The sequence below is a fragment of the Choloepus didactylus genome, chromosome 15, assembly GCF_015220235.1.
Source record: "Choloepus didactylus isolate mChoDid1 chromosome 15, mChoDid1.pri, whole genome shotgun sequence".
Taxonomy (NCBI): Eukaryota; Metazoa; Chordata; class Mammalia; order Pilosa; family Megalonychidae; genus Choloepus; species Choloepus didactylus.
In genome coordinates, this window is record NC_051321.1 from 75,325,494 (window position 1) to 75,892,189 (window position 566,696).

The window sequence follows — 566,696 nt, forward strand, 5'->3', positions numbered from 1 at the left end:
CAATTATATTTCAATCAGTTATATTTCTATCAACTAGCATGTACAGTCTGAAAGTAAAACTGAGAACAATTCCATTCACAACAGCATCAAAAAGAATGAAGTATTTAGGAATAAATTTAACAAAAGAAATAAAATAATTGTCCACAGAAAAGTACAAAATATCATTGAAAACTAAGGAAGACCTAAATAAATGGAGATCTAAGTAAATAATCAACTGGAAGATTTGATAGCATAGAGATGGTAATTTTCCTCAAATTGCAATCAAAATCGCTATCAATCTCTATCAAATCCCTAGCAAAATCTCTGCAGGCTTTTTGTGTGTGTGTGTGGAAATTGACAAGTTGATCCTAAAATGTATATGGAAATGCAGATAACCTAGACTAGCCAAAGCAATTTTGAAAAACATGAACAAAGTTGGAAGATTTATACCACTGGATTTCACATTTTGCTATAAAGCTACAGGAATCAAGAAAGTGTGGTTATGTATAGATCTAGACATAAAGGCCAGTCAAACAGAAAAAAAATCCAGAAATAAACCCACACATGTATGATCACTTGATTTTTCACAAAGTGACAAGCCAATTCAATTCAGTGAGGACTGGATAGTCTTTTCAACAAACAAGGTTGGAACAGTTGGATATCCGTATGCAAAACTGACTCAAAATGGAGCATAATCTAAATATAAGGGCCAAAACTGTACAACTTCTTGAAGAAAACATAGGTGAAAACTTTATGACCTTGGGTCAAGCAAAGATTTCTTAGGATGATACAATCCAGAATAGACTGGACTTCATTAAAATAAAAATGTTTGTGCTTCAAAAGACTATTAAGAAAATGGAAAGATAAGCCACAGGCTGGGAGAAAATGCTTGCAAATTATATATCGGATAAATGACTTATATCAAGAATTGATGAAAAACTTTTAGAACTAAATAATAAGATAAAAACTCAATTAGAAAATAAACAAAAGCTTTAGATAGATCCTTCCCCTAAGAAGGTATACACAAATGACTAAGCCGGTGAAAAGAAGGTCAGCATCATTAGTCATTAGGGAAATGCAAATTAAAGCCATGAGACACAACTTTGCATTATTATGGCTACAATATCTTTTTTTAAAGACAGACAATAACAAGTGTTGAAGAGGAAGCAGAGAAACTGGAACATTTAGACACTGCTGGTGAGAATATAAATGGTACAGCCTCTTTGGAAAACCGTTTGGCAGTTTCTTAAGAAGTTTCTTCGGAAGCACACGCTTTCCATATGACTCCTAGGTACCTACCCAAGAGAAATGAAAACATATGGCCACGTAAGACTCAAATGCAAATGCTCATAGCTTCATTATTTGAAATATCCAAAACGGAGAAGTAATCCAAATGTCCATGAAGTGGTGAATGGATAAATTAAATGTGATACAGACATTAATTAGAATACTTCTTGGTAGTAAAAAGAGATGAACTGTTGACTAAAACATGAAACACCATGGATGTACCTAAAAAGCATAATGCTAAGTTAAAGAAGCCAGACATGAAAGACTACATATTATATGATTCCATTTATATGAAATTTAAATTTTTTTAAACAATGGCAAAACTGCAGAGACAGAAAGTAGATCCCTGGTTTCCTAGGGTTGGGGGTGGGAGCAGGACTGATGGCAAACAGGCGTGAGGGAACTTTCTGGAGTTATGGAAATGTTCTAAAACCAACTTGCGGTGATGGCTGCACGACTGTATAAATTTACTAAAACTCATCGAACTGTACACTTACAATGAATGACTTCTATAACTTGGATCAGTAAGGCTGCTTTTTTAAAAATACGCAGCAAAGTGCAAGCATACCCAAGGGGCAGGCCCCAAAAAGCCGGAGCGCTGGGCTCCAACCTCTGGGAGCCATCAGGCCCCCAGAACACTGAGGCCCTTTAGTCCCAGGAAGCCCCTTAGTCAGGCCCTGCCCCTAGAGCCCCCCCGAGGTGCAGACGATTCAGAGGCCTGTTCACCAAGCTGCCTCCGAGTTCCCTGCTCACTTCAGGGACGTCCGCCATCCTCCACTCGGCCACGCTGCGGCCGTTCTGGCCCCACGTGCTGCCCGTGACCTTTACCACCTGTGCTGTGCGGCTCAGCCTCCTGCCCCCTGGCAACTCGTTTAAACCCCTCCAGGCCTCAGCTTCCTCACTTGCCAATGCAGTAATGCCAGAGCTCCTGCCTTTCTCACGGGGGAGGGGAAGGGAGTTCAGACCAGTGAGGGGAGCGGGTGGGATGGGGCCCAAAGAAATAACAGGTCATGACACAAACATGGTGGGAAACTAAACAGCTGAGCTACACAGCATCCTGGGACGTGAGAGAGAGACTTTAAAACCCAGGTCCAGCTCAAACCGCAATACACCAAACCCCCAGCTCACAGACGTCTCTGTGGCCTTGGGTCCCCCACTCACTGCCCATCTCCTTCAGAGACCCTCCACCACAGCCTCAGGGGTTGGTGGCCCAAATTGGACTTGGACCCCTCCAGCAATGGGGAACTCACTACTTCTCTAGGCAATCCTTGCCTTTCAGAGTAGCTCCAAATGTTCAAAAGTCACTTCCAAACCTTGAGTGGGGCCCAGCATCTCTCGTGACCTCCTCCAGGCACTTGGGGCAGCCTCTGGCGTGATCTGAAGACTCAGACTCTAACTTTGGGCTGCTGCCCCAGCACGTGTGGTCTTTAAAAGTCCTCCAAACATACGCAAGGCACACACAGAGAGACTGAGCAGCACTCACAAAGCCAAGTGGGGTTTGTAGACCAGCTGCCTCAGGAACTTGCTGGAGATGCAGATTCTCAGGCCCCACCCCAGACCACTGAGTGGACACACTGACACCCAGGCCCCCTAATCTCAGTTGTAACTGGCCCTCCCAGTGATTCTGATGCATGCTTTCACTGAAAGCCTGATGTGTAAAACAGATTTAATCTGAGCTTGGAAGAGGGGGGGTCCTACATGTCACCCATTGCCTCTCTGGTCCCCACAGCTGCCCTTGGTTTGAAATCCAACAATTGTGATGTTTTCTTTTTTTTCTTTTTCTTTTTTTTTTTTTTTTTTTTTGGAGGGAGGGTTGGGCATTGTGGTTTCCCCACAAGGAAAATTTATTTGATTAGAGAAAAAGCCCCTCTAGAAGATTTCATTCCACCATGGAGGTGATGGCAGAGGGGATGCAGGCCCTTCGATCCGCATTTGACAGGCTCGTGGACAACATGTCAGGGCAGGCCAGGCAGGCCCTGTGTTTGCCCCACACCTGTCAGGCCCTGTCCAGGGCCCAGCCACCAGCTGGTGGCCACTGTTCCCAGCCGGCAGGGCCACCCCAAGTAATGAGACCGGGCCCTGACAGCCTCTAAGGAAATGTTCAATCTTGCAGCCACAGCCAATCCCCATAATTGAAATGGATTGTGGAGTCAATACCCTCACCCTGGCTGGCTTTTAGCGCCCAGGGTGCCCCTGTCAAGGATGCCTGACACTTGGAAGGAGTGAAGGATTGCCAGATTGCCAGGCCCACGTGGCTCATTACGCCAGGGGTGTGGGCTCCCCAGCCCCTGGCCCCCTTTTATACCTCGGGGGTAGAGAGGGCAGGTGAGCCACCTTGTCACTGACACTCTCTTTCCAAGAAGGTAGACAGAGGCCTCTGGTCTGTCTCATGACAGCTTCTCCTTCCCTTTCTCTCTGTAATCCTGAGTCCTTTGCAGAGTGACCAATGGGCAGGACTCTGGCAGGACCCACTGTGAGCTGGACAGGGGAGTGGCCGCGAAGGACAGTGGCCTGGGAGGCTGTGGGCATGGAGCCCTCCCAGCCTGGGTGGAGGAGGGGGTGGTCATTACAGCCTCGTTAGACTGAAGGTCAAGTAGACAAGAGGAGAAGCCACAGGAGATCCGAAGGGCAAGGGCAGGGCTCCATCCATTCATTTCCGAGAGCCTCCCCACCTGCCCACCCTTGCCCAGTGCCTGCCACGTGGGGCACTTCCTAGATGTGTTTTCCAAACAGGACTTATGTGGCAGGAGGAACGAGCCCTCTCCAGCTGTCTCCTGTGTGCCAGCCTCTCCGCCTGTCTCTCCTGAGCCCACCCAGCCTGAATAAGTAGCACAGGGGGCTCTTTCCTGGTTCTCTGTATTTAAGGACCGTGCACTGACAGGAGTGGCTGCTGTGATGTCTGCAGTGTCCTCCACGTGCACAGCACTTTACAGTGCATTCAATCAGAGTCACTCATCTGACCCCACACAGCACACCAAATCAGCCAACGTGGGGCAACGAGAATTGCCATCCCAATGAGAAAACTGAAGTGCCCAGGAGAGACGTGACTTCACCAATGCTACCTCAGCTAACAAGTGAATGTGGCAAGACATGTGTGCTTTCTGGGAGCTGACACACAGAAGGGAACAAGGCAGGAGAGTGAAAAATGAACAAGATAACACCAAAGGGCTTTGGCACTGGGTAAGACATCAAATTGCAGGACGCAATGGAGAAGGGCACGGCGAAAGCTGCTTCTTTAGACTGGGTTGTCAAGGGCTTCTCCGAGCAGGTGCTGTTTGCACTTAATTCCTAATGATGAGAATGTCTGGGCCTATAGAGAGTTGAGCCTAAAAGGATACGTGCCTTTAAAGATGTGCAGTGTCTGCCTGCACACAGAAGAAGGGGTAGCACCTATGTCACTTATTCGCCACCTTGTTCCAGAGCAAGGAATCTGAAATGGGACTCACATCCATTCAAAGAGTGGATGGTAGACGGCTTGGCCAGAGACCCTGTTGCCTAGAGAAACACAGAGATCAAACTTTTCCAGTTCCCTCTATTAATCAGGATCAGCTGCAGTAACTGAACAGCACTGACATTCCAGCAGCTTACCACACACCAGTTGTTTCTCATTCACACTATAAGACCAGACAAGCCCAGTGGTGGGGGCTGGCACAAAAAGGGGCTGCTCCATGCAACCACTCACACACCCAGGAAGACAGCATCTCTGCCATTTCTGATGCCACCATCTCAATATAAAACAGGCTTTAGGATTCACCAAGGCCTTGGTCTGGAAGTGACACCACCACCTCTACTTGAAGCCCACTGGCCAGTACCAATCATCAGCCCCGACTACCCACAGTGGAGCTAGAGGCATAGCCCTGTCCTGCAGCCAGGAAGGAGAGGAGAACCAGAGAGAGCCGGCACTCAAGGTCTCTAATCACAAAGCCCCAGTTTGGGACACCAAACTCAGCTCAGCCCTGAGTGTAGAAGCCCCCTTCTGTCTCCCTCCAGTCCCAAACTCCAAGTCCGCAGGTCCTGGTTCTGTAATTTTTGTGCTTTTAGATTCTGCCCCCAGAAACCTGTCAAAAATTCCTCTCTTCTGCCCTCGCTTGGTTGATTCGTCTCCATTAAAGCATTCAGTAAAGTCATGGAGGCATCCAGCTTGTATCTCACTTCTGGAAAGAACCTGCCATTGAGCTCCAGGGGTGCCAGGAGCTGCCAGCCTCCAGGTGTTCTCACCTTCATGACCTGCCTCAGCTTGTGAGCTGAAGCCAGGCTTCTCCAGGAAGCTCCCAGCCACAACTGAGCCCAGCAGAGGTACCTGGGCCAGCTCATTTCTACCCATCGCAAGACCCCCCAGTGGACAGCCTTTGCCTGGAGCTCCCACTGAGTTGGCCCAGACCTTGGCAGATCCACATCACCATCCGAGGCTCCCCTGCCCACTCCTGCTTCCTCCTCTCTTTCCCTTGCAAGGTGTTAGCTCGGCATTGCTGTCCTCAGGCTCTCCCTGTAAGCTAGCTTCCTCCCCCTTTAAACTTAACACCCCTATAAACCTCTTGCCAACTCTGTCTCCATGTCTGCTTCCGAGAGGAGATCACTGACCTCGGCTCCCCCACCCGCAGGCCCTCCTGCTCTCCCCACCACCCTCAACACAGCCAGCCCCTTCCTGGGCCCCTCTGGCCTCCTGCAAAGTGGACCCTCTCCTTGCCACTGAGTTCCGTCAGGCACTGGCTCCTGGATCTGGCCCAGCAGTGGCACAGGACACACAGAGCTGAGGAGGCCCGGGGTCTGCCAGTGTTTGCAGCAGTCACAGGAACCTCCACCTGCCAGGGCCATTTTCAGGACTGACCATGAACTGACACTTTGCACTTTACAGTTTGTGACACTCTTTCTCATGCATCATCTCACGTATTCCTCACTGTGAGATCAGCATTCTCACCCCAGGATTACGGAAGAGGAGACAGAAGCTCAGAGAGGTGGAGCAACGACCCATGGCCAGACAGCCAGCCAGCATCAAGCTGGGAGGCTGCCCAGCTGGGGTCCCCAGCCCCTGGTCTTCCCACCCCCAACTCCCCCGAGCCATCAGCATCACCTCCATTCCATTGTCCCAGCAAAGCCTCCTGCTCTCCAGTCTGCGGGATCTGATGGCCCTCCCCGTCCAGACAAGTGCAGCTCTTTTTGAAAATCCCTATTGAGCTAAATCAGGTTAGAAGGGGTCTAATAAGGGCTTTATATTCCTCTCTTTGCTATTAAATCATATTTTCTTTAAAAGGCTAAAGCCCCACAAATCACCTCGAAAGCTGCCTGCCCCGCTCTGGCCAGGCCTGTAGTCACCAGCCGCCCTCCAGCCGGAAGATGCCAGTGCCCCTTCCCCAACTCCCCTCCCCCTGCCCTAGAGTGAGGATATGTTGGAGCTTATGACTATTATATTGTATCTGTCTTAAAAGCCAGCCCCTCTTTGCAGACACAGACACTCCCCAGTTCACATTTATCAGTTTTATTCCTTTAATGATTCAAACTTGTGCTGTGATGTGCTACTCGGAACAGAGGATTTTATGGATTTAACAGTTTTATTAATTTAGGAGGTTTCCACTGAGTGCCAGAATGGCTCAGTGTGACAAAGAAGGTATCATAAATGAATTGATTTGTCACGTATTGGAATGTGATCCAGCAGTGATTTCATTATTGGAGTTATTTTCCTTCAATTATCTGCAAACTTAAAATGCTAAAGAGCAGCCCCCCCTCCACCCCCACCCCCCAGTAGTGCCGGCCTGGATCATTTGAGCAGGAAATAAATGTGAACCGATGGCCCAAATTTGCCAAGACATGTGGCAGCCGGCCATGCCTCCCTCCTCCCCCCATACCACCATCCTGAGAGAAAACAGAGCCCTTTGTGACCACAGGGAGCCGGGTGGGGCCTGCAGGGCGAGACACATCCGCCAGCCCGAGGGGCTGGGCCCAGGGGACCCCAGCACATCCTCAGTGGGGGCCCGGGGCCTGGGGGAGGCTGAACATCCTGTCCCCATGTACAGCACCCAGGCAGCCTGGGAGACTGGCATCTCCTGCTGTCCAGGATTTTAGATTTGGGTGCAGTGGATGGAGAAAGGAGCCCTGACTGACTCTGTGGCCTGTATCCCAGATGTGGCTGCACTGGCTCACTTCCAGGCTGGCTGCCTTAAGCTCTTTCTTCTCAGCCTGGAAGGCACCTGACGGCTCCTCCCACTCCCCTACCCCCATGCTGCAGCCCCCAAGCCTCCCACCACCCAGTCCCACTTCCTCCAACTCTCTACTTTCTCCTTCAACCCTCACGTCCAGGAGGGGCTCCCAGAGGCCCCCAGGGCTGATGGGGCTGACCCCCTCCCCAGCCTGCATGGCTCTGGCCTCTGACTGCTCCACCCTTCCCCACAGACTCCAATTCCCGGGCCTCAGTTTCCTCATCAGCAAAATGAGGACGTGTGTGAACTCTGAGCTCATGTCCCCTGAGTCTGCATGTCCCTGAGATTTGCACCCAGCTGAAGTCCCCTGCTCAGTGACCACTATTTATTCATTCATCAACCAAACCACCTGTCGGGGCCGTGGAGAGAAAGTGATGAATCAGGCACAGGCTGCCTTCAGGGGGCCCCTCGTCCAGGCAGGGCAGTATGATGTGGCCATGACTCAAAGCTGAAAGTGTCCAGTGCCCTTGCTGACTGGGCCAGCCCTGGAGAAAGTCCGGCACAGCAGGGCTGCGGGACCATGATTCTCTCCCGTTGCCCATCGGCCCAACCCGGCTTTGGGCCTCTCTGATCAGTATGGAACCATCGGGACTTGCCTTGGAGAAGGGAAGCTCAAAGTGACAGAGCGGGGGTCAAAGGTGGGGCTACTTCCCTGGCACAAAAAAACCAAGCCACTCAGTTCTAAGCAGAAAGGAAAGAAGCAAGAGTCACCATATATGACCCACCTACTCAGCACCGGGAACGGACCAGGCTCCTTCTCAGTTCATCCCTCTGAGACTTGACAGGTAAAGAAAGAAAGGCCCAGAAAGGTGAAATGACTTGCCCCAGGTCACGGAGCTGACCCCAGCCCGGGTCTGTGTGACTCCAAAGCCCTTCCTAAGAGGCTATTACCCCGGCCCCTCAATGCTGCCCCTTATCCCCCAGGTCCCTTAGTGGCCTTTAGCATCCACCAGGTGAAGATTCCTGAAGCTGCAGGAGAAGAAGAGGAAACAAGAGTGAGACATGACTCCTGCCACGGGGGCTCAGGGGGCTGCAAGACCCAGACCCACACGGTACCTTCCAGCCGTGTGAGCTCAAGCTGGCGGCCGCCGTCCCTTCACCTGCCCCGGGGGCTGAGGCTGCCGCGGACATTGCCAGGAGGGCTGGTGGGTGGGTGGAGCAGGAAGCCCTCGGAAGACTGCAAGGTGCCGGGGCATGAGCGTCACGGCGATTGCGGGGACCGCACAGGCCGGGGAGGCCAGAAGAAGCTGCTGGACGATCTCCCATTTCGTCAGCTCCCAGAGGGCACCACTGGCTCACTCCTCCCTCCAGGGAGTCCCGGAGGCCTTTCGGAGTTGACTCCTTGCCCTTTTCTCAGGGTGGAGGGGTCCCCCACGGCTGCTTACCTATCAGGGAAGCTGAAATCCTAAAAGCTGTAGCATCTCTCCCAAGAGCAAGAGGAAATCAAAGAGTCGCAGGCCAGTGGGGAAAACGGTGCCTAAAAGGGCACGGACGCCTCACCAGCCAAACTGACAGCCCCAGGGGATAGGAGCAGAGACCCCCATGCAGGTGTGATTGCCTGGGCCAGGGGGAGTAGGGGACCCAGGATTGGCAGGGGGACCCAGTGCAGCCCTTCCCGAGCCAGTAAAGATGGCCTGGTCCGGCTGACCTCAGTTTCCTGGGGCAGCAGTTGGAGATCCCAGCCTGGAGCACCCTGGGCACTGGCAAACCGAGGCCTAGAGGAGGGAAAGGATTCTTTCAGGGCACTCGTCAGCACCAGGACCTGAGTCACACAGAGAGGCTTCCTGGACCCCAGTTTTGGAATCCTAAGGCTGACACACACACACACACACACACACACACACCACCTCTGCTGTGCTCCTCTTTTCTTGCAAGAGCCCCTAGAAAGAGGCCAGCTGCCCAGGTCTCAAATGATAGAGGACCCACACCCGACAGGCAGCCCGTTCCATTTTCCCACAGCAAAATTAGAAAGTTCTTTGCACGCATACCTATACTCAGAAGCCCATATACTCTTTACACACGCACGTGTACACATTCACTCATAGCCAACATGCACGCATGAGCACACGAGGGCATGTACAGGTGAGCTCACACCACACACTCGCACACACACTTGCACACTCACAGGCACACTTAAATGCACTCCTCCACGGCCCATGCACACGTGTGCACACTGCTCAGGGCCCCAGTGTATGCCCACATCAGAGCCCCCATGCAGACCCTCCCTATGCCCGCCCGTCCCTGGTTCTGGCATGCCCCTCACCCCCACCAGGCCGCGGACAGTGCCTGACAGATGAGCTGCCACCAGCAAAACACGGGGAAATGACTAGATCCAGGGTGAACCGTGCTTTCCACCTTCCACCTCAAGTGTTTCATTACCTCACTGACCTCGGATGCTAATAAAGGTGTCTAATTCGTGTGGTATTAAAATAGCCTCCTAATGGGCACCAAGCCTATCTCCTAACATTAATGCTGCGACAAGTAATGAGGGTCTCCATTAGCTAACACCTGCATGTGGAAATTCTCATCTTCCCAGAGTGGGCTGACGTCTCTGAAAGCCCCCACTTCAGGGAGGCTGCTTTCCCGGGCTACGGCCATAAAGCCCATTGGAAGGCACTGGAGATTGTCGCCAGGCCACCCCAGACCCCCAGATAAAAAGCTGCCAGCCAGTCACACGGGCAACAAATTTAACCAAGGATCAGGGGTGATATGTTACTCCCCTTGCTTGGGACCCAGGGCGGTCAGTCCTCCACACACAGGCCCAGAGAGGGCCAGGGCCATGCTCAGGCTATGACTTTTAAGTCCATCATTTGGCAGAGAGCCTGTGTCCCTCCCATGTGGCAGGCTGGGTGCTGTGCTGGGCACTGGGACAGACACAAATAATATTGGCTGGGACTGGCCCTTGCCTTTGGGCCACGCCGATGGCAGGACAGGCAGGAGGGCCTAAGGGATCCCTGGGCCAGGACATACACACATATAAAGGCAGGTCATGGGTGCACCTAGGAGAGGGAGACAAGCTCAGCCCAAGGGAAGTCCATGAAGGCTTCTTGGAGGAGGTGACAGCATAGCCAAGCCCCTTGCACCCAAGCTCTTTCCTCTGTACAGTGCACAGACCCAGTACTTGTGCAGTTCTGACCCTCAACCACACACACCAGGCGTCCGCCAGGCCATGTCTGAACGACACTGAGCTAGCACGAGCTGTTCAGGTGACTTCCTCCTACCTTCTCCATGACCTCTGCCCAGAACATTGTCCCTTCCCACCCGCCCCTTCCTCCTTCCTTCCTTCCTTCAGGGCTCAGCTCAGAAGCCACCTCACCTCCTCCAGGAAGCCTTCCCTGGTTGAGGTGGCCTGGCTTGTGCTCCCACTGTCCCTAAACTGCCTCCATCAGCAGCATCTGTGTCTGCCTTCCTGCCAGGTTGCAGGCTGTGCAAGGTGGGGGCCAAGCCTTCTTCTTGTCTCCAGCACCCCTAGCAACAGCGACACATAGCTCATCAAGTGCCTGAGTAACTGCTCCTCCATTATCCTCTTTGATCCTCTAACTACCTCAGGAGGTAGAAGGGTAATTACTAAGAACCCCGTTTCACAGTTGGGGGAACTAAGGTCCTCAAAAGGGGTTGTAGCTGCTCAACATCACATATCAGGAACAATAGGTCACTGGAGGGTTCTTTTCCAGGGCCTAGGACCCCTTGAGTTCAAGACGCATCACCCTGTGGAGGGGTCAGCCCATCTCACGCCTTTACACTGGATCAACCCCATTTTCTGAACAAATGCTGAACTTAGGTGCCCCAGTTCCAGGGCATGGCATCTCTACCACCCAGCCCTGCATCTGCAGCTAGAGGCTGAGACCCCAATCCAAACCCAGATGGTTTTAAAAACAGATGTGGACCCCTCCTCCCTGGGTCACGAGCCCATCCAGGGTCTCCATGTGTCCCTTAGGGAGAGAACGGTGGTAGTTCCTGCTTCTCCTGTGCACCATGCTCTCTTGCTCCGCGGGAGCCAGCCTGCTGTCAGCCACTCTCTCTCTCTCTGCCTGTTGGGGGGCAGCCTCAGTCCCTACCCGCCTCCTGAGCCCACCTTATCACCCACGCACACAGGGCCCACGTGCACGGGGGCTTCCTTTCTGGGGCATTCCAGGACCGCTTATCTGGGCTTGGCAAACCCAGCCTTGTGCTCCCCTTCTTCTGCCTATGGCCGCCTGCCCACGGTATTTCCCAGAATCTCCACACTGCATACCGGGGGGCACGGGTCCCACAGCTCCACTTCCTCTCGGAAATCCCACAGGCCCACCCAGAGGGGCAGAGGGTGTGGAGGGCACCTCCATGAAGGGTCCTCAGCTGCTGTTATCCCAGCAGGGCTCTGCTGTTTGATATGCAGGGCAAGAGCTCTTCATCACCCTTTAGGCACCAGCCTAATTGTCACTTCCACCAGGAAGCCTTCTCTGATTACCACCAACAACCCCAGTCAGAGGAGTTTTCTACTTCAAAGAAATAACTCAGGACCTATGTCCAGGGTGGCCACGTTCAGGAATTCGGACTTTATCGTGAAGGTCATGGAGGAGGCCACTGAGGAACTGCAAGCAGGGAAGAGGGGTTACCTCAAGTGTGTCCAGAGGAAAAGCAGATGGGAGGGGCGGCAGAGACCCCAGCGGGCAGGAGGTGGTGGCGGCCGGCAGTAGGCTAGAGGAAGTGGGTGGGAAAGAGGCAGATTCAAGGGCATGGAAGAGGCAGGGCGGCCTGGGGGACAGTCCAGTGGGCCCCCAGGATCTGGCCGGGGGGTCTGGGTGGGTAGTGGGGCGTCGCTAACCTGGCACACACAGTGTGCGGTGAGAGTTCCCTGAGATGTCTGTGCAAACTGCATGAACTGTACAGTCCTGCTCAAATGGTGTTTTCTTGACATTTTGTTAAAGATTTCCATGGTGTGCAAAGTTTAGTCAGGAATTTCCAGGCCACCTTCTGGCGCGTCTAACCCACAGGCACGTCTGATGAGCTCTCCCTGCTCCGCTCCCCCTCCCCCTATCCTGCCTGTGCTGGTTTGAATCTATTATGTCCCCCTAAAAAGCCATGTTCTTCTAATCCAATCTTGTGGGTACAGGCTTATTGTGGGTGGGATCTTTTGATTAGGTTGTTTGCATGGAGATGTGACCCACCCAACTGTGGGTAAGACCTTTTGATTAGCTTATTTCCCATTCAAGGTAGGTGTTGATTAGTTTACTGGAGTCCTTAAGAGAGCTCAGGGGCCGACACAGATGCCAGATGCTTGGCAATTCAGACAGAAAGACGTTTGGAGATGCTAAGCTAAAAAATGAAGCCCAGAGTTTGCCCTGGAGAAGCTAAGAGACGGCACCCAGACACTTAGAGAGAAATGCCCTGGGAGAACAAGAAAAGATGCACAGGAGCTGAGAGAGAAAGGAGCTAAGAGAGACAGAAGCCCAGAGACATTTTGGAGAAAGCCATTTTGAAACCAGAACCCGGGAGCAAAGGACCAGCAGACACCAGCTATGTGCCTTCTTGGTTGACAGAGGTTTTCAGGAGGCCATCTGCCTTTCTTCAGTGAAGGTATCCTCTTGTTGATGCCTTAGTTTGGACACTTTTATGGCCTTGGAACTGTGAATTTGTAACCTAATAAATCCCCTTTATAAAAGCCAATCCATTTCAGGTATTTTGCATAAGGCAGCTCTAGCAAACAGGAACCCTGCCTGACCTTGGGTCAAGCCTGAGCACCTCCTCTTTCAGGAAGCCTGCCTGACTCTCCAAGCCCTTAAGGGCCTCTTCCTTCTCGTCCATCTCTCACCAGACTCCTGTGGCTTCAGAGTTTTAGTGGTTGCCAAATCCTTTCACATCCATTGCTCCTCTTATTTGCACAATTTCCCTGCAGGGAATACCACACCCATTTCCCAGACCCGGAGACGAGCAACTCTTGGCACAGGGCCCTGGATGGAGCCGGGCGTGGGCCAGGGCTGACACCCGGACTCGGGACGCCTGGTCCAGGCCTCTCTTTGTGGCACTGAGCTGTGTCCTGCGGCAACACAGTGGCAAAGAATGCAGGCTCAGGGGCCAGGCCACAGGGGCTCAAACCCGGCTTTGTGGCTGCCTGGCTGGTGACACAGTGAGTTGCTTAACCTCTCTGTGCCTCGGTTTCCCCCTCTTCAAGATGGGGATGTTAACAACAGTGGGTCTGAGGATCGAATGAGTGGCTAGAGGTAAAAGCTTTGCCCAGCACCTGGCAAACAGTCCGTAACCAAGAGTCGTGAGGACTGTTGGAAGACACCCAGGTCCTTTCCGGGCCTGGGGCAGGGAGTGGGAGCGAGTAAGTCCTGCCCACAATCAAAGGGCCGGGAATCAGGCTCCGCTTTTGAAGGGAGGAGTCAAAGAGTACGTGGGCATATTTTAAAAGCTCCACATTTGGCACCTACACGTGAGGAAATGCCACCTAACCGCTATCACTGATGCATGTGGCAGCCCAAAGTCCTTACCCTTGAATGCTGTCCTGTCACCCAGGCCACGCCACTTTGGTAAAATCACATAGCTCTCTCAAGACCAGCAGCAGGAGCCCCTCTGACCCCAGCACCCTCTGCCCAGCACCTCCTAGCAGCCAAATCTGCCTCCTCCTCCCCAACCCATGGCTCCAAGGCCAGCTGTCGGCCACCCCCACTATCAGCCTGAGGGGCAACCTTGCCACCCAGAGGACCAGTGACAACGAAGAATGACCCATTCTTCGGTCAAGGGTGCCCGCTGGCCCTTATCGTGGGTGAGTGAGGTCTGCGGGGCTGGGCTGCCTGTCCCACTGGCCCATTCAGCACTCCCCGCAGCTCAGGGCAGCACCAAGAGTCAGGAAGGGCACTTGACAAACTCTCCCCATGACTGGGCAGCCAAGAGGGGCAGAATGAAATCAGAAGGGCGGGGAAGTGGCCCGGCTTCCTGACCAGGTGCCGAGTGGACATGCCAGGCTTCGGGAGAGAGAGAAAATCAGTGGCCTTGGTCATAAAGGGGATTGATTGGCCAGGGGAATGGTCACGCTTGCCGAGGTCATGGAGTGGCCTTGGCTGGCCCTGCTGGCTGGAGGGTCGGTTGCCCTCGCGACTTCAGGTCCAATTAGCTCACGGATTGTGCTAGGTTGGGAGGGGGGCAGTGGAAGTTTTCCAGTTATGAGCACCAGAAGAGAGGGCTTTGGGACCCAAAAAGGTCTGAACCTGACCCTTGCCCACGAGGAGGGTTGGGAGCTGGAGAGGAATATGCCTTGGCTTTGGACTCAGAAGGAGCAGAGTTTAAATAACTTCTGGGAGCCCTTCCCCTCGCCAAGACTCTGCTTCCCCATCTGCAGAATGGGAGAGCCGGTGGCTTCCATGTACTCTGAGCTCACTACGTGGCAGGCACTCTGCTGCCCCTCTGATGGGTGTTAGCCATTTAACCAGAACACTCATCCTGGGAGGCAGCTACTATCATTGTCGTTATCATCATCATCATCATCATCATCTCAGGAGGAAACTGAGACCCAGAGAATTAAATTCTTTTTCCCAGGTCCTATTGAAAGTTTCATACTATGAATCAAACCAGCTTTATAGGCCAAGACCTATACCCTTGGCCTCTGCACTACTCAGCCTCACATGTTACACTGTAGACACCCATCACACGGGGTTTGTAGGAATTCGATGAGATATACCAATGATGCAGATGCTTTTAGAGGATTGTCTACTTCCTATGATTATAATTAGAACTTTCCACATCTTATCTCATTGACACCTCATAGTAAACCTAGAAGGTCGCTGCTAGGGTGATCTCCATTTTACAGGTGGGGAAACTGAGGCACAAGAGGCTGAGTTACTCACCTAAGTCACTGAGTCTCAAAGCAGAGATGGAACTGAACCCAGGCAATCTGGCTCCAGACTCCTGGGTGCTTGAGCCTGTCCTTTCCATCAAAAGGACCCAGCGCAGTGGCTTAGGGACAACTTCCCCTACAAGAACACTGGACACAGCAAATGCTGAGGAAGGCGAGCCCATGTGCCTGCTGCCAGCCGGGCTTGGGAAGGGATCAGGGATGGTGCACTCGGCCCCAGGCTTCTCAGCCTGCATGGGAACTTAGGCAGACTCAGAAGGGTCTCTGGTTCAGGGAAGAGGGGGGACAGCTAGAAGAGAGGGCCACCCAATGTGCAGGACATCTTAGAAGCGGTGGGTGAATGGGCACATAGGGCTCGGGTGGGAGAGGCATGCCCTGAGAAAGCAAGAGGGCACTGCTGGTGGGTGGCTCGACTCAAACGAGAGCTACAAGGGGAGCAGCCAGCGGGCAGGCAAGGCTAATGCTGCAGACACAGGGAGGGCCATAAGGATCTCCCATGCCAAAAGTCCCCGCAATGCCTGGCCTGGGCTCATAGGCACTGCGGGTCACGGGGAGCAGCCAGCAGGTGCTGAACTCATTCTGTGCACATGACACTTTGGAGAGTGACAAGCAGGAGCCAGCCAGCTCCACGCCGGCCCGATGCTCAGGCCAGCCCCAGCCCTGGCTCCTGCCCTGGCCCTTACCCAGGCCAGAGCCCTGGACTTTCCTGCCAAGAGGTCTTGCCATCCTCCCTGTGGGTTTTGCTCCTGTTCTCCAGCCATCTGGGACCCCACCCCTTAAATCACTGTCCCCAGGTCATTAAACTGGAAGTCCGTAATGCTGACACGTCCTCAGAGAGCATTAATCTGGAAAGTCATAAAATCGCACCATGGAAGATAATTAATGATTAGAGATGCTTATCCCTCCGCAGCTCTGAGCCCGTCTTAGGGGAGAGAGGCCAGCCTTCCCTCCCTTTGGGTGGTGAGGTGGCTGCCACTGCCTGGTCCAGCCACCAAAGCCACCCCAATGGTGGAGGTAAAGACCACTGGGCTGGAGACCCTCCCAGCAAAACTGTCCAGGGTAGGATCCTAAGAGCTGATCCATTCTTGCCTCTCTGCCTTTTTAAGTGTTAGACCCCTCCCCAAGAATCCCTGTCCTGTCCATCCATCCCTCAAGGCCCAGCCACCTCCAGGGAGCCCGGCCTGACCTGCTGGGTACAGAGAGCACCCCTCTGCAGCACCCAGGACCCTCGCTCCTTGGCCATGACCCAGTGTGCGTCCCCTGGCTGCATCTTGACCGTTCAACCAGACTGGATGCTCCCAGAGGGCATGAATGAGCTTGTCTCCCATTCTCTGCCTTCCATGCCTGGCACAGGAGCAGGTACCCAGTAGATCCTCAAAAGTGAACTCTGAAAGCTGAGCTCAGAGCTGCAAGAGGGTGCCCCACCCCCTCCCCAAATCTCCCCTCAGCCTGCTGTGTGCAGAGGGCTCCTCTCCAAGGGGCTCAAGACCCAGGTGATGCTAAGAGCCGGCACAAACCAACCTGCTCACTTTACATTGGAAAATAGAGACCTAAACAGGGTTAGGACCCCACCCCCCCAGCATCAGGCAGTAGTGTGGGTGGCAGGGCTAGGATTTGAATGACGTCTTCCAGGGCCAAGGGTCTGGCTCCCCAGGACGTGCAGTGCCCCCACCCCCGGGGTCTCCTGGAGGAGGCTGGGCAGGAATCTGGGGACCAGGGAGATGGGCCGGCTCTACCACTGACTCCCTGTGCGACCCCCGGCATGTCCCTGGTCCCCTGGGTCTCAGGGTGTTTTCCTGGAAAAGGAAGGCCACAAGCAGAGTATAAATCAGCCTGGGGACGCAGGGCAGCTCCGGGAGGAGCAGCCAGAGCAGCCATCCATCAGACCTAAAAACAAAAGGAATGTGGGTTGGGAGAGGCCTCCGGAGACCCAGTGGGGCTGTTGTGCCTACACACGTGTTGTCCCTTCTTGCCTGGTCTGCCCAGCTCCCCACAGGACACGGGGGGTGCTGTCATCACATGCAGTGATCTCCCCAAGCTCCCAGCCCCGCTCACCCACCCGGCTGCCAAGAGCCTCCGCTGAGGATTTCGGAATCCTGAGGTCCTGGTGAGAGGTCCTCAGGCCAGCTTTTCCCAGAGGCTTGCTCCAAAGGGTCTGTGCTCAGGAAAGCTCCTCAGCAGAGCTGCTCTGGGGACAGACGACCATCGCCTGCTAAAGGCTTTCGGGAAAAACAGCAAAACTCCCCAAGCCCCTGTGTGTGTGCACGTGTGTTTGCACATCTATTTTATGAGTGTGGAGAGGGGTGCAGAAGGACACAACCCAGGCCATGGGCATTGCTTCTCTGCCCAGTGGGAGTCACGGGGGACATTGTCTTTACACCACCCTACGCGCCTCACCATCACTGCAAGCTTAAGCATTTCCTTGGAAATTAAATCAATTATTTTAATTTTTTAAAGTTAGCAAAAGAAAACTGTCGAACTTCCTTTAGCTTTCCAAAATGTTCGTTAGATGATGAATTGTTTTGGGTAATTGCCCTAGAACACATGACCTCTGGAAGCATCCCCATATACTGTGGGGAAAGCGAATTGGGTCCAGTGTTTAATAGATCAAACCATAGCCCCTTCCAACTCTGAAACCCAGAAAGATGGAGGGGCTTGCAGAATCCAACCACCCTGTCGATATCCAAACTGCAGTAGAGCCCAGAGCTCCCCAAACCTCACTCCGGACACTGCTGCTCTGCCCTGTTGTCTAAGTTTGGGGTGAGCTGTGGCCATGGCCTGGAGGGGATGCAGCAGTGACAGGAGCAGCACCTGGTAGAGAGAGGGTGGCAGAGGCACAGAGGAAGGTGGCGGCACCAGTGTCAAGGCGGTGAAAGCCTCCTGGGGGAACCCCCGACATCCTATAGTCATGTGACCCCATCGCATGCCCCAGCCCCATCGAACTCCATGGCCTGGGCTAGCTGTTTAATCCCTCTGCACCTCGGGCAGATGGGATGTGGCCTCCAGGGTCCCTCCCGTCCATGAGTCCAGGGCTCTGGGCGTCACAGTGCTCAGGAGCTCACCCATTGGGGCTGCAGAGGGTCCCACCACCCAACCTCACCAGGAGGGAGGCTCCTGCCGGCTCGAGCGAAAAGCTCCAGGTCTGCAGTTTCTGCATGGGCCTGATCTGCTTTGTTTCAGGGTCAAAAAGCTGCCTCCCCGGTGCATGTGGTCAACCGGCCAAGGCTGCCAGTAACCACCCACTTCCTGGTCACGCGGGCACCGGTGGCAGCCCCCACATGGCGGCTCTGAGGCTGTCTGCTACCAGACGCCACACGCCGAATGTTTGTCAGCTCTTGACATTAATATTATTTAAGGCCCGAAGTCTAATGTAAAGCTTCCTTTTAGTGAGATTGTCTCATTTAATAAAACTCCCTGTCTCTGTTCCCCCCAAAGTAATCACGTTGATGATAATGCATTCCCTAAGCTGTGATTTGATCTGGGAATAGAATTACCAAGCAGCCTTGCTTTGTTGTCAGATGTTTTCTTTGGATTTTTATGTTTTCCCCCTTAGAATAAATAAATAGGAAGCTGTCCGGGTGAAAGGTGACCCTCTGCTCTCCCAGGGCCTTCGGTCACTGGCCTCCTTCACTGCTTCACTTCCGTCCTCAGGAGTCACTCACTCATTCATGTATTCGTTCACTGATTCAATCAACAACCCCTCCCCAAATGCCTGCACAGTCCCCAGCCCTGAGCTGGGGGGGTGGGGGGTACTACAAAGAAGAGCCCCTGTCCTCAAGGAAGAGACAGCTTCTGGAGAGTGTTCCCGACCCCCAAGTGGAGGGGACCCCCAGGTGGAGGGGCTCCATCTCATGGTGGCACCAGTGTGGTGGCAAGACAAACCCTGGACACACACAGAGGTGACCCTGAGGAGGAGACCTGGGTTTGAGTGCTGTCCCTGCCCTCATTCCCTGTGGCCTGGGGCAAGCGGCCTGATCTGTCAGGACCAATCAGCACCTGGGCTGAGAGTCAGACAGAGCAGGGTGCAAATCCCAGCTCTGCCTCTCGCTGATGGTGTGGCCTGCAGCAGGCCACCTCACCTTGGAGGCTCCGTCTCCTCATCCGAGGGAGGACCGACTTCCTGGGGATGCTGTGAGCAGGGCCAGGGCCGGGAAGGGCCAGCTAGGCCCCCAGGTGCAGGCGTCAGAGTCACCGCACTCGGGAGCCGGCCAGAAGCGAGGGCCTCCCCGAATTCTGCACTCGGGCAACTCGCTCTTTGGAGGAAGAGTAAACAAGATGATGTTACATCAAGTGCTTGGCACACGGTGACTGCTCAGTCTACTTGTCAGCACCACCACATCATCATCGTCATCATCACTGGCACTCTTCATCAAGTGAGAAATGAAAGCCCTTTCAATTCTCCAAGGGGCGAGGCTGGCGCACGGAGTGGATGCTCGGCGGGGAATTCTGGTCTCACGGATGTGTGGCTGTGGGCAAGTCCCTTCACCTCCCCAGCCTAAGCCACAGTTTCCTAACCCGGCACCCCGAGTGCGTGTGCGCTGGTGGGAGGACGTGCCGCTCACCCCACAGTGACTTCTGTTGCGGAGCTAGTTGACCTGGGGACGGTGGGGACCTGGTGGGCCCCATTTAGTCCCCCAGCCTGGGGGTGCCACGAATGAGGCCACAGCCACGCCAGTTGAGCCAAGCTGGCAAAGGGAGTGCTAGGGGCCCCCAAGGAGCTGGGCTCCAGGGCTCAGCTGAGACAATGCCCGGCCCTGATTACACTCCGCTCACGGTGCCCTGGATGAGGGTGCAGGACATGAAGCCAGGAGACCCGGGTTCCAATCCTGCCCCACCCCTACCCCCCAGCACTCACTCTGGGACTTTGGGTCCTCTGAGCCCCAGGTTCCTTCCACATCGCATGGTGAATCACTCACGGTCCCGGCAGGAAATGGTCACTCAGCAGGGGTGACTGAAGACGGTGTAGTGAAGGGACTTTTTCAAAAATGTGGGCAGGGTTAAAAGAAACCAGAAAGGGCTGGTGAAGCACCCCAGGGTTAGCAACAGTGAAGCGGTTACCATCCCTAAGGCTCAAAAAGGAAGGGGAAGGAACAGTTCCCAAAACCTTACGGGTGAGAGCTGATGTGAAGGAGACAACACACCAGTAGGAGCTGTGGCTTTGGTAGAGAAGCACAGCCATTTCAGCCCAGCAGAGAGGAAGCCAAGGAATGTTTGTTGATTGAACCAGTGAGTGAGTAGGTGAATGAATGAATCCAATCTCCTGCTGATTCATCCCGTGGCAGACTGCATTTTCCAAATGGCTGCAACATCATCTCCCATCTCACACGCTCTTCTTACAACATGACCTTAGCACTCCTTGAGTTTTGGTGCACTTGTGATCAGAGCAGCAGTGATGCCAAGTGACTTCTGAGGTTAAGTCAGAAAAAGCGATGCAATTTCCACCTGGCTGTCTTTGGGAAGCCAGCTGTTGGAAACCGGCCACCATGCTGCAAGGAAGCCCAAGCAGCCACACAGAGAAGCCACACAGAGGAGTACCAGTCGACTGACAGGGCTGAAGTCACAGCAATAGTCAGCATCAAAGTGTCAAACATGTGTGAGAGAGAGCCTTCAGATATTCCCATCCCCAGGCCTTCCAGCCTTCCGGCCTTCCAGCTGGAGGTCCTGGACATTGTGGAGTGGAGACAAGAACCCCTATCCACTTTCCAAATTCCAGACCCATGAAATCCATAGGCATGATAAAATGTTGGTTGTTTTTAGGCCACAATGTCCGGGGTAATTTGTTATACAGAAATAGTAATCAGAACAAATTGCATTGGCCAGCCAGAAGCCAGTGAACAAGCAAATTAAATTGTTTGCTTCAACACAGGGGTCACCCTCTCAGAGCACAGAGCAGGGTGGAGAAGGCTGAAGAATGATACGAGGGGGACATGGAGAAGATCCAGCAAATACAGTGACCCTACTGGGCAAATAGCTCATGGGGGCTCCATCTACCCCAGAGGACTCTGAAGGTCCATCTTCCATGGAAGGTTAGTCCCTACAATCTGCTCTATTGCACCAGGTGCCTAAATAGTCTTTTGCATCTCCTACCTGTCTTCCTCTCCCTTCCCCACCCCCTGCCCCAGCCCTGTACCCACTGCCAGAGAACCAGCCCACCCTCTGGTCGCTGCCTGACATCTGAGGATGAACTGGTTCCCTGTCACCACGGCACTCCATCAAACCCCTTGAGCAGGCACACTCCAGCCTGGTAGGGGAAAGAAGACAGAACCATCTGCAGGGGTTGGCTGGAAGGACAGGTCCTTCCCACTCCAGGTCCATGCGCACAGCATGCTGGAATGCAGAGCCCTCTCGTCCTTTGACTTCTTGTGCAATCTTGGGCAACTCACATGTCTTGAACTTCAGTTTCCCCATTTGTCAAATGGAGCTCATTCTACCCACCATGGTTACCTCTTGGAGCAAATGTCCATCTCTACAAATAAAATGAGGACACATAACATTATACCTGCTTTATTATTAGCTCTTCAACCCCTACTCCTAATTCAAGCTGTCCAGGGCTTGTCTTAGGGCCTGAAGTTCAGCCTCCTGGCCTGGGCCAAGCCAGCTTCTCAAAAGCAGGATTAAGCATCACCACAGAAGGGAGATGAGGCAGGAGGTTGGGAATCACAGAGATGAGGCTGATCAGGAGTCTCGTCAGGAAGCTCGCTGTGAGCCAGCAGCTCAGGAAGCAGGCTGGGAAGCAGACCCAGTCTCATCAATGCAAATCTGGCAGGCCACAACCCAGGGCCACGGACCAGGCTGTCAGGGGTAGGTGTGCACAGAGCTGGGGGGAGCAGGCCTCTCAGGCTGACAGCAGGCCCAGCACCAGCACCCTTCAGTTTGTACGTCGACTCCTGGCTCAGCCTGGGAATTTTCTGGTTATGGCATGCCTTGTTCCACAAATATGATTTATAGCATTCACAAATCCCTAAGAGATCTATAGGATACACAGAGTACCGCAATAACACAAACTAGAAATTGGCAGGAACATAAGAAACAAAACAAAGGAGGGGACATTAAACGAGCCAGAAAGTTGGCTAATTTAATAATGAAGAATACAAAGACCTAAATGTTTCAAAATGTCAAAAATTTTAGCTCCGAGCTCCCTAACAGCAAATGCAAAAGGGGAAACCTGGCCACTTGCACTGTGTCTGTAAATACATACATAAGTAACACATGCATATATACGTAATATACAAACCTCTAATGCCTGATGTTCAGGAAAATCATAACTGTCTCTGGTTGCAAAGCAGGAATTTTTCCTGCCAGTCCTCATTACAAAATTCTCAGAATAGACACAAGACAAATTCCATGGAGAGGGTTTTTTTTTGGGGGGGGTGGGGGGTGACATCATACCAACAGACAATTCTGTAAAAGTGGTCCTGCAGAGACAAAAATAAGGTACTACGGAAGCCATCATCTCCTGGTCTGGCTTACAGCTCAGGCAGATGAGACTGGGATATTTTAAGCAAGGATCTTACCGCTCTTGTGGCTCTGTGTCCATTTATCTAAAATTCATTTGGGCAACCTATATTTACCAAGCACCAACCTTGTGCCAGGCATTGTAAAGGGATCTGAGAAGCAGGAGTAGGCAAGAAAGACATGGGGCCTGGTCTCAAGGGGCCTAAGTTCCTGTGTGGGGAACCTGAAAGTGAGACAACAGTTACACTCCAACAGTGTACCCAGGGGCCTGACAGGGGCCTAGGGAGCTATAGCAGGGCCGAGGAAGGGGCCTGACACTGTAAGTCAGGGAAGGCTGCCTGGAGGAAGTGAGGTCTGACGTAGGCCTGAAGGATGAGCAAAGTTGGCCAGGCAAAGACTGAAAGAATGAGAAGCAGCTGAGGCTGGCCCACCCAGGGTCAGGGTTGCTGAAGAGCCGGTCACTGTCCAGGGCTGCCCCTGGGACCACAGCATTGGAAGGGGCCCCAGAGGCCGGGCCTGGTTGGGATGGGCCCATCACCCAAAAACACTGTTGGGACCAACCTCACGCAAAACTGAGAGTGTGGCCAAGCTGGGTGCAAAAGCCCCAGCATCCAGTCAGGGTCCTTTTGACTCCCAGATGGGCCCCTTGCTTCTTTCCCAGGGGTTGGCCCGGCTGCCCTGTGGTCTTCACAGCCAGGGCAGGCCCAGCTCGGAGAGGACAAGCGGGCAGAGCTGTGGGTGAGACACCCCTCGTTATATGAAAACCATCCTGATCATTTTCACTCTGAAAGGGCCCTTAGACATAGGCCACCCCAAGCCCTTCACTGTACAGATGGGAGAGGGAACGGGAGTTATCCAAAGTCACAGAGGCTAAGACTGTGGAGGTCCAGGGGCGGGAGAGAAGCTAGCCAGGCTGAAGCCTTAGGGGGTCCATGGAGAAAAGGCTCAGAAGAGACAAAAGGAGAAAGGGCGCCAAGTTCAGTGTCCATACTTGAAACCTTGGACGTGGGCCACGACCCCCAGTGCAGCAGTGTCCTCATCAGTTCAGTGGTGGTAACAGTGACCTGCAAACAGAGCTGCTGGAAGGATTAGAGAGACTTTGTAAAGTGTGGTGCCCATGGCGATGGTACCAGGGGCCGAGAGAGGGGGACTTTGGGGACAATGACAATGGGCCCCACTGATCTGAGCGTTTAGTGGGTGCTAGGCACTGCTCTGATGAAGACTCTGAGGGAGGTACTTATTATTCCCACCCTACAGACTAAAGAAACTGAGTTAAGGAACTTGCCCAAGATGTCATAGCTAAGAAAGAAGAGGTGGTGATCTGGACTTGTAATCATACACCAGGGTGCCTGAGACAGACCCAGATTTGGGGAGTTCATCTCTCAGAAGCGAGTGGGCAGAAGAAGCCAAGCAGGTGTAACCCCCAGGAGATGCTGAGCCCCCAGTCTCATGCCACCACCACCCTCACTTTGAGCCATGCTTTGCACAGAGGGTGTGAGCCTGGTGGGCCTCCCAGGGGATGTGGGGGAAAGATGACCTGGGTGGGACCCTTTGATGACCATAGGGCATTTCCCAGATGTCCCTCTAAACTTAGTGGCACACAATGGTTTTATTAGGTTCACAGATTCTGTGGGACAGGGCTTCAGATGGAGCACAGCAGGGAAGATTTGTCTCTGCTCCACAAATACCTGAGGCCTTGGGCTGGGAAGACTCGAGCAGCTGCAGAAGCAGGGTGGCTGGGCTCATCGGGGACATCAACCATGGCACCCAGACATGCCCCCCCCCCACCAAGTGACCTGGGCTTTCTCCCCACGTGGCAGACGCAGGAGAGTGGGACTTCTTACTTCTTACCCAGGGGCTCAGGGCTCAAACCCAATGGTTCCAGGCAACAGAACTGAAGTTGCATGTTCTTTGCTATCACCTCTGCCACACACTATTGGGTGAAGCAATCACAAATCTGCCCAAATTCAAGGGGAGGGGACATAGACCCCACTTCTCGATGGGAGGAGTGTCAAATAATCCGTGGCCAGGTTGTGAAACTTCCTCAGTTGCTATGGGTTGCCCAACAGCCTGGGAGGGGAGGCCCAGCAGGGACCCATCCCTCCATGGCAGACTCAGAGAGGATGACGAACAGCTTGGTCAGCGGGGGCAGAGCCACCCAGGCCCACCCAGACCTCCTCTTGCCTCATACTGGCCTCTGGCCCCTCACCTTTTAGAGAAGGGGTGTGGGGGAAAGGGTTTTGATGCTGACATCCTCCCCTAGAATGACCAAAAGTTTCCAGCAGGCACTCACAAAGGCAGTGTTTCAAATCCTGTCCCTGCCACGGTCAGATGACCTTGACTGAGCCGTGTGACCCCTCTGGGCCTCGGGCCCCTCGCCTGCATAATGGTGGTTACTTCCTCTCTTACAGGGTTCTGGGGAGAAGCAGAAGAGAGAGTATGTGTGAAACCCTGACACCCAACAGGCTCCCAATTAATGCCGGTTTCCTTCCAGGGGGAGTGGGGTGGGGCAGGGATGCCCACACAGGGGAAGGATCCAAGGACATGACTTACTGGGGTCCCACCCAGGGACTTCACCAAGCAGCATGTCTGCACTTGAAGCTGCAGCAGGCACCTCTCGGGCCTGTGGTTCCCAGCTCTGATTATAGCCTTCTGGACACGTTTCCTGTCTGGGAGCTGGCAGGGACCCTCAGAGGATCCTCAGATGACAAGCAGCTGGCTGCACAGCCTCCATCCACCGGTGGAATAGGCCCCCCTTGGAAAGCAGAAAGTCCTCAGTGGTTACCTGGTCCCAAACCTGCCACCACAACCACCACCACCCCCTCACGCATCACCATTCCCACAGCTGCAGGATCCCCTTCTCTCTGCTTGTACAACTCCAGCAACAGGGAGCTCACCACCTCACAGGCAGCCTGATAATCTCTGGACAGCACAGGGAGTTACAGCACTTCTCAAATCATCCTTTCCTTTAACTTCCGTCTATTGATCCTCCTGTCTTCCAAGAACAAGACAACATGGAACAAAAGAAGGGCCTGGCCTCTAGGGTCAAATCCTGGTCCTGCCCTATCCAGGCTCTGCACCCTTGGTCAAGTCCCTCTACCTCTTTGAGCCTCAGTTTCCCTGTCTGGAAAATGAGATTAATACCACCCAGTATGCAGGCATATAATAGGTGCTAAATAAATGCTGTTTCTCCCCCTTCCCTCCTTGACACTTTGTAGTAGTGCAGTATCTTTAGGCTTAGAGACCAAAACTTGATTAGATTAATGCAAGCAACCTGGAGAATTGAGGAAGCAGAAAGCCTTCTCTTTGGGGAGCCTAACGGCAAGCTGGAAGGAGCCGGGACCCAAGCTTTCCTGATCAACTTCTAAGTGAAGTCTACCAAATGAAAAGTGGGTGAGCAGACAGATGGCTGAGTAGATGGGCAGACAGACAGGCAGATGGTGGAACAGACAGACAACTGTATAGACAGTTTAAATAGGTTTCTAAGTCTGGGGGATGGGGTGCGGGTAGCCACTGGGCACCCTGAAAGCTGTCACATCTTGGGCTGTTTGCTGGTTTTTATGGTATTGGTCAGGTTGAGGAGGGGTGCAGCAGGACCAGGGGTCCCTGCAGGGGCCTCAGCAGGCACCATCAAGACACCAGACCTTTCAGGGACTCCGAAGTTACAAAGCAAGAGTTGTTTGCCTCTTACCCTCTCCCCTTCCCTTGCGAGTGTACAGTGGAGTCTTCCAGAGGCTTCATAATGTGTGATATCTCAGGAGATTAAATGCAGAGGCAGACAAGCCAATCCAGCTGTCTTCCCTTAAGGGAATCATTAAAGAGATTTGCAAAAACATAAGATGATGTCACTCTTCTACTTACTTTTTTCCATTTTAAAAAATACAGTTATTTTTCATGAGAGATAGATTATGTACATTAACATGATGCGTTTATTATTCCCAATAAATTAATAAATACTTATAATTTCCCAGTTTCAATTTCTAGTACGGAAACCAGCAACAGATAAAACCCACATAAACAAAGGCTCTTTCGGGTGCTCAAAATTTTTTAAGAACACGAGGGTCCCGAGGCTAAGTTTGAGGACCACACTGAGTGCCCCGCCCACGGGCCCACCGAAGCCATGGCACAGCTGATTGGGTGAGGGGTGGGGCCTGACCGAAGGGTAGCCAATCCAAAGGCAGACAGTGACATGGTGCAGGCAGGGGAGAAAAGATGACCTGGAGTTTCGACTGTGGATTGGGAAATAAGTAGTGCCTTGGGCAGGTCGCTGAGGTGAAAGGGTGAGAAAGGAGGCGTGGCAGAAGCCCAGGGTAGCCACAGTGTGCCTAGGGGTAAGAGCCGAGGTCCACAACAGATACCCAGGGAGGAAGAGGAGCAGAAAGAGGCCAAGGGGCTAGGGGAGAAGCAGACACCCTGGGGAAGGGGGTGCCAGGTGCTTCCAGCTCCCTGAAGCTCCACTCCGCAGTCCAGCTCTGCCTGGGTTTGGCCGGCCTGGGTCCCCATTGTGAGAATCTTTCCACTCACCCTGCTCTGCTCAGATGCCTTGAGCACCTCTCAGAGCCCAGACCCAGCAGCCTTGAGTCACAGGTTCAAAGCCAGGGTGCCCTGTCCTAGCTTTGGGACTCTGGACAAACAACTTAACCTTCCCGAGCATCCGTTTGCACACCGCCAACATAGAGATGGTGAGTCCGGCTCACAGAGCAGAGGGAGGGGGTCACATGTAAAGGGCCTGGCAGGTGTGATGCCCCCAACAGGTGCAGCTAAGATTAGCATGCTCTCTTCTGCTTCTCTCCACTGTTATTATTAGTGCCGATATTAATAACCCAGCAGGAAGAGTTCTCTGAGGTCACAGAACTCAAGCTCCGGATTCTACCGAGGCATAAACAGGAAGGCCAAGAGCAGGTCAGAATTGGAATCGGAATCAGAAGCCCCGGCTCTCCTGTCCCCCTCGACACATCCCCATGAGACTGCAGGCTCCCTGGGGACAGGGGACATGCCAGTGACATCCACACCCACATGGCCCTCCGTTCCTACCCTCAGCAGTTTTCTCTTTGAGCACATCCCAGGGGCTGTCTGCTCACTACAGGGCTTGGCCCCAAATTGGTTCAATCAATGTTTGTAGATCGATCGCTTGGTCTCTCCTATCTGGCTGGACACTGGGAACCTAGGCCAGGGGTGGGGTTTGAAAAGGGTTCCATGAGCCAACCCCCCAACCACCGGTAACAAAACCACATCTGTTACTCTGAACAGCTCTGAGTCCCTGCATGGTGGGCAAAACTGGATCCTCATCCCCCTTGCAGGGACTGGAAAGCAAGGCCAGAGAGGGTGAGAGGCCTGTCCCAGGGAGCACAGCCAGGCCGGGGAGAGCCAGGGCCGTGAACGCAGGTCTCACCGTGCATATTCCATGCACAATTTGGGATCTTCCAGATCCCAGAGCCTGGCCAGGGAAGGCCAAGCAGGACTCAGGCAAGTGGAAACGTGTCGGGACCAGCCTGAGAGTGGAGAGCTGAGGGGAGGGTCTCCAGGGTCTCTGTGGGCAGAGAGGGAAGGGCCCAGGAGGGGAGCTGCTGGTGCAGGCTCCCTAGAAACCAGTCACCTGGAATGGCTGCTTCTTAACCCGTCTGCTCAACTAAGCAGCTCCAGCCTCAACCATTCAGGCTCACATAGTGGGGCACCTGGGCCAGCAGAGCCCCCTTCGGAAAAGGGAGAAGGACGGAGGCAAGGGCCTTGCAGAGGTGCCATCCCAGCCAGTGATGCCCTGCCAAGAGGAGACGGAGGCCATACCTGAGAGCTCAGGGAGCCCTCGCCAGCCTGGGGGTGGGGAGCAGGGGACAGATGGGCAAGTGCAGATGCCAGCAGCACTACTCAGCCAGAGCAGGGAATTTGAGAGGCCAGAGAGCTGGTTGGAGCCCAGGAAGTCTGGGTCGGCTGGAGGTGGGGTAGGGACCCTTCACACACTCCCCTCCCACCCTGCACCGCTCCGTCCCAGCTGGAGTGGCTGCGTGTGTCTCTGCAGCTAGATGCCGAGACTCCCCGAAGGCAGGGCCCAGGCTGGTCTCACTCCCCGCTGAATGACAGCCCGGCACAGACCCGGGCCCAGACCAAACGCTCAGTGACTCTGTGCTGGGTGTGTGGCCACCAGGGCTGCTCACGAGAGCCGGGGAGCCCTTTGACAACAGAGCCCTGCGTACAGAGTCACTGTCTCTGTAGGACAAGAGGCTAAACCTCATTTCCTGACTTGTGGGGTGTTATGACCCAATGGAAAAGGTGGGAAATATGAGGGTAGCAGAGATGAGGGGGGAGGGGCAAGGGGTCACCCCTCCCAACTGGGGTGTCAGCCAGGCAGGGGGTCAGGGTACCAACCTGCAGCAGGGCTCCCAGGTCCAAGGACCCCCAGACACCCCCTACTCCTGGGCTGAGACCACTGGACAGATCTTTGGATGGATGACAGTCTGAGGCCCCAGCTGGCTGCCTGCCCTGGTCTGGGCCAACTTGGCAGTGCACAGCACGGGGGACAGCCCCTCCTCTCTAGCTACCAGGGCCTGGGGCCAGATCTGCAGACGGGAGCAGAGGGAGGTTGCAGGAGCTGGTGCTGCCCAAGTCCGGCTCCTCTTGCGGATAGCCCCGAAAGATTTGAGGGGGCAGAAAGGGACCCTGGCATGGGAGTGCTGGTCCAGTGTGGCCTCCAGCGGGTGTCTCTTCCCTGGTGTCCTTCAGCAAGTTGAGTCCCCGGGGCCTCTGGCACGACAGGCTTGTGCCCACCCCACCCCCGCCCCAGCATGGGCTCCAGGGAACCTGTACCCCCGTCCTGCCCCCGGAGGGCTGGGGAAGGAGCAGGGTGCAGGCTGGCAGGCCGCGGGGACTTGACAAAGGTGAGGGCAGCGTGGGCAGGGTGAGGCGGGGGGCTCGGCACGGGGAGGGATGTGGCGGGGAGCCCGGCAGGCCACCAGCAGCCACAGCATCTGCTTTTTCTCACCTCTAAAGGGAATCGATTTGTCTCTGACTGATTTCCCTGATGTCTAGTTTTCTTCTCCGCCCAGCTGTCAGCCCAGCCACTGGGTGCCAGGGAGGCTCCTGGTCTCCTCTGCCCCCCCCCCACCTGCCCTGACCACCCCCCCCCCCACCTCGGGGCACCCCCCACCCACAGGCCACACCCCCCGGGCAGACACACACTCACTGCACACAGTCACTACCACCCAGACACACAACACACTCCCATCCAGACAGACACGCGCACTCACACAAACTCCCACCCTGATAGACACACTGTACACACAGACACACACAGACACTTAGACACACACACACACATACACACTCACTACCACCCGGACACACACAGCACTACACACACACAGCCTCACACAGACAAACACACACCACACATGCAGACACTCCCACCCAAATAGACATACTACACACACATAGATACTCCCAGACAGACCAACACAGACAAACGCACCACACCCACACAGCCTCCACACTCACAGTCTTAGGCTCCACAGAAACACCACCCCCACCCCACCTGTGACATATTCTCCAGGTCACACACTCTTACCCACCTGTGTGCATACTACGGTTACCCTCTCAGACACCAAAATGGGCATTTGCACACACACAGAGCACACTCACACACACACATTCCCAGATATCACAACTGTTCATACTCCCTGATACCCGCAAACCCTCCCCTGCCCCACACAGAGTCATACTCCCAGACACACAGACAGACATATGCATATACACACTCACCCCACCGTCCCCCCTCCACGACCTGCCTCGCCCCGGCTGAGCTGCTGGGACCACGGCCCCACGGAGTGCTCCGGAACCCCAAGTGTGCTGTGCCACCCTCGTGCTGCTGACACTCCTGCTTGGGAGACTCCAGTGGGGAGGAAGCAGACACCATGGAAATCCACCTCCATCTGCAGTCTCACATGGACCAGGGAGGGGGCACGGACGGGGCTGGGGACACTGAGGCCCCCATGCTCGTTGGCCTGGACCGGTTCTCTGCAGAGCAGGTGGGTGAGGACCTGGATCTGGGCAGGGCTGGAGACCCCAGTGATTTGGAGTCGATAGGGGACATCCAGTCCTCAGGATGACCAGGGTCAGGCCAGGTTTTCCTGGTCTCGAGCACATGGACAAGTGACCCCGGCTCACCAATAACCCCAACGGCAGCAAGCAGAACAACAGTACAGGTGAACCTTCTCTCTGCTCACAAAACATTTTCACTTCCGAGCTGGCATTTGATTGCATCCTCGGATTGGCCCCCTGGAGTCAGCAGTATTCCCGAGGTCTGGACTGGGAAAGGGACTCATCCAGGGTGGTCAGTGAGTCCAGCCCAAATTTCACGAGGAAACCACTGACTTGAGATAATGGTCCCTCTGTCCTCAGAAACCTCCCGTTTTAGTCTGCAAGGCTGCCAAAATGCAGATACCATGAAAGGGGTCAGCTTTTAACAATGGAGAGTTATTAACTTACATGCTTATGGTTTTCAGGCTGATAAAAATGCCCAAATCAAGGCATCATCAGGCGATGCTTTCTTCTGAAGCCTGGCTGCCAGCGATCCTGGACTCCTCTGCCACATGGCCAGGTACATAGCGGCATCTGCTGGTCTCTCCCTTCTCTTCCGGATTTCATTGCTTTCAGCTTCTTCCACGGCTTTCTTTCTCTGTGTCTGATTCATTCTCTTATAAAGGACTCCAGTGAGAGGATTAAGACCCACCTTGAATGAGGTGGGTCACATCTTAAGATCTTACTCACCAAAAGATCCTACTTACAAAGGGTCCACCCCCCAGGAATGGGTCAACTTTAAGAACATGCTTTTCTGGGGTCCCTACGCCTTCAAACCATCATGCCTCTGAAGGCCAGTCCGGCACCAGGGTCCGCCCTGGGGAACACGGAGGAAGGCCCCTGCCTGGGCAGTGGCCAGGTGTGTGTGTGTGTGCAGGGTGCCTGTGTACATGTGTGTGCCTGTCAGAGGTGTGTGGAGATGGGTGTGGCAGTCGGGGCGTGGGACGGGGTGTGTGGAGGTGGGAGGCAGGGGGAGAGCATTGACGGGTAGGCATTGGGAAGGGGCGTGTCTGTGTAGAAACAGGTGTATGGGTGTGTCTGGCGTAGGCTTGCAACGCTGGCAGTGTACAGGACCTGCGGGAGGTGTGACTGTGGGCTCCTGGTTGAGAGGGGCCTGCAGGAGGGGCGTGTGAGGGGGCGGGGCTGTAAGCCTGAGGGGGAGAGGAGGTGCATGCATGGGGATGGGTGTGGGAGGGGAGGGCCCGCCCAGCCCTGTGCGTGTCCCTGTGCCTCCACCCCAGACCAGGAGGTGGGCTGCTGTGATCTCAGCCAGGGGCCCTGGCAGGTGTCAGGAGGGAGGGGGTATCTGAGCACAAAGGAGCAGGCCCCCAGCACTGCCACCTCCCTCCACCTGTTCTCTGGTTTGTGCCAGTCAGTGGTGTGTGGTGATTGTCACTCTACATCTTCAAAACCCCTGTGAGGTAAGGCCTGTCATTATCCAAGCTAAGGCCATATCCACAGGATTTGAGAGAAGTGAGGTTTACAGGTGCATTTGAGGGCAGTTGCGGTTTTAGAATGATGTAGCATTTGCCATTAAGTGTGTGAGAGAGATGCCACGACCTCCAGCAAGGAGCAGCCAGCCTCTGCCAGAGAGCTCCTTCAAGCTGCCACGAAACTCTCCCAGCTCCCCAGAAGTTTCCAGTCAGGGCTTCCAAGGATGAGGGTGAGAAAGGCAGAGGGTGACTTGATAGCAACGAGGAGGTGCTTGCCGCTATCTCGGGCCATCCCTCAGGACCCGCATGTGTCTCTGTAGCCCCCACAGTGGAGCCTCCGGAGTCCAGGGACCTTCTGGGCTCACAGTCCTCCTTCCAGGGAGCGGCCATGGCCAGGTGGCCCCTGGGGGAGGACACAGCCCCCACCCTGCCATGTGGCCCTTCTGGAACATTCCACCACCATCATGGCCTGGATCCAACATGGCATCCCTCACGCCACACACTCCACATGAGGAATGTGGAGAACTATAAAGGCCAGGGCCAAAGAGACCTCAATTACCGAAGGAGAAACGGAAGCAGCTGAGTGGGCAGCGGGGCGGGCAGTGGACCAGCATGAGAGCACGTGGCTGGCAGGCAGCAGGGCAGCCTCACGCTGCTCGGCCCAGCCTCGAAGAGAGGGTAGGGGCCGGAGCCATCTGAGGTGACACGCTTCCCCTCCTCCTTCCTCTGCTCTCCTCCCCCTGCCCCATTTTCCTCTCCTTCCCCATACCTCAGATCTGCCTCCTGTTTCTCTTTCTACTTTTCCCTCTTCCTGCTTCTCCTTCCTCAAATCTCATCTTGCTTAAGTGAAGCAATAAAATGTCCCTCTCTGCTTCCAGATCAGGCAATCAGACCTCTGGGGGAGGGAGCCCCCAGAGCCCTCACCCCCCACTTTTGGGCCCCCGAAAAATGTCCTAGTCCCCAGGGCCCGTGAGGATTTAGGATACAGGGCACAGGGAACGAAGGCTACAGAAGGAATTAAATTTGTGAATCAGCTGATGTTGAGAGGGAGAGTTTATCCCGGATTATCCAAGTGGTTGTTACATAGTTGCAAGGTCCTTAAAAGTGGAAGAGGGAAGCACAAGAAGGAGATCCAGAGAGATGGAACTAGGAGAGAGGCTCAGCGCGGCATTGCTGGCCTTGAAGATGGAAGAAGGGGCCGCAAGCCAAGGAGTGCTGGTGGCCTCTAGAAGCTTGAAAAGGCAAAGGAATGATTCTTCCCTAGGACATCCGGAAGGAACACGGCCCTGCTGATGCCTCGATTTCAGGCCAGGGAGACCATTTCAGGCTTCAGACCTTCAGAACTGTAAGATAAGGAATGTGTGCCGTTTTAAGCCACTAATTTTGTGGTGATTTGTTACAGAAGCAGTAGGAAAGGAATACGCCATTCCAAGTTCCCAAGTAGTCTGGGCTGAACCCCACCCGTGGTGGGCAGCTCCCTCCCACCTCAGCTGGCTCTCGCTGTTACCAAGTCCCTCTCCCTGTTTCAAAATTGGCCCCCCTTGGACTGCTTTCCGATGGACCAGCTCTGTCCCTCTGGGTCCCCCAAACCAGCTACTCTCTGCCTTTCTGATCATGGTATTAGTCCCCCCATGTTCTTTTCTTCCCTTTGCCCAACATCCCCAGCATTCTTTTCTGAATGCCCCACCAGAAATCCTCTCAAAGAAAGTTGATTCCTTGGCTCCAAGCTTTCTTCCAAGTTCCTGGGGTCACTCATGCCCAAGTGAAGGTTCTCAGAAGCTTAGATGCAGTCTCCCACCCACAGAGTGGGATAGCATGGGGGCCATGGTTTCTGTTGGCTGTATGGCCTTAGACCAATCCATGCCCTCTCTGGGCCTCTGATACCCCATCTGTACAATGGGTTGAAACTCCATGAGCTCTGCGGAGGACCACAGGGCAGAGTGGGTCTTAACTGCCCAATTCTTTGCCAACACAACCCTCAAATTAAATACCTGCCTTCTCTCCATGTTGCATGTCATTAACGGGAGGGGAGGGGAGGGGATTGGAGGAGAGGAGACACATCCTTACAGAAATTGTATTCCAATGTTTTATTATGTGCTCTGGCTCGGGCAGCACCTTACTTAATGGTGTGTCGGATGATGGTACAAATTTATGGCTGAAGGTTTACATCACAGACAGCTGGAATGAATGACAATAAATTAATTTAAAGTGCTACCAAAGTGTTCCCCAAAGTATATGTGCTTGTGAGCTCTGGGCTAATAATTTATAAATGCATGCCTTTTACAATCCCGGACTTAAGTCTTGAAAGCAGCTAGTTAAAAAGCAGTCACATGACATAAATTATTTTTATTAATATCACGAGTGCATGATTAGGGTGGCGGGATGGCGGTGTCCAGTCCGTGGCTTCTGCAGCCAAGCATCGCTTCCTTACTCCCGGTCCTCTCGGCCTGAGGCTTGGACCTAACAGCCGCAGGCTCCATCCCATCCGGGGTCCCCTCAGGCTGCTGGGGTCCGAGCTGGTACCCCCAGGCCCTGACACACCTCCTCCCAGAGAGACAAGACTCTCCTTCCCTCTGCACCGTGGGTTGCTGCCTCTAAGGAGTTATTCTGACATCTACATGCTGGTCAGATTGGAGAGAGCAAACATCCTTTATACGCAGACAATCAACACAGGCATTCACTTGCTTAGCCTCAGCTGCCTCACGTATAAAACCAACATCACAACATTGACCTCATACAGCCGTGAGGGGACTTGATTAAGGCCACATACAAGCGCTCAAGAAAATTTGTTTTTCAGGGAGGGAAAATTTCAAAGTAGTTTATGCAATCGGGACCTTTGTTGACCTGCTCAGATATTACTGATAACACACAAGATGACCCTACCCTTCCCCAGTTCCTTTCCAACCTTTCTCTAAAGCCAGTCCCACCGTGTGAGCCCTGGGCCCAGGCCTTGCCATTTTTCTCTGTGGTTCCATCAGTAATTCTCTCGTGTCCTTATCCTCTCCTATGCTACATTAAAGAAAGCCAAAAATTTGTTGCAGCTCCTCCCTTCAAGAAATGGATTTTATTTCCCCACGCCTTGAGTCAAGGCTGGCCTGTGACTCGCTTTGAGCGATAGTATGTGGTGGAAGTGATGCTGTGTAACTTCTAAGACTGGGTCTTAAGATATCTGCAGCATCTGCTCTGAAGTGTTGGAAGTTCTCCCTTGTGGCACCCAGACGCCATGCTGTGAGAAACCCAGTCAACTCAGAGAGGCCATAAGGGGGAGAACCAAGGAGCTCGAGAAGGCAGATGGAGCCCAGCTCCCAGCCGACAGCCGTCACCCAGTGCCTGCCACATGGAAGAACCATCTTGAGGTTCTAGCCAGGGGCTGCAGCCCCAGCATACATTGTGCAAACCAGCTGAGCCCAGTCGACCCAAGAATTATGCAAGTTAATAAATGGAGGTTGTTGTAAAACTCTGAGATTTGGGGTGGGTTGACACAGCAATGGATAACCAGAGCACCCCTTGCTTCTGGCTGCTTCTCGTTGGCACTTAAACGTGCCCAAGTCTCTGCATCTAAAATCCTCCCTGAATCCCGAGTCTCTCACTAGCTCCAGCCTTCGCTCACTCTCCCCATTCCCAAAGTATGAGAGACAAGTGTGGCCACAGTGTTCCCCCTTCCCTGTCTTCCACCCACTCCTCCCCTGCCAGCATTCTGGCTTTTGCTCCTACACTCCTCCAAAATGGCCATCCCCAAGGTCACCGGGGACAGCTGTCCATCAGTCCTGGAGCTGGTCTGACTTGAGCCTTGAGCAGCATGTCTCACAGTACTCACTTCCTCTCCCTCCAGCCCCCTGCCCTGGGTCCTCCCGGCCACCCTCATGGTTCTCACCTCTACTTCCCCATGCCGTTTTCTTCAGTCTTGTTTGCCCACTCCTTTTCCTCTCCTTCCTATTTCTCAGATCTCTGTCTGGAACCCTCAGCCCTCCACTCTATGCTTATCTCCAGGCAGGCACTCTTAAGTACCAATACCTCCTGGATTTGCATGTCCAGCCCAGATTCTCACTCTAGACCAATATAGCCAGCTGCCTCCTGGACCGCCCCATTTGAATGTCTTGCAGGTGCTTTAACTCAGCAAGTCCTGCATCTACCATCATCTCCACACCTCCCGCACCTGCTCCCCTTCAGGGATAGGAACCACCATCTACCCAGGTGCCCAGGTTCCAAATCTGGAATCTATTCTTATTTCATTCTGCCCCCTCCCCACATAAAATAGGTCACCAAGTCCTTTTTTATGCCAGCCATTGTCCCCACTGCCCTTGTCCAGGCCACCACCCTCTCTGACCTGGGATTCTACTGATCTCCCTACTTGCACTTCTTTACCCAATCCCTTCTCCACTCCCAAGTAGAGAGGCCCTAATTATTTCCAACTTAAAGTTCTTCAATAGAGTCCCACTGTATTTAGAATAAAAGCCCAATTCCTTATTCTAAGGAATGGGACTTAGCCCTCCTCATCGGTCCCAGGACCACCAATCCAGCCTCAAAGCTGACTGTGCTGCACATTCACAGTGAGCGCCAGCCAAGGGGATTGATTTCGTTTGTCTAACCTGCTGGGCACTCACACATGGCCCTTCGTACCTGCTGTTTCGACTGCCTGGGACACTCTCTCCTCCTCCCTAGTCCAGCCCGCACCCCCTCCCCAGGCCTCGGTTTGTCCAACCACTCACCTCACCCTGGAGTGGCTGTCCCTGCTGCCCCCCCACAGACGCCCTGCCCTGTCTGTAGCCCACCTTCGTCCTGCTTTTCTTTCTCCTAGCACTTACCTCCCTTGAGGTCAACCGCTGGGTGAATTATTTGTCTCCTCAGCTGGATTTTGAGTTCCGGGTGGGCAGGAACTATTTATTATGACCTCCCACAGTGATTGGCACAGAGTGGGTAGTGAATTAATTAATATGTGAATTAATGAATGATAGATGAATCTTAGAAAAACTTTATCTCCTTGCTCCTCTGACCCCCATGAAAGCCTGGCTTTAGCACATTTGTGGAAGAGTCTCTACCCTCACCCTTCATTCACCAACTCAGCCGTCAACACCCATTAATGAGCACCAATCATGTACCAGCCCTGACATGGACAGATGATGGGTAAACAAAACTACTCAGCAATAAAAAGGACCAAACTTCCAATATACACAGCAACATACATGGATCTCAAAAGCAACATGCTAAATAAGAGAAGCCAGACACAAAGGCTGCGTGCTGTGTGAGTCCATTTACATGACAGTCTAGAAAAGGCAAAACCAGAGGGACAGAAAGGAGATCAGGACTCCCAAGGCATGTGGTACAAGAAAAAGAATCAGGTAGAAGCCAAGTTGCCTGTCATTCAGCATCTCTTCTACCATGTTCTATACATTGGAAGTGAGTCACTACAGCCGGCCCATATTCAAGAGAAAGAGACTCATCAGCCACCTTTTGATGGGAAGAGTGTTAAAGAGTTTGAGGGCATGCTTTTAAACCACCATAGGTGCCACCTGACTGCCAGGCATCACCAGGCCCAGCAGGTGTGGCAGCCACTTTCACCAACCCTCAAGGAGCCTACAGGATGGAGCACACAGAGCCCCACACGTGGACACCCGGGTGACCCAAAGGCAGCTCTTTTTTATTGTACAAACATTATCAGAATAATAGTAAGAGTTTTTTCAAAGAAAAGAACATCACTCCTAATTACTGCTTATTGCCTCTGCAACCATAAGTCATGGGATGTCTCTGGGCCTCAGTTTCCTGATCTGCAAAGTATTATCGAAGAAAAGAACATCACTCTTAATTGCTACTTATTCTCTTGGTGACCATAAGTCATTTAATATCTCTGTGCCTCAGTTTCCTGGTCTGTAAAATGGGGATAGTTATCATCCCTACCACATAGTGTCACTGTGAGGCTTAAGCAAGGTGATGTATCTCAAGTGCTGAGAACCAAGCCTTGGCCTATGGTAAGTCCTAATGATATTGTTCTCTCTCATGAGCAGGCCAAAGGAGTAAATGAGATAATTCATGGAAAGAACTTAGAACGGTGTCTGGCATGTGAAAATAAATCAAATACTCATTGCTATTTTTATAATTATATCAATAATTACTAGTGGTAGCTCCCCAAGACCTCTAGTATATCATTCAAACTCAAGAGTCCCTTCAGTTGAGGTCTTTTGTAAACACGACTCTGTCTGTCTCTCTGGCTCGCTTCTAACCCCCCCACCACACACACACCGCATCCACCATCCCTGAATGTGCCTCTATTTAGCCCCTTCTCCTATGACACCATCACTCACACCGCTTCCTGCTGAACTTCTATTCATCAGAAACATTTGACTGGGAGTGAAAAAGGGATGGTCAGTGATGTCCACTTCTAGTCATGACAGAATAACTGGCAATCAGACTAGCCCTACCACACATAAACACACACACACACACACACACACACACACACACACACATACACACAGACACACAAATGAAACAGAAAACGGAACAAAATAGGAACACCTATTTTCACATATTGGATAACAGAAGCACAGGTCTGTGATTCCAGAGAGAAGAAAAACAGAATGATGTAAGCTCTATGATTGTCCCAATTTTCTAATTAGAGATACTTTCCAGACCACTGAACAAAGAGAGAGAGAAGCCGAGGAGAGCACAGCAGTCTCCCTGAGCTGATAAGACAGAGATTGAAGTACAGGGAGGCTGAGGCTGCTGGAAGTGTGGGGAAGAGTACCATAAAGGAGGGACCTAGACAAAGAAAGAGTTCCAGAAATCCACTTAGGCGTCCTCTTGAGACTTTGGCCAAATTATAAGCTGTGTATGCCTAGGGTGAGACTCAATAAAGCCAAGCAAAGACCAAACATCAGGAAAAAAAATGACTACTGGGGAGCTATGAGCTGAACAACTAACAGAGTTCATACAGAGCTGGGAGACTTCAAGTTCCAACCAATCAGAGTGGAGAGAACTCACTGATTCACCTGGCAAAGCTCTAAAATAAGCCTCCAAAAGAGCAACCTGGTCCGTAAGTAAACTAACTGCCTGTCAAAACAATATCTTTAATATTCTTTAAAGGACAACAAAATCCAAACACTTAGCAATGTGACATCACAATGTCCAGCATCCAAGCAAAACTTCCAGACATGAAAGAAAACAGGAAAATGTAATGCACAATCAGAAGAATAATAAGTCAGTAGAAATAGACCTAGATAACAGAAATTATGGAATTAGCAGACAAAGACATTAAAATAGTTATTATAATATATTCAAAGATTTTAAAAGAAAATGGGAATGAGATAAATGGAAGCTATAAAAAGAGAAACAATGGCTCTTCTAGAACTGAAAAATCCAATATCTGAAATGAAAACGTCATAGGAAAAAATTAATAGCGGATAAGACACTGTAGACAAAAAGATAGGTGAACTTGAAGACAGGGTGAAAGAAACTATCCAAACTGAAGTACCAACAAAGGTGAAAGAATGCATTGTCAGCAGACTAGAACCATAAGAAATCTTAAAAGTTCTTCAGGATGAAGGAAAATGGTATCAGCTGGAATCTTGGATCTACACAAGAAACAAATACTGGAAATGGTAAATATTTGAATATTATATAAGAATTGTTTTCTTATTTTAAAATAATTTATATAAGATAATTTAATGTTTAAGGCAAAAATAATAGCAATATATTGTGGGTTATATAATATATATAGAAGTAAAATGTATGCTAATAATATCACAAAGAACAGGAGTGGAGATAAATGGAACTATAGTTGTAAGTTTCTTATAATGCAATGGTATAATATTATTTGAACATAGAATGCAATAAGGTAAAAAAGATATGAACTCTAGAGCAACCATTAGAAAAGAAAACAAAGAGGACTGAAACATAGAAAAAAATAGAAGGAAAATAGCAAGATAATGGGCTTAAAGCCAACCATATTGATAATTATATTAAATGTAAATTATCTAACCATGCCAATTAAAAAGCAGAGGTTGTCACATTGGGTGACAAAGCAAGAGCCAACTACATGCTGTCTATAAGCAACACACTTTAAATATAAAGTCAAAAATAGGTTAAAAATATAGAAAGATACATCATGCAAACACATATCATAAAAAAAAACTTAATTGGCTATATTAATATCAAAGTAGATATCAGATCAAGGAAAACTACCAGGGATAAAGACAGACATTTTATAATGTTAAGGCAGTCGATTCATCAAGAAGACACAACAGTCCTAAATGTGTATGCAGCTAATAACAAAAGCTTCAAAATACAGGAAGCAAAAAACTGAAGGAACTGAAATACATGCATCCACAATAAAATTGAAGATTTCAAAACTTCTCTGTCAGTAATGGACAGAGTATGTAGACAGAAAACAAGTAAGGATACAGAAAAACACCCATCTTGACCTAATTTGCATTTATAGAACATTCCACCCCAAAATCACAGAATCTTCATTCTTTTCAAATCACACATGAAGCATTTGCCAAGACAGACCATTTACTGGGTCATAAAACAAGTCTTAATAAATTTCAAAAGCTTAACCTCATACAGAGTTTGGTGTCTGGCCAAAATGGAATGAAATTATAAATCAGTGACAAAAAGGTATTGGAAAATATGTAAATATTCAGAAATTAAACAAGATTTCTAAGTAACCCATGAGTCAAAGAAGAAATCATAATGGAAATTAGAAAATATTTTTAACTGAATGAAAAACTGAAAACATACCAAATCAATATTTGTGGAATTCAGCTAAAGGAGTGGCTGGAGGGAAATGTATCGTTTTAAATGATTATCTTAGAAAAAAATGGAAGTTTTAAAACATTTGTGCAGAAAAGAGTTAGTAGACCTGAGATTGCCATTCTTAGAAAGGCCTGTTTGCAAAGTTCGCCCTTGGCTGGCATCTGAGAACTCAGATTTTGGACGGGTTCCCACCATCCCCAGATAAGAATGGCTCTCTGTGCCTAAACGGTTTACACAAACAATATGTTATATGCAGAACACTGCGTGTCTTCTGGGAGTCTGGGAATATTTTCCAGGCAGAGGGTGCCTATGTGGCCTGCTCCCAGTAAAAAATCTGAGCACAGAGACTCTAGTGAGCTTTCCTAGAAGACAACACTTCACACCTGTTGTCACATCTCGTTGATGGGGGAATCAAGCATATCTTGTTTACTTCACTAGGAGCCAACTCTTGGAAGCTTGTGCTTGAACTCATGCTCCTTTTCTCTTTGCTAATTTTGCTTTGTATCCTTCTGCTATAATAAATCTTAGCCATGAGTAAACTGAGCACAGTATGTCCTCTGAGAAAATCAACAAACCTGGGGGTGGTCTTGGGAAGTCCCACCCACATATTGTTCTAAGTATTCACTAAAAGAAGTTTGAAAAAAAGAAGAGCAAGTTAAAACCAAAGGGAAAACAAAACACACACAAAAAAAGGAGGGATGTAAGAGCAGCAGAAATGATGAACTAGAAAATGGGCACACAATAAAGAAATTCAGTGGAATCAATAGCCTATTCTTTTGAACAGATAAATAAAATTGATGGCCCTCTAGCTAGACTGATCAGGAAAAATAAATTACAAATTACCAATATCAGGGATCAAAGTGGCTCTATTACCATGGATCTTACAGATGTTAAAGAATAATAAAAAATATTATGAACAACTTTAATGGACAAATTCCTCAAAATACATGTATTACCAAAACTGACACAAGAAGAAACAGAAAACAAAAATAGCTCCATATTGATTACATAAATTGAATTCATAAAAGCTTCCCACAAAGAAAACCTCAGGCCTACATGACTTCTTAGTGAATTTTATCAAATTTTTAAGTAAGAAAGATACCAATCGGACACAAACTTTTCCACAATTAGAAGAGCAGGGAGCATTTTCCAATTAGTTTCATGAGGCCAGTATTATACTGATACCAACTCCAGACAGAAAAATTGCAAGAAAACTGAAAACTAATGAAAATCCTAGTAGATTTTAAAAATTAGAAATTTACAAGCTGATTTTAAAATGTATATGGGGAAGAAAAAGACTTAGAATACCAAAAACAATTTTGAAAAAGACGAAAATCTTTGGAGGCCTTACCCTCTCTATTTTCAAGACTTTCTATACAGCTACAGTAATCAAAAATAGATGAATGGAACAGAATAGAGTTGAAAAATAGAACTACACACCTATGATCAATTGATTTTTTTAACAAAGATGAGGTTACTCCATGGACAAAAGATTATATTTGAGACAAAAGGTGATAAAACAAATAGATATCCATAAGGTCCTAAACCCCATGTCACACCGCTCACAAAAAAAAATAAATAAAAATGTACTATACATCTAAACATAAAAGATAACATTATAAAATATCTAAAAGAAAACTTAAGAAACAGTCTTTTCAACCTTGTGGGTAGACAAAGACTAATTCTTGGGACATTTCATAAGAAGAACTAACCACACAAACAAAAAAACTCATGAATTGGACTTCTACTCTTCAAAAGATACCATTACAAAAGCAAAAAGTCAAGCCACTGACTGTGGGAGAATATTTGCAATACACATATCTGACCAAGGACATGTAGCCAGAATTTAGGTAAGAATTCTTACAACTCAATAAAATTGGGAAAAGCTTTGAATAGATGCTTCACCATAGAAGATATATGCACCTAAAACGATGCTCAACATCTGCAACATGAAATGCAAATTAAAACCACAAAGACATAGACCATCTCATACTCACCAGTATGGCTAAAATTAAAATGATTAACTACCAAGGGCTGGCAAGGATATGAAACAAATGGAACTCTCATCCACTTGAAGGTGGGTAAAATGGTGCAAACACTTTGGAAAAGAGTTTGGCATGTTCCTATAAGGTAAAACATATATTTACCAGACAACCCAATGATTTCACTTTCTACGCTTGACACAAGAGAAATGAAGACAGATTCATGCATTTGCAGATGAATGTTCATAGCAGCTTTATTCATATTGTCTAAACTGGAAGCAACCCCAATGACCATCAGCCGGTGAAAGGATAGACAAATGGTGGTATATCGATTCGCTGGACTAGCAGTCAACAATAAAAAGGGTCAAACTACTGATACATAAAACAAACTATGGATGCATCTCAAAAACATTATGCAGGGCAAAAGAAGCCTTACACAAAACAGCACATACTGTTTAATTCCATTTATATGAAATGCTAGAACACGCAAAACTAATCTATAGGTGATGGAAATAAAATCAGTGGTTGCCTGGGGTTTGACTGGGAAGGGGCTCTGGGGAATTTTGAGGGGTGATGGAAATGAAGTATATCTTGAGGTTATAGAGCTGAACTCATCTGTCAACACTCAAGGGCAGAAGTGTTGGACTTCCTCACCTGGACTGGTGTTGATGTTGTCACAAACATTGGGACTGGTGGTTTGATGTGCTAAGCCCTCGATCATGGGACTTGCCTTTATGAAGCTTGTTACTGCAAAGGAGAGGCTAAACTTGCATATAATTGTGCCTAAGAGTCTCCCCGAGTACCTCTTTGTTGCTCAGATGTGGCCTTCTGTCTCTCTCTCTAACTGAGCCACCTCAGCAGGTGAACTCACTGCCCTCTCCCCTACATGGGACCTGACTCCCAGGGGTGTAAATCTCCCTGGCAACGCAGGATATGACTCCCGGGGATGAATCTGGACCCGGCATCGGCATCGTGGGATTGAGAATATCTTCTTGACCAAAAGGGGGATGTGCAATGAGACGAAATAGTTTCAGTGGCTGAGAGATTTCAAATGGAGTTGAGAGGTCACTCTGGTGGACATTCTCATGCACTATATAGGTAACACGTCTTAGGTTTTAATGTATTGGAATAGCTAGAAGTAAACACCTGAAACTACCAAACTCCAACCCAGTAGCCTGGACTCCTGAAGATGATTATATAATGATGTAGATTATAAGGGGTGACAGTGTGATGGTGAAAACCTTGTGGATCACACTCCCTTTATCTAGTGTATGGATGGATGAGTAGAAAAATGGGGATAAAAACTAAATGACAAATAGAGTGGGATGGGGGGAATGGTTTGGTTGTTCTTTTTTTTTACTTTTATTTTTTATTCTTATTCTGATTCTTTCTGATGTAAGGAAAATGTTCAGAAATAGATTGTGGTGATGAATGCATAACTATATGATCATACTGTGAACAGTTGATTGTATACCATGGATGATTGTATGGTATGTGAATGTATTTCAATAAAACTGAATTTAAAAAAAAACTCAATGACTGCACAGTTAAAATGGGTCCATTTTGTAAATCATGTCTCAATAAAGTTGACATAAAAAAAAAGAAATTTAATTCTGGTGGGGAGAGGGTCAGGAGGAGAGAGGTTGGAGCCTGGAGACTGCAGGAGACCCTCTGGAGGCTCCAAGCCCCATCTGAACCTGCCTTCATGGGTCTCTGCAGAAACCTCTTCCTCCTGCCATAGCAGAGGCAGCCCCTGGAGGGGACAAGGACCACAGGACCCAAAGCCTGATCCCTTTGTGGTCTTTTTTCTTTCAGTGCAGTTCAGTGGTTACTCATTGAGCACCTACGTACCAGCCGGAAGACCTTGCCCAGGTTCCTTAACTTGCCTCGGTTTCCTTCTCTGTGAAATAGAAATAGCCACCGTGCCTCCTTGAAGGATTGTCATGGGGGTTAAACGAGATGCTTGGGCATAGCAAGCTGCAAATGTGAGCAATTGTTGTAGATGTCATGTTCACAGCTTCAGCAGCTCTCTCACACACACATCTGCACACCTTCTGCACAAATGCAGGGACCTGGAGTTGGCCGCCAGGGCACAGACCCTGTCCTCACCTGTCCTTGGCTGTGAGACCTGGAGAAGGGTGTTCAGCACCTTTCTAAGCCTCCGTTTCCTGTACAGTGGGGATTACACAGTGCCCACTTCATAAGGCGGCTGTGGGCATTCAGTGAGCTGGTAGCACTTAGCCTGGCACGTGGTAGGTGTTCCAGAATGTTCACTACAGTTACTATGGGTACCACCATCGTCTTTCACTAAAGGAAACTGAACCCCAGAGAGGTTGGGCCACTTGGCCAAGGCAGCACAGCCCATCGGCCAAGACAAGAGCCCTATCTCCTGGTTCGTGACAGCCTAAGGTACTGTCAGCCCCTCTGAGTGTTTCCACTTCCTCCCACCCATCCTAGGCCCTCCTCACCAAATGCTGGACGCTTCCTGCACCCCAAGTCTTCAGGCAGGTCAGAGAAAGAAAGCCCACCCTGGCCCCTCTGCTCTCCTCCACTCCCCTCCAAGGGTGATGTGGCCTGAGCTGGAGGGGCCAGATCAGAAAAGGCAGAAACCTCTCTGTGGTTTCTCCTTGGTGGGATTTCTCAAGGCCACAAAGGAGAGAAACTGAGGTAGAATGCCCCCCAATACATGCACCTCCCCATGGCCAGAAGCATAAGTGATGGTGAGTGATCAGTCAGTCTACACCCCCTCCCCTGGGGGAGAAAGGGGAGCTGATGCAGAGTGGGAGGCAGGAAGGCAGGGCTGAGCAGGGAGAGGGGCCTTGGGAAGGGACCCCCAACCTGGGATGGGATCCCCAACCTGAGACCAGCCTCCCCACCCACATGTTCTAGTGAGGTATCCATGTATCTGCTTTCATCCCATGTTACAGGTAAGGAAACTGAGGACCTTCCACCACCAAGACAGCTTATATACATACCACTTGGGAGCCAGGCAAGGGGGTGGATCTTGCTCAGACATCCCGGGAGACCTGGGTTCCAGGCCTGGCCCTGCCCCTCACTCCCAGTGTGGCTTGGACAAATCACGGGAGGGGGTATAGTCTAGAGCCCAAAGCATGGCTCTCCGGAGGGCAGGTCAGACGTGTGAGTGAGTGACTGTGATGGCAGGAGCCAGGAGGGGGCACCTGCAGAGGGGCCAGTGGCCAGTGGCCTGGGGATCCAGAAGGGCTTCCTGGAAGAGGAGACCTTTGTACTGGCACTGAAGGGTGAGTAGGAGACTACCAGGGAGAGACAAGTAAAGGGCCCTCCGAGCCATGGAACAGCATGTACATGGGGAGACAGCAGGAAGCTGTGAGACGTTAAAGCATGCATTCAGTACGTTCCCAGAGCCGTCAGCCAGTCTGAGGAAGGAGGCTTGGCCAAGGGGCCCAAGGGGAAATAAGGGCACTAGGAGTCTTGGGGTTGGCTGCTGTAGCTTGGCTAAGTAGAGCTAAAACACCTGCCTTTGGGGGTCCAGGAAGCCAGGGGGAGCACACGTAACCAGAGGCCAGGACACTGAGCCCTCCTGCCCACTGAGAAGTGGTTTCACCTTATGCTTCCAGGTTTGGACAGGTACCACCTCCATCAGGAAGCCATCTGTGACTGCAGGGCCAGGAGGGGCGGCAAAGAGGCATCTTATGAACCAAAGCCAAAACATTTCGTCCTTGAGTCCGATTCATGTCCCCTAGCTCTGCGATGAAGAGTCCAAGGGAGAGAATATTCCATGAAGCATCTAACACAGAGTCCAGCCCTAGAGATGTTCAGTAAATGTTAGTTTCCTTAAGGGTTGGAAGGAACATGCTTCATTATTCCCATTTTACAAAAAGGGACAGTGAGGGGCTCAGAAACCTAAGTGGCAGATCCAAGGGCATGCGGCTTGTGAGAGAGATGAGGTTTCTCTTTCCTCCATCCCGTTCCCCGTCCCAGGACCATGGTGAGAATTACAAAGAAAGAGTAATGATGACTACAGGATGGGAAAAGGAGGCCCAGAGAGGGCAAGTGGTTGTCCCAGGTCACACAGCCATTGGCAGAAGACAGGCTTGGCTCTGGGTCTCCTGAAGCCAAACCGGACCCCTCCTGGGTTACCTCAGACTGAGCCTGCAGATGTCACTCTCCAGACCCAGACCAGATGCAGAGGGGACAGTGGCGAGGGAGGGGGCAGGGCCAAGGCTGGGCCTGGTGCCCCCTCTGGGATTTAGCCACAGTTGCAGGAGGTCCAGGGCCAGCTCTGCAGCCGAGTGGGGACTGTGGGAAGCTGGAGAGGAGGCCAGAGCTTCTCCACCCCGAGCAGAGGGTGGGAGACTGGCATGGATGGCCCTCAGCTGAGGAAGGAGGGATGCTGGGTGTGCCTGGGCGGCTTGGGCCATGAGGGAGACCACCAGGTGTCTTAGAACACGCCCTTGGAGGCAGGAGATGGAGCTTCCAGTCACCACTCCCTCGCTTCCTAGCTGTGCGGTTTCTCCATAGTCTGTCCCCAAACAGGGTGGTTCTGCTAGTCAGAAAGGCCTAAAAAAAGGCAAAAATCTTGGAGAGGCCTTGGAATCCATGAACTAGTGGATTTTCCCATCCTGTAGTCCCTGATATGCCAACTCCAGGAAAGATGTCTTTGGACAATCACCAGCTCTCTGTGCCTCTGTTTCCTCATCTGTAAATAGGGGCTAAGAGTACTATTACTAGGGCAAGATGCTATACCAAAATTTACAGGAGCAAGTAATATCATATCACTTGCTTAATTCTGACCAGGAGCTCCCATACTGCCCTCCCACCTTCATTTGGATGGGGCTTTGCACTCTACCTCACGCAGGACGGCAGGAGGCTGCACCATGCCCGGGAAGTAGGGGCAGGGCCTCCAACCTCCTGTCAGGATCCTCGGGGCCTGTGGTCTCTTGCTTCATGGGTAGAGGCTGGGAGCAGGTGTGGGCCAGGCCTCCCAGCACAGGGTCCAGGTCACACATGCAGGCCGGAGCCTCAGGGCATCCCGCTGTCCTCCTTCACCTGTGCACCTTGTGGTCTGCCCGCCATGCTGGCCCCAGCCCACAGAGGCCCCCCTGGGGTCCAGCCCCTCTCAGGGGTTCTCCACCTCACCTCTGAAGGTGGGTGAATAGTAAGAGGGTCTCTGAAGCCCAGCTCTGTGTCTGACACCTGAGTCTCCTGCCAAGACAAAAGGAGAAGCCAACAGAAGGTGCCTGCCCAGGGTTGGGCATACAGAACGGACTTCCAACCCTTCCACCAAGCAGGCACTGCAAGAGCTGCAGGAGAGGCCCAGAGAGGGTCACACGGCAAATCAGGACACGCTAGGTGTCTGGGGCAGGGCTCCTTCCCCTGCCTGAGGCCTCTGCCACAGGAATAGGGTGTCCCTGGCACTTTCCTAGGGTGCCCGGTTGCCATCCTTGTAGGTGCTGCCGGTCCTAAAGAGAGTTAAAATTAGAATTAAATGCAGAAGTATTTTTATTACTGGGGCTGATCATGTGGGCAGCAGAGAAGCCCAGCATTGCAGGAGCAGACAAAGGGTGAAGAGGAGAAGGGCCCCTGGCCTTGTGCAAGAGACTGCGCTGGCTGGAAATTGAGGGTAGAGGGGGCAGCAGGGCAGGGGCTGCCTTTGGAGCTGGCAGAGAGAGACTTTCCCTCTTGAATAAAAGCCCAGAGGCAGGGCAGCACCGAGGGAGTCAGCCTCTGGGTTCAAGCAAGGAAAGCCTGGCTCTCATCCCCGGGCCTCAGTCTGCATGCCTGGGAAAGGGGTGCAGGACGCAGAGTGAACTGAGAGCCGCCAACACTCTTTCCCCTGCCACTAAAGAACCTTTGCGAAAATAAAGTGGTCCATCTCCACACCTTCCACCCGACAGATTTAGGGGAAAGGGGAAATAGTAATGCTTCCTCTTGTTTTCTGGTCTTAACTGCTCCTACCTGTGGATTATCCCCAGGGAAGCCCAGACACTGGTCATGGAGGACTGTTTGTCCTTGAGAATACCTGAGACACTCGTCAGAAGAGGCTCATGTCAGAGAAAGTGTTCACTTTACAAAAGAGGGGCTTCCTTCACAAAAGGAGATGCCCCTCCAAGTTCCCGACACCCTCAGCCGCCCTCGCGTGCTGAAAGCCTGGGGACAGCCTCCATGGCCTCCTGCCCTGGGGTGAACTCCTCATCCGTAAAGCTGAGGTTTGGAGAGAGTGGTCTCCAGGGCGGGGGATAGCGCAGGGAGGCTGGAAGCAAGAGCGTTCGGGAAGCCAGTTCTGCAACGGTCCCGCTAAGGCTGTCTCAGGGACACCTCGCAGGGACACCCGGGGCTGCCCTGGGCTCGGGAAGAGGAGGGCACTTCCTGCACCACACCGGGCTGTAGGATAAGCTGGAGTTTGGGATCTCTTAAGCCCCAGGGCCTGACGGCTGAACCTGGAAGGAGGCTGGGTAGGAGAGTCTGGCCTCCATGATTAGCTCTTGGGGGGGGGGGGGGTATTTTTTGAAAAGAGAGTCAAGGCCCCTTCAAAGCTTCCCCGTCTCCACCTCTTCCCACTCTAGTACCCCCTGGGGGGCCTCTGGAACACGGCCACGGCACTCCCTTGCTCACCGACCTTCAGTTGTTCCCAATGCCTGAGCCAGTTTTCCCCAGCTGGCTGACCACAGGAACTTCCAGAGCCTCCAGAGGCCCGGTGCACACAGTGCTGTCGGGACATCTCCACATTTCTCATTTGGCGGCCGGGCCGTCTAATGCTCAGAGAGACAAAGCGACTTGCCCCAGGTCACATCTCAGGAGGACTTGGGTTCAAATCCAGCTCAGCCACATGGATAGAGCTCATGGCTGTCCACAGAGGGGCCCAGGGTCTAGGACAGAAGCTTCAGGAAGCTGTGGCCCTTGACTGGGGAGAGACCAACCCCTGGGCCAGGCCCCTGCGTAGGTGGGGAAGATGGAGGTGAGGAGGGAGGAGGTTGAATGGCATGCTCTGAAGACAGCACGGTACAGCAGGCAGGGCCCAGCCGAGCTGCAGCTGCCTCCTATGACAAACAGGTACTAAAACCCAACTTCACAGGCAGTGAGGGAGAAATGGGTGCTGCCCAGCCGAGCGCACAGTAGGTGCCTTGTCCCAAGCCCTGGAGGCTCTGGGTGGCTGGTGTGGCCTTCTCCCAGCCCCCAGTCGGCCCCAGCCCCAGCTGCCACCCACGGTGAGGCTTTGCCGCCCGGTAAACAGCCCTGCACCCCCTCGCCAGAAAGAAGCTGTTTTTGAGCAACAGAAACAAACATCTCCACGGGCTGCTTGTGTCTGTGACAGGAAAAGGAGCATCGTCGCTTCAGAGAGGAAAAGGCTACGGGGTGGGGGCGGAGGCCCAGCAGAGGCAGCTCAGAGGAGAGAACGGAGATCTGATAAGGGAGCCCCAGGCACCCAGGGGCGGCTCAGCCCCTCCTCGGCTCCCACCCACTGCTGAGCTGGGGGGTGGGGGCCGAGGTGGCCGGGGGTGGTGCCCAGCCCTGCAGGGGTACTCGGGCCATAGGGTTCCAAGACCCAGGGAGAGCCCTTCCCCGGGCACAGGATGTTTCCCAGAGGTGTCTGTCCTGCTCCAGGCTCTGTCTTCTGTCCTCCGCCTCAGGTTGCTCTGAAAGAAATCATGGGCCTGGACACAGGAATTGGCCAAAGACTCAAACCTTGGTGGTTGCCTTGTCTCAGCTCTGCAGCCAAGTTACTGGGTGGCCTTGAGCCAGTGTCTGTCCTTCTGGGCCTCGGTGTTCCCATCCCACCGAATGCAGGAGCTGACCGCCTTGGGGGACGGCCTCAGGATACGGCGCCAGGCTGGGAGTCGGAGGTTGGGGTCCTGGACTCGCTGTGTGGTCTCAGACAAGTGGCTTTACTAAAAGGGTGACCGAGACTGTCCCCATTTCAGCCCTGAAAGTCCTGCATCCCAGGAAACCTCTCCCTTCTGGGCAAACTGTCTTTGGACTGAGATTTCCTCTGCTGAGACCCTAGAGGTCTCTCCCAGCTCCCTGCAAGACCCCCTCCAGGCCTGAGGCACTGCGCCCAGGCTCTTGGATGGGAGCCTGACTAGAGAGGCTGGACATAAACACGGACACCTTTTCCCAGCCGGCCCAGGCCACCTTTGGGACAGGCAGGCAGAGTGAGCAGGGGTCAGAGCCCCAGGAACTGGGGAGGGGCTGGTGGGGGGAGAGCAGGGGTGGGGGGTGCTGGGAGGATTGGTCTGACCTCAGCCTCAAGGGAAGAGTCTGATCAGCAGAGAAGAGCAGGGAAGGGCATCCCACTGAAGGGCTGGGAAGCAGATTGTGGGGTCAGCAGTGCACCATCCCCTATACACTCCACTCGGCTAGATGCTGGAGTCCCCACTAGCCCAAGGGACCCCCCAGTTGAATTTCTAAATCCACTGCCTCACTCTCTGCAGTCCCCGGCTGCTTCCACTGCCAAATGATTCACACCAAAACAAACACATAAAAAAGAAAAATGCAACAGACAAGAAGAGATTTGTTTTTTGTTTTGTTAACTGAAGATGGGCTTGGCATAGAAATGAAAAGTTCCCAATGGGGCCACTAAAAATGGATGCCCAGGAGCATAACTCCCGAGGATGAATCTGGACCCGACATTGTGAGATTGAGAACATCTTCTTGACCAAAAAGGGGATGCAAAATGAAACAAAATAAAGTTTCAATGGCTGAGAGATTCCAAATGGAGTCGAGATGTCACTCTGGTGGACATTCTTATGCAATACATAGATAACCCTTTTTAGGTTTTAATGTATTGGAATACCTAGAAGAAAATATCTGAAACCATTAAACTGCAACCCAGTAGCCTTGATTCTTGAAGACGACTGTATAACAATGTAGCTTACAAGGGGTGACAGTGTGATTGTGAAAGTCTTGTGGATCACGCTCCCTTTATCCTGTGTATGGATGAATGAGCAGAAAAATGGGGACAAAAACTAAATGAAAAATAGGGTGGGGGGATGATATGGGTGTTATTTTTTACTTTTATTTTTATTTCTTTTAGAATAAGGAACATGTTCAAGAATTGATTCTGGTGATGAATGCACAACTGTATGATGGTACTGTGAACAGCTGATTGTACACCACAGACGACTGTATGATATGTGAATATATCTCAATAAAACTGAATTTAAAAAAAAACAAAAATGGATGCCCAGGTCCCCTAAACTAGGTTGAATGGTGGCCCCCCCAAAATTCCTGTCCACGCAAATCCTCAGGATGTGATCATATTTGGAAACAAGGTCTTTCCAGTTGTAATTGGTTAACTTATGCTGGGAGACACACTGGATTAGGGTGGCCCTAAATCCAACGACTGGAGTCCCCATAAGAAGGCCTTGGGATGACACACACATGGAGAAGGCCACGCACTGACAGAGGCAGAGACTGAAGTGCTGCAGCTGCAAACCAAGGACTGCCAGGGATGGCCGGCAGCCTCTAGGAGCTGGAGGAGGCAGGGAAGGACTCTGCCCCGGAGCCTTCAGGGAGCACGGCCCTGCTGACATCTTAATTTTGGACTTCTGGCCTCCAAAACTGTGAGAATAAATTTCTATTATTTTAAGCCATCGATTTGTGGTACTTCATTACTACAGCCTAGGAAACCAGGCCACCCTCCATGCTTCCCCTGACTCCCCGTGTACCCCACCCCAGCAGGGACAAACCATCCGGAAGAGCAGGACTGGAGGCCGGGTGGGGAGGGCCTGCCCTTGATGGCCATGGGCCCTCCACTCTAGTCTGGCACTGTCCACCCATGCAAAGCATCTCGCCAACCAACCACTTCAGGGTTGAGTTTTGTGTACCAAAGAGGCCTTGTCCCCCGACCTCACATTTACTTGCTGGGCCACCCTGAACAAGTCACCTACCCTCTCTGAGCCACCCCTTCTGCTAAAGGGGGTTAATAAGACATGCCTTGGGCTGTCTGGGGCGGGGGCGGCGGGGATAGTTCAGGAAGGTGAGGGGCTTCGGCAAGCCCAGTGAATGCATTTCTGTCCCTGCTCTAGACACTGCAAATCCCCAACAGAAGGGCAGCAAGAGGCAGGTTAAATAGCCAGCCCCATTTCTGCTGTCTGGGCTGAAAGCTGAGGGCACATGGAGAACTCTGCGAGGAGGAGGGGAGGGCTGCAGGGGTGGGGGCGGGAGGAGGAGAAGTGACTGCTGTCTCCGCCCCAGCATTTGCAGGGGCTCTCTCTCCAAGCATTGGCTAAACACCGCCAGCCCCTTGCTAGGCAGTCACGTGACATGATTCTGCCCCCACCCACCCACCCACACACAAGCCCTCTGAGTCACACACACTCTTACTTGCCTGTTCACTTCCATTTTCTCACTTACCCTATCAGGAAAGCCTTGGTGTGCCCGTTTCATTAACCAATAAACTGAGACTCAGAGGGGCAGTGACTTGCCCCATACCCCACACACAAAGCAGAGCAAGCCCCGAAACCCAGGTCTGCCCACGAACTCTGTATCCTTCTGTCCATGTGCCAAGGAACCCAAAGCAAAAAGTCCCTGGCAGGAAAGGGGTCTTTGGGCGCCCCTAAGGGTTTCTAAGCAGTGCCGTGGTTCAGTGGGGCTTTGGCCGTGGGAAGTTGCACTGGGGGTCCTGAGCCTGGGGACAGGTCGGGGAGGGCCAACCAGGGGTCTATGGTAAAGGTACAGGCAATGGGGGGGACAGGAGGTGCTGGAGGTCAGACTGCCTGGGATCTCAGGCTCTCCTGGGCCATGGGGGCCCAGAGATGGGAGGGGAGAGAGAAGGGGGAGCTGGCCAGAGTGAGCTCCCAGGGATTCTATACGGGGCACCCTCTTCCAACACAAAAATCCCTGACCCACTGTCCCAGATGGGAGCAGCGGGAGCAGCGGGAGGCCCCAAGGCAGGCCATGACCCACCCAGGGGCACGTAGCCAGAGCCGGTGAGCCCACCGCCCGCCCGGCCCGGCGCCCACTGCTTTTTCCCAGGCTGCCCTCCCCGCACCAGACTGATGAACAATGTAATAAAGGGGGCAATCGCATTATTCCTGAATGCATTTTAATAAAAATCAAATAAAAGCAATTATGTGAATTTTCAAGAGGATCACCTCTCCTCCTTTCCCTGAGGTAGGAAACTGAATGAATTCAGGGAATCATTAAAATCGGAAACCCGAGCCGCGTGCCACCGCCTCGCTGGCGGCTGCCACACAAAGACAGCTGAGAAACCCAGTCCCCGGCGGCAGCGCGGGCGCCTTTCTTGAGCTCTTTGAGTGGAAATTCCACCTATGGGTGAAGAAGGGTAATTAAGGGCCAGGAGAGAGCCTTTGAATCCAGGCTGCCTTTTCCCCTCCAGTGCAAACTTCCCAGCTTCAAAAGGGCCTCAGACTCCCCAAGCGAGTGCTCTGCAACCTGGCAGCTTCAGGGCCTGGAGGGGAGAGTGGGTGCGGGGAGAGGGGAGAGGGTCCCCAAATAAAACCAACTCTTTCCTCTGCATGGACGTGCAAATCTCTCAGCACAGTCGGCGGCCAGGACACTGGGTCTGGGTGCAGGAAAGCCAGGGCCTCAGTGAGGGACAAGGGGTACTTTTTTCTCCCCACTGGCATACCCAAGGGATGTAAACCTGGTGGTCTGCAAGCACCAGCTCATCCTGTCCATCATTCCCATACCACATGCCCCTCGTATTGGTGCAATCGTTTGGGGACATGCTGATGGTCACTCACCTGCTGGGAGTCATGGCAGGCTTGGAACTCAGATGCACCTGGGCTGCAAGATGGGTCCAAGTCCTGTGGTTCAGGTGGTGCGGTCATCCATAATAAGCCCTGGTCATCCCAGCTGTCACTTCTGGGTGCTGGCATGGGCCCAGCACCTCTGTCTCCAAGCGCCATGAAATCCTCAAAGATTAGGAGCTGAGCTTCAGTGAGGTGAAGCCCCCTGCCCACAGCCACCCAGCTGGAAAGCAAAAGACCCTGGCCACCGCTGATTGCTATGTCATTCTGTCATCCTCACTGCAAGAAAGAGGCCCTGGCTCGGGGTTTTCCAGATTGGATTTGGGCACTGGGGGAAGGCAGGCAGGGATCCTCCCTTGCCCGACCTCCACATTCACACTGGCTAATAACCCACATCACCCCTCTCATCCAAAGGCTGATGGGGGCCCAGAAAGGAATCTGTCCACCTGATCATCCAAAAATAAGGTCATCTCCCTCAAGCTGCTGCCGGGGTCCCTATTCTCAGATGAGGAAGATGGGGGCACAGGACAGCTGGCAGCCATGAGTCCCCTTGTGTGGCACCTGGGTTAAAGGAGCAAACCTGGTCTGGGAGGCAGAGGCTGCATGGACTCTTGTGGACTTACACAGCTCCCGCTGCCTCTCTGGAGTGCGAGCATTCGTGAACGTGTGTGTGCATGCAGGCATACTTATGCATGCATGTGGGGCGGGGTGACCCAGTCCCCAGGGGGTACTCTGGTTCAGACATTTGGACCTTTGGTGGTGCCGACCCACACTGTCCCAACTTACCCTCAGTCCCTGCTGCTGCTAACAGCTAGGGCACAGGGAAATGTTACCCAGAAAGTTCAGCTTCCATCAGCGGGAACAGGGAGGATTTTGGGTGCCCTCTTCCGATGCCAGGTTTCTCTTGGAAGGCTGAATTTCTGACAGGCCCTGTTCTGCCTGGCACCCAGGACTGAAAGCCAAGTAGTGTCAATGACAGGCTTCTGCTGGCAGCATCCCAGCTCCACTGTTGACCTAACAGGGCCGTTCTCCGGCCCCTGGGTCTCAGTGTCCATCTGGGAAGTGGAAGCACCTGGCTTAGAGCTAGTACGGGGTTGGAGGGGCAGGACCGTGACAAGCAGGCAGGGTGTGTAGTCTCCCACCATTCCTGTCCCTTTGTGCACTCTGGGCCTTGCACACAGCAGGCGCTCCATAAATGTGTACTGTGTGACACTCCTAGAGAAAACAGGCCTGTCCAGGAGGGGGAGCTGAGAGCAGAAAAGAGAGGTGCCCTTGCCTATTCTGCAGGGCGTGTGGACTTGGGGTCGCAGGTGTGCACATGCATGTGTAAGCACATGTGTGAACATCTGCACTCCCGCAACCATGCCCACTGCTGGCACACCCACTCACCTGAACACGTGTCTTGCACACACACATCAACACAGATGGGTAAACACAGCCCCGAGCCCTGGGCTGTCTCCTTCCAGTCCTGCCTCCAAATCCCCAGTCCACAAAGGCCCTGGACAAAGGGACCAGAGTCCTCCCTGCCCTGAGGTCCCAGGGGTCCTGGCACATGGGGTTCCACCAGGGGTCATCCATCTGCCATCACCTGCTCTCTCGGTCACTTGGAGAGCATCTGCTCCAGTCGACAGCTGGCTACATCTGGGACCTGATGAGAAAACTGCTCTTTCCAGCTACCAGCACATTTGCCTTGGCAGGGGGGACACCAAAGGACTATGACAGGGCTCAGGAAGGCAGCTCCAACTCCACCGGGGACAAGAGGAAGTGGGTCACAGGGAAGGCCTCCCGTGAAATGTAACCTTTAGCTGAACCTGGAAGGAGGAGCTGGCTTTCCAAGCACACAGGGTGGGAGAGGGCATTGCAGGAGGTACAGTTGGTGGCACGCCTCCTTCAGAGAAGGCCGAGCTGCCAGGCACCTTCCCTGCTCCTGCTGGCTGCACCAGCGGGAAGTGTCCTGTTTCAGAGCACTCACTGGAGCAAGGAGCAGAACTGGAAGGAAGCAGGGAAGGTGCACGTCTGGATGCAGGTTGCTCCTTAAAAGCGCTCATCTTCCTTCCAAGAACGCAGAACATGATTCAATGTCTCAAAAGTGCAGTTAGCTCAGGGATCCCCACACATGGGCTCAAACTATTCTTTAAAAAGAAGAAGGGTGTAATTAGCAAAATCCAGGCAGTGGTTCCATCTGGGAAGCAGGGGACAGAAGGGTGGAACGTCACCGGTGACCGGAAGGTTCAAATTGTTAAGTAGAGTGGTTCTTTTTAATATGTTTCATAGCTTAGAAATGGTCTTTTATATGTATTAAATATAATCTCATAAAATTTTAATTGTGTTTATACCCAAGTTTACAGGGCTGTTCTGAACCGGAGCTGGCTGAGATGTCCCCGGTGACTGCGTGAGCCCAGGGCCCTCCCAGAGGCTCCACGCCCTGCTCCGGGGCAGTGAAGGGGCTTGGGATACTGTCCAGCTCTGCTGGGTCCGTGGAGGACTTTGGTCATTTCCGGAACAAGGCTGGAAGCGGGTGGGTAGGGAAAAATGTCCAGCCAACTTGTTGCACATCTGGGGCACGTCCCTCCCCTTCTCTGGGTCTCAGTGCCGCCTCCAATGAGCTGCTGGGCTCAGTCCTGGGTTCGAATCCAAACTCTACCACTTACTGGCATAGTTATGGGACTCAGTCTCCTCACCTGTAAAATGGGCCTCATAACAGAATTGCCACCCTGAATGGAATGGTGCCCTCACAGGCACAGTCTCCAGCTTGAGGTGAAGATTCCATGGATGTTGGCTAAGAACAAATCACCTGAACAAAGAACCCCAAGAACCCCTTGAAACAGGGCAGGATTGGAGGTTGGAAGACCTGTGTTCCAGGCTGACTCCACCTTCGCTCGCTTGGAAGCCTGTGCAGACCCTTCACCCCTAGGCCTCCCTCTGCTACTGGGTGAAATGGGAACAACAGCCCCAGGCTCGGTCACCAGAGCCCCCCATGGAGAGGAGAGGGTCCTCAGGGACAGAGGGAACCAGAAGCTTCCAGCAAAGGAGAGCACTGTGAATACCAGGGCCAGTAACCGGGGCTATAATCCTCAAGCCACCCCCACTCCCCCGGGGGTGAAAGCCCCAATCTGTGGCTGGGGGGGCTATGCCCTGGAGCCTCCCGGGGTGGGGGGGCAGCCCTAATCTCAGGCTCCTGCTCTGAGTTAGGGGCCTGGGCAGGGGGTGGGGGTGGGGGCAGCAGTGCAGATCAAAGAAGGAGGGAATTAGCATCACAGTGAGCCCGGAGGAGGGGAGGCCAGGATTAATTTGCCCCCTTCTTCCTGCTGTTCCTTCCGCTGCCCAGGGAGCCCGCCAGGGCTGGGGGAAGGGGGCACCTTCCGCCCACCCCAGCCCTTACCACGCACCTGAGGCCCAGTTCCGGGAGAAGGAGGCGGGGCAAGTGCAGTGATTGGGGTGGGACCCACGGTGAAAAGTGGGACTGCCCTGCACACATTCTGCACACGTTCTTGAACAGACGGCGGCAACTGCAGAGGCCTGAGTGGGAGGGATGTCCGGGGAGGCTGGGCGTGTGCGTGGGATACACCGGGAGCCCACAGATCCCACCTGGTGCAGTTTCAGAGACCCGGGAGCAAGGGTAAGCGTGTGTGTGTGAGTGTGTGTGCGTGTGTGTGCGTGTCTAGGGAGGTGTGTGAACGTGTGAGGGGTGAGGACATGCCCACGTGTGATCTGTCACTCTGGGCACGTGGCTCGTGGGTGCCTGGGACTGAGAATGAGCCCGATGCCCACGTGCGCTCTGTGTGTGGGTGGGGGGAGGTGTCTGCTCACGTGCATGTGTCTGTGAACCTGTGACTGTGTGTGTGTGAGTGTGAGCCTCGCGTGTGAGTGTCGGTGTGCATCTCTGGGGTGTGTGGGTGTGCTGGCAGACAAATATCGTGCAGAGACAGAGAAATATCAATGGTGGCCCTGGAGAACTTGGGAAGGAACAGAGGGGAAAAGGGTGAGGGGCACTCACAATTTTAATACCCACCCCCTACCCCCGAGAAACGGTTAATGGAGGTTCTAGATGACCAACTCCATCACGCAACAGCCGTGGGCCCACCCCGCTCAATCTCTCCATGCCTCAGTTTCCTCATTTGAAATGAAGGGTAATCAGAGAGTGGTGGGAGGATTACATTAGTTAATATAAGGGACTCATTATATTTCAAACAGCCCTTGGCGGGTGACAGAAGCCCTCAAAGTATTTGCTAGAACAATTATTGCTACTTGGAGAGTGGACGGTGGGGGCAGGAGGGTCGCAAGGAACAGGGCCCACGCCATCAGCCCCAGAGCCAGCCCAGAAGCTGTCCCTGCAGATGCCTGGGAGGAAGGCTGCTTTCAAGCCAGCAGAGATGGGCAGCTGTTGGCAGTGCCGGAAAAACGGAGCATGTGGTGCCAGCGGAATCACGAGGCTCAGCCGGTGCCAAGTTGGCAGGCCCGGGACTCACTAGCCAGGCACACGGGCTCCTCCCCCGGCCCCTCCCCTTCCAGCTTCCCAACACCCCCCACACCACCCACAGACCTCCTGCCACGGGCATGCCAGGCACACCCCCCTCCACAGCCCTGCCGCACACTTCAACTGGCTTTCAAGGTCCACTGGTCATGCCCATTCTGCAGATGGGGAAATGGAGGCTAGGAGAAAAGGGGGGAGGTGCCCAAGAAGCAGAACTGGAGACAGGAGCCCAGGACTCGGAATCCCAGGGTAGCTTATAGAAAAGTGAAATGATGATCTGGCCCCTCCAGCAGCCTGGCTGGCTCTCACCCCACCCACCCTAGATCTGTCCAGGCTCTCAAAGCCCCTGAAACACAGGCTGGGGGACTTAACCTCCTCCCTGCGTTCACGTCTCCATCTCTGCTCCATCCCACCCACCTGGAAGTACCTGAAAATGTCTACTCAATGCCTCAATGAACCCCACACACACACACCAACATACCTCTCCCAGCTCTCCACCTTCCTTCCTGCTGCTCCCTCTGCCTTGTCCATCCTGGTTCAAATCCTCCTCATCCATCAAGGCCCACCACGAGTGCCGCCTCTTGCATGAAGCCTTCTCTGACTGCCTTACCCATTAGTGGCCTCTGGGTCCTTTGTCTCTTTGGCACTAACTATTTTACCTGTTGGTAGGTCCTGGGGAGCAGATCAGGAACTTCTCTGTACACTCCCTCCCCACAGGTCAGGGCAAGGATGCCCACAGGCTGGGGTGCCCCTGGGCTTGCACACACCCACACCCTTCCACGTGTCCCTCCCAAGCCCACACCATGGCTATGTAACATTGTGTTCAGCAGCTCTGGCTCTAGAGTGCATTTTCCTGGGTTCAAATCTCAGCTCTCCCTTTTACTCACTGTGTGACCTTGGGCTAGTTATTTAACCACTCTGGGCCTCGGATTCCTCATCTATTAATGGAGATAATAACAGTTCCATGCCACAAGGCTGTTGTGAGATAAGTAAGAGAGGGAGACCAAGGCCGTGGACATAGGTAAGTCCTTAGCATAAGGCCCTATGTTTGCCATTGCTGATATTATCAGGAAAATACAAAGAGACAATCTCTGTCTCCAGAAAAAGAGGGATCCAGGCAGGGACAGGAAAGGAGATTTAGGTGTCTAGTCCCATTGACAGAAGCAGGGAGCAGTTATCAGTAGCCCCACTTTGCAGATAAGGAAACTGAGGCTCCAAAAAGTAGCCTGAGTTCCCCCAGGGCTTCCAGCCCTAAGTTGGGCCGGGATTTGGGGCCAGGTCAGGCAGCTCCAAAGTCCACTGCTCTTTCAACAAGCCTGAGCTGCCTCTCTGTCTGGCAGGGAGATAAGCCGCATACACAAATAGCTGTAATCCAAGGTAGAAAGCGATAAGTGCCAAACAGGGCCGATAAAGACTCAGGGAGTGGGGGAGTGTGCCTGCTGCAGAAGGGGTAGGGGTGTAGGGAAGGGGGGGCTTCTCAGAGTGGGTGACATCTGAGCACAGCCTTGAGGGCAGAGGAGGCTCGGTGAGGGGCACGGATGGGGGGCTTTCCAGCAGGAGGGGCAGAAAGAAAGGAAGTTTGATTACACCCCAACCCCACTCGGCCAGGGCCTCCCCTCTCCAAGTCCAATTCTCCGAAGGGCTCCATGGGGCAGAGGGTCCCATGTCCCCCGACACCGCAGAGAATCGGCTCAGGACCTCCAGACTGGATGGAGCTCCCGACAGTCTGCTCAACACCAAGAAGATCTTTCTAACCAAGCCAAGCTGGACAGGGCTTCTCTACAGAGAAGGGGCTGCGGTGTATTGGGGCCGGCTTGTTCCAATTCACAAGAGCCGATTGTTACATTTGCAGCTTGCTTGATGGTAACTTGGCAGCTTGAAATCGGCCATGGTGGGATTATTTACACCATGGAAATTGGCAAGTGCTACAAATCAGGTAGTCCCCACTTTGGAGCGTCAGATGTTAAACATTCACCAGCACTCCACTGGGCAGACGCCAGCTATGCAAGGGAGTGAGCTCCGTGTGCCTAGAAGGGTTCAAGCAGAGATAGTTGCCTCCTGGGAAGTAGGAGGCTACGGAGTTCTTGCTTGGTGAGGGGCTCAGAGGCCCCTTTCTGGTTCTGAGAGCCCATGAAAAGTCTGCTTTAAGAAAAAACCTAAGTCAGGGTAATTATTCATGCCAGGAAATCATTAACTTCTTGACCCAGAAGCTGGGAGTAGGGCAGGGACCTGAAAGAAAGTGTGAGATGCCACATGTTTGCAGATTCCACAGGAGGAAAACCTGGGCCTGGAAAAGAGAAGCCCCTTAGCCAAGGCCACACAGCAAGTTAGGGCGACGCTGGGACTAGACCCTGCGTCTCCAGCCTTCCAGCCCAGGGTTCCTTCTAGGGCTCATGAGAAATGGTCTTAGCTGGGCCACTGTACCTCCCCTCCAGAATATAAGTTCTGTGACAGCATGGGCCACGTGCCTAGTACCGTGCCCGGCACAGAGCAGGTATTCATTAAATATTTGTTGACCGAGTCCATGTGTCTCTGGCCATGGGGGGTAGGGAATGCCATCCTCTGAGACCATTACTTCCCAGTTCCCCACTCCTGCTCCGTCACATGGAATCAAGAGATCAAATCCTGGCTCTGCCCCGTCTTCAGTGACCTTGGCCCAACTACTGGATCTCCTTGAACTCTCAGTTTATTCATCTGCAAAGTGGGCTATGTGATCTCTCCCTGCCTCTTAAGGCTACTGTGGCCAGCGGGTGAGCCTAAAAGTGTACTTTACAAATTCCAAAGTGCTGTGCCTATAGGAGGAAGCAGGTAGGGGTGTGCTAGGAAAGCTGGCTCTGCTGGCCCAGCCAAGCATGGGGTTTCAGGGGCCACCGGACAATGGCCCAGCTGCTGCTTTCTCAGGGTAAATGTTTGGCGTAACCTGGACCAGATCAGGTTACCTCATGGGGAGGCTCCAGGTACAAAACAACTCATGGTCCTCAGGGAGGGGTGGCGGAGAGAAGGAGGAAATAAAGATAGTAAGGGAGAGTTTGGGGAAGTCTTTTCTAAGACCAAAAGTCTCTGGAGCAGATGGATCGGGCAAACCAGTGACTTTAGTTTAAAAAGCGTTTTTGTGTCTCTGCAGAGCTGTTTACCACCCTCCCCCCAAAGCCCTCGCTTTTGTAAATAGCCTCGATGTGTGTGCTGAGCACTGGCTCCCACCAAGTCGGGGGACATCCTGATGCATCCTGAAATCCAACCAGTTTTCTGAATGATTCCACCTATGGAGGATTTCTGCTCCTCTCCCAGACAAGCCTCCAAAGCCCCCTCCGGATAGGGTAAGGGGACAGGCTAGTGGGGAGGGCAACACAACCCACGAGCCATGGGTGGATGAGGAAGGGAAACAGGGTGCCTGTGATTTTAGCAAAGAGGGCAAGGGCAGCAGGAGGCCTAGCACCCAGGCCAGGGATGCAGGTGGGGTCGGTGTCCACGGAAGGGCCTCAACATCAGTCTTGGCCCCAGCAGGGCGCAAAATAGAAAGGCCCTGTGTCAGCAGCCAGGCCCCTGGGCGGCCGGGCTCTCAGCTCCATTCTGTTTGGTGGGGATTCTGGTTGGCACCAGCTGCAATCAGGAACAATGCCTGGATTTCTTTCTTCTTTTTTTTTAATTTTAGTGGGGTGGGGGAGGTGGGGGAAGAAGGACTGGAGCTACTCATTGAATAGCTCAGCATCATGGCATTATCTGGCACCATATGTCCTTGAAAAAGACCACAAGTCACAGGGGCCCGCAGCTGGCTGCAAGGTGCAAGAAGGCACTCTGTCCTGGGAGCCTACTGCTGGTCACACTGCTGTGTGACCTTGGGCAGGTTCATGCCCCACTCTGGTCTGAATTTCCTGATAGTCCCACCAGAGCTTGCCTTCTGGGCCCCACTCAATGCCAACTCCTCTCTTTCCCCAAACTCTTAAGAGTGGCATTTGGTGTGGACAGTCTGTCCTGATAGGGTATGAGCACCCGGAGGGCTGGGTCTCGTTCATCCTTGAGTGCCCCTCCACTGCTGTTGGTTACTCAGGCTCTGAGCCGGGTGCTGGGGTAGAGTAGACAGTCGTCCTACAGCCTACAGTCTCGCGGCAGATGGGGAACACCAAATAACTGTGCTCACTGCTGCGGTGTCACACTGGCTGAATGCAGCTTCCTGTGCCCTCAGTGTCCTCATCTGTAAAATGGGGATGTTGATAATGCTAATACTCAGCCTGCAAAGTTGCAGTGAGGACTAGAGAAGTTAATGTACACAAGATAGTGCCTGGCACATAATGAGATCTTAGTGAGTAATTGCTCTGATGGTGAGGCTGGGGGCTGAAAGCACAGAATATGGGGGTAGAAAGCATATCTGGCAGAGCTTTGGGGAGACTTCTGAAAAAGTGGCTGTAGATGTGGCCCAGAAGGCGGGGACAGCATTAGCAAAGGCATAGAGGATAAGACGCAATTCAGCAAGCCACCCAGCATGGCTGTACATCCAGGCCAGGGCCAGGGGATGTGAGCCTTGAGGCGGGAAGTCTGCACGTGCAGAGGAGGATGGCAGAGGCCGAAGCCACGATCTACTCCTGTTCTCCTGCCCCTTGCCAAGGAGGAGGGACCCTCCCCTCAGGGAGCAGGGCTTATCAGGAAGGAGGCAGGAGACTTGGTCCCCCTGGGTTCTTGTTGCCAACTTTTCTCACAGTGCTAGATGCACACACGCCTAGATTGCTCCTCTGAAGGCGGCCCAGCCAAGTGCAAGGGCACTGGGTTAGGAGACCTGGTTTCAGCTCTGGCACTTCACAGTCTTGTGACCCCACACAAGCCAACACCCCCACTGGAGCTCAGATTAGCCACCTGTAAAGTGGGGATCAGAATCAAATCCATCCCTAGCTCGAAGGGCCGTTGGGAGGCTCCAAGGGTGAGCAGTGCCTGCAAGGCGCGGTGTTAGGGTCGCCCCTACTCACAGCCCTGGACAGCTCCCTCTACGCGCAGATGTGTTCCTGTCTCCACCAGGCTCCCCAAAGCTGAGCCCCCTCAAACCCTAAAGAGGACTATAGGTCAGCTACAGGTAGGAAGGCTCAGAACTAGAGAATCACAGTACAAAAATGCCATTGGACGTCCCCTGTGCAACCCGCCCTCGCTCACTTGGCAGATGGGGAAACAGAGCCGTGGAGGAGGCTGGATGTGCTGGAGGCCGGCTCTCCGCCGAGACCCCAGGGCCTCCCATGGAAGAAGCACAGGGGCTGCCAGGCTGGTCTGGCTCCCTGTGTGGCTGCCCCTCCAGATTCTTGTGGGCCCATCTGTGGTGAAGAAAGACCAGCAAGTGCCGTTCCGGTAGTCCTTATGGAGCCCAAAGGGCATAACATCCCATCTTCTCTGGGAGCTCAGCCCACTGCCCAGCCTGACTGGAGGGGGGGCAGTGCAGGATGTGGGGGTGAGGACTCTGGAGCCTTCTCAGCCACCCCGTGGGACTCAGCCCCAGTGGACCCACAGCACTTCCATCCCTGAGCAATGCTACTTGTTACACAAACCTAGCTTGCATACCGGTAATGAAGAGTCAGGCAAGGTGGTAGCAGGAGGGAGGGGGGAGCTGCTTCAAGAGAGCAGATGGTGAGGCCAGAACTTGCAAAGTCAGAGAGCCAGTGCCCTGTGAGGTCCTTGGGGGCATGTCTGGAGTCCTAGGCTTGTAGTCTAGTAGGTGCTTAATACACGATGCCTGGAAGAGTTCTAATACAAGATTGGGAGGAGAGTGTTGCTCACAGGTGAAGTTTGCTATGGAGATCACTGCGTGCTAATCAGGTCAGGGAAGGCTTCCTGAAAGGGGTGGCATTTGAGCTGAGTTTTGATCCAGGGGGCAGAGCTCCTCAATGGAAATGTTCCTAGTGGAAGGAACTTGAGAAGCCAAGACCTGGAGGCCAGGGAGGTGTGGGCTCAGAACAAACTAGCTGGAAGACAGGAGGACACAGACCCGGAGGAGCCCTGCAGTCTGAAGGGCACATCCCCTCTTTGGGAGACCCAACTGACCACCCACCAAAGGCACAGACCTCGGTGCTGGGCAGGGCCCAAATGCCTTCTGGATTCACCAAGGAATGAAGACTAAATGTACCCCCTTACCCCACTGGCCACTGGAGGGGCTCTGATTATTTCCTGGCAGGTGGGTGGGACTGTAAAACTCCACCCCAAAGTACCTGGGTGGTCACCTTGCTGCACCATAGCCTAGCAGGTGGATGAGGGCAAATCCCCATTCTTAACCCACAGACCTGGAGACAAATCCGGGCACTAGTGAGATCCTAAGCAGGCCTCCTTCCTCGAGGGAAAGTCACACCTGCTGGTTGGGGTGCAAATGGAAGGAGAGAATATTTCCAAAGTGCTTGGCACCCAGGAAGCACTCAATAAACATGACTTTCCTGTCTCCGTGCCACCCACCCCTCCAGTCCTAATTCTAGAGGTCACCCAGCTCCCTTTTAGGGGTGAGGGGTGCAGAGTGGAAACAGAAGGCTGTTCCTGGAGGGGTGGGAAAGCACTCCCAAGGCACCAGCCCCAGCCTCCCCCTCGCCCATCCCACTGACTGGCCTCCCTGCTTCCCATCGGAAGCTTCCCAGATCCTCCACGGCCTTCCCTGCGGCCCCCTGAACCCCCTGCCTCCCCCACCCTGGCCCGAGTCTCAGCAAAAGGCCTCTCTCCTGCTGAGGGCTCCCGGAGGGCGGGCAGATTGATAGCCCTTGAGTGTGCTCTGAAGTGGGCGCTGGGTAGACCCCCTCAGCCCTCGCCCTCCTAATGGGCGGTGAGGCTGCCTCGAGCTGGGTGATTTACAGGCTTGCACAGGCTGAGCGGCTGCGTCTTCCGCCTCTGTGGCTGGGCAAGCTATGGCGCTTTCCTCTCTGCCCCTCCCCACAAGGCCCCTAGGCCCCCAGAGGCTGAGGCTGAGAGGGTGGGGGCTCGGGTCGATTGCTGTTTACAGAAGCCCAGAGAAGGAAAGCAAGTTACTCAGGGCCACACACGGAGTCCTTGGCTAAACAGAAGAGGGTGCGCAACCATAGCCTGGGCACTGGTAGGAAACTTTGTTAGTGAGGCCTTGGGTTCGAATCCTGGCTGACCTTGGGCAAGTCACTCACAGCCTGGTTTTCTCGAAGGAGGGAGGGTACCGGCGCCTTCCCCCAGGCAATGTGAGAATTCTAGGAGCTGGTGTCTATAAGGCCTTGCCACAACATGTAGCATGCATTAGGCACTAAATAAATCACAGCTTCTCCCAAGACCCCACAGGGGTCCAGCCCAAAACACCTGCCCTATTATCATCTCCCTAGATGGAGACAGCGAGGGCTGGAGTCCAGGATCCCAAGGAGGCCTGAGCAGAGGCAGATCCTGGGCTAGGTTTCTGGGACTTGCTGCCATCATGCAAGCATGTCAGGATCAGGCTGGGGAAGGCTAAAATCACCCCTTACTTCACGCCACTGAGAGCTGGGCCTGCTTCTTGTGCTGGCGTGTTTCGGTGCTCTGTCGCCACTTCATGGTTTCTGGATGTAAAAGGCACTGGGGGGTTTCTGGACGGGAGTTTTGGAATGTCAGTGGCCCCAGCCCCGAGGTCACCTACACCCTCCCACCCATCCAATTCCTAGAGGTGGCCAGTCCAGAAATACTGAGAGGGTTGGGGGTCCTGATCTAGTGGCCATCAAGGCAAAGGGAACTGGTCTCATTCCTTGCTGGGACTGGACTCTTGCACCCCAAGTTCTTAGACTCAGAAATTCTGTTCTGGATGTGTGTGTGGGTGGGGGAGTGGGGTGGGTGGGCCTGGAGGAGGGGGATGGTTTTATGGCAGCTGCAATGCTGTAAATTGCTGAGTTCCTACCTTCCAGCCTTCAGGGGTTTCTCCAGCCTGATGGAGTGATGTGTCCCCACCTGTGAGCCTGGGCCACCCAGAGGCAGAGGAGGAAGGGCTCTGCCCCCCACCAATGTGCCAGGACCATGCCTCCCTGTTGTCCCTAGAGATCTGGAGGTGCTTTTAGCATCCACCCTCCCCAGGGATACTCAGCAGCAAACTGCCAGAGCAAACGAGGGGAGAACAGTGCAGGTGACAGGTCAGAAGGCTGAGGCTCCAAAACGAGCACTTCCCCATGCCCCACCAAAGGCAGGGGTAGGCAGAATTTCCCCTGGGAAATCAAACAGGCTCCCACCATCCCCTCTCCCCCGTGGACCACAGCGGCCGTGCTCTGAGCCCTCAGGAATTCCAGGCTAAGTTCGCTAGCTGTCAGACCACAGCATAGCCTTGAGAATGAATTTAGGGCTGGTTAATTCATTTTGCATTTTGTCTCCTCTCCCTAGGTGGTGTTAGGAGTGATCTCGCCAGCCCTGGAGGAGTTCAGGCCGAGGTCAGAGAAGCCCTCTGAAGGATGTTCTAAGTGCTCGTGGTGGTGGGGATTGCTCCGGCCTGCTCCCCCCGTTAAGCCGGGGTCCACGCTGATCACTGTTCACGAGGCCCAGGCGACCCACGAGTCTGCGTGACACGTCTGTGCTCCCATGCGGGGCTCGTCAATCAGGCAGGGGCCCGGCCCAGGCAGGACATCCTCTGTCCGCCCCAGGCCCCGAGGGAGACCCCCGCCCGGGCTGCCTCCCGGTGCCCGCCCCCCGGCGGTGTCATTGTTCTCTGACGTCACGCCGCGACCCCGCCCCTAGCCTCCTCGCACCCCCCGCACCGTGTCCCGGGTTCTCGGAGACCGCGACCCTGCAGCCTCCGATGCCCCGGCGGAGTACGGCTCCCCCCGCGGCCCCGCCGGGGCTGCGTCCCCTCGCGCTCTCCCCAACTTGCCTTTGTTATTCCAGCTCCCTTCCTCGCCTCGCCTCCAACACCGCGGCAGCCTGCAAAACGCGGAGCGCGGAACCGCCGCCACACCTGGAAGCTGAGACGGGCGCCGGGCAGAGGCCTCCCCCCCTGCCGGTGGAGGGGAGTGCGTGCGTGCGCGCGTGTGTCCATCGGGAGCTGCGCGGGCACTGATCATGACTTCGGACCCGAGATGCAGCAAATGGGGGGGGGGGGGCCTAGGAGGAGATGTGTAGAAGGGGAAGTGGGGGAGGCGTGTGTTTGTATATGTAGGTGAACGTATGGATTTAGAGCGCGGGGGAATGTTTGGTGTGTTTTTTTTTTGCGTGTATGTGGAGTGGTGTATAGCGAGGTGTTTGTGCAGTGTATGTGTGCAATTGCGTAGCTGTGAGTGTGCCTGCTGTGCCGTGTACGTGGGCATATTTGTGAAAGTATACGTGAGTGTGTGTGGGCGCGTCTTCTATCTGTGTGTGTGCAAGTGTGTGTATTGCCGTGGGTGGGCGCGAATGTGTGTGCCGTTTGCGTAGGAGTTTGCGTGTAAGTGGCAGTAGACGTGAGCCAAAGTGGGCACGCACTCGCATGCTCTCAGGGGTTGGTCTGCGAGGGGAACCCCGCGAGTGGGCGCACCCAACTGTGCCTTGTGAGTGTGCGTGGGAGGGGGGACGACACCACCCGTTTCCGCGGCCCCCGGGGACAGTGCCCAGCCCAGGGTGGCGGTGAGCTGGGTCCGCGTCCGGCCGCCCCCACCCCACCTGCGCGCTGGGCGCCCCGGGTGCTCCCCGTGGAGCTTCGGGGAATCCACCAGCCTCCAGACAGCGCCCGGCACCCGGGACTGACCGCGCGCGCCGTGCCCCCGTCCCTGCCTAGCTGTCCAGGGGACCGCGCTCCCGCCGCTCGCCCTCGGCTGGGGTGGGGGTCCTCTGTTCGCCCCAGCCGCCAGTTCCAGGGCTTTAGGAACAACCTCAAAGTCTCCTCCGGGGGAAGGCTTTGGGGATCTTGTTCGCAACTCGATCACCCCCAGATCGGGTACCTTACAGTGCCAGCGGCCCGGAGTGTACTTCAGGCGGGGACGTGCGAGCGGGGGCGGGGGTGGGGGTCACCCAGGAGAGCCGGTTTATTTTAACTTCTTCCCCAAGGTGGCCCCTTCCTAGACCCTGCATTTCCACCCACCTCCAAATTTGCTGGGGGGTGGGCGGTCAGGGAATAGCGGGACGAGGAGGGGAGAGAAGAGGGAGGTGCGTGAAGGAGCGGCTTGTGGGGGGAACGCGCAGAGCCCTTAGAGCCAGGGAAAAGCTTGGAGAGGGCAAGAGCAGAGAGCAGAGAAAAAAGAGTGAAGGAAGGACTCGGGAAAGGCGAGGGAAAGAGGAGGCGACAGCGCCCAGAGAGCGCGCGCCCAGCCGAGCCGAGCGCAGGCGGCGACGGCGGCGATCCGCTCCGAGCCGGGTTCCGCGCCGGTTTTTGCGGCCGGCCGGCGGCGCGGGGCCCTTTGGAAATAGTATAGCCAATGTAATCTGACACTTCAACTTGCTCGGCTCCGGGCGAGTTGATTCACTTACTCACCCCCTAACGCCGAGTTCCTTTTCACTGTCTGTGGACATTAAAAAAGCGAGCGGCGGCGGCAGCGGCGGCGGCGGCGGGCGCCCGGGAGAGAGCGAGCGGCCGGGCAGCGGGCGGGAGAGCAGCGATCGCACCAGCGAGCGAGCGAGCAGGGCCGGCGCCGCGCGGTGACCCCAGCCCCGGCCGGCGCGAAGCAGGAGACCGAGTGGAGCCGACCGCGGCGCCCTCGCTGCGCTCCTCCCGGCCCTAGCCGGCCCCTGCCTGGAGGCGGCGGCGGCGGCGGCGGCGCTTGCAGCGCCGGGTAAGTTTGGGGCTGGAGCTCGAGCGCTCGTTCGCCCCGGCGCTTGTCCACGCTTCCCCCGGACTCTCGGGGTGCGAGCGTCAGGCGCTGGGTGCTGCGGATTTTCCCGTAAAGGGTCCATCCGGGCCGGGCGAGCGGGGCGAGAGGCCGGCGGCCGGGGGTCTCCGCTGCGCTCCCCGCCGCGGCCGAGAGCCGAGGCCCGGCGATCGGCGAGCACCCGGGCTGCGCGGAGCCGGCTCGGGCTGCGCGCCGGGGCCGGGGCTCGGCGGGTGTGCGGGGCGTGAGTGCGGTGGTGCGCGCGCGGACCCGGTGCCCGCCTCCTGCCGGCGCGCCTCCAGCCCTCGCTCTGTGCACCCGGGGGCCGGGCCGGACCGGGATTCGGGGGAGGGAGGGAAGGACCGCCTTGGTCTCCTTCGCCGCCTTTCGAGAGACGCGAAGTTGTGCGCCTGTGTATACGGAACCTCCAGGGAAGGCGCCGTATTTTAGGGTGGCAGGGGGTAGTGGTGTTAAGTTGTGGGTCTGAATTTCCAGGGAAAACGCACACTTTGGTAAATGCGAGGTGGGGGTGCGGTTAAGTTGTTAGTGTGTGAATTGCCCGGGGAGACGCGGTGCGCGTTACAAGCGGGGAAGGTTGAGGGATCTGTGGCGGGGCTTTCTGGTAGGTCTCCAGAAACCCGAGGGGCGTTCAGGCCAACGCCTGGACCGGGCTGCCCGGGCCCAGAGGGGAGCCCAGAGGGAGTATGTGTGTGTTTGTGTGTGTGTGTATGTGTTTGTGTGTGTGTGTGTGCGCGCCCGCGTTGCAAATACGAAAGTAATTTCCCCGTGTTCTTTCTTCCTCTCGGTCTCCGGCGGCGGCGGCGGCGGCCCCGGGGGAGTGGGAGGCCGGCCCGGGCGGAGGTTGGGGGGCCGGGCCCGGGTTCTGAGGCTGGAGCTGGGGGGTGGTGGTGGGGCGGGCTCTGGAAGCTTGTTTCACATTCCTGGCGTCTGGGCTGGAGCGAAAACAGTGGGGAGCGCGGCCTCGGCGTCTGGGGCGCGGGCAGCAGGCGCGAGTCGCCCCGTCGCCGGGGACATCTGTCCGGGAAGCCGGCCCGGGCGGGGAGAGGGCGCGGCGCGGAGGGCAGGCTACCCACCCTGGATCGGCGGGTGCGCGGGCGAGGGGCGGCCGCCTTCCCGGCTATTGTGCTCGAGTCGATTTTCACGGGAGACTGCCCCGGAGCCGCCGGAGAAGGCCGGGAGCCGGCCTCAGTCCCTGGTTTAAAAGACACTCCAGGAATGTAAACAACCCGGGCGGGAGGGCGGGTAGCGGGAGCGCGCCGGGGCAGCCGGCCCGGGCCCCCCACCCCTCCCGGGGGGACGGCCTGAAGGCAGGGCCGCCCTGCCCTAACCCCTCTACCTGCCTCAAACTTTTTTCTCCTTTGCCTCCGCTTCCCACCTCGCCCCTCCAGCGGGGCGCAGCGAGCGAGGGCCTCTCCCCGGGCGCTGGAGGCCGAGGGCGGCTGGCTCCCCCGCGCCCGACCCGGGAGGCCTGGTCCCTGCTTCGGTGCCGGGAGCTCCGGCTGCGCCCACCCGGGAGCCCGAGCTTCCTGGGAGGGCAGCGCCCGAGGAACCGGTGCCCGGAGCCTGCCGGCCTGCCCGCCTGCCTCCGTCTCTCTCTCCTGCTGCTCCTTCCCCCGCTCTCCCCCTTCTCCTCTCCTCTGACTGCTTTCCCAATGCCCTGACATGAGGGAGGAAGATTTAACTTGGCAGCCCAAACAAATGTTCTCTCAGAGGTCCTCCAAGAAGCTGGCGGCCGGGCTGGCGGGTGAGGGCACGGATCGGCCAGCCTTTCCCTCCTCTCCCCTCTGCCATGACCATTTGGAGCCCCCTGGGTGGACAGCCCAGGGCACGGGGGAGGAGGGCCCCACCTCCAAGATTTAAAAGGGCAGTGGGCAGCAGCCTATCAAAGGCCCTGGCTCCGTGCCCGGTGCGGAGCCGCTCGGAGCTGCCTCCTGGTGCCAAGGGTTTTCTGAAGGATTTTCTTGAGCAACAGTTTGTCTCCCTGCTGCAACCTGGGAACTGGGCCTGGTAGACCAGAGGGTTAACCAGTGCTGCCTCCTCCTCCCTCGTGGGTGTGAGGACAGGCTGGTTACACAGGGCAGGGCTGGAGGCCACGGGCTGTTCCCAGAGGTGCCTGGGTTTGCTGCTTACTTTTTTTTTTTGAAGGTACAGCTAAAGAGACCCACTCTGTGGCTGGAGAACCGGGCAAGCTTTGCTGGTGATGAACTCCGACTGGCCTCCGCTGGCATTTGTATGGTCCCGGGGGTTTAAAAGTTGCTTGCAAGCCATCCCAATGGAGTTTAAATGATGGAGCAAGCCCCTCGCTTTCTCTGTCCCGGCTGCTTTTTGAGGGTGTCAGGAGTGGGGAGGGGACATTCCTGACCCCTCATTTGCCTACTGCCTGGTCCTGCTGCAGAAGCGGGGTGGGTTGGTGAATGCCCCAAGCCTGCTGACCTTTCTCTCTCCAAGTTGAGGATGTTGAAACACCAGCATCAAACAAAAGACACATTGAAAAGCGTATCTGCCACAGAACATGTGTGACTTTGGGGCCGCGGAATACATTTGGAGGGAGAGGGTATTTTCTCCAGAATTCTATGATTTGGGTTGGGTTTTGTTTTTCCCAGGACAGAAGCATCTCCTTATCCAGAGTCATGAGGTTAGGAAACGCTGTTTTCACATGTAAACCTCCAAAGTTTCGACTGTGGAGGTGGCTAGAGGGGAGGGGCCCTTAGGGACTTTCAGAGAGTTTAAAACAGCTTTTGAATTGGGGTTTTGAGGCATTTGGGATATGGCTGAGGGAGAATAGTGAGAATAAGAAATTGCTGGACTTAAGGGAAACCTGAATAAATAGCCTTGTCTTATGCAAAAAAAAAAAGGGGGGCCCTTGGCTTCTTTGTGGGGACAAAATGTCCCTTTTTCCTCCTAGAAAAGGGGAGGGGTGGACCCCTGCTTCTCACTGCCAGTAGCAAAGTCAAAATAGGTCCAGAGATTGGGGTTTGTCCAGGAATTTCACACACACACACACACACACACACACACACACAGACACACACACACCCTCATTCCCCTAGCTACAACACATTATTTCCATCCCTGGCTGCCAGAGATGTGCCCCAACAGGGACAGGTGTCCACAACCGACAAGCTCATCCTGAAAAAATCGCAGGGACAAGAACCCAGCTGAGGAGAGCTACAAACTTCACTTTCTTTCCTGATCAATGGGGGGGGGGGGGGAGCTGGGGAGAGCGGTGGAATTAACAAGGAAGGCACTCGGAAGTCTTTGTGCCCTGGGTTTGGTCCAAAGAGTACCTGCACATAACACCATGGGGCCTGGGTACTCTGGCTGAGGCCAGGCCCCCATGGGTGGCTGTGGCCCCGGCCCCGGCATGAGATGTTGTAAGAAATTTGGGCACCGACCAGTTCATTTCCCGAAGCTTCTCTGGGCCCTCTGTCACAACCAGGAAGCAGAGCCAGCCAGGACCTGACTGCGTGACTGCATCCCACACTTTTTCATTTACAATGTGGCTCCCCAGGGTCAGTGCTTAGCCCCTATGGTAGCCTCATCTTTATGAGGTTCCTTAGGTTTTGTGTCAACGACAAAGGCCGGGCTGCTGGGCTGCCTAATTACCAGGCACTGCTCTGATCTCTCAACAGGACACGCCTTCCTAGGGGGCTCTTTGTCCTTAGGAGGCCCTGAGGATGACGGTGGGGGTGGGGTGGGGAATGGCAGCAGCCAGCCTGATCTGTAAGCAGGCGCTGCCCTCAGGGAGCTTAAACGGAAGTTGAGAAAATCAGAGGCAGCCACAGGCTATAGGGAAAGGGTCCAGAAACCCATCATGATAATGCAGGGCCTTCCCATTACCTGAGGAGGCCTCGTCAGGAGGCCATCGGGGGCTGGCTGCTTTGGGCCAGTAGCTTCACTCTGCTTGGGCTCAGTCTCCTCATCTGTAAAATGGGGCCAGAGGCAGAGCCCTTCCCATCTCACTTGGTTGCTGGGAGGATGGGTGAGAGCCCTGGGCATGCATCCCCGAGGGCCTGGCAGGCTCTGGGTGTAGAATGGATGGAGCACAAGGGGATTTGGATTGGAGGTACTAGAAGCATTTTCCGGGTAGCTGCCCTCCCAACCAAGCTTACCTCCCTGGCAGCTGATTATCCAGCTCTGGCTTGCATACCCCTAGTGACAGGGCACTCACCACCTCTCCTGGCAACCTCTGCCCCTGTGAAGAGCCCTGCCAGCATGTTCTGCTGCACGCTGAGCTGAAATCTACATTCTGAAAACTGATCTCCAAACCACTAGTCTTGCGTCCTCCAGACTACAGATGACTCCTCTCCTGAGTGATCAGGGATTCAAGACCAGTGCCCAGACCAGACTGACATGGGTCTGGCTCCTTCCAGCCCTTACTGGTAGGGGCATGTGGGGAGGGTGGGATGGTCTGCTTTGGGGGCTTACCATCATCCTTCTTTGTGCTCTAGGTTCACCTCTTGGCACTTTTCCTTGGAGTGGGCATAAGAAGGAAAGAGATGCATATTGGTTGGGGGGGGAGGGTCGAGTCATGGACCCAGCATTGATGCCACAAATGTTTATTGAGCATCCACAGTGAAGAACGTGGCCCTGTGAGAGACCCGGAGATGTGTAAGATGGTGCCTGTTCCTTAGGAGCTCATGGTCCGGTGGGGACAGGAAGGTCAGCTCAAATAAATAACCTCTCCCATCTGGCTGCCTGCCACCGGGCACATGACCGCAGGAATAACCAGAACTCCTCTCTTTTATATGGCACTTGGTGAATACAGAAGCATCTTCCAACCTTGTCTGACCCTAATAGCAACACTGTAAGCTGGCTACTATTAGGAGTTACCCCCATTTAACAGAAAAGGAGACTGAGGTTCAGAGAGGTGCAATGACTTACGGGGAAGCCGGGACTCAACCCCAGATGTCCTGACTCCAAAGACCCTCCAAATACCGATACTCTGTGCTGCCTCCTCCCAGCCACTGAGGGGAGAGCCCCAGCCAGTCTCAGGCAGGGGTGCAGAAGTCTTTGTGTAGACCTCAAGAATGGGGCACTAGGGGAATTGGGGTTAAGGATGAGCCACTCCCAGGAAAGCTCACAGATGGGCCTCACCTCTTTGCTCAGCCTTTTGCCACCCATGGCCCACGCCCCAGCTGCTGTGCCCCTTGTGGCACACTGTCCTCCAGCCCGAGCTGGCTCTCAGTACCAAATCCAAGACCACCTGGGCAAGTGTACTTCACCCCAGCCCTAGCCCTGGAGCTCAAAGCAGAGGTGTTTCCAGCCTCCCTGGTCCCTGGGCCGCCAAGGCTCTTCCCTGGGCTGAGATGGTTTCTGTAGATACAGACGTTGACTCAGCCTGCCCCTCCTCCGGTTGAGTCAGCCCCCAGGCTGGGTGGTGGGGCCACTCTGTGGGCCCTTGGGTCCCTTCTGCCCCCTGACACAGACCCCCCTGCAGTCCCAGTCCCTCCGCTGTCTTCTCCCCTGGGGGTGCTGAGTGTCACCCCAGGACAAGGCTGCTGCTTGTGGGTCTAGGGCGGGGAGCAGCCTGGCAGGCTGAGCTGGCACCTCCCCAGGTAGGCTGGCCTGGCCGGGCACACCTGTGCAGGTAGCGACTGTGGCCTGGGAGGCTGGGGCCCCGCCTGTCAGGCCCAGCTGCCGGGGTTGCGGCAGGATCAGGATTGGCAGCATCTTGGTGGTGGGGGTGGGGGGCAGGGTGTCTGAGCTAATTAGATTTCTTAGATTTCAATGCTCCTCTAATCCTGTTAGCCCAGCTGAAATTGTAACCACTTGAAGGTTTCGGCCACGGCAGTCTGTGGAAGACAGACGGTAAGGGGACTCTGTTCCACCCTGGCTCCAGCCCAGAGTGGCCAGGGACTGGGGACTTCCTTCTCAGGTCTCTGGGGTGGGGCTCCAGATGATGGTAGTTGTTGGGTTTTTTTAACAGAGTCTTAGCATCGCAGACTGGCAGAGCAGGCACAGCTCCTAGAGTTCACCTGGCTCGACCCCTTCACTGTACAGATGGAGAAACTGAGGCCTGCAGCAGGCCCAGGGCCTTGCCGGCTGGTCGTGGCAGAGTGCCAGGGGCTTACGGTCTGACTTAGTGATCTTTGTCCCAGGGACTTCCGGGTTTGTCTAGAGTTGCCCAGGGACGGGTGACTGGGGCAGCCGTGGTAGGGGTAAGAACTCTAGAACTCTCCAGAGAAGTCCTTTCCCAGGTTCAGGGTTGGGAGCCTTCTCTTGGCCCAAAACCTGCTCCCAGTTCGGAGCCACCTATCCCACTCCCTGCCCTCCCTGTGTACACACACACACACACACACACACACACTCCCTCTCTCTCTTTCCTCTGCTGGTCAGACCAGCCTCTCTCAGGGCTCCAAGACCTGGGGGCTTTCCCCCACCTCCTCCTCCAATCTTTCCCAGATACCTTGACCTCAGGAGTCCAGTTCAGTGCAGATTGTTGCTTTGTGGGGAAATGACAGCACTGTTTGGAGCGGAGCAGTGGGGGTGTTATTAGAATACAATCTCTTTGTATTTTCCAGGGCTCTTTCTTCCAAAATTATTTTTCAGTGTCTGGCTTAAAATCAAAACTGCACCCACTCCCTCCCCACTCTCCTCCCTGACTCCCATTCTCATTTCCCAACGGCTCCAGTCAGCCACCCACAGGGGCCGGCGCTCGGCGGGGGGCGGGGGTTGCGGGTGGGGGCGGTAGCTGTGATGCCTTCAGAACCCCCCGCCAGGGAGGTTTCCCGCAGCCCATCCTATCCTCCGCTTAGCTCTGGAGTGGGAGAGAAGTTTGGGAACATCCTCCCACTTCCAAAGCTCTCTGGCTTTGTGTTTTGAACCCCTGAGAATGTAGCATGCAATTGGGGGTACCGTATGTACGGGTTACCTTGTCCGACCTTTTCTTTCCTAGCCCAGGAAATGGAACTCTGGTAAGAAACAGTTGGCCTCAACCAAGGTCAGCAGTGAACTGGTGACAGCCGGGCCTGGAACCCCATCTCTCAATGCATTAGTTCATTAAACATTTATTGAACAGCTACTCTTAGCCAAGCACAGCCCCTTTAGCCACCCTCCAGAGCTCATAAATAAATGCTGTTCAGTCTTTGTCTCGGGGAGGGCCGACTGAGCCTGGGGAGGGCTGGATTCGTGCCTGAGATCTCAGGATAAGGAATAAAGATGGGATGTTTTCAGCGGGATCCCCAGATCCCATGTAGCTGGGGGAGGACCAAACACCTCCAAGTTGGCCTGAGAGTCCCAACCCAGCAGCAGTTTTCTTTAAGAGCAGTAGTGGGTTGATTGCACTGCAGATTGGGAGGAAGTGAAACAGAAATCTTCCAGGGAGGTTACAGCGTTTCTCACCAGCCAAGGCCAGTTCAGGCCAAGAAGATGGACTCCTCTGCCCACCCCCCACCCCCACTCCCACCCCCACCCCAGTCCTCCGTGTGCTGACTTGGGGGGCTAATGGCCCGCTGGCTTGTTCTGCCCTTTAATTCGATAATAAACCATCGGTGAGCTGTATGATTTTGGACCGGTTCTTTTTAACTTCTCCAAGAGGGCCCCACAAGTGCAGCCTTGGCTGTTGCCTCATGCCCATCTCACAGACGAGCAGAGCCAGCGAGGCGAGGTGGAGTGCCCAAGTTCACGGGTACAGCAGGACCACCCAAAGCTGGGCCCAGCGGCCAGGTGCCCCCAGTCCCCTGCCATTGACCCCTGTCTCTCCTTCACAACCAGGGGCCACCTGGTCATCTGTGGGATGCTGTCTGTGCCCACCCAGGTACATTATAGTTCTAACTGCATGCGAGGCCTGTTCCCCTCGGAGAGACGGTTCAAAGGCCTCACCTGGAGAAGGAGGCTAAAGGTAATGCCACCTTCCCAGGCCCTACCTGTGAAAGGGGGAAGAGGGGAGCATGGGTGGAACTGGACCTTGTGGACCATAAACAACTCTGCAGAATGGCTCTGATGGAGAAATAAATGACTGTGGGGCAGAGGCCAGTCACTGACGCCTTGTCTGAACATCAGGAGCTGAGACCACATGAAGGTTTCCCAAAGTGGGTTCTCAGGAGCACCAGGGGTCCCCCAAAGGAAAGGCAGCAGAGCACACCCCTCCCCTGGGGCATGGCCAACCCCCATTGCCTGCAAGAGAAGTCTTGATGTAAAGGCCTCCCCAAACCCAGGGGCACTCCCCCACTCCAACCCACACGGTTCCTTTATCCTTTAATGCAAAAGAACTATTAAAGGCACCGGTGAAAAATCTGGGGAGGTGCTGGGCTGGATGGTCCCTTCCAGCCCTGGCATCCGCAGCGCAGTCTGGCAGATGGTTTACCTGCCGGGGAGCTACCTTCTCGGTAGGCAGGAGGGGACACTGTCCACCCACATAGAAATCCTCCCCCAGCCTGATTTTTTAGCAGTTCCACCTGACTTCTACCCACTCTCAGGCCTGCGAGTCTCTGTTACTTTAGCTGGCTCCCTCCCAGCTCTATTGTAGAAGAGCTTAGATTTTAAGTTCATTTCAGAGTGGTGCAAATGCCATTTGGAAGGACTTCTTTTTCTTCTCTCCCCTCCCCTCTCCCCTTCCCTTTCCCTCCCCCCCCCCCGCCCCCTCTCCTCCCTTCTCCTCGTTGTCCCTTCATGGCGGGGCAGTCCTGAAAGCAAAGCTGGCTCAGCAGCCTCGGAGTCTTGCTGTCTGCTGGAAGGGCCTTAGTACCCCAGGAGGGGACCGGCGGCTGTGAGCCCCCAACCCTGTGTGCACACATTGCAAGCACGCATCTTTTGGGAGAGATGGTCCATGGCTTTGATCAGATTCGTAAATCAACCTGGACGCCTGAAAACAGCGTGAGCAGCATGGGCTCACTGCAGGCGTCTGAGATCCCCACCTGGGTGGAACGAGACAGTGAGACAGTTGTGTTGCCTCCTTCCACCTCCTGCCCCCAAACCTCCCCGTTCCCACTCCTCTGTGGGACCCCTTGGGGCCATGGTGGCATTTGTGTTTATACTCCCTGCTTCTAATCTAGGACCACCTTTTACTGGTGAGGAAACTGAGGCTGAGAGAGGGGAAGGGACTTGCCCAAGGTCACTGGGTAAGTCAGGGGGAGGGCCCCTGGGGCCCAAGACCTGGCAGAGGAGTGGGGTGGCCCCGGGGATGGCCTCCCGTGCCAGCCAGCCTGGGTGCGGGGCACCGTCAGGTCGTCCTCTGACATCCCCAGAAAGGGCTAGGGGTGAGGATGGAGGAGGAAGTTCCTGCCCACCCCCTCCTTCTAGGAAAGCTGGGCAGGACCGGTTTAGGGTTTGCACCCCTGGGTCAGGAGGCCAAGGTAAGACCTGTTTTCCTGCCTGGGTTAATGTGTCTTCTCCGGGGGCTGTGGCGCCCACTGGTATTTGCATACGGAGGAGCCTGCTGTGGTTTCAGAATGCCCTGCTGTCATGAATTAGTCATGAGCCCCAAGCTGGGGGTGTTGTGCTGTTGGAAGGAGGGAGAGGCAGCTGGGGGCCCCGGGGCCAGCGCTGCGCCCGAGCTGGTTCCCACGCTGGCTGGCAGGCCCCCCGCGTGACCGTGGAGGGGCCCCTTCGCCTCCCTGGCTTACAGTCCTGACTTTCTGGGATTCTGAGAAATGGGCTTTGTGGCCAGTGGGGAGCCCTTCTGGGCCCATCACCTTCCCTGCCTGGTTTACCTGGCTCACCTGGGCCCACCTGGACTTTCTTGGGCCTCCCATCCTTGGAAAAGAGAGGAAACCGCTGGTGGTGATTTCTCACCTGGGGTCTGGCAATGGGACCAGGGCAATGAAAGGAAGTTCCTGGAAGCTGTAGACTGGCAGGGGTGTAATTCGTGCAGGTGGGCACCTTTCTGATTCCTCTCCACCCCAGCCTGGATTGACGCCTTCATTTTTGCTTGCGCTTCATTGCAAGGCCGATGCGTTGGGGTGGAAGGACAGGGCTTGTTTGAGTGGTGGATCCTCGTGGGCACCAGAGGCCTTCCTGACCCGGAATTCTCAGGGCTCTATGCCTTGTAGATGGGCTAGATGTAGATCCCCCCATAAGGCATCCCGACACCACCATTCCCTTGGGACCTTTGAATCCCAAGACCACAGGGGACCTCTTCTGATGCCTCTTATACAGATGGCCTGCCATCCTTCTGTGACCCCCAGCAGAGTCCTTCTTGTGTGGGCTTGCACACCTCCAGGGACAGGCTGCTCTCTGCCTCTCCAGCCGCACCTTCAGTCTAGGAAGTTCCACCTTATATTGAGCCTGGAAGGAGATCTCCTCCCTAGGTCTCATCTCAGGACCAGGCAGAATATGGTGAATTCAGGTCCCAGAAGCACCTTTCAGTATTCTCCATCCAGCCTTGTATCCCCTCTGGAGACTTCTCCCTGCTAGGCTGGGTCCGAGGTTGAGGGTGGGCAGAGCAGGCTTCCTGGAGGCGGTGACTTTTTCATATCCCCTGGGCCGCCTTATTATCTGCCTCTGGTAGGAGCCTGGGCAGCCTGGAGACTGCAGACCTGAGGTCTCAGGTTGCAGGGCACAGAGGGAGGCTAAGGAGGCCCTAACGGTGGCTTGTCAGGACCTGGGGAGCAGGATTAGACATGCACACATCCAAGAAGGCTGTTATCCTCCTGTCCTCTCCCAGCAAGCCCACCTGCCCCTGAGTCTGGGACAGCTTGCCCGGTGGGCAGTGATGGGGTGGTGAGGCGTGCCCCAGCCCGGGTTCTTGCAGAGCCTTCAGCCTGTTGAGCTGTTCTCTGCCTGGCTCTGTCCCTGCTGTCATCTGTCAGGGCATCTGCCTAAGTGTCCCGAGGCCCCAGAGGCCTGGGGTCTCCACAGAGAGCACCGGTTTGGAGTCAGACTAGACTCAGGCACTGCCTCCCACCGACACTGTGACTCAGGGCTGTTGCAGGAGGCAGGTGAGAGGCCAGCACGTTGGCCTCTGTCACCCGTGCCAGGGTGGATGGGGTTTCATTTGTGTGTGCGGTGATGACAGTGTCAGTAGGCAGGCCTTGGATGTCATCCAGGCCAACCCCCTCATTTAGCTGCCCTAGTCCGACTCTAGAGAGGCTGGAGCCTCCCTGAGGTCACGGGGCAACTCCATGGCAGAGCTGGTTCTCCACCCCGGGTGTCTGAACCCTGGGCCCGGTGGCTGGTTCCCACCTCATCACACGACAGGGGCCCTTTGCTGGAGGGAGCTGCATGGAGAGAGGTTCCTCCTGGGGGCTGTGGCGGTGACTGTACTCAGCTCTCAGAGCTCCTGGACCTACTCCCCGGCCTGTGCTCATTGCACATTGGGCCCAGGTGGGCAAGTGTCACTGGGGTCTACAGGACTCTGGCCTTGTGGCTTCTGCCTTGAGATGGGGCAGTTCTTCTCCCTTCCCTGGTGAGACAGGGCGGACACAGGGGCCCACCAGAGACCCTTCACCCAGGCATCTGGCCCAACTCGCTGCAGGGTGTGACCCTGGCTTAGGACCATGGCTTGGATGTGTGGCCCTCGCTGCAGCTGGTGTGACCCTCCCAGGGCTCTGAAGAGGCAAAGATGCTGAAGGAGGCGAGACGTGGGTAGCAGTCCATCTAACCCTCTTCATCTCCATTTCCCAGATTGGGGAACTGAGACGCAGAGAGAAGGTGTCCAGGGAGCCGGTGGCAGAGCCGGCAAGAGGCTTAAGTCGTCCTGCCCGGCCCAGCCTGGCTCCTTCCAACTCCAGCTCCCTGAGGCCAATTCCATGGCCCACACAGGCCTAGTGTGTGTGGAATGAGGAACTGGGAGCAGAACAGCAGCTGCAGCTTTTCCTTTAAGGCTCTTCCAGGCCCTTCTACGTAGGATATTCGGGGGGACTTCAGGTGGGGCCCTGCCTTCCACCTGAGTCTGTGGGGCTGGCGCCCTGGGAGGACGGCACGTGCCGCCTGCTGGTGGGTCCTTGGGCCAGCCTGGGAACCAGTTTCCTGGCCAGTGGGCAGCCCCAAATGCTCTCCTGCCAGGGGTCCTTCAATGCCTCCCCTTGCTCCAGCTCCCCAAGAAAGAAGGATTCACTCATTCATTCAAGTTTGTTAGTACCAACCATGTGCCAGGCCCTGGGGATACAGTGGTGAACTTGATGAAGACCCTGCTTGCATTCTAGTAGGAGAGACAGACAGTTAACAAGTCAACAAAGTTATGGATGACATTACGTTGGGTTGTGATACTGGTGCTTTGAAAAATAATAACTCGGGATAAGGTGATGTAGGGAGACGGGTAGGACTTTGAGCTTCTCCAGATGAGCATTTTCTCTGAAAATTCTGCATTTGAACAGACCCCCAGGGGGGTAAGGGAGTGAAGCCTGAGACATTTGGGAGACGTGCTATTCCCTCCAGGCAGAGAGAACAGCACGTGTAAAGGGCCTGTGGCAGCAGCATGCTTGGCATGTTCCGGGAAAGGCAGGGAGGCCAGCGAGGCTGGATGGAGACAGGTAGGAGAGCAAGTCAGCAAGGCAGCCAGGGGCCAGGACACAGAGGATCTTATGGAGCGTGGGAAGGACTTCTGACTTCATGCCCAGGGAATCGGAACCCATCGGAGGATTTTAAGTAAAGGACCCAGAGCTATGTGATGTGTCCTCTAAGAAGATCCCTCTAGAATAGACCATAGGGGACAAGAGTGGAAACTGGGAGAACAACTGGGTAGCTTTTACAGCACCCCAGATGAGGATGCTAGTGGCTTGGGCCAGGGTGGTCAGTGGCAGCGGTGAGATGAGGTTGGGTCCTGAGTGTATTTGGAAGGATGCTCAAAATTATGCCCAGAAGCCCATTGGGATTTCCTGTCCCCTCCACAGAGCAGGTTAGGGTTTGAGCCTGGAGAACTGGCCCAGCTCTCTGAGTTCTGTGGATTGGTGCCTGTTTTCTGATACGGCTGTCCCTTCACTGGGCTTCTTGAGGCCCCTTGCTGTGAGCTACTCTATCATAAGGTGCCCGTTTAACAGCCAGAAAAATAGAGACATAGTGAGGTGTTCCTGGTACCCAAGTCTACACTTGCAATTGTGACATTCAGGATTCAGCCCCCTCCTCTTCGTCTGCTTGATTCCTTTCCATTCGCATCCCCTCCACTTTCATATCCTCTACATTTTGCACTTTGGTTCTCAAACATGTTATCACCTTCAAGTACTGGGGCCTTTGCATTTGCCAGTTCCTTTGCCTATAATTCCCTCACCCCTATGTTTCTGTCTGGTGAACTCCTATGCATCCCTAAGAGCCCAGCTCAAAAGCTCCCACCTCTGAGCTCTCTCCTCTGGTGCTCCCGACATGGGGGATTGCTTCCTCCACTGAAACTTCTCCTTCCCCATCCCTCCCTCCCTCCATTGCCTGTGATCATCCTGGATTGGGGCTGGGCCCGTGCTTCCCTTCACACCCCCTCTTTCCGCTCAGCCTGGCCCAGGGCCGGCACAGAGGAGGGAACAAAAACATTTCTGTGTATTCCTGGAGCAGTAGCTGGTTACTATGGAAACAAGGAAGTGTTGCAACTTCCCTAACTTTTCGAAGTCTGGGGCTTTAGAGGGCAACCTATCCTGGGCCTGTGGGATCAACCCAGGATGATCATCTTGGGGTCCTTATTACTTCACAGTTACCTTAGGCAGCCCCTTTCCGTCCCCAGGACTCAGTTTACCTGTCAGTAATAGGGGAAGTTGGGATTGCTCAGCTCTCCAAGGACATTGCCAGCTCTAACATTCCATCCCCGTCTGTGCCTCCAGCCCTGCCACACAACCACAGGCAAGTCCTTTGCCCTCTCCAGGTCTCAGTTTCCCCATTTTGTTCCTCTCCTCTAAGAAGATGAGTCTTGGCGCCAGAGTCAAGCAACTCCAGAATTTCAGAGTTTCAGCAGCCAAGCTGGCCCTTGATGACTGACCTGGGATTCTTGTGACTTGCAGAGGTGCAAAGAGGGAAGTTGCATTTCCCAGCATGGCCATGGGGGGATGGGGAGGAGACGAAGCCAGGTCAGCTCACTCTGGTCTGGACCTACCTGCACAGGCCCCTGGGTCTCCTTCCCTCACCTTGAAGGTGGCCAGGGCCAGTGTTCGTCGAGGCGGCCCTCATCTGCTCTGGACACTGCCCGCCCAGCCCTCTGAGCAGAGGGTCTGGGCTGGCAGATCCAGGGGGGCCCCCAAGGCTGCCCGCTGCCCCTTCTCTCTCTGCCCCAGTGCCCAGAGGCCAAGAGGTAGCCAAGCTCGAAGCCGCAGGCTAACTGCCAGCGGCCTCCTCCTCGCTCTGCCGCTCCTCACCCCGGCCACTGCTGGGCTCACCACTGACCCAGCCAAGATGCCCAGCGCAGGGCCAGGCCCCAAGTGAGTCCCTACGTGCCATTTGCCTGGAGCAGAATCAGTGGGCAGAGGTCACCCCAGCCCGACTCCCACCTGCGGCTCAGGAACGGGTCGGCCTTCCCCACCTGATCCGAAACACTACCACCTGCGAGGAGTGAGCCTTCAGGGGCTCCCGGGTGCTTGCTCTTCCATAAAACAAGCTGAGTGTCGTGCCCATCTCCTGGGGCTGCAGGAGGGGAGGTTGAGGAAGGTGGTTTGTGGTCTATGGAGCCCAATAAAAATTCGAGTTAGGGTTGCCAGCTGGAAGCAAGTAACAGACCTCAGCCAGGGACGTGCTCTGGGAATCTCTTGTTTGGGAGATGAAAGCCCAAACCTTGTAAGAATGAGACTCTAGTACGATACATAAGAAGCACCTCTCCTTCTGCTTCCTGGCAGTTCCTGGGGGCCCAGGACCCAGGAGGCCACTGGCTTGTGGCTTCACTGCCTGTCTACTGCTCCCTGCGTTTCTATCACGTTGGGGCTGGATAAAAAACGGCAGGGCAGTTTGGTAATGGATGGTGGTGTTGGTAGCACAACACCGTGGTTGTAATTCATGCTACTGAATTGTACACTTAAATATGGTTAAAATGGCAAATTTTATATATGTTACGGCAAGATAAAAAAAAAAAAAGATACAGTCATAGGATATCCACATGCCAGAGAATGGAGTTGGATGGAGTTGGATTCCTTCCTTCCACCATACACAGAAATTAATTCAAAATGGACCATAGACCTAGATGTAAGGGCTAAAACTATAAAACTCACGTGCAAAAACACAGGAGTAAATCTTTATGACCTTGGTTTAGGCAAAACATTGTTCTATATGACACCAAAAGCATAAAACAAAACGAAACAAAACAGAACACCAGCCCCAGGATGGCACGGGGCACTGGAAGGAGCCCTGGATGGGGTTGAGGCACCGATTTCCATCTCTACCACAGATGAGCTGTCAGACCTGAGCAAGCCCCTTGCTCTCTGTGCCTCGGTTTCCCCATTTGTACGATGAGGCCCCTTCCACTTTTGGAGGCCTATCAGAGCATTTTGATTTCCAGCATACGTGAGGCTCCCTCCGTCAGACCCCCAAGATTGGATGTGGGTATCTGCCCTCCATGAACAGAGTTCTCGGTTTTGTTATGCGAGGGCCCGGCCTCCACCGACAGGGATTTGCACTGAACCATATACATGTGGGATGTGAGTCTTCCTGCCCCTCCTTACTGTGCAAACCTTGTAAGCCTCAGTTTCCCCAGCACCTTCTCACTCTACCTGTTAGGTTCACTTACTGGAGTTACTGCTTGGTATGCAGGATCTTTAAAAAAAAAAGAAAATGAATTTTAGGGTAAGGTCTGTGGCCAGGTCTGCTTGGGCCAACCCTAATTTCTCAAAGTAGTACTTCCTGACTTGCGTTTTTGCATTTCCTCTATTCCTTCTTTGAGGAGCTACCTTTTCTTTTTTTGAATTCCACAGTAAATAATTCCACCTCGTGGAATAACATCTTATTTACATTTCTTGTGCCCAAAAGGGAGGAAGGCTTAATACTCTGCTCTGTTTGTTGCTTTGCTTTGTTAAAATGTTTTTACCTCCTTGGTATTAGATTTTATCTGCCTTTCCTTCCAATCCAAACCCTCCAATCCTCCATCTCCCCAGTGCTGCCAGCACCCACTGCCCTGGCAGAAACTTGGGAGTCACTCTCAGCTCCTCCCCAGACTGTGCACAGTGAGCGCACAGTGGGGGCGCACAATCTAGGACTCCACCTTCTGAGTGCTTCCAGAGCCACCCCTCCTTTCCACCCCCACTCCGCAGCCTTCCCCCTCGAGCATCTACCTTCAGTTTCCCCCCTCCTGTCCTCCTCCACTCGTGCCCAAGAGCTCCTCTGACCCCTACGCTACTTCAGACCCCCTAGTGGTGCCCCACTACTTACCACCTGGCACTCAAGGCCCTCCCTTCTCTGGCTCCAGCTGCACTTTGCCCTTCACGGGTGTGTGTGCAATTGCACATTCTGTTTCCTCTGCTCTGCCTGTCTGGTGAACTCCTGGGTGTCCTGCAAAGCCCTGCCCAAGCCTCCGTTCCTGCTACGATGCTCTTGTGCACCCCCCCGGCCATAGGGGTTTGCTTGACCAGCCCACCCCACCCCACCCCACCCCTGCCTTGCCCCAGTTTCACCTGGACTGACTCTGGCCACTTTTGTGGCTCTCATCCAGCAGAATTGCAACTCCCTTTGGGGCAGCTCCTTTGAGGGCACCCCAGCCCCAGCTGGGGACTCTCTGACACCCAGCACCATGCTTGGCACCTAGCAAACATTCCATAGTGCTTGCTAAATGTGGGCATGAATAAGTGATAGTCCCCTTTACACAAAGCTAGTTGGTTTTGTGGTTGGGAACAGTACATGTTCAGGCGCCTTGGGAATGACTTGCACACTTCCCTTGAGAAAGAATTGAATAACCTCAGGCCCCGGAATCCTGCTGCCCCTGTGCTTGGTCTGACCCCTCAGCAATTAGAGCCAGAGGGACAGCTGAGCTGTGTGGGCTCCCAGGGACGCCTCCTGGCCCCAGTGGTTTTGCCAGAGCTGCCGGGTCTGAGGACACCTGTGAGTCAGCTGTGCCTGTGTCCCTGCCCGCCCAGGCTTCCTGGGAGAGTTGGCGCAGTAGCAGCAGCCTGAGCCAGGCCGCAGGGCCTCTTGGGCAAGACTCCCTGGCAGGGCAGGGGCTGGGGCCAGAGCAGGGGGCCGGGCCTGGGCCTCGTCTGCTGGGCGTCCATGCTGGGTGAGTCTGCAGACAAATGGGCTGTGGCTTGCCATGGGGCTGGGGGGCGGGAGGGACACTCTTCTGTTGGGTTAACGTGGGTGTTCAGACTTGCCTCGGCACGTCCCTGTGCTATCCTGGGTGACGGCACAGGGCGGCTTTTCTCCGAGCTGAGAGCTGCCAGCTGTCAGTCAGTGGGTGTGGGAGCAGGGGGAAGTGAACATGTGAGCCTCCCTGGGCCTCGCTTGGGACTCAGCCCCTCCAGTCTCAGCCAGCGGAAGAGCAGAGGCAGAAGGAGGACAGGGGGTCCCCGGGCCAGCCTTTGATGGCTGCTCCTCCCCTCCCTGACTGGCCATCTTTAGCTCACAGAGGGCCGCTCTTGGGCCCCTGGAGAGAGCCAGGGGCTGGGGGAAGATGAATTTGCTAAGCATGGCCTGAGACCAGGGCATCTATTTAGCTGCCCCCATGCAAATCCGTTTCCATCTATGCTCCCCACGGCAGAGCTCCCGTTGGTGCAGCGAGCACCGGCTTTGGTGTCTGTGACTGTCACAGTAGCCCTGTGAAGTGGGTGGTGTTATCCCCATTTTACAGAGGAGCAAACCAGGGCATGGAGGCGTGAAGGCTTGAGGTCCCCACAGCTCTTGATGGAGAATCTGGCCGCTCTTTGATTTTTCTTTTTAAAACCTATGTCTGTTGGTGCAAAGGAGTGGCCCTGCTGGCCTGGGCACCTGTGGCCAGTGGAAAGGTGGATGGGCAGCCGCAGAGCCCAGAACAGCGGGTGGGGGGCGGTTCAGCGTCTCCCAGAAGAGCTCCATGGTGGTCCGTGGCCGGAGCTTCTCCGCAGGGGATCTTTCTCCCCACACAGCCCCACTTCGGTGGCAGACACCCCTGTGCACATGGATTTGGGGGCGACAGCACTGACAAAGTGAGGCATTACCCGTGAATCCAACCCTGCGGGCAGGACTGTCCGCTGACCTTTCTCTGAATTGAAGTTGGCTGAGGGTGTGTTTTCCTTGTCCGTTTGCCTCTGGGTTGATTTTGGTCCTATGCTACAGACAGAGCTCTCTCACAGATTCTGAAACCTGGGGAAAGTGCCAGGATGCTATGGAGCCAGGTGGAAAGCAAGGGTGCCTGCTCCCTGATCCCTGAAGGGGGGTCCAGGGCAAAAGTGCCTCCTGCTTTGCCCTCCTTCCACTTACACCCCCCCCACACACACACACACACATCCACTGGCTCCCTTGTGCCCCCTGCGTGTATTCACCGTGTGTGTCTACCAGCTCTTGGTTTTCGGAAGGGAGGGGCCAGGGCTTGGGGAGACGGGATGAGCCCGAGTGTAATTTTATTTCTGTGGTTCTCCTTTCAAGCTGTCACGGTAAATCTGTTTTACTTGTCACTTTGTAAATCATTATGCAGGATTAAGCCTTTTACCAGCTTTTAAGGCTTCTGCAGTCGTTGAAAACACAACATCCTGCCTCCCAAGTGTCCGTTGCCGCGCGGGGCCTGTCCTGACTGCTGTCTCTCCATGATGTTGGCGAGGTTGGGAGGAGAGCGGGGAGCACGTTGGAAGGTGGCGTGCCCGTCACCGAGGGTGGCCGGCCCATTTTACAAATGAGAAAACAAGCCGGAGAGGAAACGGGACAAGCAAGGCCGGTGCCCGGGACGCTTGTTTCCCTGATGCCTCTCAACTGGTGGGGAGGGAAGGCTTCTGTCTGCAAACTGCTGAAGGCAACACAGCATGGGGATTGGAGCCAGAGGGATTTTCCTCATGGCCCAGGGGCCCTGGAAGCCCCCTCCCCTCCTGTCCGCCCCATCCCCCACTCCTTCCCTGGTTCTGCCAGATTGCTCTGGTTCGGAAGAGGTCCCAAGGGGATGCAGGAGCAGCTTGGGCTGCCCACGTGTGCTCGGGAACCAGAGAGGACCCCTTGCCCTTCCCGGGGTGAGGCCGGCAGGACCACAGGGTCCTGAGTGGCAAGCTGGGGTGAAAAGAGCTGGAGGTGGGGATGTGGTCAGAGGGCTCCACACTGGCGCGTCAGAGTCCATTTCTTTATCTCCCCAGAAAGCCTTGCCCTTCTCCAGAGTAGGCTTTGGGAGGTAGGAACAATGGAATAGAACGCCCAGATGTTGGAGCCACGGGCAGTCGCCAGGATCTCTAGGCCGAGAGCCAGCAGTGTGCAGCGGTGCATTTCCCATCACTGCCCCATCTGGAGAGGCTCACTCAGTAGATGGGAACAAAAAGGCCCACACCCCCGCGGCTGGCACACACTGCGTGGCCGAGGCTTGAGGGTGGCCGTGGGTAACACGCCTGGGGGCCATGCGGCCCGGCTGGGCCCTGCCAGCTCTGGCTTGGTCTGAGTTCTCGCTGGTTTTCCATCTAGGATAACGTGGCCTTCCCCATGGTTGGGGTTCCACTGTTTCCTCCTGTCTGTCTGCCCATAGAGGTGCCCATCCCTGACTTGGAGGGCCAACATATGCCCACCTGCTTCTCCCATTGCCCCGGCCAGTTCCTCCCCTATCTTGAAAGCTGACCAGTGACCCCTTGCTTGGCAATCTCAGCCAGTCAGGTTTGCTTTCGGAGCATCCCCCGAGGGCCAGCCCTGCTCCTGCTTCCGTGAGGGTGGAGAACACGTGTGAGGCCACCTGCCCACAGCCCCCTCTGCTTTCCCTATCGCAGCCCTCACCATGTTTATTGGCTGATTCTAGACTCAGAGCTGCTTCTAGAAGGACAGACCTCGTCTCATGTATCCCCGGCACTGAGCACCAGAACTGGCATAGTCACAGGCTGTCTGTATTACTTGAGTGGAAGAATGGTCGAAGAAAAATCCTGAGACCCTGGCTTCAAGGAGTTCCACAGCCTGAACTGGAAACCAAGCCCGGGCTATTTAGCAGAATATGGAAGATATGTACTGAAAGCTCCTGAGAAGTCTGCACAGAAGCCCCAAGGAGTGAGAGATGATGAGTAGTCCGGGAAGCACAGGGTTGGGAGAGGCCACTTATCCTACAGGCGGGGGAGTGGGAGGGTGACAGGGAGTCTTGAGCAGGGACAGGCAGGGACAGAGCAGTGTTTTAGATGACCTGGGCGGCTGGGAGCCACCTGGCTTGGAGAGGGAAGACTGGAGCCCTGATAGTTACACAGGTGAGCCCCATCCCTCAGGTGTGCAGGAGAAACAGCCAGCCGACCCAGGCTGCGGGCGGGTGGGCACCAGGCCCGGACACTCCCCCAGCCCCTTGCGCCCCCCATGTGGCCAGGAAGAGGAGGAGGTGGAGGGCGCAGGGGTTTCTGCGGGTCTCGGGTTCAGGCTTGGTCCAGCTTGTCCCTTGTGGTGTGATATGGCCCTGTGCCTCTGCTCCTCCATCTGTAAAAGGGGAAGATCTAACAACCCCTGTCCAGCCCATGGGCCAGGCTGCTGCGAGGCGCAGATGAGGCCAAGGGAGAGGAGGGTCTCTGTGAGCCGACACTGTCAGGTCTTGTTGTGGGCAGGAAAACGGGGCAGTGTGGCATCGCCTTCCGCGGCTGCTGGCCTCCCTCGGCTCTCCCCTGGAGGCGGCCTGGGTATCTGGGCTCCATCCAACGGTGCAACCTTGGGCAGCTCACCTCCCTCCTCCAGGTCTCCTCGGCTTGCCCCTCTGTAAATGGGTCCATCACCAGCATCCTTCCCCCTTGCCGGGACACGAGAGCCACAGTGAATGCACGCTATATTCGCAGGTGCTGATGCTCTGTGCTGGGAGACCGAGGCAAGGGCAGTGGCAGGCAGGTTTCACCTCTCCTAGCCAGCCTGGCTGTCACGATGGGGACTCCACACCTCCTTGGAAGCCTCAGACACTCGGGCAAGCAGTTCTGTGTGCCTCTCGGCCTCTGCAACTTCTAGGTCCATTCTGCATTGACATGCACTTCCTGCCCACTCCCCGGAGGCCCCTTTTTGGTCTGGTTGGTGGTAAACCCTTATCAGATCCCTGTTCTCCCCCAGCAAGCCTTGCACAACAGATGTGCTTGGAAGTGATGCTTGTGGCTATTTAGAGACTCAGACGCCCAGCTGACAGAGGGGCTGTAAGGTAGTCAGTCACCTTTCTAGAAGAAGGGTTTTCTTAAAAAACAGATTTTGCTTTTCTGATAAAAGAGCCCTTGAGAGAGCAAAGAGGCAGTGTACCGGAAGCAGCGCCCCCAAAGCTGTTTGAATGTGTGGGAGGCAGACCCGGGGGGCTGCACTGCCAGCCAAGAGGAGAGAGCTTCTTTCCATCACAATGGGGGAAACTGAGGCTCAGAAAGCACAGGGAACTTCTGAAGCCACCTAGCAGTTCCAGGCTTCAGATAATAGTAATGACAATTATTTTATCATTCTTAACCACCATCACCATGTGCAGGGACTTAATAGGTTCTTCACACTGTCCCAAGCAATGTATGTGCATTATCTCATTTAGTCCTCAAAGCACTCAATGAGGGCAGCACCATTTTTACCCCCATTTTCCACACATGCACGAGTAGAGTGGTGCTCACAGTGGGCAGGACCCCAAAGCTAGAGTATGTCCAAGGCAGGAGTCGAATGCAGGTCTCAGTGCAGGAGCCTCTGAGCCACTGCCCTCTGTGGACCCCGCACAGCCCCTGTCCCCGGGCCAGCCCCCATGGAGCGGTGCAGAGCCGTCTTCCTCTTTCTAGGAGGTGTGGGTGCAGAGGACCTTTCTGTATTGGGGAGATAAAAGAGCCCGTTTGGGATGATTTTTATCAGCTTGAGCAAGCTGGTTTGACTTACAGGAAGAAGCCAATTTGCATTTGGGAAGGAGCTGAGCGTGAAGGCCGCGGTGAGAGCTGGGTGGATTTATAAATAAACAGTCGACCGAGGGCGTTGTGTGTCCCCAGCCGTACGGTGCTGGGCTCATATCGACACCACAGATCCGCTCCCCACGTCACAGCTGCCCTTTGGACAGAGAGGGCTGGATTGAGTAAGAGAGCGTTGCTGGGAATGCCAGGCAGCCCGTCCTCCCGCCTGGCGTCCCCCGCTCGGGCGAGCGGCTCAGCCCGGCTCCAGCTGGGCTTGTTTACGGTGGGTGCCGGCGTCCCGTGCCAAGTGCAGAACCCAGTGGCGCTGACACGCCGGGCGCTAGGTGGGCTGTGGGGGCTGGAGCCTTCCCCACTCCTACCCCGTGTCTCCCGGGGGATACTGCAGCCCGTCCCTGGCGTCCAAGGCCAATGTCATGTTGGTGCCAAGACAGCCTCCCACGGCCCGGCTTCAAACCCTCACTGCCCCTCACCAGTTCTGTGACCAAATGCAACTTCCTTTGCTTTTCCTTGGCCGTGGATGGACAGTGCTTACTTTCCAGGTAGCTTTAGGAGTCCAGGAGATAAATGTGGATAAATAAACAGGAGCGTTGTCTGTTGTCGGTGCCTGGGCCTCACTGTGTACTGGTTCAAGGGCTCTTCTGGCCCCAGAGGTCTGGAACCCTCGGGCCAGAAGGGGCTGCTGCCCCCACGGGGTCCAGGGGCCCTGGCTCTCGGGTCAGGCTGGGGGGCCTCAGGCATTCTGCTCCCCCCCCCCCCTCAGCACCTCACTCACTTTTTACAGGTATAAAGTGGGGATAATTGGGGTTGTTGGGAGGAGACAAAAAAATAAAGATATGGTGAGTACTTAGCATAATGCCAGACACATGGTACTCAGTAAATGGACAAGTAAATCATGCATGCAATATGTATTGCAGGGGAAAAGTCTGTTTTCAAATCAGAACACAATCAAGTCAAATATTATGATTTGATTCCAAATAGCACTAAAACAACAGCAAGAACCATAATATCAGTAATAATAAGACTACCACCCCTGCGGGGTCCATCCTTCACCCAGCATGCTTCCAGAATCTTCTGATGATAATCCTCACTCTCAACTGACTCCACTTGACCAACTCACCCAGCTTCCACCTGTCTGTTTGACCTTCTCAGGTGTCCACCTTGCCTCTCTGGCTAGACAGGAACTACCCCATCTTTCTTATCTGAATGCTTGGAGGGCAGACGTGCTGCTTCTCGTGTCTTATCCATCCTGGTCTGTTGCTGGAGGCTAGAATGCATCTAGCAAGTTCCATGAGGTGAACAGGGTCCCTGGTACCTGTTCACCCACACACACCCCCCTCCCTCCAATCCCTACACCCCCACGAAGTCCCCATTATTTCAAAGGGTGCATTGGTCTCTCTTCCTCACAGTTGAGCCTTCATCATTCCAGTCTTCTTTCAGATCTATGTCTCGTGGCCAGCTGGGGTCCCTGTGTCTCAGTCCCCATGGCCAGTTTGACCTGCCAGCAGACCCAGCAGTACTGAAGGTGCTTAGCTTTGTACTGCATGTTGTGACTTACAGACACCTCCACATTTTTGCTGTACTCCTCTGTGTCCTGAGGTCCCCCTGAAACAGGCAGATAGCTGGGCCAAATTTAGTGCACCTAAATGCTTTGATTCAGTGATGGGGCTGGGATTTCAATCTGGTTCGTGGCCTGACCTCAAGCCCCTGAGCTCTCACTGGGCCCTACAGCCCCAGAAGCTTTCCTGGAGGAAGCTGCGTGTGGAGGGTGGCTCTGGATGGGGAGGGGCCAGTGAGGATGTGAGTCCCAGAGGACAAATGTTTGCACAAGTTGCTAGCTGTGTGAGGGCTTCCCAGAAACTTCCGCAGGTGGTGCTCGGGTGGCAAGAGGAAGGTCAGCTCTGAATCAACCGGTTGTTTTCTTGAGAACATCTTGACCCCAAACACCACCCTCTGGGGTTGATGGCAGCGGGCTCCTGGGCCTCTCCCTCCCCTTAGATTTGTGCATTCATTCCCTGCACTGGTGAGGGGCCTGCTGGGACCAGCCCCTGCAGGCTCCAGGGATCGGATGCTGATCGGAACAGATGCAGTCCCTGCCCATGGGGAGCCAGAGGGAGAAGGCAGGTAAACAAACCAATAAATAAAACCATCCCCAAATGACGATACGTGCTAAGAAAGAAACAAAGCACATGCTGGATGGAGGATACCAAGAGGTGGGCGTAGGGCGTAGACACAAAGGGTGGGAAGTCAGCTGGGAGGTGATGGGGGCTGGGGTAGGAGGAAGCATCCAGGCACCTGTGGACAAGAGGCAAGGAATCCCGAGATGCAGAGGCCCTGCCTGTGTCATCCCCCGCATCTCGAGCCTGCCACCGTCCCCAGAGAGCCAGCAGTGCCTCCAGTCCTGCTTTGGGCGTGAGCCCAGCTGTGGACAGGTGCCTGGGTCTGCTTATGAGTTCCCTACGTGGCAGGTGACAAGTGACATCATGGGCTATTCCTGCCTCCCACCAGCTGCCTCCATCTTTGTGGCATGAACGGGAGGTTCAGCCAGAGCTCTTTATCCATCCCTGGCTTCTACAAGGGGAAGCCAGTAGCCCACTGCTCCCCACCACCCAGCATTTCGGTGATCCCTCCCCCCCTGCAGAGGGGAGGAAGAGTGTCACCAAGGGCCCGGGGCCAAGCCCAGGTTCTCCCGCCTCTTGTCAGCCCTTGACCCTGCAACCTTTATTTATTTACTTTGGTCCTTGCTCAAAAACTCTGGTAGCAAGCTGCCTGGAATGAAATGTGAAGAACTCGAGATAATAATAAAATCAATTGGACTGTTTCCCCAGTAATTCTCGAGACTGATGCATCATTAATGTTGGTGATACAGTGCCTGTCAGATCACAAACTTCTCAATAAATGTGCAGCTGGCAAGCTCTGATAGAAATTGGAGGCAAGCAGAGAATGAGATTTGGGGCCTTTGATATATGGGGTGTCAGTGGCGTGGTGAAGTTTCTATCAATTTCTGTCACTTTGGGCTTTTGTGTTCACTACATATGTGGTCTTCACGGCCCCTCTCCTTGGGCCGCTCGGCTGCTAACTGCGCCCCTACAGCGGTGTCGGGAAGAGGGGCTACCAGAGGGGCCCTGGCACCCAGCCTGGAGCCCGCCCTTGGGGCCTTGCCCAGAGCTTCTCAAGCGGATCTGGACCGGGGGGGATCCCAGAGCCAGAGGCCTTGGGACCTGACCCCACAGGCCCCTCGGCCACTCTGAGCATTTTCTGAGTCCCGGCTGAGTTCAGGACACCCCTGGGCCATGCTCCCAGGGGCTCCAGGGACACTGATGGAACCTAGGGCTTACAGGGTGGGGTGGTCGTTCTACCTAAAATTCAAGGGTCAGAGCGGAAGTGGAAGAGATGCCTGAGCTGGTGGGAGTGTCCTCCAGGTAGATGAAGGAGGAGGCCCCCTTGTGCAGAGGGAGCTGTGTGGGTGCAGGCCTGGAGGTACGACACATCCTGGAGTTTCGGGGGGAGGGGGGAGTTTGTTGAGGCGGGCCTCCAGCAGCACGGGAGGGAGAGGAGAAGCTCCCTGGAGGCAGTGCGGTCTGCTGGTTAGTGCGTGGGCCCTGCTGGGACTGAATCCTGCGCCCACGCTGACCCGCTGGGCATCCTTGAGAAGTGACGCAGGTGCTCTGGGCCTCAGTTTCCTCATCTGCAAAATGGGGTGGTAATGGCAAGACCACCCACCTTGGAGGGATTTTTGAGTGTAAATGAATTCATACTTCTATGGAGCTTAGAACTGGGTACATTGCGAGCCCCTGATAAATACTGGCATTGTTTGTGCATAATTATTTGTATAACTATCTCAGTTTAACCCTCACAGCAACCTGAGAACCGTACAAATGAGATTCAGAGAAGTGAGGTAGGGTGTGCAAATTTACCCAGCCAGGCGCAGAACTGGGGTTTCAATCCACATGACTCCAAAGCTTGTGTCTCCAAGCCGCTGCTGAGGCTGGAATTGGGTACACTCTCCTAGCAAATCCTGGTGGTAGGCCAGAGTTCGAATACTCCCAGATGCCCAGCCAGACCTTGAGGCCAGCAAGGCTGCACCCCCTTGACCCCCACCCCGGAGCCATGGCCTCTGGAAACCAGGTGGAAGGACCCTGGGCCCTGGGCCTTGGGGAAGACTTGGGGGGAGGGGGGCGTGGTTCTGAACCAGCTGTGGCTGCTGCCTCCCTGCTGGGGGGGCCATGAGGGCCTGGGAGGCTGGCGCTCCCAGGGGTCCTCTGGACAGGGGACTCCCAGGCTCCTCCCCCAGTCTGCCTTTGAGGCATCGCTCCTTCCCCACAGCTTTGCAGGAACTCCAAGATCTGCTCCTGGCTGGCTCTGCATCTGTGTTTGCTTTTAAAGGAAACCTGGATGCACGGCCCCCCGGGGCCTCAGGAAAGCGGAAGCAATCTTGTTAGACTGGGCTGCACCGTGAGCCAGGAGAGGTGGCCTCCGGGCCCGGGTCTGCCCACAGCTCCCCCTGTGCCTCTGGGCGCCTCGGGGACCCCTACAGGCCCTCCCAGTGCCGATCCTGGGACCACGGCACTTGTTCCAGGTTGGGGAGAGTGGCTGGTTTCCCCATAACCCCATTCCCACCCCTCTGGCCCGTCTATCACGGAGAGCTCGGCCCCCTTGGGAGTGGGGGAGAGGAGGCTAGGTGAGGCCCTGAGGGAAGCTGCATGGTCCCGTAGCTGCGGGTACCTTAGAAGGAAGACCACGGGAACCCCTTTCTACCACCTGGAGGTCCTGGTCAGAGGCAGGAATCCAGATACTGCCTGGTCCTACCTGCTGGGGGTTCCACCATCGTTGCTTAGGTGACATGAACAAAGCCTCAAATCCACAGTACCTCACTTTCTTTATCCCCCAAATGGGGGCCTTGTGCCCACCTAATTCGGGAGCTGTGGTGGACCACATCAGTAACATTCTGCAGGCGTCTGCGCCAGGCTCGGTAACTGTTCTCAGTGCCAACTCCAGGTGCTCAAATCATCGTTGGGGAACAAGACACCCCAGGAAAGCATGAGGGCAGTGGAGGAGGGTCCTGCCAAGCGGAGCACTGAGTAGCAGGGCTCAGGCCTACCTGCTGACGGAAGAGCATTCAGGGAGGGCTTCCCAGAGGAGGTGACCTTTGTGCTGCACCCCAAAGGGGGAGTCAGCGAATGCTCGGCAGAGAGAGGGGAGAGAGGAGGGCGTCCTAGGTGGGTGGGAGGCAAGGCCAAAAAGCTCAGCCGGGGCCCAGTCACATCCCTAAGGGCCTTGCTTGTGTGCCATGCCAAGGAACTTGGAATTTATCCTTGAGGAAGGGTCAGCAAGAAAAGATTTGGGGGTGATGAGGGATGTAGCCGGAACTGAGATTTAGAATGATTGCAGTGGTGGCAGCTTGGAGGACATTCTCACCAGGGCCCCATGGAGCCCTGCCATGGCCCAAGAGAGACAGCATAATGCTAGGGATGTGGGTGCAAGAGAAGAGCACAGTGGTGCTGCTTAAGAAGGGGTAGTTTTTGTAAAAAAAAAAAAAAAAAAGAAAAAAAAATTTAATAAAATTTAAAAAAAAAGGGATGGAGGGCAAGGAATTGCCAGGACCTGGCACTTAGGTTTCCACACTGCTCCTCCCGTGTGCCCCAGTAACCGGGCAGATGTTGGGCCTGCCCCTGCTCTTCCTGGGTGGTTGGCAGCAGCAGACCTGGGCAGGTGCCTTTAGAACCTGCTCGTGAACTGCACCCTGGAGACGAGCGCACAGGCTGGGCCTCCAAGGGGTATGGGGAAGATGGATGCCTGTGAAGGAAACAGGTGGGAGCTGAGCCTGCAGAATCTCGAGGGGTTACATGGAGATGTGCAGGCTGTAGATTTGGCTGGAGAGAGAAGAGAGGAGCAACAAGCTCTTCACTTGAGAGTTCATTCAGCAAACAGTTGCTGAGTGCCCTTCCTGTGCCAGCCATGTGCATAGGGATGAGGACAAGGCCCTCTCCCTCAGGGAGCTGCTGACCATCTAAGGGAGGTGTGCACAGGGCAGGCCATGTCCCCAGCTCACTCTGTTCCAGAAGATGAGGACAGAGTTACTCCTCTGAAAAGTACACTCTGAAAAGTGAGGGAAGGGCATCTGAGGCGGAGGGAATGGCACATGCAAAGGCTCAGAGTACCAGGAGGGTGTTGTCAGAGGAACCAGACCCTTAAGGTTACGCTCTCCATCTGGAGGCAACAGGTCAGGAACTGCTGGATCCTGGGAGGCCTAGAGCCTTTGGCCTAGTGGGCATCGGATAGGGGAAGGGCAATGTTTGCTGGACGCTGTGTGCCCAAGGAGAATGACCAGTCAGCGAGCCAGCCCTCTGACAGCCCACATGTTCCTTCTTGGCATGACCATGGTCACAGGAGCCATAGGGTGCAGAGGGCCTGTTTGTCCAGGAGGAGGGGCTGCCTCCAGGCAGGCGACTGGCACCTCCCCCTCTGGTGTCAAAGTCCATCTGGATGAACCAGGACAGGGAGGGAGGAAGATAGCCAGGTGACAGCTGTGTCCTGTCATTGGCACGAAAACAGTCTTGGGACCACAGGGGACAGAGCTGTTCATTACACTGAGTCCACCACCCTCCTCCCTGTCCGCCAGACACACACAACTGCCCGGCCAGGGAGCCATTGATGGCCCACGACACAGAGAGGTTAACTGAGGACCAGAGAGGGAAAGTGGCCTGCTCTGGGTCACACAGCGAGCTGGACCTCCACTCAGCTCCCTGCCTCCCTCATGACAGCCTGGCTAGAAGAAGTTCATGGACACCGTGGCCCCTGAAGCTTTGGGAAGAACTGGCAGAGATGCCTCAAGGCTCAGGGTCTGACCACTGTCTCTGTATGTCCTGCTCCAGCCGCTGTCTCTGACCCCACGAGAGAAGGAGCCGTCTCCCCAAAACCATCTCTTCCCAGATAAAATCACGAACTTTCTTTTCTTCACCTCCCTTCACCCGTAAACACCACTAAGGAAACACACCCCAAAAACCCTGGTCCCCAACAGAAAGCGAACGTTGGGGAAAGCGGGTTGTAGTTACATCTCCAAACCCCCTCTGTGACAGGGAGGCAGGAATCCCAGCCCGGGAAGTGTGTAAACACAGTTATTTTTAGCCCTGGAGGGCTGTGGGCTCAGCAGCGTGATCCGGATTTGGCCCAGCTCCTCCTTCTGCCCCACCCGGGAAGGGCAGCCTCCTGCACCCCTGCCCTCCCTCCCTCCGCCTCGGGGCCGGGCCAGTGAGTTCCAGGACCACTAAGAGAAGGAGCAGGGTGGGGGGTCTCGGCAAGGCTGCCCACGGGCCAGGAGCAGGGGCAGGATGTGGTTTCCGGAGAGCCGATATTTCAAGTCGCAGGAGAAATTTTGGAGCCGCGCAATTTCACGCTTTTCCACGGGCTCCTATTCTCTAAACCCTGTACCTTCCCCTGTCTGGCTGGAGGCTGGGCCAGGGCAGCCTCTGGTGAGGAGCTCCCACTGGGCGCCAGGGAATGGGAGAGTCCTTGCTGGTTGGGGGCCGGGGGAGAGGGAGGGCAGGAGTGGGGAGCTACAGAGATAATGAGTGGGCACTCACTTGTTCACTCAACATTCAGTTATGGAGCCTCAGTTTTGTGCCAGACACTGTTGTGGCCACTGGGTGTGAAGCAGAAAACCAGCCTGACCAGATTCTGCCCCTCCTGGGGCTGACGTTAATGGCAGTGGTGGGGAGGGACGGATAGTAAATAAGTGCCTACGTAAACGATAATCAGCTTGCAGCACATGCAGTACAGGAATAGCATCAAGTGATGTGATAGCGAGTGACTGAGTGGGGGTGGGGGCAAGGCTGTGTGTGTTTTAGACGGGGATCATCAGGGAAGACCCCTTGTGAAACTTAAAACGGAGCCAGTCGTGGAGGGAGGGCTGTGAGAGGGAGCCCCGGGTGCACAGGTCCTGGGCAAGAATAAGCTTGGAGCCTGAGGGGGCAGGGAAGCCAGTGGGGCTGGAGGGCAGCGATGGAGCTGAGGGCACACATAGGGCCTGGGGTGAGTGTAAACAGGAACTGATTTACTTTATGGCTGCAGGAGGAGGAGCAGGAGGGCAGCGGAAGTGGAAGGGGAGCGAGGGGCTGTCACCCTCGCCCAGGCAAAGGAGCTGGGGAGAGGTGGGCAGATTGGAACAGGGAGGTTGAGGTGCAGGTGGTAGATGGCCTGGCTGGGGGAGCGGAGACGGGAGCACTGACAAGGAAGGCGACTGAGGGAGGTATGGCTGTGGGGGTGACCTCTGGGCACATGCTTTTGGAGTGTGCATTGACAGGAAAGTGGAGAGGAAAGCTCCTTGAGCCAGGCTGTGTGTGCGACGGCTTCCCTGGGGCCTGGCTGGGGGCTTTGTCCCAGTGCCTCAGGGACGAAGACCTTCCCGTGCCCTGGCTTGGGGGCTGAGTGGGTGGCAGGAGGCAGGGCCTGCAGCCTAGCGGCGGGGGGCCATCCAAGAACAGGTCAGGGGTTCCCGCAGTGGGTTGTGGGAGCAGCATTTGCAGTTGGCTGGACACAAGCCCCGGGCACCAGGATCAGACCTGGTTCTTAGAGGGGCTGACTCCTTATCATGGAGCAGTAACTGCCTCGGGCGTGCCTGCACCAGGTGGAAGGAGCAAGGAAGGAGCTACAGGTTTTCGGATATTTAACAGATGGGAGGGAAAGAACCCAGCAGATCTGGTTTCGTCCCTCTCTTTGCTGTCAGCCGGTTGTGTGACCCTGAACATGTCGCCTCCCCTTGGAATTCCCACTGGAGACAACCAGACCGTCTCAGACAGTGGAAAGGTCCTCGGGCCCTTCCAGCGGCTCTGCCTCCCCACTTAAGACCCAGGCATTGGGGAGTAGAGACTGGAGGCCCGGGATGGTTGGGGCGCCTTCCCGGAGCCTGGGGGGCAGAGGAGGGTAGCATGGAGGGCTCCTGGGTCAGAGGGATCGGCTTACAACACGAGCGACTGTAGCCTTGGGAAATTCTCTTCGACTTTTTAAAGCCTCGGTTTTGTCTTCTGCAAAGTGGGGCTAATAGAGAGCTGAATGGCTGAGGCCTTGTAAGGGGAGCAGCCCCCTCGGCACCTGCCTGTAGAACGACTTAGGGGGTCGGTGGGGGCCTTTGTCCCTCCCCTGCCCCTAGCACTCTGCGGCTGGAATTCACATCTCATGGGAAGAGGCTTTTACTCCTGGGGCTTCCTGTGGGAGCCACAGTCCACAGGCCGGGGAATCCTGCCAAACCCAGCCCTGGGGGCAGTGAACCTCTCCATGGCCTTAGGGATTGGTGCACTGGCCAAATCTTTCTTAGCATGGACCCAAGAAATTGCCAGTGAAGACACGTTGGGATTTTAACCAAGAGGCCAACACGCTCTCTGAAATCATCAAGCCACTTTTGCATTTTCATTCTCAAAGAAACAATACGCTTTGAATTTCATATCGGCGTCGCTGTTGTTGTATTGTTGTGTTGTTGTTGTGTGTGTTTTAACTGCTTTGGGTTTTAGAACTGTGGTGGAAAGTGAGGAAAATAGCAGATGCTGTATCCAATTGCCACCAAACTGTCTTGAAATGCTATAAATATTTTCTAAAAAGACTAGCTTCCCGAGCCTGACGTGTTAGTTATCTCCTCCCTGAGAAACTGATTCCTGAAAATTAAGACAAATAACCTCTTAAATCACAGTTGTTAACCTCAGGTGTGAAAACCACCGTCACTGCGCCAGCCGCGGGTCAGAGTGACTTCTCTCTGAGTAAGGGACTCTGTTTGACGTCGAGAAGGCAGCAAAGAAGAGAGAAACTTGTGCTCCACGAGGAGCTCTGAGGAGGAAGTTGGGCTCAGCCACTCAGTGCTGTGTGACCTCGAGCCAGTAGGCTCACCTCTCTGAGCCTTGTTTCCTCAACCGAGTAAGAGACAAGTTACCTGCCGCCCCTGGGCTTGGGCTCCTCAAAGGTGCACAAAGGTTGTCGTCAGTGGTTCACACAGGGATTGGCCATGGCTGAGGAGACTCCTCCTCTCCTACTCCCCTCTGGCCCTTTGGCTGGGTCGAGAGCCTCTTTGGCTGCTCTCTGGCCTCCTTGACAGTGAGAGCCGGTTACAGGCTTGAAGCCTTCAGCTGGCGGCAAAGTAATCCCAGGGTTTGACCTTCGTGTGTTTGTTTTTATGTTGAACTTTGTTCGTGGTGTGGGAAGCCAATTTTGTATTTAAGGTAACACTATAAAGTTATGTGTGTTTTTTTTTTTAAATAAACGTTTTCAAGGAAAATTTGTGAGTTGATTTCAAGAAAAATACCAAGCAAATGGAGCTTTAGGTGGCAGGGAGATATGACAGGAATCAGGAAGACAGCTAGGAAACGTGAGAGGGCTTCCGGTTGCTGTTTCCCTGAGAACTCATTGATTTTTAGCCCCTCATAGAAGGAGTGGATGGGGGTGGGGGAGCTTCTGGAAGGAAATGTTGGTGAATCGTCTCCCAGTCACACCGTACCTAGAGGTGACCCCCATACCCCATCACCGTGGCTGGGGACGGGGGGCTGCAGGCAGCTCTTCCAGGGCTCAGGCCAAGCATAGCTGCACTCCCAGGCAGTTTGGGCCAGAAACCTGGGACTCTGTGGCAAAACCAGATCTCAGTTCTCCAGGCCCTCCATGCCTTCTCCATCAACGTTCCCAAATGGAGGGCCAAACTTGGCCCTCGCCAGGGGTCAGGCACGCCAGGCAGAGGGACATGGAGCCAGCTGATGGGGACGGAGACTCGGTGGCTGAGCAACAAGGGGGCTTCCAGGTACAGCGAGCGTCATCTAGCGTCCTGGGAAGTGGGCAGGTGCCTGTCTCTCCCCGCTCCTTACTGCCTTTCTTTGGGAAAGCTTCTGGGAAGCTATTCCTGCCTTAAGTGCAGTAGTTGCTCCACTAATAGGAGTGTCAAATATTGGAGGTTTTGCTTTTGACTGTCTGATAGTGACAGCTTGGAGAACTGCGTAGAAAAATCATCCTGAGGCCACATTTGCGCTCTGAAAGGAGAGTGACGATTGATTGGTGACGTCTGCCGTGGGTGTGGGAAGGAAGCTTGTGACATGCGTGCCTCTCCTGGTCATTGAGGAGCTCTCGTAAGCCTGGGGTGAATTCCTTTTCCCCATTGTACCCCCAGCCCTGGGCCTGGAGATCTGTGCGTGGTCAAGCCCAGAAGCTTCTGTCGGAACGTAGCAGGTGCTCTTTGAGCTGCCCTTACCCATTCTGCAGGGTGGTGTCCTCCAACGGAGCTGCAGGCCCTGGAGGGTCAGTGCCCTGCCCGTGTGCCCATGTGCTCCCCTTGCCCCCCGCACCCCGCACAGCTAACCCAGGGCTGGACACAGGGGCCCAGGAAGTGTCCGACAATTAGACCGAAGAACCATCAATGTGCTGCTAAGGGAAGAACCCGCAGAGATGGCAAATGACGGGGGTTTGGGGAAGGAGCATTGGACCTGGTTTGCAGTGGCACGTATGGCCCTACGTTGCATACATGCATTGCCCCGGTGGCCAAGTGCCCCCGATTTTCTAGGACAGTTGTGTCATTGTTCTTGAGTGTCCCTTCAGAGCAGGTATTCAGGCTTCTGGTCTGGAAATCCCGGCTTCTGTGTATACAGACATCATCCTTTTCAGAGCTACACTTCCATCAGCTTTATGTCTGGCCAGTAGTGGGGCAGCTCCAACTGCTCCTATTTTACAGGTGAGGAAATTGAGGCCCAGAATCAGCAAGTAACTTGCTTGAGGTCACACAGTCAGTTCCTGCAGAGACCTGGCCTGTACCCCAGGCACCCATCTCTTGGCCATGTTGCCTTCCCCCCACAGAGATAGCTCAGAGGACCTTATTCATTCTGGACGTCATTCATTCATTCATTCATTCATTTGTGGTCTATGTAACCTAGTGAGTAAGAGCCCTTTAGCCAAATGGACTGGATTGCATTTTGTGCCCACTTGCTGGCCATGCAACATTTCACAAGCAAGTTTTTTAATCTCTCTGTTCCTCAGTTTCCTCATCTGTAAAATGGGCATAAATGCTACATGGGGCTGTTCTGTGACAATTGGCTACTGGTGCCTGGCTCAGCGTGAGAGCTGTGGGGGCCTGGCTGGTGTTATTCAGTCCTTGGGCGGGCAACACGGGGTCTCTTCCTTGGAGTTGGTGATGGGCCGACAAGAGCAGCACAGGGTCTAGTCAGTGAGGGGGAGACAGACATGTCTACTGGGGGAGCACTGCAGGGGGACAGGGTGAGCTCACAGCTCCACTGGACCCATAGGACTGGGGGAGGTGGGACAGAGCCCTTGATTCTCCTGCAGGGTGAGGCTCCCTGGACGGCGGCCCTGGAGCAGGGCTCACGGAGGGTGAAGCAGGCCTGCCAGGCAGAGGGAAGGTCCATAGTGCACAGATGGAATCATGTGGCCCCGGGATCCGGGTGTGGAGAGCCGGCACATGGGGTGGCCAGGCCCTGGCAGTGACGCATCTGGGACGTCAGGACAGGATGGCACCCTGGCCTCCCCCTCACCACCCCCTGCACCTGAGGCTTCCAGGCTCCACTGCAGGGTGGGGCCAGGGCTGAGCAGAAGGGGAAAGTCCACAGTGGTTTGTCCCTTGGCCTGCACAGAGAAGCCTGCCAAGAGGTGGCACAGGGGTGATTGTCTATCATTCATTGGCTGATGATCCAGCTCCCCACTGTCTGTCTGTCTCTCCTTTCTCTGTCTGTCCATGCAGTATAAACAGCCCCTCCATTTATACAACACACAGTCATCACGGCTCTGCCTTCAGGCCTGGTGTCTGTCCCCTGCCTGCCCTGAGACCTGTTTATACAGCCACTGGGGCACAGGGCCCAGTCTTAATCATCTTTGCTCCACCAGAGAATGCAGATGGTTGTATTATGAATGGTCATAATTAATCAGCCTCCAAGAAAGCTCTTTTCCCCAGACCACATCCTTACCAGGAGCAGCCCCAGGTGCTCCCACTTTATCCCTGCTTTACGGTCAGGGCGAGTGAGGCTGGGAGAAGGGCAAAGGCCTGGGTTTCAGATACCATATCTGGGGACAGCTCCACAGGGCACCTGCCCAGAAATGGACTGCCCATCCACCCCCAACATCCCCTAGGTCCTAGGTAGGGTACTGGGTTGTGGGGGAGGCCCTCAGCCCTGAGTGGGAGGGCAGTGCTCAGCAGGGGCAGCGGGTGAGCTCAGGGCTTTGGGGCCAAGAGTCAAGGCAGAATGGGGAAGAAAGGCTGGCAGGGGGTGAGAGTGGGGAAGTGGCCTTGGGTGCATGGGGAATGCCAAACCCCAGTTACCCCCCGACCCCCATACACACACTGGGCCATGGCCTGCTGCTGCTGCACCTCGGTTCTAAGGAGATGCTGAGTGCCAGGGACAGTGATTTAAATGCTTGTGGCAGGCAGCTTTGTGATTTATGGGCAGTTTTGGACAGGCCTGGGTACATAGGCACAGCGGCAGCATGGGGCTCCTGGCGTAGCATCCGCAGATGCCACCGGACCACCTGCTCCCCTTGCCCACTCCGCTGGGCCTTGCTGCTGCCAAGGGCTCTGTGCACGCATATGCACACTTGTGGCCAGGGCCCACGCCTGGGCGGTGCCCATGGGCTTATGTGTTGTGCTTGCATCCACAGCTGTCCACGCCCCACCTCGGTGGCCCCCCAGGCACTTAGCGCCACGGGCCAATGTGAATGGCTCTTGGCCTGTGTGCTTCTGCGTGTGAGCGCATGTGTGTGCGTGAACAAGTGTGCCCGGCTGTGCACCTGCGCATGCCTGCATGCCCTCTGTGAGCGTGTGTGTGCATGTTCCTCTGGGCAGCCTCCCCATGTTCACCTGCACGTGTCTACGTGGGTGTGTCTGCTTCCCGACCCATGTGTGTCCTCGTGTGAATGTGTGGTGTGTGTGCACTTGTGTGCAAACATATATGTGAGTGTGTGTCTGCATACAGGGCTGTGAATTGGCAGTGTGCCCGTGTGCACACACGTGTGAGCCTGTGGCCGCCTTTCCCTCAGATGGGCAGTGGTCCACGCTCACACCACCTCACGTGTGTGCACATGATGCTGGGGTGCCTGACCTGATCGGGGCCCCTCCCTAAGCCTATCTTGGCCAATGAGTGTGCAGAGCGTCTGGGCCCCGGGGTCCTCGGGGAAGTGGTGAGGGGCCTGGCCTCAGAGCAGCGGGATGGTGCATGCCCCATGTGGAACCGCCCTCCAGTTCTCCCCACCATGCCCGCTGCCGCATACCCATTCCAAGCCAGGTGTGTGGGAAGACGCAAAGACAGCCCTGGGTCATCCGGAGTCGGGTGTGCCGGGACGCACACCCAGGTGCCATTCCCGGGGTGGGGGGTGGCAGGCCTCTCCAAGCCTCCACCTTTAACAGCAGCCACCTGATGGGGAGCTGCATATGCTACTCGATATTCACATCTGTTTCCTTCCCCTGCCAGGCCTCAGTTTCCCCAGCTGTAAAATGGTAATAACAATCCCCGCTGGCCCTCTCCCAGGGCTGTTTGGGGATCAGATGAGAAAAGGGCTTTGTGTGGGCTGCAGGACGGTGCGCACAGCCCATAAGGCTCTGGGCAGGCCGAGACCGGGTGCCGGACACGCAGGGAAGATGTGCTGTGTCTGGGGGCAGGTGCCTGGTCCTGGGGCAGCTTCCTCAGTCTTGATCTTCACCGCAGGGACCTTGGATTCCTCGTCCTACACGGGGGCATATTCATAGCGTCTCCCTCGTGGTGCTGGTGGAAGGACTCGTGGGAACTGTGTGCTGAGCTCAGCCAGTGGCGGACGGGAAGCCACCTCTTGGTCAGTGGGGATAGCTCTTCTTGCTGACCTGGTGGCCACACAGGTGGGCCCCGAGTCTGGAAACACAGGTGAGTCCACGACAAATGCTTCACTGATACCGCCTGACAGTACCTGTTTCCAGACTTCGTGCCCATCGGTCCCCATCCCAGAAGAATCCAAGCCCCTTCTCTGGGGCGGCCCAGAAGCACTTACATATTGGCACCCCCAGTCTGCCAGGGGCACCCCTGCAGAAGGAATCAGCTCCTGGGGATCAGGGCATCTTCCCTACGGAACCCGGAGCTCAGCTCTACCACTGCCTCCTGTCAACCACTTGGCGACTGCACCACAGCTGGCCCAGAGAGGGCCGTGATGTCTCCCCAGCTCCGAGCAGGGACCCCAACCCCCAGCCGCCAGCCCCAGCCCAGGCCCTGTCTCCAGCTGGCTCAGCCCCCGTCTGTACCCCACTTCATGCTCGCTGCTGGAGGTACAGAGAGGGTGCAAAGCCCCCGTGCTGGCAGGGGCTTCACAGACGAGATGAGCCCGTGGCACCCAAACCAGGCCAGGGAGGAGACGGCTGACAGTCACAGGCAGGGCTGCAGGGGCACAGGGGAGGCTGTGGAGGGTCATGGGGGTCCACAGGGCGGGGGCCCAGCTGGACAGGGAAGAGGGGAAGGCAGGCCAGGCTGGAGCCAACCCTTGGGGGACAGAGAGAGCATTCCAGAAGGACAGAAGTGTGTGGGCAAGGGCTGGGAGTCATTCCTGGGGAAGATGTGCAAGTTCTCCCCTGAGACATCCGGGCTGCACTGGCTCAGAAGGCCTCGGCTCTGGGTGCACAGCGGCCGTGGGGTGAAGCAGATGGCCAGCAGGGGGTGGGGCCGCCCTCAGGCCTGAGACAGGCGAGGCCAAGTGGCCCACACAGGTCCGAGCCTGAGACCTTGGCACCAGCCCTCTGAGCTCTCAACTCGAGAGTTAATGATTCATTTGTGGCCAATTTCTGCTGGCCTTTGCCTGGAAATTCCCAGGCCTGCCCCTTCCCTTGGCTCGGGGAGCTCCAGGAGTATGGTCTCATTTACACTTGGCTGAGAACATCTTACCCACTCTCCAGAGAATGGCTTTTAGGTTACAGTAGGAGGGAAACAGGTTAGATGTTTGGAAGAACTGCATATGAGCTGGGGGCTGGGGTGTCTCCTTCACAGGAAACTGAATCTGAGGGAGGAGCAGGTTGTCGTCACACTGGGTTGGTTTCAGTAGAAGAAAATTAAAGGCCCTTCTCTGACCCTGTGTGCCAAGAGCTGATGAAAGAAATCCTATTCCCATTCATAATGCCCTCCATTCAGTTCAGAGCAGATGTGAACTGAATTAAATGTAGTGTAATGTGAAAAGCTTTGCGACAGCTACTAATGGGGAGCTAGAGCTTGGCCCAGAGCAGGACTTGGCTGGGTAGAGAAAGCAGTGACACATGCAAAGGCCCTGGGGCATGAAAGGACAGGGAAGGCTGAGTAGTTCTAGTACGGCTGGTGTGTACAAGGCTTGAGAATCTTCCAGAAGCAGGGACGGAACCCTCATGCAGGGGACTTGGGGCTTTGCCAGTGGGAGGAGCCCCACTGTCGGGGAGCCAGGGCTGGTCGATGAGCGGGGACAGGTGTGTTTGATTTAGGTTTGAGGACTGCCTGCCCGTTTTGTGTGTTGATTCTACTGGTCAGGAAACCTTCCTTGACAGCCTGTTCTGCACCAGCGCAGGCCCGTGCCCCGCGCAGGCCCTGACAGCTGCGTGGAGGCTGGTCTGGGGGAAGGACGCCGAATTCATCCAGGTGAGAGGCAACGAGGGTTTGCGCAGAGCCACGAGCCGAGGGCACCGGCCAAGGTATGCAGACGCAGGAACTGGCTGGCTGACTTCCGCAAACCCTTCAGCCCCGTCACCGGAGTGCTTGGACGTGTGGCGTTGAGGTAGGCTTTGGGAACTCAGTGTTCCTGGCGGACTCGGCGGGCGGACAGCCTAGGGGTGACCCGTCTGTAAGATCAACAAGGGCTTATGGCAGCCTCGCCCGTGTGCAGGCCACCGTGCAGACAAGCAGGCTGATGTCCAGAGAGGGGCAGCACCCGGGTCCCGTGGCCCCCAAGCCTGGCTTGCTGTGCATCTCTATCCCCCACCCTGCCACCCCCCTGCAGACCTAAGGACATTTTCCCCAGAAGGAGGCAAAACCGAGCAGCCTGATCCATCAGGTGAAAATGTCTTGGAGTGGGGGGTTCTTTATCTCTTTCACAACTTTGCAAATTTAATTCCTTCTGATTATTTCTTGACAGTCCCAGGCGTTGGTGGTAAACAACTGCTCTCCCCAGAATGTTTCCCTGTGACAGCAGCTTTCTCTGGCGAGGGTGCTATCAACACTTGGCAGGGCCTCCTCCCGGCTCCCGGCGCGCTCGAGTCCTGAAAGGCGTTCGAGAATGCCGAGCCCGCCCCATGTGCTGGGGGTGGGGGCACTGGGCAGGGGGAGGCAGGGATAAGCCCTGGCCTCTCTGTTCCCTGGGGCAGCCTGGCCTGTCTCGGAGCCTCCGAAGGTCCCTGTGCCCTATGGTCCCCGGGAGTGAAGCAGGAGGTATTGGGTGTCCGCTGGCTCCTTTCGTGGCCCTGGTGCCCGGGTCCTTGGCACGGCTTCGCAGCAGGAGGGAGCCCATCTGCCGAGGGTGATGGGGAGACCGGCCACGTCTCGGCCCTGCAGCCTCCGCGGCTCCGCGTCACGCCGGCTTAAGTGTCCTGAGTCAGAGCCAGGGAATGGCTCTGCCGGGTGGGGGTGCAGATGCCGCTGCCCTGGGCAGCTGGGGCCAGCCCGGGGCCCTTGCCTGTCCATGCCAAGAGGGGCCTGGCCTCGCGGGTCCTGTCGTTGGCCTGGATCTGACCAGTGCCCGGAGGACAGGTCAAGGTCATGGCCTGGTCCCTGCTCCAGTGACTATTCCCAAGCCCTCCCCTCCCACTCCCACCGCTTGCCCCCACCACCCGAGCAATGCGAGGTTGAGGTTGACAGGAGGGGCGCCCCAACAAATGCCCAGCTCTGCTGTTTCAAGTCACTCTGCCTCTGCCTGGGCAGTGCCGCTTTGCTAGAACACTCTCTCAACGGGTCCACTTGGCAGTTTTCTGCTCCACATCTCAAGAGTTTGCCCCCAGAATTACGTCTTGGGTCTAGTCCTCCCCAGCAGTGCCTTTTCTTTGGAGCCCCTTCTCTATCGACCCCCAGCACAGCTCAGACCCCAATGTGGTCCAATCACGTGTTCCTGCCAATGTCCCCTGCCCTAGCCACATGATTACCCAGAGGCTCATTTTTCTGTGCATCCTTCAGGCCTGATGCAAAGTAGATGCTCAATAAAAGTAGGCTGGATTTCACGAAGAGGGTTCCAGAAGCCGATGCTGGAGCCTCCCTTTGTAAATGCCAAAGAGGCCAGGCGGGAATTTGCAGGCAGAGAGGCTGACCCCCCTGCCTGGGCCCCTCCCCGCTGCTTGAGTCATGGTTAGGGGCTGCGGCGGCCCCCTCCCCACTTCCACCCCGGCCGGCTGTGCTTCCTTGCTGGCAGCAGCCGACTCCCCGGGTTGCCCGTGTGATCACTCTCCAGAAAACACCCCAGTGGAAACTGCATGAATGATTGATAAGAGCTGAGAGCTGTTTAATTTTTTTCCCCCTGTTTAATGGCTATCAATAATTTAATACGCTCTCTGTATGTTTTTAAGAAATAGCACCCATTTTGCCGTCTCCGGTTTAGCGGGCTAAATGATTTAAGCGTTGGGAATGTGGCTCTGAGGATGGAGGCTGAGCGGTTCGGAGAAATCTGGGAGGCCTGGGGTGGGGGGTGAGAAGTGGGGAGGCGGGTTCAAAGCTAGCCAGCAGCAGCATCTTGGCCTGGGCGCGCGCTTGTGTGTGTGTGTGTGTGTGTGTGTGTGTGTGTGTGTGTGTGTGAGAAGGTGGGAGGGAGGGAGGAGGGAGGGAAGGGGCGGGTAAAAGCCAGCTCCTCTCTGCTAAGAGCAAGATAATTGCTTTTCTGGGTCTCCCTGAACAGCAACTGAACAGCTGTCAGCTCGCCCCCCACCCCCACCCCCCACCACAAATCGCTGAGCTTTTCTGGATGGTTCTGGGGGCCCAGGGGGCTAGGAAGGAGCTGCCACTGGTACCACTGTGGGCAGACAATGCCCCCCTCCCCCGCCATCTTTGCCCCCCTCGAAAGCTTTTAAATCATTTTTATTTTAATGATGCCGTACAGTTCAGCTGCTGCTGCAAGGGCTTGTGTCTTCCAGATGGGGCAGAGGCGGTGTGGCGTCGGGGACCTGGATCCACTCATCTCTGGGCCCAAAGGGACCCGGAAGGTCACCTGCCAGTGTTCCCCCAAACTTTCCAGACGCAAAGAATCACCTGAGACTTCTAGTTAAAAATTCAAATTTCTGGGGCACCTTCCAGACCCTCTGAATTCAATTCTCAGGGGAGAGATCTGGAAACTGGGTTTAACAAGCAGCCCGGCCTGGGTGAGCCTTATTGTCAGAGGTGTTTGGGAAATGCAGCGTCCAACCCCTTTCTGCTGCCCACAAGGCCACTCCCCTCTGCTGGGAGGCCCCCGGGGACAGCATGCCCACCCCCGTGGGGCCCTGCCCTGCATCCCTGAGTTCCTTCTGGCGTGGGGCTGTTGTCCTCGCGTGTGTGGAGTTACAGGACAGACAGCCTCTCCTGGGATCTGGTGTCCTGCTGCTGCCATCCTGGCCACCCTCTGCTTGTCTCTGCCTCTCTGTTAGTCAAGGAGCTTTCCTTTATAGGAAAGGGCTTTTTGTACCAGAAAAAAATGTCCTAGGGAGAGGAGGTAGCCCAGGCCTGGGGGGGGTGGAAGGGATCCTCCCTGCAGGCCAGGTGACATGATGCTAGGCTGCCCGTGGGAGACAGAGGTGGGTGCCTCCGCCTTCTGCTGAGGCCCAGCCCTCCCCCTGGAGAGAAAACTGTGACTCATCAGAGGCTGTTGAATCAGCCAGATCTCCCGGATGACAGTGGGGAAACTGAGGCCGGCAGGGGGGTGGTGGTTCATTATGAACGCAGCCATTTAAGACAGAGCTGGCACTGAGAAGTTGGGGACAGGAGGCCCAGAGTGGGTAGCCCGGGACTGAGGGGGTGTTTGGGCTAAAGCCAGAGGCCAGCTGAGGTCCCGCTCCGGTCACCTGAAAGTGGGCAGCTGCACAGAGGTGGACAGAGAGGGCACCCACAGAGGAAAGTCAATACATTGAAGGTTTCGAGCAGATCCGATGCCCCAATCTGTCTGGCATTACAATTCTTAATTTGCTTTGCCTGGCAGTTTGCATTGTTTCGGCGAGAAGCAGCCTTGTGTGACTGCCAGTCGGGCTTGCCGTTTTACTTTAATAGAGAATTAAGGAGGAAGGGGTGGTCCATGTTTCACAGGGTCACAGTCTCCTGTAAAATGGGGGTTTCCCTTAAATCCTGCCTCCCCCCAATTCCACCTTAGTTAATGTGGAAGAAGCCAGGGCCCCAGGAGGAGGGATTGCCCGGTCGGGTCCCGGCGCACAATATGAGTTGTGATTGCCGGGGCCTGCCCCTCTGGAAGCCATCTCCCATCATCACAGCATCACTGTGGGGTCTCGACCCTGGAGGGTGCAGCCTAACACTGAGAGAACTCAGAAAGCTGGGGGAGACAGATGGGAAGGACCCACCCCCATAGGGAAGGCCCGTCCCAGAGAGAGAGCCCTATGAAGAGGGACACATGGGCAAGGCCTGGCGAGGTCAGGGAAGGCTTCCTGGAGGAGGTGTCACCTGGCCCCAGGCTCGAAGCCCTGGCAGGGGAAGGGAAAGGGCATCCCAGGAGTGTGCGGAAAAGAGCAAGGCGGGGCCCGCAGAGGCCTGGGTGGACCTGAAAGGGCATGGCGGGGAGAGCCAGGGGAGCGTCGGTTTGTTTTTAACTTCTACTGAAGTATTATATCCATGCAGAAAAGTGTGCATAGCCTAAGTGTGTGGCTCGGCGAATTGTCGCGGGGCAAACACACCTGTGTAACCACCACCCAGATCGAGAAACAACATCACAGACCCAGAAGCCTTGCCGTGCCCCACACCGGGCACCACGCTCCCCGTCACCCACCCCCCCCCCCAGGATACTCACTCTCCTGACTTCTAGCAGCCCACTGTCGTTCGTGTGTTGCCGATAGAGAACCCCGAAAACCCAGGGGCTTGGCAACCACACTTACTCTTTCTCATAATTCTGTGGCTCGGCTGGGCATTCCTTCTGCTGGCTTCACCTGGGCTCAGGTGGCCGCGGCCAGGCTGGAAGATAAAAGAAGGTGGCAGGAGGTGCTGGCTGTTGGCTGGGTGGCCTCGGTTTCCCTCCTTGTGCCCTCTTATCCTCCACTGAGGGAGACAGGCTTCCTTCCATAGCCTGGCAGTGTCCCAAGGGGCAAAGGCCAGAAATAGCAAGACCCCTTGAGCCCTGGTGTCTGCTACTCACAAAATGTCACTTGCACTCCTACTGGTCGAAACAAGTCCCGGAGCCAGCCCGGGTTCAGGGCCTCCTGAGGGGAGGGGCTGCAGAGAATCCAGCCTGCCACAAGCAGAGGGCAGCTTTGCCCGTTCTCCAGCCTCACATAGGCAAATCCCTTAAATATGTTCTCTCTTGTGTCTGGCTGTTTTGGTCGGCCTTATGGGCGTAAGATCCACCCGTGGTGTTGTGGGTAGCGTTCGTTCTCTCGCCTGCGTGGCATCCATCGGGGGAGAGGGTCCGTTCTATGGTTGCTGTTGGGTGTTTGCAAAGTTTTCCTGTTGTGGCTAATACAAGTAGTACTGCTGTGAACGTCCCGGTGCTTGTCTTTCGGTGACCGTACGCACCCGTTTCTGTGGAAGTGGACTTGCTGGGTCACGGGCTAGGCCTCGGGATCATAGGTAGTTGCTGTTTTCCAGGTGGTACTGGTGTCGTTTGCCCACAGCAGTGTGTGGGGAGCCCAGAAGGGTTTTGTGGAGGGCAGGGAGGTGGTCAGTGGGAGTTTTAGAAAGACCCCACTGAAGATGGGCTGGAGGGGGTCTCTGGCCCTGGCCGCCAGTGGAGACACTAGAAGGGGCTCCCTGTGGTGTCTTGAGGCTTCCTTTAATGGGCTGGGTTCTAGTTCTGGTCTGTCCTCTCTCCCTTGCTGTGGTACCTGGAGGTGAACCCTTCCCCTATTAGGGCCTCAGTTTACACATTTGTAGAAGGACAGATCCCTGAGAAAATTAGCATCACCATTTATCTTTCCTCCCACCACCCTGAACCCTGGATTCTAAAATCTAACAGAGGGGAGGGCATGGAGAGGCCCTGGGAGATCTCCACCGGCTTCCTGATTTCAAGGCACATGTCAGTTGGCCAATTTTTTTCAATATGTTCATTGCACACTTTCATTGCATCCATTCATCCAGTCACTCATTCATTCACCCAATCACTGCTTCACCCACTTATTCATTCAGTTACTCATGCATTTACCCATTCTCATCCATCCAACCATCCATCCACACATCCATCCATCCATCCACACATCCATCCATCCACACATCCATCCATCCATCCATCCACACATCCATCCATTCATCCATCCATCCACATCCATCCACACATCCATCCATCCATCCATCCACACATCCATGCATCCATCCATCCATACATCCATACATCCATCCTTCCATCCATCCATCCATACATCCATCCATCCATCCATCCATCCATCCATTCATCCACACATCCATCCATCCACACATCCATCCACCCATCCATCCATCCATCCATCCATTCATCCACACATCCATCCATCCATCCATCCATCCACCATCCATCTATCCATCCATCCATCCATCCATCCTTCCATCCATCCATCCATCCATCCACACATCCATCCATCCACTCACCCATCCATCCATCCTTACATACATACATACATACATACATACATACATACATACATCTATCCACACCTCCATCCATCAGTTCATCCATCTCTGTGTCCCATGCTAAGCCCAGAGGAAGGAGAGATAAACTAGACCTCATTCCTGCTGTCCAGATGCTCCACCCAGAGAGGGAGTGTGGCCTGTAGAAAACAGTGGACACAGCCAGCCAGGGTCCGGGCCTGCTGGGGGATGAGCAAAGATAGGAGGGCCAGGTCAGAGAGGGCACCTCAGAAGCATTTGAGCAGAGTTTTGAAGGCCAGTGGGATTTTGATAAACAGAGAAGTGAGGAGAGAGGTGCTCAGGCAGAGCCCCTGGCTGCATCCAGCCTCTGGGGTGGGTCCTCTGGGGTGGACCTCTCAGCCTTCTGGGAGGTGGCCTGATGGCCTGGACAGAAGGGGCCTGGAGGTCGGTGAAGGGACTGGGGGCCGCCCCAGGGTAGGGTCCAGAGCTCACTGACCCTCTCCTCTCTCCCCTAGGACTTGCAGAGGCCGTGCTGAGGTGGAGCAGGGCTGCTGGGACTGCTGCCTCCTTCCCACCTGCGACTTCATTTCCCTGGAGCTCCCAGAAGCCGCAAGTCCTGGTCCGTGGGCAGGGACTGTAGGCAGGTGAGCAGGGAGGGCTGGCCACTGGCCACTGGCCCCTGGGGGGCTGTTGATGTGGGGCAGACAGGGCTCCGGGACTGGGCCGGTGCAGGCGGTGCTGTTTCAGGGCCTGGAGAACAGGGAGGACGTGGGCGAGGGGGCTTATTTCTCCTTGGCCTTCTCCTCGCAGAGGGAGGCAGACAGTGGCATGGTAGTGGGTGGGAGCTGGACATGTGGTTTCACTCTGTTGCCAGCTCCTATGCAGCTGTGGGTAGCTCTACCCCTTCACCACTGAGAACCTTGGTTTTCTCCTCCAATAAATGGAAATAACAACAATAAGTTTCCTAACATTTTGAGCCCTGGACTGTATGCCAGGCACTGTGCTAGAGACCATATATTTATTAACTCTTTCCATTCCATGACAACCCCATGAGGTAGGTGCCGTGATCCTTGCCATCTCACAGGTGAGAAAACCGAGGCTTGTGGTCGTGCTGTAACTTGCCCAAGATAATGCACCCGGCTGAGCCTGGAACTCCGGTCTGGGTCTATGTGGCTCCAGTGGGCCAGCCCCTAGCCACTGGCCTAGCCCCTCTGTTGGCCTCTTCTCAGGGGTGGGAATCCAGGCAATCGTGGGTGGCCTGCTGCCAGGAGAAGGGAGGGTTTCTTCCCAAGGTGGCAGAGGCTGCTGGTTGGCCCAGGGCTGTGGCGCATTTGTGGGTGTGATGTGACATGAACCAGGCCTGGCCTCCGGGGGTCCCTCCGTGCAGGGGTGTGCTGTCTGGACAAGTCCCTCTCTCTCCCTCTCCTAAGTTTGATCTCCCAGGCTCGCACTACGCTGGCTTCTGGAATGTGGGGAAGAGGGGCTGTTTCCATTCTCTGCTCTGACAGGAAGGTGGGGAGGTCACTGCAGACCTGGCACACCCCAGAACGGGGTCGGGGAGGGAGCATGGATAGAGATCACGGTGGAAGGAGGTGAGTTCTAGGGGAGGCTGCCTCAAAGTGAGTTGCAGTATGGGGAGACATGAGCAGTGGGTGCGTGGGAGGGCCTGGCCAGATGGGGGTTGAGGTTGGCAAGGGGGTGGGCAGATTGTGAAGGGCACAGGAATTAGACCCCAAGGGCAATTGGAGCCATTGAAGGTTCTAAGTCATGGAGCAGCCTGTCGAAGGTGTGCTCAGCCAGGCCCCTGGGCCAGAACTGCACTGGAGAGGCCCAGGCTGGGATCAGGGTGACTGATAGACGACCCAAGGGCCCTGTAAGAGGCTGGAGGCCTCAGCCAGGGCAGGGTCAGGAGTGAGAATTACCAGACACTGAGGAAAGGACTTTGGCAGAATTTGCAACTCGCTGGTGGCGGGCATGTAGGTGGGAAAGCTGCCACGCGGTGGGGTGGGGTTAATGTTGGAATTCTGAGTGGGTGGGGAGAGTCTAGATCCAGGAAGACTTCTTGGAGGAGGTGAAGCATGATTGTGGTCCAGAACACCTCTGAGAGGGCCTGAGATTTGCATGAGGAAGAAGAGGGCTTGGGTGGCGCTACAGTTACCCATGGTCATGACTTTCTCACCCAGAAGTGTAGATCCATAGGCATGCACCCTCACATATGCACCCAGAAGACTCTCCTGCCCACAGTCATACCTGTGTCTATGTACACGTGGGCACACAGATGCTAAGGAGGCACAAGTGGGCAGGTACAGTGTCCACACATACCTGGAAGGTTATGCGTGCATGGACGCATCCACAGACCTGCAGCTGCAGGCTCCCTCACACACAGACCTACACAGACATGACACATGCAGGCCTCAAACATGCATACACGTATGCAGACACGTATTCACCAACCTGTGTGTTCACACCGCACACAGATGCACAAGCACATGGCAGTCACATGTCCACACGCAAGTTCCTGTGTGCACACACACACACCCAAGGAGTCATGTTGCAAGGGGAAGGAGCCACTCGGGGGTCACTGGCTTCTTAACCTGCAAAAACTTCCAGTAGCTCCGGTGGTCGCTAGGCAGCTCTGGGCCAAGGCTGAGCCATGGCTCCTGTGTTTTGGCATGTCAGGAAACGAGGGGGACTGTTGGGGTTTGAGGGCAGCAATGCAGCTGGGGACAAGCCCTTGTCCTCTCTGGACCTCAGCTTCCTCATCTGGGAACCAGAACAGTCGCTGTGCTTCGGGAGGAGTGGGTAGCACTAAGTGGTGTGCGGAAGAGAACAATCTCGGCCACTATGCAGGGGTTCTGCAAATTGTAACTCATAAGAAAAAAGCATGCTTAGTGGCCTGTTCTTTTGTGCTTTTCTAATCCCACAGTGGGGGAGGCACGGGGGACAGGGTCCATCCCTTTGGGTTTCATTTGCAGAGCCTTCTGTCTGGATTGCCCACTTGTCTCTGCTTAGCAAACTCCCTGCCACGGAGCCTTGCTGATCTTTGCTCTGTGACCCCTCCAGTGGCCACACGCACCTTTGAACCATAGAGATTCCCACAGTGTGCAAAGCTATATAATACCCCGCGAAGCCCTCGAGAGAGCCTTCCAAAGATCCTGTACCCATTTGCCAGATGGGAAGACAGAGGCTTGGAAGGCCAACCCCCATCCCAAGCTCCTGGACTGAAATCAGGCCCCGGGTCCTGTTCTGGGGAAGCCTTCACATTCTGGCATTTGAGGGAGACTGGCTTTTCCCTCCTGGTAAAGAACACCAGCCCCTGGCCCAGAAGTGGCCCCAGAGGTGTCTGGATTGCTGACGAAGGCCTGGTGGGCCTGGGGGTCCGGCCAGCCAGGGCACACAAGCCCTGGCCCTGCCCTTCCCTACAGCTCACTAGGCCCAATTCACAGCACTAGGCAATTGGAGCCAAGTTTTTGGGATTCTGAGGCTCAGACTAATCCCGCAGCGGGCGGAGTGGAGAGGCCTGGAGCTGACCTGGGCCATGACAGCCAGCAAAGACCTGGACACAGGTGAGAGGCCTTCCCTTCAGGAAACAACAAACAGTCCTACAGGGCTGGCACGTAAAAGGCACTCCAAAGTCCGTGGTGGGCGGATGAAGAGGTACTGGAGCGACGTGGTGCAGGGTGTGGACTCTGAGCTGAGGCTTTTGGGGGTTTCCCCAGCTCTGCTGCCTACTCCGCTTGTGACGTCAGATCAGTAACTTAATCTCACAGTGCCTCCAATTCCCCATCTGTAAAAGAGGGATGGGAATAGACTCCCCCTCGCTGAGCTGTGACAGAATCAGCGATGCCGAGTGTGAATCCTCTCACCCCTGCCTGGGAGGTAGTTGGCTATACAGCATCTGGGTTGATGGTGGGCATGCAGGCGTTGGTGAGCAATGGAGCTGGAGGGGTGCCCTGGCCCAGGTAACGCCCTCTGGACTTGACCCCGAGGGCTGCAGGCACCCGCAAGGGTGGAACTCAAGGAGTGACTCAGTTGGATTGTCATTTAAGAGAGGCTGGAGGGGGAGAGCAGGGATTGGGGGATTGGACTGGATTTGGGTTTCATGAGAGGTGATCCAAGCAGCTGTTCCTCAGAGCTCTGAGGCAGGGACCTGGAGTGGGGGCCACACTCCATCCCCATGAGCCCCCAGTCCCCTGGTTTGCAGCTTCCCACTGCTGGCAGGTAGACCAGTGGGAAGCTGGTCAGTGGCCTTCCAGGGTTGTACAGTGCTAAGTGGGCCTGGGACTGGCTGCAGAGACCTTGGATGCCAACCCCAGCTGGCCATGGCCCGGCCCCTGGCCACACGGTACTGGGATTCCAGGGTCCCCATGTGGCATGCCTGTCAGTCTTCAGCACCAGCTGAGAATGCACAGTCCCCTCTGCCTGGAATTTGTTGCCTGCAGCCCAGGCCCTCCACCTCCAGCCTCTGCAGCTTGTTCTGACCCTGTAACCCCCTCCCCAGCCCAGAGCTGGAAATAGTCTGCAGCCCACAGCTCATTCCTGCCTGAGGTGTGTCACCCCCACCCCCAACCCATCCCCCCTCCCCCCCCCAGTTCAGTAGGGTGGGGCTGCCTAACCTTCTGAGGGGGACTTTCCTTCAAGCCTAGTCCTGCCCCAGACCTGCTGTGTGACCTTGGCCAAGTCACTGCCCCCCTCTGAGCCTCTGTTCTGTAAAATAAGAGGGTTGTGTCAGGTCAGGGTTCACAAGCTTTATTGTCTTCAAGTGTCTCAACAGCCCAGAGAAGTTAGGGTTACCCCTGCTGTGTGGGAGAGAAAGCCCACAGCACAGAGAAGTTAAGAAATTTACCCAGGGTTGCAGAGCTATCAGTGGAGCCAGATTCAAGCCCAGTTTTGTCTGACACCACAGCCCATTTTTGCCCCCTACATCAAGCTGCCTCTCTTAGACCTGTCTGTTGGCTGAGCGATCCATTTAGTCAGCAAGGGCGGGTTGGACGGTGCTCCAGCACCCGCATCCAAAAATAAATCTGCATTTGAGGAAATGCTGAGAGCAGAGCCCTGGGCCCGGGCCGAGGTCACACAGTCTCCAGCTCAGAGTGGGCCAGGGGGGTGCCCAGCAGTGACATTGGGCAAAAGCAGTGGGTTCTCCGTCTGAGACGCATAACAGCCGATCCATGACACCGAGGTTTCCAAGAGAGAAAGAATTTAATGCTACGTGGAAAGTGGGAGAACAGATATCTCTCTCCCCACTTCTAAGGAGTTCAGGGTTTTTAAGGGTTCAAGCCAGGGCAGGTGGGGTTGTCACCATTTCAGTATCAAGTCAAAGAGGGCCAGACCAGGCTCAACCGACCACCACAATAGAAAGTATAAACAAGGGTGAGACTAGTTGAGTTTCAGTAATTTCAGGTATTAACTTCTGCCTCTTCTACAATATAGACAGAAAAACTTCTATATAGTGATTCAGTAACCATAATCATTTAATTCTTAATTTCTCGGTTCTAGCAAGATGAAGCGGGTGAAGGCGGTAGGAGCTGGGAAAAGCAGCTCTTCCTTGATGCTGGAGGAGGCAAGCAGGAAGACTGCCTGGAGGAGGCAGAGGGTGGGCTCGTTCCTCCAGAGTGGACAAGTAGGGCCTTCTTGGGGTCTCTGCCCGGCTTGATGGGGGTGGCTCAGGGCAGGCCAGCTGGAGAGGAGGATGTGTTCAGCCACTAAGGCAGCTCCCAAGGGCCTCAGAGTTTGGCTTTCCTCCTGCAAGGAGTGGGGGCCGACAGGGACGGTGGGGCGGCAGCTCCTCCAGGAAGGCCTGCGGTTGAGGGCTGGCCTCAGCCTGCGAGCTGGGGCAAGGGTGGGGTGTTGTCTAGCCTGAGGCTCACAGCTCACCCCGAGACCGTGGAGCAGGGCAGGGCAGGGCCAGGGTTTGTCTGCTCCCGCTGGCCAGGTCTCCGGGCCCAGCAGGCCCTGTTCAGCAACACGGGCTCCCCTGACCACTCCTGGCCAATGGCTGGCACTCATCACCAGGAGGGAAAAGCCAGTTTCCCCAAGAGTTGAAATGTGAAGCTGCCCCAGAGACCTGGCAGGTCAAGCAGGAGGACCCTCCCCGAGGGGTGGCGGGTCTAGAGTCTGGCGGATGCCACGCCCATTGTGGGTGGGTGGGGCTCCACGGGCACCCCAGGGAGGGACCCTTGACCTCACCTGCCGACAGGCTTCCCCAAGGACGAGCTGGGATTCCGTGAACCTTCTGTGAAGGCGTCCTTGGGTGTGACCCACTGCGGGTGCTGCCTCCCCTGGCAGGTGTTTGCTCGCCCAGCTCTCACCGAGCTCCCAAGTCTGCCGCCCTCTGCTCTGTGAGCCACACACCCAAGCCACACCCTTGGGGAAGGGGATGGCCAGGCCCATGCCCTCTGGCCGGGGTCCAAAAGTGACTTGGTGGAGGGAGCCAACGCTGCACGGGGCAGCAGGGATGGTGTCTCCAGTGGATTCCCAACATCCTGGAACCATCGTTAGAGATTGCTCAAGCCAACCTCTTCATGGTACAGGGGGGGAAACTGAGGCCTGGAGGAGAGTGCTCCCCAGAGAAACCCAGCATGACGCCTGAGGCTTACAGAGGCAGAGTTGAGCTCACTCCATTCATGAGAGGTGTAGACTCTGGGAGTAGACTCAGAGCAGTGATGGTAGCACTGCCCCCGCCATGGTGCCTGGCACTTGCAGAAGGGGCAGACCGGCCTCTGCGGAAGCTCTGGGGTCTGAAGAGATCCGCCTGGAATGGGGCCCGAGAACTGGAGTGCACCCTCTGACCCAGTTCCGTGAAGCCTCCTCTGCAGTCTGCCTCCTGTAATCATTACCTCCTGCCGTGGTTTGCTGCCATTAGCTCCTCCCATCTGTGTACCCAGGCCCGGGTAGGGCAGGCCCAGAGGCCCCGGATGGAAAGAGCGGCTCCAGGGCCATTGGAAAGCTGGCAGGGTGTCGGGGGTAAGGAAGGGGCAGTGGACTCGGAGAAATCAGGGGCCACCCCATTTCCTCCCCAGCCCCATCTGCTGAGTGACTTGGCATGCCTGGCCCAGCCTGCAGTCTGGAAAGCTGCTGCACCTGCAAGGGTGGGGTCCAGAACCCTAGGCAGGGTGCACGGTACGTAGAGCAGGTGCCTGGAGGTTGAGGGACTCGAGGGTCAGGGAGGACTTCCTGGAGGAGGTGGAGCTCCAGCTGGACCCTGAAGAGTAAACATGAATTTGAGAACTGGAAGCATTCCAAGCACAGGGACCAGCTGGTGCCAAGGCACCAAGGCAGGTGCATTCAGGGGCAGATCAGTGGGGCTAGGGGTGGAGACTGGGCAGTGAAGGAAATGAGCTTAGAAATGTCCCCTGGAGGCCAGGTGGCAGGAGAAGGAGGAAGTTTGTTCTTTGCTTCTAACTTGCTAAATGTCCCTGGACAGATCGCGTCCCCATTTCTGTGCCACAGTTGCCCTCAGGTCTCCTCTGGGAGCCCAGCAGGAAGTGTCTGCCTTTGGGTGGGGTGTCAGCATGTGCCGGGCTCCTAGGCTGAGGGGAGGGCAGGGTTCTCCCTGGGATTTTGTGGGCAGCTGGCCAAGAAAGCTGCTGCAGGTCGTTGAGCTTCTCCCTGGGTGCTGAGGGTTAACATACTCCTGGGGCTTGCCAGCCCCCTGGGCCAGACCCCGCTATGGGCTAAGGGTCCCCCTCCCAGGGTGGCCCTCCAGAGCCCAGGGATTGCGGAGTGGCCTGAGAGATGGGCTTCCCCTCTCTCTACCGTGACCAACTTCCTCCTTTTTCCTGGGGGTAGGTGGTCCACCCCGAGGCTGCGGCCCAGCCCACAGCCTGGCTTAGATGAGGTGCCCCATTTACGCCTGGCCAGTGCTGGTGCTGGGCCTGTGACTTACCGTGGCTGCTGCCCAGGCCTGGGGGGCCTGGAGCCCCACTCTGGGGGCACCCCTCCCCCATAGCTCTGGGCTCAGCCCAGTGACCCGCAGCTGCCTCCCCCTCCCCCCTCACCTGTCAGCAGAGCAGCAGCCACAGGCTCCTTGGACTCTGACTGCCTGCAATTGCGCAAATAACCCCAACAGTTTGCACAGGGGCCAGCTCACCCTCGTCAGCTCAGGGCTGGCTTGGGTTCCTCCTTGGGAAGCCCGGAAGCCTTTGAATAACAGAGCAGACGGGGACCAGCCTCCCTTATCTGTGAGCCTCTTCACAACCCAGGTTCACATCTCCCTCGTAACATGCAGGTGGGCTCCAGCACCCCATTTTCCAGAGGGGGAGCTGGTCAGAGAAGGCATGACGCCTGACCAAGGTCACACAGCCAGATCGGGACTCAAACCCAGGATCCCAGGCTCCTGATCACAGCTCCTCTTTGGACAGAGCCATTGTTTCCTAGACAAGGAGGTGGGTCTGGGCTGGGGAAGAGGAGGGGAAGGAGGCCATTGGCAGAGCCACCACGGGTGAGGGGGTCGAGTCCCTGAGTCACTTTCTTTCCTCCTTGGCTCCGGCTGCTTTAATTGGCCGGGGTTGCCGGTAGCACTGACATTTACCTGGTGGGGAGGAGGGCCTCCCTCCTGACACAAGATGCTAAAAATAACCGAGTCCTGCTTCCTAGGGCCCAGCCCAGCCAGCGCCTGCCTACCCACCTCACCAATCTTTTCTTTGGGTGCTGAGGGCAAGCATGCAATTCCTTGTGCCAAGGGCTTCCTGGGGGCCAGTGGGGGGGGGGGGTCTCTGCCAGGCCCACTGGTCCCAGGTATCGGGACAATGGACCCCTGCTTGAGCCCTGTTGCCACACCCTCCCAGGCTGGCCGCCCTGCCCCTGAGCTGCAGAGTTTCTCCTGGGCTACCTGGGCACTAACGGTGTGGCTGTGCACCCCCCACCCAGAGTTATATAGTGCCCACCTCAGGTCCTGCACCCTGCTGGACATGCACAGATGGACACACATGGCCTTCCACCCTCCAGCTGCCGTTTATCCTGTCGCGCGAGCAACCAAGACTTTGGGACTCGGCAGGTTTAAAGCCTGCTCTGTGACCCTAACACATTTCTCATCTCTGAAATGGGCATCATAATCTAGTCTTGTAGTACTGTTGCTAGAGTGAAGTGGGGCTGTGTGCAGAAAGGGCCCACTTTGGAGAGCTGGGCTCCCAGGGCAAGTGGGCAGCATTGTTGACATCTTCCCTTTCTTTCTGACTCCAAAGACCCTGGGAGCCTAATAAATGTAGTTGATGCGTTTGGATGAGAAGCGGATGGTCTTGAAGGCCCAAGATGAGGATTGGGGTGTCAGTCTCCCCGAGAACAGGGGACCCTGGCCCATCCCCACGCACCTCTGGAGTGGCCCTCGGCGCCCGCCCAGCCTGTCTTTGCCCAGCCCTTGCCCTGGGTCACTGTGACCTGATTCACACTGACACTGGCCTCCATCTCCCTGGCTTTAGGGTCAGCCCAGTAGAAATACAAGTCGTTTCCTACTTGCCAGCTGTGGGAGCCTGGGCCAGTGATTTAACCCCTGCATGCCTCAGTTTACTAATCTGAAAATGGAAAGAATAATAATGGTCCCTGCATCCTAAGTGTTTTGAGCATTAAATCAGCACCACGTGAGCAGTGCATAGATGGGCATCTGGTCCCCCATAGGAAGGCTAGTGGTGGCAGCTGGTGATCATAAGAGCAGCCACCTGCCATTGGTTAAATGATGACAGTAAGAGGCTGTGCTAAGCACTTTGCATATATTACCTGATTTAATCCTGACAACTCTACACAAGGTGTTATGTTCCCGATGAGGAAACTGAGGCACCGAGAGGCCATGTACAGTCTGAAAGTGGTAGAAGCAAAAACCAGAATTCAGTCCCAGCTTGGCAAGGTTGACCAGCTGTCCCGGTTTGCCCAGGACTGTCCTGGTTTTTAACTAAAATGTATGCATCCCTGAAATCTCTCAGTCCCCCACAAACCAGGGTGGTTGCCCACTCTAGGCCTGTCTGAATCTACCAGCCCCGATCCTAACCTCACTGGATGTCCCTTCTTGGCTCGGGGGCTTGCTGGTGTACTCGGGACTGGGCCCCCCTGGCCCTGAGTTGGCCCCCTTCCCTAAACTTCTTAAATCCCCTGTTCTAGACAGATTGTTCTGCCCCTTGCCCAAGGCCTGCCTCCAGCGTCCTCTTCCCCCTTGTGCTGGCACAGGTCTAGTTCATGCCATTGCCCCCCAGCCCTGGGCTCTGTCCCTGCCACTGGCCACTGGCTGCTGGATCCTGGCCTACCCTTCCCCAGGCCACGATCTCCCCATTTGTAATGAGGGCTTTGGCAGCTCTGCTCCCAGCTTTTGAGAGACAGTCTGGAAAACTCTTCCTTAAAAGAATCCCACCCTTCCCCACTCCCCGCCGCCCCGTTCCCCACCCTGGACCAGGCAGCGGGGAGAGGTTGTGCTCAGCCCTTCCGGACACTGATGGAGTGCACAGCTGACAAAGGAGAAAGGTCAGCAGGGGGACAGCCTGCTGCACTGCCCTCCCCCACAGTCAGGCAGCAGTGCTGGGGCTTCCTGGGGGGAGGGGCCCAATCCTTGGGGTCCTGGGTCAATTAATATTGACACAAGCAGCTGCTGGTTCAGCAGAGCTGGGCCTCCAAAGCCCCCAGAGGGTGGGGGCAGACGCCTGGGTTGTCCTTGTCACTTCCCTCCCCTGACCCCCACACTGGACGGTCGATGTGAGCCCCTTAACCATCTCTGGGGCTGTGTCCCTCCCCGTCCCCACCGCCTGCTAGCCTCCAGGCCTCACCATCTTCCTGCCTATAACACACCAAACCCCCACAGCCCTGTGCTGCCTTCCCTGGCTTTCCACTGTCACCAGGAAGCAAGTCCAAATCCCAAGGCTGACAGGAAGGCCCTTCTCTAGCTCAGTGAGGCTGCTCCAAGCTGCCCGGGCCTTCCCTGAGGACTGAAGCCTCCCTATGCCCTCCCAACCCTCAACCGTGGGCATCCCAGACAGGCCTTTCCAGGACCTGGTCCACCCTTTCTCCTCCCCCAGAACCCCCACCCTCTGAGGGAGGTTGGAAGAGGTGACGTGTGGGGTCTCGGCACCCCAAGTACCAGGGCCAGGCCCTCAGCAGAGCCCCTGACCAAGATGCCAGCCTCTTCATGCCACTTCTCAGACTCCCCCTTGACTGCCACCATGAAATTGCCCAGTGCATCTCATGCCCCAGCTCCCAGAGGGCAGGAGCCATCTGTCTCCCCAGCTCTCATGGAGGCCAAGCCCCTAGGCCGGCAGGAGAGCACAGCAGTTAGGTGCACGGGCTCTGGGGTTATAAATATGGGAGTCAGAATCAGACCCCATCACTTACTGTGTGAGCTTGGGCAGTGCCTTAACCTCTCTGAGCCTCAGTGGTATCTGTCTGTGAAATGTGGGTAGTAATAGTCCTTCTTTCATGGCAAGGGTTGGATTAAATGAGATGTAGAGTTTGCACAGTTCTGGAGCATTTTACTGCAATGCGATAAAATCAGCTATCATCATCATATTTATTATCATCATCATCACATCACTGGGCAAGCAGGTACCTTATCCATGAGACGAGGGCCTTGTCTTCCATATGGGGTCCTCCCGGTTCTTTGAATGGGCCTTGCATTTTGAATGAACTTGGACTTCCCATTCAAAGGCTCTTTGGCCTTCGGGCCCCCTGCACTGCCCTCCCTGCCCCCCCCCCCCCCCATATCTCCTAAGACCCCAGGAAGCCCAGCACTCACTGGCCTGGAGTTGTCACCTGTACACCTGCCTTATCCACCCAGCCCACAGAATGCCTTCGGGGCTGGGTCAGTTTCATTACCTGTTACCCCACCCCCACCCCAAGCCCCTCACAGGTGCCTGGGACACGGTAGGTGCCTGTATGAGTTTGTTTGGTTAAATCGATATCATATTCACTGAGCCAAAGTCACCTCCAAGAACAACCCAACAGCCAGCCAGGCCCCTGGGCCCATCCCGAGGCTGCTGGGGGCCGTTTCTGAGACCCTGGCTGATGGCAGGGGCCCACCCTGGCCTCCTCCGTGGTGGGCAGGGCGTGGGGCAGGCAGCACGGGCAGGAAGCCCCAACCCAAGGTTTTCAAAAGCTTTTTTGCCTCTCAGTTCTCGATGTCACGTGGTTGTTTTGTGTGCTCGGGTCCCTTTCCCCACTCCCCCTGCCACTGCTCTCTGTTAAATTGTGTGATTATATTTAAACAAATCAATTCCATTGCAGAGTTTTTCCTGTCCTAATGATGAGTTTGCAGCACAAATGCCATTGATTTTTCACGGCCCTGAAAACCAGTTGATGAATAGCATCAGGCCTGTCTTTGGAGAGGCACTTAGAGCGACTCGGCGTGGCCCCTTTGCTTCTTTCCTTGCACCCCACACCCACGCCCCTCACCCTCATCCCTGATTTAGCTGCTGTTGGCAGTCAGGGCTGAGTCCTCTGATGAAGACTCAGCACCCACCAGGGGTGGAATGTCATCGTGAGGGCCCGGCCCCTTGTTCTGGTGAAACAATAATAGTTGAGGTTTTTATTGATTTTGGCCAAAGGCAGTAGTGAAACTTACAGAGCAGAGAACTGGTGCTATGTGATCTTCGTCTCGCCTTACAAGTTCAGCACGTGGTCCTGAGGGTGACAGCCGCTAACCGCTCCGGCACTGCTGGAGACAAAAATACGGCCATAGTTAATGGGCAGCCAGCTCGGAAGTCATTTGGGTGCTGCTTTTTTGAAGGGGAGGTTAGGAAGCTGGCCAGGCTGGGGAGTGCAAAACTTTCCTTGGCAAGCAGCCAGCATTCAAAGTCACAGCTAGCAGCTCTGCAGGCTTTTTAGAGCACTGCCGGGCATCCAGGTTTGTGTGAGCATTCTCATTACCCAAGAGCAGGTGTGACTGCTCCCAATTTAGGGGCAGGAACACTGAGTCAAGTTCGCCAAAGAGAGGAAAGGGCTCCAGCCCCTGGGTGCAGCCGCGGCTCCCATCTCTCCTCCCGCTGCTGCCCAGGGATGCTCTGGACCCAGGGGCTCCTGCCAGGGTAAAGAAGGGCAGCTCCTCACTGCTGCGTCTTCACCTGCCTCTGGGCTTTCTGTCTCCCTGAGCCCAGGGTCCCAGGTTGTCCATCGTCATCCTGGCCATCAGCCGCCTACAGCCAGGCACACACCACAAGCATGGGAATTGGGCTGGGGGTAAGGCAGGAGGGAGTGGCTGGGACTGTGGCAAACTAGAGAGTGCCCGTGCTGCCTCAGTCCCTCCAAGTCGTGCCCATGATACTATCCAGAATGGGCAGTGGGTGAATTTGCTCTCTCCGCCATTCTAGTTCAAGCCTTTTGCCTTGAAGACAAAAATGCTTGGCCCAGAGCTAGAGCGGCTCTTTCAACGTCCCATCACAAGGCAGCGGTGGAGCCCAGATTTGAGTCTGGGACAGAGAGGACAAGGCCTCTCAGGCCAGTGCTCTGTCCTCTCCCCCAGGCTTGGCTAAGACCTTCCCCCAGCAGTGGGGGTGTGGGGACAGGGCAGGGGGTTCTGTTCCAGGAGAGACAAGCCTCTCACTCAGGGGATCCAAGGAGTAGCCCAGTGTGCCCCCCTTCCCTTCGCCCACAGAGCAAGCCCCTCCCCCCAGCCCACAGACAGACCTCCTGCTTGTCCCTGGTAATCAGGTTAGCCTCTGCCCGCTCCACGATGCTCCTGCAGCTGAGCCGACCAGCTGCCTCTAATGCACTGTCCACCTGACCCTCTCCCTGGCCCTGGGGGTGGGGAAAGGAAGCTGAGAAGAGAAGCTTCTCCCCTTTCCACGGCTTCCAGGATCAAGTCTGGACTCTCAGCCTGGCATCCCCGATCCATCACAATAACGAGGCCCTGTTTACTGGCCCATCCTCCATGCCCCTGGTGAGCTCTCCTGCAGTCGCCATGCTATTTCCCACCTCTTTGCCTCTGCACGTGCAAGTCCTTCTGCTACTTCCTATCTTCTCAGAGAACTCCTGCGCACCCATCAAAACCCAACTCGTCTCTTCCTCTGGGCAGCCTCCTCTCTGGACTCCCACAGCTCCGGGTGCTCCTCTGCCCTGGAACTTAATCCCACTACATTTGAGTGCATTTTTCCTGGGTCTGATTTCCCTTGAATTCCTGGAGGTAAAGAAGAATATCCTCCTCCTCTCTTGACCTCTGGGTGCAGCCACAGAGACGTGCTCAGGGACAGAATAAGGTTAGCAAAACAGAGAGAGGTGGGGACCAGGGGAGGGAAAGAGTCAGACATACCACTCCAGCCTACTTCCTGCTGGAGAGGCCGGTCTGTGGTGACGCATTGGATGCCCCTGCCAGGATCAGGCCTCAAATAGACACGCGGGGGCCTTAGTGGTGCATTTCCACAGCCCACCCCCCCACTCCTGGGCACTGAGGCTCCATCCCCTCCCAGGTCCCTACAGCTGAGACCCCTCCCCCAGCCATGCACAGACCTCACCCCTCTGTTCCCACTAACTTTGTTTTATAAATAAATTATATAAATAGGCTCCTCTGATTCCTCGGAGCATGCAGCGTTTAAGGACTGGGGCACCGCTGCAGGCATAATTGTACTACCGAATCCATCAGCTGCCTAATTACCATTCATTTTGCATTTATTTCTGCTAATTAAAAAGAGAGAAACTCCTAACAACTTTTACGTAAATACTATATTTGTTCTATGTAAAGATGGGATGCTAATTTGCTAGTGATTAGCTGATTATCTAATTTTATAGCTGTCACACAGGACGGCCCTGTCTCCCCTTGGCACCCCAGACACCACTCCGGGCCCCCGATCAGGTGTAGGAGGAGGGGGTCAAAGGAGGTCCTCTCAGGGGCTGAGCCCCAGGAGCACCAGGCACCACTAGGCTTCAACGGATACGGCTGGGAGGAGCTTTTGGCTTATCCATGCTTCCTGTACAGATGGAGAAACTGAGGTCCAGAGAGGTCTGAGGTCTCCCAGTGGGAGAAACCAGTCCCTGACCCAGGCGTGTAGACTCCCATCCCAGTGCTCATCCCTATATATTTGCTGGCGGAGAAATCGCTGGACCAGGTTCCAACCCATATGGAGCACAGGGGTAGGCTGGTCCGAGCCCGTGGTCCAAAGCAAACCCTCTGTGGTGTACCCTTATTTTCTTGTGAATTAGAAAATATGCATATAATTCATACACTAAACTCATGGTTTCACAGGTGATAGTGCTTTAGAGAAGGCTAAGTAAAAAGAAAAGTGACCAGTTTAAAGTGATTTAAATAAAAATATATAAATAATTAAGGTGGAACACAAATGTGACTTAAAATATCAAATAACGCAAGTTGGGGAGACACCTGGGGAGGGTCTGCGAAGACCAGGCCAAAGGCTAGGTGGGTAAGCTCAGGCCCGCTCTCCCCAGCCCTATGTCCTTGGGAATGAGACCACAAGAAAGGAATAACTTACCCTCCCAGAAAGCAGTTTAAGTAGGGACTTTGTTTCAGGGAGGCCACGTGTGGGCAGGTCACTACTTGGGGTCTCCCAGGCAAGTCCCCAGGTTGGCGAGACCCTGACTGACCCTCTGCTCCCTTTCCCCCTGGCCAGCCTTAAAAGCTGGCCATCTCAGCTGTAATGGAAGCATGGCCTCGACTGGGCAGGCTGACAGGGCTCAGGGCCCACCCGACCTGAAGGAAATCCCGGAGGCCTTGATGTTGACCATCGTGATTTCTGACCTGGCAGCTGCTTTCCAGACCCTCAGTCTCCTCCTCTGTGAAATGGGAGGGTGCTCAGGGTTGCTGGAGGGTTCTGTGAGGTCTGTATGCAAAGCGCCGCTCCCAGTATCTCTCAGTGCAGTTGGTGGTGAGCCTGGTTCTGGGCCCAGGGCCCCCCTCCGGCCACCCGGGTGTCTGTGTGAGTTGGCCCCACTGCTGCCAGAGACCTCCCGCTTTCCAGCACTTTTATCACCCTGCAGACAATCAGGGGAAGCCTGGAAGGCCGTTGGGGCCCCAGGCAGATGGAAAACAAAGAGAGAAAACAAAGGCCCTGCTCCCAGGAGGCCAAAAGGCAGCTGCCTCCTTCCTCCTCCGCCTGTCCCACCAGGGCCTGGCCTCAGCCACCCCCAGGTGGCCAGAGACCCTCCCCGCCTCTCCAGAAGGCTAGCCTCAGACCTCACACGGGGTTTGACGTCAGCCCCAGTCGCCACTTACAAGGTGACCCTCGGGAAGTCGCTGCCCTCCGAGCCTCCTTTTTCTTATCTGTGACATGAGGGTCCTGGACAACCCACTGGGTGGCCTTCAGCAACCCCTACCCCGCCACTCCCCTTCTCTTTTTGGGGTGGGTCCAGCAGACCCAGCGAATCCCAACACCAGAAAGTTGAGGTGGCACCCACTTCTGTCCACAGAGAGGATCGCAGCATGCCCGGGCACAGTGAGGCAAGCAGGAGGCCACGTTTACTGCTGAGAGCTCCGTACTGGGTGCTTAATGCATTTGAGTGGAATGAATGAATGCTGTAATCACAACCCAGCATTGGCCTTGGTCACTGCTACTGTTGGAGCCTTTGGGGGTGGGAGCCAGGAGGGGATGACTCTCCTAGCCCCCACCAAAGAGGTAGCAGAGGAGAAGTGGTCATGGGCACCTCACCGGCACCACCAGTTCTGCGCTATCCTAGCTTTGTGACCTTGAGCTGGTTACTTAACCTCTCTGTGTCTGTTCTCTACCATTAAAATGCATTGCAGGAAAAAAAAAGACAGCAAAATAAAACTAAAGAAAAATTAAAGGGAAAAAACACAAAGAAAAAAATAAAACAAAAAAGGGGGGTTGCAAAGAGATTAAGTGAGTCAATTCACGTAAAGTACTTAGAACAATACCAGGCTCATTAATGTTACGTACTACTATTATTATCAGCATCATTATCCGTTTCATCACTGTTTTTATGATAGAGGTGGAGTTCCTGGGTTGCTCGTGAACTCACACTTTTGGGCCCCTCCCCTGCACTGCCCAGTTGAGGGCAGAGTTGCTGGGAGCTGTGGAGTGATGTGGGTGGGGAGGGATGGCAGGTTGCTGTTAGGAGCCTCTTAAGAAAGGGGTCTGGATCCTGAAGTCTCTAGGAATGTGCGGTGATTTCTTTTCTCAGTCTCAATATGCTCTTTTGCACCTTAATTTTGCATTTGTAATTATATATATATAAATACATACATAATATGTAATACATATAAGATTTTATATATATATATGTTTTAAAGAAGGCCTCCAAAAATTAATGTATAAGCTTCAGGCCCTGCAAACCTGGAGCCTCCCCTGATTACTTCTGTTATCACTGTGTTTCTGTAGCCTGGGCAGGGGGACCCCTGCCCCCTGGGATGGAGGGACCTAACTTCCCACCCGATAGGCAGCCACCTGGTATGCAGACTCACCCTGGGAGCCCCGGAGCTGAGCCCCCACACCACCCCCAGGCTAAGGGAGCCCTGGGGAGCAGGCAGAAGCCCGGTGCTCAGCCCTGCTGCCCCCCCCCCACTCCCTGTGGGTGGGCCGCGGGAAGCAGGTTACCGAGTTGGAACTGTTGCCCCTGAGGCCCCTGGGGGGACGGGCTGTGTGCCAAGCCCCAGGCTGAGTAGGTGGGCAGAGGCACAGGGAACCACCAGGCTCACACATGGAAGGGTGAGGAGTGGGCAGAAGGCAGGAGTAGACCCTTGTTTCTCTTGTAGACCCAGAGAAAGGTGTTAGGACAGCCCAGGGGCCGTGAGGACTGGACAGTCGGGGAGGGCTCCTGGAGGACGGCCCCTGGCTGGTTGGCGCCTCAGCCAGGCTCTGACAGGGACATTTATAACTCACAGCTGTGAGGTCCTCGGCCCAACTGACTGTGGTAAACCCATCTGGCTTCAGGAAGTCCCGTCCCGAGGCCGCTCCCCAGCCCGACCCCACACTCTCCTTCACCTCCTGACACCACATCCTGTTCTCAGCAGGAGGGGCGGGCAGCTGGGACATGGGGCCAAGGGGCCCCGCTGGGGTTCCCAAACTGCGGGCGGAGCTGGAGAGGACAGAGGGGGTCAGTGGGCCCTGAGAACTGCAGGGCCTCCCGGATCACCAGGGCCGACCCCTCAAGGTGCACACGGGGAGACCGAGGCCCAGAGAGGCCCAGAGACTGCCCCAGGAGCCCACAGGATCACAGAGCCAAGTGCTCCAGTTGTGGGGCTGAGGGCTGCGTTCTGTGCTTCCACATCTACCTGGAGAAGGGGTCATTGTTCCCAGGGCCAGCCTGATGGAAAGGGGCAGAGAGGGATGCTGGGAAGAGACGCCATCTTGGGTTCCCAGCCAAGGGGCCTGCAGCGCTCCGTGGCTACACCCCATCCTGGGGCCAGACTTCACAGCAGCGTCCAGTGCTGGAAAACAGAACAATACGGAAAGCTTCCAGCACACCCTGATTTGACCCCCTCGGCCACCCCTTCACCACACCCCACCATGGCTCGCTTCCTCCTTCCACACGAGAGGGTGGGCAGACAATAGTGACCTTGCCAAAGCTTGGCCCACATAACTGCTGGACAAGATTCTAGCTTTGGGTAGTACACAGAAGAACACTTATTTTTGTTTTATTCGTTGTATATTTATTAAGGTATATTGGAAAAATACAACGAGCATATCAGACCAGTTATCTTGGGATATGATCACTTTGGACAAGGCCAGGTTTGTTGAAGCCAAAAAAAAAAAGTGAGTTAAAGCACATATAAATATTAAGCTATCACACGGTAGTGTACCGCTCAGCCCAAGAATCACAAGGGGCGTGGAAGGCCTGAAGTTTGGGGAACACAAACGATCACCAGGACTCTTTTCCACTTCAGATTATGCTTCTGGGCCTCCCCAGCTACTTTGAAGCCAAACATCCAGCCTTAAACGCGTGCAGCGGGGGCCGCGCGGGCTGAGACGAAGCAGGGGTGAGCCCAAGATCCCGGGGAGGCGCATGCACAAGTGAAATGGCCCTGAGTGTTGGTCAGAGATCTGCGGGCGATCCATAATGAGGAAAAAATTCAGGCCGGGGGTTGCTGTCAGGCCATCGGCTGAGATGATTCCCTGAGGCCAGGCGTGGGGCCCAGAGGAGAATTTGCAAGGGCTTTGGAGGCAGGGCTAAAAATACCCAGCCCGTGGCTCCCTGCCACCCTGCCTGGGGGCTGCACAGGAAGGCCATGGCTTTCTGCTTTTCTCACCAGGAAAAAGACAACAACACAAAGCCCTCAAACCCCAGAAGGAACAGAACTTACATATTTAAAAAAAAAAAAAAAAATCCCCTGAGGAGTAGCTGGCTTGCTCGTTGGAGGGCAGTGGGGCGGGAAGACACAGGAGGCACCGATAAATCAGACATTCTGGGGCCAGGGACTTGGAGTGGCCCAAGAGGTCACTGAGATTAGCCCGGCAGGGGAGGGGAGGCGGACGCTGTGCCGTCTCGTCTGTCCCTGGCTGCTCACGTCGCGTCCGTCTCTCTCACTGCCATCCCCAGGAGCAGGAGGAGGCCTTTGGCATCAGACCAATGCGGCGAGGGGTGTGAAGACAGGGAGCTGAAGTTGTCCCTGAGCTGCCAGCTGTCCCTGAGCTGACTTACAAAGGTAACACAGGATCCCTGCTGCCCTGACGCCCAGGCCACACCGCCACCTGGGCCCAGCACCTGGCAAGGCCAAGGCCAGATGCTGGTGGGGACGGGGCTGGGCTGGAGCCCAGGAAGGCCAGCCCCTTGCTCCCGGGCTTTCCCGTCCAAGGCCACAGGGTTTCTCTGTGACTCCTTGTGTGGTGGCTAAACCAGGCACAAAATGCTTCTGTGCTTCCATTTGTCCATCTGTAAAGTGAGTGCTAGACTCAGGTTCCCCATTTACCCCCAATCTTGTGGATTTTGTGACTCAGTTGGATCCGATTTTATTTGTCATTCAGCCATCTGGGCGGCCTGGCTCAGTCTGGATTCCAGGCTGTAGCCGGTGGTCCTGGCCCGGTTGTGGGTGTAGTGTTGAGGCCACGAGGTCAGCAGGGCCAGGCAAAGCTGGAGAAGGGGATTCTTTCGGGCCTTGTTCCAGTTTGCTAATGTTGCCATGTTGCAAAATACCAGAAATGGATTGGCTTTTATAAAGGGGGTTTATTTGGTTACGAAGTTACAGTCTTAAGGCTCTAAATTGTCCAAGGTGAGGCATCAACTTTAGGGTACCTTCACTGAAGGAAGGCCAGTAGCATCCGGAAAACCTCTATTAACTGGGAAGGCATATGACTGGCATCTGCTGATCCTGGGTTGGGTTCCAGCTCTTCTCTCAGCTCCTGTGCATTCTTCAAAATGTTGCTGTTGGGGCGTTTTGTCCTCTCTTAGCTTCTTCAGAGCAAAAGCCTGCTTTCAATGGCTTTCTGCAAATGTCTCTCTAAGTTGCAGCATCAAGCTGCTTCTGTCTGTGAACTTTTTTGTAGGACTCCAGTGATCCAATTAACACCCACCCTGAATGGGCGGGGTAACACCTCCATGGAACTTTCCAATCAAACTTTCCACTCACAGTTGATTGAGTCATATCTCCATGGAAACACTCAAAGAATTCCAATCTAATCAGCACTAATACGGCTGCCCCCACAAGATTGCATCAAAGATAATGGCGTTTTGGGGGACATAATACATCCAAACTGGCATAGACCTCCTGGAGATGTGCCTGCAGTCTTCTCTGGATGGCATTTGAAACTCCAATGCAATCTCCCAGGCAGCCCTGGGCAAATATCGTCTTCATTTTCAGCTCGATTCTGTCTGCCATATCAGCTTCCACACTTTCCCTTCAGCTTAAAAATAAAGTCGCAAGTCAGTGCCCTGGTCCGATCCCTCTTCCCCAGAGAAACCCTGCTGTTGAGACTGAGCAACCAGCCATCCTTTATGGTGGGCTCCAGTGGGCTCTGCCCAGTGCCAGAGACCACCAAGTGTCAGGGGCCACAGGACAGGCTGCAGGGGTTTTCAGAAGAGAGATTTAGATCACTGTAGCTGCTGCAGTCATGGAGGGCTTCCTGGAGGAGCCAGGACTTGAAAGCCAGATCTTGAAAGATGAGGGAGGATTTATGGAAGCAATCAGGAGATCCAGGGACCATCCACAAGTGTCCTGAAGACCATCCACTCTTCCTTCCATCTGTCCATCCATCCTTCCACCCACCTATCCATCAATCCATTCATCTTCACATCCCACCATCCCTCTGTCCACCTGCCCATCCATCAGCCTTTCATCCCCCCACTCACCCATCCTTCTATCTACTCATCACTTTTCCATCCTCCCACCCACCCTTCTGTAATCATCTATCCATGTTTCTTCCCATACGACCCTCCTTCTTTCCTTTCATCCATCCTTCCTTCCACCCACCTATCCAAGGAACACCTCTGATGAGGTGATATTTGAACAGAGACTTGAATGCAACAAGGGGAAGATCCTGGCGTAAGGACATATGGGAAGCCTTCCAGGTAGAGGGAACAGTGAGCACAATGGCCCTGAGGCTGGAGCATGCTTGGCATGTTCAGGGAAATGGCAGGGAAGCCCAGTGTGGCTAGAGTGAAGTGAGAGGTGGGAGATGAAATCAGAAAAAGATCTTGAGGGACCAGCTCAAGATGTAGGCGGGCAGGAGGGGGAGCAGGGAGGTCTTTGGGAAGCTGTTGCACACATCCAGGTGAGAGTGGTGGTGGTTTAGGCTAGGGTGTTAGGTAGCAGGGGAAGATGGGAGAAGCGATCGAATTCTGAATCTATTTCAAAGACTTTGAGCAGGGAAGCTCATTGGTGTATTATACATGGAGCGTGAGAGAAGATGGGGCAGCCGAGGAAGGGCCTTGGGCCTGGGACAGGAGCCGCTGGTGGAATGGAAGTGGGCATTTAGTGGGCCAAGAACGACCAAGGGAGGAGCAAGCTTGGGGGAGGGCTGGCTGCAAGGCCCAGGGGTTCTGTGTTAGGCGTTACGTTTGAAATGCCTTTGAGACATCCAAGTGGAAAGGTCGACTCAGCAGTTGGATATGTGAGTCTGGAAGGCAGAGTGAGGTCCCAAGTGGAGATATAAATTTGGGAGTTGTCATGTATAGATGGTGTTTAGGGCTGTGAGGCCGGATGAGATCACCTCGGGAGTGGCGGGGATGGGGGACGGGGGACCCGGGTCTGAATCACGGAGGCAGGGAAGGTGAAGGAGGAGGTGGGCAGTAAAGGAGCCTGAGAAGGCACAGCCGTGGAGGGAGGAGAAGGGAGAGAGCCGGCTCTTAATGGACAGGAAGATTTTGTTGAATAAAGCGGGGAAAGGGCACTCCGGGCAGAGGGAACAGCTTTTACGAAGGCTCAGAGGCCTCGATAAACGGGCCATATTTGGAGAGGGAGGAGAAAGCACACAGCTCTCCCCTCCACACCCAACCACTCTGGGGCAGGGGGCTAGGATTAGGAGGACACTACACCCAGGCTAATCCCTACCTAGAGCAGCCAAAGGCTCAGGCTACCCATTGGCTCTACCTGGACCCGCTGAGCTGCTTGCCCTGATGTCTGCACTTCACACTTTCTTCTGAGAAGCTTCCTGGCCTGTCCTACATCCCGCTGGGGCTCTTGGGCCCCTCGGATGCCCCCTTGCTGGGGCTGAAAACAACTCAAAGGGCAAAGCAGACTCTCCCCCAACCCAGGCCAGCCCTGGAGAGACTGAACACAGGCACAGGCCTCCCTGGTCCTGGACAGATGTTTTGGGGGGGCACCCACCCCACATCTTCCTATTGACCCCCTAAGCACCGGGTGGACCCTGCATTGTCAAAAAAAATCTGTAAAAGCTTCCTGGAGCATGAGTGAGTGTCAGAGCTGCTCGTGAGATTCAAGGATCTCTCCACCGTTGGCGGGAACTGGAATTGTGGGGGCTGTGGCATGGGATCAGTGCCCACTTTCGTGCATCTGAGTGGTTTCTCCTGCTGCCTCCCCCCTCCCGTCTCTGTCCTTCTCTCTCGGCCTCCACCACAAAGGTTAGCAGTGTCTTTTCAATGAGGGTGGGCTTCTCCTGGGGCCCAGCCACCTGCACCCCTGACCACTGGGCCCCAGGCACACCCTTTCGGTGGGTCAGGGGCCTGAGCTTGGAATCTGAGGAGCTGGGTTAGAATTCTGGCTGTGCCCCCACCCAGCGGTATGACTTTGGGAGCTGCAGCCGTCCTGGGCTGGTGGGGCATGGAAGGGGGACCCCAGAGACTCTGAGAGAAACTCGGGTCCACCCTCCCCTCCCTCCAGAACAGAGAGGCCAGATCTCATCAGGCTCCCAGCTGCCCTGTATTGTCCACCCTCTACCCCTCCAAAGGAGCCCAGCCCTGCCTCCTCCAGGAAGTCCCCCGGTAACCACTCTGTGATGTCTGCCTACATTTGCTGAGCACCTGCGCCCAGGGCTCGGAGCGGGGCTTACAGGCATGACCAAGGAGGGTCTTCACTCTCCAAGCACTCACAGTCCAAATGGGGTGGGGGTGGGGGACAGGCAAAAGAACTAACAGCGCCCAGTGTCGCCGTGCACGTGCAGGCACCCAGTGGAGAGAATGGCCACTGCTAGGTCAGGGAAGGCTGCAGAGAAGAGCTGCTGCCCCCGGGCTCTGCGGGGTTAGGCAGGGTGCATGGGGTGGGGAAGGGTGAGGAGGGGTGAGGAGGAGCACATGCATTCCAGGACCCCTCCATGCGGAGGGGGCCGCATGGGGCAAGGACCAGCCCAGCTGTGAGTATGGCCCAGTCCGATATGAGCAAAGACATGGGCGGGGTGGGGGTGGAGCTCCTTCCATGCCGGGAATCAGACAGGGCCTGGGCAGGGACACAGCGACCCTCACCTTCAGGAGAGAGTGAGGGATGACGGGGTCATCAGAAGCTGCTCTGAGTGGGTCAGTGCTTAGAGAATCCAATTACTGTTCCCAGCGGATCAGATAAGTAATCTTATACCTTCAGACTCACTGATCTTAAGTCTATCCCCACCCAGTGCCTCCCCAAATCCTTCCACTGCCTGGTGATGTGGACTTATCTCCACTGAACAGATGAACAAACCAAGGCCAGAAACAAAATCACTTACACGATGCCACTGTGAGTAAGTGGCAGGCCAATGCCAAATCCCTGCTCTTATCCGCCACCCACTTCTGTCTTCTGGGCATTTGTAGATTCTCAGGGGCCCCTCTCCCACCTCCTCCTTTTGCAGATGAGGAAACTGAAGCCCAGAGAAGGTAAGGAACTTGCCCAAGGTCACACAGCAAGTGAAGGGCAGACCCTGCCCCAGACCCTGGCCTGGCCCAATTGTGCCCACTTCCAGCAGCCCCGATGGGCAGGCTCTGGGAGTCCCTGCTGGCCCTGCCTGCTGGCACCGGGAGCACCCCCCGTGCTCGTCTCCCCAGCCTTTGGCACTCACTCCGGGCTGAAGGCACCCAGTTCCTCATCAGAAGGCTCCATTGTGCCTATTGTTTAAATATAGATTACTAATGAAATGCCTTTTCATTGCCTTCCCAGTGAACAGTTTCCGTATAAAGTTAATTTGCAGTGTTATGTAAATTCTGTTTAACTTCAATCAAGTTTCTAATTATGTTTTTACCGCAGTAATTCCCATTTGATTTGTCATCTCCTGTTAGGTATTTAATGTTCGGTGGGCGGCTCTGCTTTCGTCTGTCTCTCTCTTTCCCGAGGCCCTCTCACTCCCTGACCCCTCTCCGCCTTGCTTTTGTTGTGTTCGGCTCCTCCTTTCTCCATCCCCAACCCTCCTTCTTTGGGGAATCCTTTCCTCTCCTTCCTTCTCTCCTTCCTCCTGCTCGGCCTCCCCGCCCTCCTTACTGCTTCCCCACCGCCACCCTGCTTTTCTCTCCCCCTCCTTCCTCTTTCCCTCTGTCACCTCTCTGTCTTCCTCTTCTACCTCGCTGGCACTCTTTAACTGCCTCTCTGCAGCCCGTCCTCCATTTCTGTGTCTTTCCCCACCCAGCCCACCCCAGTTCTCTGGGCTGCACTCTTTCTTTCCCTATCCTGGTTTGTATCCCATTTCCCTCCCCTTCCCCAAGTTTCCTCCTCCCTCCCTCCCCAGCCCCCCACCCCATGTCCTTCCTCTGTGTCTAGAGCAGAGTATTGGGGCTACTTCCAAGCGCCTGGGACGGGGCGAGGTGGGGCTGGCCGGGCCTGGTGCCCCCAAGGCAGGGCCTGGCGCTCAGGAAGGACAGACGGGCCCAGAGCAGCTGGGGGCAGAGCCCGGTCCATTTGGGTGGGGAAATGCCTCCAAACAAGGGCCCTGGAGTTGGGTTGTCTGGGCTCACATGCTGACTCCACCCCTCATTAGCTGAGTGACCTTTCAGGGTGGGTTAACTCTTCTGGGCACAGTTCCCTCATCTGTAAAACGGGGTGGTGCCTGGTTGGAGCTAGCAGCCGCTGGGAACTCTCAGCCCAGCCTCTCTTCCCTTGTGGCCTTCCCGAGATGCCGCTGCAGTGGTTTCTGGGCAGCAGGGACCCCTGGGGTCAGGCCTGAGTCCCCAGCAGGGCGGGAGCTGTGGGACAGTTGCCCAGCCAGAGCTGGGTCCCAGCCCTGCCTGTCCGGGACACGGCCCCCTCCTCCCTGAGTGTGGGGGCGAGGGTGGGTGTCCCGGGTCCTGAGGACAGGCCCGCCACCCTGGAGAAATATCTGAGGCACCAACAGACCCCCAAAGCTAGAAGAGCCTGGAGGCACTGCCCCCCAGCTTTCTTACTTCCAGAACCTTTGGTTCAGGTGGAACCCCATCTGCATCCTAAGCAAACAGCGCAGATGGAGAACTGTTCCTAAGTCGGACTAGACATGTCCTTCTTCCCCTCCTGTCTTATCCTCTGGACCTCCCCCCCCAAGGTCATCTCAGGGTCCAGCTGGAAAACCATCTCAGGGTCCAGCTCCAAGGACCCCACCTTGACCCACTGTGTGAAACTCCCTGAACCTCATCTGCCTGCCGACCCCAGTGCCCTGTTGCGGATCCTCCCTGCTGTCAGAGTCAGGGGGCGGCTGGGCGCCCCAGTTTCCCAGCAGGCATCTGCCCTCTGGGGTGGGGAGGGTGGAAAGAAAACAGCAGACAAAGACAGGGCGGCCCGTGCTCCTCCCCGCCTCTCCACCCCACCCCGGGCTTGGCCTCCCATCCTGCGCGTCCCCGGCTCGTCCAGGGAGCAGAAAACGAGTGCGTGGAGAAGGCATTCTTCTGGGTGAAGAAAGGCAGGCCTGCCTTGTCCTTCGGAGACACCGAAACCGGAGCTGCCTGGCCCCTGGCCTGCAGGTCACGTGACCCAGTGCCCACCGTCATGCACGTGTGTGCGCGCTTGTCCCTGGTCAAGGAAACCTTAGCGAGTCACGGAGCCCTTTTCCCTGTTTGTCTCGGGAAGCAGTTCAGGCCAGCTGAGCAGGAGGCTGTGGTGTGGGGCTGGGGAGGGGGCCACAAGGGCAAGGGGCAGCAGGGGTGAGCAGTGGTGTCTGTGGGGGCAACCTGAGCAGTGCTTTCGGCTTCTGGGGCCTCTGTGCTGGCATTGGGAGGCCTGGACCCAGGAATGGCCCAGCTCCTGCTCCCCACCCTTGCTGGACCTTCCATCGAGTAAAGAAACTGGGCTTGAAACAGAGAGGGCACCCCTGACCTGGAGGAGCTCAAAAATGCAGAGGCCCGGCCAGCGGGAGGGACCCAAGTAGAGGCAGCCCTAGAGTCTGCTGCTGGGGCCTGGCCTCCCCGTGCACCCATCAAGCAGGCTCTCAGAGAGGTAGTAAGCACCCACTGGGTGCCAGGACCCAGGCTGGGCAGGAAGAAGGGGTTGTCAAAACACAGATCTTCCAGAACCTCTGTTGGGCTCCCACATCGGTGACGCTTTGTTGGAGGGGCAGAATCACTCTTCATCACAAAGATGCTGTGTGATCTTGTCCTGAGGGGGCTGCCACCCACTCCACTGTCACTCCAAAGGGTGAAACGCCCATGTTGGGTAGGGGTCAGCAGGAGGATGGGTGAGAGAAGCCCCTGAGCCCCAGGCTGAGCAGGCATTGCCAGCTGGGGGAGGGTCCCCTTTCTCCAGAGAGGTGGGATTCAGCAGGAGGGGGCTCCCAGGGGAGATGGGCGGGGTGGAGCGGGAGTCCTGGGCATCTGGGGGCCCTCTCCAAGCCCACCTGGCAGCAGAGCCCCAGGGGACTTTGTCATAATTTCCTTGCCCGTGCTGCAGTATGACTTGGCCCTGGAGGGCTGGAGGTGAGGGGGCCTGAGTGGCCTTTGGGGGTCTTTTGAGAGCCCCCCTGCATTCGTGTGTTGGTTTGTTCTCTTTCTTCCACCCTCTTTCCCTCCCTCCTTCCTTGGGCAAACACTTCGGGGCAGCCAACTCTGTGCTGGGCCCAAGCTCAGTAACAGATGTGCCCCTTGCCCACGGGCTGCTCACCGCAGCACCAGGCAGCGTCTGAGTGGGCCCAAGGTTCCCGCAAAGCTGGGCCCAGGAGGAAGGCACCGTTGAGTGAGGATGGTTGGGGGTGGTGACCCTGCAGTCTGCCCTGGGTTCTGAAGAAGTGGGCATACTCCTGGGATGAGCCGAGGACAGAGCCCACCAGGTGCCCTAGAGGTTTGCAGGGCGTCGTCACCAGGACCGCAGATCCTTGTGACACCTGCTTTGATCTGGAAGGGTCCCGAGAGCTCATGAACTCAAGGCCATTCTGTTCTAGCTGGGAAGTTCCTATCCAGAGAGGGGTGGCGGGTGGGGTTCAACTGGTGTCTGGTATCACAGCCCCCGGCCCTGCCACCCACAATCGGGCATGGGTGGTCATAAAACTAACAGGGTAGAGTCACAGAATGCAGGTGCAAATGGCCCCGCCTGTCACTCTGCCTGGGCCTGTGAGTCTGCCTGCCTCAGCTTGCATACCCCCAAAGTCCAGAGGCTTACTACTGCCCCTTGGCCTTCTTAGAAACTCTTGCTGGTAACTTGTGCCCTGGCCTCAGACAAGCTGCTTCCTGAAGACCGACTTCTGTCTTGCACCCTGCTCACCTTTAGCATCTTCTGGCTGGAACAAGTCACTGGTGTCCTATGCAGTGCAGCCAGGGGTGGCTAAAGGCACCCGGGCCCTCGAGGGACTGCTCTGGGTTTGGCTGGCGGCCTTCAGTGGGGCGCTCCCAGGGCAGAGACCTGGATTCCAGCTCTGCCCTAGCTGGCTGGGTGATCCCTGGTGAGGGCCCGCCCCACGCTGGCCCAGACCACCTCCCACCTGCTATGACAGGCCGTTGCCCATGGGCGGGCCCCTGGGGCCACCTGGAAGGGTCTTCCCCACTCTCTGGCCTGTTTGCTTTCTGAGCTGCCTCTGTGCTGAGTGGCTTGGATAGAGACCTAGGATACAGCTGCCTCCCATAAGCCTGAGCCCTGGGGAACTGCAAGGGACAGGAGCAGTGACGGGCAGGAGCTGATGGTCCCCTGTGTTCAAATCTTACCCCCCCACTGGGTCAGGCCACCAACTTCTCCACGCCCACCATTCCCCCAGTCTGTGGACAAGCAAGACCCCAGCTCCCGAGGCTGCAGAGCTCACTTGGAGGTTGTGGGTGACCCCAAAGCCCCCAGGCCTAGCATCCACTCCACTCAGACTCCTCCTGACACTTGACGGGTCCAGGTGTGCAAAGCAGGGGTGGAGTGAGGGGCCTCGCTCTTGGTGCCCTGCCTATAGTTGGTAGTTTGGTATCACGCTGCCTCCAGTGGGAGAGGATGCCACACCCGAGGGAGAACGCCATGCTTCCCCCCATCTGTGACCACTGGGAAGTTCTGCCTTTGAGAGCTGGGATCCGTCTTGCTTCAGCCTGTCTCCCCGCCCTGGTCTCTTTGGTATCGTTTCTCGGAAGGGCCACTGCTCCCCTCCCTAGAGTAGGGGGGAATCAGTGATCAGATCCCAGGATGGGGCTGAGTCCTGCAGCCCCTGCATAGCTGTGTCTGGAGTTGTGAGCTCCTGGGGAGAAAAACCAGCAAGGCCTCTTACTGGAAAACAAAGAGCTGGAGGTCTACAGGTCAGAGGCCAAAGGCCATGTTGCAGGCCCCCTCCTGCCCCCAGAAAACTTCGGTGCTTCTGAGGAAGCATCTGCGGGCCCTCCCTCTCGCCTGATCCCCCGCCTAGGCTGGGTGGGCCCAGTGGGACAGGAAGCCAGGGCGGGCCTGGAGAACGGGACACGGAGGGCCTGGGCCGGAGCCAGGGATGAGGCGACGCCAACCCCGGCCTGGCCTCAGGGCCGCAGCCACCCAGGTCACCCGGCCTCGGCCAGTGGCTGTGTCCGCCCAACAGGAAGCCCTGCCCCGGCACCCCCTTTTGTCCCACCCCGTCGTGTTTCCCGGGGCTGACGCTTCCACCGTTTCCCCTGGGAGCTGCCCAGGAGGCCTTGCCCTCTTGAGAAAGGAAGCTGGATCCCGGGCTCTCGGGCTGCCCCTGCCTCTGATCCCCTGTGACCTCTCCCTGGACCTCCCACTGGGTCCCACGCCCACCCCCACTCACGCTGATGACTTATCTTCTCCGAGAGACAGTCACTGACCTTTAAGGGACCTGCCAAGAGGAATCCCATAGTGGAGCCAGGCCTGGGAGCCGAGAGACTGGGGTTCCCCATGCCAACTGCCACCAGCTTGCTTGGTGCACTTAGGCAAATCACCAACTCCCAAGTCTCATCTATAGACAGAAAGGGGAGAGGAGGAAGCTCTTCCCAGCTAGGAGCATCCCATGGGATAAAGAGTTTGGGGGTAGAGTGAATTTATACCCTATAAGCTCAGCCCCATGCTCTGCCCTCACTCATCCCAGACATCTTCATCTCCAGCAACTGGGGCACTGTCTCTTTTGACCCCCCTGCAGGGACAGTTCCAAATGCTTACTTAGCACTTACTTTGAGGAGGTGCTGCTCTAAGGACTTTAACTATAGAAGTGCATTCCACCACCACCATGACAGTCCTCGGAGATGACTCTCCAGAGGAGGAAACTGAGGCACAGGGCGGTGAATTGACTTGCCCGAGGTCACACTGCTGGTAAAGGGTTAGCTGGCATTTGAACCCCGACAGGCTGGCCCCAGAGCTGGTGGTCATGGCCACTGTGCAGTCCGCTTCTGTGATCCATGACCCACCTCCCCACACCCGACGGCCCTCAGCCCAAGCAAAGTTCAGTGTCAGCAAGGGCCCCAACCCAGGGGACCACCTGTGACCCCAGGCAGGCTGTGGGAAGGGGCAGGATGCTGGGGGAGCTGACCCAGGTCGCCATGGCATTGGAGGGGGTAATGCAGACCCCGGGTACTCCCCTGAGCTTGTGGCTCAGCGGAAAGCTGGTCGTGCGGGGAAGACCACACTCCCGAGCAACCGGAGCCCCTCCTGCCCTCAGACCTGGGGCCTGGGACATGCGGCCTCTCTGAGCCTCAGACAGCGGCCGCCTCTGCCACACGGGGCTGTCAGGGCTGGTGTCATCAGGAGCTGGGAGGAGTCCTTGAGATTATCGGGATCCCCAAGCCCATAGACGGTATTAATTCCCTTCCCTGTGAGTCAGATCTCCAAGGATCTGTAGGATCCCATGTGGCTGCAGGGAGGGAGGAGGGGAGAGGCATTCCTGGCAGCAGGACTAATAAGTTAAGGGGCAGGGGTGTGGGAAGACCCGGACATGTTTAGGGGAAGGCTGCAATCAGAGTAAAGGCTGAGGCCTCAAGTAGGAGGCTGAAGAGTCGGAACTGGACTCCGTAGGTAATAGGGAGCCATTGAAGGTTCTTGGACAGAGCAGGAAGCTTGGTGTGCTCGCCCCGGCGTGGGGCCCTGATTCTAGAGTCCTGTGGCTGTAGCACCTGCTGGGCTCAGGCAGGCCTCCCTTGTCCTGTCTGCTGGGTGCTTGGCCTGCAGGTCGGGGTGCACACAGGCTGGTGGGGGGCTGGGGGCACAACCTCCCGGTCAGGCAGGAGCATGCCAGGGAGGGGCAGGGCGTGGGGCACGCGGCCCGGGCGGTGCAGGGGTCAGCGCTAATGGTGGCACGCCCACCTCTTCCTCTGCCTGTCCCCGAGTGTGGGCTGCGTGGGGTTGTCGGGTTTCCCAGCCAGCCCTGGGTGCGGCCCTGCCGTCCTTCCTCCCACTGTGGCCTGCTGGTCCTCGGTGGGAGGAGCCTCCGGAGGCCATGGGGGTCAGGGCGGAGGCGGCGGGTGGCGTCCCGTGACGGGTGGCCGTGAGTCAGAAATTGCTGAGCCCGTGTGTCATGCCGGCTGCAGACAGCTTGGGCTGCCCTGCTGGGGTGACGGAGAAGTCAGGCGACCCAGGCTCCCGTCCCATGGTGCCCCAACACGCAGGGTGACCTCCCTCCCTGAGCCCCAGTTGCTGGGATTGAAGGGTGAGAGTCCGGGCTGGCCAGGGGTTCCCAGCCCTGGCCCCGAGTGAGATCTGGGGCATCCGTGGGCCTAGGCCAGCTCAGACCGGTTGACTGTGATCCCTAGGGTGGGGCCTGCAGCAGGTCTTGGGGGGCTCTGACTCACTGTCCTCTCCGACCTCCCCAGCACCCCCAGACGACGCTGTGGACCAGCCCGTGGACGCCGGTGGGCATGGAGTGTCCACTGCTTGGGTCTCAGATTCAAAATCTGCTTTTCACAACCCCCCTCCCCACTGCCATGCATTCGTTCATTCCCTCTGCAAACGTTCTGGAGGCTTCTCTGTGCCGGGCAAGTGCTTTGCTGGGCACTGTGGGGTGAAGGAAGAAGGCGCCCATCACGGGGTTGCCCTCGGCCCCTCCTTAGAGTCACGCCGAGGACTCCGGCCCCCGAGGGTGGGTCTTACCAGTCCCAAGGATTGATTGCAGGTCTGTGGGAGCCCCTCTTTCTGAAAGCACATGAGGAGACCCCAAATTCGAGGGAGGAGGAGAGGCCGTCCCAGGCCCGCCTTGAGAGTCTCTGCGGGGCCCTCAGCATCTCCTGGGGGTGGGTCCCAGGAGGCTCAGACAGGGCCAGACCCCAGGCTGCCCATGAGGCTTTGGCCACTGAGCCTACCTCATCCTTGGTCTCCGGGTTCTCAGTGCGACTCAGGTATGAGGGTTGGGTGGGCTCATGCTTCCCTCTGCAGATGGAGAGCTGGAGACGTCCAGGGAAGGGAGGAGGCCCTTGCCCCAGGTCAGGGAGGAGTAAGAGGCAAAGGGGGGCTTGAGCCCCACCTCCTGTAAGCAAGGTCTTGAGGGGGGAACCCAAGCTTCCTCGGGAGGCTGCACTGGGGGAGCATTTTGGGACAGGCTGCAGGTGACATATAATGACCGACAAGCCCCCACAGTCCCTTTTCCTCCCTGCAGACCACCGCGGAGCCACCTCTTGGGGGGAGAACTCCCGTTCCTCCAACTAGCAGGAGCTCCTATGGCCTGAGTCCTCCGAGGACCAGATACGTGGCCACGCACTGGCCGCACAGTTAAACCTTCTCCTCCGCATTGTGCTGTGGGGAAACTGAGGCAGGGAGAGGCCCAGGGACTTGGCTAAGGCCACAAAGCTTGTGAGCAGCGCAGCTGGGATTTCGTTCAGGCCCGGTGACGTTAGAGTCCGTTTCAACCCGCTGCCCCCACTGGCAAGAACAGTGCTTGTCTTTGTCCGGCATTTTTAGAATTGGGCCTCAGCCATCACTGCAGACTGGCCTGGCCCCTGTGTGGCCAGAATCCCAGAGGGATGCCTGCTGGGGGGGGCTGACCCCGGCCCAAGAAGGGGGTCACCGGGAACACTGGGTGCTCGGCAGGGTGCACGTGCCCTCAGGAGTGTCCTTGGCCTTCGGCTGCTTGCCCTGCCTGCCTGCAAGGTGGAAGGAGCACCGACCTGGGGTCTAGCGGCCCAGCTCTGTGCTGTGTGTGACATCAATTCATCTGGTCCTTGAGCCACTGTCAGCCCCAGATGAGGAAACTGAGATCCGGATGGACAGGACACTTGCCCATGGGCCAGGATTAGTCCCTGAGTTCCTCGGTCCAACCTCCACGCACCACATGCAGCTCGTCTGGATTCTGATCCAGGCCTCGCTCCCCGACCCATCCCTCTCGGGGCTGTGTCTTCTCTGTAGGGTGGCAGGTTAGGGCTCCATGCTCGCCCAGGCCCTCCAAGTCCAGACAGCCCAGAATCCTGCAGAGAGCCTCCGCAGGCCCTGCTAGTGCTGCAGAGGATTTGGGATGGGGGTCATCCTGGCCCCGGGATGTGCAGGGCTGGATGGCAGGTGCCAGGTTTCCCCAAGTGGGGTGGGTAGGAGGAAGAGACAGAGTGCCAAAGAGGGGCCACCGCTGAAACACAGGCCTTGGGAGTGGCAGGGCCCAGTGCGTTCATCTCTGGTTCAGGCATCCCCGGCCGGGTGCCCTTGCGAAAGGCCCTGGTCTGTGGGCTTCCGATTCCTTGCCTGGAGTGGGGAGTGAGGCTCAGTCCACCCTGTGGGGCCTGAGGAGCTGCTGGCAGGTGTGAAAGGGACACTTGCCCAGAGCTGGCACCTGGAAGAGGCTCTGCATCTTCAGCCATCCCTGCAGGAAGGGAACTGGAGGGCCCTCTCCTAGGAGCAGGTGGCCCTGGGGAGCAGACCTGCTGGCCTGCTTCCCTGAGCCAGCTGGGATTCCTCTTCCCAGAGCCCCGGATCTTTCTCTATCTCTATGACAAGGGGTCTGGTTCCTCCCCCCTGGGTACCTCCATGTCTGCACTTGGCAGCCAGCCCAAGCCGGTGACAATGAAGACGGCCCTGGTCACTGAGCATTTACTGTGGGGGTGCTCTGTGAGCAGAATAAGTCCTTGCGACTGTGAGGATAAGGGCTCTTCTTACCCCCATTTTATAGATGAGGAAACCAGAGGCCCAGAGAGGTTAGGTTCCTTGCTTAATGTCACACAGCTTAGAAAGTAGCAGAGCCAAGGCCCCAAATCTGGTACGTCAGAACCTGGAGCCATCAGTCCATCTTGTTCCCATGCCCCTTCATTAAAGGAGAACTTGTTCATCTGACGACTTGAGAAAACGGGAGACCCTTCCCCCTTCCTCCAGCTTTTGCAGCTACATGCCAGAGCCAAAGACCTTTGCTTGTTTGGAGGTATTGGTTGGGGCATCAGGGGTGGCTTTCTGGAGAAGGTGGGTCTCCTGCTCCTTCTCCCTTCCCCAGATCGGGGTTCAATGCAGACTCAGAAATGTGAGTCAGTTCCCAGCCTCAGCCTGAGTTCAAATCCTGGCGCCACCACTTATTGCTGTGTGACCTTGGACAAGTGTGTTCCCTCTCCAGTCTTAGTTTGCCCTTTTGCACAAGGCCAACCAACACCCAGGCCTGGGGCTTGGGGGCCGGGGAGGCAAGCATGCGCAAGTGCACCGTGAGCCGGAGGACCTCTGAGAGGCAGGATGGGTGGGCGTCCTTCCTCGGGGCCTGGCGATGCTGCTTGACTGAGCCAGACCTTTGTCTCTGCAATAAGTTCCACTCCATCATGGCCTTGAAAGCTGCAAGTCAGGATTGGGCAGAGACATCTCTGCATGTGCCCAGGGCCATGGGTCCCCCTCCCCACGAATGCGGCTGTCCTTTGCTCACTGATGCCACCCACGGCTCTCTCTTCAGCCCAGACCTCTTCCCCCAGCTCCCGGCAGGATGCTGCCAAGCCGCTGAGCCTTTGCCAAGGCAGTGAGTGAAAGGCTCCTGCCCGAAAGGCTCTACCCAAGGCCGTGACACCTCCTTAACCCCCTTTTGCTCCCAGGCTGGGCTGGGCATACCCTCCAGCACCCTGTCCACACACAGCCCTGGCTGGCCACATGCTCTCCTAGAATTACCCATCTCCTGCATCTTCCCCACCTCAAGTGAGATGGTGTGCCGACACCCTGGGGAAGCAGAAAGACTGGACAAATGGCACCCTTTGACTTTGCTCCCCATCCTTCTCTGCCAACCCCCAACTCTTTTTTTCTTCTCTTCCTTCTCTTCCTCTGACAGGCAGGCACTTATTAGTTGTTAAAGAAAGAAATGAATGAATGGAATGAATAGGTGAACAAGCAAATGAACAACCCCTAGAAGTTTTTACCCCCCACTTTCAAAATGAGGAAATGACACCCCAAAGATGTTGAGTGGGTGGAGGGGCTGGTGCTGAGAGCCCCCGCTCTTCCCCAACATCAGCTCTTTGCCCCCCCCCCCACGGGGCCAGTGCATAGCCTGGGTTTGCACTGGGCCTCCCCCAGGCCCTGCAGCTTTTCCCCACATCGAGACACCCATGAGGGCCCGACAGTGGCTGCTGGTTGAGCTCAGTGATGCGAAGTGTCCAGGCCCACACTTCCCTGGCCAGGCTTGCCCTCATCCCCAGCAGGTCGGCCACACCTGCTTGTGAGGGCCCGGTGCAGGAGGGAAGGGGGGCAAGGGAGCCGAGGGGATGGGGGCACACAGCGAGGAGCTGTGGGGCCAGGCCCACACCGGCAGGACTGCCCTGGCCTGGGGTGGGTGGGATAAGTAGGTGAAGGTGGGTGGCATCATTCAACCCGAAGCTCCTCGTGATTCTCAGGCAGCCCTACCCAGGTGTTCCCCTTGACCCCCAAACAGCCAACTTGCAAAGACGAAGTCTTTCTTACCTCTTCCTTAAAGCAAGTCTCTAAGGACCACATGAAGCCCACTGCAGCCACTGCTCCATGGTGAAAAGGCTCAGAGGATGCTCAGTCCTTCCCTCGGCACTCAGGGCTGCCCGCGTCCCTGGGCCCGACCGGCCTGGCATGAGGATGGCAGGGTCCCTCCCCCGGGGGACCTCATGGCTGAAGAGCTAGCCACGCCCCCCCAATTCTAATTGTGCAAGAGAGTGGAAGAAACTTCATCAAAATGTTCTGGGAGTGCCGGGCAGGGCTATCAGGGAAGGCTGCCTGGAGGAGGTGGCAGGTTGCACATCAAAGGATGGGCAGGGTTCCCATGGGCAGAGATGGTACTGCAGAGCTGCTCCAAGTGCAGGTTGGGAGGGAGGCCACTCATGTTCTACCACTTTCTGCCCTGTGAACCCTGGCAGTGGTTTTTCTCTGCTGGGCCGTTTCTTCATCTGTAGAGTAGAGGCAAGATTGCGTTGAGGATGAAGTAAGAGCTGCTGGGGTCTTTGAGGAGGGGCCTGGCAGGAGGCACTGTCTGAGGCATTTACTTGGGGGACCGGGGTGGGAGGGGGGCACACATGTGTATGATTAGCAGCAAGTGTAGGGAGGTGAGGCCGGGGGAGGGGAGTGCTGAGCTCCAGGGTTGCCCCCTCCCCAACCCCCCCCCACTCCGGGGTGGCCTGGCCCTTCTTTCCCAGTGGCCTGGCTGGCATCCGGGTTTGCACCATCAGCCCGGGTGAGTAGCTGGAGGGGCAATTCGGGGCTGTCCTTGTTCCCCTGCGCAGGGGACCCAGGCCTCTGCCGAGCCCCCAGGACCCTCAGTCTGGCTGTCCCCCTGGGTCTGGCTTTACCTCCCCCGCCCCAGCCTGGTGAGGTCAGGGGACTTGTATTCCAGGAATGCGGGAGGCGGGGCGGCCGGCCCGGTTTGGATAACCATCGGGGTAAATATTTGCCTTGCTCCTGGAGCCAGCGCTGGGACGCCAGGCGGGGACGAGGGCCAGTTCCCAGGGTCACATAAGGGGACGCATGCTGGGTGGGTCTCCGATGTGGGGGATCCCCTGTCACCCCAGAGAGCCTGGGAGCTGCGTCTGAGGCCACCCTCCCCGCACAAGGCCAGAATCTGTTGCCCCCGGCCCTCGGGACCCTCGGATATTTGGCCCATCTGTAAAATGGGGAGAGTAGCAGCGGCCGGTCCAGCTCAGAAGCAGTGAGGGTCAGTGCGGCAGGATCCAGTTTGGGCCAGTTCAGCCAGTGGTTCAGCAGGTCGGACGGGCTGTGGGTGGGAGTCCATGGGATGATGATTCTGGCCCCCACTTGGCCACTGTCATGTCACCTTGAGCAGTGATGCCCTCCCCCATTTGCTGACCGCTTCCTCTGACACCTGTGTGCACACACCCCACGTCTTGTTAAACCCTCAGCCACCAGGGGTGAGGGGTGCATGGATGTGGGCTTAGCAGCGAGTATGGGGAAATGAGGCTCCAGTCCACGCAGCCCCCATACCCCTTGGAGGCAGGCTGACCCCCCTCCTCCAGGGGCCTGACCCACATCCACCCTGGAGCCTCCCCTAGTGGTGAGTGGCTGGAGGGACAATCAGTCCCTGCTTAGACTCAGAGAGGCTGAGTGACTTGCTCAAGGTCACACAGCAATAACCAGCAAAATAGGGCTGCAAACCCAGCTCTTGCCACCCTTGCCCTCCGACCTCACTGCTGATGACAGAACCAAGGCCCCAGCCCACAGTGTAGCCTCCGATCCCTTGCAGCCTGGAAAACAACCCGTCACTTGGCCTCAGGGCTAGAGCCACAAGCCCAGAACCTTCCCGGTGCCCTACATCCTGGGCACCCTGTGGTATGGGCCCTCTGCCCTCCAGAATCCAGGATCAGCCCCCCTGGCTCTCAGGACCAGGCACTGCCCCACCTCAGCATGGCCAGGTGCCTACCCCCAGCCCACACCCGGGTCTTCCCAGGGAATTCTGGGCAGGTGGGTGTGGTTGGGGGAACCCGCCAGGGTCCTGGAACAGTCCTGAGCAGCCTGCGCCCTGTTGGAGACCCAGCCTGGCCACCTCCCCAGCTGTGTCACCTCTGGGACCCTTCTCCCTTGGAGCCTCAGTGCTCTACTCTGCAAAGTGGGCACCCATAACCCTTCCCCTTGGGAGCTGCTGACCTCACAAGGAGTGAGAGCACTTTCCGTCTGTAGACTGGGGCCCCCGAGGGGCTGGCAAAGATCACACAGCTTTAAGTGGTGGCATCAGGCCCCAGTCAGGAGACTCAAAGTTTAACAGTGGGCGAGCTAAAACCCAGGCGGGAAGAGACGGAGCCTGCAAGTCCCAGGGGCTGAGCTGAAGTTGGGCTCCTTTGGGGTCACATTGAGTCTCCCCATTAAGCAAGTAAGGGGGGCTAGCTGAGTGAGCCCCAAGTGGGGCAGACTGTCTCCGCAGCTACATCCTCCTCCCTGCAGCCACTCTGGCTGCTGTGAAGGTTCTCCCCATGGCAGTGGAGGTGGCGTCATGCCCGACAGGAAGGGCTCCTTTGGGAGCCCCCCATGTCCTCTTGGGCCACCAGTGACCAAGTGGCAGGCTGACATGCACACGGCCCTTTCTGACATCGCAGCCTGAAGCTGTGCCAGATCCGGGTCCCACCCCAGGAGGACAGTCCTGAGCTGAGGTTACCTGCATGCAGCCCCTCTCTCAGCCCTGAGGCTCAGGCTGCACAGCCTCCTGGGCAGTGGGTGCTCTTTAGGAGCACAACACCTCTCTCCAGGTTGGCTTTGTCTGCTGCTGTGGTCTGGCCCCTGCTTTCTCTCCCTCCCTACTTTCACTGGGCAGCCAAGCCCAGCCAGGCTGTGCGCCTTACCTAAATGCCTCCACCGGGGAGGGGGTGGGGGGACGCCGGACATCAGCTCTGCATCCACTGCGCCACTCTGGTCCCCAGTTCCTGCATCCCTGCAGCCTGTTTGGGCAGTCAGAGGCAGCAGGGGAGCCTGGCACCAGCACCATCTGGCCCTGAGCAGGGCTGCTGAGCAGTGCCCGTGGCAGGAGGGTGGGGGCTCCCAGGCTGGCCACCCTGCCACAGCCTGAGTGGGGGCAGACTGCCTGCTCACATCCTGCCTTGTTAGCTGTGTGACCTTAGGAAGTTAGGGAACCTCTCTGGGCTTCGGGTATAAACTGGGGTTGCTAGTTTCCACCTTGCAGGGTTTTACTGGAGCTGAAAGCAAACGCATAACCCAGCATGTGGACTCAGTAAAAGTGAGTGTCCTGCTTCCTCCCCCTTCCCAGATGGGGCTGTGCAGACTCTGAAATGTGAGTCAGTTCCTGACCGGGGCCTGGTGCCACCACTTAAAGCTGTGTGATCTTGGACAGATGCCAGCCCCCTCTGGTCTCAGTCTTCCCCTTTGCTCAAACCCAAAATCAAGGGCCTGTGGGGCATTGGGGGTTGGGGGGCAGCGAGCCCACACGGGTGCCCCATGGCCAGAGCACCTCCAAGAGGCAGGTGGCAGGCCACGTTCCCCGGGGCCTGGGTGATGCTCACTGACCGAGCCAGGGCTTTCCGGCTCTGGCTTCTGTCTCAGATGCCAAAATAATTATTTTCTGTGTCAGAGGATCTGCCAGCCAGCTTGCCTTTGGGAAAGGCGGGAGCTGTGGGCAGTGAGGAAGCAGGAGGCTGACTCCAGCTCTGCCCCAGCCACTGATCTGCTGCATGACCTCAGTTTCCATGTCTGTGAAATGGGTGAGGCAGAGTCAGTGGGCCCAGAGACCATAGGTGTTCCAAAGGCAAGCAGAGTTTGGGGGCTGCTGGGCCTGGCTTTGGGAATCTGGGGCTCAGGGGCCAATGCTCCATGGAGATGAAGGTGTGGAGATGCAGGAAGCCTGGTGACGTCCCTGAGCCCGGTTAGCTAAGCTGCCTTCCCAGCTGGGTTCGAACCAGGCTGAGTCTCCCGGATGCCCGCTGGTGCTCCATGGGCAGCTGGCAGGGGCAGACCAGCAGCCCGTTGAGAAATTGGGCCCTCTGAACCTCACCCGACAACCATAATTGTGCCCCCACCGTCCCACCACGTCCCTGAAGCCCATTCCTAAAGGGGGCATCCGTGCCTCCCCCTCCCTCTCTCGCCCCCATCCCCCGGTCTTGCCCCTTCTGCCCTCTGCTCATCCTCTGCTCCGGGTACCATCATCTCTCACCTGGGCCCCTGGAGCAGCCTCCGTGCTGGTCTCCCTGCCTCTCCTCCTGTCCCTGACAAGCCCCCCTCCCCGCCCCAGCTGCCAGCTAGAAATAAGGTCACACCCCTCAGCTGCTCAGCCCCTCCCCCATGCGCTCGCTGCCCCATCTCGCGGCCTGCTCTCGCAGTCTGCACATACGCTGTTCCCTCTGCCTGGAATGCTTGTCCCTGCGTCCTGGTCTGGCTCAGCATCATCCCACGTCACTGAACCTCCAGTCTGCACTGGATTTCCTCCTTGCGCCTGTCCCTCTGGCAGGCTTCACTCCAAATTACATATTATTTGGTTCTTTGCTCATTGTCTGAGTCCCCATGAGAGTGCAGGGCCCACTGCCCTGTTCACAGCCCGGGGTACTCGTTAAATGTCTGTTGAGCGACTGAGTGTCTGCCCCAGCACCTCTGCTGCCACTGCCCCTGAATTCTCCCCACAGCCCTCAGGGAGACTTAATGACCCCTTTGGACAGAGGAAGAAGCTGAGGCCCAGAGAGGCTAGGGACATACACGTGATCACACAGAGGCGGGGGCTCGGGAGCCAGTTTGAGTCCCGGCACCCCATCATTATGCCCCTTTGCCTCTTGGACCATCCAACTCCCCATCAGCCATACGGCAGCACTGTGGCTTTGCTAGCTGTAAACTTGGAGCAGGCAGACTGGCTGGAGCAGCCTGCCTGGTGCTGGGGCCCCCAGAGGGGAACCGACCCCCTGATCACCCTGTCTCATTGCAGGAGGATGGAGCAGGAGTGAGGCAAAGGGGCCCATGAGCTGCTGACCGGCCACAGCAGACACTGGTGTTTTGCAGATTACTGAGGTAGGTGCGTGGCGGGACTGGTGGGGGAAGCCTGGGCCTGGTGCTTGCGGAAGGGGCAGGGGCGGGCGAGGAGGGAAGGGGGTGCCAGCCCAGCACACCGTGTCTTTGACTCGGGCCTCATCCCTCAAGGACCTCGTTGGCTCCCGAGTGAGCCATCCCCGTAGCCCACACCCAGGGGCCTCTTGGGCCCGGCCTTTCTCTAGAGTGCCTGCTCGGACAGGGTGTGCAGCAGGAGGTGCCCCCCAGGGAGAGTACAGTCTGGTGTCCTCGGTACAGCAGCCCCGTCCGTGCCACTCTGAACTGCACATGGCATCAGCTTCGTGCACCAAGAATCACAGCAGCTACTCAAGAAGGGCCCCGGGAAGGCAAGGGGTTTCTTGTCGGAAATCAGTGCTGCGGTTGCCCCACCCCCTGCCTCCCCACAGACACACATGCAGCTCGGCACACACTGAGTGCTTGCAAGTCTCTGGGCTCTAGGGTCCGGCTACCTGGTACACTCACTGTGACCTTGCACAGTTGCTCTGTGCCTCGGTTTACCTGCCTGTAGAGTAGGGGTGGTAATCCCAGTACCTGTGCTGCACTGGTGCCTAGCTCCCGGTAAGGCCTCAGGACGGGTCAGCTGGGACCCTTCGTTGCCCCCTGAACACCTCACATCTCCAAGGACCCACCCGTGCCAGGAAACCGGTCATCTGGTCTGACAAAGGGTCTTGGGCCCCCAGGGAACTCCCAGAAGCAGCCGGAGCCAGAAAGTCCCGAGGCTGAGCCTTGCACCCAGAGCCCCTGGCCTGGCCCCTGGCGTGTCGGCTCAGGGCGTTGAGTCTCCTGCATGCTGGGTGCCATGCTCCTTAAATACGGTCTTTCTCCCCCACAGTAATTGAACAAGGGCTTGCATTTAACAGCCTTGTTCTCCAGATAAGAAAAGGGAAGCTCAAAGTGGTTAAGAAACCCATGGAGCTGGGAAGTAGTAGAGTGAGGATTCGAACCAGGTCCGTGTGAGCTCAGCAGCACAAGATGTCTTGGAAGGCACCAAGGAAATGACCTCCGTTTCTGCCTCGCAGCCTTTGCCCAGACCTCCAAGCAGGTGGCGGGTGGCCCCCCAAGGCTGGTAGCCTGCTCTCTTCCCCCATCCCGTGGGGGCTGCCAGCAATTTGATAAGGCTGGGGGACCCCAGTGCTAATTGTGGGGTAACCTTTGAAATTCTCCTTCACCATGGGTCCTCTTTGCAAATGTTTTTCAAGGTATTTCATTCCCTTTCCAGAAATTGCCAGTGGCAGAGCATTAGGCAGCTGGTAATTAATCATGGGAGCGGCTTGGAGTTTATTCTTTAAAAAAAAAAAAAAGTGAGGCTCTGAAAGCCTTGGTGGGAAGAGAAAAGCAAACCTCTCCAAGGCGAAGGTGGTGATCAATACTTCTGTGTCCTAGAAACAGCCAGGGGTGGGGACGGTGGACCAGCGGCCTTCTCTCTATCTTCCCGGGGCTGGTAGATGCAATGAATTGTCAGCACCTGCAGCTGCACACAACCAAGAGACCCGTCTTCGCCATCACTCCCTGGGCTTTTGAGCAAACTGGTATCTCTCTCTGGCCTCAGCTCTGCCACTGTAAATTGGGTGAAGGGCCGTGTTAGCCTCAAAAAGAATATTAAATGCTAACTCTGTTCACTGCCACCTCCCAGTGCAGCTGGGTATGTTTTTAATCAAGTGAGTGAGTGAATGATTATCTTAGGTCACGTTTAGCTCTCACTAGTCAAGGGCGTGGGACTGGCTGCCGGACATTGTTTCTCTAGTTCTGTTCTAATTTGGAGGGACAGAGGGGGTGATGGGCCAGTTCTGTCACTTTCCAAGCTAATGATGAAAAGTCAGTCTTGCCCAAGGGACTCTGGTCAGCAGAGCTTGGGCCCCTCAGTGCACCCTCGCCATCTCCCTGCCATCCTCAAGTTCAGCCTTCCCAGAGCCCAAGTTGTCTGGAGATAAAAAGTCTACCTCCCAGACAGGTAGTGAGCTCCTCGTCATTAAAAAGTATGCAAGGTGGAGTGGGGGCTGCACAGAGTGCTCGGGAAGCGGATTATGGGGCTCCATGCACCCCTGAGTGTGGGAGAGGCACAAGGCCCTCCAGGATGAAGACTGGACTGGCAGAGAGGGAGGTGTCTCCCCGTCTCAGGGGAGGGTTCCAGGGGACCACTGAGGATTGACGCCGACTCTTTGGCCCCAGTGCACAGACATCAGGTCGCTGAGTGAGGAGGGGGGCCGAGGGGGACGTCCAAGGTCCTGACACCCAGGGCTGGGGGTAGGCAGGCTGGGGGCAGGTGGAGAGTCCATATCTGGGAGTCAGGGGTCTCAGGCCAGTCCTGACCAGCTGCTAGTCATGGGCAGTGGGATCTCAGCTGTTCCCTCCCTGCCCTGGGATTTGGAAGAGGACGGCAGACAGGACGGGGTTCTCCAACCCTCCTCCCGATCTGGGGCATAGCAAAGCCCCATTTCCCCTCTGGAGCCTCCTCTAGCCCCTCAGGTGTCTGGACCAGCCCCCCATTCAGACCGTCCAGATGGGTCCTGCTTCCTGCTGACCACAGTGGAGCGGACTGTGGGGCACCGTGGGGAAGAGGCTGGGTGGCTGACAGGTGGGTCTCCCAGAAGCCAGAGGACGAAGCACGCAGGGCCTGAGAGCACTGATCCCCAGTTCCCCAACCCTAGCTGGGAACCCCACACTTCCCCAGCCTCCTGCCCCTGAGTCTCGGCCTGGTCTCTGGTGGGCCCCGAGGTGGGAACCTCTGAGCAGGCCCACCTGACTTGGCCTTAGTCATTTCTCTCCTTCTCGCCTGAGCCTCCAAGCTGCAGCACATGCACGCGTGTGTGTGCATGTGTGTGCCTCAGTTCTCTCTCAGTGGGAGAGGGTGGAGGGATGGCTCTCTGTCTCTGCGTGTCCCTTCACCTCTGCCCCTCTCTGGGCTCATCTCTCCATGGATGCCCTTGTCTCCACTTCCTTCCATGGGGCTCTCTGTGTGAGATCCTCCCCTCCCCAGCCCTCCTCCCTTCTCACCCTGGCGGTCCTGCTCTGCCTTGTCTCGGTGCTGTCACCCCCCTCGAGTCCTGTCACATCCACAGCTCCCTCTGGGAGCCTCCCTGAGCCCTGGGACCTTCCTGCAGAGACCCTCACTGGCCAGGTGTCCTGCCTCCCGGAGTCCCCAGGCCCCGGTAGGACTGAGGCCTCCAGCTCCCACCTGCCGCCCTTTCCTGGTTTACCCGCCTCTCCCCAGCTCCCTGCCCTCCACCTGGCCCTCTCTTTGGAAAGGTCCAAGGCAGCCCCCCAAACTCCTGGCCCTTGGTGGCTGTGTGTGGCCAGAGGCTGGGGGCAGGAACTGTCCCGTCCCCCTGGACCCAAGGACCAGCGTCCAACTCTGCAGTGCCCCTGGGCTGTCCTGGACACCTGGGTGACCAGCCACGGGCCAGAGCTGGGGAGCAAGATGGCACCTGCGTCCACTAATGGGGGAGGCGGGCTAGGGAGGGAGGTTGGAAACCTGGCATTTCCCTCCAGCATTAATGAAATTCCTGCTATAATTAGAAGTGAGGTGTACAGGAGCTGGCTGCCTGGTGGGAGTGTGCGTATGCTCATGAATAAATAAATTGTCCTCTCCCCAAGGGGAGTGAGGACTGGAGGGTGGGCTTCCAGAGAACCATGGGCCTGGAGGGTCTCCATGTTCTGAGGATGGTGAGGAGGGTCCCTGGTGGTGCCTAGAGGAGCTCCCCCCGTCCCCGGATCTTCTGGGTCCTGAGCAGACTCAGCCTGGCATCCGAGGCGTCCACCATTTGCCCCAACCTCCTCTCGCAGCCTCAGCCCATGCCAGCCTTCTGCCGGGGCCAGGGGCAGCTCCACGGAGTGGCCCCCCCACCCCTGGAATGCCCGTCCCCCTTGGGGCCATGTGTCCCAATCCCGGGGAAGCCTTCCCCAAACCCTGCTTCCTTCTCTGGGCGGACACAGCGTCTGCCCCCTCGAGCCCCCATGGCCTCCACCTCTGGGGGTCATCTCCTCCCTGATCACTCCGATACCCCAACCCCTTACCCACCATGACCTTTATGCCTTTTAAAGTGCTCCTCAGACTGCCTGCCACCTTATTTTTTATTGATTACGCACTGAAATGATAACTGCATTGGACATAGATATTCCACATTCTTCTTTTCATACCAAGTCTTCCTAATCTGGTGTCTAGTTCACACTTTACAACATGTTGCAATCTCAAGTACTCCATTGCCACACACGGCTCGCGGCTGCCGTGTTCGGCAGTGTAGGCTTGGAAATCCCAATTCCTCATTTCGCAGGTAGGGAAACTAAGGCCTGGGGGAGGAAGTTTCCAGGGTGAGCATTCTCTCAGCAGGCAGAGCTGCTGCTGTCCTGCCCTTCAGATTCACAGTGCCTCAGCTGAAAAGGTGGACGGAGGCAGGCAGGACTGCGGCAAGAACCCAGGTGACTGAACCCCCCCCCCCAGTGAGGTCCCGGGCTGCAGGGCTCCCCCCACCGGCTCCCCAAATGGCCCCAGCCCCAGGCAGACTCAAAACTGTGCCAGATCCATGTCAGTCCTGCCTCTCGGTTCCTCCCAGACTCCTGACTGCAAACACACAGCCTAGAAAATGGAGGTTGCCCCCCAGGACCTCTTCCCGGGGCAGCTGGAACACAGTCTGAAGGTCAGGGGTGTCCAGAGGGTGTGTCTGCGTTAACCCAGAGGTTTCCCAGGGGTTCGAGCAGGCCTGGGGCAGGGACAGTCTCCAGAGCAGGAGGGGATAGGAAGGTGCCCGGCTGGAGCCTGCAGATGTTCTCCAGAGGTGGGGGGTTCCCAGAGGTTCCCAGAAGCCAGCATGGCAGCAGAGCAACCCCTTTGGAGCTCCCCACCCTCCGGGGGGATTGCCTCTTTGTTACCCAGCAAGCTCCCTCCGGCTGCACTTTGCTGCATGCTCCATTTACAATCTGACTCTCCTGGCGTCTGCTCAGGCAGTGTGGCGGGAACTCAGGGGAAGTTCGGGTGCTGGCCTTGTCCTCCCACCTGTGTCTGCCACCACAGGCAGGGTGGGCGCCACTGCCCCAATAGTGTCCCCTTGGGCCCACCTCCTCCTGCCAGCTGGGAACTGGCAGCCTCTTTCCCTGCCGAACGAGACACAGCCCATCCGTCCCCTCCTTCAGCTCCACACACCCCAAGGCCTTTCCTTGCCTCTCCTCCTCCAAGCCAGCTCGCTGCCGACACCCCTGCCGGACGGTCAGCTCCTTGAAGGCTCGGGGCAGGGCTCCAAACCACTTCCCCAGCACGGTCCCTGGCACGTCCGTGCTGAACGGCAGCAGAAAGCTCCCTCCATGGATGGCATCGAGGTTTCATCCAACATGCCGGTTCTTTTTGTGCTTGTAGGGCTGTGTTGAGAAGGATTCTGAGGCTCTGTGAGAAACAGTGTCATGACTGAGGGGTAGTGCACTGTGTGGCACCTATTGCCCACCTCAGCCCCAGTTCCCTGCATGCCCCATGCCAGGTCACTTTTTGGATGTCTCCATTCTGGGCTGTGTGGCCGGTGCAGGAGTGGTTCCCACAGGAGACAGTCTGCTCTGGTTGCTGGGTGAACTGTGTCTCGAGGATCCTTGCAGAGACCCCAGGCTCTGGAGACCACATACCCCTGGAGAGCTCCCCGGCTGCACCAGCTCCCCGCTCCCACCATCCTGATTAATGGAGAGTGGGGGGATTTGTGGTCTCTGAGCTTGTGGAAGCTTTTCCCTCACATCTGTCTTTCCTGTTAAGTGCTTCTCACCCTTTCTTCAGTTCCAGTTTGAGAAGCAGCACATCTTGCCTCGCAGCTGTCTGGGACCCTCTGCTGCTTCCCTGAGACATCTTTGGGAGCCTGGGGTGCGCATCTCTGCTTCATAACCTCCGTGGAATGTTCCCTGGTGCCACCCCATCTGGCTGACTCACTGATTGGCGGATGGTCTGGCTCGTGGAGCAACCCTCACCAGTGGCCCCTGGCTAGCTTTCTCTCCACCCCGTCCCCAGCCAGGCTCCCCAATCCTAGCTACCCCACCCCTGCCCTTTTCATGCCCGGAGAGCCAGCCCTATGCCCCCCCCATCTCTCTGCCCAACAGATGCCCCCGCTCCCAGCTGTGTCTGCCCAGCAGCCCAAGGGTGGCCACAGACTGAGCCTGGAGAACTAGATGAACTAGAGCCTGTAAAAAATCCACAGTTGTTTTCAGTGTGCAGAAGAAATCCATGACAAACTTCCTTGCAACCCTCAGCCCTTTTAGTCTGTCCCAGGTCACAGCTCCAGGAGGCTGATAAAGGTTGCCTCAGGCCTGCCAGGGGTTCCTCTACCTACTGCTTGATCCCATCCATCGCCGGAGAGCTCACCACCCACAATTTCGCTCTTGTCCATTCTAGCATGATAAAGGAAGCGTAGGTTAGAGCACAGGGCTTAGGGACAGACAATTCTGGCTCCCAGTCCCTGCTCTGCCGCTTCTCAGCCATGCACGTCTGGGCGAGTTACTTAATCTTTGACTACCCTGTTTCCTACCGTCTGCATTAGTGCCAGTCCTCTTTGTTAATGGGAGACCAATGTCCTCAGGGAGACGCCTCCTGACCTCAGCACTGAGGGTCTGCTGGGGTCGGCCTCAGTTGGCCCTGGCACCCAGATGCTCCCCACTCCAGGCATCCTGGCCCCTGGCCAGTCTCCTGAGCTTTCAGGGGGGCACTTTCAGGATGATACTTCAAGATGGAGACACAGCGCTTCCCAAATGTGCCAGCCCACTCTGACCTTCTGGGACACTTGTTTAAATACAGATTCTCAGGCTCCTCTCCTGCAGTCTGATTTGATAGGTATGGAGTTGAGCCCAGGGCTCTGGATCTTTAACACAGGCTACAGGTAAGCCTTATGTCAAGCCTGTCTAGGACACACTGGTGCCTGCAAAGGGAAGTTGGCCCTCGAGGCAGGGCCGCAGGCAGAGTCAAGGCCTCAGTGTTCTCACTAATAAGCCAGGGGATCAGATGGTCTGTCAGGGCTCTACCTGCTCCTAAGACCCCATGAAAATCAGATGAAGGCTCCCTGGGGTCCCCCTGCCAACCCCGGAGCCCTTGGGACAGAAAGGCCAATCCCTGGGCATGACGTGCCATTTAGTGGTGGTTCCCCTGGGCCTTCCAAGGAGGCCCCAGGCTTGGCCGGGTATTGCCAGTCCACTTGGAAGGGAGATCTTTTCTGCAGGCTGAGCCGGACCCCTAACCTGGAGCCAGCCGAGGAAGGCAGGGCAGAGGGCCGGGGTGGAGTGGGACTGTCTAGCTCCTCTGGACGGGGGCCCGGGGGCCACCTGTTCCCGAACGCTGGCCCTTCTTTGACCCGCACTGTCAGCCTAAATCAGCAGCCTCCTCCTGACTCCTGGGTCCTCCCGCCCGTGTCAGGGCCACTCCCATGGAAGGTTTCCAGGAATGCCCCCGCACAGGGCAGCCTGCTCCAGAAATGAGAGGCTCTCCCCATCACCGGCTGCCTCCCACGTCCCACTTGCTGGTGCTCAGGGGAGCCAGTGAGAAGGAATTACCGCTGGGCCCCTCCCCACTGGGGTTATGTCAGGGCCTGGGGTGCAGGGGCTGGCTGTGCTGTCACTGAGAAGAGGGTCCCCATCCCCTCTGACCGCTGGCATCATGCTGGCCCAGCCCGTTTTGGGTGTGAGGCGTGTGCAGGTAGCTCCGTCCTTGCCTTGGCCAGAGCCCCAGTCCTGTCCTCCGCTGGCACCTGACACCTGGTGCTGGAGTGATGTGTGTGCATCCCAGGCCCACCTCCCTGCGTCTGCACAGGCAAAGTCAATGAGGTAGCTGTGTTTACCGGGCACCTGCTGTGTGCATGATCTGTACTAAGCAGTTGGGGAGACCAAGAAGTAGAAAACCCTGTGCCAGCTCTCATGGGGCCCTGGTCTGCTTGTGAAGCCACAACTTAAGTGCAGGGTACAGAATTGGTGCCACTGGATGCCCACAGGGCCAGGGAGGTGTGTGGGGCCAAGAGAGGAGGAGGCCTTGTAGAAGGAGGGGATCTGGAGGGCTTCCTGGAGGTGGCTGACTGGAGCCAGATTGACACTCAGAGGGTGTCAGGATTTCAGGGGGGACCGAGAATGGGGACGGGAGCTGTGTAAAGATACAGACTTAGGACAAGGTGTGGCCCAAACCAGGACCCTGGATAGGTTCCTGGGGGGTGGGAGTGGGTTTGTACCAGAGCGTCAGTAGGCACATGCCAGAGCCCCTCCTGGGGAAGACCCCTGCTTGCAGGCCTGGCACACTATAGCTCATGTATGTTAAATGCTTTGGAAATGAACAGCACATAGTAGGCACTCAATAAATGCAGCTCGGATGAAGGCTACAGATTAGGCCCTCTAGGATCTGCTGAGTGACCAAGAACCAGGTCAGGAAGCAGCAGGGATGGAGAAGCTGGCTGGCAGGCTGCAGGTGCAGGGACAAGGCAGCAGGAGGTGAGCGGGCCGGGGGGCAGAACAAGAGCGGCTCGGGGTAGTTCCTCAGAGCCCGGGGCAGCTGGTGCCCACTGGGGTCCTCCCCGGAGCGAGCAGGAACTCGTGGAGCCTGAGTGCTGGCGGCCTTGCTGGGGCACCTCGTACACAGCACCCAGCGCCTGCCCGAGGCAGACCTCACCATCTTAGAGCTGCTGGAGCAGGAGGTCAGGACTCTGCCACCGAGGCCATTAGACAGACATAATGAGAATAATGAAAACTCTCGTGTCAGCAGCCAGTGAGCCTCTCTCAATCCCGACAGCACCCCAAGTTCCAGCATGAGCTCCATTTTATGGATGAGGAAACCGAGGCAGACAGAGGTTGAGAGAATAGCTGGAGGTGCCCTAGGCTCCAGGTGTCAGAGCCAGGGATGGGGTCTGACCCTAAACTCCATGCCGTGCCTCCCAACCCTCACCACCGTATTCCAGTGGAACATATTTTTGTTGTTTTTTTATTTATTAGGAGGTAATCACGTGAGAATGAAAGTGCAGTGTATACTTTTTGAAGTCAGCATGGTAAAAGCACAAGGGAAAATTATTTCAAAATATTTCAAAACATTTTTGAGCTGGTAATCATCTCATTCGGCTTTCTGGTGGTGTTCTGAGAGGATATCTTGTTGTTTGGTTGCTTCCTTAAAGTTCTTACACATTATTTGAAATAGTTTAAGGCCCCCAGTAGCATCTTTTAAGATGCAAAAAAAAACAGAGGAAAATTTCCTGCAAAAATCATTTGAAGTTTTCCATTATTGATCTTCACACAAATCCTTCAGGTACCTTCCCTGCTCCAGGGAAAGATAAATCCCCAGAGGTCAGGGAATGGGCAGGGAATGGGCACTTCCCCTGGATTGGACTTTTGTGACGGAAGTCAATTCTCTCCAGCCTTGGGTGCCTGGCAGCTTGACAATTCAGGTGTTTAAATTGTAATGACCATAAGGCCAGCACGGGGAGGAAACAGTGAGTCAGTTGGGGGATTCAGCAGGAACTAAAGGCGCTTAATCTCTCAGTGCAATAAATGAAGTGTCCAAATCTGTGCACCAAGAGTGGGCCGACCCGCGGCACCAGGCCCCACCTGGGCAGGTGCGGGCTGACCTGGGGCCTGGGTTGCGTCCAGCAGGAGGGTTCCTAGCCTGGTGGAGGCAAGTGCGGTGTGACACAAGGGCTCAGAAGGGGTGTCAGGAGACCCCTCAGGCCCTGAGATCAATCCACTGCTTTCTTTGGGGGGCAGGAAGGGGTCTCCTAGAGAGTACTAAGGAGGAACTTGATTAGATCAGCAAATAGAGCAAGTGGCTCGCCAAAGGCCACCCAGCCCGGCATCCCACCCAGGCCCTGAGATCCAGCCCTTGCCTTCAGTCCTGATGTTTTCCTTCCTGGTGTGTGGGAGACTGTGTTTGTGTCGGGAGGTGTTAATGGGTAGTTGTATTAATTAGCACTTGCCGCATGTACTTTCTATGCATCATCCAATTTAATCTCCATAGACACCTATTTCACAATGAGTAAATTGAGGAACAGAGAAGTTAAATAACACACCCATGGTCACACAGCCGCTGGGAGGCTGTGTCAGGGGAGAGAGCACGGCCAACCGGGAAGATCCGAGGAGGCTGGTCTAGGTTTTTTCTCCGTTTTGTTCCCAACAGGCCTGGTCTGTAATCTTCAGGCCCCAAGCCATGTGGCCAGGTCTCCTGACCTCCCCATCTGACCTCCTCCTAGAATGAGACTGAGCGTCCTTGCTGGGTGCCCACGCGACCGGGCGTGTGGGAAGTGGGTTCCCTAGATCGGCTGGGACTGCTGCAGCAGACAGCCGGGGCTGCACCCACCAGCCGGAGGGCAGGCCCTGCCCACATCAGAACCTTCCCCAGCAACGACTCGGGCTGTTCTAGTGGCCAGGCTGCCTCAGCTGCAGGGACGCCTGGGACACAGCTCCCCCTGGAAGGGGCAGGAGGAGCTGTGGCTGGAACCAAATGGGATTGCATGGGTGGAGGCAAAGGCACAGCCTGTCCTCAGCCATCCAGTTCAGTGCTTCAGAGGGGGGAGCACGTGAGAGGCCCAAAAGGTGGGCCCTGCCTCTGGCTGATGGCCAGTAGTAAGCCGGGGGAGGTTTCTGATCTGGAGAAGCACACAATTGTGGTCATTTCTCACTTAGCTTTCACTGAAACCCAGCATGTCAGAGCACAAACACTGAGCACAGTCACCCCTGGTGCCGGCAGGGAAGGGATGTGCACTTTGGAGATTCCGTTTGTACGCGAGATGTCCCTTTGCAAGTCTGGGCTTTAAAATCCAAGCCTGGTGAGTGCAGGGGTTAGAAGAGTTCAGAGTGTTAATTCAGAAATGGAGGTAAGGTGGAGAAGAAGAACACAGAAAGCATTTAGCATGTCCAAGATGCTGTCTAAATGGAAAGTTATGGAGACACAGGGATGTTAAAGGCTGGGGGTTGGGGTTCCAACTGATCCTACCCCTTCTGGGAAACTGAGGCCCAGTCCTTGCAGAGGGGAGGTGCAGCTCCAGGCTGGAGCCTGCCCTTCCGCTCTGTGTCTGTGACCTTCTCCCAGGCTTCTGGCCTGGGATGAGCTGGAGGGAGGGAGGGCTTCCCCTGGGCTTCTCGCAGGAGACAGGAAGGCCCTCTTGGGGTTGACACCACAAGCACCCAGACTGGGAGGGAGACTGCAGGTGGTAGTAAGTGTATCCTAACACGTGACCCCAGAGAAACTCCCAGAAGCCTGCTAGGGCCTTAACTGCTGCATCTGCCATGCCCTCTGTCCGTCTGTCTCGATTTCTGCTCTGCCACCCTCTTACCTCTCAGCTGATCCATCTGCCCATCTGTCTCTCTCTTGCTTTGCGTGTCCCTCCGTCTCATGGTCATCCTTTCGTGCACAGTCACTGCTTCGTTTTTGGGCTGCATCTCTTGCTCACATTTTGTCAGTCTGGTTCTGCATCTTCCTTACTGCCCAGAGCACAACTCCAGGGGGCGCCCTTTCGACAGTGGGTTCCCTGTGCCTGACTCCGCCCTGTGCTGCTTTCCCCCCGGGGGCCTCTCTGGCCTCTGCCCTCTCATGCCAGGTCACTTTTTTCCCGCTATCTCTTATTTTTCCTCTCGGGGAATGTGCGAGTATGTGTGTGTGTCCATGTGTGCCCATCCCCATCTCCCTTCACACACTTGGGCACGCGTGCGCACACACACACACACACAGAGTCTCCGCCTGCCCCTCTGTGGGCTGAGCTCCCCAGGCTCTCCCCGGGCTGGCCGGCAGGGGGCAGCCTGTAGCCAGCGCCCCCTCGGTGGCAGCCCTGGGACCGTCCTCCTCGCAGGTTCTGGTGCTCACAGCTGCAGCCAGCCTGTGTGGCCCAGCCTGCAGGGTTCCTGGGAGGCTGGAGTGAGCCCGAACTCACTCCATCTCCAGGACTGGGAAGGGGCTCCCGTTAGGGACCAGGGGTGCCCTGGACGGGAAGGAGAAGGGAGGGGACAATTTGTGAAAAAAAAAAACAAGTGTTTGATTGTGATCCCTGAAAATGTGTCCTTTGTGTAGTGCTGGCACTCAACGAGTCCCAGAAAGTGAGAAGGAGGGCAAGGGGCGGGCGCTGCACAGACGGAGTCAGGGCCTGGGGGCCTCATGGAGGGATGGGAGCCCGCGGGCAGGGTGACTCCTCTCCCCCCGGAGCACCATAAACACATGGCTGGTAGGAAGAGCTTCCAGGCTTCTCCATTCCGTTTTCAAGCCAAGACCTTGCCCAACCGCCAGACACTCTCAAGTGTTTATTTAGCATCTACTACATACTGGGCACCTTCCTGGTATTTGGGAAGTGGGAGACAAGGACCCCGCCCTCGTGGAGCTGATGTGCTAGCATGGGAAGCAAAGAGAAAAGAATCCTGGGCTCCAGTCGTTCAAGCTCAGAGCCCTTCCACACTGTCCAGCCCAGTCCCACTCCCCATTTGTGCAGCTGGGGACACAGAAGCCCTGGGAAATAAAGGGGTGGCCCTGAGGTCCTCCTGTGAGCAGAGCATAGCTCTCTGCCCGGCAGGGTAGCCCAGGATGCTCAGCAGCCTCTGTCTGAATGACAGCACCTCTCAGCTTACCGGAATTTCCCAGAAGCACCCAGAGCTGGGAAGGGTGGTAGTGCCTGCAGCTGGGGCAAGAAGGCCCCAAGCAACAGAGCCAGAAACAGCATCGGGAAGGGGAGGGGCAGGGCAGCTTGGCAGTCCGCAACCCCCAGCTCCATCCCTTATCAGCCATGCAACCCTACAAAGGCTTCTTAAGTCCTCCAAGCCTCAGTTTCCCCATCTGTAAGATTCAAATGATAGAAAGCCCATAGGCTTTTTATGTGGGTTAAATGAAATTACAGTGCCTGCCCGTGGTGGGTGTCAGCTGTCATCACCGTCATCGGCAGTGTGGGCCAGGCCCGCTTTTGCCAGGGGACTCAGTTGGGAATCTACCAATAAGGTTTCAGACCATTTTCCCCACACTGGTGGCATTGGGAAGCCTCTTCTCTCTGTGGGCCTCAGTTTCCCCAGCAAGGGGGTAGGATGTACTGATACGGGAGCCAGGAGACTAGAGCACTGAAGCATCAGCAAGTCGCAAAACCGTGCGAACTGTGCCAGCTCCCGCAGCCGGGGCTGACTGGCAGCAAGGCTCTCGGGGGCCCCTTGGGGGTCCTGGAGCTCTGCCGGCCTGCTGCGGATTCCCAACTGCAGCAGAGCCTGGAACTGCCCTCCCCGCACGTCTGCCATTGCGGCGCAGGCCTGCTTGCAGTGCCTGGCAGGGGCCCGTAAATTGAAAACATGATGTTTCCCGTGGGAGGTCAGCACAGGGCTGGACTCGGTGTGGCCTTGGAAAGCTGGCTGCGCTCTCAGGAAGCCCTGCTCCCCACAGCACCGCCACAAAAACAGTGGAAAAGTGAAACCTTTTCAAGTCAGTGTTTCCACTGTAAACAGGAGAGGAAAGCTGGCCCCTTGCCTCCTGGAGCTGCTCAGGCCAGGCTCCTCCACCCTGCACCGGCCTGCCCTGTCCCAAGAGGCACCTCCATGCCCCCTCGGCCCCCACGGCATGCCCCCGATTTCCAGAGCCCTGCAGGTTTGGTTTCCGTGCCTGCCCGGATCCATCTTTCCTAGACCTCAGCCCCACTCCTGGGAGGTGAGAAGGGCAGGGGAGAGTACACTGGTGCCCAGAGAGGTATAGCACTGGCCTGAAGTCACCCAGCAAAGTGAGAGCAGAGCCAGTCCTCTCCCCACTGCCCTAGAGCCTGTGGGCCGCAGAAAGAAGCAAAAGTGCCCCGTAATCCAGCATGAGTTTCTTTGACTCTGTCCTCTAAATGGAGATCCTAGCAGATGTAGTGCTTAATGGATCTGACTTATTTATCTGAAACATTAAGAATGTCCTTTTCTCCTTATTGTAAAATCAATGCATGATTGTTGTAGAAAATCTGGAAGTCATGAAAAGATGCAGGAAGAAAGGTAAAATTGCCCATAATCTCTCCCCGCACCCCCCACACCCCAGACATCACCTCAGTTGACATTTTGTTGCATTTCTTTCAGGTCACTTGACAATTTTCTTTCTGTCTCCTTTGGAGTTAGCATCCTGAGCATGTTTCAGGGTCATTCAGTGTTCCCAGAAAATGTGATTTTTAATGGCCAGGTGGAGGGGCCCGTGGTGACTCAGTGCAGTGTCCCCCCTTCTTGAGTAAACTTGCCCCCTGCCTGGGTTGGGAGTAATGGGGTGCTGAGGGGCACCGGGCACTGCCCACAGTGGGAAGATGCCCCCGGCCCTGCAGCTCAGCCCAGACCCATGTGCTGGAGACCCCAAACTGCTCTGATTTGCCATGTAACTCGGGGCCTGTCCAGGCTTCAGGCTCCCATCTGTGAAATGGGCGGGCGGGCTGATGGTCCGTCCAGCTGCCTGCAGATCCAGCCATGCTGCCCCTCTATCAGGCAGTCAGTCCACAGGGGGCAGGAGTGCCCGCGAGGAGGTGTGATGAGTCAGTCCACGAGAGGCCCCTTTTCCTGGACCGTCCTTGCCACAGCTGCCTTCCCACACCCCTGCCCCTTTTAACCAGCGGGCTCCCCAGGCCCCCCTCTTCCCTGGCCCCTCACCAGGTGGTGGCTGGAGCCCAGCTGGGTGGGGGCAGCAGGGGACTGGGAGGAGCCGTCTACAGCCCCCTCCACCCGCCAACGTCCTTGGTGGCCCTAAGACAGCTTTATGGAGGACAGATTAAGGCTGTCTTCCTTCTGGCAGGTTTACTTCTTCATTTTTCAAGCCCTGCTCTGATTTTTCCATGGTGGCTTCTCTCGCCTCCCCCACCTCCTCCCCTTGCCTGCTTCCCCCTCTAATCTGTGAGCCCAGCCAGGAGAGAGAGCCACTGGCCTCCAAGGTGATTGAGTTATTGGGGGTGGGGTGGGGAGGAGACAGGCTGGGGTTTGCTGCGTGGGTGCTTCTGGCTTCCTGCCCTTGGAGAGGGGCTGGAGGAGGGGGTGCAGCAGCGGAGACTGTGGGTCACGGATTTCCCAGACAGCCCTGCTCCCCCCAGACTGGGCAGCACTGATCTCCGCCACCAATGGTGTGGGCTAGCCGGTGGTCACCATCCCGCCAGCCCACCCTCCAGCTCCACCCAGCCTTGCTCAGGCCTCAGTTTCACCTCCAGCCAAATGGGCAGGTCTCTTTCCAGAATCCAGGGAGGAAGAAGAGGAGTTAGGAGCAGCTGCAACTGCTGACTCACATGTGAAAGTTTCTTAAACATCTGCTATTGCTGTGCTGCAGATCAGGGACCCGGGGGGGAAAAAAGGAAGAGGGTGAGGGGGCTAGTGCTCATAAAACACCTACTGTGTGCCTGGCACTTTTGTGTGCACAACTTCATTTGAACCCCCGATATTAACTCAAAGACAGGCAGCAATAGGAAAGAATGCCTAGCCTTGTTTTTGTAGTTGAAAAACATGCCTATTGCAAACTCCTTCTTCTACCAACCTGGGGGTGCCTGGGGGGCATGGTGCTCTGCCCTGGGAGCGGATCCCTGGGGCTGCAGAGGGGCCTGACATTCCGAAGTTACCCCATAAATCCGTGGCAAACTTGGTTCTACTGAAATGAGACCAGAGAGGTGAAGTAACTAGTCCAAGGTCACCCAGCTAGAAATGGAGCTGCACTTGGCCTGGCTCCAGCACCCCGACTCGTTCTCCATGGCACCCAGAGCCTCTCCTAGCCTGGGTGTTGGCAGAGAGGCCTGCCTCTCCAGCTGCCGTTGACTGGCCAGCTGCCTGCTTTGGCGGGCTGAGAGCTGGGTGGCACCGGGTGTCCCCCATCCTGCCGGGGTCCATCCCTCCGCTGATCAGGGCCTGCTCACTGCCTCTTTCCAGGCTGCCCCTTCCCCAGGAGGGAGGGGCCGAGAGGGGGAAGCCCCTCTCCCCTGCTCTGCTCCACACTCCAGCTCATGGAAATGAAAAACACATTGGCTTCATTATCCCCGGATTGAATGAGCAGGGTTGCCATGGCGACAGCCATCTCAGGCCCGCGAGGGGGCAGGGAAGCGGCTGGCGAGGCCGTGGCGAGTGGGGACGGGGCAGCGGGTGAGCAGGCGTGCGGGCTCCTGGGCTTCGGGTCCCCGTCCTGGGGCAGAGAGAGCCGGCGAGAACAGGGCAGGCGGGCCCCACACCAGCCTCCACGGACCTCCCCGGGGCGGGCGGGCCAAGGAGTCAACATGCCTCTTGTCCACCTGTCCTTCCGCCTGTCCGTCTGCCCCCTTCCTGGGGTGGGGGTGATCCAGAGGGTGAAGGTGGGCTGGTGCCTCATGCCACCCTGGAGGTCAGGGAGACAGGCAGAGGGAGCAAGGGAAAAGGGGGTGTGTGGGGAGCCAGGTGAGGGGCAGGGGGCCTGGCTCCCCAGCAGAGACCGGCCGAGGGCCCCCACTGGGCCCCCACACCTTCCGGAGGTGTGGGCTGAGGAAATGCCCCAGAGGATGCCGGGCTGTGCACAGCAGGGCAGGCCGGTGGCCCTGTCCTCGAGCCTGACACGCTTAAAAGAGCCAGAGCCTCCAAGAATCTGTTCCACAGGAGATGAGGTGTGAGGGTGGCTAAGAGGTGACAGTGGGTTGTCTGGCCTTCAGAGGCACCAACGGGAGTCCTTGGCTCCGAGCCTGAGCTGGGACAGTCCCCACAACCCTGAGCCGGCCCAGAGCCAGGCGTCCTCACGCCCAGGTGGGCTTTTCTCTCCCCAGGGCCTGTCACCCCAGGGCCTGAGTCCAAGGACAGCACCCCCAGGGAGGCCCAGGCCCTGCCACCCCTGAGCTTAGGCTGATCCAGGGGAGGCTGACTACATCCCCTCTCTCCCCCTGAGCTCCCCAGTGGAGCGGGGGCCAGAGCCTGCACTCTGGAGTGGCCCCAAGCAAACACTGCCACCTCCGAGCAGCCTGCCAGTCGCTCCTTGCAACCCTAAGACATTTGGGGAGCAGCAGACAAAGGCCTCTGTTCTAGGCTATTGAGTGCCCCCAGGAGACTTTCCTTTTGGCAGAGCCTGGCGGGTAAGCTCAACCCCAACCCCAGACCCCACCCTCAGTCCTAACCTGGACACGTTTCCAACTGCTCTCCCCCACCAGTCCCCTTGATCCAGAATGCCCTTCCTCTCTGCCTGTACCTCCCCAAACCCAGCCTCCCTCCACTCTATTTTTCAGATGAGGGCATCTCTCCGAGGAGGCCAAGCTCTTGGTTCCTCACTGGGATGGGACTGAGAGTCCACGTCTTGACCAAGGTATAGGAATTCTGAGAGAGCAGGTTTGGGAGGAGGTGGAGGGCACCGGTCCTGGGCAGGAAGGTGCAAAGGAGGAGAGCTCGGGCCCCAGTCCTGCTGCATGGCCCATGGGGAGCTGGGGAGCTGTCAGCAGGCGTCACTCCTCTCTGGACCTCAGTTTCTCTGTAAATTGGAGACGGCTCTGTGGCCCCTCCCACAGGTGTGCTGGGAGCTTCCCCGGAGGCGAGCCTTGCCCCCCTGCCAAGCAGTGGGGGCTGCCAAAGAGAAGGCGGGCACAGGTGGGGGCAGAGGAGATCCAGGGGGTCCCAAGCAGCCACCTGCTGACCAGTGGCAACGAGATCCCAGTGCTCTTTCTGAAATGCAGATTCCTGGGTCCCCCACCCAAGTTAGGCAGAGACCAGAAATCAGCATGTTTGCAGGTTCCCTTAACCCAAACCCCAGGCTGGTCCTTGCTTTGCCATCTCCAGGGCCCGGCCTGCTCGCCTCAGGTCTCGCGCCCTGTGCCTTCGCCTTGGTGGCCGAGTTCCCTTCCCCGCAGCTGGGGTCCTGGGGTCACGACCCCTCCCTGACTCTTCCCTGGTCCTTGTCCCCCAGAGGGGGCTTTGTGCCCACCTCCCCCCACTTCCCTCTCAGTCACCCTCCGTGTGCCCCGAAGCCCACAGGCCCTGTGGTGGTCATCCCCTGCTTTTGACCTCCTCTGACTCAGTGGCTGCGTGTCCCGGGCTGCCTCCCAGCCACCACTACAGCCACCGCCCGGCTGCCCACATTGGCCAAGGGCGGCTGCTGGGCAAGGCTGTCATTTCCCTCGCTGGGGATTATAGGTTTGAGGCTGAGAGAGTCTGAGCTGGAGGAGGAGGAGCTGGGGACTCTCAACCTGGTGTCCGGCCCAGAGACACACCTCACGGGGCCGGTCCATGGAGCTGCTTGGGCCAGGCTGGGGATTTCAGGACCCAAACGTTACCCCAGCTGCTTGTGCCCATGCACATGTGTGTGCATGTATTGTGTGCGAGTGTGCATGGATCCTTTCGTTTCTCTAACAATAATGCATTGAGCCTCTCCTGAGGGTCAAGACCTGTCTCTTATTTAACTTAATCCTTCCAACAGTCTGGCAGGCAAGCATAGCCCACTTTCCAGAAAGAAAAGCCAAAACTCATAGAGGGCAGTGGACTGGCCTGAGGCCGCGCAGCAGGTAGGGGCAGCGCCAAGGCTGGGTCCCGCCCACCTCCTCCTGCCCCTGGCACCGACTGCTGCCCATCCTCCCCATGCGGGCCATAGCAGGGAGTTGACTGTGCGGTCGCAGACCTCCAGGAAGGCTTGGGTGATGGGTGCTGGGTGCTGGGTGCACATTAGGACTTCTCAAGCCTGAAGCCACCACGGACGATTGCAGGGGAAGTCTCTGTGGGGCCAGGTTTGGGGACAGAGCTCATAAGTCCCTTTTCTGTTCCAATCACACTGCCTCGTGGGGCTGGGTTTGGAAACATCTCCCAGCGTTCACATCTGCTAGGATTGGGATGGGTTTAACTGGGAGGGACCCTCTCATTATCCCTAACTGAGGAACTGGAGTGAGGGTCTCTGTGCCAGCTCTTGGAGCTTTCGGCCAGGATGTGAGGGCCCCTGCTGTGCAATTTGAGGTCCCCCAGCAGAGGGGTTCCAAGCACAGGCTCCAGTGTCAGACTGCTTGGGTGCAGAAGCTGGGGCATCATGTCACCTCTCTGAACCTCACTGTCTTGGGTGGTCGTGACAATTAAATGAGATAAACCCAAAACTCTTAGTATAGGAGCTGACACTTGATGCATGCCCAATAGCACATATCCTCTATCTCAGTTCTGTAGGTGCTAGAGGGCCCTGTCCCCTGCCCATCTGAGCCGGGAGGCCAGCATACGTGTATCTGTGTGGTGGACCTGCCAAGAGAGACAGCTAGCTCCTGCCTGATAGGGCCTTCCTGGGCGAGGCCACTTGGAAGCAGCAATGAGCCCTGCCAGGAGGGAGCTGGCTGACCGCTGGGAGGAGGGCCTCACAGAACCCACCCATGGCCAGGTCACCAGGGCCCACTACAGCCCCCTGAGAGCCGGGAGTGTTGGGGAGCCGAGGTCAGGTGGAGGCCTGCCTGTTCTTGGGAATTCACAACATGTCTGCCTGTCCCGAGTACCTCGATAGGGAAGATTTGTGGGCAAGATTTGCAGTTGTGCTTTCTCCAAGGGTTATAAATCAGCTGCAGGCATGGCCTGGATGCAGCTCAGGCCTGAGGTGCACACGCATGCATGCACACACACGTGCCCATTCACACGCACACTCGCATGCCTACACACACTTGCACCTACACACACACAGACCAGGTTCTGCCTGATGTTTCCCCAGGGCAATAGGTGTTCTCCAGAGAGCTGCCTGGCCTCACAGGATCCCAGAACCATCCAGAAGCAATCACTCAGGGCTGGGAAGAGGCAGGATAGCTCAGTGGTTGGGTGAACAGCGTATCGTCTGGGTTACTAGTGTGAGCCGTGGAGTCCTCTGGCTGGGTTCAAACCTGGGCCCCAGGACTTAACAACTGTGTCCTTGACCATCTTGCTTCCAGAGCCTGGTGCCTCAGTTTCCTCATCTGTGAAATGGAATTAGAGTATATTTTATGGTAGCTGAGAAAAACAGTGTAATATGTGTAAAATGCTTAGAATAGGAAGTATGAGCTATTACCATTGTTATTGTTATTGTTATTATTACGATCATTGAGAGTGTATTTGGGTTTTGGCATCAGACCAGGGCTTGAATCCCAGCTCAGCCTCTTGCTAGCTGTGCCCACTTGGCCATGTTACTGAACCTCTCTGAGCCTCCAGCCCCTCACCTCCAAAGTGGGCTGGTATTACCTACTCCACAGGGTTGCCTTGGGTGTAAAAGAGAGAAAGCTGCACTCTCCGACCCTCAGGAAACGTCAGCCGGGTTAGATGGACGTCGCACTGGGCCCAGCCTCAGGGAATGGGCCTCTGGTCCTGCGCCTCCAGGTGGCTCTGCTCCCCGGCCCCTCTTCCTGGGGGAGGACAGTGTGCAGGATGTTTAGACGAGAGGAGCAGGCTCCGGGGAGGGGAGCGGAGAGGGTTTTCCGGAGACCTGTCTTTCCCTTTCAGCACCGGAGGAATGAATAAATGGCTAACCAGAGCCCAGTCCTCTCGCTGATCCTTCTGTCCCCTCCTGTGAGCCCGGGGCCTGGAGGCTGGCAGGTGTGACTCATGGCTCTGCCACTCACTTACTGGGTGGCTGTGGGCAACTCACCTAACCCCTCAGTTGCCTCCACTGGGGGAAATTGCTCCCGCTGCACCGCTCAGCTGGGGAGCGAATTAAATGAGATAATGCAGGCTGAGCACTTTGCACGGCACACAGCAGCAATGAGCGAAGTGTGCTGTAGACAGACACCTCCCGAGAACCTCCTCTGCCTCCTCTCCCCTCCCCGGCTCCCACTAAGTCCTCCCCCACTCCCTCCTGCACCTGATGCATGAATTGCATCTTCCCAGGCCAGACATTTAAATATTTCTCTCTGGGAAGATGGGCTCTAAAATCCACGTGGTGCCTCTGGAGCCACCAGCGCAGGCCTGGGTGGAGGGAAATGGCTCTGGAAATTGAGACTGGCTCTGTTCTGATCCAGTCCCCACTGTGCCGGCCACACAAGGACAGGAGTGTGCTGGACGGGAGGCCCAGCCCGTGCTGCCCCATCAGCCGCCCACCCCGAGCCCCCCACCGCCTCCTGGAGTGCTGTCAGAGGCAGGCTTGGTTCCAAACCATCACCAGCATTTTTACCTGCTCAGCCATAAAACCCCGGAAAGCTGTGATCTGGGGATGAGTAGCTGCCTGCACAAGCACAAGGGGGAGAGATGCAGACTGGTGCCTGTCTTTTTGCAGAGCAGACAGTTTTGCACCTCTCCCCGCTGCTCACTGCCCAGGCAAGCAGGGGGCCAAAGCCTTGGCCGTGGGTAATTGCTGGGAGCATCCCAGGCCAAGCCTTGTCTCCTGTCAGAACTTTGGAGGCCGGACTTCTCTGTTGCTGGGGAAACCGATGTGTTCCCTGGAAAGGAAACCACAGCGCTTTGGCTGTTAAGATGCGCCACCCACCCCAAAAAATGAGTTCCCTCCAAAACTGATTCCCCCTGAAACTGTTGAGTCGGCATCCTCCTGCCTCTCCCTGAGCCTGCTGAAATGATAGAAAATGAGATCTGCCCCTGACCTTGTGCTTTTCACCTCTTTTTTAAACATTCCACCGTAGCACAAGGACATGTTTTGTTTTTTCTTATTTGTCTTCCTCCCATGCCAGCTGGGGCTCCAAGTCATTCTCTCCTCTTGTTTGTTGGCTGGAGCCAGGAAGGGAAGGACTTTCACATCTTTTTTTTTTTTTTCCTTCGTTCAGCTGTCAGCAAAAATAAAACAAGCAGGTTTATATTTGGAAAGCAGAGGGTCTCAGCCACCAGATCACCGTGTCTGTGGTAGGTCACAGCCTTCGTATCCCCTCGTGCAACGGAGGCTTGAAATATGAGCTGCAGGTTTGCACAGTGAGAGAGAGAGACTGAGGGTTTTTTGGAGCCGCCCTGTCTTAACTCACTTTGACTTTTAAATGCCATTGGAGAATCAGGGATGGCTTTTCAGTGCCTGACAGCACCAAGCCTTGGAAGAGATGGTGTTAGGAAAGAATCCTCTAGAAGAACCCTAGAGCAGGCAGGGTATGGGAGGGTCTGGAGTTGACACGACTCTTCCCCATCCATCATCTGTTCCTCATGCTGGGGGCTGTTCACTCGGCGAGTTTGCAAGATTGTCCAAGGAGTGGGGCCAGAATACACAGCCAGACGCAAACAATGCCCTGGGTTACTGTTAGTGGGCAGAGTGAACCAGGAGAGGGAGGAGAGAGAACTGTGGCCACTTTGGGATCCCTGGGTGCTTCTGGGGATGCAGTAGAGAAGGAAAAAGCATGGCAAGAGGCCGTGGTCCAAATCCCAGGAATGCTCCCCTCCCCCTTCCAGGGCCTCCACCCCCTCCCACCACCCCCGATCTGCCTTGGACCTGAATCCCTCCAGAGCCCCTCCCAGGTCTGCCTTGGTCTGTGTTTCCAGGGCCGCTTTGTTTTGGTGATCTGAGCAGTTAATTTTTCACCTAGTAATGACTCTCTGTTCCGTAAGTAATTTTAAACAAATTCTGTTCCTGTCCCTGCTCTTCCGTGGGGGAAAAACAAGACCCGGCTGGGTTTTCCATTGAAATCAGCAGACTCTGGTTTGCAGCCAGCATGCACGCCAGGTGGGGGGCCTGCTGGGGACCCGGGCAGCCACGGGGCCAGCTTTCTGTCCGTCTGAACAGTGTGCGGGACACAAAGACCCGGCCACAGGGAAAGCAGATGGGATCTGAGGAAGTATCTATGTGTAGGTGTGCTCCCAAGCCTTTTTCATCCCCTTTCTGGCTTTCCGATGGATCTTTCTTGGTGATTCCTGAAACCCTCTGTCAGATCTTGCTATTAGCATGAGGCTCTCAGAGTGTAGAGTAAACTAATGAATTACAGCATGATTACACAGCACATAATTAACTTTGTAATTAATATGCAACTGCCACTTAAGCTAAAACACTGCTTATAGAGACGTGCGGCAATAGTAAATCACAGGTCAGAAATAGCACTTTGGAATTTTCAAAAGAATGAGCGTAAGCAGGGAATCACTTAAGGCAGCAGGGCAAGTTAATTAAAAAGCAGATGAATTGTGAGCGTCCTGGTTCATTTTAATACCTTCTCCCTTAAGAAAGACCCCAGTGCGGCCCAGCTGGGCAGACTGGCCAGGGCTGGGCACAGGGACAAAGGGCACGTGGTTTGATATCCAAAATAAGATGGGCCTTCCCTGCCCGCCCCCATGTCTTGGCCCTCTGCCCCAGCCCCACTGCCTGTGCTGTGGGCCAACACCTCTGGCCCTCAGGGTCTAGCTCCACCCCTCCTCCTCCAGGGAGCCTGCAGAGATGCCCCCCAGCCCAGCCCTGGGTCCCCTGCAGTCTTGCCCCCTGGTGGGCACTGCCAGCTGGTGGGGTGGTACAGCTTGAGGGCCTTCACCTGGATTTTTGGCTTCCTAATCCTTCCCGCAGCCTCCCTCCAGAGCATTAAAGTTCAAAGGGGCCTTAGAAATCTTCTCCTCCAACCCCTTTTACTAAAGCCGGGGGGGTGGGGACATGGGGCCAGGCTGGACAGGAAGCTGCGTCCCCCTTTCTCTCCCCTCCCCGTTCTAGCCCTGCAGCGGGCTGGGTGGACGGGCCCTGGTGAAGCCAGAGCCCTTGGAGGGAGTCAGAACCGAGGGGGTTTCAATACCAGCAACCCCACTGCCCAGCTGTATGACCGTGGGCAAGCTGCACGACCCTTTGCGTGTGAAAAGAGAACAGTGAGGCCTGCCTCATTTGGCGGGTGTGAGAATTAGGGGGCTGGTGTGGAGGGCGTGGCCTGGATATGCCGCCGAATGCCCTTCTGCTCTCCTCAGAGGGCTGGGGGGTCAAGGGAGAAGCTGATGACATCTCAGTCAGCCCATAGCCGTCAGTGGCAGAGGCAGAGAGGCCCAGAGAGGCCAACGTGGGTGTCCACAGCCCTGTACAGAGTGGTCCCTGGTGAGTGCCTGAGGGGCTGGGCAGCAGGGCTGTCTGTGAGGGCCGCTGGGGTCTTGAGGTCTGCCTAGATGTGGGGTTACATCCCAGCTCTGCCACCTCCTGGCCATGTGGTCTGGGGCAAGGGCCTCCATCATTTTCAGCCTCAGTTTCCCCATCGGTCGGTGGCGCCAAGCACTCTGCCCTTGGCTGTACTGTTATAGAGCTCACTCACAGAAAATGCCAAGCGGGCAGCCCGACACAGAGTAGATACTTAACAAACAGCACTCTTATTGTTCCATTATTATGAATTATGAAACGAGATTTCAGAGTGTCTGTGGGGGGCTACCCACTGCACAGCGTTGGGGGGAGAACTCTGGCCGGCTGGACCCCTGAGGCCAGCTCCTTTAGAGTCCATCGCTCGGGTGGGGCAGGGGAGGGTCAGCCACCCCGTGAGCCCTCCGGTAGTTCACGTGACCTTCCCACTCTGGCCTTTGCCCTTCCCAGAAGTAGCCTGGGCCCCTCTTCACCTTACTGGGGGTAGGGGGAGCTGGTGGGCCCTCGGGCAGATCTGGGGTGATGGGGCGTAGCAGAGGCTGTGGTGGTTTTTATCAAGCTGGATGCGCCGTTGGATCCGGAATCCAGGGCCCCCATCCTGGGCCTGGAGGGTGGGTTTCGGACATTGACCCAGGCTTCTCTGCACCAGGCGTGTTGGCTCCTGCTTCCACCTTTGGGGCCGGAGCCCGGCTGGGAGCCGGCGTCTCCCATGCACGCCCACCCTGCAAATCCCCATCCCTCGTGCCCCCGTCTGCCTGCCCTCCTCTGTGCTGTCTCTCCCTCTTCACCCGCGGCCACTCCGCTCAGGTTGGGATTTCTCAAGGCCAGTTCCAGGGAAAACTAGTTCTGTGGGATTTTAATATGTGTTTAGTGAACCAGTAACTTTGGGAAATGCCGGATTTTTAAGGCCCTTCACAGACAAATGTCCCCGTGGAATCTCCCAGAGGGAGCTAGACCAGGCGGCTTTCCCTAGAGCCAACGAATCTGACCGTGGAACGCTGAACCCTTCCTTTAGGGAGCACCTCACAGGCTCGGTTCTGCAGAACGGATCGCGGGCAGCACCCTCCAGGGCATCCCGGCCATCTTCCTTCCCCCTCTCGCCTCTAATACAGCAGTGGCTTCCCTCTGGTCTCCCTGCCGCCATTCAGAGACCCTGCCCGCCCTGGACAGGCTCCCCGTGGGCGACCAGTGCAAACGTGGTGCCAGGCCCCAGGCTCTGTGCTGCACTGCGGCAGGGGATGGGGTCTGGCCCTGCCTGGAGGAGCAGCACTCAGCTCTCGAGTCCCAAAGTGCCCTTCTTTCCCTCCCTCTGGAACTTTCCGTGACTGACCTTTGCTCCCTGGGACAGAGTCCATCTGCCTCCTCAACCTGGCATTCTGGCCGGTGGGTGCGGGACCCGGCCTCCCTCTCTGGCCTCGCCCACTCACGCCCCCTGCGACCCCAGGGTCAACTGGTGGTGGTTCCCGCAGGCATCCGTGTGAGGGAGATGGAGGGCTGCACCCGTTCACCCGCCATCCAGGGCACACCCCCTCGTCGTGGTATAAATTGAGCTTCTGCGTGAAATTGTGTTGGGAGATGAAGGAATAATGCGGACATCCCCAGTGTCTGGTGTGGAGCTCTAGGGAGCAGTGTGTATGTGGCTTCTGGCAGTGTCGAGAGGTCTAGCAAGCGAGCATCGCACATGTGAAGGGCTGATGTGGGCCCTGGGCTGTGCCAAGTGCTTCAGAGCCACGGGCTCGACCCGTGAAGTTGGTGCTGCTATTATTGCTCCCCTTTTACAGACGGGGGAACTGAGGCACACAGGGGGAGACAGTTGGCCCAGGCCACAGCTGCTAGCAGGTGACAGAGCCAGTATGTGACCCAAGGCAGCCTGTGCCCTTAGCCACTGGACTCTACTGCCCCTCCAAGAGGCGTGACCCGAGTGTCAGATGAGGTTAGGACACCAAGCATTTTGTAAACCGTAGCGTGCTGGGCTTGGCTGGACCGTGGAGTCAGCAGGCAGCCATGGAACACCGAGCGTAAGTTTTGACTCTCAGTGTTGGCTCTCAGCAGGTAGGCAGGCAGGAGACATGCTTCCAGGTTTCCCATGGGGTGCCCAGCTTGTCTCTGGAGAGTTCTGGGGTGGGAGGGTACAGGTGAGGGGGTCCTGCCTCCATCTCCAAGCTCATCCCACCCCACATCTTCCAAGGGTCCTCGGGTGACTATTTCCACCCTCCCTCTCCCCCACTTCATAGCATCTGGGCCTTTGGAATCACAGGCAAGAGCCCTGAGACAAAGCCAGGTCAGGGCCACTGCCTGAGCACTGCTGACCCAGGGGCACCTTGTGGCTTGGGCCCAGCATGGACAGCATCAGGCAGGCCTGTAGGTCCCCATCTCTGTATTGCCCAGCCTTCCAGAGCTGTGACAGTCTCTTTCCTCACGCTCAGGACAGTTGGGGCTGGGGGATGAAGCCTGCCACGTTCCCATGGAGAGTGCTATGGGCTTTGTAATCAGACCTGGGTTCAAGTCCACTTCTCAGTAACGTGGCCTTGAGCAAGCCATTGGACCTCTCTGACCTTCAGTTTCTTCGTCTGTAGCATGGTGATAATAGTTGGAACATCGCCGTAGAGTTCTGAGGCTTATGTGAGGTGTCTGACACATGTAGGTTCAATAGTTGTTCAGTTTCTCCTTTAACTGTGAGGAAACAAAAAGTACAGGCATAGCCTTGGGGAGAAGAGAAAACCCAGGAGGCCTTCTCCGGGGCTGAAGCTGCCCTTCCTTCGCCTTTTGAGGAGAGAAGCAGTCAGAGGAAGTTCACTGTGAGGTCTGGGATTTGGAGTGTGGCCAGAGGATGGCAAGCCTGGGCCCGCGAGGGGGACATGTGCCCCAGGGGGGTGAGGCACACCCCAAGGCGGCTGGCACTCTGGACTCCTGGCCCAGCGTGGGTCAGGACAGTGGGCTGGCAGCTTTTCGTCAGGACGGCACCGGCACATGGTCTTCCCCAGTGAGTCGTCACTCCCGTCACTTTTGCATCCAGGACAGGTTGTCAGGTGTACTGTGTGGGGTGCGTCCTCAGGGAGGCCCAGCTCTGAAGCACCAAGGGTGTGTTGTGTTGTCCCTTTAACTAGCATTGGCAGTTGGTGTTCCTGTAGACTGGGGTGGGCACTGGGTCGGAGAGAGAGGTGGGCCCACCCTCCAGGGAGCCTCGAGTGCCAGGCCGAGGATGGGAACTCTGTGGCCGGGCCGCAGGGAGCTTTGTCGAGCTTTGCCTGGGTTAAGGAGAGAGGCCCTGGATTCGGAGGAGCTGTTGTCTGAATCCAGAATTGCACTTTTTAAACCGCTCTCCCCTAAATGACTTCACTTAATCAGCATCTAAGCCAGGGGAGGGGGGATAGGAGAGAGGGGGTGCACCTCCCTGCTTGGCAGATAAGGACACAGGCCCAGGGAGGGAAGGGCCGGCTCTCCGGGCTGGTTCCCCCCACCTGGGGCCCCGCTCTGCACCAGGCCCCAAGTGGGCCACGGGCCTGCTCCAGCTGCCTGGCCGGGAGTGGGGAGCATCTGGGCCCCCGGCAGCTGCCCTCCTCCCTCCCTCTCCCCCTCCCTCCCCACATCTCCCATCTCTCTGCCCTTCTCCTTTGACCTTCCTGGGGAAGAACCCCAAGTCAGTCTTGGGGTCCCCACTGACGCTGCTGCCCCACCACCATCTTCCCTTCCATCTGCTTCCGGGCTGGGGCAGGCTCCTAAGGACTGGAAAGAACTATTCGCTCACTGTGTGACCTCAGGCGGGGGCCAGGGGACAGGTTTCTGAGCCTTTGTCCCTTTACCTGTAAGATAAGGAAGGCATTAGCCTAGGCCAGCACTTCCCTATCCTCAGCCACTGGCAGCCTATCCGGACAATGTTAAAAATGTTTCTTTAAATCCTAAGTCTGCCAAGATCACATAATTTAACCTCATCTTAAACAATATCCATGAACTCATCAGCAATGGTTGTTCTAGTTCAAAAAGTCACTATTAAAACGTGGACCACCTGAGATCAGCCTTGTTCTGCTGGTGGCGAGCTTCACAACTTGGGGCTGGGTCCTCTGATTAGGGCTGGGTCCCTGGGTTTTCAGCTTTCACCTCCCCAGGTTGAGTGCACCCCCAGGATGGCCATTCAACCATCCCTCCTTCCATCCATCCCTCCCTCCATCTGGTGAGCCTGCTGGGTACCAGGCCTCGCACTAGTCTCTGGGGACCCACAAGTGGATGATGTCCAGCTGACAGGGGAGTCACATGCAAATACACACCACTGACTAATACCACTGGGACAGAGGTGCATGACAGGGCTACTGCGGGGATCAAAGTGGGGTGAGCAGCTGTGCCGGCGTAAAAGAGGGTGCCTCCTAGGCCATGATGGAGGAGAGGAGATCAGGCATTCTGGGCCCAGGGCCATGAGAGAGTGGCATGGAGGTGTGATTTTTAGGACATGGTCTCAGAGGTGGGGGCAGCTGGGAGTCATGGCATGTTGGGGCCAGGCCCAGGAGGAGGCTGCCCAGTGCTGGAGCATGAAAGGTAGGCAGCTCGCTGCTGAATGCAGACTCCGTGACGTCTGCCCTGCCCAGAGCCTGAGAGCTGATGAACGGGCTGAATGGCCTGGGTCCCCTGGATACCCTGGCCACGTCTACAGCCACAGGCTGTAGGTGCAGCCCCCCACCCTGCCGCCGCTGGCCCTGCTCGCCCACAGACAGGCCTAGTGATGGAATCATTTCCGCACACCACTGCTCACACAGCTCCCCTGGGGACCCCACCACAGGCCTGTGCAAGCTGTCATGAGGTGTGTATGCTCAAGTACATTGTGCCAGCCCTCAAGTGTGTGCATGAATCTATTCTTAAGTGTGCAGATGGGTACGTATGTGTTGGGGGGTACATACACATGTGTGCACGTGCCCCTCTTCCTGGGTGCAAGTGTGTTCACTAGTTTGGCTTCAAAAGTGAAAAATAAAAGGCACTGTGCTATGACAGCTGACTTGGTCTGCCACCCCAGGGAGCTGCCTCTAGGACTCCACATCCCCACGTCCTGCTCCCAGGGAGGACCCACCGAGGCTCATTTGCCACCCCCAACCTTTCAGAACAGGTGCCGATCCAGGACCCTGCTTACAACAGTCTGATGGCTTTCCAGCTCTGTTCAGCCCTTGGAGACTTGGGGCACATCCTCACCCTCTCTGGGCCTCTGCATCCCATCCTGTCCCTCAAGGGCAAGGGACTGGGTGGTCCCCAGGGCCCTTTTAGCAGCTAATTTCTCCTAAACTTGTCTTCTGTGCTAGGCAGGGGTAAGGGCACACTCAGCCAGGCCATGCCAGGTGGTGCCAAGTGTGAAAAGGAAGCCCAAGCCCTTCAGGGGCCCACCTGGGTGCTGGGAGACTGGGCCACCCAGACGCACCCCGGCTGATTTACATACACGCAGCTGAGCCAAGCCTAGCGGAAGGCAAAGGACAAGCATGTGGTGAGAAAGGGGCAGCATCTGCAGTCTTGGGCTACCCTGGGAGAACAGGGCTCCTGGACTTCCCCAGGCCTGCAGGCTCCCCACGGCCCTGCCTTGGGACAGGCCTCTCAATTTCAAAGCCAAGTGTTCTACACTCGCGGAGATGGAGCTTTCCAAACAGCTGGAGCACCTGACTCAGAAATCCCAAGATGCTGGAGTTTAAAGTGCTACCAAAGGCCAGCTAGCCCACCCCTTCATTTTACAAATGGGGAAACTGAGGCCTGGGCATCCAGCTGGGGTCTCCTCCAGGCCTGCATTGCCTGCAAGCTGGTGACGCTCAGACTAAGAGAGGGCCAAAGTCGGGGCTTCCAGGAGAGGGGCAGGGCTGGGGGTCACCTCTGAAGTCCACTTCCCATTCAGAGTTGGAGGGCCATCAGCCCCGCAGACCAGTCACAGGAAGGACTGAGGACCTGGGTGGACTCAGGGCGAGACCCGTAGCATCCTCAGATTGGGAGGGTGCCGGGGCAGTGGCGGGCACCTGGGCTGCGCGGCCACAGAGGAGTTGTAGGGACTTGTAAAGGCTTAAAGGAGAGACCACGCGTGAGGAGGGGGGAGGCAGCCACAGGGCCCCGAGCGGGTGGTCCCGCGGCCGAGGGCGACCTCTGCCGGCCACCAAGCATGCTCCAGCCCACGTGCCGGCCAGCCAAGCGGAGAGGGGCCCTGGGATGGGCTTGGAAGCAAGTGGACTGCTGGGACTGGCTGGAGGAAACAGGGGGACATCTCTTTTGGGCCAGTCTCGGCCTGGCCAGGGGATTCAGGGAAGGTCTGATCTCCAGGCTTGCAAAAGTAAAAAAGAAGAAAACATTAATGGTTAGAGGAGGGTTTGAATCTCAACTCAGCAGCGTCCTGGCTGTGTGACTTTGGGCAAATGACTTCACCTCTCTGAACCTTTTGGGGGTTAAGTAAATTGGCAACACAAAGTGCCTGGCCTGGTGCCGGGAACACAGCAAGTGCGGGACAGTTGGAAAGCCCCAGCCTGCCCCTCTCAGCAAGCTAACTCCCCAGAATCCTTCACCCCAACCCTCCTTTCTTCATACCAGGGACCCTTAGCCTTCCAGGGCCTTGACCCTTTTTCCAAAGGGACTGGAGCTGCTGGCCACATCCTTCCTGTGTTAATGACTGTGACATGACCCGATTTTCAGCCATCGATCTCAGCAGTTTAAAAATGTCACCTCACCTGTGGGTGCCTCCTTAAGCACCCAGACATTTTGTACTTTTCTGGGTTGAAAAGCCCCTGGTACACAGTCATCCTTATGGTCTGCTGATGCCTCTCCTCCAGCCCCCTACACTCCACCCCACCCCAGTGTCCCAGGCTCAGCCACGAACTTCTCAGTTCCTGCATGATGGAGTCCTGGCCTAGAGAAAAGCACCCCCGGATCTGGTCCCAGCCCAGACACGCCATGCAACCCTGAACAAGTCATTCCTGGGCCTCAGTTTCCCCAAAATAAAACCACTGAGGTGTTGAGGGGGGGCCTCCAAGCACCTTTGGCTGTTGATACACTGAGATTCTTTGAATCCAGAAGCCAACCCAGTCCAGCACATGAGAGGCATGGAGACTGGCCCAAATTCTGTTTTCTCCTTTGCTGCTTGCAACGGGAAGTTCTTCCTAAAGTGAGACCTGCAGCCTGCCTGCTGCGGCTCAATAGGGAAGAACAGCCCCTGGGCCCCGAGGGAGCTGCTACTGCCTGCTCAGAGCTTCCCTGGGTGGACCGAGCTCCGGCTCCAGAAACTGTCAGTCATTCAGCAAACGTCTCTCAAGCCCTCCCCTCCCCCCCAGCCTCTGATTCTCGAAAAAATGCCATGCCCATCCTGGGAAAAGTTGCCTCTTAGATGTAGAGCCCTGTGGGGCCCCCGATACCCCTCTCCCCCGCCATCCTGTTCTACAAACGGGGAGACCGGGGCCCAGAAGCCCAGAGAAGCGGGCTCCAAGTCCCTTCTGGTGGAGGGACCCAGCTGCTCGGAGGAGGGAGGGTTCTGGAGAGAGCGAGCCCCGGAGCCGCCTCAGTGCTGGTTTCCAGCCCTCTGGACACTTAGGCTCGCCGACAGCGCCCCCTGCCGGCCGCTCAGGCCACCGCAGGCCCTTTGTCCTGGTCTGCTGCTGCGGGTGGGACGGGGGCGTAAGGCCCGCCAGGCCTAGGGTTTCTTTGTATTTCCCTTCAGGCCCCTCAGGCCGGGCGCGGAGCTGACCCAGGCCTTTGTTTAATGGGTCCCTTTGGTTTGGAATCCCTGCCCCAGGCTGGCTGTGGAAACTGCCCTCTTCATAGGGACCTGGGCAGTTAGTGTCTGCCCAGGGTGGGGGCTGGGCCTTTGCAGCCTCCTGTGCACCACGTGGAGCCTGGGAGCCCACCATTGTCCCCACTGGGCCCGCATGGGGTCTGGCACCAGGACGCAGGGTGGGTGGTGAGCGCAGCCTTCCCAAAGGTGGCTCTGGCTCGCCTCCTACCCCTGCCGGGCCCCTCCACCTCCCTGCTCCCCGCTCCAGGGTTGGCTCCCAGCTGCCCAGAGCCCCTGTCCTGTGAGTGCCGTCCTAGGCTTTGTGCAGGTGAAATAGTGGGAGAAACGCAGCTCCTGCTTGGGGGACCTGCGTGAGTAGCAGAATGGAGCAACATCCTCATGCTGCCTTCCACACACCCCCACCCCTGCAATACCACAGCAACCTCCAGAGGGGACCCCTGTCCCCCACCCAGTATGGGTTCAAGAGTTTGCGGTGTGATGGGAAAGCCAGCATTCTGGACCTGGCTCCGACTCCACCAACTGTAACCTCCATGAGCCTCAGTCTCCCCATCTGTAAAGTGGGGATAGAATGGCAGTGTCTCTGTGCCTAGAGCCTGCAGCAGCACCGACTTGTAGGAAGGCAGCAAGCAGTTAGCCTAGAAGAGACCTGGAGCAAACGCAGGCTTGGACGAGAGTTCTTTGAGCATGAGAAAATCATTTTAACCTCCTCAGGCCCCATAGATCTAGCACCGGTCCCCGCATAAATAGGACTAAGATGCATTTACTGGGTGCGTGGAGGCCTGGGTGGGTGAGCAAGTGGGGACTAGAGACGCTTGGGTGCCTGGGTGAATGGTTGGACGAATGGACTGACAGGTGTTGGATGAATGATGGACGAAAGAGTAGTTAGCTGTCTGAGTGGATAATTGCACAAGGTGGGAGGAGAGAGTTGAGAGGGGTTTGGCGGAGTGAGGGTAGGAAAAGCAAATATGGGCACAACCCCCATTTTTACATTTTTGCCGGAGAGCTCCAGGATAAAGCAAACCTGGGAAGCATCTTTCTGCAGCACGAATGCCCAAATGACCCAGCAACTCTGCTTGAGAACGTGCTCTCTAGATTAATTCGTGCTTGTACGACAGGGCTGATGAATGGGCTATTCCAGCAACACTGTTTGCATTCATAAAGATTGGAGAACAGTTCAGGCGAGGTCTGTGAATGTGTGCCCCTGAGCCAAGGGGCCTTGCCTGGGGCCTCCGGACCCAGCCCAGTGCCCGGCAGAAAACAGACATTAGGATGTTAGTTGGATAAATGATTTGTCCATCCCATATCTTGGAATACTGTGCAGTCATTTAAAAAATCTAAAATCTTTACCTCTTCATGTGGAATAATCTTTAGGATAAATTATTAAAAGGGAAAAAGCTAAGTTTAGAGTAATATATATAGAATGCTGTTGTTTGGGGTTAAAAAAAGGGGGGGAGTACACACAGTTATTTGCTTCTCTGAGTTGGAAATCTCTGGCAGGACACAGGCGGTTAGTGGCACCTGGAGGCTGGGGACAGGGACAGAGGCTTTTCACTGGATACCCTTGTTTAGCTTTTAGTGTATGAGCTATGTGAACAAATTACCTTTTCAAACACAGATGAAATAAGAATTGCTTTAAAGGAGCTGTGGAGCAAAGAATTCCTTGGAGGAGCAAGGGGTTCTCTTCCCAAGGCGGGGGGGGTGCTGGCGGTGGAGTTGGTTACCCCAAGGAAGGCATCAAATGCTAGTGGTGTGGGGCCAGGACATGGAAGCAGGGAGGCAGACAGATACAGGCCAGCCTCTCACTAGCTGCGGGAGCTTTGCAAGTCTCGGGGCCTCAGTTTCCTCATCTGTAAAATGGAGATAATTCCAGCCTTTGAGGGGGGCGTGGACAGTAAAGGAGAGAAACGCAGGTGCCTGGCACACAGAAAGTGCCCCAGCACATGGGACCTTTCATGACACAGCTGGAGGGGAGGGGTCTTCGGGGGGCACCTGGCAGGGTAGCAGAGGAGACCGGGGGGCCTCTTGGCCTGCACCCTGTGTCTGACTCGTGTCTGCAGCCTGAAGTGCCCATGGGGTTGGCCTGGGGACTTCTGCTTTGGCCCAGGAACTGCACCCATGAGCAGCGTGGGGAGGAAAGCTGATCTTTTTCTCTTTCCCTCCCTCTCTCTCTTTCTCTTTGCCTATGCTGTCACAGTCTCCCTGCAGGGGCTTGGGGACTCCTGGGCCTTACTGGTACCTTCCTGAAGTCACAGTCAGTTTACTGTTCCCGAGCCCCACCCCCACCCCCATTCTTGAAGGGTGAGCCTGGTGCCCACAACACCCAAGGACTCCGAGGCGCACCCCATGCAGTAGAAAGAGCCCTGGTTCCCGGGTCGGCTCTGACACTGGCTCACCTTGTCAAGCCAGGTGACTCCCTACTTCTCTCAGGGCCTCAGTCTCCTTATCTGGAAAATGGGGCTGGTGCTAATTCCTGCCCACCCTTTTTCTCAGGAGAGCAAAGTGGAAAAATGGAACTGCAGTTGTTTTGTGAAGTGCAGAGTGCTCTAAAGCATGGGGGAGGGTACGTGGTACCCGACGAGAGGACCAGTTACACCACATGCAAGGGAAAGCCCCCCACATAGAGGCACACACACGCACGCACATGCATGCACACCCAGAGGCACACACATGCACGTGCATGCATACACACACACACAGCAAAACCAACTAAACCCGGAGTCTGGGACTGGGTGGCAGTCCCACCACCTCCACCTACCACACACACACATATGGAAATGCATGCACACACGTGTGAGCTTCCACATCCCATGGGTGGACATGCCCAGTGCCCATCCAAGCCACCTATGGAGAATACCCCCACGCACGTCCTGTCCACAGCACAGATGTGTCACTCTGGCTGGGCCCGCAGTTCCCCCTCCAGTGCAGGGCTGCCTGGGCAGATACCGTCACAGCACACACAGGGCCCTGAAACCCGCCGGGGTCACTGGGGTCAGCATGTTGGAGGGTGGCTGGGAGGCTGGGGCAGAGGTAAGCGGGCCTGGCCTGACCCTGGTGACACCTCTGTCCTCTCTCTTCACAGGCTGGACACCGTTCATGGCTCTCGGGTAGGACCCAGCGAAACGGCCAGAATGAATTCCATGGACCGGCACATCCAGCAGACCAATGACCGACTGCAGTGCATCAAGCAGGTGGGCCTGGGGGTCCTGGCACACCCCTCCCCCTCCCAGCCCTAGCAGAGCTAGCGGGGGGTGCCAGCCTGTGCTGGGGCAGGGCAGGTGCCTGGTAGAGGTGACCTTGGGCATGGGACATGCACATCTGGGCTGGAGGCCATCTCTGCCCTGTGCCTTCCCCTCCCTTCCCAGCTGTGTTACTCGGGGCCAGCATCGCACCCTCTCTGGGCTGTTGTGAGGATGCAGTAAAGTGCCTAGCATTGAGATCAGATTCCCCTCCCAACCACCTTCCTTCCCATGGAGAAGACGGTAGCTCTCCCACCCCTCTGCTCCAGCCATTCTCTTAGAAGATACAGAGAAGAAAAGATCCCTGGAAATTAGATCATTTTACAGAAAAGGTTAACTGAGGCACAGAGAGGGGAAGCGAGTAGCCTGAAGTCACACAGCCTACAACATAGCCCCACTGGCCCACATGTCCTGTAGACGGCTCATCCCACACCCAAGAGGCAGTTTGCCCAGCAGTACCCCCACCTGTCAGAGGTTGGAGACCCTTCACAGTGGGCTCAGCAGCCCCCATTTAAGAGGGATTGAGCCCAGTTGAGCACCCCCAAGAAGTGGCCAGGAGTGGTGCACCCACCTACCCCCCCCCCCCAACTCCCTGGACTCAGCATCCCAGCAGCCCTGCCTGACATCCTCATTGCACAGACTCGGGAAGGTTATTTCACTCTAGAAAGGAGCAGGTCTGGTGGAAAGGGTGTGGGCTTCAGAATCAGACAACGTGGACCCAAATCCCGCATATCCGCCGTGGCCCCTCCACTTCACTCTTCTGAGCCTCAGTTTCCCCATATCAACTGGGCCCAGCAGGCCTAAGTTGTAGGCAGCTACGAGCATGTTGGGGGTGAAGTGTAGAGCGGGTGGTCAGCCAACGGAGCTCGGGCCTGCCATGGATTGGGCAGATCTAGCCGGAAGCTCAGTGACCCGCATGGGCTGCTCCCGTGGTCCACTCGGGTCGGGCTGGGCTCTGGGACGGTCTCGGGACCCCGGCGGGGCAGAGCTCTCAGCTCCCAGGCCCCCTGCCCTCCCTCCCTCGCCACCCAGCCTGGGAGCCAGGGCTCTGATGGGGCCTTCCCGAGGGGCCGCCGGGGGAATTGAGCCTATTCCGCCGGAATGAGGGATGTGTGTCCTCTCATTAGCATCAAGCAGAGCAATCTCAGGAGCCCGCGCGGGGTCTGAGGAGAGGAAATTGAAGAAGACTTGTTACAGATTGAACCCAGCCAGAGCAGCTCTCAAATGCCAATTACGCCCCTGCTCGCGGCCGGTCACAGAGCAGAAACCAGACGCTGCACCACCCTCCCCCTCCTCCACGCTCTCCCGGCTCTGCCTTTGACCCAGATGCTTTCCCCAGCATGGGGAACCAGCAGCAGTGACCCCTGCCCCCCAACAGTACATTCACACGGCCCCTAACCCTGGCTCTCTGTGTGCCAGCCCAGAGCTACCTCCAGAGCCACTCTCAACTCCTCCCTGCGTCCAGCTCTGCCTCACCAGGAGTTGGGGCTCCCTCTACGCCTTACCAGGACACCCTTGGCCCTGCCCTGGGTCCGGCGTGGGCATAGGCCCCCCGACCAGCCCTCTCACAGCCTGGTATTCACAGCACAGAGGTAAAGCCATCGAGCCTGCCTGACCCCACCACCTTATCACTGTGACCTTGATTCGGGTGTCACTTCACCTGGCAGCGTCTGTAGAGTGGGCCTCAGAGGCACACACTCAGCCAGGGATAGCCTTGCCTGACACACACACACACACACACACACACACACACCGTGGCTGGGAAATGAGACCCAGGGCTGGCAGAGGGCTCTGCCTTTGGGGCAGACGGTGACACCTTTGTTAGTGTGAGCAGACCTTCCCGGTGCCCCCCGGGTCCTCCAGAGCTCCCCGGTCTGCTGCACCCCTCCTCCCGCACCTCAGGCAGACACAGCTCAGCGCTGACGTCTGCCTGCTCCCCAGCTGCACGGCTGGCTGGGGACTGTGGATTCTCAATCGCCCCGTAACCTAATCAGAAGAGATAGGCAGGCATGTCTGCGTGCTCCGCGGATGACGGATGTGTTGGCTGTGTGTGCCTCTGGCTGGAGGGGGCTATAGCTCCCACCGGGGCTCCTCACAGCCTGGAGACTCAGGCCTGCCTCACCTCTGCAGCCAGCCTCCCCGCCCCCTCCCACCTTGGTTCTAGCCACGGCTGGGATCCCTCCTTCCCCCCATCCCTACTGTCCAGTCTGCCCTCTGGGGCCTCGGACTCAGCTGCCTACCCCCTCCCTGCCTCTCTTTACTGGGGGAGCCAGTGCCCTCACTCCACAATGTGCCCCCACTCAAGGGTCACAGACACATCTGGGCTCCGCGTGAGAAGTGCAGATTAGCTAATGCCTCACCCAGCAGCATCCCCAAACCCCAGGTGCCCTTCTGAGCATCTGCACCCCCATCTCTGAGCCTGGTTGCTTCCTACACACCCAACAGGCATCCCAGTCTTTCTCCCTGGAGCTGCAGGCCCTTTCGCTGAGTTCCTTGGGGTAGAGAACATGTCATCCCTGTTTCTAGGTCAGCAGTCTAGCTGAGTGCCCAGCCCAGGAGCACTGTGGTGCAGGGGAAGGTGAAGGGGGCTGAGGTGGATAAGGGAACGGATGGATGGATGGACTTATGAATGGGTAGTTAGGTGGGTGTATGTGGGGGTGGGTGTAAATGATGGATGAATGAATGGATGGATGGGTATAAGGATGAATAGATGATGAGTGATGGATAAAGTAGTGAATGGATGAATGAGTAGGTGGGCAGAGTGGATAGATGAATTGATTCTTTGACGGAGGATGTATGGATGGACAGATGGACAGACAGATGGACAGGTGGATGGATGTGTGGATGGATGGATGGATGATTTAGTTCACAGATGGAATGATAGACAGATGGATTGTTGAGTCAATGGCCACCCTGATGCCTGGGTTGGACCTCGGTGTGCCCTGTTTCTGCCAAGAGACTCAAGAGCCACTCGTTGGAGCCCAGCTCTCCTGAAGAATTGTAGAGATAGAGGCTTTCAGGGGCAGGGGGCAAAGGGCATTAATGTCCAGTAACAACCACAGCCAGGGAAGCCTCTGCCTCTGATTCACATCTGTGTTCCCATCGCCAACCATCAAAGGCTGGCCAAGCTTACCCCATGCCGAGCCCTGGCTCTTCCATGTGCCACTGACAACCCTTTCTGAAGTAGTCAGGGAGCTGGCCTGTGCCATCAGTGGTCCATCCTTAGGACAGTTACCTGCTCATCCATCATTTCCTGTGTGGCCCTGGCATTGTGCCACTTTAGGATTCCAGAGGTAAATAAGAGGCTATTTCTACCCTCAAGGAGCTCGTAAGAGAAACAAGGAACCAAGAGATGCCCAAGCATAAATAGCAATAGCAGTCTTTAATGGGGCACCTCCTCCGTAATAGGCACCTTACATAAATTGTTTCTCAGCTGTGCTGCAGCCCTGCAAGATGTTACCGCCCCCATTTTACAGAGGAGGGATCTGAAGCTCAGCAACGCTCCCAGGGCTGCCTGGCCCAGTGGCTGGGATGGGGTTTGAGCCAGGTCCACCCCGCACATTTCACTACATCACTCAGTCTGCGCTCTCCAGCCACCTCGTGGCCAAAACAAGGCGACATGGGCACAGGCAGGGGAAGGGACTTGGCCAAGGCCACCGAGCAGCCAAACAGCTGAGCCCAATGTTCTTTCCTCTGATGAGAAACACCCACAAGTGACACCCAGAGCCTCAGGGAAGGCCACATCAGCTGGCTGGGGCGGAGGGTGAGGAGATATGGAAGGCTGGGTGCTAGGAGGCCCTAACAAAACTGGGTCCCCGAGCCTGACCTCGGAGTCCACTTGCACTCCTGGGCCCCAGGGGGTGGTGCCAAGGGGTGGGGGTGCCATGGCCGATCTGGGAGCAGGCAGCTCTGAGAGCAGCGGGTGGCAGCTGCCTGACCCTGCTAATTGGGTGTGACATCTTGTAAATAAATGGAACAACTCGGTTAGCAGGGGGAGGCCACGGGGAGGCCACTGGGCAGGGAATTAGCTGATTTGCACGGCTTTCCACGTGGGACCCAGATGTGCCGTGGCCTCTGAGCGGGACACATTGGAGAGGGGGGATCCAGGATGCAGAGGTAGGGACCCCCTGCAAACCTCTCCAAGGGGGCATTTCTCTACATGGGAGCCCCTCCTGTCCCCAGCAAATGAGGTGCAGGGAGAAGCTGCCTTTGCAGAGTTCTGGGTAGATCTGGGGCTGGGAGCTGCAGCTGTGCCAGACATGGAGTCAGGGCCGACGGGAACCCCATGGGGGAGCACCCCATATGTCCAGCCCCTGGCCATGTGCCACATAAGCCTGATTGTGTTTAATCCCCACCCACCATGGAGCACTTTGTGGCTGCTTGCTTGTCCTCTTTCTTTCCTTTACCTTTCCCTCTCCCTTCTCTTCCTTGGAAAGAATATCCTAATTCATTTTCTTCTACTTGTTTTTATACTTTCCTTGCACAAACCACCTCATAGCTAGAGTCATAGTTCATTTCATGGAACCCTAAATGAAAGAAACAAAAATTCCCCCCACCAAGCCATGGTCCAATGCCCCATTTTACAGATGGGCCCCTGAAGCTCAGACTGGCGAAGGGACCAGGCCGAGGTCAGCAGCTAGTGGGAGGTGAAGATTGAGTGTAACCGCAGGGCCCAGCACTTCCCACAGCCACACTGCAGGGGATACCACCATCCCTTTGCATCTGGCTTGCGCCCTGCCCTTCGCGAATCCCCTCTTGGGTTTCCAGGTGTGTGCCTTGCATCATGACTGTGAGCCAGGCAGGGAAGGGATGAGTTCGTCCATTTCACAGGTAAGGAAAGTTGAGGTCCAGTTTTGCACAGTGAGCTCCAAGCTGAGTGGGGGTGAGAACCCCGGTATCCTGGCTCCACCAAGGGCTCTGTGCCCTTTCTTCGGAAGGCCTCAGTGACCCTCCTGCCCACCTCGCTCTCCCCACTCACAGCATTTAGCCCGCTTCTCCAGCCATGTGGCTAAGCCAGGCTGAGGGCATTGGGGGGCCTGGACTGCCTCTCCTGGGGACTAGCCTCACTTGTCCCTGTTGGTCAGAGCTCCCATGGACAGAAACCAGCAGGGTGGGGCCCAGGGACCCTGGGAGCCCAGTCAGGAAATGCAGGCACCCAAGCAGAGGAAGTCTCTGAGTACCTCCAGGTGCTGGGCTCTGGAGAGAATAGGATGATGGAGCCCAGGGAAATGTTGGTTTCCATCCTGAGTTCGATCTCTGCAGCTGAGTGGCAGAGGACAGTTTCCTCTGTGCTCAGCTGCACCCTGAGCCACTTTGCGCACCCAGGGGACGGTGAGACAGGATGGATGGGAGAATTCAGTGTAGTTGAGAATGAATGAGAAAATGTGCTCTAAAGTGAAAACAGCAATGCACATGTTGTTTGTTTCCCCAAAGCTCCGGGGACAGGCATGAGAGGGGGCCCCCCTCGCAGACCCTAGGAGGGTGAGCACATGCCCTGTGGCCTGAGGTCCATAGCAGAACCTGGGAGCCAGGCATCCCAGCACCAGAATTCAGTCCTGATGGACCCAGGGCTCCTGATGACAAGGGCCACTGCCAGCAGCCCAAACCGAGCCAGACAGGCCCAGGAAATCGGCCTGGGGAACTGGGGTGCTTTGCCACCTACCCCAGACCACAGTGTGACAGTAGGCTGGGTGCAGTGTGCTTCAGTCCTTGCCCTCCCTGCTGAGCTCGGCCTACAGGCGTCTTTGTGTCCACCCTGCTCCCACGCCCTGAAGCCAGACCTAGCCAGAGTCCAGACCTGGATTTTAGGGGAAGGGACTCCTCCTTAGGAAGGAATCTCCAGGGCCAGCCTGTCCTGGATCAGGACAGTATGGGAGCTAAGTGTCACCCTTCAGAACCTTGCAGGGTTCCCTTCCCCCACTGCCAGCCACTGGGAAACAATTTAATATCACTGCCCTTCTTTAGACCTTGGTTTTCCAGCCTGTGCTGTAGGGCTGCTAATCCCCATCCTGCTGGAGGTGGGGGTGGGTGGGGAGGAGAGGGAAGGGGGTGAGTGGGAGCTGGAGAGAGCTCATTAATCCTGGACCAGCCCTTTTGTACCCTTCTGGGCATCTCCTGCCCCAGCCCCCACCCACCAACCTTGCTGGCCTGATGACCAGGGCCTCACGCCACCTCTTTTTCTCTCCGACAGCACCTACAGAACCCTGCCAACTTCCACAATGCTGCCACGGAGCTGCTGGACTGGTGTGGGGACCCGCGAGCCTTCCAGCGGCCCTTCGAGCAGAGTCTGATGGGCTGTTTGACGGTGAGCCTGCCCCCGTCCCCTGCCTGCACCCACACGCCAGGAAGGTAGCTGGGGACAAGCCAGCCTGTCCAGGTGCCGGGAGGTCGCCAGATAATGGGGGGATGGGAGATGAAGAGACCCCGGTGCTGGAACGGACAGCCCTTCTGTGTGCACCCCCATAACATCTGCACACCCTCAGGGAACCTGGAAGTCCCCGTGCAGTGTGCTGATTCCCCAAACTTGATGAGAGAGGCACAGGGTCTGCTTTGGGGGGTTCCAGGTCTGATAGGGGTAAATGTTCCATCATCAGCCAAGCAGAGACTCTTGAAGGGTTTCAGCCATGCTTTTAGCTGTTCATTCATTTAGGTAAACATTTGTTGAGCTCTGTTTATGGTCGGCCACCAGCCAGCCACCTATCCATTCATAGAAGCATTTGTTGAGCCCCTTTTACATCCATCCATCTATCCAAATAAACATTGATTGATCCTTCTTTTATCATGTACACACCCCTCTGCTGAGTCCTGGGAAACCATAGATGAGTAAGACTTTACCAAGCCTGATTCCCTCTTTAGTGGGGGAAACACTAAAGAGATGACTGAGAAAATCGTGAACAAACCGAAGGCAGCACAGAGAGAGAGTGATGAATGAACTGCATGGGAAGTGGGAGTGTCATGGAAAACCAAGGAAAGAAGCCACTTATACGTATGCAGGAGCTTGCCAAGCAGCTGAGGATAGCAGGAGTGTTCCAGGCACATGGCACAGCATGTGCAAAGGCCCAGATGTACAGCAGAACCCAGAGAACAGAACTGTAATCTATTCAGTTTGACAAGGGTCTAGGATCTGAGCTGGGCAGAGGCCAGGCCCAGAGCTTGTGGCATGATTTGCCAGGCTGAGGAGCTTCCTGGCCGACGGCCGCGTGAAAGGAGCTTACAGCTCATGAACATCCCCAGCCGCATGGCCTGTATCTGTAAGTGAGGGCACCTGGGTGGCCAGGGAGGACAGCTGACCAGAGGGCTCTGAGCCAGCTCTGAAGGGAAGGTGGGTCAGCAGATTGCCAGGGAGCATGGCTGCTACCCCAAGGCTTGGAGAGGAGGGGCCACGACGGATGCCTGGCTTGCCGGGAGCAGCGGGAAGAATGTCCACGAGTTCCATATTTCCTATAAAGTTCTAGGCAAGAGTGAGGCAAAAGGCCCTGCATGGCCTGGCCTGAAGCTAAAGGAATGGTGGTAATAAGTCAGGCCATCATCACTGAGTGCCTCTTGCAGTCTGACCCTGAGTGTGGCCTGCTGCATATGTCATCTCATTGAATCCTCACAACCACTCCATGACGTTGGTCCTGCGATTCTCCCAGTTTAACAGAGGCAGAAACTGAGCCTTGGTGTAGCTGAGTGTCCCAGGTCACACAGCCAGGTGGAAGTGGACCTGGGGTGCAAGTCCATCTGCTTCTGGAGGGGATGCTCTTGGCCATTATGGATGCCAGAAGCAGCCCCCCGAGCCAGACAGGCATGCAGCCAAGACCCTCATGGGGCTCCTGCATTTGCCAGAAGCCACCTCCATTTAGCTCCCTGGGAGCCGCCTGCCCTGCCCAGCCCTCCTCGTCCTCAGCCCACCGGCCGTCAGTCTCCCTCCACTAGCTCCCTAATCCTCTTTGTGGGGATCCTGGTTCAGGCTAAGACCATGGACAGAGACAGATGTTGCAGAGGCTCCTTCAGCCCCACCTCAGCTGCTGTAGGGGCAGGAGAAGGGGGGGATCATGGCATGCTCCCTGCACACTGCCCCAAGCCTGGCCCTGCCTGACACAGGTGGACATGAGGTGACCGGGGACTGGCCCTGCCCCAGCCTGTCACTAATGCACTTACTCTACAAACTGCCCTTGAGGCCTGCTGGGCCGGGCCCTGGCTGGTCACTGGAGGGAGCACAGTCAACACGGAGTGGACAAGAACCTCCCCTGTGAGAGGCCCTGTGAGAGGGGTGAAGGGTGGGAGCTGGGAAATCCTCCCTGAGGAGGAGACCTCTCAGCTGAGACCCAAATGACAAGGACTCGGCTGTGGGACGATCAGAGAGGAAGTCCAGGCTATGGGGACTGCAGGTGTAAAGGCCCGATTTGTTCGAGGAACAGAAAGAAGGCTCAGGTGGCTGGAGCACAGGAGACGAGGAGAGGGACCTGAAAGGAAGTTGGGGAGGAAAAGGGAAACCCAACAAGACAGGACCTGCAGGCCAAGCAGGGAAGCGTGTGGTTAAAAGGTGATGGGGAAACCCTGGAGGATCTTAAGCAGGAGAGTGAATGGGGTATGATTTGTGTGAGGGCAGGAGCTCAGAAGGGGGGTGTGTTTGGAGGGTAGGATGGAGAGATTACAGAGGGCTGCCTGGAAGAGGGAGCCCAGAGAAGACTCTGAGGACCTCATTGGACATAGGGGAGGGGGTGGCTTCCCAGGCAGAGAAAACTGGATAAAGGCACAGTGCCAGTCCCCCCAGGGCCTCCCTTCCTTGCCCCACAGCTGAAGGCACACACTTGGCTGAGGGGCAGGCGTTTGTCCTTGCCCCACCCCTGTGGCCGCCATTTGTCCTGCAAAGGGGCCCTTGGCCCACCAGGGACCCTAGTCTGTGCCTTGGAGTTCAGCAAAGATGCCCTCGGTGCCCAAGGCATTTTTCTGGGCAGTGTTTCCTTAGATTCTCATGAAGACCCTGTGAGGTGGACAGGGAAGAAACTGTCACTGCATTTTAGAGACAAGGCCACTGAGGGGAGGGTAGTGGCTTGTCCCAGTCCCAGCCTGGTTCCACTGACCCCACGGGGGTCCCTAGGCCCTGCAGCCAGGTCTCCCTCCCCACTGGTGTCCTCAGCCCCAGCCCTGCCCAAGGGGGTAGAATGGAGTAGGGGAAGAGGTCGGAGAACCTGAGGGGCCTGGACAGGGAGAGGCTGCCGCGTACCCCACCCCTAGCCCCAGGTTACTGCAATCCTTTGGGTAACCTCTGGGAGCAAATTTCAAATTCCTCTGCATCCGGCTTACTTGGGATATAAATTAAAAACCACTTAGCCTCAGGGAGCAAACAGACATGATTTTGCCGTGCTGGCCTCTAAGCAGATCAGGCACAAAGTGAGAGGCCTGGGCTCGGTCCTCGGGGCCCTCCCTCTCCCCTCCCCACTCTCTGGCCCCAGGGTGCAGAAGTCCGGGAGCTCCAGGGCCGTCAGCCCAGGCTGGAAACTTCCTCCTCAGGACCCGGTTCTCGGCTGTGCTGGCGGCTCGCGTCCCACCCCACATCTTAGCAGCCACCCTGAGCTAATTCTCTGGGTATCCCCCTCAGAACCGGGCCTCCCTGGGCCTATCTTCTGCCCTAAGGCAGAACTAAAAGAAGGCTCAGGCGACTGGAGCACGGGAGAGCGGAGAGAGGGGTAGGAGAAGAGGTTGAAGAGGGAAACAGAAACAAGCTAGCATACCAGCCAGAGGTGTCCCACGGCCTCAGAGCACTCACATACGCTGTTCATCTAGCACAGCTCGGTGCCTGAATCTGGCCTGTCATCCTTGCAAGGAGGGCGATTTGTACTCCCTTCACAGCCGAGGAAACTGGCTCAGAGAGGTTGCATCAGTTGGGTGAGGTAGAACAGCTAGCGAGTGGCAGAAACAGAACCCAGTCTCACGTCTGACGCCAAAGCGGCAGCAGCAGGCCCCTTGCCACCACGCCCAGCCCTGTGTGGAGTGTGGGGGTTAACGTGTGAAATGAGGGCTCCGGCTTGGGGGGCTTAGAGGGTAGCTGTGGAGACAGAGCCAGGGACACACCAACTCTTGAACTGAGGGACGTGCTCGTGCCTTTACAGACAGGGAATCCCAGGCTCAGAGAGGTTAAGCACCTTGCCTCCAAGTATGGGGTGGAATTAGGATTGGGGTGCAGGACGCTCCGCCTCCAGCATCCCCCAGCACCCACCGGCCTCGCATCCAGCAGGCTCACCACTTTTCTAAACAGCACATTCCCTTCATGGGACTGGCGTGACTTGCCACCTGACCTTGAGCGGGCTTCACTTTCCTGCCCTGTGGTGGGAGGGGCTGGACTCCCTGACCTGCCGCGTGGCCCTGCCTTGGGGACCTATGCCCCTGACAGCCAGGCCAGGTGGAAGGACTTTCTGGGCAGGGCCGAGCCAGAGTTCTGAGCAGCCAGGAGAGGGCAGCAGCACCGCAGCCATCTCACCGCCGGCCTTCATGGGGTGGGGGGCTCCCCACCTGCAAAACCTTCACAGAGAACACCAGACCCATTGTGGGTGGGAGCAGGCCTCCCTGCGGAGCACAGTGGGCTGCTCAGCTGGGACAGCCCTCTCTCGACCCCACCACACAGGACTTTCCTGGGGGTCCTCAGGCTGAACCAGAGGAAGCCTGGGGAAGGGGCGGTGGAGCGGGGAGCAGCACATGATCCACTCCAGGGTTCGAGTGTCCAGCTTCTCCCTCTCTGCCTCACCAGTGCTGTGTGACCTTGAGCAAGGCCCTGCCCTCTCTGAGCTTCTGCTTCATCATCAGTGAAAAGAGGCTGTTGGAACAAATGGCCCAAGTTGCTCTGAACAGTGGGGTTCAGGGTGACCAGGTAGACAAGCAGCCACTCTCTGTTCCTCTGCACCCTAGGCCCCAGCCTGCAGGACAGCCCTCTCTTGCTCAATTAGCTAGTTTTTTGTTTTTTTTGTTTTGTTTTTTTTTTAAACCAGAGCAGCAGGATTAGCCAGTGTTAGTCAAATGGAAGAACCTATGCCTTCCTGCCCTGAATCAGGACCCGTGGGTTCCGGTTTGCCATGGAGGTTGGGAGTTATGACCTTAACCCTTTGCAGTCTGAAAAGAGATCCTATAATGGAAAGAGCCCAGCCTTTCCAGCCAGACTGCCTGGGATCAAATCCTAGCTCTGTCACTGACAAGCTTTCAACCTTAGGCTGTTATCCATCCTTGGTGTTCTCATCTATAAAACAGATTCTTTTTAATCTGTTTCATGGAGCTACGGTGAGGATTTGGTGCTTCACTGTACTTAAAGCAGTTTATAAAGAGAGTATGCAACCAGCTCTCTCATTTTGCTCTGTGAAACTCGACATTTCCCACAAACTGCAGCCTCACTGAGGCACCAATCCAAACAAACTTCTCCTCTCCTACCACCCACTCCTGTCTATCCCAGCTGAGGAAGGAGGACCCCATGGTCAACATCTGAGCTCCAGCAGCCCCTCCAGCCCCAAAGCCTCCTCCTCACGCTCCAGAGTGTGTCTGTCTGCACACTTGAAATGGTCAGCAGGATGTAACGAGTTAGGGGTGTTGATTTTTCAACTTGGACAGTGAGACTAACCATGAGGATGTCCCCGCCCTGGGGTGACCCAGAGATTCTGGAAGATGATGTGGGTGGGGAGGTCTCATCAGAACTAGATTTGTGCGGCAAATAGAGCCCTTGGAAAGAGGCCTGGGAGAATGGAAGAAGTCAGGTGCTTCTGTGCTGCAGAGAAGCTTGAGCAAACATCCTAACCTGAGGAAGGCCTTTTTCCTCCCAGCCTGGCTCAGACCTTACCTTCCACTGGGAGTCCCCAGGAGATGGGGGGTGCAGGGACAGGGCCGCACTCCAACCGGCTCTGCTGGTCCCAGGAAAGGGGGATCCATTGCCCACTCCCCAATTTGCTGTGTGACACTCTCTGGGGCCCTAAGAGTTCATATTTTTTTAAATGAAGGGGTTAGCCTGGATTACTGCTTTTCCCATCCTTTTTAGCTCTAGAGCTCTTGTCTTGAACCCTTAAAATATAAAGCAGATAATGGGAACTATTTTGATGGATGCAAGCAGCAGGCCAAACTCCGCGGCCACGTGAGACCCCCAAGGCCCCCTGAGGACCTCCAGGGGCCTCTGGAGCAGGTGGTCTCTAAGGCTATGACGACCGTCTAAGTCTCCCCTTTCTAGAAGGAACAAGCCTGCCACATCTGGGAGTACTTCCTTTCCCAGTCAGCCATAGCCGCCCCAGCTGCTTTCCAAAACAACTCCATTTTCCAAGGTCCTTCCTTCTTAATAAGGAAACCTAATTGTGCTGCTGTTAATGAAGAAGGCGGGTGGGACTCCCAGGTATGGGCAGGGCTGGCCCTGGAGCCAGGTGGACGTGAGCCCGCAGAGCCTCCCCTGAGCTCTGGAGCACTGAGGGCCTCCCAGCCCCTCGCCCCACGCCCTGCCGGCCCCACTGCCAAGATCCTTAAGGAAATGGAAGGGACCTTCCTGCAGGGCTCCAAACACGTGGCTGTTGGCAGGCTTCCACCCACACTCTCAGGGACCCTTCGTGCTTGGCGCTGGAGCTGACCATGGCAGAGTGGGCTTAGCATGGAGGAAGGCTGGGAGCACCTGCCCGGTCTGGGGTGGCCTTCCCCCAGTCCACTGGGCACCTCCGCCCCGGAGCTCCCTGGGAAGCAGTGTGTTCTAGAGCAGTGCTCTTGTTCCTGCAGTTTCCGTCTCAGGAGGGCTGGGATTGTGCATCTGTAACAGGCTTGGGGACCACTCTTGGAGTATTGAGGGGTAGCCAGCTCCCAATGATGGTGGCCGCAGGGGCTTGGGGCAGGATGGATGAGGGGTGGCGGCCACGGGAAGCTACTCAGGAGTGGGGACTTGGAAGATAAATTGAAGACAAATAGCAGAGACCCTGGTCTGAGGCTCCCCAAAAGGTGGTGGTATAGCCTCTCCAAATTTGAGCCCTTGACGGTGGCAGGACTGTGGCTTTGGGGTCGGGCTCACCACCGGACTGGAAACTCCCGGAGAGTGGGGGCCCGATCCCAGTGGCTGGCCCAGGGTCGGTGCTCCTTGGTACTCACTGCATGACTGAATGAGGCAGTTGGATCCAGCTCTGCCTGATCTCAGAGGCCTGCCGCCCGCACCTGCTTCACCTGTAAAAGGCCAGGGTCTCACCCGCCCCTCCGCCCCTCTCCCCGCCAGGTGGTCAGTCGGGTGGCAGCCCAGCAAGGCTTCGACCTGGACCTCGGCTACAGACTGCTGGCTGTGTGTGCTGCGAACCGAGACAAGTTCACCCCGAAGTCTGCCGGTAGGTGTCCGTGGAGGGGCTTCGCGAGTGTCATCGGGAGGTGGGGAGGGGAGCTGGACTGTGAACTGGCGCCTCGGTTTGTCCCAGGTATGGTGGGAGCCTCCTGGGAGCAGCAGCTCATCCCCCAGATTCAGGAGCCCTCGCGTGGGGCGGGGAGCCTCGGGGCCCATGAGGCCTCCTCCACGACTGCTTCCAGGGGGTATTCCTGCCCCCGAGGCACCCCGGGGCCAGCAAGGAGCCCAAGGTGCACATTCCCCTCGACAAAAGGCAGCATCTCATTTAAATACCCCAGCGACCCTTTGGCATAAGCACTGTGGTCGTCCCTATTTTACAGATGAGAAAACTGAGGCTCGGAGAAGGTAAAGAGATTATCCAGAGTCCGAACGTGGCAGTGCTGGGCTTTGAGTCCAGGCCTGTACCCCAGAGGCAGCAGGCTTAACCCTTACCCACTTTCTTCATTTATCAAAAAGTGTTTTATTTAAAGTAAAACACAAGATTGAAAGTAAAAAATGAATCAGTGCATTCAGGTTCCCTAACAGTCCACTCTGCAGTTGTGACTTTGTCGCCGCATGGACCTCCTGGCCCGTGAACAGGGGCCACGGAAGGTGCATTCTGTACGGAGGCTTGGAGCACATGAGAGGGAGAGTTTTACATTTGCCACCATCACTCAGGTGTGTGCTTTAAACCAGGCAGGCCCCTGACACCCTGGCCCTGTCACTTACCGAGCGTGTGGTCTCTGAGCCTCAGTTCACCGCCTTGGGAAAGCAGGAACGATAGAGACCCACCTTGCAGGGGTTGCTGTAAGCTCTAGAAATATGTACAGTACCTAGCACGGGGACTGGATGGCGTTAACATTCTCCATCACATCAGAATGAGTAGTTGACAAGGAAAAAAAAATCAACTGTTTCCTCTCTACAACGATAAAACAGAGGTTTTCCTGAATTCGCCAGTTGGTTCTTAGGAGTGTGCATAGAAACGGCCTAAATGTGTTGTTGTGCATCTGGTCACCCCGCGGTCTCGGGTGCATGGGTTTTGCTCCCTTCGCTGTGTGGTTTACGGGTAACCTGTAAAAGCGGGTAGAAGCTCTCCTTACACAGGAGCCCTGACATGGCGGCACGTGCTGGGATTTTGGTCTTGTATTGAACTGTTTGCCAGAAGATGGTCTTGTCGTCCCACAAGTGACCTCCATTCCTGATGGAATCTGCAGTGTTAATAACTTAAGTCAATACATTTGTGATAAAGTAAAAATGGCTACTAACATTACATACGTATACTCTGCCTTGTTGAGCACTGGCCCTGTGCAGGCACCTGCCTGGGGTGGGGTTATGATGGGGAGAACCCAAACACGGTCCCGCCTCTGGAAATGTGAGTCTAGAACAGAGCGTGGCAAACTTTTTCTGTAAAAGGCCAGACAGTAAATATTTGAGGCCTGGCGGGTCATACAAAAGCAGCCATAGTCAATACATAAATGAATGAGTGTGTCTGTGTTCTAATAAAACTTTATATACAAAAACAGGCAGTGGGCTGTAGGCTGACCCCTGGTCTAGAGGGAGAAGACAACATAGATCAAATAAATCACAGGCGTGTGTGTGTGCATGTGTGTACATAAATGTTTGTGTGTATAAATTCAAACTGTGAGACGTAGAAAGGAAAAGTCAGGGATGCTGTGAGAATGGGAAGGGGCCCAAGTCATCTGGGCAGGGGAAACCCCCAAGACCCAGAGGATGAGTTAGAGTTGAGCAAGTGAAGAAAAGACAAGTGCATCTCAGGTAAAGGCAGTCGCCTGTGCAAAGGCCCTGAGGTGAAAGAGCTCATCACAGCTTTTTGGCTGAACTGAAAGGGCACCAGTCCTGGAGCCCAGGGGCTGGGGATGCGTGGCACGGCTTCAGGCTGGAGGAGTCAGCAGCAGCTGGAGACACATGGCCTGTCATGAAGGTCTGGGCTTTGTCCTAAAAGTAAAGGTAATTTTGCAAAGATCTCTCCAGACACAGATGAGGAACAGATTGCAGCAGGGATGCAGGGGGTCAGTGGGCAGACCACTTTTGGAAGTCGGGGTGAGGATAACGGTGGCTGGAGCACGAGGATGATGGACGGCAGTGGAGGAGTGGAGTGGAGAGGAAAAGATGCAGCCAAGGGATATTTTGGAGGCAAAACCAAGGCAGAAGCCATGCCAGGTGGTGGGAGGGAAACGGAAATGTGCTGCCCCAGAAGCCCGGCCACTCCCCATGGAGGAGGAGGAGAGGCTCAGGTCCCTGTTAACCCCTTGCTCAGGGGTCTCTAACCCTCAGTTCAGGCTCGGGTGTTCACCTGTATTTTGCCCCAATGCCCAGCTTGGTGGGACAGGGTGTATTATCTACATGCTGCATGTGAGGAAATTGAGGCTCAGAGAGGTTCTGTGGTTTGCCTGAGGTCACACAGCTCTTGAATGAGACAGCCAGGACTTGAGCTCAGGGCCTCCTGACTCTAGGCCTATGATTCTGCCTGCTCCATCACAGCTGAGTGCCCAGGGCCAGGCAGGGACCCTTTGGGGGAGCCCATCCCTGTGCTCCAGCCTCTCCAGCTGGCTCGGCCCTCCTCTGAGTGGCAATTCCATCACTTCTCCTGAATCAAGGGGTCTGTTCTTTCCCCCATCACGGCACCACCAGCACCCCCAACTGTGCACAGCCCTTTCCAGTTTACAGAACCCTTCCCCGTGCATCACGTCTCTTAGCTCACTTGATGCTCCCCGGGTCCCTTAGGTGGGTTTTTGGCACACCCACTGCTGCTGAGGCCCGGCACCACCGTGGCTGAGCCAGCGCTCGAATTCCCTTGTCAGGAGTCAAGCTTTCACTGGCCGCCCCCACGGCTCTTGGGACCTGTCTGCCAGGAAAGCAGGGGCCCCATCTACAGGGCAGGGGCTGGGGGCTTCGGCTGCTCCTCGGAGCTGCCTGCTGAAGGGCCTGCTGGGGTGGGGGTGACCAGCTCTCTTCCGCTGCCGCCTGTCGGCCACTCTGGCCCTCTCTCCCAGCCGTGACCTCGGTGGAATGAAGGATTGTAGCCCACCCCACCGCGCCTGTGAGGAGTAAATGAGAGCCCACGGTCACGGAGGCCCTGGGCCCAGCTCGAGCCTGGCACATGGGTGCAAGGAAATACTACTTCCCAGCCCTCCCTCTCTGCTTCTGTCCATCTGTCTCTCTTCCCCCACATGGCTCCCGACTTCCCTACGGGCCTCTCTGTCCCAGCCAGGCTGTTTCCTGCTGGTTCCTCCTCACGGCCTTGGGGTGTTACCCGGCCCGCAGTGACCCTGCCTCAGGGCACAGCTCCCAGGTCCCCGGGGCCTCTGCTGAACTCTGCACAGTGCAGGGGAGGGGGGTGGTGCAGACCGCTGAAGATCCAGGGGCTCGGCCCCGCTGCTTCCCTGTCTCTGCCTGGGCTCCCACTCCATCTGAACTGCTTCTGCCATTTGTCCCCCTCCCAGTCTCTCTCTCTCCTTTCTCTCCAGGGGCCTCTGCTGGGCCTGTCTCTGTCTCTGTCCATCCCTCCCCCCTGCCCAGGCCCACCCCTGTTCCCTGCCGCTCCATCTGCCTTTCTCCTTGTCTGTCTCAGCCTTTTCCCCCTGTGCCTGTGGCTGTCTGTGCATAATTGGGTAGTGTGTGTAGTTTTGCGGACGTGTGTGTGGCTGTGTGTGTCTGGCTGTGTATGCATAACTGGGGTGTGTGTGTGTAGTTTTGTGGATGTATGTGTGTCTGTGTGTGTGTATGAGGCTGTGTGTGTATTGTGGGGGTGTGGCTGTGTGTATGTGGCTGTCTACGCATGTTGATGTGTGTATAGTTTTGTGAATGCGTGTGAGGCTGTGTGTGTATTGGGTGTGTGGCTGTGTGTGTGTGTGGCTGTGTATGCGTGTTGGTGTGTGTGTAGTTTTGTGGATGTGTGCGTGGCTCTGTGTGTGTGGTGGAGGGCGTGGCTGTGTGTGTGTACGTGTGGAGCTGCGTCTCTTCTCCATTTCTCACCCTCTCCCCTCCATCTCCCTGTCTGTCTTGTCACCAGGCCAAGCTGGGGCCGACGCGGGCCGGTGGGATGAGGTCATGCAGCCAGGAGAGGTGCTTTGTCGGGAGGGAGGGAGGCGCGTTGCTGGGCCCCGGCTGGGGGCAGCGCTGCGCGGGGTGAGGGCTGCCTGTGGGCGAGGGAGACCGAGGGAGCGCGCGGGGAGCGTGAGCGCAGGCCAGACACTGCAGCAAACCCGCCAAGTCAGACGGCTGCACGTGGCCCCTCGCCTTCCCAGCCCCCAGCTCTTTGTTCTGGTGCAGCCTTTAGCCTCGGTGCCCGCGCCCGGGAGCGCGCATGCAGGCAGTTCCTCTTCAGCGGGAGGGTGCTGGGGGCCTGCTGCCCCCCACCCCTGCCGCAGGACAGGAAGTCACCTGCCCAGCCCCCTGCCCCCTCCCTGACCCCCCCACCCCGCCCCCGCCCCTGCCCCTGCCCCCAGCCCACGGCAGCTTGGCAGGCAGAGCTGAAATGGCAGCCTTTGCAGTCCCGCAAGCATCAAAACACCGAGCCATCACCATGTCCTGGGACCCCCGAGTCCTCCCCTAGCCTCAGCTGGTGTCCATGCTCGAATGATGCTGTGTCGCCGCAGCTGACCCCTGGAGCAGCCCAGCAGCCTGTTGCAATAACAGGCTCAGAGACATGGGCACCAAGGGCTGGGGTCTGGAGAAGGGGAGGGGCTCCTCCAAGTCACAGGCAGGGCACGGCCCAGTCGGGGCCCTCATCCTGGGCGAGGGGTGACCCGGCCGGTGTTGTCAGCAGACTCCAAATGTGGAGCAAGCAGCTGGGACAGGAGAGGTGACCGGTGGGCATTTGGAGAAGGGGACTTGGAACTCAGGAGAGGTTGGGGTTGAGCCCCTGAAACCACCCTGAGGGATGAGCACAGACTGGCTCTGGTGCACTCTGAATGCAGAGGTAGGGGGTTCGGTGGTTTTGGAAGGTGCAGATGAGTGAACCCCTTTGCCCTTTGAGTGACTGCACGGTCAACCCAAGCACCTGGCTTCTTTGGAAAGGGAACCCTGGACCCACTTTCCTTCCATGCTGACCGGGTCGAGACTGGCCCTGTGACGAGCGATGCCCGGACCCTCCTGCCCTGTGTTCCTCACCCTGCCGTTGGGTCCCGGGGACATTGGTGTTCTGGTCTCCATTCTAAGCACATCCCTACATCCCAACACAGCAGCCCCAGTCCCGGGAACAGGAGTGGAAACCCAAGCCAAGGGGATCGCTTGCTTTGTGTCGACAAACATCTGCTTGGTGTGGTTTGTCTGACGTACTGACAGCCCCCAGGGGGCCGCAGCCACAGGTGATGTCAGCAGGCCTTGAGGAATCAGCAACGGGATGGAGCCTCTGCCCAGCCTGTGTTCCAGGGGAGGAGAGTCTTGGTGAAGCTGGTCCTTCCTGGGAGCCCTCAATGCCAGGTGCTTCCAGTACCTTCTCCAGTAGCCCCAGGGCTCAGAGAAAGAGGCTGACCCAGGCCCTGGGGTGAGTGCCTCATCCTCGCTGGAGGGTTGGCATGTGACACAGGCCTTACAGACTAGCCAGGTCATTTCCCATCTCTTCTACCCACGACCACATGAGCCAGGGCAGGGCGGGCTATAGATCATCTATTTTCCTCCGCTCTTTGAAACCAGCCCTTCTCCCTCCCACAGTGGCGGGCACATTTCTGGCCTCTCTTGGAGGCTCAGCTCCCATCGCCACCTTCACGCGTCCCCTGTGGCCTCTCTCTGTCCCTCGCCGCCTCTGCCCACCCAGAGCCCACAGCCGCCTTCCTGCCACAAGGAGGACAAATAACCTCACTCAGGGACGCCCTGCCAGAGCTCTCTCTCTAAGACAAAGCTGTGCTCAGCTCTGCGTGAAAAACGGCTCACGGCCGCCTGGAGAGCAGGCGGATTGGTGGGTGCAAATTGCAGGGGATTTGTTAATGGCTGCCAGCTCCTCTAGAGATGGCAGGCTGGTGGGTCCCCACCCTGGGAAGGCCAGGCTGCCCTGCCTGGGAGGTTGGGGCGCTTTCTCAAGGCCTGGGATGGACTTCTTCCCGGATGCCAGCCCCCACCCCCACATCTGAGCTCAGCAAAGCAGAGATGTGGGGGAGATGGCGGCGGGGGGACTTGGCTTCCTTCCTCCTGCCAGTGCCTGGGCCACGACAGGTCAAACCCCACTCCAGGGAGGGGCTCTGGGTTTCATCACCCAGCCCCTGGGAACCGGCTCATGTTCGGATCTGTTTAATGGATGAAACCTGCTCACAAGCTCCCCTCCTGCCAACCGCTGCTGTGTGAGCAGCTACTGAGGCTCCGCTCAGCATCCCCATTTTATGGAGGGGGCTACTGAGGCTCCAAGACGAGAGACCCGAGTCACGTGGCTTCCGGTCCCGGGAGCAGGACTTGAACTTCCAGAGGGAGGTCAGCTTTGGAAGAGAGAGAGCTGTTCCTCTTCTCTTTGACCCTGGGTGAGCTGGGAGGGGTGGGGGTGGGGGGCTGTCCTGGGCTGGTGGCCCCTGGCTCCCCTCCCCTCCCCCAGCACCCTGAGGGCTGAGGGGTGGTCCCGGGGCCTGGAGGAAAGGAGCCCGGGGGAAGGACCACGTGAGAGAGGGTGTGTGGACGCCGTGTTCCCAGGCTGAGGAATTGGGGGAGGGGGCTGTGACGGTCCCTGGGGTGTCAGGAGTAAACAGTGGCAGTGCCATGCAAAGAATGAGAAAGGGCAGGTTTGGAACAGTCTCAGGACCCCAGAAAAGGGAGCCGAGTATATCAGTAGCCACTCTACAACCATTAAAAACGTGGTCTTCCAAGAATTTTTACTACGTGGAAGTGCTTACAATTTTCTAGAAGGATTGCAAAGTGGTCTATTCCATATCATCTCAGCCAGGTCCAAAAAGCAAACGTATCTTTATTGAGGCACAGAAAACGGAAGGGAATATACCAGAACGGAAGGGAATATAACAGATCTGTCTGGATGGAGTGAGGGGGTTGGCCCCTTCCTTTACTTCCCACGTTGTCTGCAGGGAGCACGGGCTGTTTTTAAGCAGAAGCAGCGTTGCTGACTGTGGTTTCCTGGGAGTTTGCTTGGAGTCGGCGGGAGGGAGGGGGGGAGGCTGGAGAGACCTTGTCCCCTGGGCTGCCTCAGCAGTTCTCTGGTTCCCTGTGAGCCCCCAGGGACCTGTCTCTGCTTGTCGGGGAGGCCGCTCTTCCTGGCTCCGTCTCATCTGCGGGATTAGCTCATCGCTGGCTCCCCCACAGAGCCGGGGTGTGCAAGGACATGGCTGCCTGCGCCCCAGCTGGCGGGTGTCTGCCTGTCTGGAAGGAGAGTGGGCAGGAGGAGGAGGGCAACCGCCCTTGGTGACAGGAGAGGTCTGGGAGCCGGGACCCTGACAGGTGGGTTAGGACCCTCTCAAGATGACCCTCCGCCAGCCCAGGCCAGAGCCCCAGAGGGGACGGAGCTGTGAGGCACGTGGCAGGGAAGGAGAGACAGCTGGACGCTCCTGTGCTGCCTCTTCCCTGGCTTTTTGAGGCATCCTTGGAAGCACTTCAGCGTGTCTTAGTTTGGGTTCCCACAGACGCAGGCCCTGCTGTAAAGATTCAAGGGCAAGTAATTTATTTAGGGGTATCCAATAAAACCCCCATAGGGAAGTGGGGGGCATGAGACATGGTAGGGCAGGAAGCTAATAAAAGTGTGTGTTGGTGAATGCGTCACTGCTGTGGGCACCTGGGGAGTTCTGGGAGACATTGTGGAGCATGCATCTCGGAAAAGGATGGGTGTCTGCCACCTGCCATCCATGGTTGCCTGGGGGCTTTGGGGGAACGGGGGCAGAGTCACCATTCTGCACATGGTGGCTATGCTGTGCGTGCGCGCGCACACACACACAGGACAGAGGACAGAGCCACGGTTGTGCACAGTAAGCAGGGGGCATGTGGGTGAGGCCCCAGAGGGCCTTCAACAATGCACTTTCCAAACTCCAGCCACTTGCACCCCATCCTCCTAGCACCTGCCATTTTGCAGCACCACTCATGTTAGGGCTGTGTGCTGTTTTCACCACTTACTTTTACTTCATTATCTGAATTTAAAAAGGAAACTTTGTATTTCTACCATAAACTTGCCACATTTAGAAGGTAACTGACAAACCAACACCAAGAAATGCCATGCTCTCGCTGCAGTTCAGCTGGACGGGGTGTGGGGAACGCTCAGAGGCCAGAGTCTGGGGCCAAGTCTCTGCCTGTTAACAAGGAAGATGAGCGGTTCTAGAAAAGGGTTAAAGGCTGGGTAGCACCAAACTGAGATTTTATGTTTCCTCCTTGAAAATAAAATATCCAAAGGAGGGGTAGAGCACTGGTCTGGGGCTGACTTTCTCACTGGGATTCCCAGCATTTAGTGGGTCCTGTGGCCTGCCTGAGCTGTCAGTGGGCAGGTCACCTCGTCCACGAAGAGGGAGGCCCTGACCCAGCCGTCGGGGCCGTCAGGGGCCTGGGCTCCACCTCGCCTCGAGCAGACAGTTCCTGCCCAGCATCTGTTTCTTCCGCAGTCCCATGCAGCCTCCATAGGAGGTGATGAAGTAATGGGTATGAGAGTGCCTCTTAAACTAAAACACACCAACCAGGAGCAGTGAGGCCGAAGAGCGATCAGCGAGCAGCCTCTTGTGCCAGGCCCACCCCCTGCTAAGCACAGAGGCTGCAAGCACATATAAATGCCATGCACACAGCCCACACGTGTGGTATGAAATAAACAAATGCTCCCACTCTCTGGGTGAGAGATTGTAGTACTCAAGCACGCAAACACGGCTCTTTGCCTGCCCTTCCGTATCCATCCCTGTGGGACCTCCTAGGAGGCCTGATTCCCATTTTAAGAAGGAGAAAACTGAGGGGTAGAGAGATGTCCTCTGCCTAAGGACCAGTGCTCTGGCCAGGCCATCCCTGCTTCTCTGTAGGTCTTCAGGGACCAAATGGTGTCCCAAGGAGCTGGCACAGCACAGAGTAGGCGTGTGCGTCTCTTCTAGCCGGGACACCTCCACTCCGCCTCTCTAGAGATGCAGGGCCACAGCTGATACCCAGCAGGCACCAAGGCTGTCACCTACAGGCCAAGCTGCCTTCTCCAGCCTTGCATCTGCCTCCACCCGGCCAGGGCAAAGGTGCATCTGGGACAGAGTCCCAGCCAGAAACAGTCTCCCCAACCCACCTGCCCTCCAGGGTTCCCCAAGGATAGCCCTGGCTGCCCAGGGAAGTTAATAAAGCCATGGGCTGCAATTAATTCTGCAGAGGAAAGAGACAGGTAAGAGGATTAAGGAAGCCAGAGCTTTGGTTTTAAGATGCAGCTTAGCATCCTCACCCCCCACCCCCCACCCCAGGAGGGATTTCAGCGGATTCAAGGGTATGAGAGTGAAATGGCACAGGCACTTGGCAGAAAGCGGGCAAGCTGGTGATGGAACTGAAGGTATTTACAAGCCACAGTCTTGTAAATACCTTCTGGGTTAGGCAGAAAGGAATTAACAAGGTGCAGTTATAATCAGTCTCACCTATTTGGACTTACAGGGCCAAGCCATGTAAGGGAAAGGCATCCAGATTAGGAAAAAAAAGTCTGATTGCGAGCCCCTTTCAGGCATGACGCTAGCAAACATTTGGTCAGCGATTTCTCAGTACCAGGCTCTGTGTTCAGCACCCATAAACTCACCTGTTCCCCACGATGGTCTCAGGTATGCATCTCTTTCACATTTTACAGATGGGGAAACTGAGGTTTAGGAAGAGCAAGTAAGCTGACCAAGACCATCTGTAAAAGAGGGCCAGAACTGTGATTCAAACAAGAATGTCTGACCTCAAAGTCACTAGGCAGCCCCACACTCCTTCTGAGCAGGCTAAATTGAAGATCCTGGGAAAGACAGATTAATGACCTAAGAGAGCTTGTCAAGATCACTTGAATTGCTGGCAGGTGGAGGAGTTAAGTATTTGGGATGATTTGTCCTTGTTGGTAGGTTAAACACCATCCATCTTTGACCTTATTTAACACTCAGAATCCGTATACGGTCTGTATTCAGTATTCAGTACATGTCAGTTTATGGGGAGGAGCTAGAAACTGGAAGGCCACAGATATTTTCTGGGACAGCCCCAGTTTCAAATATTCTTTTCAGAAACCATTCAGCTGTTTCATAAAGAGGAGTAGTGGTTAAAAGCAGGGACTCGGGCAAAGCTTGCTTGGATGCAAATCCCACCCAGCTCTCCACTTACCAGCTGTGTGACCTTGGAAAATTTACTTAACCTCTCTGTGTCACAGTTTCCACATTTGAAAAAAGAGGAATAAGAGTTCCTATTTCATAGGCATTAATTGAGTTAACTTGTGTATACTGCTTATAACAGGGCCTGGTATGTAGTAAGTATTGTTTAAATGTTAGCAATGCATTTGACTATCCTAGGATGCCTCCCATACCTGGAGGTAGCACAAGACCTGCTGTCATGTCTGGGGTCTGGAAAATACGGAACTCCAGCCCCATTCACCTCCCAAGGGAGTAGATGAGTGGGATCCTGTTAACTCAGAGGTTCACATGGGATTAAGGCACATTCCCCACCTCACCCCCCCCCACCCCCAAAGAAAAGGCTGGGCCCCTGGGCCCACCCACAGGAGTGGGGCACAGAGAACCTGCTGGAGGGAGGATGAGGTCAGCAGCACCCTGTCTGGGCGTTGAACTGAGGACGTTTGCCAAGTGCTCTAAGGGCTTCTGTGTCACCAGTTTCCCCAGTAACCCATTCCCAACTCCTTTAAAGATCTGAAGTAGGAGGGAAAGAAAGCAAGATATATTGAATTCCTGCTTCACACCAGGCACGGTGCTCAGTGTTTTATAAACATCAGCTCTCGTCTTTATACCACCTATGAGAGGAGATACTGTTATACCCATTTTATATATTGGGAAATTGAGGCACAGAGAGTTATTCACTGGCCCAAAATAGCTCAAATCCTTTGTGTAGCAGGGCAAGAGATGATGGATTGGTCTCTGGGTGGGTGGATGTTTGGATGGTTGAATGAGTGAAAGAAGGAAACGGGATGGGGGGGGAGGGTGCAGAGCCAGCCTGGCCCAGCCTCTAAGTACCTGCCCTTGCTACACCTCCCTGGTCAGGCCTTCTCTCCCCACCCTTCCCTGGGCTGGGCTCACTGCAGTGTTCCCCTTGGCCTCCCCAGGGCCCACCTGCAGCATGTGGCACGCAGGAGTGGAGAGAAAGGCCCTGCCCTCTTGCCTGCGGTGAGCTGCCCAGCCCAGCGTGCACAAGAAAGCCAGGGCCCAGGAGGGGCCAAGTCCCAGATCTGGACACCAAAAGGGAGGGAGGTGTGTAGGGCAGGGGTCCAAGCTTAGGCTTCAGGCTCAGGCTGCCCTGGGCTCAGCTGGGCTCCTCCACTCACATGCTCTGTGGAACCCTGGCCACATCCCCCAGCCTGTCATGAAATGATGTGCGCACAGTGATTAATGCAAGCTGCCATCTCAGAAGGGCTCTCTACCTAACTGTTCTGATTAATAAGTTCGGAATTGCAGTCCAGCTCTGAAACCTCCTTGCTGGGTGGCTTTATGCAAAGCACTTCACTTCTCTAAGCTCAGGGTCCAGCGCTTCCAGAATCCCAGTCTCCTGGCGGGAGCGGCAGCAGCAATTCTGTTTCCATGGCAACCCAGCTGCCTCTCAAGGGACCATCTGGATCACCTCACCCTGGCAAGGTGCTGCCCAGGCAACCAGGTGTTTGTGTTTTGCAGTGGGAGCTCTGCAAGGTGGTAATTCCCCTCTCTGGGGACGGAGTGGTGACCAGGCAGGTGGCTGGAAGGAATCGCAGCTGCTTGGCCACATCGGCTGCCTTTGCCGTGGGTGGGCCCAGAGAGCGACCCCAGAGCCCGGGGCCTCTGGCTTTCCTGAAGAGCCATTCACAGATGCCTCCTTCTCTTCCCAGGGACGTTCCCTGGCCTGTCAAGGCTAGCCAGATGGAAACGTCGCCCGGGGCTGGGCTTCTGTAGGGAATTCCAGAGGACCCAGTCTCACCTGTTTGGGATGAAGAGATGCTATTGTCTCTGGCAGGAAGCAGAAATTACTGGAGAAAAAAAATTAGGAGTCTGTCTTTCAAACGAGGCACATAATTATAACTGATAACAGAAAACTTGGCACAAGGGAGAAGCTGAATTCTCCCCTTCCACCAGTGTGCATCGTGTCGCTGGTGGGGGTGGATGTTGGATGGGAACTTAGGTGGCTCTAGAGATGGTCTGTGCCCTCAAGGAGCTCGCCAACCCAGCAGGGACACTCTTGGGAGAAGGATAGTTGTCAACAGACCCAGGTCAGCAGGGCATGTGAGGTGGAAGTGGAGGGGAGGGAAAGTGGAGCCCATGAGGGCCGCTGCTTCCAGCGGAAAGCTGCTTACTCCAGGCTGGGTTGGAAGGAGGGACGATTCAGGGACAGCCAGGCCCAGGCCGTTGCTTCATGAGGATGGGCCTGTTGGCTCAAAAGCAGCCCCCGAGGGACAGCTGCTGCCCTCTTTGTCCTGATGGAAGAAACTAGACTCACAGAGGTCGAGTCCCAAGCCAGGCCACACCACTGGGCAGAGGCTGGCCGAGATCGGAACCCAGACTGTCTGACCGCACACCGTGCTGTGGGTGACATGGCTCTTCTTGGTGGGTTGCATTTTCCGGAAGAGCCTGGGGCCTCTCTCTCAGCTCAGCACAATAGTTATCTGCCTGTCTCCCTCTCTCCAGCTCTCTTGCACCTTTCCCCTCTTTCCTTTCTTCTCTCCCGCCTCCCCATTCCCACCTCCTTCTCTCCCCCTCTGCCTTCTCTTCCCCCCTCTGCTCCCTCCCCTTTCTTCTCTTGCCCCACTTCCTCCCCCTCTCTTCTTACCCCCTCTTTACTTCCTTTCCCTTCTCCCCTCTCCCTCTCCCTGCTCACTCCCGCTCCCCCTCATTGCCCTGGGAGCCCCGCTCCGTGCACCACTGGTCCCGCCACCCAGCTCAGAGCCGCCCCAGGCCCGGGCCGCACCCCCAAGAATGCCTGCCTGCTTTCACCCTGCTCCCCCTCTGGGCACCCTCAGCCTGGGAAGTGACATAATTGTACACATCCCCGCTTCTTCCGGGCTCTGTGTGGTCCCTAGCCCCGTCTCAGATGTGCGGCCCAGATGTTTAGAATCACTTCCTCCCAATTAAGTGTCTGCTGGGAGGCCAGGAGGCGAGGGGCCCGCTAGTCTGAGGGGCCCACGTCTGTGCAAACGGGGCTTGGGAGAGAGAAGATGGAAACTCTCCCTCCTGACGCACAGACGGCGGGAAATTGGTGTGCTGCTGGGCTCCGTGGGGGATGTGAACGGCTGATGCCTGCTTTATTGCTTAGTCCTTGTGGGAGAGCGGGGTGCTCCGTGTCTCCAGGGGGGGTCCAGGGCCCACTCCCGGATACAGGGCTCTCCTGGGCTCATTGGTTCTCTTCTCCTTCCACCCTCAAGGAGAGACAGCTGTGGGAGGAGAAAAATAGAAAAGGGGGAGGGAAGCAGCCGCCCCCCCACCCCCATCCTCGGAGAAAGGAGGCCCAGGGGTCTGGGGTGGCCTCATCAGTCGAAGTTTCAGCTTCCTCCGCAGGCACTGGGGTCATGCAGGCTGGTGATCTGCAGGGGCCGCGGGGCACTGGAGCCTGACAGGACCAAGGGTGGGCTTCCTGGTTCCTGGTTTTGATCCCAGGCCTGCTCTGTGAGTGGGAAGGGTCACCTGAATTTGGTGTTGCTGTCTCCAACACCCACACAGCCAGGCAGGTGATGCAAAGGGTGAAGATCAGAAGTAGGGCTCGGGGGTCAGAGAGCCAGGGCCCCACCTACCAGGGTGGCCACCCAGTGCCAGATCCGGTGCATGCCGGGAAAAGTGGGGCTTCTGGTTGCACAAGAAATCTGGCGTTTTTAATGCTGTCGACCACCTCTTAGCTAGGACCCTGTACTGGCCAGTGCAGCTGGGACCGAGGGCTGCATCTCAGTGGCCAGTTGGAGACATCAGACTTAAATCCTTTGCAGAGCCAGGAGGGGGCAGGGGGCAAATGGATCTGTGCCTGATGGCAGGAGGAAGGCGGCAGTCTGTGGAGTCCATGGGACGAGGCTACCTTCCATGATTATATAGGGAGGTCTCGTGCCAGGGGAGGGTCAGTACCGAGAGTCAGCTGAATCCAGTGGGATGGGGGGCCGGTGTATAGGATGCTTTGTGGTGTAGAAATCACCCTGATGGTTGAGCTGAACCTCCCAAGAGCCTTTATACTTCTGTGCTTGAAGCGAGTATCAGGGCAACAGAGGCAGAGGGCCCCAGCCGGGGAGGAGGCCACCCTGCTTTCAAGCTGTGTGACTTGAAGGAAGACCTAACATCTCTGAGCCTCGGTTGCATCAGAAAGTGGGTTGGGTGGATTGGGTGGGTTGCGGATGAAATGGGACTGTGTTGGGGAAAGGCCCCTCCATGGCATCCAGCGTGTCATGGAGACTCAGATCCATTTGCCATGTGCTGGTGCCTGAGGCTGGGTAGAGAAGACCCTCCACCCCCAAAAAATATCTGTTGCAGAAAGCTGTGATGGGGGAGGAGGATATTCTGTTGTGTGGGACGGGGAAGCAGGTAGACAGGGCCTTTTTGGACTCCAAGGGGCAGGCCATGGGGGGCAGTGAGCAGAGAGACGAGACCTGGAGAGGGGCACGGAGCTCCCCCCAGCCCGCCAGTCTCCCCGCAGTTAAAAACAGGGAGTTGGGTCAGATGATGCTGAAAAGCCTTCCCCACTCTGACCTCACACCAAAAACACTACTACTACCAATACTTTTACTGATACTCTTTCCGGTAACTAGTACTGTTAGTCTCACAAAAGCTCTGGTTCTGCCCCTGCTATTACTCCATATACAACGGGTTCCCATCACTTACTAATGCTACTCTTACTCTACTACTGCTGCCACTACTACTCGAGTAAGGAGTTAATGCCGATGGAGCCAGACCCTGGGAACGATACTATACATCCTCTCTTCTCATCTTTACAGAATCTTAAGAAGAAACTGAGACTTGGAGAGGCTAATTAACTTGCTAAAAGCCACACAACTTGCAGGTGGCGGGGCCAGAATTCAAAGCCTCTCCAGACCCTACACACTTGGGGACCAGGTCACACAGCCTCCCCAGGAGGAAGGGGGCTGGACACGTGCCAGGTCCTGGAGGAACGGAGGCCTAGTCGTGTACTGGGAGCGGGGCCACCTTGGGAAGCAGCCAAATGGGCAGCTGCCTTTGCAGGGAGCATCTAATAATCTCTCTCCTTCCTTGTTTTGTTAGACCCGAAATTCTACCTTTCAGGTGCTTTGCCTTTCTCTGATCGAAAGTACTTGTCCCTCTGGAAGTTTGCCTTGCTCATTCATTCTGTCATTTGACGACAGCACAGTAGGGCTGTGAGACCAGGTCCCCAGCTAAGGCCGGCCTGGCTTCCGGTTCTGGCTCTGTTTGCAAGCTGGGTGACCCTGGGCCAGCGCCCTCACCTCCCAGTGGTGAGATCTTGTATTGGAAGTTGCTAGCACAGGGCCTACCAAAATGTGGCTTTCCTGTGCTTCCACCCTGGAGGTGAAGTGAGGCAGGCTGTGTCCACCCCAAGGAGCCCCTCCAGCTCCCCTGCAGCTCTTGGGGATGACACCTGGACACAGTGAGTGAGGCTGGCGTGTGCCCCGCCCTCCAGGAGCTCAAAACTTAATGGGGAGGGCAGACTTGAAGGAAATGACCTCTCAGAAGATGATGATCTAATGCTAAGTGTGATAGATTTTATGAGGGACAAGTGTAGGGGCCATGAGACTTGGAGCTAAGGGAAGGGTTTCCCAAGAAAATGACACTGCATGGAGGCTCCAAGGAAGAAAGCTGCCCAGAGGGGAGGGTGGAGAAGGCATTCCAGGGAGAGGGACGGCATGTGCACAGGCTGTACGTGCAGGAGGAATATGAATTCAAATCTCCTCTCTGCATCTTCTGAGCTGGTGTTCTTGGGTAAGGTGCTTCTCTCTGAGCCTCAGTTTCCTCATCTGTAGAATGGGAGCAGTGCTAGCTGCCTCCTAGAGTTCCAAGCTTCAGAGAGTTACAGGATCTGAAGGTGCCTGGTGCCTAGTTCCTGGTTTTGTGAATGATCAAGGATCTGGAGGCTGCCTCTTGGCTCCTGGCTTTCAACCACCCCCAACACCAAGGCCTCCATCAGCACTGGTTGTTCCTCAGCACAATTAGATAATTAGGCCAAATTCAATTACACACCGCACTCCCAGTTCTGTCTAGAGCCCAAGGAGGGGTGTGGGCTCCCTTTGCTGAGGGGGAGCTGCAGAAGCACACTGGCTTGGTTCCCAGGGCTATGCCTTCCTGCCCTGCCTCCCAGGATACTGTCTGCATGCCAGCTGGGGAAACTGAGGCAGGGAAGAGGCAGTGCTGCCCGGCCCCAGGGCACAGCATGGATGAGATCACCAGGGCTGTTTTCTGCCCTGAGAGCCCTAACCCAGGATGCTGGCCTGGAGCTCTCCCTGCTTTCAAATTCATCAGAGGGCTCCCGGCAACTGTCACCCCAGAAAGACCCCCAGATTGGGGGGAGGCAAGTTCAGCCTCCCTGTAACCCCTGAATTTGTTGCATTTTCCCCTCCTGGCTGCAGGCCGACACCCAGCTGCTGCCCAATACTTTGATTGGAACATGCATCTTTGGGAGAGGAGTTCCTCTGGTAAAGTTGGGTTTTTATATGCCTTTGAGGGCTAGAGGCAGGACTTGCCAGGGGCATCCAGACAAGAGCCTCCCTGGCCGAGTGCGGCAGGGCCCTCCTAGGGACCAAGCCTGGCACTTGCAGTGACCACATGGTGCAAGACCTTGAATGCCAATCTAAGGAGCTCAGACTTGATCCTGACAGCATGGAAGGTTTTAGACAAGGGAGTGACATGTTCAGATTTGCCCTTAAGGAAGCTACAGCTAGCAGAGGAGGGACCTGGTGGCCAGAGGCAGAGAAAACAGTTTGGAGACTGTCGCAGTTGCTCAGACCGCAGACCACCAGGGCTTCATTGTCCCAGGTGTGAGGGCAAGGGGGGGACAGTGAGACTCCGACAATGACCGTTGTCCTGGCTCTGCCTTGGGCCCCTCGCTGGCTGGGCCTCAGAAGTTCAGACGGTGACCTGGGATTGCTTTATGCTCATCCTTAGGGTCATAGGTTCTGAAGACAGTGCACAGCCCTTTGAGGGGAAACTGTCTTAACTTTGGATTCATTTCATTCCAAAATGAAAGTGGTTTTTATGGTTGTTTGGTTTTGTTTTATTTCTGATCACAAAATGGATACGTGCTAATTGCAGAACACTTAAGATATACAGAAAATTATTTAAAAAAATTTTTTTTTAAATAGCTGACTTCCCACCACTATGGGATCATTACTGTTAATAACTTGGTGAATATCCACTATTTTCTCAACAAATATTTGATAAACACCTATCATGTGCCAGGGACGAAATCACCAGGATTAAAGTAGTAAACAAAACAGACAAAATCCCGTCCTCATGGAATTCAAGGTCTACCAAAAATGATAATGCTTACAGATGTGCTGCAAATAACTTTACAGAAATGGGACAATGGTGGGTGTGCTCTTTTGGAACTGGTTTATTTGCCCAAACTGTGTTATGTGTATTGTAGGCATCTTGCCTGGTTGGTACACACCCATCTGCCTCATCCGGGGAGGCTGGTTCCCCAGCAGCAGAGAGGGCCAGGATCTGCACTCAGTATCTTCATGGAGAGGGGAAGTTGTGGACCAGAGAGGGAGAATGACCTGCTTTTGGTCACACAGCAAGACCCCAAGCCTCAGTCTCAGTTGGAAACTCGGCCTCCTGAGCAGAGGAACTGGCTGCTCCCACCTTCTGAGCTCTGCTCAGCAGATCCTGATTTCAACATCGGGCCTCCCACTCCTTACCCTGTCCTGGCAGCCCCCTTGGGTATCCCCCACCCAGACATTCCTCCATGGCCTGTCTGCTCCTGTCCAGAGCCCCAAGGGCCAGAGGACTCCTGGGACCCCACTGGGGAGTGAAGGAAGCAGCCAGATCCCCTGGGCAGCTGTGGGTCGGGAGAAGGCGGCCAGAAGGGAGAGGGCACCTGGGAGTCTTCTCTCACCCAGGCTGGTCGGGAGAGGAGGGAGGGTGGGAGGCAAGAGGTGACGTAGGATGCTTGGCAAACTTCAGTGGGCTTGGGAAGTTTGTAAAGCTGCTGTCTTGCTGCCCAGAAGCCACTGAGGTGCTTGGACATGCTCCTCGCCCTCCCTGCCTCTTCTCCTTCCTATCACAGTATCCTGAAGCAGGAAGGGCCTCAGAAGCCACAAGCCCACCAGTGTGGGATTCCCTCTGTACTCTCTGCCATCCATCCTTGGCTTACACACCATGGTGACGAGAGGCTCACTACTACTCTTGGGTAGCACAGACTGTCAGAAACTCCATCCTTCCTTTGAGCCCAAATCGGATGCCCTGTCCATCTTCATGATACAAGTGACTCCCACTGTGTGAGGAAGGGAGCTGAGAGAAACAGGGGCCGGCCCCCAGCTCCCTGAGAGGAGGATGAATTGAGTGGGGCGGTCCTCCCCATCCAAATCCCACGAGCTCACACTTCATATCCCACTCTGTGCTGAGAGAAAGAGGCAATTGATAAACAAGAGCTCTTTAGGATAGTAAGCCCTCATATTTGCCTAGCACTTTACAGTTTGGAGAGCATGCCCTTGGCAGCTGGAGGAAGATGATAACTGGGAGCCATGGAACAAGCCAGGAGTCCTAGGTTCTAGTCCTGACCATACCACAAATTTGCTGTGTGACTAGGGGAAGCTCCAGTCCCTCTCTGAGCCTCAGTTTCTTCATTTGATAAGTGAGACATCTGCCTCTTAACTCCAAGGCTGAATGATCTGGTGATTCCAGAGGGTAGGAAAAGGGCTGGACATAAGAAGCCATGCAGATTTGGGCCACCCTGGGGTTGCACAGTTGCTGGGGCACTCTAGACTTGGGCCAGAGTGCTATGTGGCTTTAAACCCGTCTGGATTTCCTTTTCTTCCTCTGCAAAGTGGATGCCATCATCCCAGCTGCCTGTGGGAGTCTTTGTTTGGGAAGCGTCAGGAGTGGAATTCAGCTGCCCCAGCCCACAGAGAGGTGTGTCACACAGCCAGCCAGGCAGACAGACAGACAGCTCCAACAGGAAGGGAAAATTGCATTTCCAACTTCAGGGAGCTTATGTCAGTCTAATCCTGGGCCGGCCGGAAGCCCCCCGTCAAAGCTGTGTCCTGGGAGAAGCAATAAAACCCCGGAACTGCTGAGGCATGGATATTCGAGCTGCCTTTGCCTTGCTTTCCCTTCAAAGGCGACTCCAGAAATCAATGGGAAGAGACTCATTAGGGGCCAGGGTGGCGCCCCCCACCACCGCCACCTCCGGCTGCCCTTTTTGTCAACCAGCCCAAGCTTCCTGTCTGAACAGGCTGCCTGCACCTGGGAGACACCCCATGTTCTTGCAAGCAAGCCACGGAGGGCAGAGGCATCACAGATGCTTGGAGGCTGTGGTTGTTCAGTATTCATTCATTCATTCATTCAGGCAGGCAGGCAGGCAGCTGGTCCATTTGTTCATACAACCTATTGAGGGTCCTGTCGATCTGTGTACAAAACAGACAAAGTTACCCGTGGACGTGGAGCCTACCTCCCACTGAGGGAGACAAACATTAAATGAAATAGGCAGCTTAAATATGTGAGTGCCCACGTCTTTCTTCTCTTAAGGAGACGGCTAAGGCCGGAGAGGATGGTAGGAAGTGTCGGGAGAGGTTGCACACGTGGGCAGTGTGGCTGCAGGTGTGGGGAAGGAGCCAGGCTCCCAGGACCTGCGGATTTCTGGCAGAGGCACTGAGGGTGTATCTGTCTGGCCATTTGCAGCAACCAGGGCAGGGAGGCAGGAGCTGAGTAAAGCCGGGAAAGGCTAGAAGGAAATGAAGTCAGAGGTGACGGGGCTGGAACCCGCGGGGCCTCGCAGCTCCCACTCGGGACTGTGGTTTTTAGGCCAATGGAGCCAGGAGTCACTGCGGGGGGAGAGTTTCAGCTGGGGTGGGATGAACTGTGAGGTTTAAAAGGATCACCACGGCTTCTGAGACTATGAGACTTATCGCCTTCTCTCCTTTAGTCTTCCCAAGCGTGTGGTGTTTAATGGCCTCACCCCATTTTAACATGGAGGAGACCAGGAAGCCAGAGTAGCTTGCCCAGGGCCACACAGCCAGTGAGCTCTTGCTTCTTGAACTTCAGCCTCCAAATCTAAGCACCTCCCCACCCTCCACAGTCTCCCAGACTGCTTGCAGCTAGTTCTTGCCTGTCTCCACTCCACCACTCTGGGGGGCAGCTCTGCCCCTGCTGCCAGCCCCTCTGCCCACAGCGAGCAAACGGGACATGGTGGTGCCTGTTTTTGAAGAGCGTCATGGGACAGCCTGGGGCGCAGCCTCCTTCCCAGCTGAGCAGCTGGAGGGACAGGCGGCTGCTATAGACTAAAGCCACCTGCATGGCCATTTTGTGCCTGGCTCTTGGGTTTCCTCCAGAATCTTCTCCCCTTCAGCCTGGCAGGAAGGGCTTCTCGGAGGTGGAGGCATGGGACAGGGGCTGGTTTTGTTTTCTTAATGAAATGATGATAGGATTTCAGGAGATGCCAAATGTAGGCTTCTGGGAACGCAGCCTGAGTCTGGGAGGAGCGGCCCTGCTGGAGATAATCCAGGAAAGGGGGTGGGGTGCAGCAACAGGAGGTTCAGCGGCATGGGGGGCTCATTCTCCACCGTGTCCCCAAGGCCCTCCTCAGGCAGTGCCTCCCTGGCCGTCACACCATCGGCCAATCCAAAATGTCAAGCAGATGCTCACAATTGCACAGATGCACAACATAAAAAGGAAACAAAGGAAGGAAAACGAAGAAAGGATTTCAGTGTGTGTAATGTGGTATGCTGGAAAGAATATAAAACAAAATCAGGGGATCTGAGTGTTTGTCCCAACTCCAACTGGCTGTGGGTCCTTGAGCAAGTCTCCCTTCTCCGGATCTGGGAATCCCTTCTTGGGAAAATAGGTGATGGTAAAAAGCACAGCCCTTGGAGCCAGACTGATTAGTCTGAATCCTTTGGTGAGTTGTCCAAGCCTCTCCGTGCCTCAGTTTACCCCTCTGTGAAGTGGAGGCAGTGCTTGCACCTTATCAGAGAGGACTGTGGGTGGGGTCGCGTGCATCGACACATGGAAGGTGTCTGGAATTGGGCACAGACACGGTCAGCACTAAGTGACTGTGAGCTCAGACTTATCACAAGCATCAGTAGGCCAGGGTCCAGCATGGGATGCCCAGCTCTGTATCACAGGTGGGAGTGTGCCCTTCGGGGGTCCTGGTGTGTGGGTAGGACCCCGGAGCCTGGTGGGTGCTCTGGAGGGGATGCCTGCATTAGCCAGAGCTGAATTTCAACTACGCCTTCCATCTTCAAGACTGTAGTGAAGAACTGAGGCTGGCCAGGGTGAAGGAGGGAGGGAGAGGGGCACGAGAGATGCTAGGGTCAAGAATCATGGGAGTTTGACCCGCAGAGGTGGGCAGGAGCCCGTGGAGAGGGTCTCGGGCGGCCCATGCCAAATGCCACTGAGTGAGCCTTCCTTGGGCGGCTTAGCTGACAGTGCGACAGATGCCCGGAGACCAGGGTACACCCACTGTGTTCTTGTCCCCTTCCATGCACCCTGGAAGAGCCAGGTGTGCCAAGGTGGAGGGTGAGGCAGCTCCCAGGGCCTGAGCTCAGGCGGCCACCCCCACCCCCCGGGCCGCCTCCTCTAACTCGAGCCCTCATGGGTGACATGTGAGTCACTGGGATCCTGGATGGGACCCGCTGAATCAGCAAAGCCTTCCTAAGGAAGACTGAGCTCTGCAGCCCAGAAAGACCCACCTTCTGGTTCATTGCTCTGCTTCTTCGTCAGAGGGAGCGAGGCCTCTGTGTGCCAGGCCTTCCGAGCACTCCCACCACACAGAGGGCTCCCCAGCCCCTGAGCCAGGGATCCCAGGGGCGGAGCCACTGCTAACCCCAGGGCGACCTACATCCAAGGTGGCTTTGCTTTCCTCTTGGCTGGCCTTTCTGGGACAGGATCCGAGAGGCCCTGAGGGGCAGCCGGGCTGTCCCTCTGTAGGTGAGCTGTAGGGCCTCCTCCCCCGTGGCCAGGCCTGTCCTGCAGAGCTGGGTTCCCCGGGCTGTGGGGCATCCTCTCTCCCTCGCCGCTGCCACCAGGGTGACCTGCCGCCTTCCGGCCCGTCGCTGTGATTTATGCACACTCCTCCTCGCCTCAATCCACGGAGGAGGACTTCAAACACCCGCGAGCAAAACCTCCCAGCTGTTGACCCCCATCGGGGGCCTCCTGAGCGAGGAGCTTCCTGGGGCCGCAGCTCGTCCTTTTTTCTTCCTTCCTTTTGCCTGTCCCCTCCAAGGTCACAGGGAGAACTGGCTGAAGTGACCGCGAACCCAGCTGGAAAGCGCCTTTGTCTGCGGGGCCTGTCCCAGAGAGCCTCATGGAGGCAGGTGCCCAGGGGCTTTTAAGCAGATCTCTCTGGAAGTTAGAAAAGTCAAGAATTGGGGACCCTGGCTGAGGGTCTGTATTTCCGTAACCCAGATTAGAGCATGCTAACCAAGTGGGCTGGAGAGTGGCTAGAACAGCCTCGAAGATGGCCTTGAAATTAGCATGTGAAAACCCTGAGCTGTGGCCTGGAGGCCTCCCGGGTTGGCTGGAGAATGGGTGCTTGAAAACAATTTGTTTTCCTAATTACGTGAATCTGCTGGGTTTTTCTGCTTACCTGGGGAAAGTATAAACCAGTTGGTCCCAGGCCCGGGGAGCTTAAATGAGCATATCAGTGCGCCTCGCGGCCCCACCCTGGGGACTTGTCCCTGAACAGGTTTCTGGGAAAGCTGGAGAAGAGGGGGCTGGGCGGAGAGGGCCGGAGGGGATAAGCCTGTTGAAGTTTCCCAGGCACTTTCTCCAGGTCTGACTCCCCCTGGTATAGACCTCTGCTCAATTCCAGTCTGGGTTGTGACTCAACCAACAAGAGCGGTTTTTCCAAACTCAGGGTCTGGGACAGGCATGGGTATTTGAGGAATGAACCAGGAAGCTCCAAGCTTTTGGGTCTTTGGCGACACAGAAGGCATTAGGAGCAGATTGATATTATGAATCTCAGCCATCATAGTTCTGGCTACTTGAGTTCTTAGCTGTTTGGTGCAAGGTTCAAGCCCTGACATCATGTTAAAACCAGATTCACAGCAGAGACCAGGTTTTAGAGACGCCACCTCTGGGTTTTCTTCTGGAAGATGGGCCAGATTTTCCTGTTCGTCTGTATCTAGGAGCTCTGGGTTTTGGAGGATTGTGGGGAGAAGGGGGAGTACCACGGGGACTGGGCCAATCAGAGTGAGCAAAATGAGAGTCTTCTCTTCGCTCCTGGGGTCCCAAACTGCTTGGGAGGACAGGACCAGTGGTGTCTCTGAATAAACGGCTGTTCCCATCATAACCCAAGACAGGAGACCGGCCCAAATGGCATGTCTATCAGGGAAGGCTTCTCAGGGGAGACAAGGCTGGGCGGAGCCTGGAATTTGAGCAGCGCTGGGAGGGAAGCCCTTCCCTGGCTGCCCCAGCTAGTTCTTGTTCAAAAGGCAGCAAGTTACGAAGTACGAATTAATCCATTTAACCAGCTCCTCGAAGGGAAAGCCCATGACAACTGCATTTCCAAATGCCATCCCCGAAAGTGATATTTCAAGTGGCAGTGGGTGGGATTAGAGCCTGCTAGCGATTTATGTCAAACAAGCAGCAAGAACATCATTTCCAGATAAGTGATTTGTGTCAGCCACTTCCAGCGCGGGCAGTAGGACAGACAGGAAGGTTTGGGGGCAAACCAGAGGCTCAGACTGGAAAAGGGGGGGGGGGGGCTGTGTCAGGAGAAGCAACCTCAAAGGAAGGAGGAGAAAAGCAGGGTGTGGGAGTCCAGAACCGGGATTTGATAGCGAATCCTCTCTGCCTTTCTTTGGGGGTGAATGCTGAGGCCCCGTTTATTTTCCTAATTGTTTGGAGCAGTTAGGTCACCATTCAAGCAACTTTCACTGGCAGGTGGGTGGGTCTGGGGGGGTGAGCTACAAAATGTAGCTAATCCCAAATGGGTGAGGGTGATGGGCAGGGCCCACGGAAGAGGGAAGGGCGCCGAGCCCCTCCGGGTGGGCTTCCAGGGATATCTATGGGGCCTAGAGAAGGGGAAGGACGACAGGCTCTGTTTAGAGCCGGGAGCCCTTGCGACAGGCAGGCTGGAAGGAAGAGGCCGCGGCCACCACAGGATGCAGTGTCAGGAAGGCAGCAGCTCCCGGGGCGGGGCGGGGCCGCGCGCAGCAGCCGCCCCCGGCTTCCCTCCTGCCGCCGGCCCCAGGGCACAGGAACTCTCCGAAGTCAGGGAGCCCCAGCGTACGTGCGCCCGTTCACCCCGCCCTGGGCCCCGCGCTCGGGAAGTCCCGGGGGGTGGCAGGAGCCCCTATGCCTGGGAAGATGCCAGGCCGCCTGCCTTCTCCGCCCCCCACCCGGTCCGAAAATCCTTTAAACCGAGGGCGCAATCCGGATGCCCCCAGCCCTGCCTCGCCCTCGCGGCTTCCCGCCGCCCCTTCCCCGCCTCTCCCTTCCCCCCGGCCGTGGCCGGCTCCAGACTCGCTCCCCCCACCCCTGCCGCGGACCCTCATTAGCATGAACATTGGGAGGATTCGCTGGGGGGCGGGAGACAGCCGGAGTCCTCCACTGCCTGCGTCTTCCCGGCGGCCCCCTCGGGCGACAGCGCTCCGGGAGACCCACTCGCACAAGTGTTGCTTCCAATTAATCGCCTGGGCGGGGGAGGGAATGGGGGCCTGGTCACCACCCCCGCCCTGAGGCTGGAGCGCCGCTCGTCGGGTCGTGCGTTCGCTCGGCGGCGGCGTGCACCAGCACCACCCCTGCGTGCAAGTTTGAAATGTGAGCTGCCTCCAATTCATCTTCGCTCGCGCTCCCTCGCAGCAAAGTGGCTGGGCCGACGGTCTGCGCGCGCGAGTGAGTGCGGGCGGCGGGGGTGCGGGCAGCGAGGCTCGCGGGGTGGGGAGGGCGCGCGCGAGCCGGGGCTCCCTGGAGACGCTGAGGCAGGTCTGCTCGCCTTTCATCTTCCTCCCGCGCTCCTCCTCCTGCTCCCTCCCCTCCCCCGCCGCGGCGCGCCCGGCCTCCCCGGAGCCCCCAGCCCCAGGCGGGCGCACGCAGGGTGGGTGGTCAGGCCGGCGGGGTCCGGGAGCAGAGCGTGGGCCGTGGGAAGTTTCGCCGGCGCGCCGCGGCTTCCCCTCCCCCCCGCGCGCCCCCGGCCCATCCCCGTCCCCGGAGGGCTGTCGCTTGCGCCCGGGCGCGCGGCTGGCTGCCTCCTCAGCGGCGGCGGCGGCGGCGGCCCCATTAGCGAAGCCTCCGCCTGTGATTGGCTTCGCCCGGGAAGCTGGAGACGGGCGATGAATAATTGATGTGTGCGGTGCTGTAGCCGGACGGCGGCGGCGGTGGCGGGCAGCAGCGAGCGGGAGCGCGGGAGCCGGAGCGCCCTCGGAGCGGGCAGCGCGGAGCGAGCGGGCGCAGGAGCCGCCCCGGCCCCCGCGCCGCCGCCGCCGCCCGGGCGCGGAGCAGGGATGCAGGCGGCGCCCGCTGCCTGCGCGCAGCCTTTGTTCGGCGCCGGCTGAACCCTGCCCGGAGTCTCTCGCCGCGGACGGCGCCGGCCGGGCCCCAGCCCCCGCGGGCGCCAGGGCGCGACCGCTGCCGGTGCAACTTATAGGTAAGTGCGGGGCCGGAGGGGTCGGCGCCGGGGCGCCCGCGGGCCGGGCCCGGGCTCCCTCGGGCGCGGGGGTGAGTGTGCGTGCCTGTGTGTGACAGAGGAGGGCTGGTGCATTGTGGGTACCGCGCCGTGTGCTGCATGGTGTCAGCCCGAGGCTTGGCCGCAAGAGTGCCACCGGCGCGCGCCTGGCTGGTTGTGTGCGCCCACAGAGGGGGTCCTCGCTGTGCCTCGGGGGCCCGGGGTGATGGGTGCTCCCCCTTTCCCCCCTCACCCCCAAGGTGAAATGCTGGCTCTCCAGCAGACATTTTGACAAGGCTCCGTCCTCAATCTGCACCCACTGCAAAAATAAGAATCAGCTGCTCTGGCAGCGGCGGCGGGTCCTTCAACTTCAAGCCGTCCCTTTGTCAGAACGCAGCCCTGGTGCTGTCAGCCCCGAGACCCACAAGGACACTGGCAATGCCACCATGGCAGCAGGGTGCCCTTCGGAGAGGTGGTGGGTGCAGGACAGACTTCTGACAAGTGTTTGCTGCGAAGCAGAGGAGAGAAAGGGGTTTGCAGTGGAGAGCTGGGCTCTGACCCCCAGTTGTGAGAACCCTGTCCAAGTCCTTGGAGGGAGAGTTTCTCAGAGGATTGCCAGGGTTAAAGGGTGGCTGCTGAGGAGGTCCCAAGCACGTGGTTTTGGTCTTGGTGTATTACAAGCCATGGTACTGGATCCTGCTGGGAAACAGCTTGGGGGTAGACTAGGAGAGGACCAGGCTGTGACTTTCCCTGCCCTCTCCCTGGCACGAGTGGAGGGAAAGGGCACCTCCTTGAATGGGAGACCATTCTCACAGTGGGCCCCTGTCCTGACCATCAGGCTGGGCTGCCAGATGGGCTTCTGGGCAAAGCTAGTGGTGCTTTCAGCTGGGAGGTTGTTTCAGGAGACTGTTGGCAGGGACTTGGTGCCAGAGAGCTTCTTGATTGTCCTTCCTTGAGAGTGGGCCACAGGGTGGCCCAGAAATCCAGCTGGGGAGTGGGTTGGAGTGGGCAAGGCTGTGCTGCCCTGAAGTCAGGGTGATCCCACATTGTGTATAGGGACTCAGGCCCCTCCAGTTCTGGGGTTCTGGGCATGAAGCTTGTGTCCCATCTACTACAGAGCAAACCACCCTGTCCCACTGGAGGTAAGGTGAAGTGTGGTGTTGAGTCTTGGGTCCACATGGCTGCAGATAAGCCTGTTCCCCTTTTTTGTGCATTAGCCGTGCAATGACTAACCCCCGTCTAGCTGGATTCAAGTCCCCTCCTGAGCTATTTTTACCCAGAACTTCCTTAGTGAAAAACCACTGAACAGCGATGCTTTGGTGAGAATCTGGGTCTTTACCGGAAGCAGCAGCCTGCAGAGTTTGAGACTTGCTTCATAACACCATCTCTACTCCCCTGCACAGCCCTCCCCCAGCCACCAGAGCCCCCTTTCCTTGTCTTGCCTCTTGGTTCTCCACACAGCCTCTTGCAGCTGGGGACTCGTGAGCCCCAATTTCAGGTGGGAAAATGGACTTGCCTCAGACCATTCAGGAGGTTATGGAGGAAGCAGCCCCCACAGGGGCAGGCCTACCTGCGAGCTCCTTGCAAGCAAGAGCCATACATTCATCATCACTGTATGCCCCAGTGCCAGGCACAGGGCCTGGCAGGCAGTGGGCACTGGGTGACTGCCGAGGGGGGGTCACGAGCAGGTCACACCTGGTCAGGTGTGCTCTTTTCCCTGCTGCAATAGGGAGGTTGCAGAGGGATTGAAAGCCAGCATTGGTGGAGTACCTAGAAGCACCCAGCCCTGGGGACCCTCCAAGGAGTCCATAATCTGGGGTGGGGCCCTCAGACTGTGAGGTGCTCCCGCAGGTGTTCAACCCCAGGCCTGCCTGGGAGCTCCCTGGCCTGCTCTCTCGGGGCTCTTTCTGCATCTGGAACGACACCGTCCAATAGGGCATGTGTGGCTCTTTTTAAATTGAATCAGTTAAAATCAGGAATCCGGCTTCTCAGATGCCCGGTAGCCACGTGTGACAAGTGGTTACCGTTTTGGACAGCTCCGATCATGGAGCGTTTGCGCTATCTCGGAGAGTTCCGTTGGACAGCTCTGGTCGAGAAGGTTAGAGACAGAGGACATGAGTGAGGCAGGGACACCATTGTCCAGAGCACTGCAGGGCCAGGTGGTTAGAGGAAACGCCCCGTTTGCTGAGCACCGTATTTCCCGACAAGCCTCCCTGTGTGGAAAGCACAGACAAGCCAGCCAGGGGCAAAGTGTGCTTCACAATGGCCCAAGGTCACTCAGCATGAATGCTAGTTCTCCAGGGCTCAGCCACCCAGCAGATGTCTGCCAGGGGCGTCGGCAGGCAGCGGCCCCCCCAGCAGCCTCAGGCCTCCCTGAGGACTGTCCTGTGCCCGGGAGGCGTCAGCCTCTGTGAAGTCATCCATCGATCGGGCGGGTGAGCCAGCTCTGCCTTGGGTCCCGGGGACAGAGAGTCCTGTGCTGGCGGAGCTGGGGAGGGGCAGATGGGCTCTCCGGGAGAGGGAGGTGTTTATCTCGATAGATGGAGCTCGGGTCCCAGAGGACGTGCTGGCTCCTCTGCACAGGGAAGGGCCTTGTCAGTGGGCCTGTGGCTGGGCTCCTCGGCATCCCCAGAAGCATTTCTGGAACATTCAGCTGGTCCCACCTGCCAGGGCCTGCCTCCCCTGATGTCAGCGGTGCGTTTGCTGCGCTCGCATCCCCTCGCCTCCCCGGAAGCCTCGGCTGCAGAAGGGAACTCTCCCAGGGCCTGGCAGAGGTGCAGCAGGCCTCACGAGGGAGTACACTCAGGGAAAAACAAGCCCCCGCCCTCAAAAGCACTTCCAGCTTCTTGGGGTACTCCCGTGCCACGGACCACAGGCGGGAAGATCCATCAGCCCATTTGCTGCCCAGAGAACCAAGGAGACTTCCTGCCCCAGGGTCCCGTGGCGAGGCCAGCAGGCCTGGTGGAGCTGCAGCCCTCTGTGGGCCACACAGATCCCAGGCTCCCGTTTTGGATTTGAGGTTTATGATTTAATCATGCCTTCTATTGCCCACCTTGCCCCTTGGTCCCTCAGTGCCCATCCCCCAGCCCCCACCCCAAGCACGGCCTCACTGCAGTCTCTGGCTGAAAGGGGACGTTGGAAAAGGGGGTGGCTCTCTGCCAGGGACCCCAGCACACCTGAAAGGGATGGCCTTCAGAGTATTCAAAAAGATTGAGGAGACACCCTCTTGGGAAAAGCTTGGAAAGGCCCATCCAGGGAAGATTGAGGGATGAGAGGAGCTTTGGTGACACAGCCCAGGTTCCCAGGCCCCTGTTTACTGCGCCTTTCCCTGGAGCCAGGCGAGCCACCCTGTCCCCAGCCATCCCCGAGGCCTTCCTGCCGGCCCTCTTGTCTCCCGGAGGCTGATGTGCCACGTGCATCAACCAGAGCTTAGGCCGGGAGGGCCCCCTGGGCTGGGGGGCACCAGGCTGGCTCAGCGGTTGGCCCTATCGCCCTGTCACCTGTCCCAGACATGGCAGCTGACTCCTGCTTGGAGGAGCCATACCCGGCTCCAGGGGCTTCCAGGGGGCCTCTCACTGTGCCCGGCGCTGGGCAGTGGTGGGTGCTTTGTGCATTTTTGCAAATGAAGAACCAAGAATTATCTGGGTCCCCCAAGTTCCCTGAGGCTGAGGGGATCCCCTTGGAGAGTCAGTAGTTCTGGGGTGGGGCCTGGCCTCTGTGAGGGAGCTTTGGCTTTTTAAAGCTCTACAGAAAATTCTGATACTGTTCCTGAAAACAGGGCAGCTAGGGCCTAACCCTCAAATGATCAAATCTGCGATCTGGTGCTGAATTAGCGTGTGACCTTTGACGTGGTGCTGAATTAGCGTGTGACTTTTGACAAATCACTTCTCCCCTCAGGGCCTCAGGGTTCTCGCATCTACACCTAGAACAGACTTTCAGCCATGTCTGTATCTCAGGTCTAAAAGGCAGACCCTGCACCAGGATTTCAACTAGGCTCCTGCTGGGTGTTGTGTGTGTATGTGGGGAGGGGGAGGGAGCAGCAAGAGGCTTGGGCCCTGTCTTGGGTGCTGCCACCTGCATCTGAGGGTACAGCGAGACTGAGGAAGGTACACGGGGCGGAGGAGAGCTGGTTTTGGAAATGGGTAGGATTGGATCTTAGACGAGAAGGGGGAATGAATTTCAGGTGGGAGGACTGGTGGACGCAAAGCCTGGGAAGCCAGGCGAGGTTTGGTGAGGGAAGAAGGGGAGGCTGTCCCCCACCTGCCTTCCCCGCAGAGCAGCGGAAGTGAGCAGAAGATTGAGCAGACGAGGCTAAGTGGAGCCGTGGCTGCGAGCCCGGCCGAGGAGCACGGGTTTTATTCTGAGGCCAGTGGGAGCCACTGAAGGCTTTAGAGCCATGGAGGCTGGGACTGGGGGTGCTGCTAAGTCATAGGCAGGAATCTCCGGGAAGGGGAGGAGCAGGGAGGTTGAAGTTCTGCTGCGGGAACGTCCCTGCCTCTGCTGACGCAATGGAAAGCCTCGTCTTCTTGCAGGGTTCCTGTTTTGCGGTCACCTATGATGGGGGGCGAGGGCAGCCAGCTCTTCCTTCTGAGGGACTCCGGGAACTTGACAGAACTTGTCCAGACCTCCCCATGGCGGCTTTCTGATCTCTCCTGGAAAAAAAAGAAGAGCCATGTTTGTAATGTTTGTGGAGTCTCCCCCGTCCCTCGGGGGTGACATATCCAGGCCCGGGAGCTTCCCTGGCACCAGGACTGGATGGAACGGGGGACAGGCCCTGGCCTTGGCAGAGCTGGGTCTCACCCCGTCTCAGTGCCCTGATAGTCAGTCCACTTCCCCTCAGTCGGAGCCTGAGGCGGCCTGTGATTTACTGGCACCCTCTCTGCCCTCCAAGAGTTTCTAATCTGATTGGCGGATTCGTGGTGTTCACAGAAGATTTAACAGGGCCTGGTTCAGCCCCCAGGTGTGGGAGGGAGGCTCTGAAAGATGGTGGGGAGGCGACAGGGGGGATGGCTCGGAGGGGGAAGGAAACCAATGCCTGTGGAGCTTTTCCTTCTATCTTCTCTTGATTCTGCTGCTTCCAGGTCCCGCTCAGTTGCCACGGCGCAGGAAGCATCCCCGATTGCCCCACCCCGGGGCACCCACAGACAGGGCCCTGTTCTGTGCAGTCCTAAGCGTCCCTGTATGTTGTCCAGGATCTGCGTTCGTATGTCCGTCTGTGTCATGTAGTCCACCCAGGCGTCAGTCCCGCTCACTTGTGGGTTGAGAGGAGTGGTCTCTGTGGCTTTCGTCGTTGGCTTGCCCGCGCTTGCTGCTTGATCTGTGGTTGTTAAATAACCAGCCCAGGACAGATGTTGTCAAGGTAAAGGTGGTGACCCAGGAGGGAAGTGAGAGGCCCGTGTTCTTGGCCCAGTCTGGCTTCCCAGTTGACCATATGATTTGGGGAGCCCTTGCCCTCCTCGGTTGTCCCCACCTGTAGGAAAAAGGGTCACACTAGATTTACTGCGCTCTCTGATACAGCAGCCGCTAGCCACCTGCGGCTGTTTACATTTGTATGAGTTGAGATTAAATTTCCGGATCCTCAGTCACTCTAGCTACCTTTCGAGTTCTCCCTTGCCGCTTGTGGCTGGTGGCTGCCGTGTTGGACTGCACGGCCGTTCAGTGAAAGTCACCCCCCTTGCAGACTTCCACTGGCCAGCACCACACACAGAAGGGCCCTCTGCAGCCCTGCCATTCATGGTTCCAGAAGGAGGATAGAGGACTCTGCCTGCCCTGGCTTGTTAGCAGCTCCACAGAAGGCTGTTCCTGCCCCTCTGGAGCTCCTAGATGGGGCCACCACCCAGCGTCCTTCCCAAGACAGTGTCGGAGAGTAATTACAAAACCCACATCTGTCATTACTACGTGACTTTGGATATATTAACTTCTGGAAGCCTCAGTATCCTAATCAGTAAGATAGAGCTACTAGTACCTGCCCCCAGGGTTGCAGTGGGGCGTAAATGAGATGGAGCCCAGAAGTGCTTAGCTCAGTGTCTGGGGCCTAGTAATTGCTCAGTAAGTGGCAGCTTTCATTACTGGCAGGTTGATTGCGTGCCCTGACAGCCGCCTATCTGCAGCTCCCAAACCAGCTGGGCTTTTGGTTTCTCTTGTCCTCCTGGGCCTGAGAGCCCAGGTGCTTTCTTGCTCCAGCTCCACCCCGGACTCCCCGGCCTCTGAACCTCGGTGTCCTCGTCTGTAAGGTGCCCCTGCCTGTCCTGGCCCTGTGTGTTGCCATGCGGGGAGCCAGGCCATCCTGGCTTGTCCCTCCCTCCTGCTGTGACCACCGCTGCAGAGACTGATGCTGCAAAGGCCAACTGTGAGAGAGAAGGGGTCCGGCGTGTTTTTCAGTTGCTCTGCAGGACTGTCCGCCCCTGACAGACAACCAGGAGGCCCCACAATGTGTGCCGACTCTGGAGGAAGTGTGCGTGGGCCTGTGCACTCACATACCCTTTCATTTCCCCCTTGGGGAGGGAGCTGTCTGTCTAGACCTTGCACTTCCTGAGCACCCAGGTGACTTGCACAAGAACCTCCCCCTCTGAGGGCCACAGAGTTTGAGGGGGTCTCTGAGCCCCCAGATCATATGAGGATGCATTCTCTAAGCAGAGGGTCCATGAAGTGGTTGACTTCGCCATTGAAGTGGCTTCAGGGCCCTGTCAGCCCTGAAGAGGATGGGATCCCGGGGTCAGGACCGTGGGGCTGGAAGGAGGGTCCAGCTGCCCAAAGGGCCACTCCCAGCCAGGGAGGATCCTGGAGCAGGAGCCAGTGGGGTGCTGGCCCTCACACCCCAAACGTAAGCATCCCCCATGTGCTCAGAGCTGGGCTGGGTACTGGGAGGGGGAGCAGCACTCAGGACCACCTTGGGGACAAGTTGGGGGGGGGCGATTCCTGGACCAGGCAACAACATAGTCACAAGCAGAGAACAGACTGAGCATGCAGGGAGAGTACAGAGGCAGCCAGGAGCAGCTGGAGCTGGGGGGTGAGGGTGCTTTCTGGGGATTCATCATGATGGGGAGAAGTTGGGGAGGTGAGGCTGGACATTCCAAGGGAGGATTTGGCTGTGAAGGAGGTGAGGTTCCAGGAGGAGGCAAACATAGCCACCCCCTCCTGAAGCCCTCCTGTGGGTCCCCCCATTAGGGGCCAGAGGCCACCCCACAGGTCATCCTCCTGGACCTTGCTCATTGGCATCTCCCAGGTCCTCTGCTCTGCAGGTAGGGGTTCCCTAACTCTTCAAGCCTCAGTTTTCTCATCTGTAAAATGGAAAGATTTGTACATTCCAGGCATTGCCCTGAACACAGTCCCAGGACCCTGGGCAACAGAGTGGCTGTCCACTGTCCTTGTGGCTCCACCCAGGGTCTCCTTGCACCCGTTTGGGCCGGTCGCTCTGGGACACGCCCTCTTGCCACCAGTCCCTCCCCGCCCAAGCCCACCCGTGCGTCTGTGTGCAGGACCTTCTCTCCTGGCACCAGCCCTGAGTTGGCCTGTCAGGTGGTGTGCCCACCTCCCACACGGCCTGAGGACTCATGGTGCAAACAACACAACCCTCCCTCCTGGGGTTTCAGGGCCCACTCAGTATTTGCTGACAAAAGGCTTGGGGCTTCTCTATAGGGTGTTAGGGGCAGGTTGTGTCACCCTCAGGTTTGTCTGCTTTTCATTTGCCAGCAACAGGCACCAAAAGCTCCTGGGTGGTTCCTGGGACACTGTGGAGGGAGAACGAGACCACCACCCCTGAGGCTCAAGGCAAGGGCACCCAAAGCAGAGATGCCCCTCCCACCCCTGCCTTGTGCTTCTCTGGAGTCCAGAGGTGGGTGCACCCACAGGTCAGCATCCAGATGGCAAAAGGGGCACAGACTGAGCATTTGCTCCCCTGTGAGCACAGGCTCTGCCTTGTTCTTTCCAGGCCATTCTGACCCTCGAGATGGGGGCAGGTCTGCCCGCCCTCCACACCCCCACTCTCATGAAGCCAAAGTTGCCAGTGGGCAGCAGGCAGCTCGGGCACCTTCCTGCCCGCCCCCCATGGATCCAGCTTCCCTGGATGCCACCCTGGGTCTCAGGTACCTGTTCCCTGAAGGCTTGCTGCCACCTCAACCAGGTGATCTTGAGTTTGAGATTTGGGTCTTCTCTAAAATGGGGCACCCTGACCTGATAGTCCTGCCACAGCCATGGGAGCTGTCGTGTAAGTTGCTCTCTTGCTATAGGGTATGTAGGCATCCTGCGAGGGCGTCAGATGCCTGCCCTGCATATGTGCATGCTAACTGCTGGACACACCTGTGCCCCTGCGGCTACACTGTATTGTGCTCACAGCACTCGGTAACAACCCTGTGTCCGTGCAGGAATATTGCGTGTCTCCGAGTTCCTGGCCCTAGCTTGTTCAAGTTTCTATGTTCGGCATCCAAATCAGCAAAAGATGCCTGCTAATATGCTTTTGAACTAGCGAGTGAACAAATGAAGAGCTGGCCAGGCACTGTAGGGAATGTGAAAAAAGACACCAGCTCTGCCCTCTGGGAGCTTCACGTCCCAGAATTAAGATGTCGGAGCTGGAAGGCAGCCGTGCTGGCGGGGGGGTGTGTGTTGGTGAGAAGTGTAAGATGGACCGTTTGCTGAGGTCACCTGGATTTGGCATCTGTGTACACCCGTGATGTGCCCACGCGATTGAACGTGCGTGTGGACGTGGAAGGGACTTTCGAGATGAGTGATTGTCGAATGTGTTGGGAGCATGTCTGTGTCAGAAAGTGACTGGTGCCTTCACCAGTGACTGGTTCCCGCCTTGCCTTTCCCCTCACCTGAGGCCGAGAGCCCAGCACAGGTAGAGCAGCTGGGTGGCTTGGGAAGGACACTGAGCTTACGAGTTGGAGCAGGGAATAAAAATAGCTGATGTTTCTAGAACTTAGAGTTGAGGACGGAGGGTCTATCATTACGTCCACTGGGCAGATGGGTGAGTGCGGAGGTGTCAGGGGTGGTGTCAAGTCTGGTCTTCAGTACTCATCGGGAGCCCCTGCCTGGGGCTTGGCCAGGGGCTCCTGGGCAGAGGAAAGTGACCCCCAAAAGTAACCACCCACTCAGAATCCCATGTGCCCGGTGTGGACGCCCAGCCGGGACCCGTGTACCCGCCCATGTATACGCTCATACTCAGAAGCACGCGTGTCCTCACACAGGTTGGATTTCCTCTCTCTGTTTAGGAAACTCAATTGTAACTTAAATTCTCATTTCTCGCTGACTTTGTTTTTAATGTAGAATAACTATGCTTGTTTGTATATATTTCAGAAGCGAGGTCCTTGGGGGAGTTGTAGTCTGTTTTCTTAAGCCAAATCCTGGAAGTCCAATTAGGAATGATTGTTCCACTTCTAAGGTTTTATAGTGTCTGCCTGGCATGCCCTGCTGAGCCCCTTATTAGCCAGCCGGGGGCACCCCAGTTCAGGGACCAGCATGGCCCGGGGTGGCCTGTTTGCATGCCGGGCCCCGGGGCAAGTTCAAGGCCTGAGCTCCAGATGGAAAAGAATGTGGACTAGCCAAGGGAAAATTCCTCAATTCAAGAAGTGGACTGGGGTCCTAGCCCACCCCCTCAGGGCCCTGGGATGACAGTGCCGGGCACAAAAGCAGAGGCGGGCTCTCTGAGCTCGAGGGAAACCACATCGTCAGGACAGGGTGAAAAAGCTGCTGGACTCTGTCCTCGCTCGAGGCACTGGGAATTTCACCCATGGCCGGGTGCAGACTGCTCGTCCCCATTTAAGATCACCAAGCTAATTAGTGCCAGGACCATGCCTCGAGCCCAGTGTGGTGACCCAGCCCTGAGTGGGGATATTTGGCACCAAGGAACCTGGAAGAGGGGGGAACAGGAGGGAGGCACTGGCATCCCTGGAGAGTTAGGACAGAACTGTGAACTACGGAGGATAATTCAGACAGTGAAGTTGGGGGGGAGGCAAGGCGAGGGGCACCAGGGCTGATGGCTTCAGAAGCAGCCACCTGCTGTTTTTCCCACAGTCCTGATTTGCAGCAGTTTGCCCCATGCTCCCCATCCTCTCTTGCTCGGGAAGATGGGCATGTATTTGAAAAGACATCTGCCGGGCACCAACGCCCAGCCTGCAACCTGGAGGTCTCTCTGAGCTACTCACAACAGCTGGTGCCTGCCCCCACCCGGTGGGGAGCCAGCCGCCCGCCTGCAGCTGGAGCTGGCTTAGGCCTCTCGTGCCACGGAGTGCCCACCTGCAGCGGCCCTGGGAGCCGTCACCCCCACTCAGCCCAGGCGTGCTCCCTGCAGCCCCTGGGAGGTTTGGGTTTCCATCCGCCAGGTGGGCAGCTCCCTCGTTCCCGCAGGAGCCGCTCAGCTCACAACCCTGCCCTGCTGCTGCCACCTGAGCTCCCCACCCCCACCCCAGGTGCCATCTGCCGCCCGGTTTCCAAGAAGCATTCCAGGCGGCAGGTGGGCAAGGAGAAGGCAGGCAGTCTCAGATGGGGAAGGTAGGGGGCCCTGGCCTGAGGAGCAGGTGGTTCTCAGCCTACTACGTGGCACTTGGGTTGTCCCTACCTCTCTGCAGGAGAGGCTGCAGGCAGGTCTGCGAAGTGTGGGGGTGCATCAAAGGGTTCCCAGAGCGTCTCTACCTTGGCTTCTCGGAGTGTTAGAGGGCCGGCATTTGTCTGGGCATCCCTAGAGTGTATCCAGGTCGGGGTATCTCTGGGCATCTCTGTTCCGAGCCCCGCCGCTCTCTGGGCCCCCCTGCCCGCCCCTGTGCGCCTCTCCCACTGGTTTCTCTGTGTCGCTGGGTTCCCGCCTGGCTCTGTCTCTCCACCCTGAGCCACCCGTGTCTTCGCCAGCAGAGCCGCCTCCCCCACGTTGGGTTGTTCCGCTTAATTTCATTTTCCCGGGTCTCCGACTCACAGAAATAAACCCTCCCTCCCCACCCCTGCACTTTTTTGATTTAACAAGCCTGCTGGAAAACAATAGTGATTTCCGCATCGATCATAAACAGAAGTGATTACCATACAATTACAGCCTGAACCATCAGCCTCGATGCAATCACAGAGCCCACATTGTAAATCGGAAGACAATTGCCTGCAGAATTACCCCCAAATTGGTTTAAGTGGCAACAAAGGAGTGTTGGCATTTGGGGGAGGGGGAGAGGAGAGTGCTGGTGGTCCTGGCAGCTGGGGGTGCCCATTGGGGAGCCCCCAGGGTGCCTTCCTTGCCTTTGAGGGGGCCAGCTTGCTGGGGAGAATGGCCTGTCACATTTTCCAGCCCATTCTGTTTCTTTCAGTTATCTGCTCCTTGTCCCTCTTGGCACAGTTTGTTGTAAACTCATTTATACTAATGTGTGAGTGACTACATTACATGAGGTTGGTGGAGTGGGATGGACTCGGGGGCAGGTGGCAAGGAAGCTGGGTGTTCCTCCAGGCTCCTCTCCCGACCTGACACCCACCCCACAGCCTCCACTCCCACCTCCCACCCAGGGGTGGTCTCCTGGCCCAGAACATCCTGCATTCCATCCAGGGCAGCCAATGCCTCCTATAGCTGCAGAGTGTCCTGCATCCTCCCCAGCCGCCCAGGCCAGCTGGAGCCCACGAGGCCCGGCCGGGTGGGCCAGGTCAGCCCCTCCAAAAGGCACTCACGAGCTGACCGGGGCCTCCCCCTTTCCCAGCCTTCTGGTTTTCTCAGAAGTTCTCCGCTGTCAGGACGCCTCTGCGTGCCTGATGCCTGGACACAGCACAGGCGTTTCTGCGGGAGACCCGGACATGGGGAGGTGACAGATATCAGGATCAGGATGCTCCGAGGTTACCCATAGGCACCCTTAGGACTCTGCATGCCCCGTCTGATCATCACAGAAGGCTTTGTGCAGGCTTGTGATGTTATTCTTTTTGATGAAGAACAGAGACCCAGAGGGGCTTGTGCCAGGTTGCATGGCCAGTCGGCGAGGTGGGGGGACTCCAGCCTCTCCCAGCCGCTGTTCTCCCCAGCCTTCCAGACACCCAAGAGGCAGCCTACGACACCCTGAGAGCTCAGACTGTTCTGATAATGTTAACCAGTACCAGTGAGTGAGCCCTGGCACGGTCGTGACCCCACGTCCCGGGGAAAGGGACTGACGACAAGCATTGGGACCTGACTCACATGGAGCCCTCAGGTTCCTTGTGACAGGCTGGTCTGGACCCACGTCTTCCAGGCTTCGGAGCCCGTGATAAATGGCGTCCTATAAAGCAGGAAGGGAGACTGAGGTCCCTGAGCTCTGTGCTGGTTCAGCACCCCAGAGGCTCCTGTCTGGCCGCCCTGGTCACTCTGCAAAGGCCTTAGGTCAGAGCCGCCTCTGGAGCTGGTATTTTAGAGCCCCAAATTCTGTTGGTTGCTCCAGCTCTCTGTGCCGCCCTGGGCTCGGCCCGAGGGGCTGGGGCAGGCCAGGTGGCTTGGGAGTGACTCTGGGGCTCCCAGCCAGGCAGAGAGGTCCGGTGCCCTGTGCCTGGTGCCCACCTCCTCGGCGCTGGCTTCCAGAGGAGACTGATGCAGAGGAGACGCTGATGACATGGCTGTGGCCCTGTGGTCAGGCCCACTGGGCTTCCGGAGACCGCCAGGTGGTCAGGGAGGAGGCTGCTGCTCCCTCCCTGCCCCTTCCGACTCCCGGGCAGCCAGGGTGTCCAGTGGAAAGATGGGGTTCAAAACCCCAGAGACTTGGCCTGAAGTTCTGTCTCTGCCACTTGATTGCTTGTGCCATGTTCACCTCCAGTTTCTTTTGTTTAAAATGGGAAATCTCCCTACCTCATTGGTCACCCAGTGAGCTTGAGAGGGTGACCATGTCATCAGTTCAGGACCCTTCAGATAACAGCTGCTCTCTCTAATCCTTGGCCTCAGAAGCCAACCCTTCCTTCAAGAAAGGAGGGGCCTGGCCTGTCAAGCATTTGTCATGTTTGCAAAGCTTTGCACTGGGCACTTCACAGATGCCTTGTTTGATTTACCCAACCCCACTAAGACAGTCCTGCTGTCCATCGCCAACAGACATTCAGATTCAAATGAATTAAAGTTAAATAAAGTTTAAAAACCAGTTCCTGGGTGCCCCTAACCACATTTCAGGTGCTCAGTAGCCACACGTGGCCGATGGCTCCTGTTTGGGGCAGCACAAACCTAGAACATTTCCATCATTGCAGAAAGTTCTGTTGGACAGAGCTGCCCTGTACTCTCGTCCCCACCCATTTTGCATACGTGAAGTGGAGGATTGGGTCAGTGATGGGTCATGCACAGGCTCGCAGTGTTGGAAGAGGCCCAGCTGGGATGCAAACCCCGGCCCCTCAGCTGCAAGTCTGCATAGTTCCCAGCTCAGATACCCTCCCTTTCCACGAGCCCTTGGTGGGCAACCGAGTTGTGGGTAAGGGCTGTCTTCTCTGTGCCTGGCCCAAGGAAGTCCTGCTCAAGGTGGGCACTTGGGCGAGCTTGTTGAGTGAGAGACGGAGCCTATGTCTGCATGAACCCCACCTGCTCAAACTTTGGGGCACACTGAACTCCTCTCCTGACGGGCACCGCTTGCGGCAGGGACCCGAACCATGCCGAGAGGCACGCAGCCAGCTGCCGGGGAGTGATGGATGGGCCCTCTCTGGAGATAAATGTGGCAGTCAAGGTAATCGGATTGTGTGCGACGGTCTAATTTGTAGGCAAGTCTAGGAAGCGCCCAGCCATGCCTCGCCCCAGCCACCCAGATTAGTTTAATCAAATGCCCAGTATCTAAATGACTGGGCCCGAGTGATGGATGACGTGAGCTTCGTTAAGTGCTGTCTCCCTGTCAAGCCAAACTTTCCAAGGCCCTGCCAGCCTCCGTGTCTCTTTAATTTGTTTTTTCTTGCTTAGTTCTCTCTGCGTGGGGCACGGAAGTGGGGGCGGGAGCTCTCCTGTCTGTTGTAAGCTTCTGGGTTTTCGTGGAGGAGGCAGCCAGAGCTGGGGGCAGTGAGGTGGAATTGCCTCTTCCAGGAAGCCTTCCTGGGTCACTGCAGCCAGCCTGGGGGGGCCCTGCTCCCCAGAACTCCTTGAGCTGTCTCCTTCCACCTTGGGGCTAGCCTTTTCACTGTCTGAATGGGGTGCTTGGGTATACCAGGAGTTCTTCATTTTAACATAAAAATAGTCTTGTCTTTTCGTTAGTGTTTATCATGTTCTCCTTGAGAAACTTCCCCAAACCCAAGGTCATGAAGCTATTTCCCTATATCATCTTCTAGGGAGTGTATGGTTTTGTCCCTCCCACCCCACCCCACCCACTTTCTTTTGTCACTCATGGCGTGAGGTAGGGGTCAGGTTCCAGTCTGGTCATTGAGCATCTGCTGTGAGCCCCAGACGGGGTGCCTGGGAGAGCTCAGAGACGGAAGAGACACGGTCCTGATCTCCAGAAGTGGATGCCCGTCGAAGGTGGGCTGGAGCCTGGCATGGGTGCTTGCCTCCCGTTGATGTTGCTCGTCTCCTGTGTGTCTGCAAGGTTCTCGGCCCTGAGGGTGTAGCAGCAAAGACAGCACGTGGAAATCCCAGGCAAGTGGCAGTGGTAGAAGGTGTTATGTGCTATGGAGAATGAGACAGAAGGAGCACAGAGGGAGTGTGTGTGTGTGTTGGGGGGGATGTGGCAATTTATAACCTGGGCTGGTCAGGGAAGTCTGGCTGAGTGAGGACAAGGGGTGAGAGGAGGGAACCTCGTGTGAATCCAGGGCAAGAACCTTCCACGCAGAGGGAACAGCCAGCGCCAAGACCCGATACATGTGAATGAGAGACGGGCCCTGGGAGGAAAATCCAGAACCACTAAGGGTGGTTCTCCCTGGTGAGAGAAGCTGCGGGACAAAGGTGGGGTTGGGGGCAACTATTTTTCAACACATACTTTTTCATTTTTCTGTGTGTTTTTTATTAGACAGCTGTAGGTACATATTTTTATCATACATTACCTCTTCAGAAGAATATAAGCTTAACAGGAAGGGAGATGAAATGGAACAATGAGATGGAATCATCAGATGTAATGGGAAAACTAGGGGTGTGGAAGCCATGTGAAATACACATTTACGAGGAGAATGGAGTCGTGTCTTATGTAAATAAAAAGTAATTTTATATATTTAAAAAAAAAAAAGTAGATCCCACTCTCCCAGTCATTTTAGCTATGCATCCTTGAGCAGATCCCCTAACCTCTCTGAGCTTTAGTTTCCTGCTGGAAAATGGAGTTCATGGTCTCTGCTTCACAGGAAGGTCAGGAAAATGAACAGAATAAAGGAATGTCACGTTTCTGTCTGGCCTGCAGTTGCATGTCCCTGCCTGGGCCTGGCTCTTTTCAGGGTAGAGGGAGAGAGTATGTGTACCTGGCCTCAGATTCTCCTGGAGAAACTGGATTTGCTGGCTGGCTGCAGTGAAGACCCTCTGGCCTTGCCAGGTGGTCAGTTATCTGACCCACCAGCCCCTCATCAGGGCCCCTGAGTGCCAGCCGCCCTGGGTCCAGCCGGCCAGCCCACCCCAGCACCTCCTCCCTTCCCCGTGCTCCCCTCTCTCTGTGTGCTGTGTTCATTTTTCACGGCCTCCATGAGGCAGAAGGCAGAGAGCCGTTTCCTGCAGGGAGCAAGCAGGCGCTGGCGGAGGGTGGCGGGAGGGAGTGCTGCGTGGTGATTAAACGCTGCAGAGGCCTAAACAAATGACGGCTCACTCCCCCAGCTGCTGGGAAGAGGCAGGGAGCCCGGCTCCATCCGCAGCGGGCCGGGGGCTGCTGTCTGCCCCCCACCCTCCTGGGCGGCTGCCGAGGCTGTGAGGAGGGCAGGGCAGTAGCACTGGCAGAGAGCCTGGGTAGCCGGCTCAGGGCTGCACAGAGCACGCAGCGTGCAGGGTTTTAAAGAGGGGGAGACCACAGGGGTTACCTCGAAGGCCGAACATGCAGCATCTCAGCACAGGGGATTCCTGCCCGAATCCAGTTCTCATCCGCAGCGGCCAAGGTCAGCGTTGGCTCATTATGCCTTGGGAACAACTGTGAGAGGTGCACCACTGCCGTGACCACGCCCGGGGCCGTGCAGTTCATACATAGATGAAACCAAGGCGCCACCCACTTCTGACTCCCCTCCCCGTTCTCAGGTACCGCGGTCCAGCAGGGAGAGTCCCAGGGTCTCGGATGCAAAGCCCAGGGGAGGTCCACATCTGCTCTGGGGCTTGATTAGGGGCACGTTAACCAAGCCCGGGGAGCATGCACGCCTTCTAAACCCGCAAGGGGGGAAGGGTTTGCTCCCCGCACCCTACTCGTGCATCCTGTCGGGCAGTGTGCTCACCACTCAGTCTAGAGCCGTGCCCCTCAAAGCGGGGTTCCCTGGATCAGCAGCAGCAGCAGCACCTGTGAACTGGTTAGAGATGCAGATTTTTTGGCCCTTCCCAGACCCACAGGATCAGAAACTGTTTTAACAAGCCCTCCCGGTGGTTCTTATCCAGGTGGCTCGGCCCCTCCCTGGGGGACCTCACCATCCAGGTGTCACCCAGGGGTGGTCCACCTGAGTCACAGGTGCAGCCAGGAAGCACCAGATGTAAATTGACTTCTTTCCACTGCAACAAGGCAGCTGAGTATTTAAAGAAACGTCATAGGGAGTCATTTCAGCAGGTAAAACATCCTTCTGCAAAGAGAAAAACCCTCCATTTCTGCTCCCCCAAAGAATTCTTTAAATTTGGTCTCTTATGCCAGGTTGTCTGCCTCTGTGTGACTAAAACCAAGTATACAGCATGCCAAAGGAATAACAGATACTTTCTGAAACATGCTGAGGGCCCAGTGGAGGTCAGCCTGGTGTTTCAGGCAACTGGGACCCCTGCTGAGGATAAACAGAGGGACCCCTCCTTGCCCAGCTCCTGTTGGGGTCCTGGAGAGGTAGCAACAGCTGGGCAAGGGTGATTTCTGGTGCTCCATCAAATATCCACACCTGCGGTTTCTTGGAAAAGGACAGGAACGACTAGCTAAGAAGTCACAATGTAGGAACACAACACGTGCAGACACTGAGCAGCTCTTACGGGTTTCAGATAGAGCCCGTTTGGAGATCAGCATCTCCCATGTTGCGGGGTCAGGAAGGGGCGTCTCACCCTGCCACCACATGCTGGCCCGAGGGATGGCAGGGATGTGCCAGGCACCTGGTGGGTGTATTGGGGGAGCTCCCAAGCTTTAAATACCTGAGTGATTTCCAGAGTGACTTCAGCAGGAGCCAGAGCTCTGCGTCCACTTCCTGCTCCTCTGCCTGTAGCTCACACACAGTGTAGACCTCCCCAGAGGTGGGAGGTAAGAATCACGTCTGTGCTTCTTGCACCAGGAACCTCAGATTCTTGGAGGCTAACCCAGTCAGTCAGCTGGGGGTGGGAAGGGAAGGGGGGTGCTAGGTAGAACAAGGGATGGGGAGGGGCCCAGTGGTTGGAGGCAGGTGGGAGACTGAGCAGCAGGTTTTTCCTAAGCTCAGACTCGGTAATCACCGCCTCGGATCCCCTAGCAAAGTACTGCCTGCCCTAAATCTCTCTCCTGCTTCTTGTCACCATGGCACACATCCCCTTCTGTCCCTCCATGAGTCTGGAAGGCTTTCCAGGGAGTTCCCTTAGACAGAAAAAGGGGTGTCCCTGGATCTGGCACCGCACCCCACCCCCAAGGCTTAGTTTCTGGATCAGGATCCTGGGATGGTCTCTACTCTGACTTCGTGGGCCCAGGCTGAGTGGAATAAAACTGCCGTTTGGGGGATCCTGGGCTTTGTGGCTGGCTCCTGGCTGCCCGTGGGAAGAGCCCAGGGCCTGGGATCGGACATGGGATCGGACCTGGGCCTGGTGTGAATCGAGGGAGCATGTGGCCTCAGCCTCACACTCAGCACTCTCGGGGTCCGATTGCCCTGAGGTGGGGCCCGCCTCACTCCGACTACTTGTTCTGTGTGCTTGGAGGAAGAGGACCAGCTGGGAAGCCTCAGGGAAGTAAATCACCCAGGGAAGAAACTGGTTCCCGTACACCCTCCTCACCCTTCCAGCACCCGGAGCGTGGGGGACAGGGGTATGTATCCCTGGGGAGAAGAAACTGAGCATGTTGAATAGAGAATGGGCTCTCAGGGCAGCTTCTTCCAGAATGAGACCATGCAGGCTCCCCGTTCTTGGGGGTGGCAGGAAAGGGGGGTACCCCAGGGGGTGCCCTGCCTCCTTTCCGACACACTGGGAGTGCCGCCCCGAGCCTCCCTGAGGTGGGTGGCCCCATCCCCTCACCCTACCCTGGGCCCTGGGCTCCTCTGTCCTGCTCAGGTGCTGTGTCCGGTGATTTGGTGCTGGGGGTGACTCCGACTCTTGCTCCCCCTCCCTCCATGGCACTCTGGGACATCCTTGGATAGCGAAGGGACATGTCCTGTTGGAACCCACGTCCTCCGCAGCCTGCAGAGGGGCACAAGAGGTCTGGCTCAGCCCAAATTTTCCTGGCCCCCATCTGTCGTGGCAGCCCCCAGCCTGGGAAGCAGGTGGCTCAGGCCCATTGCTGGGGGGCTGAGAGTGGGGACCTTGACCCCCACCCCCACCCAGCACACCTACTTTGCTGTTAACGCTGCAATTTTTGAATGGCCATCTAGAACTTTCCTCTACCCTCGCCCTGTTGCCAACAGGGAGTAAGACGGGAAAGGTGACTTGGCCCAGCCCCGCTGCAGCTCAGGAGTGCCCTTGGGTGTGGTCACTTAGGTTCCCTGCACTTGTCCTCAGATGGGGCTGAGATTGCCCTACGGCCAGGGGACCGGGGCTGCCTGGCCATCGCGGTGGGCAGCTCCCTGCAGGCCTGGCCGGCAGACAGCAGCACTCTGGCCCAGTTCTCCCTGCCCAGGCTCACCCTGTCCTGAGGCCGGGGGGACAGAGGTAACACTTGGCAGAAGTGTTTATTGGGCACTTCCAAGATGAAAGGGGCTATTCCTATGAAAATGTCCCAAGCTTGTGTCAAGTTCAGCTGAACCTGAGGGCAGAGTTAACCAGGGTGGCCCAGAGGTCAGTTTGAGGTGGGCCGAGAATTTTCTAGACTGGGGTTTTCCTAAAGCCCAGGGAGAGGCTGAACCCATTCAGCGTCTCCTCCTGGCCTGTGCAGCCGGCCCAGCCCCCGCAGCCAAACCAGTTTGGGAAACAGGCGGAGGTTCCCCAGAGTTCAGTTTCCAGGGCGAGTTCACACGCCTGGAAGACTCCCTGCCCCTGCCAGCCCGGGCTGCCCTTGGGGAGAGGGCTGGGAGTGCGCAGAGAGCGGTGCTACGGAGGGAGGGGAAGGCCCAGAGGCCCTCTCTCCGCCAGGCTGGACTGCAAGGCCTGCCGAGCACGGAGAAGGCAGGGAGGGCTGGGCGAGGTGGCCTCAGGGGTCTCTGTGCGTGTCCTGGGCAGGCCCCAGCTGACGAAGTACGCGGGGGACGGTGGGGAGGTCACCCACAGCCAAAGGGTCAGCAGAGGGTTCCTCCTTGTTTTGAATTTCTTACCCATCCAGAGCAAGGAGTAGACTGTGGGAATGATCTAGAAAGCCAGAAGAAGTTGAAACTCAGAATAGCATGCTGCTGTGGTTGTGGAGTGAGGTAGCTATTTTGCAGGGAGTGAGATTTTTTTTCCCTTGAGGAAAACCTCTCTGGTTTTATTATGTTCCAGGGGTCAGCTGTCAGGGTCCCCAAAGTTCCACCTACAACACCGTGATCGGGGAGACATCCTAAGCCCTCAGTGGCCCCGGCAGCTGGGGATACAGGGTCTACCCCTCCTGCCCGGGTGGCGGGCGGGTCATAGCTGTAGGTGGTGGGTAAGGCGCAGAGCAGCCGTCTGGGGGTGTCCTGGACTTGGGGGGAAAAGGAAAGCCATCGCAAACCCACAGCAGGGCCTGGTTTTAAGCCCCATGGCTGATGAGGGTTGAACTGTCCCCCTTTTGGCCTCCATTTCCCCCTCCACAAATAGGGGTGCTCTTGTCCCTGGCTGGCCACCTCCTGGTGCTTTATGAGGTGTGTATCAAGTAGAGGGCCAGGTGGCTGGGAGAGTGGAGGTGGCCCATTCGTCCACACGTGAGGTCCCATCTGGGCCGCACCAGCTGTCGTAGGCTGAGCAGGGCCCCGGCTTCTGTCCCCAGTTAAAGGGCCATGCTGGAGCCACCACCTGTCTCGTGGGCTGAGACCAGCCAAGCCAGTGCTTCCTGTGCTGTTTTCTTCTGGGAGGAGATGACCCAAGAGGACTGGCAGGGCTGGGGCTCCTTTTCCATTTTGGGGGGCACCCAAGCAGCAGTGGGCCTGCTGAGAAGGGCAGGCAGGAAAGCCGGCTCGGCAGCCCCTGGGTGGTTCTGTTTCTCAGGGGTCATCCCTGCTGGGAGGAAAGGGGTGAGGGCAGGTGTCATGGGTGGACACCAATCAGGGGCTGAGGGGCCATCTGCTGCCCTAGGCCAGTGACCAGCCCCTTGTTTGAAGGCAGAGAAAAGGCCCTTTGCCAGTCACGCTACTGACCTGGTATGAGGAGAACACCTGCACAGTCCAGGCCCGCCCCAGCCCTGCACCCCAGCTCTGGCCCCTGTACCCCAGCTGCGCCTGAGGAGGAAATGGTCTGCCCAGGCAGGCACCCTGACCACCCGGGCACTGGTGGGCCCAAGGGCACCAAGTCTGGGTTGAGCTCCATGGGGCCTGGTGTCCACCTGACATGGAGCACGTGGCAGGGGCAGGGGGGAACTCAGGTGTGGGCTGTTGGTGTCAGGGCATGGCACTGCCTGCCGTGGGGAGCACCCAGTGTGTGGGGGTGGGATGGGGGGGTGCAAGCCTGGGCCCAGGGAATACGAGTGTTTTTGTGATCTGGAGGTGGGTGAAAGAAATTGTATTTTATTTGAGCAATAGCATGTAGGTGGGGAGACATGGGATGAGAGGGGCCAGAGAAACCACCTGATCCCAGGGAACCTGTGCTCAGTAACAAAACCACTGATGGTTTACCCTTGCCTCATGTTTTCTACGTGCCCTTTAAGTGTGTTCACTCACCTAATCCTCAGCTCAGCATGTGATGTAGGAGTATGTATTACCCCTATTTTACAGAAGGGAAGACCAAAGCACAGAGAGCTCAAGTAACTTACCCAAGGTCACACAGCTGCCCAGTGGCGGAGCTGGAGCTTGAACCCAGGTGGCCTGCCTGTGGGCTTCTTGACCTCTCTGCCTTCTGAAGGTCGAAGCTGGTCAGCATTTCACTGCTTCTGAGTTTGCAGTTGGGACCCTTTGAGCACAAGATTCACCGTCTCTCGCATGCAGTTACAAAGTTCTGGCCCTTCCTTTACCTTGGGGCACCCCGCCAGGCCTGTGAGCAGGAGAGGTGCCTTTCATTGTCTCCCCCATTTTACAGATGAGGTGAAGAGACTAGCTGGGTGTGTCCTCCACCTCCCCTCCTGGACCCCTTCTGGGCCCCCAGTGCCCCTTCTTGTCTCTGCATGGGTCTGGGGTCTGAGGACATGGTCCCTAGGCACAGGCAAGGACCTTCCACTACCCCTGACCCCCAGGCTTCCTGGACGGTGGCCCCAGGACCCCACGTTTAGGAGGAGGAAGCCGAAGGGGAGTGGAGGCAGGTGTGGCCTGGGCCCAGGGGAAGGAGGAGGAGTAGCAGGCCTCCAGGGACCCCTGGGGAGACGCTGTGGGGGGCCTCAGCCTTCCCTTGTGGGACAGACACCAGGACGTTAGCATGGACACAAACCCCGAGCAGGCCCTCAGTTGGCGCCTCTCAAGTCATGCTAACCGTTGTCATTTCTATAAATTCTTATCTGGTGTTCCCTGTTACCAGCGTGGCCCACTGATGCCAGGCCTGGCCTGAAACGGGTGTCAGCCCGACGCTGTTGGAAGTTTAACTGATGGCCACTGGAGCTCTGGACACCCCCATGATCGGATTCCTTCGGGGCCTGCTGCCAGGGCAGGGTATCTGCTCACAGGTCTACGAACAGCAGGGCGCCAGAGCCACCCATCATCAGGGCCGAGGCGCCATGTGCCTCTTGTCTCTGTCTCCCAGGCCTGTCTGCCTTCTGAGTTATTTCTAGCCGTCTGTTAGTCACGTATTGGCTGCAGAGAGGAGCGAAATGCTGTGCTGGCTGCCGGGGTTGCAGAAGTGGATTGGATTCCCTCCAGGGCCCCCAGCTCACACTCTCTCTGGGACACCCCCACATTCCCCATGCAGCCCCCTGTCTTTCAGCACCTGACATCCACCAGGCCCCGTGCGGCCTCTGGGCACACAGCTCTGAAATGAGGAAAATCGGTGATCGGAATTGCAGCTGCGGAAAAACTCCTCTGGCCGCCTCGTGAGCGTGAGCTGGCAGGAGGCACCTTTGGAGACTGAGATAAATGATAGGAAGCTCTTTAATTCCGGGGGGAGCTGACAAGGGCTGCAGTAAGGCGATTGGAGTAGGGAAGGAGCCATCGGGACAGACAGTGAAATCGGGCCAGTAGGCCAGTGTGTGTGTGTTTTTGTGTTGTGTGTGTGTCTGTGCGTCTGTGCAGCTTCCTGGTGGCGGGGGGTTCCAGGTGCCCCACGACACTCAGGTGGGTATGGGAGCAGGAAGTCAGAATGAGGCCCGGGCAGGGGGTGCCCATGGCATGGGCGTCTGGTTCTCGTGCCCTGACTCACCTGGCAGAGCCCTTCGTTGCTGGTGCCCAGAGTTCCTTGCCAGGCAGTGGGACCATTACACTTCCGTGGCCACTTAAGAGCCTTGGATGGGTTTATTATGCTAATAATGAGTGTGGAAGCATTTGGAAATATACAATTAGTGTTTTTATGTGAGTAGTGAACTGGACTTGCACCCTCCGGGAGCTCTTTCTGCTTGGCTCCGCCGGGCTCTTCTCTCTTCACCCCCAGGGCATGGTGTGAGGGTGAGAGGCCTCTGCTTCCAGAAGCTTCCTCCTTTGCCTGCCAGGCCTCCTCTCGGGCAGCTGGGAGTCCTGCCTCACCCCCTGGCGTCTTCGGGAGCCCCTTCCCACATTGAGCTCTTAGCCCCCCACGCCCCAGGCCCTACTGGGACCTCAAGTCTCTGACCCCACAGCAACCAAGTATGCACAGCGTGCCCCTCCACGCACACACATGCTCACGCACGCTCACACAGGTCCTCTGTTCTCCAGCAGCCTTTTAGCGCTAAGATGTTCTTTGATATTTAATAGGCCTTTGTTTCACTTTGCATGTTGCTCCTCCGGGCTGCAGGCGCTTTTGATAATTCTGCTGCTCAGTCCTTACCCCCAGGCCTTCGGACCCTCCTCTCCAGACTGCCTTTCTTCCCTCCCAGCCTCCAAATCCTTCCTGAGTCCCAGATCGCACTGGGAACAGGCATCCCAGGCCTCCCCCTGCCTTAAACAGCCCCCTCCCTATTTCCCCCCGGCCGCAGTGGCTGCCTCCTTCCTAAGCCTGAGTTCAGCCTCTCCAGCCTTTTGCCTGCGCTCCGCGAGCTGTGCAGTCTATTCAGTGCTCCCAGTTCCCAGATCCCAGCCTCTGCCTCCCATCTGTGCTCCCACCCCAGGGTACTGTCTGCTAACAAAGGCAGCCCCCTCCATTCCTGCCCATGACAGGGATTGTCTGGGGACTGCAGGCTGCACCCTCCCTACCTGATGCCTCAGCCAGTCCCTGATCGTTTTCTCAACTGTCAGCGTCCAGGGGGGCCCGGCACGAACGCACTTGGCCAGTCCTTCCGGGGCATCCGCTCTGCCAGGCACTGCGGGCACAGGAGTCGGCCTCACTGCTGCCCTCCCTGTTGCACGGACAGGTGAAGGAGCTTCTCTTCTGGGCTGCTGCAGGTTTCGGGGTCCCTCGGTCCTCCACCCGCACCCCCTTGCTCCCTTTCTGGCCTCTCCTGTGCACCCCAGCGGTTGGTTGATGAGCCCTGATTTACCCTCATGCACACTCTGTGAAGCAGGCCCTCCTGTGCCCATTTTGCAGATAGGGACACTGAAGAGGCTTCTGGGAAATCTCACAGCTGGAAAGTGGTGATGCGGGAATCAGACCCTGGCTGTGGGGCTCCACAGCCGGTGCACGGCCTGCCCTCATCCCCTCTGCTCCTGAGTGTGGGGTCGGCCTGGGAGCTCCTGGGGGGCTGGACTGACACTTCCTAGGAGGGGATAGGAAGGCTGCCTGGAGGAAGCCCCATATGAGATGAGCCTGGAAGAAGTCCGAGCACTAGGAGAAAAGGAGTAAGGAAGCCTTGTCTGGGCAGAGAGATGGAAATAGGTGGTGGTTTGTGGGGCTGGCAATGAGGAGACAGTCTCCCATTTACGAGGTGCTCTACCGCCTGCAGTGAGCAGAGTGTCTGCAGATGTACCACCCGCTCCTCAGATGCCCGGCCACGCTGACATGGACTGCGCCCCACTATGTGCCTGACACTGCCATAAGCGCTGCCCAGACATTGGTCTCACTAAACACCCCAAGAGTCCCCGGGGCAAGCACTCTTAGTATGCCCATTTTGCAGATAAAGAAACTGAGGCCCAGTGTGTCATTGGCCGTAGGTCATAGGGCCATAAGCAGTGAACAGATAGTTGGGGTCCGCAAGGGTTAGCTGCCCAGCGAGGTCAGCAGAGGGGGCAGTCAGGACGGCCTCACGGTTATGCCAGGCCTTGCCTGTCGTCCTAAGTAGTTTGGACTTTTCCAGCAGGGGCCAGTGGTGGGTTTCAGCCAGGGCACTAACCCAGCCCGCTGACAGCAGGGCCCTGTGTCTTCCGTCCCCGTGGACTCCGGTACTTAGTAGATGCTCAACACCTGTCTGTTGAATGGACGTTGAATGGATGATCAGAGACCTTGGTAGTCAACGTGAGAGTGGATTGGAGCAGGGGAGCCTGGGTGTCACCCAGGGGGTCTGTGGGAAGGGCCTGGGGGCTCATTTAGATGGGCTGGTGTATGTGCGTGAGCCTGCCCATGTTCGGAAATCTGGGTCGAGGCTCTAGAGTTGGCGATTGAGGTAACAGGCCATCCCCCACAGCCGCCTCCGCTGGGGTTAGGGGGAGCTCGTGGTCCCCAGCTCTGTCCCATGCTGTGCTGGTGAGGACCACAGGTGGCAGAGCCACAGGATTCCAGCCTGAGATCCCAGATTCCTGGGTGCCTCCCCCACCCCACAGCCCAGGTCAGTGGCCACTTATTGCAGCGGCCCTGCCTTGAGTGAGAGAGTTGGGGGTTCTTCAGGGGCCACCCACCAGGCAAGCACCAAAAAGATGAGCCTGCAGTTGGGTGTTTCTCTTTCCTCTTTTCCCAAGGAACACCAGGGCCTCTGGACCCCCCACCCACCCGGAATGCAGGGTGCCACCACTGCCCTGTCAGCCCCAGGGGGAGACAGCCTCCTCTGGTCTCCTGCCACAAGCCCAGCAAGCCCCCTTCTGCCCGGGAGCCCCCCACCCCCACCCCAGCTGGGTGCTGAGTCTCTGCTCCCTAGGCCTTCCCTGCTTCCTGGTGTCTGGTGAGCAGAAGGCCCCCCCACCCCCATCCAACCCCCTGAGCCGACACCCCAAATTAGGAGGGATCCGAGTAGGATATGGGTGCACAGTGGGGCTGAGGTTCCTCTCACCGCCACTCAGAAAGGCTTTGGAAGGTCTCACTTCCAAGCTGCAGCCCCTGGGAGGGTGGCCCCAGGTCTGGGTGGCATTTGCTGACACCCTGAGGGTGGTTTGTGCACAGCACTTCTGCTGCAGTAGGGGCTGGGAGAGGGTGGGCTCGGCCATCCCCGACAGTCTGCAGCTGTAGACAAGAGAGAGACGTGAGTGTGCACTGCCAAGGAGTACACCCTCGTCAGGGGCACAGGGACATGGTGCATAGCTATTTTGATTTGACAAGTGGGAGGGCTGGTGCTTGGGAGCCAGCCCTTCTGTCACCAGCTAGTGGTGCTTACAGGATGAGGTGGGGCTGGCTCTGTGGCCAGAGGAGAGCTCCCAACCCTGCCAGCTGTGGGGTGGTGGCAGAGCCGGTGGAGGGGGCACTCAGGAGTGACTGCTGGTAGGACTCGGCCAGTGTTGCCTCCCAAACTGGCCTCCCATTGCTGGGGCTTGTTCCGTGCACCACACCTGGCACCCCCATCCTGGGACTCCCCTTGCCTGTTGCACCCCCAAGTCCCAGAATCTCAGTGCCCCAGGCCCAGAGATGTGGGCAGGCTGCACCGTGCCCCACATGAGCTCCGCCATGTGCATCCAGCCCAGACCTGGTCCCCTGCCAGCCCTGGCCATGCTGTCGTCCTGTCTGCCCCTGTCTGCATCTGTCCGTCCGGCTGGCTCTCTGACAGTGCCCAGGCTCCCTCTCCAGCTGCGAATGCCATGTGTTGTCATTTACCAGCACTTGCCTCAGAACGACTTGTCTCGGTGGACGCCACAATGAGAACATGCCGGGCATCTGTCTGCAGTGCATGGGGCCGGGCCGGGTGCTGCCAGCCTGCCTCTGCCAGCCAGCAGGGAGGAGAGGGGCAGGGCGTCTTCATGCCCCCTCCTCTTGGTTGTCGGAACGCCACTTTCCTAGCATCCCTGCTTTGTGTCAGCTGCCTGGGGTCCAGATCACATTTACACACAGCAGCCCAGACCCTCCCACAGCCAGGCCTTACTGCAACAAGCCTTCCTTTATTCCTTTTACAAAAACTACTCCACCAGGAATCGGAAAGCGAGGGCTGTCCATGACCGAGCAGAAGATGGCCCTGCGACATTGAATTCCCCCCGAAGTGACCCCGACCCCAGGCAGAGGGCCCTGGCTGGCTGGCAGCGGGCGGCCTGGGCGGGGATCGGAGGGGAGGGTGCCTGGGAGGGGGAGGCGGCGAGCGGCACCATCTGCTGTCCTTCGTGCTGGCAGCGAGCGGTCCCTCCATCACCGCGCAATCCAGCGTCCCCGTGCTTGGCGTGCAAATGAGCTTCCAGAAGCCCAGTGACTCCGCGCACAAAAAGTGGTAACTAGGGGCCTGGGAGAAGAATAGAGCAATCTGTAAATGCATTTTCTGTTTGTTGCAGCTGCTGTGGAAGGGCTGCCTCCCCCTCCAGCGGCGGCAGATGTGTGCCAGGCGCCCACTGCAGAGGCGTTTTGCCAGTTTGGGGGTAGACACACGCCAGGGTGGGGAGCGTCTCCTCTCCTGCAGCCGCCTCCCTTTGTGGATGGTCTTGAGGTCGACCCTGCAGAGAGGGGCAAGGTGTGGCCTTGGGGGCCCAGGTGCCCCCCACGGGTGCTGCACCCCTGCCCGGGGAGCCTGGCCCAGGGCCTCCAGAACCCACCAGCATCCCCTCTGGACTGGGGCACAGGCTGGATTGCAGCCCCACCTGCCCCCTTGGTTGTGCCCCTTTGTGCACCGCATAACCAAATCCCACCACCCCTGCAAGAACCCCTGCCCTTCCCTTGCCCTTTGGCTGCCTGCAGACTGCCGGGAGTATGGATGCCCCGTTCAGCTTGCAGCAGGGCTTGGTGGGCTGGGGTTCTCCTCCCGGCTGGTCCTCAAAACTGCCTTCTGGCCTCTGCGCACCCCGTGAGAGGCTGAAAGAACCCAGCTGCCAGTGGCTCCCCACCTCCCCAAGGCGCCAGGCCACCGCCTTGTCCCCTCCTGACGGAGCCTGCCTGGGAACTCCATGCAGGGGAGGCCATTCGGATGGCAGCCTGCCAGCCACTGCCCAGCATGGATGGGGGGCTGGGAGTCTCCCCTGGCTGATACCTGTGAAGGGGGTGATTCTGAAAAGGCTGGAGGGCTGGGATTCTGTGACTCCTGAGTGTGTTTTGTCTTCAAGGTCCCAGCCTTGGGGTCCCCAACCAGGGCATGGGGTGGGGCCCACCCTTTATCTGCCACTGTCAGGCTGTGGTGACTGTGAGCCAGGAATTTGGGCTGCCTGAGCCTCGATCTGCTTATCTGTAGAACAGGGAGATGGTGTGAGGCAGAGACAGTGTACAACGTCCAGGTGGGAGACCCTGGGGAGCAGAGAGTGAGCTTTGCATCTGGCCAAATGGCTAAGCCGTCCTGCTCGAAACGCCCGTCACTGCAACTGGCTCACTTCTGCAGCCACTGGTCTGGTCAAGCTGCAGCACCCCCTTCAGCTAGGGTGGGCAGCGGCTGGGGTGTGGTCGCCCCTCTGTGCTTCTGTACGCCTCAGCAATCCTCCCGTGCTCCTCATGCAGCCCTGGGAGGAAGGCAGGGCAAGAGTCACAACCCCTCTTCACCTGCGAGCCACCTGAGGCCCAGAAAGGGTCTGTGAGCTGCAAGAGTCACACAGCAAGGTGGTGACGGGGCCCAGCCTTCCCAACTCCCAGCTGCAGGTTTTCTGGGCTGGGAGCTTTGGGGATTGCCCTGCAGATTCCCCTGGATTCAACAATAGGCTCCAAGTAGGCTGTGGTGTTTGTTTAAACCTTGTGATTTTATGCCATGAACCCACCTAGGGGTCAAAGCCCTGCTGAGCTAGCTGATGGTCCAGAATTCCAGGGGGTGGTTCTCATAGAGAAGTCTGGGGGTGGCAGGCGGGTCCTCACCTCACCCTGATGCCAGGCCCCTGCCCCCTCCAGCTTCCCCTCCACTCTGTCCTGGCGTTGTCCGACTCTCATTTTAGCCGCCTCTGACCAACTCTTTACTCCTCCTTTGGGTGTGTTAGTCCCATTTTACAGCCAAGGACACCAGGGCCTCCTGAGAAGGCTCGGTGACTTTCCTGGTTTCACACATGTCCAGGAGCAAACCCAGCGTCCAGGGCAGGGCAGGGGAGGGAGCCAGGGGGCTAGGTGAGTCGGGCATGGCTGACCATTCTGTGTTTTCCTTGCAGCCCTGCTCTCCTCCTGGTGCGAGGAGCTTGGCCGGCTGCTGCTGCTCCGACATCAGAAGAGCCGCCAGAGCGACGCCCCCGGGAAACTCCCCATGCAGCCCCCCCTCAACTCCATGAGCTCCATGAAACCCACCCTGTCGCACAGGTGAGCGGCGTGTGTGGCAGGACGGGCACCGAGCAACCAGCCCCCAGCCTTGGGCCAACCCGGAGAAACCAAGGGGCTGCAAAGGGCCTTGGGAAGGGCCTTAGGAATGTCACAGGGCTGGTGGGCCCACCTCCAACAGCTCAGGGCCTGGGCCTCCAGAGGTCACAGGCGGGAATGGGCTTGCCAGAGGCCACCGACCACCAAGGAACTGGCCGGGCCACCCTGCGTCAGCCTCAGGAGGAGCACGTAGTCAGGACTGGCAGCTCCCCTGGTTGATGATCTCCCAAGTCCCTTGGTGAGCAAGGGATGCTCTTCCTGGAGACTCTGCGGGCAGACCCTGGGGCAGCCGGGCCTGTCATGCCATCTGCTCTCCCCACGCGGCTCCCTGCTGCTGACCAGGAGGGGCATTTGCAATCAGCTCCGGCAGACTACCCCAGCAGGACCACTGAGGCATGGCTGACACATTGGGTGTCAGCTACACTTGATCAATTGAATTAGGGCCTCATTGACAGGCAGGCCCAGACGGGAACTTGGAGCTGGTTAAGTCCAGTGTCCTGCTGAGTGGGACTGTCCCTGACATGGGGTGGCCTGCCTCAGTCGGACAGCAAGCCCACCACTACCTGGGGCTCCACCTCGCGGGACCCTCGGGCCGCCCACTTGTGCAGCTCTGCTCTTAGAACAGCCGTCCTTCTCGGGCGGTGTTTCTCAGTGTGGAACTCCTGGCATTGGACTTGGTAGTTTTCCACGGTGCAGGACTTTTACAGGGTCCCTGCCTACTAAATTCCTCTAGTGCTCGCCTCCTAGGCATGCATTTTCGGGGTGAGAGTAGCACCCCTAGTTAAGAACAAGTGCTGCCAAACCTGTCTGTCTCCACCTTCCATCCCTTGCTCCTGGCTCTGCTAAAAGCCACAGGTGGTCTTTGTCTGCAGTTCACCCGCCGCTGAGCACGGGCTACAGTTGAATTTAGCTTAGCATTTGTTTGTCATTAAACCACTGCAATTCTGCCTCATGCCTTCCCACCATTTCTGTCCTTCACACCTTCCTTCCTCCAAGTTGTTCAGTGAAATTGTTGGTGACAATGGGGCAGAGCCTCCAGCCCCTCTCTGGAGACCTGCCCCCAGCCTGCCTGGCTGTGACCACTTGGGCCATAGAGCACCGCAGACCTGGGTCACGGCCAGGCACCTTGGCTACAGGCACCAGATTGTTCTGTCCTGGAGTTAAACAGACAAGGGATGTCTGTGCTGGAGTGGCTGGATCTAGCCAGTTGGGATAGTAGGGGTCATGAGGCAAGATGGAGAGCTGGCAGATCAGGTCAGCAAGCCTATAAGGGTGCCCTGGGCATGACAGGTGGATGACACCTTGAGGTTACAAGAAGGAAGGAGAGGGGCTGGGCTGCCCCTGAGGAGGCTGCTCAGAGGTCATGGGGCCTTGACCTTGAAGGAGCTGGGTATGAGAACCAGGCAGGGGCATTCCAGGAGCTTGCACTGGCCTCCCCAGCAAATGCCATGGGCTCTGGGACCACTGGCCAGCCCCCAGCCCCCTGCCACCACTGCCACCGCCACCTTTGGCTCCCTGTCCTACCTGTGGAATGATGCAGAATGAAGCAGGGTGATCCTGGGATTGTGATGCCAGTCTGGCATTGATTCCAGGGGCCTTGGAGGGTCTGTTTGAGAAGGGAGAGCTATGTGGGCTGGACACTCACTGAGCATTGATGGATGACTGGTTCCCAGCAGCGGGAGCACAGGGAGATGGCAGGCATTTGGCCCTGGAGGGTCACCAGAAAGAAATGGAAGGGCAGCCGGGTGCAGAGAGGGACATGGCTTTCCCGGGAACACACAGCCCAGAAGCAGCTGAGCAGGGCGTGAACCAACATGCAGGGCTGCTGGCCCTTCAGGCTCAGGGCAGCAGTGTCTGCTTGTGAACCAGATTGGGAGGGTCCTTTGGGTGGGGAGAGGGCTGCCCACTCTTCCGAGGATCCACCCCTCGCCCTGTTTCCCATTTCATAGTGGAGCGATTGAGACCAGAATGAGGAAGTCATCAGTTGAATCAAGACCAGAATCCACTTGCCTGCTGCCAGCCAGAGGCCACCCCAAGGGGCCAGTGTGGGTGGGCAGAAGGTGGCTTTTATCCATGCATTTCCCTCTGGAAAAGCCCCTCATTTCCAGGGAAACTCCACTGGGGCCCACTTTTAAGTCTGAGTGTAATTTCCCACATAGTAAGGAAAGAAAATGGCAGAGAAAGTCAAGTAGTTTCACAAACCCAGCATCCTCAACAGCTTTACCGAATGGCTGGCAGGAAGGAAGTTCTTCTGGCCTTTCACTAAGGAGATGCGGGGTCAGGGGTGAGCTTGGGCCCGCTGGAGTTTTGGGGCTTTGGTGTTCAGGAGTACTGGTCTGCAGGTTTTGAGGACAAGCCTCTGTGGGATTACCAGGGGGCCCCAGAAGCTTGAGGCCCCGTGGGGATCGAGGGTTGTCGTTCTGTAGCTCAAGCATGGCAGTCATGTCTCCCGGGACCACAGCTCCAGGCTGCAAATGAGGGGGCTGAGGCCCTTGGTTGCCCCCAGAGGCGATGCTGCTCAGCTGGAACTTGGATTAGAAAAGGGTCAGGCCCCTGCGGTTTCTGAGAGTAGCTCAGTGGCTGTTAGGAATTTTACTCTTCCCACATGGTTGGGTAGAGTTTTACAGTGTGCGAAACAGTCTTTAGACACCCTCCCTGTTTAAGCCTGCGTGCCTCAGCTACATGAGAAATGAGCCCATTGCAGCCCACCTCAGCAGGGGATTAGAGTTGTTCTTAGGTGGAAATCACATATTCTGCAATTTACAGAAGATACACGGAAGGTTCCCAGAGCCCTAGAAGGGAGAGGCCCAGGGACAGGGAAGTCAGAAGGGGCCCGAGTGAGAGCCCGGGGTAGCCCCTGCAGACCCCACAGGGACTTGCACTGGATGCCATCAAAGCCTTCCTACCTGCCTCTCCCAGATTTTTAATGAATAGATTAAAAAGCCATTTGTCATGAGCACATTGTCCGGATGCAAATCAGTGCCGCAAAGGTAATTAAAAGCATAACAAATCTTGTTTACACTTTGAATTTGACTACAATCGAAGCCCCTTAGAGCTGGGGGAGACTCAAGATGCAGGGTTCCCGCCCCTTCCTCCTCCAGGTGAGGGAGTGGGCTCCCAGGAGAGGCTCCTGGGTCCTGCTGGCCGTGGGATTTCAGTTTGGCCGTTTTCAAGCTGGGTAACTTAGGGTGCGCTTACTCAGCCTCTCTGAGCCTCAGTGTCCTCACCTGTAGAAGTGGAACAAAAGCAGCAGCAGGACTTGCCATACATGTGTCACCACATCTGCCCTCAAGGAGCACCATGGACTGACCGTCGGTCCCCACACCCTCTGTCTGGCTCCGTCAGACTCTGACGTGCTCATTCGAGGTCAGCTGACAAAGAAGCAAAACCAACCCCCAGTCTTTTCCTTTCCCTGGTCACGTCATACCACCTTCGCAGCTGTCGGTTTTAGCTCAGTTTTTGCATCGTGGTACCAAAGGCTTGGATTGTCGGAGGCCCTTCTTGCCCCCAGAAAACGGAAATTAAAATTTTCTTAAAAGGCATTTGAAAGCCCCATAAATCCCTGCTCCATCAGTTCCAGATTGCCAAAATGCAAGGATCTTTTCCTTTCCCCCATCTTACTGAAAAATTTTAAAACCCTCTAATCTGCAGTTAGCTGCACAAGTTCCTCTCTAAGTTTCACCGCAGGGAGGGAAGGAAGCAGGCTCCAGTAATTGTGGTGATGGAGAGCGCCTGCTAATGGGTCCCCTAAATTAAAGGGGGAGGGGGTTTCAGCTCCTCACTGGCTTGGCATTTCATTAGCAGGAACACCACAGCCTTGCCCGGAGACGGAACCAATATAGCCGGATCAGGGAAATTAATTAGGGTCTGACAATACCCTTAATGGGAACTGGTTATTTCTCCCAAATAAAGAGGCTGTTAGAAGTGCAAGAGAAGAAAGAAACCAGCCCTTCCTTCCTCGTCCACCTGTGAATGTCTGTGTAGCTGCAGGAGCCAGAAATCTTCTCTCCTTCATCCCGTGCATTGCTCGTTTTCTCTCATTGAGCAAACACGGGTCAGTACCCATGGGGCTGGCACACAGACATGTAAGCAACCTACTAGAACTGCAGCGTGAAAAGTTCTCTATCAAATTTTTGAAAACAGTGCTGAGGGAACAGAAGAAAATGCCGTTAGTTCTGCTTACCAGCGATATAAAAGGGACTATCCAGGCTGGGCTTTGAAGTATAGGTAGGAGTGTACCCATTAGAGAAAGAAAGGTGGAAGAATCCTGGGGAAAGCCTCCAAGGTTTGGCAAATGGGTGATTTCTAGTCAACAAGCAGGAATGAATAATAATGTACCTCCTGCTGATAGCATGGTTGCAAAACTCTTCTCAGCACTTTCAGAGTATTCTCCCGTGAGTGTGGGTCCGTCCACTGTGGCTGGGCTGGAGAAATGGGAAAAGGTAAAAGTACAGCTGAGTAGGGACTCCGTCAGGCACTGTGCTAAACTCGACACATATCCTCATCTTCCATCCTGGGAGTCTTAGTCCCACTTGACAGATGAGGAAGTTGAGGCTGACTTAGAATCGCTTCTCCAAGGTCACGTTTCTCCAAGGTTGGACCCTACCTAGACTTGAGTCCCAGCCCACGTGGTTAACCCCTTTCCTACAAGGCCTCCCTCAGTAGAATATCGACTTTTAGCCTCAAAAAGCATTTTGTCGGAATCCCTACATCTTTGCCAACCTGCCCCTCCAGGTTCCAGCCAGTGATTCGGGATATAAAGCGGTGTTTCTTCCTGCAACATTGTTTGGGTTTTCCCTGCAGCCCACCTGTGAGGCCCCACTTTGCATCTCTCTTCTTTCATGCTGGTGGCTTCCCAAGAACTCTTGTGAGCTCCTAGATCACCGTCCTCACTTCCCAGTGCCCCAGTAGCCATCCTTGCATGAAAGAGCTCTGCCTTTCTGAATTCTGAGTTCCCCAAGATGGTAAGTGGGATGTAGTCAGGCAGGCCTGGGGGCCTTGCTTTAACTAGCTCCGTGACCACTGCGTGCCTCAGCTACATGAGAAATGAGCCCATTGCAGCCCACCTCAGCAGGGGATTAGAGTTGTTCTTAGGTGGAAATCACATATCTGCTTGCATCCAGAAGCCACTTGGTAAATCATAGCACCGATAACAATAACAGTGGCAGCCCACGGTTTCTTAGTGTCCAGGATGTACCTGACGTGGTGCTTTGGGCTTTACCTGTGTTAGCTCACCTAGTCCCCGTAGCAGCCCTCAGAGGGAGGTGCGTGATCATCCCCATTTTACAGATGAGGACACTGAGGCCTGGAGAGAGTGAGTGGTGGGTTTGTTCGCTCCCCTCTCTGTCCCTTTTCCCTCTTATTTCCCAGGCCCGGTGCCCTGTGTGCTTACAGGCTCTCTGCAGGTGGGTAGGAATCAAGTTTAACTAATGCAGTGACTTGATCCTCAGGCAGCCCTCCAAGGGTGGGCCCAGAGAGGTGGCGGCTCTCCCTGGCCTCCTTCTACAGCAAAGGCTTGCTGAGCCCTGGAGGTGTGTGATGACACCGTGGGGGAGCCCAGGATCTTGGGGAGGGAAGGTGGTGCTTAGGCCAGTGGGCCTGGCAACTGCTTCCTGGAGGAGGCGGCCTTTGGAGGAGCCTGGCTGGAAAGGAGGAGCAGCCTTTTCAGGGGAGGAGGGGTGGAAGCTTCTAGAGCTAGACAAGGTGCAGAGGCAGAAAGGCACTGCCCTGAGTTAGGAGGCACCTGGCACTCGTATCTGAGCTTGGCAGGCGGGCTCTGCCGGGATTCCAAGTGGCTTCCAGGGCCGCTGACTCTGCAGGTGGAACAGGATTCTCAGGGCACTTCTGGCTGGACAGGCTTGGCTGGGGACAGCTTGTGGCAAGAAACTGGGCCACGCCGGATGGGGGTATAGCACAGCGGGGCAGGATACTGGGAGTGAGGTGTGCACAAGATGAGGAAGCTGTTCCCGGTGGAAGGTCTCGAAATGCCAGGGAGCTGGGCTGGGGCCTCAGGATCTACCCAGAGGTCAGGACACCCTCCCCCAGGCACCCTAGGCCTTCTCTGTCACCCCAAGTCCTCCCTCCTCCCCCAGCCAAGCCACTGCCTCCTTGGGCACCAGGGACCCAGGCAGCCACACCTAGGGGCAGTGTCTGCACCCAGGCAGAAGGCCGAGGCTGGGCCGACTGCCTCGGGATCCTGCAGGACAGTGCCTTCACTGCTGACAGCAGGAGCTGTCCCCTCCAGAAGGAGATGAGTCATAGCCGCATCCGCGTGGAGCTGCCACTTCTGCTTCTGCAGCAGGTGCGTGATTCTGTGCGTGGGGGCAAGCACGTCTCCCTGCCGCCCCTACACGGACGTGCCTGGCTCTGCGTCGTCCTGGCTTACATGCACAAACCATCGGCACCCCAGCGTGCAAGCACAAACACTCACCCCCGTACACGCATGCACACACCGGTGTGTGCCTTTGCTCGGGGAGGCTGGTGGTGAAACTTCCAGGCAGACGGTGGGATGTCTAGTTTGGGAACGTTGGTTGACTTTGCTTCTCACCGGAGTCTGGGGTTGGAGGGGGCGAAACAGGAAGCAGCCGTTTTCCGCCCACAGGGCCCACGCGCTGCCGCAGGGCAGTTGGGAGCTTGTTTTTGAGGCCGTGCAGCATCCCCGGGTGAGCTCGGGGACCTCCCCAGAGCCGGGGTGTGGAAGCAGCAGCTGCCATCTCCTGGGCTCGGGCGTGGCTCTGCTGGGCTCCCAGGGGGCTGACGGGGGATTTTACTTTCTGAGCCTGCCCAGGCATGTTCTAGGAGAACACAGAACCTCCGTCAAATCTGGGCATTGGCTTGGAGGGTTGGTGGGAACCTGTGAGCCAGAGCTTGTGGGGCCAGGGGTTCCGTGGAGAGAAGACAGACTTGTGCTTTGTTAAAGCGCCAGGGAAACCTGTGTTCCCCCAGCAGTCCCGGGGTGTGGGCCCTGCAGGGAGCGGGGTGTCCAGGGAGCTGGCCTTCTCTTTGTTTGTTAAAACCGTGCTCTGCAGGGCCTTCCCGCAAGATCCTGGGGAGCCAGCCCAAGGAGCAGGCTCATCTCATTTTCCTTCTCCCTTGCCGTCCCAGCTTCTCCAGGTTCCCAGGTCCCCAGTCAGATAGAGTCTGGGCCTCGAGCCCTTTGAGCAAGCCGCTGACCCACGTCACACCTGGCTGGCCGGGGCCGGGGAGGTACAGAGTCCCTGAATTCAGCTTCTCCTCTCCTCCAAATCCTAGTCCCACTACTTGTCCCCGGAAACCATGAGTAATGTGAATGTTTGTGTCACTCTTCGGTTCGGAAAGCTTTTGTCTGCCTTATCTCCTTGGAGCCACGTCAGGCATATGTGACCGAGCCTGTGTGGTTCGGACTTATCTGACCGAGACCCGCAATAAATACACTGATGACGCCCCGACTCGGGGGCCCCCCAAAGCAAGAGTTCACAGAATAAACTTGCCCTTACTATGTGTTTGCGCTTGATGATTTTTCTCTTTTATTCCCCCTCTTTTCCTAATGCTGGCTCCATGTCACACCCCACTCCTGTTTTGTGACCTGCAGTTTGAAAACACTGAGGAGAGTGGAGCCATTCTTAGCCCATTTTACAGCTGGGGAGACTGAGAGCAGACGGGCACCCGGGGTGGCATCCGCCTGGCCATGCTTCAGAGACCGAATTGCCTTGGGACCCCATGGGGGTGTGAGGCCAGAAACTCCAGAACTCAGCCCCTTTTGCCTAGAAAGAGCCCATTTGACTCTGCAGAGCTGGGCTCTGGGTGGTTTCTACGGGGTGCCCCTCCCTCTCTGGGGCCAGGCCATGGGACTGTACATTTGCCTGGTACCCCACTAATCCACTCCATCCACCCAGCCCGAGGACAGCTCTGATACACTTCCAGGTACAGAGACAGAGATTGAACAAACCAAAGCCATGCTCTCGGGCAGCTTCTGGGCAGGCGCAGGTACTAGCGGTAATCAAATCAATATGTAAAGTGAAAAAAGATGGAAAGCCAGGGTAAGCAGAAGAGGGAGCATGGGGTCGTGCTTTCACACCCGAAGGTCAGGGCAGCCCCTCCAGTGAGATGGTGTTTGAACAGAAACAGGAAGGAAGCGTGGGGCCAAGCCCAGGGGAGAGGGTGTCCCAGGCTGGGGAGGAGCAAGAGTGAGCAGGGAGCCCATCACGCTCAGCATCACTGAGGGTAGAGGCGGGGGGGTCAAACCTCAGCCTCCCCAGACCCCCTCTGCAGCCCTGCTGGGAGCCCTGGCCTCGGGGCTGGGCTCCGTGCGTCCCCCTTTTTCTTCGCGTGTTTGGCTCGCCTCCCCAGCACATCACCCGGCCGGGGTGAGCGCTCTCCAGGCGTGAGTGGGAGCCTTCGCCTCCTGCTGAAGCATGAGCCAGACGAAGGCGTGAGCGGCTTTCCCACAGCCCTGCCCTCCTTCAGAGCCCCCGCCCGGGCACCTGGCGTGGCCGCCTTGCAGTCCTCACCCATCAGTGTGCCACGGGCAGAGGTGGGGCGACAGGTGTAGGCGCTCTGGTAGTCTGCTCTTCCCGGGATCTGGTGACCCTCAGTGGGAGGGATGGTGCCGGAAAGCCAGCCCAGGGCTGACTGGGGCGAGGAGCCTTAGCCCAGCACTCCTGGGGGCCGGGTACCCTGGCAGGGTCTTCGTGCTGTGGCCCTGCCTGACCCTTCTCGAGGTGAACCTGGTGCCTCTCCCGGGATCTGGGGCCACAGCCTTCACCTGCACTGTGGCGGTTAATTGGAAGCCATCACTGGACACGTTGCTGTGTGCAGGGCCAGGCATTAGGCTGAGGTTAAGTCCTTGCTTCTGATGTTTGGGGACTCCTTAGGGAGACGTTACTGAAAAGATGGGTGCTGCTGAGCCTGATGAGGGGACCTGGGGACCCTGAGAGCGGTTGGGGATGAGGGGGTGTTCTAGTTTGCTAATGCTGCCGTTAAACAAAATACCAGAAATGGATTGGCTTTATAAAGGCGGTTTATTTGGTTGCAAAGTTACAGTCTTAAGGCCATAAAGTGTCAAAGGTAAGTCATCAACAGTCAGGTACCTTCACTGGAGGATGGCCAATGGCGTCCAGAAAACCTCTGTTATAACGCTGGGAAGGCACGTGGCTGGTGTCTGTTCCAGAGTTCTGGTTTCAAAGTGGCTTTCTCCCAGGAGCGTCCTTCAAAGTTTCCCTCTTGCTGTAGCAAGCTTGCTCCTTCTGTCTGAGCTTATATAGTGCTCCAGTAAACTAATCAAGGCCCATGCTGAATGGGCGGGGCCACACCTCCATGGAAATCATCCAATCAGAGTCATCACCCAGTTGGGTGGGCCACATCTCCATGGAAACACTCAGAGAATTACACTAATATGTCTGCCCCCACAAGATTGCATTAAAGAATGCAGCTTTCTCTGGGAGACATAATATATACAAACCAGCATGGGGAGGGGTGACCATTCAGGGGAAGGCAGGGCTGGGTGGGGTTAGCCAACAGGGTAAATAATTCTTAAGTGTGAGTTTGGACTTTGCCTTGTCAACACTGGAAGCCACTGAAGGTCTTTGTGCAAAGTGTTTGAGGTGATTTGGGGAGATTGGTGAGGCAGGGATGTGCCTGAGAGGTGGGGGGCGGGGGGTTGGGGAGGGAGAGTGGCAGGGCAGCCTGCACCCCACTGTCCAGTGCTGGGAAGGAGAACCGCGTCTCCAGGGCCACGGCAGCTGGGCTCAGTGACCGAGCGCTCTGAGGCGTTGGGAGGAAGGGGACAGTGGAGGGTCAGCTTTGGGCCATCCAGCCATTACTAAAAAGGCACCGGGAGGTCCCCGGGGGAAGCTGGTGTGGGCAGCCAGAGGCTTTTCCTCCAGAGCCACCTGGATTCAGAGCATGGTTGAAGGAGGAGCTTGGTTGAGGCTGCGGGTCTCCCTGCCTCCCCCAGGCGTGGTATGGCCTGTGGACACTGAGCTGAGGTGAGGCAAGTGACCCCCGTAGCGAGGCCACCCGTTGTGCCATGGACACCAGGCCAGGCCAGGGAACCCGGAACACCCTGGGGTGTGGGGTTTGCCTGGCAGTGGTCGGGAGCTGCGGCAGCTGGCAGGGTGAGGGGGGCTGTGCCGCCAGCCCCTAAGGCCCTCCCTCTGTCTCCCTCTGCAGTGATGGGTCATTCCCCTATGACTCTGTCCCTTGGCAGCAGAACACCAACCAGCCCCCCGGCTCCCTCTCCGTGGTCACCACAGTTTGGGGAGTAACCAACACGTCCCAGAGCCAGGTAAGGGCCTGCCCTGCCCCCAACCACGGCCCCTCCCAGGCCGGGACATCCCTTGACCCCTGGGACCCACGGGACCCACCCTGCTACAGACACCCCCAAGATGCAGCCACCCCTGCTGCAGGAGGGTGACACCTGGGCCCCTGTGCGCTGCCCCCGTCCCTGGGCCTTTCATCCGACAGCCAGCCAGAGGTTCTTCCCTAGCCTGAGCTTACTTTGGTTGGATCAACAGTAGAACTTTCTGTTACTGGCCGCAGGGCCCCAAGTCTGAGGTCTTTGGCCCTGGCTGGCCTGGGCTAGATTTCAGCAGTGTCAGTCCTTAACCCTGGTGACCAGCCCCCTCTCCTCCATGCCCCTCGTTGACCCTGCCTCCTGCTCTTGTCCCTTCCTCTTTGCTCCCTGCTCTTCCTTCTTTACTCCACTCCCACCCACACAGACAGCTCAGGACTGGCTGCCACCCTGGAGGGGCCCCTGGGCTCCCCTGTGGCCTTGGCCACGGTCCTGCTACCCTCCCAAGCTGGCCCCTTTGGTTTCTCCTCATCCTCTCAGAGCCGCTGCCCAGGGCCTCCATGTGGCCCCACCCTTGACCCCCTTTGCAGGGCCCAAGTGCAGGGCCAGCACCTCTGCTTGGGCCGCACCTCCCTTCGCAGGAGATGCCCAGGCTCCGACGACCCTGGAGCTGGCTTCGGGGACATGATCACACCTTCCCAAGGCTGAAGTTCTCTTTTCCCGAATGTTCTCCCCCGCTGCCTGCCAGCCAGGCCTACCCCCTTCAGATCCTTGTTACACTCCAGGAACTCTAGCCTTCCTCCCCCATCTTTCTCTTCCTTTTCCTCTGTTGCCCTCCCTCCTCTCCTGCCCCCTTGCTCTCTGGGATCCCTGGGCTGTCAGCCTGGGTGACAGCCGCTCCCTGTGCCCACAGGTCCTCGGGAACCCCATGGCCAATGCCAACAACCCCATGAATCCAGGCGGCAACCCCATGGCGTCGGGCATGACCACCAGCAACCCCGGCCTCAACTCCCCGCAGTTTGCTGGGCAGCAGCAGCAGTTCTCAGCCAAGGCCGGCCCCGCCCAGCCCTACATCCAGCAGGGCATCTACGGCCGGCCCAACTACCCCGGCAGCGGGGGCTTCGGGGCCAGGTGAGCGGGAGCCTCCAGGACGGGCTCAGGCAGGAGGGTCAGAGTTCAGTCCCACTCTATGCTTCTTAGGAGAGCCATGGACGACACCTTTCCCTCCTCTCAGCCTCAACTGTCCCATCAGTCAAATGGGCACAGTCGTCCCTGCCCTCAGGGCCAGCGGATTGGGCTCCACTGCAGCAGAGCAGTGGCCTGACAGCTGTCAGGCCCACAGGATAGATCTCTTGTCCTCATTCCTCCAAATGACCCTTCTCTGCCTTGTGCCTTTATAAATTAGAAGACAGGACAGTTAAAGACTAGCTATAGATGGAGTCCAGTTGCCCCAAAGAAAATCAAGTGATGTAGGAGAATGAGCTCCACCTTAAGATGCTGAAAATGGAACTGAAGCAAAGGCTGGGAGCCCCTCAGCTCAGGGGTACAGGGAGGAAGGGGCTCCATGGATATGAGGGGGGTGGATGCAGGAGAACAGAGGAGTCCCACCCTCCTTCTGCTCCCCTTGTCCTGTCCAAGACCCAAGCTTGGCCCCACCTCCCCAGCTCCCAGGACCGACTGCAGCCCGGGCAGGTTTCCTTTCTGGGGTTGGCAGAGCAGGGCAGCCTGGTTTGCACAGGCACTTGCTGTCACACAGATCTGAACCTCTGTAACCAGCTCTGCCATCCGCCTGTGTAAGGCCTTTGGACAGGTTGCTTGGGCTCCCTGAGGACGGGCTGACTGGGGCAGCCAGGCCAATGCAGTGACCCGTGATGGACAAGCACTGCCCGCCCCCGGTGGCTTGGTGACCACCCGCCGAGTGGTACAGTTGGCTCTGGGGAACTGCAGTCACCCCTTGTCTCCAGCTGTGCTGGGGGCAGGCAGGGCCCAGCCCGGCCCAGTCCTCTTCCTCCCAGCACTTGTGGGTTCATCTCTAGATTCAGGGCCTCTCTAACTCCACCCCCCCTCTTTTCTCCCCCGCAGTTACCCCGGCGGTCCCAGTGCCCCCGCAGGCATGGGCATTCCTCCGCACACCAGGCCGCCCGCTGACTTCACTCAGCCGGCGGCCGCCGCGGCAGCAGCTGCAGTAGCAGCCGCCGCCGCCACGGCCACGGCCACGGCCACAGCCACTGTGGCCGCCCTGCAGGAGACGCAGAACAAGGATATAAACCAATATGGACCGGTAAGGGTCCCCGCCAGCCCGGGCCCAGCCTCGCCCACCCAGCCAGGCAGACTGCCCCCAAGGAGTCAGAGCCAGGGCAGGGGTGCCTGGGGGCCATAGGTGCTGGGGAGAGCTGAGGGTGCCGGGTGCTTCTGGTTTCCTTGGAGCATGCAGCGGGAGCATGTCACCATGTGGGCGTGTCCGTGTTGTTGCAGGGTGGGGGTGGTGGTTGGGGGCCTGTGTGTCCATGTGTGTCTGCCTTCTGGACCCCCTACTCTCCGAAGGATGGGCTCAGGGGCTAAAAATAGCATTATCTGTCCCCTGAAGGCCTCTGAAGGCCAGTGCGCTCCTGGTGTTTCCATCTGTGGATTCCACCCAGGTCCCCGCTCTGCTCCCCTGACCTTCAGAAGGACAGGGAAAGGGGGCGTGAGAGAGGGGCACCCCCCGGAGGAATGCAGGGCGGGAGGCATGGAGGTGAGGGTCCCGGGGCAGGTGGGCCGGGGGGGAAGCTGGAGCCACATCAGACTTTGTGGCTGGAGGGTGCGTCTCCACCGGCCAAGACCAGGGGCGGGGCCAGGGCTTCCAGGAAAGAGGCTGCCGGCCTCGCTCGATCCTGCTTCCGTGCTCATCCACCTCCATCTTCCCCTGCCCGCCCCACCCCTGCACCCCGATCCCTGCCCCTGCCTGCCCCCCTGGAAATGCTGCCTGTGCCTTCCCCACAGTAAGCCCTGCCCACCCCGCCCCCGGCGCCCCTCAGGCCACAGCTTCCCCGTGCGGCCTGCAGAGGGCAGCAGCGATGCAGCCGCAGCCGCCAGGGGCGGGGACCCCTCCACCCCGGCCCCAGCCCTTCCACCTCCCCCACCCTCTCTTCCCTGCACTTTCAATGCATGTGGCATTTTATTCTTTTTTTTCTTCTTCTTCTTCTTCTTCTCCTGTTGAAGGTCTCTTCCTCTTTCCAGATGGGTCCCACCCAGGCGTACAACAGCCAATTCATGAACCAGCCCGGGCCACGGGGGCCCACCTCCATGGGGGGCAGCATGAACCCCGCGAGCATCGCGGCTGGCATGACGCCGTCGGCAATGAGCGGCCCCCCCATGGGCATGAACCAGCCCCGGCCGCCCGGCCTCAGCCCCTTCGGCACACACGGGCAGCGGATGCCCCAGCAGACCTACCCAGGCCCCCGGCCCCAGGCCCTTCCCATCCAGAGCATAAAGAGGCCGTACCCAGGAGAGGTGAGTGTGAGGATGCAGGCTGGGGAGGGCATGAAGACATGGGGGTGGGGGGGAGGTGCTGGGGCAGGGCCAGGAGGTGCCCCCGAGCCTGGCACCCGGCTCTGCCAGTTCCCAGTTTCCCAGCTGGAGACCTTGAGCCAGTCCTTCGTAAATGACCAAGTCTGCTTCCTCATTTGTAGACAGCAGGGAAAATCCTTGCTACCTTCTAGGGCTGCTTGGGGGACTTCAACGAGGAGATATTAATAAGCACTTTGCACAGGGCCTGGCGAGAGTAGACACTTAAACCAGTAGTGGTTGCTGTTGGTATTATGTTTTGTCTTGGCTCAGACGTGAGATGTTTGGGTTTTTCCCAACTTTCCTCTGAGAGTAAGAGTTGATAAAACAAACCCTTCCAGAATAGCAAGGCCGTGCACGTCGGGGCTGGCAACTGGCGGACAGCACGTGCCTTCAGATTTGTCTCCATGTACGGTCATTCTCTGAGGAGTGACACTGCCCATTTGGCTTCCCGGCCAGCTCAGCCAAGGCGTTGGGGAAGATTTAGGGAAGGAAAACCCACACTTCCTGCCCTCTGGGAAGCAAGACTTCCACAGGAAAGAAGAGGCTGAAGCCAAGACCCTGGAGGGAATGACACGCAGTGGGGTAAACTGGACTTGGTGACGTGGCTGCTGAGGTCAGAGAAGGAGGCCTTCCTGGAGGCGGTGTCACAGGGCCTCCAGTGAGCATTTGAAAACAAGTTGGTAGCAAGTGGCCCTCTAGATACCCCAGTGGGGATTCAATCCACCTGCAGTAGACACTGGGACCCCAGAGTCATGAGCCAGCACCCATTCCTGTGAAGTCTGCCCTGGCTCTCACCCAGATGAAGCCCCCTTCCTTTGCTTGGTCCCCCCCTCTCTCTGCTTGGATGTCTATCCTCAGAACAAGAATCTGTCTTGTCCCAGAACTGTGACCTTCAGCTTTGACTTACGCATTTAGATCCCAAAGACTTTCAAGGGCCTCTGAGGTCTGCGTGGTTCACTCCAGTGTCCTCCCTGGCATGGTGATGGATGGAGACCTCCTGGGTCCTGCAAGGAGAGGGTAGGGGGCAGGGCCTTCTTGAGCACCAGAAGGCTGGATCAAGCTCTGACCCCCATCCCAGCCTGCAGTGTGGAATGCAGTCTGCAATCTGGAGACAGAGTGAGCCCCTGGAGCTCCCACACACACGCTGCACAGCCCCACGTGGGTTTCAGGTGGAGGAGGCCAGCAAGGACCAGGCTTCTGCAGAATTCCCAGCCATTAACCTGACGGGCACCCTGGCACCTGCGCAGAATGACTGGCTCCCCAGCCCCTGCCTGTCACGGCAGAACACTCTAATTTAGTGATTAGTTTCACTAAATTAAGCACCTTCTTCATGAAGCACTGCAGCCGCACTGCTGCAGAGGGCCTGATAGTGGGCGGTGGGTGATACAGGTGGTCACAGCCAGCGCAGCCTGACCCTGGGGGCAGGCTGGCCTCTGCCTGGCCGTGGCACACTCTTAGAACCTTTGAATTGACAGAACACTGGGTCAAGGGCCAGGCTGCAGTCAGGTCACCCAGTTCCCCCTCCCAGATTACACAGGACTCTCTTCCAGTCCAGCCTATGGGTTGGCAGGTGCAGCCTCCACGTCCATACCTCCGGTGGCGGGAGCCTCACTATCACACAGAGCAGCCACATGTCGCCACAGCATGAATTGTAGAAAGTTCTTTATCACTGACTGTGCAGTCTGTCAACATGGACCTCTGAGCCCGGAGGAAAAGATCATTCAATAGATGAGTCATTTCAGTAAACTGGGAGAAAGCTACAGCTCTCCAGGATGTAATGTTCTGGGGTGTCTGGGCATTGGGTGGCCCTGAGAGTTACCTGATTTCACAGATGGGGAAGGTAGTTGGAGGGTGGAGGGCTGCAGGAGTCGGGGTGCTGCCGCGGGTCTCAGGAGACAGTTATCCCACCCCATCCCAGGAGGGGTGGTCTGGCCCCTGCCCCAGCCCGGTCCCCATGCCCTCTGCATGGGCAGCAGTTTGTCAGTGTCCCAGAATGGACAGTCACCCCCAGGTGTGGAGGGCAGGGCCAGTGCCTCTCTGATTGAGCCTCAGAATTGGGGGGGCGATGGGGTGCTTTTTCACCTTTCTGGAAGCAGATCCCATGGTCTGCATTCTACCATCACAAATCGGGGTAAATGCTCGGTGGGAGCTGCTGCAAACCAGCACTAGGAGAGACTCAAAGGGGCCTTTAGAAAAGAACCTCGGGTTATGGCGTCCTTGTTATGGCATGCGTGAGTGAGGCTCTGGAAGGGGCCAGGGGTGCAGAGGGCAGGACGCCTCGTGGGGAGGCGGCACGTGAGCCAGGCGGGCAGAGTGTGACATCCTGGGACATCAGACCCAAAATGAGCCTCACCCATTAAAGGAAGTGAAGCGCGGGCACGTGCGACAACGTGGATGACCCCAAAGACATCGTGTGGAGTGAAAGAAGCCAGACATTAAAGGACAAACGTAGGGTTCCACTTGTATGGGAAATATCTAGAATAAGCACATTCAGAGGCAGAAAGGAGATTACGGGTCCCGGGCACTAGGGGATGGGGAGATGGGGATATCTTGCTTAATTGGTACAGAGTTTCCGTTTACAGTGATGGGGAAGTTGGAATAATGGATGTTGGTGATGGCAGCACATTTTGTATGCAACTAATACCACTGAAGTGTACACTTAAAAATGGCTAAAGTGGGAAATTTTGTGTTACATACATTTTACCATAATTTTTTAAAGTCGGTAAAGAGGGGCTGCATGCATCCTCTGGCTCAGCCTCTCCCCCTTACAGACGGGGAAGGCCCTCTGGGGGTGGCATTGGCAGGGGTGGGGGCTGTCCTGGCGTCTGCTTGCACGGCTCAGCTGCGAGACAGTGCCACCTTCGTCTCTCCCCTCTCACCGCTGCAGCCCAACTATGGAAACCAGCAATATGGACCAAACAGCCAGTTCCCCACCCAGCCGGGCCAGTACCCCACCCCCAACCCCCCACGGCCGCTCACCTCTCCCAACTACCCTGGGCAAAGAATGCCGAGCCAGCCGAGCACTGGGCAGTACCCGCCCCCCACAGTCAACATGGGGCAGTATTACAAGGTGAGCCCACCCCCACCCACTCGTGTCGTTCAACCCTGCATGTTGTGTTCCCTGAAGATACCAAGGGCCCAGCGGACATTTCCAAATGTGTCCACGGGAGCGCGAGCTTTGTAGGCAGTGGTCCAGAAAGTCAGATGGGTTTTTCTTGGTGCCCGTTGTCACAGGGCTCAGTATACCAACATTTCATTCTGAACTCGCTGTCTGCATGGGCACGCGTCTATCAGCCTCTTATATGGCTGTTACTGAGGCTGTGATTTCGAATCTGCTTATTTGAGTCAACACAAAACCGTGAGCTTGTTACTGCTGCAGAGTCCTCATGGTTTTCACTTGTAAGGGCTGCCTCGTACTCCTCTGCGGTGGTGACTGTACCCGGTTTTATCGCCCTCTTTCTGTTAGACATCTGCATTGTCTCTGGCTTGTCACTTTTGACCACCCAGCATATAGCTTCTTCCTTCTTTGGAACGATTTCCTTGGAGCGCATTCCCAGGAGAATATTTCATGTTTATATGCCAAAGAATCGTGCCAGTTTATAGGACCACCACCATGTGGCTTTACTATTTTTGCTCCAGCTTCAGCACACTGGGTGTTTCTATTTTTGCAGACACTTTTGCTAAATTAATAGCTGTGGACAGAGGGAGGCACGGCCAAAGCGCCGTTCCTGGGGAACACCTGCTCTACCCCACCCTGTCCCCTGTCCCCACACCAGCCCCGGACGAGCCTCTTAGCATCCTCTGCCCTCCTGGTGATGGTGAATTTTAGTATCAGGAGGGGCCAAGGGCTTCGGACAGCTTTTCCACTCACAGAGTTGTTGTTTATCTCGTTTTCGTAGCCAGAACAGTTTAATGGACAAAATAACACCTTCTCGGGAAGCAGCTACAGTAACTACAGCCAGGGGAATGTCAATAGGGTATGTTTGGGTTGTCATTTTAAAAATTACTGACACTTGAGTGTTGTGCCCAGGGTCCTGCCGCAGCCTCTCTGGATGTTAGTTGGGGTCAGCAGGTGGGGGTGTCCTCCCTGGTCACCAGCTCTGGGGTGTAGAGAAGCTCCAGGCTGCAAATCTGCACTCTGGGTGGGTGGGGCAGGAACAAGCATGGCCCCGGCCCGTTCTGAAAAAACAGGGGGCAGAGGAGTGGACGAGGGGCTCCTGCAGACCCCAACTCCACTCCCCTAGTGCGGGCGTGGGGTGAGAGAGGAGGATATGGCCTCGAGCTTCCAGCCAGAGACCTGGGCTTGATGGAAGCTTTCCTCTCCCCCGGGGGGAGACAAGGCCCTCGTCACTCCGAGCCTCAGTGTCCCCGTCTGTCACATGTGCGTGGGACTCTGCACCCACCTGACCTGGCAGGAGTTGGGCAGTGCTGAGACCCAGATAGAGGGTGGGAGATCCTTCCCGCTGACAGGGGCAGAGGCCTGAGTGCTGGCTGGGAGGAGCGGGAGCGTCCCCTGTGGGAGGAGGGTGTGTGGCCATGGCCATGGCCCCTTCACCCCCTCACCCCATAACCTGTGTTGGTTTCTGTTTCCCTCCAGCCTCCCAGGCCAGTTCCTGTGGCAAATTACCCCCACTCGCCTGTTCCAGGGAACCCCACACCCCCCATGACACCAGGGAGCAGCATCCCCCCGTACCTGTCCCCCAGCCAGGATGTTAAACCTCCCTTCCCGCCCGACATCAAGCCAAATATGAGTGCTCTGCCGCCGCCCCCAGGTGAGCCTCTGCCGCCCGCCCGCCCTCCAGCCAGTGCACCGGCAGCTCTAGCTTGGGGGTTCCTGGCAGGCTTCCATGACGCCATCGTGGGTGACAGGTAGAGGTGGCCCTGGCAGGCCAGGAGCAGGGGCTGCCCTGCAGGGGGTGGGCAGGCATAAAGGGACAGGGGGTCTTGAGAGCAGGCAGCCCCCCATACCCCAGGAGGCACACGGAGGTGGGAGAGAGTGAGAGCTCAGGGTACAGGGCGTGGGCAGCCCCTCCTCACCCCTGCCTCACCGGCACGGTAGGTCTCAGGGGCAGCTGAATCGTAAGGAACGTGTCAGGGTGGTCTTGTCCCTGCACTCGGAACTCTGGTTTGATCACAGATTGGAAACCGAGTCAGCGATATTAGAGCCCCAAGAAGCCCCTGAGTTCCAGGTGCTCAGCCCTGGGCAGAAGGAAAACGGGCTTCCGGGGGGAGGAGCCTGGGCCGGGGCAGAGGGGCCTCCTGGGGCCCGGAGGCAGGTGAAGGGTGCAGGGGACAGGTGGGAAGGACACGGGCCAGGTCAGGGTGGGTTGGTGGCCTTGAAGGAGCCGTGGGTGGCTGGTGTGCACCTGGTGTGGCCTGTGCTCCTCGGAGCCCGGGACCCAGGGGGCATGTCCAGCCCCAGGCCCCAGCCCTGCCTTGGCTCCATGGTGGCTGGGCCTGCAGCTGACCTGTCTCCTGTCCCCGCCGCAGCCACCCACAACGACGAGCTGCGGCTCACGTTCCCGGTGCGGGACGGCGTGGTGCTGGAGCCCTTCCGCCTGGAGCACAACCTCGCCGTCAGCAACCACGTGTTCCACCTGCGGCCCACAGTCCACCAGACGCTGATGTGGAGGTGAGCGCAGGGCCGCGGTGCAGCACCCACACCGCCCCCGTCTCCCCCACACGCAGCATTGCCGCCTGAGTCCTTGGGTGGGAGACGGGCAAGCTGCCGAGTAGTGGTCCCGGGGTGGGGGGCGGTTGTAGCCAGAGCCGTGGGCTGTGATTGCAGCAAGCAGCAAGGGTGAGAGTTGGGCATGGATTTTGATGAGTGACGTGAGATGGGGCAATGTCCAGGGTGCGAGGAGAACTTAGTGAGGCTGCAGTGGGGGGTGCATCGTGGTAGGGATGGGGGTCCTGGGGAATTTGTGGGCTTGTGGAGGGTTTCCCGGTGTGTGGCCCGGCCAGGGGTCATGGTCGGAGCAGGTGGCGAGGCCCAGGGCTGCCCCCTCGCAGTGGCGACCCCGAACCTTGCCGCCTCCCGCCCAGGTCTGACCTGGAGCTGCAGTTCAAGTGCTACCACCACGAGGACCGACAGATGAACACCAACTGGCCGGCGTCCGTGCAGGTCAGCGTCAACGCCACGCCGCTCACCATCGAGCGCGGCGACAACAAGACCTCCCACAAGCCCCTGCACCTCAAGCACGTGTGCCAGCCTGGCCGAAACACCATCCAGATCACCGTCACAGCCTGCTGCTGCGTGAGTGAGACGGGCGGGGTGGCCCTCTGGGGAGCTCAGCACGGGGAGGGGCAGACGCTCAGCCCCTCCAGGACCCCTGCACAGCCCGCCCCTCTGTCCAGCAGCTTTGTCCTTAGGTCTCCACCCCACCCCACCCCACCAAGCCCCCACAGATCTTTCAGAAGCACACCTCTTACTGCAGTGGCCTCTCTGGAGCCCATAGAATAAAATTCAAACTCGGGGGGCAGAGGTGGGGACATTCAGAGGCCCTGGGCTCTGGCTTTAGCCCTCACCATTCCCTTCAATACTCCAGCCACTGTCCCAACCTGCACCACTAACTCTTTACTCCGAAAGCCCCTCCTCTTGGACACCTTCTCCCCCTGGGCCCCATCTTCCATCAGTGATGTTCCGTGTGACCTTCAAAGCTGAGTTCTGATCTCACCTCGTTCCCAAGAACGTTTTACGTACTTGGCCACCTTCTTACCCAGACCCAACTCCACCAAATCTGGAGTCACCACTCTCCCCTCTCCACCCAACCCTGCTGTCTTAGAGTCATGCATGTGTACATGTCCGTGTGTCCCTCTGCACTGTGACTCCTTGATCTAAACCACATCTGAGCTGCCTTGTGTTCCCTGGGAACCAGGGCCTGGTCCACAAGGCCTGCTTGGGAGACTTGGGTGGAAGTTGGTCATCAGTCCTGCTCTGCTGGGCTCTGGGGACACACAAGGAAGGGTCCTCCAGTCCTGCCCTTAGGAGCGTGGGGGCACCAAGGCCACACAGAGACGGGTTACGGGTTGGGAATGGCGAAGTCAGGAGTCGTGCTGTGGGTTTGTCGGGGCATGTAGTCTTGGAAGGCTTCCTGGAGGAGTCAACAGGGTCCAAGCCCTCAGGCAGGAAGTGCAAAGCATACAGGATGGAGAAAGTGGTAGGCGAGGTGAGGACGCAAGATGGGGCTCCAGTCCTGAAGCTGTGCGTCCAGTAACCTCATACAGAGCATGCTTCAGTGTCCAAGTCAGTGCCTAGTGCAGAGACAGCCTTTCAGGATGGTGACAGGTCCTGGCAACACTCCCCTGGAGTGGCCTGACTGTGGGAGAATGGGGCCCTCTCCTTAGGGCCTGGAGGGGCTGCAGGTGGGCCTGGGCTGAGTGTCTGCTCTCTCTCGCAGTCCCACCTATTCGTGCTGCAGCTGGTGCACCGGCCCTCCGTCCGCTCCGTGCTGCAAGGCCTCCTCAAGAAGCGCCTCCTGCCCGCCGAGCACTGCATCACAAAAAGTGAGTGGGGCCGGCAGGGCGTGCACGTCGGACCCCAGCCCTGCTGGCTCAGGGCTGAGGAGAGGCCCCCTCACGTGGACCCAGTTGCCACTGACCCCAGCCCTCCAGCTGGATGCTGTTGGGACAGTCAGATGCGCAAGGGCCTGTATGACCCGTTTACCTGGTGGGGATTCCGTGACAGCCCCGCTCAGGAACCAGGACAGACCACGTGCTGCGGGAGGCCAGGGGAGGAAAAGATGGTTAAGACAGGCCGGGCAGGCTTCCTGGAGGAGATGGTCACTTAGGCCAGGCCTTGAAGGGTGGGAAGACTTGGAGAAAGGGGGTCTTCAACAGGAAGGTGGCGTGAAGGGGTGACTTCCCATAAGCTCTAGAGGGAGGGCCTTGGCTTAGAGTCACCTCCTTTGTCTGGAATGATCTCGAGCCCTTGGAGGAGACCCCCATGGGGAACAGCTCTCAAAGACAGTGAGTTGCTGCTCCTTTCTGCTTTGATTTTGCTTCTGAAAATTACCTGCTCAGGCCCTAGAATTCCCACCAGGCAATTGTCCATTTCCATTTTCACACTTGCAGAGTTAAATGCAAAAGCGCCTGAGGGGCTCTTTACACTGACCCAGTAAACCAGTGCAGAAGTGCCAGGATGTTTTTGCAAGTTTTGCACAAAGCCCCCTCCCCACCCCACCCCACCCATTCCAGTGCAGGCAGGGCCTGTTCTGCAGAGACTGGGGGCTGACAGCCGCCTCCATGGCCTGTGCCCTCCACACATGCGTGCACGCAGACAGTGGGTGCCCTTCAGGGCACTGGGCGGCCAGAGCACCCCAAGGTCTGAACTGCACCCTGACCTGCCCTGACCTGCCCGGGGTGCCATGCAGCAGATACTCGTGGGACCTCCCCAGGGTCAGGAGGGTGAGGGAGAACCAGGGCATGATTCGGCTGCAGGAGGGAGCGAGGGGGTGTGTGCAGCCTTGCCAGCCCCAGGAGGACCAGCCCCCCTTCCTCACCTGCTTGCACCTCCCACCCCCCAGTCAAGCGGAACTTCAGCAGCGTGGCTGCCTCGTCGGGCAACACAACTCTCAACGGGGAGGACGGCGTGGAGCAGACGGCCATCAAGGTGTCCCTGAAGTGCCCCATCACATTCCGGCGTATCCAGCTGCCTGCCCGAGGCCACGATTGCAAGCACGTGCAGGTGAGCAGTCCCGGGAGGCTCCAGGAAAGCACCGGCAGGGGCCTGTCCCCAGCCCCTGGAGGGTGTCATGAGATCAGCAGCTGACTTCACTCACTCGTTTTCAGCCATTCCTTTATGCTTTGAGCATCTTCTCTGCATGCTCGGTGCAGGTTCCCAGAAGGCTTCAGAAGCGGCTTTAGATTGTCCCACCCTGGTAGATGTGAGACGCTGGCTAGGAAGCCAGCACACGCAGCCACAGTGGGTTCCGGGACCTGAGCCCAGGGACGCTTTCTGCCTGGCTCTGGCTCAGGAAGTGGTTGTGGAGTGAGGGGCTGTCAGGTGGGGGCAGCCTGTAACAGCAGCCCAGGGTGGGAGGGGCGCATTTGGTGGGGGCTGCTCAGGGGAGGTCTCCCAGAAGAAGGCATCAGGGGCCGCCCCTGGGGGAGTCTGAGCGTGAGGGTGCAGGGACGGCCCTGGGAGGCAGGACCCCCGGGTGAGACTTAGAGGGAACTGAGGCTACATGGGCTGGGGCCAGGCCAGCGACTTTTAATTGTGTTGTCATCCAACGGTGAGGCCAACTCTGCACCTTGGGGCCTGTCCCCTGCAGCCCCCGCCTTACACAGCTGGTCCCCAGGGGCTCTGTCCAAGGCAGGAGCTTTCATCCCTCTGGGAGGCTGTTGTGGGCACGGTGGGCAGACTAGTCCCACTTACTCACCAGTCATGGATTTGTCATCTGGCTCGGATTTGTCCTGGGTGCCTGGGCTGGGCTGAAGGGGGCCTGGCCATCGGTGGGGCTGCTGGGGAGACAGCCAGAAGCAAGGAAGGACAGCTGGCTTAAGGGGGAACCAGGAAGGCTTCCCGGAGAACATAGACACAGGGCCGTTTGGGGTTGGAGGTATGGGTGGGGTTGGGGGCCCATCCATGGTGGGAGTGGTAGAAAGAGAACGTGGCCATTGCCCCACCCAGCCCCGGTCTTCCCACCACCTGCTCCCCTGTCCAGTGGGGTTGTCATCGAAAGGGCAGGCACATTCCCCCTCCAGCCCCCCAGAGAAAGTACCAGTACTTGCATCCTGGTGGTCACCGGACAGCCCTGGTCTCATCTCTTTGTCTGTCTGTCTGTGTGTCTGTCTTCTGGCCTCCGCAGTGCTTTGATCTGGAGTCGTACCTGCAGCTGAACTGTGAGAGAGGGACCTGGAGGTGTCCAGTGTGCAAGTGAGTGGCACCCCCGGGGGCTGCTGGGGTGAGTTCCCACTTGATACAGGGGGACAGTGGGAGGAACCCCGCCGGCCCCTCTGGCTCGCTGCTCGGGGTCCTGCCACCACCCCCTGCCCGGAGAGCAAACAGAGAAGCCCAAGCCCAGCCGAGGGGCCCCCTGGAGGGGGCTCTGGGTGGTCCCTCCCAGCCCTCTTCCATCGGTGCCTCCAGGAGTGCCCACCAGCAGGGTCAGGGCTGCATGACTCAGGGAGAAGGGGAGGGCTACACCCACCCCCTGGGGTCCAGAAGGGAAAGCCAAGCCGCATCCCCTCTCCTTTTCCAGTAAAACCGCTCTGCTTGAGGGCCTGGAGGTGGATCAGTACATGTGGGGGATCCTGAACGCCATCCAACAGTAAGTGGGTGACCCGGCCAGGGCCCGGGTAGTATGGGACAGAGGTGGGGACCTGGAACATCCTGGCCCCCCACCCCCAGCCTGAGCAGGAAGCTGGGAGGGTTCCCCCACTGCCACTCCAGGGGACCCTGGTGCCAGGCGCCCTGTTAGAGCCCCACCTCCTGCACTCCCTGGCCTCAGTCGCCCCATCTCTAAGGTGTGAAAGCCCCTTCTGTGCCACCGTCTTACGCCAGGTGGAGTGGGAAGGGGGCCATGGGCCCTGGTGGGGACCCCAGGGTCTTTCCGTGCTGGCAGCTCCTGGGTCCGGAGCTCGGCAACCTGGAGCCTCAGCTCTGCCTCCCTCACCCACCCCCAGCTCCGAGTTCGAGGAGGTCACCATTGACCCCACGTGCAGCTGGCGGCCGGTGCCCATCAAGTCGGACCTGCACATCAAGGACGACCCCGACGGCATCCCCTCCAAGCGCTTCAAGACCATGAGCCCCAGCCAGATGATCATGCCCAATGTCATGGAGATGATTGCCGCCCTGGGCCCCGGCCCCGCCCCCTACCCGCTCCCGCCACCGCCCGGGGGTGCCACCTCCAATGACTACGGCAGCCAAGGTGGGCCCTGCTGGCCAGGGGAGGTGGGGCACAGGGTTTCTGTGCTTATGCTGGCAGGTGCAGGGGGTGGGGACACACACACCCCCCACCCCGGCCCCAAAAAGTGAACTCCCAAAGCCCTGGACTCTGGGGATACATCCACCTGTGTAAACACCCACCCTCCCCTCTCCTTCCACCCTGCCCCATGGGTTAGAACCCGGCCGGGAAGACGGGCATGGAAGCCGCCCCTGGAGCCAGCCTCCTCCTCCCACCGCAGCCTGCTCAGCCACCTCTCCTGTACCCGGAGCCCCCAGGGGTGGGCAGGTGCCCAGCCTGGGAATCTCACGACCCTTTCTGCTGGGTACACCACTGCTGCCTCCACCCAGAGTGCCCATTGGGGCTGCAAATAATACCCACAGGGCTGGGGCCCTCAGCCCTTCCCCGGGCATTCCTGTCTCTGTGCCATACGCACTGTCCCTGTCCCAGCAGTTCTCCCACCCACCCAGGGACGGACTCCAGGTACCGAGACTTCCAGCCTAGGGTCACCATCCCCAGCTCCTACTCCCCTTGTGACCCCTGCTGCCACTTTGTTCCCAGATAATACCACCACTACTCACCCCCATAGGATCCCTGATCTTAGGATCCCAGGGCTCCTGGGACCCAGAGATCCAGAGAGAGTAGCCGACCCAGCCAGGGCCCCATAGCTTGCCAAGGGTGAGCCAGATGCCAGGCCTGGTCTTGCACCTGACGCCCTGCCCTCTCGCTGTAGCCCGGGGCCAGGGAGGCTGCCCGCTGGCTTCCGGTGGTGCCACCCTGACTTCTGCAGCTCTCTGGGTGGACTTGGGCAGCTCCTGACCACCCCACTCTGGGCCTCCGTCCTCCCAGCTGTGAAATGAGGCCACGTGGGGGGACAGGTCTGGGAGTCTCGCTCAGCAGCCCTGGGGGGATGTTCTCCCACTCTGCCTTCCTCCGTAGCAACCGAGTGGCCCAGCTCTGGGAGGCTGCGGCCCAGGGGCGAAGGTGGCACCACTGCCCCTCTGTGCGGCCGTGAGCCCGAGGTCTAACTCCAGCGTCACAGGAGGGAAAGGGCTCGGCTCCCACAACCCCTGCCCCCTGTGGGTGACCCGCCTGCCACCTCCGTCCCTCCCCAGGCAACAACTACCAGAGCCATGGCAACTTTGACTTCCCCCATGGGAACCCCGGCGGCACGTCCATGAACGACTTCATGCACGGGCCCCCCCAGCTCTCCCACCCCCCGGACATGCCCAGCAACATGGCCACCCTCGAGAAGCCTCTCAGCCACCCCATGCAGGAGACTGTGAGTACCTCCCCCAGCTTCCCCCTGCCTTCCCTTGGCCACAAGCTGCCCCCCAGCCTCTGTCGGGGGCTGACAGGTAGACGAATCTCTTGGGGACCCTTCTGATGGGGGGTCCCTAGTTCCCTTCCAGGCAAAGGGGAGGGCTCAGGATGGATCTGAGGGCTCAGAAGGGGGTACAAAGGCCTGACAAAGCCTGGGACAGGGCCATTGGGGCCCCGGACTTGGCTCTGTGTCACCCAGAACCGCCAATTTGCTCGAGTTGGGAGAAGCGTCAGGCTCTTCCTTGTATGCACACACAAACACTCATACACACACGTGCACACACACAGTCACGCACACACACTCTGCTGCTCTCTCTCTCCCTCTCCCACTTAAAGTCTTGCATTGACTTCAGCCACCTAGAATTTCATCCCAAATCAGGAATTTATTCCCAGGGGACCCCATCTTCAGGGTGTAGCCCACCTCCTGCAAAAAAGAAGTGGCTGAGAAGTTTCATTATCCTGAATGTGTTCATTTCTCACTATCCTTCACGTTTATTAAACCACACCCTGCGTTGTTCAGAGAAACCCTGTGGCCAAGGTGTCCTGGGCTCGTCAGAGACCCCCTGTCCTGTGGCCCCGGCAGCAGTGTGGGGAGGCCTGGCCCGTCCTCAGTCCCCTTCCAGTGAGGCTTGACGATTCCGAATGGTCGATTTGGCTCTGTCCTGGACCTGGTACTGGGTTTAAGGGGACAGACGAGGCCTTGCCCACCTGGGCCGTGAGTTCTGGCAGTGCCTGGGTGGGGGAAGAACCATTGGGATTTGGGGGGCGCCGAGGCCTGAAGGGCTGGACTGTCTGAGCCCCGGTAGCATCAGAATTGGGTGCCGGCTGTTCGTCCCTGACTTTCACCCGAAGCGGAGGGGCTGCGGCCGAAGGGGCAGTGCTGGTGCCTGACAGCCAGAGAAGAGGCTTCCCGGGCATTGCCAGTGCCCAGCAGTGGGGCTGGGTGGGCCTGGGCCCGAAGGTGTGTGCCTCTCTCCCCTCGCGTGGCCCGAGACGGGGGCTCTGGATTATACACTGTTCTGCCACTTGGTCAGCTCTGCCTCTCGGCCGGGGTTGTCCTGGCAGCCGGAGCCGCCCCTCTCCACCAGGGAGAATATTAACCAGAGGGCTCGAGGGCGGGCACTGCCTCTTCTTTTCCACGGGATCCCCAAACACCAAGCCTGAAATCGCTGCTTCTGTTGAGCTCCAGCCGAATTTTACAAGTTAAACTTCCTGCTCTGTGGGGCTTCTGACTTCCGGAGCCTCTCTCCTGGCCGCCTTCCCTGGCCCTGCTCCCTGCTTTCCTCCACCCAGCACCCACTGACCACCCCACACACACATAGACGTTTTGCACAATTCCTAACGCTGGAAAATGGCAGCGGGAGTGCCACAGGTTTCCTCTTTCCAGCCAGGCTTCTCTTCTGCTCTCCGTTAGCCCGGCCACTGGGGCCTTTGCAGAGAGACCTAAGCCTGGGAGCTGACTCCAGAGCTCACTGGGGTGCCCCCTCGGTGTGCCCCCCCATCACCCTACTGGGTGAGGAGAGCTGGGTCCCGAAGTACAGACACACGAGGTAAGGTGGGGTGACCCTAAGGTAAACGCCCCCCAGGCCTGCCTGACCAGAAGTAGCCCGCCTCTGGCTGACAGAGCAGGCAGCTGGGAGGGGTCCCTCTCCGGGCCCAGCGGAAGGACCCCCGGCCAGAGCTGCCTCACCCGAGGACTCTCCCAGGCCAGGCAGCAGGTCCCGGGGATCACCCTGCCCTTCCAGGCCCTGGGAAGTCCCAGCAAGTGTCAGGAGTGGGGGGCCCTCCCCTCTCCCCAGGGTGGGCACTGCAGGGGCAGGGGTTTCTTCCCACGTGGGCATCCCACACACGACTCCGTGCGTCACAAACCCCACGGTCACACAGCCACTCCCGTTCTCGGGTCCTAGGGACTGGAGATGCACTGGGCTTTGTGGGGACCGGGCCTTGCAGCCCGAGAAGAAGGGGCCACCTGGACCATGTGCAGAGGCCACGGCAAGGCCTGGGGAGCAGCTTTAAGGCAAAGCACAGAGAAGAGCTAGGACCTGGGTTAGGAAAGGCTTGGGTAGATGGCCACTGTTTGCAAACCCAAGAAGGAAGAGGGTCTGAGTGTCTTCAGTGTGGCTCAGAAGACAGTGGGAAGGAGGGGGACAGGACCAAGGCGATGCCCGTTCCAGTCGAGCAGCCTGGTGAGCTCGGCACTCCCTTCACTGGCAGCACAGACGGGCTGTCGGGGATGCTCAGGGTGGGGCTGGGAGGTTTATCCTGGGACCGGAAGGAAGGGCCTCCCTGGGACAGGAGGGGGCAGATGGCAGGGGGCTGGTGACGTCTCATCTTCTGTGCACTCACCTGCCCCAGTTTTTAAATGATGTGAATTCCCCTCATCTTAGCAAGGCGCCCCTCTCCTTCACCTGGCGTTCCTCCGTGCCCTTGGGAGGTGCGGCGGTGCCTCCTTTCCGTCACTCCCGGGGAGGGTTGGCACCCAGTTACCCGCCCCACACAGCCGCTCAGACCCTGGCTGTGAGCGGGGCTGCTCTGAGCCTCCCACTGCTGCACCCCTCGCTGGACGAGTGCGGGGAGCCCCTCCCCAGGGCCAGGGCCCACACAGGGGCGCAGACACCCACTCTTGAGCTGCACGCCTCTCCACGCGGTCTGTCCATGTCTGCTGTCCGCCACCCCAGCACGGAGGTGTCCTCTACCCCACCGCCAGCAGCACCCCTTCCCACCATGCTGCTCCCCAAAACATGACCATTTGCTTCTCCATGCCGCTCCCACTGTTCATTGTGGCGTCTGGGTTGGGGCCCGGGGGGCCAGAGGGGCCCTGGGCCCAGCTCTCAGTGTCTGCGCTTATCTCAGAGACCCCCTTCCCGCCCCGCACCCCTCCACCTCCCTGACTGGCGAATTTTTGTGGGGAGGGCATTTTTGTTTGTTTCTCTGCAGAAGACATTCAGCTTTGTGAAGGGTGGCTTTGTTTTGAGATTTTTGTTTGTTTCCTGGTTTTGTTTTATTTTTCGTTTTCTTCAAGCATCTTGTCACCTCACCTTTCTTTTCTCCTGCTCTCTCCTCCTCCACAGATGCCACACGCTGGCAGTTCAGACCAGCCCCATCCCTCCATACAACAAGGTTTGCACGTACCACACCCCAGCAGCCAGGCAGGGCCCCCTTTACATCACAGCGGGCCTCCTCCTCCTTCCCAGCCGCCCCGGCAGCCGCCCCAGGCTGCCCCCAGCAGCCATCCTCACAGCGACCTGACCTTTAACCCCTCCTCAGCCTTAGAGGGTCAGGCCGGAGCGCAGGGAGCGTCCGACATGCCGGAGCCTTCGCTGGATGTAAGTTGGGGTCACCACCGGGACCTGCCCGAGAGAAGGGGTGGGTGTCGGGGGGGCCCAAGGCCCGGGTGGAAGAGGTGCAGTCGTGAGGGCAGGGGCCTCATGCCTCCCCACGGGGCGGGATGGGTGCTGGGTGGGCCCTGGCCCCAGAGCCCAGGGAGACCCCAGAGATGGAGCAGCATCCCCGAGGGTCCGGGTGTGAGTGTCCCCTGCCCGTCCCCAACCCCAGGCCCCTCAGTCCCCTTGGCCACGGTTCTGCCGCCCAGCCCTGCCCCATCTTATTCCCGTCCCTAACAGAGCCCACCCCACCCCACCCCCAGGGCCCAGTTTGAGGAAGCAGCACAGAAGCATCCCCTCCCCCCTTCCCCCCAAACCTCGGGGTCTTTGGGAGGGGACTGGAGTGATGGGGCCCTCTGCCTGCCACACCGGTGTGTGTCTGTCTCGTCTTCTCGTCCGTGTGTCCTCCGTGCCCTGCTTCTTCCACTTGCTCCATTGCTTACCCCGAGAGGCCCCCAGGAGGTGACATAAAGGGGGGCAGTAGCGTCAGCCTCAGGGCCGGTCTGGGGGTGACTGAGGCGGAAGGGGGATCCAGGAGTGGCAGGTCAGAGGGTCTCCTGCCCCGAGACCTGAGTGGTCTGGAAGGTGGCAGGGAGACTGGATTACCTGAGTGGGGAGGGTACCTAACGCTCACCCCACCCTGACCCCGCCCGTGCTCTGGGTTCCCCAGAGAGGAGGCCCCTCCACCCCGTGCTGACAGCCCCCGTTCCCAGCAGCTGGTAAATAGGATGTATAAACTGTGCACACGTCTTGGATTCTTACCCAACTCTGCTCCCGAAGCCAGGAGATGCCCTTAGATACACAAGGAGCCCCCATATTACAGAGGGCTCCAAGGATGTCAGGGTGGGGGGGCCCAGGGAAGGGAGGTGCTACCGGCCCAGCCATGGGACCCCCAGGGGCAGGGTGAGCCCCGGCTTCCCAGCCGTTGGTGGCCTACTAGGAGCCTTCTCTCCAGCTCACCTGGTGCTACGTTCAGAGCCACGTGGTTCCCACTGGGAGGCCCGGGTGAGCTGTGGCTCCTCACGCAGGGTCAGGGAGGCGAGCAGAGGAACACACTGGGATCGAGAAGAAGGCCTTGACTGCCAGGGGGGCTTCTGAGCTCTTTGAGGCTTCAGGCTATACCTGACCCCAAAGCTAACACCTCATCTGAGCTTTTCCTTTTCCAGCTTCTTCCAGAACTCACCAATCCGGACGAGCTCCTGTCGTACCTGGACCCCCCTGACCTGCCAAGCAATAGTAACGACGACCTCCTGTCTCTCTTTGAGAACAACTGAAGCCCCCCGTCTGTCGGGGCCATCCCTCCCCACTATGCCTCCTTCCCCATCCGTTCCACACACTTTTCTGCCTGGGAGCCTGTGCCCTCAGACTGCCCCTGACCCAGGACCGCGGGCTCGGGGCTGGGGGTCCCTTCCCTGCTGCTGCCACCGAGGGGCCGGGGGAGGGTGCACTATGAGCCCATGGGCCCCACACCCGAGCAGGCCCCAAAGAAGACCCTGACGAGTGGAACCAGCCCACAATCAAAGACAGCTTCTGGGGCCTCCATGTGTGCCGTTTCCAGACGACCTTCCAGCGTCCCCAAGGTTCTTCCGTTTTCTAGACTGTAGCCCTGCCTCCCTGCTTCCTGGCCCAGAAGGCCCCTGCCCCACCCTGAGATCCAGGGCGGGCCCCCACCCTTGGAGGCACAGTGACAGTCAGCGGCAGTGACAATGGCCCGTCTACCACCACCACCCACCACCGAAAAGCACAAACCTCTGGGAAAGAGAACTTCTCTCCAGGGTCAGGGCTTGCCATTTGACCCCTGACCTCTATGCCAAGATACTCTGAAATGACCTCACTCAGAAAGCAGAGTGAAAGGACAAGAGTCTGTGTTTGAGAGGGGGTGCACCATTCCTGCTTGGGACTGGTGGGAAAGGGACCCGGGACGATAGAGGACAGCTCCAAGCCCTTCGGAAGTGGGCCAGAGCACAGCCTCAGGGGCGGAGAGAGAACCCACTGGAGACGTTTGTGCCCTTGGGTAGGGTGGGGGGAAAGCCGCCAGCCGGAGTCAAACAGGGGCAGCCACTTACAACTTTGCTCCAAGCCACTCCCTTTTTAAAAAAAAAAAAAGAAAAACAACAAAAATCTAAGAAGATATTAAGTCATCTGGAGAAAGGAACGTTGGACTTGGACAGAAAGCAAATCATTTCTCTCAGTGTTGTTTCCTTCCTCCTACTCCCCACCCACCTCTCCAAGACTGTTACGTGGGACACCCCCACTTTCCTCTTGTTTGTCCAGCCGGACAACGGCAAGGCGGGGACTGCGAAAATGGAGGAGAAGCGTGGGTTCAGTTGGGCACGTGGGCTTGGCGGCAACCATCCGGGGCCATCACCTCTCTCTCCAGTCTGTCTGTCCGTCCCCATGCTCGGGGCTGCCCCATGTGCCAGCCCAGTCCACTGCCGCTCATGCAGGGGTTACCGTGAGCATCCTGGGGTGTGTCTGTGGCTTCTGGCGTCACTTTCCTTCCACGTCCCCCCATCCCCAAAGCTCACCCCACACTCCTCACTCAAGTGGAAGCATCCTCTCGTTTTCCATCCTCCGCCTCTCTCCTCACCTCCCTCCCGCTCTCCGGAGTCTCAGCTCGTGCATCCATTTGTTTCCGGCTTGTCTGGCCCATGGTCTCGCTGGACAACCTGGTCACCTGGGTCCTGTTTGTAACTCCTTGGCGTCCTTCCCTGCCACCGCTGCTGCTGCTCTCGTCTCCCAACTTGTTCTTGGGCTCTCGATCTCTCTCCCGGTCTCCATGAGGGTGGGCCCAGCCCTCCACTGTGGACTTTTTGATAACGGTGGCCCCCGTGGTTGACTTCCAGTCACCACACTAGCTGGCACAAGGGTTTCTGTAGACGAGCTGCCATTGCCCCCCAACCCCCTCTTCCTTTGTCCCCTTTGTCAGAGTTTTTCAAACAGCGTGGTGTTCAGTATGCAGACTGATTATTTTAAGAATCGCTTTTGTAAATATCTTTGTGAATATTTTAGTATCGTCTTTGATAATATTCAACATTTTCATGACCTGGTTATAGCCTTTGCTGGAGTTTTTAAAATACCTTGACTCAGCCACAAAGACCGAGTCCTTTTTTTTTAAAAAACAAAAACAAAAACAAAAAAATACAACAAACAAAAACAAAAAAGCAATCGGGGCTATTTGTACAGATGAAGGAACGAAGAGATTGGGTGGTTGTACTTTGAGTTCAAAGACCAGGCAGCCCACTGTCGAGACCCACCCCCGGTTGGCTGAGGGGGTGAGACGAGGCCGGGGAGCACATGGCCATCCTGGCCCGGGCCTCCCAGCCTGGCCGGGGTGGCAGTCGGCCCCACCCTGTTGGACCACCTCCTGTGTTCAGCTCCAGGCAGACTTACAGATGCCTTCCTTAGAAGTTCCTGCTTCCTGTCCTGGTACTTTGCCCCAGGGAGCCCTGGCGTCTGTTCCAGCTCTTACCAGGCTATCCCAGTCTCTGCTCACTGACCCAGCCACAGCTTTCTAGTGCAGGGGTTGAGATGTTCCCTGCTGCTGGGTTCCAGCCACCTCCCTCCACCTTCCCTGCAGAAGCCATGGCCTCAGCACCTGGGGCTGATGTTCTGGGTCCCCTGCGATGTCAGCCTCCACCAGCAAGATCAGCAAAGAACTTTCCCTCTGGCTGGCTCCAAACCGTGGTGCCCACAGCCCATGCTCTGAGGACCGATGCTTCCAGGTTGAGTTTGGAGCCAGGCCAGGGGTATCCGGGGCTTGAGCAAACCCCAGGTACGTAGGAACCTGTAGAGGTAACATCCCTGAAAGTGGGGGCAGTTCTGAATTCTGGGGAGCTCTTTCCCCGATCCTTTCAGACAACAACTCGGAGCCATAAGCAGCCTCAGCAAAAACGAGGCCTCAGCAAGCCACTTTTCCATGACAACCATCAGCCCAGCCCATCGGCACGTTTCTGCGGCCACTTCCCAAGGTGGACAGGGAGCTGGCGGGGCGGGCGGGAAGGCTCAAGGACAGGCTGTCACCCCCATCTCCTTGGTTTGAAGCTTTATCCATGTCCATGTTCCCTGTAGCAATCTTGTTTTTAAAGCGACTTCTGGTAATGTCTCCCCAGTGGAAACCCCAACCCCGAGAAGCTTCATGTCTGCTCCTGACAGGCCCCGAGCTGACCTGTCGGGACATGGCAGGGTCCGCAGCGACTCAAGGGACGTGTGTACATATGTAAATGAGAAATAGAGACGTGTCCACAGATGCATTCATTTCCCTCGGAATGTGTATTGTTTTTATTTTACAAAACAAAATGAGAAAAAAAAAAAAGGCTTGGAACTCCATCTGAACGTGGAAAACCTAGATCCTGTTTGTTAGCGTTTGTGAGGTCTCCGCATTTGTCTCACTATGTAATATAATCTGACCCTGTGTGGCATTTTTGTTCTGTTTTGTTTTTATTTTACCTACATGTAATATTTAGCTTCAGTGTACTAGTCCTGCCACCTGTGTATTTTTAGGGTGCTATGGAAATAATGACAAGAACGGGGATATCAAGAGAAAATTGTAACCAAATTCGTACTTTGTATAATTTTTGATATCATGATCACAGGTGATTCGCACATACACACATAAACACACCCACCAGTACAGTCTGAAGTAACTTCGCGGAAACAGTCATCTTTGTACATCGTATGTACGATGCAATCATTTCATACTTTGAACTGGTCAAAAAACTAATTGTGATTTCTAGTCTTGCAAAGCTGTATGTAGTTAGATGATGTGACAACCTCTAATATTTATCTAATAAATATGTATTCAGATGAAACCTGTATATTAGGTGTTCATGTGGTTATTTTGTATTTAAAGATCAAATTATTTGACTATTGCTAGACATTTCTATACTCTGTTGTAACACTGAGGTATCTCATTTGGCCATGTTAATTTTTTTCCAAATAAATTTACAAAAACGAAGGTTTGGCGGATGAGCTATTTTGTGGCCGTTAAGAAGGGGTTTGGGCGTTGGGGTGTTTAAACCACCACCCCTGCCCTGTCACCCTGTGGGAAGAAGCAAGGAGAGAAACAGCCAGGGTTGTTTGGGGGTTGAGTTGGAAGAGCCTGTTGCTGGCGTCCCTGCGGGAGACCCTGCAACCTGGCGGCCTGTGAGAGGGTTCAGAGCCCAGCGCCCCACCCCAGTCCCCACAGACCCCACTACCCACTCCCGGCATAGGCACAAGCAGGCGGGGCCCGGGCTGTGGGGAGCCTGCTTGGGCGGCCGTCGTGGCTGATCTCTGCTAGAGTCCCTTACGGAACGTTCTGGATTTTCGGAAGAGGAACCCATTCTTGGTTGACTTAAGCCCAGAGGGTACTGTCCGAACATTGAGGAAGAAAGAACTGGAAGCACAGCCAGGCTTTAGGGAAACTGGAGGGCTGGCAACAGCTACTCTTGCTGAGGACTGTCTCTCACCGTCCGTCTGTCCGACCCCAGCTTCTTGGCACACCTGCCCACTCCCCTGTCTACACCCGCTTCCTGTGCAGAGCCTGGGTATTCTCTTTGTGACTAGACCTCACACAGGCTCCCGCCCGGCCACGGTTCTAACTGTCCTTAAGGTGCCTGCCCCTGACGTGACATGACTGTGCTTCCGGGTCTCCCCTTTAGGGCTCGGGGAAGCGGATCTGGTTGGCAGAGCCCAGCTCCCCCACTCGGCTCGGGCCACGGGGCCATGGGGAGAGCCTTCCCCTGGCAGAGCTGAGAAGGCGGGTTCAGAGAAGGCCTGGGGCTGCGCGGGCACCCCACAGGACAGGCTCTGCGGTGTGGGGCTGCGTGTCCGGAGAGCGTGAACATGAGTGTGAGGGGGTGTTTGTGCACAGGGGGAACCAGGACAGACCAGCCCCCCAACCCTCACCCCCGCCTCTTGGGCCTCTCTGAGCTAGCCAGAGTCTCTCTTTCAGGAGGGAGACGGAGGGTGGGGGAGAAAAGGAGGACCTGCACTAAAAGTGGAATCCTGGTCACTTAAGGCTAAAATGACAAATTTTGTGATGTATGTTTCCACAACAAAATTTTTAAATTAAAGAAAAGAAAAAGAAAAAAAAAAAAAAAAACCCACAGGATCCAGGACACTGCCTTCCGCCAGCTTGGCCAAGCCAGGGCAGGAGCCATTTGCTCCGAGAACAGACCCTCAGGGAGAGCGTCCAAAAGGGGCAACTCCAAGCTCTCGGTCGCCGTTGAGAGCAGTGCTTCCTCGTGGCCGACTGAGTGGGCCGTGAAATCAGCTGGGTGAGTCGTGACCAGCACATTTCAGTCAAATAGACGAGAATAAAGTAGAAAATATCAAGAGCGCACACTACAAAGAAAGGGTGAAGAGTGTACCATGAAACGTTTGTTGCAGTGATGTGTGTGCCTGCTGAATCATGATGTCAAATTAATTCTGACTTGTGGGTTGTGGTTAAAAGCAAAAAGTCTGAATGCCGTTGCCTCAAAGGCAGGAAGTGGGCAGGGAGTGGGGAGGCCCAGTGCTCCCCAACTTCATGATAAAAAGCCGTTTTTCCTGGCTTTCTCACTTGAGGCCCTGGAACCAGTGACACAGCTAAAGGCGAGGGCTTGTGGCTGCCCTGCAAGGCTGGGAGGACACTGCCCACCCCAGCTGAGTCCTCCTGAGATGGGGTACGCCCTCCCCTGGGCCTAACTCTAGTAGGAGAAAAGTCCACCCAAAAAAGCCCAGCGGAGGGCCTTCCCCCAACACCCAGACTCACACGTCACATCCTCCAGCCCATGAAGTCGTCTTGGGTCCCTGTTTCTCCCCCACAAAGTCCCAAATCCACTGACTGCCTCCACATAGGGCCGGAGGGCGCTGGGGGGGCCAGGAATTCAGCCATGCAGGGTCAAATCAGGGTGTCTAGCCACACGGAGCCCTCAGGGCACCCAACCAACCTCAGTGGTCACCCCCACGTCCATTTCCCTCATCCTCAGCTCCCGCCTTCTGCTCATCCACACCCACCTAGCTCTCAGTAGGCCACCCCACCTCCTACTGCAAAGAGAAAACTCAAGCTGCCCCATAGACACCCGCTAACTTTCCGCCTCTGACCCACCACCTACCCCCGTCCTCACTCTAGACTTACCTTCTCCCAGGCCCAGAGGATGCATTGTCCCTTTCCCAGGCAGGACCAACCCTTCCTCAGCCCCTGACGACATGGCCCCCTTGCCTTCTGGAAGGGTCTTCACCCTCTCCCTCTCTCTGATGCTGTGGGGTATGTGCTGGTTTGGATGTGTTATGTCCCCCGAAATGCCATCTTTAATGCAATCTTGTGGGAGCAGACATGTTAGTGTTGATTAGGTTGGAATATTTGGATTAGGTTGTTTCCATGGAGATGTGACCCACCCAACTGTGGGGAATACCTTTGATTAGATTATTTCCATGGAGGTGTGGCCCCACCCATCCAGGGTGGGTCTTGATTTACTGGAATACTTTATTTTTTTTCTTATTTCCTTTTTTTATAATAATTCAGTTTTATTGGATATATTCACATACCATGCAGTCATACAAAGCATACAATCAATTGTTCACGGTACCACCATATAGTTGTGCATTCATCACCAAAATTAATATTTGAACATTTTCATTACCACACACACAAAAGTAATAAGAATAAAAATTAAAGTGAAAAAGAACAATTAAAGTAAAAAAGAACACTGGGTGTTTTTTGTTTGTTTGTTTGTTTGTTTGTTTGTTTTTGGTCCCTTTTTTCTGCTCATCCATCCATACACTGGACAAAGGGGAGTGTGAGCCACTTGGCTTTCCCAATCACATTGTCACCCCTCATAAGCTACATTTTTATACAATCGTCTTCAAGATTCAAGGGTTCTGGGTTGTAATTTGATAGTTTCAGGTATTTACTGCTAGCTGTTCCAATTCATTAGAACCTAAAAAGGGTTGTCTATATTGTGCATAAGAGTGCCCACCAGAGTGACCTCTCGGCTCCTTTTGGAATCCCTCAGCCACTGAAACTTATTTCATTTCATTTCACATCCCCTTTTGATCAAGAAGATGTTCTCCATCCCACGATGCCAGATCCAGATTCCTCCCTGGGAGTCATATTCCATGTTGCCAGGGGTATTCACTCCCCTGGGTGTCCGATCCCACGTAGGGGGGAGGGCAGTGATTTCACCTTTCAAGTTGGCTTAGCTAGAGAGAGAGGGCCACATCTGAGCAACAAAGAGGCATTCGGGAGGAGGCTCTTAGGCACAATTATAGGGAGGCCTAGCCTCTCCTTTGCAGCAATAGTCTTCCCAAGGGCAAGTCCCATGGTAGAGAGCTCAGCCCATCAAACCACCAGAGCCACACAGTCCCAGACTCTTGGTGCAGCCAAGAGAGACATTTTGGAGACAGCCATTTGCTGACACTTTGCTCCGGAGAAGTTAAGAGAGGACAAAACACCCCAAGAGCAACACTTTGAAGGATGCACAGGAGCTGAGAGTGGAGCTGGAACACAACTGGGATCAGCAGATGCCAGCCATGTGCCTTCCCAGCTAACAGAGATTTTCCAGACACCACTGGCCTTCCTTCGCTGAAGGTATACTCGTGTTGATGCCTTAATTTGGACATTTTCATGGACTTCAGACTGTATCTTTGTAACCAAATAAACCCCCTTTATAAAAGCCAATTCATTTCTGGTATTTTGCATAACGGCAGCATTAGCAAACTGGAACAGGGTCTAACTCAACCTGCATCCCCTGCCCCACATTTGTCGTCCGGCCTCTCTCCGCTCCTTCTCACGCAGACTTCTCTGTCCCAGAACCTTCCCAGGCTCACTGTCCAGTTCCCCTCTTGTCTTCCAACCCCTGTGGATTGGCTCTTGCCCCGTCAGTTCTCCACAGCTTCTCTTGCAAGGTCACCAGCAACCCCTTGGTTGCTAAAGTCCATGCTGAATCCTGAGACTGGACGTCGTGGCTGCATTTGACAGTTTGCTGTTTCTTCCTTGAAACTCTCCCTTCTCTCGGATTCCGTGACAACTCGTTCTTCAGGTTCTCCAGTTCTTGAATCCCTCTGGCTGTGCCTTCTTTGTCTTCTTCACTGGTTCCTGTAGTAATTGGGGCCTAGTGGTGCTCCATTGAGATCTCCTTGGCCAGACGGCACACCCATCCCAAAGCTGCTAACGGCTCACAACTTCCCACCTTCACCAGAGAACTGCCCTCATCGGGCAAGAGCCTCCTCTCGGGGAGGTTACCAAACACCACCCCCACCCCAACAACACACGCCCCTGCCAGGCAGTTAAAGCCACAGACTGATTGCCAAACGGGATAAAGCGGCAGCCTCTCTGTGGTGGGGTGGAGTAGGGGAAGAGACCCTGCAGTGTGGTTAATGCACCCAGAGCCTTCTTCTGTCAGGTCAGGGCCAGATCTCACCTGAGGCTGCTGCTGGCTGCACCCCTCGCCCCTCGCCCCTTCCCAATCCTGCTTCACTCCCTCCCATATGGGCTGCTCCTGAGAGCTCTCCCTCGATGAATCCAGGGACTCTGCTTCCAGGGGACCCACCTAGGACACAGGATGCTGGGAGGACTCCTGGGGGTAGACTCTGAGGCTTGGCTGGAGGTGGGTCACAGGCCAGATAGCATCAAGGACTCATCACTGGTGGCAGAGGGAGGCAGGGCACCTGCTACGACTGTCACTTGGGGTGAACGAGGATGGGAGGCGGTAGAGGGGATGAGCGGCTTGGGCACTGTCTCTGCCAACTGAGAGGGAGAGGGAAATAGCTATTAAAATGATGAAATCTGGTGGCTATTGCTAAGTGTCACTGATTCATTGGAGAAAGGAAATTGCAGTTCTCAGATCTCTTAATCGGCAATTTAAAACCGTGTGAGAGTGAGGGAAACCTCCTTGGCAGCAAGCACTTAAAAACACTTACCTTCTCATGCTACATCGTGGATGAACCTTGATCACATTTAGTGAAATAACCCAGACACAAAAGGACAAATATTGTATGATTTCACTTCCATGAAATACCTAGAATAAGAAAATTCATGGAGACAGTAACGTACAGGTTACCAGGGACTGGGGTGGGGAGAGAACGGGGAGTTTTGCTTAATGGGGGCCGAGTTTCTGTTTGGGGTGATAAAAAAAGTTTTGGTAACTGGTGGTGGTGATGGTGGCACAAAACTGGAAATGGAATTAATATCACTGGGACACATGAAAATAGTCTCCCCATCTCAAGCTCAAATGATTAGTAATCTTAATTCTGTCTGCTGCCTTAATTCTCCTTTGTTATGTGACATAACATAGTCACAGATGCCACAGCTAGGGACATGGACACCTTTGGGGGGATGTTACTCTGCCTACCACCACGGAAACAGAAAATTATTTCTCTACTGTAAAAAAAGCAATACTGACAGCTGCTACTGAAGAGTAATCACGCAGGGGTCACAGAACTGGCCAGCAGTAGGGAGAGTAGAGGCTGGGGAGAACTAGAGAGCACTGGCTGTGTCTAAGGGACAACAGCTTCTCAGACCTAATTACTTGTCACCAGGTAAGCACACAGACCCACCCAGATGCTGCTTGATCAGGTTCCTAGAGAACCTGGAAATGCAGCTTTAAAAAACAAAATTTATAAACAAGAAAACAAAAGTATATACAGATACCACATGGTCCAAATAAAGCCTAGATATTGGCTGCCACTGGCTCAATGGCCCCAGTCCCCAACCCAGGGCCACATGCTGGTTTAAGTGGCAGGACCAAGATGCAAGCCCAGACTGTGGGCCTCCAAAGGGCAGTGCTTTGCCACCATGTCCTGTACCTGTAGATCAGCTGGAGAGCCCTAGGGAGGCACCCATGGTCTGCAGGTCCCATGACTGAACTCATCTCCCACCATCCCAGCTCTGAACTTTACCACCGTCTCATACCATCTTGTTTCTCATTTCTGTATCTTTGCCAACCAATGATTTCTCCTCCTCCTGGAATGCTGCCCTGGACTTTCGGGAGTGCCTGCCCCTCCTTACCCTCCTCCCTTGGGAACTGCCACCTGCCTCTGCTGAAGGGCGGCCACGTTTGTACCACATGATCACCCCCCACCTCAGCCAGGTGGACCAGGATGGTCACATGACCTGAAGGATGAGCTAGCAGTGACCAATCAGATTACGCCCCTCACTCAAGCCATGGCCTGGTCCAGACCCCAGTGTGGCCTCCTGCAGACCCTGGTGGGCTCTACGTGTGGCTTCCTCTCTGGACTGTTCTCCTGCTCTTAAAGGATCTCTGTTACTCTGTTCGTTATTTGTCCTTGACATATGCCCTCCCCTCCAGGCTGTATGACTTTCCCTTTCCTTTTTAGGAGTTTTCTGGTATCAGAAGGAAGTCTTCTAACACCCTGTCATTAGAACAAATGGAGATTTTTATCTTTCAACTAAAAGGATGCCTGGGACCATGGGAATCCATGTCAAACAAAGACACAGTCCCAGCTCTGGTGGACTTGAGAGGCTCTGAGTTTCCACCAGCAGTCCTCTCTTCCTGTTACTACTGATCACTCGCCCAGGGCCCAGTGTCTGCCCCCAGGAGGCAGGAATGCTCCCCCTGGCCAGAGAACTGCTGGTGAGGAAATAGGTCGACCCACAGGCCCTGCCCTTGGCAACTCCCCAAACTCTCTTTGGGTTGGTTCTGGAACCTGGAACTCAAGGTGGCTCCTGGCTCCTGGGGTGGATTTTTAACCTGGTCCCTTCTTCTGGGAGTGGGACTAGCTTCTTTTGGGGGACACTCTGCTCCTCCCTGATATGGGAATTGGTCTATGCTGCTGGAATAGAAAAACACCGAATTATCAGGGGCTTAACATGTCTCCACTCAGCGTGGGTCTTCCCAGTTGGACACCATCTGGGTGGACATTTACAGACTCAGGATATTCTCATCTGGTAGCTCCGCTCTCCGCTAGGTCCATGGGGAGTTAGTTCGTGATTTAGGCCCATGTTCTATTGTCTAGAACTCAATCAAGTGGCTACACTAATGGCAAAAGAAGCAGGAATTTTAGAGAGAAGGCAAAGATTTAGGGAAATATAGTCCAGCTATGTGCCTCAAAAGAAAAAGAAATGGATTTGATGAACATATAGCTAATGTATCAATTAGCTTCTGCTGCATAACCCTTTCCATTTATTATTCATGGCTTAAAACAGCTATTTACTTTTGCCCATGAGTCAGTGGTTGGAGTGAGCCGTTCTGACAACCCAGGTCCATCTAACCTCAGTTGGACTCTTGTCGGTGTCTGCAGTCAGTGGTTGGAGGCTGGCTTAGGAGGGCCTCACCCTCGTGTTTGGTGGTTGGCTTGCAGTTCACTGGGGTGATGGGGTAACTGGATCGTATGTCTCTTCATCCATCGGGCCAGCTTGGACTTGTTCAAATGGTGGCAGCAGGTTCTGAGAGAGCAGGAGGAAGTGTGCAAGGCTTCTTAGAGCTCGGAATCAGTTCAGCATCACTTCTGCCTCATTCTTTGGCCAAAACAAGTCACAAGACCAGCCCAGAAACAAGGGATGGGGCACTTGACTCTACCTCTTCATGGGAGAAGCTGCAACATCACATTGCAAAGAGGTGTGAGTGCAGGGAGGATATTGCAATATGCAGCCAGTCTCTGTTGGGTCCCAAGGGAGCTGGTCCACAATGTCCCCCCAGTGGTGGACCAATCAGAATCCCTCCCTAGGATTGGTGCTAGGAAGGAGAAACTCCTTTCCCTCTGGCCACAAAGCCATGAGGATGTGAGTTGAAAGCAGCCAGCTGTCCTGTCTCAGCCCATGTGGAGAAGGAAGGCTGCAGTCAGGGATGATGAGGCTGCCGTGCAGAGACAGAGAGAGAGCGGCAGATAGCGAAGAGACCCTGGTGCTTATATTTCCCAATTACACCATGTCTTTCTCAGTTATATGGGTGAACGAATTCCCTTTATCTCTAAGCTAATTTGAATCAGGTCTCTGCCACTAGAGAAACATACTGACCAATGCAGCCCCTTACTTTTTGGTCGGCCTAAATCTAGTCATTCACTTGATGCACTGATGGGGAAGAACGGATCCATGAAAGGGCCACGAGAGAAACACAGACTTGGGTGATATTGGCTCCCATCTGTGTCATCCCATCCCAAGAAGTAGGGTGAGTTGCATAAGATCCACAGGAGACACGACCTGGAGACTTGGAGACTCCAGGGTCAAATTGAGTAGGGTCTCAAGGTCTGGGGTCACATCAGCCATCCCAGGGGTGGGGGCCATGGGGAGCCAGTATCCTGGGCTTTGTTGGATTCCTACTCCCCCAGAATGCATGCTCATAAAATTCCACTGTGGCTGGACAAAGCGAGAGATTACTGAATACGACAGGACAGAGACCACTCAGGGAGCTGTGGGTGCCAGCAACAGAAATCAAGCCTAGTTAACTTAAGGGAGGAAAATGAGCACCTCTTTTTAGCATGTGGGGAGTTGAGAGGCTGGGAGGGAAGAATCTAGAACAAGCCTGTAACAGACAGGGCCCACCCGCTCTGGGTGGGCTTGGGAGCAGGAACTGGTAGATAGCCTCATCAGGCACTGCTGTGGGGAAGAATGAAGGAATTCCACCTTTTTTTTCCTGTCCTAGTCGCGATTTGTGCTCAATTTGTAGTTATTTTAGGAGATCACAGCTCAGGGGATGGAGGGATGGGGGTAAACCTTACCATCCTCCCCACGCCCCCCACAAGGATCATCCCAGGACATGTGGGCTCAATGACAGTGGGAGGACTCAAGTAGGGTTGGAGGTTCCATCGTGACTTCAGGGAAAGATGGGGCATCCCTGGAGAAGGGGTAAAAGAGAGATGGTGGGAAGAGATAGAGAAAGCAGCAGGGAGGTGCCTTTAGGAAGCTTCCAGAGACCTGGGGAGGGTCTCCCTCCGTCTCCAACCAGAAGTCCCTCCTGTCGGTCAGGAAACCAGACTAGGCACCACGCCTAGTTGCCCTTCCTACTCCCAAAGTCTGTGAGGCTTTAAATGATCACCCAGCAACTCCAGCACCTTCCCCAGGGCCCTGCCCTGAGGGACAGGCAGATGAGGAGCCAGAGTTCTAGGCAGAGGAGGGGTGTCTTCAGGGTTCCTGGGCTCAGAGAGGTGACAGCTTCTCCCTCCCTGTGGCTTGTGGCCCAAGCAAGGCACCTGCCCCCAGTGGGGTGCAGCTGGAGAAACATGAATGTATTCTGTGAGCCTCTTTTCTCCAGGAATGGGGGTGCTGGAAGGATGAACCCTGTCCCAGGTTCAATCTGGAGGGCCCAGGGCTTGGTGCCCGGCAGACGGGGCAAGGGCTCCAGGAAACACTGGGTCGTGCCAATGATGGGAGGAGAACCAGAGAGGGAGGAGGGGACCCCGGGAAGGTAGACCTGCCCCTTCCATCAGAGGCCTGAACCCAGCCAACCCAGGAGAAACGGGCTGAAAAGCTTCAGCTTGCAGGCTGCAGGGAGATCCCGGGCACCCCAGGCTCCTTACTTTAGACCCATCCTGCTCTGTACCCGCAGGCCCCAGGGCCAGCGTCTGTAGCAGGCAGGAAGGACATGTGCTCCCATCCTGCCTCTGCTATTGATGGAACAACAAGTATAAAGAAGAGCCAAGGGCCTGTCGGGGCCTTGGAGGGGACAGTCAACATGCGAGGGTCCCCTGTGAGCAATCACACCACTAAGGAGCTATCCTTGTGGGTCCCCCTGGCACAGATCCCCTTGTGAACCGCCTACCTCCCAGGACAGGAAGCCCACGGGCAGGTGGCAATGACTCACCTGAGCCAGGCTGAGGGAGCAGGCTGGGAAGACCCACTGCTGCTTCCGACAATCCTGCCTCGCGCTGCCCCCACCTGAATAATGGAGACTTGGACAATGCCCAGAGAGAGCGACTTGGAATCACTTCCTGATGTGGGGGCGCCATCTTCAGCCTTCAGAGCTGGCACAGGGAAACTGCCAGCTTCCTGCCCCAGCACCAGTCAGATGAACTTGTGCAATCCAGCTGTTCTCCTCCCAGGGCCTCATTGCAACATCTGTGCAGTGGGCGTCCTGCCTTCTCGTCTCCTCTTCACAGCCCCCCACTTGCTCAGCAGGGGTAGTGGGCAAGCAGACATATCCCTGGTGCCTAGAACAGGGCCTGGTACACAGCAGGTGCCCAATGATTACTTGCTGAATGAATTAATTAATGAATGAACAAAAGAGGGGTAAGGGCAGGTTTCCCAGAGGGGTCAGGTGAGCTGGACCTTAAAGGATGAGTCAGCAATGAGGTGGAACAACTTTCCACGGAGATGGAACAGTATGTGCAAACCCCCAGAGGTGTGACGGTACATCATGTGTCTGGAAATGGCAAAGGGTCCCCTCTGCCTATAGCCGAGCAGGTGATGCTGATGAATCTGGGGCTTTACCCTAGTGCACTGGGGAGCCTTAAAGGATAACCGGCTTATAGATGTGTGTATTTAACAGCTTTATTGAGATCTAATTCACATACCATAGAATTCACCCATTTAAAGTGTATAGTTCTATGAATTTTAGTTTATTCATAGAGTTGTTAGAACATTTTCACTCCTCTAAAAAGAAACTCTGTATCTGTTAACTGTCTCATACACACCTCCAACTCCCCCATAACCCCAGCTCTAGGCAAGCACTGATCAACTTTCTGTTTTTGTAGGTTTTCCTCTTCTGGACATTTCATATAAGTGGAATCATATAATCTGTGGTCCTTTGTGTCTGGCTTCTTTCACTTAGCATACTATTTTCAGGTTCATCCATGTTGTAGCATGTATCAGTGCTTCATTCCTTTTTTATTGCTAAACAGTATTCCAGTGTATGAAAATACCACATTTTATTTATCCATTTATCAGTTGAAGGACACTTGAGTTGTTTAGATGTGCTCCTCTGATGGTAAACTAATAAGACAGTACCAAATGTTGGTGTGGATATGGAGTGTGACGTATCAACTTGGCTGGGTTATGTTGTCCAGTCCTTCGGGCAAGCAAGCACTGGCCTGATTGTTATTGTAAGGATATTTCGAGGATTTAAATCATCAGTCAATTGATTGCATCTGTGGCTGACCATATCTATAATCAACAAAGGAGATTGCCCTCAGCAATGAGAAAAGTCTCATTCAATAAAGTTGAAGGCCTTAAAGGGAGAACTGAGGATTTTGCAGTAGGAAAGAAGAATTTCTGTCTCCATTCAGCCAGCCAGCTTCTCCTGGGGGAGTCATTGAAACCTTCTTAGGAGTTGCACCTTGCGTTCTGTCCTATGGGATGTAGACTTGCTGATCTCCATGATCATGTGAGCCAGGCCCTATACTAAACCTCATAATATTTACACACGTATCCATGCTGTCGGTTCTGTTACTCTGGAGAAAACTAATACAAGGAGCAAATGGGAACTTTCATACATTACTTGTGGGAGTTTGTAATGCTGCAAACATTTTGGAAAACAGTTTGGTGATTTCCTATAAATATCCATCTACTGTACATACTAGCAGCAAGTCAACTTGAAGGAATTTACCCAGGAGAAATGAATGATACGTCCACACAGCAACTTGTGCACAAATGGTCATAGCGGCATTATTCATGATAGTCAAAGACTGGAAATATTGTAGCTGTCTGTCAAGAGGAGAATGGATAACCAAATGAAGTTATGCTCACAGAATGAGATAGTATTCAGCAATAAAAGTCACAAAAGATGGATGAATCTGAAAAACATTATGTTGAGTGAAAGAAGCCAGACATAAAGGAGTATGTACTGTGTAATTACCATATAATTCCATTTTATATGAAATCCAGGATCCCACAAAACTCATCTCTGGGGGCGGAAGTCAGACACGCAGCTGTTTGGGGGCATGAAGTGGATGACTGGAAAGGGGCAGGCGGGAACCTTCTGGGGTGATGGGAAGGTCCTATACCTTGACTGGGTGTTGGTTGTGCGGGGATATACATTTGTCAATACTCTTCAGACCTCTCCCCGGAAGCACTGAGAAGGATGGAATGAGGAGCTGGGGCTGGAGTGGGGGCCTCCTGCCATCTTGAAGGGTGAGGTCATGAGGCCTGAACCTAGGGCAGGGGAAGGGGAGGAGAGGGATGTCAGGGAGGCAGAGTGGGCAGGGGGGCAGGACGAGAGAGGGAGAAGGAGAGGGTGCCCAATGGCTCCTTTCTTCACCTGCAACAGGTTACCCCAGCTCCATCCCTCGGGCTTCCTGCTCCAGCCGCAGCTGCCCCACTTCCCCGTGAAGGGAGGAGCCCTGCCTTGGCTGGGAGGCCTCACTGACTGTCACCTGTGTCACCTGTGTCACCTGTGTCAGCATCTTGTGATGCTCCCTGACTCATGGGGGAAGAAACACAGATGACTTCAGCTCTGTGAGGTCAGCAGAGTGGGGCCCTCAGGTTTTCCAGATGGGGCTGCTGGGCTGGAAGGGCAGTGGTGGGGTGGGGATGGGACGAGCCACTGCTGCTCATGGGTAGTTTGGGGTGCCCCGGGAACCAGCAGAACCTGGGAGGTGTAGCTCAACCTTCCCATGTGACAGAGGTGAGGACTGAGCACCCGGGAGGGCTGGCTGGCTTTCTCCCACCTGCTCCCATGGGCCTCTTGGACACTGGCCAACAAGGCCCCCACCTCCCTGAGACCCAGAGGGGGAGCAGTGGCCGGCAGCTCCTCTGAGGAGACCCCCTTCCCTTAGAATATACCCCAGTGGGGCAGGGGTTACAGAGGTTCCAGGCCGGCCCCCTCTACCTGCCTCCACAGGTGAGGTGTGCAGTGGCCCAGGACAGGCCTGGTGGGAAAGCCCCAGGCATGTGTCATCCTGTCATCACCTGCCCCACCCTGTGGACATCCCCATGTGAGCACCTGCTCCCTGGCCATCTGGTCCAGCCCCCTGCCTCAGGCCAGGACTCTGCCTCTTCTCAAGAAATTCATCTGAGATATTTTACACTGAGTGCAAGAAACTATGCTTCTTTAAAAGGCCTTTGTGCTCTTCCCTTTTCCTCTTATCCATGCCGGTATCCTGAATTCTTTCAGAAAAAAGGAAACTCAGATGGACTTTTTGGTTTGTTTTAATGTTTTATTGAGGAATAACATAAAAATACATAAGAGCAAAGATCATCAATGTAGAGTTTGAGGAAGTTCTCACACTCACACACCTGGTAACTGCCACACCGATCAAGAGATCTGGCACCCCAGAAGGCTCCTCATACCCCCTCCCAGCCAACCCCACAAAAGAACTGCTATCTGACTTCTCTCATCAGAGCTTAGTTTGACCTTGTCTTGCACTTCCTCTAGATGGACTCATACAAGACATACCCTGGTTTTCCCCCTGATAAAGGTCTCATATCCAGGATATATAAAAAGGAGTTCTATAAATCAAAAAGAAAAGGCAAACACACCAATTAAAAGTGGGCAAAAGACTTGAACAGGCATTTCACAAAAAAAGGGATCCCAGTGACCCAAGGAAATATGAAAAGGAGTTTATCCCTGCTATATGCAGCCAAATGTTCTTCTTTTTCACTGCTGCGTAGTATTCCATTGCATGGAGATACTATGATATATTTGTCCATTTTGTTGTTGATGGGCCTTTGGGTTGCTTCCAGTTTGGGGCTATCATGAACATTTATATGAAGTATGCATATGGACACGTACGCTCATTTCTCCTGGCTGTGTGCCTCGGAGCAGAATTTCTGGGTCAGAAGTGGCATATTTTTAGCTTTAGTAGATGCTGCCAAACAGTTTTCTAAAGTGATTGAACCAAATTACACTACCACTAGGAATCTGAAAGTTCCATTGACAACACACGCTCACCAACCCTGGAGAGAGTCAGTCTTTTCAATTATAGCTGTACTAGTGCACATATGATGGAAACCAATTGAGGCTTTGATTTGCTTTCCCCTGGTGAATAATGATGCCCCTTTTCATATGTCCTTGGGTCACTGGGATCCCTTTTTTTGTGAAATGCCTGTTCAAGTCTTTTGCCCACTTTTAATTGGTGTGTTTGCCTTTTCTTTTTGATTTATAGAACTCCTTTTTATATATCCTGGATATGAGACCTTTATCAGATGTATGTATTATGAATATCTCCTCCCAGTTTGTGGTTCACCATTTCATTTCCTTCATGATGTCTTTTGATGAGCAGAAGTTACCAATTTTAATGAAGTATATGTTATCTACCTTTTCTCTTATGTTTAGGTCTTTTTGTGTCCTCTGTAAGAAATCTTTGAGAAGCCTAAGACTTTGCTGCTAAGGGTCATACCAGCTCCCATTCTGGCCACTCTGCCAGTGCAGGATTCAGTGAGTTACTCACCACCCCCATCATGAATTCACCTGTCCATCAATTTACCCACCTACATATCCACCCACCCACCCTCTACCACCATCCACAGACTCATCCATTCATCTACCCATTGATCCAGCCAATATTTATTGCTGTCACTGTGAGCTGAGTGATGACAGGTATAAGAGACTGAAATGGTGAAGGAATTACTGAGATGAATAAGATACAGCTGTTTCTCCCACCCCACGGAGCTCATGATGGGTAGGAAAAAATACAACATATACAAAATCCTTGACAGATTTCCATCCATCCTCATTGATCTAAAATCTGTAGCTTTCACTCACTACTCTCTGAAACTTCCATTCCTTTGTCCTTATTCTGTGACATCCTTACAAAATCTGTAGATAGTCCAGTTCCCATGGGTCTGAGCTGTAAAGAACAAAGGTGATTCTCACCTTCTTCATTCTAGATGCTCAGCCTTTAGTGATACAATCTGAGATGATGGGCAGCCCTGGCCCACCACTGGCTTCTGTCCTGATTGTGACCAGCCTATTTTCAGAGAAGGGCCCCCAGTAGGGGCCAGTTGCTGAATGTCCACTTCTCCTGGGGCTGACCAGCTGTGCAGCTGTGGCTGTTAAAGGCTGGGCCTATGGGACTGGTGGGTGGCTTGATTGCAGGAGAATGTGATTAGTCAACCTAGGCAGGAGTTGCAACAGGCTGGCAGAGCAGGCTGGCTGGAAAGCAAGGTGTGTGTGTGTCAGGGGTGGGGGTAGGGAGGTTGTCGAGGGAAAGGGTGCACAAGCTGCCCAGCAAAAAGGTGCTCTCCTTCCTAGGCTTAAAAAGGGGGTGCACCCGGGCTCCCTGCTGCTGGGTCTCAGGTCAGGCTAGGGCCTGCACCCCTCTCGGGAAGCCCCCTTCTGACCTTCAGCCGCCAACTTGGTGAATGCACCTCAGCTCTCCAGCGTGAGCTTCTGCCCCCTTCACCCTGAACTCTTTCCTAAGGACAGTGGCTCAAAACCAACAAAAACAACAGCCCAAGAGCCCTGTCCCCAGCCCCAGCCGGACTCAGGTCAGCCCTCTGTGGTCCGACTGCCCAGAACTCCCCAGCAGGCCTGGCTGCCGTCCTGCCTGGGCAGCACCTGCCCTCCCGAGGACACTGGCCCTTTGTTGGAGGAGATGGCTTGTGGCTCTGTTGGGCAGGCCAGGCTGGCGCCAGGCGGGATGGGGGGCCACCACGAACAAGGCCTCCTCACACAGTGGCTTGGGAGTGGGGGCAGGAACGAGTGGCAGTCCTCCTGCAGTGTCGACGAGGACTGGAGCGAGGCTCGAGGACCAAAGAGGCCCCTCAGACACGGACACACAGCCCCTCGTCAGGGCCAACTTACCAGTCACACAGGGCCCCTCTCCCCCACCTCTCCCCTCTCCCTAAAGCTCTGCTCCCACCAGGTGACCTGCCAGCTCTGGCTGCTGCAGGGCCACGTCCACCCTTGACAGGTGGGCCAAGGGGAGAGAGCCCAAGAGGGGCCCCTCTGCTCACTCTACCCCCAGGGTTTAGGAGAGACAAAGTCCCTCTAGCCTGAAATCAGCCCCCCAGGGGCCCAGAGGCTGTGCTCACTGAGGGGCAGGACAGGACTGAAAAGCTAAACAGTTACTGCCCTCTCTCCATGCCAGGCCCTGAGTTTCATGCTCTCTGCATGCAGCATCTCATTCAACCCCCACAGCAGCCTTCCGAGGAAGGCACTGGTGACTTTCCCAAGGTCGCCCAGCTCACAGGCACAGAGCCCCATTTTGGGCCCTGGAAGTCAGATTCCAGAGGCCCCATCCCTAACCAGTCAGCGTGGCAGGGGAGGGTGTCAGATGGTGGAGGACTTTGATGACCAACTCAAGAATTGGCTCCTTACTCAGCAGGAGATGGAGAACTACCTGTGGGTTTTGTAGGGAGAGACTATTGCTCCAGAATTTGGGCCGAGGGATGCCCTGGGACACAGGGAGTCAGAGGAGGCTGTCCTGATCCCCAGCCGGCAGCCACCGAGGGCGCCACCGGAACCTCCCAGCAGGCCAGAATTTGCAGTTGAACAGCAAGGAGCGTGGTCAGCTGGGCCCGCCGTGGCTTTCCAGCCCAGGTCACACTCATCATGGCAGGGATGGAGCCTGGCCATCTGAGCCCAGTGCAGACCCTCCTCTACAGCAACCTGTGCTCGGAGCTCCCACTGAGCCAGCCAAGACTTTGACAGGTTTGCATCACAGTCTGGGGTTCTCCCTGCCCAGTCTGGCTTCTTCCCCTTTTTATCTTTTGCAGGCACAACTTGCCCAGTCACCCTGGGTAGGTGGCATGGGAGCCCGGAGACCCTGGCAGCCACTCCAGGTATCCACTCCTCCAACCTTCACCCCCAGATGTTCTGGTTGTCTCTAACTGCATAACAATCCTCCCTAAGCCTAGTGGTGTCAAACAATAGCAGTCATTTATTTTGATCATCTCTTGGGGTTCTTGGAACTGGCTGGGCTCGGCTGGTCACTTCTTGCTCAGGGCTCTCAAGTGGTCACTGTCAGATGGTGACTCCGGCCGACCCATCTCAAATGCTTCCTCACTCATGCATCTGGTGGTGGGCGCTCAGCAGGGGCTGGCGGCCAGAATGCCTCCAAGTGCCCTCTCCACGTGGCCTGGGCTTCCTCACGGTGTGGCAGCCGGACTTTTCTAGTGCAAGAGCTCAAGACGGAGCATCAAGCAGAAGCTGCTTTGCCTTTATGTCTTGGCACTGGAAACAGCCTCACTTCTGCCACATTCTGTTGGTTAGAAGCCGGCCACCGAGGCCAGGCCTTGTTCAAGGAAGAGGAGTAAGTCTCCGTGTTTTGATGTAAGGACTGTCAAAGAATTTGTGGACATGTTTTAAAACCACCACAGCAGGAACCATTGGAAGCTTGGCCCCTTCCAGACTCTAGGATGAGCCCTGTTTTTCATGGGGGCATTTTTAGAAGCTCAGATGACAGCTGGCCTGGCAGGAAAGCTCAGCATCTGTGGCACGTAGTAGTCTTAACAGTAGCTGCTCAGTGAAGATGGGAAGAAAGGAAGGGTGGGTAGCTCAGGCCTAGAACCCATCCCCACCTGACTTTGCATCCGGCTCTCATATTTGGACCTCGCCTGCCCCACCCCTGCCCAGCCTTCTGTGTTCTCTTATTGGTGGTTCTTTCAGGCTGCTGGGATGGAGAGCTCCCTCCTGTCCCTGGAATTTAGCCCTGTCCACAGCCTGTCAGAAACCTTGTTAGGGATACCCCATTGCCTGCCAGTGGAGCTCCAATCAGCTCTTCTCCAAGACCCCACCTTGGGTCGGCCAGGACCTCTGCCCTGGTGGGACTTCCCTGGTGCCAGCTGGTGGTCAAGACTCACACACAAGCCACCCCAGGGTGCTCGGCTTCTCTGGGTTTCCTTCCTCCATCTGGGCCCTTTCCAGACCACACCTCCTGTGCCTGGAGGAGTTGGGGGTCCCGGGGTCGGGTGGGAGAGCACGGGCAGGGAAGAGGCAGGGCAGAGGATGAAGCCCTGGAGAAGAGTGAAAGGGATGGCGGGTGGAGAAAGGACAAGCAGGGGAGGAGAAGGGGGTCAGAGAAGTCAGAGAGAAAAGGGGAGACACGGTCCGAGGAGAGCACAGGGTCAGGGAGGCCGAGTGCAGCCTTGGGAGAGGAATGGGGAGGGGGGGCTGTTGCAGGGGCACCAGGGGCTGCGTGGGCACCGGCCTGTGCAGGGAACGATGAGGAGCCTGCTGGGCCCTGTTGAAGGGTATGGAAGGGTATCGGTGGCGCGGTGTGAGGAGGGTGGGAGCGAGAGGGCAGTGGCCGAGGAGGGAGTTGAGGTGAGACCTTGGAGAGGTGGCAGCTGATAACCCAGTGGTCCTCCTGAAGCCCACACACCTTCCAGCCTGGAAACCTTGAACTTTCAGGGGCAGAGGCTCCAGGCAGCTTCTCTGGTTGGTGAGGTCTTGGCCCAGCAGGCTCCTGGTTGTGTTTTTCTAGAACAGGTACAGGCAGAAGCCAAACTGCCTCTCTGATCTTATAATAACCTCAGGGCCTCGAGTCAGAAGGGTGCACGGTATCTAAGTCCTTGGGGGCCCTCTTATCCCACCTCTCAGCATCCCATGAGGGCATAAATGCCCCGAGGGGCTCTAGGTCAGAAGCCTTCAATTGTCCAAAAAACATCCTGCGTGACTGTCCATATGTGCCCTGCATGACAGAGGGAGAGAAGTGAACAAGACCTGGTGTCCACCACAGAGAAACTCTCCCAGGAATAGCAGTGACGAAAATAAAAACAGCAATGGCTGCTCGTCACTGCTTGCCGGCACCAGGCTAAGAGTAACTTTTACAAACGTTATCTCACAACTGCTGAAGTCAAAAGCAGGAGATTAGTATGCATGTTGCACCTACGTCTACACAGAAAAACACTAAAGCTATGAACTGGATTCACAGCTGGAGTCCAAGTGGGATCTGACCAGGTCTGGGTCTGCCCCAGGACCCATAGCCTTGGCCACCAAAGGCCTCCTGCAGGGGCTGAGGAGCCTCCTGGGGGATGACCCGGGACCGGCTTGGTCTGATAACAGATCTCTGTCGTCAGAGGAAAGGACACTTCTGAATTCTTTCTGTCACCTGTAAAGGGGACCGGTCCCCCATTCTGCCTCCACTGGGCTCAACACCAAGTGCTATAGGGGTTTGGGAGGTCGCAAGTATGAAAAGAAAGAGAGGAAAGAGCTGTTCCACTAAAATCTTCATGAGACATTTGGGCCCCGGGTGAGTAAGGGGGCTTCCCCCAGCCACCTGTCCAGGGTCCCAGTACATTGATGGGGACACAGCGAGAACCCAGGCGGCCTCGGCAGGACTAGAGCTGCTTGGAGCACACGTGAAAACCCCTGGGGAGGGGCATAGGCAGAACACACAGCAGAGGAGTGAGGCTGCAGAGGCTCTCATTAGATAGAGTCGACTCTCAGCAGGTGGAGTAGAATCGGAGATATTAACAGTAATATTATAATCCTGTGTGTACGTCCACCCTGGTGAGGCCCGGCCACCAGTCACAGAAGGTGAACGGTGGACACACTAGGTGAGAACCCAGCCCGTGTGGAGGGGTAGCCATAATTGGGTGCTAGTCCAAATCCTCCGAGAAGCAGACACTAAGATGGGATTAAATGTGGAAGAAGTGTGTTAAGGGAAAAAGCTCTGAAAGGAACCAGGGCAGCAGGAGGGGCAGGCTGGGCAAACCATCACATTGAGTCGAGTCTGTCCTCCAGTGAAGGAGAGAGGAAAGGAAAGAGGGAAGGCGGGAAAGAAGGAGGAAGGAGGGAGGGACAGAGGATGGAGGGATGGGGGCGTGGGGGGGTGGGAGCATCTTGGGCAGTCCTCTGGGGACTCCTCCAGCCCGAGCTGGCCCCCGGGGGGTCCCGCGTCTCCCAGGAAGAGTGCTGCCTCAGTATCCCTCCACGCTCAGTCGCTGGCCAGGTGCATGGGCCAGGTGCAAATGCGATGACAGATTTCAGGTGGCAGCTGTTGGGGCCTGGCCCTTTCCACCCCTGCCAGATGGGAGGGACGCCTTCTCACGCCCGCCACACTTAAGCAGTCGGAACGGAGCCTGGGCCACGGCGGAGAACCACGAAAGCAGACAGCGTTGCGGGAGTAATCAATGAACCAATGTACAAGGTTGATGGTGCCAAAATGATAACCCATCTCTTTTATGGACATTTCTTTGATTTCCAGTGAGTTCGAACATTTTTTTCTTATGATTTCGGCTATTTATATTTTGCATTTTGTAAACTGCCTGATCCTTTCCTCTATGTGTTTTCTACTGAGCTATTAATGTTTTTCTTATTGGTTTCCATGAACAATTTATTGTATTACAATTACACATACCTCACAGATATTTTCTCTGGTTAGTTGGAAGCCTTTTAGCCACGTTACGGATATGAATTCTGGCCCCCAAAGGCAAGTATACAAGAAACATAGCTAGATTTACTTTTCTATAACTGAACTCAATTTCTTTCTCAAGGTCTCATTTTGGCCAACTGTTGGAAACAACCTCAGTAACTTTGGGAAAGGCCTTTCCCCTGTCCTTTCCCCAGGGTTGCCTCTAAGTTCCTGGAGGCTTAAGGAGTGCCAAGATGGCAGGAGCGGCACCTGTCAGAGCTGCCCTTGTCCGTCCCCTGGTATCTAGAGGTCCTTGTTTCCATCTGGCCTCCGGCCCTGCCATGATCTCCTTGGCCCCAACCACAAAGCGCCCTGGTCCTCAGGCTTGAAGAGTCACTTCCGAGCCCTCTTGCCCTACCTCCCCCTTCAAGGAAGTCCACACCACGGCGGGGGGCGGGGGTGTCAGGGGACCACCTGCCCAGACACTGTGCACCGCTTCCTGAACCCACCGGGGTCGAGGGCGTCTCTGGGTTCTTGCTCCTTTCCTTGGCCCTGCTCAGATATTCAGCTCAGGAAACCTCTGCTTCCAGGTTCCTCAAGCTCGTCTGGGGGTTCTCATGTCCTCATTCCCCACCATGGGCCTAACTTGTCTTGCTTCCCCTCCACTCCCTTCTTTCTCCAACCCGAGTCTCTTGTAGATAGGGGATGGGAGAGGGTAGAGGCTGGGTGTGCATTTTTTCCAGATCAATTGGGCATGTCCTGAGGTTTTTTTGCCAAGTATTGACTCTTTTGTCGTTATTTCTGAACTCCGCCTGCCCCAAAGCATGGAGGAAAAGGGTAGCAAGAAATAACTGGGAAAGAAGCACGGCCAGTCTGCCCGATTGTGTCCAGGTGCTTTTTTTTTTTTCCCCTCATTGTGTTTTTTTTTTTAAATTCAGCTTTGTTGAGATATGTTCACATATCACATAGTCATCCATGGTATACAATCAACTGTTCACAGTACCATCATATAGATGTGCATTCATCACCCCAATGTATTTTTTGAACATTTTCCTTATACTAGAAAGAATAAAAATAAGAATAAAAAATAAAAGTAAAAAAGAACACCCAAATCATCCCCCTATCCCGCCCTATAAAGTGCACAAGGTTAAAATATGTAGGTAGCCAAATATTCCCAAGGTTTTCTTTATAGTTTCTTCCATTTGTTTCTATGCTGGGAAACCTGTGACCATTCTGAAACTGGTAACCATAAACCAGTGTCCTCTTCTGGCATTTATGGTTTTGGATTGCATTTCACTCATCAATGTGCCAGTAAAAGACTTTTTCTGCTCCCCCGTGCAGCCTCGACATAGGGGGACTAAATCAGAATCTCAGGACTGGAAGGAACCTCACGGGTCGCCTGGGCCCACCCACCACCCCCCGAGTAGGAATCCTCTCTGTGGCATCTCTGCTTGGTATCTCTTGCACACCTCCAGCTACGGGGAGTTCACTACTTCAAAGCATGGTCATGTGACACCACTGATTGACAGATATCTTTCTCTTCTCAAAAACCCCCAACCTGGCTCCCACAGGTCCTGGTTTGGGTCTAGGGAGCCCCCACTGTGCCCTCTGCCCCATAGCAGCCCTCGGCACTCTGGAGATGGCAACATGTCCACTCCCCCTCCCTGTTCCTCTCCTCTGCTCAACAGCCTTGGTTAGAGCTGTTCCACACACCCTGGGCCCTGCCCCCCATCCTCCTTCCCACCTGGAGCTGGGGCCCAGGCTCTGACCTCCTGGTAGGTCAGATGAGCCAGCAGTGGGGCCTGTGATGGGGAAATAGCATCTTAGGAACATCACCCCTGAGACAATCAACTTTTGGAGCCGCTGCTTGTCGAAAATCTGAGATCTATGTCACATAAATTGAGCCTCTCCCAGCCTGACCCATGCCTGCTGACCTTTTGTACTAAAATTCAGTGGCAGGTATTTGAGTCAGGAGCCAAATTCTGGAATAAGGCAGAGCTGGGCCAAATACAGGCTGCTCGGCAGCTTTGGAGGCCTCATTTGTAAAGTTCAGGTAAGACTAGTCACTACCTGTCCCCGAGGGCCATGGTGAGGATGAAGAAATACCGTATAAAATCCTTAAGTGTGCAGTAGATGGTAGCTCTTCTCATGACCCACAAGCATCTAAGACTGTTGCACTTATTTTCATTGGAAGAAAAGACAAACACGCGTCATCAGTGCTAGGCAGGCGATACTGATTCAAAGGGGATTTATTCTAATGGTTGGGAGAGAGATATCCGTGTTAGTTAGTAAACAGAGATCAAGAGGACCAAGTCGATAGATTCAAGAAAAAGTACACAGGTTGCAAGGGAAACAGGCCGAAAAAGGGGCAGGAGACTGCAGAATCCCAGCTGTTTGCTCTCTCACAACCACAGGGCCGAGATCCCGGAGCTCAGGTGGCATCTAGGATGGCCAGGCTGCCCTTTATCCTTGGCAGAGGCTGAGGCCCCACTCCTGGGCAACCTGGCAGCACAGGCCCCTCCTTGTGATAAGGATGTATTGAGAGAAAAAAAAGAAAATAGTAAATAAGGTGGATAGTGCAGGTACAAAGGGAGAGTCTGGGCCTGAGCTCGGGGACCTCTTGGGTCCTGCCGACCAGTGACTTTTCCCATTGAGCCTCAGCAGGAACAGACTAAACCTACTCAGGGCTGCGTGGACCCAGTTGTCGGCCTGCACTACTGCACGCCAAGGCTGCAGGGCCAGAGGCTGACTGTAGATTCGCGAGGACACCAAGGTCCAGCAGCGTGCTGGCTTTGGAGCTCAGCCACCTGCCACTCCTGTGGGCTTGGGCCAGCCACGGGCTCCCTCTGAGCCTTGGAGCCAGTATCCATAACACGGGGCCCGCAGACCCCCTTGCAGTCAGCCTGTGGACTAGACGGGATCAGGAACACAATCACCAAGCCAGGTGCCTGCCCGAAGGCAGGCTTCTTCAGGTTATGGACAGATGAGTTGTACAAGAGCCAGGCAGCTGTGGGTGTCCCTTACCCAAGAGCCCTGCCAGGCCACGCTGGCTGTCCCTGCCACTGCACTGCTCACAGCCGATATCACACCTGTGTCTTCTAAGGCACAGCTGGCCTCTGGAAGGAGAGCCTCCCCAGACCTTCCCCTTGGGGCCTCTCTCTGAGTCCACCCGTCCTGGCCTCCTGCAGCAGGAACTTCCCCTCCTGTCCCCCCCTGCCTCACATTCGGCAGGAACCCAGAGCCCTCCTGAGGCTGATGCATTCGGAAGGACTTCATGGAGAGTTGGGGGGCCGGGGGCGAACAACCCAGAGAGGGCGACAACCCCAGATGCCTCAGACGGAGCTAAGGAAACTGAAGCCCAAGGCCTCCCACCTGGGGACCATTTTCCACCTTTGACCGTGGGTGGACTGATACTGGCAATGACCCCAGCCTTTGGGAAAGCCCCATACTACCAGCCCTGCTGTGCACTCACGCGGGGCCTCCTGGGAGACGTTTCTCAAGAGTACTTTGAATCCCGCTGCAGCGTAACTGCCCGCCCCTTTCTTTGTCCCTGGGAGGAAGCACAGGGCCCAGCACATGGTAGGAAGGGCATGAGTTGAGAGAGGTTCTGACCACCGACCCGGTGCTGCCCTGCTGTGTGACGTGGGCAAGTGCCTGCCCCTCTCTGAGCTTCAATTCTCTGTACAGTGGAGAACAGAGCTTGCAAACTACTGGCCCAGAGGCCTCATCTGGACTGTGGGCATGTTTATCTATGGCTGATTCTGGGTTTAATTATTTTATTTTAAAATTAGTTTCCAAAATTTAAAAATTGGGAGATTTCCATAAACCCCCAAATTTTAGCTTTTATTGAAACATGTGAAGATCTGGTCACCCTGGACCCACATTCCCACATGCAACAATTGTTGGGCTAGGCCGCGGCTGACTCTCTAATTGGGGCGTGCGTTAGCCCTTTGGCCTCGGTGCCACCTCCCCTCACTCCCTACAGCCTCGCCCGGCATGGGTGGGTGTCTGAGTTTGCAAAACCTCTGAGCCCAGCACAACCTGACTGTTCGGCTCTGTGAGGCCCAAAGGCAGAGTTCCAGGATCTCTGGGTGACAGAGCCATTAACACCTGGGTAAGAAGTCACTTGGGGAGAGTGGAGAGAAGCTGCTGTTTCGAGGATGATACAGAGGCCATCAAAAGCTTTTCCACCAGGTGACTACTGACACCTGCCCAATATCACCTGGGCTGGAGCCCTCAAGGCCTGGGCATATTTCAGCTCATGGCTCACCGCAGGCACTGTCTCTCCTCCTAACACCGTGGAGGACAGCAGAGGTGGGATGACTTCATAGCCAAACAGGCAGCTGGGGAAGATGAAACTTTTCTCTGGCTCAAGTAGGAGGTAGTGATGATGTTTGATTTTCCAAAGAAGGTAGGAAGAGTGGCAATGGCCTGAGTGAAGGCGGCTGGGGCCCAATGCAGGTCCTGCGGATGGGATACGGCACCATCGATGGCTCCCCAGTGCTACCCAACAATGTCAGGCCTCTGTGATTGGGCCCTTCCAGGCCTTTCAGCTTATTGTCAACATCTCAGCCTTTCCATACAGGAGCCCTGACCTCTCTCAGCTCTGGGCTGGCTTTGGCTCATTCCTCCTCTGGAATGTCCTCTCAACATGCTTGTTCCTCTGCCCCTCGAACACGGTCATCTCCAGGCTGATCCCCCCAGGCGGAAACTATCTCCCCTCTCCCCAGAGCGCCACAGCCTTCCCAAGCTGGAACCTGGGGAGCTCCTGGGCTCCGGGATCATCTAGTGCTTCCCTGAATGCCAGGCCCCTACTGTGCCAGGAATACAGAGAAGAGGCTGTGACCTTCTGGAATAGGAGCCAGGCTAGGATTCTCTTGAGTCTAGGACAGTCTGCTCTGGCCTTATGGATTTGCTTGGGCCAGCACTGATCCCTTCCCATGAGCTGATTCAGGGTCTGGGGCAGGTTAGTCCAGAGCTGGACCCCGTTCATGCCCACCTGCCTCCAAGGCTCAGCCCCTACCCCCTTTCCTAGCTTCCTCTGGCTTCTGAGCACCTGCATCTGGGGCTCTCTGCCATCTGAGCCCCAAATCCTGAGCAAAGGCACTGTGAATTCTGCCCATCACAGATGCAGTTCATAACAGTCAACAAATCCTTCTCTTGTGTTCATTTTATCCTCAGAACAGAACTGGAAAACAGCAGGGGAACTGTTATCAGTCCCTGGTACATATGGGGAAACTGAGGCCCAGAGAAGTCTGGGAGAATTGGCACAGGTTCGCCCAGCCCTGACCAGTCCCTTCTCTCTCTCTGGGTCTCAGTTTTGCATGCAGATAGTAACGGCGTTGGCCCAGGAGCTCTCCCAGGGCCCAGATCTGTTATCCACTCACTGTGGGCTTCTCACTGCCCCCCCAGGTCCCCAGAAAACCCACTGCCAGCCTGTGGGGCTTATATGTCCCTAGCCACAACTCCTTCCCATGAGTTGCCCTTCTCTTCTGTCTTTCTTTTTCCATGGTTTTTCTGCACACCCTGTAGAAAGGCCGCTGTGCTCTGCTACCTGCAGGTCTGGTGCAGTCAGCCCCAAGGGTTGTGCTGGGGTCTGTGGGGGAGGGAGGGGAGCCGGCAGGCAGCTGACTGCCCTGGCTCCTGTCGGCCTATGGGGGCAGGGGAGTGGGAGTCAGACGGGTCCTGGGGAAGGCCTGGGGGCCTGGTGTGAGCACGACAGGTCCAGGCTGTGTTTCCAGTCTTGCTGGAAGAGCGTGTAGTCTTTGGAACAGTCGGGAGACAGGCCCAGGCCAGGACAAGGAAGTCCTTGGCCACCAGGGAGGTGTCTTGGCTTGTCTCCTCCTGCCGCCTCTGGCTCTCTATTCCCGCCTCGGATCTCCACCTTTCTCGGGCTGACTCTCAGCGCCACCGTGAAGAGACGCAGGTCTCTCTGCCTGCATGCAGGGCCTAAGGGGAGAGGGGCAGCAGGGCAAGGCATGTAGCCTGAGCCTCACACTTACAAAGAACTTAAAAGTAGACTTTCTTTATTATATCTAAATGAAACCATACTGAGGCCTATATTTTGCAGCTAACCAGGTTTTAGCATTCTATTTTCATCTCTTGGGACCCTCCCATCATGGAACAGCCTCCTTCCTGTCTGTCCCTAGTGTCTGGCCCCGGCGAGGGCGCGTTCAAGGACGGTCTGCAGCCCCACGAGCCTGGCGGCGCTGCCCGCCGCGACCAGCAGGGGTCGCCCGCGGACGGGCCCGGAGGGGGCGGGGCCGGGGCGGGGCCTGGACGCCGGCCTGGCCAATAAAGGCGGCGGCGCGGGGCCGCCCGGGACTCGGCTTTCTGGACGCCGGCGACCTTCGCAGCCGGTGTCTGCTCCCGCACTGCCCGTCTCCCGCCCCGCTCCGTGCCCGCGATGCTGGCGCTGCGCTGCGGGCCCCGCCTGCTCGGCCTGCTCCCTGTCCCGCGGCCCGCGCCGCTGCGCCTCCCCGCGGCCCGCGCCTGCAGCAGCGGCGGCGGCCCCAACCCGGCTGCCTCCTCTGCCGGGAACCCGCTCGTGTACCTGGACGTGGGCGCCGACGGGCAGCCGCTCGGCCGCGTGGTGCTGGAGGTGAGACCGCTGGGCCGGCCCGGCGTGCTGCCTGGGTCGCTGGGTGACCTTGGGCCTCCCACCGCCGGGCTCCAGGCCTCAGTTTCCCCATCATTAAGAAGGGGCGTCCGATTGCTCTTTTCCGGCCTCTTCTGGAACTCTGGCATAGTGGGGGCGGGACACGTAGAGGAGAAGGCTCAAGGTCAGGTCGCCGCTGGTGAGGGCCTAGGGTCCCGCTGTCCCGCCGGGGCTGGGGGAGGAGACCCAGGCCCTTGGGGTCGGAATCCAGACCCCGAGCTCGGTGGCGGGCGCCGGGGGTGAGCGGTGGGCGGGGCTCCGGCTCACGTGGCGGCCTTTGCATCAGGCTGAGCTGGCCCCGGCCCTGCCCCCGCCACCGCCATCGGGCTCTCCCTCTGCGCCCTCGGGAAGGGAAGTGAAGAGGAGGAGGTGGGACCCGCCAGGCCGCGGGCTCCGGCCACTAGGGGGACCCTGCCATAGCCTTCGGGGCAGTGTCCTGGGGAGCCCCCCGACCCCTGCCGCTCTCCCGGGGAGGTCACTCAGCGCCTGCCCCTGAGTCTTTCTGTGAGCCCTTTTTTAAACAAAACAAGAAGCAGTCAAGGTAGCCGAGTTGAAGCCGGGAGTAGCCTTCCCTTCTGTCCTGCCGCATTTTTAACCAACCAACCGATTCGTGTTGAATGAGCTGTTTCCCAGGGAGGCCTTGGTATTTTTTGTTAGCCTCAGTTTCTTCTTCTGGAAAAGGGGGCGCACCCTCCCGGCTCCTGTGCACTCTGATGGTTTGGCATAAGGGTGGATCTTGAAGCTGGGAGGCAAGAGGCCATTTGTCTTAACTCCCCTTACCTGCTGCCTTTCACCCCAGCCCTGGACTGCCTCTCTCAGCCTCAGTTTCCCTTCTGCGCCTTGAAGATTGGACAGGTTCCTCTCCAGGCCCCGAACCTGATGCCTTGGGCCCAGCTGTAATACCTCTGCCAGTTCTGTCCAGGAAAGAGGCCGGGGCAGCGCTGTCATCCTTTCTGCCACATGAGGAAAACAGGGCTGCCCCTCCCAGCCTGGAGTTCAGGAAGCAGCTGCCAGAAGTGATAGCTGCTTAGGCTGCCTCCCCTGGAGAGCTGGGAGGTGCTGGGATGGAATGGCCTTGCGGGCCTTTCCCCCCGCTCCCCGGCATCCTTGGGTGGTGATGAGGTTTCTTCCTTCACCTGCCTCTGGACTGATCACCTTCTGTTGTCCCCCTTCTCTCCCCACAGCTGAAGGCAGATGTTGTCCCAAAGACAGCAGGTACGACGGGGGCCGCCTGTGTGTGGTCTAGCCAGAAGGGGAGTGGGAGCAGGGAGAGGCAGGGGGCCGTGGAGAGGAGCCAGAGCGCTGGCTCGTGACCAGAGGGAAGTGGCGTGTGTGGATCTGCCCAACTGTCTGGTAGCGACTTGAACCTCAAAACCAGCAGAAGGCTGTAAATCCCCCAGTCCTTTTTCCTGTACAGTGCAACTTTATCCCTCTCAGTGCACAGGGGGAGAGGGTGGTGGGTACACAACCTTATGGCCCCCTGCCCCACTGACCAGGTCCCAGAACAACCAGGAGTGAGTGCTCTCATCACAGTGCTTGGGACACTGAGGTCAGAGAAGGGAAGCATCTTTCCCCGGGTCACACAGCAAGTCAGGCGGAACAGACCCAGGACCCTGGGGTCTTCCTAGGCCTGGCTCACCTACAGGTGGGGTTAGCGGGTGCTGGCTGGGATGGGTGTGACCCAGGAGTTGGGCCTGGCCCTGCTCACCTTCCTCTTCCTTCACTCCTCAGAGAACTTCAGAGCCCTGTGTACTGGCGAGAAGGGCTTTGGCTACAAAGGCTCAACGTTCCACAGGGTGATTCCGTCCTTCATGTGCCAGGTAATGAGGCCCTCTCTGTGCCTCGGTTTTCCCTCTTGTAAGTGGGGATGATAACAGTGGTTGTCTAAAGGGGCTGTTGTAAGGATTCAGTGAGCCAGCACATGCCTGGCACATGGGGGAGTTCTGGACAGAGGGCAGCCGTAATTACCCTGCTGGCTTGTGCCCTCACCCCTTCAGGCTGTGACTTGTCAGGATTGTCATGCCCTTCCTGCCCCAGAGGTTAAGCCACATGGCAGCGGCAGGATGGCCTGCCCAGCGGGCAGGTTATGTGACCTGTGTGGTTTTCAGAGGCATTAGTGTTGCTGTGCTAGAGGTTTGAGGGTAGGTGTTGACAGCACAAACTTCTCAGGTCAGGAGCCAAGCAGTGTTAGGGGTGTTGGTTCCTCTTAGGGAGGACCCATGATGAGGCCAGGGGTCAGGGTCCCAGGGCCAGCAGAGCCTTGAGGCAGGGGCATGGGTGCCAGGACCTTTGTAGCCCTTTCAGCTGGAATTCTCTCCATCCACCCTGACCTGGTGGCTGCCCTCCTATCACAGTGAGGGCCAGCTGATGGGCTGTGAGACCCCTCCCTGTGGAGAATGCAGGGAGGGGCAGAGCGCTGGGGTGGGTGTGGGATGGGTGTGGGGTGGGTGTGGGTGGGACAGGCCTGACCCAGCCTGGGGGCTTTTCTGCTGCCAAGGGGCCCAGCTCCACCCCAGGCTGTTAGGTGCACATCCTAGGCCAGGCCAGGCCTTCCTCTGAGCAGCAGTATGCAGGGCAGGGGCTGCCGGAGCTGGGGGTCTCTCTGACATGAGGTGGCAGCACCTGGAGGCCCAGGCCAGGGTCTTGAACCGTCCCTTATGAGTGCCTGTGGACACTTCATCCGGGGGCTGGGGTTATGGCTGCTCAGGTCCCCTCGCTTACCTGAGGATTCCAGGGCCTGGGGCCAGGCAGCACTGAGTGTAGGAACAGCTCCAGGTTTTTCTGGCCCCCAGTCTGTGAGGCACTGGGAAACCTCTGGGTAATGCTGGGCTAGGGAGGGGACAGGGGTGGCCAGAGGGGCTCGGCAGAGGAAACTAAATCTGGGCAGCTTCTGCTGCCCTCAGTCCCTCAAACCAGCCCTGGTAATGGGAGCCTTGGCCACCTCCCTGCTGCCCTCCAAGAATTGAGGGCTGACAATTCTGCGTCACTCAGAATCATTTCAGAGCCGCCTTTAGGTCCTTCAAGGATTATTAAAAAACTTGCCTGGGTGTTATAGTGAATCATTCAGAAACCAAGGGTAGTTATAGTGGCAGGAGATTTTTAAGCTTTATTTTATTCTTCCTCATTTGATAGGATGCTTTTGGACCCCTTTGCCCAGGAGGCTTCCAGCTGGGTGGGCTTTGGGGTGGGTTGGGAGTGCCAGCTCTGCGGGGTCCACTCAGAAAGTGTCTGTGCCCCCAGGCAGGTGACTTCACCAACCACAATGGCACAGGTGGGAAGTCCATCTATGGAAGCCGCTTTCCGGATGAGAACTTCACGCTGAAACACGTGGGACCAGGTGAGTGGGGGCCACCCTCCCTTTGGAGTTGGAGTGCTTTCCCTGGGGCCTGGACCCAGCCTGGCCACACCCGGGAGCTGCAGCCCCCTCTCTGCTCAGTGTCCGACGAGGTGCCTTTCTTCCTTCTGCACACTAGGTCTGCTCAGTTGGCTTAGTGCTTCTGGTTGGTTGGGTTTTCCTAGAGCTTTCTCATTCTGAGCTCTCAATTTAAAAGAGAAACTTTCCTTTGGGAATGTCAGGGAGAGAGCCTTTCAGCAAACCCCCAACACTGTCTTACCTTTAAGCTCCAAGGTGGACCGTGGAAAGATCTGGAGGTCAGGGCTGGGGGTCCCACTCAGGCTGTATGGCTGAGACCTTCTAGAAGGCCCTCTCCTCCTTCACCCTGGCTGCCTAATCGTGGCCGAGTGGGCAGTGAAGGCACACAAGCCCTGGGGGGCCTGGTCATTGGGCCCTGGTTCTCCTCTTCTGAGCCCCAGGATCTGCAGTCTCAAACGTTCTTGATGCGGCGACAGCCACCTGCTCTGTTGAATGACATCCCAGGTGAGATGGCTCCTGGAGCAGGGAGGCTCACCCTTGCTGTTTTTTGCAGGTGTCTTGTCCATGGCGAATGCAGGCCCCAACACCAATGGCTCCCAGTTCTTCATCTGCACCATAAAGACAGACTGGTGAGTTCCCGCTCCTGGCACAAGGCCCTCTGGGAATGAGGCTTTCCAGCGTTACTGGCTCTCAAAGTGTGTCCTGCAAGAGAAGTTTTCTGCCAAATACATTTGAGAAATGCTGCAGAACAGATTAGGCTTCCAGATGGCTTGTAGCCACCATCCCTATCCTCTTCACCCCAGAGTCCCCTGTATCCAAGCCCTGGGCATCTGGGGTTAAGAGGACAGCAGCCGGCTGGGAGCTAAGATGTGATAAATCCCGTGCCGAGGATATTAGGGAGACAAGTGGTGGGTTGAGCTTGCAAGCCAGGAGGGATGTGGAAACCAGGGCCAGGCAGGTCATTACTGGCTCTGCCTACTCTTTGCTCCTTCCATGGAACTCTTAATGGATCCTGCAGTTCTGCCCTTGACTGTAATCAGCCTTGGCCTTGCTGGAGCTGGGCTAAGCTGCCTTTTAGATTCTGAGAATCTCTTAAACCGAGAGCTGCTCGGAGCATGTCTTTCCTCCAGCACTTAAGTAGTTTCACCACACTTGTTATTTTCGCTCTCACTTCCTAATCCATGACTATTAAAATAATTCCATTTTACAGACTTCTTTCTTCAAAATAATTCAGTACTCCATTATCTCCTTGTGCAAAACAAGAATAATTCACTTTTCCTAGATGAAATTGCCAGGATTCGCGTTAGGTGGCCTCGGACAAAGTCACATGGCATTTGAGTCCTGAGACCTGGGGGTCCCCCTTGAGAAGCTCAGCAGGGATTGAGAACAGAGCTTTAGGGGGTGGGCCCGGCTATGCAGTGTGGGTTTCTGTTAGAATGGCTGTTTTTGGTAAATGAATCCATTGCCAAGTGGGCATGACGTTGGTTGACCTCGTGCTCCTCTCCTTCCCGCCCCCTTGGCTCACCTGTCCTCCCAGGTTGGATGGCAAACATGTTGTGTTCGGCCATGTCAAAGAGGGCATGGATGTTGTGAAGAAAATAGAATCTTTCGGCTCCAAGAGTGGGAAGACGTCCAAGAAGATTGTCATCACAGACTGTGGCCAGTTGAGCTAACCCATGGCTGGGGGTGCTAGGGTGGTAGCAGGTGTGTTGTCTCCCCAAGGTAGGCACTTTGGGCTCTCACTGTAGGTGCTCAGAGAGCTGCTGCCTGCTCCACCAGACTGTGTGCTTGAGAAAGGCCTCTCAGGAACCTCAGACCCCTGCTGACCACATCCCCAATAACCCACCCTTTCTCACGGCCCCGCTACTGGACATCCACTGTGGACGTCGTGTCTCGCACCCCTCATCACCCAGCTCACCTTCCTCTGTGCCTTGTCTGTTGGCGGTGGAGATGGGGGAGCAGCGAGTGAAGGCTTTCTGCCGTTTACTTGACCAAAGGGGAAAGCCAGTTGCTGCAGAAGGGTTATGATACCTGTTTAATTTCACCCCCCTAATTGGAATAATTTAATTACTAAAATTAACTAGAAACAAAGCTGTGACACTACACCATGCTGTGGCGTGACCTGAGTGTTACAAGCTTGGCTTTGGAAGCGGAATTCAGGGCTTTTATGAAGTTTCTCAGGTCCGAGGTCCCTTATCCCGGCAACTGTGAATCCCTTAGATTTGCTGCCATGGTCTGTGAGAAGGGTCCATGTGATAGAAGCAGAAGGACCCAGAAAGAAAGCCAGCGTGAGCTGTGCCTCACCAATGTGAACGCCTGTATTGGAAGTTGATGTGGCCTGGGAGAGGGCCATGTGCTCTGGAAGGAAGAAAATGTGTATTTGCTGGTGGGCTTGGATTTTTCTGTGTTTAATAAATTAAATTTACTGATTATGTACATAAAACATTTCTGGAATGTTTATTTGTGTTCAACCTTAAATGTGAAAATAAATCCTATTTTCTATTAAAGACTGTCTGGTGTCCATGGTTTTAGGAAGAAGCCAACCTTTATTGAGTTCCCACGTGTCGGGCGCAGTGCTTACAGGTGTTGTGTGGTCTATCATTTAATCAGCCCTACAGCCTCTGAGGGTAGTGTTGTTGTCATCCCTGTCTACAGATGAGGAAACGGCTCAGGCAAATAAGTAACTGTGTTAGCATCTGCAGCCTACAGTGTGAGCACTGGGTCCACTTGGAATCCAAGCTCTGCTGCTTGGTGATCCCGAGTCTCAGTTTTCTTCAGCTGTGCAATGGGAAAGCAATGGTTCCTCAAAGCATTAAACATAGAATTACCCTGTGACCTGGCAGTCCCACTTCTTGGTATATACTCCAAAGAATTGAAAGCAGGGACTCAAACAGATCCTTGCACACCAGTGTTCATAGCAGCATTACTCCCAATAGCCAAAAGTTGGAAACAACCCAAGAGTCTATTGACAGATGAATGGATAAATAAAATGTGATGTATCCATACAGTAGAAATAGAAAGGAATGAAGTTCTGATTCATACTACAACATGGATGAACCTGGAAGACATGCTGAGTGAAATAAGCCAGACACAAAAGGACAAATTTTGGATGATTTCACTTATATGAAATATCTAGAATAAACATTGACACAAAGTAGATGAGAGGTTATCAGGGGCGGGGGAGAGGGAATGGGGAGTTGGTGCTTACTGGATGCAGAGTTTCTGTTCGGGTGATGAAAAAATGATAGCACAGCATTGTAAAAGTAATGACACTGAACTGTGTACTTAAAAACGGTTAAAATGACAAATTTTGTCGTTTATAAATAACATTTGATGTCATATATGTATACTACCAAAAAAATGGAATACCAATAATGTCCTCCCAGTGTGGTGAAGATTGAACGTGACTCATAAAAAGTCAGGGCACCTGGCATGTGGTCTTAATAAGCAACCTGGAATGACAAGGACAATGACAAAACATTTTCCATGTGTCGGGGTTTAGAAAAGAAAAATGCCTAAGGAGCCATGACCTACCTAAGGTGAAGAGGTATTCATTATCCTTAATAAATTTGGAATTAACCTCTAGCTGTTTCTGAGTTCACAGGAGGGTGGACTCAGAAGGTGAAGGATAATTAAGAGCTTCCTGAAATGACCACGGCACAGCCAGGGAGATGGAGGGTCGGGGGGGAAGGTTATTATAGAAGGAACTTGGGCTCTGTTTAGGGTGTCTAATAGAATTATCTCACATTGGGGTTCCCTGAGTCAGGTTGTGTGGGGTCACAGGTTGGCACAGTCGTTCTGAGGTCATGGGTTGTGTCATCAAGTCACGAGGAGTTTCCAGGAAGTCAGAGCTGAGCTGCATGGATTAGGAACTCAGCTGGCCTAGCAGTTTTCAAACAGTTCTGAGGAGCCTTGGGGGTCCTCAGAGGAGAACGAGGAGATCAGGGGCATGGGTCCCTGAGCCCTGTTTTCAGTCATAAACTCCCCCATTTTTTTCTTATAAAATGGAGCTCTGCAAGGGATTTTGTTTGAAGAACAGGATCTTGAGCCAAAGAAAGAGGAAATTGATCATCCAGTCCAATGTCTAATGTTTTACAGATGGGTAAACTGAGGCCCCAAAAGAGACATGACTGCCCAAGAAGTGAAGTCACTTGACAGAAGGCAGGAACCCAGCGCCTCTGCCGGTCAAGGGGGTTTTCTGCGGGAGAACTTGGGGACGCCCGGGCCTCAGGTCGCACATGTTGGAAACTCATTTGGGTTTTGAAGTTAAAGCCAAAGCTTCAGCCCTCTGCGGTTTCCTCTTGGCCTGGGGAGCTCGAGGGTGGCAGTGAGGTCACTACAAGTTTGAGGGGCGACCCCGTGAGGTGTGACTTGCTAGCCCCATGGTGATTTCTGAGGGCCTGTGGGGTTTATGTTTAGTTCATAACGCATGTCCTTCCCACTGAGGAGTGTGTGTGTGTGTGTGTGTGTGTGTGTGTGTGTGTGTCCGTCTGTCTGTCCGTGCATCCAGAGAAGTACTGGAGGGAAGGAGGGGTGTGGAGCCAGTATGCGGTCACTGCCGTTCTCTTGCCAGCACAAGGCCCTGAGCCCGGCCTGCCAGTCTTTCTTGTATAAAGTGGGAGCTTAAGTAACGTGCACATGAAATACGGGCCTGTGCTGGCACGTGGTAAGCGCTCGATAAATACCTGATTCATGAATGAAGCTGAGTCATACACGTGCTCTCTGACGTAAGCACGTGACCACATGCAAACACAATGTTCTTAAAAATCTGAAACATGGTTTTGTTTTCTGAGGCAACGTGGTATTGAAAAATCACTTCATTGAGGTACAATTTACATTTTAAGTGTATGGGTGGATGACTCTTGATAAATGCATATACACTGAGTAACTACCACCCACTCAAGATACAGAATATTTCTCTCCAGAAAGCTCCTTGCATGTCCCTTCCCAGGTAGCTATTGATCTATATTCTTTCACTAGAAATTAATTTTACCTGTTCTAGAATGTCATATAAATGGAATCATACAGGATTTGCTTCTCTGTGGTTGGCTTCTTAAGCTTAGCACATGTGAAGCTTAGCATGTGTGGGATTTTAACACAGCTGGGTTCTAAAGAGATTCTGTTCCATGAAAAATAATTTCTGTAAATGTTGCCCACATCTGGTAAGGTCTAAAGTGATACATCTCCCAAGATTCATGGGGTGTTTGTAAAGCACGTGGATTCCTGGGCCACTCTCTGCGACCAGTTGAATACAGATCTCTGAGGATGGAAACTGAGAATCTGAAATGTGATATAATTCTACTCATGTGTAGGCCAGAGTGGGCAAGATGCAAAGAGGAGATCATGGCTCGCCCCTGGAGTCATCATTGACGCCTGGAAAGTTCTTAGAGGATTTTCTGGGAGCCCGGAGTGAGACCCTACCTTGCAGAAGCCCTTAGAGGAGCCTGCCTGGTGACTCGGGTGCTGGGGCTGGAGCTGTGAGGGTGCTGGTGTCTTTCCCTGGGGCCGATAAAGACAGGGTCCCTGCCTCGCACCACGGAGGTGCCTTGATGGGAACAGCTTCCTGGGCAGGGCAGCCTCCTGTCATCCTTTGCCATCCAGTGCCTGCTTCCTTGGCTGGACCCGGGCTGGAGAGCATTTCTCATTGCAGGTCTTCTGGAGTCCAGAACCTAGCTGCCTTGGATCGGAAGGAGCAGAAAAAGTCTTGGGTCCACTGAGCCTCCCCAGCTGGTCCCGGCCTTGAGCGGCCAGGAAGAACCCGGCATTATTATTACTGTGGCCATCGCTGTTGTTGTTACTGGTGTTATGTTATCAAATCCTCACTGCTGTTTTTCTGCTGATGAAACCAAACTGCATTCGGAAAAAATTCAAATGTTACATGAATGTATAATATGCAGAATGAAAATCATCCCCTAATCCTATCATGGTGATAGGTGATATGTTTCTGCATTTGCATTTCATACAGACAGAAAGTAGCTTAGAGATTGCCAGGGGCTGCGGAAATGGGGAGTTGCTTAATAGTACAGAGTTTCTGTTTGAGGGGACGGAAAAGATTTGGTAACGGATGGTGGTGAAGGTGGTACGTCTTTAATATAATTAATACCACTGAATTGTACACTTAAAAATGGTTAAATTGGGAAACTTCATGACCACAATAAAATGTTTTAAAAAGACACAATAACACGTCACACTCATTAGATGGGTATAATAATAATTTTTTTTAAAATTACAAGTGTTGGCAAGATTGTAGTGAAATTGGAACATTCATCCTTTGTTGGTGAGAATGTAAAATGATGCACCTGCTGTGGAAAAAGGTTTGGTGGGTCCTCGAAATGTTCAATGTACAATTACCATGTTACCTAGCAATTTCTCTCCTAAGTATTTCTTCCCCGCAATTGAAAATAGGTACTCAAATACTTGCACACATATTTTCATAGCAGCAGTCTTCACAATAGCCAAAAGGTGAGAATAAAAGAAATCTCCATCAGTGGCTGAATGGATAAACAAATTGTGGTATATCCATACCGCGGGATATTATTCAGCCAAAAAAGGAATGAGTTACTGGTACACGCTACAGTGTGGATGAGCCTCGAAAACATTATGCTGAGTGAGGGACTCTAGGCACAATAGGTCACTATTGTCTGATTTTATTTATATGAAATATCCAGAATAGTTAGATTCATAGAGGGAAAGCAGTTCGGTGGTTGCCAGGAACTGGGAGAAGGTGTAATGGAGAGTGGCCCTTAATGGGTGTGACATTGTCATTTGCGGTGATGAAAGAGTTTTGGGACACGATTTAGATGGTAGTTGAACAACGCCATGAATATACTAAATGCCACTGAATTGCACACTTCAAAATGGTTGATTTTATGTTATGTGGATTTCATGCCAATAAAGAAAAAGAAAGCTGAAGTGACTGCACTAATATTAGATAAATTACATTTCAGAACAAAAAAATATTTCCATGGATAAGGAGGGATGTTACATAATGACAAACAGGTCAATTCACCAAGAAGACATAACAATCTTAAATGGGTAGGCACCTAACAACAGGGGTCAACATTCATGAAGCAAAACCAGATAGAACTGAGAGAAGAAATAGATAAAGCCACAATAATAGTTGGAGATTTCAAGACTCCTCTTTCAGAAATTGATACCATAGACAATAACATCAATAAGGATACAGAAGACCTGAATCACCCTATCAACTAACTTGACCCAATTTGACATTTTTAAAATATTTCTCCCAATAATGGCAGAATACACATTCTTTTCAGGTGCATGTAGAATTTTCACTAAGATATACCATAATCTGGGCCGTAAAACAAACCTTAAAACATTTAAAATATAGTTCTCTAACCATAATGGAATTAAAGAAGAAATCAATAACAGAAAGATATCTGGAAAATTCCCAAATATTTGGAAATTTAACAACACACTTCTAAATAATCCATGGGTCAAAGAGCAATTGACGGGAAATTAGAAAATATTTTGAACTGAATGTAAAGGAAAACAAAACATATCAAAAACTGTGGGTTACTGGTAAAGCAATGATTAAAGGAAATTTTATAGCATTAAATGCTTATAACACAAAGAAGGTTTTGAATCAATAATCTAAATTTCTCCATTAGGGGATTAGAAAAAGAAGAGCAAATTAAACCCAAAGCAAGCAGAAGGAAATAATAAAGATAAAAGAAGTAATTGAGAACAGAAAAACAATACAGAAAAACCAGTGAAACTGAAAGCTGGTTTTTGAAAAGATTAATAAAGTTGATAAATCTCTAATCAGACTGACCAAGAAAAAGAGAGGAGACATAAATTACCAGTAGCAAGAATGAAAGAGGGACCCATTACAGATCTTATGGCCTCTCCACTGTGGTGACTCAAAGATTTTGGCTACTACGTGTAGATATTTTTCTGTAATACAGATTAAGCAATACTCTAGTAGGCTTCCCACTAACTTCATTTTCAGAGACACCATGATAAATTAGCCATCACCAAAGGTCCCCACTGGCCAAGGCATTCTAATTATCAGCATGTCTCTGCTGCCCATTACTATAAATGCATCTATATCTTGTCCTTGGCTGTTACATGTGTCTACTCCTCTGAGATTCCACCATCCGCTTTGAAATTATGGAGTCCATCTCAATGGCAGCATCCCCCATGGACCTACCTGGCCTAGGAGGAAGATCAACCACAGAACTTTTCAAGGATACATGTTCTCCATTCATTACTGTATTTTTTAATGCCTTTGGAAAAGAGCTGCTTCTGGGCCTCCTTGTGGGACGTAGTTATGGGATGAGTGTGCAGGCAGCACATGATAAATCCACTCCATGTCTTTGGATAAATCTCCCTATGCCTTTGAATTCCCTCATCTATGGCATGACAGAGAACTCAGGCATCTTATCCTCATTAAAATTAGACTAACATCAAGTTCATGTTTCAGTCAACTATCTAAAGTCTTGTAGAGATACCTGCAGCTGCATGAGCCAGCATGTTAAATCCAGGATCTCCAGCAAGTGCACCCCTATCGATGAATTTGGTCCAATCTAGTATTATATTCCACACTCTTTAGTCTAACTCCCTTGGAATCTACTCCCACAAATGTCCCCTGGGTTTCTGCCAATACATATTAGGAAGTCTCACAATTCTTTCCATCTGTATGCTATTTTCTCCTGGGTCCTCCTTTTCCCCTGGAAAAGGCTGATATTTGACCGTCTTTGGGTCTAGTGCCTCAGGGGGTGATTGTGATGGGCATTGGGCAGCCCCTTGGATGCTATCTGTTCCAGATGAGGTTATCATAGTGTTTTCAAGCAAAGGAAATCTCGTCTTCTCAGATACAGGAGGGCAAGTTGATTCCACCAGCAAGGGAGGCACAGAACATCTGGGGGGTGGGGGTGGGAGTGTGTAGGGGGTGGTTCAAGGTTGTCAGTCTCATTTGGATCCAACCAGATGACCCCATTCCATATTTGAGGATGCCATTCTTTTCTGTCAACCCCCTTTCACATGAAAACCTTGATAAGATTGTGGATTCAAATGATGTACTCAACAACCTGCACAATTAAATTTTGCATTTGATTTTGCATGATATCAGGCCTGTGTCTGCAAGCAATAGGAGAATCTTCTAGAGTTGCTGTGAAAGCTTTCTGGTTATCAGATCACAACTGAGCTGAGAATAGAGGACATGAGTTTGACATCAAGTATGTGCAGATGAATTCATCCCACCCCACAATTCTTATGGTCATAATTATTGCCATAATGGTCAAGTGCAGGCATCACCTGGGCTCCCAAGATACTTGCTTCACTTGTCACTAACACAGTAATACTTGATTACTTGTGATGTCATTATTTGTCATGGATTACTGGTATTCCATTTCTCATTGACAAGTAGTTCAGCCTAATGTTCATGTCCAGGAGCGCAACCCAACAAATCCCCAGATCCCATCTTTGTGGGGCTCTTTGTACCACTCCAGGTATCAACTCTGTATCAGTGTCCTAACAGAAGACAGGAACAATGCAGTAATTCAAACAGAAAAGTTTAGTTTAAAAAATTATCATCTATAACAAGGGTTTACCTAAAAGGGGGAAAGAGACTTCTGAAGCATAAAGCATCTCTACAGTGCTCTGTACTGATGAAGCTTAATATAATCCCAGGTGGCAAGGAAGAACTGTTACAGTATCACAAATAGGGCAATAAAGGGGGAATTTAGAGCAAAGAAGTAATAGATTGATAACTGATGCATTGAGCATTGCTTTCTTATCCAGTTTGGCAATCTTTTCCATTTAATGAAGCATTTAAACCATTTACATTTAATGTAGCTGTATCAATATGGCTGGATTTAAATCTACCATTTTACTATTTGTTTTTTATTTGTCCCATCTGTTTTTGTTCCCTTTCCCCTTTTTTCCTGCCTTCTTTCAGATTTAGTTTGTTTTAAAAAATGATGCCATTGTAGTTCTGTGATTGACTTATTGAATCTAACTCTTCATTTTACATTTTTAGTAGCTACTATAGGATTTGCAATATACATGTTTATCACAGACTATCTGCAAATACCATTATACCATTTCACATACAGAGTAAGAGCCATACAAAAATATTGTAACATTTTCCTCTTCCAATTATCTGTGCTATTGTCATTTATCTTACATATGGCCCAAACTCCAAAATACATTATTATTCTTCCTTTAAATTGTCAATTATCTGTTAAAGAGATTTAAAAATGAGAAAACATGTCTTTTATGGTTCCCCACGTATTTACAATTTTGACTGTTCTTCATTTCTTTGTGTAAATCCACTTTTCAATATGGTATCCTTTTCCTTCTGTTTGAAGAACTTTTTAAAAAAATTATTATGATAACGTATATTTAACATAAAATTTCCACGTTGACCATTTTTAAGTATACAGTGGTATTGAGCTAAAATAAAATAGGGAATTTTCACATTGTCATGCCGCCCCAGCATCTTCAAGGTCAGTCGTAAGATCACTTTTGTGCTGTCATTATGTCTCAGCAACTTAGAGCCTATCGTTATGTCTCTCAGTGACCAGCTGACACCTGCTTATACAAGATAAGCAGTTTCTCTGTCTCCTCCCTGCATCCTACCTGGGTTTCCACCATGCAAATGTCAAATACAAACACTGCAGTCTCTATTCTTGCTTGGTCAACTTATGCAGCTCCACCCCTGTATGCACTGTAAGGGTGTGGTTCCCTGGGCCACTGCAATCCCTGCTCCCTGCCTGCTTGGCTGGGCCCACACTCTTGACGTTTTCCCTGTGCAGCCCGGTGGGGCATGCCACTCCTTTCTGTTCTAGGATCTGTCTGTACTAATAGACTTTTCTCTTTTACGTCTTTGTTGTCACCCTGCCACACCTGACTATCTATATAAAGAGCCTTATTACAATACAACAATTCAGTGGCACTAACTACATTTACAGTGTTGTGCTACTGTCACCACCACCCATTACCAAAATTTTCCATCACCCTTATCCCAGCCCCTGGTAACCTTTAATCTACTTTCTGTCTGTATGAATTTGCTTACCCTAGATATTTCATGTAAGTGGCATACAATATTTGTCCTTTTTGTCTGGCTTATTTCATGTAATGTAAAGCTTTCAAGGTTCATTCATGTTGTAGCATGTGTCAGAACTTTATTCCTTTTATGGATAAATAGTGTTCCATTGTATGTTGTTATAGATTGAATCATGTCCCCCCAAAAGATAGACTGAAATCCTATCCCCCTCTCCATACCTCAGAATTTGACCTTATTTGGAAATAGGATCATTACAGATGGAATTAGGCAAGATAAAATGAGGTCCCACTGGAAAAGGGTGGGCCTTTAATCCATTATTTCTGTTGTCCTTGTAAGAAAAGAAAATTTGGACATAGACAAAGAAAGAGACAGAGGGGAGAATGACATGGATTACTGGCAAGCATGGAACATATTCTCCCCTACAGGTTTAACGGGAAGCACGGCTTTCAGACTTCTGGTCTCCAGAACTGTGAGACAATAGATTTCTGTGGTCTTAAACCACCTTGTTTGTGGCGCTGTATTATGACAGCCCTAGCAAATGAAGACCTATATACATGCCACATTTTGTTTATCCATTCAACTGTTGGTGGACATTGGGTTATTTCCATCCTTTGGCTATTGTTGAATGATGCTGCTATGAACATTGGTGTACAAGTATGTGTTTGAGTCCCTATCTGCAATACTTCTAGATATTTCCTAGGGATGGAAACCATGTTTAACTTTTTGAGGAACTGTCAAACTGTTTCCCCCAGTGGCTGCACCATTTTACATTCCCACTAGCAAGACACAAACAAGGGCTCAATGTTGCCACATCTTGCCAACACTTATTTTCCATTTTTAAAAAAATAATAGCCATCCTAGAGGGTGGGAAGTGGTATCCCATCATGTTGTTGATTCGCATTTCCCTATGACATTGAGCATCTTTTCATGTGCTCATTGGCCATTTGTGTAACTTCTTTGGAGAAATGTCTGTTCAACTCCTTTGCTCTTATATTTGGGTTGATGATCCATTTTGAATTAATATTTGTATATGGTGTGAAGTAGGGTTCAAGTTTCATTATTTTGCATGTGGATATCCATTTAACCTAGGTCTGTTTCTGGAAGAGACTATTTTTTACCCATTGACTGGACTTGGCACTCTTGTGGAAAATCAGTTAGCCATAGATGTATGGGCTTGTTTCTGAACTCTCAATTCTGTTCCATTGATCTATATGTTTATTCTATGCCAGTACCACTCTGGTATTTTTTTTCCTTATTCACATGACATTTATTCTTTTTTGAAAAACACTTTTTTATTGTGGTAAGATGTATGCAATTCAAATTTTCCCATTTTAACCATTTTCAAGTATATCATTCAGCGGTATTAATTACATTCACAATACTGTGCTATCATCAACCAACATCTATTATCCAAACTGTTTCATCACCTCAAACAGAAATTCTGTACCCCTTAAGTAAAAACTCCCCATTCCTCTTACCCCCCGACCCTGGTAATATGTGATCTACTATCTGTCTCTATGAAATTTGCTTATGCTAGGTATTTCATATAACTGAGATCATACAATATTTGTTTTTTTGTGTCTGGATTATTTCACTCAGCATGATGTCTTCAAGGTTCATCCATGTTGTAGCATGTATCAGAGCTTCATTCTTTTATAGTTCAATAATATTCTGTTATATGTATGGACCACATTTTGTTTATTCGTCTATGGGTGGGCACTGGCTTCTTCCACCTTTTGGCTATTGTGAATAATGCTGCGATGAACACTGGTGAATCTTCAAGCTTTCATTTGGTTATTGATTGTTGATTTCATTCCATTGTGTCAGGAGAAGACACTTTGTATGACTTCAGTCTTTTAAAAACTTACTGGAATGTTTTGTGGAGAATGTTCCATGTACACTTGAGAAAAGGTTTATTCTGATGTTGTTTGCCGGACAGTTCTGTATATGTCTGTTAGAACTAGCTGGTTTATAGTGTTTTTTAAGTCCTGCATTTCCTTGCTGATCTTCTGTCTAGTTCTATCCATTCTTAACAATGGGGTAATAAATTCTCCAACTATTATTGTAGGACTGTCTGTTTCTCTTTTCTGTTCTGTCAGTTTTTGCTTCATATTTGGGGGCTCTTCTGTCAGATACATATATGTTTAAAATTGTTATATATTCTTGATGTGCTAACCCTTTTATCAGCTTGTAAAGTCTTTCCTGCTTGCTAGCCTGCAAGAAGTTGTGGTTCTCCATTTCGGCCACGAGGGGGCAGCAGGGGACCAGCTGATTCCTGCACGAGGACAGCTGGGGGATTCTGAGCTGGCAAGCTTTTGGGGAGAGAGCAGAGCTACACCATTTGAAGCAGGATCTCCAGCGCAGGGAGCTGGGGACAGGTTCCCAGGGAGAGGAGGACCCACGCAAGGTAGGGGCTCCCTGTCTCAGCACAACGGGGAAACTGAGGCAAAAGCCAAGTCAGAACTGGACTAACAGGATATGGGTGTCTGGGAAGGGGAAGGGAATGCAAGGAGAGCCTGCAGATCCAAGTCTCTTCCCTGAGGGGAAGGCTGGGCTCCCGGTCTCCTGCCAGCCAGGCCAGGGTGGAGGGATCAGAACGCCCAGCTCAGGGCTGACAGGTGGGAAGGAGAAGCAGATCGGGGCGTCTCGGGGGGCCCATTTCAGAGGCCGTGCAGGCCCAGGAGACCCTCACCACCTCTGTGACCAGCATGGTAGCGAATAATTCTTGAGCTTATCCCACCTGCCGAGTGCTTTAATCCCCACAATGACCCTCGGGTCGCTAGGTACCATCATTTGCAGTCCCCGAGGGAAGAAGCTGAGGCTCACAAAGGTGAGATGACTTGCTTAAGATGCCAGGTGATCAGTAGTGAGCTAGTCCTTGCCCAGGGTCGGGGTGGGGAGGAAGAGATGGCGGGCACAGTGGGTGCAGCAGCCCGGGACCCACGGGGCAGGAGCTGGGTGTAGGGGGTCGTGGGGGCTGGCCCTGGCCTCAGGGAGTGAGCAGAGGTGGGTATGGGGGGTGTTGCTACTTAGTTCCCAGCTCTGAGTGCTTGAGGTGGGGAGAAAGGCCCCCTCTCTCCTTCCTGGGCCAGGTTGAGGACATGGGAGGATAACTGGTCTCAGAACAGGGCCCCAGGAGGTTCTGGGGTCGGGCGGGGAGGTGAGGGGAGAGAAGGAACAGTTGCCTGACCTGGCTCACTGCAGGCCCATGGGATCCCTAGGAACTTTTTCAAGGACAGAAGTGAAGGGAGGGTTGGTGGCCCTCTTGGGGACCTGAGCTGGGGTTCTGGCCTCCACACAGGCCTCCAAAAACTATGGAACCTGCGTTAGATGATAAGAAGCTCAAAGCTACGTGGGGAGGCTGGGGGGCTGAGCCGGGCAGGGGTGAGAGGCCCTGTGGTGGAGTGGCCGCCCGCTGTCTGGGAGGGCGGCACAGATGCAGAAGGTGGCAGAAGGCAGGGATCAGGCCTGAGCCCGATACACCCCTGGGGGTGGGGCTGGGGGTGGGGAATGGCTCTGGAAGGGGACACAGCCCATTGGGGTGAGTTCTGCCTCTTACTGGCTATGTGATCTCAGATAAATCACTCAACTTCTCTGAGCCTCAGCTTCCCCGGCTGTAAAGGGGACTACCTGTAGTATCCACCTCAGAGTTGCTGTAAGGATTAAACGTGGTGGTGCCTGTAAATCGCATAGTACAAAGGCCAGCACACCGGGGGGCTCGATGGGTGATGGCTGTGACTGTCACTCATTCACCCGACATTCAGCCACCCTACCATGTGCCAGGCCATGCTGGGTGTTGGAGATGCAGGGATGAAGCCTGCCCATACCCTCTAGACAGGCTCATGCTGGAGGAGGAGGTGTCCAGCAACGGGAGGCTGTCGTGCATGACCACACGTCGGGGACCACTGCACACGAACTTAGGCACCACGGTCAAGCTCCCGGGGCGGGGCCTCACCCCGCTCGGCTCGTCTCCTGCCCAGGGGAGGGTGCACTCCCTTGGAGGCAATCTTTTTAAAACTTTTCATTACAGAAAATTTCAAATACACCCAAAAGTAAAGAGCCTTGTATAAGGGACCCCCAGTTTCCCATGTCCCCACTTCAGCCATCACCATTTTGCGAGTCTTGTTTCAACAACACCCCACTCCTGATATTCTGGATTGTTGGCTAACAAAGCCCGGGCGCCATCTCATCTCGCCCACAAATACTCCAGTATCTAATAGATGAGGATCCCAAGGCCATTATCATGCTTCACAGGACAGGATTTTTTTCTCAAGTGCTTCAAGAATGAGGACGAATTTTTGCTCACTGTGTTGGGCTGATGGTTTGGGTCTTGGCTTCTCTCACCTGGCTTGTGTGGTGAGGAACTCCTAGCCTTCGGGGAAGGAGTCGGGCAGTTTTACACAGAAGCAGTGGTTTCCTCATCCCTAAAAATGAACGCTGCCTAAGGGGCTAGGCGGGGGGCTGGCCCTGACCCGGCCTGTGGTCCCACCGTTCCAGCGGGAGAGCCACACCAGGCCTCCACATGCCCGGGAGCTCCCAACCTGCAGCAGCCGTGTGTGTGAGTGCATGAGTGAGTGTGAGTGCATGAGTGTGAGTGCATGAGTGCATGTGTGTGAGTGCATGAGTGAGCGTCAGTGCATGAGTGTGAGTGCATGAGTGCATGTGTGAGTGCATGAATGAGTGTGAGTGCATGAGTGTGTGTGAGTGCATGAGTGAGTGCATGAGTGCATGTGTGTGAGTGTGTGTTAGCATGTTGCAGTGAGTGTGTGAGAATATGAGTGTACATGTATGTATGTGAATATACGTGGGTGCTTTGAGTATGTGTATGTGAGTATATGTATGTGAGCACGTTTGGCTGTTTGAATATGTGAATGTGTGTGAATGAGTGTGTGCATATGTGTATGTGAGTATGTGTGTGTTGTGAGTGTGTATGTGGGTGAACATATGTATGTGAACATGTTTGTGTTTGAATACGTGTATGAATATGAGCATGCGTGAATGTGTGTTTGAGTGTGTGAATGTGAGTTATGTGTGTGTGACTTTGTGCGTGTGCACGGGTGTGAGCATAAGTGAGTGTTGTTGGGGCAGGGGCTGGGTGAGCCCGGGGCACCTGGCGGGTCTGCCGGGAATCCCGCCTCAGGATAAATGGGGGGTGGTGTCTAGAGGGGCCTTCGCGCCGGAGGACAGGCTGTTCCTGGCTCCAGCTGGAGCTCTGGGGGAACAGCCAAAAGGACAGACTCTGGGAAGGCGGCGAGCCATCCCCCCGTCCTCTCAGCTCCTCCCTGCCCCCTCTCCCCACCTCCCCAGCCATGACGACGGGAGGGAGGCGGCACAGGCCACACTGGCCGGGGGGGCAGCTGGGGGGTGGTGTTTGGATGTCCTCACCTCAGGGCTTGCGTGGGGAGCCAGGTCAGGGCATGGGGGCTGGCGGGAGCCCCCAGCGTGGTGGCCCAGCCCCGGCTCAGGGCCCTTGGCCGTTTGCTGCAGGGCTGAACCCGACGGCAGAAATCCAGTCAGCACGTCTCGTCAGGATCAAAACCAGCCAACACGATGGCTAGGGGTGGGATGGGATGGTGGTGGGAGTGCGAGGCAGGACGCTGCCTGCCAGGCAAGGGCGTCAGGCCATCCCTGGGCCTCAGTTTCTCCACCTGCTGTCTTGACCTGCTGCTCCCTGTCCCGCTTCTGCCAGGACTGTTAGGTGGACATGAGGCCAGAGAGCCCGGAGGCTTCTCGTGAGACTCCGGCCTGTGGCCGGAGCCCAGGTGGGGCAGGATGGGGGCCTGGGCACAGGTGCCTGCTGGAGGAGTTACAGCACAATGCCCCCCCCACCCCCCCATGGCCACTCATCCCCTGCGGGAGTCGCCCTGCTGAATCTCACGGCAGCCCTGGAGCTCGGCCCCATTGCCCACACTTCACGGAGGAGGGCACAAGGGCTTTATGTCACACGTTCCGAGCAGGGGGGGTTGCTGAGAGCCTTTGTCTGAGCTCCCAGGGGCTTCCAGGCCTTCTCTCTCCCCAGGCCTACAGCCTCGGCCTATGCTCTCTTCTCCGGGTCTGGGGTGGGCACCGAGGGGGCTCCCGGCACCAAAGCCTTCACAGGTGGGAGCCCCTCTTCTCTTCCACCTGCCTGGTTTTTGGCTCCTGGGGCCCTCCCCAGCCCCGTGGCCCTCACTCGCTGGCCCACCTCTGCAATTCTGACTCAGGCTACTGCCTGGGGCTTTGTCCCAGCTCCACCTCTGGAAGGTGAGAACTGCCCTGGAAGGTGAGAACTCTGGGACCAAATCCTGGCTCTGCCACCTGCCCACTGGGGACCTCAGCTTCGGCCTGACGGAAATGGGGTGGGGTAGGGGGCAGCATCGGCACCGACCACAGCTTCAGGGCGCGGGCAGAGGCTGGACCTGAGCTGGGCCCCTGACGCCCCTTCTGAGCTGAACTCTGCTCTCTCCCGGGCCCTCGGCATTCCGGACGTGGACACTGAGTCCAACCGGAAAGCCTTCCTGTCCAGGGGAATTACTGGTTTCCACAGCCCCGGGAGATGTCGAAATGCAGGCTCTGTTTGCTTTGGGTTTGTTTTCTTTCCACAGAAAACAAACCCAAAACAAACACAGAGATCCATGCAGGCTGACACACACACTGAAAGGCAAGGGCGGATAACAAACGTGACCCTTGACATCCCAGCCCAGGGCACAGGGACACTCAGGAAATGCCTTGGGGGTGAGTGAAGGGACCCCGGGGTCCTGGGCTCTAGCCTGGCTGCCTCTGGCTTCTCTGTGTGCACTCCTGCAAGCAGTGTGTGCTGACCACAGACAGTGGGCATGAGAGGCCCATTCTCTGGCCATCCCCTGGGTGCTGAGCCCTGCACTGGGCCTGGCTGTTTCCTGAGCCACTTTATCCACATGATATCCCCGCAGAATCTGGGCTGAGAGAGGCCACGGGAAATGTGCAAGATGGCACAGCCAGGCACCATGGAAAACAAGGGCCTCTGGGACAGACCTGGGCTCCGTTCCCTCACCTCTGCACTTGGGAGAGCAGCACCCTCCGGGCTGCTGGAGGATTCCATGGATGGCGGGGGCAGGGGCCCTCCACGGCACCTGGTGCCTGGCAGACACCCCCACATACTGTTCTCTCCACCTGTGGGGTGCGGTGGGTCCCCTGGCCACACATCTGTCCACAGGGCCGACACCGACTTGCTGCAGGTGGCTCTGGCCCTGGCTGTGATTTCATCCACCCTCAGGGCCTCCATTTAAGCTAATAAGCGGGAAAAGACCTGGACGCTCCCGGGATTCACTGTGCACCCCAGATAAAACAAGGCACCTTGCTTCCTGAGCCTTAGGGGTCTCCGTCCCTCCCTCTGTCTGTCACACCTCCCCCATCCATGATTCAAGGATGTACATTTTTCTTATATCTGCTCTGTCTCCGAGGCTGAAAGCTGGAGGCCCAGGCCAGCCCACAGATGCATGGTTTGATCATGCAACTATTTGAAATTTAAGCAAGATCATTGCCAAAATTTAAAAATAGGGAAAACTCCACATCAGAACCTGGATTTCCTGTTTCCTTCGCCCCACTCCAGGCAGTATATTATTATATAGCTGCTATAAGGAAGCAGAAGAGGGGGTGCCCCTCCCACCCCCACCCACCCCCTCACTGATGTCACCCACCTTGTGCACACTAGACTGGCCTGGGGAGCGTGAAAACTCCGAGGCACGGCCAGGACCAGGTTCTCGGCGTCTCTGCAGTGGAACTTAAGCCCCAGTATTTTTTAACACCCCTAGGTGACCCCACTGAGCAGCCGAGACTGAGAACGACTCAGCGCTACTGCCTGAGCCAAAGAGCTTGGTACGTGGGTGGCCTCTGATGGTGGAGCTTGGCTGGGGGCTTCCTGGGGACCCTCAGAGGGAGCCCCACCCCAGGACAGCCCCGACCTGCTCCGCTCAGAAGGGGGATCCCCTTCCGCCTCTCCCGCGGCCTCCTGGGCATTTTAAGTTGCGAACTGTGGGATGCCCGGTGTCTGGAACCCAAATCCCAGTCTCGGCGGAGAGGGCCGAGTGCAGGCAGCGAGGCCCAGGCTGCGTCCGGGAGGAAGATTCACTCCTATATATGGTTAACCGGCGTCCTGGTGCTGGGCTAACGTGTGACCTAATCTGCAGACAATCTCGCCCAGTCTGGGGCCGTTTTAGGGAGGGCCCCCGCCCTGGAGGGAGTGTCCACTTGGGTGTAGAGGGGCTGGGAGGAGGCAAACAGATGGTGTGGAGTCAGGGGAAGGACAAGGTAACCCAGACGCGGGGGCGTACAGAGGTCCCTCCCCACCCCACCCCACCGATGCTCTGTGTAAACAACAAACCCCGAGAGTCTCTTGCTTTTAAACTTCCTTTTAATACAGCACAAAAAGGCTCTATTTCTATAGGCAAGCCGTATACAGATTCTCCAGGAATAAGGCACACAACGGAATGCCATCCCGAGGGCAGCTCTTTGGAGAGGTTCGGGACCCTCCGAGCTGTGCCCACGGGGTCTGTTTGTCTTTTTAGCTAGACACACACGTATTGACAGATACAGACATGGGACAGGGTCACCCCACGGGAGGGGAGGTGTGGCCAGTGCCTGTCCATCGGCAAGGCCAGCCCTAGAGAGAGAGAGAAAGGACCCCTCTCCCTGCCTCTGCCGTCAGCCCCAGGGGTGGTGGGGTGGGGCGGGGACGGCTCGGCCACCTCCAGACTTCAGGGTTAGTTGTTGCACTGGGCTACAATGTAGTGATGTTAGGTTAAATATCTGTTTAGAGGAGATTCAAGTCTATTAGAGGTTGGAGGGCAGGTGTAAGGGTGCTGGTTGGCAAGTCCAAGTTCAAAGAGCAGGAGACCCTGAAGCACGGCTCAGATGGCAAAGCTCCTAGAGGGATGTGGGTGGACATGTCTGCCTCCTGCTTCCTCTTCCCATCTGGGGTGCTCTGGGGGCCCCTCTGGCCAGGCCAAAGGGGCCTGGAATCAGCAGACCAGCCAGGGGCTGGCCAGCCAAATGCCCCCTCTTCTCCCGGCCCACCCCCTGCCCCCCTACTAAACTCATCATCATAATAACAAGGTAATAATAAGAAGGTGCGAGAGAACGGGTTACATGCTGCGTTTGTTATCGACCACCAAAGAGGCACAAAGGGCTCACCAAGCCCCTTTTCGCTAACATATCTAAAAATAGGTTCCCTTTAAAAATGCAGTACTTTCCAAAATACACATATGTATAAATACATGATAGGAACATATTAATAAGTCTAAGCACTTGAATACTATGCTGGCTACTTAATACTGATATTTTCATCCAAGGAAAACAACACAGAATAACAACAATATGGCTTAAAGAATGGCAAGGATTTTTTTTTTCCTCATCAGAATTATGTACCAACTTCATATAATATCTATGTAGACAATATTTCCTTCTTAATGTAGTTCAGTTGCATACTTTTTACAGACCAAAGCATAGTAAAAAAAACAAATCAAAAAAAAAAAAAAAAAAAAAAAAAACCCAATGACAGGAAAAAAGAGAGAAGTTCTCACCATAAATATTTTCTTGCGGCTAAACCAGAAGGTTTGGAAAATATTTCCAGAAATCTTTGTTTGATATTCTACCGCCCTCCGGAAGGCTCTGAAATTTTGAAAATGCTTCTCTTTTTGTTTTTTTTTTTATTTCAAAAAATCGAGCAATTATATTTTTCTTTCTTTTTCTTTTTTAAAAAAGGCCTTCAAATATATACAGACAAAAAACTGTGAAGACTTTTCGGGAGAAGCTAACAAATTCAGTGTTGTGAGAAAAAAAATTGGTAACCATGCAGAAATTTTAACATCTATGAAATTTCTTTTCAAAATACACACATAGTAATTTTTTTTTTTTAAAAAAAAGGAATTCTGTGTCAAGTATAACTCAAAATAAATACAAATTCACAAGTAGAACTATCGAATACTTCATATGGGGTAAACACTGTTATCTCCCAGCTAGATCACTAGATCTACTAACTGCAAGCGATTGTCCCTTTTGAATGCACTAAAACCACAAACCTTCTCGTCCCCCAGGCTCCCAGGCCCTCTGAGCACTTAATTTCACGTCACCTGGCGGGGACAGCAGTGGCTTTTGCTGACCACACAGAGCTCCCATTTTCAGCCAAAATAGAGCAAGGGGAACACGCAGAGGGGCTGCGGAGGGTGGCAGGGCCTGGCCCCTGTGGCAGCTGGCTCTGCACGACAGCAGGGGCCACCAGCCACCAGCTGGACAAGCCCGCAGGGAGGTCGCTGGGGGGTGGAACCCCATCTCCTGATGGCCCGTGGGCTCTGTAGAGAACCAGCTTCCCCTGCCTTTGCAGCCCAGTAGGCCGGCCCCAGGCATCCTCGGGCCAAAGGTTCCTCTGTAAGGGACAGCCAGAGACAAGAGCACTGCCCAGCACTGCAAACATTATCTTTAGATGTGCAGGGAGGTGACTGACGGGAACAGCCTCTCCTTGGGGACAGAGAGCCGGGAGCCTGGGCCACGTCCAGCTCACCCCAAGGCCAGGGAGAAGGCAGGGAGCAGCTGGGGTGGGATTCCTAAGTGGTAGTCCCCGGTGGGCGGTGAGTGTGGTCACAGTCTGTGGCCGAGCTCTCTGGCCCTGGCGGGTGGGAGGGAGGAAGCTACAGGGACCCGGCTGGAGCAAACAACCTTTTTTAAGTGCTCAGAAGGCCTGGCTCCCCCTGAAATCTACCACGCAGCAACCCCGTACCCTGGCTGCAAACACACTCACTCACTCTCTTCCAACTTACACTCTGGCCTCCTGGTTGACACTTCACTGTAACTCCTTAATTGTACAATACATTTTCATTTGAAAACAAAAGGCCACTGGGCCCCAGTTGGGGGTCCTTGAGCCTGGTAAACACTGTATTTCAGGCCTGGTTCTTGGTCTGATGTTTGTTTTCCATAGAGACATAATGTTAGGACAAAATCAAGCGACCCAGTCCTGCCAGCAAGTCTACTCCCTCTCCCTGGAGAAAGGAAAGTTGATATGACACTAAAAATGGGGCTTCTCATTTGGGTGAGAGGGGCCGGTGACCCCGCAGCCAGCCAGGACAGGCCCTCTGCTCCCTCGGGAGGTAGGAAATCATTGTCCCCATTTGACAGGTGAGAGGGGCTGCAGCTTGTTTTGGGATGGCCCCCGCTGAGGGATGGGGAGGCCCGGGTGAGGACGGAGGGAGATTCTTTTTCATTTTAGCTGAATGCGGACTTAGATCCCACCCTGGACAACAGGCAGGGCTGGGGCTGCAGAGGGGGAAAAGGGAGGGCTCTGGCATCCCTCAGGTTGACATCTTAACTGACAGGTGATGGTGGCAGAGTAGAGAGGGCACGGGAGGTTTCTCCCAGGGACCCTGATGGAACCCTCCAAATACAGCTCTCTGCTCCAGGAGACAGCCCAGAGCTGAAACGGGCCTCTTTGCTCTCCAGTGTCCCTCACTTAACTAATGGGGAAACTGAGGTCCAAAAAGGGGAAGTCCTTGCCAGCAGTGCAGCCAGGACTTGAACTATGTCTCCAAACTCCAGAGGCTGCCAGAGTGGCTTCCACAGGTGGAGAGCCCCCTGCATGAGTGGGAGGGAAAGGAGAAGGGATGGGAATGGGTTAACAAAATCCAAGCAAGCAGGAAAAGTATCTGGTGGGGGATTGCGGGAGGTGTCACCTGATGTGCCACAGGACATGTCGGGACCCACCTCGGAGCACTGTCCGCTGCTCCTGACCTCGGCTTGCCTGCATCCCCAGGGCCTGAGTGCAACACCTGGGTCAATGCTAGTGACATCAGAAGGGGTCAGGGCTGGAGAGCAAACGAGCAGGGGCAGAGATGCCCACTGCCCAGCAGCTGCTAGAACAGATGTTCACTTGCCACAGCTGCTGAGTTGAAAAGGACGGGAAAACCGGGCTTTCCAAGAGTGGCTTTTCACACAGGGCAAACCAGAAGGTTCCGGGAGGGGGAGGCTGCCTGGCTGGTCTTGGGGAGACAGTCCCCTGCAGGCTTTGGGATTCACAGTAAATTTAGTGCACTTGTGGCCAATACACCATTACTCCCCACAAAGAGTGTCTCGGAGGAGGAGAGCCTGAGGGGGTCACCAGGGGCTTCTTGGGGTCCTGGGAGCTGACTTCTACTCACCTTCATCCCCTCCATCCACGCAGACCCCAGACCCGCCTGTAGAGTCCCAGAGACCCTGCTTCTGGGGCCTGTGGGGGCAACTACGTCAATAACACAATGAGACGAGAACCCCAAGGACCCCTGCCCAGAGCCCTTGGCCTGCAAGGACACCCCCCTGCACTTGAGGACACGCAGCCACATGGGAGGCGGGGGGCTACAGGGGAGGCGGCATCTTCTCTGCTGGTGGTGGGCGTTGGCACGGGCCCGTGCAGTCACTGCACACGGCGGCAGTAGTAGCCCAGGACTTTGCATTTCTCGCAGAGGTGCTGGGGGTGCTCCTTGCTCTGGTCGGACACATCCAGGCCATCAGGCTTCTCCAGGGGTCTCTGCAGAGAGGACAGAAGAAGAGGGCCCAAGGGGTGGGAGCAGGAGGGGTGGGGGTGGGCGGAGAGAGAAACTGGGGAGAAGCAGGGAGAGTGAGACAGACACACAGAGACAGAGACAGACAGAGACCAAAGAGAAGCCCCAAGAAGCAGTGAGAGAGACGGAGAGCCAGAGGGCTGCAGTCACAGGGGTTGTCCCCGCCAAGGCGCCTAGAGCTCTTCCTGCCCCCACCTGCGGGCAGGTGTCCGTGACCCAGGAAAGCTGGGGCCAGAGCCGTGGGCAGGGAGCGCCAGGAACATACTCATCCCATTCCCCCAGGACTCTCAGAGCAGGCACCACCCAAAGCTCACAAAAAAGCCCAGCAGGGAGGCAGGACGGGGGTACAAAGACCTAATCCAGATGAGGAAACTGAGTCGCAGAGCAAGCAAAACACACATTCAGGGAGACCAAACCCACGTCTGGATTCCAGCCCTGGCCACTTGTCACCCCCATGCAGCCTCAGGATTCAAGGACACCATCACCTGGACACAGCCACAGTGCTTCACTTGGGGGTCAAGGGTGTGGTTAGCTCCCGGAGGTCAGCAGCCAGCGTTTTGACTCCCCCGTACCCCCTGGGTGTGGCGTGGTGCCCGCCCTGTTTTTTGAGTGGCCAAATGAATGGATCATTGCTGTTCATTAATGGGGAAACCGAGGCACAGAGGAGCAAGGAGACTCACAAGTCCTATCACACCACTTGCCCACTGCTTGACCTCAGAGGGCCTCAGTTTCCAGCCCTGTAAAGTGGGGCTATTCATCGCGTTTGCTGGGTATTGGGAGGGCTGAGGATGATATCCAGATGCTTTGCAAAGGGGCCGCGTTAGCAAGGATGAGCACATCTCTGCCAGATGCAGAGCTTCTCTGCTCCCTTTCTCTCTCCCTTCCCAGCTCTCAAAAGCAAGTAAAGAACTGTTTCCCTGGAAAATTTATTAGGCACCCCTCCCGAGGCAGGCAGTTTCTTGGCTGGCTCACGGAGACGCTGCTTTCTCTCCAGCCGCAGCCCCAGCCCCAGCCCGACCCCCTGCCTGCAGAAAGGTCCCCTGCGGGGACTTGGGGGGACTCACAGGAAGCTGCTCAGAGCCAGCTGGGAGCCACGTGTCGAGAAGAAGGGGTGGGGTCTGCAGACTGAGGATAGCCAGGGGTGGGCGACCGAGGGTGAGCATGGCCCCGTGGGCAGACTGTGAGCTGCTCAAAAGCAGCTCATGGGCTTCTCTGCCTAATCAGGCAGTGCCTGGCCCCATGCTGACACTCTAGGGCAGTTTGGAGAATGGAAAAGTCAGAGGGTTCTAGAAGACAAGGATGGGGGCTGAAGGCAGGCCGGGACCCCACTCATCTAGGGACCCCATTAGGGATAAAGACAATCCCTGCACTTTCAGGTCCTTCCTGGGAATAAGACAGGTGTCTCGGCCTCATCACAAGGGGCTTTCGGGTGATCTGCTTCTCTATCCAATTGGGTGGGGAAAACCCCTGCATGCCACTCTGGTCAGGAGAGAGGAGAAAGATTCTGGCTTCATGTCAAACCTGGGCGCTGTCCTCTATGAGCTGTGCAACCTTGGGCAAGTGCTTGGCCTCTCTGAGCCTCCACTTCCCCATCTGTAAAAGGGGTTTGCTGATAGCACTTTTCTCCCAGGGTTGCTGCACAATTCAATGAAGATAATGGATAGCCAGAGCACAGCACACAGAAGTTACTGATGATGATGATGATGGTGGTGGTGCAGAATAATGGGAGGGGACCAGCTGTTAGAGGGGCACTGAAAGCTGGAGCCAGAAGCAAGGCTGACAGGCCCCAGGAGGGTGCCTGCTCTCCCAGGCACCCCAACAGAGACCTCCCGCCCCCCAGCAGCTTGGGCTTACCTGCCCTGGGGCTGGGGTGCTGCCCGCTGCCTGCACCAAGGGCACAGTTCACTGTCTGGACTCTGAGGGCTTCCTGATCTCCAGCTGAAATCAGCGCCCTGCACTCTGCTCCTCCCACACAGACCCTCTGCTCGGCTCCCTTAGGGCAGTGTGACCAGGGGTCCTGACATCTCCCACCTCCAGACCAAACCCTTCCCCACTCCTCACACCCATGCTGGCCAGGACTTCTCCCTGGCCCATTCCTCCAGGCAGAGTGAGTGGGTCCCACGCCACCCCTGCGCCTCATGGTACGGGGTCGGCCTACCGGGGCTTACCACGTGATTCCGACCACCTGACCACACAATCTCCCTGGGAGGGGCGGATTCCCATCAGCATTACAGGTGAGGAAACTGAGGCTCCAAGGCACGCAGGGCCTCGCCAGGGGCCTGCAGCAAGGGAGAGGTGGTGGGTGGGTGGCCCTCCTGCTGCCCTGGGGCCGGCACCCACCCCAGCACTTGTGGACTCTCTCCCAGCTGTCCCAGGGTCCCTGGCTTTGTGTCCCAAGGGCAGCACCCTCCTTTGACACTGCTTCCACCTCCCGTGTTGGGGAGAGGGGGTGCCTCCCTTCACAATTACAGCCCTCTCCCCTGGGAATTCGCTGCACCACCCCCACCCTGCCTTCTGGGTCTTCATTCCAGGTGCTGACAGAAGGTTCAGCGGGCCAAGGCTATGCGTGAGGCCTCGGGGGAGCCCTGGGGACCACCTCTGGCTCATCCTGAGGATTATCGCAGAACCCTCCTCTGCTGGGTGTCTTCTGCAATGTCTCCTTATGACAAGGTGCCACTGCAGTCAGGCAGAGCCTTGCGTGCCAGCTCTGCCATTTGTCGGCCGAGGCCTGTTCGGTAAGACCTTTCTCCTTGAGAACCTGGGCAGGGAGGGGGGCAGTTAATAACCCATCTACTGTCTTTTTCAAAGGTTTATTGTGTTGTGTGTGTGTGATAAAGAAGCAAATGAGACAACAGTCTTAAGATACTTTAAACCATACAGAGCTCTGCAAGATGGCGTAATTGCTGTGTGATCTTTGGCAAGTCACTTAACCTCTCTGTGCCTCTCTGTGTAAAATGAGGATAAAAAGAGTACCTCCTTGACAGGGTTGTTGTGAAGAGTAAATGAGTTAAATATGCAAAGCAAACAGAATAATACCTGGTACACAGAGAGCACTAAAAGTGTTGGTTGGTATTATCAATAATGATATTATTATTATTATTATTACTACACCAGGATGAAGCACCTGTGGGGAACAGGGAGCCAGCTGAGTCCCTGTGGAGACTCCTGCAGCTGTGTGCCATCCTCCCTCCTCAGCTCATCTAAGCCTTCTCCTTGGGCGCTGGGCTGTGCCCCCTCCTTGGCTGTGACCCTGTGGGTGCCATTTCCCTCCACGGGCTCCAGCTGTTCCATGTTGCCCTGCTGGGCCCGGCGCTGGTGGGGGAGCTGGGGAAACTGTCGAGACACTCCCCTCAGTGCAGGGAAAACACCAAGCAGCTGGGATTGATCGCCCGAGGGCCCCCTCCCCACAGTGAGGCGAAGCCCATTAGTGTTTTCTTCTCGTGGGGGGCAGGGCCAGCGGGGGGAGGCGCAGCTGGAGCCTGGCGGGGAAACAGATGTGGCAGGGGAGGGAGGAGCGGGGAGGCGGAGGGTTCTCAGGAGACGGGCGCCAAACAGGTCAGCGCCCGGGGGGTGCGGGGGAAATAAGCCAGCCCCTCTCCACTGTGGGGGGCCAAGGGGAGGGGTTCCAAGGGCCTCCTCCTTAACTCTGTAAAGGCTCCTGAGTGCGTGTGCTGGGGGAATAGGGGGCACCCTCCCGACCTCCAAGACCCTCCGTCCCCCATCCCACCTTCCCCTGACCTCCCTGAGCCCTGTGGGGCTGGGTGGTGGGAGAGTCCCGGGCCCTAGCACCCCTGTCACTGGCCGGCTGAGTGACCTTGCTCAGTCCTTTCTCCTCTCTGGGCCTCAGTCTCCCCGCTCTGTACACAGTAGGTGCTCAACGAACCCTGGTGGACCTACTGGGAGAGGTGAGCAGCACACCATAGGAAAGGCCCCCAATTGGGCCCTCAGAGACACGAACCCTGAGTTTGGGGATGGGGAAAGGGGTGTTTAGGGGCTGCTGTGCACCGACTGAGCTTTGCAGGGGGTGCCGATGAGGTGGGTGAAACCATTCCCTGCCTGGGTGGCGGTTCGAGCCAGGATTGCTTCCGGCCATGGTGGACGGGGCGTGGTGAGGAGCCCTGCCCTGCCAGAAGTTAGGGCAATGGAGGGAGGGCGGTGAGGAAATGGGAGCCTCAGGGGCAGGAGCTGGGCCCTCTTCAGCTTAGAGCACAAGGGCTGTGAGAACCCTAAGGACCGAGCCTCCCAGACACCCAGCCCAGACTCAAGCAGCCCTGTCCATCCATCTGCCACAGAAACACACCTGTCCAGGCTTCCCTTCCCAGTCACCATGGTGGCCTGCCCTCCCCATGCCCCGCCGCCCTCCCAGCCCACTCATTTGCCTCTCTGGGGCTCCCCGTCCTCTTCCTGACCCCACAATGTTTCCTCTTCACAAATCTCAGGTTCTTTACTGACCGGGGGCAGATCGCCTACACCCCTGTGCCTCAGTTTCCTCCTCTGTAAAATGGGACTGCCTTCATGGGTGACTAAGAGGAGGCATAAGATGCTTAGAGCTCAATTCCCCTGCAGCCTCTTCTCTCCTGCTCCAGCAAACCTGCTCACAGCTTGCCCAGCTGGGACCCAAACCGAGCCCCTGACCTCAGGGCTCAGCTCCCAACAGATCCACACAGACCCAGGTTCAATTCAGAGAGGTATACCACTCCCCCTGGGGACCAGGGGACAGCCACGTGGCCTTTTGGGACTGTGGTTTCCCTTCCTATGAAATGGGAGTAAAAGGGACAAGGAGGTTTCGGGCAAACACACTGCGAATGGCACCTGAGGGTTAACTCAGCTCTGATTCTGGCTGGGATTTTTCTGAATGTCAACTGCTTCCGCAGAGAATCCTGTCTCTTCAGTTGAAGAGGAAGCTTCTGGAAGGCCTGGCAGCTGCTGGAACTTGTTTGTCTTCCTGCCATGGCTGCACAAATCTGGCAGGAGGAGCCCTCAACGAAGGGGCCCAGAGAGAGAATGAATCGGGAACCAGAATTCAACCCAAAGGGGGATGCTGCTGAGGGTGGAACGTTAGACGTGGTGAGGGAGGAATTTCTGGACTGGGGCCTTCCTGATACCAGGCCTTCTCAGGAACCGGGAGCTCTGCCCCCTTCAGGCCATTCCCCCTCACCCGGCCCCCCGACCCCCCGACCCCCCGAAGTGCTCCTGAAACTATGCAGCTTGTGTGCCCTGAGCCCACCCACTGTGGGACGCAGGTACCGGCCTGTCCCAGCACCCCGGGGGCTCGGCTCTCCCTCAATGTGGTTAGGGTGTGGCCAGGCCCTCCACTAAGGAGACCCTCTTCTGCTAGGCCACCTGGACCATGCATGGGTGACAGCGTGGGGGGCGGGCAGGAAACCCTTCAGGAGGTGGGAAAGTCTTCATCAGGGAAGGGAGGCCAACACGAGGGTCACAAAATCACAAGGTCGTAAAATCACAAAGTGTTGCCACCAAGAGGCCCTCGGGTCCACTCCTAGGCAGTTGCTCCTAGTAGGATAAAAACCAAATTCCGAGCAGAGCAGGTACTCGATGGTTTGCCGAAAGTCTCAATCCCCTCATCTTATAGATGGAGAGCTGAGGCCCGGGGTGCAAAGCCAGGACGAGCGTCCCCATCTGCCAACCTCCAGTCCTGTATGTTTCTCAGGGTCTCGGGGCAGCTGCTGGCTCCCCAGAGAGGAGGAAGTCGCACATGAAGCAGGCACCACATCAGCCTCTTACAGCTGCTTCTCCACCGGGCACACCTGATTCTGGATGACTCAGAGGCCTCAAGCGAATGGGGTTGTCCAACCCAGAGCTCCGGCACTGGGACCCAAGGGGCCAGCAAGTGGTTTTGTTTGGCTCACATGACATTTTAAAAACAATCTGACTCAGTTGCTAACATTTCAAACTCAGGGCATTTCACATAGAAATTGGATTCTCTGGTGTCTCTCACAAAATCTCATGTTGGGCCTGGGTTCTGAAAGACACGTGCTCTGTTTTGCCACACCCCCCACTCCACCACTCCCTATTGCCTCTCTCTCTCTCACATCTGGCTCACTTTGCTCGTTCACTTTACTTGCCCGGCCCTGAGAGGCATTTTGGCTTTGTGACCCTGTCACCCCACACAGGGACCCCTTAAATTCTGCAGACCCCTTACATTCTGCAAAACATTGCCAGGCTCAGCTTGCACATTGTAGGGCTGGGGCCATTGCTCATTACCTCCTAACCATAAATTCCCCTTCTATGGTGGGAAAGCTGTCTCCCTTTCTCCAGAACTCATGCAGACAATCTAACCCTGCTCTTCGGAAACCATCTTTTAAATACGATTTGTTTTTAGCAGCTTACTTCTAGATGGCATTAAATTCTGTGCCTTGCTTTGACACAAAAAATCTAATAGTTATACTGAGCTTTACTTTCACAGACCTCGGACTTCAGTTCCTTGTCTCAAAAACACTGCCGGTTAGGAAAGGAAGGCTGCCCCATGCCCCTGGGGTTCAGGGCGGCTAAGGGGCTCGGTCAAGTCCACGCAGCTGGGAAGCGTGGAACAAGGACTTGAGCACAGGCCTCGTGCTTTGTGCTGTCACCCTCCAACGTACTTTAGAATGGAGCAGGTGCCACTTTTCACTGTCTCCCCACTTCCAACTACTGCCCGCCCTCCTAGTTCCTAGAGGCTCATGCTGCCTGTCTCGCCCTCCCCTTTCCTTCCTGCCTCCTCCACCCCCTCTGCTCCTGCCTTCTCTCTTGGTGACTCAGCGTACACACACCACCCCCAGTTCCTCAGTTCCCTGACTACCTCACCAGCAGTGACCTTTCTCTCCCACCACCTCCTGCAGCCACACCCTGGCCTTGGTCTTCAGAAACTTCCATCACACACGCACACCCACCCGTCCCCCAAGTCCTCTCCTTCCAGCTCACTGGCTCACACACTCCACCCAATCAACTGGCCTCCACCAGAGCCCCACTGGTTTTCCTGCCTTGCCGTCTAGCCGAGATGCCAGGATGACGCATTATCGTCCTGTTTTACAAACACTCTCAACTCCCTGGACTTTCTTCCCCTCACCTGGCAAACTGCTACACTCCTCTGGGCTGCAGCTGGGCAGTGAACTCCGCTGGAGGAAAGCACAGAGCTGGGCAGCTGCCTTTGACTCCCCCTGGCCTGGGAGGCTACCTGGCAGTCGGGCCGGGCTCCTCCAGGGAGCCTGCTCCCCCACTTGGCCTTCCTTGAGCCTGCCATGCCCCTCTTCATCCTCGCTTTTGGCTGAGAACCTTGCCTCTCTTTTCACTGGGAAAACAGAAAACTTGGACGTGACATTCCTTTTCTTTGCACCATCAAACCCACTGACCGCCCCAACTACCCCCTCCCTCTTCCTTCCCTCCTGTTTGGATGGATAAGGTACCCCTCTTTTCTCCCTATATCACCAGCCTTTCACTTTCTTCCAGACCATTCTCATCAGCCTGCAATACATTCTGGGCTCTCCCATCTCTAGCAAACCCACCTCAATGCCACCTTCCCCACTCCACTACTGGTTCATTTCACTGCTTCTCTCTACAGACCCTCCTGAGAAGTGGGCAAGAAAGGCCTTCCCTCTGCAGCCAGATCCCAACAAGCCTCTCTTCCTTTGCTCCACGGAACTGCCCACAAAAACAGGTCAGCTGTAGGTCAACGTCTTTGCGCTGGCCACTACACCTGACCTGCCTGGGCCAGCTGTAGTGGTTCTCTAACTTTGGTTCTATATCAACAAGTTCTGTAGGTAAAAATGGGGCTCTGCTAAGGTTGAGGACCATGTCCTTACAGCCATCTCAAGGGCACTATACTTGTCATTAAACTTGGTCATTACACTTAGCTTCTTAGCTCTGTCCTCAACCACCATCTGCCCCCTCCTCAAACGCCACTCCTCCCCAACACCCAGGACTCCACTCACTCAGGTCCTCCTTGCTTTCTGTCTGAATGCCAAATGTTGGGATTCTGCCACACTTGGTCTGGGGAATTCCTTCTCTGCCTACTCTACATTCTTTCTCTAGGAAATTCCATCTGTTCCCCAAATACCTTTAGGCCGATGATACCCAATTAAATAGGAGCCACCCTGATTTCTCATATGAGCTTCTGAATAACAAATCCAACTACCTTCTTGGCACCTATACTTGGGTTTTCAAACATCTCAAATGAACATGCTCTCAAGAACTCTTGCTTTTACCTCACACACCCATGCTCAACCCGCCCCACTCTCCGCTGCCCACCTCAGCACCTACCACCTCCAGCCACTCAGGTGCTTGAGCCTGAAGCACGATTGTTCTCTTGGGTTCCTTCCCTTCCCTCACCTTCCATATCCAATCTGGCAACACTGGGCCAACTCCAGTTCAAGAGCCACTGGGCCTCTGCTGGCTCACATGGGGACTATGGCAATGGCTCTCTCCACTGGTCTTTCCACTTTCGATCTCCCCCTACCCAGACTAAACTCCACAAGCAACTAAGAGTAATCATCTTAAAATGAAGCAGAAAGTCCCCTCCCTCATAGGAGCTCCCAAGACCTGATTTAGCTCTCCCCCCTCCTCTCACCCCACTCTCATGCTCCTTCCCTGAGCATTCTGAGCACACCAAGTCCTTACAACCTCAGGACATTTGCACCTGCGGTGGCCTCTTCCTAGGATGGCCATCAGCCCACTTGTCACATGGCCAGCTTCCTCCTGTCCTTCAGGTCCCAACTGAAATGCCACCTTTCCCGAGCACCTTTTTTTGCAGCCTGTCTTAAGGAAGTCCTCCCTGGGACGAGCTGCCTCAACCTCCTCCCATTGGCGCAGGCCTCCGTCTGCCTTGGCCAGGTCCTGGGCAGCTCAGTGCACATCTGTCTACCAGACGGATTCACGAATGAAATGTGCGATGAGTCAAGCTCGTCTGTCACAGCAACCCTGCTGCCCCCAGCACCCCTGTTCCGTCTCACAAGGGCACCCCAGCTCGTTGGCTGTAAAATTCCCCCAGGTGTCTGGTCTCAGAGTCCCGCAGCAGTTGCCCCTTTTCCTCCTTCTCTCTGCCCCCGTTTCAGATGAGACAAGAGAAGAAAGGACAAACTTTAGCAGATGGAAGCCCTGCTCTCACCCTCACAGCACGGAGGAAGAAATGAGGCCCAGAGGTCCCTCAGAGAACAGAACCTCCCACTGCTTCCCCGCCCCTGGCCGCCCGGGTCCTTTCCGGTCCGTCCCGGCCCGCCCCACGTCCCTGGCCCCGCCTCGCACCCGCCCCCGCCCCCACCGCCCCGGTCCGCCTCCGTCTCTGGCCCCGCCCACCTCATGCCCCGCCTCCTGCCTTACCCCGGCCGCCCTCATCTCTGGCCCCGCCCAGGACCCGCCCCCAGCCCCGCCCCCCAGCTCACCTGCTTGTGCGGGTACACGTTGATGTGGCACTTGATGCACTCCTGCCCCATGTTGGCCCACGAGTTGCCGCTCATCCATTTTCTCTTGCACTTGGGACACTTGTACTCGCCGAAGCAGCGCTTTTTGCCCTGGTACGGGGTCAGACCCTCGCCTTTGGGGCGTGCCTAGAGGACAGGAAGCAAACACCGGGGATTAGGTCCACGAGGCCAGGAAGATGCCTCCACAGGTCCCCACGGCCTCCTTCCTCGGTTTTCAGGGCCCTGTGCCCCCGTGTGCAGGCCCTTTGTATCCCCATCCGGAGAATACCAGGGTCCCCCCAGAACACACGCGGGAATCCCACGGCTGGGGAGACCCGCGCCAGGGGAGAGAACAGAGGAGGTGGTGGGCGGCGCCACTTTTTTAGACTTAAGGGAATAAGGTACTAAATGGTGGCTAGGAGTTATTTCTTTAGCTCAGACTTCATTAAGAGGCACCTGGTTGTCGTTTGTTAATAACAGTGATGTGGTTTAAATGGCTACTGAAGAGTGTAGCGGTTCTCCCTCGCCCCACTCCCCTACCTGGAGGCAGCCTGGGAGTCCTCTGTACCCCCCAAGGACGGACCCTGCATTTACAAACGTATACACATGTACTTGCATTCTTTATTTTCCCTCACACAAAAGGAAACTGATCATATACTTGGTTCTACATCTTCCTTTTTTTTCTTTTTTTAACTTAATATATGTTGGAGTTTTCCCCGCATCAGTACAAACAGAGCTAACTGCGGTCTGTTTACCAATTGCGTAATATTCCGGGCTGCGCAAGTTCCAGTCACTACTAGGGAACATTTGGGTGGTTTTCACTCTTTTGTTATTACAAACAGTGCTATAAGGAATAGCTTTGTAAAAAAATACATAAATCCTTTTGCACACATGTGTTCATTTGTGGGATAAATTCCTAGACCTGAAATTGCTGGGTCAATGGGTAGGTATGCTTTTAATTTTTAAAGATAATGCTAAATTGCCACCACCACCACCACCACCCCCATTGCAGGCACACTAACCTGAAGTCCCACAGCCTCACCAGCAGAGCATATTATTAAACATTATCATCACTGCCAATCTAAGGGGTAGAAAATCCTAACTCAGAGTAGTTTTGATTGCACATCTCTTATTATGAATAAGAGATCATTTTTCCATGTATTTAAGAACCATTTGTATCATCTTTGTGAACTGTTTGTTCATATCCTTTGCCATTTTTCTTTCTGTTGGGATTTTTGTATTTTCCTTCTTGATTTGTAACTGTACTGTATATACCAAAGAAACTAGCTCTCTATTCTGCATAGTGTTTTTTTAAACAGCTTTACAGAGATATAATTCACCTGTCATTACATTTCACCCATTTAAAGTGTACAGTTCAATGGATTTTAGTATATTCACACAATTGTACGACCATCACCACAATCCAGTTTTAGAACACTTTTGTCTCCCTGCAAAAGAAACCCCATACCCATTTGCAGTCACTCCCCATCACTCTCTCCTTCCCTCTGCCTCCTATTTTCTGTCTCTTTATTTGTCTATTCTGGGTATTTTATTTAAATAGAATCATGCAATAATGTGACCTTTGGGGTCTGGCTTCTTTCACTTGGCATACTGTTTTTAAGGTTCATCCATATTGTAGCATGTATCACATTCCTTTTTATTGCTGAATAATATTCCATGGTAAGGATACACCACATTTTATTCATTTATTCATTCATCACACAATAGACAATTGAGTTGTTTCCACCTTGGGGCAATTATGAAAAATGTTGCCATGAACTTTCATGTACGAGTTTCAGAGTGTTTTAAAAAGTTGAATTAGTTGTGTTGACATTTGAAAATGGGAGATTTCACATAAAAATATGGCCCCACCGGACCAGAAGTCTTGCTGGCAACAATTAGTGGAGATTGAGGAGCAGCTGCCCCATCAGACGGACGGCACATGCAGCCTCCCTGTCACCTGTTGCCCTGAGGTTTCTTTCCTACATGGCCCCTGTGGACTCTCAGTTTGAGACAGGCTTAATGTGACTACACAAAGTGGGGTCCCCAGACCAACATTGTCACCATCACCTAGAGCGTGTTAGAAAGGTGAAATCCGAGGCCTCACTTAGACCTCTATTATCAGAACATGCACTTTAACAAGAGCTGCATGGAACTCAGATGTCATTAAATTTAAGAAGCACTGTGCTGTGAGATGACCTGCCCTGCAGTAATGCTTCCCTGGGTAACTGGCTAACAGTCAGATGCTGGAGCCAGACCACCTGGGTCCAAAGCCTAGCTCTGTCATCCTGGGCAAGTTACCTCACCGGATAATGATGGTGACTAACACTTAAGACTAATCTGAGGATCAAGTGAGACAATCCTGTAAAACACTTAGGACAGTGTCTGGTACATAGAAAGTAAAATAGGAATATTGGTTATTATTTCCTAATACAGAACAATAATGGTATAAGAAAGAATAATTTCTTCCTTCTGTAATCATGCCTCTTCCTCCCAGGAGTCATGACCACCACTTGGTGACAGCCTACTAGAATCTCAGGCTAAGCACTTAAAAGCAATATACATGCTGAATGTGTAAATCTAAACTTAGAAAGTGATGATGACACTGTCCTGGTCTTTGGGTCTGCTGCCTTATGCCTTTTGGATCCTTACTGGCCTTCCTTATGGCTGGGCTATCCTGCTGAGAAGGTTCAGTGTGAGCTCTGAGGCAGGGCTGGCTCTCAGCACTGGAGGGCAAATATGCCAAGGAGCAGTCAGGGGCTGGGGGCCAGTCAGTTGGCAGGAGAGGAGTCAGCTTGTGCCTCTGAGGGCTCCCTGAGCTCTGCTGGCCTCAAGGTAGTGGGTGTGCAGCAAGCCCTCTGACCCCTTCTGCTGCTACCTTCCCCTCCACCTAGGGCCCACAGCTTCCAAGCAGCCCCAGCCTCTGGGACCTCCCTTCTTCAATCATCCTGAAATGAAGTACTAGAGAAACTCATTCTCCAAGTCCCCCTTCTTAGGGGCATCTACACTTTAAAAGGGGAAGAGGGAGTAGTCATGGATGCTCACCATGGTGGGTTTTGAGAACCCCAATTGAAGGTGGGGGGAGAGTTGGGGGACCCTCACCAGTGAGGCCCTCTCCCAGAACCTGGTTCTGTGGGCCCTCTTGGTTCAGGGAGCTGACAGGACCTGGCGCTGGAGCCTGACCTCACACAGATGGGGTACAGGGCAGAGGTCAAGGCATCCCAAGGACACTGAGCAGAGCTAAGGGTGGGGATTGGAGCAGGGCTGGACATAGACTGAGAATTCAGTTCCCAAAGAGTCTCTGCTCCAGAATGAATGGGAAAGAAACCCACAGAGACAAAGGAGACACAGGGTAGGGTCCAAAGGGAGAAGGAGAGACAGAGAGGAGCGAGGGGGTGGGCCGGAGAGCTTCACCACAACATGTAATTAGAAATCCAGCCATCCTGGAGTCTGTCTGCCAGGGAGTGCAAGCTGCTGGCCACAGGCGGCCTCAGGAAAACATTCCCACAGCTGCTGACAGGCCGGGCAGCCGCGAGGGCCCAGCTCCGAGGCCCTATCGCCCAGGACACGGCTCGGACCGTGGACTCAGGCCAAACACCCACAATCGCTTTCTGGCTGTGCTCTGGCTCTCTGGGGGACTTTCTGCAAGCTACTCAACCCCTCTGTGCCTCGTTTTCCTCATCTGGAATCCAGGGATGATGATAAAGGGTCTGCCTCCCAGGGCTGTTGGAAGGATTAATAAAGATCTTCGCTCAGGGGATAGCACAATCCATGCAAAACACTTAGGACAATGTCTGGCACACAGAAAGTGGAGCAGAATATTAGTTATTATTTATTAATACAGAACAGTGGCCTAGGAAAGAATAATTTCTTCCTTATATAATCATGTCTTTTCCCCAGGAGCCGTATTACCACCACTTGATGACAACGTACTAGAATTAGGTGAAACAGTACAAAGGAATATCACACAGTTCAGCATTATCTCCTCAGGCCTGCACAGGGCAGAGGGAGCAGACGGTTGTAGGGCATGCCTGAGGCCAGGGCAGAGACCAGTGGGTTGGAACCATAGGAGAGAGGTTCCCGGGATGGGAGGAAGGCCTGGGTAGGGAGAAGAGTGGTGGCAAACAAAAGAAGGAACAGAACTACCATGTCTTCACCTTCTGGAGTTCTCAGGGAGGAATCAAAACAGGCAGAGGATGGCTGCAGGAGCTCAGAGAAGCTGCTAGCCGGGGACAGAAGAGGGAAGAGGACTGACATTTAGCAAGCACCACTGGCATGCTAGGCTTTGCGTTCAGGGTTCCACAGCCTCCCATTCATCCCAGCAGGGCAGGGGATATCATCAACCCATTTAACAGATGGTGCAACTGAGGCACCAAGAAGGGGCAAGACTGCCAAAAAGCTTCCAATGTGTGAGGGGCAGAAGGTAGGCCTGGAGGTTCCAGGAGCAGACTTTTCCCCACAAGGCCACACTTGGCTCACCTCTTCTGTCTGTCACCCCCAGAGGGCCCCACCACGAGGATGAGGCCTGTGCTCGGGAAGCGAGATGTCCCAGGACCCAATGCCAAGAACCCCAGCCCCAGGGCCTCCAGCTCAGCCCAGCCCAAGGTCAGGCCTTGGCTTCATCCTCCTGCGGGTGAGAGGGGAGAAGTGGCCTGCGGGGCAGGGGTGAAGAGGCCGTGGATAGAGGGCAGGCCGGGCCACGGGCAGCTCTTGGCAGTGAGGAGCCGCTTCCTGGAAGGGCTTATTCCTGGCCTTGTTTATGACTACAAATTAGGGCACAGCTGAAGACAGCAGCAAGTTTTGAAGGAACAAAGCCTGCTCAACACCCCACACGCCCCCCCTGCCTCCTCCCAGAAATGCAGAGCCTCTTCTCATAAACTTCAGCACGAAATGGGCAGTGCCTGCCGAGGGCTCTGTGGGGGCCTCCCGCCAGCACCGACGGGGAAGGATCCTGTCAGCACCGACAGGGAAGGATCTCAGACCTGACTGGCCCTCCTGACCTGGGCCACGTACCCCTCTGGGGAACCACATCTGCCAGGAACCCAGTTCACTGGTGTTCGGAAACCAGTCCCTATAGCACAGGAAGTCCCTCTGGGCACCACAGCGGCAAGGGGACTTACTCAAGGACACACAGCAGATCAGGGACTGAGTGTGGGGGTGGGGTTGGATAATTGGGTCCTCTGGCTTCCAGACCAGGGCTAGAATCACTGTGGAGGTCAGCCTGGGAAGTGGGAAGGAGAATCGGGGCCCAGGGGTGGAGAGGGCAGAGCTGGGTGGGGAGCTAGAGGAACCCAATAAGCTAGCTGCTTGGGAAGAATGTGGATGATACTGACACCATCTGATCACTTCTTCCGAATGGCTTTCCATGGTTTCTTCCCAGCAGCTCAAGAGATCTCTGAGCTTGGCTGAAGGGTAGTGAGCTCCCCAACAGTGGAGGCATGTAAGCAGAGCCTGAGTGAAAAAACTACGAGGGAGCTGCCAAGGGGACCCTTTCCCTGGCCGGGCAGTTGGACCCCGTGATTCTGTGGGCCCTTCCATCTCTGCAGAGCCCCCAACCCTTGGAGCTGGTGAAGAGCCAATAGGCAGATGTAGAGGGGGCCTCTCAGACGGCTGCGAGTGGGGGCTGGATGGGTATATTCTCCAACTTTATTTCTACAGGGCAACTTGGCAAGAAGCCTTTGATCTTTTTTAAATGTCTATTCCTTCACTGTACCCCAGTTCCCCCTCCCCAAGCAAATCCCATTTCTGGACGACCAACCCAGGGCAATTATTAGAGCTGTGCACCAAAGGGGTGTCTGAAGATGTTCACCACAGCGTTGTTTTTTTGTTTTTGTTTTTTTTTAATGCAGTTTTATTGAGATATATTCACCACAGTGTTGTTTATGATAGCAAAAAGGTGGAACAAGCTAAACATCCAACAACAATGGCCTGGCTCCCTAAATTACGTTTCACCTGTTGGATGCATGACAATGAAGACATTAAAATGTTTATCATGCCTTTTTTTTAAGGGTTTGGGAAAATGCTTCTAGAGAAAGCAGAATAAGTGACAGAATATAGACCCTGCTCCCAAGAGTGAAATGGGGAAACGTGCAAGGAAAGGGCCGGCACGACATTGGCCATGAGGGTTCAGCACTGGCCTCCAGGGGATGGGGCTGTCGAGGATTTTGTTCCCACTTCTTTATGCTCCCTTCTAATTAATCAGTTTCTCTGACGAGCAGATGTGACTGATGAAGATGATGATGGCTCGTCGCTGACTCCCTGGCCTGGAGGCCGCCCCCGCTGCCCACTAGGGGGCTCCCTGCACTTGCCCAAGGCCGTGGGAACCCGACGGAGGGGAGGTTTGTCCTCCCTGTGAGGCTGGGGTGCCGGGGTTGTGGCCAGCCTCTAGCTGCTGCTTCTGTTGGACCACCTGCTCATCCGCAGAGCTGCCCTGCTCATGCCCCAAAAGAATGTTCTAGGAGAGCAGGGTCACACTCCCCCATCCCATCTGCCTCCTCAATGCCCAGGGAAGAACGATGTAATTGGCCCCGATGCCACGTGCCACAGGCACCCAGCTCCCTGCTGCCCCTGCTGCCTGATATCCCACCCTTCATGAGGCATCCTTTGGGGTGCGGCTCAAGCCCCTCGTGGACCCCTCTTAAACCGGGAGTGCCTTTGGTAGCCCGAGGCAGAGCATCCCAGGGACCTGGGCCCAGGGAGGGGCAGTGAAGTGGGGGGCTGAGGGCTGGACTTGGCCCTGCTGTGACTCCACGGAGGATTCTGCCCTCCCCTCAGCCTCAGCACTCTCGATACCAGGTTCTGGCCATGGGCCAGGATACCTCCCCGCCTCGCTCCCAGACCTGGCTGGGCCTCCTCCACCTGCCCGGGAGAGCAGGCCTGTTGCAGACACACTCAGGTGGCTAAGAGTCAGGCCCTGCGCTGAGCCAGCTTTAGGGCCCTGCAACAACCACCTGTATGAGCTAAGTACCTGGCTCACCTGCCTCAGGCAAGAACACTGAAGTAAGGTAACTCGCCCAAGGCTTCACAGCCAGGAGCTGGGATTTGAACCCAGGCCGTCCAAGTTGGGTCCACATCCCTAACTGCCGTGTATTATGCCAGGACGGCACAAGAAGGGGAGACCCATCAGGCCAGGATGGGTGAGAAACACAGAAGGGACGATACTGTCATCTGTCTGGACGGCCCTGGGGGTGTCCTTTCCCCTCCCTGGGCCTCAGTTTCCCCCTCCAGAATGAGGGGATGGGAGTAACAGCTTGGCAGGGTGGCTTTCATTCCCCGAGACCCCTCGTTCTGTGTGTGTCGGCAGCCTCGTGGCACCCCTTCCCTATCCCCACAGAGTGCGAGGCTGGCCCCACACGGCATCCAGCTGAGAGGCTCGGGCTGGATCCCCGAGGAGCAGGGGAAGGAAATAAGGAACAGACGGCTCCTCACCCTGCTGTGTGCCCTCTTGCACCCCGGCTGCCGAGGTGGTCCTGGCCTCGGGTCCACCTTCCCAGGTAGGAAGAGCCTGAACCACAGCAGTTTGTGATGACCTTTCCATGGATGAAGACATGGCGGCCGAGGGGCAGGGGCGACTGGTTGGCTGCTGCAGGGGGTGTCGGGGGATCTGGGACCGATGCAGACTCAGGGCCCCAGGCCCAGGGCTCTGCATGGCCTTGCTAACTCTTTGAGTGCAGCCCAAGAAGATTTTGGGGACCCCTTCTGGGATCAAGGGGGCCTCCCTGGAAGAGGCAGCAACCCCCCTCCCAGAAGCCCCTGTCCTTGGCCCCACAGGCACCCTTTGCTCTCCCTGCTGTCCATCTTTGAGCCTGGAGCAGTGGGGAATAATCAGGGGCTGGGGACCAGAGGTCTAGCTTTGGGCCCTGGCTCCCCGCTGTAGGCCAGGCCCTACTGGTCTCAGGACCTCACCTTCTCCATCTGCCAAGAGAGGCAGCCACTTGGAGGAGCTGGGACTCTGATGTGTCACACCATAGCCCTGCCACGTGACAGGAGGGGAAACTGAGGCTCAGAGAGGCCAAGCAACTTGCCCAGGGACCCACAGCTGTGAAACCCCGACCTGAATACTTTAAAGACGGTTGTAAGAAAATTAGAGAAGAAGCCTGCTCCTAGGAGCACGACCCCACCCCTTACCTCTGACTCCTGACCACCTCAATTATTCATTCATCCCACTAACATTTATCGGGTACCCCCTTGCACCAGGCTCTGTGGCAAATTCCAGGAATGTGGAAAAAAATAAGACAGATGAAGAACGACCTGCCTTCAAGGAGCTCAGTCTGGAACCTTCCAAAAGGGTCAGCTCTGTGACCCTTTTGCCAACAGCTGCCCCAGTCAGGGACAGCTCCAGCCACACATTCCCAGCCTCAAGTCATCTGTGAGGGGTGGGGGGGAAGGGGGACGCAACTCCTGGACACACATCCTCAGACAGAAGCCAGTCTTTGCCCAGAGCTTCTGAGTAGCAGGCACTGAGCCAGTGAATGACACGTGACATTATTTGTAATCAGTTGCAACAGCCATGAGATTGGCACTTTTAACCCAATTTACAGATGAGGAAACTGAGGCTCAGGACCAGGGAACTGGCTTGTCGGAAGTCACCTAATTAGTAAGTAGTGGGATTTGAACTCAAGTCTGTCCAGTGCCTAGACCCACACTTTTCCTTCCTCCTGTGTGCTCTGTGGCGCTGCTTTAGGGACCCCCAAGGGACACCCACACTCACGTGTCTGCACACGTGGCCCCCAGAGGTAGGCAGGAGGGCTGTGGCCATCAGGTCCAGGCAGCTGCAGGCTCGGGGGTGCTGCGGGGGAAGCAGGCGGCCAGAGGGACAGGTGGGCAGCCATGACGCCTGCAGGCGGCTGGGAGGGCAAAGGGCACCGCAAGAGGCACCCTAGGCTCCCTCCGGGGCCTCCTAGTCTGGGTACGGGCATCCTTGCTGACTCGGCCCGAGCCCCCTCCCCTTTCCTGGGCTCTGCCGCAGCCCAGCGTGGGCCCAGAAAGCCGGACCTCCCCAGAAAGCCCGACCTCCCCCGCAGCCCTCCCGCCCCGTTCCTAGTCCAAAGCTACCGCAAAAATGCCATCCTGATTCCACAACACTAGGGTTTGTCAAAGTGCAGGGGAACAATGGAAGCTTTCACAGTGACAGGAAAAGGCCTCAGGAAAACCCTGGGGAGGGGGGCTCGCAAGTGGGGGTGTGGACAGCGGGGAAAGGGGCCGAGAGGCGGAGAGGAGAAAACCAGGGGGAGACAGAGAGGCAGGGAGGAGACCCGAGAAAGGCGAGGGAAAGAGAGACAGCCAGCAGGAATAACGGACAAAGCGGAGATGGTTGCGGCGGGGTTCGAGCAGAGAGCAGTGAGGGCAGATCCCAGAGGGTCCCGGGAGAAGTGGCAGAGCCTGTGGGCAGAATAAACCCAAAGGGAAAGACGAAACGTACACACATGGAGCAAAGAAGCCTGGCAGAGGCCCAGCAGCCCTCTCCAGGACCCAGAGGGGCACAGGGACACCCAGGATCCCCCCCACCCCAGGCCTCCAGGTGCTGGGCCCGTGCCCACGAAGCAACAGGAAATCCTCTCTCCAAACCCCACTCTCCTGACATGCACCCCGACGCCAGGCAATCTGAAGCAATCGCAGGCAAAGCTCTTTGGAAAGCAAAGACTTTTCATCACATGACCAACCACTCCCTAAGTTATCTGTTTCCTGCTTCTAGCTTCCCTCCATTAGCAAACCGCACAGTTTGGGGCTAAGGGCGGGGAGGGGAAGAGGGGCCAGTCCAAACGGGTGGAAAACATCCGAATCAGAGGGATTGCAAAAGAAATGGGGTTTCCTCCCCTCTTGTGACTGCAGAGGCAGTGATTGCTGGTCACCGTGAGGGCTGGACGTGAGTGAGATTTGCAACTTCCCGGTGGCTTGCAGCTTGTTGGATGTGCCACTGAGATTGAAAACCATTTGTCATCCTAGTGGATTTGCAGGTCCCTGCACATCCCTGCCCGTGTGCCTGCTGTTTTAGCTAGCCCTTTCTTCTGGCTGCACCCTCTCTCCTGCTGTAGCCGCAATCCCAGTTTGGCTAAGTGGAGTCTCCCCCAGGTACCCTCTTTTAGGTTTGGGGCCCCCATCACATGCAGAATTGAGATAAAATACACGAGGGACTGGGACCCCTTCCCATCTGGCCCCAGCTGACTTGTAGCCTTCGCTGCTGCTACTCCCTCATACAAAACTTGTACTCAAACCCAAAAATAGTAAGAAGAATTTCCTGTAAAAGATGGACATGCCAGCACCCCCAAGGCCAAGCTCAAAGGAGACCCCTCTGCTCTCCGCTGTCCCAGACAGGGTTAATTGCCCTCCTCGGGGTCCCCACTCCACTGCCTGCCCCTTCCCACTGGCTCCCCCAGCTCCCAGGGGACGTGTGGTCTGCCCCATTTGCTTGGCTCCGGGTCATGTCCTGCCCTGACCCAGCCTCTGGCCTGCCTCCCTCAGAGAGTTCATCTTGAATCTAAAGCAATTTTGCAAACTGCTGCCTTGTTTCCACCGCTGGCCTCTGAGCCTGCTGCAGCCCAGGCTGGGCCTTGCACATCTCTTTCTTGGGAGCACTAGGCCAGGATTGGGGCTCGGAACGCGTGGGTGGCTGGAGGGGACCCCAGACCCGGTGGTGCCTGGGAAACGGTGAGATGAGCAGGCAGGGCTGTGGTATGGGTGGACAGGGCACAGTTAGGGCAGGGCAGAGGTCACACAGGCAGTTAGGTGGCAACGCTGGGCCTGGCCCTGGCACAGGCTCTGTGCCCTCCCGGGCAGCGCTGGCCATTGGGGGTTGGAGGGGCGCCTCAGCCAGCAGCACCATTTCCACAGGCCAGCCGGCCCCTGGCCCCACGTCTGAGACAGTCCCTGGAGCGGCCTGGACAGGTGTGGACACGACAATCCCCAGGACCCAGGAGGCTCCGCACAAATCCCACGGGGACGCGCTGGGGGCGGGAAGGTGGTGTGTCGTTAAGCGGAAAGGCTTCTGCTTGGAGCGGGGCGTTGGGTGTGAGGGCCACAGTCCTGGGAGGAGGGGAGGGGGAGCCCGGCTCAAAATAGTGAGGGGGGAAGGGTGTGGAGTGTGGCCAAATGCCAGAAAAGAAATCCGATCTGCCCTGGCCGGTGAAGTGCTGGAGTCAGCAGTTTGGGGCCCTTCTGGAGGAGCCGGGGCTGGGGCTCCCACCAGTTGCCTGGCGAGAAGGCTGCGGGCCCGCCTTCCACAGCCCCTCTGTCCTCAAATAAATCACCTCCTCGCTCTCCGGGCCTGGAGTTCCTCATCTGGCCGGCGAGGGGTAGAAAGAGAGGCAAAGCTTTCCAGCTCCTAGAACATTCGCTGCTGAGTGCTGGAGCTGGAAGGCACTTTGGGGACCATGAAAACTGCAGACAACAGCTCGGTTGTGCTGAGTCCACCGTGAGCTGGCATGGGCCATGCCCCTGGCCTGTAGGTGACTCCATTTCCACATGAGGAAACAAAAGCCCAGAGAGGTTATGTCACCTCTCCAAGGTCACAAAGCAACTAAGCAGCCTGCCTTGAACCCCTGCCTTTCAGGCTGTTGTCCCCTTTCCTCAGTGCCCAGCGAGATCTCTGAAGCCAGAGGACGGCATGGACTGCTTTCAAGACCACATGTGGCACCTGTCATTGGGCACAGCAGGGGTCCAGCAGACTCCTGCAGGCCAGCCCAAACATCCCCGGCTCATCCTGAGAATCAGTGTTGGCTGGGGTTGGAAATCTGAGCACAATCCCCGGGAAGGAGGGTGAATGTATGAGTGTGAGCACATGCGGGCGTGTGCATGTGCCTCTCACAGTCCCCGCAGGGCACCTGTGTGTGGCACAAACCTTGCCAGGTTCTTCCCCTACAAGGTGATGCTTCCTTTCATGTGACTTTCTCCAGGGGGTCGCCAGAGAGGAAAGAAGCTTGGTATCTCCCAGCCCTGCAGGCCAGGCTGCAGCTGAACCTGCATCGTCACCGAGGGACTGGAAACATCACGACCCCCAAGGGCAAGGATGCTGAGTGCAGGGCTCTAGGGGAGGCTGGATGGCAGGAGCTATGCCCAAGGACTGCCCGTTCCCCTGTCTGGGCTCCCCCAGTGGTAAAAGCCCTCACAGCCCCTCCTATGTGCAGGGTGACCCCACCAGCAATTTCATCCTATTACCCCTAAAGATTAGGCACCAAAGGCACAGAGAGGCTGTGAGATTTACCCAAGGTCACACAGCCAGGAAGCAGCAGAGCTGGGATCTACACCCAGGCCTGCCTGACACCCAGCACACTGCATGCCCACAAATGATCTCAAGCTCTGACCTTCCGGGGTTGGCACATCGTCCATTTTATCTGTGGACAGTCCTACAAGACAGGAATACTGCTTGGGGGATGGGAAGGGAGGACAGGGAGCATGTATCCATTCCAGGGTGGGGAGTGGGCCTGGCTGGTAGGTACTTGCCCTCACACCCACTTCTGCACATGCTCTCCCCACCACCTGGAATACCCTCGTCTCCCAACCCAATCCGGATGAGCCGCACTTCCTTCTGGAAGCTCCTCTTGACTGCTCCTGCCTGCAGGGACCTCTATGTTCCACTGACCCCTCTGGCAGCATGTGCTCATCACACACCTGCTGTGTGCAAGCCACACACACACACCCCGCGTTTGCGACAGCTCCGAGTCAGCTCCTTTAGAGTGCCGGCCTCAGTGGTCTGGACAGACAGACATGGGACCCACTCCCCTGGAACTTCTGTTCCAGAACAGCTGCAGCCTGGGAGCCGGGCTGACTAGGCCGTGTGCAAACTGTCTCATTTAATTGGCACTTAACCTTTCAGGGGCCATAGGAGGACGGGCCCATTTCACTCACCAGGAAACTGAGTCTTGGTTCCCAGGCCACACAGTGGTCAGCCGGGATTTGCCCTGGTCTGCCTGACTCCAGATGCCTGAGCTCTTAACTCTACAGTGCAGGTTCTCACACTTGCTCGTGCACAAGAACCAACTGGAGGGCTTGTTAGAGCCCTGACTGCTGGCCCCACTCCCAGAGTTTCCGTTCAGCAGTTCTGGGTGGGCCTGAGAATCTGCATCTCTAACCAGTTCTTGCATGATGCCGCTGCTACTTTAACAGCAACGTCTGTTAAAGGAGTGTCCTCCAATATTGTCTTTGCCACAACCCCCCACCCATGTGCCCATTCTATAGCCCAGGAAACCGAAGCATAGAGAGGGCCAGCAGCTTGCCCAAACCACACAGGAAGTAAGGGTCAGAGCTGGGAATGGAGTCCAGGGCTCCTCACTCCAGGGCTGGACGGGCTGCAGGACAGTGGGGCTGCTGGGCTCATGACAGGCAGCACCCTGGAGGCAGGAGGAAGGGCCAGCTCTCTACAAGCAGCACCAGTGGTGGCCGTGGTGACGGCGGGGTGCTGGGGAGGGCTGGCCAGGCTCCCCTGGCCCAGTCCCAAATCTGTGACTCCTCAGCATCTGGAAACCATCTTGGGGAACAATGAAGAGAGCAGGAGGCCTGGCTGCTCTGGGGGCTCGGGCCCGTCTCTTCAGGGGAGCAGAGGAACGCAGGGCGTTTGGCACCTCCAGTCCCCTACCTCCACCACTGCACTCTCAACTCCCAGCAGGCCCAGTTGTCAGAAGCAGTCAACCCCTGGCCTTTTCTCTATAGATGTGGGGGCTGGCGGCCAGGGAGCATGCCCCCCAGGGGCCTGGATATAAGTCAGGAGACCCCAGCTCTGTCTGCAAGGCTCCTGGCCCATTTCTGTGGCTTTCCCAGGGAGTTTAGGGGGTGGGCTGGCTGCTTACTGGGGTGCATAGTGGCATGTATCCGACCCGTTTGAGGCCTGAGTCCAAGTTGCCCTTGGGGGTCCCACTGCCCCACCCCAGGCCAGCAGGGACCAAACAACCAGCCATGGAATGGGGAAGGGGTTGGGACAGTAGTCACCAGGGCCATTTATCTCACACACATACACCCCCAGTCCTACATTCAGACCCTCAGCAAACACATTCTGAGTACTTGAGACCCTGGAACAGGGCGGTGAGCAAGAGAAATGGAACCCAGCCCCTGTGAGCTTACAGCCAGGTAGGAAAGAAATTAAAAAGCTAGCATCTCATTCAAATAATTGAAGTTGTGATGGGAGTTATGAAAGAACGGGGTGCTACATCAGAGACTAACAGGAAATCACATAGGGTCTATCCAGGTCACTTGGGAACATTCCTAGTCTCTGAAATTTCGCAGCCTAAACTGCATTATAGTGGGTACTTCTTAACCCCCAGCCCCAAAACTCTGCCACCGATGTGCTGTGTGATATTGGACAAGTCCCTTCCCAGCCTGGGTCTGTTTCCCTATCTCTCAGTGAAGGGACTGAGCAGAACCAGGAAAGGCAAATACTTCATCTTGTGTGTTGGTAGCACATCTATTTATGTGCTACCAGAGAACTGTGTTAAGAAGGATTCTGTAGCTGCATCCAGGCTGAACAGGAAAAGATGCTGTGGTTTCACTGATGTCTGCACAGCCATGGCCTCGGGCCGGGGTTGGCTGGCGCACAGGATCTGTGTCGGCATTCCCGGCCAGGGCGATCCCTACAGATCTTTTCAGTGCAGACGTTCCACGAGAAGGTGGCACACAGGATTGGGAAGCAGAGTTTGAGTCCCAGCATGGGCCCCCAGGCAGAGGCCACCCTCCTTCCCCCTTGGGACCTATCCCAGACCCTGGTCCTCGAACCGCTTGTGCCTTCAAAACGTGATCCTGGCCATGGAAGCTCTTCAGATCATGACTCTTCCTCCAGGAAGCCTTCCCTAACTGACCTCCTTGCAGACACCGCCCTGCGGGCCCCCCGTACTCTGGATATCTCTGCTGTAAGCATTTAGGCTGCTCTGCTCGTTTGTGGGTCTGTCATCTCCTCCCGGCCCCCTCCTCAGGCACAGGAACCATGTGGGAGGAGATGAAGGAAAAAGTGACCATTTCAGACATTACTATCAGCCTGAGATTAAGTAACTGGAGGAGAAAGTCAGAAGGGTCTGGGAAACATGGTGGGGGTGGGGGGAGAGTACAGCCGCCTGGTGACTTCCTGGACAAGCATGCCGGCGATGTTCCTGGTCATCAGTGCGGCCATTGTCCCCGCTGGTCTGGGGGGTGGGCTCAATAGGGCCTCTGTCCCTCCCTGGGCAGGCCGGCCCGGCTTGGTGGCGTCCCACCCGGGCAGCTGGGAGGCGCGGGCTCGACACTTCCTGTCCCCACAGTGAGTGTTCAGAGGGGCAGGGAGAGAAGGGGGGCTGCAAGACAAGCACCCGTCTGTGTCCCCTAGAGGAGGCTGCCCAGCTGGGGGGAGGAGGTGGGGGAAGGGACAGCAGCGCTGGGGACATGCTCACCCTGGCGCCTCAGCTCCTCTCTTCCCAACCAGCATTCTTGGAGCCCTGAGCTGTCACAAGGGCCACTCTGACCCTCCTGCTCTTCTTCCAACAGGCCAGGCTCATCCTTGTCTCATTCAGGGCCTTTGCACTTGTTCCTGCTGCCAGGAATGCCCTTCCCTCCATCACAGTTTGCTCCCTACTTCATGTGTCTCTATTCGCGCTATCACCTCTTCAGAGAGTTCGTCCCCAACACCCTATCGAAAGAGGCCATCTTCATAGCCTTCACACGACTTGTGTCTGTGCTCACATCGTCTCTTCCTATCCTGCGAGAACATGAGCTGCTTTCTTCCCTTGCTTTCTTGTTTACTGTGGTGTGCCCCCAGGGGCTGGGCCAGCACCTGGCACCTAATAGGTGCTCAATAAATATGCAAGGAGCAAGCAGATAAAAGTACCACCCTGGAAAGCTGACTTAGACTCTGAGAGAGCAGAGCCCTGGGTTCCTGGAGCACCTAATCGAGGTGGCTGTGAAGGGGGCCACGACGAGGGCAGGAGCTCCCAGAGCACAGAGGGCTGGGGCAGCAGAAAGCATGAGGGGATGCTCAAGGTTCAGAAGCCCACGAAGGCCAGACCACGCCGAGCTCCACGGCTATAGCGCAGAACCCAATTTGAGCCCAGGAGTAACGGGGAGAGAGGGAAGGCTTTAAAGGCAGGAGTGGCAAGATCTGCCTGGGGTTTCATGATCTCTTGGCTGCACACAGAGAATGGATTGAATGGGGGTGGGGTTTGTTTGTGAGGATGGTTAGGGGGCTGCTGCCACATTCCTAGCGAGGGGCCAACGGTGGTGTGGCCTGGGGAGTGGGGCAGGAGGGGAGAAGAAGTGGAGGGACAAGAGAGAGGGAGAAAGAAGACTTGGTGAGCCGTGGGGGAGGGAGAGCGAGGTGTCACGAACGACTCCCAGCTGTCTGGCTTCGATCACTCTGCATGGTTGTGGGGGTCAGGCCAGGGGCTCCCCACTTGGCTGGTGACAGCCTGGTTCTGAATAGGGGCAGGGGCAGGGAGAGGGTGATGGCAGGTGATGGCGAGGCAGTGCCTGAGGCAGCAGGGATGGAAGCAAGGGGAAGGGGCCATGCTGGGGCACAGGCAGCAGGGGCAGATGAACGGCCCACGATAACCACTGGCCTGGCTCCTTCCTGCTTGGGTCTGTGCAGAGATCCCCGAGGGCCAGGGTCCACTGCCAATCTGGAGGCGGGGCCAGGTGCCTAGTGTGGGGGCATAACTACACACACACACACACACACACACACACACACACACACACACACTCTCCACTGCAGTGAGCAAATGGGCTCACAGCAGGAAGGGCTGAGCTAGAAACGTCTAGGCCCCGTGAACTCAGGCCCCCAAGGGCAGGCCTGGGCTTTCCCACTGCTCCAAGTGGCCTCCTAGGCCCCACACGAACTCTTCAAAGCAGAAGGGGGGATCGAAGGAAGAGGGAGAAGGCGAGACGGGAGGCCAGGGAGAAGGACCACCGGGCCCCTCCTGCTTGCTCAGCCTTTCGACTTCCGCTGTCTCAGCGCACATGCTCACCGGCCCTCCCTTCTACGGAGAGGGGGCTGAGGCCAAGGAGCTGGGCTGACGTCCCAGCAGCCAGCAGCCCATGGGGGGCAGGTCAGAACCCAGGACTCCTGGGAGAGGAAGGAAGAGCCGGGCAGCTTCCCGGCACCTCCTTGAGCCACCACGCTCTGGGAAGTGGGGCCCTGTTAGACAGGGGACCCCATCATGCCCCCCTGAGTATCTCAACCCAAACAAATGCCCAGCCACAAAGGAAAAGGCTTGTCCACCCTGTCACCAGCCACATCGTCAGGAGAACAGTTCTTCATCCCCAGGGGTGACATCAGAGCAGGACCCAGGCAAGCCCCCATGGGAAGTCCACTGACATCAGCCCCTGGAGTCCACCCACAGGTGCTCCTAGCTGATCCCCAACCATCTCTTCCTGTAAGGAACCACCCAGGAAATCTTGGCTTTTGGAGCCCCTGGAACAAAGCCTCCCTGCTCTGCCTACAAAAGGGGCATTGAACCCATGCACTGAACTGGGCCCTGGGCAGGCACATCTGCAGATGCACACACACACACAAACGCACACACCCATGTGCCCACAGTGCTCCTTCCCACTGGCACACACCTCAGGATGACCTGCCAGCTCTGTTTTAAGGCATCCGGCAGAGGAGCAAGTGGGGAGCACAGCTCCCCAAACCTACTCCAGGACCTCAAGGAAGGCAGGAGTCACCAAGCTCCCCGTGGAGCTCCCGGCTCCCTGGGGGATGGCCAGGTGCATGAGTGCGAGTCTCTCCGTGAGCACGTGTGCACAGGCAGGAGCCCATCAGTGAGGGTGGACACGCCAGTGTGCTTCGCACCTTCCGGCCTGGACCCAACCCCACAAGCTCCAGAGCGTTGGGGGTAGATCCAGGGCTGGTCAACCACAAGCAGCTCTGGATCTCTAAAAATCATAAAAACAACTGCAGAGAAAATTGGGAGATTCACGCTGAAGGAGGAAAAAATGCAACCACTCTTATCACTTCTGGAAAACAGCTTTCTATTTCTCTGGCCATGGGCTGCCTGCGGTCATGTGGAGATGTGCCCATGGGGTGTCTCGTGTCCCTGCATCCCTTCGTCCAACCAAGTGCCAAGGGAAAGAGAGCCCTGGAGACCTGGGTTTGAATCCTGACTCTGCCATTTCTAGCAGTGGGGATAATACTATTGACCAGATGGAGATTTGAGCAGATTTAATGAGTTTGTGTATGCAAAGAGCTTGGCACTTAGTGGGAATTCAGTAAACAGTGGCCACCCTCACCCTCACCAGCACCCTCATCATATAGACACATCCAAAATCTCAGAAGCCCAAGACCTTTAAATTCCTTCTCCCCTACCTGCCAGCCTGCTGATAACCCAGGAAAGTCTCTGAAATTCATCACTTCCTGTTCTAGGTGAGTCTAGGTAAACCCACCTGGTCTCCTTGGACAAAGGCGAGCATGCCATCAGAGCTGGCGTCGGTGTGAGGAGCCGGTGGTCTTGAGGCCTGCCCCAGACTTTCCCAGAGGGGGTCTCGTTTTATCCCCACGTTAGTCCCATGAGTTCCCACCTATCGGCCCCCCCGCATGGCAAGGCCGAGAGAGGTAAACAGACTTGCTGAGGTAACAGTGAGAGGGTGATGGGGCTTCGCCCCCCAACCTGAGCGGCATGTGGCGGGCCCCAGGCCTGGGGGAGTGAAATGGACGGCTATATGGCCTGGCAGGTAGGAAACGACTCTCAGAAACTGTAGGGGGCCAGGAGAGCCTCTCCTGGGCCTGGTGAAATCTGCCAGGCTACAGGCTGTACATGTGCAGTTCTTAGCTGCAGTTCTGAGTTGCAGGATCAACTGGATCTCCTAGAAGGCCTGTGCAAAAACCCAGCACAAGGAGGGACTGACTGGAAGAGACTGTGTAATAGGTAGGCCTTAGGAGTCCTGGGTTTGAGCACCAGCTCTATCAGGAAATCATTCCCTCTTTCTGGGTCTCAGTTCTGTCTGCAACGTGTGTGTAATGTGTGTGTGTATGTGCATCTGTGAATGTGTTTAGGTGCTTTGGATGCGATAGCCTCTAAAGTCTGAGCCAAATCTGACACTCCAGGAACTGATGGCCCTGCTGCAGGATGGGCCAATGAATGCACTGAGCGACTAAGAGATGTTTCTGCATGTCTAACCCATAGCCATTCCTGCTGCATGGTCATATGCACCCCTCACACTTGCTCCACCTTCCATTCCCTTGTCGCCAACGTTGGAGGAAGAGCCAGAGCAGACGGAGCTCTGTGGGGTCTCTGGGCTCCCCCGCCGAGAGGCACTCCAAGCCAAGGAGGGGGGCACCCGTCCAAACTTACACAATCACCACCTCGTCTGGGGGAGACAAAGGCCAGGCCCCAGGCCTTGGCGGCCAACTGCTCAGATGGAATGAGAGAATCGCAGAGTTACTGAATTCAGAATTGTTTAAATGTTAGTGCCCTAACAGCTTAGATTCCCGGAATCTCTAGAAGTTAGAACAATAAAGTGTTAGCATCATAGACACGGAAAATCTTCATTTCAACAACAGCAGCAGCACACTGGAAAACAGAAAATGCAGAAGGGCTCAGAATCACATCATTTAGGTCCGGAATGATTATACAACCTCAGCTTCTTATAATCACAAAATTCAGAATTGCCGAGCATCAGAATCACCAAATGCGGGAAGCCTGGTTTCCCAGAATAAGACTGCAGTCACACAAGCTAAAAAATCTGGGGTGCAGTATCATACACTATTAGAAGCAGGATCCCCTGGAATGTCCGTTCCTGCATTCCTCACAGAACGTTGTCATCTGGACTTCCCAGGACCCCAGAAGGACCAGCCTGGTTTTGCTCACCTGCAGAGCCCCTTCAGACCTGGGCATGGGTGCTTCCTGCCCCACTGCCAATCAGAATCACCTGGACAGCTGGCAAAAATGCCCACGGCTAGGCCCAGCCCTGATCTGCTGAGTCATAATTAAAAAAAAAAAAAAAAAACAACCCCGCCAAGTGATTCTCATCTGAAGCCCCAGCTGCAAAGCAGTTAGAGGTGGGGAAACAGACAATGCAAGTAACTGGCCCAAGGTCACCCAGCAGGGTGGGGGCCCTCCCAGGTCTCGGGCCCTTCCTCCCCCTGGGCCCCTGTGGTGCCATGGCCCAGTCCCCAACTCGCTGCTCTGTTCAGAGCCCTCCTGCCCCAGGGGTATTCCTGGTGGCCTCGGGCACTACCAGGCTAGGACAGGACAAGGGGGGGACCCTGGCTCACGAAGCCAGCCCCCTCCTTTCTCCCCAACCCACATGCTCAAGGGTCTCCAGGTTTGCTTCCAGGGCAGCTGGAGGGTCACTGTGAAAGGCCACTAAGGTCAATCCCCAGCCTCCAGGGAGGCCCCAGGCACCTGGAGTCAGAAGCTGGGGCCCTGGTCCTCACGGTCACTAGCTTGCTGTGCTGCCTTAGGCAAGTCACTCGGCCTCTCTAGGTCAAAACGGTCTCACCTATAAATGGACTTCCTGACACCACCCTGGCCTTGAGGTGGCGGCTGCACGGAGAACCTCTGAGACTCCCTTCCAGCTCTGCCTCTTGACCGCACACAACGTGGCCACACATTTAAGGAGATGGGAAGTTCGGCGCCCATTGCTGGCTCGTTCCCGGTCAATTAGGAAGCCCCTTCTTACACTGAACCCAAAACACTCCAGCTGCAGTTTTGGCCTTTACCCTCCTGCGTGAAGATGGAGACTCTCTGGGCACAAATGCCCTTTGCTTGCTCGGAAGAAACCCCCAGACTTCCTGCTCCTGGCTGAGCACCACCCCCTATGCACCTTGCTCCCCAGTCCACTCGTGGGGTGGCCTCATCCGATGTGCTCACAGCTCCTAGGCAGCCTAACAGGGCAGGGCCGGGCCGGGCCAGTGTCTTCTCCAACAAGATGGGACTTCCCAGCCAAGAACCCCTGTCACATGCAGAAAGAAGGCCCAAGAGAAGGTGTCTGGGAATGGGCAAGTGGGAGCCCATAAGTTTCTTAGATCAAAGCACCTCAAACTTCAATGTCCCCATGAGTCACCTGGGGATCTTGTGAAAATGCAGATTGTGATTCAGCAGGTCTGGAGAAGGTCCAGGGTTCTGCATTTCAGATAAGCCCCCCATCAGGGCCCACACTTTGAGAAGCAAGCCTTTCGATGTTCATAAATAAACGTTTTTTTGATTCCTAAGAACCCCCTACTTCTGTTCTGCTTGGCTTGTAACCCTTTTTCGGCTGTTAGCTCATGAGCTCCACACAGCAGCCCTGAGAGGCAGGGGGATGCCTATCGCTGGGTGCTCTGCACGGAAGGGGAAACTGGGGTGTACCAAGGGCAGGGGGCTCGTTCAAGGTCACCCACCTCCATGCAGCCTCCCTGGCTAGGCTCTCTCCTCTCAACTCCACCCCCGAGATTAGCAACGAGTGGCCTCACCCAGCCACTCCCCTGCACACTCAACTCTGCTGGCTGGGGCCTCTGCCCCAAGGCTCCACGGGGTCCTTGCTGAACCGTGCTGGCCACTGACCGGGCTGCCCACGGCCTGAGCCGGTGGAACGGAGGGTTAGGAATCAGCCCGACTTCAGAGCCGGGCTCACTGGGCTCAAAGCCCAGCCATGCCCTTAGCTGCTGTGTGACCCTGGGCAAATCCCTTGACATCTCTGAGGATAAGGCTGATATGCACGGACTCAGCACCGTAACTGGGACGCAGAGGGTGCTCAGTTCACATTCATTCCCTCCCTTCCTTTCCTTCCCCACATCCCATCCATGGTTTGTTCCTTCCTTCCTTCTTCACCCAATACTTATGACAGCTCAGCCTCTGGAGCAAGATTGCCTGGGACTGCTTCCAGGCTGTGTGACCCTAGTCAAGTCACTCACCCTCTCTGTGCCTCCCTGGGTGTAATAAGAGGGCCCAGCATGGAGGGCTGCTGTGAGGAGCAGAGGGATGAATATGTGCACAGTGCTCAGAGCACATGCTCCCTGCAAGTGTTGGCTCCTGCACTGCTGATGCCATCTCCCCCGGGATCAGTCCCGGCTCTGCAGAGGCAGCATGACAGGGTCTGGGGTACAGTCAGGAAACAACACCTGCTGAACGTCACACTCTGCCTGAGCGTCACAGGCCCCAGCAAGGAGCCGAGGCGCCAAGGCCACTGGTTTGGCTGTTCCCGTCCTAATTCCCCTTCGGCTCACCCCTGTCCCCTCCTACCACCCCAGCGTGTTGGCTGGGACACACTCAGCACCCACATAACGCCTCACTCTCCAGAGGGAAGCAGGGAACAGTGAGGATGCAAAACAGTGAGGCAACCCAGGGGTGCACACTCTCTCCCGCAGCCTGATTTCTGAGAACGGCAGGGACAGTGTTTCCAAGTGGATGGATCTGGCCTTGTGGGTGGGGAAGGGTGGTGGGGAAGGCTGGGGTCTGGGGTCAGACAGACCTGGCCTGATCCTTACCAGCTGCGGGGCCCATGGGCACACCATGCCACTTGTCATCAAATAAAAGAACGACGAGAGAAGGGGAGCAGAGATGAGGAGGGAGGAGGAGGCAGACAGACTGCAGACAACGGCCAGGCTATTTTGAGACTCACTGAGATCACTGGTCAAAGGGGCTTCGTATGCCAGGCAGCAGGGAGATCTGCCTTCTCCCAGCCCCCCACCCCACTCCGTGCCTGTTCCTTCCCTGCACTCGCTGCCTGATTTCTCTGAAGCTGCAAATCTTGGAATGGACGGCTTGTAGGGAGGGGAGTACAGATCTCAAAAGGTCAGGTCAGGGGCACTAAATCTGTAAACTGGAGGCTGGGCCCTGGCCACCTTGCCCTGGCAGGGCCACCTCCGGCCTCAGACAAAGCCACAAGTGCAGGAGGGACCCAACACTGGGTCTGTCCCGGTGGCCATCCCCAGACGTGGTGGGAAGGGAATGGGCAGGTTGGCAGACAGCCAAGGGGACATGCCACCATCACAGATACCCCTCCCAGGCCCCAGGGCAGTCAAGGGCAGCCCCAGCTCACACCTGTCCCAGGAGTCCAGACTTCCTCACTCACTCACCTCTAAGCAGTCCAGCAAGCATTTAGCGAGTGCCTGCTGTATGCTGGGCCTGCACTTGACTGCTCCGTGGGTGGTGAAGCAAGGAGTACAATGCCATGGTTTCCAAAGCACCTCTCCTTGCCCGATCTCCTGTGGACCTCACGGAAACCCTAAGAGATGGACTTCACGGTTGACCCCACTTCACAGATGAGGGTGTGGAGGCTCAAGGGCAAAGTCAACTTAGCCAAAGTTGTATGGCTACTGAGTGGCAGGCCTGGGACGAGAACTCGGGTCCTCTGGCCCCAAACCCCAGATGGCACAAGCAAGGGCATGGAAGCTGGAGAGCCCAACATGAGTGGTTAAGTGGCCTGGCTGGGGTGGGGCAGGGAAAAGGAAAGGGAGGGTCCAGTGCCTGGAGCTCCCTGGGCTGCTTCTCACCGACCTCACGTCACCCTGCAAAGCCAGGCTCATGGGCCTCATTTACAAATGAGGGCAGAGAAGGCTCCAGGGAGGCCCAACACAAGCCACTGTGGCTCGTGGTCAAGCACCACATCAGTGACTTTGCCCACACATTTCCCTGCAAGGTGGCTGAACCCATTTTCCAGCAGTCTGGGGGGAAGCTGGGCGATGTGCCCAAGGTCACACAGCTGGTAAAGGGCAGAGGTGAGGTTGAGCCCAGGCACTGACAACTGGTTGCCCTGCACCTCTCATCCTCACCGAGGCTGCGGGGGTCAAGGGATGACCCAGCTAGAACCTCCCCACGAGGTCTGCAGGGTCAGCTCCTCCTGCAGCTGCTCTAAGAGGAAAGCGAGCCACACGGAGGTGCAGGCCAAGAGCCTGGCACCAGGGTGAGGAATTAATAAGTAAGGAAGTAAATGAGTGCATGAATGAGTGGGGTGCTGAGTCCTTCAGGTGTCCAGACGTGGGCAGTGCCTTTGAGTTTGGAGGGCAAGGGAAACCAGAGAATGCTGCCTGGAGGAGGTGACACCAGGAGCTATTCATCCCAGGGACACAACTGCTCTGCTCCAGTGCTCCACTCACTCGGCCTTGCAGGGCCACCTCCAGCTCACACCTGCCCCCAGCTCTGCCAACACTCCTGTCACTCAGGGTCCACGGGTGAGACCAGTCAAATCAAGGCTGACCGCACAGTGAGATTCCTGGGGGCTCCTTTAAGCCCGGGGCCACGAGGGGCTCTGAATCGCCAGCTGGGATCCTTTTAAAAGGAGAACTGGCAGCTGAGGATATGAAAGGGGGCCTCCCAGGCACTTTCCTTCCAGGAAGGATGTCAGAGTGGCTGCCCTGCACCCCGCCCCTCTCCCCACCCCTCACAGCTGCTCCCCTGTGCCTGTGCCAGGGGTGTACACTTGGTGGGCCAGAGGGGAGCGGGCAGCCCACAGCGGGGTGGGGCACCTTCCAGCCCCCACCTCCCCGAGCACCCACCCAGGCAGAGTGGGGCCTCTAGGACCCAGGCCCTACCTTTTCACTCCTTAAGCCAACCAGAGTGACCCTAAGTCATCAGGGTCCCACTCCCAGAGCCCCCCTAAAAAAGTACAGTCTCATCCTGCCACCTCCCTGCAGCCCACCCCCAAGGTAGGTCCCCTCTGTGGGATGAGCTGGGAAGGGAGGCCTGGGACCCCCTCTAGGGAGGCCCTACAGCCCTGAAGCACTTTCTCAGACGTCAGATCACTTCAAAACAGCCGAGAGGAGGCTCAATAATGGAAATAATCAAACAGCCAACACCTACAGGGGGTGCCTGGTGCTCCTCCAAGCACTTCAGACAAAAGAGCTCGTTCATCCCACAGCACCCCAGGAGGCAGCGGCCTGGCCTCATTTGACAGAGGAGGAAACTGAGGCATAGGGAGAGGAGTTAATTTGCACGTGTCGCAGCCCCTATAGCATAAGGGGAGGGCGTCGCAGGGAAGCCTGAGGGCCTGCAGGCTGGGGGTGGCGTGTGTACCCTCACATCGGCACCTACGCCAAAGTCGCCCCCACTAACCAGCAGGCACAGCACCATCCCCACCGACACCCACCCCAGCTAACATTCTCCAACACTCCAGCTGCCCTGCCAAGCTCTGGAACGCCAGGGCCCAGGCTTCCAGAGGAACCGGCTGCAATGTCTGTTATCTGGAGGTCGGTTCCCTGCGACGTACATACCTGCCGCCAGCCCTGGCCCCGGCCTTCCTCGGTGGACGCATGTAAGGATGCGGTTTGTCCGTCCTTCCTTCTTCCCTCCCTCCCTCCCTTCTATCCTTCTTCCCTCTATCGAACTTTCATAACATGCAGTCCTGGGCCAGGTGCTGTGAGTAAACCTGTTTCCCGACCAGTACAGAGGGCCAAACTGGTCAATGGCTTTAAATCTTTTAGGCCGAGAATCCTTTCTTCACCTGCCCCCCAAAATGTGATCTGCACATGTGAGGGAAGGGAAATGGCTAAGTGCCTCAGCTGCTCCACTGAACCCCACCCCCTTGCTCTTGGCCCAGGCCACTTGGTTGTAGATCTCTGAGGAGAAGTTGGGGGGTCAGTAAACTGGGTTTCCAAGTCCTCGGCCCAAGGTTCTGCCAGGGAAATCCTGCACCCCTTGGTCCCTCTCTGCCTGCCCCACCCCACCCCTAGGAGACCCAGGCATGCAGTGAGGCCAGGGCTGGAAAGGGGGACGGACACCTCAGGCTCAGGGGTCCGACGTGGGCTGGTGGCCTGGGTCCTCCCTGCCTCCTCTGGACACCCCACAGCTTCCAGGGAATGGCCTGTCCCGGCCTGGGGGTGGGTGGGTGGGGGTGACACAAGGGCCGGGGGAGCAGGGCCCGGGCCAGCCCCCTCCTTCCCCTCGGCTCCTGTCCCTCCCCCACAGCGAGACCCTGGAACATTTACATCCCAGCTCTAAGGTTTCAGCTGCTCTAGGATTCCATTTTCTTCCTGCTCTATTTTCCTTCTTCTTTTGCAATCTCCAAGGAACCCGAGCTGCCAGATGGGTGGGGGCGATGACTGTTTTCTGTCTGACATCTGGACTTCGTTAGCGCCCTGGCCATGCTGACTCAGGAGCCGCAGTTCCCCCCGGGCTCCAGCCCTCCCCAGGCCCCTCGTGGTGCCTGGCCCTTAGCTGGACATGGGAGGCCCCGATGGCAAGGCCCCTCAGACCTCCCCTGAAGGATGACCAGCTCCCCAAGGGCGTCTTGGGAGTGGCTGGAGGCTGAGGCCAGGTAAGTCAGCTCCCAGCTCAATGCCCGACGAGTGGCTGCCAGCCTGGGCGTGGCTGGGCCACCGTGAAGGGTGGAGGGGGTGCTGGGGGTTAGGAGCTGGGTCCTGGGTGTACTGACCCCGTCCCCGCTGGGTCATGAAGGCAGGGAGCCCCGTGCCAACCCCGAATCGCAGGTTCGTTTTGGAGATGGGGATGGGTGGCCCATGGATGTGACGTGACTTGCCCAAGGTTGCACAGTTGGTAAATTGCATACCTAGGACTTGACCTCCCACCCTTGGATGACAAACTCCAGGCTGTGTCCTTTGACCTGAGATAGACCTTCTCTCCGACATCGGGGTCCCTTCTCTGGCCTGCAGACCCTCAGCACTGCCAGAGCTTTGGAGGAAAAGTGGTACCTGAAGCCTCCATGCCCTATCATCAGAGAGGTCTGCGGTGGCCCCCCAGTCTAAAGCAGGCCACGGACATTCTCCAGGGCCACAGCATGACTTTTGGGGACCCAGACACTTTTGCCTTCGTGGACCCTTCCTCCATAAAAAATTAAAAACTATATTTTATGACTGCTTGGGTTCCATGACAAATATAATCCAGGCTGGATTCGTTATTATATATATTCATTATAATTATAGTCATAATTTGCATCTGGCTTTAAATTAAATTACAATAAAACCCTTTTGTAGGCCCTCGGCACCGGGCCTGCCTCTCCAAAGCAGAAGCCAACCCTGGCACTATCGAAGCACCCTTTGATTTTCTTCAGTGTTTCTTGCTATCTGGCATATTCCCCATTTTCTTACTGATTTTTGCTTACTACCTGGCTCCATCAACTGGAACGTAAGCTCTGGGTGAGCAGGAAACTTTCCTGCTTTGCTTACGATGGCATCCTCCATGACTACTGTGTGCTGGGCACATAGTAGGTGTTGAATAAATATTTTCTGAATGAATAAGTGAAGGACAACCCATCTCTGCAGGCAGATGTATTCATATCCCAGTCGGTGGCTCCCATTTGCTGGGGCACCACCTCAGATTTGTGGGAGCCCTGCCTTGTCCTGCTCTCCCTCACCTGCCTGGTTGTCATGCCCCAGAGGGGGTACCTTCTCACTGTCTTCAGAATTTGTCCTCTCACCCCCAACCTCTGCTCACCGTGCCTTGTGTCTGGTCTCATCATCATCTCCCACACACGCCCCTGGGCTGGTTTCCTCTGCAGTCCGGCCCTCTCCAACCCGGCCTCCAACCTGCCACCGGCGTGATCTTTCAAAATGCCAATCCCATCATGTCACCTAAAACCCTTGGATGGTTTCCCGCTGCCCTCCGGATAAAGTCCGAGTTCAGGCGGCCTGGCACCCAAAGCCCTCACCACCTGCTCCCGGTAACACCTCCCACTCTCCCCACAGGCACCCAGACGCCGACCAGGCCAAGGGCCCGCGGTTCCCGGAAAGTGGTTCCAGGAAAGTGCTCTCCGGTTATTGACACACCCACTTGGGAGCCGACCTGCTCCAGGCCCTGCCTCCACCTCTCAGAGGAGGAGCCCCAGGCAGGGCTGGTCCCTCACTTCAAACCTTGTCATCGCCCGAAACAGCTGGTCACGCAGAACAGCCAAGAGTGTTTCTGCCTGTCCCACTGAGGGCGGGTGTGGGGCCTTATCTGCCAGTGTACCCTCTGCATCCCAGCCTCTAGCACAGTCTGGTGCACGGTAGAAGCTCAGGAAGGGTTGGGGGATTGGGGATATCTCAGTCCTGGGCAGACTGTGTCTGAGCCAAGCTCCCACCCTGAGCACACATACCCATGGGGGCAAGAAGTACCAAGTACAGCTGGCTCGTCCAAGCCACTGCCCCTCAGGTGTTCACAGGTCTGCCCCTTCAGTGTGCAGAAGCCCACCTGAGATGCCCGCTCACCCTGCAGGCCGGTGCAGCTGACACCAACTCTGCCTCCCCTGCAGCCAGCTGGGATTTCTGCAGCCACCAGAGTTGGCAGCCCCAACCCACCCCTGGCCTCCCTGACTGCACTGGGGTGGCATGCACCCTGAGGCAGCACTGGTGGTGGAATTTACCAGCACACCCACGTGGCCAGAGCCAGGCCTGGTACGGCCTCTGCTTATACCATCCTTGTCCTTTATTTCTAGCAACCATCTTTTTAAGAATCCTGACTTTCTGAGGATGAGAGTGAAATCAAAGCAAGGATGCCAAGGGAGATGACAGAATATAATTGGAAAAGCAAGGGCTTTGGAATAAGGAAAACCTGAGTTCCAATTCCAGCTTTGCTGGTCACTGGCTGTGTGACCTTAGGCAAGTCACTTAACCTCTCTGGGCCTCAGTTATATCATCTGGAAATTGGAGATCATGATAGCACCTACTTTATATAAAGTCACTGAGAAGACTAAATGAGCTAATGTATATAACTGCTATGTTTAGTAGTATACTCAATGCTTGGAGTTATTGTTGTTACCATTAACAACATGTTAATGTTATCAATATTATGTTGTTTGTAATACTACTAGCCTGGCACACTGTATGGGGACAGAAGCAAGTGGAGACTTTTCAAGAACCAAATGGTAGACACTCTTGGTTCCCGAGCTTCCTGGGCCTGTGCTGACACTAGCTTGATGGACACTGGCCATAGCACAGCCTGAGGCCCTGCCCTTCACAACACTGGGAATTGGCCTCCAGCACCTTTTGCTTTGGCTTTGGGAGTTCCCAGTCTTCCTGCAGAGCCCAATACCCCTCACTCTGCCCCTGGCACCTGAGAGAAGCCCTGTCAGTCTGAACACCTCTCTCCTACTCCTAAGGTTGGAAAAGAATTGACTCACAGGTTACCACCCCCTGGCTCCTGCATCTCTCCACCTGGGCCATCAGCAGTAAGTGCTTCAGCCCCAGGCTCCTCGCAGTCTTCTCCAGAGTCCTGGGTGCAATGGCAGCAGCTTCGGACCCTGGGCAGGGCTGGCCTAGAGTCTGGACCCTCCATCCTATTACACCACTTAAAATTGAAAAAGCATTTGCTCCATTTTAAAAGCATTACCCCAGAAGGTGGTGGGGAGGTGGGGGGGGGGTGGAATAATTCAAAGAAATAATGGCTGAAACCTTCCCACATCCAGTGAAAAACTTTAATCAGACATCTATGATGCTCCATGAACTCCAAGTAAGATAAACCCAAAGAGATCCACATCATAGGGAAAGAGACACATCATAGGGAAAAAATTTTGAAAGCTAAACACAAGGAGAAAATCTTGAGAGAAGCAAGAGAAAAGGGAATTGTCACTGACAAGTGAACCCAACAGAAATAACAGCTGACTGCTCAGCAGAAACAATGGAGGTCAGGAGGCAGTGGGATGGCATAGTTCAAATGCCCAAAGACAAAGAAAACTGTCCAGAATCCTATACTTGTACCCAGCAAAGTTACCTTTCAAAAATGAAGGTGAAATAAAGACATTCCCAGATCAACAAACATCGAGAGAATCAGTGGCTGGCAGATCCACATCATAAGAACATGAAAGGAAGTTCTTCAGGATGAAAGCAAGTGACCCTAGACAGTAGCATGAATCCACATGAACCAAAAAAGAGCACCAGCCAAGGCAATTATGTAATTACAAAAGACAATGTAAATGCATATTTTTTTACATTTCATTCCTTAACCAATTTAAAAAGCAATTGTATAAAACAATATACACATACTTGTCTTGTTGGGCCTATACATATAGAAATATATTTGATAATAACGACACAAAGAAGGCAGACCAGAGCAAGACTGCATTGGGCTAAGGAAAGGACTCCAAATGGCAACTTGAATCCACAGGAAGAAATGAAAAGAACCAGAAATGGGAAATGAGAAGGCTAACTGTTATGGATTGAATTGTGTTCCTCAAAAACACATGTTGAAATGCTAATCCCCAGTCCCATGAATATGCTTTTATTTGGAAATAGAATTTTTCAAGATGTTGCTCACTGTGCCAGTTTTAATGTATTATATCCCCCAAAATGCCATGTTCTTTGATGCAATCTTGTGGGGGCAGATGTATTAGTGTTGATTAGGTTGGAACCTATTGGTTCAGCGTTTCCATGGAGATGTGACACAATCAACTGTGGGCAAGACCTTTCATTAGCTTGTTTCCATGGAGGTGTTGCCCCACCCATTCAGGGTGGGTCTTTATTGGATCACTGGAGTACTTTAAAAAGAGCCACACAGGCCCAGACACAGAGCAACTCAGAATGACATTTTGAAGAGCAGCTGCAGGTAAGAGAGGACAAAACGCCCCAAGAGCAACACTTTGGAGTACACCATCTTGAAATACAACCTGGGAGCAAGCAGACGCCAGCAACGTGCCTTCCCAGCTAACAAAGGTTTTCCAGATGCTATTGGCCATCCTCCAGTGAAGGTACTCAATTGTTGATGCCTTACTTTGGACACTTCATGGCCTTAAGGCTGTAACTTTGTAACCAAATAAACCTCCTTTATAAAAGCCAATCCATTTCTGGTGTTTTGCAAAAGGGCGGCATTAGTAAAACAGAACACTTATTAACATGAAGTCAACCTGATATGAGTTCAAATCCAGTATAGCTGGTGTCTGTATAAGAAGGGGAGAGAGGAGACAGCCATGTGATAGTGGAGGCAGAGACCCAGTTATGCCACAGGGCAAGGAAGGACAAGAATTGCTGCTGCCACCAGAACCAGGGGAGAGGCTTGGAACAGAATCTTCCCTGAAAACTTCAGATGCAGCATGCCCTTCCACAGCTTGATTTTTGATGCCTAATTTCCAGAACTGTGAGAAAATAAATTTCTGTTGTTTTAAGCTATCCCTTTTGTGGTACTTTGTTGTAATAGCCCTAGGAAACTAAAACACTAAAACAAGAAAAAACTCTAAGTATACAATTGCTCTCTTTTCTTCCCTTAGCTTCTTTAAAAGACATAAGACTTTTTATTTATTACAAAGCAATAATTATAGCACTGTATTTTTAGATGTTTAACATATGTCAATGTAATATGTATAATATTAATATCTCAAAACGGGGGGAAAGGAACAGGGCTACACATAAGAGTAATATTTCTATATCTCATTGGAATTAAGATAATGCAAGTCTGTGTAGTGAAAAATCATTAAAGAAATTAAATGTTACATTAGAAAATTCTACTTAATGCAAAAGAGAAATAGGGGGAAAAGATATGAGAAAAATAGAAAACAAAAAGGAAAATGACACACGTAATTCCAACTATCTGAATAATAACATTAAATGTGAATTGAGTAAAGAGTCCAATCAAAAGGCAGAGATTGTCAGACTGGATTTTAAAAAAAAAACAAGATCCAACTATATGTTGTCTATGGGAGATTCAGTTTAGAATTAAATATATGAACAGACTGAAAGTAAAAGGATGGAAAAAAGATATACCATGCAAGCAGCAATCATAAGAAAGCTGAAATAGCTATAGTAACATCAGACAAAATAGACTTTAAAACAAAAAATGTTACTAGTGATAAAAAAAAGGACATTTTATAATGACAAAAGTCTCAATACATCTGGAAGATAAAACAATTATAAACATATGTGCTCCTCACAACAGAGCACCAAAATACATGAAACAAAACTTGACAGACATGAAAGGAAAAATAGACATCTCAACAATAGTAGTTGGAATTTTCCATACCTCATTTCAGTAATGGATAGAACTAGGCAGAAGACCAACAAGGAAACTGAAGACATGAAAAACACCATAAAGACCAAAACATATGAATACTCCATCCAACAACAGCAAAATATGCATTATTCTCAAGTGCACATGGAATAGTCTCCTGAATAAGACCATCTGCGAGGTCATAAAACAAATCTCAATACATTTCAAAGGACTGAAATAATACAAAGTATGTTTTCCAACCACAATGGAATGAAATTAGAAATCAGTAACAGAAAGAAACTTAAGAAACTCAAAAACATGTGGACATCAAACAAAACATTCCTATCAATGAAATCACAAGGGACATTAGAAAATACCCTGTAACAGATGACAATGAAAACACAACACACCAAAATTTACGGAATGCAGCAAAGCAGTGTTCAGAGGGAAATCAATAACCTAAATTTACAACTTAATAAACTAGAAAAAGAAGAGCAAACTAAACCTAAAGCAAGCATAAAGAAGGAAAAAAAATAAAGAGTAGAGTGGAAATTAATGAAATAGAGAATAGAAAAAACAATAGAGAAAAATTAATGAAACCAAAAGGTAGTTCTTTAAAAAGACCAGCTAGATTGACAAACCTTCAGTTAATTGACCAAGGAAAAAAAACAGAGAAGACTCAAGTTGTTATAATAAGAAATGAAAGAGGGACCACTGATACTGACTTTACAAAAATGGAAAGGATTATGAAGGAACACTATGAACAATTGTATGACAACAAATTAGATAACTTAGATGAACTGGATGAATTCACAGAAAGACACAAACTACAAAAACTGACTCAAGAAGAAATAGAAAATCTGAATAGATCTACAAAAGTGAAAAAGAGATTGAATTAGCAATTAAGAAAAACAAAACTACCCACAAAGTAAAGCCTAGCCCAGATGGCTTCACAGTTGAATTCAAACAAACATTTAAAGAAGAATAACAATTGTTCATGAACTTTTCCAAAAAATAGAAGAGGAAGGAACATTTCCTAATTCAATCTATGAGGCCAACATTACCCTGACACCAAAACTAGACAAAGATATCACAATAAAAGAAAACTACAGACCAATATGCTTTATGAATACAGATGTAAAAATACTCAACAAAATACCAGAAAACTGAATCTAAAAAGTGTATAAAAAGAATTATACACCACAACCAAGTGCAGGATTTATCCCAGAGATTCAACGTTGGTTTTCCATTCAAAAATCAATCAATATTATATACTATATCAATAAAATAAACAAGAACAACATAATCATCTCAATAGACAAAGAAAAGCATTTGACAAAATCCAACACTCTTTTGTAATAAAAAACACTCAGAAAAATAGATATTGAAGGGAACTTCCTCAACATGATAAAGGGAATACATGAGAAACCTGCAGGTAGCATATTACTTAATGGTGAAGGACTGACTGCTTTCTCCCTAAAGATAACACTCCTCCACTTCTAGTCAACACTGTACTGAAGAAGCCAGTCAGAGAAATTAGGCAAGGAAAAGAAATACAATGCATCCACATTGGAAAGGAAGAATTAAATTATCTCTATTAACAGATGACTTGATCATGTACATATATAATCCTAAGCAACCTAATAAAAAATTGTCAGAACTAATGAATAAGTTTAGCAAAGTTGAAGAATATAAGATCAATATACAAACATCAATTGTATTTCTATACCATTGCAATGAACAATCTGAAAATGAACTTAAGAAAACAATTCCATTCACAATAGCATCTGAAAGAATAAAATACTTAGGAAGAAATTTAACAAAATAAGTGTAAAGCTTGTACTCTGAAAACTACAAAATACTGTTGAAAGAAATTAAAGACAATTTAAAATAAACTGAAAGACATACCATGTTCGTGGATTGGAAGACTTAAAATTGTTAGGATGGCAATACTATCAAAATTTATCTACAGATTCAATGCAATCCCTATCAGAATAACAGATGATTTCTTTTTAGAAACTGACAAGCTGATCCTGAAATCCGTATAGAAATTCAAGGGACCCAGAATAGCCAAAAGCATTTTTATAAAAGAAAAAATGTGGAGGACCCATATGTCCTGATTTCAAAATATACTATAAAGCTACAGTGGTCAAGAACATGTAGTGGCAGAGAAGAGGCATAAATATTAATGGAAAAGAATTGAGAGTCCAGGATCTATTTTTTTTTTTTGCATAGGTTTGTTTTTGTTTGCTCCTGGCACTTGAAGAAATCTCTGTCATATCACTAGCTGTACACAAACTTAGGAAACAGCTTAGAGACTAACTCTCAGAGTTGGCACTTTTGAATATTAAACTGTACAGTGTACAAAAAAAGATGACAGGAAATGATGGACCATCCAAAGGAACAAGATAAAAATCCAGAAGCCATCAACAAAAAAGACCAGACTGTGGATATACCAGAGAAAGACTTTTTAAAAATGATCCTCAATATACATAAGGAGCTAAAGAAAGACATGGAGAAAAAACTAAAGGGTATCAGGAAAACAATGAGTGAAAGATACAAGAATCTCAATAAAGACATACAAATTTTAAAAAGGAAACAAACAGGAATACTGGAGTTGAAGACCACAATAACTGAAATGGAAAATTCCCCATAGGGTTTCAACAGCAGATTGGAGCTGGCAGAAGAAAGAATCAGTGATATTGAAGACAAGACAATTGAAATGACTCAATCTGAGAGGCAGAAAGAGAAAAGAATTTAAAAAATGCAAACAGAGCCTAAGAGACCTGTGAAGCACCAGCAAGCCTATCAATATATGTATTATGGGAGTCCCAGGAGAAAAAGAAAGAGATAAAGGGGCAGAAGGAATATGCAAAGAAATAATGGCAGAAAATTCCCCCAAATTAACAAAAGACATGAATATGCACATTCAAGAATCCTGAATAACCCCAACCAGGAGAAACTCGAAGAGAAGCATGTCAAGACACATAGTAGTCAAACCGTCAACTGCCAAGGACCAGCTGAGAATTCTAAAAGTTGTGAGGGAAAAGCAACATGTTACGTACAAGCAAGTCCCAATAAGATTAAGTAGCAATTTCTCATCAGAAACCACAGAGGCAAGAAGGTAGTGGAACAAAATATTTAAAGCACTGAAAGAAAACAACTGCCAACCAAGGGTTTTAAATCTGGCAAGACTTTCTTTCAAAAATGAGGGAGGGATTAAGACACTCCCAAACAAAAAATAGCAGGGGAAGTTTGTCACCACTAGATCTGCCCTATAAGCAATGCTAGAGGGAGTAAAAAAAAATCCTTCAGATTGAAAGGAAAGGACACTAGACATAGGACCAAAGTGACATAAAAAAATAAAGACCCTAGTAAAAGTAACCATATAGGTAATTATAAATGCCTTTAATATTATAGTGTATTTTTTGGTATGTAACTCCAATTTTACTTCTTACAGGATCTAAAATTAAAATACATAAAAAGTAATGACAAATCTATGGTTTGGGACATACAATACACAAAAAATATAATTTTTAATAAGTATAATGAAAAGATGGGAGAAGAGAGGGATATAGGAAAAATGTATGTTTATGATCTTGACATTAAGTTTGTATCAAATAAAATGTGATTTTTATAGATTTGGATGTTAAATTTAAGCCCCATGATTGCCAGAAAGGAAATATATACAGAAAGAAATGAGAAGATGCTCAAATGGTTCAATCCAAAAAAAAAAAAAAAAAAAAAAAAAAAGGAGGCATTAGTGGAAGAACCAAGGGACAAAAGCTGTATAAGACTTACAGAGACCAAATAGCAAAATGCCAGAAGAAAGTCCTGTATTATCATTAGTAACTTAAAATATAAATGGATTAAACTTTCTAGTCAAAAGGCAGAGATTGGTAGAATGGATAAAAAAGCATGACCCAACTATATGCTGTCTGCCAGAGATTCAACTTAAATTCAAAGATACAAGTAGATTGAGGGTGAAAGGATAGAAAAAATATACCATTCAAGTAGTAACCAACAGAGAACTGGGGTGGCTATATATATTGGATAAAATAGACTTTAAGTCAAAAATAGTTACAACAGACAAAGATGGTCATTAGACACTGAAAAAGGGGACAATTCAACAGGAAGGTGTAACAATTATAAATATATATGCACCTAACAACAGAGCCCTAAAATAAATAAAGCAAATACTGACTGAATTGAAGGAAGAAATAGACGGCTCTACATTAATAGAATGAGACTTTAATACACCACTCTCAATAATGGATAGAACATCGGGTCAGAATATCAATAAGGAAATACAAGACTTGAATGATGCTCTAATACTCTAAACCAACTAGACCCAACAGACATATATGGAACACTTCACCCAACAAAAACAGAATACACATTCTTCTCAAGTGCATGTGAATAACTCTCCAGGTTAGACCATGTGTTGGGTCACAAAACAAGACTCAATAAATTCAAAAATATTGAAATCATACAGTGCATATTCTCTGACCACAATTGAATGAAGCTAGAAATCAATAACAGAGGAAGAAATAGAAAATTCACAAATATGTGGAAATTAAACAACATATTTTAGACAACCAATGGGTTAAAGAGGAAATCAGAAGCAAAATTACAAAATATCTTGAGGCAAATGGAAATGAAAATGAAAACACAGCATACCAAAACTTATGGTATATAGTGAAGGCAGTGCTGAGAGGGAAATTTATAGCTCTAAATGCTTATATTAAAAAAGAATAAAGACTTCAAATCAGAGATCTAACCTCAAGACTGGAAGAACTAGAAAAAGAAGAGCAAATTCAATGCAAAGTGAGCAGAAAGAAGGAAATGAGAGAATAAAGCGGAGATAAATGAAATAGAAAACAAAACAAAACAAAAGAAAACAATAGAGAGAATCAACAAAACCAAAAGTTGGTTCTTTGAAAAGATCAACAAAATTGACAAAGAAGAGAGAGGACACAAACAACTAAAATCAGAAATGAAAAGGGGGAAATTACTACCAACCCCGCTGAGATAAAAAGGACTATAAGAAGATACTATAAACAATTGTATGCCACTAAATTAGATAACATAGATGAAATGGACAAATTCCTAAAATACACAACTTACCTAAACTGACTCAAGAAGAAACAGAAGATCTCAACAAACCAATTACTAGTAAAGAGATTGAATCAGTAATCAAAAACATCCCCAAAAAGAAAAGCCCAGAACCAGATGGCTTCACAGGGGAATTCTACCAAACATTCCAAGACTTAACTCCAATTTTGCTCACTATTCCAAAAAACTGAACAGGAGAAAACACTCCCTAATTCATTCTTTGAAGCCAACATCAGCCTCATACCAATGCCAACTAATGATACCACAAGAAAAGGAAACTACAGACCAATATCTCTTATGAATATTGATGCGAAAATCCTCAACAAAACACTAGCAAACCAAATCCAGCAGCATATTAAAAGACATACACCATGCTCAAGTAGGATTTATCCCAGGTAAGCAAGGGTGGTTCAACGTAAGGAAAGCAATTAATGTAATACACCGTATCAACACAATGAAGGAAACAAACCACATGATCATCTCAATTGATGCAGAAAAGGCATATGACAAAATCCAGCACTCCTTCATGATAAAAACACTTAGAACACTAGGAATAGAAGGAAACTTCCTCAACGTGACAAAGGGCATATATGAGAAACCCACCACTAACATCATACTCAATGGTGAAAGACTGAAAGCTTTCCTCTAAGATCAGGAATAAACAAGGATGCCAATTGTCACCACTATTATTCAACATTATACTAGAAGTTCTTGCCAGAGCAATTAGGCAAGAAAAAGAAAAGGCATCCAAGTTGGAAAGGAAGAAGTAAAACTTTCCCTATTTGCAGATGATATGATCCTATATATAGAAAATCCTGAAAAATACACAATAGAGCTCCTAGAGCTAATAAACAAATTCAGCAAATTGGCGGGATACAAGAGCAACACACAAAAAATCAGTCGTGCTTCTATACACAAGCAATGAACAATCAGAAGAAGAAATCAAGAAAAGAATTCCCTTCACAATAGCAACAAAAAGAATCAAATACCTAGGAATAAATTTAACCAAGGATGTAAAGGATCTGTGCACAGAGAACTAGAAAACATTGAAAAAGAAATGTTAAAAGAACTAAATAAATGGAAGGACATTCGTGTTCATGGATTGGCAGATGAAATATTTTAAGACATCAACACTACCCAAAGCAATTTATCGATTCAATGCAATACCAATTAAAATTCCAACAATCTTCTTTGCAGAAATGGAAAAGACATTCATCAAATTTATATGGAGGGTAAGGGACTCCGAATAGCTAAAGCCATCTTGAAAAAGAAGAATGAAGTTGGGGGACTCACATTTCCCTATCTTAAAACTTATTAAAAAGCCACCGTAATCCAAACAGCATGATACTGGCACAAGGACAGACACATAGACCAATGGAATAAATTGAGAGTTCAGAAATCAACTGTCACATTTATAACCAACTGATTTTTTAATGCAATTTTATTGAGGTATGTTCATCAATTTTTGACAAGGTGGCAAAGACCATGAAAGTCTTTTCAACAATTCATGCTGGGAAAACTGGATCTCCAATTGCAAAAAAAAAAAGAGGACCCCTACCTCACACCATACAAAAAAAATCTATTCAAAATGGATCAAAGACCTAAATATAAGAGTTAGAACTATCAAACTCCTAGAAGAAAACATAGGGAAGCATATTCAGGACCTCATATTATGCAATAGTTTCTTAGACTTTACAGACAAAGTACAAGCAACAAAAGAAAAAATAGATAAATGGGACCTCAGCAAAATTAAAAACTTTTGTGCCTCAAAAGACTTTACCATGAAAGTAAAAAACCACCAACACAATTGTAGAAAATATTTGGATACCACATTCCAATAAAGGATTAATATCCAGAATATATAAAGAAATCCTTCAATGTAACAACAAAAAGACAATCCAATTTAAAAATGGGCAAAAACTCAAAGACATCTCTCCAGAGAAGATATACATATGGCCAAAAAACACATGAAAAGATGCTCAACCTCATTAGCCATCAGGGAAATGCAAATCAAAACCATGAGATACCATGTCACACCCATTAGAATGGCTGCTATCAAAAAATATATAAAATAAGAAGTGTTGGAGAGGATGTGGAGAAATAAGAGCACTCATTCATTGGCAATTTTAAATGGTGCAGCCACTGTGAAAGACAGTTTGGCGGTTCCTCATAAAGCTAAGTACAGAACTACCATATGACCCAGAAATCCCACTACTGTGTATGAACCCAAAAAAAGTGAAAGCTGAGACTCCAACAGATACTTGCACACAGATGTTCATAGTGGCATTATTCACAACAGCCAACAGATGGAAGCAACCCAAGTGTCCATCTACTGATGAATGGATAGATAAAATTGGTATATATGTACAATGGGATAGTATTTAGTCATAAAAGGAATGAAGTCCTGATGCATGTGACACAATGGATGAACCTTGAAGACATCATGTTGCGTGAAATAAGTCAGACACAAAAGGACAAATACTGTGTGATCTCACTGACTTGAAACAATTAGAATAAGCAAACTCTTAGAGTCAGAATCTAGAATATAGATTACCTGGGGAAGGGTGGGGATAGGGAATGGGAAGGTAAGGCTTAAAATGTACAGGGTTCCTATTTGGAGTGATGGAAATGTTTAGGTCATGGATGGTGGTGATAGATGCACAATATTGTGAATGCAATTAACAGCTCTGAAATACATATATATATACATACATATGAATATGATTAAAAGGGGAAATGTTAAATTGTATATACGATAAAATAAAATTTTTTAAAAATCCATGGAACTATACTACACAAACAGGGAACCCTAAGGTAAATCATGGACTTTAATTTATAGTACAATTATAAAAATGTGCTGTCACCCAGTATAACAAATCTTCCACACCAATGCAAGATATTGGTAGTTGGGTGGTGGGTGAGAATTCTGTACTTTATGTGTGATTGTTCTGTAAACCCACAACTTCTCTGATTTTTAAAAAAGGCAGAGATTGGCACAACGAATAAAAAAGGATGACCCAACGATATGCTATTTACAAGACTCATCTTAAATTCAAAGGCACAAGTAGGTTGAATGTGAAAGGACAGGAAAAATATCCCATGTAAGTAGTAACCAAGAGAGAGCTAGGGTAGCTATACTAGTACCAGATAAAATAGACCTTAAGTAAAAAAATTGTTATGAGGGACAAAGAAGGTCACTGAATATTGACAAAGGGGTCAATTCAATGGAAGACATAATTATAAATATGTATCACACCTAAAGGCAGAGTCCCAAAATATATGAAGTAAATATTGACAGATTTGTGGGGAGAAATCGAAGGATCTACATTAATACTAGGAGACTTCAATGCACCATATTCAATAATGGATAGAACACCTAGACAAAAGACCAATAAGGAAATGGAAGACTTGAACGATATTCTGAACCAGCTGGACCTAACGGACATATATAGAACTTTTCACCCATCAGCAGCAGAACACATTCTTCTGTAGTGCACATGGGTCACTTTCCAGTATAAACCATATGTTGGGTCACAAAATGAGTCTTGATAAATTCAAAATTACTGAAATCATACAATATATATTTTCTGACCACAACAGAATGAAGCTAGAAATCAATAACAGAGGGAGAATTGGAAAATTCACAAATGTGTGGACATTAAACAATGCACTCTTAACCAATGGGTTAAAGAAGAAATCACAAGGGAAATTAGAAAATCTCTTGAGGCAAAAGAAAACAAAAACACAACATACCAAAACTTACGGGATGCAGCAAAGGCAATGAAGAGAGGTAAATTTATAGCTCTAAATGCTTACATTAAAAAAGAAGAAAGATCTCAGAGACTAAACTTACAACTGGAGGATCTAGTAAAAGAAGAGCAAACTAAACCCAAAGCAAGCAGAAGGAAGGAAATAACAGATTAGAACAGAGACAGATGAAACAGGGAATTAAAAAACAGTAGAGACAATCAACAAAACCAAAAGTTGGTTCTTTGAGAAGATCAATAAAATTGACAAACCTTTAGCTAAACTAACAAAAAGTAAAGAGAGAGAGAATGCAAATAACTAAAACTAGAAATAATCACTATTGATCCCACAGTGATAAAAAGAATTAGAAGAGGATACTATGAACGATTGTAATACTGATCAATTAGATAACCTTGATGAAATGGACAAGTTTCTAAAACACACTTACCAAGAAGAAATAGAAGATTGATTCAAGAAGAAATAGAAGATTGCAACAAACCAATAACTAGTAGAGACTGAATCAGTAATCAAACTTCCCCCAACAAAGAAAATCCCAGGAGAACAGGTGGCCTCACTGGTGAATTTTACCAAACATTCCAAGAAGAATCAACATCAATCCCAATGAAACATTTCCAAAAAACTGAGGAGAAGGGAACCCTCCCTAACTCATCCTGAGAGGCCACCATCACCCTCATATCACAAGAAATACCACAAGAAAATGACAAACCTGTATCTCTTTCGAATATAGATGCAAGAATCCTCAACAAAATACTATCAAACCAAACCCAACAGCACATTAAGAGAATTATACACCATGATCAAGCAGGATTTATCCCACGTAGGCTAGGGTGATTGAACATAAGAAAATCAGTTAATGTAATACACTGTACTAATAGAACAAAGGGCAAAAAAAAACAAAAAACATATGATCATCTCAATTGATGCAGAAAAGGCATTTGACAAAATCCAGCACTCCTTGATAAAAACACTTAGAAACCCAGGAATAGAAGGAAACTTCCTAAACATCATAAAGGACATATATGAAAACCCCACAGCTAATATACTTAATGGTGAAAGACCGAAAGCTTCCCCTCTAAGATCAGGAATAAGACAAGGATGCCCACTGTCACCACACTTATTCAACACTGTGCTGGAAGTTCTAGCAAGAGCAATTAATTAGAAAAGAAAAAGTAATTAAAGGCATCCAAACTGGAAAGGAAGACATAAAACTTACCCTGTTTGCAGATGACATGATCCTATACCTAGACAATCCTGAAAAATCTACAGCAAAGCAACAAGAGCTAATAAAAGGATTCAGCCGCCCATCTGCCCCTCTTCTGACCCAGAGAACTCCCTGGGAGGTGGGGCCTCCCCCTCTGCTGAGGTGGCCTCATGCCAAGGGTGCTTTTCCTGCTGAGTATACTGGGGCGTGGCAGCAGTGGGCAGCCACAGGCGGTCAGCTGGCACTAATCAGGGCCTGGGTGGGCCTCTCATGTCCAGGGGTGGGGGCAGACCCAGATGCACGTGAATCACCTGGGGGTCTTACTAAAATGCAGTTCTGGGGTGGGGCTTGGGATTCTGCATTTCTAATAATCCCCAGGTGACGCTGATGTGGCTGTCCCTGGGCCATCCTTCAAGTGGCAAGGACCTAAAGATGGCACGGCCATTCCTGAGAAGACAGCTCGGGTAGGTAATGAGTGGCAAGTACATCTCAGCCTCAGCCCCACCCAACCATGCCCTCAGCATCCAACATCTGGAGGGTAAGACCACAGCAATATTCAGAGTTTCCAGAATCCCATTTCATTATATGGCTAAAATAAAAATAGTGCCAAATATTAGGGAAAAGAAAAATCACTGAAAATCTCACAACCATACTAAAACACGTGCTAACCTTTCTCCCTAGGATTCCAAAGTCACGTCTGTCTGTGAGCTGGGGGGTCATCCCATGAGTGGGATCTGCCCCAGATTCCCCACCCAGTCACTGTGAAGTATTGGGTAAGAGACTGGGGCTGCCCCGACCCCCTCCAACCCCCAGGGAGAGATGCCTGGTCCAGCCCTACAGTGCCTGAGGCCTTCACCCAGACCGCTCCTGGGCCACAGATTCAGGGCTCCCCTCCCCTCTTCCACGGCAGGCAGGCTAAGGAGGCAGAGGTGGGGTCTGGGGGAGGGGGCACACATCTGGTTTCCTGGCCCGGGGCCGGCATTCCTTCCCTGTGACTGTGAGGAGACAGGGTCCCCGGAGAGCAGTGAGGAAGGAGGTGCGGGTCCCATCCGCCCCGCTGTCACAGGACCCACCCCGGCAGAAAGCCCAGGACCTCAAGGCCCAGTTAGCATCCAGAACCCCCCACCCAGACTGCCGGCTTCCCAGCATGGGCCCTCGCTGGCTCTGTCCTGCCATAGCAGCCAGCCTTGCCTCCGAAACACCAGAGGGGACGACACGGTGGAGTCCAGGTGGCCATGGAAGGGGCCCTTGGGGTGGGGGGTGCTCCACCTGCCCTCCCCAGAGAAGGTGGTAAGCGGGTCTGTAAGGGAGCCCAAGAGCCCCTGCCTGGGCCGGGCCGCCTTACCTGGGGGCAGTCCTTGATGTAGTGTCCTTTGTTGAAGCAGAGGTGGCACAGGTAGTTGGGAGGGGGCCGCTTGCTGGGCTTGCGGGCCTCGGAGGTGAGGGTCAGGTCAGAGAAGTGCTCGGTGAGGGAGCTGAGGCCGTCGGCGATGTTGTTGAGGGAGCCGAACGGTGAGGCCCCCTTGTACATGCCACTGCTCAGCGCCTGGGGGAGACAGAGGCTGTGAGGTCCAAGAAGGCCAGGGGGAAATTCCACACCCCCCCACCATCACACACACATACACACACACACAATCACACTGAGCCTGTGGCTGTTGTGGCCTCCAGGGGCCTGAGCTCAAATCCTGACTCTAACCGTGAGTCAAAGGTGAGCAGTTCACTGCTCTGGGCCTCAGTGGTCCCATCTGTAAAATGGGAATGATGCCAGTTACCTCATAGGGTTTCTAGAAGGCCAAAGTGAGGGCATGGATGGAAAGCACTTTATCTTGTGCCTAGGGAGGAAGATGATGGTGATGATTATTATTATCACTAGTTCTTCTCTACACAATGCCATGAGTTAGGAAGATGCAGTGGAAAGCAACCTGTTAGCTCAAAGGGCTCTGCCCCTCACTGGTGATGGACTTCAGACAAGTCCCTTACTCTGAGCTGACTCAGTTTCCCCATCTTGTAAGGAGGAGGAGCATGGACCCACAGCCTTGTCTCCCTTTTACAGAAGAGAACTGAAGTCCAGCTCTTCGCCCGGCCCTCGGGAGGCCTCGGCAGCTTTCCCGCAGGGCAGGGCTCATGCCGGCTGTGTCCAGAGCCTTCTGCCCGGCCCCGGCCATCTCTCAGTGAGCCTGAGGAGGGAAAGGGCCCACGTCTCCCACCTCCAGATGACGGGAACCAGACGTCTCGCCTGGCTTCAGAGCAGATGCGGCCCAGGCCCCTCCTGGTGAACGCAGCCTCTATTTATAGGAGTTACGGGCTCCGCGGCCAGCACACCGGAATTCAGCGAAGGTGGGGCCCGCGGTGAGCCTAGGAGAGGACGGCTGTGGGCCACCCTTGAAGGGGACAAGGCCGGGGCTGGAAGGGGGTGGCTTCCCCAGGAGGTTGGCGGCAAACCTGGACATGGGGCTTGGGTATTTCCTACCCCAGCTCCAGGAGGGAACTATGGGCCTTGGGGGACCTTGGGTCTGACAGGGGAGCCAACGATCTTGTTTGCAGGGTGGAAGCAGTCTGTTCTGTGCCCCCTCAGTGTGGGAAGGGAGGGCAGGGCATCAGGCATACCCCCTCTAGGGCAGACCCACCCCTCAGACATGTACACCCAGCCTTCCTCCTCAGCCCCTCTTCGTTGGGTGCTGCCACTGTTCTCAGCTCCCCAGGATCCCCTCCTTGTACCCTGGATCAGCCCTCTCCCTCTCGGGGCCTCCATTCCCTCTGTGTACAGGGTGGCTTGGACCCGAGCCCAGGATCTGGAAGGCAAGATACAGACGCCCCATCTGGGACAGACCAGGCCTGAGCACACAGCCAACCTACAGTGACACAGAATCAAAGCCCAAAGGTTCCTAATGGCCACCTCTGTTCTGCCATGGCCCTTTCTAGGATTTGGGGATCCATGAAACACAGGACCAATGGAAGATGCCACACAAACCTGGACCCCATCCTGGGAGGCAGAGGGTCCCCATCGCTGGGGGGTGTGTGAGCCAGTGCTGGACACCTCACTGGGCTGGGGAGCATTCAGATGCAAACTGGATTAGGTAATGACAGGGACATGTTCTGAACACTTCCTAAATCCCAGCCACTAGGAACTTCACACATTTCAAGGTAGCTGGTTCTCACCGCAACCCTGGGAGTCAGGGTCCCCCGTCTACAGACAGATGAGCATGTCCAAATTTCTGTTGAATGACCTAGGAAACTTTTCACAAGTACAGTTCTCTGGGCCCTGCCTCGGACCTACCAAAGCAGCCTCTTGGGAGTTGAGGGCCTGGAATCTGCATTTTTAAACCTCTTCCTAGCAGTTCAGATATAGCCAGCCCAGCCCCACCGGCCTGGGGAACCCCTGGACTTTCCAATCCTTAAGCGCTCTCCTCCTGACTCTAGGATTTTCCCAACACCAGGAAACCCCTTTTCCCACCCAATTTAGCCCAAGGGGAGACAGCATGGCCCCGCCCCAGCCTCCCAGAGAAAAGTTCATCCAAACAAGAAACTTGAAGCTCCAAATGGCGTCTCACCCTCATGGCTGGGAAATGCAATTTCACAAATAACAACCCTCTTTTTTTTTTCTTTTCCTCTCGCTCTTTTTTTTTTTTTTCTTTTCTTTTCTTTCTTTTTTTCTGGATAAGATTTAAGGAATCAGGACTGTTTTGGCAGCAAATTGTCAAGAGGAAGGGGAAGTTTGGTGAGTGCCAGAAAGTGCACTAATTACACCCTGAGATCTTACCCTCCCCTCTTGCGGCCAAGCTCCCCTGCCCACATATGGCCCCACGGGCATCCCTGGGCTGCTGGAGATATCTGTGCAGGATGCCCTCTCGCTGGCAGCTCATCACTTCCACAACAGTGTCATAAGAGCCACTGCTTTGCCTGGTCCCACAGGCGGCTCCGTGAACCCTCCCACCCCCACTGTCCCCTACCTCCAGTGCCCCTGGTCTGTCCCTAATGGGTGCTCCTTGCTCCCCTCCTCCAACCCCAAGTCAACACAAACGCCACCACCCTAGAGCTGAAAGGAAGAGAGCAGTCAGAAGACCCAAATTCATTCCCACGTTACAGACGGAAAAACCGAGGTCCTAGACACAGAGCCAGGGCACCCAGCCAGGCTGAAGGGCCCGAGTCCTGCCTGCTGGCCCAGAGCAAAGGGCGGGTGGGGCAGTGAGCTGTTTCCTCTCCCAAGTCCCGGAGGAGCTCGGGCCATGGAGGTGAAAGGCGAGTTTGTGCCCCCACTCCACCCCCCGCCACTTCCACAGCCTGTGGGGCTGGACAGAGCAGAGGCCAGGACCCAGGGCTCCCTGCCCTGGGCTGCAGAGCTGGAGCACGGCCTCTCAGGCCAGGGCCAATGGAATGGTGGCTGAACTCCTGCTTTCTCAGGGTCCGGGCACTAGGAACGGAAAAGACACTCCCAGAGCCTGTCGTGCAGAGGGCACCTAAGAAGGGTGGGTGCCAACTGCTAAAAGTCCTTCAGTCTGGCGGGCAAGGAGATGAGCGGCCCTCCACGGGTCAGCCCCCAGGCTCCGCAGCAGCCCAGCCACTCCTCCCGGCATCCTCTCGGCATCCACGGTGCAAACCTGGGCCGTTCTCCCTTCAGCTCTGCGCTTGCTTTTCTACCCCCAGAATCTCTTGCTGTCTATCCATCTGTACCCCCTCCAGGGCATGGGCCAGGTCTGACTCTACTCTAGTTGTGTGGCCTTGAGCCCACTCTCTCCCCTAACTCATGGCCTCAGCTGCAAGGAGCAGCCCCAAGAATTCTGGTGTCCTCTGGGCCTCCACGACCTCTGCAATGTGGCCGACCGCAGGCAGTTGGGACCACTGTGTGACACTCCCTGCGGCGGCCTGCAGGGGCACTGAAATCTCCCTTTCATCTCTTGGCACAAGTGCTGCTTCCTCATCTCTCCCACAGGACTGGATGCCCCCAAAGGCAGCCCCTGAGCCCAGACTCTCCTGCTGCTCCTGGGTCCATTACTGTCCTGGGCTCATCTGATCACAGGCAGGGAAGGGCCTGGGAGCCCAATGACAGATGAGGTTGTGGACACCCAACATCTCAGGGAATTCAGGTTGGGTCTCAGAGGTCCCGAGGACCAAGGCCGAGGGTGCTCCCACCCCAGATGAAGCTCCTCCAGGCGCTGGTGGAGGGCAGCCACGCTTGTGTTGAGAGTGGACAGCCTCTGGGCCACCAAGGTCCAAATCGCCAGCCTCGGGGAAGAGACCGGCTCTCCTTCTCTCCTGGGAAAGTGACCCCAGCGCTAGCAGGAAGCGTGGGACCCTCACTCCACACCAAGGAACTGAGCTCAGACTCCTGCCTATTGCAGGAACTTCCCCAAGGCTCTCACTTGGCTGTCAGGAGAAAGTTAGGTGGGAAGACACTAAAGTTGACTCTGCTCTACTGTGTGTCAAATGCTTGACTAGATCTTTTCCCTTTCTTAGTTCCCTTGTGCCTTGTACTTAAGATTCCTTGTACCTGACAAGAACATTGTTTAGATGGGCATTATTGGCCCCATTTCATAGAGCTGGAAACGGAGGCTCAGAGAGGTTGAGTAACTTGCCCAAGGTAACGCAGCCAGGACGGGGCTGAGATTTACACACAGATCTGTTGGCCGGTCACATTTCAACCTCCACTCAGCCTCCCAGGCCTGGCTCTCCCTACAGAAAGGGGAGCCACAGGAAAACGCCAGACACAGACCATTCTCCTTGGCACAGGACCCTGTGACATCATATTGCCAAGCCCTCAGCCCTGACAAGCAGTGCTGGCTTCTTTGGACTGTGTGTGTGGGGGGTGGGGGAGGTGGGGGGTGGCACTGAGCCTGGTGGTTTTGCTGAAGAAATTCAGATGTGGAGGCAGAGATTTCCAGGCCAACTCCACTTCTCCACAGAGCAAGCAGCGCTCTTCCTTCCCTACTCTTTACCCCCGGGACAGTGAGGGGGCGCAGGAGGTGGGGGGCAGGTAAGAGTTAGAGAAGATGGGCAGAAGCTTCTGAGGGCAGCCGGAAGGAGAAGACAGCGATGCAGAGAAGAGAAGCCGGGACAGCAGCAGAGCTGGGGAGCAGTGTCCACAGGCAGAGGACATGGCAGCGGGCAAGGCCATGGAGACGGGCAGTACCACTGGACAGGGCAGCCCCAAGGAGGCCTGACAAAAGCAAATGGTTCTTGAGCTGGCCCTGGGAGAGGAACTCTGATTCTAGTCCCCAGCTCTGCGGGGAGTCTTTTCTCCAGCTGAACAGCTGCTTTCTTAGCCCCAATCTCCCACCATCCCAGACACACATGCACACATGCACACACACACACAGCCCCCCACATTCTGTTTGGGACAAGAAACCATTCATCCGGCAGCTGACTCCGTTGCTTCTCCCATAGGGATCGGTGCTTCCTCTCCCCCTAGGGACAATCTGGGACTCCAGACCCTGGAGTAAACACACACACCCCACACACACCGACAGACGCACATGTGGGCTGGGAGGGAGAGAAGGAGGCAATCGGAGAACATGGCAAGAAGTTGACCAATGGGAAAGCGAAGCCACACCTGGCTGAGGGATCCCCCAGGTGCAGTCACACGGGGCCCTGCTCCCGTTTCTGAGGTCCAAAGCTGACCTGCGGGTCGGGAAGGCTGCAGGGCTGGCCAAGGCGGAGGCAGCAGCCCTTCACCCCAGGGCCCCCAGGGGCTCCATGGCCTCTGGGAGATCTGTTTGTGCAGAGCACATTGGACACAAGCCCCTGCGCACAGCCCGCGCTCAGTAAAAGCTGGCGGGCTCAGATTTAAATAAAATTGCACATTGTTTTTAGTAGGGGAGTAGGGAGAGAGAAATGGAGAAAGGAGCAGGGGATGGGGGAGCAGTGACAGCAGAACAACACAGAGGAGACTCCAGGGAGACCTCTGGCCCCTCAGCTCCTCCAGCTCCCATGCAGTCACCACTTACCTGACGCCAGCCCCGTCCCCAGCAAAGCACTGGCGCCAGGAGCCCCGAGCTCTCTGAACATGTTTGTTGAAGGAAAGCAGAAGCATGAATCTGGGACTCCCAGAACTGGAAGGGACCCTAATATTTGGCCAGTCTGGGCTACCACTGAGGCTTGCACCCTCTACAGCAGGGGACCTCAATCTGGGGTTTGTTGGCAATATGGAGGTGTCCATGGTCCCCCCAAAATCATGTGGAAATGTGTGTGTATGTGTGTGCACCTATGCTTGTGTCCTGTGCATTTTGCTGAAGAAAACTTCAGCAAACTCAAATTCTCAGGGGTCAATACCAAAAACGGTCAAAAACCACTGACGCATCTAAGCTTCTGCTTGGACACCTCTATAGACGGGGGGCTCACTATCTATCAAGTCACCCCGTGTCAAAGAATCAACAGATCAATAAATTTTCATCTTTGGGAGATAAAACAAAAGACTAAGAGACCAAGGAGAGCTCAGAGTGCTGACAATTGAGCTATCGAGACAGACACATGTGTTGCCAATGACACAGCAAGACCAACTGTCATGCCATGCTTACCAGAAGCACATACAACTTGTCTGTCATGGGGACACAGAAGCTGGAGGGAAGTCTGCTCCCCAAGACAGCCAGGTAAAGCTTCTCAGAGAAGGGACATCTATCTGGGTCAGAAAGAAGGGAGCTGGAACCTGTCAGTTGTGCAGGGCAGGAAATGGCACTTGAGGTAGAAGCAGTAGCAAGCGTAAAAGCTCAGAATGGGACTGTTTGGTGTTCAGAGACCTCAAGTAGACCAGTATGGCCAGAGGAAGCCACACACACTCACATATACTCACGCACACACTCACACACCCAAGCACGGCTGCACCCACACACAGAGGATTTCAAGCATCCTGAGCCCTAGATGAGATCCCTAGTTCTGCCACCAATTCCCTGAACACATTGTCCTCCTCTTGAAGGGCCTCAGTTTCCCCATCTGGAAAATGGAGCTGCTGCTCACAGGGGACAAAGGCTCTAGGAAGCATTCTATGCCCCCCCACCCCACCCTTCTGCCTCTGCCAGGCCAGCCCTGGACTCACATCCCATAGAGCCCTAAGCCAAGTTGCTTGGTGGTAGGAAACCCAGTAACCACAACCAATGCCCACCAGTCCTCGAAGGGTTTGGGATCTGGGCCCAAACTCCAGGGGGCCCAGAGCCTCAACAGAATGGCCATGGTTACCGCCAGGGAATGACCCAGGTGAGCACCAAGCTGGGGACCTACTGCAGGATGGGCACGGTGATGATTCGTAGCTTGAACCCAGAAGGCCATTAATCTAGCTCTGCCACTGGCTTGCTGGGTGACTTGTCAGGCCTCTGCTTTCTCTACTCTAAAGTGGGAGCCACGAGGAAAGAGATGCCAAGAGCGATGCAGCGCCTCCTCCCTGGGGCCCCTCCTCTTGGTGCTGACCCTCCTGCTCTCTCCTGCTGCTGCTTACTGATTACTGATGCAGCCTGCTTTCCTCCCTCCCACCTGAGTCAGAAGGACCCTGAGCCCAAGGCCCGCCCAGTCAGCTTCATCTGATGGAGGGAGAGCCAGGCCCACGGAGATCCTCCCGTCCTGAGTCACAGCTCAGCTTCCCTTGGGTGGCCAATGGGGCTGGGGGCACCCTCCCAAGCTCCTGGCTGAGCTAGAATGGCCATTCCTCCCAGGACCTGCGGCTCCCTACCCTCCCACCCGGGCTGTGCAAGCAAACACCGATGGGAACCAGCATCACCCTCAGTGGAACAAACCCCCATCCACAAGCAGAAACGGGCCTTTATTCTACCCATCCTCATGGGTCAGGCTCATCTACACCCATTGAGGGCACGGGGAACACATTCAAACCTTGGGAAACTGTCTGGACCTGGGGACTATTTAGGGGAGGACACTCCAGTCACTCTCCTGTGGGTCCGAATAGCCATGTCTGTGAGGAAGGGCTGGAGGCCCGGAGGGGGGCTGTCTGTTAAGCCCCATGACCCCCTTGCTGCTGGTTTCAAATCTCCAAAGGGCAACCCAGAGGAATAAAGAGGAAGGGGTCTTTGGTGCTGCAGAAGACAGACTAGGACCCAGGGAGACCACCTGAGTTAGTTCAGGAAGAGCTTCCTAAGGGTTGGAACTACCCCAGCCACTAAGGGAAGGGGGCATTCCCAGGGCCTGGAGATGTTCTGAAGCACACTGGCAGGCTTCTTTCTCTGGTCAAATAGGTGTGGGAAATGGGCTGAAAAAAGTTACCAGATTTTGTACTGCAGGACTTCTCAGAGCCTTCAATGTGCTAATGAGCATTGTGTATCTCCAAAGAAAGGACGGTGCTCTGTGCTTCCACGCTAATCTACCTCCAAGCACCTTCTCCTACCCTCCAGAAAGCAACCCTTGACAGTAGGGCCACATCTTTAGGCCACACCTGTCCCTGGAGGAAGAGGGAAAGAAAATGACTGCCCTAGGAATCCAGCCTGAGTGGAGTGGGTCAGCCATGGCTCCCATTGAGGGGCTTCAGGGATTGCCCAGGAGGGGCTCTGGGCAACCCTCCACAGGGCCCTAGAGCTAATACGAAAGAGGGAGGGAGCTCCACTTTTCCCGAGGCAGAATCCCACAGCCCCAAACTGCAGGGCACTAAAAGCCCAAATAAAATGAGACAGGAAAGACGAGACCCCCATCCAGCCCAACCTCCTCTCCCTCTAGGAACTGCCTTCCTTGGGTACCTGGAGTGGGAGGTGGGCTCACCCAAGGGTCTTAGGAGTCTTTCTCCAAAGACATATAGCTGTTGCCACAGTCCAGGGTTTGAATCTGGGGGTCATGGCCACCCTGAAATAATGTGCAAGATTGTGTATACTCAGGCATGTTTTGAGGGGAAGGCTACAACTTGCAACAGTTTCTCAGAGGATCCAGGACCCCAAGTGTGAGACCAGTGCCAAAGATGGCAGGATATCTGGGGGACCCACGGGGCTTGGGCCCAGTTTCTAGACCCAAAGGCCTTTTAAGACTGCACAAGGTGCCTGCTTTGGCCTGGCACCCTCACTGCCCCCGGACCTCCAATAAGCATCCAGGTCACCTCCTGGCGCTTGCCAATGCTCACATTTGCGAATCCTGCCATCTCCCCTTTCTGCTCCCCGGCCCGTGTTCCACTCAGAACCCTTGGCTTATCTTCAGCCTCCAGAGCCGAGGTTCCAGGGGCACAATGGGCTTCTGTGCCCCCATGTCCTCACACCCCACCCCCAAAACCCAGCTGCATTCATGGTGTTTTTCGACTGTGGTGGGAGCAGCCTGGGGTGGTGGAGGAGGGGGTGGGCTCTTGGCACAGGGGCTGGTGCAGCCAGGCCGCAGTCAGCGGTCAGCATGCAAGTCACATCCGCAGGCACTGCCACCGGGCCTGCCAGCCTCACACAGAATGGTGACACTCCTGGGCCCCCTGGGTCCCCTCGTAGAATCCTCTCCGGCCCACACACGACTGGCTTCCTCTCCAACCGGCCCCTCGGCAGCTTTAAGGTGGGGGGTATCTTTTTCTTGCCTTCTCAGCCTGTTGCTATTTTGGGGCCATATTAGGTCACCAGCTAAGCCCTGGGCGCAGGGAACGCCTGTCCCCAGGAGCACAGCTGGGGCTCTGAGAGGGTTTAGGAGGCGAAGCAGGTGGGGGTGAGAGCGAGTGAGCCTGAAGCCAAGAGAGCCTTCCGGAAGTCAGCAGGCACCACCCTCTGGGCCGCCAAGGGAGCCACTGGCTGCAGTGAGCATTAGGAGCAGCCCCTCCTGCCTCCTCTCTCCCAGCCTGTCTCACTTTTGTACAGCTCTAAACTTTCATAGGCATCATCTTGGAGGCAAGCAGACAGTAAATTTAACAGATGGGTAAACTGAGGCTTGGGGAGAGACAGGGGTTTCTGCAAAGTCAAGGGGTGAGAGGCTTTTTCCACCACTGCTCTGGGTAACCTTTACCAGCTCCTTCTACCCTGGCTCCAAGCAAAGGAATGTGCCCTTTCATGGGGAAATGGATGTAAACAGCAATGAGGGGACAAGGCAGGCCTCACTGGGGAGCACCGCCCCCTGTCCTGCCAGGAACAAGGCCACCAGAGGGCACAGGCAGGAGATCAGGAGAAGCTGATTAGGGCCCCTACTTGACCTGTGGGTCATGGTTACCTTCCTCCTTGGCTGAGGGACCCCCATCTAATCACCCACCCTTCACCCTGCACCAGCCTGTCTGTCTGTGGCTCCCACCACTCATGACCCTGAAAGCCTGGGAGCCCACACCAAGCTCAAAAAACATTCCATGAGAGAAAAACAACCAAAAAGACCCAGGCCCTAAAGAAACACCCAACAAGCTTTCCTCCAAAGTCACTCATCCCCTGAAGCCAGTTCCCTGAAGAGACAGCAAAGTCTCTTACAAGAAAGAAAGATTCCCAGCCAAGAACAATTCCTCACCTGGAGCGGGCACTTTACAGTTTTCAAAGAGCTTGGGCAGACATATGCTTTAGCCGGGCCCCAAAGGGTACCTTTCCAGTCTCATCCCCCTCAACTATATCCTGTGATCCCGTGCCCCACCTCACCCCACTCCAGCTCTATCCTCACCACCAACCAGCCCTTCCCTGGGCTTGGTTGGAGCTGGCTCACCTCTGGGCCTTAGGCCAGTGGAGTGTATGCCCATGTCCCCCCCAGACAGAGAACATCTGGAGGACACTAGTCCCAGCTCCAGCACACAGTAGGAGCATGGTAAATAATGGCCGAGGCCTCCCCCTCCTTGTCCTTCCCTTCTCACCCAACCAATTCATTCAAAAACAGATCCGTGTGCCCGGGTCTGGAAGGAAAGTGAACCCCATGGGGGTCCTTCCCCTCCCCACACCGTGCACCTTTGCAGAGAGAGCTGCCAGCAGGGGAGAGAAGGGCATAGAACACAGTCTGAGATTCCCAAATGAGGCAGGAGTAAGTGGGGGCGGGGGAGAAGTAGGGGCCCAGCTGAAGGGAGAGAAGGGAGAGAGGCTCTAGAGGAAACCCCTCTAAAGGAGCTGGGAGGTCACAGCGATCTGTGTATTTATGTAGACGGGGAGGAGGCAAGGTCCCGTCGACTTTGTAACCGAATCCACTGAACAGGCGGACTTCGCCAAGCAGCCGGCCTGGGTTTTTGGAGAAGGCGCTGGGCAGCTGGAACCTCTCCGCCTATCTAGCCCCCCTTCCAAGAGCTCAAGAGGATTTCCCTTTCATTTCCTTCCAGGCTGGGAGGGCGGGGGACAGCGCAGACTGCGGGGTCAAGCCCTCAAAAACCACTTCCTATGTGGCTGGGGGAGAGCGTGCAGCTGGAGGATGTATCTGGGGGTCCCCGTGTGAGAACAGCAGGAAAAGTCCTCTGCGCGAGTCGCTATTCTCCAGGGTGCCGTTCGGGTCGGGAACCGCCGAGGTCGGAGGAGAAAACAGATTTGAGGGCCCTCCGAAGAGCTCGCGGCAGAATCCGCACTCTCGGTTCCAGCCAGCGGCAGCCAGGAGGGGGCTGGGTTTGGGCGTGGGAAGGACACTTGGAAGGGGCTCCCCGATCTGGCAGCGTCCCGGCTGCCTGGAAAGAAGCCGGAGCCCCCGCCCCGCCGCGGCCCCCTCGCCTCCGTCGAGCAGGGCGCCCCGGGAGAGGGGACGAGAGAGCCCCGCCCGGGCCTGAGCTGCGCCGGGCCGGACTCAGCCGGGAGGTGACGCGCTCCCGGCGCCCCGGGGACTACGGGCGGCGAGTTTGGCAGAGCACAGAGAAGCCGAGCCAAGCCGAGCCGGGCCATGCGGGGCCGGGCCGGGTCGGGCCAGGAGGAGCGGGGCAGATAGCAAGGGGCCTGGAACGGTGGGGCGGGGGCGCGCGGGGACACCCACCTCTCCGCGCTGCAGCTGGAAGAAGCTGTTGAGATAGCTGGAGTGCAGGGGCGAGCCCAGCTGCTCCGGGCGGCCCTTGCCGAAGGCCAGCTCCGGGGGCGCGGCGCCGGCGGGCGGCTCGGGCCGGAAGGCATCGAAGGCGCTCGCCTGGTGCGTGTCCTGCAGCGACAGGTAGACCCAGTTGAGCAGCTGGGCCGGCTGGTATACCGAGGCGGCGCTCGTGTCGATGGCCGACAGCAGGCTCATTTTGCGGCGGCGGCGGCGCCGGCCCCTCCCCGGCCGCCCGCTCGCGCCCTCCCCCCACCCCCCCAGCGGAGGGGCGGGCACCGGGGAGCCTGAGCCCACTGCCCGCCGCTCGAGCCCCGACGGCGATCGCCCTGCACCCTGCGCCCCGCGCGCTGCCCGCAGCCGCTGCCGCCGCCTCCCCCCGACTGCAGCCCTGGCGCGCGCCGGCGGAGGAAGGAGGCAGCGAAAGTTGGGCAGGAAACTTTTGGTCCCGCCCCCTCCGCGCCGCCCGCCCCTCCCCTCCCGGCGATCCGCTATCTGCCGCGACTCTGACCCACCCTCGGCGGACCCCGGGGCGGGGGCTTCGGAGACCCCGCCCCCTCCCCCGCCCCCTTGGCGCTGTCCTCGCCCTTCATTGGCCGCCTTATTGAATATGGAGTAGTGGGGGCGGGCTGGGGGCGGAAATGAAGGTTCATTTACTTATGCAGCCCGGGGAGGGCGGGTCCGCGGGCCGCCCAGCCCTCCCGGACCCCGCCCCGCGCCCCGGCGGCGGACCCGGCTCCCCCAGCCTGCAGCGAGCTCCGAAGCACCCCGGCCTGAGCAATCTCGTCTCACTTTGTGGTCGGCTCCCTTCTACTTGGTTTTCTTTCCAGGTCCTCTCCAAGTATTTCATTTCTCACTCTCTCGTTCTTCCTTTCCTATTTCCTTCCTTTCTCTAACGACCTGCCCGCTCTCCTAGATTAAGATCTCCTTGTGCCCCTCGCCTCATCGTCTTTCTCTGTGGCTCTGCCTGTCTCCCTCTCGTCTTTCTCACTTTTCGTGTCGTCCGATGTGTCTGACTGTCCTCCACACTCGCTGACACACATCCTCAGACGCGCGCACGCACCCGCGCACACACACACTTCTCCCTCCCTCCCTGCCTCCCTCTCGCTATCACCGTAGGACCCTCCCCTTCCCCCTTAATTCCTTCCAGCTGCAGAATCGCTTTGCAGGCCGGCTGCGCCGAGGGGGGCCCGGGTTCCTGCCCCGGGAAGGACTCCCCGCCCCCTTCCCGCGCCGCCCCTCCCCCTCTCCCTTCTCCTATTTCGGCTCTGGGCCCGCCTCGCCCCTCGCCCCACCCCTCCGCCCCGATCCCTGGCCCCCGTCCCCCGCCCGCCCCTCGCCGGGTGCCTGGGTGCCTCGACGGGTCGCCAGGAACCCAGACGGGGCCAGGAGAGAGCGGGAAGGCGGCTGCCACTCACCCTCCCGGGACGGCCCAGCTGGTCCCTGCCTGCCTGCGGGCAGCGCCCGCCCTGCGCCTCCTCCTGACACTCCCCGAAGCGCCGAGTCCTTCATCCACTCCTTCTCGGGGTGGTTGGTAATCGGGCGCCGGCGCTGCGCCAACGCCGCGGATCTGACCGCCTGGCGGGGACCCGAGTCACCTCTCCCACCCCCCGCTTGGCTCTGGAGCCCTTCTGCTCGGCGTTCAAGCGCCAGCTCGGCCACCTTCCAGCGGAGTGACCTCGGCGTGGCGCCCAGCCTCTGCCGGTGAGCCCGATCTCTCCTCCCTACTGACGGTCACCGTCCTGCCTGCGGGGGTGTCTGAGTTTACCGGCTTGGGCTTGGCAGAGGAGAAATGTCAGACCCCCGCCCCCCACTACCTGTTCAACGCCGGGCTCCTAAGCACATCTCGGGACGCTTGGAACAGAAAGGACCGCAGCGGTGACTCAGTGTTGCCTTTTCCCACCGTGTCATCAAGAACCCCTTTGATTTTCCTCCGTGCCAGATCTCCACGTTTTCAAAGATTTTGTCTGTCAAACAATTTGCAATTATTAACACAAACATAGCACATAAGCCGATCTTATCTTACAATTTTTATTCATCAAAAACATATCTGTATACCTTTTATATTTTTAAACATTGTTAAACCCCTTTGCTTAAGGAGAAGGTACACGTTGGTTGGGAATAAAGGTGATAACCATTTCATTCTTGGAAATATTGGGGGTCATCTTTGGAGCTCTGCTACTGCCTTGAGGTTCCTGGGTGGGGGCTGTAGGTAGGACTTAGAACCACTGATCTAGGCCTCCTCTAAATTTTTTTTTTGAGAAAACTGCTATTTAGAGAGGGGGGTATTTTCCAGTGTCACAAGCAGGCAGTTGGGGGGCCAAAGGAGACCCTGAGCCAAGAGCTGTCTGTTTCTGTGCTCCAACCCCCTTTTGGATGAGGGCTAAACCCTGTTATTTTGATATGCTGGCATTTCTCCCTGGTTCAGGCTGCAGGTTCAAATTCCTTCGGGGGTCAGGCAGGTAACCGAACACCAGGGTAAGACCACAGGTAGTAATAGGGCCCGCGGATACCTAGTGTGCCAGCTACACAAAACCCTTCTGTCATGGTTCTCAGCCCGAGGCTACGAGGTTGACCCCTGATTAAAAAGACACCTTCCCTGGGTTCCCCATATCCTTGGTCAACACCATTTCAGAAAGAAGGCTTACTACTGGAAGAGTGCTTGTCATACCTGTGACCGCACACGTGGCTTCTGGCCCTTTCTTCCCTCCTCCTCAATGGTTCCTACATAAGACCAGGTGCACAGAGGTTTGCTGGGTCGATGACTGGATGGGTGGATGGCCAGATTATGCTTCCCTGAAATGGTAATAGTATAAGAATACTAAATAAAATTTAATGTGGCTTTAAAAACCAGTGTAATAATAATTTTGAAAAACCCATACTTTTTTTTATTTTAATTTTTAAAAACCCATCCAAAATGGGGATAAACACCATCTAGAACAGAATGCTTACCCTTGTTCCTCAATAAGAATTACTACCCAATTTTTATGACTCCTGCAATTAATCATGTTGATTTTAAATTTGCAAATAGTTAACTTAAACTGGTTTGTCTTAATTTTTGCCACCGCAGACACATATCTACAATGAAGAAAATGACTGGGGTTGTAAAGCTTAAAACGTTTTGAAACATCATTAGCATGTAACAAAGGCTGCTTGCCTTTGGTTAGTTTCCCGGGAGTCAGAGAAGACTCTTTAGGGAGTTACGTTCTTGTTCAAGAACATAAGCCACCAGTAGTTAAAATGCAGTGTTCTTATAAAGTTAAATTACTGGAATCTTCTTTAAAGAAGGGATATGATATTGCCGTCCCTGTTTGAAAATGGCTTTGGGTTAATCAATTGGTTAGGTCATCGAAAGCAAACACACTGGTTTTTAGATAGTTCCTAGTCACTCTAATTTTAATTTGGGAGCAATATCAACTTTAAGTGCTCATAGGTATTTCCAAATCTATAACACATAAAGGATTATTCTGCAATTTGTTCAATAATTCAAATTAAAGAAAACATTTTTCTCAATTAAAAAAAAAAAGAATCAGAGGTCCTAGTCCAAGCCCTGGCTTTACAGAGGAGGAGGCCCCAAGGCCCAGAGAAGGAAAGGGACTTGCTCAGGGTCACCCAGTAACCTGATGAGCGAGCCTCCTCCTCCTAATACACTGCCGTGTCCTAGCTCTGACCCCTCAGAGCTGGCCTGGCAGCCTCCCTGGCCCCAGTTGCTACCCTTGGAACCATGGGTTGGGGTGGGGGGACTCCCACATGCCCCTGCCCCTCTCTGATGGTGGCTCCACCCTCCCCACCACCACCACCATGGTCTCCAGCATGGGGCAATGGAGAGAACACCAGATTTGGAGAAAAGGAACCTGGCTGAGTGACCTCGGACAGGTCTTTGCCCTCTCTGCAAGTCTCGTTTTCCCAACTATCAAATGGGAATGTTGATCCCATCCCTATCCAATTCTACAGTGCCTCGCGGGGTCAAAAGGGGGCGCAAAGAGGAAGGCGTTTTGCTAGCTGTGAATAACGGTCCGGAGGGGGCAGGCGTATTGATAATTTCAATATTTGTTCAATTTGTTTGGAGTGGGGTAGGGGGTGGGGAGCACGTATGGGAAGCATCCTGCCGCTAAAGTTGCCCCAGCAGCAGGTCTGATAGGTGTTTGGTGGAGTTTCAAATCAAGAGCTTCAAGCTCAGAGATACTGGAGAAACCTGGGAGAAATGAGCAAGCAGGGGGTCTGCATGGTGCATCAGTCTTCAATTCGGGCCTGAAAGGCAGGCAGAGCCAGACAAGGGAAGAATGTACATGGGGCTTCACAATTCCGTGCAAATTAATGTTGCTAACTTCTAAAAAGTGCCTTAAGCTAATTTATAATACAAAGGAATCCTTAACCATCTTGAACCCATCCACCTGTACTCCATTCCTCAAGCACAAACAGCAAAGAACACAGAGGGAAGGCTGGGATTTACCTCTCCTCTGGGCCAGGGCTGGGATTGGGTTCCTTTGCACTATGTGTTGACACAGAAGGTATCAGTTTACAGCAGAGCCGGCAAAATGGCAAATGCTCTGCTCTTCCTGCATGGGCCACTGCCCCACCCCCCTACCCAGAGCAGGCATCACTGAGAGGGGATGAGACTTCGGATTCCTTCTCAACACAACACCCCATGACGTCGCTAACAATCAGCTGGAGCCGGCCCAGAAGATGAAAACTATTTGCCATTTCAGCCCTCTACCCATCCTCCCAGGGTGCTCTTTAACCAATATGATGAATTTGTGCAGTTAGAAAAAAGGCTCCCTCTACTGTAAGGATCTTAAATCTATAGTTGGAAGGAGACTTTGCACACACACACACACACACACACATACACAAAAGGTACTTTCTCCTCCTATGGATGCAGCCCCTTCCCAGGGCATTCAGCTTGGCAAACACTTGCTAGATTTCAGCCCCCACTCACCCCAGATGTCTCTGTGCAGGGTGCACAGATGGTAAAACCAGAGGGCAGCATGACCCCTCCAGGCCCTACCCACAGCCCTTTGTACAACCCCTAAGAGAACCCCAAAAGGTGAGTGGGTCCCTGAACCTTAAGTGCAGTCTGCTACTCCATGCAGGTTCTGAGTTGTGGAAAGTGCAGGCTTTTAGAGACAGTCCTCTACCTAGCAACATGACACTGACAAGTTGAATCTCTTCCCCTGGGCTGTTTCCACTGTTGTGTGGGTCCCGGAGTGCAGGAGGCAGTGGACTTTCTTTTGGCCTTGCTCTCTTGAAGGTCCTCAGTAAGTGCTCACTTGGATTCAAGGCTGGACGCAAGCCTGGACATCAGGGTCCAGCCATTCATGTGTGGCCTTGGGCGAGATGGCAAACCCCTCCAGACCACTGATTCCTAGAAGTTTCAGGAGCAGACCCCGTGGGCCCTGTCTCCCCAAGGAACCACCTGCAGAGAAGTGGAAGAGCAGAGATGGCCCCTCCTCCCCCAGGAGCCATGGGCGGCAGTGACTCTCTTTCCCTCCTTCCAATTTCATATCCACTTTTCTTAAAATAATAAACTAGCCAAATATGAAACAAGTGCCACAACTCAACAACAAAGAGACAAATAACCCAACTTAAAAATGGGCAAGGGACTTGAATAGACATTTCTCCAAAGAAGATATATGAATGGCCTATAGGCACATGAAAAGGTGCTCAGCATCATTGGTCATCAGGGAAATGCAAATCAAAACCACAACATACCACTAGGATGGTGTTATCATAAAAACAGAAAATAATAATTGTTGGCAAAGAGGCAGAAAAATTGGAAGTTATGCATTGTTGGTGGAATTGCAGAATGGTGCAGCCACTGTGGAAATCAGTTTGGTGGTTCCTTAGAAAGTTGAACATAGACTCACCACCCAACCCAGCAATCCCACTTCTCGGTATTTATCCAAAGGAATTGAAAGCAGGAACTAAAACAGATACTTGTACACCAATGTCCACAGCAGTATTATTCAAAATAACCAAAAGGTGGAAGCAACCCAAGTGTCAATCCACGAATGAATAAAAAAAATATGGTATATACACAGTGGAATGCTATTAAACCATAAAAAGGAATGAAGCTCTGATGCATGCGACAACACAGACGAGCCTTGGGGACATCATGTGAGTGAAATAAGCCAGACACAAAAACACAGATACTGTATGACCTCCCTTATAGAAAATACCTAGAATAAGCAAATTAATAGAGACAGATGGTTGATTACAGGTTACCAGGGGCTGGGAGGGTGGTAAGGGGAAATGGGCAGTTATTGCTTAACAGGTACAGAATCTTTGTTTGAAGTGATGAAGAAGTTTGGGTAATGCATGTTGGTGATGGTAGCACAATATCGTGAATGTAATTAATACCACTGAACTGCACATTTGAAAGTGGTTAAAATGCAACATTTTGAGTTGTATATATGTTACTACAATAAAAAGTTTAAAATAAGTTAATAGAAGGGAAAACATAAAAATAGACAAAATAGCCAGTCCTCCAAACCCAGCCCCTTCCCAGCCGGCGCCACCACTACACCATGTCGGGGGGATCCTCTTTGCCTAGCCTAGAGCTGGAACAGAGCAGGCCCTCTGTTTACTTAAGGAATGAATGAATAAACTCACAAAAGTCTTTTTGGTTTCTGGACCCAGAGATAGGAAACTGTCAAATCTGGTCTGGGACAACTCAGGGACTCCAAGGATTATCAAAGTGAAGGGGGCTCTGGCACCGAGAATTGGTGCTTGATAAATGTGCACACCCTCCCCTCCTTTCCCAGCCTTCCTTGCAGTCGGGCTGGGGCCACGTCGCCCGTCTCAGCAATAGGGCTGTGTGTGGAAGCTGTGTCTCTGGTGAGGGAGGCAGTTAGGAGCACGTGTGGGTTCTCCATGTTTTCCCCCTCTCATTCTTGAGGCCAGAAGGGAAAGTCTGGGAGATAGAAGAGGGCGGGTCCCTATATCAGCACTGGGCGACAGCTGGCAAGGATGCCTTCCCAGACTCTGAACTAGAAATGAACCTTCTCAAGTTCAGCCACCAACGCTGGGGGATTTTTCTGTTACTGCCGCGGATCCGGCCTATCTCAGTCAATAAAGGGGTGAAGTCAGCCAGAAACAAAAGGACAAATACTGTATGGTCTCACTAATATGAACTAACATTAGTGAACAAACGTTGAGAGTTAAAGCTGAGAACACAGGTTATCAGGAGATAGAAAGATGGTAGAGATCAGGCATTTGATGCCAAAGGATTGTAGAATGTTCAACAGGATTGACTGTGTAGATCCAGAAATGGAGAGTGCAGTGCTGTGTGAAGGTAGCACAGTATTTTAAGTGCACTGACCAAGGATGTCTGTGAGTAAAGCCAAATGAGGAAGGTTGGGGGCGTGTACGACACCAGAGGGAAGGATGAAGACTGGGACTGTGTAACTTAGTGAAACCTAGAGTGGTCAATGATGGTGACTAAACATACAAATGTAAAAATATTTTTATGTGTGGGAGAACAAAAGAATGTCAACCTTGCAAAGTGTTGAAAAGGGGATGGTATTGGGGAAAAAATATAATCAATGCAACTGGAGTCTGGGGTTAACAGTAACATTGTAATATGCTCCCATTAAATGTAACAAAGGCAATATACCAAAGCTAAATATCTGTGAGAGGGGGGTGTAATGGAGAGGTACGGGATTCTTGTTAGTGGTGTTGTTGACTGACCTTATTGCTCTATTTCATTTTATTTTTACTTTTACTTTTATCCTTTTTATTATTCTTTTGTTTCAATTCTTTTTTTTTGAGTAATGACTATGTGTAAGTGCTAATTGTGGTGATGAATGCACAACTATGTGATGATACTGTAAATGATTATACATTGTGGATGACTGTATGGTATATGAATATATCCCTATAAAATTGCAGGGAAAAAAATAAACAGAGGGACACACACACACACACACACACACACAAAAGGGCCCCAGGGATGATCTGGTCCCCAAAGCCTCATTTCACGGATATGGCAACTGAGTCTTAGAAGAGGGGGAATCACCTGATGTCCTGTTCGATGTTTTTGAGTCGTCCCCCTGAAAACTGGTTAGTGGCAGAGCCAAGTCTCCTGGTTCCCAGTGCTGACCTCTCTCCTCAGCCAGGGTGTATAGAAAGGCATTAGCCCAAATCCTTGGTTCGTAATATCATTATTTATTTAATTTTTTATTAAGATAATAGGCTTCTGTGAAGAAACCAGCTAACATAGAAACTGGAACCTTGACAATAACTTGCATCTACCTAGGAGGTCTTCCCCTGAGTGTTTCCCAGCAATGCATAAGAGATCTTACATAAGAGACCCTCTCCAACACTTGTTGTTATCAGACTTTTTAGTTTTCCCCAATGTGTGTGCTGTTAGTTCTCTAGCTGCTCTAGCAGGCTGCCCTGTCCTCCCTGGGCCTCAGCTTCCAAATCTGCTGAAGGGGTTGGTGCTCCCAGTACCTACACAACTCCCAAAGAGAAGATGACCCAAGGAATGGGTGGGGTCCGCCCAGGGCGTGCGGAGCCAAGGGACAGCACCGCAGGCCTTGCTTCTGCCGTGGTCTTGGAAGAGAGAGGCGGTCAGCTACGCCCTCTTGAGCCATTTCAGAGAGAGAGAAACCGAGACTCAGAGCCGGGTAATCGGCATGCTCAAATAGGGGAGGCAGAAGCAGGCAGGGCTTGAGGGATCCGGGATCCAGGCTGGGACCAGATTCCAAGCCCATCCGAATGGGCGGAGCCATCAGAGACCCACGCTGGGGGCTTTCCTGTCAGCTCCCGGTGTGCGGTATCGAGTCAGGGGTATTGTTTTCCCTGCTCTCTGCCATCCATAGGACAGGGACAACCAGCTCCCATGATAACACCGATGCCGAGGCCGCCAGCTCTTCCTGCCGTTCGCCTTCCTGGTTGGAGTCCTTCCCTGCCTGTGCTCCTTCCTCTCCCTCCTTCCAGACCGAGAAGGCGCCTTGTGGGGATGAGGCGCAAGGCAGTGGGTTTTTCACCTTCAGTTGCCACCGAGGACTTTTAACCCCTTCTGACCTTGGACCTTCAGCCTGTCAGGGCCCAAAACGCCCCTGGGCAGTGGTGTGCTGAGGTCCAGCTCATACCAACCCACTAGAGCCAAAGGCTAAATTTTTAGGGATTTGGTAAACCAGTTGTTCAACACAGTCGTTATTAAAAATTAGATTATATAAGATTACGATTCAATAAATTAGAAACAAAGGGAATAAATACTCAAATCTCATCATGTCCTAATTATTTTACTACATTTTACTATTATCTGTGCTTTCGAAGGGATTTATGCCCTTTGTATTTGTATGGTGGAAAGGCTCCATAATGCTATGCTGCTGCCCGGCTCTTCCCAATCTGTGTTTGTCACGTAAGTAGCTTGAAATCACTGGGAGTATTTACACCATGGAAATCAGCAAACGCTATAAATTGCTTTTTGTTTTGGGACAACTGGTTGTAAAATATTTGCACACCAGCTGCCCCATGGTGCAGTGCGGGCTTGAGATTTGCCCAAGGCTGTGCTGTGAGTCACAGGTAGCACTGGGATGAGAGCCTGGGTCTTCTGAGAGCTCCACCGTGACTCAAATCTCACCTGTCCTCCAGAAGCACCTTCCTCTCTGGGGGTATGTGTCATATATTCTCCAGATGTGCAGAATGCAGTCTCAATTTTTTTTTCCTAATTAAACAAAAATTATTTTATAATGGCTCCATATTATCATTGTCAAAAATGTAAACTACCTGTAATCCTACCAGCCAGCAATAGCCACTGTTAACTTTGTGATATGCATTATTCCAGTAACTAATTCCATAATTCTTTTACTATGAAGGTAAATCATAAACTGCATGTACTGTTTGTGATCTGAATCCTGCTTTCATTATTCAGCTTTGCAAGGTAATGTGGAACATCTTTCCAAGTTAAGATACCTCCTTCTCCCAGAGGTCGAACCCCTCTCCCCGACAGAGCTGTATTATGGGTTTGCAACCAGGCAGACCCGATTTAAATCTCAGCTCTGGCACATAAGTGCTGTGTGACCGAGAACAAGGGAAGTAACCTCTCTGTGCTTCTTTTATAAAGTGTAAATTATAATAGCACCTATGTCTTAGGGTCAGTCTGAGAATTAAATGAATGTGTGTAACATTAGTACAGTGCCTGACACAGCGCAAGCCCTAAAGAGACGTTAAGTATTTAGTTCGGCCTGAATTTATTTCACTATGGGATTGTTTTCTACCTTTCATGTGCCTTCTCTTCTGCTGACTCTAACCTCCCTGAGCAGAGAGCAGGCACTTTTAAGATGGATGCAGCAGCCCTGAAATTGACTTGTCCCAAATGCAATTCTTGATCACCTGTAAATCTGCTCCTTCCCCAGGTCAGTACTCAGCAGCTGTTGCCCCAGCAACCAGTCAAAACCTAAGTCCTCATGAACTCCTCCCTCTCTCTCCCCTTACATCTAATTCATGAGTAAATCCCATCCATGCTGCTTCTAAGATACATCCTGTGTATCTGTCCGCCTGCCACTGCCCCACTGCAAACATCCTAACCCAATCTCTATCCTCTTGTGCTGGGATTTGGGTAATATCCTCCCCACAGGTCTTCCTTCTTCTTCTCTTGTCTCCCTGTGCTGGTTTGGTTGCATTATGTCCCCTAAAAAGTCATGTTCTTTGATGCAATCTTGTGGGGGCAGATGTATTAGTGTTGATTAGGTTGGAATCCTTTGACTGATTGTTTCCATGGAGATGTGACTCCATCAACTGTGAGCAAGACCTTTGATTGGATAATTTCCATGGGGGTGTTACCATACCCATTCAGGTAATTGAATCACTGGAGTCCTATAAAAGTGTTCACAGACAGAAGGAGGTGCTGCAGCCAAGAGAGACACTTTGAGGAATGCACAGGAGCTGAGGGTGGAGCTGGAACACAACCTGGGATCAGCAGATGCCAGCCATGTGCCTTCCCAGCTAACAGGTTTTCCTGATGCCATTGGCCTTCCTTCGGTGAAGGTAAACTTGTGTTGATGCCTTCATTTGGACATTTTCACGGCCTTCAGACTGTAACTTTGTAATCAAATAAACCCCCTTTATAAAAGCCAGTCCATTTCTGGTTTTTGCATAACGGCAGCATTAGCAAACTGGAACACTCCCGCAAAGCCCTCCCAATCCATTTTACCCCCAACTGCCAGAGCAATATTTTAAAAGCAATGCAACCTGAAGGTTACAGCCTATTGCTGGGTTGTGAGATCAACTGAATGTGTCATGACCTGATTTTTATTTTGATGAAATAGAAAGATTGAGAATAGCTGAACACATAGCACAAAGTATTTATTGTTTTGCAGTAATTTTGTTTCATTTATAAGAAACATATACATGTATATACACATGATGTGCCACGTTATGGGGTGCAGGGACAGTCTGAAAATGTGAAGCCATGGTTTTAAAATATGCCTTAGATGCTGTTACCCCCCTAGCTCCAAATCCTCCAACAGCTTCCACAACACTTGGAAAAAATCTGGAAACCTTGCCCAATCCACAAGACTCTGCAAGGTCAGCCCCAGGCCTCCCTCTCTGAGCTCTTTCCAGCCATCGGCCTCCTTTTTGTTCTTCTAATGCCCTTAGCTATTCACCCCTTAGGACCTTTGCATCAGTTGTCCCCACTCCATGGACCCCTCTGCCCTAAATATTTGCCTGGCCGTACAAATCACGCTGACTTCGACTCCATTGTTCTCCCCACATCCCAAAAGAGGCCTTTCCTAACTGCCCCCCACTGTCTAGCCACTCCTGACCACACAGCATTTTCATCTCCTTCATGGCACTTGGTAGCATCTGAAAGCATCTTGTTCATTTACTGCTCTCTTACTTACGGTCTGGCTCCCTGCGGTCGCAGTTGATTTGTCTGGGGGGGGGGCAGCCGGTTGCTGAACCCTCGGCTCTCGGCGTTGCTCGGAGGGTACCGGCGGCGGGGGCTCTTTCCCGGAGGCGAGGGCGAGGCGGGGGACTGGGCCCGGTCCCTGGCGGAGGCGTGCAAGGTGTGGAGGGCGGCGAGAAGGAACAGGCAGGACACGGTTCTTTGAGGGTGAAGAAGCCAAGAGAGTTTATTAGGGGTGAGCACAGGTTATATAGGCTGGCATAGAGGGCGGGGGTTGTTACAAGTCAATGCTGAGGGGATAAAGGCTAGGATTGGTTCTGAGAGGGTGCGGAGGTTAGGATTGGTTCTAAGAGAGCACGGAGGTTGTTTGAAAAGGGGCGGGAGTTGCTCTGGCAACGGTGTCTGGCAACAATGTATGCGCACTGGTGGTGATGGGAGTTGCACTGGCAACGGGGAGTGTCCGGGCAAGATAAGGGGGTGGGGAAAAGGCGGTTCCCTCCGGCAAGCCTCCCCTAACAGTGGTATTTTGGGTGAGGAAATGGGGCCTGCCTCCGGCCTCACTTTCCCAGGCCCGGGGGGCTGTAGAGGGCGCTGTCGCCCGTGCCCACTACCCTCCCCAGGGGTGGCCGATCCCCTGGCCCAGGCCCGCCAAGTCGAAGCACGTAATCAGTGTCCCGCAGCTCCCCCCTCCCAGACTGCAAGCCCCGTGGAAACAGGGATGGTGGCTTTCTCATCCAGCACACATGTACTGGCGCATGCAGGTGAGTGAATGCACCGAGCCCAGCCCCTGGGAGCATGTGAGCCCCTCCCTCACAGTTGGAAACGAGCTGGAATTGCTCCCTCAGCCCCTCTGCAGAATCCAGCTGCCAACCCCTATCCAGCTCACTCCCTTTTATCCCAGAGGACAGTGAGGACCAGAAGGCTAAGAGCTGCCTAAGGTCACAGAGGGAGGGAATGGCAGGGCGAGGTGTCCCCTGCTGCCCCTGGGGACCCGGGTCTGCAGCCAGGGACTTTGTCCTTGAGCCTCCTTGGGCCCCAGCCCCATGGGAGTTCCTGGATCTCCTGCACCTTCATCAATGTTTTGGTACCTTCATACCTTTTTGTCTTCTTATTTTATTTTACATGACTGTATTTTTATTTTGCCGTACTTCGGTTCGTTATTTTATAATACCAGTCCATTCAGCGCCGCGTGTCCTGGTGACAGCTAATGATTTACTCGCTGGTCCTGAGCTTTGGTCATTTGTCTTCTCCCTGCTTTTCCCTCCCTCCCAGTTCTCCAATGAAGGCTCTCTCGGGCTGCCTGTCCTCCGCCTGCACCCTGCGCGCCCTGTGCTGGGAGGAGGGCCAGCCTTGCTCACCCCCTTGCCAGGGCAGAGCCTCCCCACCCCTGCCCCCTGCATGGGCACCAGCGTCCTTCCCTAAAAGCAGCTGCTCTGTGGGCTCCCACTCCAGAACCTCAGTGAGACCTCCCTGCACCCCAGCTTCCTCTCCGTGCTCTGGGCCTAGGAATCTGCGCTGAGCCTGCTTCTCAGGGCTGGGTGAGGCTCCAATTAAAACAACGGATGTGAACACCTCTGTGAGCTCCCTGGCTCTGTCTGCGACTCGGGCACTGGTGGTTTAGGAGCAGGAAGCCAGGGCTACCTGTGGGTCCTCCTGTGAGCAGGCCGGCTCTGCCAGGCCCTCGGGTCTTCCACACTGGACGTGGTTTTGAGCATCTTTCCTGGGCTGGCACCCATCTCTCAGCCATGCTCTGACCCGGCCCTGTACCACCCCCAGCCTCCCGGGCCCCTAATTCAGACAGCCCCTCTGGCCTGCTCCCCTTCCTTCTGGACAGGGTTACCAGATTTAGCAAAACAAAACAAAAAACAACACAACCACCACCACCGGAAAAAAAAAAAAAAAAACATACCCCAAGATGCCGACTTAAATTTAAATTTCAGATAAACAACAAATAATGTTTTAGTTTAACTATGTCCCATGCAATATCTGGGCATACTTATATTTCAAAACTTATTCACTGCTTTATCTGAAGTCCAAATTTAACTGGGCACCCCGTATTTTGTCCGGCAGCCCTGTTTCTAGGGCTTCCTCAGTTTGTAGCCTTGGGTCAATAATCTAAACCACAGTTGTCATTAGTTGCCCTTTCTGAAAACGGGAAGCATAATAGATAACTCTTAAGAGAGTCACGAGGCTGGGAAAAAGAAATACTCGACAGTCAAGTACCAGAAAAGTGCGACTCGTGCATGAGGTTGAGTGGATTTCATTCTCCTGCTGAACAGCCCTGACAAGGCCCAGAGATGGGGCCTCTGTCTTCCACTGGCCCCAGCAAAGCTCCTTCATCCTCAGGTCCTGCCCCTGCTTGCTGAGCCTCTTTACATTGGCCTCCTCCCCACCTTCCCCTACTCCATGCTTACCTGCTTGTACTTCTGATCAGCTCCTAATGGCTCCACACTAGGGCACTGTCTTTGTCTCTCTGCAGAGGCTTGCTGTCATCCTGAGAGTCAGCCATTAGGATGACCACATGTCTCCGTTAGCTCTGGAGAGTCCAGGCACAGGCCTTTTACTCCAGTGTGGATGCTAAACCAGCAGTGCCTCCTTTGTCTCCAGGACCATTGCTTCCCCACACTCCAGTCCTCACATGCGCTCGTCATGCTCTCGGCCATGCCACTCAGAACCACCCACCTCTGACACTGAAAATGCAAACATATCTCTTTGACCCCAACTTCTCCCCTGGCAGCTCTCTCACCCAGCTTCTCTCACTCCCATCATTTTCCTCTCCCCATCCACCTGACATGCCCTGGTACATCTTGTCAACCACTCTCATCAGCATCCCACCGGCCTGACATCCCACCTGCCTGGATGTCATCCTCCACCATCACCCTTCTCTGGACCAGGCCTGAGCCGCCAAGGGATGCTGGGGAAACTTGTACACTCACGCAGGCTGGGGCCACTCAGTTTTGGTCTCCAGCTTCAGTCTACCCTCAGTAGAGTTTAGCAAGCCTTCTTCTCTCTCTTCTTACTGCTCAAAGGCTATTTAAAACCTTCTTGCGTTTTTTGAAGCCTTCTATCATACCGTATTTTCCTCCTTCTGGGCAGGTGAGCTTGTCTTTCATATCAGAGCCTAAATAGAAGCCATTGAATGGATGGCCCATCAATGTCTGACCACCAAACCCACACACTTACCAGCTTTGGTAACATTCCCAGTGTTCTGTTAGAATGGAAGGGATAACCCTCTTCTGGTACTTGGGAAACCTTACCTTCCCTTTTCATAAAACCTGCATCTTCAACCTCTCCCTCTCTCCTATCTCCTTCTCATCAGCTTTTGCACATCTTCAAGTCTCTAACAACTAAAGAAAATCCTTCTGCTTCCTCTATCACTTCACAACTAAACTTGCACGAGTTTTCTACATTCGCTATTTGCCCTGCTCAGCCACCCACCCACTCCCAAATCCTGTCACTTAGCCCCTATCCCTACCACTCCACTGAAAATGCTTGGGTGAAAGTCAAAGTGCCCTCCATGATGCTGAGTGGTCCAGTCTTCGGGCCAGTCGCAGTTGCGACTGAGCAGCATCTGACACCATAGTACATGTCACTGTCACCACCTTGGTTTCTTCACTCTCCTTCGCAGGTTCTGCTCTGCCCACACTTGGTGTTGTTCACCAGGATGCTGAACTCTCCCTGGGGAACCGTAACCACTTTCATTGTTTTAATGACCTTCTTTGTACTGATGACTCCTGTATTAGTTTCCTGTCACTGTGTCTTAAAACAATAGAAATTTGTTGTTTCACAGTTCTGGAAGCCAGAAGTCTGAGATTAAGGGGTCATCAGGGCCATGCTGCCAGGGTGGAACAGGGAGACATGAGTTTGAAGAAGTGGGCAGGACCCAGGCTAAGGTGAGCCTCCAAAACTTGGACTGGGAAATGGGGAGCCACTGAAGGTTGTTGAATGGCATGATGGAAATATGTGCTTCTGACAGGGAACCCTGGCTATAGTGCAGAGCATAGCCGGACAGGGAAGGGCCTCCCAAGTGAGAGGCCACTGGGGAGTTTTTCATTCAGCAAACATTTACCAGGCATCTGCTTTGGACCGTCACTCTTGCAGGTACTAGTGATAAAACAGTCAACAAAACATACATAAAGCTTTGCCCTCATCTAACTTACATTTTAGTGGAGGGATTTAGACAATAGACAATAAAATAAGTAAAATAAGTAGTACATTAGAGAGTGGTAAGGGCTAAGGAAGAAAAATAAAGCAGAGAAGGGGGTAAGTGAAGTCAACGGCTGGTCTTTTATACAGAGCAATCAGGGCAGGCCTCTCTGAGGAGGTGCTCACAAGGACCTGAATGCAGAGGGGAGGAAGGCCCTGGGGACATCAGGAGGAGCAGAACTGCAGGCCCAGGAATCAGAAGGTTCAAAGGCTTTGAGGTGGGACTACACTGGGCACATTTGAGAGACCTGGAGTAGGACCCAGGAGAGCAGAAGGTGACAGGGTTTAGTGAGGAAATGGGGCACACATAGAGTCTATGGGTCTTTGCCAAGACTTTGACTTTCACTGGGAGTGAGGCGGAGGGGCCCTGGGGTTCTGAATGGAGTGAGGTGCCCTGACGCACTATGGAAGGAGGCTGTGCAGTAATCCAGGAGAGGACGGTGGCTGGGAAGAGGCTGACAGCGGGTGAGGTGGTCAGGAATGATTGGCTTCTGGACATATCTTGAAAGCCGAGCTGACAGATATCTTGTGAAGTGTGGGAGATAGTACCAAGGTTTTGGTTTTTGTTATTTCTTTTACCTAAACAACTGGAAGAATGTCATTGCCACTAACCAAGATGGGGAAGCAAGACCGTGGGTTTGGGGGAAAGATCAGGGGCTCAGCAGTGGACGTCTCATTGATGTTAGAATGGAGTCAGTAGGCAGTTAGACACGCAAATCCAAGAGAGAGGTGGGGCTGAAGGAGAGACCCCATCGACTCATGGATGGTCTTTAAATCCAGGAGGCAAGATGGAATCAGCAGCCAAGTAGGTATAATTAGAAAAGAGGAGTGAAGAAATGAGCTCCAGGGAGCACCAACCTTTAGAAGCTGGGGAGATGAGGGTGAACCAGCAAAAGAGTTGGAGAAGCAGCAGCCTGAGGGTTAGCAGAGGAGTCAAGCCAAGGAGATGTCCTGGAGACTAAGAGGAGAAAGTGCCTCGAGGACCAGGGAGGTTACCCACTGTGCCCAACGCTGCTGATGGGTTAGGGAAGTTGAGGACTAAGAATTGACGGTGGAGTTGAACATCACGGAGGTCATGGGTGACTGTGACAAGAGCAGTTTGGGGGAAGTGGTTGAGCTAGTACAAGGGAGCTCGTGGGAAGATGCTGCAGAGAGAGCGCATGATGACATGGATCTGATGGGACCTGCACTGTGCATGGGCTGTAGGGACAGAGAGGGAAGGATGGAACCAGGAGATATCATAGGGCTTGGCGACTGCTTGGATGAGGGGAATTTGAAAGAGCAAAGCTCTAGGATGACATCCAGCTTTCTGGCTAGATGCTGGAGCCTTTCTGAGACTGGGAACGTAGGAAGAGAAGGAACTTTTCAGGAACAGAGTAGGGTCTCAGCCTGGGGTGTGCTCAGTTTGGGGTGCACAGAGACCTCCAGGTAGATGTGTCTGGGACTGATTTCAAGTCTTCAGGTGAGAGATCTGGGCTGAAGGAGCTGAGTTAGGAGGTGAAAGAAGAAATTCAATCAATATGGGGACTGAAAGCTGGCTTGGTGGTAAAGACAATACGATCTTCCATTTACCAAGCCCATTCTCTCAGTTGGGCATCTTAGTAGACACTTATTTACCTTACTCCTTGGCTGTCACAGCCACCCTGTGACACCAAAAACATCATTTCCCCAGATGTGGGAGAGGCATTTAGAATGTTATATAACTGGCCCCTAATCACACCCGCGTGAAGTGGTAATCCAACATGCAAGCCGTCCTGCCACCCACACCCATGCTCTTTCCATGGCCTCTGAGTCTAGCAGGTACAGCTAACGCTCAAGCACCAGCCCAAACACCCACAGTGTGTCAGGACCAACGCCAAGGTCCAGGAGAAGGGGCTCTGGAGCTCAGCACCAGCACACAGTAGGAGCTCTTTAAATGATGACAGATTGGAATGTGCTAGTAACCTCAGCCAAAGCCCCTGGGTGTGGGCAGCCTGGAATCTGGATCCGAGCTGACCAGCTGACCGCAAAGGGCTGCAGCCCACAGAGGGTGCCTCTGGGGGCCGGGGACCGAGCGGCTCTCCTCGGCTCCCTGCCTTCTGCCAGCCTGGCCCTTTTTTCTACTCTTCACTGCAACTTGCAGCGCCAGGGACTTGATCCTGCCCAGGCACCACAATTCTCTTTCTTGGAACTGGAGGAGCAGTGCCAACTCCCTGCCCCCACCATTGTCCCAGCAGAAACTGCTGTCCTCAGCTTGGTGGAGAGCCAGGCTGAGTGAAACTCCTGCTACTGGTGATCATGCTCCAAGCAGGGAGCCGCTCCCCAACGCCCTCCACAGTGCACAAGGATCTCCCCCTTTCTCTGGGGGTCTTCATATCAAAGTCCTTGCCAATGGATTGTTCTGCAATATGAGGTTAGACACATAACCATAAGGGAGGACTTACTGACCCCTGGCTCATTATCATCATCATCATTAAAAGCTTTGATTAATTGCACAGTGTGGCTTGTGGTTCACTGTTGATCACTGCCCCTGGGGAAATTTGTAATCTGACACAGATAGACTTATACAAGATGTGAGCAGTAGAAAAGACACTTGTAAGCATCAGGCAGAATCAGGAAGTCCACAGACGGAAAGAGTCTGAACTTGAGGTAAAAGATCCTGAGTCTATTTTGGATATGAAACCAAAGCACAAACAAGGAAAGAAAAAGTTGGCAAATTGGACTTCATCACAATTAAAAATGTTTGTGCTTCAAAGGACAATATCAAGAAAGTGAAAATACAACCCACAGAATAGGAGAAAATATTTTGCAAATCATATATGATAAGGGATTAGTATCCAAAATATATGAAGAACTCTATTACAACTCAAAAATTAAAAAAAACAAAACAAATAACCCAGCTAATAAACGGGCAAAGGATTTGAATAGACATTTCTCCAAAGAAGATATACAAATGGCCAACAAACAGCTGAAAAAATGTTCATCATTATTAGTTGTTAAAAAATGCAAATCAAAACTACAATGAGATACCACTTCACACCCATTAGGATGGCTATAAAAAAACTTTTTTAAAGGAAAATAATCAGTGTTGATGAAAAGGAAAAATATTTGAACCTTCATACATTGCTGATAGGAATGTAAAATGATGCAGCTATTGTGAAAAACAGTTTGACAGTTCTTCAAAAACATAAACATAGAATTTCCATAGAGCCCAGTGATTCCACTCCAAGGAATATAATCAAATGAATTGAAAAGAAGTACTCAAACAAATACTTGTACATGAATGTTCATAGCAGCTTTATTTTCAATAGCCCAAAAGTGGAGACAACCCTGTTTTAGTTTCCTAGGCTACTTAAAGCAAAATACCATGAAATGGTATAGCTTAAACAATGGGAATTTAATCGCTTAAAGTTTTGTGACTGAGAAAATGTCCACATCAAGGCGTCATCAAGGCGATGCTTTCTTCCTAAAGACCAGCTGCCAGCAATCCTTGGCTCCTCTGTCTCCTGGCGAGGTACATGGCAGCATCTCCTGCTCTCTCCCTTCTCCTCCGCTTTCATTGATTTTAGCTTTTGCTTCTTTGGTTTTCTCTTTCCCTCTCTGTATTCATTCTATTATAAAAGCCTCCAGTAATAGGATTAATACCCATCCTGAATGAGGTGGACAGAACCTTAACAGAAGTAGCCTCACCAAAAGGTCCTACTTACAGTGGGTCACACCCACGGGAATGGGTTAAACTTAAGAATGTGTTTTCCTAGGGTACATACAGCTTCAAACCAGCACAAACCCAAATGTCCACTGACAGACAAGTGGATAAACAAAATGTGGTGTATCCATACAATGGACTCTTATCCAGCCATAAAAAGGAATGAAGTACTGACAGTACATTGTAGACGAACCAGGAAAACATCAAGCTAAGTGAAAAAAGCCAAACACAAAAGGGCACATTTTATATGATTCTATTTATATGAAATGTCTAGAGTAGGCAGATTCATAAAGACAGAAAGCAGTTTAGTGGTTGTCAGGGACTAAGGGGAGGGGAAATGGAGACTGCCAGCGGGTATGGGCTTCTTTTTGGGGTGATGAAAATGTTCTGGAACTAGATACTGGGGATAGTTGCGCCACTCTGTGAATACACTGAAACCCACTGAATTGCAAGCTTTAAAGGTGTGGATTTTATGGTACATGAATTAAATCTCGGTTTTTTAAACAGTCTAAACCCCAGGTCCTGTAGGAACCTGTTCTCCAGCGCCCCCTATGGGTGATCACGGACTTGTTGGTTGCCTCCTGTCTTGGGTGGTGTTTATAGGGAACGAGACAGTCAGGGGCATGGATCAGAGCCTCCCCCAAAGCAGCCTGAGCAAAAGGGAAGATGGGCTGTAAAGATGGAGGGCAATCTCACGGTGCCTGGGGCAGGCAGTGCTGCTTGAGAGCCAGCTAGCGCAAACAGGAAGAGGAAAGCTGGCAGCGCTCTCCCAGCCTCCCCCCTGCCTCTGCTCCTCCTCCTCAGGATCTGGGGGTTGTCCTTCTCCTCCCTGCTTAGGAACACTCCTCAGGACTGCCCTGAAGGCTAGGTCTACTTACCTCACCAGCTCAGCACTGGCAAATATCTGGCCCTGCCACTCCATGCTCCAATGCTAAATTCCTGGGAGAGTCAGATTGGGACACCAACCTCAGGTTGACTCCCCCTGGGTCAAATGCCCACCGCAGCCCAATCGCTGGACCTTAGAAGAGGCTGGGAAAAGGAGGCTTGCTCCTCTTCTATGCCAAGAGATGGTTTGTGCCCCGCGCTGAGGGACAGATGGGCAGAAGACCGCTTGAACCAAGGACTCACACGGTCCCTGTGTCTGGTGTCCGCTTTTCTTTTTCCTACCCTTGGCAGCTCCAGATCCAAACATCCTGGAGAGGGAAGGACTCTTTCACTCCGTCTAACCTAGCTTAGGTCATTGGGGTGGCGAGTGGGGTGGAGGGAGGTGTTGCAGTCCACCTCTGAGCCTGTCACTGGAAACCCAGCAAGGCAGCTCTCTCTACAGACAAGTGAATGGGGTAGGGGTAGCACCCAAGATAGAGCTACAGACATCTTTGACCAGCTGTCTCAGCTCCAGCTTGCTATGAGCTCCTTCTGTCTGAACTTACATAGTGCTCCGGTGAACTAAACAAGGCCCATACTGAATGGGAGGGGCCATGCCTCCATGGAAATTATCCAATCAGAGTTATCACCTACAGTTGGGTGGGGCACTGAGACCAGGTCTATAAAAGTTGGAGGGGTGGGGTTGCTAGGCTTATCAGCCTATCTGATCAATACTGAGGGCTTCTTAGAGGAAAGCAGGGTTTCAGGAGCATTTCCATAATAAGAGAGCTCCAGTTGCAGCCTTCGAAATTGCACAGTTGCCAGAACATGGACTTTGTAACCTTCTCAGCAGATTCCAATAATCAGGACATCCCCAAGGGAAGCCTTCACCATAAAGCACCCCAACACACACCTGTTAAGAAGCTAGCATCTGTCTGGTACTTCCACATCCCCAAAGCACCTCTGCAAGTGAGTTTCTTTTCCTGTTTCTCAGTTAAGGGAAACTGAGGCTCTGAGAGGCAAAGTCACTTTCCCTGCAGAGCTAGGGTCCCAAATGAGAACTTCTGTCTCCCGTAGGACTCCCTCTGTGATTATGCACTGCCTTATCCTTCACAGACCTCTGAGGTAGTGTTGATGGGGGTGGGTTAGGGCAGGACCAGGGGCTGTAGGTATGTGGCCAGATGGCAAGAGCCTGGAGCTTGGGGACTAAAGCCAGAGGGCATGTGGCCATCCCAGAGCTCCCCTGGCCTAGAGGCCTCATGGGGTGTTCTAGTTTGCTAATGCTGCCAGAATGCAAAACACAAGAGATGGATTGGCTTTTATAAAAGGGGGTTTATTTAGTTACACCGTTATAGTCTTAAGGCCATAAAGTGTCCAAGGTAACGCACCAACAATCGGGTACCTTCACTGGAGGATGGCCAATGGTGTCCGGAAAACCTCTGTTAGCTGGGAAGGCATGTGACTGGCATCTGCTCCAGAGTTCTGGTTTCAAAAGTGACTTTCTCCTAGGACGTTCCTCTCTAGGCTGCAGTTCCTCAAAAATGTCACTCTTAGTTGCTCTTCAGTTGTTTTTCCTCTCTTGGCTTCTCTGGAGCAAAAGTCTGCTTTCAACAGCCGTCTTCAAACTGTCTCTCATCTGCAGCTACTCTCTCAGCTTCTGTGCATTCTTCAAAGTGTCCCTCTTGGCTGTATTGGCTTGCTCCTTCTGTCTGAGCTTATACAGTGCTCCAGTAATTTAATTCAGACCCACCCTGAATGGGTGGGACAACACCACCATGGCAATTATCCAATCAGAGTCATCACCCACAGTTGGGTGGGGCGCATCTCCATGGAAGCACTCAAAGAATTATAATCTAATTAACACTGATAGGTCTGCCCATACAAGATTACATCAAAGATAATGGCATTTGGGGGGACATAATACATTCAAACTGGCACATGGGGTATGCCAGTTTGTATATTTATGTCCCCCAGAAAAAGCCATATTCTTTAATGCATTCTATTAGTGTGGGTTGGGTTGGAACCTATTGGTTCAGTGTCCATGGAGATGTGACCCACCCAACTGTGGGTGATAACTCTGATTGGATAATTTCCATGGAGGTGTGGCCCCGCCCATTCAGCGTGGGCCTTGTTTACTTTACTGGAACACTATACAAGCTCAGACAGAAGGAGCTCATCGCGAGCTGGAGCTGAGACAGACATTTTGAAGACGGCTGTTGGAAGCTGATGCAGACATTTTGGAGAACGTCATTTTGAAACGCAACCTGGAAGCGAGCAGACGCCAGCCACGTGCCTTCCCAGCTAACGGAGGTTTTCCGGATGCCAATGGCCTTTCTCCAGAGAAGGTACCCTTTGTTGATGGACACTTTCTGGCCTTAAAACTGTACCTGTGTAATCAAATAAACCTCCTTTTATAAAAGCCAATCCATTTCTGGTGTTTTGCATTCTGGCTGCATTAGCAAACTAGAACATGGGGTGAGAGGCGAGCAGGTTGTTCCGACTCTGGGAGGTCACAGCCTCCAAATAAACACATCCGTGAGGGGGCCTCCCTGTGGCTGAGGCCAGCGCTTCCCAGGAAGGAACTCATCTGATGCCCCACCAGCCCCAAGACGCCTGCCCCGAGGACCTCCCCAGACCTCCAAGCCAGATGTTGGGGCCCTTCTGTGGCCACATCTCAAGGCGACTGGCCTGGGAGAGGTAGTTTGTTCCAGAGAAGTCTTGGGGAAATGCAACTGCTGTTTACACAATCCTGCAGGACTCAGATCTAGGGCAGATGTAGCAGATGCGTCCTGGAAATCCCAGAGGGCAGGGCTGGGCCCCTTAGAAAAAGACACAAGAAAGAAGATTCCTCCCCACGAACAGAAGAAACTTTGAGCAGTTAGAGATGTCTCTAGAGTAAATATGGACCACTCTGTGAGTCAGAAAGCTCCCCGTTGCTGGAGGTGTACAAGCTGAGATTAACGCCACTCTGGACAGGTGAGGAGGGCACCTGGGTGAACTGGGCCGTGTAAAACCCAAGGTCCTCTCCATGCCCTGAGCTTCTAGGCTTCTATATCCCTCCTCTTCCACGCTTTATTTTCATTCTATTACATTTTGTTTTAGGGAATACATACGTGATGAACATTGCCATTTGCTTCCCAGCTTCCTTCCCACACCCCCCTTCCCCCAGGGACAGCTGCAGGGCCGTGTTGGAGGGACTGACCCCACCCCCAGCACTGGGAGGGGGAGGCCCTGGTTTGTCTCAGCCAATCGGCAGGATCCCCTCTTTCGGCACAGTGATTGGTTGCTGGGTGGTCAGTAACTAAGGCAGGCAGGGCGTGGTATTTGCCTGGACACAGGTTTTCCTGACATCCCAGCGGAACAAACCAGAGGGAAGCCCAGACTCTCAGGGGACGGCTGCGGGAAGGAGAGCTCCCACCCCAATAGCCATCAGGAGGAAGCCTACCCATATCCCTTGTCCATTCCCATTTGCCAGCTTTTGCTTTTTTTTTGCCTGAGGTTTTTCTGGCTGCTGGAGCCTACTCTATCTGCACCTGTGGACAGGCCAGAAACACTAGGGGACCAGCTCCCCAGACCCTTGGTGGGATAACTCTGAAACATAGCTCCACATTGCTTCCCAAAATTCTTCATTGGGATTGCACTCCAGTTTTCCAGGGGTAATTTTCTCAATAACCCTTAAGGGGCTGTGTCCCTTTCCCACCTCAGTTTCCCATTTTCCTACCAGTGTTTCCTGGGATCATTTCCCAAATAAACTCCTTATTCTCAAATCTTTGTCTCAGGATCTGGGGGGAATCTCAGCGAAGACACCTGCCTTGCTGCTGACAGCCACCCTGAGGCCATGCTCAGAGCCAGCCTTGGGGTGAGGCCGAGACCACGGGAGAAGGCAGGCAGAGAGAGCAATGAAAAGGGGGTCCTTGGGGACACCGGGAAGCTGCTGAATCCACCCTGGTCAGAAGTCTGCCTTACATGTGGACATTTCATTGATGGAAACAATTCCCTTTCTAGTTGAAACCGATTCAAGTTGGATTTTCTATTACTTGCAACAAAAAGCATCTTAAGTGATGTAACCTGCAACCTGGAGAGCCCCAAGCATGGCCTTGCAGATTGGGGTGGCAGACTGTGAGTGTTTGATAATCAGACAGGGAGAGACAGCCTGCTGTGGAGAACAGATGCCTTTAAACGATCAGCTCTGCCACTTAGCAACTGCACTGGTTAATTTCATGTGTCAACTTGGCTAGGTTATGGTGTCCAGTTGTTTGGTCAAGCACTGGCCTGTTTGCTACTGTGAGGGTATTTCAGAGATGGGATTTGCATCTACAATCAGTTGATTGCATCTACAATTAATAAAGGAGATTGACCTCAGCAATGTGGGGAGCCCCCTTATCCAATCAGTTGGAGGTCATAAAAGCTAGAACTGAGGGTTTCAGAGGTCAGAAGAATAATTTCTACCTCAACTTCAGCATTGGCTCTTGCTGCAATTTCCAGTCAGCCAGCTTTCCCTGGGGAATTCAAACTAAGGACTTCAGCATCACCTATTCATACATTAATGCGTATATATATTTATATGTGTATAATTGTGTGTATCGTGCATCTCTCTCTCTCTCTTTATATATATATAATTTTCCCTGTTGGCTTTTTTATTCTGGAGAAACCTGGCTGGAAAAGCAATTAAGAGCCCCGAGTCACTTAGTCACTTAGTTTTCCCTCTAACACTTAGTTTCCTTATCTATAAAATAAGAAAATATCACCAGCCTATCAGCATTATCATGAAGATTGAAAAGTAATATTTGAAAAGCAGCTAGCATGTAACAAGTGTTCAATAAATGGTAGTTATCATTAATAATAGAAGGAAAAGTAGAGAAAAAGGAAAAGAGAAGGAAGATTTAATCTGTGCCCTTGAAGGCTCTAGTGAAAGAATTCAGAGTTGGGGAGGAGAACGGGGCATGGCCCAGTCTGGTGGGAGAGGGGAGTCTATCTTGGGAAGCGAAAGAGGTATTGATGATAGAGTCCATCTACTGAGCACTTTCTGAGCACCACATGCAGTCCTGGGACTTTTTCATATATTAACTCATTTAATCTTCTCAAAAACTCTATGAGGCACATACTAATATCACACGCCCACTTTACATAGGAGGGAACTGAGGCACACAGAGGTTAAGGAACTTGCCCAAGGTCTCACAGCAAGTAAGTGGCAGAGGTAGATCCTAACCCAGGCAGGCTGGCTGCAGGGCCTGCATTCCTGACTTCTATGCTATGCTGACCCTTCATGCCCCTAGATAAGATTAATGCTGCAGATGCTGAGTGGCTTTAATGAAGCACTTGGGCTCTATGTTGTAGGAAGTAAAGGGTTATTGGCACAGGCCTGGGGTCAGTGCAAACAGCACATAACCCCCTGGGAACTGTTTGAACAACTACGGAATCCTCCGAGGTAACAGATTTTCTTCCCATCCTTTCCATGGGAGCAGAACTTCCAGCGTATCTTCCAAAGGAGAAACCGGGAGTTGTTAAAGAGCTGAAAGGCTGTTCTTAAATCCCAGTGAGTGGTGAGCTAATGATATAGGTGGATGGGTTAAAATTAACTCGAAGCTATCCAAAGATGTGCTCTCATGGGAGGTTGGGAAACTGCCTTCTCCAAAGAAGGCAGACTTCTATGATCGCAAGGAGGTTTAGGCGCTGAAGGAATGCCACTAGGCTCCTCTAAAGTGACCCCAGAAACGGAGATGTGCGTTCTTCCAGTTTCAGGTCACACGCCTGTCTGGTCCCTCTCCCAAGGACCCTAGAAATTATAGCAAAGATATTAAAAATACTTTTATTGGCCTGAACAGCAAATAAATACACAACAGTTATCAAAGATAAGAGGAGGGTATTTAAGAAACTCTGAAGAAGCCTTAAAAACCCAATGCATCTGGAATATGACGACGAGGGAGATGGTGGCAGGAACGCGTGTGGCTGTGGTGCTTGTGGGGCCGTCTTTACACAGCGGGGGGAGCACATGGCGCTCAGGAAGGGGACTTTGGTTGGAAATATAACTTATAATTTGGGGAATCCTTAGGATTCTGACTGCAACTGAAGGCAGAGTGGAGGAAGTCGCCAGGGAGAAGGCACCTGGGAGAGTCAAAAGAGTTAAGAGCAAAGGATATGAGAGGGCAAGAGGAGGGAGGGAGAGAAGGAAGGAAGGAAAGATGGAAGGAGGAGGGAGGGAGGAGAGGGAGAGGAGGGAGTGAGAAAGAAGAAAAGAAAGAAAGAAGGAAAGAGGAAGGAAGGAAGGAAGGAAGAAAAAGAAAGACCTGAGTATTTGGGTTTGCTAAAGCTGCTTTATGCAATATACCAGAAATGTGTTGACTTTTAACAATGGGGATTTATTAAGTTACAAGTTACAATTCCTAGACCATGAAAATGTCCAAATTTAGGCATCAACAAGAGGATACCTTCTTTGAAGAAAGGCTGCTGGCATCCAGGGTCCTCTGTCAGATAGCAAAGCACATGGCTGGCATCTGCTGGTCCCTGGATCCCGGGTTCCATTGCTTTCAGCTTCTGATTGCAGTGGCTCTCTCGGAGCATCTGTGGGTTCTCTTTAAGCACCTCCAGGGCATTTCTCTCTCTAAGTTCTCTCCAAATGTCTCTGCCTTTTATCCTCCCATAAAGGGCTCCAGTAAAGGATTAAGACCCGCCTTTAATGGGCTGGGTCACATCTCAACTGAAACAACCTAATCAAAAGTTCCCACCCATAACAGATCTGCCTCCATAGGGATGGATTAAAAGAACATGGCATTTTCTGGGGTACATAACAGCTCCAAACCAGCACATCAAGTGCTGGAGTATGTAGAAGGGATGCAGGATCCACCTGAAAGAGCTCCCAAAAGTTCAACAAAGCTAGAACAATCTGAGCAACTAAATAAAGTAGTATTAGATTATAAGCCAAAGTATAAATATTGGATTGTAAACCAAAGTATAAAAACAAATATCCATGAGCCCACTTATATAATGATTGGATAAATAAATAAATGTGGAGAATTGAACAATCTCTGTGCAGAAGAATTCTAAGTAATTTATGTAGCTACTCCATCCTCGAGGAGGTGGAGCATAACTCCCAGTCCTCAAGTGTGGCCTGTACATAGTGACTGCCTTCCAGAGGTCCCGTATAGGAAGGCACTGGGGGAGGAGGGGTTAGGGAAGAGTCACTTTACAGTAGAGGAACCTGTCAAACAATCTCCAAGGTCAACCTCCAGAGTGGTAAGTCATACAGTATGTACCGTTGATATGATGTGTGAGAATGCAGGCTTCCTCCTAAGGACACATAACTACAGTCTGATTGTGATGGTTAGGTTCATGTGTCAACTTGGCCAGGTGATAGTACCCAGGTGTCTGGTCAAGGAAGCACTGGCTTAACCATTACGGTAAGGACATTTGTGGCTGGTTAATAAACCAGAAAGCTGGTTTATTAAATCATCAGTCAATTGGCTGCAGCAGTGACTGATTACATCAACGAAGGGCATGTCTTCCACAATGAGATAATGCAATCAGCTGGATTTAATCCAATCAGTTGAAGGCTTTTAAGGGAGACAGATAGAGGACCTTTAGTTCTTTGGGTAACTAGCAAAGTGCTTCCTGAGGAGTTCACTGAACATCTTCATTGGAGTTGCCAGTTTGCTGCCTGCCCTACAGAATTTGGACCCAGTGCATCCCCACAGTTGCGTGAGACACTTTTATAAAATCTTATATTTATCAATATCTCTTGTTGATTCTGTTTCCCTAGAGAACCTTAACTAACACACTGATCAAGAACAAAACATCACACAAATCCTAATTAGGGGATATTCTACAAAATACCTGACCAGTCTTCCTCAAAACTGTCAAGGTCATCAAGAACAAGGGAAGTCTGAGAAACTGTCACAGCCAAGAGGAGCCTAAGACATGACAGCTAAATGCCCTGGGTGGGATCCTGGAGCAGAAAAATGACATTAAGGAAAAACTATGGGAATCTGAATAAAATACAGACTTCAGCTAATAATAATGTATCAATACTAGTTCAACATTAGTTCATTAAAATTAGTTCATTAATTATTTCATTAATTAGTGTTAACCAATAGTAATGGTAGATGTTAACATTAGGGGAACTTGATGAGAGGTAGATGAAAACTGTATTATCTTCACAATTTTTCTGTAAATCTAAAACTGTTCTAAAATAAAAAGCTTACTACAAACAATCCATGTAAACAATAAACCCTAGATAATGCTAGCTAGAACCTAGAAATGTTGAAGAGTCGACTCAACTAAAATTTATAGAAACATTTATTTCCTATAGGGATGTTTTGTTCAGTTTCATTCAATATGAGTACATATTAAAGTAATAAAGCTGGTCTTTTGAATGAACTTAAATGAACAGAAAGTAGGAATTTTAGTTAAATCTTTTCTTAGGGTGAAAGAATTATAATTCCATCATTTTTATTAAAAGAGGATTATTTAAATTTAGTGTAAAATACATATATGTTTAGTATCACCTCTACTGATTTTTAAATTTTTTCACAAATAATATGAGAAGACATTAGATGTTATTCTTTTAGAATATGGAAACACTGGGGGAAAGTGGAATTTTCCCATTAGAGTAAGCTCAGTATTATTATGCATAAAACCCCTCAATATTATTATTAGTAGTGTAACTGTTTAAGAAGCAGTTTGAGCCCCGCCTCTATTCCCCTCACTGACCAGGTGGGAGACTGTTCCCCACCTTAGCAGAAGCCTGCAGATTCACTATGTAGAGGATAAAACAAAGGGTACACAGATTGGTAGACACCAGCCACAAATAATGTGAGGAACTACTAAAAATAAGAGATTAAATGAAAGCTTACTGACTAGATGTTAAGACCTCCAGTGTTCTTTCCCCTCTCATATCCCAAAATCCTGGCAGCCAGGCTTACACAGCCCAGGCTGGAAAAACATCTGGGGCTTCCTAACAAAATTCCCAGCTGGTTCAGCCCAGAGAGAAGGCCATAGTTACCCCTATGAACACACAGGGAACACTGGATTAGGTCTGTGGTGTCTTAGACATAAGAGGACAACAAGGATCACCTCCTGTTTGAGGAAAGAGTCTGCAAGAAAGACAAAGGCCAAAACAAACAGAAAGAAAATCAACTTGAAAGAAAGAGAGATTATGCAAGGAAAACACTTCAAGGAAAACTACCACAAATATCCTCAGAGAGAGGAGAGGAATTATTGCATACGTGAAAAAAACAGAGAAATGTTTCCAAAACTGAATGACAGGAATTTCCAGGTCAAAAAGTCTCAGCATGTGCCCTGCACAATGGGTGAAACTAGAGCCACGCCAAGAACACAACATGAAGGAAGGGCAGAACGCCTGGAGCCGAGGGGAGAACCTCAAAGATTACAGAGATTAAAAGAGGTTTTCTACAAAGAATCAGTCATCACGATGGCAGTAGGCTTCACCACGAGCACCCAGGAAACTAGAAGGCAGTGCAGTCACGCCTTCAAAATTTTGAGGGAAAAGTATTTCCAGTCTAGAATTCTATGCCAAGCCAATCCCTCGAGTGCGAGGATAGAATAAGAACATTTTTGCACATTTTGCACATTTTTGCTGCATATGCCCCCTTCCTCAGGAAGCTACTAAATAATGTGCTCCACCCAAAAAGAGGATGTAAACCAAGAAAGAGAAAGAATTAGGATCCAGAAAATAGTAGAAACAACGCAAGGGAGAGACAGGGATGCAGGTGAGAGGAGGGCTCTGTTTAGGGCTGTGCAGTGAGCCCAGAGAGCAACCAGCCGAGCAGGAGCTGCTCAGGGCCCCAGGAGGGTTTGCTTCGAGAAGGTGAGAATGATGGATTACTGAACGTGGCTGAACGCACTGAGGGGATATTTACACAACTGAGTTACTGCTTTGGTGGATAAAATGAAGCAAAATACGTAGAATATTTAAAAATGAATCAAACAAAAATATCATGATTAATTCCAGGAGAATAGTAACCATAGAATATCCTATGAGTCAGCTGTGGATGGGATTTGCATAGTCATAATAATGAAAACCCTGAAAATAGCTCCAACCAAAATGTATGATACATAGATAATCAGAAAACAGGGGGAAGCACAGGAAGAGTGTTTGGTGGTGGTGGTGGTGGTGGTGGGGTGAAGGTGGAGAGGTGAATGTCAAAGAGACCGGACCCTCATTTTCCACAGTAGGAAGTCGATTGATAAGGCTGAAAATGGAAAATTCAAGAAGCGGTAATACAAGGAAGTTATTTTGAGATATGGAGGTAAATACCAAAGAATGGTTAAAAAGAATCTAAAGTGGTTGCCTCTGGGGTAAAGAAATAGCAGGGACAGGGTGGGAAGTTGGTTTTCGTGGTAACATAGCCTGTAACTATGAGCATGGCTAACTGTGATAAAAATAAGAGCAAAAATAGAGGAAAAGGAATAAGCGAGGAATGGAGGCTTGCACATGTGCGGAGCACCAATGAGAAGCAGCAGTGGTCCGGGGACCCCCTGTGCTTTGTCTCATCTGATCCCCCTGACTCTGGGGCTCTATTTCCAGGTGAGAAAACAGAGGCCCCAAGACCCTGAGACCTGCCTGGAGGGCACACATCCAGCAAGAGCTGCTCAGCCCCATCCATCTCCCAGCTTCTGCCCCTTTGGGAAGCTCTGACCAGCGCATTATTTTTCTTCTGAGTTAACTCCTCCAAGGCAGAAAGGTCTGGTGCCTTCCCCAAAGCCTTCCTCCAGCCCCTGCTGACTCGGGGACATAACTCTGTCAGTGATTTAATTGAATCCAGATGGAAGGCCCCACTTGGCTCTTAGAGCTGCCTTGGGGAGGGCGGAGATGTGCAGAGGAGCCTTGGGATGAGGGGGAGGGCACGGAATCAGGAGGGTGAGCGGCAAGGCTGGTGGTGGGGGAGCCCCTTGGGGGAGTTTAAGTCTGTGGGGGCAGCCTCTCCCACAGCTGTCGGGCCGGTGGCCGAGGTTTGTGGCCGTGAGCCACCAGCCCAGACCCTTAGAATCCAAGACTCGTGGGCTCCACCCATTCATGAATTTCCCAAATGCTTCTGAATGTCCACTCAGTGGTAGGCCTGGGGTGGGAGCTGGGGTGCAGTGTCAAATCAGAGCCAAATCTCTGCCTTGAGGGGTTCACTGCTCAGCAAATGAGACAACAAGAGGGACAGGCAGATGGATGGATAGCCAAATGTTTCTGACGCAGTGGAATCGCAATAAACATTACAGTAGAAGCAGGTACAAAGTGAAGGGGAGGACAGAAGAGCCACAGTTGTGGAGGAATTGACATTTCGGCTGGGTCAACAAAATGAACAGGCACATGCCAGGGAAGCAAGTCGGCGGGGACACACCATGCAGAGAAAAGAGCAGGTGCAGGGGCGGCGTGGCTTGAATGGTTGGCGAGCCGTGGGGACAGGTGAGCAGGGAGTCGGGGTTACTCAGAGCAGCTCCATTCAGCTCCAAGTGGCTGGAGGCAGGAGACAGGGCATCCTTTCCTGGACCCTCCTCCTCCGAGCTGTGTGACCTGAGCAAAGCCACTCACCTCTCTGAGCCTTGGTTTTTTCATCCACTTCGTGGGGAAGACAGTTTTTAAATTAAAGAACACTATGAAAATTACACATTATATTCTATTAAGAAATCTTAAATATGTGTCTGTGGTGAAAAACTGATTTCTTGGCCCAACCCTCCCTATCCGTGACTCACATCCCAAAGGCAATGTCTTTAAACCATTTGCATTTTTGTTTATTTAAGTGGTTAGCCTCCACAACGCTAAATAAAATGCTTAATGGATTCATTTCCGGATCTATTGACTTTGGATAATATCTATTGACTCTATGGTATAAAAATGGGAATTTAGTTCACATAAACTCTCTCCTTCCTCTCTTCCTCTATCTATCTATCTATCTATCATCTATCATCACCTATGTCCTCTATTGATTGTATTTGAACACTTAGATAATAATCTTCTACTTCTATTTCTCATTTTTTTAAGTCTATTCAATATCTTAAAAACCCTGTATGAGAATTAAGCTGTTAACTCCTCCACCCTTCCTTCTAATTGTCCCCCTCTAACTTGAGAATTCCATCAACTATGCATTTATTTTTATATTGTTAAGATTCTTAACATTTATATTCTATTCTTTAATCATCATTAAGCTTCCATGCTATGACTATAGGTTGATCTAAAAATTAAAAATAGACATAGTTTATTCATAGTTTACATTCTTATGACTGTGTAAATATTGTTTACTGTGTACTCAATAGTCTGCCTTGATTACGTGTGGTCTGTCTTGGTTTTCTTGGCCTTTTTACCCTTGTAGTTCATGATCACCTTTCTTTTTGTCCTTGCATTATCTCATTTCACACTACCCTTAAGTTCTTCCAATGTCTCAGAGGTAATATAAAATATGGGATCTCTAGATTGTGTGTTCCACAAGGGCAGGAATTTTTGTCTGTTCCCTGCTGTGTATCCTCAATTTGCCACCTAGGATCTGAAGTCAGAATAAATCTTTATTTACCTTTCAAGGCTGTTTTAAAACTCCATTGTACCAAAATAACTTGCTACATGTAAAGTGTTATAAACATAAAATTATGCTCTTTAATATTTTAATTTAACTGTGGTCATCCTCTCCACCACCACTCAGGCTAATAATGAAGGTCCAAACCTCTGTTTTCACACATCCAGCAATGAGCAGCTCACTTTTTTATGTTTCTGGGTGCCTCTGATTCTGAGAACTTACTTCCTCTGGTAAGTGACATTCGTCTGTCACTTCTCCCCACGGGACCCACTCTTCTCTCCAGGATCTCGGAGCGTGAGGCAGTTCTCTGCTTCCCGGGCCAGTCCTTAGAGATACGAAGGCCACGCCACCATCTTCTGGGGAGGCACTTCCAGCCCCCCACCCCGTTCTCTCCACCACACGAGGTCCCCCCTTCTCCACCCTGGCTGTGCTGCTGCCCACGGACCCTGGGCCTGTCCTAACCTTCGTGGCTGACACCAAATTGGCAGCTTGGAGATGGTATTTTGCGGTCGCAGTTGACTCGTCTGGGGGGGGGTGGCGGCCGGTTGCTAAATCCTAGGCTCTCGGGATTGCTCGGAGGGTACCGGCGGCGGGGGCTCTTTCCCGGAGGCGAGGGCGAGGCGGGGGACTGGGCCCGGTCCCCGGCGGAGGCGTGCAAGGTGTGGAGGGCGGCGAGAAGGAACAGGCGGGACACGTTTCTTTGAGGGTGAAGAAGCCAAGAGAGTTTATTAGGGGAGAGTACAAGCTTATATCGGGTGGTATAGAGGGCGGGGTAGCTGTAGAGGTTAAAGGCTTGGATTGGTTCTGAGAGGGCGCGGAGGTTGTTTGAAAAGGGGCGGGAGTTGCTCCGGTAACGAAGAGGGTGGAGGGTGTGGGTAAGGCATGGGGGGGAGGGGGGGGGGTTTCTCCGGCAAGCCCTCCCCAACGGTTGTACTTTGGGGTGAGGAAATGGGGCCTGCATTCGGCTCCACTTTCTCAGGCCCGGGGGGCCGTGGAGGGCGCTACCACCCGTGCCCCACTACCTTTCCTAGGGGCTGATCAGTTCCCCTGGCCCAGGCCCGCCAAGTCGGAACTCGATAACAGTGTCCCGCATTTCCCCCTTCTTTTCTAATTAGAGGAAGAAGCTTACCGGAGAGATCCGCCAGGGGATGAGGGAAAGGGGAGGTGGGGGAAGGGATAGGGGTAGATGGTAGTTAGAGAGGCTGGAGCTCGACGTTGGTGTGGCGCCCGGGCGTTCGAGAGGGGCCTCGCTGCTTGAGGGATGGACGAGGGTGGCGACGCTGCGGAGGGTCAGCTTCTTCAGTGGAGGCAAGTTGTTGATACTGGACTTGCACAAATGATGAAAAGACAGCATTGGCTTGGTTCTTAGCAAGCTGGACAATTCTGCAGATAATGCAGGGCCCTAGGGTGAGAGCTAGAATAATCATTAGTAGGGGGCCGATGAGAGGGAGGAGGTATGGGAGGAGGGGGGTAAAGATGTGGGACCAATAGTTGGTGGCTTCACGGTTTCTTTTGCGTTGTTCCAGTCCCTCTCGGACTTTTTTAGGCTGTCTTCGGCGAGACCTGTGGAATTGGCATATACACAGCACTCTTCTCCTAGGGCGGCGCAAAGGCCTCCTTCTTTGAGGAGGAGAAGGTCGAGACCTCGGCGGTTTTGGAGCACGACCTCAGAGAGGGAATTGACAGAATTTTTAAGATGGGAAATAGCGTCTTGTAGGTGACGAATGTCCTCGTCAACAGCCGCCCGGAGGTGAGTTAGGGTGGAGCCTTGACTGGCTAGTGCAGCGATTCCGGTGCCAGCGCCTGCAAGACCTAGAAGGGAGGCGATTGTGAGGGCGGTGATTGGCTTTCGCTTTTGTAGAGGGGCAGGAGCTGCAGTTCTTTCCAGGCGGAGGAAGAAGTTTTCCTCGCTGTGGTATAGGACCCTAGGGATAAGGACAATTAGGAGGCAAGTTTTATTAGTTGTATTGAGGGTTTGCACATTAAGGCAGGGGGTAAGTCCTGTAGAGGAGCAGAGCCATTGGGAGGAGTTGTGGGGAATAAGAAACTTGGCAGAGCTGCTGGGAGATGAGTAGTTGGCACAAGCTGTGAGGTTGGGAGAGTTACTTGAGCGAGGGCGGATGCACTGTTCTGTAAAGGAGACTGAATGAAAGGTTAGGGGGACGGCAGAGGTATTTTAATTGCATTCCGAGGGGTTGTCTTCTGCATTTTCTGAAAAGGAGAGGTTGGAGGCGACGGGCTCATACAGTGAGGAAGAGGTGGAGAGGCAAAGCCAACAAGAGGAGGTAAGATTGGGGTAGGAGACATTTAGTGAGGTGAAGGTTGCTTGGATAAGGCTGAAGAGGGGAGAGGAGTAATGAGAGGGGGGTAGAAAAGGTTGGGGTGGTGGGGTTGGCGATGCGTTGTTTGCAGCTGAGGTGCGGTTTCCGGATGCGCTGCTTGTAGTTGAGGTGCAGCTGGAAGGCTGTGGATTAAGGGGGTTAAGGACTTGGTTGGGACCTATGCCAGAGGGTGTTTTTAATGTAGTATTTTGGCATGGTTGGCTTACAGCCTCCTTTTTTATAAGAATAAGTGATCCTCGGTCGGCTCCTTTCTCATAGATTCTGAAGCCCCAAGTTTGACCGAGTAACCAGGAGGGATCAGTGGGGAGCTGCACTGTAAGATTAAGATGTGTGCAGGATCCCTCGCTTTCTTGGCCGAGCCAGTTAACTGTAGGGAGTTTGCACCCTGTAGGGGCCCACCTTAAGGTAAGGTATTGATTAGGAACAGGAGGCTTCCAATTAGTGGCTAATGTTTCACACCCCCAGTATGCACAGTAGTACTCGTTGGGGGAATTGCAGTACGATTTTCCAGGATTTGAGGATGGGCACATGTAATATTGGGCCTGGGGATCACTTACCTTTCGAGCGCAGGTTTCTTCGACTCTGGAGACAAAGGTGGCGAAAGGCTCACTCGGCTCCTGGAAGAGCTTGGTGAATTTATTAGGCCGACAGGTGGAGCAGTTGGCAAAAGCTCGCAAGGCGATTCCCCAAAGGATAGGCCAAAAGGTGGCAGGTGCATTAATATAAGCAGATGCATTTATAAACGCTCCCGTGCCCAAATAAGCTTCGGGGTGATAATAGACTCCAGTGGCTGCGTCTTGCTCGCTTTGCCTAGCTGCTTCCGCCTGGAAGTGGGCACGCCAATCAACGAACTGGCCAGGGTTAAGGATGGTACGGGCAAGCGAGGCCCAGTCTTGGGGGAGGCAAAAGTCCATGGCGATATCCTGCAGTAATTGGGAAGCGTATGGGCTACCTAACCCGTCTTCCTTGACGGCCCTGCGAAGCTGCTTGATAGTATCTGAGTCAATGGGATACCAGTCGTACGGTTTCTGCGGTGTGGGGGTAAGGTTAAGGGGAAAGCAGCGAAAAGCACAAGAGAAAGGAGGACGCGCTTGCAGAGGGCCTGGCACGGGAGTGGGGGTAGGGGCAGCGTTGCCCCAAGGGTTGCCTTGAGGTGTAAAAGGCAGCCAGGGGTTATTTGCCGGCAGGGTGGGAGGGGCGGCGGCAGCTGCCGGCAGTGGCTCCAAGGAGGAGCTCGCCGAAGGGGGAGGCGGAAGTGGGAGGCCCCAAGCGTCGCAAGATGGCGGCACGGTAGGCGTGGCTAAGACACAAGATGGCGGACTAGCTCCACCCTGTGAAAGGGCGGGGTCTAAGGCATAAGATGGCGGACTAACTCCGCCCTGTGAAAGGGCGGGGCCTAAGGCATAAGATGGCGGACTAGCTCCGCCCTGTGAAAGGGCGGGGTAAAGCGCATGCGGTTTCCGGTCCGGCTTAGTCGGTAGAGCATGAGACTCTTAATCTCAGGGTCGTGGGTTCGAGCCCCACGTTGGGCGCCAGTTGCGGTCGCAGTTGACTTGTCTGGGGGGGGGTGGCGGCCGGTTGCTAAATCCTAGGCTCTCGGGATTGCTCGGAGGGTACCGGCGGCGGGGGCTCTTTCCCGGAGGCGAGGGCGAGGCGGGGGACTGGGCCCGGTCCCCGGCGGAGGCGTGCAAGGTGTGGAGGGCGGCGAGAAGGAACAGGCGGGACACGTTTCTTTTAGGGTGAAGAAGCCAAGAGAGTTTATTAGGGGAGAGTACAAGCTTATATCGGGTGGTATAGAGGGCGGGGTAGCTGTAGAGGTTAAAGGCTTGGATTGGTTCTGAGAGGGCGCGGAGGTTGTTTGAAAAGGGGCGGGAGTTGCTCCGGTAACGAAGAGGGTGGAGGGTGTGGGTAAGGCATGGGGGGGAGGGGGGGGGGGTTTCTCCGGCAAGCCCTCCCCAACGGTTGTACTTTGGGGTGAGGAAATGGGGCCTGCATTCAGCTCCACTTTCTCAGGCCCGGGGGGCCGTGGAGGGCGCTACCACCCGTGCCCCACTACCTTTCCTAGGGGCTGATCAGTTCCCCTGGCCCAGGCCCGCCAAGTCGGAACTCGATAACAGTGTCCCGCAGTATTTTTTTCCTGACATTTTCTTAAGCCCTCAATCCTCAGAACAGCATGGGGAACAATTATAGAAACTAATGGCAACAGTATCTTCCTTTGTTTTAGAATGTCAGGTCTTGGCCTTCTTGACCAAAAAGGGGATGCGAAATGAAACGAAATAAAGCTTCAGTGGCTGAGAGATTTCAAATGGAGTCGAGAGGTCACTCTTGCGGACAGTCTTACACACTACTATATAGATAATGCTTATGTTTTAATGCATTGGAATAGCTAGAAGAAAATACCTGAAACTACCAAACTCCAACCAGTAGCCTTGACTCTTAAAGATGATTGTATAACAATATAGCTTACAAGGGGTGACAGTGTGACTGTGAAAACCCTGTGGATCGCACTCCCTTTATCCAGTGTATGGATGGATGTGTAGAAAAATGGGGACAAAAACTAAACGAAAAATAGGGTGGGATGGGGGGGATGGTTTGGGTGTTCCTTTTTACTTTTATTTTTTATTCTTATTTTGATTCTTTCTGGTATAAGGAAAATGTTCAAAAATAGATTGGGGTGATTAATGCACAAGTATATGATGGTACTGTGAACAGTTGATTGTACACCATGGATGATTGTATGGTATGTGAATATATCGCAATAAAACAGAATTAAAAAAAAAATTTCAGGTCTTGGGATTACATGAAGAATGTACCAAAGGCCCAGTGCTGACGCTCTGCTTTGGGATTGCAATCACAACGCAGCCCCGAGCAAGGAGCTGGGCCTGGAGCGGGCACTCCTTGCTCACACCCCAAACCCCGGCCCACAGACACAAGCTGGTTGGTGGTAAAGTTTTCACTGGCTTACACAGAATAGAAAGTCAGGGACAATATAGTGAGCTTCCATATAGCTATATTTATTAATCTGGGGAATTTTACTTTATTCTGAGATTCAGTTCCTTGTTTTGGTATAAAAATTCAAATATTGATATTAAAATTTTCATTTAAATTATTTTATAAAATGATGGGTGATTCCCATTCGAAGTCTCCAGGAACCACATTCTGGGAAAACTGAAGTACAGAGCAGATAACATTTTTTTTTTTTTCTAATCATAGTATATAGATTTTATATATATTTTTTTTATTAAATTCAGTTTTATTGAAATACATTCACACACCATACAATCATCCATGATATACAATCCATTGTCCACAGTATGATAACATAGTTATGCGTTCATCACCACAGTCTATCTCTGAACATTTTCCTTACATCAGAAAGAACCAGAACAAGATAAAAAATAAAAGTGAAAAAAAACACCCAAATCATCCCCCCATCCCACCCCATTTGTCCTTTAGTTTTTATCCCCATTTTTCTACTCATCCATACACTAGATAAAGGGGGTGTGATCCACACGGTCTTCACAATCACACTGTCACCCCTTGTAATCCACATTATTATATAATTGTCTTCAGGAGTCCAGACTGCTGGGTTGGAGTTTGGTAGTTTCAGGTATTTACTTCTAGCTATTCCAATACATTAAAGCCTAAGAGGTGTTATCTATATAGTGCATAAGAATGTCTGTCCACCAGAGTGACCTCTCGACTCCATTTGGAATCTTCAGCCACTGAAACTATTTCGTCTCATTTTGCATCCCCCTTTTGGTCAAGAAGATACTCTCAGTCCCACGATGCCGGGTCCACATTCATCCCCGGGAGTCATACTCTGCGTTGCCAGGGAGATTTACAACCCTGGGAGTCGGGTCCCATGTAGGGGGGAGGGCAGCGAGTTCACCTGTCGAGATGGCTCAGTTAGAGAGAGAGAGGGCCACATCTGAGCAACAAAGAGGTACTCAGGGGGAGACTCTTAGGCACCATTACATACAACTTTAGACTTTCCTTTGTGGTAATGAGTTTCATAAGGGCAAGTCCCATGCTTGAGGGCTCAGCACATCAAACTGCCAGTCCCAATGTTTGTGACAACGTATGCTAGGGGATCAGCATCTTAAAGTTTAGAGATAGGCCTTACAACTCAGGGATAGAGTTAACTGCTGTAAGAGCTTACAATCTTGGGACTATTACAATTATTGTGTCCACGTTAGGCTATGTTCTAAGATTCAATTCTGAGTTTACACATTGTAGTTAGTCCATATTAGTGAGGCATCATCCGTCTCACCATGTTTTCTCCAACACTTTTACTCCTATATATATATTTTCCTACAATTTTATAAAGTTATATTCACATACCATACATTTATCCACAGTGTACAATCAGTTGTTCATGGTATCATCATAAAGTTGTACATTTATCACCACAATCAGCATTTGAACATACTGATTACTACAAGAAAAATTGTTTTTTTTTTAGCAATAAGAAAAAATGATAAAAAGAAAAATAACATGTCATACAAGACAATATACTACTAAGGACAGCAAATAACACCACTACCAAGAATCCCATATTACTCCCCTATATCCCCTTCTCATATACATTTAGCATTGGCGTATTGCCTTTGTTACATTTAATGGAGGTATATTACAATGTTACTGTTGACCATAGACTCCAGTTTGCTTTGATTATGTTTTTTCCTGAATACCATCCCTTTTTCAAATTTCTACATGGTTGACGAGAGCAGATAACATTTTAATGAGATTCTTGGCAAAGTCAAAAGTTGGGAACCCTATTTTGGCTCTTACATGTTTGGTGGGGCAGGGGCAGAGTCTGTTTGCAGGTCATTGTTTACATTTAATTTCACATCCCCCTTTTGGTCAAGAAGATGTTCTCAATCCCATGATGCTGGGTCCAGACTCATCCCCGGGAGTCACATCCTGCATTGCCAGGGAGATTTACACCCCTGGGAGTCAGGTCCCACATAGGGGGGAGGGCAGCGAGATCACCCCAAAGTTCCCAAAAGTCTGGGAACCCCTGAGCTAAATGGATGGAGAATGGAAATCCAAGTGGCCTCCGACTTTAGCTGCCATGACTTTTTCTCCTCCCTGAGCATGTGCAGTTACTTCCCTGCAGATCAGCCCAGAACAGTGGCTACACGAGGCATTGACTGGTGTGAAGGTGAACTTGAAAGAGGCCAGGGTGGACTTCCTGGAACCCAAGCTATGGGATGGGCTGGACTTGTGGGATCAGAAGGAGCTTCGTCTTTCCCTGTCTCAGGGATGTTGTCCAGGAGGTTCTGTGTCTGCAATTCTCCACCAGAATAAAGGGAGGGAAGAGGTTTTGTTATACTAACATGCATCTAATATATGACAAAAATGGGATGTAAGGAAGGATTACATGAAGCCCCAGTCTGGGTGTGCTATAGGGAAGACTTCCCAGGGGAGGTGGGCAAGTCTAGGGGTCCTGGGCCAGAGCAACAGGTGGTGTAGAAGTGGCACAGGGTCTGAGGGGACCATGGAAGGAAGAGTTGAGTCAGGCCTGAAGGTGTTGAGCAAAACCTTTCCCAGGATGTGCTGTGTGTGATGTTAAGTCGTCATTAACAAGGGGAAAGGGGGTTCACTGTCCAAAAACTGGGGGAAATGCTAGGCTCAACAAAATCATACAGGCATCTTTACTCAGGGCTTTTAACATAGTAGTGTGTACACCGAATCCCCAGGAATCAAATGTGCTGTGTTTCCCAAAATAAATTACAAACCCTTTACTCAGAACCCATTATGGGGAAGAGGGGAGAGGGTGGAGAGGTTTGATGGGGTCAGTTCGCGGGAAGCTTTGCGTCAGAGATTCTCAGTCATTCTGTTGCATGAGAGGAACGTAGGCTGAGAATTAATGGTGCAGATCCCTCGGCCCTGCCTCCCGAAAAGAGATCTGAATCAGTGCCCAGAAATCTGCATGTTTAACAAGCTGATTCCTATGCAAGTGATTCCCATGCAAGGGCTCCAGGGACTAGGTTTTGAGAAACCTGGAGAGTGGAGGAGACCATCCCAATGTACAGGAGGCCTGGAAACCACAGCTTTAGACAGTATTTGTGAGTCCAAGCCCCTTTGAGGGTAGAAGGGTGCGAGCCTGGGGCCAGCTCTGCTTCCTCCAGGCTCAGAGGGCTGGGCAGGGCGGTGCCCTCGGGACAGAGGCCCCCAGCTGGGCCCGTGAGTGCCCCCTGGCGTCTGAAATGAGGCACAGCAGGTCAGGGCCTACGGACTGGACCGAGAGGTTTGCCAGCTGCTGCCCTCAGAGATAGCAGGGGACAAGGCTCAGCTCAAATGCCGCCTCTTCCTCCCCTTCTCTGTGCCCCTGCAGCACTCATTTCTGGAGCTTTGCCACTTCTCCCACTGTCTCTAAAATGGCCATTGTAGAGCCCATGGGAAGGGTAGAGGCACTAATAGCTTCATCTCGGAAAGAGGGGAGCTTAGGGTTACCGTCTGCGGCTGAAAGTACAAACATATTGCTTCAAGTTACAAGGACAGCAACCAAGAAACAAACGCCAGTGGCATAACTGGATCGGGGGGCGGGGAGGGGCAGTGAGGGCCAGCTACCCTCCCGTGTGGCTGAACGTCAACAAAGCTGACAAATCAGAAGCCAGCAGAAAGGCTGCACATGGTCTGGTCCTGTTTATTTGACAACATAGAAAAACAAAATCATAGGGACAGCAATCAGATCAGTAGTTTGCAATCTGGCTGGGAGTCAGGAGGAGGGGAACATGTACTGGGGAGTGGGGGTGGGTTAGAGAAAGTCCTAGAAAGCGCTCACTTAGTGGACCGCACGTCAGTAGCAGTGGAAGAGCCGCCTGTTGGCCAGCACGCAGAACTCTCCCAAGCCATCCCTGGCTGCTGACTCACATCTCAGGGATGTCAGAGGCCTGGGGAGGGACGCTGCCAAAAATCCTGGGAGGAGCGGGTCACAGGACCTCAAGTAGGAACGAGAACAACAACAAGAGCGAGTGACTTGATCAGAGCTTCCCAGTGTACCAGGAGCCGTGTGCTGTGGGCTTCACATCTTGTATGGTTTCCTGGGGCTACCTTAACAAATCGCACAAACTTGGTGGCTTAAAACAACAGAAACGTGTTCTCTCTCACAGTTCCGGAAGCAAGAACTCTAAAATCAAGGTACCCACGCTCCCTTCAAAGGCTCCAGGGCAGGGTCCTTCCTTGCCCCTTCCAGTGGCGGCTGCCAGCTTCCCTTGGCTTGTGGCTGCATCGCTCCCATCTCTGTCTCCGTTTTCTAAAGGCCTTTTCTGTGTCTATGTCTTTCCCCTTCTGTCTCTTATAAGGATACGTCACTGGGTTCAGGGCCCGCCCAGGTAATCCAGGACAATCCCATCTTGAAATCCTCAATTTAATCACATCTCCAATAATTCTTTCCCCAAATAAGGTCAGATTGACAGGGAGTGGAGAGGTTAAGATTTGGACATATCTCTTTGGGGGCCACCAGTCAACCCATTACACATATATTTTCTCACTTAATCCTCATATATTGTCTCTTTTAATGCTATGGAGTTATTATTACCTTCTCCTTAAAGGAAGAGTCTGGAGCCCAGAGATGTTGAGCAATCTGCACAAAGAGAGAACAGCAGGATTTGAACACAGGTGCCTCTGGCTTCAGAGCCCTTGCCCTTAACCAGCCCTGCCCTGTCCAGCCACACAGGCCATCTCACATGGCCTGTCGTCTACCACCTTCCTGAACTGGGCCCCTCCTGCACTGGCTTGCACCCCTGGGTTGATGGGTACCACTTCCACAGGAAGGTCAGGCTTATCTAGAACTAACATCTGCTTCCTGATATGTTTACCCATGGCCCTGTGCCCCGCTCTGGGCTCTGTGGTAGTCCTTAGTGCTGTCTGTCAAATGTTTCTGGTCTGTTCCTGGACCTGGGTGGGATTGTACTTCCTGGCCCCCTGAAGTTAGGCATTGCTGCTTGACTTCCTTTGACCATTGAGATGTGAGTAGAAGCTTGACAAGCCGATGTGCCGTTTACTGCTTTCCTGTCCCACTGCCGCAGAACTTGGGGGAGCTAGTGTCATGGTGAAGCCCCACTGGCCTTGGATCCCCGATCGATAAGGATGAGCAGAGCCCCTCGCTGACCTGTGCTGAAAACGTGAAATGAGCAAGAAATAAGTAAGTCTTGGTTGCGTAAACCACTGAGACTTGGGACTGCTCGTTATGGCAGCAGAGCCGAGCCTAGCCTGGCTGAATTATGTCCAACAGAACATGTCAGTCTGCCCAGGGTCAGCAACAACCCAGTCCTCTCTAAGCTGCTGCTGGCTGTGTTGACTTCTCACCTCATCTTTTTTCCTGAACACGCTGCAGCATGAGAATTGAATACGACAGTCTAGGAGCCATTTGCAAAGCCTGTTGCCTCTTCCCTCCTTCTTAATTCTCTACCCAGAGATGAGCCAATGATTGCAGTCTGCCTCTGGCAGGAAACAAGGCTAGCTCAACCTCTGGTTTCTGTCCAGACCTCCTGGTTCTAATCTTCTGGGGCCCAGATAAAGAAAGGACTCAGAATTTAGAACTAGGTTGACCCAAGTTTTTATCTTGGCCCCACTGCTCAGTTACTGGGTCACTGTGGGCAAGCTATTTAACCTCTCTGAGCCTGTTTTATCAAATGAAGAAAGGAAATACTAAGACCCACCTTGAGCCAGTTCTGAGGATTATCAGGTGAAGTGCCAGCCCCTCCCTGGCATCTAGGGGGTCTCCACAGATGTCCTCTTCCTTCCTTTCCTCTTCACCTCCATCTCCTTCAGGCTCACCAGATGAGGAAGGGAAAAGCACCTCTCTACCGAGGCCCCAGGCCACCCCCGTGATGTAGCTGGATCCTTATTCCTGAGTTTTAGGCCAGTCAGGGACCCCTCCCAAAGCCCCCTTCCGGTTGCAGCTGTCTGCTCCTCCTTCCCTGTGGGGCCAGGAAAGGGGGCAGAGGACCCGATGTTCAGAGCTCAGTAGAGGCTGCTGAGCTAATCCTGGGGCTGCGGCAAGGCCAGGCCGAGCCTCAGAAGTGGGCTTCCAGGAGGCGGCTCCTGCCACCAGCAGCCCGTGGCTCTGCTCAAGTTTCCAGGGCCCCCAGCTCAGGAACAGCTGCGTGGCTTCCCCTCCCCTGCCTCTGTTTTCCCTCCTCCCTCATCTGACAGGAGTCAAATAGACAGCTGAGCCGGGCCAGCCGGGGGTCTGGACGGGATCCAGAAGGCTCCCAGCCGCTTGACCCGACCCGGCTCCGTCTGAAGCCTCAGGGGGCTCAGACACACGGGGTGTCTTGGGCCTTTCAACTCACAGGCGGGTTTCCTGCTGCTCTTCATTTGGCCAAAAACCTCGGCACAGCTTTGATGTTGGCACTTTTGTCCACCCCTCTGCTCCCTGGCTGCCTGGGCTTCCCGGGACACCTACCAATGTGGCCGAGGTACACCGGGGGCCTGGGGGGCCTCTTGGCTCAGCAGCGCCCCCCCCAAGCATTCCTAGCCTCCCCCTCCCCCAGGTCCCCCAAATGCCCTTCCAAGTGTCCTCCAGGGCAACGGACCTCTGACCACCCTTTGCATTTGTCCATTGACAGCCCCAGCACCAGGGGGAGGTGTGTGTGAGTGTGCACACATGTATATGCTCATGCCTGGGTGTGCTCACTACCATCCCCTGCAAGCTTGTTTTACATCACACTCTGGATTTCATTCTCTCTGCATGGATCTTCCTTTTCTCTTTGACAGATAAGGAAACAGAGCCAGGGAGGGTCAGAAACTCGCTTGCTCGCGGAAACATGAAATGGCAAAGCCAGGGTTAGAACCGGGTTCTGATGTCTTCTGAGCCCACGCTCTTTTCCCACCCTTCCACACGGCCTGGAAAAGACAGTGGTGCCCCCCCGCCCGAAGCACGCAGGGCCCTGCAGGGTTGCCCCCACCTGGGCACAGGGGCCTTGTGCCACGTGAGCCACGGACTCAGGCCCCTTGGGCCAAACGTGTCTGGCCAAGAGTGAGACTGAGAAGGAAAGACTGATTTAACCCGTGTGGGGGATTCCCAGCTCCTCTCAGGGAGGTGTGCTCAAGTTACAGCATAATGGGGGGCTGCGTCTGACGCCCCTCAGTGGATCCCCCTCCCCCAGGGCGAATTCCCTCTGTGCTGCGTTAACAGACGGGTACTTCTCTCACAGCGTGGGCTTGACACATATGCTGATTACTTTGCTGCGTGGCACCTACCAATGAAACTGGAGGAGAACCTGGGGCCTGTTATGGGATGGCTTGAAGGATTCTACCAAGGTGGCTCCTAACATATATTCAAGGGGGATTTTGACTTTACTCCATCTTTGCCTTGTGAGTACAAACTAACCCTCAAACATCGAATAGTGAATTGTCCCTTACTCCCAGGAAATTCATCATAATAATAGGATTCCAGGATTGGGGGAAGACTGGGGGGCAGAGACTAGGATCTGGGGCCCTCCCAGGACCTCAGTCTCACCCCACAAGGTCTCAGGAGCTCCCTGTAGTCCTCCACTTACCTAGATTTTCAGTGGGAAGTGAGGAGGGAATGTTCAATGGATAATGAGATCTGGGTTCCCAACACAGCTCTGCAGTCACTTCTTGCCTCCCGGTCCCAGTTTTCTCATCCTCCAATGAGGCTATTGGACAAGAGATCTGAGGACTCCACCTGCCCTGGGGAAGGCTCAGGGCCCTGCCCCAGGGAGCAATCTGCCTCCAGTGCTGGCCCCATCTTGCCTGAGACTCCCTGAAGCCCCTGCTCACCACTGACAGCTGAATGAGCACATCAGGTACTTCCCTGCCCAGATGGCCACCATGGTGGCCTCAGTGGGTGCTGGAGGGGCTGTGGGTGGTGGGCCCTGAAGGGCACTGGGAGTTGCTTGGCCCTTATTCGGATCCCCTGGCCCAGGCCAGCACTGAGAGAGAGGAGGATGGGAAGAAAAAGGGAAGGTGGGAGCAAAGGGAAAGGCTCAGAACCAGCTCCCACGGAAGCCTCTGGAATTTCCCGACTGGTGAGTGGAGCCCACAGTGGGCAAGGCCTAGTTGTACCAAGTCTCACAGAAGCCCACTTAGCACCAGCAACTGGACAGGGCTTGGGTTGTCCAAATGGGGAAACTGAGTCCCAGGAAGCAGAGGTGACTTGCCCAATCTGTGGCTGAGACGAGGATCAAACCCTGGTATTCTGAGTCCCAGCCAGGCTTGCTCTGCCTTCCTGGCCTCAGCACAGGGCTTGGGGGAGGGCTTGGAGGGGCACCTCCCACTCGCCGGCGGGCCCCTTCCACGGTGGGGGGAAGCAGACCGGTGTGTTGGCGTCCTTCATCAAACGGGCGAGGGCTGGAGGAGTGGGCGCTGGACTGGGAGCCCTGGGTTCCAGATTCCCCCCACTGCTCCTCCAAGCTCACCCGCAACCTCCCTCTCCTCAACTGTAAAATTGAAACTTTAGTTCTCTGGCAGGTGGCCATGGGGCCTGAATGACAGCCTTCATACAAAGGGGGTTTGTAGGTTGTAAAACTCCAAATCCAGGGAAGATGAGCAGGCCAACCCAATTTTGGCTCACTGTGGGCCAGCTGGTGAGATCTGGCCGTTCTGTCTCCTGGAGGGAGGATTACCGTGTTCCAAGGGGATGTTTAACACACATATACACTGCCTGGGCCTGGCTTCAGGCCCCTTTGGCCAGTAACACGCTTCTCTGGGCCTCAGAGAACCCAGCCCCAGCCCACCCCAGCCCCCAGCCCCGTGGAAAGAACGACACCTGATGTGCATTACTGTGCCCTCACCGTCGCCAGACTCCGGCTAAATTAAGTCCACCCCTGGCCAGTAATTCTGTCCCGAAAACCTGGACACATTTGTCTTCCCGGTTCCCGTCCCACCCACAGCTGTCCTTCCCGTCAGGCCTGGTGGCTGGCAGGTTGACAGGGCCTCCCATGCATGGTTCGGAGGCTGTCCTCCGGCCTCTGGCTCCCGGGTCGCTGGGTGGGGGGTGAGACGGGGTAGTTGCTCCTCTCCCCACCCCCCACATGCTTCGACCAGAGGCCTTAGGTGTGCGGAGGCTGCTAAGCGCCTCCCCCTCGTTCTTTCCCACCTTCCACAAATATTTTTTGAGTGCCTTCTAGATGTCACACACTCTTTTGGATACATCAAAAACTAAAAATAAAAAAATAAACATCTTCACCCTCATGGAGCTTACATTCTGGTGAGTGGAGGCAAATAAAAGGTATTAAGTAAATTATACAGAATGTTAGAAGGTGATTGAAAAAAAAGGGAAAAAAAAAAGAAAAAAGAGAGAACACGGGAGGGGGTGGGAAGGGGAGGTGGGGAGAGGTGGTGTTTCGATTTGGAACAGGGAGATGGGGACAGGGCTCCCTGAGGGGATGACAGTGGACGTCGCCAGACCCCCCCATCGAAGGATTTAAGTTTTTAAAATACTGGCATCTTCTTTGTTGCTCAGATGTGGCCCTGTCTCTCTAGCTAAGCCAACTTGAAAGGTGAAATCACTGCCCTCCCCCCTACGTGGGATCAGACACCCAGGGGACTGAATCTCCGTGGCAACGTGGAATATGACTCCCGGGGAGGAATGTAGACCTGGCATCGTGGGACGGAGAACATCTTCTTGACCAAAAGGGGGATGTGAAAGGAAATGAAATAAGCTTCAGGGGCAGAGAGATTCCAAAAGGAGCCGAGAGGTCACTCTGGTGGGCACTCTTACGCACACTTTAGACAACCCTTTTTAGGTTCTAAAGAATTGGGGTAGCTGATGGTGGATACCTGAAACTATCAAACTACAACCCAGAACCCATGAATCTCGAAGACAGTTGTATAAAAATGTAGCTTATAAGGGGTGACAATGGGATTGGGAAATCCATAAGGACCACACTCCACTTTGTCTAGTTCATGGATGGATGAGTAGAAAAATAGGGGAAGGAAACAAACAGACAAAGGTACCCAGTGTTCTCTTTTACTTCAATTGCTCTTTTTCACTCTAATTATTATTCTTGTTATTTTTGTGTGTGTGCTAATGAAGGTGTCAGGGATTGATTTGGGTGATGAATGTACCACTATGTAATGGTACTGTAAACAATCGAAAGTATGATTTGTTTTGTATGACTGTGTGGTATGTGAATATATCTCAATAAAATGAAGATTAAAAAAAAAAAATACTGGCATCAGGCCCAGGTTTAATTTTTTTATCTGGAGTAGGGAAGAAAAGGAGTTACTGACGTGGATTTTTGGGGTCAGGGTGGGAGACGGCTTCTCCTCAGGGGCTGGGAGGAGCTTCTTCTGCGAGTGGAAGTCCCCATGGAGCCTGGGGGAGGCTGGTGTGGCCTGGAAGGGTTCTGGAATCATGGCTTGGGCTAATCTTGTTTTAAAACAAAAGAAACCCCAGTCCACAAGTTGAAACAGGCCTCTGCTGGGCATGCTGACCTAGCCAGGCAGGGATGCCGTGGAGGTGCACGGGGCTGGCCATGAGCCACTCCTGGGAAAAGTGACTTGGGCTTCGTGGAGGAGCCCCTGGCATGGCCGCTGCTCTCACCAGCCCCCTCAATTCCAGACCTGCCCTTCTTCCCACATGCACACTCACACACACCACACACACAAACTATACCACAGATGCACACAGGCCTGCCATGCACTCTCATATAGATCACATGTCAGAAATACAGACACCTGCCCACAACCACCCCCAGAAACACAGACACACCTCCCCTCCACCCACACACATAACTGCCTACCACCCCTACACACATAAACACACAGACACTCCCACCCACCACCCCACACATGTACACATACCCATGAACACACACATATACACCTCACCCCTATACACGTAAATGCACACCCACCCAACCACTCCCACCCCTCTCACACACACTACACTGACTCACACAGACCCATAGCACACACACACATATACATATCACAGACACAATCACACACCCACTCTCACCCCCCACATACAGCACACATGCCACACATACCCCACACACACTTGGTTATGAAGCCGAGGCCTGAAGTGCCCAGACCTGCTCTCTGAATCCATCTCTGTTGCTTTATAGGGTTGGGTGGAATTGACTTCCTGACCTGGTCCCTGTGGGGCAACCATCCTCTCTTTCCAGGGCAGGGAGGAGGGAGAAGGTCGGGATTCCCTAAGTGTCACTTCATTAAATGCCCGCTGAGGAAGGGGAGATTCTCCTGAACCACACAAAACTCCTCTGAGAAAAGGGAGAGACCCTCTGGCATAGGTACCCAACTGGCATTTAGTCCTAGCCCGACTGGGCGTCAGATCCATTTCACTGGGTAAGCTACTTTACCCCTCTAAACTTCAGTTTCTTTGTCTGTAAAGTGGGAATGAAAACTGCTTTTCCAAACTTCCCAGATGGAGGGGCACAGTCTACATGAAAGTGCTTTGTAACCTGAAAAGATACTGACACAAGGCAGGGCTATCAGTAATTCACACCAATGGTCTATTTCTAACTGCCTGAGCCGGGCAGGAAGCATTCTCAGGGCGGGGGTTGGGGGGCATGTCCTCTTCTGCTCCCATCTCCCCTACCCCACCTCCCTGACAGGCCTGGGGCTTCCTATGAAGCAATCGAGCAGGACGACAGCTGCTTTTGGGAGGTGGCTTAATGGCAGCGCACAGGAAGTGAGATGGTGCTGAACTCCCGGCCATCCCTGCTCACCTCCAGACCCAACAGGAAGTGGTTATTGCCAAAAACTGCCCTCCTGCAGGCTGTCCAGGGCAGAAGAGCTGTAGCCTTGTTGGGGAAGAGTTACAGAGAGCCGCAGCATCACCTTTTCCCACTCAAGCCTTCCAGGGCTAACACCAACATTTTGCATTAAATGCTAGAAGGAAACCTGTACTGAAAAAGAGCTGCTCTGAACACAGTCAAGGGTCCCCTGAGCAATCTCAGGGCCGAAGCAAAAAGGAGACCAGTCCCCTTAAACCACTATGAAAACATGTGGTGAGCTCTTTAAGCCTCCTGAAAGATGAAAGACTTCATCATTCTCAAAATTCACAAAAGACAGGGTACAGGTTGGTGTTGGGGACGATTAAGGTAGCATGTATAAAATCCACCCTCAGCGATGCCAGAGATATGCAACATGACCGCTAGGGCTGATGCAATAGCGGCTTAAGTTGCCCTCAGCCTTCTACGGAAGTGATAGCCGTTCGCGCCTAAGATTTGCGCCTAGAGTGCTAGCTTTACTACCTGCCTTCTACCCCAGCAACAGTAGCCACCAATCCTGTGCTAGCCTTACATCTGCCATCCGCCCTAGCAATGGCAGCAGCCAATCCTAGACCGCCACCCGCCTTTGCAGCCACCAATCCTAGGCCACCACCCGTTCGTACTAGCCACTCCCTCTACCTTAGAGTATATATACCCTGCCTCTTCAATAAAGTTTTGCAGCTTGATCAGAAACCTGTCTTGCTGTCGTTCCTCGCGTCTCTTGTCCCATACCATTCCTCCCTCACAGGATTTGGAGCTTCCGTTGAACGTCCCGCCGGCCGGGACAGGTTGGTGGCCCTGAACTGCCACTACTTTGTGTCTTTCTCACTTAACAGTCCTAATGACAGTAGGCTGATGCCAGGGGGCAGTCCATAGCTTCAAGGACCAGCTTCATTCTAGTTTCTCTGCCTTGTTGGGTTCTGTCCTCATCATCACGGTCCAGAATGGTCCTCTGTTCTGCCTGCATCCCAGGCAGCAGGAGATTGTGGGGCAGCCCACAGTCTCTGGCACAAAGGACAAAGAAAGTGGCCTTTCTACTGGTCATTCTCTGCTTGCTGCTGCCCCCTCTCCCTTCTTTCTTCACCTTTTTCTCTGCCCTGGGCTCTGGGAGCTCACCCCTGCAGACTAAGCCCCCCTGAATCCTTTGCTTCTGGCCGCTGGTTGGGTTTAACCAGCGAGGGGCACAGTTGGGATTCTGGAGGGTGGGAGGAGAGAGCAATGGGGGTATTTCTTCCCGGCTCCTACTCATTTGTGTGTAGTTGTGTGGCCGCCATGATTGCAGTTCCCTCAGGAGATTCCTCCTCTGTGGCTCTGGATCTCCAGGAGTCTGGAACACAATTTCTTTTCCTAATCCCCTCAGGCCAAGGGGTGATGAAGGCTTCCTGGTTGCTGGTTTCTGGGAGCCTCTCCATTCCCAGTCTGTTCCCACAGTCTGTCCACACCCCTGTCAGTGTTCCCCATTACAGCATCTTCGTGGAAGCCATTTGGGCTGATTCACTTTCCTGCACAGACCTTGAAGATATAGCCCTCAAGAAAAGAATGACGTGCAAATACACCTGGCCCAGAAGGAACATTCTGGAGTCTTGGAGTCTTAGTCCTGGAGCTTAGATCTTCAATCCTTCTCTCTTCTCCTCACTTGCAGAACCCTGCCTTCTCTTACCACATTTCTTTGTAAATGTGCTCTCACCCAAGCCTTGGTCCAAGCACACAGTTGGGGTTTAATGCCTTCTATCATATAAAAAATGACTGTCTCAGTGTTTGAGTGCAGTAGCTGAAAGTGGAGCTACCCTCAGGGATGAGGCTGCCTTTCAGAGCATCATTTGAAAGCTCAGGGACCACAGAGCTGCCTGTCAACATCCCCGCTCATTCAGGAATCATGGGAACAGCTTCTCTGGCAGATGGCCAGCCAATTGCTGCTTGCATACTTCCGTGTCGGAAGCTCAGTACTTTGTGAAGCAGTTCATTCTATCCCAAAATGCCTTGCTCTAATATCTATCTCCCTAAAATTTCTACCCACAGGATACAGTTGTGGCCCTCACACAGGTCTGCTCCTTCTGGGTCCTCCTTCTTTTCTCCAGGCTATCTCATATGTAACTCTCCCACCAGGTGGCTTTCAAGACTGCCCTGGTCCCAGTGTCCATGTTTCCTACCTGGATGAAGATGTCCATCTTAGAGCACCGACTTATCTTTCAGATGTCAATCGACATGCTGTCTCTGGAGAGCTTCCCTGACTACCCTCTTCCAACACCTAATCTCTGCACTGGTAGATAATTCTCTCATCACCACCTGTAACCCACTAGAGAACTCATTACACGGTATCCTCCATGTAATTGCTTTTCTGTCCTTGAATATAAAGACTTGTACGTTTTATATCCTCAGTACCGAATACAAGGCCTCATATAATACACTGACCAATGTAAAGTGGGACTATCCCCTGGTTAACAAACAGGTTAGACTGCTATAACAAAAATGCTCAGAATTACAATGGTTTAAACAAAGTAAAGGTTTAGTTTTCTCTCATGTGAAGGATGGAAAGGTAGTCCAGTGCTGATAGGGTGTCTTGGCAATTTGGGGAACTCAGGCTTTTTTCTATATTTTTCCTCTGTCACCCTTATGTTTGTTTTCCATTTCAAAAGTCTAAGATGACTGCTTTAGCTCCTACCATCACATCTGCATTCCAGCCAGTTATGGAGACGGAAAGTGATAGGAAGGAATAGCTTTTCCTCTTTCTTGAGAAGCTTTACTAAGATATAATTCACAGACCATTTAAAGCATACAATTTGGTTTTTTAGTGCATTCACAGAATTGTGCAACCATCTCTACAATTGATTTTAGAACATTTTAATCACCCCAGAAAGAAACCCTATACCCATTAGCAGTTAAATCTCTATTTCCCACCAACCCCATCAACTCTAGGCAACCACTAATCTACTTTCTGTCTTCACAGATTTGCCTATACTGGACATTTCATATAAATGGAATCATATGTGGTCTTTATGAATATCTTACATCACATGGCATAATTATTTTTAAGGTTCCTCTATGTTGAAACACACTTCATTGAAATATGTAGATATTCCAATGTAGTACTTCATTCATTTCTTTTTATTGCCAAAAACATTCCACTGTATGGATATATTGTGTTTTATGCATTCATTCATCGGTTGATGGGCATTAGATTGTTTCCACATTTGGACTATTATGAATAATGCTGCTATGAACATTCATGGGTAAGGTTTAGTGTAGAAATATGGGTTCATTTCTTTTGGATATATACGTAAGAGTGGAATTGCTGGGTCATATGGCAAATCTGTGTTCAACTTTTTGTGGAACCACCATATTCTTTTCCACAACATCTGAATCATTTTACCTCCTACCAGCCATGTGCAAGGGTTCTAATTTCTCCCTAAACTTGTCAACACTTGTTATTTTCTGTTTTTAATTATAGCCAACCTAGTGGGTGGGAAATGATATCTTACTGTGGTTTTGATTTGTGTTTCCCTAATGACTAATGACATTGAACATCTTCTGAGGTGCTTATTGGCCATTTGTACATCTTCTTTGGAGAAATGTCTATGTAAGGCCTTTGCCTGATTTTTAACTGGGCTGTCGTCTTTTTTGTTGTTGAATTGTAGGAGTTCTTTACATATTCTGGATACTAGACTCTTATCAAATATGGATTTGCCAAACTTTTCTCCCATCCTGTGGGTTTTCACTTTCTTGATGGTGTCCTCTGAAGCACAAACATTTTTTTAATAAGTCCAATTTATCTATTTTTTCTTTTGCTGCTTGTGCTTTTGGTGTCATATCTAAGAAGGCTTTGCCTAACCCAAGATCATGAAGATTTACTCCTTTATTTTCTTCTAAGAGCTTTATAGTGTTAGCCCTTATATTTAAGCCTGAGATTCATTTTGAGTTAGTTCTTGAATATAATATGAGGAAGGCATCCAACTTTATTCTTTTGTATGCGGCTATCCAGTTGTCCTAGCACCATTTGTTAGATGACTCTTTCCCATTGAATGGTCTTGGCACCCTTGTTGAAAATCAACTGGCCATAAGTGTAAGTGTAAGGGTTTGTTTCTGGACTCTTAATTCTATTCTATTGGTTTGTGTGTCTATCTTTATGTCAGCACTGCATTGTCTTGATTATTATAGCCTTGTAGTAAGTTTTGAAATTAAGAAGTGTGTATTCTCCAGGCTTGTTCTTCTTTTTAGGCTATTTTGAGTCCTGTGAATTTCCATATGAAAATTTGTCACTTTCTGCAAAAAAGTCAGTTGGGATTTTGCATTACAACTGAATATGAATTTGAAGAGTGAAGAGTATTACCATCTGTGCCAGTATGGATGTATTATGTCCCCCAAAATGCCATTATCTTTGATGCAATTTTGTGGGGGAAGACGTATTAGTATTGATTAGATTGAAATCCTTTGATTGAATGTTTCCATGGAGATGTGACTCAATCAACTGTGAGTGAACTGCTCTGATTGGATAATTTCCATGGAGGTGTTACCCCACCCATTCAGGATGGGTGTTAATTGGATCACTGGAGTCATATAAAGGAGTTCACAAACAAAAGGATCTCAGAGCAACTGAGAGAGACATTTTGAAGAGGAGCTGTAGCTTAAAGAGACATTTTGGACATGGCCGTTGAAAGCTGACCCTTTGGAGAATGCCATTTTGAAACACAACCTGGGAATAAGCAGACTCAAGCCACGTGCCTTCCCAGCTAAGAGAGGTTTTCCAGATGCCATTGGCCATCCTCCAGTGAAGGTACTTGATTACTGATGTGTTACCTTGGACACTTTATGGCCTTAAGACTGTAACTGTGTAACCAAATAAACCCCCTTTTATAAAAGCCAATCCATTTCTGGTGTTTTGCATTCTGGCAGCATTAGCAAACCAGAACACCATCTTAACAATATTAAGTCTTCTGATTCACGAACATGGGATTTGCTTCCATTTATTTAAGTCTTCTTTAATTTCTTCCAACAGAATTTTGATGTTTTTAGGGTAAGTTTTATACTGCTTTTGTTAAATTTTTCCTAAGAATTTTATTCTTTTTGATGCTCTCGTAAATGGAACTTTTTAATATTTAATATTAATTTAATATTAATGGTTTAATAAACCATTGGATGGTTTATTGCTAGTATAGAATCCCTTCCAATAAAAATAAAGATAGAGAAGAACCTTCTGAGGGTCTCACTTTATACTAAGGAGATGCACAGTTGGGGGAGCTCAATGAGGAACCACATACACAAGCCATATTTGCATGAAGTACTCTGTCAATGAGGCAGGATAGAGGAGAAAGAATGTGCTTGCTGAGCAGCCCCACATCTGCCAAGCCCAGTTGGCCTAGAAAGAATAAAGGCTAAAATAACTCAGGCACACACCTCTGCCTCCTAGGGAGGTTCCTGCCATCCTGGAACATGGCCCTGTTCTCCTCCCCAGTGAATTTCTTACAAAGATCTGGTTTAAGAAGAACTCATCTCATTCACAGATAGGAAATCATCCAAGAGGAACACAGCATCTATAAAAAGACACCCCAAGGGGAAAAATACAGGAAAATGACAGAATAAAATGTCTGGCAGATGAATGTCACTACACAACAGTTAAAAATTGCATTCAAATACATCACCACAAACTTTATAAATGTAGTAAAGCAAATGCTTCTATTATGCAAAAGTTCTAAGCAGATATGTAAGAGCTCAGGGAAGATCTGATAAAACAACAGAGGAGGTAAAACATAAGTTGGCAGAGATCTTGGAAAGGGCAGAAGAGAAAAGAAACATAACAAAATGAATGGTACGCTGGGAGGAGCAAAAGAACAGAAAGTGGAAACCACACAAAAAAAGAGATGGAGAATTTCTTATTCTAACTGTAAATCAAGAGATTTAAGTTTGGAGTGAACAAACCATTTAAAATATCGGAAAAAAGAACATGAAGAACACCCAATAGAGGCAAAATTGGTATATCCTAAGAACATACTAAGAATTAAGAAAATCTAATGTAATATTTAAAGACATAATTTAAAGCTTCTGGAAAATGGCAGATTGAAGCCATGAGTTCATTTCCACTCCTTCCCTAAATAGCATTAATATGATAATAAAGGCCATAAGCCCACAAGGACAAGAGAATGGGGGAAGGGACAACAGCAGAGAAAAGACATCAACAAAATTTTTGAAAAAGAGACAAATATGTGGTAACAGACAGGAGAAAGAACACGGAGTGCTTGCTTGGGGAGGACGTGGCCAAGAATCCAACATTCACGAGGCAGAACCCTGGAAAGGGTCACAGTTTGGAGGCACCAGGAGCTTGTGGTAGAGATGGCTAGTAAAGTAATAAAATCCATTCTTCTTTCAGAATAATGGAATTATAATTTCATACATCATTGCTCAGCTGGATACGGCATTTTCCAGGCTCCCTTGCATCTAGCTGTGGCTATGTGACTAAGAGATCAGGGGCAAAAAGGGTGTGGAGGTATTATGTGTCATTTCTAGGTCCAGGCATTAATTAACACACCATGTGTCTGCTTCTCTGTGCTCTTTAGCCTTTTGAGAACTGGCATACAGAGATACCTTCAACTCTGTTTTGACCATGCAGATAAAGACCATGTCCCAAGGGACAGCAGAGCAATAAGAAGGAAGAAACTTGGGTTCCTGAATGACCTCATGGGGCAAAGACACCCACCAACCTGGACCGCTCACCATGGGATTGCCTGGTGTAAGAACATGAAAGAATCTTCTGTTTTCTTTAAGTCAGTGTATGTTTAGTTTTCCTTGTTACAACTGGCTTAGCTATTACTCTAATGAATGCAACCAGTGTGTATAGGGTGGGGCTGTAAATGGGAGCACTAGATGAAAGCCTGAATAAATACCAGCAACCCCCCTACATTCCCTCCCACTCAGTCAGGGAGTATCCCTTCTCCATCTCAGCAAAACACTGGAGGTTTACTCACAGGGACACCAGGCACAGTGGCCAAGGGACAGCAGGTGCTGAAATGAACACAGGATATTAAATAAAAACTGTATCATGAAAATCAAGACCCCATCCCACAGGGCTCTCTGCTCAGGATGCTGGGAACAGGCTTATTACAATAACCCCACATCCCAAGCAGTAAACTAGTAGATTGCTCTCTACAGAAACTGATGGCCCACACCTCATAAAAGACTCATAGGAATTAACATTTGGGGGACCCCACCTGTACAGTTTGCTAAAGCTGCCAAAATGCAATATAACAGAAACGGGTTGGCTTTTTCAATGGGGATTTATTAGGTTACAAATGCATAGTTCTAAGGCCATGAAAATTTCCAAATTGAGGCGTCAACAAGAGGACACCTTCTCTGACGAAAGGCTGCTGGCATCTGGGGTTCTTCTGTCACCTGGGAAGGCACATGGTGACATCTGCTGGTCCTTCTCTCCTGGCTCTGGTTTCAATGACTGTCTCCAAATGTCTCTGGGCATTTCTCTCTCAGCTTCTCTGAGCTCTCCGAGTTCCATCTGTCTTTTATCCTCTCATACAAGACTCCAGCAAGAGGATTAAGACCCACCTTGAATGGGCTGGGTCACATCTCCATGGAAACAACCTAATCAAAAGGCCCCACTCAACAATAGGTTGGTCTGCCCCCATTAAGAGAACATGGCCTTTTATGGGGCACATACTAGCTCCAAACCAGCACACCACCCAATCATCTCACAATGAAGCACACCAATTGACAAGCACTACTCACGCACACAGACCTTCCAATAAATGTTTTAGTGCCTCAATAAATATGAACAGTCAGTCAAGGATTTCCAGAAATTATGAGAAATCATCTAACACGAAAGATGAAAGCTAAAATAAACATGCCTAAAGACAACTTGGATAGAAGAAAAGTAAAAAAAAGAACAGCTGCAGGACAAAAAGATCCTCTGAAATAAAAAATAAGAAGTAGCAGAAATGAAATTTTCATAGAAGGAATATAAAGCTGTATAAATCTTCCAGAAACTAGTACAAGAAAAAAAGAGACAGAGAGAGAAAAAAAAAAAAAAAAAAATAGGAGAGAAAAGGTGAGAAAATTAGAAAAGCAATCCAAAGATCAAATATTTGATAATAGGAATTCCAGAAAGAAGTAACAGAAAACCAGATTAGGGAAAAATGTTTTTTTAGATAAATAATTGATAAAATCACCTTCCCAGAACTGATGGGAATAAGTTTCCAGACTGAAAGTTCTCATGAAGAACTCTGTGAAAGGAATGAAAAAAAGATACACATAGCACATGAGCATGATTACTACAGAGTTCCAGGAATAAAATGAAATGTCTAGAAAAAAAATTTTTAATAGGAAACATACCCAAAAAATCAAGAATCAAAAGGACATGAAGTACTTTCAAGTTTTTCATACTGTACATATTTCTTAAAACACATGCACGGTACCAGCAGCAACTGAAAATGAATGCTGGATTTGGTCCACATGTGTTACCTATAGCAAGGTAACAAAAGTATGTGGCAAAACAATAACACCCATTGTGCTTCACAATATGCACTTCTATTTAGCCAGCGTCCATTACAGTAAACTATTCCCAAGATTCATTCACTGATTGTAAATGTTCTGTTATGTATTCTTTCATAGTGAAATGTTAATACATCACATCTTATTCATTTTAGCAAATCAGTATATTTTCTGAATTTAATTATAGAAAGTTAACTTACTTTTTATAAAATACCAGTTTTATTGAGATATAGTCACATACCCTATAACCATTCACAGTGTACAATCAGCTATTCACAGCACCATCATATAGTTGTGCGTTCATCACCAGAATCAACTTTTGAACATTTTCCTTACTCAAAAAAAATACACACACACACACACACGTAAAAAACACACCCAAAACATTCCATTCCCCACATCCCACCTTATTTTTTCATTTAGTTTTTGTCCCCATTTCTCCACTCATCTGTCTATGCACTGGACAAAGGGAGTGTGAGCCAAGAGGTTTTTGCAATCACACAATCACACCACGTAAGCTACATAGTTACACAATTGTCTCGCCTTCAAGAATCAAGGCTACTGGGTTGCAGTTCGACAGTTTCAGGTATCCACTTCTAGCTATTCCAATACACTAAAGACTAAAAAGGGATATCTATATAGCAAATAAGAATCCCCTCAGAGTGATCTCTCAACTCCATTTGAAATCTCTCAGCCACTGAAACTTTATTTCATTTCATTTTGCATCCCCCTTTTGGTCAAGAAGATGTTCTTAATCCCATGATGCCGGGTCCAGATTCATCCCCGGGAGTCATATCCTACGTTGCCAGGGAGATTTACACCCCTGGGAGTCTGGTCCCACATAGTGGGGAGGGCAGTGAATTCACCTGGATAGTTGGCTTAGAGAGAGGCCAAATCTGAGAACAAAAGAGGTTCTTTGGGGGTGACTTTCAGGCACAATTATAAATAGGCTCAGCCTCTCCTTTGCAGCAACAAGCTTCACAATGGCAAGCTCCAAGATTGAGGGCTCATCCCACCAAACTGTCAGTCCTCAGTGTTTGTGAGAACATCAGTAATAACCTAGGTGGGGAGGTCCAACATTTCTGCACTTCTCCCATTTACCCAGGGGTCCCTGCAAATCTATCCTCATTCTCTGCCCAAATTGGGATGTATCAGGAATTTCACACCAACCTGTAGAAACCTACCAGATCTCACTTCCTTTTCAAAGTTCCATGTAATTACAGTGAAAGTTAACTTACTTTTTGAAATTTATTTGCAAATATACTTTTTCCATTTGGCACTATGGTTTGTTATCTACCTAGCTGAATATATAATGTCAGCTTATTCTAACGTGGTCCACATACTTAATTTACTTAAGAGTTCATTTTAAGTGAAGCGCTCACTGTGTAAAGGAATTTGGTTTTGGAGGTGCTTGCTCTATCTACAAAGAAAAATTAGGAATTACTTAATTATAAAATGCTCCTAGAAGTCTTAATTGTGTTTATTTTTTAAAAGAAACTGTAGGCTTCATGCCAAGCCAACAGAATTTTTGCAAACTCTTTACAGACAGAGCCGCTGCTGGTCGGGACTGGAGGGGACAGACAAGGAACAAACCGAAAGAAAAATTTCTTCAAAGACAGAGCCATGGATGTTGAGGTCTGGAGTCAAGAGGTCTCAGGCTGAGAGAGCCGAGTGGCCCACACGTATGGAAAGGGTGAGTTTGCCCCGGAGGTTGAGGAGAGCCTGTCCACCACCCCACTGTTTTGAAGGGGATGCGTGTATACCCTGGAGAAGGAAGAGAATCTGGGTGTTGCCCCGATGTTTGAGGAGGGTGGGGCCAAGAAGGTGGTCTCCCCAATGTGTGGATATGTTGGAACATCCACTCCAGTGTCTGGAGAGAAAACGGCTTCCGCAAAGGCCCTTAGGAAGGGTTAGACTCCTGCTCTCTCAAGCCCCAAGGATACGTTTTTCTGTTAATGACTCTGAGACTTTGAAATCTAATGGAGTTTGCCCTGTGGGTTTTAGGAATTGTTTTGGTCCCTTAAACCGTTTTCCTTTCAGTTTCTCCTTATGGCAATGGGAATGTTTATCCTATGACTGTCCCTCCTTTGCAAATTGGAAGCAGATAACTTGTTCTACATTTCACAGGTACAGAGCCAGAGGGGAATTATGCCTTTGGACCAACCATGCCTGTAATTGATTTTGATGGGATCTTATACTTAACTACTGTTACTGAAATGAATTAAGTTTCTGTGATACTGTGATGGGATGAATGTATTTTGTATATGGAAAGATCATGTTTTTCTGGGGTCCAGGGGGTGGAATGTACCAGTTTGTATATATTATGTCCCCCAGAAAAAGCCATGATCTTTGACGCAGTCTTGTGGGGGCAGACATATTAGTGGGGATTAAGTTGGAACATTTGGATTAATTTGTTTCCATGGAAATGCGCCTCATGCGACTGTGGGTGACAACTCTGATTGGATGATTTCCACGCAGGTGTGGCCCTGCCCATTCAGCATGGGCCTTTATTAGTTTACTGGTGCACTATTTAAGCTCACACAGAAGGAGCAAGCTTGCCACAGCCGAGAGGGACACTTTGAAGAATGCACAAGAACTGAGAGAGGAACTGCAATATACAGAGACATTTTAGAGACAGCCTTTGAAAGAAGACTTTTGCTCTGGAGAAGCTAAGGGATGACAAATGCCCCAAGAGCAACTGAGAGTGACATTTTCACGAGAAGCTGAAGCCTAGAGAGAAATGTCCTGGGAGAAAGCCATTTTGAAACCAGAACTTTGGAGCAGATGCCAGCCATGTGCCTTCCCAGCTAACAGGTTTTCTGGACACCATTGGCCATCCTCCAGTGAAGGCACCCGATTGCTGATGCATTACCTTGGACACTTTATGGCCTTAAGACTGTAACTGTGTAACCAAATAAACCCCCTTTTGTAAAAGCCAAAAATAAATAAATAAATAAATAAAACTGTAATGTTAGACTTGTGTGCATGGAAGTAATTAAGACACAACATTATTGTAGTTTAAAAGTTGTACATGATGAGACATATTTTGTTTTTACTGTGTGTTTTTACTGAATGATCTATTTCCTGTCCTAAGGCAAACATGAATAAATTAGGTTAAATGTAGCAAGTGACACTGTAGTCTCTTAGAAATCTGTTTCATCTATTTTATTTTACTGAATACTACCTGTATCTTTGGTTATCCTTTTTAAAGAAAAAGGACAAATAAAACATGAATAGTAAAAAAAAAAAAAAAAAAGACACGAGACTTCTTAATTAAATCACTGGGACCTAGCATGAAAGGTAAGGATATCTTCAAAATTCAAAGGGGATTAATGGGTACGAAGTTTCTGTTTGGGATGATGGAAAAGCTTTGGTGATGGATGATGATGATGGCAGCAAAACATTGTGAATGTAATTAACACCACTGAATTGAATACTTGAAAGTGGTCAAAGTGGGAAATGTTATGTTGTATATATGTGTGATGGTTGGGTTCATGTGTCGACTTGGCTGGGTGGCCTGGCTGTCTGGTTGGGCGGGCACTGGCCTGACGATTTCTGTGAGGCTATTTGAGGCTGGTTGGTTTGTCGGATCATCAGTCGGTTGACTGCGGCTGACTGGTGATTCATCGGGGGGCGTGCTTCCACGGTGGGAGAATGCGGTTGGCTGGATTTGGTCCGGGTGATCAGTTGCAGGCTTGTGGGCCGGACGGTTAGAGAACCTTCACTTCTTCTTCAGCTGCTCAGTGAAGCTTTTCCTGGGGAGCTCGTCAAAGTTGCCAGTTCGTTTCCTGAGGAGTTCGTCAAAGTTGTCGGTTCGTTTCCTGAGTTCTTCAAAGTTGCCGGTTCGTTTCCTGAGGAGTTCGTCAAAGTTGTCGGTTCGTTTCCCGAGGAGTTCGTCGGACGTCTTCCTTGGAGTTGACAGCTTGTTGACGGCTCTGCAGAATTTGGACTCGTGCGCTCCCGCAGTTGCGTGAGTCACTTTTACAATTTGATAATAAGAGACATCTCTCATTGATTCTGTTTCCAAGGAGAACCCTAACTAATACAACTTGGTACCGGAAGTGGTTCTTGAGAAACGGAATCTTAAAATGGGCTTTTACAACTTGTTTTCTACTCTGATTAGATTCAGAGGCACTAATGACTCTATTTCCAATAATCAAGAGGGTACTAAGAGTCCATGGCAGGAGTTGGCAAAGGAAATACGCAAAATAGCACCATTTGATTCTCCTAATTGTGCTCTAGTACGAAGCGAGGCTCTGGGTGACAGCGTTTTCGACACTTTCACAGAGTTTTGCAGTATTAAGAAGTATAATGATGTTGGCTGGCTGCTCTTAGATACTTTGGATACAGTTGTAAGAGAAAGGGATGAGCTAAAGGCTTCAAATTCAAAACTTGAATGCCGTATGACAGATGTAAAGAGTTCCATCTGTGCCCTGAAAGAAAATCTTATTTCCTGTGCCCGCAGACTGGAGGTTTCTGAAAATCAGACGCAGTCTCTTATTGTGCGAGTAGCACATTTACAGCGTAAACTAAAATCTCAACCTCTCAGGGTGTCTGCTGTTAAAGTAAAGGCATTGATTGGAAAAGAATGGGACCCAGAAACTTGGGATGGAGACATATGGATTGATAATAATGACAGTGAGGACATTGGAACCCTGGATTCTGCTGGGTCATTGTTAGATTTACCTGTAGAGGGCTGTCCTGGGGAAACAGCTTCTCTGCCTCCAGTCTGCCCTAAGGAGCCTGCCACGCAACTCCTACCTAAGGAGATTGACCCTTCAATGCCTGCTAATCTTGTAATCACCTCCCCTGAGGAAGCAGCCCTCACTCTTTCGTCTGGAGAGACTAATCCTGTTTTAAGAGATGAAAATGCAACAGAGTGCCCTGAGGTGAATGGCTTGAGAGATAATTCTAACTCTTTTCATGACCCACCCCCACCACCAGTTTTTGCTTCAAGACCTATAACTAGGCTCAAGTCCCAACAAGCCCCAAAGGGTGAGGTACAAAGTGTGACCCATGAGGAAGTACGCTATACTCCAAAAGAACTGTATGAGTTTTCCAACTTATACAGACAGAAACCAGGGGAATATGTGTGGGAATGGATATTGAGAGTGTGGGATAATGGTGGAAGGAATATAAGGTTGGATCAGGCTGAATTTACTGATATGGGCCCACTAAGCAGAGATTCTGCATTCAATGTTGTAGCTCGAGGGGTTAGAAAGGGTGTTAACAGTTTGTTTGGGTGGCTGGCTGAAACATGGATCAAAAGGTGGCCGGCATTACCAGAAGTTGAAATGCCAGAACTGCCCTGGTATAATGTGGAGGAGGGGATTCAAAGGCTTAGAGAGATTGGAATGTTAGAGTGTATTTATCATGGAAAACCTGCTCACACAGCCCTGGAATGTCCAGAGGACACACCTTTTACCAGGACTGTAAGGAATAAATTTGTGAAACTAGCTCCATCATCCCTGAAGAGCTCTGTAGTCGCCCTTCTCTGTAGGTCAGATATTACTGTAGGAACTGCTGTCACTGAGCTGGAATCCTTAAACACAATGGGGATAATCGGGTCCCGAGTCAGCAGAAGCCAAGTGGCTGCAGTTAATCGCCACAGACAAGGTGGACAGGGCTACCATAATGTAAAACAGGCTCAAAGTAGCAATCAAAATAATATGACTCGCAGAGACTTATGGCGTTGGCTAGTGGATCATGGAGTACCAAGTAGTAAAATAGATGGGCAATCGACTAAATTCTTGTTTGAACTATATAAGCAGAAGAATTCTAGGCCACATGAACAAAAATCTCCCTTGAATTACAAAAACAGAGAGTCACGGCCCCTTAATCAATTCCCAGACTTGAGACAGTTTACAGATCCAGAGCCTCTTGAATGAAGGGAAGGCCGGGTACCCTTGGAGAAGGACCCTGTCACACTGCCAAAAATTTACACTGTTAATCTTCCTCCCAGCCTTCCCCAGGGGGACCTACGGCCTTTTACCAGGGTGACTGTGCATTGGGGAAAAGGAAATGATCAGATATTTCGTGGATTATTAGACACTGGGTCAGAAGTGACATTAATTCCCGGAGACCCAAAACGTCACTCTGGTCCACCAGTCAGAGTTGGGGCTTACGGAGGTCAGATGATTGATGGAGTTTTAGCCCAGGTCCGTCTCACAGTGGGTCCAGTGGGTCCCCGGACCCATTCTGTGGTTATTTCCCCAGTGCCGGAATGCATAATTGGAATAGACATACTCAGCAACTGGCAGAATCCTCACATTGGTTCCCTGACTCCTGGAGTGAGGGCTATTATGGTGGGAAAGGCCAAGTGGAAGCCACTAGAGCTGCCTCTGCCTAGCAAAGTAGTGAACCAGAAGCAATACCGGATTCCTGGAGGGATTGCAGAGATTAATGCCACTCTTAAGGACTTGAAGGATGCAGGGGTGGTGATTCCCACCACATCCCCATTCAACTCTCCTATTTGGCCTGTGCAGAAAACAGATGGGTCTTGGAGGATGACTGTGGATTATCGTAAGCTTAACCAGGTGGTGACTCCAATTGCAGCTGCTGTCCCAGATGTGGTATCATTGCTTGAGCAAATCAACACATCCCCTGGTACCTGGTATGCAGCTATTGATCTGGCAAATGCTTTTTTCTCAATTGCTGTCAGCAAGGACCACCAGAAACAGTTTGCATTTAGCTGGCAAGGCCAGCAGTTTACATTCACCGTGCTACCTCAGGGTTATATCAACTCTCCAGCCCTATGTCATAATATTGTCCGCAGGGATCTTGATCATTTCTCCCTCCCACAAGACATCACACTGGTCCATTATATTGATGATATCATGTTGATTGGACCTAGTGAGCAAGAAGTAGCAACTACTCTAGATTTGTTGGTAAGGTATTTGCGTGGCAGAGGATGGGAGATAAATCCAACAAAAATACAAGGCCCTTCCACCTCAGTAAAATTTCTAGGTGTTCAGTGGTGTGGGGCCTGTCGAGATATTCCTTCTAAGGTGAAGGATAAGCTGCTGCATCTGGCCCCTCCTACAACCAAAAAAGAGGCACAACGTTTAGTTGGCCTCTTTGGGTTTTGGAGACAACATATTCCTCATTTAGGTGTGCTACTCCGGCCCATTTACCGAGTGACTAGAAAAGCTTCTAGTTTTGAGTGGGGACCGGAGCAAGATGAGGCTCTGCAACAGGTCCAGGCTGCTGTGCAAGCTGCTCTGCCACTTGGACCATATGATCCAGCTGATCCAATGGTGCTGGAAGTGTCAGTGGCAAATAGAGATGCTGTTTGGAGCCTTTGGCAGGCTCCTATAGGAGAATCACAACGCAGGCCCTTAGGATTTTGGAGTAAAGCTTTACCATCCTCTGCAGACAACTACTCTCCATTTGAGAAACAACTGTTGGCCTGCTACTGGGCCTTAGTAGAGACAGAACGCTTAACCATGGGCCACCAAGTTACCATGAGACCTGAGTTACCTATCATGAGCTGGGTGTTATCTGACCCACCAAGCCATAAAGTTGGGCGTGCACAGCAGCACTCCATCATAAAATGGAAATGGTATATACGAGATAGAGCTCGAGCAGGTCCTGAAGGTACAAGTAAGTTACATGAGGAAGTGGCCCAAATGCCCATGGCCCCCACTCCTTCCACCTTACCTTTTCTTGCCCAGCCCACAGCTATGGCATCTTGGGGAGTTCCTTACAGTCAGTTGACTGAGGAAGAGAAGACTCGGGCCTGGTTTACAGATGGTTCTGCACGATATGCAGGTACCACCCGAAAGTGGACAGCTGCAGCACTGCAGCCCCTTTCTGGGATATCCCTGAAGGACAGTGGTGAGGGGAAATCCTTCCAGTGGGCAGAACTTCGAGCAGTGCACCTGGTTGTTCACTTTGCTTGGAAAGAGAACTGGCCAGAGGTGCGTCTGTATACTGATTCCTGGGCTGTTGCTAATGGTTTGGCTGGATGGTCAGGGACTTGGAAGGAACATGATTGGAAGATTGGTGACAAAGAAGTCTGGGGAAGGGGTATGTGGATAGACCTTTCTGAGTGGGCAAACAACATGAAGATATTTGTGTCCCATGTGAATGCTCACCAGAGGGTGACTTCAGCAGAAGAAGGTTTTAATAACCAAGTGGATAAAATGACCCGTTTGGTGGATACCAATCAGCCTCTTTCCCCAGCAACTCCTGTCATTGCCCAATGGGCTCATGAACAAAGTGGTCATGGTGGTAGGGATGGAGGTTATGCATGGGCTCAGCAACATGGACTTCCACTCACCAAGGCTGACCTGGCCACAGCCACTGCTGAGTGTCCAATTTGCCAGCAGCAGAGACCCACACTCAGTCCCCGATATGGCACCATTCCTCGGGGTGATCAGCCTGCTACCTGGTGGCAGGTTGATTACATCGGACCACTTCCATCATGGAAAGGGCAGCGATTTGTTCTTACTGGAATAGACACATACTCCGGATATGGGTTTGCCTTCCCTGCACGACATGCTTCTGCCAAAACTACAATACGTGGACTTACAGAATGCCTCATCCACCGTCATGGTATTCCACACAGCATTGCTTCGGACCAAGGAACCCACTTCACAGCAAATGAAGTGAGGGGATGGGCACATGCTCATGGAATTCTCTGGTCTTACCATGTGCCCCATCATCCAGAAGCAGCTGGGTTGATAGAACGGTGGAATGGACTATTGAAGACTCAATTACGGCGCCAACTAGGTGGCAATACCTTGCAGGGCTGGGGCAGTGTTCTCCAGGAGGCTGTGTATGCTCTGAATCAGCGTCCACTCTATGGTGCTGTTTCTCCCATAGCCAGGATTCATGGGTCCAGGAATCAAGGGGTGGAAACAGGAGTAGCACCACTCACTATCACTCCTAATGATCCACTAGGGAAATTTTTGCTTCCTGTCCCTGCAAGTTTAAGCTCTGCTGGTCTACAGGTCTTGGTTCCAAAAGGAGGAGTGCTTCCACCAGGAAACACAACAATAATCCCATTGAACTGGAAGTTAAGGCTGCCACCTGGCCACTTTGGGCTTCTTATGCCTCTGAATCAACAGGCAAGTAAGGGGATTACTGTACTGGCTGGGGTGATTGATCCTGACTATCAAGGGGAAATAGCACTGCAACTACACAATGGAAGTAAAGAAGAGTTTTCCTGGAATACAGGAGATCCCCTAGGGCATCTCTTAGTACTACCATGCCCCGTGATTCAAGTCAATGGAAAACTGCAACAACCCAATCCAGGCAGGACTACCAATGGCCAAGAAACTTCAGGAATGAAGGTTTGGGTCACCCCACCAGGCAAAGAACCACGGCCAGCTGAAGTGCTTGCTGAGGGTAAAGGGAACATGGAATGGGTAGTGGAAGAAGGTCGTGATAAATATGAACTACGGCCACGTGACCAGTTACAGAAACGAGGACTATGATGATATGAATATTTCCTCCTCGTTTTGTGATGATTATGTTTGTATTTGTCTGTGAAGAAAATATTTTTGCTTTCTTCTCTGTTTTATCCCCTTATCATATGGCATAAGCTGTAACGTTCATTTTGAAGATATGGTTTTAGGTGATGTGTACGACTGCCAAGTTGACAAGGGGTGGACTGTGATGGTTGGGTTCATGTGTCGACTTGGCTGGGTGGCCTGGCTGTCTGGTCGGGCGGGCACTGGCCTGACGATTTCTGTGAGGCTATTTGAGGCTGGTTGGTTTGTCGGATCATCAGTCGGTTGACTGCGGCTGACTGGTGATTCATCGGGGGGCGTGCTTCCACGGTGGGAGAATGCGGTTGGCTGGATTTGGTCCGGGTGATCAGTTGCAGGCTTGTGGGCCGGACGGTTAGAGAACCTTCACTTCTTCTTCAGCTGCTCAGTGAAGCTTTTCCTGGGGAGCTCGTCGAAGTTGCCAGTTCGTTTCCTGAGGAGTTCGTCAAAGTTGTCGGTTCGTTTCCTGAGTTCTTCAAAGTTGCCGGTTCGTTTCCTGAGGAGTTCGTCAAAGTTGTCGGTTCGTTTCCCGAGGAGTTCGTCGGACGTCTTCCTTGGAGTTGACAGCTTGTTGACGGCTCTGCAGAATTTGGACTCGTGCGCTCCCGCAGTTGCGTGAGTCACTTTTACAATTTGATAATAAGAGACATCTCTCATTGATTCTGTTTCCAAGGAGAACCCTAACTAATACAATATGTTACCGCAATAAATTTTTAAAATTCAAATGGGAAAAGTTTTCTAGCATGGAATTAGATATCCAGCCAAAATATTACTCAAGTACGAGGATACAGATATTTACTAGAGATATTTGCACACATTCAAGACTTCTAAAAAAAAAAAAAAAAGTACCACCCAGGTGTTCATTCTCATGAAACTATTGGAGGATGTACTCCAGAAAAAAAAGGGAGTAAACCAAGAAAGAGGAAGACACGGGATCCGGGAAAACACAAGAGAGTGACAGTGAGAATGTCCAGAATGATGGTGAAGAGAGATTCCAGGGTAGCAGCTGTGCAGGGAGCCGAAAGCTCCTGGGCAGAAAGCTCTAGGCCAGGAAAGATATCACTTCAGGATGATTAAATTTACAGAATGCTTTATGCAGAGATATAAACTCACAGCAGAGACTCAAGAAAAAATTATTAACCCAAGGAAAAAATTTTATTGGGAAAAATAGGAGAAATAATTATAGTATACTCTATACTATACTATTGTAACTACAGTACACTTTCAGGTCAACATGACCTGAAAAACCACTGAGAGTGGGTGCCTCTGGAGGGGGAAAAAAGGACACTCTTTTTCACAAGTGTTGTAGACCTAATTCACTTTTTAAGAATATAAGCATGATGAACTTTGATAAAAATAAAACTAAGTGCAAAATAAATTCAAATTAATGAACTAGCAGAATTCTGCTTTCACCAAGATGCATCAGACTTACTCTCAGGATATAAATAACTAGAAAACTGGACAAAATGTACTACAGACCCTGGACGAGAGGTTGCACAGGAGTGTGCTTCCTGAGAGAAAACAAAAAATGAGGCACGCACTACAGCCATCCTGGTTTTCTACCTGAAGGCACATTCTGGACCACAGTGCAAGGAGGGGGCTCTCGGGCAGAGCCTGGTGGTCTCGCTGAGTGAAGGATTAGGGAGTGGAGCTCAGGAAGCAAAAAAGAAAACACCATTTGAGGTGATCCTGGCATTTGCTGCTACATTTTCCCCTGGGCATGCTGGCCAAATCACAGATTTGGGCATAGCAGCCTAGCAGAAAATATTGGCCAATGCCTTGAGAAAGAGTCACTTGGCTGGGGAAATTAAAACTGGAGTTCATTGCTACCAAGGCGGTAAGTAGTAGAGAACAGTACCAACCAAGTCTGACATTCCACATAGACTTTTCTGCTGAAGCATTTGACAGTCTCTAAACTGTGAGCACATAGGATGAAAGACTAGAAAACCAAGCAGCAAGTGGCTGCTAAGAGGTTAAATAGATAAGCAGGTGTTCTGGCAATCTCAGCATCCTGGAGAGAAAGTGAAGTTTGGAGCCCACCTGGGAGGAGTCGTGTTTCTACGCAACAGGAATGAATAAACCAAAGAGGAAATTAAGAAAATGATTCCACTTACAATAACATTTAAAAGAATAAAACATCTAGGAATAAATTTAACCAAAGAGGTGAAAGACGTGTACTCTGAAAACTACAAAACACTGCCAAAAGAAATTAAAGAAGACCTAAATAAATGGCATGGCACTCCATGTTCATGAATTGGAAGACTTAATATTGTTAAGATATCAATACTATCCAAAGTGATCCACAGTTTTATTGCAATTCCTATTAAACTTCCAGCAACCTTTTTTTGTAGAAATGGAAAAGTTGTTCCTCAACTTCAAGTGGAATGGAAAAGGGTCCCAAATAGCCAAAACAATCTTGAAAAAGAATAAATTTGTAGGTCTCACACTTTTGATTTTAAAACTTACTACAAAGCTACAATGATCAAAACAGTGTGGTACGGGTGTAAGGACAGACATATAGACCAATGGAATAGAATTGAGAGTCCAAAAATGAACCTACACATCTATGGCCAATTGGTTTTCAACAAGAGTCCAAATACATTCAATGGGGAGAGAATTTTCTCAACAAATGATGCAGGGGAAACCAGATCTCCATGTGCAACGAAATGAGATGGACCCCTACATCACACCATATACAAAAATTAACTCAAAATGGATCAAGGACCTAAATATAAGAGCCAAAACCATAAAACTCTTAGAAGAAAACTTAGGGAAAAATCTTTGTAACCTTGGATTTGTCAGTGGATTCTTAGATATGACACCAAAAGCATAAGCAACAAAAGAAAAAACAGATAAATTAGACTTCATCAAAAGTTAAAACTTCTGTGCATCAAGGAGAGGCTAAACCTGCTTATAATTGTGCCTAAGAGTCTCCCCCTGTGTTCCTCTTTGTTGCTCAGATGTGGCCCTCTCTCTCTCTCTAGCTAAGCCACCTTGGTGGGTGACATCACTGCCCTCCCCACTACGTGGGACCTAACCCCCAGGGGTGTTAATCTCCCTGGCAACGCAGGATATGACTCCCAGGGATGAATGTGGACCTGGCATCTGGGATTGAGAACATCTTGACCAAAAGGGGGATGTGAAATGAAACGAAATAAAGCTTCAGTGGCTGAGAGATTTCAAATGGAGTCAAGAGGTCACTCTGGTGGACATTCTTACGCACTATATAGATAACCCTTTTTAGGTTTTAATGTATTGGAATAGCTAAAAGTAAATACCTGAAACTATCAAACTCCAACCCAGTAGCCTTGACTCTTGAAGATGATTATTTAACAATGCAGATTACAAGGGGTGACAGTGTGATTGTGAAAACCCTGTGGATCGCACTCCCTTTATCCAGTGCACAGATGGATGAATAGAAAAATGGGGACAAAAATGAAAAAAAAATAGGGTGGGATGGGGGGGATGACTTGGGTGTTCTTTTTTATTTTTATATTTTTTCTTATTCTGATTCTTTCTGGTATAAGGAAAATGTTCAAAAATAGATTGGGGTGATGAATACACGACATATGATGGTACTGTCAAAAGTTGATTGTACACCATGAATGATTGTATGGTATGCGAATATATGTCAATAAAATTGAATTAAAACACCAAAAAAAAAAAAAAAAGACAGCAAGAAAGAAAAAACTGTGCATCAAAGTCAAAGGCCATTATTAAGAAAGGGAAAAGACAACCTATAAAATGTGAAAACTCTTCGGGAACCATATAAATGATAACGGTTTAATAACTTGAATATGTAACGAAATCCTACAACTCAACAACAAAAAGGCAACCCAATTTAAAAATGGGCAAAGAATTGAAATAGACATTTCTCCAGAGAGGATATGCACATGGCCAAAAGGCACATGAAAAGATGTTCATCATTAGTATTAGGCAAACGCAAATCAAAACCACAAGGAGAAACCACTTCACACCCTATAGGATAGATACTATTAAAAACACACACACACAGAATATAGTAAGTGTTGGTGAGCATGTGAAGAAATCGGAACACTCATGCATGGCTGGTGGGGATGTAAAATGGTACAGCCACTATGGAAAACAGTTTGGCAATTCCCCAAAAATGTTAAACTTAGAATTTCCATATGACCTGACAATCCTACTTCTAGGTATATTCTCAAACACATTAAAAACAGCGACTTGAACAGGTACTTAGTTGTAGTCCAATAGCTGTTACTCACAATAGCCCAAAGTTGGAAGCCACCGAAGCAACCAACAACAGATGAATGGATAAACAGTGGTTCATATACACAATGGAATATTCTTCAGCCACAAAAAGGAAGGCAGTTCTGCTCCACGCCACAACATGGATGAACCATGAAGACATTATACTGAATGAAATAAGCCAGACACAAAAGGACAAATATTTTAAGATTCCACTTATATGAAGTATCTAGAATAAGCAAATTCACAGAGACATATAGCGGATTAGAGATTAACAGGGCCAGAGGGAGGGGAGATAGGGAGTTTTTTCTTAAGAGTACAGAGTTTCTTTTTGGGGTGATGAAAAAATTAGGTAATGGATGTTGGTGCTGGCAGTAGTATGAATTACCAATGTAATTCATACTACTGAATTGTATGCTTAAAATGGTAAAAAACGAATATTTTGTGATATATATATATATCTAACCACAGTAACAAACAAAAAAGTGGCAGCGCTGGTTCTCCAGAATCCGTGTCCTCTTTATTAACAACATCCAAGGATAATTCATGTCTGTATTCCTAGCACACTTGAAGACAGTCCCTTGTAAACAGCAAGGGCTCTGCAAATGCCTCCTCCTCCCTCCAGGTCTTCAGCCAAGTTTAAACCAGAGTTTTGTAAACTAGTACTTTGACGCTGCTATATGGGAAATGGCCAGCAGATGGCAGCATTTGGCTTTCCTGGCTCCTCACTCTCCACAACTGCAGGTTTAAAGGGGAGGAAAGTTGGGTTCTGCAAACACTCTGTCGGTGCCTCCTGAGGGCACACTGCTCCCCTTGAAGCATGCATCCTCCTACTGCCTTGCTGAAGAAAACACATTGAGCATCTGCTGAAGCCCCAGTTTTAGACCGGGGAGGGGCAGGGGGGCCCAGCTCATGGATATGCGTCCTGAAACGCCGCTTCTCCCAACAGCCCGGGGACCTGCTGGTCTGGGAAGGCATCTTAAGGTTTACCTTTACAGCTGGGGAAACTGAGGCTCTGAGAGCAAAGTGATGTGCTCAAGGTCACACAGCAACGTCAGATTTTCTGACTCCGAATTCAGCTCATTTTCTGTTTTACTGTGTTAGCTCTCAAAGATAAAAAATCGCTACCCTGAAGAAGTCATTTTCAGCCTATGTGTGCAGACCGAAGACTCAAAAGTTAAAAAATAATCCAAAATGTTATACTGTGACCAACAAGAGAATAACATGGAGAAGAATAGAGCATACCATTGGGTGGAGAGAAGACTGTGGGGTCAGGGAAGGGTCCCTAGAAAGAGAGAGGTCCTTACCTTTGAAGACAGCCAAGATGTGCAAAAGAAAGGAGCAGTGGTGGAAATTCCAGATCAGGATAGCAAACGTGTGCTCCGAGTCTGCTACTTTCACCTTCACCCCACCCTCCAGCCCCCATGCCCATGACAAACACCATTAATCAATTGTGGGGCTCTCTCCTCTCCTCCTGGGCTCGGAGTCTGCCCAGAATCCATCTCAGCTCGGGGCAGTCCCTTCCAACTAGTAGGAGATGACACCCAAGATGAAGCCTTTTTCCTGGTCCTCTCCCTGGTCTACTGCCATTGTTTATTGTGCCAGGATCTCTGCTGAGCCCTTTATATGCACCTTCATCTAATCCTCTTGGCTACAAGGAAAACAGAGGCACAGAAGCGTTAAGTCCCTCGTAGGGCAGAGCCAGATTCAAACCCAAGGCTGTCTGCCTCCAAACCAAAGCCCGTGCTCTGAAGCCCAGGCTGGGAAGTTGGGCTGAGCCAGTCCGGGGGCCGGCCTGTGCTTCAGGCTGTGCTTGGAAGGAGGCTGCAGTGGAGACTAAGTGCTGGAGAACAAATGGCATTAAAGATGCATTCATTTGCTCATTCCCCACCCCGCCCCCCACACACACATGCATTTTTATTAAGCACCTACTGCATTCAGACACATTCTAGATGCTGGAAGTAGAGCTGTCAACAAAAGTGACAAAAGCCCCATCCTCAAGGTGCTTGTATTCTGATTGGGGCAGACTAACAAGGAAGTGAGCCTGAGAGGATACCAGATGATGTTTTGTGCTGTGGGGGGAAACAAAGGCTGAAGAGGGAGAGTGGGTCCTGGGGTAAGGGTGGGAGAGCCTATAGGGCTATATGGTGATTAGCATCTAGGAGTTAAGAGATAAGGGGCTGCCTGGGGACCCGAGGAGCTTCTCGGAGTGACTGATGCAAAAAGGGATAAAGACCCTAAAACATGGTCCTCATGCTTTCAAGGCAAACAGGAGTGGGGGGGAGGGGGCTTCCCAGGAACACACAGCATTCCGGAGGCCTTCTTCACCCCTGCGGCAGGTGGCCAGGGCAGGGGCAGCTTTCTCCAGAATGCACACAGCTCTTGGGTTGCCTTGTGCCACTGGCAGGGTATGCGGGCAGAGTCTCATTCACGTCTCGTACACTTATTGAGCACCTAATGGAATCTGTCTCATTCTTTGGGGGTTTCTGCCTTTTGCCACATCCAGCCCCGCTGATGGGAGTGGGGTTGGCCATGAGCTGCAGTGGAGAATATGGAGAATATGGTTTGTCCCTATCCATAAAGAGCTGGGTGTTAACTTGGGGAGCAAAATGATGGTCCCGGGCTCTGTGAATTGCACGGTGCCTACTGCACGCCCAAGCTTCCAGACTATCAGCTAGACTTAGGGGAAGATAAAAATGCAAAAGAAAAATGGCCTTGCCCTGTCAGAAAGTCTTCATGTCACCCCTGGGGTATATGAGCTATACGGAAGGGACCAGGGGAGAGGGAAGAAATGTCATCTTCATATTGGGGATGGGGTACTGGAACCCTCATGGCCAATTCCCTCAGGTCCCCTTGCCCCACCTGCCCCAGAGAGTTCTGGCACTTTGTGGAGGCTTTGTCGTCACCTGGAGACCACGAATGGGCCTGCCTTTGAAAACTGTCCCACAGGAGCCTTATACCTGGGGTCTGTGAACACCCCAGGAGGACCATCCCCAGGGTGGATAACTGCACTGTGTTCACACTCATGAGTACACGTTTCCACACACGTGTTCCCAGCTTCTTCAGTTTCCCCGAGGGATCTGTGCCAGTTATCCATTAACTACTTCTCAGCTCCAAAGTGCCCCTTCAGTACCGGCTCTGGAATCAGGGGCAGAATCCCTTTGAGCATTTCCTCCTTTACAGTGAGCATGATGCTGAGCTTACTCAGTAGAAGGTGCCAGAACAAACTGCTGGTTCTGGCAGGGGAGAGGACATCTGTGGTGCTCTGCCCCGGCCACGTGCCCACGTCCCTCCGTGCCCATGCAGTCCTGGCCTGGCCTAGTGACCATCTTCCCATGGTCCTCTCAACACGACGCGCACTCAGAGCCCACCACACACGCTGGGTCCCGACTCCTTCCACACACCCCTTCACCCACCCGCCTGCTTGTTCAGCAACTACAGACCAGCTCTGACCCAGGCCACACAGCAAACATCTCTGCCATCCAGTGGGCACAACCACATCTTCTCCAACAAGGCCTGACCCCAGCCCGGGCAGGGGGTGGAGGGTGGGTTCCTTCCAAGTCTGTCCTTCCTTGGGTTCTCTTCCTCAGCTGTAGGGAGAGTAGCCCTATAGGGTTCTCTTTCCATCAGATAGATATTGTTTTATCATAGCATAAGAATTCTTTATATTAAACTCCTGATTGGGATCAGACTGACACAGTTCTTGAGGACCCCAAAAATGTTAAGGTCCACCATACTTAGTCCCAGATAAAACAAAAAGACAAAACTCACAGCACATTGCCTAGCCCAGAGAAAAAACAAAACCTCTAAGCAGCTGTTTTTAGTATTACTGTTAATACCACATATTGGAGATGGGGGAACAGTTTTCCTTGTACCACAAAGGGTTTGGAGATTCCCTCTTACTCTTTTAGCTTGAGCTGCATTCTCTGCTGGAGTAGCAGTAAAATAACAAGTAATTACAAATGATCATTTATGGAGCACACATTTTATATCAAGAGTGTGCCAAGAGGTATTTTTGTGTGTGTGTGTCAAGAGTTTTATATGTGCTATTAACCCCGTATTACAGATGACGAAAGCAGAGGACTAAAGAGGTTAGGAACTTGCCCAAGGTTCACAGCCCGTCCAGGGAAGAGCTGGAATTTGAACCAGGTAGACCGAATTCCAAAGCCCACGCTCTCAACTACCACATTGTATTTTTTCCTAGCAACATCTATTGCCGTGCCAAGCCCTGTGCTCAGTGACTCACAGCAGTTAATGTGTTTTTTGTAACAACTGTATTTGGTTAAGTGGTCTTTCTTTCCTATTTTATAGATAAAGAGACTAAATTTCTTACTCTAGATCGCTCAGCTAAGTGAGTGGTAGAGTTGGGATTTGAAATTGGCCCTGTGACTTCAGAGCCCATACTTGTAACTTCTATGTTTGCTGCTTCCCTGACTCACATGATAGATGTGAACTTTGGGGTGAGAATGTACCTAGATCTGGGGAGCATGACAGGTGAGACAATGGAAAGCACACTGCTGTGACTCACATTGGGTCCTGGCTGTTCCCAGCAATGCTGTGTGTGTCAATAAAAGAGGGAAAGCAGGCAAGAGAGCAGGGTATGGGGACAGATGTGCCCCACGTCATCATTCTGACCTGGTAATGGTGGTAGGATGACCAGCGGGCACCTCCAAAGGCCTGTTTGGAGGCCCCATGTTCGTCTCCAACTCTCTCCAAGGGTGGAGATGCCCTAACACTCAACATCTGGATCTACCCTGGCAGGTAAGGCCGTTAGAGCATCTTCCCAATGCCCATGCTCCAATTCCACACTTACCAACTGTGCCAACCTGTGATCAGGACCCTTCGCAAGGTCTTGTGGTTGGTCACCAATTTAGCTTTATGACCCTAGCAGCCAATGGGAAGAGAGAAATATGATCCATTATAAGATCCAGAGTAGTCACAGATTGCTAAGGAGAAGCACAACTTTTCCAGATGCTGAGCCCAAAGAGCATATTCTCCTCTAAGTCCTCATAGGGAGGCCACTGTGGCCATAATGAGCAGTGTCCTCAATAACATCCCTACAGCAAACAGAGCACCCATTTTCAAAACCACATTTTTGATAATGTCCCTTGTCAACATAGACCAAGGGCAGCCAACCAAAGCAAAAATCATGAGAAGTGATTCATCAAGTAGCCAGTGGGAGGCAGTCAAACACACAGCTCTCGCGGCAGTGGCTTAATCATTATGTTTATCATTATGTGTCTAGAGATTGAATGGACCACATATAGAACTTGCAGGTGCTCAGCCAGAAACAGCATTTCTCTTAGCCAAGCTTTCGAACAGCACAATGTGGCTATGAAGTGGAGATTCTATTGGAGTGTTGGTACTTTCCATTGCTGATCAAGAGACGAGCCAATGCCTTAAAAATAAACTGAGCTGGGACCTTGAATAGCTCCTCTTATAAAAACTCCAAGTGCCCACAAGGACACGTTCCTGCACAGAAGCCAACCCACATCCCCTCCAAAGTGTATAAAGGGATTCCCTGCAGGCAGAGCCAAGATTCACTTTGGGAGGGACTTTGAGAGTTCTCTACAATGCAACAAACGGGTAATGGAGGCCCCACGGTTCCACCCCATAAAGTGCAATGGCAATAAAAATTAGCCTGGAGAAATTGTAAAGCAGGTATGTAACCATGGACTCTAACTGGTCATTAAAAAAAAAAAAAAAAATCTGCAGCACATCTCATTTTGAGCAACATACCCTGCTAGTTAAAGTGGTTGTGAAATGTATACCCAAGGTAACCAAACAAGGGGATTTACTATTTATAATTATATTCTATAGATCGCTGTAAAGTTGGAGATGTCTAACAAAATGATTATTTCAGATCTGGAATTGGAGGTAATCAGATAATAGAATTGTTTGTCTATTAAGACCACTCCTGGTCCTTGATATCAAAAATCAGGTAATAGCGTCCAAGAGAATGCTTCACTTTGTTCTCTAGTGCAGGGCAGGATGGCCGGGCGACACTTGGCATATTTAACAACCTGCATGGCACAGACACTGAGCTTCAGAACAGACGCCGGCTGGTGGGCTGCACGGTTCCTGAGTGGACCAGCAGGAAAGCACACCGCTGCTCATCCACAAGTGGTTTCAAGTCATTAAAGATAAAGTTAAAAATAAAAGGAGCCAGGGCACATCCTTGTTTAACCCAAACGGAAATTACGAACAACATTGTTCATATTTTCCTCTTCATATTGTGTCAACGAATGGAGAAGGGTCAACAAAAGCCACAGACCATTTACTACAATTCTGGGCAGACTCTGCCACAAGATCCTATAAATGATAGCAGATGCCTCTGCTCACACGAGCTGTGCATAGAGAAGTCAGGTTCACTAATTATTCAGCAAAAGCAAAGGTAATGAGACCTGCTTGTGCATGCTGGAGTAGGGGGGCTCTCCCAGGTTTAGTACTCAAAGTCTTGTGTCCTAGGAGACCCCTCAGTCCCTGGCAGTTGGTCACCCTAGCCAGATGGAATAGAAAGACACTACAGTTTTCTTCCAGAATGGTCATATGTTTTTGTAAAATTTGCAAAAATTAGGTATTTTAACTGCAAGCAGTTAATACCTCTGGTAATATCGTGCAAATTTTTAGGACTACAGTCAAAGTTGGAAAACCTTCTATCAAGTTTCATGTATGACCTGGAAGATTTAGGACATTTAAAATTTTTTCTGGGCAGTGTCTAATCTTGAATACTTTAAAAAATGTTATTGTAGTAACAAAGACATAGCATAAATTTCGCCATTTAAACCATTTTTTGAGTGTACAATTTGGTGGCATTAATTACATTTACAATGTTGTACTACCCTTACCACCATCCATTACCAAAACTTTTTCAACATCCCAGACAGAAATTCTGTACCCGTTAAGCAGTAATTCCCCATTCCCTTCTCCCCTAGGCTCCTGTTAACCTTTACTCTACTTTCTGCCTGTATGAATTTGCCTATTCAAGGTATTTCATATAAGTGGACTCATACATATTTGTCCTTTTGTGTCTGGCTTATTTTACTCAGTATAATGTTTTCTAGGTTCATTCGTGTTGTAGCATGTATCAGAACTTCATTCCTTTTTATGGCTGAATAATATTCCATTACATGAACATACCGTGTTTCTTTTATCTCTTCATCAGTTGATGGGGCACTTGGCTATTGTGACTAATGCTGTTAAGAACACTGGCATACAAGTACCTGTTTGAGCTTGTTTTCAATTCTTTTGAGTTTATACATTGGAATGGAATCGCTGAGTCATGTAATTCTATTTTACCTTTTGGGGGAACTGTCAATCTGTTTTCCACAGCAGCTGTACCATTTTACATGTAAGAGGATTTCAATTTCTCTTTATCTTCTCCAACCTTTGTTGTTATTCTCCTCTCTCTCTACATATAATATACATATATAATTTGAAGTGGTCTTGATTTGCATTTTCCTAATGGCTAGTAATGTTGAACATCTTATCATGTGTTTATTGGATATTTGCATATCTTCTTTAGAGAAATGTCCATTCAAGTCCTTTGCCCATTTTTAAATTGGGTTGTTTGTCTTTTTGTTATTGAGTTGTAGTTCTTTATATATTCAGGAAATTAAACCCTTATCAGATATATGATTTGCAGCTATTTTCTCACATTTTGTAGGTTGTCTTTTCCCTTTCTTGATAAAGTTCTCTGATACAAAAAGTTTTAAATTTTTATGAAGTCCAATTTATCTATTTTTTTCTTTTGTTACTCACGCTTTCGGTGTTAAATACTTTATGAATTGATACATATACTTAACAGTTTGTCATATGTGTTCTTATTGTAGTGGCTAATTGAGTTTTATGTTATCTTTGTAAATGTTAGTATTTCATACCAAGTTATCAGAAAAATTAATCTTTTCCTAGTTTGTGAATCTAGAACTTAGAGGATTCATCAGAATAAAATATGTCAGATAAGCTAAGATGCAATCTAATACAGTATAATGTGTTTAACTTCATCCACACGCAGACTTCTGCTTGCAGAACTCCCAGCATGTGCCTTACTACTCAGGGGTTCAAATATATTTCCTACTGATCTAGCAGATACACAACTACACATTGAAATGACTGCAAACCACATAAAAATATCCCACTAAACCCAAACTAAATGTATCTCCAGCTCACCTTTTTCCCTAGCCAATTCCCCAGAATGCTTACGGCCACTCCAACATGAGGGATATGAGAAGTGAAATGGAAGGAAATCAAGAGTGGAAAGTCTGCCATCTGAACTGTTTACACTTAAAACAGCTTACCTTTGCAAATTCTACACAAACACGTGACCAAGTGACCATTGTCAGGGTTTCTCCTGTGACCCTGTAAGGAGCCCACATAACTGAGGGGACCTTGAGCCCAAGGTGACCTTGATAAGTGCTTCTGGCAGAGAGAAGTCAGGCATCACTATCGGATCTCTAGCCTGGATGGCTGGGCAGAAAGTGGTACCCCACCTGAGACAGGAGGAAAAGCGAGGAAAAGCGAGTTTGAGAGAAAGATGTTTAGTTGATTTTCTTGACATGATGAATTTGAGGTTTTTGAGGATTATTCTGATAGAGGTTTCAAGTGGACATTATTTATTCATACACTTCTAATTTTAGTATCCTATACACACATGCATTGCCCTTTTAAACAAAGACAATTCAAACAATCCAAGGGAAGGGAGGGGGGAAAAAAGAAACAAATGGAAAGCATATGTCATGTGATATTGAAAATATTAAACCACCTGTATGTCTTGTTTGCTGACCAATTAGAGACCTGGAAAAAAGTCCCAGAGGGCCTTCCTGTGATGGATATTGTCTTTTTCTTGCTAGATCAGGGCAAGGTCTGGGCAACAGCTTGCTATTTACCAAGCAGGATGGAAAAATTTCTTGTTGTAGCAATTTATAGTATGATAGCAATGTATTCCAGTGCATACACTGACAGTACAGATGGCAGAAACAAGTCCAAACAGTACTGTAACCAATACCATAATAAACTGTTAAAACTTACCAATTAAAAGCAGATGTCTCAGATGATTTTCTATGTCATTTGCAAGAGACACACCTAAACAACAATACAGAAAGAGTTGAATTAGAGAGAGAGAGAGGAAATTTATATTAGACAAATCCTATCTTGGAATAGCAATGTTAATAACAGGCATAATAATTTTTTAAAGGAGAAAAGTAACAAAAGGGACAAATAGGCTCATTTCATGCTTATCAAGAGGACAAGTCACACACACACACACACAGCAATTATGAACCTGTACAAATCTAATAATTTGGACTCAAAATTATAAGGTAGAGGTAGAAAGCCAGGAACTGCGTGGACTGGACACCACAGAGCAATCTGACTTTGGGCATACTTCATACAACACTCATGAAAACGTGGAACTGCTGAGATCAGCGAAATCTGTAAGTTTTTGTGGCCAGGGAACCCGCACCCCTCCCTGCCAGGCTCAGTCCTGTGGGAGGAGGGGCCGTCAGCTCCGGGAAGGAGAAGGGAGAACTGCAGTGGCAGCCCTTATCAGAAACTCATTCTACTGATCCGAACTCCAACCATAGATAGACTGAGACCAGACACCAGAGAATCTGAGAGCAGCCAGCCCAGCAGAGAGGAGACAGGCATAGAAAAAAACAACACGAAAAACTCCAAAATAAAAGTGGAGGATTTTTGGAGTTCTGGTGAACACAGAAAGGGGAAGGGCAGAGCTCAGGCCCTGAGGCGCATATGCAAATCCCGAAGAAAAGCTGATCTCTCTGCCCTGTGGACCTTTCCTTAATGGCCCTGGTTGCTTTGTCTATTAGCATTTCAATAACCCATTAGATCGCTGAGGAGGGCCCTTTTTTTTTTTTTTTTAATCCTTTTTTCTTTTTCTAAAATAATTACTCTAAGAAGCCCAATACAGAAAGCTTCAAAGACTTGCAATTTGGGCAGGTCAAGTCAAGAGCAGAACTAAGAGAGCTCTGAGACAAAAGGCAATAATCCAGTGGCTGAGAAAATTCACCAAATACCACAACATCCCAAGAAAAGGGGGGTGTCCGCTCACAGCCATCATCCTGGTGGACAGGAAACACTCCTGCACATCGCCAGCCCCATAGCCCAGAGCTGCCCCAGACAACCCAGTGTGACGGAAGTGCATCAAATAACAGGCACACACCACAGAACTGGGCGTGGACATTAGCCTTCCCTGCAACCTCAGCTGATTGTCCCAGAGTTGGGAAGGTAGAGCAGTGTGAATTAACAAAGCCCCATTCAGCCATCATTTCAGCAGACTGGGAGCCTCCCTACACAGCCCAGTAGCCCAGAACTGCCCTGGGGGGATGGCACTCACCTGTGACATAGCACAGTCATCCCTCAACAGAGGACCCGGGGTGCACAGCCTGGAAGAGGGGCCCACTTGCAAGTCTCAGGAGCCATATGCCAATACCAAGGACTTGTGGGTCAGTGGCAGAGACAAACTGTGGCAGGACTGAACTGAAGGATTAGACTATTGCAGCAGCTTTAAAACTCTAGGATCACCAGGGAGATTTGATTGTTAGAGCCACCCCCCCTCCCTGACTGCCCAGAAACACGCCCCATATACAGGGCAGGCAACACCAACTACACACGCAAGCTTGGTACACCAATTGGACCCCACAAGACTCACTCCCCCACTCACCAAAAAGGCTAAGCAGGGGAGAACTGGCTTGTGGAGAACAGGTGGCTCGTGGAAGCCACCTGCTGGTTAGTTAGAGAAAGTGTACTCCACGAAGCTGTAGATCTGATAAATTACAGATAAGGACTTCAATTGGTCTACAAATCCTAAAAGAACCCTATCAAGTTCAGCAAATGCCACGAGGCCAAAAACAACATAAAATTATAAAGCATATGAAAAAAACAGACGATATGGATAACCCAAGCCCAAGCACCCAAATCAAAAGATCAGAAGAGACACAGCACCTAGAGCAGCTACTCAAAGAACTAAAGATGAACAATGAGACCATAGTACGGGATACAAAGGAAATCAAGAAGACACTAGAAGAGCATAAAGAAGACATTGCAAGACTAAATAAAAAAATGGATGATCTTATGGAAATTAAAGAAACTGTTGACCAAATTAAAAAGATTCTGGACACTGATAGTACAAGACTAGAGGAAGTTGAACAACGAATCAGTGACCTGGAAGATGACAGAATGGAAAATGAAAGCATAAAAGAAAGAATGGGGAAAAAAATTGAAAAAATCGAAATGGACCTCAGGGATATGATAGATAATATGAAACGTCCAAATATAAGACTCATTGGTGTCCCAGAAGGGGAAGAAAAGGGTAAAGGTCTAGGAAGAGTATTCAAAGAAATTGTTGGGGAAAACTTCCCAAATCTTCTAAACAACATAAATACACAAATCATAAATGCTCAGTGAACTCCAAATAGAATAAATCCAAATAAACCCACTCCGAGACATATACTGATCACACTGTCAAACACAGAAGAGAAGGAGCAAGTTCTGAAAGCAGCAAGAGAAAAGCAACTCACCACATACAAAGGAAACAGCATAAGACTAAGTAGTGACTACTCAGCAGCCACCATGGAGGCAAGAAGGCAGTGATACGATATATTTAAAATTCTGAGTGAGAAAAATTTCCAGCCAAGAATACTTTATCCAGCAAAGCTCTCCTTCAAATTTGAGGGAGAGCTTAAATTTTTCACAGACAAACAAATGCTGAGAGAATTTGCTAACAAGAGACCTGCCCTACTGGAGATACTCAAGGGAGCCCTACAGACAGAGAAACAAAGAAAGGACAGAGAGACTTGGAGAAAGGTTCAGTACTAAAGAGATTCGGTATGGGTACAATAAAGGATATTAATAGACAGAGGGGAAAAATATGACAAACATAAACCAAAGGATAAGATGGCTGATTCAAGAAATGCCTTCACGGTTATAACGTTGAATGTAAATGGATTAAACTCCCCAGTTAAAAGATATAGATTCGCAGAATGGATCAAAAAAAATGAACCATCAATATGTTGCATACAAGATACTCATCTTAGACACAGGGACACAAAGAAACTGAAAGTGAAAGGATGGAAAAAAATATTTCATGCAAGCCACAGCCAAAAGAAAGCAGATGTAGCAACATTAATCTCAGATAAAATAGACTTCAAATGCAGGGATGTTTTGAGAGACAAAGAAGGCCACTACATACTAATAAAAGGGGCAATTCAGCAAGAAGAAATAACAATCGTAAATGTCTATGCACCCAATCAAGGTGCCACAAAATACATGAGAGAAACACTGGCAAAACTAAAGGAAGCAATTGATGTCTCCACAATAATTGTGGGAGACTTCAACACATCACTCTCTCCTATAGATAGATCAACCAGACAGAAGACCAATAAGGAAATTGAAAACCTAAACAATCTGATAAATGAATTAGATTTAACATACATATACAGGACATTAAATCCCAAATCACCAGGATACACATACTTTTCTAGTGCTCACGGAACTTTCTCCAGAATAGATCATATGCTGGGGCATAAAACAAGCCTCAATAATTTAAAAAGATTGAAATTATTCAAAGCACATTCTCTGACCACAATGGAATACAATTAGAAGTCAATAACCATCAGAGACTTAGAAAATTCACAAATACCTGGAGGTTAAACAACACACTCCTAAACAATCAGTGGGTTAAAGAAGAAATAGCAAGAGAAATTGCTAAATATATAGAGACGAATGAAAATGAGAACACAACATACCAAAACCTATGGGATGCAGCAAAAGCAGTGCTAAGGGGGAAATTTATAGCACTAAATGCATATATTAAAAAGGAAGAAAGAGCCAAAATCAAAGAACTAATGGATCAACTGAAGAAGCTAGAAAATGAACAGCAAACCAATCCTAAACCAAGTACAAGAAAAGAAATAACAAGGATTAAAGCAGAAATAAATGACATAGAGAACAAAAAAACAATAGAGAGGATAAATATCACCAAAAGTTGGTTCTTTGAGAAGATCAACAAGATTGACAAGCCCCTAGCTAGACTGACAAAATCAAAAAGAGAGAAGACCCATATAAACAAAATAATGAATGGAAAAGGTGACATAACTGCAGATCCTGAAGAAATTAAAAAAATTATAAGAGGATACTATGAACAACTGTATGGCAACAAACTGGATAATGTAGAGGAAATGGACAATTTCCTGGAAACATATGAACAACCTAGACTGACCAGAGAAGAAAGAGAAGACCTCAACCAACCCATCACAAGCAAAGAGATCCAATCAGTCATCAAAAATCTTCCCACAAATAAATGCCCAGGGCCAGATGGCTTCACAGGGGAATTCTACCAAACTTTCCAGAAAGAACTGACACCAATCTTACTCAAACTCTTTCAAAACATTGAAGAAAATGGAACACTACCTAACTCATTTTATGAAGCTAACATCAATCTAATACCAAAACCAGGCAAAGATGCTACAAAAAAGGAAAACTACCGGCCAATCTCCCTAATGAATATAGATGCAAAAATCCTCAACAAAATACTTGCAAATCGAATCCAAAGACACATTAAAAAAATCATACACCATGACCAAGTGGGGTTCATTCCAGGCATGCAAGGATGGTTCAACATAAGAAAATCAATCAATGTATTACAACACATTAACAAGTCAAAAGGGAAAAAATCAATTGATCATCTCAATAGATGCTGAAAAAGCCTTTGACAAAATCCAACATCCCTTTTTGATAAAAACACTTCAAAAGGTAGGAATTGAAGGAAACTTCCTCAACATGATAAAGAGCATATATGAAAAACCCACAGCCAGCATAGTACTCAATGGTGAGAGACTGAAAGCCTTCCCTCTAAGATCAGGAACAAGACAAGGATGCCCGCTGTCACCACTGTTATTCAACATTGTGCTGGAAGTGCTAGCCAGGGCAATCTGGCAAGACAAAGAAATAAAAAGCATCCAAATTGGAAAAGAAGAAGTAAAACTGTCATTGTTTGCAGATGATATGATCTTATATCTAGAAAACCCTGAGAAATCGACGATACAGCTACTAGAGCTAATAAACAAATTTAGCAAAGTAGCGGGATACAAGATTAATGCACATAAGTCAGTAATGTTTCTATATGCTAGAAATGAACAAACTGAAGAGACACTCAAGAAAAAGATACCATTTTCAATAGCAACTAAAAAAATCAAGTACCTAGGAATCAACTTAACCAAAGATGTAAAAGACCTATACAAAGAAAACTACATAACTCTACTAAAAGAAATAGAAGGGGAGCTTAAAAGATGGAAAAATATTCCATGTTCATGGATAGGAAGGCTAAATGTCATTAAGATGTCAATTCTACCCAAACTCATCTACAGATTCAATGCAATCCCAATCAAAATTCCAACAACCTACTTTGCAGACTTGGAAAAGCTAGTTATCAAATTTATTTGGAAAGGGAAGATGCCTCGAATTGCTAAAGACACTCTAAAAAAGAAAAACGAAGTGGGAGGACTTACACTCCCTGACTTTGAAGCTTATTATAAAGCCACAGTTGCCAAGACAGCATGGTACTGGCACAAAGATAGACATATAGATCAATGGAATCGAATTGAGAATTCAGAGATAGACCCTCAGATCTATGGCCGACTGATCTTTGATAAGGCCCCCAAAGTCACCGAACTGAGCCATAATGGTCTTTTCAACAAATGGGGCTGGGAGAGTTGGATATCCATATCCAAAAGAATGAAAGAGGACCCCTACCTCACCCCCTACACAAAAATTAACTCAAAATGGACCAAAGATCTCAATATAAAAGAAAGTACCATAAAACTCCTAGAAGATAATGTAGGAAAACATCTTCAAGACCTTGTATTAGGCGGCCACTTCCTAGACTTTACACCCAAAGCACAAGCAACAAAAGAGAAAATAGATAAATGGGAACTCCTCAAGCTTAGAAGTTTCTGCACCTCAAAGAAATTTCTCAAAAAGGTAAAGAGGCAGCCAACTCAATGGGAAAAAATTTTTGGAAACCATGTATCTGACAAAAGACTGATATCTTGCATATATAAAGAAATCCTACAACTCAATGACAATAGTACAGACGGCCCAATTATAAAATGGGCAAAAGATATGAAAAGACAGTTCTCTGAAGAGGAAATACAAATGGCCAAGAAACACATGAAAAAATGTTCAGCTTCACTAGCTATTAAGACCACAATGAGATACCATCTAACACCGGTTAGAATGGCTGCCATTAAACAAACAGGAAACTACAAATGCTGGAGGGGATGTGGAGAAATTGGAACTCTTATTCATTGTTGGTGGGACTGTATAATGGTTCAGCCACTCTGGAAGTCAGTCTGGCAGTTCCTTAGAGAACTAGATATAGAGTTACCATTCGATCCAGCGATTGCACTTCTCGGTATATACCCAGAAGATCGGAAAGCAGTGACATGAACAGATATCTGCACGCCAATGTTCATAGCAGCATTATTCACAATTGCCAAGAGATGGAAACAACCCAAATGTCCTTCAACAGATGAGTGGATAAATAAAATGTGGTATATACACACGATGGAATACTACGCGGCAGTAAGAAGGAACAATCTCGTGAAACATATGACAACATGGATGAACCTTGAAGACATAATGCTGAGCGAAATAAGCCAGGCACAGAAAGAGAAATATTATATGCTACCACTAATGTGAACTTTGAAAAATGTAAAACAAATGGTTTATAATGTAGAATGTAGGGGAACTAGCAATAGAGAGCAATTAAGGAAGGGGGAATAATAATCCAAGAAGAACAGATAAGCTATTTAACGTTCTGGGGATGCCCAGGAATGACTATGGTCTGTTAATTTCTGATGGATATAGTAGGAACAAGTTCACAGAAATGTTGCTATATTAGGTAACTTTCTTGGGGTAAAGTAGGAACATGTTGGAAGTTAAGCAGTTATCTTAGGGTAGTTGTCTTTTTCTTACTCCCTTGTTATGGTCTCTTTGAAATGTTCTTTTATTGTATGTTTGTTTCCTTTTTAACTTTTTTTTCATACAGTTGATTTAAAAAAGAAGGGAAAGTTAAAAAAAAAAAAAGAAAAACAAGGAAAAAAAAAGATGTAGTGCCCCCTTGAGGAGCCTGTGGAGAATGCAGGGGTATTGGCCTACCCCACCTCCATGGTTGCTAACATGACCACAGACATAGGGGACTGGTGGTTTGATGGGTTGAGCCCTCTACCATAGGTTTTACCCTTGGGAAGACGGTTGCTGCAAAGGAGAGGCTAGGCCTCCCTATGGTTGTGCCTAAGAGCCTCCTCCCGAATGCCTCTTTGTTGCTCAGATGTGGCCCTCTCTCTCTGGCTAAGCCAACTTGAAAGGTGAAATCACTGCCCTCCCCACTACGTGGGATCGGACACCCAGGGGAGTGAATCTCCCTGGCAACGTGGAATATGATTCCCGGGGAGGAATGTAGACCTGGCATCGTGGGACAGAGAACATCTTCTTGACCAAAAGGGGGATGTGAAAGGAAATGAAATAAGCTTCAGTGGCAGAGAGATTCCAAAAGGAGCCGAGAGGTCACTCTGGTGGGCACTCTTACGCACACTTTAGACAACCCTTTTTAGGTTCTAAAGAATTGGGGTAGCTGGTGGTGGATACCTGAAACTATCAAACTACAACCCAGAACCCATGAATCTCGAAGACAGTTGTATAAAAATATAGCTTATGAGGGGTGACAATGGGATTGGGAAAGCCATAAGGACCACACTCCACTTTGTCTAGTTTATGGATGGATGAGTAGAAAAATAGGGGAAGGAAACAGACAAAGGTACCCAGTGTTCTTTTTTACTTCAATTGCTCTTTTTCACTCTAATTATTATTCTTGTTATTTTTGTGTGTGTGCTAATGAAGGTGTCAGGGATTGATTTAGGTGATGAATGTACAACTATGTAATGGTACTGTAAACAATCAAAAGTACGATTTGTTTTGTATTACTGCGTGGTATGTGAATATATCTCAATAAAATGAAGATTAAAAAAAAAGGAACAAAAAAAAAAAGCAGAGGATTTAAAAGAAAAAATTATAAGGTAAAATCAGACACAATTTTAGGGAGAAAAGGACAAATCCACAATAAAAGTGTGAAATGTTAAACCACTCTCTCAGAAACCAAAGATTGAGCAGGAAAAAAAAAAAGAGAAGAAGAAAAAAAAAAAACCACCACCAGAATATAAAAGATCTAAATAATGTGATTAGCAAGCTGGATGGAGATTGAGACAATTTTGCAAGTGGTAGAGAATCCACATTAACAAAAGTTTCCAGAAACAGCCATGTGTTAGGCCACAAAGGAAGTCTCAACAAATGTTAAAAGAGCACATTTTCTGATCTCCAAACATTAAAGTTAGAAATCAATGACAAAAATAGTCTTGTAAATAGCTGTTAATTTGAAAACAAAAAATGGAAACACATATCTAAATAATCCATGAATTAAAGATGAAATCCTAACAGAAAAAATAAAATATTTACAACTAAAAGATAACAAAAGCATGACATATTAAAACCAGTGATACCCAGCTAAAGCAGGATTTAGAGGGAAATTTATAGTCTTGTATACATTTGTTAGAAAACAACAACAAAAGATTTTGCAAACAAATGACTCTTATGTTCAACTCTAGGAACAGAAAAAGAACATCACTGTAAACCTAAAGGAAATATAAGGAATAGCTCCACAAAGATAAAAGCAGAAATTAAAACAATAGATAACTTTTTAAAAATAATTGACATGATAATTTGCTAGTTCTTTGCAAATTCTGACAAAAGAGATAAGCCTTTGGCAAGACTGATCAGAGGCCTTATTTGTTTCTTTATTAGATTAGGAGCTGAATTAAGAGCAGGGGCTGTTCCTTCTGTACCCTCAGAGCTCTACAACAAGTGACATATTTATAAGGCACTTACTTACCTTCCTTAGCTCATTTGATGTTTGAATCAGCCCTGAGAAGCAATAGAGCAAGGGTTATTTTATGGATTTTTATAGACCAGTTTAAAGATTTTACAGGTGAGAAAAATCAAGGTTCGGAGGACTTAATACCTCCAAGAGTCAAATCGGAACTAGAATCCCGGCGGCCGAGGGCCAAGGCCCGCGTTCCCTCCCGCCGCTGCCCGGCTTTCCCTGGCAGCGCCGGGGCTGCAATCCCTGCCTTGCCCTTGAGCGCCAGGACCTCGGCCCGCTCGCTCTGCCCGCATCTTCCCTGGCGCTAGCACGGTGCTGGCTCCGAGTAGGGGCTCAAGACATACTTGTTAAAAATAAATGACTGGAGAACTCGGGCACGATGGCGGCATAGAGAGGAGTGGAAGCTAAGTAGTCCCCCTGGAACAACTACAAAAAACCAGAAACAACTAGTAAATAATCCAGAATAACTGCAGGGGGACAAACGAGACCATCCATTCATCATACACCAACCTGAATTGGGAGGAATGCCCGAGAACACAGCATAAAATCTGTAAGTAAAACCTGCGGAACCAGGTCGGGAGACCCCCTCCCCCATAGCCCGAACTGCGGAGCCTCCTGGTGCCAGAGAGAAGCTCTCTCCCAGCAAGCGAATATAGCTCAGCTGAGCTCCAACTGGGGTTTTAAGTAGCGAGTGTGAACTGCTCACTACAGGTACGCAGCCCCAAAAAACAGACAGAGGCTTTGGGTGACTACTGACCTGGGAGAGCCGGAGGGTCACCTTGGACTGGGTCTGAAGGGAACCATCTGTTTCTTTTTCGGCTCAGTGGAGAAAGCCCCAGTCATTTTCAGTTTCCAGGGCTGTGACTCTGGGAAGGGTGGAGACACCACAAGCAGAGAGAGAGACCAGTGAAATGCTAATGACCTCCACCTGGCGGGTCTGTCTTCTCTAGGAGGAAAGGGGTGGGGCCCTTTCCATTCAGAACCAGACCCCAGAGCCTGGGGGAACATGGCCATACCGCCTCACACCAGTCAAGAATTATAGGCTAACAGGCGTCACCTGCTGGGCAGAAAAGCACAGTGACCCGAGGCATCAAAGGGTGGAGCAATTTTCTAAGACACACCCTCAGGGAAACCAGATACTGAATATTTCTTCCCTCTGGGACCTGAGCCTGTTCTGGTCTGGGAAAACCTGATTTGGATAACCAAGGAAACCATGCCTAGACAACAGAAAATTACAACCTACACTAAGAAAAACAAAGTTATGGCCCAGTCAAAGGAACAAACGTACACTTCAACTGAGATACAGGAATTTAAACAACTAATGCTAAATAAATTCAAAAAGTTTAGAGAAGATATCACAAAAGAGATAGAGGCTGTAAAGGAAGCACTGGACATGTATACGGCAGAAATCAGAAGTTCAAAAAACCTACTAGTAGAATCTATGGGAATGAAAGGCACAACACAAGAGATGAAAGACACAATGGAAACATACAACAGCGGATCTCAAGAGGCAGAAGAAAACACCCAGGAACTGGAGAACAAAACACCTGAAAGCCTACATGCAAAGGAGCAGATGGAGAAAAGAATGAAAAAATATGAGCAACGTCTCCGGGAACTCAAGGATGAAACAAAGTACAATAATGTACATATCATTGGTGTCCCAGAAGGAGAAGAGAAGGGAAAGGGGGCAGAAGCAATAATAGAGGAAATAATCAATGAAAATTTCCCATCTCTTATGAAAGACATAAAATTACAGATCCAAGAAGCGCAGCATACTCCAAACAGAAGAGATATGAATAGGCCTACGCCAAGACACTTAATAATCAGATTATCAAATATCAAAGACAAAGAGAGAATCCTGAAAGCAGCAAGAGAAAAGCAATCCATTACATACAAAGGAAGCTTAATAAGACTATGTGCGGATCTCTCAGCAGAAACCATGGAGGCAAGAAGGAAGTGGTGTGATATATTTAAGATACTGAAAGAGAAAAACCACCAACCAAGAATCCTGTATCCAGCAAAGCTGTCCTTCAAATATGAGGGAGAGCTCAAAATATTTTCTGACAAACAGACAATGAGAGACTTTGTGAACAAGACACCTGTCCTACAGGAAATACTAAAGGGAGCACTACAGGGTGATAGAAGACAGGAGTGCGTGGTTTGGAACACAATTTTGGGAGATGGTAGCACAACAATGTAAGTACACTGAACAAAGGTAGCTATGAATACGGTTGGGAGAGAAAGATGGGGAGCATGTGAGACACCACAAGAAAGGAGGAAAGATAACGACTGGGACTGTGTAACTTGGTGAAATCTAGAGTATTCAACAATTGTGATAAAATGTACAAATATGTTCTTTTATGAGGGAGAACAAGCAAATGTCAACCTTGCAAGGTGTTAAAAATGGGGAGGCATTGGGGGAGGGATGCAATCAGCATAAACTAGAGACTGTAACTAACAGAATCATTGTATTATGCTTCCTTTAATGTAACAAAGGTGATATACCAAGGTGAATGTAGATAAGAGGGGGGGATAGGGGAGGCATGTTAGACACTTGACATTGGTGGTATTGTCTGATTTTTTATTCTACTTTGATTTAAGGTTATTTTTCCTTTTGCTGCTTTCTAGCTGTCATTTTTTTTTGTTTCCTCTTTCTTTTGCCTCTCTACCTTCTTTGACTCTCCCTCCTGCCTTGTGGAAGAAATGTAGATGCTCTTGCTTAGTATGAGCAGAATGTTCAATTAGGATGAACTTAAATGTTTGGAAATGAACAGGGGTGTTGGTAGCAAGATGTGAGAATAACTAACAGTGCCGAATGGTGTGTGAATGAGGTGGAAAGGGGAAGCTCAGAGTCATATATGTCACCAGAAGGAAAGTTGGAGGTCAAAGGATGGAAATGTATAAAACTGAATCCTATGGTGGGCAATGTCCATGATCAACTGTACAAATACTAGAAATCACTTCATGAACCAGAACAAATGTATGACAATACAATTAGAAGTTAATAATAGAGGGGCATATAGGGAAGAACTATATACATATTACAAACTATATACTACAGTTAGTAGTATTTCAACATTTTTCCATAAACAGTAACAAACGTACTATATCAATACTAGGAGTCAACAATTGAGGGGGGTTGGTTAGGGATAGGGGAGGTTTAGAGTTTCCTTTTCTTTTTTTCTTTTTTCATCTTTCACTTTATTTCTTGTCTGGAGTAATGAAAAGTTTCTAAAAATTGAACAAAAATTAAGTGTGGTGATGGATGCACAGCTGTATGAGGGTACCCAGGGGCAAGTGATCGTACACTTGGATCTTTGGATAATTGTATGGTATCTGAACAATCTCAGTAAAAATGAAAAAAAAAAAAAAAAAAGAACAACAACAACAAAAAAAGCAAAAAAAAAAACAAAAAAAAGACTGGAAATCATTAACAAAAAAACCAAGCACACTGGTGACTATTCACCATCTGACCCTTAAGCGTTCACTTCCGAAGAAGGAAAGTATAAAGTATATGATCCATTCAGAAGGAATTCCACCCCAAATGACTCGTTTATTATTTTTTAACGTGGTAAAGAAGCATTTGCTCAGCCACGGAGAAAAGTGGACAATTCAGAGGTGGGAAGTGCTGTCCTGGAAGAGGGGCTGGGTCGGCGCCAGGTGACCTTCCCCGACGAGCCCCCCGGGTGGGGGAGGGTGCCGGGAAACAGTAGCCCCCTGGGACCGCCCGGCCGGCTGCGTGGGGGCTTCACACGGGCGCCCCGAGTCCCGCCCGCTCCGGTGCCATCATGGGCACCCCAAAGTAATAACCAATCCAGGAGGCTTCCTTGGTGCCTCTCTGACCCTCCTCTCCTCTAATGCCGCAGGAGGCGGTTTTCTCTCGTCTTTGGCCCGAGTTTCACCTTCACCCGCCCACTCATCACCAAAAAATGCAGCCCAGCCCCCAAAGAGAGCTGAGCCTGAGTGCAGGGTGAAAGGGGGCAGGGGAGAGGCCGCGGGAGGTGACCGAGTCCCCTAGGTCGGTTGCGGGGGCGTTTTCGGGCTGTCAGAGCGCGCGGCTCCCGCCCAGCACTAGCACCCGGGCCTTCCCCCCGACCCGCCTGCTGCGCCCAGGCTATCCCGCTCCTGCAGGTCCTTCCGCTGTTAAAATGCAAATAGAACTGGCAGCGTTGTTTGCAACAGACAAAAATAGGAACCAATCTAAATATCCATCAGGAAGGAGCTAAGTAATCAAGAATCATCACGCGCACAATGGCGCCTACTGGGAAGTTGCTAGAAGAACCAGGCTGGTCCGGGTTCGCCTGCAAGCAAAGACGACGGTCCTAGATACACTGAGCAAACATCACGTTCGGAAAAATACTGCAACCCGTTCAGTAAACAACACATCCACTTGAATATACACCCACATTTACACACATACATAGAATGTGTACGCAGAAAAAGAAAAGTGGAAGGACACTCCTAAAAGTGGGCCGGGGCTCTCTCTAACTGAGCCATCTCGACAGGTGAACTCGCTGCCCTCCCCCCTACGTGGGACCCGACTCCCAGGGGTGTAAATCTCCCTGGCAACGCAGCGTATGACTTCCGGGGATGAATGTGGACCCGGCATCGTGGGACTGAGAGTATCTTCTTGACCAAAAGGGGGATGCAAAATGAGACGAAATAGTTTCAGTGGCTGAGAGATTCCAAATGGAGTCCAGAGGTCACTCTGGTGGACATTCTTATGCACTATATAGATAACACCTCTTAGGCTTTAATGTATTGGAATAGCTAGAAGTAAATACCTGAAACTACCAAACTCCAGCCCAGCATTCTGGACTCCTGAAGACAACTGTATAGTAATGTAGATTACAAGGGGTGACAGTGTGATTGTGGGGACCTTGTGGATCGCACCCCCTTTACCTAGTGTATGGATGAGTGGAGGAATGGGGATAGAGACTGAAGGACAAATGGGGTGGGATGGGGGGATGATTTGGGTGTTCTTTTTTCACTTTTATTTTTTATTCTTGTTCTGGTTCTTTCTGATGTAAGGAGAGTGTTTAGAGAATGATTGTGGTGATGAACGCATAACTATGTTATCATACTGTGGACAGTGGATTGTATATCATGGATGATCGTATGGTGTGTGAGTGTATTTCAATAAAACTGAGTTAATTAAAAAAATGAGATCATACTATAAAAAAAAAAAGTGGTCCAGGGGAATGGAGTATTAAGTGAAAACAGAGTATCAGTTTTCATATATTTCTTTGCTCCTTTATGAGTATTTCACAACTACTATATATTCGTATATTACATGCCTGATTTTTTAAAAATAAAAACTTAATTTTTACAACAGTTTTGATTTGTCAAGGTACTAGAGTTCCCATAAAACCAGTTTTCCCCTATTAACATCTTACATTAGTATAGTGTATTTGTTACAATTAATCAACCAGCATTAATACAACTAACTATAATTCCATACTTTATTTAGATTTCCTGAGTTTTTGCCCAATGTCCTCTTTCTATTCCGGGATCCCATATCCATTTAGTAGTCAGGACGCCCCTCCCCCAAGGCTCCTTTTGGCCGTGAGTTTTTCTGACTCCCCTTGTTCTTGATGACCTTGACGGTTTTGAGACGTACTGGTCAAATATTTTGTAGAATATCCCTCCATTGGGATTTGTCTGATGTTTTTCTCATGATTAGACGGAAGTTACGTGTTCTTGGAAGGAAGACCGCAGAGGCAAAGAGCCATTCTCATCGCATCCTTATCAAGGGTACTTACTATGTAACTTATCACTGTTGATGTTGACCTTGATCACTCGGCTGAGGTGGTTTTCAGGTTTCTCCGCTGTAAATTTACTTTCCCCTCACGCGCTCTGGACTTTGGAAGCAAGTCACTATGTAAAGCCACACTTAAGGAGTGTGGTGTTTCCGCCATACTGTTAAGCGATCTTTTTAATGTAAAAAGTTTTCTTTACATTAAAGAGTCCTTAAGACCGATAAGAGGATGGAGAGGGCTTGGTGAATCTCCTCGCCTCCAAGAAAGCCGGCGGGGAGCGCAGCAGAACCGAGCGCGGGAGGCCGGGCACTGGCGCGAGGCCGACCTCTGGGAACCCGGCGTCTCGTGGCCCCGCCCGCGAGGACCCGGAAGGCGGGGGCTGCCTCCTCGCGGCTCGCGGTGGCGGATCCCAGCCGGTGGTCAGAGTCGGCCCGCACCTCGGGGCGGGGCAGCAATCAGGCCCCGCCCCCGGAGCACGAAGCTCCGCCCCAGGGCGCGTTGGGGCGGGCTCGCCCGCGGAGTTTTCCGCGGAGCCGGCTCCTCCCCCTGCTTCGCCCGACTGCTGCGGCGCCCGCTGGCCAGGACACCGCAGAGCTTCCCCAGCGCTCCAGAGCGCCCCGAGTGTCCCGAGAGCGGGAGCGGGACAGAGCGGGAGGCAAATCCGAGACACCGCGCCCGGGACGCCCGCGAACAGAGCCGCTCCTGCGCGTGTCCCCATTCGCCTCTCGCGCCCTCGCGGCCCCGTGGCCAGTGGCCAGGTGAGTGAAGGTCTCAGGCTGCACCGGGCCCTGGAACCGGGCGGCGGCAGCCCACCATGAGTCCCGCGGGCGAGGCCGGGGATTGCCCGCGCCCCTCCCGGCCTGGGCCTGCGGCTTCCTGGTTTGCTTGGCGCGGGGGGGAGGGGCTTGGGGTTGGCGGTAGCGCCAGTGGGGAGGCGCTGGTCCCGGGCGTACGGCCCCCGCCTGGCTGCCCCTGCTCGTTCAGCCCCAGAGTTGGGGTCTGGCCTCCCCGTTGGGTCGGGCGTGCCAAGAGCCGGGCCCTTGGTGGCCCAGGCCACGTGATTATGCCGCGCGGCGGGGGTCGGGGACTCGGTCCGGGTAGGGGCTCGGTTCGATTTTGGGTAGGGTCAGGGGCTTGCACTGCGGCGGGGTGAAGCCTGCGATCTGACTGCCACTGGCTCGTGTGGGGGAGAGCCGGTGGCCTCAGCTCTCCGGCCCAGCAGAGTTCTCGAGAGTGTGTGCCCTTCCGGGCAAGGGTTGAGCAGAGAGCAGGCAGAGAAGGCTGCCTTAGGAGCAGGGAGTCCGCAAATTCCAGAGCTGAACTCTTCCAAGGATTTGAGAGAAGATGGAGTACATCCCAAGTGCTGTGTTCACCTGTGTGCTCTCCTTCCCTGCCGTGATCGCTAGTTTCAGGGAAGGATTCCTGGATCTGTGTCTCCCCCCTGGGCTCCGGTTGTCTGCTTCAGCCCCAGCCCTCTGAAGATCCAAAAAGGTAGAAGCCAAGCTGTTGGCCTAAAGGAACAAGTCATCTGGTAGTTTGCCACCCAGAGAGTCTGGAGGGGAGGAGGTAAGCTAGCCAAGACTGGCCCACGCCGGGAACCGTCTGCCCTGCCCCTCTAATCAGTGACCTCCCCTGGGAAGACTGGACAGACCCTGGCTATTCTGTGGCACCTGGGCACACTGCTCCTTCTCCCTGGCGCTCCGGCTGCCCTGACCTGTGAGGAGTGGGCCTCTGCCTGGCTCTTCCCACACACCAGGGACAAAAGGCTTGCAGGGCAGGGCCTGTTACCGTGCTCTCTTCCTAACTGGCTCTCATTGTGTTCCTTCATTCAGTCCCTTGCTGGGGTCCCAGGGGGATTCACATGGCCTCTTACTTCAAGACATTCTGCTACAAGGTTGTCCATGACAGGAGAGGCAGGGCGAGGTGCCAGGGGAGTTCATGCTGCTGGTGTTGGGTGCTCACAACCTGTCTCCTGCATACTTCCCTTATCTCTTGCCACTTCTGTTCTCCATGCCTTGGTCTCCGCATCTGTAAAATGGGATAATAATATTACCTACCTCATAGGGTATTGTGAGGATCAAATGAGTTAATATATATTTAACCACCATCAGCTCAAGCACTGACCCATTAGAACAGGTAGTGACCATACCTGTGTGTCCCAGGTAGATGTCACCCGGGTTAGATGTAAAGTACTTACAGCAGGGACTGGCTCATAAATAATCATATTTAAGTGTCAGTGATAATGATATAATAATAATAGCTAATTACTCCCTTAAGGCCCAGCTGACTTGAACGGCTCTTATCCTGAACCACCCCTCTGTTGCAGCTCATGCTCATCTGCCCTCCAGAATGTTCTCTCCTTGCCATTCTCCAAGGCCCAGCCCAGAGACAGCCTCTGCCTGGAAGCCTTCCTGGTGCCTACTCCCCAGCAAGAAGGGAAGGGTCATGGTCCCAAGCTCACGCAGCTTGCCCCTCCACTCCTTAGGCACTGACCTACTTCTGCCTTGCGTTATATTTATACAGCCATGTGACTTGTCTGTCCTCTGTCTCTGGAGGATGGGGGCTGTTCATGTTTCATCTCTTGGTCCCTCCCAGCAACCTGGGTGGACTTTGCTTAATGTGGGAGTTCAGGAAACGTTAGTGGAATGGAAGAGGCAGGTCAGGGAAGGAAAGTTGCATAGACAGCTGCTCATAAAAATACTGACTCCTTAGGCTGGGTTTGGATAGGCACAAAAAAGTGGGGTGGGTGGGAGGAACATGGGTCCAGGCTGGGAGATGGGAAAAGGAGCTGGTTCAGAGGCCAGTTAGGCGTCCAGTTTGACTTGTTTACTTAGATAGGAGAAGGGCAATAGAAGGGGCCTCTCCTGGATTGTGATATTTGAAGGCCAATGTCATTACAGATGCCTGGAGTTAGAGGGGAGCCAGATTAGGTTTGCTTGGGTTCTTCTTGGGAATTCGGTGCAAAATAGAGAATAAGAAACCCAGTGTGGACAGGAGGTAAATGTGGAAATGCAATCTTGGAGCCCTCTGTGCTGAGTACAGGATGTTCAGAGGGCCTAAGACCTTTCTGGAGCTCCATCTTCTCCCTGCTTCAGCCTGAAGCATTCCCTGGCACATGGTCCCATGGAGGACTTGGGCAATAGTATGCAGGGGTGTCTTTCACAGTCACAGCCAGCAGGCAAACTCAGTTTCTCTTGATTTTTCTTACAACACCCTCTGAGCCCAATGCCCCCCGAATATCAGGAATTTGAGTGATACTTCGATAGGAAAGCTCTTAGGGGAAGTGAAGAAGCTAATGTTTCTTTGGCAGGAACTTGACATTTTAAAAGGAATTCTTGAAGTTCAATGGCATGTCCTAATATCCAATAAAATCATACCACATCAGCTTTACTGATCCTTACCCCTGTAACCCATGAAATAAAGGCCTGGTGATCACATGGGTATTGATCTTTGGGAGGACCCTAACAGCACAGCCTGAGCAGTAAGTTGAACCACAGCTGGCCTTGCCTACACTGATGTGAGGAAGTCATGGGAGCCTGGAGACAATTCTGGTCCATGCTGGGCAGCCTGGGACAAGCCATTTAGCTACACACGGCCACAGTGTTTTGGACAATAAAATGCCTATCTCAGATGGTGGTTTGGAGAGTCAGATGAGACGTTTGCAAAGGGGTTTGAGACCTGCTGGGAGTGGGGATGATGATGTTGATACCGTGGTGTGTTCCTGCAAGGATCTGGAGTGGATGTGGGGTGTGCAGGTAGTTTGAAGCTGGGCTCGGTGATCTCTGTGTCTGGTTTTCCAGGGACTTGTGCTCCTGAAGTTCCCACTGAATCACAGAGCAGAAAAGAAGGGAGGAATTGCTTCTGAAGTTGCGAGGGAAAGCAGGTGTCCAGGCCTCGCACTGGGGGCGTGGGGAGAGGCTGGCTTGGGGAACAGTGAGCTGAGAGGAATACAAGTGCGGGTAGAGAGGAAAAACAGAGAGAGGCTGCTAACAGGGAGGCAGAGGGAGCATGTGGGAAATTAAGCCCCGGAAGTGATCTCTCTGGGGAGTTGGAATTTGGGGGTGGGAGTGGGGATCGCAGGAGGGCCCACCAAAAAGGTCATGACTATTTTTAGAAAGTGGGTGACCATGCATGTTTCTTTCGAACTCAGCATTTGTGAGTCCCCGCTGTTTGCCTAGCCCTGTGCTGTGTGCACAAAAGGAGAGGCCTCCCCCACCCCCAAGACGTGGCACATTGGACAGGACCCAGGTTTGGAGGGCAGGGAAGATCACTGATTCGGTTCTGGACACGTGTTTGACGGAGCCTTGGAGATGTCAAGTGGGCAGGTGGGCCTGGTGCTTAGGAGAGGTCTGGGATAGAGACATTTTATCTGGGTTGTATTTGAGGTCAAGGGCATGGTGAGATCAAGGAACTCACCTCCAATAGCTGAGTAAAAGATGATGCACCCAACTAGGAGTCCAAAGAGAGGTGGAAGGAAAACCAGGACTGGATTGTCTCACAGAAGTGGGAGGGGTGTGTGTCTGCTTCCATAGGAAGGAGTGGACAGGTTTGGTCACCTTAGCTGGGGGCAGAACTCAGACTGGAATGAATGGGTGGAGAAGTAATAGGAGGTAAGGATCTGGGACACCAGGAACTGACAAGGCCTTGAAGGGGAGGGGAAATACTGGGTCGTAGCTGGAGGAGGATGGCATGGAGGGAATGTTTGTTCTGTTTACCTCTTCCCACCCCCCTGGGCCCATTCTGCCCAGAGGTTAGCAGTCTGGCCCACGGCTGGGAATCCCTCACTCCGTGTTCATATAGACAGAGGCAGTGTAAAGGTTTGCTCGTTTCACAGAAAGGGATTTGTGCCGAACTCCTTACTCTGCAACTTGTGTTTTTCACTTAATTTATCACAGACATCTCTCTGGTCATATCAGCTCTGGAATGTTTTAGAGTACCAGTGTACCATAATTTATTCAACTTCCCCTTATTGATGGGGACTGAGATTATTTATCATTTTTAGTGACTTCAGACAGTGTTGGAGTGAGTAACCTGTATGGATCCTGATTAGAATGTTTTTAAGTGTATTTATTTAGGAAGAGTTGACATTTCATGAGATATAGGTTTTCCAAACCAGAGACAGATTACAGGTCTTGTAATTAAAATGGGATTTGAACTGGATACTGCTCAATTTTTAAAAAAAAATACTTTTTTATATCCCTTCTACTTTTTTTCCATTTCATAATTCATTAATTTCAGCTTTTTTCTTTATTTATTCTCTCCTTTGGTATATTTTGTTATTTTTTTAATTTCTAAATTCATACATTTAGTTTGGGTCTTTTTAAAATTAATAAAAATATATAAATTTCAACATCTTCGTTTGCAGCTCTAGCTTTTTTTTTTAATAAATTGTTTGCTTTTCGATTACTTTCTATCACTATGTAAATCAGTTATGTTCTTTGATCCAACGATTATTTAGAGTACAGGGTTCTGAATTACTGATAGTTTGCAGGAGGGAGTGACCATGTTTTATTGTTGACTGATGGTGTTATTGGCTTATGATTAGCAAGTAGGATATGCAAAATGTCTGCTTTTATAACTGAGATTTTCTTTGTTGCCAAATATTTCATCAGAATTAAGATGTCTCGTGAACATGGGAGAAAAATATGTATTTTTTGTGAGGCACAGATTTTAGATGTATCTCTTAAATTGAGCTTGCCCTCTATATATTGTATTGTCAAATTCTGAGAGCTGTATTAAAAGCTCCCACTATAATTTGTAGGAGGTTTAGCTTTATAAATTTGGCTTTCATCTTTGGAGTATTCTGGTTTGTCAAGCTTATCTTTAGAGATCATCCCTTTTGTCATTTGTTGCTCATGTGATGCTTTTGGACTTAAATTCCATGTTATCTGTGTTTTAGGGGAATATATGGCCAAAGATCAGGGAGAATCTCTTCTTTTTACTGTCCTAAATTAATAAATAAGTGCATTTAATTAGACAGTAAGTGAAAGGCTCAGAAATTTAGATCCAGGCATCAGTCAGAAAGATGTTTAAGCCAAGCCCTTGTGTTTTTGCTTCAGGCGCACAGGGAGCAGCTAGTGCTAGGACCCCACCCCCCACCCCACCCTGTTTCCCAGCTCCAGGAATAGGGGGCTTCCTCCCTCGGCTCTACCTTCGAGAGCCAGGAGCAGGTGCTGCATAAAATGAGATTTGCCTGTAGACTCCAGGGAGGCTGCTGGGGCTCCGCTTTTCGTCCTTTAGGTCCAAGTTGGTGATGACTTGGTAATTACACATTTTCCTTCCTCATTTGAGGCAGCAACCGCTTTCTCTCTTCTCCAACGGGGATATTACAGAGGCGCTAGCGCACAAAAACGTCCTGGGCCCAAATGTGAGACATACAGACCTGGGAGCATCTTATGCTCTTTCTCTGCCTTTGTTTTTATGTTACATAAACTATCTCAAGGGACTAGAAAGGCCTCAACCTTGTTGTTCCGTGAGTGAGTAGGTTTCCAAGTCCTGTTTTGTCAGCAAATGGCTGGAAACAACCCTCAGCCTCTCTTTCCAGAAATAGGAGTCCCGGGTTCCTGGGTGTCTGCCCCAGGAGGCTCTCCAGGTACTCCGGCTCCTGTAATGTTTTTTTCCAGCCTTCTCTAGAGCTGTGGTCCTCAGATTTCAAGTACAAGAATAACCTGGAAGGCTTGTTAAAACAGATTCCTGGACCCCAGCCTTGAAGATTTTGATTCAGGGGGTCTGTGATGGAGCCTGAGAATTTAATTTCTAACAAGTGCCCAGGTTGTGGTGTTGCTGCCAGCGTGGGGGCAGCTCATCTCTAGAGTCTTTTCCTTACCTGCAGGGTCCACGACAGTTCATGTTCACATCCACGGGACAGAGCCATGCCTAGTGCTAGGGAGGCTGGGAGACACAGTCTTGCTTTGTGGCTGCCATGAGCCAGCTTACAGCGAGTTCTCTGTTACTAAAGTATTTGGGGGACAGATGGATACAGGAGGACAACCAGAAGTTTCTGGAACACCACCCACAGCTCACCTTAATTGAAACTGCTACTGTGCTTACCAGTTTTGCTGTTGGCTATTCGCTTTTACTAAGCCAGTATTCTTAGGTTAGGAAGTGGGAATGACAGTGGCAAACCAGCAGGTAGTGCAAGGAAGACACCTGTGTTCCTGTGGGCGGGTGCATTAGCTGGCAAACTGCCACTGCTTCGCTGATGCTGTGAGAGTCATCAGTGCTTCTGTTCCAAATAGTTAGGGCTGGGAGCTGTTGGAGCCGCTTCCTGATCTTTCAGGGTCCCTGGGGTTGAGTGGCTCCTCAAAGACCCTACTTTGGGATGGGGAGTATCCCGCAGCAGTGCTTGCCCCGAACTCATCTTCCCCACCATGAAGAATTACACATAGGTGTTTATTTTCAGGAGAGTTTGGAGCCAGAGGCTTTTTGAACGTTGCACTGAGCTGGGGTTTCTGATACCCTAGAGGGGTCATAGCTGCCTCTACCAACACCCTTGCTCTCTGTGGTTGTTGTCACCTCACAGGGAGGTGAACCCGGAGAGAAACAGTGTCACAGGGGCTCCCCAGGAGCAGGTGAGGCCGCTTTCTGCATGGCTCGATACTATAGAAAATTATTTGGGAGGCAGCAGTCACTTTTTCGTTCTCTGTTTCCCAGGCCAGTCTTCACATTTCCCAAGTTCACTCTCTAGCCAAGGAGATGGGATGGAGCCCAGAAGTGTGTGGAGTGGCCGGCGAGCCAGCCCGGGCCACCAGCCAGCCTCGAGACCACAGGCAGGCCCCTCTGCTCTCTGAGAGGTGTCTTTCAGAATCTGCACGCTCAAGTTCAGCCTCTGCATGGCCTCCTAGATCCTGCCCCTGTTGCCACACTCTAGCCCGCTTTCCTGGAATCCCTCCAGCCCCAGGTGCCAGCCCTTGGAGGGCAGAGTCAGAGGCCCAGTCTGGCTAATGTTTGACACAGGCTCCAGTTATTTTTAATTCATGGTATGTGGGTGGGGAGTTCAATGTACCTTCTGTAGGCTTTTTGTTTAGGGCCTGGGAAAATAAGGTTTCAGGGCTGAAGGTGTGCCGCCCCTGGGCTCTCTGGCTTGCTTCTGCGACTTAACGGCCCCTGTGACCCAGACCTCCAAGGTGAGCTGGCGCCCAGCGAGGGCAGGGCACAGGGGCCCTTGTCTTACCTGGGACTGTAAAGGTCCTGCCTTGGGGTGGGAGGAGGGAGAGGGCAATGTCCTAAATGTTTCCTCTCTGCCCCCAGAATTCCTGGAGCCTCCATGCCAATGAGGTGGTTGGAACAGGTGCCATGCAGGACGTGGAGGCTGTGAGTCAGGTGTGCTGCAAGGCCGCCTGAGAGGGGTGGGACTCCTGGCTAGCTCAATGGATGGCCAGGCTAACATAGGTCTCTGGAAGGCAGAAGGAAGACAGGAGGGCACACCAGGCAGAGAGAACCTCTGAGCAGAGGTCCTGGAGTGGGTGGGGGGTGCGGAGGTAAAGGCTTGACTAAGCCATGGACGTGCATTTCCTGTGGTTCTTTCCATCGCACGTCCACCTGGAGGGACTTTCCATCTTCTGGCTGTTCCTGCACAACATAGTGTGACTCTGGGCCCAGCGCCCCTTGGCAGAGCTTAGCATTCCTGCTGCACAGGAATCAGCCCCATCCTGGTGGTCCCCAAGAGAATCTTTGTCTCTGGTGTCCTCTGTGGGTTCTAGTGGGGCTTTCCTTTCGGCTTTGGGACCTTCTGGGGCTGTGCATGGCTGACTGGGCCCTTGATAACTGCTATTTGAAGGAGAGGTTTCCTGGGGCTTCTGAATAGGACAGGGGTGCCTCAGTCATTTGGAGCTGGATTTACACCTGTAAATCCTGACTCACAGCTTCCACCTCCTTAAGTCTTTCAGGCTTGAAGGGACTGAGCCTTCCCAAAGCATTTTTTCAAACATGTTTTATTGTAATAACATATATACCACACAAAATTTTCCATTTTAACTGCTTCCAGATGTACCGTTCCATGGAACTAATTCACAATATTGTGCGCTCGTCTACACCATCCATTACCAAAACTTTTCATTACCCCAGACAGCAAGTTGGTGCTCGTTATCCCAAAGTGGTTTAAACAGGTCTTGAGACCTGGATGATTGGGGGTACCAGGGGCTCCCTACTGCCTTTAGACTTGGTTATTCATGCGCTTCCCCCAGTCAGTTGGGAGAGAAGAGTCTGGCGTACTTTCATGTGCGATGAGATGGCAACTCACATCCCAACTTGACGGTCCCTGGGTGAGCGTCCGTCCCTGTCATTGCAAATACAGGTGCCTGCAGAACAGCCCAGGTGGGGATAGGGGCCGCTGCTACCAGCCCTAACTGAGTGTCACCTCGCCAAAATACAGCACCTTATTGCCTGATCTCCCATCTCTCCATTCAAAAAAAAAATTATAGTCAGGCCAGCAGTGTGTCTTTTGCAGCCCCTCCCCTCCCCCAGTGAAATAAATGTTTGTGAACTACAAAACCTCCACAGCGCCCCAGTTTCTGGAAAGCACTGGTTGGAAACCACTGACCCCTTGCAGATTCACAAACTTAATAGGTGAGGTAGTGGGAGGCCCAGGAGAGGGTAGGTGTTCTCAGCCCCATCAGAGAGAGAAGGCAGTTTTCTGGACACTGTGCTCTCCCCACCCCCAGCTCATTCTGGTTGGCTCTTAAACGTTGTCGTGTATATTTTCCTATAATTGCTATACTGTGATTATGTCCCCAGCTCAAGGGAGATTCTGTGGGACTTTGTGATTTTCCTCCTCTGTCCCCAGGGAACTGCCCAGCTCTGGGTGCCTCCATGACCCTGGAGATGGAAATCCCCTGAACCTAATGTAACTTAAGCTTCAGGCCCCCCACTCAACACACGGCCCTCCCAAGGCTCTAGCAGGGGCCCTAGCAATAAGCTCACAAAGTCTTGGGTTTTGTAAAATTTGCAAAAAGGAGGAGATATAGAAGTACCAAAAACTTCTTCAGCTCCCACCACCACTTCTGACACCAGTGGCAAATACTGCAGTAACTGACTCAGTTCAGTTCTGACTCCAGCACCCGGAGTTCAGCCAGACCCCACAGGTTCAGGGCCATCCTCAACAAGATTGTCCTTCATGCACCAGCCACAAGTTTGAGGGCCCAGGGCACCTGCACTTCTGACCAACTGGCTCCACATTCGGGGGTTCTCACCACCCCTTCGAGTTAATTCACTAGAGCGACCCACAGAAGTGACTGAAAATTCTCATGATCATAGCTTTATTATAGTGAAAGGATAAAAATAAGCCCAAAGAAAAGACGTACAGGGTGAGGTCTGGGAGGGTCTCACACTCAAGGGTCCCTGTCCTCTCCAGGTGGAGCCAGAACGCACTACTCTCCCAAGCGGATCCAGCGTCCATGTGGTTGATCTCAGTGTGCAGCCCCTCTCCCCGGAGGGCCCGGAGGTGGGCTCAGAAGCCCAACCCCTGATCCTGTGGCTGGTCTTTCCAGTGTCACCAGCCCCCACCCTAAGACCAGGCGTGGCCGGCCCACTCTGTGGCCTTGACAGCATAACAACCAGCACCTGTCATCCTGAGCCCACCTCATGTCATACTGCAGGATAAAAGACACTCCTGTCGGGAAATGCCAAAGTTCAGAAACTGGGAACAAAGACCCACCAAGTTTTTCATTATACTAGGACTATGTTTTATATTCCTTTTCTTACAGAGGATCCCTAAAATTGTATAAGCTTCAGACCCCCACAAAATCTGGACCTACCCTATATACGCAGGCTTATAATGAAACCAGCATTCTTGGAGCACCCAGATCTTTGTCTCCAGAGTTAACCATTTTAAAACTCCCTCCTTTAAATAAATTGATGTTGCTGTTTCTTAATTCATCAATTTAGACATTAGATGTTGACTTCCTGACCTGTTAAGGGATCAGTGAATGTATTAATAGCTAATACTTCCATTGTTATGACCATAATAATATTGTTCACTGCTGTGACAACGCACCCTGGTCCACATCCCTCGTGTTCCATTATGCCTGAGATTGCTAAATTCCCCTTTTCTTGGCCTGTTTCTCTGTGTGTCTCTTGTTCCAAACTGGACTGGTCGCTCCCCAGGCCTGCTGCTCAGCTGTCTTCCTTTGACTACTTTTTGTATTCTTTTGTGTTAGATTTCCTCTGCTACAGGATCACAATTATTTCTTTATCACCTTGGTTGATGTTTTCTGTTCCTTCTATCACAGGGCTCAGCTGCTGTTAGGAACAGAGAGAAACCTCAGAGAGATGTGTCTGAGTCCTCGAGACATGCTGAGAATAGTGAACTGGTGCTCCTGCTCTCCCCTTTGGGCCGTGAGCTCTTGGCTGGGGGGCAGGAGGGTTTTGGGGACATCCTTGTTATGACCTTGAAATGCTGCTTCCCCCTTTCTAGTTGTCAGTCCCCCCATTTGTGAGACAAGGTGGGGTGGGCGGTGGGTGGGAATGAACCAGATTATCTGTCGGGGGCTGAGTGACTGGGCGTCCAGTTGCATTGATTCCCGGCCGCTTGGGGTGTGATTGCCCTGCTGTGCAGATTGCTGGACAGCTGACCCTCTCTCTGCCTCCAGGATTTGCATGTGCAAGGCCAGATGGCTGGCTGGGTGTGCCTTGCCTGGCCACACAGACCCACCCTGGTGACTCATGTTGACTGATAATACGAGCGAATGAACCTTTATGGAGCTCTTACTCCCCGACATGCAGGAGAGGTGAGCACCTGGCCCCTCCTTTAGTTGTTGGAGTCTGACACGGGTCTTAGTGGGCTAAAATCAAGATGTGGACAGGGCTGGTTCCTTTCCAGAGGCTCTAGAGGAGCCTTTTCCAGCTTCTAAAGGCTGTCTCCATTCCTTGGCTTGTGGCCCCATCTCCACGGGTGAGCTCCTCTCATGGTTCTGATCTCTTCTCGTTACTCTTCCTTTTCATTCTTAACTCAGCCGGGAAAGCGTCTCTGCCTTTAAGGACTCATGTGATTAGATTGGGCCCAGTCTAATAGTCTGACATATTGAGAGGTTTGGGGACTAGGACATGGGCATCTTTTGGAGGCCATTGTTCTGGCCAAAGGGATTGGGCAACATATCGTGCTGTCTGCTCGGGATCTTTTTGAAGGACTTAGCCAAGGAACCTGATGGTGCTTAGTCTTGGGCTTTGAAAAGCCTGCCTCTCTACCCCTTCCCCATCACAGTGTTGTCCTGAGACCCACCGCGACCCTAACCGTTGGCCAGGCACTGCCCTCACCGCATGGCCTGGACACCGGGTAGGGGGTCCTGAGCACTGAGCAAGTCAAGCTGTGGGCCTGGGATCTCGGACCCTTCTTCCTCTCCTTGCCAAACATCAGAGCCTGGCCGATTTGGCTACTTGGGAGAGCAACACTGGGCCAGTGGTCAGAGGGGAGATAACTGGCCCATGATTTACTGTTCATTACTCTTTTCTGTTCATTCTCTCGTTCCATCCTTTCAGTAACTGGGAGGCAGTTGGGGCAAGTTGTATCTTTATAGCCAGTCAGAAGGGAGGTTCAGAGAGGTTGCATTAACCACAGAAGGTCACACAACAAGTGGTAGAGTTAGGACCAGGCTGATGCTGTTTAGGGAGAGAGTTAAAATTAACTTAGTGCCTACTATGTGCTAATAAGCTACATGGCAGATAGATTTATATATGTGCATCTGCACATCGAATCCTCACAGCCACACAATACATTGGATGTCTTTTCCTCATTTGACTGTGATGGGAAGGGCTCAGAGAGGTCAAGCCATATCCCTAAGGTCCCTCAGCTAACAAGTGGTAGAGCTAGAATTGGAGTCATTGTCATTAGACTCTAAACTCTCTGCAGCCTGTCACCCCACTTCCCCAGCAGTAGTGTTAGCACATGACCTCAGCTGTGTGAGCTCATAGGTCAGATTTGCAGCAGAGCTAAGAAGACTCCTGTGACTGTCCTGTGATGTTTGTGATTCTGGTTGGGAGGGGTATGGACCATGCAAAGATGGCAGAACTGGTTTCGAGTGTGGGGGAGAGAGAGAAATTGGGGGTGAAGAAGAACCTGCCAAGAATCAGGGGTTAGAGGTTGTGAAACCGAGCGTTGGTGGGCTCAGGCTGTGTGACTTGTGACGAGCCGTTCAGCTTCCCCTTTCCTCACCAGTTGGGGTGGGGAGAGGCAGAGAAGGAGCTGCCCAGGTTCCCTTCCCACAGAGCCATTTGGAGGTTGGGTCGCTCAGGCCCCAAGTGTTGTAGGGCTTGGAGTGTGGTGTGGTCCCTATGGGCTGAGGTGATGTGGGAGAAAGGGGGCTTTGCAGGGAATGGGGGATTGGGAAGCTACGGGGAGGCAGGACAAGGATGGCTCGAAACCCCACTGGGACTTGTGCTGGGATTAATGTCGGCCTCCACGGTGACTCTGCTGGTCCCCCCACTTTGTTTCTCAGCTGCTCCCGGGAGAAGCCCCTTCTGCCCAGTTGGTGCCTGGGAGCAGGGCCACTCATGGAAGGTGGGATGGGGTGATAAAATGAGGACTCAGACCTGTTCTCCCTCCAGGCTGAGCTGCACTTTGAAACACAACCCACAATTTTGGGGGTACATGTATGTGTTTTCTTGGGTCCTGACCACACACCCCAGAGTTAGGATTTGGGTGGGGGGTGCTATGTCTGTCACAAGAACCTCAGTAGCTGCGAGGACTGGCTTGAGCCCGTCAGGTTCTGAGCCTGATGTCGACCCGATACGTGTGTTGGTCTTCTCCCTTGGGGCTCGTACTGCTCTCTTCAGGAATCCTGGCTCGGGGCTGGCTTTGCATTAAGCCTTGGCTCCGTGGAGCCTGTTGGGGTGGGCTGGTCTCTGAGATGGCCGCTGTCCGCATCGGGAGGAAAGGACTCCCAGGGCTGCCAGAGAAACGAGCTATGGAGGAGCTGGGTGGCGAGGCCCCCTGTGTGGATCCGTGTGTGGATCGCGAGGCCTACCCAACCCTAACTGTTGGCAGCGGCTCCACAGAGCCATGGGTGGGAAGTGGTTTCCTCCAAACTCTGTCTCCCTGTGTCCATTTAAAGGGCCTGGAAGGCAGGCTTAGAAAGGCCTGTCTAGAAAGGCCTGGAAAGGTGGCTGGGGGGCCTTCCTCCGCGCAGGTTTCCTCTCCTAGGCCTTTTTAGAGGCGCTTCCCACTCACCCCATCCCACCCTCCATGACCTCCCCTCACCCCTAGAAAGCGGATCAGGCCCCCAGCTGTGCAGAGGGGATGGAAGGAAAATACTGCCAGTTTCCTCTTGGTGGTTCCCTCCACTGGGAGCTTGGAAAATCCAACCTGGCCATTACCGGGACCCGCTGCAGGGCTGGCTCTGCGTGAAGAAGGAAGCGGCAGATTGTACTCTGCCCCCTCCCAGCATTTGCCATCACACTGTCCTGACTCCCCGCCTCCACGTTACCCCCACTCTCACCCCCTCCTCACCCCACATATTATTTGTTAGATGGCCCCGGGCCATCAGGGCCTTCTCATCCTGTCTGCTGTTTTATATGTGGGAAAACACATAATGAGAGGTTAAATGAGAGCAAACTTGCTAGAGAAATTTTAAGGTGTCTGGTGTTCTTTTAAGTATTTTGTATACATTAACTCATTTAACCTTAAAACAAACCTGTGAGATTGGTATTAAGCTATCACTATCCCCATCTTACAGATGTGGAAGACTGAGGCCCAGACAGATTAAGTAACCTGCCCAAGATGGTAGGGAACAGAACTGGGATTTGAACTTGGGCAGTCCGGCTTCAGAGTCCCTGCCCTTCTCACCTCCCTACACTGCCCTTAATGGAGTACCTGGGTGGCAGAGAGATTCCAAAAGGAGCCGAGAGGTCACTCTGGTGGGCACTCTTACACACACTTTAGACAACCCTTTTTAGGTTCTAAAGAATTGGGGTAGCTAGTGGTGGATACCTGAAACTATCAAACTACAACCCAGAACCCATGAATCTCGAAGACAGTTGTATAAAAATGTAGCTTATGAGGGGTGACAAGGGGATTGGGAAAGCCATAAGGACCACACTCCACTTTGTCTAGTTTATGGATGGATGAGTAGAAAAATAGGGGAAGGAAACAAACAGACAAAGGTACCCAGTGTTCTTTTTTACTTCAATTGCTCTTTTTCACTCTAATTATTATTCTTGTTATTTTTGTGTGTGTGCTAATGAAGGTGTCAGGAATTGATTTAGGTGATGAATGTACCACTATGTAATGGTACTGTAAACAATTGAAAGTACAATTTGTTTTGTATGACTGCGTGGTATGTGAATATATCTCAATAAAATGATGATTAAAAAAAAAAAAGATTTAAAGAGTATTACCCATTAAATAAATAAGCTAAAACCTGAAAAAAAAAAAAACAAAAAAAAAAACACTTAGAATAAATAATTAAACTAAAAAAGAAGGTCTAAACAGAGAGAGGGAAACAAACATGCAAAGGGCAAAAGAAATACAAATAAAGTAATGAGCTATAGACATAAATCCAGATAATGAGATTATGTGGGGGCGGGCATCATTTTGGAAATGTAATATGCTGCAAATTTTGGCACATCATCTAACAAAAATCTATCAAAATTGAATACCCTTCTTCCTGGCATTTTCACTTTTAAATATTTACTTCCATGTACTCATTGAGGACCAAAAATGCTCTGAGTATATTCACTGCGATATGGACTGTAGTGGGAAAATGAATCAATAAAACTCAGAAAACAAACAAACAAACAAAAAAATGGAGTACCTGGGATCACTCAGGGAACACCAGGCATAGAAATCAAATGTCCTGAGTGAGTCCTAATCCCATACTATTCCACACATCCTTATTTCTCAAGCTTCCATCCTTGAAATACTACTTCTTGGGGCCACTGGGCTCTGAGAAGTCTAGTGTAGTGGTGAAAGTCCTGGGCTCTGGAGCCCCACTGCCCAGGTTTGAATCCTGGCTTGGCCACTCACTTGCTGTGACCCTGGGCAGGTTGTATCATCTCTCTGTTACCTCAGTTTTCTCATCTCTAATAGGGGAATAACAATCTTAGTATTTATCTCATTGGGTTGTAAAGTTAAGTCCCATGTGAAGCACTTAACATAGTTCCTGGAACATAGTAATAAGTGTTCAATAAATGTTAGCTATTATTATGGCCTAATATGTTTGGAAGGTTTGGGAATTAATAAAATTGGCAGGCTCCTTTATGCTTTTGTGAATTGGTACTTTTTCTGGAAGGGGATGTAGCAGGCAGCATATTCCAAACTTTTTGGGTAACAAATCTTTTTTCCCCTTATGTATCTGCTAAATACACAACTTGTATTTTAAGTTAGTGCCAGAGAGCACAGTTGAGGAAGCACTGAGCTGCACATCACGCTGCCTCTTTCTGCTTGGCCAGGCTTGTTTGTGGGGGTGGGGGTGGGGGTGGGGTAGGGGGTCCAGGTTAGGGCTGAGCCAGGGTCTTCTTTCTTCAGGATTTGAGGATGGTGACTCTTGGGGGCAGCTCAGAAGTAAGCGGGTTTGTAGCAAAAATGAACAGACTTGCTGCTTGGAGGAAATGTTTGGCTCGTGCCGGCTTCTGAGTGCCTGTGGCTGTCTGGCTGCCATCCGATTTGACCCATTCACATCTGTGCCAGGCGAGTCCTGCTCTACAGAAAGCTTATATGCAAAGATGTATCCTGGGAGAGCATAATGTCCTGCCAAAAACCTTGGGTTTACAAGTGTTTACGGTGCCATCCTTTGCCTGCGTGTGCAAGTCAAATGTCTCAATTTTGATACTTAAGTGATTATAGGAGCAAGTCAGGGAAGAAGTTACAAGGGAGAAAAAAGGGTTGAGGGAGGTTAGCTGACTTGGCCACACCTACTCAGCTACCAACCAAGGGCCTCCATTCATTCTTCCTCTGGAGCTGTATTTATGGAGCACCTGTTTAACAAGAGGCCCAGTAAATGGGTGAGTGAGGCAACTGGCCTGTTTCTTAGGCCAGTGCTCCTGGAAAGTGGCGTTCACGATGGTCGGGAGCACCACCATTTGGTAAATGCTCATTGGTCCAGCCCGGGGAGGTGGGCTATCTGGCCCCCTTGTACTGACAGGTGCCCCCTCAGACATTGCAAGCTCTCCCTTCTCTCTTTTTAATTTTTTTTTTCTTTTATTAGAGAAGCTGTGGGTTTAGAGAACAATCATGCATAAAATATAGGATTCCTATATACCATCCTATTATTACCACCTTGCCTTGGTGTGGAACATTTGTTACAATTGATAAAAGCACGTTTTTTTAATTGGTCCATTAACTATAGTCCATGGTTTAACTTGGGGTTCCCTGTTTGTGTAGTGCAGTTCCATGGATTTCTAAAAAACTTTGTATTCTGTTACCATATATACAATCTAACATTTCCCCTTTTAATCACATTCAGATACATACATTTCAGTGTTGTTAATTATGTTCACATTGCTATGCTACCATCACTACCATCCATTACCAAAACATTTCCATCATTCCAAATAGGAACCCTGCATATTTTAAGCCTTAACTTTCCATTCCCTGTCCCTACCCCATCCCCAGATAATCTGTTGTTTCAGTTTGCTAAGGTTGCCAAAATGCAACATACCTTTAACAATGCTGATTTATTAGCTTATAAGTTACAATTATAAGGCCATGAAAATGTCCAAATTAAGGCAGCAACAGGAGGATACCTTCTCTGAAGAAAGGCTGCTGGCATCCGGGGTTCCTCTGTCACATGGGAAAGCACATGGCCGGCATCTGCTGGTCCTTCTCTCCCGGGTTTTGTTGCTTTCAGCGTCTGGCTGTAGTGGCTCTCAGCTTCTGTGAGTGTGTCCTTGTCTCTCAGCTTCTCTGGGGCTTCTCTGAGCTCTCTGAACTTTTTCTGTGTGTCCTTTATCCTCTTATAAAGGACTTTAATAAGCAAATTATGACCCACCTTGAATGGGCTGGGTCACATCTCAATTGAAGTACCCTAATCAAATGTCCCACCCATAATAGGTCTGCACTCACAGGAATGCATTAAAAGAATATGGCCTTTTCTGGGGCACATAAGAGCTTCAAACTAACACACCTATATTCTAAATTCTGACTCTATGCGTTTGCTTACTCTAATTGTTTCAAACCTGTGAGATCCTGCAGTATTTGTCTTTTTGTGTCTGACTTATTTCACTCAACATGATGTCTTCAGGGTTTATCCATGTTGTCGCATGTTTCAGGACTTCTTTCCTTTTTTACGGCTGAATAATATTCCATTGAATGTACATACCACATTTTATGTATCCATTCATCTGTTGATGGACAGTTGGGGTTGCTTCTATCTTTTGGCAATTGTGAATAATGCTGATGTGAACATCAGGGTGCAAATACCTGTTCCAGTTCCTGCTTTCAATTCTTTTCGGTATATATGTAGTAGTGGAATTGCTGGGTCATATGGTAATTCTATACTTAGCTTTCTGAGGAGCCACCAAATAGTCTTCCACAGTGGTTGAACCATTTAACATTCCCACCAGCAATGAATGAGTGTTCCTGTTTCTCCACATCCTCTCCAACACTCGTTATTTTCCAATTTCTAATAATAGACATTCTACTGGGTGTAAAATGATATCTCATTATGATTTTGATTAGCATTTCTCTGATGGCTAATGAGGTTGAGCATCTTTTCATGTGCTTTCTGGCTATTTGTATCTTCTTTAGAGAGATGTCTATTCAAGTCTTTTGCCAGTTTAATTGGGTTGTCTTTTTGTTGTTACGTTAAAGGATTTCTTTATTCTGGATATTAAACCTTTATGGGATATGTGGTTTCCAAATATTTTCTCCCATTGTATAGGTTGTCATTTACTTTCATGGTAAAGTCCTTGGAAGCACAAAAGTTTTTAATTTTGATGAGGTCCTGTTGATCTATTTTTTCTGTTGTTGCTTGTGTTTTGGGTCTATGTGTTACCTTAAAATGAATCAGCCGGAGTCCTCTCCTGGCATGGAGGCCTAATCTTATGTAGCAGTCCAGCTGTATTGTAGTTACATGTTTTTTCCTAAGTTCCTAGTTTTAGAGATATGGAAAATTACTTAGAGGTGAAATAACACAATGCCTGGGACTTGCTTCCAATTACTTCAGGGGCATAGGTGGGGAGTAGGTGTATCAAGATTGGCCTTGAGGTAATGATTATTGAAGCTGAGAGCGAGCAGTTTATTATACTGCTCTGTTTTGTGTATGTTCTTCAAAACAAAAAACTTTTTATTTTATTTTTATTTTTTTTATGTCAATCGTTGTACAGTGCTTCCATGCCATGGTTCACTCTTAGGAATTCTGAAGTCATGATTACTTACCTACGTGGGTCTGTGGGGCCTTTAACAGTGTGCCAGCTCCTGGGGCCGACTGTGAATGAGCACAGGGGGCGGAGCTTGAGGCTGCTCCTGGGGAGTGGTGTGAGCCGGGGCCCCTCAAGTTTTCTGGGGCCTCCTGGCTGCAGGGAATGGCCTCAGTAGACCCCTGTTCAGAACACATTGACTGCACCGTCTCCTGCCCTTGGAAAGAGGGGTATGTAGGTCCCTAACGGCAGGAATGGCAGGGACCACCGAGCCAGCCAGCCCTGCCCTGGTTGGCACGCTCACGGGTCTGGGAGGCGGCACTGTTACGGCAAGGAAGGCAGGCTCTGTGCTAGCAGCCAGATTCTCCCAAGGGCCCTTTCCCTATTGCGTTTGTGAGTTCACAAGCCATGACCCTGGACTATTATAGATACAAAACCGAGGGTGGTGGGAACTAGATCATCTCCGTGACTCCTTCTAGCATGGATGCTTCGTAAATCTGTAAGTCTAGGATTTGGGGTGGCGGCCTAAAGAGGTTCCCCTTCAGAAGTCCTAAAGTCCAAGAGCTGAGACGAACGCTGAGAGGTGACATGGGTCCGGCCCCTTGTCACACTGATGGGCAGTGAGGCCTGGGGAGCGAGGGCCTGTCTCCAGGTCGCTGGTTGAGATTCTGTTCTGGGCGGGCTGGGACCAGGTTTCCTTCAGTAGACATTGCTGTCTTTCTTTGGGCCCCCTGAGCTGGTGACCAGAGGGGACCCCTGTTTGCACCTTGCTCAGATGTGTGGCCTCCCACTGTCCTGCCCCGTGACCCAGGGAGGAGTGGCCAGCCCCTGCCCAAGGGTGGTGGACGGAAGCCAGCAGCCACTCACCTGGGTGAGGGTTCCATAACTTTTAATCTCTGCAAGCAGGGCCAGGTACTTCCGCTGGTAGGAATGTGGACGGTTAACACTTGAGCTGGCCGAAAACTAGCTTTGTACGGGAATGAGGAGAGTTTTCAGATAAGGAAATAAATCTCTTCCCTGTTTTAAAAAACATACATTCATATGAATTCACATAAACCAAATAGATGTATATACTTGTGTGTGTGTGTGTGTGTGTGTGTGTACTTTTGGTCTTGAATTACACATTACAAAGTGCTCAGTGGTAGCCTTTGGGATGGGGGGTAAAGGGGAGAGAGACTTTGGCTTTTCGCTTTGTGCCTTTCTGTTCTGCTTGAATTTCCCTATGGTGTATTTGCATTCCTTTTATTTTTAAAAAACATCATCAGGGATTATCTGAGCTGTGTGGTTTGAAGGATTGTATTTAAATTTTTCTATAAAAACAGATTAAGGGTTTAATATAAAAAAAGCTAATTCACACAAAATAATGATGTTCTGAAACATGCTACAACATGGATGGGTCTTGACGATATCATGTTGAGTGAAATACACCAGAAACAAAAGGACAAATATTGTATGATTTCACTTACATGAAATACGAAGGAAAACAAATTCTTAGAGACAGAGAGTGGATTACTGGTTTCCAGGCTATGGAGAGTTATTGCTTGATGGGTGCAGAGTTTCTGTTTGGGGTGAAGAAAAAGTTCTGGTGATGGTTGGTGGCAACGGCAGCACAATATTGCGAATGTAATTAATAACACTGAATTGTCCATATGATAGTGTTTATAGTGGGAAAATGTGTATTGTAAATATATTACCATAATAAAAATTAAAAGTATATATGTATGGGAAAATTTTTTTTTAATGATACACAAATGAGTATCCCAGCTCCAGGCCTGCGTGGTCGGCCCCGTGGGACGTCTCGCGACCACGTGCTTCCGGCCCCAGGTTGACGCTTCCTGGCCCCTGCCTCCTGCAGCCATTCAGTCCTCTTCTGAGCCCCGTGCTGACCGTCTGGGGAGGACACTCCTGTGCCCTTCCGCCACTGCCACCACCCTTCCTTTCCCTCCCAGGACCCTGGAAGTCAGGCAGTCCCCAGTAGATGCCAGCCTTGCTCCTGGCCATTGCTGGGGCAGAGAACTGACCAGGGTCCCAGTGGGGTAGGGGAATGGGCTGTGAGCCGTCTGTTCTGGGCAGTTTTGCTCCTGTCCTAGCCCAGCATTTCTCGAGTCCTGGGTTTGGGGACTCTAGCCAGTTCCCTTGGGGGGCCTTGAAGTCTAGCAGCGTACTTGTGCACAAATACACAGCTCTAGGAGCAGGCACTTTTTCAGTCCCTGAGAAGCCCCCGATGCTCCTTTTCTGTTCTTTCACCAAATACATGAGTCTTGGTGCTTGTCCTCATAGCTTGTTGCTGGGAAGAAGCAGCCAGACCGGGTGCGGGTACCTTAAAGGAAAGTGTTTCCTACAGTGTGGACTACGGAATCAGCAAAGTCAGCATCACCTGGGGAGGTTGTTTACATTTCAGATTCCTGGGCCCATCCTAGGGTACAGGGCCCAGAATGATTGGGGCCGAGACCCAGCACTTTTTGCGAGCTCTCCACGTGAGGAAGCAATGCTACACAGTGTGGCCCGAGGTCAAGCAGCATCAGCATCGCCTGGGAGCTTGTTGGAAATGCAGATTCTCGGGCCCCACTGTGACCCACTGATTCAAAGACACCAGGGGTGCCACCCAATGACCTGCATTTTAACAGGCTCAGCGGGTGGCTGTTTTGCGGACTAAAGTTGGAGAAACACTGATATAGCCAGAGAGGGCCACAGCTGGCTGGAATGCACTGCAGGTAGATGGTCCCCGGGAGGAAAGGGAGGGCATACTTGTGCCTCAACGTCCCCGGAGAAAGGCAGGTTTCTAAGAATTGGACCCTAAGGAGGCAGCTGACTGCCACCTGTGGGGGGTCTCTCCAGGGAGCACCTGTGCCCAGGTGCTGTGGTCAGAAGCGCGGTCTAGACCTCTGGTACAGCCAGCTTTGCACTCGCATCGGAAATGGGAAACACTGCCTTGCACCGGCCTGTTTCCCTTGTTAAAACACAGAAGTAGGAGAAAGGCCTTGTTCAGGGCAGAGGGTTTGATATTCCCCAGATGCCAAAAAGAAAGCAGCTCTGTGTCCCCTTCTGGCAAGGACGGCGAGGGTTGGATGGGAGTTGGAGTGGAGGGAGAAAGGCCTCAGAGCCCCTGCTTGGGCCCCCTTCGTGCCCACATATGCAGCCTTGGGGTGCTGGGAGCAGCTTTGCCAAGGACGGCAGGCCTCGTGGTTGGCCTCTTTTGAGGAAAAGCCAGGGCCAGCCATGAAGGCTGGAGGTGAGCAGATCTCCTAATTTTCAAAAGGGGATCAGGTGGTGGGGATGAGGGGGGGGGGTATGTCAAATCCCTGAGCCGGGGAGTTTTTGGATGTTGATCACAGCAGTCTCCTGGGACACATCTCAGTGGTAGTTGGCTTATGAGCTCTCAGGAGGGGAAGAGGTGGGGTGGGGAACTGGGGCGGGGAGTGGAGCAGGTGGCCCAGGCTCCAGGCTAAGTGCTTTTCTGCATGCGGTGATTAGGCAGGTGTTAGAACCCTCCCCTGGAGGAGGCCACCTGAGCCTGCGGTGAACAAACTGGCAGCGTGGGCTGGCTGGTGGTAGCTAGAGCTAGGTGGATGTGCAGTGGGTTGAATGTACCTGGGCTGGTGCCCGAGGGAGTGATGTGGGGGTGGGGCCTGGGGTGGGGGGAGTTGTCTAATGACAGTGCAGGGGTGTCATTCCTTGGTCCCGTTTTTAATCAGTTACTTGGAAGAACACAAATGCCATGCTTACCAAATTGGTGAAGATAAGGGAAAGCTGATTTATATCAGTGTTAAATTTCTTGAACTTGATAGCTGTGCTTAAGATGGTTACATAAGTGGGTGTCCTTGTTCTCAGGAACTGCATGCACGTGGCAGTCTTGTTAGAGAACATGGTGTGTGCAGCCTACTCTCCAGTGTTTAGAAAAGGGAGAAATAGATAATTAGAAGATATAACAAGCATTGCAGATGCAAATAGTTGGTAAATCTGGGTGTCTGTGTGGGAGGTACGTTGGAGTTCTATGCATTGTTTCTGTATTATTTTAACAACTTTCCTGTAAGGTTGAATATATTTAATAAAAGTAGTTTTTTGTTTTTTGTTTTTTTTTAAACCAACAAAGCTGAGAGAATAGCTGTTTGGTGTCAGTCAATACCTCAGAAGCTATCCAGAGGCTGCAGTGTTGGGCAGAACCTAAGAGAGAAAAGAGTGGGGAGCAGCAGGCTTGCAACTGTTTTGGTGGGGGGGGGGGTGGGATGTTCTGGGAGAAGGGAAGACTTGAGATGGTCTGTAGGGGAGAGAAGACGGCCCAGGGACACAAAGCCAGTTGCGCTGCCGCGGGATTAGACCCTCCTGTGGGGCCCTCTAGGCTCCTGAGCTAGTTGCCAGGAGGCAGACTCCAACTCGGGGGCGGGAAACTCCCTGAAAGCCCAGAATGAGCACCCACCCATGTGTGCAGGCAGGGGCGGGGCCCGCCTCACCCGGGCTGGCGCAGAGCAGGGCCGCCGCGGACTGAAGGGGCCTGTGTGGGCTATTTCAGTCTTGGAAGAGTAGCTCCGACTCTGAGAGCCAGGAGAGAGGCTGGACTCAAGTAATACTGCTTAGAAATCCCCGCCTCAACTGGGCCTTTGTTAAAGTTGCATTTTTAACAGGCAGTACAGCACCACTGGGACCCAGGTTTTTGTAACATAGATGGTGTGTGTGTGTGTGTGTGTGTATGTGTGTTTGTGTGTGTACACATATATTTCTTTTCCAAAGTTAGCTTGATATACCCGTAGTACTGCACCTTGATTAATAACAGTGATCGTTTCATATCACCACTTTAAAAATAGCTACGTAATACCTACTACATGGATCTGCCATAATTTATTTAGCAATGGTAGATATTTAGAGTTCTTTATTGTTATTAAAAATAGTGCTGCAGTAAATTCCATGGCCTTATGTCATTTCACCCAGGTGTATAAGTGTGTCTGGGAAACAAATTTTTAACGTAGAATTCCTGGATCCAAGGGTGGGTGCACTTTAAATTAATTTTGATAGACCTGGCCGAAATGCTCGCCAGTGAGGTGTTCCTGTTTGTATTTCACCAAGTGTTTGAGGTCCTGCTTTTCCACATACTTGCCAGTATAGTGAATTACCTGATTTAAAAATTTTTCCAATCTGATGGGTAAAGAGTGACATCTGTATGTTTTTAATTGGCATTTCTCTTCATATACTAGTGAAGGTGAAATCTGTAGTTCCTTTTCTGTAATTGCCTGTTCACATCATTTGACAGTTTCTCTAGTCTGTTGGTCTTTTTCTTATTGATTTCTTTTTTTAAAGAGCTTTTTGTTTTAAAACAAGGCCTGTAAAACATTTTTCCTAAAATTGTCATTTATCTTGTCTTTATGTTGTTTTGCAGAGATTTTATTTTATACCTTGGGGATTGGGGCCATTTCTTACACTTAAATATAATCTGGCTGAAATTTATTTTGGTGTAAGGAATGGAGTAGTAGCCCAGCTGTGCTTATCTTTAAAACTGTCACCTGGCTGTGGAATGGCCTTTTGGCTCCACTCTTCTGGGAGGAGACCAGAAGTGGGGGTGGCTGTTTGGTTCCCAAAGGTCCTGCTTGGTGATGGGTTTCCTAAAGGGAAGGTGTTCCAGTTTGCTAATGCTGCCATTATGCAAAACACCAGAAATGGATTGGCTTTTATAAAGGGGGTTTATTTGGTTACAAAGTTACAGTCTTAAGGCCATAAAGTGTCCAAGGTAAGGCATCAACAATTGGGTACCTTCAGTGGAGGATGGCCAGTGGTGTTCGCAAAACTCTGTTAGCTCGGAAGGCTGGCATCTGCTCCGGAATTCTGGTTTCAAAATGGCTTTCTCCCAGGACGTTCCTCTCTACGCTGCAGCTCCTGTCAAAATGTCACTCTCAGTTGTTCTTGCTCCTTCTGTTTGTGAGCTCATTTTTATGGCTCCAGTGATTTAATTCAGACCTACCCTGAATGGGTGGGGTAACACCTCCATGGAAATTATCCAGTCAGTCATCACCCACAGTTGGGTGGGTCATATCTCCATGGAAACATCCAATCAAAAGGTTCCAACCCAATCAACACTAATACATCGGCCCCTACAAGATTGCATCAAAGATAATGGCGTTTTGGGGGACATAATACATCCAAACTGTCACAGAAGGTGTCAGGAACACATGTGCAGCTCCTCCTGCTCTCCCTCCGGGTGTCTCTGCTTCCTGCCCTCAGCTTCCTGGCTCATCGTTTAAATCCCCCAAGTCACCTTCTCCCCAGTGAAGTCTGAGGACTCGGGCAGAAGAATCAGGCCGAGGGCAGGACCTCAGAGGCTTAGTGCTGCCCATTCGCCTAGCCACTGGGGGATGAGCCAGGCCTCCCCGAGGGCAGGGCCATGGGACCTCAGCCACCACACGCTTAGGGAAGCTCCTCCTGAGTGTGACAGTGCACCCCTGAGTGACAGCTCGGAGGTGTCAGTCATTGGCTCTTTGTGTACCCGTTACTTGGAAGAGGCACAAATACCATGCTTACCAAATTGGTAGCTATCAAAGCTGAGCCAAGACATTTGGTGCCAGCCAGAACTTCTGGAGCTCTCCCCAAGGCCCAAGTGATGGGCAGAACCTACAAGAGAACTTTAGTAGGACTCACATAAGGCCTAGCATTGCCCAGAAAACCCAGCAGCCCTCAGACAGGGAGGTGGAGAGCTGCATCCATGAGGCAGGAGGGAGGGGTTCAAGAAGAAGACAAGCTGTGCAGGGGAGAGGGTATCTCGGGTCACATCACAGGCAGCCAGTTCCAGATCTCTCCAAGGTCACCAGGCCATCTCCCACTTCTGTGCTGCTCTGCCTAGAGTCCCCTTCGGACCCACTGCCCACAACAAATTGCCACACTGATAGGGCAGAGAACCAGACTGGCTCTGAAGGAACCAGTGGCCCCAGAAGGGACTTCAGCTTCCTTGAAAACAACATGCCCAGATCTCCAAGGGAGAAATGAAGGGCAAAGAGAAACCTGTGGGTGGATAGAGACATTCAGAGCAGTGGTTCTCAAAGTGTGGTCCCTGGAGCAGCAGCACCAGCAAATTTGCTAGAAATGCAAATTCTGCTTCTGTTGCCTCAGAAGTTCCAGGAGTGGGCCCAGCAGTCTGTTGTCACAAGCCCTCCAGGTGATTCTGATGCACACTGTGGCTTGAGAACCAGCTGTCTTTGCTGACCTGGGGCCTTGGGACTTCTTCACACACCCTGGCTTGGTGCCTCTGCAGACGGTAGCAGTAGCTAATTGAAAAGGGAGGCGGGTTGTATGGCAGTCTGAGTGGCTGGTGCCATGGTGGTCTGGGTCCTCCTGGGCACTTTAATTGGCATGGAACTCTGCAGATGGATCTGTGTGAAGAGGGACCCAGCTGGTACCAGCAGGCAGGGGCCCTGGCTTCCGGGCTTTGGCCCCTTCTGTTACTGAATGGTCTGCAAGCCACTTAGCCCCTCCGGGCTTCTGCCTTTCTGCAGAAACTGGGGGTGGGGGTGGCCTCACGCACCCTGATTGCAGACCCCAGATAAGATGAGCCCTCCTGAGTCCTGTCTCGTTCCTAGAAACAGTGAGTCCCCACCACACCAGGTCCCCTTGCCCGACAAGCCAGGAATTGGAGAACGGAAAGTGTGGCTTGGCTGAACCAGGAGGGAGACCACTGTGGGTAGCTTGGGGTCTGGGATGGGCACAGGGAGACAGGGCCCTCTGGCTGCAATGAGAATACCAGAAGATAAAGACAACTAGACCCAGGCCCCCTGAGAATGGGGCAGTGCATGCACTCGCTTACACGGTGGGGCAACAGGTCCAGACGCAGGAAGCCTCTTTTGTCAGCAGGGTTGAGAGTGAAGCTTGGGTGGAAGTGCTTTTCAGGGGAGCCCCAGGCTTGCACCATGCACAGAGACATACGGTGCAAAGGTTGGTAAATCTTCTGTGGTCGAGGGGCATGCACGTGTGTCCCGCCTGAGGCAGGCAGCCTGCAGTCCTTTGCCCTTTCTAGCCGGAGGCCCCGGCAGATAGAGGGGAAACTTGGTTGCTACAAGTCAGGCCTGATGCAACGTGTGGTCCTGCAGGGGCCTGGGTTGTGGTTTGTTGCTTTTGTGCCAAGGCTGGCCCTATGTCTGTGGCTGGTGGGGGCTGGGCAGAGCCTGAATGTGCTTTCCTCTTCCGTTTCAGATCTCCCCATGAGCTACCCCGGCGGCTATCCCCCGCCCGCAGGCGGCTATCCCCCTGCTGCACCCGGTAAGAGGGGCTGGGGTGGAGCGGGGAGAGGGGACAGTGGGGAAGGCAGGAATAATAGTGTTTTCTGGTAGTTCCCTCCCTCCCCATCTTCCCCCCATGGCACAGCCACGTGGGAAAGGGAGGAACCAATGAGTTGGGGCCGGGTCTAGAGGAAACATGGGCCCCAAGGCCAGGAGAGGCCTGGGTTCGAGTTTGGTTCCGGAGGGGCAGGACCCAGGCTCTTGCCTTACTATCTTATGGCATTGAGCCAATGCTGCCCCTTCTCCAAGGCTCCATTTTCTCCCCTGCAAGATGGCCTCAAGGGCCTCTCCCTGTGCCACCTGGATGTTAATGAGGATGCCAGTTAAAGCCTCCTGAAGCTCTGTCAGGTGACAGGGCTCCTCCCCTGGGCTCCAGGTGCATGGTTTTGCAGCAGGGTCCCCTACCGAGGGAGGAAACGAGACGTTCCTCACTGTAGCTGCCCAGATGCTGTGGCAGCAGGTGGCACTGAGTTTAAACCACCTGGTCCGGGATCCAGACATGGCCCCAACTTCACCATTTCCCCCCATACGTAGGAGTCACCTACCCTGGCCCTGGCCCCTCCTGATTTTCCTAAAGTGAGATCTGATCCCCACAATCAGAGAGGAAATGTCAGGGCTCCTGGGATAAGGGAGGAAGGGTGGCCTTTCCCATGCCCCCGAGCTGTGGCTGCCCCTCGCCCCAGGGTCTACCCAGCTGAGGGGCTCAAGTCTGAGCACCAGTAGACCCGTGGGTCACTTGGGACCTGCCCTCCCATTTGACAGGTGAAGGGACAGGCCCAGGCTGGGCAGGCGGCTCAGCCACAGGCTCACTGCAGAGCAGGGATCGAGCTGGGCCCTTTCTCTCTGACCCACGCCCGGCCCCCGATTTGCCCACACGGTCTCAGCCCCCTCCCTGATAGGAGTCCGACCCTCCATGGCCTGCCACTGCCACCACTTGTCAGCACAGGAGAGGGAGAGGGCTGGTGACACGGGGAAGGATCTGCCCTGAGTTTCCTGGAGCCCAGGAGCTGAGAAGCCAAAACCAGGCCTTCAGGGCCTTTCCCCTGCCATGGGGGGCACATCTAACAGATGAACGGCCCCAGCTAGGGGGCCACCACGTGGCCATGTTGGTGACAGCATAGGTGTGAACATCGACTGGGCAGGTGCGGGCACCTGCTCACTCGGTCCCCCTCCAGCACATCCAGGGAGGCTGGTTAGACCATTTGCTGAGGAGCCCAAGCCCACGGTGGTAGAGCACTTGCCCCAGGCCATGCCTCCTGTTCCAGCTGGTTCCGAGCTGGGGCTTTTTCCAGCTGTCTTCCCATGTTGTACATTTTCTATCCTCTCATCCTCCCTCTCCCAGATATTTGCTAGCAAACAGCCAAACCAGCAGCCGACCCCATCCCCCCATGCTCTTGCATCCCCCTGGGTTCTCCGAGCCCCCTGAGCTGATCACAGCCAGGTGCCCAGTGCCATGTCCCGAACGGTCAGCTCCTGCGCCCCATCCTTCTGCTCCGGGAGGGTCTCAGGAATGTCCGCTGAGCTCCGGCCCTCCCTGGAAGGAGGGGCAGGTGTCCCCCTCTTCCTCTGGCCATGCATTTCTGGGGTGTCTGGAATGCTGCCTCACCCCCTCTCCAGACCCCTTGGGAGCTCAGCACCTCTGCCTTTCCCCTTTTGGGGGCCCCTTGGGGCTCATGTACCTGGTGTTGCTTTCAGGTGGTGGTGCCTGGGGGGGTGCCGGCTACCCCCCGCCCAACATACCGCCCATCGGGCTGGATAACGTGGCCAGCTACGCGGGGCAGTTCAACCCAGACTGCCTCTCGGGAATGGTGAGTCCGGCCTCCTGCCGAGGCTGCCCCTGCGGCAGGCTCTGCATGGCCAGGGGTTGAGGGCTGCTGGTTGCCCGTGGCCTTGGTGTCTGTGGGTGTCCCCCTGGGGTGCGGGTTGTGCTGAGCTGCCTCCTGGGTTGTGGGGCTTTCTTCAAGGCTCTGCTGCCTGCTCGCTGCCCTTGTCTGGGTCTCACTTGTGTCCTCTGAGTAGAATGCAGGGAATGGAGGGTATTGGCCCCGGTGGTCACTCGGGTCCCTTTCTGCTCTGGGGGTTGCACAGGAGGTGGTACCTTCATGGACTGCACCTTCTGTATGTGCTCAACCTGAGGGCTGATTGGGGGGGGAGATGTGTGCATGAGTGTGTGCGTGTGTGCATGAGTGTCTGTGCATTTGTTTGTGTGCACATGCGGGGCCGAGTGTGGACACATATGGGTATCCTGGTGGGGCCTGAGAACAGTGGGTGGCAGGTAGCATAGGAGGACATGCTGCTTCAATTTGTTGTTTTGCTTTTAAAATAATGTATTTATTGAAAACAAATGTGTGTTCAGTGTAAGCAGTGCCTCCAGCATGCAACGTCATCAGTGCTGGGCCCAGTTCTAGACCCTGGGGATGTGGGAGTAAATGAAACAGCAATCTCAGCCCTGGTGTACATGCCATCTGGTTGAAAGAGCCACAGGTGACATTCGCACCATGCCGTGTCAGAGAAGGCGTTGGTGCTGTGGAAGGAGGAGCAGGATGAGGGGGTCTGGAGCGTGGGGTTGGGTGATGTGGGCAAGGTGGGCCTTGCTGAGAGGGTGACGTTGACTGGAGCACAGGCAGGATGAAGGTAGGGGGCAAGTTGTGCAGATGCCAGAGGGGAGGGTTCCCGGCAGAGGGACGCCAGCACCCTGAGGGGGGAGTGGACAAAAGGTGAGCAGTGAGTCCAGCTGTCCACGTCTCACCGGGTGCAGGAGGCCGAGCTAAGGATTTGGACATTTTCTCTGGATGCAATAAGGACCACGTAGAAAGTCCAAGCGCTAGTCCAGTCTTGCCAAGCCCCCTCGGGGTGTCTGTGGTTAATGGGTGGGACGTGATGGTGCCACCCCCACACCCCCACATTGCAGCATGGGCCCCGGACCGTCTTGGGCAGTGCGCTCACCTTCACCCAGTCGGTATGGGGTGGAAAGAGCAGGCACGGGGGGAGGGATGGCCAGCTCCCTGGGGCAGGGGTTGAGGATCTCTGGTTTGGATCCATAGAGATCTAAATCAGGACCCAGCTCTGTCATTACTGGCTGTGCCGCCAGCCCTCCCAAACCTTTTTTTAAGAGCAGTCGTAGGTTTATAAAAACTCGTATAGAAAGTACCGAGTTCCCTTATGCCACCCCTCTCCTAGCTGTGCAGCTTTGAGGCAGTGACCTCACCTCTCTGAGCCCTTTCTGCCTCTGAAAATTGGGTATGATGGTACATCATCTTTCCCACACGGAGACGCTGTGAGGATGCAGTGGGCTGAGTGCTGGTGGGTGGTTTGACTCTGCTTGTGCCCTTGGGAGCCACTCGCCACGGGGATCAGGTCTGGGAAGGGCAGGTGGCCCAGCACGGCTGTGGCCTGTTGGGACCCCTGTTCTCAGGCCCTGCTTTGTCCACTTTCAGGCGGCCAACATTTCGGGGACGTTTGGAGGCGCCAACATGTCAAACCTGTTCCCTGGAGCCCCTGGAGGTGGTTATCCTCCAGTCCCCCCAGGGGGCTTTGTGCAGCCCCCTTCCGCCCAGCAGCCCATTCCGCCCTATGGAATGTACCCACCTCCTGGGGGAAATGCCCCCTCTGGGATGCCTTCGTATCCACTGTACCCAGGAGCGCCGGTTCCAGGCCAGCCCATGCCGCCCCCCGGCCAGCAGCCTCCGGGCACCTACCCTGGCCAGCCGCCGATGACCTACCCGGGGCAGTCGCCAGTGCCACCCCCTGTGCAGCAGCAGCAGCCGGTGCCAAGCTACCCAGCATACCCAGGGTCCGGGCCCGTCACCCCCGCCGTGCCCCCAGCCCAGGTGAGTGCCAGCCCTGTGCCACCCTCGGTCCCTGCCAGTGCCCCAAAGGCGAGAGACATTTGACAGTGGCCCAGTGTCTTCTGTCAGCAAGGAGGGCGTGCCGGGAGGGTGGGGGGTGGCACGGCAGGGGTCCCTCCAGTCTCAGCTTCCTGTTTTAGCAGTGTCAGTTTCTCTGACCCCCACCCCTGGTTCAGTTAGATGTTCCACGTGCCGGGTGGGTCTCGGTGTCCCCAGCGGACCCCTTTCCATCCCTCTTGGGTTGTCCCTCTCCTGGCCGTGCATTTTGTGAGAGCTGCCGGGGCTGCTGCTCTCAAAGGGTTCTGTCCAACAGCCCTTTTGAGTCTTCGTTCCACTTGATACACCCTTCCCAACAGGTTTTGGAGAATTCCTAAAAGATCTTGTAGGTAGGGGAGATTATTGTGACTCCTCTGGGGTTGATGTTGATTTGTTTTGGAGAGCAGTCCGTGTTTGCAGAGTCTAGAATTCATTGCCATGGCAACACAGGCCAACCCAGCCAAGTTCAGGGTGGGTGGTATGTGCTCGTCTACCATTTTTGGGTGGAGGAGCCCCTCTCCACCCTGCCCCCCACACCAGACCAGCCTTCTGTCCTCCCTTTTTTCCTGAGCTTATCCCTTGACAGTATTATAGCCAGCTTGCACTAGCCACAGGAGATAATCCATCAGGAGACAGTGGGAAATTCAAATTTGTGCTGCTGCGCAGCTGTAGATGTCAGGAGGAAGTTCGGCTGCCAAGCAGGTCCCAGCATCCAGAAAGCAGTGCCAGGGGCTGGTGACAGTCCTGGGGCGCTGGCCTGGGAGTAAGGGTCGGGGCGCCATGTGCCGTCATGGAGGTGGGGCGCCTGATGTGGGGTGCACAAAGGTGCTGCGTGGGCTCTCCGGGCCCCCTAGGAGGACCCCGTGGTGGTGAGGGTCCCGGGGTGGCAGGCTGCCCCTGCTCGTAAGGCTGGCCCTGCCCTGGAGGACCCAGGCCTGGGGCAGCTTTTCAGGGTCAGGACTCGACCACAGGTGGGCTCCTGGTGAAAGGAGCCAGGCAGGAGCCCTGGTGCCAGCACACAAGGACAGGTGATGGTCATGTTAGGTAGGTTGACTTGGCATAGAGTCCTGGGCTGTTCAGATTGTAGGCTCCTTCGGGGACACCAACTTTCAGAGAAAGGGTTGTTCCCAGGATCTGGGCTGTGTGGTTGTATGGTCATCTTACCTGTGTGTGTTTTCCTGAGTAGTTTGGAAACCGAGGCACCATCACCGACGCGCCCGGCTTTGACCCCTTGCGAGATGCCGAGGTCCTGCGGAAGGCTATGAAGGGCTTTGGTGAGAGACTCGGGTGACTCAAATTCTCCTGCCCATCCCCACCGCCCCCCACCCCCTGATTCCCCAGCACTGCACAGTGGCTCCAGGGGCAGGGGTGGCTGGAGGGAGGCAGATCTGGGCCTGGGGGTGGTAGAAGAGGAGGTAGACGTTGGGTGTGGCTGGGATGGCTGGAGAATTGGAGAACTGAGGCATCTCCATGACCCCCGTCCTGCCCGCTCCCGCCTCTTCCTCCAGGGACTGACGAGCAGGCCATCATCGACTGCCTGGGGAGTCGCTCCAACAAGCAGCGGCAGCAGATCCTCCTGTCCTTCAAGACAGCCTATGGGAAGGTGCGTGGGGGTGCGGAGAGCATGCACGGCCCACCCTGAGCCAGCGTTGAGGGTGGATCTCCCGGATGCATTAGGGCATTTCCCACTGCCACCCAGCCCTGGTCTCCCACGCCGTGGCACCTTCTTAGAAATCCCCTCCAGAGAGCTGAGGTTTGGTAAAAGAGGTGCCAGGAGGTCTGGGTTCTAGGCCCGGCCTTGCCACGACTGGCCTGGGACCGTGGACAAGTCATTCAAACACAACCCCTCCCCACCCTGCTGATATAAGAGCTTTGAAGGAACTAATGCAAGGGGGGGTATTTTTAACATTTGGGGGTTTGAGTCTTAGGGCGATAAAATAGGATAAATACTGAATAGATTGGTGCTCCAGCCCAGCGCTTCTGAAACCCGAATGTGCCACAGGCCCCCGGGGTCTGGCTTTGGTAGGTCTGGGGCAGGCCTGAGATCAGGCTTTTGGACCAGCACCCACAACAGTCCTCGGACTGTTCTCCCAGTAGCTGGGATCTAGGGTATTCTTACTCCACCTTCAGGGGCTTTTCAAAATAGATTTTAGATGTTTTTGTTGGTTGTTTTAATATCCAATCAGGATTTGATCAAAGATCTGAAATCTGAACTCTCGGGAAACTTTGAGAAGACAATCTTGGCTTTGATGAAGACCCCGATCCTCTTTGACGTTTATGAGATAAAGGAAGCCATCAAGGTGTGTACGTGTGTGTGTGCACGTGTGTGTGCACGTGTGTGGGCACATCCCAGAAGAACGCTGCTCTGTCGCTGCAGCTCCTGGGCCTGCCTGGGTTGGTGCCCAGGTGCTGTAGAGAGGTGAACTTCAGTGGTTTCCCCACAAGGCAGAAGACGTGGCGTCCAGCATCACAGAGCATTTAAATTTCTCTCCATCTAAAAATAAAGGTGGCAGGATCTGGGGTTGTAGAGGAAGCTGGTGACAAGGCAATGAGGCCGTGATTGGTCTCATTCTCCTCCATTAGGAATCCTTGGTAGCAAGTAACAGAGACTCACTTGAAGAGTCTAAGCGAGGTGAAGGGGGGGAATCAGTTATTGTGGAACCTGTGGAACCAGGGGTAGGAATGGCAGCCTGGCCTCGGGGCCGGACCAGGCGCTGTAAACAGCTGGGCCTGGGCAGGGTTCCTCTCTCACCTCAGCTCCTTCCTGAGTGTCTTCTTAGTTCTTCTGTTTCTGTGCGTCTCCTGCCAGGTCTCCTGGAGGAGGAGGCCTGCTGATCTCCCTGTTTGCCTCTCAGAGATCCAGCCACAGGAGAGACCAGTGGCGCTCAGCCCAGATTCCTAAGACAGGGCAGATTCTGATCTGCTTGGCTTGGGTTTGCCGCCTCCCACCGTCAGGATCTGCTGTGATCAGAGCGGGGGCACGGCCATCCCATCCAGTCCACATGGCTCCTGGATCCATAGCAGGTGTCCTGTGGGTGGGGAGGAGGCGGCTCCCACAGAAGGGAGCTAGTGCCCCGGAAGGAGCCCGAAAGGTCCCGAGAGGCCTGATGGACATGGTGACATTTCCTCCCCCCACGAGGAAAAGCAGAGGGAGATGTGACTTTCCTGAAACCCACCTCCATGCTGCCTTCCAGGGAGGGGATGAGGTGATTGCGGGGGGTGCAGGGTGGGAGGTACAGCCTGGGCCCCAGGGAGCAGCCCACAGCCTGAGGAGAGCTGGGGAAGGCCCCTGCCCAGCCCCCCGCCTCCAACCCCTTCCTGAGGCGGTGGTAATTGTGGAGGGCTGGGAACAACGGAGGCTTGAGGTCAGAGCCCAGGGGTGTCCCCGAGCATCTGTGACATGGGAGTGGTGGGTGCTCTCGTGATGAATGGTTTGTGCTGAATAAGGTGGTTCACGACAGCTCCTGGAGAACCAAATAATTTTGCAGTAGCTGTAGTGGTGTCACCATGGTAGCCAACACTGCAGTGCTCACTGTTCTGAGCATTGACATTTGTGAGCTCATTTCATCCTCGTGACTCCCTGTCACCTGTGAGGAAGGTGCTGGGAACACCTCCGCTTTCCAGACAAAGAAGCCGAGGCACAGAGAGGTTATGGAACGTCCCAAGGTCACACAGCTAGTCAGCAGCAGAGCCAAGATCCACACCTTTATAAAAGCCAGGCTGCCGCTCTTGTCCTCCGCCTTCTCGTGTCCCTGGCGGTACTGTCTCTCTAGCCATCGTTGCTGGCTTCTAGATGTTGCAGACACTCACAGTCCCCACCAGAACTGTCATTTTTCCATGTGTCTGTGAGTTTTTCTGCAGGTGTACTCTGAGCTCTTCACTTTAAACCCATCTTCCCAGTCGTTTCTCATCCCAGTCATGGGCTGGACTAGGAATGAACCTGCATCTGCTTTTTGCCTCAGACGAGTCACTGCTCTGAGCCTTAGTTTCCTTGTGGGTGGCTTGGGGGTGATCCTCCCCAGGACCCCCACTCCTCTCCCTTGTTCCTCGATGTCCGGCACTGGCCTAGGGCTGAAGAGGGGAGGTTGGCCCCCTGGGGCTGCTGGCAGGGGCAGCAGGAGGAGGGGCGTGTCCCTGTGGCTGGGGTCTGTGCCCTGGGTCCTTTCCGGGTGCTGGCGAGGAAGGCTCTAACCATGGGTGGTTTGTCGTGTTCTCTGCTGCCGCAGGGGGCTGGCACCGACGAAGCCTGCCTGATTGAGATCCTCGCCTCCCGCAGCAACGAGCACATCCGGGAACTGAACAGAGCCTACAAAACAGGTCTGCCCGGCTCCAGGGCCTCTTATTCCCTCCTGGCCTTCTCGTGACCCCAACTCCTGCACCCCCAACATATTGGGCTTTGATCCAAGACCCAACCCTGCCTGCCGTTCATGTGCGGGGCAGGCTCAAAGGGAAGGGAGGGTGGGAAAACCTCAAGTGTGGTTTGGACCGGGCCTGCCCAGAGGCCAGGCCATCTGGGCCACCTGTCTCCTCGAGCTCAGGATCCCTGATCCACAGGCCCTTCTCTTGTCACCCCCCTCACCCAGCACCCACCGTTGACTGTGTCTGCAACAGGCGGGTCCATCTATGGGGCCACTGGGTGGACCTCCTATGTCTCCCTTTCAGAATTCAAAAAGACCCTGGAGGAGGCCATTCGAAGCGACACCTCGGGACATTTCCAACGGCTCCTCATCTCTCTCTCGCAGGTGCCTTCCCCACGACAGGGCTTGGGGCTCAGAGCAGAGGGAGGTGTGATGAGAGCCAGGGAGGGTCTTTTAAGCAACGAGGAGGGGAGGAATGGGGGAGGAAGGAGGATGTGGCTCCAAGGAGGAGGCTTGATCTGCAACCTGCTTCCTTTCAGGGAAACCGGGATGAGAGCACGAATGTGGACATGGCCCTCGTCCAGAGAGACGTCCAGGTGAGTGGGATGGCCGGACCCCACCTGGGCTTCCTCAACCAGGAGGCGTCACCTGCTCCACCAGGGAGGAGCTCTGGGAGGGAAAGAGCAATGGATAAGGAGTTCCAGATGCTGTGGATTACTGACCTGCCCTGCTGCTTATCAGCTGCATGGCCCTGAACAAGTTTCCCCATCTATAAGTGGGAACATATGAGATAACAAATGTTTCAGCAGTTGCTGGATCACAGTTATGGATGTGGGATTTCATGTGACTTGTTTCTTTCCTAGATAATGCATTTATTATGTTTGCAAAGATTTTGAAGATTTGAGCCAAGAAACCAGCTGTCCTGTAAGTTGGGCAGTCTTAGATGAGATGAGATGCGGGCAGGAGTGGGAAATTACCATTTCCTCTCTGTCCAGGCATCTGGGCTTGGCACCTCTCTGGAGAGTTTGAGTTTCCCACAAATAAATTCAGACCATAGTGTTCTAGCTGGAGAGACCCACAGCTTCCTGGCGGAATGGAGCTGGGATATCGGAGGTGGTACAGCAACCAGCATCCCTCTCTCCCTTCTTCATTGCTCCTGCCTCCCAACGCAGGGCGTTCCCCAAGAATTGCCAGCAGTCTCATCTCTGCCATCTGGCCTGTTTGTCATGGGCTGTGCGGAATGCCCCTTGTTAGGGCTGGAGGAGCCACTCTTCTGGCCTAGTCCTTTTGCTTTGCAGATGAGAAACCGAGGCTCAGAGAGGTTGAACATTGTGCCCAGAGAAACCTGGAGGCAGAGCCTGGGCAAGGGCCCAAGACTCCTGTCTGTTCTATACACCCAGGCAGCGCAGGTCCCAGGCCCACTTTTCCAAGCTCTGTCTTTCCTAATGTCCCCTCTGCCTGAGACTTCCACTCCCCTTTGTGGACTCAGGGCTGGACATCCCCGAGCTCCTGGGCCCTGGCCCTGACCCAGCCGGGAGCCCTCTCCTAGCTGAGGCAGAGATTGCTAGGAACTTCTCCGGCCTCCACTTGACCTTCGGTATCTCTGAGCACCGACTGCCGCCTTCTGCCTTTGGGTATCGGTGTTTGTAGAGCCAAGAGCTACAATTGGAGGTCTGGAAGGCACTTTGGAGACCACCTGGTGCAGGGGTTGCAAATTGGCAAATACTTGAGGCTCAAACTTTCAAAAACAGGCAAGTGCAAATTCTGCCCCTTTTGTGAGCATAATGGTATATGCAGCTAAATACGGAGAATGCACCAAGTCACGTGGAATCCCATATCCCTAGCGGTGACCTATCAACTGATGTAATATGTGCTGTCTTTAAAAGCTGATATCAAAGATTGGGAGACTTGACATTTCACCTGGATTTCTGGCTTCTCATGAGAATTGGGCCTCACAGCTGTGGGCCTGTATCCTCTATCCCAGTGCTCTGCTGGTGCTGGGATGCAACTGTCCCCTCTCGATAGTTAGCCATGGTCCCCACCTCTCAGCTGGCCCCTGCTTTCCAATTTGCAACCCCAAATTTAATCCAGCCTTCTCATGCTAGAGGTAAGGCAACCGAGGCTCCCCCGAGGGCTGTTGGCCTGCCTGGATGCCACAGCAAGTTGACAGCAGAGCTAGGACTCCAGCATAGGCCCCTGTTCCAGTTTCTTCTCTGCAGTGCTGCCCCTTGCCTGACCCAGGCTCCCTTAGTTCTCTCGACTCTGAGTTCCTTTCCAGCCTCTTAATCCTGCTGCTCAGGTATGAATGTGCAGCTGATGTTCTGTTCATCCCAGCAAATGGGACACAGCAGGGGCTAGGCAGGGCCTCCCAGTCCCTCCCCAGGGCCTGCTTTTCTAGATGACCTGCACGTGGCATTTGAGGTGAAGCCCTCAGTGCATGCGTGTCTTCCTCTCCATCCAGGAGTTATATGCAGCCGGGGAGAACCGCCTAGGAACAGATGAGTCCAAGTTCAATGCAGTTCTGTGCTCCCGGAGCCGAGCCCACCTGGTGGCAGGTAGGGCAATCCCGGGCCTCCCTGGGCCCCGTTAGATGATGGCAGGCAAGGAATTTGGGGAAGCAAAGCTTCCCAGGTTGTTTCCGCAATGTACAGAGCTTTCGCTTCCTCGAAAGCGCCCCCTGCTGGTGATGTAAAGGATCCTATCGGAGGCTTTTCTGAGTTTCTCCTGGAGGAAAGCAAAGGAAAGGGATGAGGAAAGTGGGAGCCTCCTGTGGACTGGTTTCTTTAGATGCTAGAATGTGGAAGGTAGAGGGCCCTTGAGGAGCAACCAACCCAGTGTTTTGCGAAGTGTGGCATAAGAAGTAATCGTAGTGATTAATAATACTATGTAATTTTTATTCATGCTCTCAGCAAATGTAATGGAGCTCGCCATGTGCCAGGTCATGCTGTGGATGCTGAAGAAACGGCAGGGAGCACAGCATAACAAAGCCTCTGCTCTTGTGGGGCTCGCCTTCTAGTTGGGGGATACAAGCAGTGAACAAAAATCAGTACAGTCTGTAGTACAGCAGATGGGGAATTCCGTAGAAAAAAGTGATCAAGCCAGAAATGGGTTTAGGGGGTGATGGGGCAGGGCCGGGGGTGGCTCTGGGCAGACCTCCCTGAGTAATGACATTTGAGTTAAAAACCTGGAGGAGATGCCAGTGCAAAGGCCTGCTCTCAGCACGATTGAGAAATGGCAAAGGGGGGTGGCGTGGCTGGGCAGCAGGAGGCAAAGTCAGAGACTGTAGAAGGCATGGACTTAGGTTTCTAGCCTGAGTATGTCAGGAAGTCACTGGCAGGCTCTGAGCAGAGGGGTGACATGATTTGACTTTGATTTTGTAAATTCACTGGCTGATCCATGAAGCTAGGGTGAAGGGATCAGTGGTGGAACAGGGATACCAGTTAGGAGGTGGCTGTGGTGATCCAGGGGGGAAATGCTGGTGGCTCGGGCCAGGAGGGAGACATCGGGAGTGCAGATGGAGACATCAGGAAGACAGCTGGATTCATGAGTCTGGAGATCAGCAGAGTGGAGGGAAGTTTGGGAGCCATCAGTGGGTCCAAGGTGCTTGAAGCTCTGGGGCTGCGAGAGACTAGAGCGAGCCCAGCGTCTGAGGACAGAGCCCTGGGCCTTGCAGGCGGCAGGAGCAGCCAGCGAGGTGGAGGGAAAAGAGAAAGGGCGCCCTGGAAGCCAGCTGGGCCAGAACTCCCAACCTGTGCCGGGCAAAGCCTGGGAATGGATGACCACATGTAGCAACCTGGAGAGCTGTTCTGGTGGGCGGCGTGGGTGCATACCTGAGCCCTGGCTCTGGGCCATCCCTGGGCTAAGTGCTGCACGTGTGCTATGTCTTATAATGCACGCAAGTACCTGCTGCTCTTCACCCCGTTACGGGTGTGGGAGAGCAGGCATGGGTGCAGGGTTGGAGTTAGACCACACAGCTAGTAATGTGGCGGAGCTGGGCTCTGAACCCGGGGCTCTCTGGCTCCAGAGCACACTCAACCTCTGCGCTCAGCTGCAGTGGAGGGCAAGTAAGCGTGTTTTTATCTTAGTCCCTATCTACTTTAACAAGTACAGAACATATAAATAGCACATCAGACCTGCGATTTCACAAACATTATTACTTAGGGAGAAAGGGTCATTGATTTGAAGAAAATATTAAGTAATTGAGATGGATGCAGATACAGCATAACTCATGAAGCGAATATGCAAGTGACAGAAGCATGGAGAACACTGAAGGAAACTGAGACCCAGACCAGGGAAGAAGGGATTTTTCCAGGGTTACTCCAGAGCTAGAGGGTCCTCTGTCATGCCGCCTACCTTTTCAGGGATCAACAGTCAGCTTCCCTTGGGGGCTTGGCCTGCGCTTGGTTAAGCTGGGTGGGGGGTGGGGAGAGGTTGCTGGGGTTGAGCAAGACAAGCCTGACACAGTACAGAGAAGGAACGGTGTGAGGGAAGAGGGGGCACTGTCCTGGTGGGACGGGGTTCCTGGGGAGGGGGATTGAGGTGGGATTGGTGGGGCCTGTCCTGGGGAGGGCAGCAGGAATGCACACCTGGTTGGGGGCACGTCTGGCTGACTTGGAGAATGGGAGCTGTCTGGGGCTCTGGGAGCAGAGGGAGAGGCTGGCTCTGGGAAGGCGCAGAATCTCGAGGGCAGAGGCCTCGTTGCCCGGTGTCCCTTCTGTCTCTCCGCCAGTTTTCAATGAGTACCAGCGGATGACGGGCCGTGACATCGAGAAGAGCATCTGCCGGGAGATGTCCGGGGACTTGGAGCAGGGCATGCTGGCCGTGGGTAGGTACCTCGGGCCTGCCTTGCCTGCCTGCCCACCCCCAGAGGTCTGGCACAGGCTGTAAGTTTTTGGGGTCCTCACCCGTCCTCTGGTTGAGGGGGTGGCACAGCCAAACCCCACAGGATCCAGGATTGCAAAACCCAGCACGTCCCCTTGGTGGGAAACAGGACCGCTTCCGGGACCGCTGTGTGGTGGAGCCCCCCGCCCGCCCCGGGGGTGGCTTGTTTGTGTCCCGGGCTCTGGGCTGGGGAAGGCGCTTCAGTGTGGGTATTGGTGGGAGAGCCTCCAGCTTCTCTCCCGGAGGAAGATGACTCACATCCTGCCAAGTTCCCTCTAAAAATACACCCCTGCAGGCAGTTGTCAGATGTTTGCGATGGGAACACGTGGAAAGATTTTTACTTGCAGCAGCAAAACGGGCTGTGCCGAGGAGAGCTGGCCTGGCTCCCAGGACGAGGACCTGCCTCCCGCAGTGCCACCCGCCCCGAGGGTGGGCTCCCGCTCCACTGCCCCCAGCCCCTCTTGTTCCTCCGGGGGAAAATCACCATTTTCTCATCCTTTGCTTTGCTTTTCTTGGGGATTTGTGAGTGGGAAAATGGTGAATCCTCCTCGTTTCCCTGTGTGTCCCCCGTGGTCGGTGTCTGCTCACAGGTGACCCCATTCCACGTGGCCTCCTTCTCTGAGGGTCAACGCATCTCCTGATCGCCCACTCCCCGCCTGAGCAGCAGGATGGTCCCTGATTGCCATCCATATTCCTTTCCTACTCAGCTCCCTGTGTCACTTCAAAACCCAGCCTCTTCCTGGCTGGTGCTCCTTTCGCCGTGTTGGTTGCCAGAAAGAGGCTGGGTTGGTGTCCAGGCTCTGAGCAGTTTTATTTTATTCCAAAGAGCTGGCGCCCTGGTCCCGGGGTGACTGAGGCTGGAGCGAGGGGTGGGGGTGGGAACAATGCAGTGGTGGATGTGGCATCCAGGCCTCCTGCGAGGATGTCTGTCCCTGCGTGCTCCGGGACTCAGGATTGTCTGCAGACCGAGCTGTGTTCTTCTCTTCCAGTGAAATGTCTCAAGAACACCCCAGCCTTCTTTGCTGAAAGGCTCAACAGGGCCATGAGGGTACGTAACGCCCACTTGCAGGGGGTGGGAGATGCCGGAGGAGAGAGGGCAGCACGCGCCTGGGCAGGTGGGAGGGAGAGGATGGTGGCTCAGCCCGGGCGCCCTCTCTTTAGGGAGCAGGAACCAAGGACCGGACCCTGATCCGCATCATGGTGTCACGCAGCGAGCTTGACCTCCTGGACATCAGATACGAGTACAAGCGGATGTACGGCAAGTCGCTGTACCACGACATCTCGGTACGGCCCCTGGGCGGCCTGTGGCCCTCCCTGCTGCCCCCGGCCCCTCCCCCCTTGCCTCCCTCCCTGCTCCCCGGTCCTTGGTCCCCAGACCCTGCTGGCATCTTGTCTATGGCCCTCAAGCTAGTTCTCTTCGGCTTTCCACTGGTTCCTCCTGTTGCCCCGAAACAAACCGTAAGCTCCTTGAGGATGGAGTGGATCTTGCCCCCAGCCGTTAACCCCACCAACACCCCCCAGAGCCCTGTGTACCCACTGCTCTGTAAATGGGTGGGGTTGTCTGCATCAGCAGCAGGGCCCCCCCCGCCTTGGTGCCCGACTTCCAGGGCCCAGCTGGTTCTGCCGCTGGTGAGAACTCGTGTCCCAGCCGCCCCCGGAGCCCGGCTCTGGTTTGTTGACCAATCACTTCCTTTGCTCCGCTTTGTGCAGAGGTGGTTCTGACATGTGCTCTGAGGTCATGTTGCTTGGAGTTCAGTTCCTAAATCTGCACACCGCACTTGGGGGTACTAGTGGTTCCTCCCCAGGTGCAGTGTTGGGGGGGGTGTCCATGTAAAGTGTTTTGGGTGGTATATGTAAGCGCCTGCTACGCTATCCCCATGTGCCGGAGCCAGACTGTAAAATCAGAACTCGTATGACCCTTAAAGCTGAAGCCAGGAGGAACGGGTCCCAGCTTCAGACCCCCTAGTGTTTGATGTTGGGCATGTCACTGAGACAAGCTCATCTCCATTTCCCTGGCTATAAAAGTGATGCTGTTGACAGTGGAGAATTCGGAATTACTCAGGTTATTTCTTGTGTGCCAGGAGAAGCCACAGGCCTTGCTGTGCAGGAGCTTGGGGTGAGGGAAGCGATTACATTTCTGTTACACTTACAGTGTCCACGAAGTGGCTCAGACAGAGGAGAGAGCGTGGGGGGGCTAAGTGGAGTGGGGGTGGGGCGTTCATGCAGTAGAAGGTTGCATATCCCGAGCAGGACAGAAAATTACATGATTTACTGCAATGTAAACGCACTGGGAAAAGGCCCACGTTGGTTAGCCCTGGGTAGTAGTTTTTTGGGTGATTTACATTTTTTTGTGTTTACCTGACTTTTGTAATCAGGGGGAGGGGGAGAGCAGCTCTTTGTGGGCTGTGCCATCTGTGATGCTGAATGTGTCGCCGCCTCACCCACTCTGGGATCAGCAAGTGGGGAATGTCCCTAGGATGGAGCCAGCCGAAGCGCAAGCTTAACTGCCGTCTTCCTTATTTCTGTGGCCAGGGAGACACTTCGGGGGATTACCGGAAGATTCTCCTGAAGATCTGCGGTGGCAACGACTGAGTGATAGTAACTGGTGGCTCTCTTCCACCACCTGCCCACAGCGGCGATGCCAGGAAAAGGCCCAGAGAATGTCTAACAAACCCTCAAAGTAGCCCTGAGGCGTCCAGGGCACACCATCTGCAGAGCCTCTGCCCCTCCGGATCCAGGACCTGGGTCCTTCTAGAACTCTCTCAGGATGCATTTCCCCTCCCCACCCCTCACAGCCCCTGCTGCTAAAGTAGATGTTTTATTCTCATGCATTCCTTTCCCTCTGCTTGTGGCTGAGACTCTTGGCTTCGTTTTAGTCATGTAATTTTATACTTTTATTTGGAGGCATTTTTTTTTAACACTCATTGCCAAGCAGACTCTGGACAAGTCCGTTTGCTGCAGACACACTTCTGTGCGAGAGATTGGATGGGTGGAGTATGCCGTGGCCTCACTGAGGAGTAAAAGGGAAGCTCTTAAAGGGTAATCTTTGTATCTGGTAAGAATGTGTCATGAGCTTTGTTGTTGCCAAACTCCTTTTTAGAAGAAAAAGAAAAAAAAAAAAAGCCAGGAACTCATCTGTTCCATCTTCCTTGCAAAACCCTGAGAACAAAGCCAGTTCCCTGCCAGTGACACGGCTCCATGTATTTCGGAATGTGCCTTAAACCTGAATGTCTGTAGGCCAAAAGCTGTTTCCAAATTAAAGCCAGCCAGCTTTGGAACATTCTGGAAATGTTTTCCTGGTGCCAGCTTGTTTTCTTCTTATTCACGATTCCACCTTATGGCTCGGGTTCCAGCCAATCAGCCAATGAAAACTCACATAACCTTAAGTAGAAATGTGTGCTCAGGAAACCCTGGGCATAAGCTGACTTACAGGGGCCGGGTTGTAAGGACATGAGAAGGGGGGTTCCTGAAATGCACACTGGTGCCCAGACCCCAAAAAGTTGCAGGGTTCTTGGTTCTGGGCAAGCGCAGTGCGTCCAGAGGGTGAGGTAGGAATAGTGTCCTAAAGAAGGGGGGCGGTTGGGGCGGGGCTGGTTCCTGGGGTGGGCCTCACAGACTGAGCCAGAGAGGAAGGGGGACAGCCCCGAGAGACACAAGGCCAGTGCCCACCCTCTGGGGGCTTAGCCTGGAAGGCTGTTTCCCAGCCCCTTGGTGGAGTGTGGAGGGGGCCTTCCAGAAGAGGCAGGGTTTCTGGAACTCACTATGTCATGTCCAGAAGCCTTGCTGGTCAGAGGTCCCCACTCGCTCCCTTACTGGTCTGTCCATGGCCTCCTGTACCGAAAAGTTGAAAGAGAAGGGAATCCACAGTGGCGGGGGTGGGAGCACAAGCCTGCTGGACCTGGCAGGGGCCCCAGGGAGTGGCTTGTCTGCAGAGTAGACATCTGCTTGGTGACACCTGCCCCCCCAAGTACAGTGAGAAGGGGCTGACACCAGAGGACACAGACCACCCTCAAGCCAGGCACCCATCTGCTCAACCTACACCTGCCTTCCTGAGCCACAGAAGGCTTGTGTGGGCCCTGGAATTGACTGCAGGCTCTGCTCACCTCTGCCTCAGTTTCCATGCCTGGAGCCTCTTGAGCTGGCTTAAAACCACCACCATCCCCACCCCCCACCCCACCCCCAAAATATATATATATGGTCTCCTGAGCACCCCCTCCCCTAGGGCAGGCCCCTTGTTCTTGGGCATCAGGTGAGCCCTGCCCCGTGGACGCATTGCTTGGCATTGCATAACTTGGCCATGAGCTCAGGCGGACCCTGGCAGATTCCTGAGCTGTGCCAGGGCTACATCCCACTGCTCTGATGTGACTCTAAGTGTTCTGTGAGATTACTTTGCCCTGTTGTCTATGCCAGAGGTCAGCCTGGTGCCCAGCAGGCGGTATCTAGCCTGTAGATGTGTTTACTGTGGTCATTTTAGAATTTTGAACTTGGTGCCACATTTAAACATTGAGCAATTCCATATTTTCAAAAATTTGGAATTCCGGCTTCTCCTGAAAAGCCAGAAATCCTGGTGTTCTGGTTTGCTAATGCTGCTGTTAAGCAAAATGCCAAAAATGGATTGGCTTTTATAAAAGGAGGTTATTTGGTTACAAAGTTACAGTGTTAACACCATAAAGCGTCCAAGGTAAGACATCAACAATCGGGTACCTTCACTGGAGGACAGCCATTGGTGTCCGGAAAACCTCTGTTAGCTCTGAAGGCACATGGCTGGTGTCCGCTTGCTCCCAGGTGGCGTTTCAGAATGTCAGTGTTGGCTTCCAATGGCCATCTTCAAAATGTGTCTCTCAGCCCCAGCTAGCTGTGGGCTCCTTCTGTCTGAGCTTTTATAGAGCTCCAGGGAAGTAATCAAGGCCCAGGCTGGATGGGCAGGGCCACACCTCCATAGAAATTATCCAGTTATTAGATGGGTCACATCTCCATGGAAACACTCAAAGAATTACAGTCTAATCAACACTAATAGGTCTGCTCACACGAGATTGCATCAAAAATAATGGCATTTTGGGGGACATAATACATCCAAACTGGCACACCTGGCAACACTGGGCCTGTGTGGCACGGGCTGCTGGAGCTGAGGTGTAGCTGCCCCCTTTAGATAGGGCATGTATTCTCTATTTTATCACAAGCTCCACCATTCCCTAATCATTTACACCAAGCTGTTGTTACTTATCTGGCCCCTGCAGGCCTTTGAGTTTGAGCCCCCTGGTGGGTTCATCCCAGTCCTGGTTCTCCCTGCCTTCCTGTCCCCTCTTGGCCATGCCCACTGGGTTCAAGCCATGGTACGTGTGGGCTGGGGGCCTGAGCGAGCTCCTCACAGATCTCCTTACAGGCAAAGGCACCTGCTCCCTCCAAGGTCATGGGGGTCAACCCTGCTGATCATGATCAGGACAGAGAATGGGGTTGAAGGCGTGTGTGGCCTTACAGTTCTTTCTGAGCAAGAACGACATGGGTCTCTTCCTGCTCCCTGGAGGTGTTGGTCAAAGCCAGTTCATGCCACACAGCTCATTTCACCTCCAGAATTGCAACTAGAGAACGAGGCATGGGATGAGTTCAGATCTGAATAAATTTTCAGCAGATGTGGCAACATCAGCAAGAACACTGTTGGGGACGGAACTGTAAGGGAGGAACCTTGGAGCGCTCCCCTTGTGGGTGGGTAACCAGGCGCTAAGTGGTGCTTCCCAAACCCTAGCCTGCGTCCTGATCACCCGGGAGCCTGTTAAAGACGCAGATCCCTGGGTCCCACCCTCCCCTATCCTCGCCCAGCAGCCAGCGGGGCTTGGGAAACTGCATCTATCCAGCTGGCCTCGTGATTCTGATGCTTATCTAAATGCCCCTCTGCTGGAGGTGTTTGCGCAGATGGCAGGGTGGGATTGTACTTTGGTCAAGTGAGGGAGAGGGGCTGAGGCTCCTCCAGTTTTGGGAGGAGGGACCAAGAGATGACCCTTAGAAGGTGCCCTGGTCAGCAGCAGCCGGATGACCACGCTGTATTGCCTCTCGGCTTTGGCAGGAGTTCTCGTCCCAGCCTAGGCTTTGGCCCCTCTTCTCTGCTGTCAGCTGTTTCCTGCCCCAGCTGATAAGGCCCCAGAGTGGAGTCAGGCCTAGAAATGGGAACTTCTCCCTGGGCATATAACTTAAAGGTTCACAACACCAAACCCAGAAGCTGACTTCACCTTGCTCCTCCAAGGGATGGGGCCATCATTACTCAGTCCCTAACTTGTTCCCAAACGAGGTCCCCTCTCAGCAAAGGAATTAGTCACTCGGCTCCCCCACCCCCAGCTCTACCAGAGGGTCTTACCTGCAGCCTCTTGGAAAGTGCCCCTTCACCTCATCCTAGGGTCACCCTGAGCCTGGTTCCCTCCCCACAGTGAGAGCTGGTGGGGTCCTGAGGCAGAAAGAGCCCTGGTCTAGGAGGCAAGCCTCTGTATTCTGATCTCGGCTCAGCCACTGACTTGCTGTGTGACCCTGCCAAAGTCGCTTCCCCTCTCTGGGCCTCTTGCCCCTTTGTAAATTGAGGGGTAGAGCAGATCAGAGCATCTTAAATGTTAATGTGGTCAGCAAAAATGGTGGAGTAGGGAACTCCAGCAGTCTATCACTCCATATAAGCAGCAGATAAACAGGCAAAATCAACTTTAACTCTGGAAAACAATCAAAAGTTTAGAGCAAGCAGGCAAGTGCTTAAGAAAAACAAAACCGGATCTCAGTAAGAGCTTTGCAGCATAACTTACCCTGGTCTTGCCTGATCCCCAGCTCAGTGGTGGTCTTAAAGACAAGAGCCCATGTTCCCAATACCAAAAGGAGCAGAACTGGACTGGTTCTCTAAGAACTGGTGGTTTTGACCTGTTTGGTAGCTCCATCAGGGACTGCCTAACTGGGAGCTCTCACAGAGGCAGCAACCCGGGGTGACATTAATGGCAAATGTATTAGCTGCTGCCACCTGGGGCAAGGGATGGCAGTTGGGGCAAATGAGACAAGCCAAATAGCTTGGAAGGAAAGGCTGGAAAATGAGATGCACTGGGGGACAGGGGTGTTGAAAAGCTACACCATATTCCTGGGACTCTAGAAGAACTTCACCTCCAGACCCTGTGCGAGCAGGAGTGAAGGCTACGGCAAAAGTGAAAACTGCCCAGGTGAGTGGTGAAAGCCTGCTAAATGCACAGAGCCCACCTGCCAAAACTGGGAGAAGATTCTGTTTGTTTGATTTGAGTTCCAGGCACTTACGGACCTCCGTGGAATCACGAGCTGAACACCAAGCAGCCGAACAGAGGCTTCAGTGACCCCATGCGACAAAGAACACAGACTTTACAAAATTAGTTCAGAAAAGTCAATGAACAAACAGACAACAAATACAACAAGCAGCAACAAGCAACCCTGGGAAGGGGGAGAATCTGAATTCCAGAGTTGCCACATTACAATATTCAAAATGTACAGTTTTCAACAAAAGGAGGTGTGCAAATTAACTAAAGTATTGATACATGCTACAACATGGATGAACCTTGAAAACATGACACCAAGTAGGGAAACCAGACAAAAGAAATATATATATATATATATATGCAATTCCATTTACATGAAATATCCAGAATAGGCAAATCTGTGCAGACAGAAAGGAGATCTGTGTTTCCCTGGGGCTGGTGGGAGGGGGGACAGGGAGTGACTGATTGATGGTCAGAGTTTGTGTTGGGGGAGATGAAAAGGTTCTGGAATTAGATAGTGGTGAAGGTTGCACAACATTGTGAATGTCGTGGAAACCACTGGTTTCTAGTTTAGAATAGTTAAAATGGTGAACTTTACAATATGCAATTTTTACCTCAGTTTAAAAAAGAACACTTTAATATGTACACGAATCCCCTGGGGATCTTGTTAAACCTCAGATTCTGATCCTGGACTCTGGGCTCTGCATTTCCGACACTCAGGTGATGTGGTTCTTCAGCAGCAAGGCTCCAGAAAGGCCCCTGGGCTTCTGGGCAGGACCCTCACCCCTGCAATACCCCACCCGACCCCCCGTCTGGCCCTACAAACGAGGGCTGAAGCAGAAACTGCCGGGGGCTCCTAGGGCTGGGCCTGGAGGGAGACACGGACCTCAGGGCTCGTGAGTAACGGGGAGTGGCTGTGACTATAGGGGTCGCTGTGTGAGCAGATGCGGAGGGGACGGAAGGAGTAGCCTTTATTTCACACAAAGCTGGGGGAGGAAGGTGAGAAGACGCAGCTCTGTGCCCAGGGGAGGGCTGTCCAGCAAGGTGACACTCCAGCTGCTGGGCTCCGTCACCTCCTGTGTTCAGAATGGACCTGAGAAAAAGTGGGGGCCTCAGAATGAGCAAAGAGTGGGGGCTGAAGGGCCCCAGTGATGCAGCTCCCTTCCCTCCCCCGAACTCCCAGGAACTCAAGGAGGGGGCAGGGTGGGAAACCCCCCACTTCCCCATTGGTGGCAATGCCAGTCTTCCCAAGAGGATTTTGTGGTTGCTTGGAAAGGAGCTGAGAGAAGCCCAGGAGCTCTGAGGCATGAGAATGGCCAGGAAGGAGGACGCTTCTCTAGGTCAGGGCTGTCCTGAGAGCAGAACTCGAATGAAAGGGGCCCTGGGGAGTAAGGGTGGGCAGAGAACACTTGGCGTGAGCCAGGGGGGCGGGTGCCCCCAGCCCTTGTCCCCAGGGCCCGGACCCTCTCCCTGCCTGTTGGTGGGGACCAGCCATCCCCCGTCCTCCTGTCCCACTGCCCGGCCTCACCTCCGTCCCCCGCTCACCGTCTCCGAGGAGGTCAGGGGCTGGGCTCAGCGGTCCCGCCGGCAGGTTCCAGGCTAGCTCCTCCAGCAGGCCCAGCAAGCCTTTCACTTCTGCTTCCAGGTGCTCCACAGTCTTCTGCACCGTCTGACACACCGAGGGGTGGGAGTGGGGGAGGCGGGGATGGGCAATCGGACAAGAATGGTGCCAAGTTATCTCTGGACGCTGGGGCAGGACCCAGCTCTCACTTCCACCTAATCAGCTGCATCCCACTAAGCACCGAGGAGGGGCTGGTGGGGAGAAGACTGGGTGCCAGGAACCTGGCTCCTCCTCGTCCAGCTCTGCCCTACCTGCGTCTCAGTTTCCCCAGAAGACAACATCCTAGGGGCTCACTCACTAAAGCTGCACCTGCTCTGGCATTCCATGTTCACCGTGACAGGTTTGGCCTGGGGCTCTGGGATGCCTTTCTTCCTTCCAGGACTTCACCTCCTCGAGCTCACATTCCTTTTGTTGTCCCGCCCCCTGATGGCATCTCTGCCAAATGACGGGTTGAGATTTTGAAATCCCCTCTATTCAGGTTACTTAACATTGTTTGTGCCATTGGACCCACTGGCAGTCTGTAGAAGAAAGTCTCTAGATGGTTTCTCAGAATAATGCTTCAAATGCAAAAAATAAAACACATAGGATTACAAAGGACACCACTGCCTTTAAATATTCTTCAAGAATTAAAAAATTAAAATTTTTGATCTGTTAATCATATATAATTTATTAAATCATTAAATAACATAATCTAACAAGCAGTCTAACAAATTGCTGATGTGTATAAAAGCTATTTGGAGATAAAACCAATGATAATGTGATAAAATTATCTGTGATTTCTACAGATAAAGTCACAGTACTCTCACTACTATGATTTGTTGCCTATATTTGTAATGAATGGAAATGCTAAATTTCAGTTAAAGATTTATGAAAATAAAGATGTAATTTCCCCCAACACTGGACCCCAGGTTAGGAACCGTGGCTAACAAAATGCAGTGACCAAATCTCCACCTTCCTGTCCAGTGATTCTGCAGAGCTGTCTGGCTGGCTTGCAGGCAAGGCCCCAGGGGAGCCAGGTCAGCTGGGGGCTGGTCAGCCTAAGAGCCCAGACAGGATAACTACACGGTGGCCAGGAGGCAGGATTGGTCTGGATTTCCTGACACTCCAAAGCAAGGTTGGGTGGGAGCCCCATAAAGCCACCCACCCTGCAGGTTGTCCTCCAACTCCCCACTCCAGCCCCAGGCTCAGCTGTTACCTCTTCCATGACATCCAAACGGCCTTGGATAGCCACATGTCTGTCACACCCTGTGCTCCAGGCTGGGGCTCCTCGGGAGGCACTAAAGGGCTCGTCGGCTGCAGAGAAACAAATCTTGTGACTGTGGGGCCCTCATTTTCCTGTAACACCAGAGACTCCTGGAAGACAGGAGCTCAAATGAGGTGGCTCCCAGTGAGAGCTACAGAGGCAGAGGAATGCTCATGGATCTGAGTACAGCACGTAGCTGCCCCAATCACTCATTTGTGTCTTTGGCCACTGTCACCTAGAGCCACAGTGGGCTTTCTCAAGGAGATGATAAATAAACTGGCTCATGAACAAGTAAGGGTGAGCCAGATGAGGGAAGGCAGGAAGGGAGAACTGCATCAGTGAGGAATTTTGGATGCAACAGTCTTTCCTTAGCAGTGCCCAGCCAGGGAGAACTGCACATGCAAAGAAAGGGATGCATGAAATAGAATAGCAAGGCCCATTGTAAAGACCCCAAGGGTGGATGTTGAGGCTGGTAGTCACAGCTGGGGATGGAAGACGAGACCAGAGACGTGGCAAGATAGATGGTGGATATCAAGCTAAGGGGGTTGAACTTTATTGCAGAGGCCTTAGTAAACCAATCATGATGTTTGTTTTATTACAGTTTGCCTTAACAGAAGAGTCACAGAGCCATATAGGAATATTTTAAATACAGAGAATGGACTGGAGGATGTGTCTTTGAAGACAGGAAGTAACTGCAGTAATCAGGGTAAGAAGTGATGAAGGCTGAATGGAGGTGGTAGCTGTAGGTACAGAGAGGAAAAAAATAAGTGGAGATACTTTGGTAATAGCATTGACATTGGTGACCTGTTAATAACAGCTGGTATTTGATGAGTGCTCACCATGTATCATGTAGTGTGCCAAGCATGTAGCGTTAACTCATTCAACCTCAACAACAACCTATTATTATCCCCAAATTACACATAAGTAAATTGATCACCAGAGGGGGAGTTGGTATGTCCAAAGTCACACAGCAAATAAGTGGTAGATCAACCTGTTCAACTCTTGACTTGTTACTTTCTTGCCCAACGTTGCTTCCTCCCTTCTCGTTGGGTGACACCACCTACCCCTACACCGGAAGTCCTATATCCCTAAGAGCTCAGTGTCAGGATGGGTGTATCTGAGAAGCCTACAGGCATCTGAATTGACTGGAGCCTTGGAGAATGTCATTCAGGAAAAAGGGTGACATACCAGAAATTGAGAGAAGAGCTTTACTGAAGATCAAGCAGTCAGCATGGCCTCACACAGCAGAGAGGTCTAGCAAGATAAGGACGAAAAATCACTGCTAAATTCCACCCCTGCACTTTCAGTGAAGCAGTGAAGACAAAGCAAAATTAAGATTGCAGTGAGAAGAGGTCAGGAGGTAGAAACTTTGGTCCTGAAAAACTTCTTCACGAGGCTTGGCTGTGAAGGAAGAAGATCAGATCACAGGGTCTAGAGATATGTTTATTTTTGTTGTTTCTTTTTTATTAAGCACTGGGGAAACATAAACATGCTTACAGTTAGGAAAGAGGCTGGAGAAGTGAAGAATGCATTTTCTTTAGAGATGGGAGGTCATGGAATCCTGAAATGGTGGCCACACGTGGAAGGAGAGAAGGAGCACAGCAAAAATGGGTGGAGATAAATTTCTAGTTAGAAGCCCAAAAGTTGAGTGAGTTCCCACCTGATGGCCTCTTTTCACTCTGTAAAATAAGAAGGCCATTTACTGAAAATTAGTACAGGGTTAGAAAGGAGGAGAGCTAGTTATTAAATTTTCAGGAATTTTCTGAGTGGGTTGTTAAACAGAGCCATTAAAATGGGGGCTATGATGAGAGTATTTACACCCTGGCAAAACCTTTGGTTTCTTTTTTAGGAGCCAATTTATCAGCACACAGTCGAGTAGGGGGATTGAATAAAAGGAGGGCTTTACTCGTTACTGCAAAGGAGAGGCTAAACTTGCATATAATTGTGTCTAAGAGTCTCCCCCTGAGTACCTCTTTGTTGCTCAGATGTGGCCCTCTCTCTCTCTAACTGAGCCACCTCGGCAGGTGAACTCGCTGCCCTCCCCACTACGTGGGACCTGACTCCCAGGGGTGTAAATCTCCCTGGCAACGCAGGATATGACTCCCGGGGATGAATCTGGACCCGGCATTGTGGGATTGAGAATATCTTCTTGACCAAAAGGGGGATGCAAAATGAGATGAAATAGTTTCAGTGGCTGAGAGATTTCAAATGGAGTCGAGAGGTCACTCTGGTGGACATTCTTACGCACTATATAGATAACACCTCTTAGGCTTTAATGTATTGGAATAGCTAGAAGTAAATACCTGAAACTACCAAACTCCAACCCAGTAGTCTAGACTCCTGAAGAAATTATATAATAATGTAGATTACAAGGGGTGACAGTGTGATTGTGAAAACCTTGTGGATCACACTCCCTTTATCTAGTGTATGGATGGATGAGTAGAAAAATGGGGATAAAAACTAAATGACAAATAGGGTGGGATGGGGGGGATGGCTTGGGTGTTCTTTTTTTACTTTTATTTTTTATTCTTATTCTGATTCTTTCTGATGTAAGGCAAAAGTTCAGAAATAGATCGTGGTGATGAATGCATAACTATATGATCGTACTGTGAACAGGTGATTGTATACCATGGATGACTGTATGGTATGTGAATATATTTCAATAAAACTGAATTTACAAAAAAAAAAGGAGGGCTTTAGAAGAAGTGGAGAGTGAGAGAGGCAGCATAAAGGGACCTTGCTGAACGAACCGGACTAAGTGAGGCACTTTCTTAGCAGAGCTCAGCCATCCGGGTGTAGGAAAGGATGATGGGTGTGACGGGTGGGGCTGGGACAAGGGGGTCTTCCTTTAGGATGAGAGTGCTGAAGAGCAGGAGAACCAAGACTCGAGGGGTTAAGGGGCTGAGCTCTGCAGTCTAGCTTGGGTAAGGAAGGAAATGAGGCCAATAAGAGGGCTGATAAACTGGGAGAAAGAGGGGGTGAAGGCACTGGTGGTCTGAATGAGGTCATGGGACTAACAGAGGGGACAAGTGGAAGGGATATGGCAATTTTAGCCTTTCGAGGTGAAGGAGCTTAGACAGTGACAATTTCAAGGTTGAAACCATGGATATGGGCATCCGAAGCAGAATGGGGTAAGAGATAGTGGACCCGATCTCTCCAGGGGCAAAACTCTTGTCACTCAAAGTGTGGGTGCTGGATGGGTTGCCCACAGGAAACATGTGAAGTTGCCTAGAAGGTTGGCAGGACTTGAGGTGAGGAGCAAGGTGGTGAGCCACTTTAATGGTGATGAACACATAACTCTGAGAGGCTGAGTGACTTGCCCAGGGTCACACAGCTAGCAAACGACTGGACGCAAGCATCTTGACCTTCTCCTGGCCCCACGTCAGCCACCGGCCTCCACAGCTCTGCGCACGGCTGCCTGCCTCACGTGCTCTCAGCCCAACTCCATCTGGACTCAGGTTCTTTACTTAAGGACAAGACGCAAGATCAGGCACAGAACTTCCTTCCCCCTCTGTGCATCCTTAAGAGTGGTTTTCCGTGCAACACGTTGTGTTTTTTTAAATCTCCTTTTCATTATTCCCCTGCAAGGAACTTAGAAAAGACTTTTCAAAAGGCAATGTGCTATTGTTTACTTTGGTTGGGGCAGATGGTTAAAATGGCACTTCGGTCATTTTTTTTCCTTTATTTAAAAAAAAATTTTTTTTTTTTACTTTGGTTATTTTTTAGACCAGAATCTTTTAGAGACCCATACTGAAATATTTGTGGATGAAATGCAATGATGTCTTGGATTTACTTCAAAATAGCCCAGCTCCGGGGGGTGCGGAGAGGCATGTATCGGAGCATAGAGGAAAGAAGATCCACCAAGTAGTTGAAGTGGGTGATGGGGCATGAGGGTTCATTCTACTATTCTCTCTAGTTTTATACATATGGTTTGAATTTTTCCATAATAAAAACGCAGTTGTCTGATGGAGTTGCCAACTAAAAGCAGAAGCCGTCACAGGCTGCATGTGTTGATGTAAAATGTTCAGGTCGAGGGAAGGGGCACTCAGAGCACCCCGGACCTAGGGGGCTCTGCTCCATTTGGATCACACAACGTGAGAAGGCCCGTGCCTGCAGGAGCCATGGTGAAGGGACTTGAAATCTTGACTCATCTGTATCCACCCAAAGACTTGAGATGCTCAGCAGCCTGGAGAGGAAGGACTTCGGGTACAGGCAGAGCTGTTCCCCCACACAGGGAGACTGGCCACCGGAAACGGGGTCTGTCCACACACGCCCTCTGCAAGCTCCACCCAGGGCCTCTGGCCAAGTCTCTCCCCCTGAGCCTGTCTGCCCTCTCCCAGACCCCAAACTCGCCTCTTTCCACACCCCCTGCCCCCAGCTTAGGCCAAGAGGAAACAATGAGGCCGGCCGCCAAGTGGGGATCTGCCAACTCTGGAAGTCACGGACAACATGAGTCTGCTCCCTCCATTTGCCTAAAACACCCTGTTCTCTGTGTGTCTGCGATGAGATCGAACTTGGCCTGGAAACCCCTCTAGGGAAGGGGCTGGCCGCACGCACTAATCCCTCACATCTGGACAGAGCTGTGCTGTGTGGACCATGGCGCAATCACCCATGAGCTCATCCGGGCCTCCCAGGAACTCATCTGAGGGAGAAGGCTTGTGTCCTCAGGGCTGCCAGGCCTGCTCCTTCCCCACGGTGGGCCTGACCACGGCGGCGACGTCAGCACACGGGAGTGGAGGACCCTGGAGGACCCTGGAGACCCCAGTGCTCAGCCTGAGTCAGCCATGAAGTGCTGTGCGACTGTGGGACACTCCCGTCTCCTCCCTGAGCCTCTATGGCCTCCTCTGTAAAATGGGGGTAGGGCTGGGAGTTGGCCTGAGGCCCTGGCCTCCCGATGTAGCTCATCCATGGCTCCACTCTCTGCTCTGTCTTTTTCAGAGCTGCCAAAAAACCTCAAGAATTAGCTAAAGGACAGAACCTGGGTGGGTCCAGAAGAGTCTGCTCCAGCAAGGCAAGAATGGGGCACCTCCCGTTTTACACACACCCACAGCAGCCTCTCTGCCCGATGACTCTCAGAGCCTTGGTTTCCTCCTTGGTAGAAAAGGGCTAGTACAAAAGCCCACTTCAGAGGGTGTTGGGAAGGTCAAACAAGAGAAGGAGAATGAAAGGCTGAAGGCTTATAGTGACGGACCTGGAACAGCCAAGCCCGTGGTTCTCGTGCTCCCTTCCTTCCTTCCCTCCCATCCTCTCTGCCCCTGCCAGCTGGGAAATGGACCTCTTGGATGGTGGGCTGTTTTTTTTGGCTAGGCTCCTGCTCAGGGCCTGATGTGCACCCTGGATGGCGGCCATGGGTGGAGGCTCCAGTGAGCTGGTGAGAGCAGGCTGCCTGCCCGAGGAGGCAGGGGCCTGGGTCCAGGCACCAGGCCCAGCTTCTCCAGCTAAGGAGACATGGCCACTGAGGTCCTGTCCCCTGACATGGGAAGCACGGCCCCCTGACCACTCTCAAATGACTTCTGCCGTCCTGCGTAATGAGAAATATTTTTTCATTGGTGACCCTGGAAGATGCTGAGGAGCCTTCTGAATTATCAAAGACACACTCTGCTTGGATCAGCAACACTTGTCACTTGGGGTTTAATTATATTTAACTACATCCAAAAGAATATATTTGGGCACACATTCATATTTGCATAAAATTCATGATTCATTCAAAACCATCAGTGTTTTTTGATTTTTTTTTTTTTAAGCAGCAGAACACTATTTTCAAACAATTACACGAGGAACTCCAATATGTGACGCTGCTCTGGCTGAAACAGGAGAGGATCCCTAGAACCCCTTCAGATTCTCAGGAACACTGTTTTGTTTTGTTTGGGAAGGGACATCTCCTATCTCTCTTGGTCTCTGATCATCTGCCAGGTCTGGATTTGAGCCTCGCTGATCATGCTGAGAGCTTACCAATGTCATTCCAGTAAATTCAGTGTCTGGTTAAGTTAGTACTTTACTTAGGAAACAAGCTAGGCTGTTGTAACAGAGAGCCCCCTTCAATTACGTACGTGTTTTTTTCTCTCTCAGTTATCAGTTCAGAGGTAGACTGGCTAGTAGTCAGGGCAGGTGGGCAGCTCTGCTTGCTGAGGCCAGGAAGGAACCCAGATTCCTTCTACCTTGGAACACCATGTTTTTTAATCCTCTGGGTGATCATGTACTAGAATATTCCAAAATGAAACATTCCCAGAATGCTGAGAAGGTCTAAAAAGCCATCAAGCCTACACCTTTCTCCATGTGGCATGGAAAGAATACGAGGTTGGGAGTCAGAGAACCAGTCCCACCTCCACTTCTCACTGGCCATGCAATCTTAGCTCTCCAAATTCAGATTCCTCCCCTGTAAATGGAATCTGCCTGCTCTGTCTACTTCGTGGGACCAATGACTTGACCAAAGGAGATTCTGCACTTAAAGATGCCTTGGAAACTGCCAAGTCATGTGCCAATGCCACACAGGGCATTTTCCAGATGAGGAGACTCAGGCCCAGGTAGCTGTCAGCTGCCAGCGAGTCACTGAGAGCTCCAGCCAGGACTTAGCCTCTCCCCATGGAGGATGGTGCTTTTTGCTAGATCACTCTGTCCTAGTCTCAAGGTGAAGAGGTGTATGCCCGCTGAGTAAACCTGCACAGGAAGCCCCATGGTACAGGGGTCCCAGGGCTTCTTGGGACGGGCTTCTCCAACAAGGAGGCAAGGGGCTCAGGCCTGGCGTGGCTCTCTGGGCTCTGTTACAAGCCAATCCCACTTGCTGGATCCTCAGTTTCTTCATCTTTAGAATGGGCGTAGGCACAACCAAATACATTCGAAGCTACTGTCAGTTATTGATCACTTACTATGTGCCAAGCTTCGTGTTTACGTTTAATTCTGTGAGGTCAGTGTTTTTCTTACAGGTTAGAAAACCAGAGATCAAAGAGGATAAGTAACGTGTCCAAGGTTCCACTGCTAGAAGGTGGTGGGGACAAGATTTGAACCCGATCTGTCTTATACTGTTCACACTGTGCCCTAGCAGTGGTGAAATTTTGAGTAAGTTAAGAGCTTTCCCATCTCTGGGCCTCGGCTGCCTTCTCTGTTAAGACAAGGGGCAAAGGTGACCTGTACATATGACATTTTAGGTGCTCTGGAGCCCTAGAGAGCCCAAATGTGTGCCTTGCGTTGGACTGTCTTTGAGTGGTTCACTCCCCATATCTACTTTTGTAAGAAGAAAAGAAATGCCACAATCCCCCACATGGCCATACAGGGCGAGCCCGGCCAGCACGCAGAGCAGGAGCTGCATGGTGCCGGCCGGGCCAAGAGCAGCGCTCAGTCCTCTTTCACCCAAAGCAAACAAAAAGTAGAATTTCAATGGAAGGCAGATGTCTGATGGCTCACTGTGCCCTAAGAAGGTCTTGGGCTTCCATCTTTATGCAGGGCACTTGGGCCTGGATGACCCAATATCTACTGGCTCCAGGCTGATGGGCAGGAGGCTGGCGGCAGAAAGGGGTGTGTGAGGGGAAGTTGGGGGGTGGGGGGTGGAGCCTGGCCAAGGGAGGAAGGGGGCAGTAGGCCCACATGCTTGATAAGGGCTCTGCTGCCCTGAGACCTGAGCCTCCACCTCACCTGACAACTGGGATGAGTAACAGCTAGCTCAGAGGCAAACATGAGAAGATGGATGAATAGGAATGTGGCTTGTAAACTGTAAAGTGCTATAAAGACACTAGGGGTGGGGGGTGTACAAGGGCGGGGAAGGCAGTGCAAAGAAAGAGACCCAGCCAGCAAAGCACCCAAAGAGCCTCTCCCTCCCGCACCCCAGCCTTCACCCAAGGCAGCTCAGCTCTCAGGAAAGTCCTCTGTCCTCACCACCCAGGCTGCAGAGATCCCTCAGGCCGCCTGGCAGGTGAAGCAGTGGCCTCTCTCCTGGGGGACCTGCCTGGGCTGGTCCTGGGGCCCCGACCAGAGCTCAGCTTCCCACACAATGACCTGTCAAGCCAGGCCAGGGCACCTCTGCAGAGCCTGGGGGTGGGGGACAGAGCTGGCCCACGGGGGGTGAGGTGGGGGTGCCCCCACCCTGCAGACCTGACCTCCTGCCCCCTGACCTTTCTCTCTGCCTGCTCTGCCCCCTCCTCTCTGCCCCCTCCTCTCTGCAGCACTTCTGGCCTTGGCAATGACTTGCCCCACTCCCTCCCTTCCTGTCCCTCTCAAATCTTTCTCTTTTCCTCCATATCTTCATGCTCTCTCTTGTCAGTTTAGTTCCTCTTTTTCTTTCCTTCTTGCTCCTCTCTCCAACTCCTTTATCTCTCTATCCTTGTTCATACCTTTGCTTATCTCCATAGTCTCCATCTCCACCTCTCCTCTCCCCTCTATTCCTTCTCTCCTTTCTCTCTATTCTCTGTCTCTCTGTGCATCCGTTTTTCTCTCTTTATTTCTCTGACTTCCTGTCTTTCTCTTTTTTCGCTCTACATCCCTCTCTTTCTCCATCTCGCCGTCTCCATCTCTCTCTCCATCGCTCCTTCCCCATTTCGCTCCGTTTCCATCTTTCGCTTGCGCGCGCCCTTTCTCCCTCCCTCCCTCTTCCTCCTCCTGGCCTCGCCATATGCGGGTCCCCCGGCGCCGGGCGTCGGACCACACTCACCGGCAAAGGCGTCCGCGGCGCGGAGCAGGGCGAGCCCGGCCAGCGCGCAGAGCAGGGGCCGCATGGTGCCGGCCGGGCCGAGCGCAGCGCTCAGTCTGCCCGCCGCAGCCCTCCCCGGGAGGGATCGCGCCGGGCCGGCCCGGGAGGAAATGCTCGCTGCCGGAGCCCAAATTCCTGGGCGGCTCCGGGATTTCTGGCCCCAGCGAACCCGCCCCCTCCAGAGGCCCCTCCTCACCCCGTGAGCAGCGCGGAGCCCAGAGACCCCGTGAGCCAAGGGGCGGGCGTGCCAGCCCCGGCGCCTTCCCAGGAGGGGGCCTCGGAAAGGAGAGGGGTGACGGGATGAGCTCCAGGGGGTCGCTCCCGGGTCCCAGCTACGTGTTGTGAGCCCATTTCGCAGACGGGCAGACTGAAGCCTCGCGAGAAGTACCTTCCTCATTGTTGCCCACGACTGTAGCACAGCCAGGGTTTGAACCCCGCCTGTTAGGAGGGAGGAAGCTGTTCTTTGTCCACCACTGAACAACTAATTAACTCTAGGTCTGGCGGGTCTGGCGGTGAGAGGAGAGACCCAGACGTGGTGTCTGCCTTCTATAGAAAGTCACTGTACTAGTAAAGGAGTTAATAGTGTTGCAAAAAGACAACTGTGGAAAAAAAGTAAAATCAGGTCTCTCCTACAGATACAAAATGAACAAGCGCTAAAAATTCTAACTCATTGGTAACGAGGAGAATCAAAAGAACAGATGCATTTATAGATCAGGGCAGATGGGGGCAAAAACTCCACAGGGAGGAAGGAAAGTCAGTTGAACCTCTAAGGGGAGGAATTTCACTGCAACAGACAAGGATTATTCCACATTGCTGTCATCTGTAATTTACAGAGTTGTACAATAGCTTCAAGGCAGTGAAGCCCCCAGAGAATCAGAACCAGAATGTTCAGTAAATGCTTAAGCCCTACTAGCTGGAGTTACATAGGCTCTGGGGAGAAAACAGAACTAATTTGCGTATTCATATATTGTGTCTGCCCTCAAGGAGTTCCGGGTCTAGTAACCACGACAATAATAACAAACTGCAGCTGACCTTTGACTGATTGACTTCTACATACCCCACCTCTGGTAATCTGCACTGCAGCGCTATGAGGGACACAAGAGCATGTCCATTCTGCAGAACAAGAAGTTGAAGCTCAGAGAGGTTAAGAACCTTGCCTACAGTCACACAGCTGGTGGGGTCAAAATCAGAATCCTGTTCTGCTGTCACCACAGCCCAGCCTTAAATAATATACGGCGAGTCCCTGGGACCCAGGTTGGCACTATCCATTCTAAGCAAGATCAGGGTAAGAGCTGGTGGATCATGCCCTAAAACTCAGGCCCCCCAATCCATGGGGATTCTTGTGGCTTGGAACCAGTGGGTTACCTAATATTTTGAACTTCAGATTTA

At 53.4% G+C, this 566,696-nt stretch overlaps 6 protein-coding genes and 4 long non-coding RNA genes across 22 annotated transcripts; 4 read left to right on the top strand and 6 right to left on the bottom strand.

Annotated features, from left to right (window-relative positions):
* Positions 1–54,046: 54,046 nt before the first annotated feature.
* Positions 54,047–59,124, bottom strand: LOC119509795. The gene is made up of 3 exons (XR_005211791.1): positions 58,068–59,124; positions 54,673–57,472; positions 54,047–54,235 (listed from the first exon to the last, which is right to left on the bottom strand). It is a non-coding gene; the product is annotated as an uncharacterized LOC119509795 (long non-coding RNA).
* A 10,404-nt stretch (positions 59,125–69,528) lies between these two features.
* Positions 69,529–291,816, top strand: ZMIZ1 (zinc finger MIZ-type containing 1). Of its 7 annotated transcripts, none has more exons than XM_037803800.1 (25): positions 69,529–69,819; positions 114,862–114,990; positions 133,760–133,865; positions 154,675–154,761; positions 189,426–189,534; positions 195,773–195,886; positions 202,784–202,889; positions 257,387–257,531; positions 267,738–267,852; positions 268,772–268,989; positions 269,941–270,139; positions 271,060–271,350; positions 274,295–274,477; positions 275,307–275,384; positions 276,005–276,179; positions 276,898–277,039; positions 277,453–277,663; positions 278,808–278,913; positions 279,933–280,093; positions 281,217–281,284; positions 281,610–281,678; positions 282,034–282,278; positions 283,409–283,575; positions 286,688–286,942; positions 288,166–291,816. In XM_037803800.1, exons 5-25 carry the CDS (start codon positions 189,475–189,477, stop codon positions 288,271–288,273), a joined length of 3,216 nt encoding a protein of 1,071 aa, XP_037659728.1. In that variant the 5' UTR covers positions 69,529–69,819; positions 114,862–114,990; positions 133,760–133,865; positions 154,675–154,761; positions 189,426–189,474; the 3' UTR covers positions 288,274–291,816. The 7 variants fall into 7 exon arrangements, with proteins under 7 accessions (XP_037659728.1, XP_037659731.1, XP_037659726.1 ...); XM_037803798.1 differs by having other exon boundaries at positions 69,530–69,819; positions 154,675–154,757; XM_037803802.1 differs by having other exon boundaries at positions 69,531–69,819; positions 154,675–154,757; positions 271,078–271,350.
* LOC119509796 lies at positions 260,403–264,196 on the bottom strand. The gene is made up of 3 exons (XR_005211792.1): positions 264,019–264,196; positions 261,927–262,012; positions 260,403–260,815 (listed from the first exon to the last, which is right to left on the bottom strand). It is a non-coding gene; the product is annotated as an uncharacterized LOC119509796 (long non-coding RNA).
* Positions 291,817–295,585: 3,769 nt separating the features above from the next.
* On the bottom strand, positions 295,586–301,868 carry LOC119510598. The gene is made up of 3 exons (XR_005211978.1): positions 301,723–301,868; positions 299,196–299,369; positions 295,586–296,982 (listed from the first exon to the last, which is right to left on the bottom strand). It is a non-coding gene; the product is annotated as an uncharacterized LOC119510598 (long non-coding RNA).
* A 12,352-nt stretch (positions 301,869–314,220) lies between these two features.
* On the bottom strand, positions 314,221–319,092 carry LOC119510745 (protein ALEX-like). Of its 2 annotated transcripts, XR_005212010.1 has the most exons (3): positions 318,648–319,092; positions 316,317–318,043; positions 314,221–314,615 (listed from the first exon to the last, which is right to left on the bottom strand). XR_005212010.1 is itself a non-coding variant. In XM_037805100.1 (2 exons), exons 1-2 carry the CDS (start codon positions 319,033–319,035, stop codon positions 317,769–317,771), a joined length of 663 nt encoding a protein of 220 aa, XP_037661028.1. In that variant the 5' UTR covers positions 319,036–319,092; the 3' UTR covers positions 314,622–317,768. The 2 variants fall into 2 exon arrangements, 1 of the variants encoding a protein (XP_037661028.1); XM_037805100.1 differs by lacking the exon at positions 314,221–314,615 and having other exon boundaries at positions 314,622–318,043.
* Positions 318,432–324,557, top strand: PPIF (peptidylprolyl isomerase F). Its single transcript, XM_037805101.1, has 6 exons — positions 318,432–318,695; positions 319,937–319,967; positions 320,484–320,572; positions 321,993–322,089; positions 322,679–322,754; positions 323,663–324,557. The coding sequence occupies exons 1-6, from the start codon at positions 318,501–318,503 to the stop codon at positions 323,796–323,798; spliced, it is 624 nt and encodes a 207-aa protein (XP_037661029.1). The 5' UTR covers positions 318,432–318,500; the 3' UTR covers positions 323,799–324,557.
* Positions 324,558–335,492: 10,935 nt separating this feature from the next.
* On the top strand, positions 335,493–349,181 carry LOC119510193. The gene is made up of 3 exons (XR_005211842.1): positions 335,493–335,564; positions 348,231–348,434; positions 348,814–349,181. It is a non-coding gene; the product is annotated as an uncharacterized LOC119510193 (long non-coding RNA).
* On the bottom strand, positions 341,511–410,029 carry ZCCHC24 (zinc finger CCHC-type containing 24). 2 transcript variants are annotated; one of them, XM_037804382.1, is made up of 4 exons: positions 409,689–410,015; positions 398,239–398,439; positions 355,074–355,238; positions 341,511–345,665 (listed from the first exon to the last, which is right to left on the bottom strand). In XM_037804382.1, exons 1-4 carry the CDS (start codon positions 409,932–409,934, stop codon positions 345,552–345,554), a joined length of 726 nt encoding a protein of 241 aa, XP_037660310.1. In that variant the 5' UTR covers positions 409,935–410,015; the 3' UTR covers positions 341,511–345,551. The 2 variants fall into 2 exon arrangements, with proteins under 2 accessions (XP_037660310.1, XP_037660309.1); XM_037804381.1 differs by lacking the exon at positions 341,511–345,665 and adding an exon at positions 345,684–349,032 and having other exon boundaries at positions 409,689–410,029.
* A 96,345-nt stretch (positions 410,030–506,374) lies between these two features.
* On the top strand, positions 506,375–549,698 carry ANXA11 (annexin A11). Of its 5 annotated transcripts, none has more exons than XM_037804341.1 (16): positions 513,866–513,977; positions 514,102–514,173; positions 533,308–533,373; positions 535,089–535,201; positions 536,831–537,223; positions 538,464–538,551; positions 538,786–538,880; positions 539,464–539,577; positions 541,504–541,594; positions 541,940–542,019; positions 542,175–542,231; positions 544,097–544,190; positions 546,365–546,460; positions 547,506–547,564; positions 547,678–547,800; positions 549,049–549,698. In XM_037804341.1, the coding sequence occupies exons 3-16, from the start codon at positions 533,316–533,318 to the stop codon at positions 549,106–549,108; spliced, it is 1,521 nt and encodes a 506-aa protein (XP_037660269.1). In that variant the 5' UTR covers positions 513,866–513,977; positions 514,102–514,173; positions 533,308–533,315; the 3' UTR covers positions 549,109–549,698. The 5 variants fall into 5 exon arrangements, with proteins under 5 accessions (XP_037660273.1, XP_037660272.1, XP_037660269.1 ...); XM_037804343.1 differs by having other exon boundaries at positions 514,102–514,164; XM_037804345.1 differs by lacking the exons at positions 513,866–513,977; positions 514,102–514,173 and adding an exon at positions 506,375–506,609.
* A 4,397-nt stretch (positions 549,699–554,095) lies between these two features.
* Positions 554,096–565,478, bottom strand: PLAC9 (placenta associated 9). Its single transcript, XM_037804825.1, has 4 exons — positions 565,269–565,478; positions 556,580–556,677; positions 555,309–555,432; positions 554,096–554,856 (listed from the first exon to the last, which is right to left on the bottom strand). Exons 1-4 carry the CDS (start codon positions 565,330–565,332, stop codon positions 554,846–554,848), a joined length of 297 nt encoding a protein of 98 aa, XP_037660753.1. The 5' UTR covers positions 565,333–565,478; the 3' UTR covers positions 554,096–554,845.
* Positions 565,479–566,696: the final 1,218 nt, after the last annotated feature.

Bases quoted from the DNA above. Each gene is read 5' to 3' on its own strand.
- PLAC9 (XM_037804825.1), bottom strand. From the start codon at position 565,332: ATGCGGCCCCTGCTCTGCGCGCTGGCCGGGCTCGCCCTGCTCCGCGCC. The intron at 556,678-565,268 runs GTGAGTGTGGTC...GTTTCTCTGCAG, and splicing joins CGCCGCGGACGCCTTTGCCG to CCGACGAGCCCTTTAGTGCC. The intron at 555,433-556,579 runs GTAACAGCTGAG...TCGGTGTGTCAG, and splicing joins GTTTGGATGTCATGGAAGAG to ACGGTGCAGAAGACTGTGGA.
- PPIF (XM_037805101.1), top strand. From the start codon at position 318,501: ATGCTGGCGCTGCGCTGCGGGCCCCGCCTGCTCGGCCTGCTCCCTGTC. The intron at 322,090-322,678 runs GTGAGTGGGGGC...TGTTTTTTGCAG, and splicing joins GCTGAAACACGTGGGACCAG to GTGTCTTGTCCATGGCGAAT. The intron at 322,755-323,662 runs GTGAGTTCCCGC...CTGTCCTCCCAG, and splicing joins TGCACCATAAAGACAGACTG to GTTGGATGGCAAACATGTTG.
- ANXA11 (XM_037804345.1), top strand. From the start codon at position 533,316: ATGAGCTACCCCGGCGGCTATCCCCCGCCCGCAGGCGGCTATCCCCCT. The intron at 535,202-536,830 runs GTGAGTCCGGCC...GTCCACTTTCAG, and splicing joins CAGACTGCCTCTCGGGAATG to GCGGCCAACATTTCGGGGAC. The intron at 544,191-546,364 runs GTAGGGCAATCC...TCTCTCCGCCAG, and splicing joins CCGAGCCCACCTGGTGGCAG to TTTTCAATGAGTACCAGCGG.
- LOC119510745 (XM_037805100.1), bottom strand. From the start codon at position 319,035: ATGCAAAGGCCGCCACGTGAGCCGGAGCCCCGCCCACCGCTCACCCCC. The intron at 318,044-318,647 runs GTACACGAGCGG...CTCTCCCCTTAG, and splicing joins CCGTCGGCGCCCACGTCCAG to GCCCTGCATGCAGGCAGAGA.
- ZMIZ1 (XM_037803800.1), top strand. From the start codon at position 189,475: ATGAATTCCATGGACCGGCACATCCAGCAGACCAATGACCGACTGCAG. The intron at 268,990-269,940 runs GTGAGCGGGAGC...TCTCCCCCGCAG, and splicing joins AGCGGGGGCTTCGGGGCCAG to TTACCCCGGCGGTCCCAGTG. The intron at 276,180-276,897 runs GTGAGCCTCTGC...TCCCCGCCGCAG, and splicing joins TGCTCTGCCGCCGCCCCCAG to CCACCCACAACGACGAGCTG.
- ZCCHC24 (XM_037804381.1), bottom strand. From the start codon at position 409,934: ATGAGCCTGCTGTCGGCCATCGACACGAGCGCCGCCTCGGTATACCAG. The intron at 398,440-409,688 runs GTGGGTGTCCCC...TGTCTCCCCCAG, and splicing joins TCCAGCTGCAGCGCGGAGAG to GCGCTGAGCAGTGGCATGTA. The intron at 355,239-398,238 runs GTAAGGCGGCCC...CCTGTCCTCTAG, and splicing joins ACATCAAGGACTGCCCCCAG to GCACGCCCCAAAGGCGAGGG.